At 44.8% G+C, this 487,603-nt stretch overlaps 2 protein-coding genes and 4 non-coding genes across 6 annotated transcripts; 5 read left to right on the forward strand and 1 right to left on the reverse strand.

Annotated features, from left to right (window-relative positions):
• Positions 1 to 17,279: 17,279 nt before the first annotated feature.
• PRICKLE2 (prickle planar cell polarity protein 2) lies at positions 17,280 to 414,164 on the reverse strand. Its single transcript, XM_040359177.1, has 9 exons — positions 414,009 to 414,164; positions 394,653 to 394,738; positions 129,473 to 129,673; positions 101,092 to 101,197; positions 86,600 to 86,737; positions 76,254 to 76,457; positions 69,834 to 70,020; positions 53,044 to 53,877; positions 17,280 to 18,487 (listed from the first exon to the last, which is right to left on the reverse strand). The coding sequence occupies exons 1-9, from the start codon at positions 414,048 to 414,050 to the stop codon at positions 17,628 to 17,630; spliced, it is 2,658 nt and encodes an 885-aa protein (XP_040215111.1). The 5' UTR covers positions 414,051 to 414,164; the 3' UTR covers positions 17,280 to 17,627.
• A 36,778-nt stretch (positions 414,165 to 450,942) lies between these two features.
• Positions 450,943 to 462,918, forward strand: RPL13A (ribosomal protein L13a). Its single transcript, XM_040359178.1, has 9 exons — positions 450,943 to 451,050; positions 454,748 to 454,906; positions 455,883 to 455,955; positions 457,342 to 457,407; positions 459,197 to 459,298; positions 461,151 to 461,236; positions 461,475 to 461,534; positions 461,629 to 461,751; positions 462,793 to 462,918. Exons 1-9 carry the CDS (start codon positions 451,036 to 451,038, stop codon positions 462,877 to 462,879), a joined length of 771 nt encoding a protein of 256 aa, XP_040215112.1. The 5' UTR covers positions 450,943 to 451,035; the 3' UTR covers positions 462,880 to 462,918.
• On the forward strand, positions 453,571 to 453,645 carry LOC120946358. The gene has a single exon (XR_005750692.1). It is a non-coding gene; the product is annotated as a small nucleolar RNA Z195/SNORD33/SNORD32 family (small nucleolar RNA).
• Positions 455,742 to 455,816, forward strand: LOC120946359. Its single transcript, XR_005750693.1, has one exon. It is a non-coding gene; the product is annotated as a small nucleolar RNA Z195/SNORD33/SNORD32 family (small nucleolar RNA).
• On the forward strand, positions 455,999 to 456,076 carry LOC120946356. Its single transcript, XR_005750690.1, has one exon. It is a non-coding gene; the product is annotated as a small nucleolar RNA Z195/SNORD33/SNORD32 family (small nucleolar RNA).
• Positions 458,550 to 458,624, forward strand: LOC120946357. The gene has a single exon (XR_005750691.1). It is a non-coding gene; the product is annotated as a small nucleolar RNA Z195/SNORD33/SNORD32 family (small nucleolar RNA).
• Positions 462,919 to 487,603: the final 24,685 nt, after the last annotated feature.

A 487,603-nucleotide genomic window follows, 5' to 3' on the forward strand; every position in this document is an offset into this window, starting at 1 on the left:
ATACTTACCTCCACTGTGCAGTTCGTTTTGCACAGAGTGTCCCCGAATCCGGTCTTCTGGGGTCCCTCGGCGTCTGTCTCTGCTCCGCCTCGCAAAAGCTTTCCACCTTCATGTGAACGAGCTTGCATGGTGGAAAGCTTTTGCGAGCGCGCTCCCGTGATACAGCGGCGGGCATAGCCGCCAACTGTATCACTCGGCCCCGCCCCCCGGCGCGCTGCGTCATCCGCTGTGATTGACAGCAACGCCAGCCAATGGCTGCGCTGCTATCAATCCGTCCAGCCTAGCCAATCAACGGCCAGGCTGGGAACCGAAGAGGATCACGTGGACGCGCGCAGGACTTTCGAGGGGTCAGGTAAGTAAAACGGGGGTTCGGGGGGGGGGGCGCAACCATCAAATGTTTTTTCACCTTAACCTCCTGGGCGGTGTTCCCGAGTCTGACTCGGGGTGAGATTTTTGGGCTAGGATCGGTAACCCCGAGTCAGACTCGGGCTCGCCTCGCTGGATGTACAGGGAGTTTTACTTACCTTGTCCCTGGATCCAGCGATGCCACCGCGCTGTGTGAGCGAGCAGGACCTCGCTCGATTCACACAGTGCCTCCGTGTGACGCCGATCTCCGTTCCCTGCGACGTTACGACGCACGGGGACGGAGAACGGCGCCAAATTCAAAAAAGTAAACAAACACTATACATACAGTATACTGTAATCTTATAGATTACAGTACTGTATGTAAAAAAAACACACCCTTTGTCCCTAGTGGTCTGTCCTGTGTCATGCATGTCATTTTATATAATAAAAACGTTTCTTTCTCCCTGCAAACTGTAGATTGTCCATAGAAACCAAAAGTGTCCCTTTATGTCAAAAATAGTTTTAGATCAGCTAAAAAACAGCGATAATAAATTATAATCACTTGCAGAATTGTGCGATAGCGATTTGTGGGGAAATTCGTCATAAAAAAAAAAAAATAATGACAGCAACAATTCTGCAACTGAGCAAATTTCAGTGATTTTGATTTGATTACATTATTGAATAATTTTTATTATAATTATATTATTATTTGTTATAATTATTTATAATTATTTATTATATTATAATTTATAATTTTGTTTTTAAAAAAATGTCATACCCGGGATGCCTATTAGAAGCTTGTTTGGTCAGATTTAAGTGAGTTATTCCTAAAAATGACAGACCTACAATATAAAACGCCAAATTTCCTTGCAAATAATGGTACCGCTTTCAGCATGTTTTTTCTGAAAGAATCATACCGCCAGGGAGGTTAATGCATAGGATGCATTAAGGTGAAAAAACTTTTACCTTTACAACCCCTTTATACTTACCTGTAGCATAAAGTGAGTTGTAAGGGTTTACAACCACTTGAAGATGGTTTGAGGGTCAAGGAGATCTCTATGTTGCAGAGCAAAGAATTTTTTAACTCAAATTCTACAACAAAACATTGTAAATCAAATGCTACATTTAAAGTCCCGTCTAAAGCATCTGTTCACAAATGCCACAAATCTTTCTGGGAGATTTTTTAATTTTGGTGTTGGAAGAGCACTGTGGTTTAACCGGCAATACAGAGCCATGGCTTGATTTTTCTATTCATATTTTGGCCATGATTTAGAGGTGCAGTTTAGTATGGAAAGGGGTAATAGTCACAGTCTCTATGTAAGAAGTAATTTAAAATTGAATGTAAAAGGGTATCCTGGGGATAGAGAGTGTGTGATGCTGCCAAGACATTGTGGTTGGGATGACATATGAGTGCACATTTGCCTTAATAATTTATTGGGGTATTTTACAGGCATCCTAAGATATTTAGTTCCTTATATAAGCAGCGCTGAGAAAATAGAAGATTTTATTATGCATGTAAACCCTAAAAAGGAATTGCTCTTATTTACTCTCCTTTGTGCTTTTAAATATACCATTGAGCCCGGGCTCACACATATTCCAGTGCCGTTTCCTGCATCGCATCTCCCCGCAGGCAGTTCACACTGCCCTCTGTTAACCGCTGCGCATAGGTGTGCGCAGCCTTTGGCATTAGGGTGTGCACCTCAAAGCTCAAACACACGCTACCGATCACTCATGATGTTCTTTCAGAAAGGGAAGGGGCCGATAAATGGCATATTTACTGGCCCCCTTCCCCCACTCATCCTAAAACATCCACAGCAACAACCGGTGGGAGAGGGGGGAGGCCCGAAGTGCTGTGGGGGGGAGTAGGGGGAGCCAGGTCAGTAGGGGGAATCACCCTGCACAGGGTGATTAGGGTGTGTATATAAGTACCCAGTAAGCAAGTGGTTAAAAAAGCATTAACTCTTATGCCTTGTACACAAGATCGGTTTTCCCTGTGGTAAAAAGTTCGCTGGGAAAACCGAGAACCTGCTCGGTAGCTTTTTCCCCCTATACATGGCCGGGTTTCCTGGCAGCAAAACTGCCATGAGAGCTTTGGTCGGGAAACCTGGCCGTGTGTATGCTCCACCGCAGGTTTTCCCCATAGGGAAACTGCCGACTTAAAATATGTCCTCATTTTTCCCGGCGGTTTTCCTGTTGGGAAAACTGCGATGGAGCATACACACGGCCGGTTCTCCTGGCCAAAAGCTGTCATGGCAGTTTTCCCGACGGGAAAACCAGTAGTGTGTACAAGGCAAAAGAAGAGATGTAACCTTTCCTTTACACCGATGATCAGCAACCTCTTTTTTTTTCAATAGGCTGTTCAGTTTTGGCACCAGTTCACATGGATTGCAAATGAAATGAGTACAGTGAAGGCCATCCTAAAATAAAATGGGCATTGAGGAAGTTAGTTATGAAGGGTGAATAATTATATTTATTGGCCCCTGAGAAGTGGTAATTCAAGAAGATATGATCACACTGTATAAGTACGAAGGGTGAATTGAAAAGTTCTTAGCCTAGCGCCTTTACCTCCTATGTTAGAGGACTGGGGTACCCAAGTTTATTCCGCACTGCTTAAGGAGAGGCATATTTTGAAACATTGTGGTACTCTGTTTAAGTTCAATAAAGTATAGGATCCCTGGTTACAGGTTCCGGGTTTGGCCCTAGCCCTTGTTTCTCAACAACTCTTAAAGGAGTTGTAAAGGAAAAAAATTTTTTGCCTAAAATTAATGGGGCAGATCCACGTACCTCCGCGCCGGGCGCAGCGTATCTAAGATACACTACGCCGCTGTAATTTTTTTTTTTAATCCACAAAGAATTTGCGCCGTAAGCTACGGCGGTGTAGTGTATCTTTGGCGGCGTTAGGGTGCGGAATTCAAATGGATGTAATGGGGGCGTGTTTTATGTAAATACGTTGTGACCCGACGTAAACAAAGATTTTTTTTTTAACTGCGCATGCGCCGTCCGTGGGGGTATCCCAGTGCGCATGCTCGAAATTAACCTGGAACAAGCCAATGCTTCTGACGGTGACGTCATTCTACGCAAATCCCTATTCGCGAACGACTTACGCAAACGACCTAAAAATTTCAAATTTCTACGCGGGAACGACGGCCATACTTAACATTGAGTACGCCTCATAACAGCAGCTTTAACTATACGCCGTAAAAAGCCGATGCAAACGACGTAAAAAAATGCGCCGGACGGACGTTTGTGGATCGCCGTAACTAGCTAATTTGCATACTCAACGCGGAATTCGACGGAAACGCCACCTAGCGGCCGCCGAAAAATTGCAGCTTAGATACGACGGCGTACTAAGACGTACGCCTGTCGGATCTAGCCGAGATGCCGTCGTATCTTGTTTTGTGGATACAAAACAAAGATACGACGCACAAAATTTGAAATGACGCGGCGTATCAAGAGACACGCCGGCGTGATACCTTTGTGGATCTGCCCCAATGTCTGCAAGGTAGACAGACATAATAGTGTAATGATTCTGTTAAAAAACTAGTAAATACATATTAAATTCCTTCATCTATATCACCTCCGGCGTTCTAGTTTCTGTTCTCTCATTCACTTCCTGGTTTGCATCGCTCGTTCATGTAAGAACTACATTTCCCAGTATGAACTGCGGCACGCCCAGTAATTCACACCTCCTTGAAGTCTCTAACATGTAGAGAGCATCCTGCCGCACATATGTAGTTCCCAGGAGGGGGTGAGAACGTTACTGACCACCGCAGTAAACCCTCCCGTCACGGTGGTCAGTAAAATCAGACAAGCAGGAAGTGAACAGAACAGAGAAGAAATAGAGCAACTTCTGAGCAAAAACGAACAATGAGGAAGTGAAAAGAGGAATGTCTGCAGGTAAAGGATGCTTATTATGAAAACATTTTTTTTCCTTTACAACCTCTTTAAGCCGCATACACACGGTCGGAATTTCCGATGGAAAAAGTCAGATGGGAGCTTTTCATCGGGTATTCTGACCGTGTGGATGCCCCATCAGACTTTTTCCGGCGGAATTTCCGATGGACTTAGATAGAGAGCAGGTTCTCTATTTTTCAGTCGGAAATTCCGACAGAGTTTTGCCTGGTCAAAAGTCTGACCGTGTGTACGCGGCATTACAGTGCTAATTACTTTGCTGGGGATGTACTAGCATAGGTAAACATTGGATTAATAGAGAGTGGGCACACATTGACTGCTCTATTGAGAATTAGCATGTTCATAGTGTGCTGTTAGCAGTACTGTAGGTCAGTTGTAAACCTCAAATTGTTTAGTGTTTTTTGCCTTTTTTTTTTTAGGCATAGATTTGCTTTACCTTACCATGTATGGAGTTGTTAGACGTAAGAATGCATCTCTGTATTATCTGTTTGATGAATCCCAGGATCTGTAGTATGATCTTGTTTCACGCACTGGTTTATTGGTAATTCTTACTGAGTCAGTCTCTTGAAACTGTATGGAAAAAATGTGAGGACAAATATATTGCTTTTTGGGTATTTGCACTTTTGTGATATTAACATTTGATGTTTTTGTTTGTTTTTTTGTTTTGTTGTATGTAAACCTACAAAATCTTTAATAAAAAATCATTTGAAAAAAAAAAAAAAAAAAGTACTTGGCCTCATCACCAGAGGGCGGAACAAGCCACATTAATTTGAATGGGGACTGTCAGTAAAGTGTCCGCTGTATTGTGCTTGGTTTCATGGTGATACGTACATTATTTACGCTGCTGCAGGTTTCTGAAAAATGGGTACCCAGGCTTTTGGCTGCTGATCAACAATGTGTGCGTTTCCAGACATCATCTGACTTGCTGGTCTGTTTTCAAGCTGATCCTGCAAACTTCATAGACAGATTTGTAACCACAGATGAAACATGGGTCCTCCGTTATCAGCCAAACAATCAAAACAGTGGAAGCATCACAGTTCACCACCTCCAAAGAAAGCAATGTCTGTACGGTCAGCAGGAAAAGTCATGGATTCTGTTTTTTAGGAAATGTAGACTGAGGCATATTTATGGTGGATTTCCTTCCAAAGGGCCAGACCATAAATGGGCAATATTATGCTAACTTGTTAACCCAACTTTGTGAAGAAATACTATCCAAAAGGCCTGGGATGCTAACAGAAGGTGTGCCGTTCCACCAAAACAATGATCAGCCTCATGCCGCGTACACACGACCATTTTTCATGTCATGGAAAAAAAAAAGTTTTTCTCTACGTGATTCCTCTCAAGCCTGCCTTGCTTACACACGATCGTGATAAAAAATGCTCGAGCAAAGCGCAGTGGCGTACAACACGTACAACGGCACTATAAAGGGGAAGTTTCATTCTAATGGCGCCACCCTTTGGGCTGATTATGCAAATTTCCCTTCTCATAACTTGCTTCTGAGCATGCACGTTTTTTTTCCCCGTCGTTAAAGCCTACACACGACGAGAAAAAATAGACTAGGTTATTTTTTTCCAGGTCCTAGATACCTGAAGCACACTGGTGGTTTATATGTGGAAGCACTAGAGTTTTTAAGATAGTGGCATGAAAGAGATGCAGGCCACTCATCCAGTGGTTTTGTTCAGATTTAAGTAATCAAGCTTTTATTCGAATTTTCCATCCGTGGAGAGTTTAAAGGGAAAAGCTTGACCATTGTGTTCCTCCTCATGCCAAGGGGAAATGGATGCACCAAAGGCAAACAGGATACAAATAGATAGCTAAGGCCTCGTAGACACGATCGAAATTTCCGATGGAAAAAGTCAGACAGACTTTTTCCATCAGAAATTTCAACCGCGTGTATGCCCCATCGTAAATTCAGATGAATTCCATTGGAGATTACATATAGAACATGTTCTCTTTTCCTCCAATGGAATTCTGTCAGAATTCCGATGTGAATTTGGTTGGACAAAGGTCTGATCGTGTGTACAGGGCATTAGGTGGATTAAATGTACCGAATTCCACCCGATTTCAAAATGTAAAATTTTGGAGGACTTATCTTTTAATTTTCAATAATGTTTATAACATTTTTCCATATAAACATACAAAAGTAACGTCTTCCGTAAGAAATTACTTTTCAATCTGGTTCACATAACAAAGTGCCATTACCTTCTGAGGATAAAACCTCCTATAACATATGAAACTCCACAGCATGTAATAGGCAAAGTAGACGTTTCTTAGTAATACTTCGAATATGTAGAGGAAAAGGTGGTAAAGCAGAAAAAAAAGGAGAATCAAACCCGTAGGGGAATGACAAGAAAGGAGACAGTAGGGAAGGAAAGAAAAAGGGGGGGGGGAGAGTTGAGGCTCCGCGCTCCTTAAAGTAATCCACAAGACCACACCTAAGAACCACTCGACCCAGGATCGCCAGTCAAGTAGCTGATCCATGGGTCCCAGACTTTATAGAACTGCTTCATCTTGTCCTGCGTGATTGCCGTTAGCCACTCATTCAGCATAAGCCAAGACAATTTATATTTAAGTTGATCGAATGGCAAGGCCACAGACTTCCAGTTTCTCGCTATAGTTATTTTCGCTGAGGTAAATATAAATGCCAGCAACCTTCTCTGGGATCCAGATGTGTCAGGTACCTTACCCCCCAGGAGCGCGTGTTTAGCAGATTTAACTAAATTAATCTGGGTAAGGGAATAGATAAAATTGTATACCTTAATCCAGAACCTCCGGACCCTAGGACAGGTCCACCACATATGGTAGGTGGAACCCGTCTGGCGACATCCTCTAAAGCACTCTTGAGTGGCACCCGGCACAAAGGCAGCCAGTCTAGCTGGGACCATATACCATCTCAGCAAGACCTTGTAGTTAGCCTCTATAATGGAAGTATTCATGATCGAACGAGATGCCGATTCCGACAGCATGTGCCATTCATCAATCTCAAATGTCTCCTGAAGATCCTGCTCCCATTGGAGCATATAGCTCAGCTTTGAGGACTTATCCTTTAAGACAAAAACCTAATAAATGACTAGATTCAAAATAAATTCACACAAAGCCAAATTTTTATCCAGGACAATGAATATGTTTTAATATTTAATTCTGAACAGCAAATGATGTTGTACACCTTGCAGATAGCACAAGATATGCAGTTCAAAGCATAGAAAAGCGAAAGGCATGTCCAGTACAGCTATGCACAAACTACTTCCGATGCTTGTTCTGTATTTCAAACTCCAACCCTTGGAAAGGGGTGGAGATGGGGAAAAACCACAGGTTCAAAGCAGGAATGATCCATTCTTTCCGTACTTACAGTCAATGAAGCAGATAAAATATCTCAAGTCACAGAGCATAGAACAATTCACAAGTCTGATGCAGATAAAACAAAAGCACCATTTGCAATTTCATTTTTTTTTAACACGTATTTGAAAAGTCAACATCGTAAAACAACTGTACAGAAATGCCATGAAATCCTTGGTGTTTTTGGGCTCAGCAGAGTCTATAAGAAATTCTGAACAGTCCCAGTCTACATGGGATTGTCTTGGTTTTTTAAGGTGCGGGACTTGTCAAAACAGCGCATGGCTTATGCATAATGGTCACTTGGTAGGGCATTAAGTTGAACTGCAGTAGAATTTTACTTTTATAGTTATCAGTGCTTGGGAAGTACACCTGTTATGCTGGATATGAATTTAATATCAAATTCTATTTGCCAATAATCTATATGATGGAAGGATTTATGAAGTCAACATATCTAGTAATCATTTAAAATTGCCGGCATCAATTTTAAGTGTAATTCCAGCCATGAACCAAATAATGCATCTCTGCATTTATGAATACATCATTAAATGTACTTTTTATATACAAACATTGCAAGTTCCTGAATTACACCTGATCAATCCCTTGTAATCCCCTGAACAGCAGCATTCAGACTGGAGAGGAGAAGCCACATAACAAGCCAATCCATTGTGGTGCAGAGCTACCAAGGAGCACAGGGGGAAAATGTAGCATGAGAAAAAGATGAGCTTATCAGTATGTTGCTTGTGCATTCCCTGTCCAATCACAGGCTGGGGGAGGGACAAGACCTGTAAGTGTTATTTAACTGCAGAAAAGGGAAAAAAGATGGACAGAAATACAAATTCTTTGCAGGTAAAAAATTTGCCTTATATGTATTTCTCCTGTCCATTTAGTTGTTGGGGTTTACCATGGAAGTAAAACTACTGGCTGAAGTTTGGTGGGCTGAGTGCCTCATTGGCTTCTCATTTGTATTGGGGACTTCAGTGCAGAAATCTCCCTGACATAGCTTGCACTCACCATGGAGTCTCAACCCAACTATTGGTTGTTTCCACTCCTCATACTAACTGCTAATGCTGGTGCCCCTGACCTGGTAATGAAGACATCTCTGCAGTGCACTCTCCGAGAGGTGTAAAAAATGTTGGTTTAAAATGACTTGTACATCTGGACCGGCCTGGCCCTTTAAACGCATGTGATAAATCTATCATTGCATTCAGGACATATTTTCATTCCAGAGAGGCGCATATCTTATATCTGGTTATGCATAGGTGTTAAGCTGGCAATAACTATTTCTGACTACTAGAGGAGGTATAGTAGATTCTGAATGGTAAATGTGCCTCAGCTTTCACATGCTGCTCCTGTTCTGCGTTGTCTCCCACTGTTTATCCCTGTCTCCATAAATTTGCCCATTTGTAACTTGAGTGATGGTGAAACTCAAGCCTTGGCAGTGACATTGAAAAAAAAATGGTATCAGTCTGGCCAGCAGGTGTCTATTTCTCAGTCGAAGGTGTCTATTTCTCAGTCTAAGACCCCCTACAAAGGCTGCTTATACCACACAGGGGTCAGTCTGGTTCTTAGCTGATGAAGAATATTTAAAAAATGTCTGACATATTTTACTATCACTGTGTGTGATCAAATTTGCTGCAGTAAAGTCATTTGCAGCTGAGAACAAGAAGTGTAAGACAGACCTAGGGCCAGACCAAGGCAAATTCGATGGACTACTCAGTCGTTTTCTGCCGTCACTTTTCTATGTTACCATTTGGCCCACAAATAACCATCTTAAAGCTGACAGCTGAATAAAACTAACGCAAAGTATAAACCAACTTCACTTTAAGCAACTCTGTCATTTGAAAAAAAGACCAGAGAAGTAAATACTGTATTTGCTGGCGTATAAGACTAGATTTTAAAAAAACTGTCCAAAAAGCAGGGGTCGTCTTATACGCCGGGTCAGCTGCTCGGATGCCTGCTGGATGTGCAGTAATACTGTATGTAGCTTCGGCTACATACAGTATATACCGCTTAGCCAATCCCGGCGAGCCAAGTATTCAAATGAATACAGAGCCTGCTCGGATTGGAGTAACGACCTCTGCCAATCCGAGCAGGCTACATACAGTAGCCTGCTCGGATTGGCTTTGAGAGTCAGAGAGGCGTGGTTTGATGATGTTATAGCCTCTGCCAATCCAAGTAGGCTTTGTATTCATTAATAGAATACATCGTTCACCGTGATTGGCTCCAGCTCCAGTAAGAATCAAGAAGAATATGGCTCCAGACGGAAGAAATATGAAGCCTCGGAAGTCCGTAAGTGGGGTCGTCTTATACAGTGAGTACAGGCAAAAAATCTTTAAAAAACTGTAAAATTAGGGGGTCGTCTTATACACCCGGTCGCCTTATACACCGGCAAATACGGTACTCAAAATCTTCTTTTGCAGGCTCCTTGTTGTGAGTGAAATACCTGCTTTAACACAAACCTATGTTGGGAAATTTTACGGAGTCAATGGGACCGTGGTAATTTTATAATCGAACTCCAGACAATTTTTGGAGTTTTGAATAGACTGGGGAAGGGGGAAGAACCTCTGAAATGTATTTCAATAATTTCTTACTGTCTATGTCCCCATTGGTAGGACTTCCACTTTTAGTAACAGTGCTCACTGATATGGGAGATGATTGGAAATCTTCCCTACAGACAGACAGAAATAAATATTGGTCAGAGGTTCTAGCCCTTCGCTATTCTATCCAAAACACAAAAATGCTATTTTTAGCTAGCAAGTTAATTTACACTGTGGTGCCATTAGTCTGTGGTCTACCCATTCCATGTGTAAATTGTAAAGGAAGCTGCCTATGACCCTCCCTACAGTGCATAGTGGAAGATTCCCTTGACCTTGCTGCCTTCAGACAAACAAAGATGTATGTGGAGCCTTGCTGACATCACATATCACATGACCAGAATACCAGGACATCTGATCTGTCTTATCAGTTCAGTAATGCTGAATTAAAAATCAGTAGGAGTGGTGGTGACATAAAGGTAAAATTTGTCTGCTATTCACTTACTTTACAAAGCTGAGCGGGCGTTGTATATCATAATTCTTGAATGTTGCTTTTTTAAATGCAAGGTTCACTTTGGCATACAAATTTATTTAACAAAATTTAAAAAGTTGTGTGGGCAAAATATAAACTTCTCTTAAGGGATTGCTTCTATAAAAGATAACATTGTACCCAGAGATATGTGTCATGCATATTTGTACCAAGTTGTACCCTGTTTACAGACTCTCTATATCTGCTAACCACTGAGCTTACATCCCATCAACCAGGCAATGACATGGGAGAGGGGAAGGGCTGCAGAAAGACAGAGCGCTCTATGGAGAAAAGTGAGTTAGAAATGTGAAACTAGGCCCTGAGCTCCTTGCAATGCATTTCATTTATTTGAAGAGGTCCAGTACTGCAAAAGCTGCCCAAAAACAAAGACCAGCATAGGGAAAAGGACTAGTCACCAATATTGCCTGTAGGCTTCCTGGAGCTGATCTTTTCCCGATTATTGATTTACTATGCCTTGCTCTGCACTGTGTCCCTGTATGGAGGTGGCCATCTTAGTTGAGAAGCAGGGTTTTGTGTCAAAGCTGCCCCACTGATGATATAACTCCTGGGGTTATATTTAAAAAGCAGCACAAGACGGAAAGGAAGGAAAGATTCAAAGAATATATAAAGCAGAAGCAGGGAGATCCTTGCACTGCAACTCCTTAAATACGGCTTTCCCTCCAGCAAAGAGCACAGTGAGGAACACAGTAGTAATATCACAAAATCTCACCCCAGATGTCCTGAGAAAACCAGTTGGAGGCAGCAGTTCCTTAGAAGACTGCAGAACTGAAGTGCCTAACCACAAGTCAGGATGTGCACTGCATTTCTTCAGGAAGAATTCAGGCGAAAGTAATATCTTTCTGGGCATGGCTTAAATTAAAAATGTTATATGTTGCTTATAAGTTAGAAAAACTTTTGGATCTATTAAGTGTTAACACCACAGCACCACACTAACTTAAGACAAACGATAATGGTATAAACTTCATCCTTCTAGATATTTTAGCCAAATCATCTGAAATGAATTTGGGGTGTGTTGGTTTAATATGCAGTAAAAATGAAGCCCTACATTTTAGCGATCCAACCAGGTTTCGGCGCAGTTAAAGTACAGTAATTCTCTTTTTTCCACATGTCCAACGAAGGGGCATTTATAATTGTTGGATGAACGAAGGCACATGTACAGTATTTCACTAGAATCAGCCACATGTACAATTTACCTTTTATTATCAAGCTGTGAGCAGTTCCTAGCCAATACAGAACTGCAAAATAACAGAGCATGTTTATCCTCATATTAGTAATGCTTATTTTGCTATCAGGTCATCAAACCTATTAGAAACGGTTCTGCTGTAAGTAAGGGCAATAAAGCAGCTTTCTCTTCAAAATGACTACCATTAATCATTACCCCAATCATTAAAAGTCATTAATACTGTATTTAATATCAGTTATTATCCATAGAGGATTGCCTATATTCATTATTGAATAGACACATGATTTGGAATCATAAGCCATTGGCATGAATTATACATTTTCTTTTTTTCTTTCTTTTTTTAAAGAACATTTCCCCGGAGAATGCTGTAGTACCTACACTAACTTATTCTGTGGACGGAAATGTCAAGGCATCCATTGAATTTTTATATTAAATTTAATAACTACATATAACTCATATAAAGAGTGGATTTCAGCAGCAGGGAGGCTGAAAAACATCTGTTAAAATGGTACATCAAATTCGAGTCTCAGAAGATTGACTTTTATGGGGAAATAACATTAATAAATATACTTGACATAAATGTGCATTGTAAATTACCGTACACATTTACACGTTTGATCAAGGTTTTACAAAGTTACCTGTGCAAAAATAAATAATGAGGCGGGCAAAGGAATTCAATGCCATGGCGGCAGGCTCATTTGGAGACATATAATTGTCAATATTTTAACTGTCAAATAACAGAGGGCAGTACGTTCTACAACCAGAAGAGAGCTACTTTTACTGCACATAACGTATATGTCTGACGTGCATTGCTTTATAATCAACACTCATTGTTTTCCGATTACATAATAACAAAACTAGGGTGGTTTATATCAGCCTTTTCCAACCAGGGTGCGTAAATATTAGAACTGAATAACCAGAAATGTAAATTATTTGGCTGGTGAAACAGCTACCATACTTAAAAGGGAAGTAAGAAATCGTTTTTTTTTTTAAGTATACTTACCCAGCTGAATGCAGCATTGGTCCAATGCTGGATATGTCCCTCGCCGGCTCTAACATTAAGAACCTAGCAATCAAACACTGCAGATTGCTCAAATCTCATAGCTCTGTGAGCAGAGAGCTGGTGACTGCCAGTCATCGGCTCTCTGCTCTGCCCCCCCTCACTCACTGGAGCGCTGGGCTGTGGAGGGGGTGGGAGCGGCCAGTTCAGGCTCTCGAGGCTAAGCCGGGTGTTGGTCCAGGCATGTTGAATGATTTCCACCATATGGTCGTAATCTTTCCTGAGCCTGGAACGGCTCTGTGGCATCAGCCGACAGTGGGCTTCAGCCTGTTGTCTGCTGAAAATGGGTCACAGGAGTGCAGAACAAACTGCACAAACTGATCCTGTGATCCACGGGAGAAGTACAATCAAATGAGCTTTGGCTGTACTTCTCCTTTAAGGACTTGTTCAATTCAGTACCATATATTTTTGATACAGTATATGTGGCTTAGCGTGCAAAATTGTATAATTCTGACCCCCAGGTTGCCACTAAAGTCAAGTGTCCTCAAGTGTATTGATAGCTTCCTCTCTAGTGTGGCTATGAACTGTTTGGCTTAAGAACATGCGATTCGGTTGTTAATACAGTTGGATAACTTGTGCGACATGTAACTGTGGTGTTAACACTTCAGAAAGAAAGCAATCCTGCACTGTAGGGAGCCTTGGGATCTTGTTTCATATTTATATATTTGGGAATTGGAATGCTGGGTTTTCAGTGAGGTCCTGAGATGAAACTGATTGAACTTTGAACTATATTTCTATTATTGCCTGTAGCAGAATATTCTGGTTTTGTTATTAAAAAATGTAAAGTTATGTGGACCGATTACCCTGTTTATTATGAGTTTGTGTTCCAAACAGTAGTATATAGGTGTGCTAAAAATCGAATTATATAACAACTTTCTATCTCAGCCAGAGCCTCTATATGATCCCTATTTACTTAGATCTACAACTGTAAATGTATCTTTTTCCCAATTTTCCAAGCCAGGTACAAGTGTGCAGAAACTGCATGACTATTTTTGGAGCTACAGGTCTAACACGTGACTCTTATGTAGACGGTATAACTGCATCCCGCATCGGAGCTCCCACATCGGAGCAAGAATGTGCTTGAATTTTGGTAAATTCAATTGTAACGTTGTTAGTTAACATTGCCTAAAGATCGAATTGTGCATATGCATATATATAGCTATGTATAAAACTTAAAGGAAAAAAATAATTTTGGTAAGGTGCTATACTTCATAAATCCTATTTGCCAAACAAAAAAATACTTTCTGGTGGCGTAAATATATTCTAACATTTGTACTATTGCTTAACCGCTGAATTTGTTGGCTATGCCCACACATCCTTAAGGTATAAATTACACAGTTTAGAAGGAAAAAAAAACCCCAGCAGTTTGGGAATTCAAACCAACCAGACATTTGTGAGTTCGGCATGCAGGTCCATTATATCCATATTATTCTAAAACGTATAGACTCATTTGATATTACAAAATACAAAAATAGTTTATGAGAACTTTCATTTACATTCCATTTACAAGGAGTGCATAAAATAAATAAATGTTAGCATTATCTGAGAATTAAAATACTGAGTGCCAAAATAATAAAAACAAAACGTAAAAGGGGGAGAAAAATAAAATGATAAAAATAGAGGGCCAAATTCTCAAAAACTGTGCGTAACTTAAATTTCAGCAGTTAAGTTACACTGACTTAAAATTTCTACCTAAGTACCTGATCGTCAAAGCACTTAGGTAGAAATTACACGCAGTGTAACTTAAGTGCCGCCGTCGTAAGGCGGTCCTCCTCTCCTGGGGGCGTTTAAAATTTAAATGAGGCGCGCTCCCGCGCCGGCCGTACTGCGCATGCGTGTGACGTCATTTTCCCGACGTGCAGCGCGCGAACGTAATTAACGCCGGGCGGCTTTGAGAATTTCGACGGGACACTAAAGTTGCGACGGGTGAAATAAAAAGACGCGCCGGGAAAACAAATAATTTTAAAAAAAAATGACAGCGTCGCTCAGCATGCATTCCTGAGGGTGAACTCCATGCCAATTTTCAAAGAAAAAAACGGCATGGGTTCACCCCCCAGGAGCATACCAGGCCCTTAGGTCTGGTATGGGTTGTAAGGAGACCCCCCCACGCCGAAAAATTGACGTAGGGGGTCCCCCTACAATCCATACCAGACCCGTATCCAAAGCACGCTACCCGGCCGGACAGGAATGGGAGTGGGGACGAGCGAGCGTCCCCCCCCCTCCTGAGCCGTGCCAGGCCGCATGCCCTCAACATGGGGGGGTTGGGTGCTCTGGGGCAGGGGGGCGCACTGCGGGCCCCCCCACCCCAGAGCACCCTGTCCCCATGTTGATGAGGACAGGACCTCTTCCCGACAACCCTTGCCATTGGTTGTCGGGGTCTGCGGGCGGGGGCTTATCGGAATCTGGGAGTCCCCTTTAATAAGGGGGCCCCCAGATACCGGCCCCCCACCCTAAGTGAATGGATATGGGGTACATCGTACCCCTATCCATTCACCTGGAGGCAAAAAGTAAAATGTAGTAAACACACAACACAAGGCTTTTTAAAATATTTTATTATTCTGCTCCGGATGCCCCCCCTGTCTTCGTTATTAGCTCTATTTCCAGGGGGGGCTTCTTCTTCCGCTCTCCGGGGGTCTTCTCCGCTCTCCGGGGGTCTTCTCCGCTCTCCGGGGGGGCTTCTCCGGACTCCGGGGGGCTTCTTCCATCTTCTCCCCTCTTCCGCTCTTGACTCGGCGAACCCCGGTTCTTCTGCAGCTCTCCGGTGCCTTCTTCTTCAGCGCTGGCTGCCTGCTATGTTTGTGTGTTAGCTCGATTTCAAACAGGCAGCCGGCGCGGTCTTCTGTGACGTCAGGGTCTTCTGGTCTTCTGTTCTTCCTATGTTGCCTCGTCGCCTGTTGTCGCTGTAATGATGGAAGCGCGCCTTGCATCCCATTTATATAGGCATCACCGTCCCATCATGCTCCGGTAGGTACCCACGTGGTGGGTGCCTACCCACGTGCACCCACCACGTGGGTACCTGCCGGAGCATGATGGGACGGTGATGCCTATATAAATGTGATGCAAGGCGCGCTTCCATCATTACAGCGACAACAGGCGACGAGGCAACATCGGAAGAACAGAAGACCAGAAGACCCTGACGCCACAGAAGACCGCGCTGGCTGCCTGTTTGAAATCGAGCTAACACACAAACATAGCAGGCAGCCAGCGCTGAAGAAGAAGGCACCGGAGAGCTGCAGAAGAACCGGGGTTCGCCGAGTCAAGAGCGGAAGAGGGGAGAAGATGGAAGAAGCCCCCCGGAGTCCGGAGAAGCCCCCCCGGAGAGCGGAGAAGACCCCCGGAGAGCGGAGAAGACCCCCGGAGAGCGGAAGAAGAAGCCCCCCCTGGAAATAGAGCTAATAACGAAGACAGGGGGGGCATCCGGAGCAGAATAATAAAATATTTTAAAAAGCCTTGTGTTGTGTGTTTACTACATTTTACTTTTTGCCTCCAGGTGAATGGATAGGGGTACGATGTACCCCATATCCATTCACTTAGGGTGGGGGGCCGGTATCTGGGGGCCCCCTTATTAAAGGGGACTCCCAGATTCCGATAAGCCCCCGCCCGCAGACCCCGACAACCAATGGCAAGGGTTGTCGGGAAGAGGTCCTGTCCTCATCAACATGGGGACAGGGTGCTCTGGGGTGGGGGGGCCCGCAGTGCGCCCCCCTGCCCCAGAGCACCCAACCCCCCCATGTTGAGGGCATGCGGCCTGGCACGGCTCAGGAGGGGGGGGGACGCTCGCTCGTCCCCACTCCCATTCCTGTCCGGCCGGGTAGCGTGCTTTGGATACGGGTCTGGTATGGATTGTAGGGGGACCCCCTACGTCAATTTTTCGGCGTGGGGGGGTCTCCTTACAACCCATACCAGACCTAAGGGCCTGGTATGCTCCTGGGGGGGAACCCATGCCGGTTTTGAATTTAAAAATTGCCGTGGAGTTCTCCCTCAGGAATGCATACCAAATGCCGTCGCTGAAATGGGCCTTTACAAGGTTTGGCTAACTTTACACATTATAAATCCAGCCCTAATTTTGCGCCGGCAAATTCGGAACTTAGGCAGAAATCAAAGTGCTGAAATGCTTTGAAAATCTACTTAAGTCCTCATTTGCATACGCAAAGCTGGATTTCAATGAGAAATGCCCCCAGTGGCGGATGCGGTACTGCATCCTAAAATCTGACCGTGTAAGTGTCTTACACATGCCGGATTTTCTGCCTAACTTTGGAAAAAGCCTTTTGAGAATCGTTTCCAAAGTTAGGCACAGAGATACGCAGGCTGAACAGCAGTTAAGTCTGCGTATCTCTTTTGAGAATTTGGCCCAGAGAGTTTATGGTACGGCGATGGGGTCAAGCAGCATACTGTACATCTGGGTACGGCATACATTCAATACTAGAGCATGATCTCTAGATAGACCAAAGCAAGGCAGTATTTTTGGCGGACTGAACTATTGAAGAAATAAAGTGAAATGTGCATTTAAACCCAAAATTCACTATATCAACAATCAAGGCTTTTATATACCATATACTGTAATTCAGTCTTGAATCGCAAAACGGTCATGACAGGGAGAATGTACAAGGTCATCTTCTTTGTTATAAAACAACGATGTTCAAAATATGGACCAGTCCACAGGGATGAATAATTTACACAGTAAAGCGTAGGTCTCGAGAGCAAACACTAGGAAATAATACAATTCTTGCTCTTTCTTCTTTTCCTGCTATGTAATTGTCCTCGACCACCCAAAGTGGAAGACTTGGGTATTCCACCGGAACACTGACCATACTGATGCATAAGATCATCGCTAGTTACGTATCTCAGGCGAGTTGGTTGTGGAATTGGTTCTCCTAAGAAATATCCTTCATTGTCTGACTCTGAGGAAGAGGAACAGGTAGAACACCAATCATATTCATTCATGGGTTGGCCCCACCTTTCACACAGGTGGTTTTGTAATGCCAGATCAGAGGCAGTTCGTTGATACCGGTTGTACATTTCTCTTCTGACAACTTGATCCATCTGATCCCTGCCTCCCCTTTGTTGCATAAATCGTTCATAGTCCTCCCGGGCTCTCAAGAGTGGTTTTTCTTTCATTTTACTGCACTGCTCAGTGGCCATATGAAGAGCATTGTCAGAACGAGAACGCCTTGACCTCCTTTGATGATGGCGGCGATAATGCTGTTCGTTATCTCTTGTCTGAGTTCTTCTCCTTGTCCTTTCACTCATTGGGGCAATTTTTACACTGCCCTGGCCAGGTATATCATTTACACCGTCATCAAACTGAAATGACTGATGCATTCTTAGTTGCTGTGGAAGGTCCCTGTATTTCCCAGGGTTACCCAGATCGCGAGTCATATCTTGATACTGTTGTGCTGAGAGAAGACTCCGGACGGACTCCACGCTGCGGAACTGAGAAGAGGAGTTCAAGGTTCCCATGTTGCTAATTTTCTCTGAAACGTTCATTCCAGAATCTTTGCTTAGATCGGGCATGGAAAAGCGAGAGAGGTGTTCTTGACGTTTAGGACCTCCATCCATAGATGCACCTTAAAAAAAAAAAAAAAGACCAAAAAGTATTGTTAGTTGAATTTTTAATTAATACTATTTATATGGAGTCAATATAGTTGGGTGGAGTTAAAACTATAAACAGACGTTCATGCTGTTTACTTAATGCCTATGTATTCATGAAGCAGATGTTACAACAGAATCATTGTTCGTTAGGCACATAGAACATTCACATTTCACAGCTGTAAAGATGCACTAGAACTTTAAAAGAACATAATAAATACTTATATTTACTGGCTATACCTTAAAAAACGCGCACGCACGCAGAAGTCTCGGCCTCGGCACACAGCTCTGAAGGAACAGCACGCGTATGCCGTTCCTTCAGAGTGCATGAGCCGTGACGTCACCGGTTGCTGCTCGCTGCTATCTCCTAAACAGTCCACGTTTAGGAGATATTAATTTTACCTATAGGTCAGCTTTACCTGTAGATAAAAATAAACAATGAGAGTTTACTACACAAGCAGGTACAGTGCCTTGCAAAAATATTCACCCCCTTTGGCTTTTTACCTAGTTTGTTACATTACAGCCCTTAGTTCAATGTTTTTTTTAATCTGAATTATATGTAACGGATCAGAACACAATAGTCTGAGTTAGTGAAGTAAAATTAGAAAAATATATTCATAAAACTATTTTTCAGAAATAAAAAAATTATAATTGGGATGTGCGTATGTATTCACCCCCTTTGTTATGAAGCCCAAAAAAAGCTCTGGCTCAACCAATTACCTTCAGAAGTCACATAATTAGTGAAATGATGTCCACCTGTGTGCAATCTAAGGCCCCGTACACATGACCGAACATGTCTGCTGAAACTGGTCCGCGGACCAGTTTCAGCAGACATGTTCGGTCGTGTATACGGCCGATCGGACAGGATTCCAGCGTACATTTGCCCGCCAGACCGTTTTCGAGCGGACAAATGTTTCTAAACTTGCTTAGACACATGCCCGCTGGAATCCTGTCCGTCGGACATGTTCGGTCGTCTGCACAGACTTACCGTACATGTCCGAGTGGCCGCCATCCCTCACATGCGTCGAATGACTTCGACGCATGCGTGGAAGCATTGACCTTTCAGCGTCGCGCACGTCGCGGCGACGGCGCGAACACGTCACCGCGCTGTCTGTCCGCGCGGATTGTCTCTCATTTCTGTATGATGGTGTGTACAGCCATCATACAGAAATCTCCGGGCGGGCATGTCCGCTGAAAACGGTACGGCGGACCGTTTTCAGCGGACATGTTTGCCTGTGTGTACAAGGCCTTAGTGTCACATGATCTGTCATTACATATACACACCTTTTTGAAATGCCCCAGAGGCTGCAACACAAAAGCAAGAGGCACCACTAACCAAACACTGCCATGAAGACCAAGGAACTCTCCAAACAAGTAAGGGACAATGTTGTTGAGAAGTACAAGTCAGGGTTGGGTTATAAAAAAATATCCAAATCTTTGATGATCCCTAGGAGCACCATCAACTCTATGATAACCAAATGGAAAGAACATGGCACAACACCAAAACTCACGGGCAAGGAGGGCATTAATCAGAGAGGCAGCACAGAGACCTAAGGTAACCCTGGAGGAGCTGCAGAGACTGGAGTATCTGTACATAGGATGAAAATAAGCCGCAAGCTCCATAGAGTTGGGCTTTATGGCATAGTGGCCAGAAGAAAGCCATTACTTTCAGCAAAAAACAGAAAGGCACATTTTGAGTTTGCGAAAAGGCGTGTGGGAGACTCACAAATTGTATGGAGGAAGGTGCTCTGGTCTGATGAGACTAAAATTTTACTTTTTGGCCATCAAAGAAGATGCTATGTCTGGCGCAAACCCAACACATCACATCATCCAAAGAACACCATCCCCACAGGGAAACATGGTGGTGGCATGTCTGTTGGTATGGGGGTACATTAGTGCATATGGAATGGGAAGCTTGTACATCTGGAAACGCACCATCAATGCCAAAAGATATCCAGGTTTTAGAGCAGCATATGCTCCCATCCAGATGACCTCTTTTTCATGGAAGGCCTTGCATATTTCAGCAGAAGAATGCTAAACCTTAGGCCCCGTACACACGACCGGATCTGTCTGCTGGGATTTATCCGCGGATCAGTTCCAGCGGACAGATCCGGTCGTGTGTAGGCCCGAGCGGACATTTTCCAGCGGATAAAAATCCAGCCGACGGATTTCCAACGGATAAAAATTTCCTAGCATGCTAAGAAATCTATCCGCTGGAATCCTGTCCTTCGGACTTATCCGGTCGTCTGTACAGACTCACCGGATAAGTCCGCCCGATCCCCATCCTTTGCATGCGTCGAAGTAATTTGACGCAGGCGTGGAAGTATTTACCTTCCAGGGTCGCGCACGATGACGCGGCGACGGCGCGGCCACATCACCGCGGATGTTTTCCGCGGGGATTTTGATCTGATGGTGTGTACAGCCATCAGATCAAAATCCGCCAGTGGACATATCCGATGGAAACGATCCGGCGGACCGTTTTCATCGGATATCCGCTCGTCTGTACGAGGTCTTACTGCAACTATGACAACAGCCAGGTCTTTGTAGCAGATAAGTCATGGTGCTTATCTGGCCTGCCTGCAGTCCAGACCTTTTACCAACTGAAAATATTTGGCGCACCTTTAAACAAAAAATACAAAAAAAAAGAGCCAGGGCTGTTGAGCAGTTAGAATCCTATATCAGGAAAAAATGGGACAACATTCCTGCCATCAATTTCAAAATGACCTTATTTTTTTTCTTAAAACTGTAAATTTTCTCAGTTTAAACAGTTTATATGTTTTCTTTTTTCTATTATGCAAAAATATGGGTTTATGAGATTTGCAAATCATTGCATTTTGTTTTTATGTAGTGTTTACACAACGTTACAACTTTTTGGGGGGTCTACATACTTGGGGTCGAGCTATTGCCCTGAACTGACAAAGTAATAGTGTCTTCTAACAGTAAAAACTGGTAACAAAAAACACTGCTAAAAGCCCTTCCTACTTGTACCTCAGACTGCAAAAGAAACAAGAGAATCTTGCAGGTGATCCAATTTGACTGTATGCATCCAAAACGGTTATAAAAATATTTGTTGACTGACAAAAACCTATAAACCAATCCTTCATGCAGAAGGTGAGGCACGGTAACGAGCCACAACATATCTCTTGTTTTACTGCCCATCACTTGTACCCCATTCCTTCCCAAAGGCCATGTAAATAATATCCTGAATGTCAGAACATAGACATGCATTCATAAACAATCGACAATGCAGTGCTTGATGCCAGAGCACCCTATCAACAGCTCCAGCCACTAGGGAGGCAGGAGGCCAGTCTGTTCTTTAACTTATGTTAAAATCTGCATAGGAAATCAAAACAGACATAAAGGACGGATGGTAAAACAAATTGCAAGCCATGACATCTTAGGCTGGGTTGAGTTTGAATTTTTACAGGCAAATTTGAAGCATTTTTTGGGGCATTTTTGAAAAAAAATAAAATTCAAGCGTATTGAAGCTTGAGGGTATTTGTTTCAGCCAATGTAAAGCTAGTTACTAGGAAGTTTTACGGGCAAGTGCTTGATTCACAAAACACTTGCCTGTAAAGTTGCGGCGGCGTATCGTAAATCCCTCCGGCACAAGCCCGCCTAATTCAAATGGGGCGTGAATCATTTAAATTAGGCGCGTTCCCACGCCGAACGTACTGCGTATGCTCTGTTTTGAAATTTCCTGCCGTGCTTTGTGGGAAATTATGTCGCACCGACGTGATTTTTTGAACGTCGACGTGAGTTACGTCCTTTCCTATTCACGGACGACTTACGCAAAAAAAAATAATAATTAAATTTGACGCGGGAACGACGGCCATACTTTAACATGGCAAGTCTAAAGATAGGCCAAGAAATAGCAGCTTTAACTATACGCTGGGAAAAGCCGACTAGCGACGACGTAAGAGAATGCGACGACCGCGCTTACCTTTGTGAATCGGCGTAAACAGCTAATTAGCATACCCGACGCGGAAAACGACGCAAACTCCACCCAGCGGGCGCCGAAGTATTACACCTACGATCCGAAGGCGTTCAAAGCCGTACGCCTGTCGGATCGAAGCCAAAAGCCGTCGTATCTTGGTTTGAGGATTCAAACTAAAGATACGACGCGGCAAATTTGAAAGTACGCCGGAGTATCACTAGATACTCCGGCGTACTTCTTCTGTGAATCTGGCCCATGGTACCTAAGCATTGGTTTACATTTGCCAGTCTCACGAAAAGTTTTCGTTTAAAGGAAACGTATAGCCAATACTATTTTGGTTGTACTTTTTCTTATGGGTGACAGGAGTGCAGTAAGCTCTGCACTCCTGTGACCACTTTTCAGCTGACAGTGGGCTGGAGCTGGACCTGTCAAAAAGAGGAGGGGGGGGAGGAAGCAAAAAAAAAAATGAAATTTTCACTTTTGGGTGGAACTTCGCTTTAAGAAGCAGAAACTGATCATTGTTCAGGCAACTTTTGGAGGAACCCTATGGTTCCATGGAACCTTGGTTGAGAAAGGTTGGTCTACAGGGAGGTCTAGGAACTAGTTCTACTCTCAGGTAGGGGTGCCTGGATCACAGGACTGGTTAGATTAGCGTGACCAGACATCCCCGGTTTCTGTGGATAGTCCCCGTATTGAGGACACTGTCCCCAGACCAAGTCTTACCCTGGTTTTGTCCCCGGATTGGATTTGAACAGGGGCTGGGGCAATTTCAAAGACAGTCAGTGCAGAATTAATTTAAAAAAATCTGAATAACACCCCCCCCCCCCCCTACTAGCTTAGGGGGGTCTATTTTATTGCATTATCTGTGCCCCTTTCTACAGATAATGTGGTGGTCGGAGCGGAGGGAATATGTCTTCCATTTCGGGTGCATGCCCATCCAGCTTCGCTTGCATGTTCTTCTGCCTTGGCTCAAGTCCCAGCCAGCCGCCTGCCTTGCCTGCCCTGGCGGAGTGATATTCCTCCGCTCCCCACCCAGTAGAAGCCAGGTACCGGAGAGTAAGACTTGACAGGCTGTGAGGCGGACAGCGGTGGCGACGGGCAGAGAGTCGCTGATTGCCACCATTACTACTAAAAAAAAATGTCCCCGTATTTCATTTTAAAAATCTGGTCACCTTAGGTTAGATCAATTTACAGTTTTTGGTAAAACCATTCCACCTACATATACCCCATCTGTGTACTTAGGTTATTGTCTGGAGTGCTTTTTTTTAACCTGCAGCTAACTGGCCAAACTGCAAGAAGATCAGTGGCCCGTCCTTGTAAAGACACTGTACAGATGTACAGCAAGTGTGTAACTAAGCCCAGTAAAGGGTAAATTATTACCAAGCAAGTGTAACTTCAACCCCTTTATAATGGCAAATAAACACCACACCATATAGATCCCAGTGATTGCTTCCCGGCAGTCATTAACTTAGGAATGTGCAATGCAGCCAACCATCTGCAAAAACGACATCCTCTAGTCAGTGAGCGGTTTCCTATCCCTTGGGCGTATCTTTTCAGCATTAGGCATATGTGTCAATCACGGCAGCACATGGCTCTCAGCAGAATCTTAAGCAATGGAGCGAACATTATTCTTTTCTTATGGGACATCATCAATCTGCACTATACAAAACTAAGCCGTGTAGATGCATTTTTGCTTTCCTGTCTATTACATGCAGAATTATAGAGATCAGCAGAACATTTTATTCCACTTTAAATCTCTTTTGTAAGATATCATTTGATACACAGCACATTTCAGTTCAGACACATAGGGGTAGTATGTACAATATTTAAATAGAATTTTATGTAGATGTAATTTCACCTTTAATATTACACAAAGGGCATTGATGCTCATGAATGGGGATGCAAATGCCTCTAGCCAACGTTTTTTTTTACTAGCTATGGATACAGTAGGGAAGAGTTAAAAGCCTTTGATGGTTTATTTTTGAATGTCTATGTTCTGTTTAGAAGATATCGGTTCACTTTCTGCCCGTGAGACGTAGGAAGTGAGACCTGGAGAATTCCCTACTTAGACAGTTGTCACTGGATCGGGTGTCCCTGTTGGAAGATTACCCCTCATTTTCTAACTTATTCTTATAACTGCAGGCATACCGCACATGGACAGCCTAACACTACCTCTACCACCCCTGCTATCATAGCACCAGTACTGATAGGTTGAACTGGATAGACCTGTGTCTTTTTTCAGCCATATACACTATGTAAGCTATGTAAACAATCTGATGGGTGTCTAAGTTCAGAGATGTTAACCTCTTAACGCAGGCTGTATGCACATATATGGCAGTACGGCAGTGGGTATTAATGCCAAGCTGTCACATAGATGTGTACAGTCAGTGTCTCTGTTCAGTGTTGGGAGCACGCCCATCTGGTTCCCCCAAGCACTGTGATCACGCTGTCAATGACAGATCACAGTCACTGTTTACAAAAGAGAGCCGATGGGACGGTCTCCCAATTATATGATCACTGCAACGGTCAATCCAGCAATGAGCGGGAGGCCCATGTAACAGTTCCAGCTTTACAAACTTTTAAATGGGGACTGGAAAGGGTTAAAGGAAGCCCAGAAAGGGGTGTTTGAAGAAAACAATGTTTTCTTCAAACAATGTAGGCACTGGTCATGTGATCTCAGCTAAAAGAAAGTCACCCAGAGCTGGCCAATCAGTAGCTCTGCCTAGAATCTAAAGTCGAAGTCCAGGCTAGAACTAACTATGGTGAAAACAGCTCCCACCTGCATTCTGACTCCTATACTAACTGCCCTATATAAGGAAGATACATATACTTACCTATTCTCAGAGCACTCCGGTCCAGTCATGTGATATGCCCAGTGGCTGGCTTTAGGGGAGAGGAGCAAGCACCAACAGATGGAATGCCTTGGTGGTGATGTCACCCATAGGCTTACTATGGGGCATCCATTGTTGACTGTCCCTCCTCTCCCCTGAAGCCGGCAGCTGGGAGCTGATCATGTGACCAAACGGGAGCGCCTGGAAAATAGGTAAATATAAGCATCTTCCTTATACAGGGAAGTTAGTATAGTCAGAAGGGAGGTGAAAGCAGTTTTAAACTTAATTAGTTAGTTCAAGCCAGGACTTCCACTTGAATCCTTCTCTTCAGCTGAGATACCATGACCATATGTTGTGTATGAATTTATGGAGCCACAGTGGGCTGGAGGACGCAATGGAGTTGATTTGCTAAAATCGGAGAGTGCAAAATCTGGTGCAGCTGTGCAGGATAGCCAATCAGATTCTAACTTCAGTTTGTCTAATTAACCACTTAAAGATGAAGTAAACCCTGATGTTTCCTGCATAGGAAAAGCATAATGGGCTAGTATGCATCACATGCAGCTGCAGGCTATACCCGACACATCCACTTCCTCCTACCGACTTACCGGTACGGCGGTTTGCGTGAAGTGGTTAAGCTTTGACAAAAAAAAAACCTGGAAGCTGATTGATTAGTAAATCAACCCCAATGTGTTATTAACCAAAGTCAACTCTTTAGACATGGCCGGCTGATTGAGTGGCTCTAATTTAACTCCTGGATCTTATGCAATTACTCTGTGCCTTCCTTTGCTGAAACCCTAATTTTATGAATTTAGGAATCTAAGTGCTTCAGCTTATAAGCACTGCCCTTTGCATTTCTCAAAAAATAAAGGCTATGCATCACATAATCATGTGACAAGAGCCTGCAGTCTTACCTAGAAGCACTGCGAATTCTTCCGAATTTGATGGCAGCACATACTCTTAAAGGGGTTGTAAAGGTTCATGTTTTTTCACCTTAATGCATTCTATGCATTAAGGTGAAAAAACATCTGATGTTTTCCAGCCCCCCGGTTTACTTACCTGAGCCCTCGAAAGTCCCACGTCGTGAACGAGCAGGCTTCTTGACTGGGCTTTTCGGCTCATTCATTGGATGATTGATAGCAGTGCAGCCATTGGCTCTCCCTGCTGTCAATCAAACCTATGACGTGGCGCGCCGGGGGGGCGAGTGATACAGTCGGCAGCTATAGTTGCCGGCTGTATCACTCACGGGAGTGCGCCCGCAAGCTAACCCCCTTGGGAGAGAGCTTCCCATGAAGGGGGTTAGCTGATGCGGAAGGAGCCGAGACAGCCGCCGAGGGACCCCAGAAGACCAGGATCGGGGCCACTCTGTGCAAAACGAGCTGCACAGTGGAGATAAGTATGACATGTTTTTTTTTTTATATTTGAACCTTTACAACCCCTTTAAACTCTAGATCCGTGGTCTCCAAACTTTCCAACCAAAGGGCCAGTTTACTGTCCTTCAGACTTTAAGGGGGTCAGACTGTGGAAATGTTCCTGACATCATTGGGATTAACCTCACAACATTTTTTATTAGGCGGAGGAATAGTGCCCCATTGTTTTCATTGGGAGAAATGGTGCCCCATTGTTGATGTCAGTTGGCAGAATAGTGTCTTGTATTAGTGGGAACAATAGTGACTCAAAGGCTGGATAAGGGCAAGCAAAAGACCACAGCCCCCCCCCCCCCAAGCCACAGTTTGGAGACCACTTCTCTTGATTACTGGTAAACTATGAGGAATTTCCCCTTTTATTACAGTGAGCAGTCTGCTAACTTAATTGTTACCAAGAAATGGCCTTTAAATTCAAATTTACACCACCGGTGCATTACACGTAATGCACAATATGTGATATCTTGTTGTTTTTATCATGACTGACTGAGGAGTTCATGAAGAACCAGTCAATTATGTAAATGGCATGATCCCCTGCCAACCAAGATTGTCTTTCAGTGAACAATCACGGTACCTTAACCGCAAACATAACTGCAATACACTTAATTTAGAGCTGGCTTCAACCTCCTAACCACGATGTGGCACATTAGCTATCATCCAGGGACTCAGCACATAATTCTCATTAGTACTGTTTAACTGCAACCAAAGGCGAAAATAAATGATCGCAGTAATTGGCAGTCAATAATGACTTCTTTTGGAATTAAAAAACATACTATTTCCATTTAAAACAATATTCATGATGTCATTTTGGCTTTCGTTTCAGGCCTTAGTCTGTGCCAGGGCTGGACAGAACTTAGCTGAATTCTGATTGGTAGAAGCAATATGTCATTATGCAGGCTCTCTTTCCAAGCACATGACTTCTGGGACTTAGTGAAAACAAAATTAAAATTTCACAGACATTCAGGATGGTTACATAACGCAGACAGGCTTAATGCACATTCAAAATTCAAATTGATTCATACTGAGGTTCAGGAAGCTGAAATGAAATCCATGCACGGCGTTTGCAAATTTTAAAATGCACAGTATAAAGCAAATACCCCAACAGCGAAATTCAGATGTATTAGTTTTAGCTGTTGTACAAAGGCACGTGCCCTACATTGATGTTTAAATAGGAAACACATTTTCACTTGTATGAAAAATGCTAACAGTCCAGGAAGTTGGAAAGTTCCAACTGAGTCAAGCCATGTTTTATTTTACTCCAGTGTGTTAGGAAAATGGAATTTGGTTACGGCTGTAACTCAACCTTTGAGTAATTTGTTTTTGATAAAGGCATTATAAGTTATAACCTGGCGTTTTCATAAATTAAAGAATATTTTACCCCAACATTTCATATTCCTGATATGTGTCTGTTGTACTTGTGGTAAAAAGTATCCTGTTCTCTTTCTATTTTTTCCATTGTGTGAAATACCCAGTATTCCTGCCAGTATGAGAGCACATGCATCTAAGCACGATCAGTTTTATGGCTGGCCTGGAAGAACAGCCTGCCTGTCCTCCAGTGATCAGAGTTGTACTGAAATGTTCCTCCTGCACAGCCTGGTAAGATCAGTGTGCTGAAATAACACTTTTCTACAATGTAAAGTAGTGAGTGTACAGCTTGTATAACAGTGTCAATTTGCTGTCCCCTCAAAATAACTCAACACACAGCCATTAATGTCTAAACCCCTGGCAACTAAAGTGAGTACACCCCTAAGTGAAAATGTCCAAATTGGGACCAAAGTGTCAATATTTTGTGTGGCCAACATTATTTTCCAGCACTGCCTTAACCCTCTTGGGCATTGAGTTCACATCTGGAGATCTCTTCCACTCCTCTATGATGACATCACGGAGCTGGTGGATGTTGGAGACCTTGCGTTCTTCCACCTTCCATTTGAGGATGCCCCACAGATGCTCAATAGGGTTCAGTTCTGGAGACATGCTTGGCCAGTCCATCACCTTTACCCTCAGCTTCTTTAGCAAGGCAGTGGTTGTCTCGGAGGTGTGTTTGGGGTCTTTATTATGTTGAAATACTACCCAGTCTCCGAAGGGAGGGAATCATGCTTGGCTTCAGTCACAGTACAGAGTAAATTATTTTTCTGCATGGAAACATTGTAAAGCAGATGTCTGCCACTAAAAAGAATTGTATCTTACGATCAATATCGCAGGACCCTATTTTTAGGCTTGCTCTGAAGTAGTTAAGAAATATTTAATCAGGAGGATAGAGAGAGGTCCAATTTCCCTCCCGGTAACGCAGAGCCACGTCGGGCTCCCTCCCACGGTTATAATTTATTAGGTGAAAAGTTGGCAGTAAACAAGACCTTCCAAATTGGAAAAAACAGCTCACCAAGACAAAAGAAAAGAACTGTAATTTGTTCGCAGTATGGAGCAGAAGTAATGAACAGAAAACCACAGTAAAAATAAAACTCTGTAAAGAGGCAATATAATACTAATAATGGATGTGGGTTCAGCTGTACATCGGGCTGAATGTATCTAAATTTATATGAATGGACCGGAGAATCAGTGCTGATTTTCATTCATCATTCTGGAAATCTTGCTCAACAGGGAGTCCATGTAATGTTCAACTGAACCTAAAACTCTGTATTCGTTGGAGAAGGGGACTTCAAGCTATACATTTAAAAAAGGAATATGCTTTTTTTTTTTGTTAAAGCAAACCTGTGATTTGTCCATGTCGGGTAAATCAACAGGTATTCTTAAAGTGGAAGTAAACCCTTCAATTTGATAGTTACAAAAAACAGTTAACATTCCCGGCATGCCGGAAATGCTAGCTGTTACATTTGCTTGTGCTCTCAACCAAACTGTCAAACCATCCAATGGCGGGTTTCATAACAGGTCACATGTACAGCATCATGGCAGTTGCAGATTAAACAGAGGTCAAGATGGCCGCTTCCTTGGCTGAAAACGATAGGAGGGTTTACTTCCACTTTAAATCTAGCCATTCCTACTTTTACTTCACTCAACCATCCCTCTATTAAAGTAGAACTTTACTCATGACAACTTGATAAAAAATAATGCTCTTTGGCAAGGAATATATACTTCACATCAATAATTATTAGGGATGCACCGATACTAATACCGGCACCAAAACTAGGCATTTGCGCAGGTATCGGTACTCGTGCAAATGCACCGATACCGGAAACTGATACATTCTGGCTAAAGAAAAGAATGCTGGAATTTATTAGTTGTTAAGGAGCAGGGCCGCTGCGTCCTTAACCAATGACATTTTATTTGTCCACGGGATTTCCCTCCCCGCCGCCTCCCCTCCCGCAAGCTGTCACCCTCATGTACTGAAGGATAGATAGAGCAGTGCAATCTAAGTGCAGTATGATCGCAATTTAATATGATAAAAGGTAAGAAATGCACTCATAGGGTTAAAAACAATTCTGCCATAAATGATTAATGTGGTGTTCATCCGCTCTACTCTTGGGTGGTGTGTCGGTGGCAAACGGACCGGGGGTGCTGGTGGCTTCCAGCGCTTCCTAATAAACTCAGAGACACTTCTGGGTACCTCATCAGTGCCCCCGAGTGTCTTAACCTCCCTGGCGGTAAACCCGAGCGTGACTCGGGGTTGATTTTTTATGCTAGGATCGTAACCCCGAGTCACGCTCAGGGGTGGACGTGCAGAGTGTGCAGCGGCGCGGCTTACCTTCTCGCTGGATCCACAGGCAAGTTACTCACCTTGTCCCTGGATCCAGCGATGCCACCCCGATGTGTGAGCGAGCGGGACCTCCTCGCTCGATTCACAGTCTCCGTGTGCCGCCGATCTCCGTTCCCTGCGACGTTACGACGCACGGGAGCGGAGAACGGCGCCAAATTAAAAAAAGTAAACAAACACTTTACATACAGTATACTGTAATCTTATAGATTACAGTACTGTATGTAAAAAATACACCCCCCCCCCCTTGTCCCTAGTGGTCTGCCCAGTGCCCTACATGTACTTTTATAAAAATAAAAAATGTAATTTCTGCCTAAAAACTGTAGATTGTCCAAAAGTGTCTCTTTATGTCAAAAATGGTTTTAGATCAACTAGAAAACAGCGATAATAAATTATAATCACTTGCAGAAATGTGCGATAGCGATTTGTGGGGAAATTCGTCATAAAAAAAAAAAAATAATGACAGCGACAATTCTGCAACTGAGCAAATTTCAGTGATTTTGAGTTGATTACATTATTGAATAATTTTTATTTTAATTATATTATTACTTGCTATAATTATTTATAATTATTTATTATATTATAATTTAAAATTTTGTTTTTAAAAAAATGTCATACCCGGGATGCCTATTAGACTGACACACCAGCAGCTACCACGCTAGAGTAGCGCAGATGAACACCACATTCATCATTTATGCTGGATTTTTTTTTAATTTTGTGAGTTTAGTTCTTACCTTTTATACATTAATTTGTGGTCATACTGCACTTAGATGGCACTGCTCTCTCTGTCCTTTGTGTTCCCAGAGTTCCTTCTAGCTCCCTCCTCCACCCTGCCCTCACTTACCCTCCTACTCCCCCCCACCCTGCCCTTACTTACCCCCCCCACCCTATCCTCACTTACCCCTCTATGCATCCCCCCCACCCTGCTCTCAATTTCAGCCTCACCCAACTCCCTATTCACCCCACCTCCCAAACCACCCCTCTACCTACTCTTCCTAGGCGATAGGTAACGGTAATTAGTATCGGTAAGTACTTAAAAAAAAGCATTGGTACTCGTACTCCGTGTTAAAAAAATGCCATTGGTGCATCCCTAATAATTTTGCTACCAAAATTGATGGGTGCTATAAACTGTCTCCAGGATTGTTCTTGTTTCCTCTTGCCAAAGGCTGCAATTTTGCAGTGGATCTTTAGGCTGTCAGCAGATCGGCTCCTAGTGGCTCTGATTTTACGCACAATGCCAAAAATGGAGAGCAACTGAGCATGTGCATAGCAGGGTGAGAAAGAGTTGTACTGAATTTTAAACAGTATAAGCACTTATTTTTTATATTTTACATGGCTATACCTGCAAAAGGGGCCAACATGAAGCAATCTAGCAGGACTTACCGTATATACTCGAGTATAAGCCGAGTTTTTCAGCACATTTTTTGGTGCTGAAAATGCCCCCCTCGGCTTATACTCGAGTCACCTTTTTGCGCCTGATCTCCCAGACTTTGGGGACCCGGTACCGGCCGGTCGTAGGTCCCCTGGACCCCAAACTTCTATATACTCCCATGTTAAATGTAAGTCTAGTCATGGACCCAGTAAGGCACGGGCACAGTGAGGCATGGGCACAGTGAGGCATGCACATGGACACTTCACACCCAGCTAGAATTCCAACTGTCCCATCAACTCAAACCTTCACACCCAGCTAGAACTCCAACTGTCCCATCAATTCAAACCTTCACACCCAGCTATAATTCCAACTGTCCCATCAACTCAAACCTTCACACCCAGCTAGAATTCCAACTGTCGCATCAACTCAAACCTTCCCACCCAGCTAGACTTCCAACTGTCCCATCAACTCAAACCTTCCCACCCAGCTAGACTTCCAACTGTCCCATCAACTCAAACCTTCACACCCAGCTATAATTCCAACTGTCTCATCAACTCTCTTTGGAACCAGCTCCCTCATCAGCTCCGAGCATCCTCCTCCTTGATGGCCTTCCGTAAGGGCTTGAAAACACTGCTTTTTTCACAAGCCTACAGATAGACACTTGGCCTTCCAAGCCCTTAGCAGGACGCTGCCTTAATCCCAGACTGCGGTCCATGGTCAGGGATAGGCTTTTTGTGCCCTGACACCCCCCCCCCTTCTTTTTATATTTCTGTTTATTTCCTGTCTGTTCCCCTCTTTTACTTAGATGTCCTAGTTTCTTCTTTTTGCTCCTGGGAACTGGATACCCCCAGCTTGTTGGTAAGCACTTAGACGCAAGTTTCACAACTCGCATTTGGCGCTCTATAAGTATTTATTCCAATCCAACTCAAACCTTCACACCCAGCTAGGTTCAAAGATGTCATCTGGTTTCGAAGCTCTTAATGATCATTTGTCACTCTCAATATCAGTGTTGGTTCTGTTTCTTCAACTAAAAGGCTGGTCAAAAAAAAAAAAGAAGAACAAAATATAAAAATTTAATTTATTTTAACTCAGTGCCATTCTCCTTTTAGGCTGAGTGTACTTTACACTGAAGACGTTGTTGAACATTGTTTAGTTAAATGTCAAACAGCTTCAGGCTTTGTATGGCAATCTCGAAAGCACATAAAGCGATACGTCTGTCGCCGTACTTGGATGGCTTTTTCCTCACAAATACTTGTCTCGTACCATGGAATTTACTTGTCTGTTTTGAATCCCTGTTTTTTAGCAAAGCGAAAATAGAAACACTGAGGTCCTATTACTCGGCTGTGCCTTCCAGCTTTTCCTTTTCAATCACAACTGAAATGGGAACTAATACCTAAATGTAGCATTTCTAAAGAAAAACTTGTTTTGGACCAATTTTATTAAAGCTGTTTTTACCCTTTTTTTTTTTTATTGAAAACTCAATACATAACCCAGATCATTTTGGGGGTAATTTACTAAAGGCAAATGCAAGTGCAGTTGCACTCTACAAGGGAATTTGTTCCAGACCTTAGTAAATGAGGGGAAGCAGTGCTGACTTCTATCATCCAATCATGTGCAAGCAAAAATGTTTTCTTTTCATTTTCCTTGCATGTGATTGGGTATTCTTTGCAACGTGATGCTTCACCTCATTTACTAAGCCCTGAAACAAATGCCATTGCACAGTGCAACTTCACTTGCAAAGTGCCCAGCCTATTTTCCTTTAGTAAATCAACCCCTATGGGTTAGTGAAAAACAGATTTTTTTTTTGGGTGAACTAGAGAGACTTGTGTGTAAGGCTAGCCATAGGCAGAGCAAATGTATTTCTTGCAACCACGGGTTGACAGTGTTGACAGGGGAATCCCTCTACCTCTTGTGTTCTCCCATGGGAAGGCAGGGGAAGCTGTAAAATCCGGCAGGTTGGTTGTACCCAAGTTGAATGATCAATCAACTTGAGTACATTCAGCCTGCCCACACATGGTTGGTATCTAGTCTGGTTCCTGGGGAACCGGGTGAGATTCAAACCATCTATGGCCAGCTTAACAGGAAGGGCAGATTGCTTTGTGGCTCCTGTTGCCTAAATGAAAGCTTGGACTTCGCCTTCTGATAGTCATGGTTATCACTAGAACAAGAGGTAAAGGGATACTTTGCAATGTAGGCTTTTGTTACATTCAAAACTGTTCCACCCAAAAATTTTACTTTTCGGAATCCTCCCCCCCTCCGGTGTCACATTTAGCACCTTTCGGGACAGAGCAAATACCTGTGTAATCCAGTTATTTGCTCCCACTTCTAGGCATAGGTCACCACCGCGACCTATGCCACGTCCGGTGCCTCCTCCATCCCCCCTGCTGTCTTCTGGGAGACACACAGGTCCTAGAAGACAGCAGGGACCAGTGGGATCGCGAAGAGCAATTCACGCATGCGCAGTAGGAAACCAGAAAGTGAAGCCGCAAGGCGCCTCCACCCGAGAGCCGAGGGACACATCGGCTTCAGGTGCCGACATCGTAGGCGCCCTGGACAGGTAAGTGTCCATATATTAAAAGTCAGCAGCTGCAGTATTTGTAGCTGCTGACTTTTGATTTATTTTTTTTAGGAGAACTCTGCTTTAAAGTGGGGGTTCACCCAAAAACCTTTTTTTTTTAACATTAGATTGAGGCTCGTTTTGTCAAGGGGAAGCGTGTGTTTTTTTTTACAATCGAAGCAGTACTTACCGTTTTAGAGATGCATCTTCTCCGCCGCTTCCGGATATGGGCTGCGGGACTGGGCGTTCCTACTTGATTGACAGGCTTCCGACAGGCTTCCGACGGTCGCATACATCGCGTCACGATTTTCCGAAAGTAGCCGAACGTCGGTGCGCAGGCGCCGTATAGAGCCGCACCGGCGTTCGGCTTCTTTTGGCTACTCGTGACGCGATGGATGCGACCGTCGGAAGCCTGTCGGAAGGCTATCAATCAAATAGGAACGCCCAGTCCCGAAGACCATACCCGGAAGCGGCGGAGAAGATAAGTACGGTAAGTACTGCTCGGATTTTTAAAAAACTACCCGATTCCCCTTGACAAAATGAGCATTTTTTTTTTCGGGTGAACTCCCGCTTTAAGGTGAGATTTCTCATTGCTTTGCAGAAATGTTACTTCTTTTTTATATTTTAAAGACAAGAAGGGAAGTGAAACTCTTCGACAGGACATAGACAGAAAAAAAAAAGAAAAGAAAAAGAAAAAAGTGACAAACGTTTAAACCGTATATAGAGGTAACCTGTATTTATATTTTCTCTTTTTAGATCAGGCAAGGTTCTCACTCACCACATATGGAGTCAGCCTTAGTTTACTTTGTATTCCAGAACTCTAAACAGCAAGCTACATCCTGAGCTAAGCTGTAAATTCTATGCGGAGTCCGTGAATTCTACAAGTGGTAACCGAAACGATCCTCTCTCTATAAAACTGTCACCCTTTATCTATGAGCACACAAAAATAGCGTAAAGAATCTAGCATACGCAAAGGGAACGCTGGTTATGTGGTGACTACAGGCTCGCCGCTCGCGGCACTCCCAGCATATTTTACAGGGGAATAAATCAATATCACGTTTGTTATATACCTTGTTTACTGGCCTGCTAATTGCAATGACATTACGCTGCTAACAGCTATCTGTGAAAATTGCTCATCATCGATTACAGAAAAGCAAAGGATGAAAAAAAAACAAATGAAAATGTCCAACATGAAATCGCAGTGTCAAGACTCTGTAATTGGGCAAAGAAATGACAGAAAATAAAGTACAGAAAACCAAGAGCTACAGCTAAAATAAATGGAAAATAAATGGTGGTGGAAATTACGTTGGTGCAAATAATAAGCACATAAAACACTAGTTGCCTAGCTTTTATACGGACAATCTGCCTTCATACTTTGGAAGGTGGAGGATATATATTTTTCTAGTGTTTGATACGATAAAAACGTCAGTAAACTGGTCATTTTAAAGTGGAGCTCAACCCTAAAGTGGAACTCCCGCTGATCGGATCCCTCCCCCCCTCCGGTGTCACATTTGATACCTTTCAGGGGGGAGGCGGGTTCAGATACCTGTCTAAAGAGAGGTATTTGCACCCACTTCCGGCCACAGTCTGCGGGCAGGACGTCACCTCCCCGTCCCCCCCGTTGTGTTCTGGGAACACTTGGCTCCCAGAGCACAGCGGGAGCCAATCAGCAGGCGCAGCGCGACTCGCGCATGCGCCGTAGGGAACCGGGCAGTGAAGCCGGAGCACTTCACTTCCTGGTTCCCTCACCGAGGATGGCGGGGCAGCAGAGTGACGAGCGATCGCTCGTTCTCTGCTGCGGACCGCGCTGGACTCCAGGACAGGTAAGTGTGCTGATATTAAAAGTCAGCAGCTGCAGAATTTGTAGCTGCTGACTTTTAATTTTTTTTTTTACAGCGGACATCCGCTTTAAATACACTGCGTGATTCTCTGTAACTCCTGTAAGGGAAAGGACGTCTACATCCTAACCCTCAATTTGCGGATTCTTTATACTTGCAAAAACATAATTTATATTAATTATAACAATGTAGGTTTATTTTTATTTGACCCAATTTTATATTTGGAATTTACTTCAGTAATATATTTTTTTTAACTTTCAAAGTATTTTATTTTCAAGAAATAAGAAATAATATAAAGACAATAAATCACAATACATCTTAAAGCGGGGGTTCACCCTTAGAGGGCACTTTTCCCCCTTCGCTTCCTGCTCGTTATTACTAGGGGAATCGGCAATTTATTTTAAAATAGGTGCAGTACTTACCCGTTTACGAGACGCATCCTCTCCGTCGCTTCCGGGTATGGGCTTCGGGAATGGGCGGTCCTTCTTGATTGACAGGTTTCCGAGAGGCTTCCGACGGTCGCATCCATCGCGTCACGATTTTCCGAAAGAAGCCGAACGTCGGTGCGCAGGCGCAGTATAGAGCCGCACCGACGTTCGGCTTCTTTCGGCTACGAGTGACGCGATGGATGCGACCGTCGGAAGCCTCTCGGAAGGCTGTCACTCAAGAAGGAACGCCCGCTCCCGAAGACCCATACCCGGAAGCGACGGAAGAAGATGCAGCTCGAAAACGGGTAAGTACTGCACCTATTTTAATATAAATAGCCGATTCCCCTAGACCGAACGAGCAGGAAGCTAAGAGGAGATTTTTTTTTTTTTTTAAAAATGGGTGAACTCCCGCTTTAATGTAATCAAGATACCTCCCGGAGAGATATAACAAAAAAGAAAGGATAATCAACAACTAATAAGCAAATATAAACGGTAGAACAGGTAAAAATAAAAAGGAAGGAACAAAAATTCCTTCTAATTTTGACTGTCCTATCATCCTGGACCACAAACCTGCCTCACTGTGCTATATGTTTTCTGCTGCACCATTGGCATGGTTATATCTTCTTAGTCCTCTCCATAAAATTATCAAAAATGTGTGCTTAAAGTAGAACTATAGGCAACACTTTTTTCATTTTGGATAGAGTAAGGGAGGGTTATAGCCCCTGTCAGTTTATGTTTTACCATACCTGTCCCATTGCAGAGATTTCCCTTCACTTCCTGCCCCATAGCCAAACAGGAAGTGAGAGGAAGTCTATGCAAATTAAGGGACTCCATTGCCCCCCCCCCCCCCGGCCCTCGGAACTAGTGTCCTCACTCAAAATTTTCAGGGCGGGTCTTAAACAGCAAGGGGTGTGGCCTTGACAGGAAGGGTGGGTCATATTTAAATTAGGGGGTGCACGAATTTAGTCAGGCCTAGGGCAGCACAAAACCTAAATACATTACTGACTAGGGTTGTACCAATACTCGCCATTACCGATACTTTTTTTTTTTAATCTCACGTGACAGTGGCACATGTGTCAGTATCCATCAGACCGTTTTCATCGGATGAACCAATCGTGTGTACAGGGCATCAGACTTTGCAATCTATACAGGGTGATTGGTGCTTGTAACTCCCCCACCGCACTGATCACCGCTGACTGTACAGGTATCGGGTGAAGCATAGGGATCATTTGCCTGAGTACAAGCTCGGTATCGGTACCGGGTACTAGTATCGATATCGGGACAACCCTATTACTGACAATAATATTGGCTTGATATGCGGCAACTCCATATCCATGAGTCAATATGTTCAAAGTCATATAACCAGCCAGTACATCTGCTTGTATAAAAGGCCATCCTTTATATCTACTTACGTGTTTCGGGCTAAACATGCCTTTACGCATAGCAAATAATAATGGTGAAATATAGTGAACTGAAAAAGTAGGGAATTGACCAGTTCTGCTAAACAAATCATTCCATAGGCCTTTGATACATTCGCCAAAAATACAACCAAAAAAGTACAAAAGCAAACACACAGCTATCTGAACCCATTTACGGCTCTACCCCCCTAATGCCGCATACACACGGTTGGAATTTCCGACAGAAAAAGTCAGATGGGAGCATTTCATCGGATATTCCGACCGTGTGTACGCTCCATTGGACTTTTTCTGTCAGAATTTCCGACTGACTTGGATAGAGAGCGGGTTTCCCTATTTTTCAGTCAGAAACTCTGATAGAGGTTTGCCCAGACAAAAGTCATACCGCGTGTATAGAAATAAAGAGGACAATCTAAAAGCTGCTTGGTTGTACATTGGTGCTCTTGTATACAGCAGAAATGTATCTGAAATATGGTGAAATGTAATTCATTAAACACTCTTGCGGTTTGCTGGGTCTCCCGTAGCTTTATGACCTACTAACAGCAGCTTCCAGCAGAGCTCAGCAATAATTAAGTGAACGGACACTTGCCGCGAATGCATAATTATGATGTTTTCTTCTCTGTTATGTGTCTTTGTAAATGTTAATTTGATCCATTACATGCACACAGTGAATACAGACATTTTAATTGGGTCAAATATCTACAAGCTGATCAATACACCACAATCTGAATATCGAGCCATCTAATACGCAAAGAACGTCAAAGCAACATGAGGTATCAAATACTTCCATGTGATTCTCTGCAGAATCCGATAAGGTGGCCAGCAGCAGCCACTGAAGAGGTCAATTTTTATTTAAATGTCTATAGCACTTGTCTCCCTGGGGACTCAAAGCACTTTATCTGCTCTTGGTTTGGCGGCCATCTTGTGAATGCTGAGGAGAATATCATACTAGGTATAACTTTACACAGGAGCCAATTAACCCACTAGAATGCCTTTGGAGTCAATTAACCCACTAGAATGCCTTTGGAGATTGGGGGGGAAACCAAAGTACCTGTAGAAAAACCCGTGCAAGCACAGGAAGAACATGCAGGTATTGCCCTGACCAAGACTCAAACCAGGAGCCCCAATACTGCAATGCAGAACTTCTAACCACTAAGCCACTGTGCTGTGCCAAGTTTTATTTATTTTTCTCCCGATCCATACTCTCATGCCGCGTACACACAATCGTAAATTCTGACAAGAAAAGTTCGATGTGAGCTTTTGGTCGGAAATTCCGACCGTGTGTAGGCTCCATCTGACTTTTTCTGTTGGAAAATTTGAGAGCTGGTTCTCAATTTTTCCAACAAGAAAAGTTCTTGTGGGAAATTCCGATCGTCTGTATGCAATTCTGATGCGCGAAAAAAAAACGCATGCTCGGAATCATTGAACTTAACTTTTCTCGGCTCGTTGTAGTGTTGACGGTCGGAATTTTGTGTGATCGCGTGTATGCAACTTGAGCCAACATTCCGTCGGAAAAAAATCCACGGTTTTCTTGACGGCCATTTCTGAGTAAATTGGAACAACGACACATCATCTACATCTGAAATACAAGTGATCGGGGCTGCTTGGACATTCCAAAAGAGAAGTGCTGTTGGCTACATGAGGACAGTAAACAAGGATCTCTAGCTGTGTCCATGGCTGCTGTTAAAAACCACGGGGCACCATACAGCCAATCTGATAGCCCCCCCCCCCAACACAGTTTACTATGCTTCACTTATGAATGAACACGGTGAGTGATTGGTAACAGGAAAGGAAGGAGCTGGTAAATGTGACATACTGTATGTACCGGACCCTTCCTCAACTCTCTATTCTCCATCCTGAAGGATCCTATTGTGCGCTTGCAGCTGCCTGTGGGAAGATGAGGGGGGAAACTGGCAGCATTGCATGGGTTAGAGCACACATGCGGGCCTAGGCAGCAGGTGGAAATGTATGGTGCACAGAGGAGGTGATGCGTGGGGGGGGGGGAGTGGAGGCAATTACTGAAACTGATCCCTTGTATGGCTCTCTCTGCAGCAGCTGAAAGCCAGCAGGAGGGAAAGGAGAAGGAGCCAGCTTTCAGCTGCTGCAGAGAGAGCCATACAGCAGATCGTTTCCAGTAACTGCCCCAAACTGTGCCAATCCCCCTCCCTGCCTATATCCAATTCACCCAGCTGCCTGGGCCTCCCAGCTAGCCCGAGCCCCATACAGGAGAGCTGGTGGTACCCCCTTATCCATTGCCCTGTCTGTGTCCCAAGCTGATAAATATTGGGCGGTCTGTTTAAAGAAAGACCTCCTTAGAAGAGAGGCTGTCATTTGTGATTTTGTGATCTGCAAATAATAAAGGATAAGTTCACCTTTAAAAAAAATAATAAAGGCACATTTTTGGCAGGTAAAAAAATGTACATTTCCTATTTTATTTTTAGGAGCCTGGAAAGCATTGTATCTGCAATCAGCAGACCCCAGTACTCCATATAAGCGGGAACGTACACAATGACAGGAAGAATCAATTACCTATCCAGAGTTCTCAACAGCGTCCTGGTAGTTCATTGAGATGACAGCTGCAAAGTCTGTTGGTACTTGTAGTTCATTCATTCACAGAACCATGTGAATGAATGATGTGGCCGGAGCCCCGCATGGCCACACTCTTTTCAAATAGTGACAGCGGGTGCAGGGAGAAGATCCCCAGCCTGCTGTCACAGGGAAGGGGGGGGGGCGGCTGAAAGATCGGGAACATGTTACATGTTCCACCCTGAAAACGGTTGGAACATGTAACATTTTCCCAAAGGTGAACTTATCCTTCAATTGCCTGGCTATCAGATTGACTCTTTTGCTTCAAGTACATGGTACAACAGACACGGTACACTTTAAATCTCTCTGGGAGACTTTTCGAATTCGAATTTTGACGCGGGAACGGCAGCCATACTTGACATTACTATTCCAATAGGGCCTAGCTCTAACGTTACGCGGCCTATCTCTTGCGTAAACGGCGTAAAAGTACTGCGTCAGCCGGGCGTACGTTCGTGAATCGGCGTATCTACTGATTTACATATTCTACGCCGACCGCAACGGCGCAAGCCGTCGTATCTTAGATATGTTTAAGCGTATCTCTGTTTGAGCATACGCTTAAACATAAGTCGGCGAAGATTCTGAGTTGGGTCGGCTTATCTACTGATAAGCCAGCCTAAGAGTCCATTCACACCTGAGCGACAGGCACGTTCGGCGGTAGCAGCGTATTTTGCCGCGATTATGAAACTTTCATTTTTTTTTTTTTCTTTCAAAAGTCTTCCCATTGCTGTCAATGGGAAAACGCCACTGTCGCCTGAAAAAAAGGGTCCGGGACTTTTTTCAGGCGACAGGCGTTCGGCGTCTATGAGATGTGAACCATCTCCATAGACAGCAATGGGAATTCTCCCCTCTAGCGGCAGAAGCGTCCGGCGTCGGGCGTTTTGTCGCTCAGGTGTGAATGCAGCCTAACTCTTACTGAATCTACCTATATGTGCTCATCCATTCTTGAAAAATGATTTCTTTCCAATATTATATATTGTTGTCAATACCAAATGCAACTTTCCAAGCTGAAGATGAGATTTGGCCCCATGCCTTATCACTGGTTGCTTCTGGGCACAGTTCAATAACATTTGGTACACCCAGTATTTTAGCTCAGAGCTAGCACATCTCAGAGAAATAAAAACTTGAACACAATGCAGTAAATAAATCAAAAGCAAAGCCAATGTGCCAGGCCTGACAGACTGTTTAAGTCATTAAAACAGTAGACACCTGCACAAGAAATGATAATTATACCCTGCTAGGTAACTGGCAGGCAATTAAACTCATCCAGACAATGGCAAAGAAGTTCTCATCGTTCTGTAGGAGTAAACACTTCAGAGTCAGCGGCCAAGAGTAAAGCAACCTAGCGGCTTGAAAAAAAAAAAAAAATGGAAGGTTCCTTTATCCACGTTTAATAATGTGGATGGAGGACAATATTAGATTTCCCTTGTCCAGCCTCTTTATTTAGTTGCCTGAATGTGAGCCCTCTTGGTATGTATTGTGTCCTCCTTGGCACCTGTGCTACTGTTGTGCATTTTCCAGTGTAAGCAAAATGCCTGAACAGTAGAAAATCCACTGTGTTGGTTTCCACCAATGTACTACACTGCAGAGGCTAGAAAAAACACCCACATACTGCATGTTGATTACACTGGTTTGTAGTTCGCCATTAAAGTCAATTCAAAGAAAGAAAGTATTTAACCAAACTATTCCATGAATTGCTTTGGGCATATGCCATGTCCTGCTCCTCTCCCACACCACCACTATTCCTCAAAAGCTTCAATGAAAAATACAATTACCAGAATCATAATGCAATATGTCATCATGCCACATGCCAGGGTCCACATGACACGCTCCGACTTAGAAAAAGGTTCTTTTACAACTTTGGGGGCGACTCTGGGCGACTTGCATAGACTTCATTACAGAAGTCATTTTGCAAGTCGCCTCTGAAGTCGTCTTGAGATCGCCTTGCCGAGTCGCCCCCAAAGTCGTGCCGCCCCTGTGTGAACCGGGTCTAACTCTAGTTGTTTTAAAACTAACATTGTTCAAAGTAGAAAAAGTTTTTTTTGTGGAATTGCAAAGAAAATGTTATTTTTGGAACACAATGGGGTAGATTCAGGTAGGGAGCGCGTATTTGTGTGCGGGCGTAACGTATCCTATTTACGCTACGCCTCCGCAACTTTGACAGGCAAGTGCAGTATTCACAAAGCAAAGTTGCGGCGGCGTAGCGTAAATAGGCCGGCTTAAGCCCGCCTAATTTAAATGTGGAAGATGTGGGTGTGTTTTATGTTAATTTATTGTGACCCCACCTAAATGACGCTTTTTCCGAACGGCGCATGTGCCATCCATGAAAGTTTCCCAGTGCGCATGCTCCAAATTAACCCGCAAAAAGCCAATGCTTTCAACGTGAACGTAAATTACGCCCAGCCCTATTCGCGAACGACTTACGCAAACGACGGAAAATTCAACGCTGGCCCGACGTCCATACTTAACATTGGCTGCGCCTCATATAGCAGGGGTAACTTTACGCCGGAAAAAGCCTTACGTAAACGGCGTATCTGTACTGCGACAGCCGGGCGTACGTTCGTGAATAGGCGTATCTAGCTGATTTACATATTCTAGGCGTAAATCAGAGTACACGCCCCTAGCGGCCAGCGTAAATATGCAGTTAAGATACGACGGTGTAGGAGACTTACGCTGGTCGTATCTTAGACAAATTCTGGCGTCTCTGATTCTTTGAATCAGGCGCCAAGATACGACGCCTCACACTCAGAGATACGACGGCGTATCTGGAGATACGCCGTCGTATCTCCTACCTGAATCTGGCCCAATATCTTTAAAGAAAGTGCAACGGATCACATGTTACTGTGTTGGTGAGGTGTTCAGCAGCGTATGCCATCGACAACGTGCATTGGGGTGCCATTCACAATCAATGGCACTGCATCACACTGATGCACGTCATGTGCATTGCGGTAACACACACATTACTGCATTGCTACAGTGTGAATAGGCTGAAAAACATGGATTAATGCATGTATTTTGGTGTAAACCAACCCTACCATACAGCTCCCAAATCATATCCCTTATATCCAAGATGGTGCCTTGCACATATCTCATACTTGGACAATGTTATACTTGCATGTAGTGTTTTTTATCTCCCTTTTTATCCATTCCAAGATACTTGTCTTTGCAGCTGCTGCCTGCCAGGTTCTTTGCATTTAAAGCCAAATTAAATATAAAAACATCTGTAACAATTAATATGTGGGCTCTGACTGGCAATCTGGTATTTGCCAGGGGGCACTGGCAAATATGGACACACAGATGACCTATGAGCTTCTCAGCAAGCCATCCTTAAACATCATCTATCACAAGGCGAAGCTTCCTTCTCAGAAGCCTCTAAATCGTTCGCTGAAAACTAGTTTCAGAAATGTCATGTCACTTGTCAAGCCGTGCCAACATTTTTTTAACCTTACTAACTTGCATCCTTGGCAACACTTGGGGTGTATTGTACACTTTGCACAGAATGCCAAAGAAATCTAATTTTCTGCTGCTGGGGTTGGCCCAACACAGTTTGACAGAAGTAAGCACAGAGCCTAAAGTCAAATTACAGGCATTCCGTGGAATAGGTATTTTATCTTAGGAGAGATACTTTCTGATGCCGCGTACACACGACCGGTTTTCCTGGCATGAAAACTGGCATGAGAGCTTTTGGCCGGGAATCCAGGCCGTGTGTATTCTTTGCCGCAGTTTTGCCGTCAGAAAAAACGCCTGGAATATTGGTGGTTTTTAAGCCGGCAGTTTCCCTATGGCCGGGTTTCCCGACCAAAGCTCTCATGACAGTTTTCCTGTCGGAAAACCCGGCCGTGTGTAGGGGGCGATCGGCGCCGCTCAGGGCCGTTTGGAAATGCTCAGAAAATCTCGGAAATACTCTGTTCCCGAGCCTTTTCCGAGTTCAGCTGAGGTGTCCTCGGCCCTTTCCAAGTGTTTACGAGGCTCTCTGGCAACCCCCCACCTCTGGCCACATGCGGTATTGCATGCCTTGAAGTCAATGCAGAACAAATTATTTTCGTTTCCATTGACTTCAATAGGAAAACTCGCTTTGATATGCAAGTACTTTGGATTACGAGCATTCTCCTGGAACGGATTATGCTCGTAATCCAAGGTTCCACTGTATTCTCTAAACCTCTCCCTCCCAGTATTAAACAAATCAAAGCTGGATTTCCTAATCATCTGTATATAATGCCCAGTTATGTTTATTATGCCCAGAGAATCCATTGCTGAACCGTGATGTAATTGCGTGGTTTTGTATTGGCTGCAGTATTTGGGTGTAACCGGGAACTCTTACTACAATATTTCACCACTGGAATCCATGACAAGTAGCCAGCATATGATTCAACTTGCCAGCACCAAGCAACACCCAAACTTCATATTTGGGTAAGGTCCTTTAAATTGACAGGAAGGTAGGTACATGTTACTCCGCCTTTTATTAAAGCGTCTCTTATTTCACATAAAACATATATAGGAAGTTATTACTACTAGTAATTGTGGGCCAGATTCACAAAAGAGATACGACGGCGTATCTCCTGATATCTCCTGATACGCCGGCGTATCTCTGAGATACGATTGTCGTATCTATGCGCCTGATTCATAGAATCAGTTACGCATAGATAGCCCTAAGATCAGACAGGTGTAATTGACTTACACCGTCGGATCTTAGGCTGCAATTCTAGGCCGGCCGCTAGGTGGCGATTCCATTGCGGTCGGCGTAGAATATGCAAATGACTAGTTACGCCGATTCACGAACGTCCGCTTTGCCCGTCGCTGTAAATTTACGTCGTTTCCGTAGAGATACGCCGAGTAAAACTAAAGCTGCCCTCTAGGTGGTCTAGCCAATGTTAAGTATGGCCGTCGTGCCCGCGTCGAAATTTGAAATTTCACGCAGTTTGCATAAGTCGTCCGTGAATGGCGCTGGACGCCATTTACGTTAACGTCAAAACCAATGACGTCCTTGCGACGTCATTTAGCGCAATGCACGTTGGGAAATTTTAGGGACGGAGCAGGCGCAGTACGCTCGGCGCGGGAACGTGCCTAATTTAAATGGTCCCCGCCCCATTTGAATTAGGCGGGCTTTCGCCGGGCGGATTTAGGCTACGCCGCCGCAAGTTTACAGGCAAGTGCTTTGTGAATCAAGCACTTACGCTGAAAACTTGCGCCGGTGTAACGTGAATGTAATACGTTACGCCGCCGCAGAGTAGGGCGATTCTACGTGATTCTGGCCCTTAGATTTTACCAGAGAAGGGCTTATCTCATTATTTTTACTAATCCTGACTCTAGAATGAAAGAAAGTAAACATTAGATGAATGGAAGAAGACTTGGCAAGCCCGTTAGAAAGTGACCTAAGACCCTTTGTCTGCAGCAGATGTACAAGGCCCCGATGCAGACAATGCTTCCCCCTTTTCTGTCATTCACCCAGAAGGGATCTGTGGCCAAGTCACACTAGGACACCAGTTCAATTAAGTTAAAACACAAGGCAGCCAAAACCTGACATTTTCACACAGGAAGCATGAGAGGTGGACGTGCTCTTCAACTCTACACTGACTTTTACTAGACGATAAAAAGTCATGATTTATTACCAGCTTACACCCGATCACATCCAAGAAGTATATGCTACCAACACACCATGGCTCCTTATAACAATTCAAAAATGTATTAAATTCATCACAAGTGCAACAGAAAAGTTTTGCAGCCATGCAAGACCTCTTCATCAGGCATGAAACAGCATCACATGTCTGATGAAGAGGTCCTGAGTGGCTCCGAAATGTTGCACTTATTGTCATATATTCCCTTTAATAAATTTGTGGACTATTATAAGGATTCATGGTGTGGTGGTGATAAATACTATCTTCTATGGGGTAGATTCAGGTACCTGTTACGGCGGCGTATCTCCAGATACGCCGCCGTAATTTAAAATCTGCGTCAGCGTTTCGTTACGCCGATTCACAAAGGCAGTTACGCTGGAAAAACAGGCTTCCTCCACCGACGTAACTTGATTGCGGCGGCGTAGAATTGTGTGCAATATCACTTTGTCCGCTAGGGGCGCTTCCGTTGTTGTCGGCGTAGAATATGCTAATTTCCTAGATACGCCGATTCACAAACGTACGTGCGCCTGGCGTTCGTTTTTTACGTCGTTTGCGTTAAGGCTTTTTTGGCGTAAGGCTGCTCCTGCTATTAGGAGGTGCAGCCAATGTTAAGTATGGACGTCGTTCCCGTTTCGAAATTTGAATTATTTACGTCATTTGCGCAAGTCGTTCGCGAATAGGGCTGGACGTAATTTACGTTCACGTCGAAACCAATACGTCGTTATGCCGTACTTGGAAGCAATGCACACTGGGATATTATGTACATGGACGGCGCAACGTCAATCACGTCAGGTCATCATACATTTACATAAAACACGCCCCCCCTTCCACATTTGAATTACGCGCGCTTACGCCGGCCCCATTTATGCTACGCTGCCGCAACTTACGGAGCAAGTGCTTTGTGAATACAGCACTTTCTCCTGTATGTTACGGCGGCATAGCGTAAATACGATACGCTGCGCCGCAGTATCATTGCACGCCCCTACCTGAATCCACCCCTATGTTGACATCAGTTAACTGGTGGGTTATTGCTGCAGCACCCTCAAAGTAAAGGCTTTCCCTCCGGAAGGAGTGCAATGAAAGAATAACTTATGATATTCCCAACCAAGTCCAGACACCTTGGCCCAGATTCACGTAGGAGATACGACGGCGTATCTCCAGATACGCCGTCGTATCTCTGAGTCTGAGCGGTCGTATCTATGCGCCTGATTCATAGAATCAGTTACGCATAGATTTCTATTAGATCCGACGGGCGTAAGTCTCTTACGCCGTCGGATCTTAACTGCACATTTACGCTGGCCGCTAGGGGCGTGTACGCTCATTTACACCTAGAAATATGTAAATCAGCTAGATACGCGAATTCACAAACGTACGCCCGGCCGACGCAGTACAGATACGCCATTTACGTTAGGCTTTTCCCGGCGTAAAGTTACCCCTGCTATATGGTGGCGTACATGCGGCGTACCAAGTATTTACGTTGTTCCCGCGTCGAATTTTGAATATTTTACATCGTTTGCGTAAGTCGTCCATGAATGGGGCTGGACGTAATTTACGTTCACGTCGAAACCAATATGTCCTTGCGGCGTACTTTGGAGCAATGCACACTGGGAAATTCCACGGACGGCGCATCACGTCGGGTCATGGTTAATTTACATAACACACGCCCACCTCTTCACAATTTGAATTAGGTGGGCTTACGCCGGCCTATTTACGCTACGCCGCCGCAACTTTCTTTTGAGAATACGGCACTTGCCTGTAAAAGTTGCGGAGGCGTAACGTAAATAGGGTACGTTACGCCCGCACAAAGTTACGCGCATCTACGTGAATCCGGGCCCTTAAGTGCAGATCTCTTTAAAATACATCTAAAGCCCAAAGTTTTTTTATTTATAGGGAATGCTTAATACCCTGATTTCTACTATCCATGTCCTATTGGGGAGATTTTCCTTCACTCTCTCCTCCGTGGGAGAAAATCTCTTCAAATTGAGGGGAAATTCCCTCATAGACAATGAAAGATTTGCTTTTTTTTTCTGTTCTGATGACTACGCAAATTTTTGGATTTTGACTCACTTTTAACCCTCATGACAGTTGTGCCCAGGACAGACTGAGAGGGCGAATCTGACAAGTGACGTTTTGTCAGTCACGATACGCGTGAGGACGTGGAGAGCTGCTGGTGACGTCATCCGCTCGCGGCCGCAGAGCGGAGACACAACGACAGACACGCTGTTTATATTCATCTGTTTGTGAGTGATTTTACTTTGTTTTACTAAATAAATCGTAAGATTTTATGCTATGGAGGCTTCCCTTTTGTCATTTGAGAGTCATCTTTAACCCATGAGCCGTGTTGTATGGGAGTGGACCAGCAAGCCGCCGTATTTGGGAATATTTACATAGAGGCTTTGTTATAAGCCCTCCAAAGGTAAGGGGCTGGAACACACTATTCTCCAGACACTGTGGGGAGCCTGAAGGTGATTCTATACAAGCACGATTGCACGTTCAGCATCAACCACTCAAGTTATTTTTAATGGATTCATTGGAGCACTATTTGCACTTTTATATTTAATATATATACTTTTTCTGATTTATTTATTTATTTTTATTGATTGAAAGATCTTTTAAAGAACAATATTTATTTTTTGCACGGATTGTGCACTGGACATTTTTTTGCAACACTGCACTGTCACTATTGATCATTATCTGAATTTCTTTTGATCTGCACATTATTTATTTATTTCGTTCATGCCCACTTGTGCATGCTACTTTTTTGGACTATTTTGTGGACACATTTTTTATTGAATCATGTTGCACTATGCACTTTTTGATTGAAGCACTTTCTGGATGTCACTACCTTCCTTTATTGTGATCACTGTTCTTAATGATTTACATTGTGCTGTGATTGGCATAATTGTTGTTTTTTCTGTATTATTATTTTACCACTCATATGACTTACCACATTGATTCCTAAATGTTGGGTGGTCATTCTTTGGACACATTTTTGAGTGGAACACTTTTAGAACCACAGTCGGTGGTGGATTGATGTTTTTTAACCTTCACTTATTTTGGATTGTCATATATCTCTATTAGGTTATTTAATTGGGCAAGCGCTACTACACCCACCCTGATTTTCATTTACCTTTAGTGTGTGAGCATTTTTAGTCGTGGCTGCTGCTTATTAGTTGATATTTATGTAATTTATTCATTTTTAGTCTAGTTTTACCTTGGTTAGGTTGATTTGCGCATTAGTTCCCCCCCATTTTCATACTTGCTGACAGAGGACATTGCTTTGTGTGGCCAGTGGACACTACAGTGAGGGAAGAGTGTGAAGGGGACAGAGGACATTGCTTTGGGGGAGGGGCAAAGGAGACTACAGTGGGGGTGTTTGAAGGGGATAGAGGACACTGCTTTGAGGGGGCACAGGACACTGCTATGGGGGTGCAGATGACATTACAGTGGGAGGGGGGGTGTTGTGATGTGAATGGGACAGAGGACATTGATATGGTGGTCAGAGAACACTACAGTTGGGGTGTGATGTGAAGGGGGACAGAAGACACTGCTTGGGGGGGGGGGGCACAGGACACTGCAATAGTAGGAGGGAAAGAGGACCCTACTGCATTGTGGATGGTTAGTAGAGAACACTGCAATGGGGGAGGGGCAGAGGACAATATAGTGGAGGGTGAGTTAAGGGGAAGGACACTGCTATGGGAGGCAGATGACACTATTGTATGGGGGGCGCTACTGTGGGGGGGGGGGGGGGTAGGGGATTATGTGATGGGGAAGTGGAGGACACTAGTGGGGGGGGGCACAGGACATTATGCTGTATTTTTATTGGGTGCTTGAGTATATGTAGTTCTTTTTAAAAGGGCTGAACCCCCCCCCCCCCCCCCCCCCCCCAGAGATCTTTGATTTCCTCGGACATGTCCGCTCGGCCGAAAGCCCTCGCATGCGTCAAAGTGATTCGACGCATGTGTGGAAGCATTGACCTTCCAGGGTCACGCAAGTCGCCGCGTCATCGTCGCGGCCACGTCGCGACCACGTCACCGCGTTCAATGTCTGTGGGGATTTTGGTCTGAAGGTGTGTACACACATCAGACCAAAATCCGGCAGCGGACATGACCGTTGAAAACGGTCCGGCGGACCGTTTACATCGGATTGTCCGTCCGTGTGTACGAGGCCTAAGAGATGAAAAAATGTGGAATAGTCTTCCACGAAAGCTGGATCTCTCCAGCTTAAAAAAAAAATGGATTGTGTTTTTAAATGCATGATAAATAAGGAGCTACTAATAACTATATAAAAAAACATCACTGTGTTATTGTACAATGTTGATCTAGTGAGTTATCCAATTGCCCTTGGGGATCAGAAAGTTTTTTTTTTTTTCTGTTAGAACAAATTAGACAAAGCTTTATAGAGGTTTGTTTTTGCCTTCCTGTGGATCAGCTCTGGATTTAGTGTTCTCAAGAATGAGAAGTTTATTTTGGGTTGATGGGCATGTGTTTTTTTTTAACCTATTAAGTATGGTGGACATTTCACGAAGCTGCGCAAAAATACACAGACAGACACAGTAATGATTACCTATCCATTGACTTTTTTTTACTACTTGCTTACATTAAATGTGCCAGAAAGAAGCACAAAGATTGTATTTACTAGTTTAAAAGAAAAGTTAAAAAAAAAGATACTTACCTAGGTAGATGCAGCATCAATCCAATGCTGCATTTGTCCCCGCCAGCTCTGCTCTGAAAACCCTGCTGATCTCTTAGCTGTCCCCTCTGAGCAGAGTCACGACTGTCAGTCACCCGCTCTCTGCTCTGCCCCTCCAGCGCTCACTGGAGGACTGGGCTGTGGAGGGGGCGGGAGCGACTGGCTCAGTCTCCCAGTGGCTTGCTTAGAGGCTGAGCCAGCTGCCAGTCCAGGCATCTGGGTGGATCCTGACTGTGAAGTCAGGATAATTTCAGCGACTTGACTGGCTAAGTGACGTCAGCAGTCAGTGGACTTTAGCTTTCTGTCAGCTGAAAACGGGTCACAGGAATGCAGAACGGAGTGCACTCCTCATAGGAGAAATAGGGCAAAAAAAAACTTTAGCCATACTTAAACTAAAACTTTTATGCTTGGCATCAGTACTATCTGAGTTGCTGATGTAGAAGATTTAAGCTAGTCAGGAGTTTTGGCTTTGCTTTAACTTATTTCTGACTGATAGCATGCTTCCTCCTGGTCCAGGCAGCTAACCTGCTCAGAGGAAAGTTAGGAATGGTAGTCTTTTTCAGTACATGTTTACTGTGAGGCCTCGTACACACCACCGAGGAACTCGTCGGAAAAGACACATCGTTTTCCTCGACGAGTTCCTTGTTAGGCTTGTCAAGAAACTCAACAAGCTTGCTTTGCGTATACACTGTCAAGACCAAAACTCGTCGTTCAGGGAAGTTCGATTCCACTGGCACAACCCTTGGGGCTTATTTTGCATAATTTCATGTTACTGCGTGTTAAGTAAAAGTTTGGTAAGAGACAATTTGCACTTTTCAGTCTGTTACATCGTGACAAATGTGCTATCTCCAGGGCCGGATTTTCTCTCCTGCCGCCCCAAGGCCAGGTTCCACAATGCACCCCCTCCCCGCCAACCGACCCCCCCCCCCCAAATCAACGGAGAATGTGCGGCACGGTTAGATCAAATATGTTTTGTTTGGTTTTTTTTTCACTTTTTTTTAATTTTTATTTATTTGTAGCTTGTCGCTTACTTTCTTACATTTTTGTATCATTTTCTTATTCTTTACTTTTTTATTTTATTAATTTTATTATATTTCTTATTTATTTGCTATCAATTTTTTTTCACTTAACTTTTTTGCTATCACACAGGAGAAAACAATTTCCTGTGTGATAGCAATTGGAGGTGACATGTTCTCTTTATTGACCCTGTCACCTCAAAAACAGGAGTCCTAGCACTGTGCTAGAACTCCTGTCACAGCTGAAATGGGAAGAGCACAGCTCTCCTCTCACTGTGTACATCGGCAGCAGGGACAGGAGACAGACTCGGTGGCCGGGGGGAGAGGACGGAGTCCCGAAGACAGAGCCAGCAGAGAGAGGTATGTGGGGTGGGGGGAGAGGGGAGACGGACAGGAGCACATATTTTACAAGTGATTTTGGCGACATCGCCGCAATCACTTGTAACGAGAGAGTGGATTCCTCATAACTTACCGCCCTTAACTGTATCTTCCGGGCGTCGGGGGACTCCATGCCACTGCCGCCCCTTGGAGCCCTGCCGCCCCAAGGCCTGGCCTCAGTGGCCTTGTGGGAAATCCGGCCTGGCTATCTCATTACAAACGCCCGTCTTATACTTTATTCTAAACAAGCACGGGTCTCTTAGCATACACACGATCATGTTTCTCGCCTGCGAAAACCAGCCCGGCGAGGAACACGACGAGGAAATTGAGACTCCCGTCGAGGAAAAAGAGAACTTGTCTCTTTTTTTCTCCTCGAGTTCCTCTACAGTTTTCTCGATGAAAAGCATACACACGACCGGTTTCCTCGGCAAAAAAGCTCTCCCACCAAGTTTCTTGATGGATTCTGTCAAGGAAACCGGTCGTGTGTACGCGGCCTAAGCCTAGGCTTGGCCAACAAACACAAAAGCGAACTCTAAAAAAAAAAACGCTTAATTTATGAACTACTAATAATGCCATAACAATACATTTGGGTAATAAATCAGGAGAACATGTGCACTTCTTGTTGCAGGCTCTGTCTCATAAATGATGTTCAATGCATTAGGAAAAAAAGTTTGCTTGCACAAAATTAATACATTTAAGGAAAGCAAAAAGTGGACCCCCCCCCCCAATGCTGAGGTTGTACCTGTAGCATTCGACAATGCAAGTGACTCCATAGAACCTCTGGGAGTTTGTTCTGTCGGGGTTAACCCATCAGTGAATTTAAGTGCATTGATTGGATGCCTTGTTCGACACTGCTGCGCATTCAGATTTTTGTTTTCTGGAACTCGTAGACTTGATCGTGCTTCATTAAAACTGTGAGTGGAAGTATCACTAAAGCTTTCCTGCTGGCGTAGTCTCCCTTGATAGTAATCCTCTCTGCCATCTTGATTGAAGCTCTCGCTGTGACTCATCATCGACAAGCTTCTTTTTTGGTTACTGAAATGCTTTGCCCACATGTCTGGCTGGGCCCCGGCTCCCTGTCCAGGACTGTAGGAAGTCCTTATGTTACACTGGCTAAGAAGCTGCAGAGGACTCTGGGATTGACTCCTCTCTAGCTTGTTGCCATAATTATAGAGTTCATCTCTGCTCCTCCATCGCTGATCACGGTTCAAGCTTGGGTTTTGGCTTGATACGCTCAGCAGATCCATTTGTAAAGAGAGAGGGTCGACGTCTGTGGAAAGCCTATTGGTAGTTACATGTAGTTGGTTCATGTTGTTGTCTTCGAGTTTAGCTTTATTCTTGCCTATCTTAGCACTACGACGTGTCTCCTTTGCCCTGGCATTTTGAAATGCAGAATCTGAAGAGTCGGAGCCATTGGGATCCTCACCCAAACTGCATGCTCTTGAGCAGAATATCTGGCCTTGCTTGGGCAGAAAGGGGCGTCCAAGTAGTGATTTTTTACAGTGGGCACAGCAAAAGCAAGTCTCTGTAGCATGCCAGTGCTGCCCGTCATAGGTCATCTGTCCTTGGTCAATGCCTGTAAAAGAAGAGAGAAGATTATTTCAGATTAGAAATTTGAGTGGTGGAGTCAGAGGGACTGCAAGATTAAAGTCATTCATAGAAAAAGTTCAACATGACAACATGATTTAAAAGTTCAACATGAATACATGATTTATTATTGAAAGCAACGTTTTTTTTAACACAACATCATAGTTTCCCATAGATCCAATTATTTAACTCAAAAGTCTCTTCTCGGTGCATCATATATGGAAGGATTATACACTCTTTATGAAAGACCACTTAGATCTTTTGAGGAACCCAGTAATGAGATCTGTAAACTGGAGTACTTTACTCACCTGTATCACCGTCTTGCTGCAACAATTTTCCTATTGCCAAAAATAACCTCAGAAAGGGGAAGTGCAACCCCAAAACAGAGGTGAAGAAATAAAAACTTAAGACAGACTCAAAAAGTAATAATTTCTTACATGGGAATTTTTTTCCCGAAAATTTTTAATTGTGCCTAAGCAGTACCATACAAAAAAAATTTCATTTTGCCTTGAATTCCAACTGAGAATAGAAGTGGACTTTTTGGCCCAGATTCACAAAGCACTTACGCCGACGTATAACAAGTTACGCCGACGTAAGTGCAATGTGTGCCGTCGTATTTGTGCGCAACACCCACAAACAGATATGCGCCTAAAACCAGGGCTACACCCCGCCGACGTATCTTGCATACGCCGGCGTAGAGTGGGCGCCATTTAGGCTGGGTGCATGGTGCCGCTCCCATTGATTAGACATTCAAACATGCAAATGAGGGAAATACGGCGATTCACGAACCTGCGTGCGCCCGACGCAGGCTACGAGAGGTGCGCGTAAGTTGTACGTCCGGCGTAAAGTTATGCCCCATAAAGGAGGTGCAACCCAGCAGCAGACATGCAAAGGTTGGGAGCACTGGCTTGCTGAATTCCATGCTTGCCTCTCTGCGCTGCGTCGGCGTGGCGTACGGCGTTTGCGTTACGGCAACGTAATGTGCGCCCACCTCTCTGTGAATCTGGGCCTTTGTGCCTAGGCACCACTATGCTTTGAGTATTTGATGTATAAATGCAGTGTAGCGCCCATCCCAATTTTAGGGGGCACTATTTTAAATTTATGGGAAGTCTTGGGCCCAGACCTGTTTGATTAACCCAAATTTGCCTCTGTTCTGGCAGTGGTACTACTTGGTACTTTCCCTTGTTGCCTGCAGGTGGTGTTGCCGCCCTGGCCTTATTTTGGAACACAGGTATACCATGGTGTGTTGGGTGTCCCTTCTCGGCAGCGCTGCAGTGGGAGTGGTGACCCCGCTCTGCATGCTGGGAGGGGGTACTTAAGGGACAGACGCCATCGATCGAGGTTCGTTCTTTCTCGCCTTGCGGCCCTCCTGGCGTGAAGCGTGCGTGAGCCCGACTTTGGGGCCACGTTGGCCCGAAGTGATTCTGCTACTGAGTAGGCCCAGCTACGCTCGCTGGGGCCTACAATCCTAAAGGGGGATCCCAAGCTGTCTGTCCACAAGGGAAGAAGCTGTCTTGATGAAGGAAAGGACCTGCCCTGGAGGAGACCGGCAAAGTGCTAGTGTATCGGGTGAGGCCTGGTGACCCAATCAAGGGGGGACCCACTACATTGAAAGCCCTGCAGTCTGCCGGTTCCGGCTTGAAGGCTCTCTTGCTGCTTGGCTGGAGGTTCGGGACTTTTAAATCCTGTGGCAGAGTTTTCCTGAACGCATCCACACATATTCAAAGGTCTGTGGCAGTGACCAAGTTCATTCCATGAGGTCTGAGGCAGAGACCGTCTGGACATTAGTTCATGCGTCATCCCGGCTGCTACGCCAAGTGAGAGGGGACTATCCAGGGGAGCAATACCCACTCAATAGCGGAGAGTGGAGACTGATTTATTCTGTATCGTGTGCCTGAACCTTCCCCTTCTCTTCTCCTTCCTCCTGCTTTCTCTGTTTCAAGTTACCCTGCAGTAAAAATAAATCAAACCTAACCGTTGGATGTTTTACATCTGTCTGGACATTGCAATTATTATGGACTTTCCCACCCTGACAACGAAGCTACAAAGGTAACGTGCAAACCCAAAATGTAACCGGCAGCTCCTCCGGGGGTAGTGCTACAGCAGCATGATATCATCTAAAACACATATGTCAAACACAAGGTCCGCGGGCCAGATCCAGCCCACCAGGCCTTGTCATGTGGCCCTCGCACCCAATTTTCCAGCTGAAACATGCTGGGGCTTGGGGCTGAGGTTGCACACTATGCATAGTGCACCTCTAAATCCTGCACCCTGTACACAGCACACCCCTGAACTCTGCATTATGTATGTAAAGTACTCCTGATCACTGCACCTCCGATGTAGCACACCCCTAAACGCTGCACTCGGTACAAAGTGCACTCCTGCACTATTTACATAACACACTCCTGAACCCTGCATTCTGTATGTAGTGCACTCCTGAAACCTGCACTGTGTACGTAGCACTCCCCTGAACCCTGCACTGTGTACATAGGGCACCCCTGGATCTGCACTCTGTACATAAAGCACTCCAGAACCCTGCACTCTGTACATAGGGCACGTTAGGATCTGCACTCTGTACATAGTGCACCCCTGAACCCTGCACTATGTATATAAAGCATTCCAGAACTCTGCGGACAGATTTAGCCCACCAGGCCTTGTCATGTGGCCATCGCACCCAGTTATGCAGCTGAAACATGGTGGGGCTTGGGGCTGAGGTTGCACACTAGTGCATCTCTAAATCCTGCCCCCTGTACACAACACACCCCTGAAATTTGCATTCTGTATGTAAGGTACTTCTAAACCCTTCACTCTGTACGTAGCATACCCCTGAACCCTGCACTCTGTACATAGGGCACCCCTGGATACTGCACTTCATATATAAGGCACCTCGGGATCAGCACTCTGTACATTAAGCACCTCTGAACCCTGCACTCTGTACATAACACACTCCTAAACCCTGCACTCTGTATGTAGCCCATCCCAGATATTGGAGATATATAGGGCCAAGAACTCTACCCCTGTCCCCAGTTTGTTTGATGCATTTTCTTAAACCACAGCAAACTACTCAAGAGCCAGTTAATTTGGCCTCCCAGACTAAATGTTTCCAGTCCCCGCCCTGGCCAGAAGGGAGCAATGTCTGCATTGCAACCTTTTTCTCCATTCAATGATAGGTAAACTTTTGCTGTGCATTCCAAGTACAGACAGAAACCCCATCAACACTGCAGGGTCTGCATTTTTGCACTTGCGGCAACTGGAACTTTGATTTTTTTCACCAAACTCCTTAGCAGCATGCTGTTACCACTGAGTGAAGCATATTTCATCCTCCTGAAGCTAGATCACCCGTTCCCAGGAGCTGTTTGGCTGCAAGCTGTGGAATATGTCTCTGCTCTGCGTGATGAATGGGGAGGAAATTCTCCATCATATTTTAAATTGGGCCATGGAGGAAAAGTCTGGGAATGAGTAAATGCTGTGCTTTACCATTCTGGTTCACAGACGAAAATGTTACTTTTTATAAGCGTAGCAGACATTTACAACAATACTTAGGGCAAATTTAAATACCTATCTATTAATCTAGCTACACAATCCTTCACAGATTAACCTCATTGAAGATGAGGACATTGCTTTAAAATAAATAAATAAATAGTACATTTACTATCCAATAACTATTTTCACCTTCAGGCCCAGATTCACGTAGGGAGCGCGTATTTGTGAGTGGGCGCAACGTATCCTATTTACGCTACGCCTCCGCAACTTTGACAGGCAAGTGCAGTATTCACAAAGCAAAGTTGCGGCGTAGCGTAAATAGGCCGGCGTAAGCCCGCCTAAATCAAATATGGAACATGTGGGCGTGTTTTATGTTAATTTATTGTGACCCCACGTAAATGACGCTTTTTACGAACGGCGCATGCGCCGTCCGTGAAAGTATCCCAGTGCGCATGCTCCAAATTAACCCGCAAAAAGCCAATGCTTTCGATGTGAACGTAAATGACGCACAGCCCTATTCGCGAACGACTTACGCAAACGACGTAATCAACGGAAAATTCGACGCTGGCCCGACGTCCATACTTAACATTGGCTGCGCCTCATATAGCAGGGGTAACTTTACACCGGAAAAACCCTAACGTAAACGGCGTATCTGTACTGCGGCGGCCGGGCGTACGTTCGTGAATAGGTGTATCTAGCTGATTTACATATTCTAGGCGTAAATCAGCGTACACGCCCCTAGCGGCCAGCGTAAATATGCAGTTAAGATACAACGGCGTAGGAGACTTACGCTGGTCGTATCTTAGAGAAATTCTGGCGTATCTGATTCTTTGAATCAGGCGCCAAGATACGACGCCTCACACTCAGAGATACGACGGCGTATCTGGAGATACGCCGTCGTATCTCCTACGTGAATCTGGGCCTCAGTCTTTACATCTCTAAAACATTCTTTGCCCACCATTTTGTCCTGACAAATGATTTTTCTACAAACAAGCAAGGTTGTATGGGTCAAGCTTTTATTTTTATGCCCATGGAGGAAGTGGGGTCATTGGCTTTGGGCTGTATGACAGCGTTTAGGCAATTATACGCCCCCCCCCCCCCCCAATGAGTATTAGCCAAGCAATATTGGCCAAGATATTGTACATTGTCTTTAGTCATCTCAAATCCTCTGGGATTTTTTTGTAAATAGTTGCCTAGAAGGGTGCACTATCCCCCCACAGTAATTCCCCACTTCCCACTTCCTCCATGGGCATACAAATAAAAGCTTGACCCATACAACTGTAGCGCTACCCCCTCAGGAGGCGCTGATTGATTTGGGATCGGCGTATTAAGTTACCTCTATGTGTTGTCTAGAGGTGAAGGTAGTGAGTAGAGCAATAAGCGAATCACCAGATGTTCTGGATTCAATGATGCCCAAAGTCATCCAACCTGGAAGACTGAGGACATCCTGTGAGTGCAGTGCATAAAGGACCATTTGCATTTGCAAGGATTTCCTCTCACTTCCTGTTTGGCTGCGGGACAGGAAGTGATAGGAAACCCCTGCAATGGGACACAGAGGGCAAAAAAAAAAAAAAAATCTGACAGGGGCTATAACCCTCCCTTAAAACCTAATGGTAGGGTTCTACATTAATACACACACATAATTAGGCAGTTTCATGAAAAGAATCTCTATTCCAGGTGCGTTTCGTTTATAGAGCTTCTCTGCCAGCCAGACCCTTTCAGAATCAATTGCAGATTACATCTAGAGTATTGGAAAGCAGTGACTGGCCGTCCAGCATGGAAGCAGCCATCCTACATCCAGCTGAAATATTACAGACATGCAAACTTTTTTCCTCCCTTACTTTTGCAACAACTGGCAACCATATGCCCCGCAGATAAGACGTCTGACAGCATTTCTCGCTAATAAAGAAAAGCAAGAGCAGGATGTAAAAGATACTTCCAAAAAACACAGATGGGAAAGTGTTTTTCAAAGGAAAAATCAACAATAGAGCACGCTGTGAAAATGACTGGAGGTGACACTTAGAAATGTGAGCAATTACTGTTTAGCAGGACAGACCTGAGATCAAAGGAAGTTTATAGATGTTGCACCGAGTTCAGAGCGCACAGGCTGGGTGGCCCAAATGATTCCTATTTATCCTGAGTACTTCCCTTCAAAACCCAATCTGCCTAAACGGCCTCCTAGAACCCAAACAAGTACACAAGATCCGGGGAACTTGGCCGTGCGTTTACGCAATTGCCCTTGCTTGTTGTTACAAGGCCTCTTTTTTTTTCGGTGCCATTTTTCAGAGCAGCAGCTGTTTGCGTGGCAGAGCTGCTTTTGTGGTTGAGGTCGGGTTCACACTGGTACGGCATGACAGTCGTACTACTTTGGATCCAACTTTGCCCTGCAACTTAAAGTCTGACATGCGCCCGATTTCAATGAACAGGGATCCGACTTCGATCCCCGACAATAGCAGGCACGGTGTCTTGTAAAAATCTTTAGGAAGAACTCCACGCCAATTATTATTTTTTTTTAAACCGGCATGGGTTCCCCCCTACCCTGAGAAAACGGCATGGGGGTCCCCCCAAAATCCAGACCCTTATCCGAGCACGTAGCCCGGCCGGTCAGGAAAGGGGATAGGGATGAGCGAACCCCCTGCCTGCAGACCCCGACAACCAACGGCCAGGGTTGCCGGGAAGAGGCCCTTGTCCTCATCAACATGGGGACAAGGACTAAACCCTTTTCTGACACTTGTTGGCTTCAAGTTAAAATAATTATTTTTTTCTAGAAAATTACTTAGAACCCCCAAACATTATATAATTTTTTTTTTGCTGAGACCCTACAGAAGAAAATGATGTTTGTTGCAATATTTTATGTCACACTGTATTTGCGCAGCGGTCTTTCAAATGCAATTTTTTGGGGAAAAAATACACTTTAATGAATTAAACAGTAAAGTATAATCAGAAAGATGTAACACCGCGAGAATCGTGATATTTATTCTAAGCAAAACAATCATAATACTCATTCTGGCTAACAGAACTGCAGGTTCTAATAAGGGTTATCACCCTCCTTACTCTATACAGTGGAACCTCGGATTGCGAGTAACGCGGTAAACAAGCGTTTCGCAATACGGGCAATTTTTTTAAATCCTTGATTTGCTTTGCGAGTGTTGTCTCGCAATATAAGCAGGATTCAAGCCTCTGCGGTGTGCAGCACATCATTTGGCCAGAGGTGCGGGGGCGCCGGAGCCGATCGGAGCTGTTCGAAAATACTCGAGTCTCTCCGGCGCCCCCCCACCTCTGGCCACATGCGGTATTGCATTCCATAGACGTCAATGTGGAACAAATTATTTTCGTTTTCATTGACTTCTATGGGTAAACTTGCTTTGATATGCGGGTGCTTTGGATTACAAACATTCTCCTGGAACGGAATATGCTCGTAATCCAAGGTTCCACTGTATAACCATATAAGCAAATGTAGGATAATCACAAGAGTATCTGCATTTCTTTACAAATCCTTTGGCAGGTAAATCATTTTCTACATATGCGCGTTACTGCGTATTTAGCTGTTTGGCTGGAACTGCACTTTATTTTTTTTGCTTAGATCCTCTATAATATTATCCTTCCCTTCCAGCTATTGAGTGCGTATCTCCCCTGAGGTCCACACAGATGAGACCGCTGGAACGCCAGCAAAAAGCATAAGCAGTCTGAAATTTCCTCGTCTCCGCTTTAATCACAGGACGGCTTTGCCTGCAACATCAGCACAATACAATGACTGCAAATCAAAGGCTGCAACCTTTTATTAAACACATTACATTTATCCATAGGGATGACGCACTACAGACGCTATTTTAAAACGGAGCTGGAGGCTGTCGGAAGAAAAAAAAATCTGATTAAAATCTCATAAAGAACAAACTTGGGGCAAAAGATTGTGGACCTCGGGTGATGCAGCACCGACGTATCCTATATTTTTCTATACCGCGTTATAATGCATTGTTACCGTAGTAACTAGCACATCACAATGTATTTATAGAAGCTCCGAGCTGCAGAGAGCTAATGTATTCAGTACAACAAAATATTCTCCCCTTGGCAACGAGGTAACTGCACAGCGATGTCAGCATTAATGATGAGAAATGGTAAGTGCTGACAAAAGTGCCCATATCACACCATTACCGCTAGACCCCTCCCCCCACAGGCCGCACTCGCTCCGAGGGAATTTCACTGTAATGTGACAGGTCCTCCTAATGGCTTAGGAGTTAATATATTAAATTTACTGGGCAAATCTCTACTTATCTATAGCCACCGGGACACTGTACACATCTGTCCTGCTTATACTGCTTGGAATCAAACATATGGCAGAATTGGACAGAATCTTTTAGGAAATTGGCTGTTTAACCACTTAAGCCCCGGACCATTTTGTTGCTAAATGCCCAGGCCAGGTTTTGCGATTCGGCACTGCGTCGCTTTAACAGACAATTGCGCGGTCGTGCGACGTTGCTCCCAAAGAAAATTGGCATCCTTTTTTCCCCATAAATAGAGCTTTCTTTTGGTGGTATTTAATCACCTCTGCGATTTTTATTTTTTGCGCTATAAACAAAAATAGTGCCACAATTTTGAAAAAATTCAATATTTTTTACTTTTTGCTATAATAAATATCCACCAAAAACATATATAAAAAATAATTTTTTCCTCAGTTTAGGCCGATACGTATTCTTCTACATATTTTTGGTAAATAAAATCGCAATAAGCGTTTATCGATTGGTTTCCGCAAAATTTATAGCGTTTACAAAATAGGGCATAGTTTTATTGCATTTTTATAAAAATTTTTTTTTACTACCAATGGCGGCGATCAGCGATTTTTTTCGTGACTGCGACATTATGGCGGACACTTCGGACAATTTTGACACATTTTTGGGACCATTGTCATTTTCACAGCAAAAAATGCATTTAAATTGCATTGTTTATTGTGAAAATGACAGTTGCAGTTTGGGAGTTAACCACAGGAGGCGCTGTAGGAGTTGGGGTTCACCTAGTGTGTGTTTACAACTGATGGGGGGTGTGGCTGTAGGACTGACGTCATCGATCGAGTCTCCCTATAAAAGGGATCACTCGATTCGATGCAGCCGCCACAGTGAAGCACGGGGAAGCCGTGTTTACATACGGCTCTCCCCGTTCTTCAGCTCCGGGGAGCGATCGCGACGGAGCAGCTAAAAACGAATAGCCGCGCCGTCGTCCCGGATCGCTCCCCGCGGGTTACCGACCGCTGCATGTACCGGGGGGGACCCCCGACCCGCGGAAAGGCGGGGACGTACATGTACGCCCATATGCCTGTACGTGCCATTCTGTGGACGTACATGTACATGCGGCGGGCGTTAACCAGTTAACCTAAAAAAAAAAAAGCCTTAAAATATAGTTAAAAAAATAAAATAAAAGATTTTTAGTGTGCCAGGCATGTTTGTGTAGCACTACCCCCGAAGGAGCTGCTGAGTATTTTTGGGTGGCACGTTACCTCTATCTTCTCGCTGTCCAGGGTGAAAAGAGAGTTTGAAGAATTTCAATGTCCACACAATACACTTCCTTTTCTGGGATTTATTTGCAGAACTTTAGTAGAAAAGAAGTAAAGGGGTGGAAGGGTAGGTAGGTTCAGGTAAGGAAACACTCCTGTTTCCAGCAAATAGTTCTTGTCGCCACTCTAGCCAGAGTGGGTATTGCTCACCCGGATAGGTCCTTCTCACTGGCTTAGCAGCCGGAATGGCACACAAAATAAAGTACAGTCTCTGCCACAGACCTTCTTTTATGAGGAGACACTTTTGGTCCGGAATCCTCTGCCACGGGATTCAGCACCCTGATCTCTCCAGATTAAAGTGGAAGTAAACCCTCCTATCGTTTTCAGCCAAGGAAGCGGCCATCTTGACCTTTGTTTAATCTGCAACTGCCATGATGCTGTACATGTGACCTGTAATGAAACCAGCCATTGGATGGTTTGGCAGTTTGGTTGAGAGCACAAACAAATGTGACAGCTAGCATTTCCGGCATGCCGGGAATGTTAACTGTTTTTGTAACCATCAAATTGAAGGGTTTACTTCCACTTTAACTTTTATAGAACCTAGATGCGACTGTCAAGCCTCTCAGTGTATGGTGCATCCTTCAATGAAGTTTCCAGGCCTCCTCCCAAGATACCAGTCTCTTGCATGGCCCTCTTCAGGATAGGTCTCCCATGGCTTCCTTTATCAAGCGGCTTCTTCCCGCAGGACGGACAGCACAGGATCACCTCTTCAGAAAGCAGGCCCCAGTCTGACTACTGGGCCTACCAGGCGAAGCCGTGCCCCCCCGGACCCTGTGGTCCCAGAGTCAGCATTCAGGACACGCACCTCAGGCCAGGCAGGCCACGAGGCGCGAACAACGACCCCCGCACCAATGGCGTCTGTCCCTTAAGTACCCCTCCCCAGCATGCACAGTGGGGCGACCACTCCCACTGATTCACTGCTGAGGGGAACACCCAATACACCTTGACCTTGCTGCTGCCACCCTTGGCCTGGGGTGGTAATGACACCCCCAAGCGAACAATGGTGGAACTCCCAGCACAGCCATGGCTGGAACAGAGGCTAAATTTGCCATTAATCACACTAGTCTGAGCCAAATAACAGCTCAGACCCCACTAAATTTAAAGCAGCGCCTGTTCAACAGGAGCAGGCCGCTACATATGCATATATTAAAAGTATTTCTTTAGTATCTCTAGCTAAAAAAAAAAAAAATGGTAAGTGCAGTACTAAGGTCTTACCAGTATATAAGACTGATTGCTATAGATTATTGCACTTATAAGCCCAGTATATACACTATATTGTCAAAAGTATTGGGACACCTGCCTTTACACAAACTTTAATGGCATCCCAGTCTTAGTCCACAGGGTTCAATGTTAAGTTGGTCCACCCTTTGCAGCTATAACAGCTTCAACTCTTCTGGGAAGGCTGTCCACAAGGTTTAGGAGTGTGTCTATGGAAATGTTTGACCATTCTTCCAGAAGCGCATTTGTGAGGCTAGGCACTAATGTGAACGAAAAGGCCTGGCAGTCTCCGCTTGAATTCATCCAATAGAACACCTATTGGGTTGACACAATTGTTTCCTGCGTGTCCTTGCGGTGACAGACATTTTATAATTCAGTAAAATATCTTTCACCACAGTATACTGCTGCTTTCTGCGCCATCCATAATTGCCTACCACTGCAGAACACCGAAGAGGACAAGAAATCCATACTAATACTAACATATTAGTATGTGAGTACAGTCAGATATAATATTATAATATTATGCTGTTTATACAAGGTGGTATGGAAAAGTTTAGACTTTTGTAACACATCAACAGCATTTATTGATTGGTTTGCGCAAAAGTTATAGCGTCTACAAAATAGGGGATAGATTTATGGCATTTTTAAGACCGATGGACTGTTTTCATCGGACAAACCGATCGCGCGTGGGCCCCATCGGTCTTTTTTCCATTGGTGTAAAAAAAAAAAACATGTTTTAAATTTTTCCTATGGATGAAAAACCGTTAGGAAATTCCAATCGTCTGTGTGGAAATCCATTGGAGAAAAATCCACAAATTCTCAGAATGAAGTCGACGCATGTTCGCAAGCATTAAACTTTGTTGTAGTGTTTTACGTCACTGCGTTTTGACACGGTCGGAATTTAGTCTGATATTGTGTAGGCAAGACTGATGAAAGTCAGCTTCATCGGATATCCAACGAAAAAATCCATCGGATTTGATTCCATCAGAAATCCGATTGTGTGTACAGGGCATAAGAATGATCAAAATCTGTCCATTTCTCGTCTGCAGATACTCAAACAAGCCTGTATATGTGATGGAACACAATGGGTAATGAATACTATGATTCATTATCCTGCCTCACAAAGTCAAATACATCAGAACCATTGTGTAATGCTTTAAAGAATGTTACAGGCCAACCACTAAAACCTAACCTAGACGGATTGTGTATATTTTCCGTAAAGATAGTGGAAGAGAATTTTAATAACAGTCACTCAAAGACCCAATAAAGAGTTGTATAAATAGCTTTTATTTTCCATTTCCTTAGAATATAATGGTGCTGCTCACTAAAGGTTGGGGCTAACAGTACAATGGAAGCCTATGTCCTAGCCCTGCTTTCTCTATTATTATTGTAGAAATTCTATTCACTTCCTGTCCCAGTTACCACAAAAGACGCGAGGGACAATCTCCCCAGTGGGGAGAAAGACAGCAATAAAACCATTAGGCCTCGTACACACGATAGGTTAAACAGAGAACAACGGTCTGATGGACCGTTTTCATCGGTCAAAACCGATCGTGTGTGGGCCCCATAGGTTATTTAACCATCGGTTTAAAAAAAAGCCAACTTGCTTTAAATTTAATCGATGGATTTCTAACCGATGGGAAAAAAACAATCGTTAGTAGGCACAACCATCGGTTAAAAATCCACGCATTCTCAGAATCAAGTCAACGCATGCTTGGAAGCATTGAACTTTCGTTTTTTTCAGCACGTCGTTGTGTTTTACGTCACTGCGTTCTGACACGGTCGGTTTTTTAACTGATGGTGTGTAGGTGCGACGGACCATCAGTCAGCTTCATCGGTTAACCGATGAAAACGGTCCATCGGTCCGTTCTCATCGGATGGACTGATCGTGTGTACGCGGCTTTACAGATTTTGTTATTGTATCATATTTTATACAAAAAAAAAAAATGGCTTGAGCTGGAGTTTAATCCAACAGCCACTGTCCTATTGAGTGGTAAATACACAGTTCACCTCCTTTGCATAAAAATGGCCTACCAAGAGATTTTCCTGTACATCTGTACTCCAGATGTTCCAGATGCAAACATACCACGCCTTGCTGCTCTCTCAGAACTGTGGGAGTCCCAACATCAAACTGAGTAAAACGCAAGAAAGAAAGGTCACACCAGCCTAGCACATTATCTCAATGACCATTTATTTATAAAAAAAAATTACATGCATCTACTCACAAGTGGTGCAACAGACAAAGGTCATCTTGTACAGTCAGCTCACTGTGCTCCTGAGGCTTGGGAGTATGTACCCTGGATCCAATTGGCTTACATGTTTCTAGGGTTAAACCCTCTTCTTCAGAGCCAAAAGCTCAGAAGAAGAGGGTTTACCCTCGAAACGTGTAAGCCAATTGGATCCAGGGTAGGTCATCCCAAGCCTAAAGCCCTGTACACACGATCAGTCCATCCGATGAGAACAGACTGAAGGGCCGTTTCATCGGTTCACCGATAAAGCTGACTGATGGTCTGATGTGCCTACACACCATAGGTTAAAGAAGCGTTCGGTTCAGAACGCAGACACGTAAACCACGTACGACGTCACTATAAAGGGGAAGGCCAAAGCCTTTGGCGCAACCCTTGCCTCTGCTTTTGCCGATTCCGTGTTCCTGCGTGTTAGTGAAAGTTTAGTTAGAGCCGATTCGTACTTTTCAGTCTGTTACAGCGTGACAAATGTGCTATCTCCATTACGAACGTGAGTTTTACAAGACCGAGCGCTCCCGTCCCCTCATTTAGTCTGAGCATGCATGGACTTTGAACCGATGGTCGTGCGTACTAACCATCGGTTTAGACCGATCGGTTAGGCGTCCATCGGTTGAATTTTAAAGCAAGTTCTAAATTTTTCAACCGAAGGATAACGGACCGATGGGGCCCACACTCGGTCGGTTTGGACCGATGAAACGGACCTTCAGTCCGTTTCCATCAGTTTTGACCGACTGTGTGTACGCGGCCTAAGAAGCAGACTGTACAACTGTATTTCCTGATGAGCTTTGTCTGTTGCACCACTTGTGTGTAGATACAATACAGTACATGTACTTCTTTTTTATCAATAGTCTTTGAGGTAATGTACAAGGCTGGCGTGCCCTCTCTTTATTGTGTTTCCCTAATGAGTAGTATCAAAGCTTTATTGCAACTGTTTCATCAACTTTGGTAATTTCAATCTTTTGAATGCTGTAGTAGCAGTTAATTCCAACAACCAAACTATTGTTATTATCAATCACAAAATGGTAGAACGGAATAAAAGTTTGGTTGAATGCACCACTGAAACACACCTTAGCTTCTTCACGCTGAAAGTATGCAGATATGTGGCCTCACTGGACTGGGCTTTTTTCTCTGGGGCCGCACAGGGCACTCCCAGCACAGAGACTGGGGTCTCACCGAGAACGCCGGGTCCCTTTCATTACCCAGAAATCCCGGTTCCAGCTCACCTGATCGATATGATAGCCTTGGATTGGCTATCACACTGATCAGTCACTGTGAAGCCCACCCCTGTGTTTCTCTCTCTGTGAGTGGAGAGGACAGATACATTTTATCTTTCTCTCTCCTTGCTGAGAGAAAAGTGTTTAAATTTTTTTAAATATAAAAATAAAAAAATTAAAAATAAAATAAAGAAAAAATACCTATATCGATGTTTGATCCAGGTCAGTGTCAGGGTTAGGATCAAAGGTCAAGGTCAGGGGCAAAGGTCATTGTCAGTATATTTTGGACTGTATTTTTTTAAAATTAGTATCACTATCAGTTAGTGCCAGGGTGTTTTAGGTACAATATAATAATAAAAAAAAAAAAGCAAAACGCACACCATTGTTTCTAGGCTGTACTACGGTTACAAACAACAAGTAACATACACATATGCGGTATTACAGCAATTGATGGGAGCAGAAAAAATGACAAATTTACTTTGGGTTGTTCTTTGGTGGTAGGTTATGGTAGTAACAAGAAATATACAGCTAAAATACTTTTTTTTTTTACTATTTTGGGCCAGTTTTCCTTTGCTAATAAAAAAACAAACAAAAAAACGAGAGATATCCATTACCATTTACCACCAAATAAAAACCCAATTTATCTTGAAAAAAAAAACAAGGTGTAATTCACCTAGTTGCACAAAGTAGTTGTGATGATAGGTACAATTTTACTAACTCATGTCAAAGTTGCAAAATTGTGCTTCGGCGTTAACATTTGTTTTAAAGCGGAGGTTCACCCATACATAACAATTTTTCCCCTTAGATGGATGCTCGTTTTGTCTAGGGGAATCGGCTAGTTGTTTTAAAATATGAGTCGTACTTACCGTTTACGAGATGCATCTTCTCCGCCGCTTCCGGGTATGGGCTGCGGGACTGGGCGTTCCTATTTTGATTGACAGTCTTCCGAGAGGCTTCCGACGGTCGCATCCATCGCGTCATGATTTTCCGAAAGAAGCCGAACGTCGGTGCGCAGGCGCAGTATAGAGCCGCACCGACGTTCGGCTTCTTTCGGCTACTAGTGACGCGATGGATGCGACCGTCGGAAGCCTCTCGGAAGACTGTCAATCAAGAAGGAACGCCCGCTCCCGAAGACCCATACCCGGAAGCGACGGAGAAGATGCATCTCGAAAACGGTAAGTATGGCTCATATTTTAAAACAACTAGCCAATTCCCCTAGACAAAACGAGCAGGAATCTAAGGGGAAAAGAGAAAAAAAAATTTAATTGGGTGAACTCCCGCTTTAACCCCTAGGTGTGAAGAGGTTAAAGGGGATTTCCAGAAAAACTGGAACTCACCCATCTGTTCAAGAAAAAAGGGGTCTACACCTCCTACATTTCCCAGAATATTTAAGGGGCAACATATAACTGCTTTAAGAGCAACAGATTAGCAGTTGCCTGCTTTAAGAGGCAACTTGCTCGGAGGAAAAGAATCTGCAGTGCAATTATAAAGTCAAGTTACTTTCTCTCCCCCCCCTTAGATTTATGAATATACTAGCTGAATACCCGGCGTTGCCCGGTCTTCCCATCTTAACCTTTTGGGGAGGAAAATCATAGTAATATAAATATACCCATCTTTTATATAAGGGTGTAGGTAAGGGTTAATTTAACTGTCATATATTTTTATTTGGCATATAAGTAATATGTGTACCAGGTATTATTATTGAAATATCTCCAGGCGTACAGAAGTTATGTGGGAACATACATTTCCCATTGATTTGCATGGGACTTTAAACAAAAACCCGACCCTCACAAATGGGGGTAGTTATGGGATAAATTAACTATCCTATAGTTTAAGTGGACATATAAGTAACATGTGACCAAGTGTTATCGAAATATCTACAGCCGTTTGGAAGTAATGAAGTAACATGTATTTCCCATAGAGTTGAATGGGACTTTAAAGAAAAACCCCGACCATGGCAAATGGGGGTGGGTAAGGGTTAAACCACCTATCCTATGTTTGTTGCTGACATATAAGTAACATGTGTGCCAAGTTTCATGTTAATATCTTTAGCCGTTTGGACGTGATGCTGGAACATACATACACACGTTGAGTTTTATATATATAGATACTGTACAGCACATAAAGAAAATGACAATGAAAGAGAGCTAATAATGTTATGGCTGCATTCATACTAATTTGATCTGTTTAGGGACACAAATTCTGTAAACTGTGGGCACCAAATAGCACACTGACTTACCTATGTGTTGTGCACAGGTGTCACAGTACTCCGCATACAGAGATTCAAAACAGTTGCAGCAGTATGGACGTCCTTCCTTCATTATGTATCTTTGGCCTCCAAGAACTGTTTCACATTCAAAGCAACAAAAGTGTTTCATGTGCCAGTGTCTGCCCTCCGCTTCTGTACATTCATCTGCAAAAATAATCTAAAAGAACAGGAGGAATCAGTTTTCTGAGCAAGAAATGTTCAAAAGGTAGAGTAGACATCAACCTAAGATACAGTTCAAAATAAAATTCAGTTCAAGTCGAGATTATGATAATCTTGTGCGTTTTTTTACACTCACACAAGAATAAAGACTAGCTAGAAGTAAGTAGTCAAATTTGTCTTGACTTCCAATGAGCATCAGGAAGTTCTCCCAGCATTTATATCCATTTATCCATTTATATCCACACAGGTAGCACAGACACCTTAATCCAATCACCATGGAATGTGTCAAGACAGAAGTTGACTGTCCATGAACAAGATGATATGTGTAAAAGTTGTGGAATCACCCTGTTCTAGTTACAAAATCCCATCCACGGTGTCAAGTAGTCTGCATATGTGTTTATTTCGCACATACCCTCCTGTTCTTAGATAATCAACATGTCAACGCATTCCATAGTGATTGGATTAAGATGTCTGTGTTACGTGTGTGAATATGAATTCTGTGGCATCTTCCAGACACCTCTTTGAACTCAAAGTGATACTAAAGCTTTGAATATTTTTTTTTAAATAATAAACATGTCATACTTACTCCCCACTGTGCAGATCCTCGTCTTCTGGGGTCCCTCTGCGGCTGTCTCGGCTCCCCCCCGCTTCTGATAACCCTCTCTGGGAAAAGCTCTCCCAAGGGGGTTACCTTGCGGACGTGCTCCCGAGTCCTGTAGTCGGCATCCATAGCTGCCGACTACAGGACTTGGCCCCGCCCCTCGCATCACTGGAGTCAACTGACAGCAGTGCGATCCAATGGCTGCGCTGCTATCAATCTATCCAACGAAAAGCCAAGAAAACCAAGCAAAGGAAGAGTGTGTTTGCAACGTGGGACTTTCCAGGGCTCAGGTAAGTAAAACACTCCCCCTCGTTTTACTTACCTGAGCCCTGGAAAGTCCCACTGGGGGGCCGACAATCATCAGATGATTTTTCACCTTAATGCATGGAATGCATTAAGGTGAAAAAACATGAAACTTTACAACCCCTTTAAGAAGTGGCTTAAGCCAGCCACAGACTGTTTTGAATCTCGGCCAGTTCAGCGGGAACCGGCCAAGATTCGAACCATATATGGGCAGGCTCATTGTACCCAAGACAATAGATTCTTCAACTTGGCTACAGCCAGCCTGTCGGATTTTTAATGTGATTATTGCCAGCCACTAGCAATAATCACTTTGTGTTCTCCCAGCCGCAGGGAGAACACAATAGCTCAGTGAGAGGGATTCCCCCCACCAACACTGACTGTGCTGATGGAGGAAACCTGTGGGTACAGGAAAGAAAATTACTCCAACGATGGCCAGCTTTAGAGACTTAAGCCTCGTACACACAATTTTTTTGCCGAGGAAACCGGTCGTGTGTACATTTTCGTCGAGGAAACTGTCGAGAAAATCGACGAGCCAAAAAGAGAGCAAGTTCTCTATTTCCTCTACGGGAATAGAGAAACTTGCCTTGTCGAGTTCCTCGACAGCCTAACAAGGAACTCGACGAGGAAAACGATGTGTTTCGCCCGTCGAGTTCCTCGGTCGTGTGTACGAGGCTTTAGAGAAGTTACGAAAAGTCTTAGGCCCCATACAGACGAGGGGACATGTCCGATGAAAACGGTCCGCGGACTGTTTTCATCGGACATGTCCACTCGGAGATTTCGGTCTGATGGCTGTACACACCATCAAACTGAAATCCCCACGGACAGAACGCGGTGACGTGGACGACACCGACATTCTCTATCGCGCAAGTTCAATGCTTCCACGCATGCGTCGAATGAATTCGACGCATGCGCAGGATTTCGGTCCGCTGGTTAGACGTACTAACCAGCGGACATGTCCGACGGACAGCTCTCCAGTGGACAAGCATGCTAAGAAACTTTTGTCCGCTGGAAATCTGTCCGCTAGCCTGTACACACGATCGGATCTGTCCTCTGAAACTGGTCCGCGGACCAGTTTCAGCGGACATGTCCGGTCTTGTGTACAAGGCCTTAGAAAACAAGTCCAACTATGGACTAATGACATGACCTAGACAAATGAGAACCTTCACAGACATAAGGACTAAAGAATCTTGATGCCCCTATGGACAGTGCCAGATGCCTGAGTGGACAATCAACAAATCAACAAGCACCAGCATTGTCAAATAGGTTTATGGGTCACATTCTTGCCATTGCTGGAAGCACTAGGCTTTTTTATTTGCTCCTCATTTTTTTTTTTTTTTATTAAATGTTCTATGATTTGGGGGGGTTGGGTTAAAACCTCCACAGTAAATCAAAGATTTACCTTAGGGTAAGAGTAGGAAAGTCACACCAAGGGGCAACTTTCACAATTTAATTTCAAATTCTCTTGAGAATGCTGCACCAAACACCCCATTTTAGGTATAGAAGTAGTTCTCTGAAAAATATTTTATAATTTTCTGGTAAGAAAGTACCCTATCACAGCAGAGGAATGCAAATACCTTCCATTTATGAAGGCTTTTATTGTGTTTTAGTTTACGTTTGGGGGTTTATTAGCTCACCATAAAACACTAAAAGTTGTCCCGTCTGGATCTGACCACAAACATTTACAACGACTGTAAAACTGTCATAAGAGTCATCGTTCTGCAGATTCCAATTATTCTGGGAAAACAATACACCGCATTCCGCCTTCAGTGTTCTGAGATCACACAACAGCAACAAGAAGAAACTTCAATCTCAACATATCCCCAAGGCTTGACTTAATCCAACTTTATCCTATCAAGGGATGGACTGCGGTGTGACTTCTGCTGACTCGTAGCATACTGAGCTGAGATAAGAGCAGCTATGTCTACAATCTCACCAGGATATATAGCTCAACCAAAATATCTTGTGCAACATCTGTATACAGTGCAACCCCTGGGCATTTTCACTCAATGACAGCTTAACACTGTGCCCCCCTAGTCAATACTAATGCAGTCATTGCTTTAGAGGTTAAAACAGCCCTCTAATAAAGGGCAAATTCCTGAAATATGAATCACTTTTTTTTTTTTTTTACTGACATGGTTTTAGATGGCGTGTTGTATTTTTCAAAGCGTTAAAGCTGAACTAAAGGCAGATATAATAGACAGAAATGAATGCAGGCCTGTATTCATTAAACTCTGGCTCTGGGCACAATAAGCTTACTGGGGTTGGATTAGTTGAACACTCCATTGATTCAAAAGCCACCTGCAGTAATGTACACTTTCTTCTACACCCGGCAAGTCTTCTTGTTTGCATGCTGGGGGAACTACAGGTCTAAAAGCTCAAAGTGCTCCTATACCTGCCCTCTTCTCCTTCCCCTTGCCCGCGGTTCATTTTTGTGATTTACCAAAAGGAGAGGGAGGCGGAGACACAACAGCAGAGCAGAGACCTGCAGCGCTTACCGTGGGCCGAGAGTACAGCAGGAGATGTAGTTCCCCCGGCATGTAAACAAGAAGATTTGCCAGGTATAGAAGAAAGTGTACATTACAGCAGGTGTTTTTTTAAGGCAATGGAGGGTTTAACTAATTTAACACCGGTAAGCTTATTGGGCCAGATTCACGTAGCCCGGGCACAACTTAACTTTCCCGATTTAAGTTACACCGCCGCAATTTTTCCAAGTTAGTGCCCGATCCACAAAGCACTTACCTGGAAATTTGCAGCGGTGTAACTTAAATCCGTCCGGCGCAAGGCGGGCCCAATCGAATGGGGCGAGTCCCATTTAAATTAGGCGCGCTCCCGCGCCGGACGTACTGCGCATGCTCCGTCGGGTAAATTACCCGACGTGCATTGCGCTAACTGACGTCGCACCAACGTCATTTGCTTAGACGTTAACGTAAATGGCGTCCAGCGCCATTCACGGACGTCTTACGCAAACGATGTTGATGTTTAAATTTCGACGCGGGAACGACGGCCATACTTAACATGGCTTAAGAGAACTAGGGCTCAGCCCTAGTTTTACGCGGCGTAACCCGACGGAAACTACGTAGATTTAGATCGACGGGCCGTTCTGGACATTCGGGGATCGCCGTAAGTCTTCATTTGCATATTCTACGCCGGCCGCAATGGCCTCGCCACCTAGCGGCCGGCCTAGAATTGCATCCTTAAGATCCGACAGTGTAATTCAATTACACCTGTCGGATCTTAGGGCTAGCTATGCGTAACTGATTCTATGAATCAGTCGCATAGTTAGAAACAGAGATACAGAGTGTATTTTTTCGGAATTTACTTTGTATCAGGCTTTTGCGATCCCCTATACAGTAGAGCTGCACGATTTTTGCTAAAATTATAATCACATATTTTTTTGCTTAGAATAAAGATCACGATTTTTTAACAACATTAAAAGGACAGTGTAAAAATATATATATTTTTTAAATGCACGAAATATCGGCAGCTGATATCGGCTATCGGCCTGAAAGGTGGCCGAAAAGTCTGTATTGTATCAGCCCTGAAAAAACAATATTGGTCGACCCCTAGTTTCTTTGCTGAGCATTTCCTCGCTATAACATCTGAGCATCCCATGTGACTATAGAGTCACACATGTGGGTGTATACACAGTGGTAAATGACAGCTCACTCCCTCCCTCCTCCTCCATGCCCACTAACCAGATAAACACAATAGGGGTGGGAAATTACATCTTGATTCATGAAGGATTCACCTCCCTCTTATTCTAAGACACAGGCTGGAGGGGCGTGACTCTGCCTGTGACTGGGAGAAATCCACCAACATCATGTTATTTCCACCAAAAGAAAAAAAAGTATTTGATTTAAAAAAAAAAAATTTGGACAATTTAAAACAGTTTAGTGATATTATTATCACTAAATTATAGACGCTCCTCCTGCTTGTTTTTCCCTGCAGACAGGCTGGGAAAGAGCTTGGGTCATGTGACAGCTGTATATTGATTTTTTTATTTTTTATTATTAAAATAATTACAGTGCCATCATCCACATACATAAATAGAAGGGACAATGTCAATTAAACAGTGTGGGCCAGATCCACAAAGAACTTATGGCGGCGTATCTATTGATACGCCGCGTAAGTTCTACGATGCGCCGTCGTATCTTTGTTTTGTATCCACAAAACAAGATACGCCTGAACGTGGGCTAGATCCGACTGACGTACGTCTTAGTACGCCGTCGGATCTTAGGTGCATATTTACGCTGGCCGCTAGGTGGCGCTTCCGTTGATTTCCGCGTAGAGTATGCAAATTAGCTAGATACGCCGATTCTCAAACGTACGTCCGCCCGGCGCATTTTTTTACGTAGTTTACGTGAGGCTTTTTTCGGCGTAACGTTACCCCTGCCTCTATGAGGTGTACGCAATGTTAGGTATGGACGTCGGGACAGCATCGAATTTTCCGTCGTTTGCGTAAATCGTTCGTGAATAGGGCTTTGCTTAAGTTCCGTTCAGGTCGAAAGCATTAACTATTTGCGACGTTTTTTCGCGCATGCGCACTGGGATACATCCTCGGACGGCACATGCGCCGTTCGTAAAAAGCGTCAATTACGTGGGGTCATACCAGATTACCATACAACACGCCCACTCCAAGCCTACTTTGAATTACGCAGTCTTACGCCGGCAGATTTACGTTACGCCGGCCCGCATATGGGAGCAAGTTCTTTGAGGATACCCTAGGAGTATCCTCAAAGAACTTTACGGCGGTGTAGCGCATATGAGATGCGCTACGCCCGCCTAAATATACGCCCGTTTTTGTGGATCTGGCCCTGTGTGTTTAGTATCACTTTAAGCTTTAAAGCACAGCTCTAGGCAAAAAGTGAAAATGCTCAATCAACTGCTATCACTTTTCAGGAAACACTTCTACTGAGTTTAAACTGTAAAATTCAACTAACTTGTACTAAACTGAATTTTACGCATTCACAGGCCCGGATCAGCAAGCCCGATGTGCTTTTGAGTCCCACTGCTGGCTCTTTTCACATGATTTCATGCAACCACATGCAATATACTGTCTGCTGAACTGCTAAGTTTTATAACTATTTTTTTGCAAGGTGGTAAAATGATAATTTTAGTAACAGAATCAGATATTGTTGCCTTCATAAATATATGGATTTTTAGCAGTTTAAAATGTTTTTGAATATAATCTATAAACGTGCTAAATACTGATTGTGTAAAAAGGTGGATGGATTGGAGCACAGAAATAGCACGGTCTGTACTGTTCAAGAACCTGCAGGGAGAATATTCTTGGCAACATTTTTGTGAATATTCTGATCTTTTCTTACCTCATCACAGGCTGAACATCGCGGCTTCAAACACTCTGCGTGGTGTCTGCCGCAGTAAATTTTCCCGTCCTGGGAGAAGTAAATAAGGTCGACCAGCAGCTCGTTACATATGGTGCACACAAAGCACTGGGGATGCCAGCACACGCCATGGCCCGCCCTTGATGCAAACACAGCCATGTCCCCTCCATTAATCTGACCTCCACACTGCAAGACAGGAGGAAAATGTGATTTATAACAGGTCATCATCGCATGATCACATAGAGACCCAAAGAATAAAAAGTACAAAATGCATAGAAATTGTATTATAGGCTGGTCACTCGTAAACAAAAAAATATCTTTTAGGTGTTATCTACCAGGTAGACTCATCAATCTTCACACAACTTCAACTGATGTATTAGTTTCTATTGCAAAATTACCAAATTGATCAAATAAACCTATCAACAGGGCTGTCTTAATGAGAGGGCACACCTGGGCACTGCCCCTGCACTTTCCCCAAAGCAGCTGGCCCTTGAGCCCACGCTGCCCCAAAATTGGGGGCCCCATGATGGTACTGAGAGTGATAGATGCACAGGGGGGGCAGTCTGCCTCCTACCTACTTGATGTCTGTTTACCTGCACTGTCATCATTGTAGGGGCCCCAGAGCATTACTTTGCCCAGGGGCCCATGATGCTATTAAGACGGCCCTGCCTATCAACAGTTTCAAAACAATACAAATTGTTAAAACCGGACATAAATGGATTAAATCTAGGCTGGTTGATCAATCGACTTCAGTACAACCAGCCTGTTGGAATTTTTGAATGCGATCACTGCCAGCAGCTATAGCTGCCACCAGTGATCATTGCAATCTGCTAGCCATGAAGGCTCCCCGCTGGGAGTACACAATAACACTGTGGCAGATTTTTAGCACATCACACTAGCCTTGTGGTGTGAAGAGGGCACATAGAAAACAAATGTTTTCTATGTGCCCTTGTGGTGACTGGCATTGATCCAGTCCACAAAAACACCACTCACCGCACATAGCGTGAACGGCCCTTAGTGTAAATTTGCCTTCATTCTGTTTATCATTTCTTAAATAGAAACCTGGTTAAAAATGTTTGCAATCACCTTAAAATTGATCAAGCGTAAAGTAAGCTATACACACAACTACATGATAGAGAAAATCAATTGAAGACACAAAAATGGTTTAGTTCAACTCAATAGAGTTGGGATGGAAATTGTTCCCAAGGGAACCCGGCAGAGAATTCCAATTACTTTTAATGAAATTGACAGTTTTTCCCTTTTCTTATTTGATTCTCATAAACTGCAGTAAAGCCCTCAATGTATCACCCAGTTTTAACTTCACAACTGACCAAATCCTGATGGTCGATTTAACTTGTGGTTGGTAGGTTAGTTTCTGGTTATTATTTGTGAAATTTGGTTAAAATTGACAGAATACTGCCATGTGTATGGCCAGCTTAGCATCATATTACTCTTTTCTCCTACTTTATTTCTTCTACAATTTATCGAGTCCTTGGAAAGTCAGCCCATGTACGGACCATTGTTATTTATGCATTACTTTAATAAGATACCCATTATTGTTTACAAGGTCCCCCATGCCTCCAAAAGACCAGGCCAGGATAGAAACAACGATAAAAAAGCGGTTCCTTTTAAGCAATAGGATTTTCCCAATATAATCTAAACCAGTGGTTGCCAACCTGTGATTCGTGGACCACTGATGTTCCATGAGAACATTTTGGTGGTCACCAGGGATTTGCCATAAATGAACATTGTGGTGGATGCAGTGGAGGCTGGTGCTCAATATTTTGGGGGGAAGGGGAGCGGAAAACAATCAGGGGGACCTTTTGCCGCTCCCCCCCAAAAAAATGGAGGGGGGGTCCAGTCGGTCCGTCAGTCAAAACCCCCCTCCGATCGGTGGTTCCGGCAGTCAAAATACCCCCCGTCGCTTGGTCAATTGGCAAAGCACCCACTTCCCCATCCATCGCTCGCTCCCAGAATTTACCCTATGTCTCGGCCAGCTTCCCCCTGCGTCTCCTCCTCGGCGGCCAATACGGTCAATTGGCAAAGCACCCACTACCCCATCCATCGCTCGCTCCTAGCATTTACCCTATCTATTTCGCGGGCAGCTTCCCCCTGCGTTTTCTCCTCGGCGGCCAATACGGTCAATTGGTCAATGGGCAAAGCACCCACTACCCCATCCATCGCTCGCTCCTAGCATTTACCCTATCTATGTCGCGGGCAGCTTCCCCCTGCGTCTCCTTCTCGGCGGCCAATACGGTCACCCTCTTTCTGACTTGCCACGAGGAGAAGCAGGAAGACAATAGCGGATAATAAATCGCTATTGTCACACAACTGGGTGGGCTCAGAGCGCAGTGCCCTGCACCCAAGCCCACCACTTTTTTAAACCAATTAGAGCCTCAGGTTCTAATGCATCCAGCTTCTTCCCAGCAGCAGCATAAAGTAAGGGGGGTGCACTGTGATGTAAGGGAGAGTAGGGGACTCAACTTCTGATGGTGGGGTGGCTCTTGACATCTAATGTAAGGGGAGAGGATGTGCTGGACATCTAATATTACAGATACAACTGGCCCTTTTGAGGGCAATCATAATGCTGATGTGGCCCACAATGAAATTGAGTTTGACACCCCTGCTATAGGGCATGTAAAATTCAGGATTTAAACTTGTGAGTTTAGTGGCCTGAAAGGTTGGCGACCACTGATCGAAACCATCGGATAATTTCCAAATAACTCTGAATGTTTAGAAAATCAGGTGATTAGATCTTTCAGCTTCGGAAACCAAAGCAGAATTTGTTAATGGTTATATTTACAGATTTAAAAAGCTCTACCTTTGGAAACTAAACTAACTTACTAATTAGATTGCAGAGTTCTTGAATAGATGAACAGTGATCTGATTGGTTGCATTGGGTAAAGGGACTTGGCACATCACTACTGCTCTCAGCACTGCTTTGTTAAAAGGTAATTCTAGCGAATACCATGCTGTTTTCAAACAGTGCCACAACTACCTCAATGTAATGTGTAGATAGTTAAAGGATAAAATATGTAAAGTCCTAATTGCCGCTTCACCCCTATTTTTTATCTGATTATAGTCATGTACCCCTGCTGTTATGACTTATGTCTGTATTTGTTTGGAAGAGGGTTTTAAAATAAAATAAAAATTCTCCTAGTAAAAAATGCTTCTTAAAGTGGATGTAAACCCGATTCATGAAATTTGAGCTGGGCACATATATCTGCAGTATTTTGTTATCTCTTTTAAATGAGCTAAGTCTTATAGCTCTCTTCTGAACCGATCCTCTGTTATCAGCCTGAGAACTCCTGACATATTTTTTTACTTTTTAGACAAAAGCAGCCTGAATCTTTTGTCAAAGGAGGTTGCTAAATTAGAGTAGCAGAGAGCAGCTCCTATTACAAAACAGCCCTGAGAGTGTCTGCCTATGATGAGAGGGGGTGTGTTCCTTTCCTCCAATCAGCAATGTAAGCTATCTTGGCTGTATGCCCAGACATCACACTCTGTGTTAACCAGGAAGAGAAAATCTCCTAACACGATCTCAACTTTCTAAACAGTATATAAATGTGAACACAGCAGATATACATGTACAACCTATGTAGGGAGATTTGGTTAATCTATGTGTATCATCTGAGGCTGTTCACTTCACTGGGTGTATGGAGGGTTTACATCCACTTTAATAAGCAGGTTCAGCAGGGACGGGCTGACACTCTAACCATGTATGGGCAGGCTGATTGATAGTTAATTAACCAATCAACTTGGGTACCAGCATATCAAATTTTTCATGTGATTACTGCCAGTGGCTATAGCTGCTAGCCAGGGCCGATCCGCCCTATAGGCTCACTATGCAAGCCGTTTAGGGCCCCGCAAAGCTGCGAAGGGCCCCCCAAATTACTAGAGGCCCCGCCTGGTGAGAAGTAATTTTCGCCCCCTCACCCCGCTTCTCAACTCGCTGGCTGCATGGGAGAAGAGGTAAGAAGTCAGCACCCCCTGCTTCTCAATTTAATGTAAGATGTCATTTCTGACAGCAGAACTCCCCCTACCCCCGCTTCTCAACTTTCTTTAATGTGACATGTCACTGTCGTCAGCGCCCCCCGCTTCTCATTTTTAATGTGTCATGTCATTTTGCTTAGGGCCCCAGGGAGGTCAGGATCGGCAATGCTGCTAGCAATAATCACCGTGTTCTTCAGGCTGGGATGGCTCCCCCTGCTGTGAGAACACAACAGCTCCTTGGTAGGAATTCCCCCATCAACACCGATTATGTTGCTGGGGTAATCAAGCGATTTTCTTTCTTGCAACCTGTGACAGCATGTATGACAACCAATCAGCTAGCATTTTCAGAATGAGAAGCAATGGCAGCCTCTATGTTTTTCTCAGAAAAGGGTCCCTTTAAATATTGATCAATGTGCAACACCTCTCTAAGGAGTCAATTAGACCTATCTGTACAAGGTATAGGAAGGCGATACATTACAAGCCTCACAATTGCCCACGTGGTGTATCCCTTTAACAAATCCAAAGCCGTGGTCTCTCAGCACAGTGGTATTTCTTTCATTATTTAGCTGCACCGGTCATTAATTAGCTCCCAGGGAGGCTATTACTGATTTCACCGAGTCTGGCTGCATCTAATAACACAAAGTGCTTAGACTTAAGATATCACATTGGATGTGATGCCTCAGGACTTTAGAGTCTCCTCAGGGGGGCCTCGTGCAACCAAACCAGTTAAAATAAGTCTAAGTAGTAACATCATCCATGGTTGGGAATTATATGGGGGAATAAAGTTCTTAGAATAAAGGTTCTTAAACGGGATTGGAAATAAAGATGGGCACCATGACTAAATTCTCCGCAGTCTGTCTTGCAGGCAGGACCTTCATCACAGCGACACTGTAATTAGCGTCATTACAAAACCCTCCTTAAAGCTGCAATTATATTGCTGGAGCATGGAGATATGCTTAAGTGTCAGCGAGGAGACTGTGGATGGGACAGAACACTGGGGTATAACAGCAAGATATAAAATGAGCTTTATAATTTAATCACAACATGTTGCTGCCATCCAGGAAGGGGGGGTGGAGGGGGTGTCCAAGCTATCTGTTTTAATGATACTGAATTTACTGCAATGCAGATAGAGTTTCATTAACAAAATAGTATATAGTACAAGGCACAGCTTAATATCATACAGTAGACAGCCACATGTTTCAAACAGCATAGAACTTTTTCAGGCTTAGTGGCCTTCATCAGTGCAGAGCATAGAAACAACTGCTTCTATGGAGTAGGGTTTAGGGACCAATGAGCAGTGGCAGTGCGTCCATAAGGGTGCATGAGCGCCGCCCCCTCTCTCCAGCCACCCCCATCTATGACCAATGGATAGATTTATGCATTTCATGAATCTATCCATGGCTGCTGCTGCCACCCCCTATTCAGGCACCCGCCCCCTTTTCGGGCGCCTGAATTACAGCGGCAGGGGGTGTTTTTGAAGCACCTGATTAGAGCCATAGGTGTCAAAAAGGTGACCTGCGAGTGCCATGCTTGGCACTTGCAGTCCACCCAGGTGTGTTAGAAAAGCAAATGAATATTCGCTTTCCTAACTCTGCCAATCAAGGCCCGGATTACGACGGCGTAGCGCCATGTACGCCGTCGTAAGTCCTTATCCGAGCCGTCGTATCTATGCTCCTGATTCTTAGAATCAGTTACGCAAAGATTTCTATTCTATCCGACCGGCGTAAGTGTCTTACGCCGTCGGAGCTTAAGTGCATTTTTACGCTGGCTGCTAGGGGCGTGTAAGCTGATTTACGTGTCCAAATATGTAAATCAGCTAGATACGCGAATTCCCGAACGTACGCCCGGCCGACGCAGTAAAGTTACGCTGTTTACGTTATGCTTTTCATGGCGTATAGTTACCCCTGCTATATGGTGGCGTAACAATGTTAAGTATGGCCGTCGTTCCCGCGTCAAAATTTGAAAAAGTTACGTTGTTTGCGTAAGTCGTCCGTGAATGGGGCTGGACGTCATTTACGTTCACGTCGAAACCAATGACGTCATTGCGGCGTACTTTGGAGCAATGCACACTGGGAAATTCCACGGACGGCGCATGCGCCGTTCGGGAAAAACGTCAATCACGTCGGGTCACAGAAGATTTACATAAAACACGCCCCCCCGATCCAAATTTGAATTAGGCGGGCTTACGCCTGTCGATTTACGCTACACCGCCGCAACTTAAGGAGCAAGTGCTTTGAGAATACAGCACTTGCCCGTCTAAGTTGCGGAGGCGTAACGTAAATCAGATACGTTACGCGAATCTGGCCCCAAGTGCTTGGGTCTGTTACCCATCACCTGACTGGCTAAAACAACAGGCACTGTGATTGGATGCCTGACAAAAGACGCATGGACGACACCGCTCGCCGCCGCCATCCACTGCCCCACCGAGACAGGGTAAGTGCCGGGCAAGCGGTGACTGGTCAGGGGGTGGGTGTGTCACAGTGGCGGCATTCGATGGCACAGTGGCAGCATTTGATGTTTTAGTGACAGTTGGAGTCTGGTGGCCTGAGTCAGTCCCTGGCTTCTTATATGTCTTGGATATACCAACAAGGAGCTCTTTTTGCCATATTTCCTGACTCTGTTCCTGTCCAACTCCTATGTGTTCCAGTTCCTTATGCTGAATTCCCCATAATATAAAACAACAAATCCAGCAGGGAAGGTGGGATCCCCTAATAATGACCACAGCACTTGTGCCGATACCAGAAACTCAGAGTACAGATCTCCCCTATAGAGCCCCCTAGAACAGGGGTCCCCAACACCCAGGCTGTGCCAGCCCATGCCCTGTTTGAAGCCGGGCCACGCAGGCCACAAGAGGTGAGCCACAGGAAAGCAGAGACCAGACTGCATCACCGCCGGATTACCACTGTTGGGTCCGTCTTCATAAATTCTGTAGTGTAGAGCACATGTACCGTTTTTCCTGCTCCTGAACTTGAATGGCTGATTTCTAGCAAGGTTGTAGCGCTAAGGAGAGGCTGCAAGAAGCATTAAGAAGTTCTTTCACTGCACAAAACGCTTACAAAGTGACAAGCTGAGTCTGGTGGCTGTGGTGTCAGGCTAGTGGCAAGCTGCATCTGGTGGCTGTGGTGTCAGGCTAGTGGCAAGCTGCATCTGGTGGTTGTGGTGTCAGGCTAGTGGCAAGCTGCATCTGGTGGCTGTGGTGGCAAGTTAGTGGCAAGCTGCATCTGGTGGCTGTGGTGACAGGCTAGTGACAAGCTGCATCTGGTGGCTGTGGTGACAGGCTAGTGACAAGCTGCATCTGGTGGCTGTGGTGTTATGTTAGTGACAAGCTGCATCTGGTGGCTGTGGTGTCAGGCTAGTGACAAGCTGCATCTGGTGGCTGTGGTGTCAGGCTAGTGACAAGCTGCATCTGGTGGCTGTGGTGTCAGGCTAGTGACAAGCTGCATCTGGTGGCTGTGGTGACAGGCTAGTGACAAGCTGCATCTGGTGGCTGTGGTGTCAGGCTAGTGACAAGCTGCATCTGGTGGCTGTGGTGACAGGCTAGTGACAAGCTGCATCTGGTGGCTGTGGTGGCAAGCTGCATCTCGTGGCAGGCTGCAACAGTGACATGCTGCATTTAGTGGCAGGCTACAGTGGCAAGTTATGCTCTGCATCTGATAGCCGGCTACAGTGGCAAGTGACTATTGTTGCAGGAAAAAAAGTTTAGATTCTGCATTAATATAAATAATGTGCTTCAATCATCTTGACACCAAATCAACCATAGTGTCAGGATGATTGATTGAAGCCCTAACCAGTATCCCTCCCCCGGGTTCTTGGAAAAATGTTCTTGCACGAAAACCGTTCCCTGTGCCAAAAAGGTTGGAGACCGCTAGTCTAAATAAAAAAGGAGTTTTCAGGTTGTTTACCCCTTCTTAATGAATAAAAAGTACTGATATACCAGTTTTGGGTGGGCAGACCCTCTCAGGCCCCGTACACACGACAGAGTTTCTCGGCAGAATTCACCGAGAAACTCGGTCAAAACCCGGATTCTGCCGAGAAACTCTGTCGTCTGTACAGTTTTGGCTCGATGGAGCCGCCGAGGAGCTCGACGAGAAAATAGAGAACATGTTCTCTATTTTCTCGTTGTTCTATGGGAGAAGGTGTACGGGGCCTAAGTCAGTGGTTCTCAACTCCTTTCCTCAGGACCCACTAACAGGCCAGGTTTGCAAGATAACTGAAATACATGACAGGTGATATCATTTTCTGCTCAGTGTTTGCAGTATTCTATTCTGCATCTCCCCAAGGTAATACTTAAAATCTGGCCTGTTAATGAGTCCTCAGGAGAGGAGTTGAGAACCGCTGCTCTATGACCCCTTTCACATTGGGGCGGTGCGGGCATTAGCAGTAAAGCGCTGCTAGTTTTAGCAACGCTTTGCTGCTGTTATAGCGGTGCTTTGGTGCTGCCAGCGGGGCACTTCTAACCCCTCCAGGAGGGGTTAAAATTAGCGTTGTCCCGATACCACTTTTTTAAGACCGAGTACAAGTACCGATACTTTTTTCAAGTACTCGCCGATACCGATTACCGATACTTTTTTTTAATCCATTGTGACATTGGCACATGTGTCTGTAGTTTTTTTTTTTTTACAATTTGTTTTTTATTTTTTACAATTAGGGGTAGATTCACGTAGAATGGCGTTTCTTTGTGCGGGCGTAACCTATCCTATTTATGTTACGCCTCCGCAACTTTTACAGGCAAGTGCCGTATTCTTAAAAGAAAGTTGCGGCGGCGTAGCGTAAATAGGCCGGCGTAAGCCCGCCTAATTCAAATTGTGAAGAGGTGGGCGTGTGTTATGTAAATCAACCCTGACCCGACGTGATTGACGTCCGTGGAATTTCCCAGTGTGCATTGCTCCAAAGTACGTCGCAAGGACGTCATTGGTTTCGACGTGAACGTAAATGACGTCCAGCCCCATTGACGGACGACTTACGCAAACAACGTACATTTTTCAAAGTTCGTCGCGGGAACGACGGCCATACTTAACATTGGTGCGCCGCATATACGCCACCATATAGCAGGGGTAACTTTACGCCTGGAAAAGCCTAACGTAAACGGCGTAACTGTACTGCGTCGGCCGGGCGTACGTTCGTAAATTCGTGTATCTAGCTGATTTACATATTCTAGGCGTAAGTCAGCGTACACGCCCCTAGCAGCCAGCGTACATATGCAGTTAAGATCCGACGGCGTAAGAGACTTACGCCGGTCGGATCTAACAGAAATCTATGCGTAACTGATTCTATGAATCAGGCGCATAGATACGACCGGCCTGACTCAGAGATATGACGGCGTATCTGGAGATACGCCATCGTATCTCCTTTGTGAATCTACCCCTTAGTTTTTTTACAAGTACTTGGGCAAATGCTCGGTATCAGTACCGATACTAGTATCGGTATCGGGACAACCCTAGGTAAAAGCGCTGATTTCAAAGAGCTTTTAAGACGCGTTGAAAGCGGCGTCCATTCATTTCAATGGGCAGAGGCGGTGAAGGAGTGCTGTATACACCGCTCCTGCAACACCCTAAAGATGCAGCTTGCAGGACTGCATGCCTGCAAGCACACCGCCCCAGTGTGAAAGCACTCGGACTTTCACACTGGGGCTGCAGAAGAGGCAGTTTACAGGCACTATTTTTAGCACAAAAATGCATGTAAAGTGTGAAAGGGGTCTTAGTGATTAAAGTTGATGTAAACCCATTTTTTTTTTTATGTCACAATGTAGAGAATAAGATTTCCTATCATCTGTGCCCAGTCTTGCCACACAGAGTTAATCCAGCTCTGAGCAATCCTCTTTTTATTGTTCAGTGAAGTAAAACAGACTTCTAGATAAAGACCAAAGTCCTTGCTTGAGTGACAGGTTATTTACATATCTCATGCACTAGCTTGCAGCCATGCACAGCTTCTGTAAAGTGCACAATTCACATCCCCCACCCCTCTCCTCTCCCGTCCAGCTCTCCCAGGATTGGCTGTCTTTCCTGTGTTTTGATTAAATGTTTTCAAAATATGGGGTGATCCACAGTTCAGTGTAAACAGCCATCAGAATATACATGGACAAGAAGCTGTGCATATCTGCAAGCTAGTGCACGAGATATGTAAATAACCTGTCACTCAAGCAAGGACTTTGATCTTTATCTGGAAGTCTGTTTTATTTCACTGAACAATAAAAAAAATGTTGGGTTTACATCCACTTTAATCAGATTGACTGGTACAGTTTACAGCACACACACATTTTTGAAGCTATAATGGAAATCCATGCAGCAGCAGTCCCCTGTGTTGCTGAAGAGATGCGAACGTTTTATGATCGTTACCTGCTCACAGATGGCCCCAGTCATGGTCACAGGGAATGGACGGACGTTTCCTCTTCCCAAATTCTCCCGCTTTCTTTGGTTGCTGAAAAGCTTTAGCTCTCTCTTCTCCTCCTCATCCAGAGAATTGCAGTAACGGACCTGGAATAACAGAGAAAGATTTCAGCTCTGCAACCATCTGCAATAACATGACTCATGCTGTTTGAGACATTGAAAATCAATGACATGGAAGCATTATTAAAAATTTAGAATTGTAGACAAAAAATATATATTTGCTGCATTACTGCAGAAAAGTCATTACATAAAAGACTAAAGGGAAATAAAAAAGAAGGACAGGTATAGCATTAGTGTACTGGAAAAAACAACAGCCTTGTGCTTCATCTTTATATTGAAGAAATAAGACAGATATGTACTCACAAGCAGCACATGATACCAAGCTCATCAATATCCACAATGCCGCCTTCTACACTGCGCAAATCAAAGCACGGGGAAGACATTTCAAATGGCTGATGCGTTTCCAGGGCCGGCCCTATGATTGGACCGGGTGGTACCATGGGTACCAGGCAGCACTTTTAGGGGGGCAGCATACTGATGCCCACCAGCCTGTTCCGCTACCCAAATAAAATTGATGTCCTTTTTTTCCCACAAATAGAGCTTTCTTTTGGTGATATTTGATCACCTCTGCGGTTTTTATTTTTTGTGCTATAAATCTATATATTTTTTTACTTTTTGCTATAATAAATATCCCCAAAATGTAGAAAAATAAACAATTTTCTTCAGTTTAGGCCAATATGTATTCTACATATTTTTGGTACAAAAAAAAAAACCACAATTAGCGTACATTGATTAGTTTGCGCAAAAGACATTGTGGCTGCCGGCAATTCACAGATCCCTTTATACTCCTGGATACATGTATAGAGCCATGGCAGGTCCTTTTATACGCCTATATGCATGTATAGAGGCATGACAGGCCCTCGTTATACTCCTATATACATTTATAGAGCCATGGCAGGTCCTCTTTATATTCCTTTACATGTAAAGAGTAATGACAGGTCCTCTTTATACATGTATAGAGCCATGACAGGTCCTCTTTATACTCCTATACATGTATAGAGCAATGACAGGTCCTCTTTATAAATCCCTTTCACGCCGACGGAACGCATATATGCGTCCTCGGCTTTCAGGGGTTATACCGGGATGATGCCTGCAGCCGCAGGCATCATCCCGGTACCGTTGTTTAGAGCGGGCGATCGGCTTTCCAAACATAACAACCGATGCGGCTAAAAGCCGCTCGGTTGTTATGCCGGAGGAGCGGGAGGGGACATCCCCCCCCCTCCCGCCGCCTCTCGCCGCTCTGACCGGGCCTCCCGTCCCACCGGGAGACCCGATCCACGATCCGGCCCCTCCAGCGTCTCGGCGCGCTCTGAAACAAAGCCGTAAACGGCTTTGATTCAGTGTGCGCATTGAAACCACGGAAGCGGCGTCATGACGTCACTTCCGGGTTTCTCAGATGCCAATGGCGCCGGATTTAAAAAAGTACACAGTATTCAGAATCGCCGTTTTCGGCGATCTGAATACTTTGAAGTGCAAAGGAGGGCTCGGAGGTCTTTTAGACCCCCGATCCCTCCATAAAGAGTACCTGTCACGACCTATTGCTGTCACAAGGGATGTTTACATTCCTTGTGACAGCAATAAAAGTGATCAAAATGTAAAAAAAAAAAAAAAAAAATGTAATATTAGAAAAAATAAATAAATAAATAAGAAAACAAAAAAATTTTTTTTTAAAGCGCCCCCCCTCCCCGCGAGCTTGCGCAGCAAAGAAAGCGCATACGGAAGTCGCGCCCGCATATGAAAACGGTGTTCAAATAACACATGTGAGGTATCGCCGCGATCGTAAGAGCGAGAGCAATAATTATAGCACTAGGCCTACTCTGTAACTCTAACCTGGTAACCGTAAAAAAAGTTTAAAGCGTCGCCTATGGAGATTTTTAGTTACCGTAGTTTGTCGCCATTCCACGAGTGCGTGCAATAATAAAGCGTGTCATGCTTGGTATCTATTTACTCGGCATAACATCATCTTTCACATTATGCAAAAAAATTGGGCTAATTTTACTATTTCATTTTTTTAAAATTCATGAAAGTAAATTTTTCCCAAAAAGTTGTGTTTAAAACACCGCCGCACAAATACCGTATGACATAAAATATTGCAACAATCGCCATTTTATTCTCTAGATTCTCTGCTAAAAATATATATATAATGTTTGGGGGTTCTAAGTAATTTTCTAGCCAAAAATATGGATTTTAACTTGTAAACACCAAATGTCATACATAGGCATAGGCATGAAAGGGTTATACTCCTATATACATTTATAGAGCCATGGCAGGTCCTCTTTATATTCCTTTACATGTAAAGAGTAATGACAGGTCCTCTTTATACATGTATAGAGCAATGACAGGTCCTCTTTATACTCCTATACATGTATAGAGCAATGACAGGTCCTCTTTATACTCCTTTATACATGTATAGAGCCATGACGGGTCCCCTTTAGTTATTATGATATAAAATAATGAATGTGGGGGCCTTTTGGTTGGCGTGATTTTTTTCTGGGGGGGGGGGGGGGTGCAGCATTTTATTCTTGGTCCCAGGCAGCACAATGTCTTGGGCCGGCACTGTGCGTTTCGATGCGCTTCTTCAAAGCCAAATTATAATCATGCATAGTAGTCTGCCATGAAATACCTTTCTGGATGATGTGTGATAATACCCAAGCTCCTCCCACTCACAGATGGGCTGTATTGGACCAATCACGTGATCCCACACACTGAACCATAGTTGTAAATATGTAACCCTTCTCATATGCATGCATATAAACATCAGTATATTAAAGTGACTGGGGCAGATTAACGTAGATCTGTGGCGGCGTAACGTATCGCATTTACGTTACGCCTCTGCAAGTTTTACGGGCAAGTGCTTGATTCACAAAGCACTTGCCTGTAAAGTTGCGGCGGCGTAGCGTAAATTCCCCGGCGCAAGCCCGCCTAATTCAAATGATCCGGGTAGGGGGCGTGGATCATTTAAATTAGGCGCGTTCCCGAAACCGATATAACGAGATGAAAAAAAATACATAAGTTGTATCGATTTGGCCGCGGCCCTCGCTCCTCTATAGCCATTCAAAGTGCACAGTTTACACAGCATTTCTTAGCTCTAGAAGGCAAGGGGCAAAGATCTGATGTCACAAACTGCACAGCATAGGGAGCTGAGTGTAATCTGGTACCTCAGCGGAAGGAAAGAACACACCCTTTCTATAGAGTCTCATTGCGAAACATGCACAGCTGAGGCTGTCAATCACATGCTGTGTGCTGGAGGGCCATGTCCTGCAATCGCCTGATGTCAGCATAGTCAGAAGTGACTTGTGTAGGTATAAGAGGGAGAAGGGAGCAGCCATAAATCACACTGAATGCTTTAAATTGAGGCAAGTATACACTATAGAAGGATATGCTTTGTTCATTTTTCATTTTAGAGGTTTACAACCACTTTTTTTTATGCAAAATTGTGCTGAATGAGTTGTCCAAAGATGAACAAATATTTCTCATTAAAGTGTACATAATGCCAAAATTCAAATTTTTTGAGTGTTTACATACATACAAAAGGAGGACACTATTACTGCTACTAGAGAATCCAATCACCAGAAGAGGCACCAAGGGGGATCCAAATGCTGGATCTGGATAATTATTCTGGGCTTCAGCCCAGGTTCACACTGGGCTGCGGGAATGAACTCGCACCATTTCACTCCCGCATGTCAGATTTTGGCCGCGATTACAGAGACATCTGTAAAGGTTTCTGCACATATGTCAATGTAAATCGCGGCCTGAAATCGCAAAAATTAGTACAGAACCTACTTTTAAAATCGGTGCAGTGCCGCAGATGCAGGGTTGCACCGATTAGGACGGTGCCATGGCTGGCAATTGCCAGCAAATGCCGCCGTTTTGACATGCGATTTGTTTTGTCAAATCACATGTCAAATCGCATCAGTGTGAAGCAGGGCTTAGAGGCTTTTTCAAATGAACACAGACTGAGTTGGGGTATCTGCAGGATCTGTAGGTGTCCTTTAGGCTATGTTCACACTGCTTCGAATAAAAAATCTTGGTAAAATCACGATTTTACCGCAACTTCACGGCTGCGATTTTGCCGCGGCACACGGCCGCGATTTCAGAGAATGCCAGTCTATAGAGCTGAATTTGCATTGCACACGGATCAAACTCACACAGGATGCTTTTTTTCCCGCAGCTTTTATTTTAGCAACGCATTGATGTGAATGGCACTAATGTTAAACTATGTAATTTTAATGACTTGCAAATTTAACCACTTAAAAAATACCCGAGAGTGACACTCGGGTGTTTACGGCGCCTGCGCAGTCAGCTCTACACGGCAGGCCCAGGCGCCGTTTAGCGCCGTAAACACCCGAGTGTCATTTTGGGTATTTTCGGAAGCCGTGACGCGCTTTAGCAGCCCGTCAATCAACTCCTCTTCGCTTAGGAACGCCTACTCCCTGCAGGATTCCCCGCTCGGAGCCGGATAACAAGGGCTCATAAAACGATAAGTAGCGAAAAAAAAAAAAAAAAAAGTATGCTGGAACTAATGTCAGAAAGTTGATTTGGGGGTGAACTCCCACTTTAAGGACCGCCTAACGCCGATATACGTCGGCAGAATGGCACGGCTGGGCACAATCACGTAAGGGTACGTCCCCTTTAAGTGCCCAGCCGTGGGTCCGAATGCTCCGTGACCGCGGCACCCGATCGCCGCTGGTGTCCCGCGATCGGTCACAGGAGCTGAAGAACAGGGAGAGGTGTGTAAACACACCTTCCCCATTCTTCACAGTGGCGCTGTCATTGATCGTCTGTTCCCTGATATAGGGAAAGACGATCAATGACGTCACAAGTCCAGTCCTGCCCCCCTACAGTTATAAACACAGATGAGGTCACACTTAACCCCTACAGCGCCCCCCAGTGGTTAACTCCTAAACTGCAATTGTAATTTTCACAGTAAACAATGCATTTTTATAGCACTTTTTGCTGTGAAAATGACAATGGTCCCAAAAATGTGTCAAAATTGGCCGATGTGTCCGCCATAATGTCGCAGTCACAAAAATAAAAAACGCTGATCGCCGCCATTAGTAGTAAAAAAATAATTATTAATAAAAATGCCATAAAACCATCCCCTATTTTGTAAACGCTATAAATTTGGCGTAAACCAATCGTTAAACGCTTATTGCGATTTTTTTTACCAAAAATAGGTAGAAGAATACATATCGTCCTAAACTGAGGAAAAAAACTGTTTTTTTTTAATATCTTTTTGGGGGATATTTATTATAGCAAAAAGTAAAAAATATTGTTTTTTTTTTCAAATATTTCGCTCTATTTTTGTTTATAGCGCAAAAAAATAAAAACCGCAGAGGTGATCAAATACCACCAAAAGAAAGCTCTATTTGTGGGAAAAAAGGACGCCAATTTTATTTGGGAGCCAAGTCGCACGACCAGTTAATCGTCAGTTAAAGCGACGCAGTGCCGAATTGCAAAAAGGGGCAAGGTCCTTTAGCTGCATAATGGTCCGGGGTTTTAAGTGGTTAAGAAATCGCAACAGCTCAAATTTGCAGCAGCGTGAACCTAGCCTTAATGTACTCTATGGGGGGGGGAGATTTACTAAAACTAGCGGACTCAGAATTTGGTGCAGCTGTGCATGCTAGCCAATCAGCTTCTAAATTTAGCTTGTTTAATTAGGCTTTGGCAATAAAACCTGGAAGCTGATTGGATGCTATTCAGAGCTGCACCAGATTTTGCACTCTGCAGCTTTAGTAAAAAAAAAACTATATGGCTTGCTAGCAGGTGTAACTGCATGTTGCCACATGTCGTATCTACCAGCTTGCCCAGGCTGAAGAGGCTAATGGATTTCTTCAACCGCAAGTAATGGCAGTTTTAAATGCTGGAACCAGATGACCGCGTTAAAAAAAGGGTCACGGGCCACGCTGATAAGCGACATTGAAGTCCCACAGAGTTTTGCATACAAATTAATTTCTTCCTTTACAATAATCTTTCTTGTTGCAGGGCAATGAGCCTAAAAACAATAAAAATAACAGCGAGATGAATGTAAGTCGAGCTCGAGTCGAGACGCCAGGAACTGGAAATGAAACCGCTATAAGACATTCTGCCGATTTTCACTGCTGAGAAAATGTCCCTCTATGATTCACGCTAACATCATCCGAATAGGAACCAGCGCTGGAATCGGCCATCCTGCTGTGCCTTTGCAATGTAATATTAAAACCGTCATTTGTTTTGGGTGATTTTCTTTACAAAATGGCAAGCGGTTTACCTCGAATGCACGCCGCGAAACGAGCACAAATGAGCTTCGAACCACAGCGATAAATCAATTTCTCCCTAACATTTTTTGCAATTAGAAAAAGTATTGTTTGACACTAATCACTTCATAATAGGTAATATAATACTTGGCCGTGTTGTTTCATGTGATTAAAGAGGAGGTTCACCCTATAAAAAATTTCTAACACTACATCCAGCCCAGTTCTGCAAATAAAATGACACTGACCTTTTTTTTTGCCGTAGATAGCGTTTAGCCTTAGAATTCACCGCGGCTTCCGGGTAGGGAATCCCGTGGGAGTGGGAGTTCCTATTGACATGCCAATTGATTGACATGCTAAACGACGGCGCACACAGCGCGTCACGACTTCCCGAAAGAAGCTCGGGTCGGCTCGGCTCTATTCGGCGCCGGTGCCGAATAGAGCCGAGCCGAGCTTCCTTCGGGAAGTCGTGACGCGCTGTGTGCGCCATCGTTTAGCATGTCAATCAATTGGCATGTCAATAGGAACGCCCACTCCCGCGAGATTCCCTACCCGGAAGCTGCGGTGAATTCTAAGGCTAAACGCTATCCACGGCAAAAAAAAAAAAGGTCAGTGCCATTTTATATGCAGAACTGGGCTGGATGTAGTGTTAGAAATTTTTTATAGGGTGAACCTCCTCTTTAAAGTGAACCTGTGATGACAAGGACGTGGGGGAGTGCCTGGTTTTAACCACTTCAGTCACCAGCTCTCTGCTCACAGAGCACTGAGCGATCAGTGGTGTTTGATTGCTCAGTTCTGAGTCTGAAGCCTCGTACACACGCTCGGTTTACTCGGCAAGAACCAGCAAGAAAACTGAGTAAACCGAGGGTGTGTATGGCCTCCTACACACGACCGAGGAACTCGATGGGCGAAACACATCATTTTGCTCATCGAGTTCCTTGTTAGGCCTCGTACACACAACCGAGTTCCTTGCTGGGAGAATTTTTTTTGCCGAGGAAACCGGTCGTGTGTACATTTTCGTTGAGGAAACTGTCGAGAAACTCGACGAGCCAAAAAGAGAGCATGTTCTCTATTTCCTTGACGGCAATGGAGAAAATTGGCTTGTCGAGTTTCTCGACAGCCTAACAAGGAACTCAACGAGGAAAACGATGTGTTTCGCCCGTCAAGTTTCTCGGTCGTGTGTACGAGGCCTTAGGCTGTCGAGGAACTCGACAAGCCAATTTTCTCCATTCCCGTCGAGGAAAAAGAGAACATGCTCTCTTTTTGGCTCGACGAGTTCCTCGACAATTTTCTCGTCGAAAAATGTACACACGACCGGTTTCCTCGGCAAAAAATAAAAAAACAGCAAGTTTCTTGCTGGTTTTTGCCAAGAAACTCGGTCGTGTGTACGAGGCCTATGAGGCCCCGTACACACGTCCGAGGAACTCGACGGGCAAAACACATTGTTTTGCCCGTCGAGTTCCTTGTGAAGCCGCCGAGGATCTCGGCGAGCCGAAATTTCCCATTGAACAACGAGGATATAGAGAACATGTTCTCTATTTCCTCGCAAAGGTCCTCGTCGGCTTCCACGGCCGAAAGTGTACACACGGCCGAGTTTCTCGGCAGAATACGGCTCCGACCGAGTTTCTGGCTGAATTCTGCCGAGAAACTCGGTCGTGTGTACGAGGCCTATGAGGCTTTCAGGTTTTTCGACAAGAAAACTGCCCAGAATCTAGACGAGAAAAATAGAGAACATGTTCTCTATTTTCTCGTCGTCAGATTCTCGGCAGTTTTCCTGCCGAGAAACCTGAGAGTGTGTATACTTACCTGTCGCCATGGAAACCCGCGCATGTTCGAAATGACTCGGAAGCTTCCTAGGCATAGGTAGGGTGCAGCAAGATGGCGGCAACGGCATCGAATGTGACGAGCGCATGCTCGTCGTGCGCGATGACGTCACCGCGTTCTTGCAATTCAAAAGAACCACGGTTCTTTTGAATGGAGTGTCTGTACACTCGGGCGGCAAGAGATTCTTGCCAAGAATCTCGTCAGGAAAAACAATGTTTTTTTCCTGACGAGATTCTGGCCCGTGTGTACAGGGGAACAAATGCTGCATTGAACCGATTCTGCATTTACCTAGATAAGTATGATTTAAAAAAACAAAAAAACAACTGTTGTAAATACAGAATGCTTACTGTTCTTGCTATAAAGCAGGGGTCTCCAAACTGCGGCCCGAGGGCCAGATGTGGCCCTTTGCCTTTGCTAGCCTTTATCCGGCCCTTGGGGCTTTATTCCTCCCACTGATATGAGGCCCTATTCTTCCCACTGACACCAACAAGGGGGCACAACTTCTTTCACTGATGCCAATGATGGGATACAATTACTCCTACTAATAGGGGCACTACTCCTTATCCTACTGACTGCAAACTCTGAGGCCATATTTATTCTCACTAATGCTGGGCCCGGGACATTTTCTACCCCCGCTGGCCACAATCCGGCCCTCCTAAAGTCTTAAGGACAATTAACTGGCCCTTTGTTTGAACAGTTTTAAGACCCCTGCTATAAAGCATGCCTGTTGCTTGCCCTAAGACTCATCCTCAACACCGTACCAGCCAACAGACGTATTGATCATGTGACTGCCTATTATTATTGACATAAGTAGCTGCAATGGTTTGATTTTTTCACAAGAGTTAGCCCCCTTTCAGATGTCCGCTCCGCTCGTCTGTTCATTACAAGTCCATTTACGGACTTGTAATGAATCCCTATGGGATCGCGTCCGTTAGCGGATGGAGCATCCGCTAACGTCCGCGACCATCCGCGTCCGTCGGGATCCGCTTTTGCGAACAGAAGAAACCCTATTTTTCTTCCGTCCGGCGGAACGGATCGGATGCAGACGGACAGACGGTCCGTCTGCATCCGATTCCCCATAGGGGAGAGCGGAGCAGAGACAGGGCGGTCTCTGCACTGTGTGCGGGGACCGCCCTGTCCGCCGACAGCTCAGTGGGGATGACGGAGGATCCCCGCTGAGCTTTGGCGGACACACGGAGCGGACACAGAAGCGGTCCGCTCCGTGTGAAAGGACCCTAAATTTCAACTTTGATTATGAATTAGGGTCCTTTCACAAGGAGCGGACCGTTTCTGTGTCCGCTCCGTGTGTCCGCCAAAGCTCAGCGGGGATGACGGAGCTTTGGCTGTCGGCGGATAGGGCGGTCCCTGCACACCGTGCAGAGACCGCCCTGTCTCTGCTCCGCTCTCCCCTATGGGGAATCGGATGCAGACGGACCGTCTGTCCGTCTGCATCCGATCCGTTCCGCCGGACGGAGGAAAAATAGGTTTTCTTCCGTTCGCAAAAGCGGATCCCGACGGACGCGGATGGTCGCGGACGTTAGCGGATGCTCCATCCGCTAACGGACGCGATCCCATAGGGATTCATTACAAGTACGTAAACGGACTTGTAATGAACGGACGAGCGGAGTGGACGTCTGAAAGGGGCCTAAAATAAATATAGGGATATCGAATACAGCAGGCCCGCTATCACAATACAAAAGCGCAGCAGGGGAGATCCCTGCATCCACATCACGTATCACTTATCTGGATGCAGGGATCTGTGTTTTTGTTTTATTTTGCTGGTTGAACAGAAAAAACTGCATGAATACGCTATTTATTATTTAGTACAAAAATGACATCTGACACGGGATTGGGTGGCCCACCCTACTTACTTTTAGATTTTTTTTTAATGGATGAGGATGATAATGTTGCTCAGGGTTCTTGATCACCATGTCAATGTACGGCATATGTCTTGTATTAAAAACCCAATACAGCACAACACTGATGCATAAAAGAGATAAATAACCAAAAAGAATGCAGACATATGGAATAAATATAATTATCTAAATTTTGTTCCAAGATCTCCAAAAATAATTAACCCTAAGGAGCGATCTTCATAAGAAACTCGGCTGGAGAGGGGTTTCCGAGTCTTATTTCAAATGTTTCATTTTATCTGGTTGCTTTTATCTCCGACCAAGTCTTACAGGAACTGCATCTATTATTTATTTACATTCTGGAAGGTGACCAGATTTGCTCAGAAGTGTGAGTCCAAAAATACAAGGATCCAGGCATGTTCCTTTCCTGGTTTTACCCAAGCCAAGTTGTGAGTCCAAAGTTCACACTTAGAACTCCAGGCAAATCTATAAAAAAAGTCCTTGACCTCACTTATCCTCTCACAACTCATCAAATCATTTTGAGGTTCGGAATTCGAATTCCTTAAAATTTTGTTTTATTTTGGGGTGTCATATACAAGGTGCAAGCTGAAATCAGGCATGTGGTGAGAGTGACTGCTAACTGAACGTTTAGGTGACAGATCCTTAAAGCGTAACTCCACTTTTGTTGAGAAAAAACATTCCCCTCTGCGTGATCTATGTGCATTGCAAGGATTATAACAACCTTTGTTGCAGATTCCTACCTTTTGTTATTCTGAAGAAATCCATGTGTGTTTGTCTGTGGCTCTGGGCCGAGTGGGTCTAATGGGAGTGGTTTCATAATTAACTGTCAGGTGTGCAGCTGCAGGGCACTAATGAGGAAATCTGCTGGGCATGCATCCCTTTAGATGTGCTCCCATTGAAAGTCGCGTTAATACTCGAGTATAAGCCGACCCGAATATAAACCGAGGGACGTAATTTTACCGCAAAAAAATGGAAAAACGTATTGACTCGAGTATAATGCTGAAGCCTCGGAAACACACGACCGAGAAACTTGACGGGCGAAACACATAGTTTTCCTCGTCAAGTTCCTTGTTAGGCTGTCGAGAAACTCGACAAGCCAATTTTCTCCATTCCCGTCAAGGAAATAGAGAACTTGCTCTCTTTTTGGCTCGTCAAATTTCTCTACAGTTTCCTCGACGAAAATGTACACCCGACCGGTTTCCTCGGCAAAAAATTTCACCCAGCAAGTTTCTTGCTGTTTTTTGCCGGGAAACTCGGTCGTGTGTACGAGGCCTTAGGGTGACCATCTGCATGCCTCACTGTGCCTCACTTTGCCTCACTGTGTCCATGTGCATGCCTCATTGTGTCCATGCCTCACTGTGCCCATGCCTCACTGTGCCCATGCCTCACTGTGCCCATGCCTCACTGTGTCCATGACTAGACTGACGCTTAACATAGGAGTCCATGGAAGGGCCGGGGAGCACCGATTTTTCAAAGCCAGGCACCCCTTCCATAGACTCCCATGTTAAATGGTAATTTCTCCGGTGACTTTGGGGACCCGGTACCGGATGGTTGTAGGTCCCCTGGACCCGGATCTTGGCACACATGTAGCTCTATTTATCCTCTATAAGTGTGCAAAATTTGTTGTCTGGGGGACCTATGGCTGGGGAGCACTGATTTTTAAAAGCCAGGCACCCCTTCCATAGACTCCCATGTTAAACGTCAGTCTAGTCATGGACACAGTGAGGCATGGACACAGTGAGGCAAGGGCACAGAGAGGCATGGGCACAGAGAGGCATGGGCACAGAGAGGCATGAGCACAGTGAGGCATGGACACAGTGAGGCATGGACACAGTGAGGCATGGGCACAGTGAGGCATGGGCACAGTGAGGCATGGACACAGTGAGGCATGGACACAGTTAGGCATGGGCACAGTGAGGCATGGGCACAGTGAGGCATGGGCACAGTGAGGCATGGGCACAGTGAGACATGCACATGGACACAGTGAGGCAAAGTGAGGCACAGTGAGGCATGCAGATGGACACCCTAGGCTTATACTCGAGTCAATACGTTTTCCCAGTTTTTTTGTGGTAAAATTAGGTGCCTCGGCCTATATTCAGGTCGGCTTATACTCGAGTATTAACGCAAATTTCAATGGGAGCACATCTAAAGGGATGCATGCCCAGCAGATTTCCTCATTAGTGCCCTGCAGCTGCACACCTGACAGTTAATTATGAAACCACTCCCATTAGACCCACTTAGCCCAGAGCCACAGACAAACACACATGGATTTCTTCAGAATAACAAAAGGTAGGAATCTGCAACAAAGGTTGTTATAATCCTTGCAATGCACATAGATCACGCAGTATATACGGTAATCTAAAATATATATATATATATATATATTTTTTACTATTTTGGGCCAGTTTTCCTTTGATAATAAATAAAAAATCAACAAGGTATAATCCACCTGGATGCACAAAGTAGTTGTGATGATATGTACGGATTTACTAACACATGTCAAAATTGCAAAATTGTACTTAGGCATTAAGATTTGTTTTACCCTTAGGCACGAAGGGGTTAAAAATACATGTCTCAAAATCCTTCTTTTAAACTGGATGTTAGAAACATTTTGTCTCTTTATTAACTACTGATAATTATTGAGCGGAATCATTTGCAATTGAGATATATTGCAGCTCAATAAATACGTCTTAACTGGGATTATATTGGTCCATAAAACTGAGAGAATGTTCTGCATGACATCAATTCAGGAACGCAGTGCAGAAAGAACAGCATGTGATCAGGAACAGAAAATGCAATTTAAAGCCCCACCTGCTGGTTGGCTGACTGTGTGGTAAGCCTTCCCTGCTGAGCTCTGTGTGGCTGACATATCTGTTTTTTGAAACCTAATTCACGGTGACAATCTGAGCAAGAGCTTACAGTCAATCAATGTTCCTGAAAGCTCTTTACTGATACTCTCTGATATGCCTATTATTCTTCAAGGATTGGAAGAAATTTCCAAAGGGATCTGTATATTTCACTAAATTTGGGCAGTTGTTAAAGCGGAACTGCAGCCAAAAAGAATAATATAAAAACGATTGGAATACAGGAAGATAAAAACCAAACCAGAATGTGTTACAGTATTCACTTTCAATCCAGAAATTTCCCTGCAGTACCTTTTACTGCCACTAGATGTCTTCAGTCTGATGGCTAGAATCATTTAACCCACTTCCTCTGAGCTCAGGTCATCCTGGACCTGCTCCCTGCATGTGACTGGCCAGTGAAAGGAGAATCGGCACAGTGAAGAGCCAATCTTTGTCATTCTGCTCTCTCTCTCTATCAGCATCTTTAAAGAGTTTGTGACGTCATTTAAAAAAATAAAAATAAACATGTTATACTTACCTGCTCTGTGCAATGGTATTGCACAGGGTGGCCCTGAATCTCCTCTTCTGAGGTCCCCCACCGGTTATCATGGCTCCTCCTCTTTACTGTGTTCCCCATAGCAAGCCACTTGCTAATGGGGGCAGACGTGTGTCCTTCGCTCCGAGTCAGGCTCTGTGTGCCCATAGACATCTATGCGCCTGATTCTTAGAATCAGTTATGCATAGATTTGCCTCAGATCTGGACCGGCGTAAGTCTCCTACGCCGTCGTATCTAAGTTGCATATTTACGCTGGCCGCTAGGTGGCGCTTCCGTCGATTTATGCGTCGAATATGGTAATGAGCTAGATACGCCGATTCTCAAACGTACGTAGCGCCCGGCGCATTTTTTTACATCATTTACGTAAGGCTTTTTTGGGCATAAAGTTACCCCTGCTCTATGAGGCGTAGATGAGGCGTACCAATGTTAGGTATGGACGTCGGAACAGTGTCAAATTTTTCACGTTTTACGTCGTTTGCGTAAGTCGTCCGTGAATGGGGTTGTGCGTAAGTTACGTTCACGTCAAAAGCATTGAGTCTTTGCGGGCGTAATTTGGAGCATGCGCCGTTCGATTAAAAGCGTCAATTACGTGGGGTCATGATTAATTTACATAAAACCACGCCACCACTTCCACATTTGAATTAGGCGGACTTACGCCGGCGTAACTTAAAGCACAATTTATTTGAGAATACAGGACCTGCCGCTCTAAGTTACGGCGGCGTAGTGTATCTGAGATGCGCTACGCCCATCTAAAGATAGGCGAATCTACGTGAATCTGGGCCAAGGTATTTACATATGGAAAAAAAAAATTTTGTGCCTTTTGATGATGTACATATTGCAGTGGTTGTGTTACAATATAGTTGTGATTTGGGTGAACCTCCGCTTTAAATTTTTTTTCCTGAAACGTCCCTCTTATAATGAAGGTGCGTGTTATATGCCGATAAATACGGTAATTAGGACAGAAAGGATATTTTTCCCCCAACATAAAGTTCCACTTTAATTGAAAAAAAGGCAAATAGTTGAGGTCCAGCCTGGGACCGCCATTACTTACTTCATTGTCGTGAGGAGGCAACTGATGCAAAAGCTGTTTGATTCTCGATTCTCCCCAGGGCCTGTTCACATAGGGGACTTTATCGTCAGGCAGGCAGCTGTAGTAACTGGTGGACCTGGGACACAAATGCAAACTTCATCACATTTACTGACACGCAAACCATCGCTGTTAAAGCCATTTTGACCAAGATGAGGTCATGAAGTCACGCGAAACTGAAAAACACGTTTGTAAACGACAAAAACGCACCATTAAAATAAAGCAGATTTCCTCGATTTTCCTTTGTCATCAGCAACTAAACAGACAATCCTGCAGAAATTAGAGTTATTGCCTGAACGAGACACAAAACCCCGTGCAGAAAGTGGCTGCGTTCCATCAGACACATGCTAAAGACATCACGGAAAACCTTCAGAGACCATTAAGGTGTCTTTTCTATCTTCTGCAAGTCCATTGCCAAATGACAGAAGTAAACATTTAGGATTTTTAAAAATATCCTGTTATTTTAGGTCTATTATGTGATGTCTCTAAAGCAGCATGTTTTATTACATTTTGTTTACGTTAAAAAAAGAGAAAAAATTAAAGATTTAACAGCTTGTAAATAACTGAAGAACACGATCTACTACCACGTCTCTAATGTATTGGCGGTGTGAATATTTAATATATTTACTGTTACGGACACCTTTATCTTTGGATATTAGTGATACCCAAGTGTCATACATAAGGATGTGTGTAAAGGGAAAGGGCGTATTATCAGCCAGGGCACATCTTCAATCATTTTATGGATGTTTGCCAGAAAGTACATTTTTACATGATTTTTATTAGCTTGCATCATATAAAAAAAATATTTAAAATAAACCTTTACATCGCTATATAAGGTGCAATAAATATAAGATAAGTAGGGATGAGCCGAACACCCCCCGTTCGGTTCGCACCAGAACCTTCGAACAGACCGAACGTTCGCGCAAACATTTAGAACCCCATTGACGTCTATGGGACTCGAGCGTTCGAATTCAAAGGTGCTCATTTTAAAGCCTAATATGCAAGTTATTGTCGTAAAACATCTTTGAGAACCCGGGTCTTGCCCCAGGGAACATGTATCAATGGAAAAAAAGTTTTTAAAAACTGTCCGTTTTTTTTTCAGGACTCCTTAAGCATCATTAAAATCACTGCTCCTGCATCAGTTCCTTTAAATATTGTACCTGCTGGGTGTCTATAGTATGCCTGTGATAACGTCTTTAAATAGCACAATCACCTGCCTGCCAGTAAATTAGGAAGAACTGATCTAGCTAAAACTATACATGTGTATAAATATATGTACAACACCTGGGATGTATATATATCCTCTACACACTGTAACATTAACTGACTAGCCTGCCTGCCTGCCTGCCTGCTCTATCTAACTGCAAAAAATGACACTTTCTCTGTCTCTTTCTGTTAACTGCCGCAACACACTACACAATGCCGCCATGCAGGCGGCCTTTTATAGTGTGGGACGTGTGCTAAACCCCCTGAGCCATAATTGGCTCTCTGTGGCTCTCCGTTTTTTGTGCGCTGTGATTGGCCAAGCATGCGGGTCATAGTGCATGCTTGGCCAATCATTAGCCAGCGATGCCGCAGTGAATCATGGTCTGTGAAACGTAACTCGAATTTGGCCCGAACGACCTGTTTTGTTTGTATTTCGACGAACGATCGAACATACGATGTTCGAGTCGAACATGAGTTTGACTCGAATACGAAGCTCATCCCTAAAGATAAATTGCAGAAAACATTGGAGCAGATCACCCTTAGCAACAAAAAATTATCTATTTTAATCTTAAAGGGGTCTATACAGTATATCAACTATAACTTTACGACCATCCACCTATTATTAAAGCGGAGTTCCACCCAAAAGTAGAACTTCCGCTTTAATCACTCCTCGCCCCCTTACATGCCACATTTGGCATGTCATTTTTTTTGGGGGGGGGGGGGAGTGGGGCCTTCGGTAGGAGTGGGACTTCCTGTCCCACTTCCTACTTCCGCCCAGGGACCGCCTCAGCGACTTCTCTTCTCGCCTTAGGTGGCCCCTCCCTTTAGGCGATCTCCAGGGACACGTGACCGGTCCCAGGAGATCGCCTGTCCATTCATAGAGAGCAGCGTGACTCGCGCAAGCGCAGCGAGTGCCCGGCCGTGAAGCCAAAAGCATCGGTCTCCTCTCCTCTGACAGGATGTGAATCTGAAGAAGGCGTGTTCCTATTTGGGTGATCTACACTGCACCTGCAATACAGAAGAGCTGCAGTTCATAGGGTTTGGCAAATGGTATATAAACAGTGGGTGGGGCACTCCAGCTGCAGGTATGTTGCAGGCTGGGGACCAGATAGCCCTTTGAACATCTGTCAACAGGAGTCCATACTATTTTACAGTAATTTTTGTTTTTCACTGACACACAGGGTGGTTATAGGTTTCTCCCTAAGAATAATTATGATAAGGGTACAGAGAGCCAGCAGACCAGTCGTGCGCGTGAAGTACTTCCCTCTTCTCTTCAGAAGGCTGAGGGACCAGACCTGCAAGGGAACAATCTCCCTATTGTGTCAGAGGTACTTATCACCTCCTATTAAGTCTAATTGTCCCAAGTGACAGTTGCAATTCCATAACATTGCTTCCTTTTATCCCCAAAGAATATGCACTGGGAGACATGATCGTTGAAGCACAGTCAACACAATGGGGGTTATTTACGAAAGGCAAATCCACTTTGCACTTCAAGTGCACGGCAAGTACACTTGAAAGCGTAATCACTGTAGATCGCTGTAGATCAGAAATAAGGGGAAGCTCTGCTGATTTTATCATCCAATCATGTGCAAGCTAAAATGCTGTTTTTTTATTTTCTTTGCATGTCCCCCTCGGATCTACAGCGACTGCACTTCCAAATGTACTGCCAGTGCATTTTCAAGTGCGCTGGCAGTGCACTTGTAGTGCAAAGTGGATTTGCCTTTCGTAAATAACCCCCAATGTGTGGTGCTACCAAGCAGGAGAAAGAGCCTCACATAGCACTTAGTTAAGCTCTTCCTTAAACATTGACCTACATCAAGGGGAGTTAAGTCTGTTGATAATATCTTGACCAGCGCCCAATGATTACAACACGTGTGCCGTACTCACACTGTAATTAAACAAGCCTTTAAATGTTCTAGGAATACACCAAAAAATTAATAAAGGCATCTCTGAAAGTGAATTATTTCAGCTTAAAAAATATGTCATCACCTGCCCTTGCAACATCTGTTAGTATTTAATCTTGGCAATAAATATGTTGTCTGTGCCTCCACCCACACTGCAATTTCTGAGAGCTTTCTGCTACGTTGATTAGGAGATGAAATCTGCTCGGAGATGTATTTCTCTGCAATGGAACTGTTAAAGGGTCCCTGTCACCTTTGATGCCTTTTGTGCACCTGCCAGTGGCGGTGCGTCCATAGTGGGCGCAGGAGCGCCGCCTCCTCTCTCCTGCGCCCGTCAATCTCCAATAGATAGATTCATGCATTGCATGAATCTATCTATTGTCGCTGCTGCAGCCCACTATTCAGGTGTCCGGACCCTTGATGAGCGCTGGCCATCTGAATTACAGTGGTGGGGGTGTTTTGGAAGTGCCTATTAGAGCAATAGCCTGTAGGATCTAATAGTCTTCCAAATTGTTGAACAGGGGGTGCACTGCTGTGCGCTCCCTGTTTAAACAGGCTGTGTTAGGGAATCGCTTCCCTAACACTGACCTGCCTTTCAACCAATCATGTGCACCAGGTCTGGTTACCGGTCACCTGAGTGGCTGAAGCAACAGGCGCTAGGCGTCCAATCATAACATCTCTGACATGAAGAGGACGGGAGAAGACATCGAGGACTCGGAGGGAGCGTGTAGGACGGCGCTGACCTGAGAAAGGTAAGTGCTGGGTGGGGGAGGGAAACTGGCTGCATTTGATGGGGCAAACTGGCTCATTTGATGGAGGCAAACTGGCGGCATTTGATGGAGCAAACTGGCAGCATTTGAGGGGCAAACTGGCGGCATTTGATGGGGCAAACTGGCGGGCATTTGATGGGCAAACTGACATCATTTGATGGGGCAAAACTGGCATCATTTGATGGGGCAAACTGGCATCATTTGATGGAGCAAACTGGCGGCGTTTGATGGGCAAACTGATGGCATTTGATGGGGCAAACTGGCATCATTTCATGGAGCAAACTGGCGGCATTTGATGGGCCAAACTGGCGGCATTTGATGGGCCAAACTGGCGGAATTTGATGGGCCAAACTGGCGGCAATTGGTGGGGCAAACTGGTGGCAATTGATGGGCACAGCTGCCTGCCTTTGATGGCACAGTGGCTGCCTTTTGATGGCACAGTGGACTGGCCTTTGATGTCACAATGGTTACAATTGATGGGCACAGTGGCTGCGTTTGATGGCACAGTGTGGCAATTAATGGGCACAGTAGCTGCTTTTGATTAGCACAGTGGCTGCAATTGTTTTTTTTTTTTTTTTCAGTTTGTTTGCGCCCCCCCCCCCCCAAAAAAATTTTGAGCACCAGCCGCCACTGGCACCTGCACTATCAACTGCCAAATTATGGCAGTTAAAAAAAGATTTCTTCAATTTTTAAACAAAGTAGTTTGTTGCCACATTGTGGTCAGAAAACATGGCATCTGAAAAAATACAAACAAAAGAGGCACATCGGCCTAGTGCATTATCCCTGGGATACTTTTATTACAAATCGATAAATACATACAAACAAACCATACAGGTTTGTAGAATAACAAGCATTAGCTTGTGGCACAGTGGTTTGTCAGACCTGGAGTGTTCCAACGACAGAGAGAAGCTGTTCCAGGATCCAAATCGGCTTTTGGCTCAGAGGAAGAGGTTACCCTCGAAACGCACAAGCCGATTTGGATCCTGGGCGGCATCTCTCTAGTGTTGGAACACTCTGGGTCTGACGAATCACTGTGCCACAAGCCATTGGCTTGATATGCTTTGAACATGCATGGTTTGTGAGTATATATTTTATCGATTTGCAATAAAGTATCAATGGGATAATTGCACTAGGCCAGTGCGCCCTCCTTTGTTTTTATTTTTTCAGTTGCTGTTTGGACTACCCCAGTCGTCAGAGGTCAGCAAGGTCTAATTCATCCCTGGTTGGTGCTGATGTGATGATTTTTCCCTAGTCCACCACACTCATGCACAGGAGGGGTATATACTTGGTGCTTGTAAGAAACAGCTAAAAATATTCAACACGACATGTCACTAGTTCCCCCAAGAATGACCAACTACTACTTCTCTTGACAAATTAACGTTTTTTTTTTATTCTGGAAGGTTGGCTAATCACTAGTTTTCCTTAAGAATGACAAATGACTAAGTTCTCTGAGAATAACAAATCAATAGTTCTACCAAGGATGGCTAATCACGGCTTCCGCCAAGAATGACCAACCACTACTCTTGAAAATTACCTTTTTTGGAATTCTGCAAGGGTGGCTAACCACTAGTTTCCTTAAGAATGACCAATTACTAACTCCTCTGAGAATGGACAAAGAAATGGTTTTTCCTAAGGATGGCTAATCACTGGTTTCCCAAGAAAGACCAATAGCTGGTTCCCCCAAGAAAGACCAATAGCTGGTTCCCCCAAGAAAGACAATTGCTGGTTCCCCAAGAAAGACAATTGCTGGTTCCCCCAAGAAAGACCAATAGCTGGTTCCCCCAAGAAAGACCAATAGCTGGTTCTCCCAAGAAAGAGCAATAGCTGGTTCCCCAAGGAAGACCAATAGCCAGTTCTCCAAGAAAGAGCAACAGCTGGTCTCCACCAAGAAAGACCAATAGCTGGTTCCCCAAGAAAGACCAAGACCGGTTGGCCAATGGTGTTTTTTGTTTCCAAAGACATGAGAAATATTGTCCAACCAATAATTCTTGATTATCTTTGATAGAGGACCTATCCACTTTTCACAAAAACTAAGCAACGGCAAAGAAAAATGATTATTTTACTTCCAACTGAAGTACCCAAGGTAGTTGCTTCTTCTACCTACCCTATCGGCCCAGCCCTGCTATACAGTGTCAACTGAGTGACAGCTTATTGTCTGCTGGCGCTTCTGACATTACATCCAAGATGGCAGTGGCCAGCAGCTGTCTCATGACTTTAGAATATCTACACAAGGGAGGCTTTAACAGGAGACAACATGGCTAAAATACGTTAAATGCACATTTTGATCTTGCGCCCCTAGAAAGACCAATAGCCAGCTCTCCCAAGAAAGAGCAACAGTTGGTTCCACAAGAAAGACCAATAGCCAGCTCTCCCAAGAAAGACCAATAGCTGGTTCCCAAAGAAAGACCAATAGCCAGTTCTTCCAAGAAAGAACAACAGCTGGTTCCCCCAAGAAAGACCAATAGCTGGTTCCCCCAAGAATCACCAATCACTAGTTCTCATGAGAATGGCCAATAACTAGGTCCTTCGAAAACGGTTGGCCAATGGTGTCTTCTGTACCCAAAAACATAAGAAATATTGTCCAATCAATAATTCTTGATTATCTTTGATAGAGGACCTATCCACTTTTCACAAAAACTAAGCAACGGCAAATAGAAAAGTTATTATTTTATAGATGAAATTAAAACAACTACCTAAATGGCCCTTTTTATTCACCTTTTTATTACAGTTTTTTTTTTGTCAAAGCTTAATTAAACAAGCGGAAGTTAGAGGCCGATTCATTACCATGCACCAGATTTTGCGCTCTCCAGTTTTAGTAAATCCACCCCTGTGTGTCTAAGGCCGCGTACACACGGCCGAGGAACTCGACGGGCAAAACACATCGTTTTGCTCGTCGAGTTCCTTGTGAAGCCACCGAAGATCTCGGCGAGCCAAATTTTCCCATTGCCGCCGAGGACATGTTCTCTTTTTGGCCCGACGAGATCCTCGTCGAAAAGTGTACACACGACCGGTTTCCTCAGCCAAAAAAAAAACCCAGCAAGCTTCTTGCTGCTTTTGGCCGAGAAACTCAGTCGTGTGAACGGGGCCTCAGTCATCATCAGCATGATGTGGACACTTCCTATAGGCTGTCCAGTGGAAGGACCTCTCAGGACCCAGAAGAGTCAATGCCACAGGATTGGCTGGCATGGGCAAATCTGTAACGCTGGACTACCAGTCCCTTGTGTCTGCAAACAGTGCCGGCGAGGGATGTGATTGGCGGACTTGGGTGGGTGACCCCTTATGAGATACTGGCTGAGTTAGGCCCCATGCACACGAGACGCTGCTAAACTTGAGTTCAGAGGCATTTGGGCATTTTTAATTTAATGTTATCATTTAATGTTATCCTATGTGTCCATGCACACAATCACGTTTTTTGGCGTTTTAAAGCAGTTGGGTTTATGTCCGTTTTTTCAGACGCAAAATTTTGGGTTCAGAAGCTTTTTTTTTTTGCGTTTAAAAGCTTTGGGAGGGTCTACAATGTCTTTGAGATAAACGCTGACAGCCTCAAACGCGGTAAAACGCCGCTAAACGCGGCAAAACGCCGCGCAATTTGCGGCAAAAACGGGCGTTTTAAAAGCCGGTTTTTGCCTTTGAAAACGTGAGTTTAGAGGTGTTTGTAATTGCTTCTCGTGTGCATGGGGCCTTATAATTCTCAGTTTTCATCATGGTGGATAAGCACTAAGCACAGATCTCATTGCTGTTTTTATCCACAGTGCATGAGACAAACAAACATTTCATATACTAACACAATTTGTATTTTATTTTTTTATGTGTAGGTGTCTGCAATATTTAATGTGAGAGGTAGCTCCTATTCTCAGTGAAAAATAATGTCTCACATCAAATCAGAGAGCGAATTAATAAATGAAGAAGTGAGGAAGTTGGGATTTAGCAGCTCTATTAATAAAACATATAAGCTGTACTAAGATACTTCAAGCACAATTTAAGGCTTTAGTTTTTTTTTTTTACGTATTTTAGGCAAGATGATATGAGCTGTAAAAAAAAAAGAACAGGTTGAAGTGTAGGGAAGAAGGGATAAGTGCTGAAACAGCCAGTATGACTGTCGCAGTGTTCTAAATTCAAGTAAGGCAATGACACACACATCCTCTGTCTCAGCTGTTAAAAGGATATGTCACTATCCACAAACTTAGAGGTCCATAAATACTCATGGTTTGTTTACACCATAGTGCACGTCATAACACATATTAAAATGTGTTGACTGACTTGTAATGTGCCGCTGAACTTGCTAGCAAATTTGACTTCTTCGGGAAGAGTCAATTCCCTGGCACAGCCCCCTCCCTCCTTGCAAGTCAAAGCCCACTACATTTCTTGGAGTGTTTATTAACTATTTGTGCTGGCCTAGCTCCTCAACTCTTCCTTTCACCTCCATACATAGCTGCTGGAGAAGTGAACAGGAATACTATGCAGAAGTGGTAGGTCAAGGTGCTTGAACATCCAAAGCAAAAATGCCAAAGTGCTCCCTACCACATAAGCATTCGGACTACATCAGAAGCATAAGTTGCAGATCCTGTGCTTTTTGTGCGCCACTTCCAACTGAAGTACCCTAGGTAGTTGCTTATTCTACCTACCCTATCGACCCAGCCCTGCCATACAGTGTGAACCGATGGTGTGTAGGCGCGACGGACCCATCGTCAGCTTCATCGGTTAAACCATGACATCAGACCGTTCTCAATCGGATGGACTGATCGTGTGTACGCGGCTTTATTCTCTGCAGTAAACCAAGGGGATGGCCCAACTGGACAAAGCTATGCAGCTGCCTGTCACTTCATAAGTAAGCATGCACTTGTCGGCAGTTGGTGTTTTATGGGGCCATGTCAAAAGAGACAATGCACATAGGGTGGCTTCTCTGTGCTCATTGTAATCCTTACCAATATCAATCAAAGTCTAGGGTGGGGTTAAAGGAGAAGTATGGCTTACACCTTCTTGACCATATCTTCTCTATGAATAACAGGAGTGCAGTTCGTTCTGCACTTCTGTGATCTGTTTTCAGGTGAATGGGCCAAAGCCCGCTGTTGGTTGACATAACTTAGCTGGGCCAGGCACGGGAAAGATCCCAACCATATGGTTGGGATTGACCCAGATGCTTGGACTGGAAGCTGACTCAGGCTCTCAGTGATCTGTTAAGAGCCTGAGCCAGCCCCTCATGCCCCTCCACAACCCATCGCTCCAATGAGAGCTGGAGGAGAGGACAGGGAGCAGTAAGAACAGAGCGTTGTTTGATCGCTCAGTTCTCACTGCAGAGTCTGCCCTGTTCTATATAGAGTGTTTTTATGAAATCTCAACTTGCACTGCTGTTGGTTCTTTAATGTGAAGGGTGGCCGCCCTTAATGACCAATGAGGAAGTTCTGAAAACAGCAGTGGAATAGGTTCGTCAGATTTTTAAGGGAAATAGTGAAATTGATATAGAACTATAATATCGCATGCTCTGTTTGAACTGTCCAGGATTTTGACCTTTTTACTTTAGCAGTAAAATACTAATAATAATACTATACTATGTATGCAGAAGAGGCTATTTTAGAATTATTTGGAAATAACTGGCAGTGTGAGTGTGTATAAAAATGTAAAAAAAAAAAAAAAAAAGTGCTCTCATTAAAATTAACAAATTGAAATTGGGATAAAAACAGTTGAAGTCCATAAACTCCTTGGAGGCAATGTTACATCCCACTCTTGCAAATCATGCTTCACATTGGTCAGTGAGGCTCATAGCACTACATTGAGGGATGTTAGAGGGCCATGCCTATGCCTCTAGAAGCATAGCGAGTTCCCTGGCAGCACTAGGTAGTGGTGTACCACAAGGCTCTGTACTAGGTCCTGTTCTATTTAATCTGCAATGTACTGTATATGTAAGTGGGTACGGTATGTATTTTTGCTGACAACCCAAAGGTGTGCAATAGGGTTGATATCCATGGAGGAACAGGATTTGGCATTGCTGGTCAAAGCAGTAGAGACTGTTAGCCAGATTCAGATAGACTGGCTTAATTTCGAGGCGGCGTAGCGTATCGCATATACGCTACGCCGCCGTAAGTCAGAGAGGCAAGTGCTGTATTCACAAAGCACTTGCCTCCTAAGTTACGGCGGCGTAGCGTAAATGGGCCGGCGTAAGCGCGCCTAATTCAAATGATGAAACAGGGGGCGTGTTTTATGTTAATGACTAGTGACCCGCCGTTCGTGGACATATCCCAGTGTGCATTGCTCCAAAGTACGCCGCAAGAACGTATTGGTTTCGACGTGAACGTAAATTACGTCCAGCCCCATTCACGGACGACTTACCTAAACGACGTAAAAATTTTAAAATTCGACGCGGGAACGACGTCCATACTTAACATTGGCTAGGCCAGCTTTTTGTTCGACTAACTTTACGCCGGAAAAAAGCCTTACGTAAACGACGTAAAAAAAATGCGCGGGCGCACGTACGTTTCTGAATCGGCGTATCTAGCTCATTTGCATATTCTACGCCGAAATCAACGGAAGCGCCACCTAGCGGCCAGCGTAAATATGCACCCTAAGATACGACGGCGTAGGAGACTTACGCCGCTGTATCTTAGCCTAATTTAAGCGTATCTGGTTTCCAGAATACGCTTAAATTTACGACGGCGTAGATTCAGAGTTACGACGGCGTATCTACTGATAGGCCGGTGTAAACGTCTCTGAATCTAGCTATGTATCCCAATGTTTCTAAACCTAAAATAATGCACCTAGGGAAAAATAATCCCTTAATAGTGTCAAACATTGGTATAGTGTTGGCCAGCACAACAGAGGTTAACGAGCGTTTCACAATATGAGCACTTTTTTTAAAATCCTGACTCTGTTTGCGAGTGTTGTCTCGCAAGACGGGAAGGATTCAGGTCAAATCGTTGTGCATTACCGCGTTTGGCCTGAGGTGGGGGGTGCCGGAGACGAGCGGAGCCGATTGGAAATGCTTGGAAATACTCAGGAAAATGCGGAAATACTCAGTTCCCGAGGCTTACCGAGTTCACCAGAGCTGTCCCCGGGCCTTTACAGCTCTCTGGCGCCCCTCCACCTCTGGCCACATATGGTATTGCATGCTATAGAAGTCAATGCGGAACAAATTATTTTTGTTTCCATTGACTTCTATGGGGAAACTCGCTTTGATATGTGAGTGCTTTGGATTTTGAGCATTCTCCTGGAACGGATATTGCTCGTAATCCAAGGTTCCACTGTAAATAAATAATCATGTATAGGTTTCCTTAGCTGTATTGCTTAATTGAAGTAGCAGATCACAAATTTAGCTCAGCTGTGCAAATCTCAGAACTGGACAGACAGAATTACAAAGCCTTTGACAAGCAAAACAACTCCTATTTATATATTTAATCTGTGTATCTAACGGTTTTCCTGGAGTTCACTTTTTAATATATCATTTTGATGAGGAGGGGTAGGCATATGGGAATTCTGTGTGTGAAACTTTAGTTCGCTGCTCGAAAAACAAATCCCCTCCGGATGTTATTAGGTGTCATGTTCTAACCGGCAGCCTCTATGTTCCTTTCATACAAAGTGCAGATCCACGAGGAAATAATTAAAGTAGAAAAATCTTTTCATCTGATTGAATGTACAGCAAGTGTAAAGATACCAGCAAGAAAATCTAACACTGATTAAAAAGAAAAAGTGAACAGTTTGCATACCAGCTGTCACCGACTAAAATAGAGAGGCACGATGTTTTCCTGACATAAACCAATGTGAGGCGCACCAATTAGCATGCAGATTTGGAAAGCCGAGTATAGTTTTGTATTATTTATATATAAAAGATTTATAAAGTGCAAATTATATCTCTCTTGCTTTTATATTTACCAAACAAGAAAACCCTTCCAAACATGTGGCGTAGCTGCGTCCCTAGGGGCACCAGTGCATTTTTTTTTTACCAACAAAAGCCTTAAAGTGGATGTAAACCCGAGAATTTTTTTTTGATGTCACAATGTAGGGTATAAGATTTCCTATCATCTGTGCCCAGTCTTGCCACACAGAGTTAACCCAGCCCTGAGCAATCCTTTTTTTATTGTTTAGTGAAATAAAACGGACTTACAGAGAAAAACCTTCGTCCGTTCCGCCCCCTTGCTGTGAGTGGCAGGTTATTTACATATCTCGTGCAGTAGCCTGGAGACACATCCTGTGTAAAAAGTTCACAATTCACATCCCTCTCCTCTCCCTTTCAGCTCTCCCAGGATTGGCTGCATTTACTGGGCTGGATTCACGTAGATCTGCGCATTTTTATGGCGGCGTAGCGTATCGTATTTACGCTACGCCGCTTTAAGTCAGAGAGGCAAGTGCTGTATTTACAAAGCACTTGCCTCCTAACTTACAGCGGCGTAGCGTAAATGGGGCCGGCGTAAGCGCGCCTAATTCAAATGAGGATGAGGGGGGCGTGTTTTATGTTAATGGAGGGTGACCCGACGTGATTGACGTTTTTTTACGAACGGCGCATGCACCGTCCGTGTACATATCCCAGTGTGCATTTCTCCAAAGTACGCCGCAAGGACGTATTGGTTTCGACGTGAACGTAAATTACGTCCAGCACCATTCACGGACGATATAAGCAAACGACGTAAAATTTTGAAATTTCAACGCGGGAACGACGGCCATACTTAACATTGGCTACGCCACCTAGGGGGCAGCTTTATCTTTACGCAGTGTACCTCTTACGGAAACGGCATATCTTTACTGAGACGGGCAAGCGTACGTTCGTGAATCGGCGTATCTAGTCATTTACATATTCAACGCCAAAATCAACGGAAGCGCCACCTATCGGCCAGCGGAAAAATTGCACCCTAAGATACGACGGCGCAGGCGTTCGTATCTTAGCTAGGTTTAAGTGCATCTCAGTTTAAGCATACACTTAAACTTACGACAGGCTTAGATTCCGAGTTACGTCTGCGTATCTACTGATACGCCGGCGTAACTCTTTGTGAATCCAGCCCACTGTGTTTTGACTGGATGTTTCTCATCATGGGGTGTAATCCATCGTTCAGTGTGACGAGGAAATGTATGTATATTGCAGTGAAAACACAGAACAGAAAGCAGAATATACACAGACAAGTGATCTGATTTAGGTTAGATGTATCTAGTGAGAGCTGGGAAGAATTGCAGTGTGTGTGTGTCTGAGGTCATCTGATCACAGTTGCAACATCAGGTTATTTTCATATCTCATGCACTAGCCTGGAGACAGGCATTATTTTTTAATTCCCACCCCGACTCCTTTTCTGAAGTCATGTGGTTACTTTTCTGGATTTTGACTGGATGTTAGTGATCATAGCATAATTTAGTGTAAGAAATACACAGGAGAAAATGCATGTTGGCAAGGGGAGTGTAGAAGTGGGCGGGAAGTCTACTGACATCACGACTCCACCCACCAAGCTCCAGACAACAGACCCACCCACAGAATCTGAAGTTTTTCGAGTCTCATAACAGACAGAGGGGAGACATTGGACAGGTGAGGATACATGCAGGGGGCATCTATATCCTTATAGATCAGCACTATGGCAGTAGTTTAGAAAGGATGAGAGTTGGGTTACATCCACTTTAACTGGTCCGACACAAGTCGGTCCGACTTTGAAAATGCTCCCTGCACTACTTTTGCCCGACTTTTTTCCTATTTCAGCCCACTGAATATCATTGAAGTCGGATCAAAGTAGGATCCTTGTCCTAACCATCCGACATGTGACATCCAACATGGTGATTACTGCAGCAGTAAAATGAATTTATCTCACTCTGGGATTGTTTTGATTTTTTCAAATGACAAGTCGGACTATCACAACGTGGGAGCAAAATATTATCTTGTTCATTCAAGTCAGATGGAAGTAGGACCGACATAGGACAGATGTAGGCAAAGTAGGATGCCAGTCGTACAACAGTCGTGTAGTGTGAACCCAGCCTAAAGGCACACTACTAGCCTGGGAGAGGGGCTGAAGTCATCTTTTTTTTTTGATTGAAGGGAAGACTTTGTTGCTATTTTGGGCATCCTGTAATCCATAACTCTTTCTCTCCTGGACAACGTACCAATATATCTTCTAAGAAAAAAAACTGACAGAGTGGATGACGGTCATTCCGTCACTGCTGGTGGGTGGAGGGGCATTTTGAGACACCTATAGGCCACATCACCAACAGAGACTCTAGAAGGGCCAAATACCCCAGCAGCAAAACATACAGGGTGGGCCATTTATATGGATACACCTTAATAAAATGGGAATGGTTGGTGATAATAACCTTCTGTTTGTGGCACATTAGTATATGTAAGGGGGGAAACTTTTCAAGATGGGTGGTGACCATGGCGGCCATTTTGAAGTCGGCCATTTTGAATCCAACTTTTGTTTTTTCAATAGGAAAAGGGTCATGTGACACATCAAACTTATAGGGAATTTCACAAGAAAAACAATGGTGTGCTTGGTTTTAACGTAACTTTAGCGGTAAAACACAGCTATTTTACTGCGAATTTACCGCGATTTTAAAGCTCCGCTATAGGTGTATCCAGTGTGAAAGGGGTCTAATGAAGAAACATCAGTGGCTTCATTCAGCAAGAGCCCACAGCGTAGCACTCGCCGCATGTCACTGGAGAGCATATTGAACACATTTTATAAGTGGTCAGAAACTTGTAAATAACTCATGAAAGAATAAAGTTATGTTAAACCAAGCACACCATTGTTTTTCTTGTGAAATTCCCTATAAGTTTGATGTGTCACATGACCCTCTTCCTATTGAAAAAACAAAAGTTGGATTCAAAATGGCCGACTTTAAAATGGCCGCCATGGTCCGCAGGTGTGAAAGGGGACTTACATAGTTGTATTTTTTTTAATTATTAAATTAAAAAAAGCCAACATATTTCAGGAGTTCAGACACTCCTCCTTCATCAGGGTTTGTATGTTGTCGAATTATAAATGTGGCCGCACTCAGGTAAATTGCAAGAAATGTTGGATATAAATCATGTTTGAATTACTGCCACTCACAGTTTGTGCAGTTTGGAGCTGTAACAACTAGAAATTTGAAACAATAAAAGTGCCAGATGACATACTGTATTTATTGGCGTATAACACTCACTTTTTCACCCTGCAAATCGGTTGCAAATAGTGTGTGCGTGTTATACGCCGATACTGCAATTTGGGCTGCCGCGGAGAGAATGGGGAGGGGGCGGGACAAGCGCCGTCCGATTACATACATCGAGAATTTGCTGTTTACTCAGCGACATCTGTAATAGGAAGTCCCGCCTCCTGGGCCAGCATTGGACCAGTGTTCTGTATATCATAGAAGCCAGTCCAGGAGGCGGGACTTTGTATTAAAGAAGATGCGAGTAAACAGGAGATTTTCGCTGTATGTAATCTGACGGCGCTCATCCCGCCCCCCTCCCTGAGATGGGCATTGATCAGGCTTTTTCATGGCAATGGGAAGGCTGCAGATGGGCATTGATGGGCAATTGTGAAGCTGCAGATGGGCATTGATCAAGCTGCATTGATGGGCAATTGTGAAGCTGCAGTTGGGCATTGATAAAGCTGCACTGATGGGCAATTGTGAGGCTACGGATGGGAATTGATCAAGCTGCATTGATGGGCAATTGTGAAGCTGCAGATGGGCATTGATCAAGCTGCATTGATGGGCAATTGTGAGGCCACGGATGGGCATTGATCAAGCTGCATTGATGGGCAATTGTGAGGCTGCAGATGGGCATTGATCAAGCTGCATTGATGGGCAATTGTGAGGCTACGGATGGGCATTGATCAAGCTGCATTGATGGGCAATTGTGAGGCTGCAGATGGGCATTGATCAAGCTGCATTGATGGGCAATTGTGAAGCTGCAGATGGGCATTGATCAAGCTGCATTGATGGGCAGTTGTGAGGCTACGGATGGGCATTGATCAAGCTGCATTAATGGGCAATTGTGAAGCTGCAGACAGATGGGCATTGATCAAGCTGCATTAATGGGCAATTTTGAGGCTACAGATGGGCATTGATCAGGCTGCATTGATGGGCAACTGACCCTTATTTTGCTTCAAAGTTTTTTATTTAAAATTTAACTTTTTTTCCTGAAACTTCCCTCTTAAAATTAAGGTGCGTATTATATGCCGATAAATACGGTAATTGGGAAACCAGGAGCTGACTTACCCAGCCCCCACCCCCAAGTTCCATCTATAACGAACATGTTCCTTTGTGGCTTGGGCCTTTATCAAGCGTAGCCTGATTCATTCGCAAATTCTGACATATGGGTATTCTTTATAAAATTAGAGAAATTTTTCTTTACTTTCTACTGTTTGGGTTGTAGTACCACATATTTTTTACTATTCTAGTAAATCATTTGCAAATACCCATTTTTTAAAAGGTAAAGCAAGTGCCTAGATATATTATATCTAGGCACTATAGATATGTTATAAGCTGCATCGTATCTGGGAAAGGAAACTTATATCGCGGGTGTGCTGGATATGTTTTGACTGACAGGAATTAGTTCCACATAGCTGGGAACCGGGTTGTGAGAGTGAATTACATTACACATAATGGAAATTTCTATTTTCTACCTGTCATGGTTTCTAACCTTGCTACATTAGGAATCCACAGAAACAAGCAATTTTATTTCAAATGTACCCTTCTCCGAAAATGACACAACTATGACAAATTTACATAATTCAATATAATTTAATATTATGACTTTTCTGGGTCCCGAAGTACAGCAAAAAAATCAAGCCGCGTATTTTTTATTTATTGTAATATCGTCGCTGCGGTAAAAATAGTTTTTCACACACAACAGAACACACGCGGAGAGATCCTGGAGACCGAGAGCTAGAAAAATCCAGTGAGATTTAATGACCTGAAAAGCATTTCTCTTCGGAGGAAGGTGTAATGAGGAGGTGGCGTTACGCTTCTTAAGTTGAACATGTAATAAGCTCCCTGATCTGAGCTTTGGCTATTCCGTGGGCACTAAGCTTCACGCATGAAAAGGTCAAAACGGACTGCCCACAGCCACCAACGGGATTTTTTTTTATGTCTAGTGAAAGTTAGAGATAGGGAAATATGGGCCCAGATTCAGAAAGGACTTACGACGGCGCAGCGCCATGTACGCCGTCGTAAGTCCTAATCCGAGCCGTCGTATCTATGCGCCTGATTCTTAGAATCAGTTGCGCATACATATCCATTAGATCCGACAGGCGTAAGTGTCTTACGCCGTCGGATCTTAACTGCATTTTTTTTACCGCTAGGTGGCGCTTCCGTCGAATTCCGCGTCGAGTATGCAAATTAGCTACATACGCGAATTCCCGAACGTACGCGTGGCCGACGCAGTACAGATACGACGTTTACGTTAGGCTTTTCCCGGCGTAAAGTTGCCCCTGCTATATGAGGCGCAGCCAATGTTAAGTATGGCCGTCGTTCCCGCGTCGAAATTTGAAAAAGTTACGTCGTTTGCGTAAGTCGTCCGTGAATGGGGCTGGACGTCATTTACTTTCACGTCGAAACCAATGACGTCCTTGCGGCGTACTTTGGAGCAATCCACACTGGGAAATTCCACGGACGGCGCATGCACCGTTCCCGCAAAAACGTCAATCACGTCGGGTCACAGTCGTTTTACATAAAAACACGCCCCCTGATCCAAATTTGAATTAGGCGGGCTTACGCCGGCCGATTTACGCTACGCCGCCGCAACTTACGGAGCAAGTGCTTTGAGAATACAGCACTTGCCTGTGTAAGTTGTGGAGGCGTAACGTAAATCAGATACGTTACGCCCGCACAATTTTACGCGGCTGTATGTGAATCTGCCCCATGGATTCTTTCAGAGGCTAACACTGGCACAGTAGTGTAGGGCAGTGCTTATCCAAAGTACAAACAGCAGAGGGGCCAAATGATGAAAGAGTCCAAATTAGGGGTTGGCCAGTTATTGGGGGGTGATATTCACACTTTTCAAATAATCAGTATCGGTCAGAAATTGACCGATATTGGTCAGACCTCCTCCCCCTGTCCCCGCGTGGTGCTTGCTGCAGTCTCTGCCAATCTCTGTCAGCGTTGCGGCAGGCAGCAGAGAGATGACATCATCTCTTACTGCCCACCTCGCATTACCGCTGTTTCCTCGATGAAAAACATACACACAACCGTTTTCGTTGGCAAAAAAGCTCTGCCACCAAGTTTCTTGATGGATTCTGTCAAGGAAAATAGTCGTGTGTACGAGGCCTTAGGCTATTTTCTCTTCTGGTCATATGTTCTTAGGCTTATGTTTAGGCCAGGATTTCTCAACCAAGGTTCTACAGAACCCTAGTGTTCTGCGAGAAGTTCCCAGGGGTTCCGCCACGATTCACCGTTGTGGCGGATGTTTGCCCTCATGCCATTGGTTGGCACCCAGAACACAGAGTGGGATAATAAGTGGGTAATATTTTTTTTTTTTGTGTGGAGAGTTTGCTATGATGCCACAATACAATATTAACATTCGAACTATCGTTTATATGGAGCAGGATGCTTACTCTAAATTACAAACTGTGAAATCTATTTTAAAGTACAGTTTCTTACTAGTGTAAATGTTTATTCACGGATATCCTTTGCAAATTCCTTTGCTTTTTTTTCTTTTAAGAGAAAACCTAACTTGTTAATTTCTCAATTCTGTTGCTATGACAACTGGCGATGAGAAAAAAGAACCTGGATACTAGTTGCCAGGGTTGGCCATGTAGCTAGGAGAAGAGTTCATAAGATTTAAAGGTGCTGTTTACTTGTTTATACGAAGAGAGATTGCACCAATGCCTGGGTATGTAGATTGCAAAGATACTGGGCCGGATTCAGAAAGATGAGCGCATCTTTCTTCCGGCGTAACGTATCTCCGATACGTTACGCCGCTGTAACTTTGGGCGCAAATTCTGTATTCAGAAAGAACTTGCGCCCTTAGTTACGGCATAACGTATGTGTGGCGGCGTAACCCCGCCTAATTCAAATGGGGATGTTGGGGGCGTGTTTTATTTAAATTTTACTTGACCCCGCGTTTTTGACGTTTTTTTTTAATGTTAAATATCCCAGTGTGCATTGCTCCAAATTACGCCGCAAGGACGCATTGGATTTGACGTAAACGTAAATGACGTACAGCCGTATTCGCGAACGACTTACGCAAACGACGTAAAAATTTCAAAACTCGGCGCCGGAACGACGGCCATACTTAACATTAGCTATGCCTCATATAGCAGGGGTTACTATACGCCGAAAAAAGCCTAACGTAAACGACGTAAAAAAATGCACCGGCGGGACGTACGTTTCTGAATTGGCGTATCTAGCTCATTTGCATATTCCTCGCGTAACTATACGGAAGCGCCACCTAGCGGCCGGCGTGATTATGCAGCCTAAGATACGACGGTGTAGGACACTTACACCAGTCGGATCTTAGGGATATCAATGCGTAACTGATTCTCTGAATCAGGCGCATAGATACGACCGACCGCACTCAGAGATACGCCGTCGTATCTCTTTTCTGAATCCGGCCCCCTGTATTTATTGGCGTATAACACTCACTTTTTTACCCTGAAAATAGAGGGTAAACTGTGCCTGCGTGTTATACGCAGGGGGCTTTGGAATGCTTTTTTCCTAAAACTTCCCTCTTAGGGTGCGTGTTATACGCCTGTGCGTGTTATACGCCGATAAATACGGTAATTAAAACTGACTTGTTTATTTAAATTCACAAGTTCCCATTTTTTTTACAAATTTGTAAGATGCCTAAAACCAAACACTGAAATTGTGATAGAGAATCATACAAGTAATACCCTGCCTAATAACCACTTAAGGACCGCCTCCTGCACATATACGTCGGCAGAATGGTATGGCTGGGCACAAGCACGTACAGTTACGTCCTCTTTAAGTGCCCAGCCATGGGTCGCGGGCGCGCGCCTGCGACCCGGTCCGAAGCTCCGTGACCGCAGGACCCGCGGACCCGATCGCCGCTGGAGTCCTGCGATCGGTCCCCGGAGCTGAAGAACAGGGAGAGCTTCCCTGTTCTTCACTGTGGCGCCGTCATCGATCGTGTGTTCCCTAATATAGGGAGCCACAATCAATGACGTCACACCTACAGCCACACCCCCTACAGTTAGAAACACAGATGAAGTCACACTTAACCCCTTCAGCGCCCCCTGTGGTTAACTCCCAAACTGCAATTGTCATTTTCACAGTAAACAATGCATTTTTAATGCATTTTTTGCTGTGAAAATGACAATGGTCCCGAAAATGTGTCAAAATTGTCCGAAGTGTCCGCCATAATGTCGCAGTCACAAAAAAAATCGCTGATCGCCGCCATTAGTAATAAACATTTTTTTTTTATAAAAATGCAATAAAACTATCCCCTATTTTGTAAACGCTATAAATTTTGCGCAAACCAATCCATAAACGCTTATTGCGATTTTTTTTTACCAAAAATAGGTAGAATACGTATCGCCCTAAACTGAGGAAAAAACTTTTTTTTATATGTTTTTGGGGGAATATTTATTAAAGCAAAATGTAAAAAATATTGAATTTTTTTCAAAATTGTTGCTCTATTTTTGTTTATAGCGCAAAAAAAAAACCGCAGAGGTGATCAAATACCACCAAAAGAAAGCTCTATTTGTGGGAAAAAAAGGACGCCAATTTTGTTTGGGAGCCAGTCGCACGACTGCGCAATTGTCAGTTAAATTGACGCAGTGCCGAATCGCAAAAACTGGCCAGGTCCTTTACCTGCCTAAAGGTCCGGGTCTTAAGTGGTTAAAGTACCAGTTACCTCCAGATATCAGTACTAGGCCAATTCACATTTGCCAGAGTGTGTTGTAGGCCTCAGAGGGGGTAAAAAAATAAATAATAAAAAGCAGTTATTATTATGGTTTTCATAGTGTATTGGGAGAGCCAAGGAAATGTAAACTTCATTAACTGCACATGTGGGGTGTACAATGTGTTAGAGCAGCTTATGGGTTCAAGTCACATAATTGGCATATGCCGTCATTTCCTCTATGTAATGCATACCAGGGCTGAGGCTTGCCCTTACTGGTGGCGTGCATCTTTTACAAGCAAACCAATTTGGACTGCTCTTAGGATTTGCTTTATCACCCAGCACTGAACGACAACTTTCACAATGTCACTTTCACGCTACCTGTACATTTTTCCAACTTAATGTCTGACTATACAACTCCCCTTGCTTTTCCCCCCTGGCTCTTCTGTTTACAACCTAGAGAGATTTATATTCAGCCTTGGCTCTGCTAGTGTGTTAGCTGACGTTAATTTGACAAGTGCCAGCAGTCTTCAACACAACTAAAGGGAGGGGCACATTTTCTTCAGCCCTATGTAGGGCCCAGCAGGATCTTAAAATGTATGCAAAATCGAACTGAATGCTATTTTTGTTTTATAATGAAGAACCGAATGTCATTTAGGTTGCTATGTGCACAGTGCATCATAAATAACTGCCAAGTATGTTTTAATAAAGTACTTGTTTGCACCTTTTTCATTCTATGTTGCATCTCAGTGCTGCTGATCTGCTGCAGCCAGGGCTGTCTTAATGAGAGGGTGCACCTGGGCACTGCCCAGGGGCCCCAGCTGCATGGGGGGCCCTGCACTTTCCCCAAAGCAGCTGGTCCTTGAGCCCACACTGCCCTGAAATTGGGGGCCCCATGATGGCACTGAGCGTGATAGATACACAGGGGAGGCAGTCTGCCTCCTACCTACTTAAAGCGGGAGTTCACCCATTTCTAAAAAAAAATTTTTTCTTCCCCTAGATTCCTGCTCGTTTTGTCTAGGGGAATCGGCTATTTGTATTAAAATATGAGCCGTACTTACCCGTTTTCGAGCTGCATCTTCTTCCGTCGCTTCCGGGTATGGGTCTTCGGGAGCGGGCGTTCCTTCTTGATTGACATTCTTCCGAGAGGCTTCCGACGGTCGCATCCATCGCGTCACTCGTAGCCGAAAGAAGCCGAACGTCGGTGCGGCTCTATACTGCGCCTGCGCACCGACGTTCGGCTTCTTTCGGAAAATCGTGACGCGATGGATGCGACCGTCGGAAGCCTCTCGGAAGAATGTCAATCAAGAAGGAACGCCCATTCCCGAAGCCCATACCCGGAAGCGACGGAGAGGATGCAGCTCGAAAACGGGTAAGTACAGCTCATATTTTAATACAAATAGCCGATTCCCCTAGAGAAAACGAGCAGGAATCTAAGGGGGAAAAGTGCCCTCTAAGGGTGAACCCCCACTTTAAAGCGGTGGTTCACCCTCCATAGCAACATTTTAGCATAAAATTAGGCATAGTAGCGCGAGCTACAGTATGCCTGTCTTGATTTTTTTAGCGCGGTACTCACAGTGCAATCCTGTATAGAAGATTCCGACTCCCCGCGGGGAATGGGCGTTCCTATCCAGACGGAGGATGATTGACGGCCGGCTCTGGCACGTCACGCTCCCCGAAGACAGCCGGAGTAGGTCTCGGCTCTTCACGGCACTATACGGCGCCTGCGCACAGACTATGCGCAGGCGCCGTGAAGAGCCAAGCCTATTTTGGCTATTTCTGGAGAAGCGTGACGTGCCAGAGCCGGCCGTCAATCATCCTCCGTCTGGATAGGAACACCCATTCCCCGCGGGGAGTCGGTATCTTCAATGTAGGATTGCACTGTGAGTACCGCGCTAAAAAAATCAAGACAGGCATACTGTAGCTCGCGCTACTATGCCTAATTTTATGCTAATTTTATGCTTTTTTTTTTTTTATAGGGTGAACCCCCGCTTTAATGTCTGTTTACCTGCACTGTCATCATTGTAGGGGCCCCAGAGCATTACTTTGCCCAGGGGCCCGTGATGCTATTAAGACTTTTCAGGCATTTTTGTCTATACGCATGCAATCCAGCGATGGCTACATGGCATTTCACATAGTGAGTTTCCTCTGTTGATGACAGTGAAGCATACCTGCAAAACGTGTGTTTAAATGGCTACTTGCAGCCTTGAGGGACAGGTACATAGCGCCGCCACCCTATAATGGTAAGTGTCTAAACATGGCATGATGACCAGGTTTTATTTTAATGAATGTTGCGCATTTAAAAAAACTGTAAATTACCTTATTACATTACAATGTCAGACTTATATGAGATGTTGGTTATTACGTTTAGTGATAGGTGAAGGGTTACAACTTTAGTCAGGTTTTAATACTGCGTATATGTCATTACTGAAAAAATCTGCATTTCCTGTCCTGGGGAAACAACAGGATGTGAAGGAAAATCTCCCTAAAGTAAGAGGAAATAACGTTGACATCGGTCATCGGAAAACATGTCCAAAGTGGGTGACTTCCTACTTTCTGCCAACAGTCACCAGTACAAAAGGGACAGTGAGATTAGCTGGAGATCTATATCATCCTAGGGCCCCTTAGGCCTCATTCACACTTGGCGGACTCCGTCGCTACGGATCTTACCCGATCCGATGTACCCGCGCCGATTTAAATACGCACGCGTCGTCCGCGAATTTTCCCGGCGTGCATTGCTCCCAATGACGTCGCTAGGACGCCATTGGTTTTGGCGTGAGAGTAACTTGCGTCCATCGGTTTTGTGAATCGACGTACGCAAACGACGTAAAAAAAAAAAATTGACGTGGGAACGACGGCCATACTTAACATTGGCTGCGCCTCATAGAAGCAGGGGTAACTATGCGTCGGGCCCGCGTACGTTCGTGAATTGGCGTATCTCGTTGATTTACATATTCTCGCCGTAAATCAGCGAGAACGCCCCCAGCGGCCATTTTTAAATTGCAGTTAAGATCCGACGGTGTAACACAGTTACACCTGTCGGATCTTAGGCATATCTATGCGTAACTGATTCTATGAATCAGTTGCATAGATACGACCGGCCTAAGTCAGAGATACGACGGTGTATCAGGAGATACACCGTCGTATCTCTATGTGAATCTGGCCCTATAACTTTTACGCAAACCAATCAATAAACGCTTATTGTGATATTTTTTAATAAAAATATGTAGAAGAATACACATCGGCCTAAACTGAGGGAAAAAATAATGGGCCAAATCCTCAAAAGAGATACGCAGGCGGAACTGCTGTTCAGCCTGCGTATCCCTGTGCCTATCTTTGGAACTGATCCACAGAAGGATTTTTCCAAAGATAGGCATAAGATCTGACATCTGTAAGACACTTACACTGTCGGATCTTAGGATGCAGTACCGCATCCGCCGCTGGGGGCATTTCGAGTCGAAATGCCGCTTTGCGTTTGCAAATGAGTACTTAGGCAGATCCACAAAGCTTTTTAGCTTTGTGTTTTCTGCGTAAGTTACGTTTTGCATGCGTAAAATTAGGGATGCTTTTACAAGGTGTAAACTGTTTACACCTTGTAAAAACATACCTTTTTTTCGACCGCCGCTATTTTTTTTAAATTTCAAATTTTATTTTTCGCCGCGTAACTTTTATTTTTCCCGACGCAACTTTATTGTCCCGTCGCAATCCACAAAGCCCGACGTAACGTAATTTCGCGTGCTGCCCGTCGGGAAAAATGACGTCACACGCATGCGCAGAACGTCCGGTGCGGGAGCGCGCCTCATTTAAATTGTCATCGCCCCCTGGATGAGAAGACCGCCTTGCGACGGAGGCACTTAAGTTACACAGCCGAAAATTTCTAGGTAAGTGCTTTGTGGATCGGGGACTTAGGTAGACATTTTCCGCCAGTGTAACTTAACTGCTAAAAGTTAAGTTAGGCGGGTTTTTTGTGGATTTGCCCCAATGTTCTTGTATATTTTTTGGGGATATTTATTATAGCAAAAAGTAAAAAATATATATTTTTTTTCAAAATTGTCGCTCTATTTTTGTTTATAGCGCAAAAAATAAAAAAAACGCAGAGGTGATCAAATACCACCAAAAGAAAGCTCTATTTGTGGAGAAAAAGGGATGTCAATTTTGTTTGGGAGCCACGTCGCACGACCGCGCAATTGTCAGTTAAATCGACGCAGTGCCGAATCGCAAAAAGTTGCCAGCCAAATGGTCCGGGCTTAAGTGGTTAAAAATACCTTCCCGACCCTACTCAAACCTAGAGAGAAAAAAAAAGAAGAATTTTGGCTGGAGTTTTACTTTATAAGTAAGGATATCCAAAAGGTAGGCGCCTAGAGTGATTTCTGAGACTCTCTGGCTACCTGGTTCCAGGGGCCTGTCCAGCCCACTGCAAACAATTCTCTTCCTGTTCCACAGTCATTTTATTATATGCTGTTGTTTTTGGCCTCGGCAGAGTCCTGACACTAAACATGAGAAAGTATTTTATTCCCAGGTTCTACGGCTTAGGATGAGGGGCTGCTAAGGCAATAAGCAGTTTGGAATGGAAATATCTGAAACACGGGTAATAAACATGATTGGTGTTCTTTTTTTTCCTAAAAAATCCTGGAGTGCAAAGAAAGAATCCGGCACAAGCAGACTGTAATATAGCTAATAGGTTGGTGCCTTTCCCATGTTTAAACAAATACAAGCATGTATATTTCCACTGCTGCTGCTCACCAGAAGGTACAATGCAGTTAAATCCTGGAAGACAAGAGCGCAGACTTTGCTTAGCCGCAGGATGAAACTTGAAAAGAAAACAGAACCTGTCCACATAAAGGAGACCTTCATCAGGATCCATAAAGCCGTTAACATCAGTGTACAAACAGTGAGCGTTTGAAATCGTTTCCAACCAGTTTACTGTCTATTTCCGCGTGCTGAAAATGTGCATCTACCTATTACAGCTGCTCTACCCCGACAGCCATTGGATGCGAGTATGGAGCTGCCTATTGTGCGCAGCCTATCGGATTAGGGCGTGCACCTCAAAGCTCAAACACAAATGCATTAGGGTGACCCCAAGTGTCCCGGATTGCCCGGGACAGTCCCGCATTTTGCAGTTCTGTCCCGGGTCCCCCAGGCACTATATTTAGAGGAATTGTTAACCACTTGCTTACTGGGCACATAAACCCCCTTCGTTCCCAGGCGAAATTTCAGCTTCCGGCACTGCGTCGCTTTAACTGACATTTGCGCAGTCGTGCGCCGTGGCTCCCAAACAAAATTGACGTCCTTTTTTCCCCACAAATAGAGCTTTATTTTGGTGGTTTTTGATCACCTCTGCGGTTTTTATTTTTTGCGCTTTAAACAAAAAAAGAGCGACAATTTAAAAAAAAATATATATTTTTTACTTGTTGCTATAATAAATATCCCAATTAAAAAAAAAAATATATTTCTCAGTTAAGGCCGATACGTATTTTGACGTATTTTTGTAAAAAAAAAAAAAAATCGCAATAAGCGACTGGTTTGCGCAAAAGTTATAGCGCCTACAAAATGGGGAACAGAATTATGATTTTTTTTTATGATTTTTTTTTTTTACTAGTAATGGCGGCGATCTGCGATTTTTATTGGGACTGCGATATTGTAGCGGACGTATCGGACACTTTTGACACAAATTTGGGACCATTCACATTTATACAGCGATCAGTGCTATAAAAATGCACTAATTACTGTATAAATGTGACTGGCAGTGAAGGGGTTAACACTAGGGGGTGAGGAAGGGGTTAACTGTGTAGCCTGGGTGTGTTCTAACTGTGTGGGGGGAGGGGGACTGACTGGGGGAGGTGACCGATGCTGTGTCCCTATGTACAAGGAACACAGATCGGTCTCCTCTCCTCTGACAGCACGTGGAGCTCTGTGTTTACACACAGAGCTCCACGTCCCTGCTGTGTTACCGACGATCGCGTGTACCCGGCGGACATCGCGGCCACCAGGTACACGCATCGGCTTCCCAGCAATGCGCCAGGACAGTGTTTACCCGCTGCGCGCCCCCCAGAGGCGCGCGCGGGTAATGCACTTTAAAAGACGTCCAAAGACGTCCAGTTGGCACCTGAGAGCCGCGCTGTTGACGTCTTTTGTCAATAGCGCGGGTCTCAAGTGGTTAAAGGGTTACTAAAGGATTTTTTTTCTCTTTAAAATAACAAACATGTTACACTTACCTCCACTGTGCAGTTTGTTTTGCACAGAGTGGCCCCGATCCATGTCTTCTGGGGTCCCTCGGCGGCTGTCTCTGGTCCTCCCCGCAATTACTTACCACAGTCATGCGAGAGAGCTCGCATGGTGGTCAGTAATTGCGGGTGCGCTCCCGTGATACAGCAAGCGGCCATAGCCGCTCACTGTATCACTCGGCTCCGCCCCTCGGTGTGCCGTGTCACTGGATGTGATTGACAGCAGCGCCCCTGGTGCCACGCACGTGCCCGGCGAGCGCGATCACCGCCAGGCACCTGCGATCGCTCATTACAGAGCGTGAACCGGGAGCTGTGTGTGTAAACACACAGCTCCCGGTTCCCTCAGGGGGAGAAATGTAAGAACAGCGATCTGTCATTTCCCCTAGTCAGTCCCACCCCCCTTCAGTTAGAACACACTTAGGGAACATAATTAACCCCTTCCTCGCCCCCTAGTGTTAACCCCTTTCCCTGCCAGTGACATTTTTACATTTTTACAGTAATCAATGCATTTTTAGAGCACTGATAAAAATGCCAATGGTCCCAAAAATGTGTCAAAAGTGTCCGATGTGTCCGCCATAAGGTCGCAGTACCGATAAAAATCACAGATCGCCGCCATTACTAGTAAAAAAAAAAATATTAATAAAAATGCCATAAAACTATGCCCTATTTTGTAGACGCTATAACTTTTGCGCAAACCAATCAATAAACGCTTATTGTGATTTTTGTAGAAGAATACGTATCGGCCTAAACTGAGGGAAAAAAAGTTTTTTAAAATATTTTTGGGGGATAATTATTACAGCAAAAAGTAAAAAATATTCATTTTTTTTTTTTAATTGTTGCTTTATTCTTGTTTATAGCGCAAAAAATAAAAACCGCAGAGGTGATCAAATACCACTAAAAGAAAGCTCTATTTGTGGGAAAAAAAGGACGCCAATTTTGTTCAGGAGCCACGTTGCACGACCGCGCAATCGTCAGTTAAAGCGACACAGTGCCAAAAACCGCAAAAAGTGGCCTGGTCATTGACCAGCAAAATGGTCCGGGGCTAAAGTGGTTAAAAGCCAGCAGCTGCAGTATGTGTAGCTGCTGGCTTTTAATTTTCTTTTTATTTCCCGGACCTCCATTTTAAGAAGGAGGTGAAGGAAGGAAGGTAGAGAGAGAGAGGGAGAAAAAAAGAGGGGAAAAAGCAGAAGGAAGAAAAGAAAGACCTAAAGGCAAGAAGGGAGGAAAGGAGCAGATAACTGAAAAAATGATTAAACAGGTGAAACATAGGTAGTTAAAAGGGATGAAAAGATAACAAATAAAGCAAAAATAAATACAAATCGAGTAAAAAAAAGAAATAAAAAAACATGCAAAAGAAAAAAAAGAAAAACACAAATCAGGTAGGGGCCACATATTTCCTAACCCTGTTACAGGACACAAAAATAAAGTTTGTTTACTGACAGGTTCACTTACAGCACATAAGTATTACCTACTGACAGGTGACACAGCATGGTACACACCAACTTAAAGAAGAAATGTACCTGTTCTGGTTTCAGTCCAGGAGGAATCCAAGCATATTCTTCCAGAGCACAGCCGGAGTCATCATCAGATGTGGAATTCCTCTGAAAGTCGAACATCAATTTATTCATGGTCTTCTCCATCTCTAGAGGCATCGCCGTGGCGCTGTGCTCCTCCCGTGGGCACTTACAATGCAGACAGATCTTCCTGCAGAAAACAAATTCCTCTATAAGTGTGCCACTCTCCAGCTATTCATTGAAGCTAAGAAACCAAACTACAAACACATTCCCTGGCATATTGCCCATAGAATCGAGCAAACAGAGAACCTGCACCTTTTGTTTGTTATACGTCAATAATAAAGATAGGACAGGTACAATAAAGGGGACTTGTATGCAAACAAACACAGGTACAATTCTTGATGACTTCCTACTAAAAATGTCAGTTGGCTGTTTGCCATACTGATCCTCTAACTTTAGTACTCAAACATGCACCTGCAATGAGGGTCTGTTTTTACATTTTTTTACAAAGCTTATACATATGTTTTATAACTGTTTTATATATATATTGTGACAGGAAGTCAGGTAAATCTGTGGGTGTGGTCACAGACGGGAGATACATTTCTGCCTTGTTTAGACAATATACCAATTATTATCAGGTGTCGGCTGCAGAAGCAGCCAGAAAGATTTAAGGACGTTGGAAAACTTCAGCTGTTCAGAATGAGGCAATTAAGGCCTCTATAAGTAATCCAGAGGATTACTACTGATTGCTGCATCCTGAGGCTTTCTGAGTGAAGGAGAGCAGTGAGCAGAAATACTTTTGAAGAGGTGAGGTGCTGTTGATTTTTCTGTGTGATAAAAAAATCAAAAAGAGACTATTGTTTTCTGCTGTAGGATCAGCAGTGTCTGCCCAGCACTAGGCTGTGCCAGACTCCATAGATAGGTTCCTGTGTGGTGAAGGTAGACGCTCCAAGTGGATAGGGTTTATTTTATGTTTGATTTTGTTTATGCTGTTTGGATGCTTGCACTTGTTTCCAGCAAGATGGAAGAATAAACCAAAATCTTTTCTTTCAACCGTCTTCGGCTGTTTCTCTGTATAAATCAGTGTGTAGTGAACCCATCCAGGGGGCCACACACCCTCGCTACCCAGCTAACACCTTACAATATATATATATATATATATATATATATATAATTAGTAGCATACAGTGCTGTATCACAAGAATAGAGCTGTACAGAGGGTGGGGAGGCATCATTGTCCTGACGAGTTTGTAAATTTTACCCTGAGCTATTGAGCTTTGTAAACAACCAATAAAAAAAAAAGACAAATGATCAAAGAAGAACATGTAAAACAAAAGCCTGAAACTCCACTTGCTGGCATATATGAAAATTTTATTTTTTAGCATTGAAATAAAAATGTAACATAAAAACACAATGGGAATGAGAAAATGTCTGTGTGGGGTGGAGAAGAAGCAACAGTTGAACTATTTGGAGATGCAGATACAAAGCACATGCCTATTATACTAAAGGTAGTATAAGAGACATTCACTGAGTGAAAGATAACATTATGATTTTTACACACATACCATCAGATTTAGGACATACATATGAAGGAGCAACTGCTCCTTTTTTGGTCATAGAACATTAAATAATTGACAAACACCTTATTCTGTCCCGACTCTATTCCAGGTCCACTAGTGGGGATAATTTACAAAGATTTGTAAAAGTGTCTAAATTCCTTTTACCATTTTATTACAGTCTTCAGCTACTAAACTCTCCAAAGTCATGATATCGTTAAAAACGTGCCCATTAGGATGTGCCTATTGTTACCCTGTTGCCTTGTTAGTTATTTCTTTCTAAAATCTCAACAGTTTTGTTGCCATACAATAGGACATGGGTGTCTAACCTGTGGCCCTACAGCTGTTTCGGAACTACAGGACCCATGAGGCATTGCAAGGCTGACAGTTGCAAGCATGACACCGAAAGGGGCATGATGGAACTTGGATCCCAAAGGCAGAAGCATGATAGAACTTGGATCCTAAAGGCAGAGGCATGATGGAACTTGGATCCAAAGGCAGAGGCATGATGGAACTTGGTTCCCAAAGGCAGAGGCATGATGGAACTTGGTTCCCAAAGGCAGAGGCATGATGGAACTTGGTTGCCAAAGGCAGAGGCATGATGGAACTTGGTTCCCAAAGGCAGAGGCATGATGGAACTTGGTTCCCAAAGGCAGAGGCATGATGGAACTTGGATCCCAAAGGCAGAGGCATGATGGATCTTGGATCCCAAAGGCAGGAGGCATTATGGAATTTGGATCCCTAAGGCAGAGGCATGAAGGAACTTGGTTCCCAAAGGCAGAGGCATGATGGAACTTGGTTGCCAAAGGCAGAGGCATGATGGAACTTGGTTGCCAAAGGCAGAGGCATGATGGATCTTGGATCCCAAAGGCAGAGGCATGATGGAACTTGGTTCCCAAAGGCAGAGGCATGATGGAACTTGGATCCCAAAGGCAAAGGTTGATTGCAACTTAGCTCCCAAAGGCCGAGGTATGATAAAACTTGTAGATCCACAACAGCTGAAGGGCCACAGGCCATTCATGCAATAGGAAATCTGACTGTTCAAAACCAAAGGCCCATTTTTCTACAGCAAACCATTATTCTGTCCATGTTCTCTACATTAATGTTTATGGGGCTGTCATAATGGAAGATGAGCTAGCTCTTTTCCTATCTTCTGTATCATCAAAGATGATAAGAATAGAGGGCCAGATCCTCAAAAGAGATACTCCGACTTAAGTGCTGTTCAGTCTGTGTGTAACTTTGGAAACGATCCTCAAAAGGCTTTTTCCAAAGTTACACAGAAGATCCGGCATGTGTAATTGATTTACACTGCCTAATTTTAGGATGCAGTACCGCATCCGCCGCTGGGGGCATTTCGAGTCGAAATGCCGTTGCTAGTATGCAAATTAGCACTTAAGGCGATCCACAAAGCTTTCTAGCTTCTTTTTTGCGCCGTAAGTGTTATTTTGCAAGTGTAAAATTAGGGCTCGTTTTACAAAGTGTAAAGTTAGTCACACCTTGTAAAGGCCCATTGCAGCGACGGCATTTGGTATGCTTTCCCGAGGGAGAACTCCACGTCAATTTGTAAAAAACAAAACCGGCATGGGTTCCCCCCCAGGAGCATACCAGGCCCTTAGGTCTGGTATGGGTTGTAAGGGGACCCCCCCTACGCCGAAAAATTGACGTAGGGGGTCCCCCTACAATCCATACCAGACCCGTATCCAAAGCACGCTACCCGGCCGGCCAGGAAGGGAGTGGGGACGAGCGAGCGCCCCCCCCCCCCCCTGAGCCGTGCCAGGCCGCGTGCCCTCAACATGGGGGGGTTGGGTGCTCTGGGGCAGGGGGGCGCACTGCGGGCCCCCCCACCCCAGAGCACCCTGTCCCCATGTTGATGAGGACAGGACCTCTTCCCGACAACCCTTGCCATTGGTTGTCGGGGTCTGCGGGCGGAGGCTTATCGGAATCTGGGAGTCCCCTTTAATAAGGGGGCCCCCAGATACCGGCCCCCCACCCTAAGTGAATGGATATGGGGTACATCGTACCCCTATCCATTCACCTGGAGGCAAAAAGTAAAAGTTAATAAACACACAACACAAGGCTTTTTAAAATAGTTTATTATTCTGCTCCGGACGCCCCCCCTGTCTTCGTTATTAGCTCAATTACCAGGGGGGGCTTCTTCTTCCGCTCTCCGGGGGTCTTCTTCCACTCTCCGGGGGTCTTCCGCTCTCCGGGGGGGCTTCTCCGGACTCCGGGGGGGGGCTTCTCTGGACTCCGGGGGGCTTCTTCCATCTTCTCCCCTCTTCCGCTCTTGACTCGGCGAACCCCGGTTCTTCTGCAGCTCTCCGGTGCCTTCTTCTTCAGCGCTGGCTGCCTGCTATGTTTGTGTGTTAGCTCGATTTCAAACAGGCAGCCGGCGCGGTCTTCTGTGACGTCAGGGTCTTCTGGTCTTCTGTTCTTCCGATGTTGCCTCGTCGCCTGTTGTCGCTGTAATGATGGAAGCGCGCCTTGCATCCCATTTATATAGGCATCACCGTCCCATCATGCTCCGGCAGGTACCCACGTGGTGGGTGCACGTGGGTAGGCACCCACCACGTGGGTACCTACCGGAGCATGATGGGACGGTGATGCCTATATAAATGGGATGCAAGGCGCGCTTCCATCATTACAGCGACAACAGGCGACGAGACAACATCGGAAGAACAGAAGACCAGAAGAGAAGATGACGCCACAGAAGACCGCGCCGGCTGCCTGTTTGAAATCGAGCTAACACACAAACATAGCAGGCAGCCAGCGCTGAAGAAGAAGGCACCGGAGAGCTGCAGAAGAACCAGGGTTCGCCGAGTCAAGAGCGGAAGAGGGGAGAAGATGGAAGAAGCCCCCCGGAGTCCGGAGAAGCCCCCCCCCGGAGTCCGGAGAAGCCCCCCCGGAGAGCGGAAGACCCCCGGAGAGTGGAAGAAGACCCCCGGAGAGCGGAAGAAGAAGCCCCCCCTGGTAATTGAGCTAATAACGAAGACAGGGGGGGCGTCCGGAGCAGAATAATAAACTATTTTAAAAAGCCTTGTGTTGTGTGTTTATTAACTTTTACTTTTTGCCTCCAGGTGAATGGATAGGGGTACGATGTACCCCATATCCATTCACTTAGGGTGGGGGGCCGGTATCTGGGGGCCCCCTTATTAAAGGGGACTCCCAGATTCCGATAAGCCTCCGCCCGCAGACCCCGACAACCAATGGCAAGGGTTGTCGGGAAGAGGTCCTGTCCTCATCAACATGGGGACAGGGTGCTCTGGGGTGGGGGGGCCCGCAGTGCGCCCCCCTGCCCCAGAGCACCCAACCCCCCCATGTTGAGGGCACGCGGCCTGGCACGGCTCAGGAGGGGGGGGGGGCGCTCGCTCGTCCCCACTCCCTTCCTGGCCGGCCGGGTACCGTGCTTTGGATACGGGTCTGGTATGGATTGTAGGGGGACCCCCTACGTCAATTTTTCGGCGTGGGGGGGTCTCCTTACAACCCATGCCAGACCTAAGGACCTGGTATGCTCCTGGGGGGGGAACCCATGCCGATTTTTTCTTTGAAAATTGGCATGGAGTTCTCCCTCAGGAATGCATGCCGCTGTCATTTTTTTTTTCCCCGACGCAACTTTAAGCCGTCGCGATCCTCAAAACTCGGCGTAACGTAACTTCGCGCATGCGCAGTACGGCCGACGCGCATGCGCAGTACGGCCGGCGCGGGAGCGCGCCTCATTTAAATGGGACTCGCCCCATTTGAATAGGAACGCCTTGCGCCGGCGGAATTTTAGTTACACAGCCTGAATTTTCTAGATAAGTGCTTTGTGGATCAGGCACTTAGGTAGAAACTTTAAGCCAGTGTAACTTAAATTGGATTTTTTAAGTTACGTCAGGTTTTTGTGGATCTGGCCCATATTGTATGTATATTATATGTATGGGGCGGTGAGAAATGGCAGACTAGGGCCTGTGAATTATACTTATAAAAATAGCATTCAGAATTTTAGATACCCATATAAGCCAAGAATGCAAGCAGTCACCGGGGGTTGGCTACACAATGGGCGCTGGTGCCACCCTAAACAGATAAAGCCTCGTACACACGACAAAAACCAGCAAGAAACTTGCTGAGATTTTTTTTTTTGCCGAGGAGACCGGTCGTGTGTACATTTTTCGACGAGGAAACTGTCGAGGATCCCGTCGAGCCAAAAAGAGAGCATGTCTTCTTTTTCCTCGACGGGAATGGAGAAACTTGCCTTGTCGAGTTCCTCGACAGCCTAACAAGGAACTCGACGAGGAAAACGATGTGTTTCGCCCGTCGAGTTCCTTCGTCGTGTGTACGAGGCTTTAGACTTATTAGCAAACATCTACCGAGAAGCGTGGCCTCAAGGCTTCCTACTTGTATTTTTTTTTTAATCATTTCAATAAATCCTCGTTTTGAAATAAGATACTGATTTCTAATTAGAGCAGAGATTTAATTTAAAAGCCAAATATACCCAAAACTGCTATCTCCGTTACTCACACGCTGGCTTTGCATTTCCCATCGAGTCTCCAGTGGCGAGATTTCTTTTTAGTAGATTATCTCCGCCCCCTCTCACTAGGCCATAACTAAGCTGTCACTCTCTCACAGCTGGTCTCCACAATTATTTGTTTATTGTACTTAATAGAGATTATTGTGGGAACATGACACCATCATATGACTTTGTAATGGCCACAGCAGTTGATCAGAATTTGTAATACCCCACTGCAGTCCTTGAGAGATATTACAAGCGAACACGTGATTCAGGTTGCCATCAAGTACCTTATAATGAAATATAATTTTCGGTTAGTTTAACTGTAAAGCCTTAGGCCTCGTACACACGACCGAGGAACTCGATGGGCGAAACACATCGTTTTGCTTGTCGAGTTCCTTGTGAGGCTGTCGAGGAATTTTGGCGAGCCAATTTTCTCCATTCCCGTCGAGGAAAAAGAGAACATGCTCTCTTTTTGGCTCGACTAGTTCCTCGACAGTTTCCTCGTCAAAAAATGTACACACGACCGGTTTCCTCGGCAAAAAAAAAAAACCAAGCAAGTTTGTACGAGGCCTTACACATGACCGGTTTTCCCGGCGGGAAAACTGCCAGGAGAGCGTTTGGCCTGGAAAATCGGACGTGTGTATGCTTCCTCGCAGTTTTCCCGTCAGGAAAACCGCCGGGAATCCCGTCGGGAAAATTGAGAACCTGCTCTCTATTTTCCCGTCGGGATTCCCAACGTTTTTGTTTCCTCCAAATCTACTACTTACCTATGGGAAAGACTGCGAGGCAGTGCTGATGGAGCATACACACGGCCGGGATTCCCGGCCAAAGCTCCATGGCAGTTGTCCTGCCGGGTTCTCGGATCTCCCCTCGGTTTTCTCGGCTGACATTTTACCGCCGAGAAAACCGAGCGCGTGTACAGGGCTTGAAAGTATGTGCTAGTGATTGAACTGCTATAGTTGACAACTACATTTTACATTCAGGTTTCCCAGCCTCTCCTGTAAGGAACTAGTAGCTGGATTCAGGATGAAGTGCCTAACGTTAGGCAGGCGTAGCGTATCTCATATACGCTACTCCGCCGTAAGTTAGAGAGGCAAGTGCTGTATTCACAAAGCACTTGCGTCCTAAGTTACGGTGGCATAGTGTAAATGTGCCGGCGTAAGCGCGCCTAAATCAAATTGTGAAGAGGAGGGCGTGTTTTATGTAAATAAAGCATGACCCCACGTAAATGACGTTTTGAACGAACTGCGCCGTCCGTGGACGTATCCCAGTGCGCATGCTCCAAATTACGCCGCAAAGACTTATTGGTTTTGACGTGAACGTAAATTACGCCCAGCCCCATTCACGGATAACTTACGCAAACGACGTAAAAATTTTAAAATTTGACGCGGTTCCGACGTCCATTCTTAACATTGTCTGCACCATCTTTTTGGTGGAATATCTTTAGGCCTGAAAACGCCTTACGTAAACGGCGTATCTTTACTGCGACGGGCAAGCGTACGTTCGTGAATAGGCGTATCTCGCTGATTTACGCATTCTAGGCGTAAATCAGCATACATGCCCCTAGCGGCTGGCGGAAATAGACAGCTAAGATACGACGGCGCCGGCGGTCGTATCTTAGCTAGATTTAAGTGTATCTCAATTTGAGAATACACTTAAATATACGACGGCGCAGATTCGGAGTTACGACGGCGTATCTACTGATACGCCGGCGTAACTCTACCTGAATCTGGCTATACATGTTGCATCTAGAAAGATGCTGGGAGTTACAGTTCCTTACAGCTAGAAACTACATACATAATCTGGGGTAAAGACTATATGCGCACACGCTACATGTGACGATACAAATGTGCAGCAGTCAAAAGGTTCTAGAAGTAGGTTACACCACTGGGTTCCAATTAAAACCAGATCAGGTCACCGAGCAGGACCACACGCTGGCTTATAGTCTTCCTGCCAAAACAAGTCTTAGACTAATAAGAGAAGACAAGGGATTTAAACTGCGATGGATAAAAACAAAGTGTCCCTGTTAACCAAACAAGACGTAAAGGGACACCTCGGTGGTCCTTGGATTTATTAGTCTTCTTGTTCTGTGAGTTTTAGCAATCTATGGTGCGAGTCAAGTGAGAACACTAATACCCTGCCTGACACAACTCCTTCTATTCCACGGATCAGCTAAGCACTTTAGATTTAGAAGAACAGCAGAAAACCAGCTGAGTGAAAATATGGAGCTCTGCCAGATTTTCCCCATTTCCTGAAGTTTAACAGGTCTAAATTTCACGCTGGGCCTGTTTTCCATCCAGACTGTCATACGCTGCTCAGTGCAGTCTGGAAAACTTAACTCAAAGTGCACCTGTCCCTTACCCACAGAGGAGTAATCAGTGGTTTCAGATCTCCATCGCACGACCACGTCATGTTACAGCCATGAATTCTGGAGCATGAATAGGGCTATGCTTACTATAATGGAACTTACAGGCAAGGGCCTAGGGCACCAGAGTTAGAGAGGTGGCACATAGCCTCAAAATGTACGTTTGCTAACTTTGTCTGTTTAGATTTTTTTTTACTTGTCAAAGTGGGCCCTTCAATAACTCTACAAGTCACTACTGACAAAATTGCCCGCTATATTGTACAAACTCTCTTAAAGCGGGGATCCAACCACAATTAACATTTTTTAAATGTATGTCCTTTCATCATGCGTTTTTATAATATAAATCCGGTCACTTACTATCCGCCGCGGCTCCGCATAGTTATTCAAAAAAGATAGGGCCAGATTCAGGTAGACTTACGACGGGCGTATCAGTAGATACGCCGTCGTAAGTCCGAATCCCCGCCGTCGTATATTTAAGCGTATTCTCAAGCTGAGATACGCTTAAATATTGCTAAGATACGACCGGCGTAAGTCTCCTACGCCGTCGTATCTTAACTGCATATTTACGCTGGCCGCTAGGGGCGTGTACGCTGATTTACGCCTAGCATATGTAAATCAGCTAGATACGCCTATTCACGAACGTACGCCAGGCCGTCGCAGTACAGATACGCCATTTACGTAAGGCTTTTTCCGGCGTAAAGTTACCCCTGCGATATGAGGCGTAGCCAATGTTAAGTATGTACGTCGGGCCAGCGTCGAATTTTCCGTTGATTACGTTGTTTGAGTAAGTCGTTCGCGAATAGGGCTGTGCGTAATTTACGTTCACGTCAAAAGCATTGACTATTTGCAGGTTAATTTGGAGCATGCGCACTGGGATACGTTCATGGACGGCGCATGCGCCGTTCGTAAAAAGCGTCATTTACGTGGGGTCACGATGATTTTACATAAAACACGCCCACATCTTACACATTTGAATTAGGCGGGCTTACGCCGGCCAATTTACGCTACGCCGCCGCAACTTACGGAGCAAGTGCTTTGTGAATAATGCACTTGCCTGTCAAAGTTGCGGAGGCGTAGCGTAAATAGGATACGCTACGCCCGCACAGAGTTACGCACTACCTACCTGAATCTGGCCCACGGTTTATAAAACTATGTCCACACCGTTGTCATTTTGCTTGTGGGCATTGTGAAGCCATCAAGCACTTACTTCCTGGAAGTCTTGGATGGGGAGTGATAATTGGGTAGCGCACTGCATCCTGGGAAATGACGACACACATTTCCCAGGAACATTAGAGGGAGATGATGTCAGGATCCTAGGTGGTTCCAAAGGCAGGTTTCGTGGGACTGCATAGCAACAGGCATTTCCAGATAAGTAAAACTTTTTTTTTTTTCTTTTTTAGGTCTAATGAGCACAATAATGAAAAAAAAAAATTTGGGATGGAAACTCCACTTTAAGCTGGCAAGTACTTGCGCTGGAAAAAAAAAAACTAGAAACGGGGAATGCGCCTTTGGGCAATAAGAGAGAAAAGTTTCACCTTTTTTAAATTGTGAAATTAATCATGAAAAAAAGGCAAGTACAGTAAAACCTTGGTTTGAGAGTAACTTGGTTTAAGAGTGTTTTGAAAGACAAGCAACATTTTTAAATACATTTTGACTTGATATACAAGCGATGTCTTGATATACAAGCGATGTCTTGATATACAAGCGATGTCTTGATATAGTAGCGTCATGTCACAACTGAGTATAAAAAAGAAGAGAGGCGCCTCTAAGTGTAGCAATATGGTTACATTTAATAAAGGTACAACATTTAGCACGTCACATGGTTGATGAATAAAACAGAAACACATCTAAGTATGAAGGCATCCGGGGTAAAGCTGTCCACAAAGACCGTCCTCCGCACCGCTATCAATGTCATCCCCTCCACGCTCCGCTCCATGAGCGTTTCAAGCCTCGCTTTCAGAATGTTCTACTGCAGGAAAGTCTTCCCGGTCACGACTGCAGACTGACATCAGTGAGAGCCGGCTGTGCGAAGGATGGTCCATGTGGACAGCTTTACCCCGGATGCCTGCATACTTAGGCCTCGTACACACGACAGAGTTTCTCGGCAAAAACCAGCAAGGAACTTGCTGGGATTTTTTTTTTGCTGAGGAAACCGGTCGTGTGTACATTTTTCGACGAGGAAACTGTCGAGGATCTCGTCGAGCCAAAAAGAGAGCATGTCTTCTTTTTCCTCGACGGGAATGGAGAAAATTGGCTCGCCGAGTTCCTCGACAGCCTCACAAGGAACTCGACGAGCAAAACGATGTGTTTCGCCCGTTGAGTTCCTCGGTCATGTGTACGAGGCCTCAGATGTGCTTTTAATCATCAACCATGTGACTTGCTAAATGTTGTACCTTCTTTAAACGTAACCATATTGCTCCGATCATGAGACTGTTGCGATTGGCTTTCACAAGATCGGAAAGCCCACCTACGCCTCCTGGGATTCAGTTCCTCTTAAAGATTTAAGGACTGGTGGCAAGTATATTGCTAGCAGGTAGAGTTTTTTTTGGGGGAAGAGATTTTGGAGGAGATTTACTAAAACTGGAGCATGCATCAGGTGCAGCTCTGCACATAGAAACCAATCAGCTTCCAGGTTTTATTTTCAAAGCTTAATAGAACAAGCTGAAGGTAGAAGTGGATTGGCTACCATGCACAGCTTCACCAGATTCTGAGTGCATCAGTTTTAGTTAAATCACGCCCTTTGTATCTACCATCAGCCAAAAAAATATTCTGTCCCCTTCGATAACAATGTTTACACCTTAAAGGGGTTGTAAACCTTCCTGTTTTATCACCTTAATGCATCCTATGCATTAAGGTGAAAAAACATCTAATTATTACCGGCCCCCCAGCCCCCCGATTTACTTACCGGAGCCCTTTGAAAGTCCTGTGTCGAGAAGGCACTGGCTTCTCGGTTCTTCTCTGCCCCGGTCTTCTTGGCTCTTCATTGAGAAGATGGATAGCAGCGCAGCCATTGGCTTGCGCTGCTGTCAATCAAATCCAATGCTGCGGGGGGTGGGACCGAGTCCGGCATTCGTGTCTATGGACGCAAATGCTGGACTCGGGAGCGCGCCCGCAAGGTAAGCCCCCTTGGGAAAGTGCTTCTCAGAGGGGGTTATTTGATATGGGGAGGAGCCGAGACAGCCGCCGAGGGACCCCAGAGGACGAGGATCGGGGTCACTCTGTGCAAAACGAGCTGCACAGCGGAGGTAAGTATGACATGTTTGTTATTTAAAAAAACATTCAAGCCTTTAATATCACTTTAAGAATTTTCAGGGTATGCACAGGCATCTTTATTTTCAATCTATTCCAAACTTTACTTTTTCCTTCTTTACTTTCCAAACATAAGAAGACAATTAAAGTGGCTTGTTTTTTGTGCCTACGTGTCGCCATTAAAATAATACATTTTCCTTTTCTATGGAATAAAAAAATGCTGAAGTTCTCTTTCTGCTGGTTTTCTATTTGTACTCCCGTAGCCACCTGGGCCTGTTTCCATTCAATCTACTTCATCAAACCTTTTCTATTTCGGTACTAAAAATGTAAAGTATGCTTGGACCTACTGTGGTATATAAAAGGTTAGAAGGCACATTTTGTCCAAGCTTTATTGTGTTGAGATTTTCGGCTCACATCAGACCTTACTTTCCCTAAATAGCTTCCTTTACCTTAGTGCAGTCTTCCTTCACTTACCTCATCCTTCCATTTTGCTTTTAAATGTCCTTATTTCTTCTGAGAAATCCTCACTTCCTGTTGTTCTGTCTGTAACTCCACACAGTAATGCAAGGCTTTCTCCCTGGTGTGGAGAAAGCCTCTTGGGGGGGCGAGCAGGCAAGTCAGGACACTCTCTACTTTGCAGATAGAGAAAGGAGCTGTGTGTTAGTGGGCGTCTTGACACTCCTGCTCGCCCCCTCCCCCCTCAAGAGGCTTTCTCCACACCAGGGAGAAAGCCTTGCATTACTGTGTGGAGTTACAGACAGAAGAACAGGAAGTGAGGATTTCTCAGAAGAAATAAGGACATTTAAAAGCAAAATGGAAGGATGAGGTAAGTGAAGGAGGACTGCACTAAGGTAAAGGAAGCCATTTAGATTTTTTTTTTTTACCTTTACAACCCCTTTAAACCCCAGGGGTTTTTCTGTCCGTGTACAAGCGGGCATAGAAGTGACTGGCTGTACTGTATATGGCCATACCTGGGTAAACACCAATGCTTTCTTAGATCAGCATATTCTGGGGGATGACAGAATCTCCAGATGTAGAATTAAAAAGTAGTGTTTACATCAATGCACACAAGCATCAGTATATAGCCATGTGCAGCTGTACACTTCTTTGGCTGGCTATACACACCATCCATGGCTCCCTAGGCGCGAGACAATATCTTAAGTCTCAACCTATCCATGTACATGTTCTATCTTAAGCCTCGTACACACGATCGGATTTTCCGACAACAAATGTGTGATGGCAGGGTTTTGTCGGATAATCTGACGGTTTGTATGCTCCATCGGATTTTCCGACAACAAATGTTTTATATTACGCTTCAAAACTGTCCAACAACAAATGTGTGATGTCGGATTATCCGATCGTGCGTACACATGTACAAACACGCATGCTCAGAAGCAAAGCAAACCATAAGACAATATTAGAAGAAGTTGCCCAAAGGGTGGCGCTAAAGAGCTGAAAAATCACGTAGTTTTGTGTATGTTGGCTGAAAAAGTTCTGCAGAACAAGTTCACGGCCAATGCCCTTTGGACAAAATTCCACGGCTTTGTCCGACGGAAATCCGATCGTGTGTATGAGGCTTAAGGCAGAAACCAATTAACCTACCAGGAATGTGGGAGGAAACTCATGCAAGCACATGGAGAACATGGTAACTCCATGCAGATGGTGTCCTAGCCGGGACTCAAACAAAAAGACCCTGTTGCTGAAAGACATAGCTGCTAACCACTAAGTCATTGTACTTCCATATACATACACACACACCACCATGCCTGACTACTCCACCTCTAGACAGGCAACTGATAATTGAAGTCCCAATCTGCAAGGGGAGTCATTTACAGTGTTTCTTGCTTCCCTGACAGGTGTAACAGCTTAAAATTATGATAATTCAATGTAAAAGTGTAATGCTGGCCATACACGGGTCAAATTTCAAAAGAATCTTATCTAAGAATTTTTGTTCGTATTTCGCAGCCTTAAGCCTCGTACACACGATCAGTCCATCCGATGAGAACGGTCTGAAGGAACGTTGTCATCGGTTAACCGATGAAGCTGACTGATGGTCCGTCGCGCCTACACACCATAGGTTAAATAACCGATCGTGTCAGAACGCGGTGACGTAAAACACAACAACGTGCTGAAAAAAATGAAGTTCAATGCTTCCAAGCATGCGTCGACTTGATTCTGAGCATGCGTGGATTTTTAACCGATGGTTGTGCCTACTAACGATCGGTTTTGACCTATCGGTTAGGAATCCATTGGTTAAATTTAAAGCAAGTTGGCTTTTTTTTTAACCGATGGTTAAATAACCTATAGGGTCCACACACGATCGGTTTTGACAGATGAAAACAGTCCATCAGACCGTTGTTCTCTGGTTAACCTATCGTGTGTACGAGGCCTTAGTGGGCAGCAGCAACAGCCGATTTTTGGGCAGCCATCGAAATTTTAATAATCTAACATGTTGGATATTTTTGAAAATTTGATTTTCTAATCAATGATGGGAGAATTGTGCGAGAAATTTAATCAAAAAAGAAATGCGCATGTGCAAGGAAAGAAAATTCCCGGAAAGAAACAAAGGTTCCCGGAAAGAAAAGAAGGTTCCCAGACACGAAAATTGTTTTCTGTAGGAACATGAGGCGAAAGTTAAGGTTTGGTTGGTCGATTTTCGAAATCAATGGTGGCACCATCGGATCACAAAAACGCACAAATTTTCTGATTTTCAAAAGAAAGTTCTTTCGAAATTCGACCCGTGTATGGCCAGCATTAGACATCAAACTGTTACAATGTCGTAGCGTATCTGTAGCTTGCTCTGGTTTGGTTAAAACTGCAACATCAAAGCCATACCAGGATATACATTTAATTTTTTTAAAAGGTTTTCCTGTTTAGCCCCTTAGGCTGCTTTCTTAATGCAAAACCGCAGAGTGGGGGCAGCTAGGGAAAGATTTAAACATTAGGGGGCCCGGGGCACTTTAGGATCTAGGTGTCCCTGATACAGAGTTGCTTTACATTCTCACTCACACATTTTTAAAATGCATGACACAACGTCATTCTGAGGTCATGCGTGCACATACATACACACACATGCAGTCATAGCACTCTGTGTCGTTCCCTTGAGCTGCCAATTAAAAAAAAAAAAAACAATACAATATACCAGTTCAGAGTAAAAATTGTATGCCTCGTACACACGACCGGGATTCCCGACGGGAAAAGATCCGTTGGAAATCCCGGGGGAAAACCGAGAACCTGTTTAGTAACTTTTCCCACGTACACATGAGAGGTTTTTCTGTCGGGAAAACTCAGATGAGAGCTTTGGTCGGAAATCCCGACCGTGTGTATGCTCCATCGCAGTTTTTCCCATAGGAAAACTGACAAAAACTGCCGGGAAAAAGTCCCCCGGGAATCCCGGGGGAAAAAAAGAGAGCAGGTTCTCTTTCTTTGTCTGGCGGTTTTTGGGCAATTTTCCCGTCGGAAAAACTGCGAGGAGCATACACACGGCCGGGATTCCCGGCCAAAAGCTCTGCTCGCAGCTTTCCCGTCGGGAAACCCGGCCGTGTGTATGAGGCTTGGCTTTCTGAGATACATTAAATAAAAGAAAGTATTTTTTTATTATTATATATTTGTATATTGTTTAATATAATTTTTTGTCTAGAGGGGGGCCTTTTCCGACAGGCGGCCTAGGGCAGTTGACCCTTTTTTTGACATATTATAAGAATGTCTAATCTGTAATTTGATGCCTTTTGGAGATTTTTCCATCTTTCCTTGGCTTCGTTATGCACATTAATACACATTTTTACCTGGGGTGCCCAAACTTTCGATCCCCACTGTATGCAGGTCAACGTAGCTCAATGGATATATTGTGAACGAGCTCTGAGCAAGGCCCGTTTCACATGAGCACAACTGCTGACCCAAGATCTGTGGTGGGTCACTTTGTCAGCAGAAGCTGATCCGTGGTCAGCAGGCATTTAGGAGGCAACATGCCACCTCCCACATGCCTGAAACCCCTCTTTGCTACTCATCCACCATGCCCATGTTTGCATCAAGGCCCCATCCACTTCTATAGGGATCACTGGCAGTCAGGAACCCAACATGGCATCCTTTTCTACAATGCCATGAAGTGAAGCATTACGGGCATGACAATGTGAGTGGGGCCGCCTGCCAGGCATTCCTGGGTTTTGATAGATACGTTAAAGTCACATCGACCATCTGGATTTACCGCTTGAACACGTCCAAATGAAAGGGGCCTAAAAAAATGTATTTACTTATGTTTTAGAATCATTTCACACAAACAGGGATTGTTAGCGCAGAGGGAAGATCATAGAAAAATTGTAGATTTTCTAAAAATGCTCTGAGATTATGTTGTGTGGTCAGTTTCGAGTCGCATTGGCATCGGAGCCGTCCTTCTACGCCAATATAAACAGCAAGCATCCAGCTGTATTTATAAGAAAGATGTGGCTGAATTAGAGAACCGTTTAAAAAAAGTAAAAGTGCTTTGCTTCGGGATACAAAATCAACATTCCTGGCAGAAATTGAAAAAAATCTAAAATTATTTTTAATTTCCATATCTATATCATTTTAATGTAGTAAAGGGAATGTATAGTCTTTTAAAAATAATTTGTGTGTTGCTATGTATAGTTTAGAGCAGTGGTCTCCAAACTCCGACCCTTTGCTTGCCTTCATCTGGCCCTTGGGGGCATTATTCCTCCCACTGACACCAATGATGGGGCACTATTCCTCCCACTGACGGGTCACTATTCCTCCCACTGACACCAATGATGGGGCACTATTACTCCCACTGACACCAATGATGGGGCACTATTCCTCCCCCTTTTCCAGAGTCCCCAAACCATCTCGGGATAGTACAGAGGCTAGGGGATAAGCTGCACATGCTCAGTTTGGTGTGTATTGCAAAAGAGTTTTTTTTTTCTTGGGAGAGTGCATGTAATCAGTACTGGGCCAATCAGCACTGTCCAGACAGAGGGTCAGGGGTCCTGCATCCTCATAGGACAATCATGGAAGAATGAAAACTCCTCCTACAGGCTTTAACTAGATACTGATAGAAGTAATAAGACTGCTCTAACTGCTGATGAGAAAAGGTATTTAACAGTTTATATTTACTAAAATAATTGCATTTCCATCTTTTGTATATTGTGGGAGACCAGCGATAGTGAATGCAGGGTCCTGGGTTTAGTAACACTTTAACACCGCTTTATTGAATGCACTGCAGGAGTATTTTTTCATGCTGCCCAAAGTAGGGCTTTAAAAAAGATAGAAACAGGGACATAAAAAACCTTCTCTTATCATAGCTGTTTCATCCCAATCATCAAGGCCTACACTCCCAATCCAAGGCACTTCAGATCTGCTAACCCTCTAAAAGTTTTACATTTAAGTCTATTAGTTACAGGTCTATATAGGGCAATGAGTCATTTAGACTTAGTGGCCTTTCAACGAAGAGTATAATCCATTTGACTTTTAGGTCTGTGATTCATTTGTACAGATGTCCTCTGCACATTGCTAGAATAGTATTTTCCTCTATGATTCACTAAAATAGGTTTCTTTACCCACCTCCAGATTTTTGAGGGTTTGGCAGCCTTTTTTTTTTATAAAGGATCACACCAGTTTCTTAAAGCCCAACGAAATTGGCCAATCCCCCCTTAAAACTGCTTGTTTATTCTAGGGGAGACAAGCACTTGTTTGCTTACCCAGCAGACGGTGCTCCTCCCTGCTCTGCTGGTGGACCGTCCTTCGTTGTCAATTCATCATCACGCCCAAGAAATGAATATTGATGATATCAGGTCCCTTTGGACCCAGTGGCGGCTGGTGAGTACTTTTTTTTGGGGGGGGCGGCAAACAACCACCCCCCGGGCGGCCACAGCACTAAACCCCCCACTTGCTGTATGCCATCTAGGTGGCAGGCTGTGGGCAGCGGCTCCGGAGTCCTCTCCTCCAGCACAGCGGACCCCATCTAGATGGAGGACGACGGCTCTGGTGTCCTCTTCTCCAGCACATTAGACCCCATCTAGGTGGCAGGCTGCGGCTCCAGTGACCTCTCCTCCAGCATGGCGGACCCCATCTTGGAGGCAGGTGGTAGGCTGTGTCCACTCCATCAGCAGGGCAGCTTCCACCGTGCGTCTCCTCTCTTCTCCTCCTAGGCATCCAATAGGATTGCCTAACATTTTGGCCAATTGGGAAACGGGTCTCACAACCCGCTTCCTGATTGGCGGGGAGGAGATTTATACATTCGCTATTGTCGCACAACTGGGTAGGGTAGCCCACTCTTTTTTGAAGCATATTAGAGCCTCTGGTTCTAATCACGTGCCTCAAAAAAAGACTCCCCCCATTGGAATTTATAGTCCAGCGCCCTGTATGTAGATCAGGGGGCCGGACGCATGGATGGGGGGCGCACTTCAAAAAGAACACTCCCCCCTATTGGAATCCATAGTCCAGCGCAATGTATGTAGATCAGGGGACCGGACGCATGGATGGGGGGGGGGCGGCGCCCTAACGCACCTAATGCTCAGGCCGACACTGCTTTGACCACTGAAGCATGGAGGAGAAGACATTATTGGGGTTGGTCTGGCAGAGCAAATAAGTGGAGTATTGGGTAAAAAAAATCCGCTATTCTAGGCCCCTTGGACTTGCAATGTGGACGCAACCCCACTGCAAAGGAGAATTTTAAAACACAACTCCTCTGGTTAGGTAAGTGCACATGAAGCACTGGAACGCTGAGGACTCTTTACACCTTTTTTTTTTATATTGTTGTTGTCATCCAATATTACGGTAGAAGAGAAAATTTAGAGAACCTGAGTGCTGGGCAGGAAGCTCCTACACACTGTAGACCTTTCACAATCACCTTGGATTGTGGTAGGTAGGGACAAGAAATTGAGAATTGGAGACACCTCAATATACAGTTCTAAATTACACTCGATAAAGTGAAGCATTCTACAATGGACAGAGATAGCAACAGAAAAGACATTGAATTACTAGGGTGGGCAAGAATTTTAATATTGATCAGAATTTTATTGATGTCTTCGTCTTCGTGTATTAGTGACTAATCCTTCCCTACTTAATCCAAAATGTTAAAAAAGTTTTGACTGCACTTTGGCTTTAAAAATAACCCTATAACCATAATGTAAAGCAGCAGTTCTGCCCATTTTCCTCCAAGCCCAGCAGTGCAAGAGATTGAAGCCCTGCCGGTAAAAAGTCTGCCGAGAAAACCGAGGGGAAAGCCGAGAACCCGGCAGGAAAACTGCCATGGAGCTTTGGCCGGGAATCCCGGCCGTGTGTATGCTCCATCGGTACTGCCTCGCAGTGTTTCCCATAGGTAAGTAGTAGATCTGGCGGGGGGAAAAACGCAGGGAATCCCAACAGGAAAATAGAGAGCAGATTCTCTATTTTCCCGTCGGGATTCCCGGCTGTTTTCCTGACAGGAAAACTGTGAGGACGCACAAGCCTCGTACACACGACCGAGTTTCTCTGCAAAAATCAGCAAGAAACTTGCTGTTTTTTGTTTTTTTTGCCGAGGAAACCGGTCGTGTGTACATTTTTCAACGAGGAAACTGTCGAGGAACTCAACGAGTCAAAAAGAGAGCATGTTCTCTTTTTCCTTGACGGGAATGGAGAAAATTGGCTTGTCGAGTTCCTCAACAGCCTAACAAGGAACTCGACGAGCAAAACTTGTCGAGTTCCTCGGTCGTGTGTACGAGGCTTACACACGTCCAGTTTTCCCGGCCAAAAGCTCTCCTGGCAGTTTTCCTGCCGGGAAAACCGGTCGTGTGTATGAGGCTTAAGAGAAGCAAATATAAAAGGAGCAATTTTAGCTTTCTACCCATTGGCATCAGCAGTAAATTCTGATTTGTACTGGACAACAATTGCAAACCGATATAAATACAAAGGGATCTCGGTCACCAAAATGACAGCCAATCAGGTTTTTTTTTTTACTAGATTATATTAAGCTATGTGATGCTTTCTAGTGATGAGCCTGGGTTTGCTTTGAACATAAGTTAAAGGGAAAAATGAAAGGTAGGTGTCAGTGCCAGGCCTATGAGCTGGGGATGGACATGCGTGAGACATCATTGACCTGATATGGCCACATTGTCAAATTAAGTCAATGTAATTGGCCTAATATGGATAGGTGACCATATCAGGTCATCGTCATTGGCCTAATGAGGTTGGTGACCATATTAGGTCAATCTCATTGACCCAATATGGACAGGTGACCATATCAGATCGATGTCATTGATCTAATATGGACAGGTGGCCATATAAGGTCAATGTCATTGGCCTAATGAGGTGAGTGACCATATCAGGTCAATCTCATTGACCTAATATGGACAGGTGACCATATCAGATCGATGTCATTGATCTAATATGGACAGGTGGCCATATAAGGTCAATGTCATTGACTTAATAAGGCCAGTGGCCATATCAGGTCAATGATATCACGAGCATCCCTGTTCTCTTGTGTATGTGCAGCGGAATACCCCGGCACATTGCACCCGGCAATTATAGCTGCCTTCTGGGTTCAGACCAACATGGGCTCGGACAAAACTTGGAGTCAAACCCAAACTTATACAGTACCTAATGCTCTCATCCGCCAAATGCTATACAGACTACTTCAGAGAGCTTTTGGGATACTCTGCATGGAAGAAAGTTGTCTCTAAAAGTTTACCTCTTGATTTAAGTCTACTCTGGGATCCAGTACGCCACTAACACATACAGTTCCTACAGGTGGGGGATCACCACGTAAGCAAAGGTGGTGGGCATGCTCGTGACAGCATTGACCTAATATGGCTACATGGCCATATTAAGTCAATGTCACTGACATAACTTGGATAGGTGGCCATATTAGGTCAATGATGGAACAGGGCTGAACAGAGATAACTTTATGAGTTAAAGGGAATGTTTCACGGTGGACGGAGAATATAGTTGTGCCTAAAAGGAGATATTAAAAACGAATTCCATGTTATATGCTTCATATTGAAAGGAAATAAACACAAAAAAGTGAATACTTAAAAGACTTTATATAACCCATTTCAAACTTCTACATGAAGGGAGTTTTCTTTTAACTGTCATGCTTGCGGCATTTCAGCCAAGTACAAATGTGTTTCATTATAAATGTTACAGAGATTGAGAAGGAGCCAATTCTCGCAAGCATTTCTTTAAATTGAACTTAAACTAAGCAAAAGTGATGGTTGACTTTCTCTTATAGGGTACAACATTATTGACATGGCATAATTATTTTGTAGGTGTTAAGTGCTTGGACCAACTGCAGGATATAAACAATACAGAAAAATACAATCATACAAAGTTCCCAAGAGATTATTAAAAAAAATCGCCAAACCAAATAAATGTTTGTATTTTGCCTTAAAGCGGTATTAAAGTGGTTATAAAGGCAAAAACATTATTTTCCCTAAAATGAAAAAAGGTGTATACTTGCTGCTCTGCCCAATGGTATTGCACAGAGCGGCGCCTTACAACTTCTGCTGGGGTCCGCACTGGAGCTGTCGGCTCCTCCACTTGTGCCCCCATAGCAGCACTCGTGCAGAGGACCTCCCAAGCGGAGCTGGGAAGCAACTTTTTTGCACAGAGCAGGTGATGCTTTACAATCACTTTAAATTTGAACTCAAGGTAAAGAGCATAATACACAGATAAAATATGCCGTATTTTTCGCTCCATAAGACGCACTTTTCCCCCCCAAAAATATGGGGGATTATGTCTCTGCGTCTTATGGAGCAAATATTGACCAGGCACCGCCCACCTGCCGCCACCATGTTAGTACCGACAAAAAAGAAGCAGGAGAGCGGAGAACAGACATCCCAATCCCCCGCGTGTGTCGGGCGTTCTTCCAGGTGGGCCTGTCACTTAAACAGAAGACAGAGCAGCCCGAGCGGCCAAATGGAGTATAGCTGCGGTGGCTGCTCTGTCAGGCAGATGTGATGACGTCAAGTCAGGCTGCATTTATGGGACTGGTGAGGCTGCATTCATGGGACTGGTGACACTCCTCCTGATTGGCTGAGACAGAGCAGTGGCGCCATTGGCTCCCGTTGATGTCAATCAAAGTCAACCAGCCAATCAGGGGAGAGGGAGAGGGGCCAGGTTGGCGCTCTGTGTTTGAATGGATACACATAGCTCTGACTCGGCTTGTGTGCCCCCTGTAGCAAGCTGCTGGCTGAGGGGCACTCAAAAAAGGGAGGGCCAGGCTCACAGAAGAGGGACCCAAGAAGAGAAGGATCCAGGCTGCAGAACCAACTGCATAGAAGTGGTAAGTATAACATGTTTGTGACTTAAAAAAAAAGCGAGCTTTACAATCACTTTAACCATAAATATGCTTAGACAATCAAAATCTTCACGTTTATGCATCTGTACAAAAAATAACTTTTCATGGTGGGATATCCCTTCAACATTAAACTGCCCTGTAATGTCTGCGGCCAGCTTTATACACGTGTTTATAGGTTATAAAAATGGACCTATAATGTAAACTTAGACAAAGTGAAATTATAATAAAGATTTTTTTAATCCTCCTTCCACCTTCACCACCTTCCTTCTAGAAGCTGCAGCCAACGTTGGCCTGGTATGAGGTCTGCATCCTCTGCATTCCTCTTTATTGGAAGTGTTGGGAAGGGCAAGAAGGGGGGTTTCAGCATTCTTTATTATAAGTTTCATTCCACCTTAAAAGACCTTAATTGTAACGTTTGGTATAAGGCCTGTCCTGTAATACTGGAAATTCCACATCCTGACAGCGCCTGGTCATATGGCCAACGCCCAGTCATTGAGCTCTGTTGATGAGCGGGATCAGCATTTTCCAGGTATATATATGGGTGAAGATACACATCCAGATCCTGAGGACTGCCAATTATAGAACATGATGGACCAATACAGATACTGCCCTGGGCCGATTAAAGGAGGCATTTCTGCTTCTACAAATGCCTCTTTCTGTGTACTTAGTAACATTGTTTTCACAGACTAAAAGGCAAGTACGCACGATACGAAAATTGGAAGTAAAATTTCGTCCGACGAACGATCTGCTGATTTTCGAATCGTTAGTACGGAGCTTTCGACAGACGATTCAGATTTTTCGTATGAAAAAAAACAGGATGTGCAGACTATACAATTTTAATTGTATGTGAACTCAACGTCAGATATTTGTTTAATCAGTACGGTTTTCATCCGTAAGAGCAAGACTACGCATGCTCAGAAACGAAAGAATACATACAAAACAATTCAACACATTACGTCACTTCTGAAGTTGTATTCTGTCGTCACCGGCGATACCTGGAAGTCACTCCGGGTATCATGGCAGCGACAGAGGACGTGTCCGAGGACCGCTGCGGGGGCTTTGATCTAAGGTAAGTAATTGATAATGAGCTAGTATGCTAATCATACTAGCTCATTATGCCTTTGCCTTGCAGGTTTTTTTTTTTTTTTTAGGGGTATACAACCGCTTTAAGCAGATATTACAAAACACTTCCAATGTTGTTTTTTTTTTAATAGACTAAAAGCAAATAAGAAAAAGTTTATTCTAAAACCTCGTACAAACACTTAGATTTTCAGACAACCGAACGTCCGTTTTTTGTGGCATGTCGAAAGTGAAGAGGTTACTCACAATGCGAAAATTTTCATACGACAGAATACGTCAGAAGTTACGTAACGTGTTGAATAGTTTTGTATGTATTCTTTCGTTTCGGAGCATGCGTAATCTTGCTCTTACAATTATTTTTTTCGCACGTAAACCGTACTACTGGAATGAAAATCGGAAATGTTGAGTCCACATCCGACAAAAATTTTATAGTTGAACATCCAGATTTTGTCTGGTGAAAAAGTGAAGTCGGCTGTCGAAAGCACGGTACTAACAATCCGGAAATCGGCAGACAGCTGTCTGCCGATTTCCGGATCGTTAGTACGGTGCTTTTGACAGCCGACTTCACTTTTTCGTCAGCAAATTCTGGATGTCCAACTATAGAAAATTTCCAAATTCGATTTTTGTATGGTGTGTACGGCCCTTAAGAGTAGACAGTGACACAGGGCCAGATTCACAAAAGAGATCCGACAGGTGTAATTGACTTACACTGTCGGATCTTAGGATGCAATACTTCGGCCGCCGCTGGGTGGAGTTTGCGTAGTTTTCCTGCGTCGGGTATGCTAATGAGCATTAACGGCGATCCACGACGGTTTTCGCATTCGTTACGTCGTCGCTAGTAATTTTTTCCCGTCGCAAAGTTACACCTGCTTTAACATGGCTTAACTTTAGTCGAGCCATGTTAAAGTATGGCCGTCGTTCCTGGGTCGAATTTCAATTTTGTTTTGGCGTAAGACGTCCGGGAATATGAATGGACGCTACGCACGTTGCCGTTCTAAAAAATGACGTCACATCGCGCAAAGCACGGCGGGAATTTCTAAACTGAGCATGTCCGGCGCGGGAGCGCGCCTAATTTAAATGGTAGACGCCCCATTTGAATTGGGCGGGCTTGCGCCGGACGTGTTTACGATACACCGCCGCAAGTTTACAGGTAAGTGCTTTGTGGATCAGGCACTTACACTGAAAACTTGCGGCAGTGTAACGTAAACGGGTTATGTTGCGCCGCCGCAATTGTACGAGAATCTGGCCCACAGACTTAAATTTTCAAGCAGCAGTTGTTTAGAAGGAATGCTGATAGCTATCTGTTAAAAAACAGTAAAAGGAAAGTCTACAGAATTATCATTGGATTATTATAAGACGCCAGAGCCAGTAAAAGTATGAAAATTGCACAAAAAAAAAGAAATTCAGGTAAATCTCACAAACTCAAAAAAAGAAATACAAATGATGCACTAAAATGACACAACAATTTTCTTTTACAGCTTCAATTTTGCTTTAGAGCTTCTTTTGTCCATAGAACCCACTGCCTAATATCAAGATAATATCCCCAACTAAAGCAGAGAAAGGGTAAAGTCAATTTACTGAATATGATGTGATAAAATTGCATCTATCAAAAGTGCCCCCGCAGATGCCCCATCACCAGCGATTCCCGAACAATACAGACAATTTTGGCAAATTGCCACCCAGGCAGACGGCGAGATATGTTTCCAAGTGGCGTCTGCCCGCTCCCTTGTCAGATAGGATAACTCCCGCTACAGTGTAACACATTCAGTGCAGACAGAAGGGATAAGAAGAACGCAGCTCAAGTGGAAAGGGAAGCAAGAGAAAATGCAATTGGATTTTTGTTGGAATTTTGGCTTCAATAATCCACTTTTTTTTTTTTCCTGTACAGTAGAATTCACGATCTTTACCATTTCTGTGAAACATGTGTTATTCATCCCCTCCCTTATATTGCATTTGAAACATTGGCTTGTATTAGAGCAAAGCTGCGTTCTAATCACGTCTGGTTATACAAAGTCTATGGGCATTGTTGAAGACGCACTTCGTTAAGCTGGCTATAAAGCCGTAGAATTTTACTAGAAAATGTTCATTTTCCGAATGCTCATTTGATTTTCTAATAGTTAATTGAGTGAAATCGATAATCGTTTTCGACAGTAGTAATGAGAATATTTGATGGAGCATAATAGAAAAATGTTCTCCTTTCTTAACTGATCAAAAGAACATATTGTGATGCGCATGCTGGGCACAAAACAAACCCGTTTATTGGGTCTCCATTCATTTCTCTCATTTCCATTAAAGTAGCAGCTCTACACACAATTTTAGGGGCTTTTCTGGTTAAATTTTTTTTTATTTCGAAACATCAAATAATAACAAATACAATATATCAGATACAATTTTCAGAATATTATACTAAATTACAGAAAATACAGTTAGATATATTATACCACAAAATGACCCAAGTTTGGAAAGAAAACACCCCAACATTCTATGAGGCATAATAGAGTATTTTGAAAATGTGGAAAGAAAAGCAAAATGCATTTTTCTACTAATTATTGCCACATCAGTGCTCAGCAGTATCGCCTTCAGTGCCACAGCAGTAGACATATGTGCCCTATCAGTGCCACAGCAGTGCTCTACAGTGCCCCATCAGTGCACATTAGTGCCCAGAAGTGCCACATCATAGCACATCTGTGCCCCATCAGTGCCCAGAATTTCTCTACAGTGTCTCATCAGTGCACATCTGTGCCTCTTCTGTGCCCCATCAGTGCACATCTGTGCCGCATTTGTGCTCTACAGTGCCACATCTGTGTTACATCAGTGCCACATCTGTGTTACATCAGTGCCACATCTGTGTTACATCAGTGCCACTAAAGTGCCTATTAGTGCCAATACAGTGCCCATAAGTAAGTGCTCATCAGTGCCACCCTATCAGTGGATCCTCCTCAGTGCCCGTCAGCGCCGTAAAAATGTGTACATATTGTTTATGACTGGTGGAGAAGAATTCATTTTGAGAATGTCCTTTGCTCTCAAAGTGTTATAATAAACACTCTGGGGCAGATCTACAAAGATCTGCCCCGGCGCATCGTATCCGAGATACGCTACGCCGCCGTACCTTACCTGGCTTTAAATCGAATCCTGGAAGATTTTGCGCCGTAAGTTACGGCGGCGTAGTGTATCTCTGGCGGCGGAATTCAAATTGGCGATTAGGGGGCGTGTTTCATTTAAATGAAGCGTGTCCCCGCGCCGAATGAACTGCGCATGCGTCGTCCTGAAATTTCCCACCATGCATTGCGCTTAATGATGTCGCTAGGATGTCATTTAGTTTAACATAGACGTGAATTATGTCCATCCCGATTCACGGACGACGCAAAAAAAAAAATCAAATTAAACGCGGGAACGACGGCCATACTTAACATGGCAAATCTAACTATACGCCGCAAAACACCAGCTTTAACTATACGCCGGAAAAAGCCGACTAGAGACGACGTAAAAGAATGCGACGGCCGCGCGTACGTTCGTGGATTGTCGGAAATAGCTAATTTTCATACCCGACGCGGAAAACGACGCAAACTCCACCCAGCGGATGCCGAAGTATTGCATCTACGATCCGAAGGCGTACGAAGCCAGATGCCATCATATCTTGGTTTGAGGATTCAAACTAAAGATACGACGCGGGAAATTTGAAAGTACGCCGGCGTATCAGTAGATGCACCGGCGTACTCGCTCTGTGGATCTGCCCCTCTGTGTAATAATAAAATATTAGATTGTCATATGTAGATGAATTGTTTTTCAGTTGAAAAGTAGAAAATCTCAATAAGTTGGAGTTAACAGACATACCGTATTTAATTTAATGTTTTGTATCTAACTATAATTTAGACCATAAGGCCTCATTCACACGGACGGACCGTTCAGGTCCGCCTGTCAGTTTTGACGGCGGACCCGAACGGCCGCTCCATGCGTCCCTATGGAGCGTCGGATGTCAGCGGAGACATGTCCGCTGACATCCGACCCAATCCGATCCGCTAAAAACAGACGTAAGGGGACACGTCCCCATCCGTCCATGGCGGATCGGATCGGGTAAGATCTGATGAAAACGGACATGCTGTCCGTTTTCATCAGATCGCTCCATAGGAGACAGCGGTGCCCGACAAGCCCCTCCCCACTCAGTGAGCAGAGAGGAGCTTGTCATCCGTCGGCTCAGCGGAGATCTGCAGACAGATCTCCCGCTGAGCTGGCGGGAGCAGGTGGACTCCGTAGCGACGGAGTCCGCCTCGTGTGAATGGGGCCTAATTGCGATTATGTAAAATTACCTGGTGGTAACAAATATTGTGTGTAAAAAATTGAATTGAATTTTAGGGGCTTTGGAGCAAAATTGGTGGATGCAATGATGGCAAAAATCACATGCTTTAACTGCTTGCCGACCAGCGCACAACGATATACGTCCACAGCATGGCACGGACAGGCAGAAGGAGGTATATATACGTCCCCTTTAAGAAGCGTCATTGTGGACGCGCACCCGCCGAGAGCTCCATGAGCCCGTCCGCGGGATCCGGGATCGTCTCACGGAGAGGAAGAACGGGGAGATGTTAGTGTAAACACAACATCTCCCCGTTCTGCCTAGTGACACTGTCACTGATCGTGTTCCCTCTCATCGGGAACAGCAAACAGCAAGCCACGCCCCCTAACAGTAAGAATCACTCCCCAGGTCACACTTAACCCCTTCAGCGCCCCCTACAGGTTAACCCTATTCACTGCCAGTGTCATTTTTACAGTAATCAGTGCATTTTTATAGCACTGATCGCTGTAAAATTGACAATGGTCCCAAAATGATGTCAAAAGTGTCCGCCATAATGTCGCAGTCATGATAAAAATCGCTAATCGCCGTCATTACTAGAAAAAAAAATATTAATAATAATGACATAAAACTATCCCCTATTTTGAAGATGCTATAACTTTTGCGCAAACCAATCAATAAACGCTTATTGTGATTTTTTTTTTACCAACAAAAATGTAGAATAATACGTATCGGCCTAAACTGAGGAAAACTTTTTTTTTTATATATTTTTGGGGGATATTTATTATAGAAAAAGGTTAAAAAATATTCAAAATTGTCGCTCTATTTTTGTTTATAGCGCAAAAAAAAACAAAAAGCGAAGAGGTGATCAAATACCACCAAAAGAAAGCTCTATTTGTGGGTAAAAAAAGGTGTAAATTTTGTTTGGGAGCCAAGTCGCACGACCGCGCAATTGTCAGTTGAAGTGCTGAATGGCAAAAAGTGGCCTGGTCTTTAACCAGCCAAATGGTCTGGGGCTGAAGTGGTTAATGGCCTTTTTTTTTTTTTTTTTCAAATGAGTATGAATTACATTTTGCTGGTGTATGGCAAGCTTTAGCTGCCAACTGAGTTTCGGGGACAGGTTAGGAGACTAGGGAAAAAAACTCATTATCTGTATTATAAATCTAATTTCTGTCATCTATTTATGTCCCCTGACTTTAAAGTGTATTTATTATATATGATTTATTAAAAAGCAATTAAAGCCGGGTCGTCTTCTTAATGCACGTGTGCCATGACCCTTATTATTTCTATGGGAGAGACACACCGCTAGAGGCCACCAAGATTAAAGCTCCCATAGGATTGAATGAAACATCCACAGTAAGAAGAGGATCTGGCGGGGATGTTCTGTTCTAAAGACTATGGGGTGCAGCTCTGCAAAGAAACCAATCAGCTTCCAGTTTCTTTTGTCAAAGCTTAAAGGGGTTGTAAAGACAAAAATATTTTCCTCTTAAATTAAAGTCTGACAGTAGCTGATAAAGTAAAAAGTAATGTTTTGCATTATAACTAGTTTGATACCTGTTGAAATCGAGCTGTTTTATTCACCTTCGTCACTCCTGAATCATTATTCTCACTGACTTCCTGGTTTGCGGTGCGCATTCATTCTTGCTACATCACGGCCTAATGGGAACTACAGTTCCCATCAGGCTTAGCCTCTATGCCTGTGAGGGATAAGAGAGCATCTTCACGCAGGGCTGTAGTCATAGGGAGGGGGTGAGCACATTCTGCTTTCCACCATGCAAAACGGCTCAGATGCTGGTGGAAAGCAAGAAGAGGAGTGACAGGAAATGACATTTTCAAACCTGGATTACTGGATTTTGGAGGTCAAAAGGAAAAACGAGGTAAGTGATATTGAAATGCTCTAGCTTACAGCAATCAATTGATCTAATAAAAAACGAACCTTTAGTGTTCCTTTAATTGAACAAGCTGAAATTAGAAGCTAATTGGCTACCATGCAGAGCTGCACCAGATTCTGCACGCTCCAGTTTTAGTAAATTAGCCCCTGCATGTCATCAGGTAGGACCATGCAAGCAACCCATAGATGATTAGTCTTTGTTGTTTAACCAGTGGGTGTGGATGGGGGACTCCTCCTGAGCCATTGTGTCCTGACTTCCCCACCACCAGAATACAATAATCATTGCTGCCGGTGATCTGCCGTGCTTGTTCCAGGTATCATGTAAGTTCCAGCGCATGCGCGAACTGATGCGCTGAGATGGTTCCAGCTATCGGGAAAGTTCCTTCAAGCACTGCGCAGGTGCAAACTTGCTGACGGAAATCCCAGAACGGCGGCCGGCATCCAGGGCGACGTGGATTTCGAGGAAAGTGGCCAGTCGGCCTCGCGTCCTCGCACACTCGCTCGGCCTCCTGGCTCTTTTTTTAACATCCTCCAATCCACGGGGATGTTAAAGAATGAGCCTGGATGCCGGGCGAGGTTCGGAGATTTCCGTCAGGAAGTTTGCGCCTGCGCAGTCAGTGAAGGAACTTCCCCCATAGGGGAACATTGAGGACAAGTCACCGGCTATAGCCAGGGGCGCTGATTGAACATCATTTATCCGACATGCTGGTTGTACAAATCGGTATTTCTACTGAAGGTATCTTAAAGGGACACTAATGGTTCAGGGTTTTAAAAAAGTGGAGTGGCCCCGAACGTCCTCTTCTGGGGTCCCTCGGCGGCTCCTCCCCGCAAGAGCTAACCCCCTCTAGGAAGCTCTCTCCCGAGGGGGGTTGCCTTGCGGGTGCGCCGCACTCCCGTGTGATACAGTCGGCGGCCATAGACGCCGAATGTATGACTCAGCCCTGCCCCCCCAATGGCTGGGCTGCTATCGATCTAACCAATAAAGAGATGGCAAGCCATTTGGAAAGCAACGTGTGGTCGCGCCCACAGAAGGTGAGTAAAACGGGGGCTTGGAGGGGGCGGAGAGTGCAAGGTGTTTTTTCACCTTACTGTATAGGATGCATTAAGGTGACAAAACACAAAGGTTTACAACCCCTTTAAACCTTATCTAAACCCCAAAACAAAAATGTAATATATTGTAGCTCACCAGTCCTTAGACTTGGTGGTTTTCCTTTTTCAGGACTTTTTCCTCATTTATTTTCATCTGGTATTCCTGCAACTAAGGCCCCGTACACACGGTCGTTCCAAACCGATGAGAATGGTCCGACGGGCCATTTCCATCGGTTCACCGCTGAAGTGGCCTGATGGTCTGATGTGCGTACACACCATCATTCCAAAAACCGATTGGGTCAGAACGCGTTGACGTCAAACACACGACGTGCTGAATAAAACGAAGTTCAATGCTTCCAAGCATGCGTCGACTTGATTCTGAGCATGTGCAGGTTTTGAACCGATGCTTTCTGTACTAACCATCGGTTTGGACCGATCGGGCAGCGGGCCATCGGTTCGATTTTAAAGTATGTTTTAAAATTTTGGACCGAAGGACAACGGACCGATGGGCTATACACACGGTCGGTTGGGACAGATGAAACTGAACCTCGGTCCATTCTCATCGGTTTTGTCCGGCCGTGTGTACGGGGCCTAACACCTTCCTAGGCACACCATTAAATGCATTCGAAGATCTTCCATGCAACTACACTCGTGATGCTCCCCTTCCTTCCTCTTCCTATATTCCCATCTCCCAATCCTCCACTTCCCTTCATATGCACCCCCTACCATTTCTTAACCCCCTTTTCTTCTGTTTTCCTATTCCCACCCACAGCAGCCTCCCCGTTACCCCACGGTTTTGTTTAATGTGATTATGTTTGCATTATTTGTCTGTATTGTCTTAGGCTGCATTCACACCTGAGCGTCGGTCGTTTTTTCCGGCGTTTTTTCGCGCGTATTCATGCTTATTTGTGCGTTTGCATATAGCGTCGTCCGACGTTTTTGTACTTCAACGTTTTTTATTTTAGCCAATAGGAAAAATGATCATCTTTTCATCACTTGTTGCTATGTTGGTAGATTTTTTTAATCTTCTGCCTGGGTGAAAAGTTCTATTGATTAAAGCGACGAAACGCCCGTAGCAAACGCTCGTTGTCACGCAAGTCGCTTGAATCGAGCGTTTCCATTACTTTCTATGGGAAATGGAAACGCTCAAATACGCCCAAAACGCCCGATACGCGCGATCCGGAACTTGTTTGAGCTTCAGTCGTTCGGCGTCAGGCGTATCGGTGTGCAGATGTGAACCATCTCCATAGGGTATAATGTATTTTTTCCCCTCTAGCGTATTTGAGCATCGCGCTTCAGGCGACAAAACGCTCAGGTGTGAATGCAGCCTTAGGCCCCTTTCACACTGGGGCGGGCAGGTGCGGATGTTTTTTAGTGCCGCAATACCGTTGTATTTACCGCGATATTCGGCCGCTATCGGTGCGGTTTTAACCCCCTCTAGCGGCCGAAAAAGGGTTGCGGGCGGTATTACCGCAGGGTCCCATTGGTTTCAATAGGAAGGAGCAGTATAGAAGCGGATAAACACCCTGGGCTAGATTCAGGTTAGCGGATCTTTACGTTACGCCGCCGCAATTTTTTGAGGCAAGTGCTTTATTCAGAAAGCACTTGCCTCTAAAGTTGTGGCGGCGTATGGTAAATCCCCCGGCGGAATTCAAATTCCGCGGCTAGGGGGCGTGTACAATTTAAATCAGGCACGTCCCTGCGCCGATCGAACAGCGCATGCGCCGTCCGCAAATTTTCCCAGCGTGCATTGCTCCAAATGACGTTGAAAGGACGTCATTGGTTTAGACGTTAACGTAAATTACGTCCGGCCGTATTCGCGAACGACTTACGCAAACGACGTAAAAAATTCAAAACTCGGCGCGGGAACGACGGCCATACTTAACATAGGATACGCCGCACTTACCCCTCATATAGCAGGGGTAACTTTCCGCCGGAAAAAGCTGAACACAAACGACGAAAAAAAAAAGCGCCGGGTGGTCGTTCGTTTCTGAATCGGTGTAAATGCTCATTTGCATATCCGACGTGTAAAAGATATGGAAGCGCCACCTAGCGGCCGGCCTGGAATTGCAGTCTAAGATCCGACGGTGTAAGTCACTTACACCTGTCGGATCTTAGGCATATCTATGCGTAACCTGATTCTATGAATCAGGCGCATAGATACGACGGCCGGACTCAGAGATACGCCGTCGTATCTTCTTTCTGAATCCGGCCCCCTGCTCCTATACCGCTCCAAAGATGCTGCTTGCAGGAGTTTTTTTTCCCTCCTGCCAGTGCATCAGACGTTATTTATGCGCTATTTTTAGAGCTAAAACGCCTGAAATACAGTGTGAAAGGGGTCTTAATGTTGTTTGCATATATAAATAAAAAAAAGGATCCGATTTAAATAAAAAAAATAATATAAATAATTTCTACAAGGACAACATATAACATATTATAACCTTTGACGACAACACCACAGCTACAAATCCAGTGTTTAGATCCCTTGTCTCGCTGTTTCAAAGGCAAATGTTATCAGCACAAGCCAAGGGAGCCAGTAAAAGAAAGATTTGCATTGATTAGCAGGAGCCGCTCGATCGCGCTTTATGTAAAGTCCTATAAAACGGATGTTTACAGGAACCCTATAAACTCATCATATATTTGACGCAGGAGGATTGTGACACACGTTTTATAAATGGCTCGTAAAACGACATCCTGCCCCCAGACCTGAAACCAATTTGAATTTAAAGAGCGTTTGGCACATATGTAGCCCATCTCTGTAATGTTGTTCATTTGTCTTTTTTCGGTATTCGTGGCAATCGTCTTGGGAATCTACAGATCGTTATGAAGCCAACATACACCAGAAGGGGCAGGAAGAAAAGATAACGGCATATATTTCAGAAGAATGAGAAATGACCAGCAGGGTGTTCATAATAGCCTAATTAAGAAGGTCATTGTATTGGCTTATGTTCTTTCCTGCTGTAACGAGGAATTAATTACTGGTACACGAATTCCATTTTCCGGCCAGATGAAGGCGTGTTTCTCATTGAATAATAAAATGAATGACAAGGGGAGCGTTACGTTGCTGATTTCATACTATGTGTTCATAAATAAAACAAATAATAGTAAGAACATTGTGTTCCGGTGATTCCTGCTGCCAATAAATTGAACTACGGCACAGGAATACTCACATGAATGGGATCGTATTGAATTTGTTTGAGAACATGTTGCGAAATGCGTCAGTATGTTCCTTCTGGCTATTTTATTAATGGAAAAATAAAAAATTTTGGATCTCGGCGCGGTGCGGTGTTTCTGTTGTCAGTATAATTAATTATTCATGTTGCTTCCTTTTTTATTATCGTATTTATTTAAACACAGAGGTTTGCTGATTAGGCACTCGAGAGAGTAAACACTCAATTTGTAATTTGCTTCCCAACTAAAAGCAGATGTAACTGTAACGACATTTAGACTGTTAGAGCATAGTGTATTATACACAATTGCCTTTTTTAGTAAAATGCTGTTTTCGCCGTTATTTATAATTTTTTTTCATCCTGTGTTGCATCTCAGTACTGCTTACCGCCCACAGGCCCAGATTCACAAAGGAGATACGACGGCGTATCTCCAGATACGCCGTCGTATATCTGAGTTGAGCCGTCGTATCTATGCGCCTGATTCTTAGAATCAGTTCCGCATAGCTTTCTATTAGATCCGACCGGCGTAAGTCTCTTACGCCGTCGGATCTTAACTGCATGTTTACGCTGGCCGCTAGGGGCGTGTACGCTGATTTACACGTCGAAATATGTAAATCAGCTAGATACGCAAATTCACGAACATACGCCCGGTCGACGCAGTACAGATACGCCGTTTACGTTAGACTTTTCCCGGCGTAAAGTTACCCCTGCTATATGAGGCGTACATGCGGCGTACCAATGTTAAGTATGGACGTCGTTCTCGCGTCGAAATTTGAAAATTTTACGTCGTTTGCATAAGTCGTCCGTGAATGGGGCTGGACGTAATTTACGTTCACGTCAAAACCAATACGTCCTTGCGGCATATTTGGAGCAATGCACACTGGGATATTTCTACGGACGGCGCATGCGCAGTTCGTGAAAAACGTCCATCACGTCGGGTCACGAGTGATTAACATAAAACACGCCCCCCTGTTCCACATTTACGCCGGCCTATACGCTACGCCGCCGCAACTTACGGAGCAAGTGCTTTGAGAATACAGCACTTGCCCGTATAAGTTCCGGAGGCGTAGCGTAAATAGGATACGTTACGCCCGCTCAAAGATACGCGGCTGTACGTGAATCCGGGCCACAGACTTTTGTAGCCACTTCCTTTCTATACGCACTCCTAGGGGGCTGCATGGCATTTCTCAGGATGGGTTTCCTGATGGTGACAATAGTGGACATGCCTGTATATTGTGTGGTAAACATACCTTTTTGGCAGGATCACCTGGTATTATTTTAATGATGGCTGCAGATTTAACCTCTTGCTGCCAGCCTAAAGCATATGCCCAGCAGAAAAGAGGGTGGGCTTTAATGCCCACGCACCACACATATGCATCTATGGGTGGCAAAGCTTTCTGTGCTGAGAGCATTTTTTTTTACTATGATTGCTTATTACAGTGATGATCTTATCACTGGTATAAGCAATAATTTTTATGAATGGCATCCATTCATGTGCCAATGTGCACAACTGTGATCAGCCACAACTATCACATGATACAGGGGCACAGTTATTGGCCCTGTCTGTACCATGTGATCATTGCAAAAAGATCACAATAGTGTATGAATGGCTATGAATGAAAGCCGTTGTGTATTTGATATGTGATCACAGCGATCACAAAGTACAAGTGCCAGCCCAGGACAATGATCGGTCTAGGACGCACACAAGACACACACCTGGAAGACATCATATGATGTCCACCCAGGATATGAGTGCTCCCGCTCGCCCGTCATTTTACAATTGTCCGGGTGGGAAGAGGTTAAATTGGTTGTAAACTTTGTTACACCACTTGTACCTACAAGTAAGCTTATAATAAGGCTTTCCTGTAGGTACTGTAAATATCTCCTAAACTTGCACAGTTTGGGAGATATTCACTATATTTGCTGCTGCTGCCGACATCATCGGTGCATGCACAGTGAAGAAATTGGCCGCTGGTGCCGTTTCTTCGGGGCCCGTGCCGTGATCAGCAGCTCCCTCATGCATGCACGGGAGTGACGTCATCGTGGCTCCGGACAATCACAGAGCCAGAGCCTGCGAACCCGGAAGTAACTCTGGTGAAAGATATCGGCCGTGGGAGCGGAGTGTGGGCGGCACTGCAGGACATCGTTCTAAGGTAAGTATTTCAAAATGAGCTAGAATGCATTATACCTTTGTCTTACAGGGGTTTTTTTTTCGGAGGTTAGGGTTAGGGGGTTAAGGTTAGGGGGTTAGGGTGAGGGTTGGGGTTTCCCATTGAAGAATATGGCTAGGACTCAGGAATTGGAACAGGGACCTCCCCCAAAGGTCAAAAGGTCAGAAGGCTGGATCCCAGAGGTCAAAGGTCACATGGTGTGGCTGACCCACCCCCACCAAAGTGTACCGCCTACCCCGAACAAAGGCGGGGAATGAACAAGTCGGGGAATGAACAAGTCGGGGGAAAGCGTCTTCATGCTCCTCAAGAAGCACAATTATAATCTGTGACATCAGCCATTTTGGATGCACTTCTGTTTCCAAAAAGCGGAGACTACTGTTATGCAAATGTTGACTTTTGTCAAAAGTCAACAGCCCAGCCCTCATCTCTATCTTTATTATATGCAGTGGTTAGTGACATCTAACTGCCAATAGAAAGGGAGTGAGGTATTTGAGATTGATAGCCTGGCTTCACTATCTATAAGTTGTGCTTCAGACAAGACTCTAATGAGGATAATAACTGGGTCTATGGAGAGCTATTTATAACCCGAATGCTGTATATTTAGCAGCAGTTTCTGGAGGCATTGGCAAAAGACCGGGTTGATTTACCAACTGTTGAGATAAGATATCAGCCTACATGGATTGCATTGTTTTCCATGACGAGGCCAACTTCTAGACCTGCAGTTTAGGGCTGCCATACATGTTAAGATTTCTCTTGTTCAGCCCCACACTAAACAGTGTAGATGGAGGAATCTCCCCTGGCAGATACTGTACTCTGACAGTTGCTTTGATTTTCATATTGAGATTTGTTAAGTTGGGTGGTGCCAACAGGACCGCCAATGATTTCATTTTGGTCGATTCAGCAGGATTAGGTAAAAATGTAAAAGGGTTGTAAAGGTAAAAGTTTTTTCACCTTAATGCATCCTAAGCATTTGTGGATTAGCGCCCCCCCGAACCCCCTGTTTACTTACCTGACCCCTCGAAAGTCCCGTGCTGTGAACGGGCAGGCTTCTCGGGTTATTCATTGGTTGATTGAAAGAAGCACAGCCATTGGCCCGCGCTGCTGTCAATCACATCCAATGACGCAGTGCCCCAGAGGCGGGGCCGAGTGATACAGTGAGCGGCTATAGCCGCCGGCTATATCACTGGAGCGCGACTGCAAGAACTAACCACCATGCATGAAGGTGGTTCGTTTTTGCGAGGAGGAGCCAAGACAGCTGCCGAGGGACCCCAGAAGACCAGGATCGGGGCCACTCTGTGCAAAACGAGCTGCACAGTGGAGGTAAGTGTAACATGTTTGTTTTTTTGTTTTTTTATCTTTAGTGTTCCTTTAAGCCATGTTTGAGCAGCAAGGGAAGAAGCAATAAAGACCAAAGGCTGTATAGCTCTGCAAGGCAGGGAGCACAGTCTGCATATATAATGAGCTAATCAGTTGTCCCTGATTCCATATATAATGGCAATGTCAGGTTTCTGTGGTAGTGGATCCTTGTAGAACACCAACTTGGGTTTCCCCAGAATGATGAGCCTGAGCCCCAGCCTGCTTCTTCACCAGAACCCCCATACCTCCCAACATTTTGAGATGGGAATGAGGGACACCTACTAACAAACGTATGTAGGCATAGGACACGCCCCTTGCCACACCCCCTTAAAGAATTAACAAAAAAAAGGTTCATTAAATCCACAAGGACTACAACTATATAGATCAGACCAAAATGAGGGACAAATGAGGGGGAAAGAGGGACATTGCTCCAAATCAAGGACAGTCCCTCAAAATCAGGGACAGTTGGGAGCTATGAGAGCCCCTGATGGTAGGAATGGACCTGCAGTAAGCTGGAACAAGGTCGCGGCCCCCCAAGTACGCCCAGCTGACAATATGGAGGCCATCCTATGCCTATACTTTTGCAGATAGGTGTCCCTCATTCCCATCTCAAAAAGTTGGGAGGTATGCTATCTGTATTGTACTATGATCAACCTACCTCCAAGATACAAGGATATAGAATATTGCAGCCCAATCTAACTTGTAAGACTATGGTTGCCATAAATGTATACAAACCAACAACCACATGGAAGCCCCCATTTAATGTTTCAGGAGATCTGCCCCCTGATCAAGAACCAGATTCATTTTGATCAGTGTGTGACTGTCCTTGCTTGGGACATGCTGTAAAACTTTATCTTGATTAGCTAGTTACATATGAGTATGCAAACAATACATTGAAGAACTTTAAAACCTTGGTACCCTCTGATAAATCATTCTTCAGACCACATTCAGAGGTACATCTAAAAAAAAAACTGAACTCCAGGCAGATATAACAGACACAAATGAATGCAGTTCTGTATTTGTTAGTACATTAGTGCAGGGCTCGACAAACCCCGGGCGCCAGGTCGCAGTTGCGACTAGAATTAGTGACCCTTCGCCTGGGGCGGCACAGCTGGGGTACCCTGTCTCTGTGCGCACCCCCCCTCCCCTCGTGATAAAAAAACTCCTGGTTGCAAGCAGTGAATGGGAGCTTCCTGTTAGCCACTGGTAACTGTGCTGGAAGCGTGCATGGCGCCTGCTCTTGGCACAGCTCTATTGGCGCTATTGCACACAAACATGTGCAAGCGCCGGCCTCTAAGAGGCCGTATATTTGTGTGCGCTTGGTGCCAAGAGGTTACATATAAGTAATGTAAGTCTCTGCAATAGACCTGGTATCAGCCTCTTGGAATTCCCTGTGCCACAGAGCTTAGGCTAAGGGAGGGAAAACGATCAAAAGGGCCGGCAAAGATAAACTGCAGTCTTTTGTCTTTATTAAAGCAATACAGCACAGGGGTAATGATCCGGGAAAAGGTTGACATGTTTCAGCCTCAACGGGCCTTACTCATAACCAGGGCTTTTTTTCTCAAACAAAAGGTGCTGGAACTTCCCGGCGTAAAGTTACCCCTGCTATACGAGGCGTACATGCGGCGTACCAATGTTAAGTATGGACGTCGTTCCCGCGTCGAAATTTGAAAATTTTACGTCGTTTGCGTAAGTCGTCCGTGAATGGGTCTGGACGTAATTTACGCTCACGTCGAAACCAATACGTCCCTGCAGCGTACTTTGGAGCAATGCACACTGGGATATGTCCACGGACGGCGCAAGCGTCGTTCGTAAAAAGCGTCATTTACGTAGGGGTCACATAACATTTACATAACACACGCCCACATCTTCCACATTTGAATTAGGCGGGCTTACGCCGGCCTATTTACGCTACGCCGCCCCAACTTACGGAGCAAGTGCTTTGAGAATACTGCAATTGCCCGTCTAAGTTGCGGAGGCGTAACGTAAATAGGATACGCCGGATAAGATAAGCCGCTGTACGTGAATCCGGGCCTTTAACTACAACATAGAAGAATCAGGTCTCCTACCTTGGGATTTGCAGTGTGGAAGAGCTGTGAACATTTTAGAACAGAAATACTTTGGCACGTAAAACGGCACTAACATATGTATTTCCCCCAGTGTATTTAGTTATATCTCTAGAGTTCAACTTTAAAGGGTAACATCACTTTCGTGGGAAAAAAAAATAGCAAATAGAAAAAAATATTATAGTGTATCAAATTGCCACATAAGTCAGATTATAATTGAATGTTATTAAAAATGACCTTTCCTTTTCAACCTGCAGCTCTGTAATTTTCTGTAAAGTGCAATGCAATATGGCTACCTGGAGGTATTCTATACACAGAAGGTGTACAGAACACCCCCAGAAACATCATTTCCTGTTTGTGTGATTGGCTCACTGATTTTCCTAGAAGTCTACACTAAAGTGGGGTACACACTATGAGAAAATCGGGCGAACATTTGTTCGATTTTTCTCGATGTTTTACAGCAAATCGGAACCGATGAATGAAAATTCTTACGAATATTCTCGTATGACAAAGGCTGTTATTCTTTTTTTGTTGTTTTTGATCATGTGCAGTCTTATGCCGCGTACACACGATCGAAAATTCCGACAAGAAAACCGTGGATTTTTTTCCAACGGAAATTCGGCTCAAACTTGTGTTGCACACACACGGTCACACCAAATTCCAACCGCCAAGAACGCGGTGACGTACAACACTACAACAAGCCAAGAAAAATGAAGTTTAATGATTTTGAGGATGCGTCAAATTGATTTAGAGCATGTGTGGTTGTTTTTGCCATCCGTGAGTTTTTTGATCCGTTGCACCCCTACTCTCTACATTGCAGATAGAGAAAGGAGCTGTGTGTTAGTGGGCGTCCTGACTCTGCTGTAGTCCAAGGGAGGGGGCGAGCACGACACTCCACACCAGGGAGAAAGCCTTGCATTACTGTGTGGAGTTACAGATAGAATAACAGGAAGTGAGGATTTCTCAGAAGAAATAAGGACATTTATAAGCAAAATGGAAGGATGAGGTAAGTGAAGGAGGACTGCACTAAGATAAAGGAAGCTATTTAGGAAAAATAATTTTACCTTTACAACCCCTTTGAGATACAAGTCAAATATTTGGCACCCCCTGCAACAAAAATTTCATTTTTGGTTAGACACTGCCAATAGGAAATAATGTCTAAAGGGATGAAGACCCTGCCACTTTCCTCATTAGAGCCCTGCAAGTGCAGCTGCTGGTTGATAATTAAGAAACCACTCCCAATAGACTCTCTTAGCACAGGGGCACAGATGAACGAATAGTGATTTTTTCAGAACAACAAAAGGTAGGAATCTGCAACAACGTTTGTTAAAATCCTTGCAATGTACATAGATCACCCCGATGGGAATGTTTTTTTTCTCAGCAAAATCAGAGTTGCGCTTTAAGAAATACAATATGGTAACAAAAACCTAATAGAAAACAGTACAGTAACATGCAGACTCATAAGCTCCAACCAATAAACCCACATCAGGGAACTGAAATATAATAATAAATATATTAGTAAAATAAAAAAACGTGCTTGAAGGGATAGCGTGTATGAAGGTGAAAGTAAAAAAAAAATAAAAAAGATTTTACGGGCTACCCTATCTTCTCATTGATTCAAAACAGACAGTTCCTTATGAAATGACCAAAGCTGGGTGTTTGAGATTCTCTGCAGGAGTTAGAAGGAGTCACGTTAACATGGCTATGGCCTAGCGTTTACAGGTTATCTTTTGATCAGCAAATTGGTCCATGTAATTGTTCACATACTGGACGAAATAGTTCCCCTTTCATTGTTTTCCTTTAAAAATCCCTGAAACACATGGGAGACATTTCCTCTTGTAATGTACTCCTCTTAAATGGACTCCCCTCTGTTCTTCATCTTCCAGGAATTTTTTTATTTTTTTTTTCTTCTTTAATCGTGTTATAGTTCCAAACGTTAAATGAGCCATTAATTTATTCCTGCATTCTTTATCCAAGTGTGGGTGGAATCTACCATTACACGACCTCCATCAGAAGTTCTTGTTTCGTAGCGAATGTCAAATTAAACAGGGATTTAGCCTTCATGGGTAATTGCAAAACCAACAGAAACAAGTTCAGTTTCGAAGATATATTAAGAAAACACACCACGGTCATAGGACAATGTTTTTAGATTGTCAGAAATGTTACAGACTGGCTGACTGGGATAAGATTCAGCTGCAGCTGAAAACGATGATATATGTCAGCTGAAACCTGATGTTATTGGTCTAAATCAGGGGTTCTTAAAGTGGTTGTAACTTAGTGGCAACTAAGCCTATAATAAGGTTTACCTATAGGTACTGTAAATATCTCTTAAACGTGCGCCGTTTAGGAGGTCTTTAACTTGTAGTGCGCCAATGATGTCACCGGCACGTGCGCTGTGAAGAAACGATCCTCCATGCCGTTACTTTACTAGCAAGTGCCGTGACTTCAAGTGAGTGACATCACGGGACTCCAGCCAGTCACAGAGCCGGAGTCTGTGGCCCCGTGTCAGGTCACCTGTGGGCATGTGACAACAAGTGCACCCCGTTGGGGTCAGGGATGCACCACAGGGTAGTGAACCCTATGGCCGACTGCTGCAAACTGTTTGAGTATCTTTATTCTTTTAGTCATCTATAACTAAACTGATCTTCATGGATAATGATCTAACTACTGTCAGTAGAAATTTGCCATATGGGAAACTGAAGCTATAGGCCAATTTTCACTTTTGCTTTAAATTGTGAACATGGTTCCATCTCTCAGGCCTCAGCTCTGGCCCTGTAAAACAATGGGCAGCCTTTTTGGCCAACAGGGGTGCTCTGGCGGTGTTTGAGACAAGGCCAAGCCCAACCTTTGCAGGGACATTTGAGATTTGCATTTAACCTTAGATGCCTATGACCTCTGCTCATACACTCAGAAATTTCCCAAATTTGTTAAATTTTTCCTTTCAAACCTATCTCCAAGAAAAAATTGTCCCCCTTTTTGAAAGAACAACCAAGTTATCCCAGGAGATGATCAAGTATTTGGTAAATCTAGCTAAAAACTGCATAACACACAAGGTACTCATGGTTTTAAGTAGAGCCTGAAAACGGTTATGTATGTACGTATACACAGCTAACGTATAGGGGATTAGGGGATTTGCATGCATTAATTATATATTGACTTTAGGTTACAATTTTTCTATAACCTTTTCCTTTTTGTTTGAGGATCACAAGACGTGTATACTAACATGCAGCCCTGAATGTTGGCTGCATCAGGGTGTTGCCCCCAGTACATTTTGATATGTTATTATTATTATTATTATTATTATTATTATAAAGGATTTATACAGTGCCGATCCTGACCTCCCTGGGGCCCTAAGCAAAATGACATGGCACATTAAAAATGAGAAGCGGGGGGCGATGACGACAGTGACATGTCACATTAAAGAAAGTTGAGAAGAGGGGGGAGGGGGTGTTCTGCTGTAGGAAATGACATCTTACATTAAATTGAGAAGCGGGGGGTGCTGACTTCTTACCTCTTCTCCCATGCAGCCAGCGAGTTGAGAAGCGGGGTGAGGGGGCGAAAATGACTTCTCACCAGGCGGGGCCTCTAGTAATTTAGGGGGCCCTAAGCGCCTTGCATAGTGAGCCTATAGGCCCCCAGGATTTCCATTGTGCATATTAACCTGTATACCGAGGGGGCTGGTGGGGATGGAGGAGTTACCGGGCTGTTGTGTATCACTGGACGATTGATAGAGCTACTATCCTAGTTGATGTGCGGGCGGGTTTCCCCGCCCACCTATGAACGTTCTGAATGTATCTTGCTGTGCTGATATGTTTTGTAAATTGCTTGAATTGTAATGCTAAATTGTCTAATAAAGAACTTTTTCTGTTAAAAAATAGTGAGCCTATAGGGTGGATCGGCCCTGGACAGTACAGTCACAATACAAATCAATACAGGAGGGATCAGAGGGCCCTGCTCGTTAGAGCTTACAATCTAGAAGGGAGGGTCAGTTTTTCAAAGTAATGCAATGCCCCTTGTTACGTTTTTTGCCTGTGGTTATAACACATCAATGGACTGCACCATGATCAAGACAGGCACACTCTAAGTATTGCCCCATCTGTACTTATTTAAAATTAGGGGAGTAAAATTAACTTCAGCTCATCTAAAATGATGGAACCAAATTGAATAGTTCAGTCAAAAAAAACTCCTATTACACACATGGAGAGGTAGGGGAAAAGGTAATACCAACTGTCATCCCAATTTAACACAGCTGTGTGAAAACCACCGCTTTGTCCACTGTGCACAATGAATTTCATGGGTATCAAGGAGGGCAAATCAATAATTATGTTAATAGGTAGACTCCGCTTTCCGAAATAAACCAGCAGTCACTTCATAGAAATGAGGCTCTCCCAACGGGAGTCAAAAGAGCCTTCAATTTGGAAATAGAGGAAGCGTTTCAATCTATAACGGGATGATGAATGGGTCACATCGGTGTCTGAGCTCCCAAGTCAAATGGACATTAAAATAAATGGAATATGCTAAAGTGGACAGAGGGGGTCTCTGAGCAATGACAGCATCTGCTGTGAATAATTATCTGGTCATTATTCTGCCTGCTAAAGAATACGTCGGACCTAAGGGCTGGCTAGGATGCCAAGTGGCAAACAAAGACCGGCCAGATAAATATTTATACTGAAGCGAGTCACACATAGCTGCCATCATCAACAAATTTCCACACTGTACAAACAATGAATCAAGCCATAGTGGGACCCCATCGCCTAAATTGGCTATTTTAAAATGTAGTCATTGACAAATGATACAGCCCAGGTGCTTGCAAGTCGACAATAAATATAGGACATAATTAACATACCTAATTAACATACAGGACATAAAGGAAAAATGACATTATAGCCTTTAGATGGTAAGCTCTTTGTCACAAGGTCCTAGTTGCTATTGTTTTAGGGATTTTATAATGCCATTGTTTTAGCCGATCTGCTCAGTGCTGCAGGCGACAAGACCACATCGATCAATAAAAATAACTACAGAATTAATTTATACGGGGTAATATTTCACAGTGTAGTACACTGAACCATTCTCATCCGTCATTGCCCCTAGGAGGAGCTTACAATCTAATATTAGGCTCTACTGCATTATTTATTAAAATTTATATATAGATCTATAACACTTCCTAATCTTCTTTTTATTAATCTTTTGGCTTTCAAGAATTTGCAGTTTCAATATTGATTTGTTACTGAACTCTACATAGGTTATCTATAGTACATCATTGCTATAGCAATGGGGAAGATACTGCAAAGTACTGCATATATACAGAATTGTCATAAGATTTATGAAATGTAGTCATTGACAAATGATACATCTTGCAAGTTGACAATAAATATAGGACACAATTAACATACAGGACATAAAAGAAAAATGACATTATATAACTGGAATGTGTTATTTAAAATCTCAGAAAATGCAATGTATCCTTTTAACTCCATATTACTTAGGAGATAACGTACTGCATGGCTCTGATGTATAACACACCCCAACTGCGTAAAGGAAAGAAAAAGCTGTCTATATTTTGGCCATAAAACTTTTTCTTTTCTAATGCTTTCAATTTTTTTTTTTTCAGCACCAAATTAGTTAAATATAAAAAAATAAAATAAAAATTGAATTTATCCCACAAAAATACTGTCAAAGCAGACCCTCAAATAGTACACACTCAATCACGGCATATTAATACGAAGTCATGAATTTTGCATTTCGAAATGCTGCTTTTTACTACGTAACATTTTGTTTATGAACGCAAATAAAAGCATAATAAGTAATATAAAATTCCATAAAAATACGAAAAATATTAAGTGGTTGATTTGTAATGAAAATCGGGAACTTATACAGAGACAAAAATGTTCAGGGTCGAAGCTTGAACTCTACGGATGGTCCTTGGGAATATGGGACAGCTGGGTTGGTAATGTGAATAAAACTATGCATACACCTATTTCGGAGTCTGAACATAGGTTGTACTGAGATATGATTGTGACAATAATCATCATCATCAACAACTTCCAAGGATATTCTATTGCTGAGATGTCTAAAGCCACCAAAACATAGGATCCTATACATTACTATGACACATGCATTCAATTTATATAGAAAAAACAATACCCAGGCATAGGACACCAGGAAAACGGTTACCTATAGCAACCATAAATAGATCAGTCGAAATAAATCATGAAGCATCTAAATTTTATTTGGTAAATCGAAAAGATCTTTAAACATTATCCAAAAATTCTGTATGCTTTATGGTTACGGCAACAGCACCTTACAAGGTGGATGATCCACGGTTGGCCATTTGACGTATTTGACCAACAACTAGTGGCAACTTTGCTCTTTTGTTCTTTATATTTATTAGGGTTGTCCCGATACCACTTTTTTAGGACCGAGTACAAGTACCGATACTTTTTTTCAAGTAGTCGCCGATACCGAATACCGATACTTTTTTTAAATGTGTCCCCAAATGCAGCCATGTCCCCCCCATATGCAGCCATGTCCCCCACATATGCAGCCATGTCCCTCTAGCCATGTCCCTCACATATGCAGCCATGTCCCTCTAGCCATGTCCCTCACATATGCAGCCATGTCCCTCTAGCCATGTCCCTCACATATGCAGCCATGTCCCTCTAGCCATGTCCCTCACATATGCAGCCATGTCCCTCACATATGCAGCAATGTCCCTCTAGCCATGTCCCTCACATATGCAGCAATGTCCCTCTTGCCATGTCCCTCGATGCGGCGGCGCGATGCGGCGGGGGGGGGGGAAGTATTCTATTTAGGTATCGGGGGTATTTGCACGAGTACGAGTACTCCCGCAAATACTCGGTATCGGTCCCGATACCGATACTGGTATCGGTATCTGGACAACCCTAATATTTATAATTTATATAGACAGTCTTTGCATTTTAAATGCTGATTTAGCAGAAAAAAGGTGTCCTATACTGCCGATGCTACTTACGTAAAAGAACTGAGTGTAAGGAATTGCAGTCGGATGGGTCGTAGCTTGCAGAAAAAAAAAAAAAAAGTTCCATAACAAAAATCAGCAAGACTTACAGGAATCCTGTCCGGACTCTACAGCTGATGTCTTACATTATTCGGGGATTACTGGATGGAAAAATGTGGGAATGAGACAATATGATTCTAATTTAATACAAGAGGCGTCCCTGCTATTAAGGGATAGCTGACAAGCCGCACCGATTTCCAGGGACAAATCTAAAAAAAAACAGGGACTGTCCCTGCCAAGCAGAGCTGGCAATCGTTTGCGAAGCTCGTCGATCAGACATAATTATTGCACAGACTTTTTGGATTTTTCCAGGTTTAAAAACAGACATAAAATAAAGAAATGGTAAAATGATACATACCCAGAAGCACAGGCGATCCCCGGGTTTGGAGGAAATAGCTCCTAGCTCCTTGGAGACAGCTATTTACTGCGTCTTGCGCTCCTTTTCCATGCTGCTGAGCACAGCACACTGGATTGCAGCCTGCTAGCTGCTTGAGCTTTCCTGCTGCTCTACAGGCATTGGGGAGTCACAAGAGATCTCAAATGAGCAGCAGGGCTTTGTCAAAGCCCCTTAGAGGAGACCAACACATCAGGCAGGCTCTTGGCTGAAAGGAGAGCTGCAGTGCAAGCCATCAGCAACCGGACAAGGGTGATTCTTGCCCTCTCTCCAGTCTTTCAGCAAAAAGCCTTCTGCAACTGCACCCCCCCCCTTTTTTTTTCCTTTCTTAGGGTAATTCCAGACAGAATCCAGCACACACACAGCTCAGGGCTCTCTTTCTTCTCTTCTTTAATGACCCTTGTGTAGCTGCAATGCTATGTCCAATTGGCTCTTGTAAAGGAAAGACTCCTCGGTGGTTGCCAGCAAGCTCGCTGTGTGCCAGAGTCAGTGGCGGTGCCGAGCCTTCCCCACTCCTGAATGCTAATGAGTGCAGTGATGTCAGAAGCAAAGCAGAGTCTGCTCTGGGACCCTTTCTATGGTCACTGGCTGACTCCTAACACTCATTTCCATATCAATCAAGCCTCCCTCTAACAAATTAATAACCCCACAGCAAGCTTAGCACAACCCTCGCCTGCGCCTGCGATGCAAACATCTGGCACGGCTGCAATAATTAAAACGCAATGATATGATGATGTATTTTTTTTTTTTTTTTTGGTACTGGATCTCATTGGTTGTTGACCAACCATGGACATACCTTTCACATTAAGTTACTGCTTTCTATCAAACATCTGTTTTTAATTATTTTTTTTATCTGCAGTAAATGGAGGTTATTTAAGGCAGCTTTTGTTTGCAAAGGAAGGAGGATACATACCGTATATAAAGTAGATCTAACGCCAAAAGTTTTTGGGCCAGATCCACGTACGGCGGCGTATTTTTAGGCAGGCGTAGCGTATCGTAGTTACGCTACGCCGCCGCCACTTTGAGAGGCAAGTGCTGTATTCACAAAGCACTTGCCTCTAAAGTTACGGCGGCGTAGCGTAAATCTCCCGGCGTAAGGACGCGGAATTCAAATGATGAACAGGGGGGCGTGTTTTATGTAAAACAAGCTTGACCCCACGTAAATGACGCTTTTTTCGTACGGCGCATTCTCAGTATCACGTCGGATTTTCAAATTAAATTACGCCCCTTCAATGTCTAGACGACGTGAACGTAATTTACGCAAAGCCCTATTCGCGAACGTTTTACGCAAACGATGGAAAATTCTACGCTGGCCCGACGTCCATACTTAACAATGCGTACGCCTCATAGAGCAGGGGTAACGTAACGCCGAAAAAAGACTTACGCAAACGACATAAGAAAAGCGCCGGGCGGACGTACGTTTGTGGATTGGCGTATCTAGCTAATTTGCATACTCAACGCGGAAATCAACGGAAGCGCCACCTAGCGGCCAGCGGAAATATGCACCTAAGATCCGACGGCGTAATAAGACGTACGCCAGTCGGATCGAGCCCACATTCAGTCGTATCTTGTTTTGTGGATACAAAACAAAGATACGACGGGGCATCTTAGAAATTACGTGGCGTATCAATAGATACGCCGGCGTAATTTCTTTGTGGATCTGGGCCTTTGTCTTTTTGGATAGAGAAAGGCAGAATTTTTTTGCGATCGCTATCTCATTAGGGAGATTTCCCTTCACTTCCTATCCGGTAGACCCAACAGGAAGTGGAGAAAATCTCTTCAATGTGGGGGATATCTCCTCTAAAGCTGGCTGGAGTGTCGGTGTCTTGTCGATCTAGTTCCCCTGTCGAGATGGTTCCCTGCCTGACTGCGCAGGTGCAGACGAAGCCCACGGAAATCTCTGAACCTCGGCGGCATCCAGGCTCATTCCTTAACATCCCCGTGGATTGGAGGATGTTAAAAAAAGAGCCAGGAGGCCACACGAGCGCAGCCACCGACTGGCCACTTACCGCAAATTCCACGTCGCCCTGGAGGTTCAGTGATTTCCGTCGGCAAGGATTGCGCCTGCGAAGTCAAGACGGGAACAGGGGCGGACTGGACTGACAACTCATGGGGCCCCCGGGCAATAGAAGATTATGGGGCCCCCGGGCTTACAGATGGCCACCAAGCCAGGAGGCAGTGCAGAGGTGGGGCAGCTAAAATCTCGGGATTTTCACATCAAAAGCATGTCGGTTTTGGACATATTAGGGACAGATGTAAAAAAAAACACAGATTTTTACATACTGTCCCTGGTTTTACTGAGCCTGGCAAACCTGATGGAGCCCCCTAGTGACATGGGGCCCTCGGGCAGTGCCTTGAGCGCCTCAATGGTCAGTCCGCCCCTGGACGGGAACCATATCGATAGGAGGAACCATATCGTCAGATCACCAGTGTTCTGTCGAGAAGTGCCCGGCTATCGAATAGGGGGAACTGCGCATTCACCGCACGGAGCCGCAGAACAGCTAAGTTTTACGATCAGCTGTTGTCTCGCCTGGCCGAGGCACGTTCATGTTGGTGAGGGGCGGATATTTACTTGAAGGGGTGGGATTTTTCAATGATGGGCAGCGCTGTGGGGAGGAATTTTTATAGATGGCCAAAGAAATCTGCAAAAGCAATCTTTATCTGCTATTTGTTTTGAACGCTTGCGGAGCGTGTTTAGTCAATTGAAGGGCGGCTTTTTCTTTATTAGATAAAGATTTCTAATAAAGTACCCCCAGCACTGCCCATGTTGTAAATATCCGCCCCCTTCATGTAAATATCCGCCCCCTCTCCTACATGAACGTGCCTCGGCAACATGAGACAACAGCTGATGTAAACTGTTCTGGGGGTCCGTTTTGCGGATGCACATGTGCAGTTCCAGCTGAGCATTTCTCGACAGGACACCGAGATAAGGTAATTTAGAGCCCAGGGTGAACAGACCAAATTGCCCCCCCCACTCAGTACAAATCCCCCCCCCCCACTGAAATCCCCATCTCAGCAAAAATATTTGCCCTCCAGCTCAGCGACGGTCCATCCATTGGGGAGACCAGGGTGCCACCCCCTCTTTCCAAGTCCCCCCTATATGTCTAATGGATAGATTCATGCATAGCATGAATCGATCAATGGCTGTCGCTGCCACCCCCTATTCAGGTGTCCAGCCCCTTTCAGGATGCCAGGCGCCTGAATTATAGTGTCGGGGGTGTTTCTTTGAAGCACCTGATTAGAGCCATAGGCTCAAATAGGCTTCAAAATATGTGGGCTCGTGGCGCAGAGCATTGCGCCATGAGCCCACCCAGGTGTTACAACAGCGAATGAATATTCGCTGTTGTAACACTGATCCTCAATCAGGCCAATCAGAGAGTGTGACCCGTTTTCTGCCCCCCCAAACTGTACTGTTTCCCCCCCCCTAAAGAAAATTACCACCGGCTGTCACTGCTCAAGCTTAAATCCTGTCTCATTTGATATGCTCCAGTACAATCCCCCCCCCCCTCCAAAAAATAACAAAACTCCCCCTCCTAGCATACATCCTTCCCCACCACCAATCCCCCCTTCCAAAACAAATTCCCCTCCTCTAATGCCCATCCTAGCATGATTCCCCCCCCCATATTTCCCCTCCTAGCACAAATACCCCCAATCGTCCCTATGAGCAGAAATCCCCCCCAACCATATCACCTTTTCTAGTACAGACTACCCAAATCCCCCCTCCTAGCACAAATCCTATTACCCCATCCCAACACAAATCTCCCCCCCCCCCCAATCACCTCTCCTTGCACACAATTCTAACCCTCTGCCACTGCCCCAAATTACCCCTCCCAACACTAATCCACGTTAAATCCCGCCGTACCGCGATTCGCGCCATCCCCCCCGCTCAACAACTTTGATCCACGGATTCCCCCCCCTCCCGCTCAACAACTTTGATCTGCATCTTCAACCCCCCCCCCCCGCTGAACAACTCCGATCCGTGAACCCCCCCGCTCAACAACTTTGATCCGCCCCCCCCCCCCCTGCTGAACAACTTTGATCTGCGGACCCCCCCCCCCCTCAACAACTCTGATCCGTGAACCCCCCCCGCTCAACTATGCCCATCTCTGCATGGTGCCCCCACCTCACATGATAGCACAGTGCCCAGGGCAGCCACCTCTGCCCACCCCTTGTCCCTTGCCCTCCTGGTCATGCACTGAGTGAACTTTGGACAGTTTTTAATGCACCACCTAAAATTTGATCAGTGGGTGGCACCACTTCATCCAAAATGGATCGTCGGGTGAAAAAAATGTTGGACAAACAGCACCTGCATCCTATCTGTAAGTGCTGCAAAGGGAGATTCATCCACTCGCTGAAACAGAAGGAAAATATATCGGCTTTAGACAGTTGTCATGGGAACAAATGTCCCCAAGATTTTCACTATTACGTTTCTGGTGGCAACTCAAATTTTTAGCATCATTTTCATTCCCCTTTGACATGGGTGATCAGGATGATAAAGCTGGCCATACATAGATCGAATCTCAGACGATTCCTGCTGAATGGGATAAAATTTGTTCCATGGGGGGAGGAGTATTCCGGGTCGACAAAAGTTGATTCTTCAATTGATTTTTGCTAAAGGAGCCGGACAGAAAACTGCTGGATAAACATTGCCTGCATCCAATCAGACGTTGCCACTGTTGGGGTATTCTGACAGCCGTAGGTGCCAACTGTCAGAATGCAATAGCTGGCATTGCAGATCTGTCCACCCATGCTGTTTAGCAGGGATGGAAAAGTTGAGTGATTTCTCTCGTTCAGCTATTGAAAGACAATTTTTAGTGTACGGCTAGCTTCAGAGAGGGTGAACCTCCCTAAACAGGAGAAATAAAAACCTGACAGTGGTTCTAGCCCCTCACCACTCTATCCAAATCGAATAAAAAAATTCATTACATGTTAAATAATTTAGGGCCAGATTCTCGTCCAGCGGCGTATCTTTGCGGCGGTGTAACGTATCCGATTTACGTTACGACTCTGCAACTTAGACGGGCAAGTGCTGTATTCTCAAAGCACTTGCTCCTTAAGTAAAATCGGCCGGCGTAAGCCCGCCTAATTCAAATTTGGAACAGGGGGGCGTTTTTTTTAGGTAAATGTTCTGTGACCCGACGTGATTGACGTTTTTCACGAACGGCGCATGCGCCGTCCGTGGAAATCTCCCAGTGTGCATTGCTCCGAATACGCCGCAAAGATGTATTGGTTTTGACGTGAACGTAAATTACGTCCAGCCCCATTCACGGACGAGTTACGCAAACAACGTAAAATTTACAAATTCCGTCGCGGGAACGACGGTCATACTTAACATTGGTACGCCGCACTTACGCCACCATATAGCAGGGGTAACTATACGCCGGGAAAAGCCTAACGTAAACGGCGTAACTTTACTGCTTCGGCCGGGCGTACGTAATCAGCGTATCTAGCTGATTTACATATTTCGACGCGTAAATCAGCGTACACGCCCCTAGCGGCCAGCGTAAATATGCACTTACGATCCGACGGCGTAAGAGACTTACGCCTGTCGGATCTAATAGATATCTATGCGCAACTGATTCTATGAATCAGGCGCATAGATACGACGGCACAACGCAGAGATACGACGGCGTATCTGGATATACGCCGTCGTATCTCCACTGAGAATCTGGGCCTTAAAGTTTTAGCTACTTCTCATATCCCAGTTTAAAGTGCAACTGTGATTTTTTTTTTATTACCTAAATACCAATTATAAAAATGGAGCTACAACTTATTATGGGCAGTAAAAGTGAACTGTAGTTTTAATCGCAGTGTTTTGAAAGCTGGTTTTAGGTAGTGTTGGGGGTTGGTTGTAGCATAGGAAAAGTAAATGACTGCGGCAGATCTATAGGGACAATGCAGGAGGTTTGTAGGGGATTACACGTCATTATGTGCACTGAACCTGAAAACTAGCATGCTGGGTCTCTGGAAAGACAGACGTCAGCAGCACGGCACCCCTAGTGGCCCAGTTGGGAAATAGCATGGCAGTGTAAGCAGATTTGGCTTGGAAAACTCCTCTGCTGCTCATAAAGTTAATATATTGCAACTTAAGACTACTATAAAAAATTACCTTTACACGTTTACTGTTTTCCAAAACTGTGCAAAAAAAGTAATATTTACATAGAAATTTATTTTCCTGTTGGTGCGCTGCTTTTTTACACGAATCTAAGCACACAGCTAAAAGTGGAATTTCAGGCATCTCTGCAACAGGAGTTCCATCTCTAATGGGACGCTTTCTAAAAATAATCAAGCTGCATTAAAAAAAAAAAAAAGATTGCAGAAGAGACATAATGGGGTTGATTTACTCAAATCGGAGAGTGCAAAATCCAGCGCAACTCTGCGTAGAAACCAATCAGCTTCAATTTTTTTTTTGTCAAAGCTTAAAGTGGTTGTAAACCTTCGTGTTTTTTCACCTTAAAGTGTATGTAAAGCCACTCTCATCCTTTCTAAACTACTGCCATAGTGCTGATCTATAAGGATATAGATGCCTCCTGCATGTATCCTTACCTGTTAAATGTCTCCCCTCTGTCTGTTATAAGAACTGAAAAACTACAGATTCTGTGGGTGGGTCTGTTGTCTGGAGCTCGGTGGGTGGAGTCGTGATGTCAGTAGACTCCCCACCCTCCTCTACACTCCCCTTGTCAACATGCATTTTTTCCTGTGTATTCCTTACACTAAATTCTGCTATGATCACTAACATCCAGTCAAAATCCAGAAAAGTCACCACATGACTTCAGAAAAGGAGTGGGGGTGGGAATTAAAAAATAATGCCTGTCTCCAGGCTAGTGCATGAGATATGTCAATAACCTGTCGCTCACAGCAAGGGGGCGGAACGGACTAAGGTATTTTCTCTTTAGGTCTGTTTTATTTCACTGAACAATAAAAGAGGATTGCTCAGAGCTGGAAAAACTCTGTGTGGCAAGACTGGGCACAGATGATAGGAAATCTTATACTGTACATTGTGACATATAAGGCAACCTCCTCGGGAGAGAGCTTCCCAGAGAGGGGTTAGCTCTTGCGGTGAGGAGCCGTGGGGCCCCAGAAGAGGACGATTGGGGCTACTCTGTGCAAAACGAACTGCACAGTGGAGGTAAGTATGATATGTTTTTTTTTTTTTTTTTTTAATGATAGCGGAACCTCTACAATCCCTTTAATTGAACAATCTGAAGTTAGAAGCGCATCGGTTTCTATGCAGAGCTGCACCAGATTTTGTACTTTCCAGTTTTAGTGAATCAACTCCAATATGTCTCCTTTGTAATAAAACCTTCCATCTTGCAATTATTTTTAAAGTGGCCATATACTGATATACACATAAAAGATTTCCTTTATTCAGGCTGCGAGCTCAAATTTTTTATTTAATTCAAATAGCATGGATGGATGCATCTTCCCTTTCAGCTATAGTATTCTGACAGCTACGGCTGCCAGAATACCCAAACAGTGATAGCTGTATTATTAATAGCTTCAAAAGGAATAAATCTGCAGAAAAGTGGGATAAAATCCCAGCAAATTAAATGTTCAAGAGGAATTTTATTAAAAAACACTCCACTAAAACAATGTCTGCAATAAAACCGACCACATAGTGTAATTCTAATGCAAATTTGGACAAACAATTAAAGCGTAACTCCACTTATGTTGAGAAAATAACACCCCCCCCCCCCCCCCCAGGGTGATCTGTGTACATTACAAGTGTTATAACCTGTGTTGTGCAGATTCCTACCTTTTGTTATTCTGAAGAAATCCCTGTGTGTTCTTCTGCGCTAAGTTGCTCGAATGGGAGTGGTTTCATAATTATCAGTCAGGTGTGCACCTGCAGAGCACTAATGAGGAAAGCTGCTGGGCCTGCATCCCTTTAGACATGTTACTATTGGGAGTATCTCACCAAAATTTTTATTTTTGTTGCAAGAGATGCCTAATGTTAATGTTCTGTGACCCGACATGATAGACGTTTTTCACGAACGGCACATGCGGCGTCCGTGGAAATCTCCCAGTGTGCATTGCTCCTAATACGCCGCAAGGACGTATTGGTTTCAACGTGAACGTAAATTACGTCCAGCCCCATTCACGGACGAGTTACGCAAACGACGTAAAATTTTCAAATTTCGTCACGGGAACGACGGCCATACTTAACATTGGCTACGCCACCTAGGGGGCAGCTTTATCTTTACGCAGCATATCTCTACTGCGACGGGCAAGCGTACGTTCGTGAAACGGTGTATCTAGTCATTTGCATATTCTACGCCGAAATCAACGGAAGCGCCACCTAGCGACCAGCGGAAAAATTGCACCCTAAGATACGACGGCGCAGGCCGTCGTATCTTAGCTAGGTTTAAGTGTATCTCAGTTTGAGCATACACTTAAACTTACGACGGGCTTAGATTCCGAGTTACGTCGGCATATCTACTGATACGCCAGCGTAACTCTGTGAATCTAGCCAAGTGGCTACAGACTGAAAAGGAAAGGTGATTTTTTAAAAACATTCAATTACAAAATGACTTGTGTCGCAATTGTATACGCTATATTATCTTTTCTTTATTTGCTATTTTAGTGGCACCGCTGCTGTGCCTAAGCCAATCAGGAGAGAAAGTCTTGGACGGCCGAGGCACTCTTTCTCATCGCTGGATCGAGAAGGGGCTCGGGTAAGTATTAGGCGCTCACATTTGGCACCTTTTAGGGGGGAGGGGGGTGCAGATGCCTGTATAATACAGGTATTTGCAACCACTTACGGGTATAGACTCCCTTGGGGGTCACGCCACTTCCCATCCCCCCCCCTGCTGTCTTCTGGGAAACACACAGGTCTCAGAAGACAGCGGGGACGCGCAGTGTGACTCGCGGATGCGTAGTAGGGAACCGGGAAGTGAAACCTCAACGCTTCACTTCCTGATTCCCTCACTGAGGAATGGGGGCGGGGGCAGCCAAGAGCCGAGTGATTGATCAGCTTCGGCTGCTGACATCGCAGCCACCCTGGACAGGTAAGTGTCCATTTATTAAAAGTCAGCAGCTGCAGTATTTGTAGCTGCTGGCTTTTAATATTTTTTTTTTAGGCAGACCTCCGCTTTAAGATATAAAAAACCTTCTGCCTTTAGGTCTGTATCACACCTATGCAGGTTGCCGTTTGCATGTTCCAAGTGCATTTTGCATTTTTCAATACACGCTTTTGATCCATTGAAGTCTATGAAACCAAAAACCAGAAAAAAGTCCATGGCCCTTTCCATAAACCATAGGAAACCTTGTTAAATGGCCTGTAGTATGTTTCTGCAAAACTGAAAAAGCACAAAAAAAATGCATAAGCGTGAACCAGCCCTTACAACCACTTTAACCACTTAAGGGCCGCCTCCTGCACATATACGTCGGCAGAAAGGCACGGCTGGGCACAAGCACGTACAGGTACGTCCTCTTTAAGTGCCCAGCCGTGGGTCGTGGGCGCGCGCCCGCGACCCGGTCCGAAGCTCCGTGACCGCGGGACCCGATCGCTGCTGGAGTCCCGCGATCGGTCCCCGGAGCTGAAGAACGGGAAGAGCTGTGTGTAAACACACCTTCCCCGTTCTTCACTGTGGCGCTGTCATTGATCGTCTGTTCCCTGATATAGGGAAAGACGATCAATGACGTCACACGTCCAGCCCCGCCCCCTACAGTTAGAAACACATGAGGTCACACGTAACCCCTTTAGCGCCCCCTAGTGGTTAACTCCCAAACTGCAATTGTCATTTTCACAATAAACAATGCATTTTTATAGCATTTTTTGCTGTGAAAATGACAATGGTCCCAAAAATGTGTCCAAATTGTCCAATGTGTCTGCCATAATGTCGCGGTCACGAAAAAAATTGCTGATCGCCGCCATTAGTTGAAATTTTTTTTTTTATAAAAATGCAATAAAACTATCCCGTTTTGTAAACGCTATACATTTTGCGCAAACCAAACGATAAACGCTTATTGCGATTATTTTTTACCAAAAATATGTAGAAGAATATGTATCGGCCTAAACTGAGGAAAAAAAAAATTTTTTTATATATTTTTGGGGGATATTTATTACAGCAAAAAGTAAAAAATATTGTTTTTTTTTCAAAATTGTCGCTCTATTTTTGTTGATAGAGCAGAAAAAAAAAACCGCAGAGGTGATCAAATACCACCAAAAGAAAGCTCTATTTGTGGGAGAAAAAGGACGCCAATTTTGTTTTTGGGAGCCACGTCGCACGACGCGCAATTGTCAGTTAAAGAGAGACAGTGCCGAATCACAAAAACTGGCCAGGTCCTTTACCTGCATTTTGGCCCGGGTCTTAAGTGGTTAAGGACAACAAAATAAAAAAGGAGCATGTAAAACGGGCGTTTTTTTTAGCTGCTGTGTGCGTGAGGCCTCAGCCACCCCCATTTTCACAAACCGAGATAAAAATATTAGTGGGCTATATTTAGATATCTAATCATACAAACTTTTTATAGCAATAACTTCCTGTCTGAAAGTACACAATAGCTTATCACTGCAGGGATTGTCACGAGAGAATGAAAAGTATTAGAAGTTTTATTCATACGTAAAAAATTGGACATGACCCGCGCCCCTTTTAGCAGACCAGCGGGCGTCTGGCGTCTGGGACCCCTGCTGATGTGATTTCTCTGCTGATGTGGATCAGCTGCAGGAAAATGACACATCTGAGTACGCCCCGTGCTGTCATTACATGAGCACATGTTGGCTAATTTGTTATTAAGTCAACCCTATGAAAGTGAAATGACATTTTGGTGGATATAAATCACGTTCAGCACATCCATATGCATGGAATTCTGGATTATAGCCAAGTGTATTGGTTGGCTTTTATTTTGCAGATACTGGGATGGGTCATGCAAGCGCTCTTGATCATTTTTTTTTTCTTTGTGCTAGGTAGGATTTTTTTGTGCTCTATAGGCTTCTTTAAAAGGCATGGATATATAACAAGTGTGGGGTTTACTTTAACCCCTTCAATACCGGGCTTTTATACCCACCTCCATACCGGGCCTATTCTGGCACTTCTCTCCTAACATGTACAAATCATCTTTATTTTGCTAGAAAATTACTCAGAACCCCCAAACATTATGGGGCAGATTCACGTACCTCGGTGCATACCTCCGCCGGGCGCAGCGTATCTAAGATACACTACGCCACCGTAACTTTTTTTTCGAATCCTCAAAGAATTTGCGCCGTAAGTTACAGTGGCGTAGTGTATCTTTGGCGGCGTAAGGGCGCAGAATTCAAATGGATGTGATGGGGGCGCGGGGCGTGGCCGCGCCGTCGCCGCGGTGACAAGGGCGGCCTTGAAGTTTAAAGCTTCCACGCATGCGTCGATTCAGTACGACGCATGCGGGGGATGGCGGTCGGTCGGACGTGTCCGGTGAGTCTGTACAGACGACCGAACACGTCCGACGGATAGATTTCCAGCGGACAGATTGGTTAGCATGCTAACCAATTTTGGTCCGCTGGAAACTGTCCGATCCTTCTATTTTCTAATCAAAGTCTGTCGAGCCAATTGGTTCCGAACAGGCCACACAATAGGGCTCAAATTTCTGCTCAATCGGCAGAAAATTAGAGCCGTGTAGAATGCTTGGACATCTCCGTACCTTAAATAGGATTCTATGTTTTGCATTTCATGTTCTTTTTAAAATAGAACTCAACAAAGGCCAAAAATAACCACCATGTTACATAATGATAATTAGGTTATGTCCACTAGGTATTCCTTTATTACTAATATGAGTTCCATATTTGTCTCTTTAAAAATTCTATTTCCATCACTTACATTTATTTTAAAACATTGGAGTTGTGTCCAATCTGCAGTTATTGGTGTCCTAAACAACACACAGATTAGAAAAACAAATATACTAGTATACTATAAACTAAACTATAATGGGTTTGGGTAAATTTTATTTTACTTTACCATTTTAAACAGTTGTTTTATATAGTATCTCTTTTTTACTATTTATATACAATCTTTGTTTTGCACATAAACATCTAATATGTGGTAAAAGATTCCCAGATTGTGGATTGTGGATTAGCTAAAGAAACAGCACAGTATGAGCTGCCTGTCTTTATGCACTGCTTTGTCTTATTGAAATTTCAGACAGAGCCACCCAATAAACCTACCTCGAAACTTTCTGAGATGGAAACAAGGGACACCTATTAGCAAAAGTATGTAGGCATAGGACACACCCCCTGCCATGTCCCCTAAAGGAGAGTTTTACAAAAAAAAAATGATTAAACCCACAAGTGCTTTTTTACCACTACTATTCCTGTATACTGGCTATTGGAATTAAAAAATGCAGCCATTTGGAAATTGGAGGAAAGGCTTAGCGCTGTAAAACACTTTTTGATAGACAAGTAGTGCATTTTATATACAATTATATAGATCAGACCAAAATAAGGGGGAAATGAGGAGGAAAGAGGAACATTGTTCCGAATGAGGGACAGCCCCTTGAAATCAGTAACAGTTGGGATCTTTGAACAAAGAATCTGTCATTTAATGGTGTTTGTAAATTGCAGTTTGAGCTATTGAACTTTGTAAACAACTTGCCTTTTCATGAAAGAAGTTGGCCTGCAAATTGTATCTACAGTGTATATATACTGTAGATAGAACATATGCATAAACCTTTGAATGCAGCAGACATCCATCACTAGGCTTCCTAGTCTGATTCCGACTGAAGACACCATCTGCACAGTTTGTATGCCCTCCCAGTGTTAAGATTTCCTTCAAGGCTTTGCTTTGGCCCAAAAGTAAAAAACAAACACATGAGCTTGTCAACTGGCATCTGAATAATTTGTCATTTGGGTTTCCCTCCCAGCAATGGGTTGCCCCAAACGACAAGGTTGGATCACATAGCAAGAGGCCCCCAATACAAAATTAATCCCGAAACTGAAGACTTCCTGGATGATGTGCCCAGTTCACAGGAATGTATACTTGCTCTATGTACTTTTGGATGCAGTGGAACCTTGGATTACAAGCATTCTCTGTTCCAGGAGTATGCTCGTAATCCAAAGTACTCAAAGCGAGTTACCCCATAGAAGTCAATGGAAATTAAAATAATTTGTTCCACATTGACTTCTATGGCATGGAATACCGCATGTGGCCAGAAGTAGGAGGGCGCTGGAGAGCCTGGGAAATACTCGGAAAGGCTGGAGACCGCTCGGCTGAACTCGGAAAACCTCAGAAAGGCTCGGGAACTGAGTTTTTCTGAGTATTTCAGAACGGCTCCGGCACCTCTGGCCAAATGCAGTATTGCACATTTTTTTTTAAATGCTCGTATTGTGAAACGCTCGTTACCATGTTACTCGCAATCCAAGGTTTTTACTGTAGTAAGATAGTAAGATAAAATGCACACCTTGTGCAAAATGGGATTGTCCTCCCTGTTACCACACAGGGGTCAGACGGAATTAGCGGGCTTTTTTCCGCTTTAAATGCATAGCTTCCATGGACCCATAGACTTTAATGGGCAGATGGGCATGCACAATCCAATTGCCCTAAAACAGCAAATATTCTGATCATTACAGAAAGCTCCATAACTGTACAAATTTATACCAATGCAGATAGGAGGGGGAAGAATGTGTGCGACACAGGAAGGCACTTATCTCAGTGGGTAGGTGGGTGGGGGGCACAATAACAGCAACTGTGGGAGGTGTTCTAACATGTCCAATCAAACCTATTTTTCCCCAGGAGTTGACTCCCTGCCACCACAGACATGAGACTGTCGCCCTATTTAGATGGCATTACACAAACGTAATTTTACAAAACAATATGTTACACAAGCATCATCCCAACAATCGGCTGGTGTTGCCTTTTTCAGCATATGAGTCTTTTAGAAGAGGCAGCATTTCAATAGAATGTATTTCGGTCACACATGTGAACGTTCACCTATCAATATTTGATCAGCGCCGTGAAGATGAAACGTGAAGAGCAAGAACCAAAGCAGCAGTGAGAACTCTGGGAAGCAATTAGAGGAAGTCTCTGATCTTCACAGTAGAAGAGGCCAGGGCCACATGACGCAGGGAAGGTGTTCAGGAGCAATAGGCGGAAATCTTTCCAGAAAGGGATTTAACCACTTCAGCCCCGGAAGATTTTACCCCCCTTCCTGACCAGAGCACTTTTAACAATTTGGCACTGTGTCGCTTTAACTGACAATTGCGCGGTCATGCGACATTGCACCCAAAGAAAATTGACGTCCTTTTTTCCCCACTAAGTAAAAAAATACCATATATACTCGAGTATAAGCTGAGTTTTTCAGCACATTTTATTGTGCTGAAAATGCCCCCCTCGGCTTATACTCGAGTCACCTTTTTGTGCCTGATCTCCCGGACTTTGGGGACCTGGTACCGGCCGGCCGTAGGGCCCCTGGACCCCAAACATGTAGCCACACTCTTCCTCTACGAGTGTGCAAAGTTTGTTGTCCAGGGGACCTACAGCCGGGGAGCACCGATGTTTCAAAGCCGGGTACCCCTTCCATAGACTCCCATGTTAAACAGTAATTTCTCCGGTAAATTTGGGGACCCGGTACCAGCCGGTTGTAGGTCCCCTGGACCCGGGAACTTGGCATACATGTAGCCCAATTTCTCCTCTACAAGTGTGCAAAAATTGTTGTCTGGGGGACCTATGGCTGGGGAGCACCGATTTTTTAAAGCCGAGCACCCCTTTCGTAGACTCCCATGATAAACATCAGTCTAGTCATGGGCACAGGGAGGCATGGGCACTATAAAAACACGGGCACAGTGAGGCATGGACACAGTGAGGCATGGACACAGTGAGGCATGCACATGGACACAGCGAGGCATGGGCACAGTGAGGCATGGGCACAGTGAGGCATGCACATGGACACAGTGAGGCAAAGTGAGGCACAGTGAGGCATGCAGATGGACACAGTGAAACATGGGCACAGTGAGGCATGGGCACAGTAAGGCATGGGCACAGTGAGGCATGCACATGGACACAGTGAGGCATGGGCACAGTGAGGCATGGGTACAGAGAGGCATGGACACAGTGAGGCAAAGTGAGGCACAGTGAGGCATGCAGATGTACACAGTGAGGCATGGGCACAGTGAGGCATGGGCACAGTGAGGCATGCACATGGACACAGTGAGGCAAAGTGAGGCATGCAGATGGACACAGTGAGGCATGGGCACAGTGAGGCATGGGCACAGTGAGGCATGGGCACTGAGGCATGGGCACAGTAAGGCAAAGTGAGGCAAAGTGAGGCATGCAGACGGACACCCTAGGCTTATACTCGAGTCAATACGTTTTCCCATTTTTTTGTGATAAAATTAGGTGCCTCGGCTTATATTCGGGTCGGCTTATACTCGAGTATATACGGTACATCATATTTACTTGTTTTCAACAGATTTTTTATTTTTATTTTACATTTCCTAAGTTACTTTCTTGTTTTCATTCCTAGGCACATGAGGTCGTACATCCCAGGAGTCTTCCAAGGGAAAGATCAGTCCAATTTAAGTGCCCCCATCAGCAAAAAGCCACCTCTGGTTATTCAGTTGTAAAATATCAGCTCCCTACAGCCCATTGAAATTCTGGCATTTGATAGGCTTATGACAGTCAGTGGAACTTGGCACTATGAGGTAGTGAGGCTAAACGTGATCTTGTGTGGAAGTTGGGGTCACATGTACACCATGGGCCTAAGATTTCAGGGGGCTCCAAGCGTTCCATACTTCAGTACTGTTGTTACCTTTGAAATGTTTTAGGCCCATTCAGGTTCACTTCAGGGCAGAACTATAGATAATTGCGAAGATAAAATACCATTTTGTCTAAGTGACGCCTTTAGGTAGCCTGGAAATATTCCATCACATTGTGTGATGAACTATCAAGCGTGTCAGTTCATGAGCTCCTCATGTTCCATATTGTATTGTGATATTATGAAACATGAAATTCACCACAATTCTGCTGAATTATTCATCAGGTTCAATAACGTTTAGTGCTCCAGTCATTTATTATAAAGCTGACGGTGACGATATAAAGGACGGATTGAAGACATACCTGTTTTTATTCAATATTTTGTGAATATTTACAGTTCTTAACCACTTCAGTCCCGGAATTTACCCCCTTCCTGACCAGAGCACTTTTTGCGATTCGGCACTGCGTCGCTTTAACTGACAATTGCGCGGTCATGCGACATTGCACCCAAACAAAATTGATGTCCTTTTTTTCCCCACAAATAGAGCTTTCATTTGGTGGTATTTGATCACCTCTGCGGTTTAAATTGTTTGCGCTATAAACAAAAAAAGAACGACAATTTTGAAAGAAAAGCAATATTTTTTACTATTTGCTATAATAAATATCCCCAAAAATATATATATATTAAAAAATAAATCTTTCTCAGTTTAGTCCGATATGTATTCTTCTACATATTTTTGGTTAAAAAAATAAAATAAAATAAAATAGGCATATATAAATTGGTTTGCGCAAAAGTTATAGCATCTACAAATTAGGGGATAGTTTTATGGCATTTTTATTATCATTTTTTTTATTAGTAATGGCGGCGATCTGCTATTTTTATGGTGACTGCGACATTATGGCGGACACATCGGACACTTTTGACACTACTTTGGGACAATTGTCATTTATATAGTGATCAGTGCTGTAAAAATGCATTGATTACTGTGTAAATGACACTGGCAGGGAAGGGGTTAAACACAAGGGGGCGATGAAGGGGTTACGGGTGTCCTAGGGAGTGATTCTAACTGTGGGGGGGGGAGGCTGGGCTACAAGTGACAGGACAGTGATCACTGCTTCCATTGACATGGAGCAGTGGATCACTGTCCTGTCACTAGGCAGAACAGGGAAATGCCTTGTTTACATAGGCATCCCCCCGTTCTGCAGCTCCGTGACACGATCGCGGGCACCCGCACGGTGGCAAATTTAGAGCAACGTACAGGTACGTTGCTTTGCGCAGCCGTGCCATTCTGCCAACGTACATCCGGGTCTGCCGGTCGGCAAGTGGTTAAAGAGGACTTTCCTACTCTATAGATCTGCCAATAATTGGGGGGAAATAAACAATCACACTTATATCTTAAAACTTTTTATTTATACGTACTTTACGTACTCATTTTTGGCCTGCCTCTGTGTGGCCTGGGTCCAAATATCAGTGCCCCTGATCTGACGATATGGTTCCGGCTATCGAGATGGTTCCTGTAAGGACTGCGCAGGCGCAATCCTTGCCGACGGAAATCTCCAACCTCTGCCGCTCGCTCGGCCTCCAGGCTCTTTTTTTTAACATCCTCCAATCCAGAGGGATGTTAGGAATGAGCCTGGATGCCGGCCAAGGTTCGGAGATTTCCATCGGCAAGGATTGCGCCTGCGCAGTCCTTACAGGAACCATCTTGATAGGGGAACCTTAACGACAAGTCACCGCCATTGTAAAAATGTCTGTGATACTGCGCATGCAACACTACATGTCTGTTGAGGTAAAAAACCTTCCCCAAGATTGAAGCTTTTTTTCCCTAGCACATGTATGTACTTTCATATTGCACATACGGAAACCGAGGCGCAATAAAAAATGCACCAAAATTTCACCTGCCGAAAATTATCGGGCGAAAATAGGGTTTTCAGCGTTGTCCTGAAAGAAAAAAAATGGCCATAATGGTTGCCGAAAATTTACTCGTGATTTTACCTTGCTTATGATTGTTTTTCATAGGTCATGTGACTCAAAAAAGGCATCAAAAACACAACACGGGTGCATTTCTGATGTGGTCTTGCCGTGTTTTCAATGTATTTCAATGGGGAAGTGCGTTTTTGGTGTGGTTTGCCAAAAATGCACCAAAAGTGCAGCAAACAGGATTTTTAACACCGCTTTAAAAGGTGCCCAAAATGGCCAACAATATACAGTATTCATATTCCTCGTTCCGCGGACTGGAAATGAGTAAACCAGAAGCGACGTTAGAAGCTCCGCCCAGTGCGTTTCTGGATTGATGATACGCGATCATTCACGTTTGGTTTGTGATGGTCTTTAGCGACAAAGACATAGTAGCAGTGGCACACATCTTAACCACTAGGGGTCCGCACTATAGCTGAACGACAGACACAGTGCAGACCCCAATTGCTGGGAGGACGTCAGCAGACGTCCTCCCCTTCGCAAGCACCCCTGCAGGGCACGCGCTGTGATCACCCGAGTCACTGAGACGTGGGTGATCACAGATCCCAGTAATGGGCCGATCCCACCTATTAGTGCCACTTCTCCGTACCCACTAGTTCCACCTATCAATGCCCTTCAGTGCCACCTCTCAGTGTCACCTCTGTGCCCACCAGTCCTGCCTATCAGTGCCCACCAGTGCTGCCTTATCAGTGCCCATCAATGCAGCCCATCGGGGCCCATCAGCGTACATCAATGAAGGAGAAAAATTACTTGTTTGCAAAATTGTATAACAAAATACAAAAAAATAAAAATATCTATTTGTGGCACGGCATTCGTGTCTATTAGGTAGATTCAGTAAGAGTTAGGCCGGCTTATCAGTAGATATGCCGACCTAACTCAGAATCTGCGCCGACCTATGTTTAAGTGTATGCTCAAACAGAGATACGCTTAAATATATCTAAGATAGGACGGCTTGCGCCGTCCTATCTTAGGTTGCAATATTTCGGATGGCCGCAAGGTGGCGCTTCCATTGCGGTCGGTGTAGAATATGTAAATTAGTAGATACGCCGATTCACGAACGTACGCCCAGCCGACGCAGTACTTTTACGCCGTTTACGTTAGAGATAGGCCGCCTAAAGTTAGAGCTAGGCCCTAGTTGGAATAGTAATGTTAAGTATGGCCGCCGTTCCCACGTTGAAATTCAAAATTTTTACGTCGTTTGCGCAAGTCGTCCGTGAATCGGGATTTACGTCGCTTACGTCCACGTCTAAATCAATAGGCCTGTGCGGCGTACTTAGCCGCAATGCACACTGGGAAATGTTAGCGCCCGGCGCATGCGCAGTTTAAAATAACATCAAAAACGTAAGGTCAAGCCTTATTAACATAAAACACGCCCCCTTACACACATTTGAATTAGGCGCCCTTACGCCCGCCCGCTTTAGGCTACGCCGCCGTAACTTAGCAGGCAAGTACATTGTGAATCATGTACTTGCCTAGCTAACTTACGGCGGCGTAGCCTAAACACACTAAGCTACGCCGCCGCAAAGTTGCGGCCATCTTACTGAATCTAGCTATATGGACGCAAATGCTGGACTCGGAAGCGTGCCCGCAAGGTAACCCCCTTTGGGAAAGCGCTTCCCAGGGGGGTTAGCTGATGCGGGGAGGAGCCGAGAGAGCCGCCGAGGGACCCTAGAAGACGAGGATTGGGGCCACTCTGTGCAAAATGAGGTAAGTATGACATGTTTGTTATTTTTTTTATTATTACAAACCTTTAATATCACTTTAAGCGAAGGTCTGCTTTAGCTGCAACACAGAAAAATCAAGTCTCCTTCCCTTCCAGGCTGGGTTGCGCTGCGTGGCAGAGCTGTGTAAATTTCAGGACTGGATGGACAGGAAAAACAGCTTCCATATAAGTATTTCCTCTGTGTATTTAGCTGCTTCCCTGGAGTTCAGATTTAATCGGCGTATAAAAGAGCAGGTGAGATAAAGCGTCAATGTTCATCTCTTTAAATATAGGCGTGTAGGTGTTGGTGACATTTTATACACTTCGTAGGCATCAGATAACGTTTATAAGGCCGTCACACCTTGTGAGACATTAGCGCACACGCCCCATCACAAACTATTTGAAGTTATTATTGCAATTAAACATTTTTGAAGGTGCGCATTTTATAGGCTTGATATCCTCCATGTTTTTGTTAGTGGATAAAATAGAACAGGGATATGCAATTAGCGGACCTCCAGATGTTGCAGAACTACAAGTCCCATGAGGCATAGTAAGACTCTGACAGCCACAAGCATGACACCCAGAGGCAGAAGCATGATGGGACTTGTAGTTTTGCAACAGCTGGAGGTCCGCTAATTGCATATCTCTGAAATAGAAGGATCTGTGGATTTTGCTACTTCAATCAAGCTGCCCTGTGCTTAGCAACAAGACATCAGCCGCACGGGCAATGCATTGTTTTTAACCCTTTTTATGTCTGGGCGTGGCTTCTGTGTCATGTAAATGCTGTGATTGGCTTGCACAGAGGTCACATGATCAGGAGTCCCGCAGCCAACAGCATGATCAGCGTGACATCAGCACACAACCTCAGGCTGCTATGGATGTATATGTGCGACGGCGTGGCATTAATGCCTACCTTTCCTACCACTGTATATGTATTATGGGCCGGATTCAGGTAGGGGCGCGCATTGTTACGGCGGCGCAGCGTATCGTATTTACGCTACGCCGCCGTAAGTCAGAGAGGCAAGTGCTGTATTCACAAAGCACTTGCCTCCTAAGTTACGGCGGCGTAGCGTAAATGGGGCCGGCGTAAGCGCGCGTAATTCAAATGGGGATGAGGGGGCGTGTTTTATGTTAATTTTTGGTGACCCGACGTGATTGGCGTTTTTCCCGAACGGCGCATGCGCCGTCCGTGGAATTTCCCAGTGTGCATTGCTCCAAAGTACGTCATTGGTTTCAACGTGAACGTAAATTACGTTCCAGCCCCATTCACGGACGAGTTACGCAAACTACGTAAAAATTTCAAATTTTGACGCGGGAACGACGGCCATACTTAACATTGGCTACGCCACCTAGGGGGCATGTTTATCTTTACGCGGCGTATCTCTTACGGAAACGGCATATCTTTACTACGACGGGCTATCGTACGTTCGTGAATCGGCGTATCTAGTAGATTACATATTCTATGCCTAAATCACCGGAAGCGCCACCTAGCGGCCAGCGGAAAAATTGCACCCTAAGATACGAATACCTCAATGCCGAATTGAATCAACAACATTGAATGACCAGGCTGTACATTTCACTTCCTTTGCAGTGTTGATTGGACAGACAGAATACTCTATTAGGGCCAGATTCTTAAAAGGCTTACGACGGCGCAACGCCATTTGCACCGTCGTAAGTCCTAATCTGGCCCGGCATATCTATGCGTCTGATTCTTAGAATCAGTTACGCATAGATATCCATTAGATCTGACAGGCGTAAGGCTCTCAGATCTTAAAAGCAATTTTTTTTTCCCGCCGCTAGGTGTCGCATCGTCGTTTTCCCCGTCGTCTATGCAAATTAGCTATTTACGCTAGATTCCCGAACGTACGCGCGGACTACGCAGTGAATTTACGACGTTTGCGTAAGCGTAAACTTGCCCCTGCTATATGAGGGGCAAGTTTACGAAGGTCCGTCGTATCCCATGTTAAGTATGGCGTCGGGTCAGCGTCGACTTTTTCTGTCGTTTTCCTAAGTCGTCCGCGAATACGACTTTACGTCAATGACGCTCACGTCGGCGTCATTGACGTTTTCCGTCGTGAGCTGGAGCATGCGCACTGGGCTATTTTTATGCCCGGCGCATGCGCAGTTCGATCGCCGGGGGGGCGCGCTTAATTTAAATACAAGCCGCCCCCTTTGAATTACGCGGCCTTACGCCGGGCCATTTACACTACGCCGCCGCAAATTACGGAGCAAGTGCTTGGAGAATACGGCACTTGCTCCAGTAATTTGCGGCGGCGTAGTGTAAATGGCTAACACTACGCAAACGCGATTCTATGAGAATCTGGCCCTATTCGTATTTTTCCTAGGAAGGTCGGCATGAACAGATCTCTGCTCAGAAAGGACCGGTGATCTGACGATATGGTTCCTCCTATTGATATGGTTCCTGTCTTGACTTGCCGATGGAAATCACAGAACCTCCAGGGCGACGTGGAATTTGCGGTAAGTGGCCAGTTGATGGCTGCGCTCACCCGGCCTCCTGGCTCTTTTTTTAACATCCTCCAATCCACGGGGATGTTAAGGAATGAGCCTAGATGCCGCCCGAGGTTCGGAGATTTCCATGGGCTTCGTCTGCGCAGTCAGGCAGGGAACCATCTCGATAGGGGAACTAGATCGACAAGACACCGGCACTGCAGCCAGCTTTAGAGGAGATATCCCCCACATTGAAGAGATATTCTCCACTTCCTGTTGGGTCTACCGGATAGGAAGTGAAGGGAAATCTCCCTAATGAGATAGCGATCGCAAAAAAATCCTGCCTTTCTCTAGGCAATCACCGAACCTCCAGGGCGACGTGGAATTTGAGGTAAGTGGCCAGTAGACCTCACGTCCAGGGATGGACTGGCCATTGGGACTACAGGGAGTTTCCCGGTGGGCCGGATTCAGTGACAGCGGCCTGGGAGTTTCTCACTTCTGCCTAATCTTGTCCCATAAGGGGGGGCACCAAACGTATTCTTTGCCCCGGGAGAAATAATGTCTAGCTTCCCCACTGGTACTGCCTATAAGAGGACCAGTACCAGCCGTTCTACTCTAATAAAGTAAAACGGCTAGTGAAGGGGGAGAGGGGGCTTGGGTGGCCGGGGGGTGCAGGAGTTGTCCGGCTGCTATGGGAGAGACCTGTCAAAGTGGGCCAGTCTGGATGAAGCCCAGGGCCAGATTTTTGTCCCAGTCCAGCCCTGCTCACGTCCACGCTTCGCTCGGACGGCTCGCTGCGCTCGCTCGGCCTTCTGGCTCTTTTTTTAACATCCTCCAATCCACGGGGATGTTAAGGAATGAGCCTGGATGCCGCCCGAGGTTCAGAGATTTCCATGGGCTTCATCTGCGCCTGCGCAGTCAGGCAGGGAACCATCTCGATAGGGGAACCAGATCGTCAAGACACCGGCAATGGTCGGCGGCCTTCATTAACCACTTGAGACCCACGCTATTGACAAAAGACGGGGAGCCGATGCGTGTACCTGGCGGCCGTGATGTCCGCCGGGTACACGCGATCGTCGGTGACATAGCCGGTAACAGCAGGGACGTGGAGCTCTGTGTGTAAACACAGAGCTCCACGTGCTGTTAGAGGAGAGGAGACCGATCTGTGTCTCTTGTACATAGAGACACAGCATCGGTCACCTCCCCCAGTCACTCCCCTCCCCCCACACAGTTAGAACACACCCAGGCTACACATTTAACCCCTTCCTCACCCCCTAGTGTTAACCCCTTCCCTGCCAGTCACATTTATACAGCAATTAGTGCATTTTTATAGCACTGATCGCTGTATAAATGTGAATGGTCCCAAATTTGTGTCGAAAGTGTCCGATACGTCCGCCGCAATATCGCAGTCCCAATAAAAATCGCAGATCGCCGCCATTACTAGTAAAAAAAAAAATAATGAAAAAAAATCATAATTCTGTTCCCCATTTTGTAGGCGCGATTTTTTTTTTTTTACGTCAAATACGTATCGGCCTTAACTGAGAAAAAATTACAAAAAAAAAAATGGGATATTTATTATAGCAACAAGTAAAAAAAATATATATTTTTTTTAAATTGTCGCTCTTTTTTTGATTATAGCGCAAAAAATAAAAACCGCAGAGGTGATCAAATACCACCAAAATAAAGCTCTATTTGTGGGGAAAAAAGGACGTCAATTTTGTTTGGGAGCCACGTCGCACGACCGTGCAAATGTCAGTTAAAGCGACGCAGTGCCGGAAGCTGAAATTTCGCCTGGGAACGAAGGGGGTTTATGTGCCCAGTAAGCAAGTGGTTAAGCCAAACAAATCTTTGAGTCTCTTCGCAAAATATAATGAGACATCCACCTGGAATAAAAATGCTTTGTGAGGCCAGAAATTCGAAGTGATTTGAAAGCTGCAGAATGGAATGTAGAACTGATTCCATCTTGGTGTGGATCCCCTCATTAGTACGGAGCGCAGTGTATTGCTGAAGGAATATCGCCGTCTCCGCTCCGCCCCGCTGTCCTTTATTAAGCAGATCGGTAATCCCGGCATCTTTGGCCACCTGCTGTTTCTGGTCAGTTGCACAGCCCTGGGCTCACAATGACAGAATGGACGTTGCCTAAATGTAACGGGTCATCTGGAAATATCAATAAGTCATTCATGGCAACACAATAAAGTGCTTATTAATGCCAATGACCCAGATGAGTTCAGCCACGTGTGTGCCCATTGGCTTTATAAAAAAAAAATCTAACAGCAGCCACAATCAGATTATTGCTTTCATTTATAAAAGAAAATAACAAATGTAGATTCCCTGGTTGCTGTGAGGAGCAGAGAAAGATCAATGACTGTTGTCACTTGTCATAACACTTATTTCCAGCTGTTGTTGTTCTCTGCAGCAGAAAAAAGATCATTATAGGTCCATAAATTAAGCCGAGATGCTGTATTTTCTTTTATGCTTCTTTTTCCTTTGCCAACAGAATAAGGGAGATAATTAAACCTGGACCACAGTATGTCTCCGGATAGATCATAAGAAGAAATACAATTAAATGAAAGCCTGGAGTGCAAGGGTTAACTTCTCACTTTGGTCTAGGGCAGCAAAACTGTGGCCCTTTGCTTGCATTCATCTGGCCCTTGAGGCATCATTCTTCCCACAGACACCAATGATGGGGCACTATTCCTCCCCTAAATACCAAAAAAAGAGCACTATTCCTCCCACTGATTCCAATGATGGGGCACCATTCCTCCCACTGATTCCAATAATGGGGCACCATTCCTCCCACTGATTCCAACAATGAGGCACTATTCCTCCCCTAAATACCAAAAAAGGAGCACCATTCCTCCCACTGATTCCAACAATGGGGCACTATTCCTCCCCTAAATACCAAAAAAGGAGCACTATTCCTCCCACTGATTCCAACAATGGGGCACCATTCCCCCCACTGATTCCAACAATGGGGCACTATTTCTCCAGCTGATTCCAACAATGGAACACTATTGCTCCCACTGATTCCAACAATGGGGCACTATTCCTCCCACTGGTTCCAACAATGGGGCACCATTCCTCCCACTGATTCCAACAATAGGGCACTATTCCTCCCACTGATTCCAACAATGGGGCACTATTCCTCCCACTGATTCCAACAATGGGGCACCATTCCTGATAGGTGGCACAGATGGGCATGGATGGGCACTGATAGGCGGCATGGATGGGCACTGATAGGCAGTATGGATGGGCACTGATAGGCAGCATGGATGGGCACTGATAAGTGGCACGGATGGGCATGGATGGGCACTGATAGACTAATGTGTTGTACTATGGATGCCAATCAGTGCCAAACAATAATGCCTACCAATCAGTGATGCCCATTATGGGCACTGATTGGCATCCATTGTGGGCACTGATTGGCATCCATTATTCAGTTCTGATTTGCATTCCTGGTGGTCTAGGAGGGCATACCTGTGGTGGGCATCCCTGGTGGTCTGGTGGCATCCCTGGTGGTCCAGTGGTGGGCATCCTCGGGGGGGCTGCACTGATAATCGATCAGCACAAACCCCCCCTGTCAGAGGAGCAGCCGATCGGCTCTTCTTTACTTGCGTCTGACAGACGCGAGTGAGGAAAAGCCGATTACCGGCTTTTCCTGTTTACATCGTGATCAGCCGTGATTGGATACGGCTGATCACGTGGTAAAGAGTCTCCTAGATCGATGTTGCGGGGTGTCAAACTGACACCCTGCAACAACGATCGCCGCGATGCACGCCCCAGGGGGCGCGCAGCAGCTCAATATCCTGAAGACGTCATATGACGTCCAGTCAGGATATTGAAACCACTTTACCAACGTCATTTTGCATAAGGCGGGCGGCAAGTGGTTAAAATAGTTAGCGTAGAACCCACATAAGCCAACCAAATTCTTGCTTTCCTCATCCCGCTTCCACTATTGTGAACAGCAAATGGTTACTATAGGAAGCACCAACACATTCTTATCTAGGCGCCCAATAAGTAGTCATGTAAGACATTACATTTCCTAAAACATAAGCAAACAATTACGCAGCACGCATTTCCTCATACAGATAATATTCCAGTCTGGTCGCCACATTGCCTCGGCCTCCAGCTGTGCTTTTCTGATTCACACACAGATTGCATAACTTGGACATTACAAGCAAATTGCTGACATCTTGCTTGTAAATCAAATACATAGGTGTTCTGTTTTTTTGTGCCGTGCCTATATATATATATATATATATATATATATATATATATATATATATATATGTTATGCATACATACATGTACACACAGTACTGTGCAAAAAAAATGGTCTGGTGTGAAAAAATGCCGTAAAGCAAGAATGCTTTCAAAAATATAAATTTGAATAATTTATTTTTATAAATGTACAAAATACAAATAGGTAGATTCACATACAAAAGCCTAAACTTGCGGCGGCGTAGCTTAGCGTGTTTAGGCTACGCCGCCGTAAGTTAGCTAGGCAAGTACATGATTCTCAATGTACTTGCCTGCTATGTTACGGCGGCGTAGCCTAAAGCGGGCGGGCGTAAGGGCGCCGAATTCAAATGTGTGTTAGGGGGGCGTGTTGTATGCTAATTGTGCTTGACCTTACGTTTTTGACGTTTTTTTTTTTTTAACTGCGCATGCGCCTACATTTCCCAGTGTGCATTGCGGCTAAGTACGCCGTACAGGCCTATTGATTTCGACGTGGACATAAACGGGTAAATTGCTATTCGCGGACGACTTACGCAAACAACGTAAAAAATTCGAATTTCGACGCGGGAACGGCGGCCATACTTGACATTACTTTTCCACTAGGGCCTAGCTCTAACTTTAGGCGGACTATCTCTTACGTAAACGGCGTAAAAGTACTGCGTCGGCCGGGCATACGTTCGTGAATCGGCGTATCTCCTCATTTACATATTCTACGCCGACCGCAATGGAAGCGCCACCTAGCCGCCATCCAAAATATTGCAATCTAAGATAGGACGGCGCAAGCCGTCGTATCTTAGATATGTTTAAGTGTATCTCTGTTTGAGCATACGCTTAAACATAAGTCGGCGTAGATTCTGAGTTAGGTCGGCTTATCTACTGATAAGCCGGCCTAACTCTTTGTGAATCTACCTAAAAGTGAGAAAATGTGGTGCCACGACCCTTTAGCTTCAAAGTAGCATTATTTCTTCTAGATATATTGTACACAGGTTTTGAAGGAACGCACCAGGTTGTTCCAAACATCTTGGAGAACTAACCACAGATCTTCTGTGGATGTAGGCTGCCTCAAATCCTTCTGTCTCTTCATGTAATCACAGACAGACTCCATGATGTTGAGATCAGGGCTCTGTGGGGGCCAAACCATCACTTCCAGGGCTCCTTATTCATCCTAACGCTGAAGATAGCTCTTAATGGCATTGGCTGCATGTTTAGGGTTGTTACCCTGCTGCAGAATAAACTTAGGTCCAATCACACACCTCCCTGATGGCATGATGGATAATTATTTGCCTGTATTTCTTAGCATGAAGAGACAGAAGGATTTGACGCAGCCTACATCCACAGAAGATCTGTGCTTAGTTCTCCAAGATGTTGGGAACAACCTACCTGCCGAGTTCCGTCAAAAACTGCGTGCAAGTGTACCTAGAAGATTTGATGATGTTTGGAAGCCGATGGGTAGTCACACCGAATATTGACTCGATTTAGATTTTTCTTCTGTTCACTCACTTTGCATTTTGTAAATTAAACAAACGATTGAAATATAGATTTTGAAAGCATTTCTTCACACCTGCCTAAAACGTTTGCATAGTACTGTATATATATACATACACACACACACACACACACTGTACAATATACATTAGCTGCCTCTCCATTGTGTACGTTACCATCCAGTCCCTAGCATTTCATTTTCAGATAAAAGTAAATATTCCCTCTTGTACAATCAACAAATAATTAGGCCTCATGAATAAAAAATGAACATTAAATTAACATTTGCTTCATTTAGAAGCCTGTATCTGCAACATAGTCTGGTTTGCTCATTTTTCCCCACAGAAAAAAAAAAAGAACGGTTCTTTCAGTGCACGTGTCCCGGCCAAACACTGCCCAAGTTGCTTTGTATATGGTCGTGTCACACTTGGGATGAGTGGTAGTGCTGGCGGGGAGTTGGGATGAGTGGCAGTCCTGGGGGGGAGTTGGGATTAGTGGCAGTGCTGGCGGGGAGTTGGGATTAGTGGCAGTGCTGGCGGGGAGTTGGGATGAGTGACAGTCCTGGCGGGGAGTTGGGATGAGTGGCAGTGCTGGCGGGGAGTTGGAATAAGTGTCAGTGCTGGCGGGGAGTTGGGATGAGTGGCAGTGCTGGTGGGGACTTGGGATGAGTGGCAGTGCTGGCGGGGAGTTGGGATGAGTGGCAATGCTGGCGGGGAGTTGGGATGAGTGGCAATGCTGGTGGGGAGTTGGGATGAGTGGCAGTGCTGGCGGGAAGTTGGGATGAGTGGCAGTGCTGACGGTAAGTTGGGATGAGTGGCAGTGCTGGCGGGGACTTGGGATGAGTGGCAGTGCTGGCGGGGACTTGGGATTAGTGGCAGTGCTGGAGGGGAGTTGGGATGAGTGGCAGTGCTGGCGGGGAGTTGGGATGAGTGGCAGTGCTGGCGGGGAGTTGGGATGAGCGGCAGTGCTGGCGGGGAGTTGGGATGAGCGGCAGTGCTGGCGGGGAGTTGGGATGAGTGGCAGTGCTGGCGGGGAGTTGGGATGAGTGGCAGTGCTGGGGAAAGTTCTGATTAGCCAACGTAGGTGCTCTTGATCAAGGTCATCTGAGAACTGTAGTGGGGACTTTTAATGGCAACTCTGATCACAGGTAGTGTTACTCATTGTGTCTCCGGCTTCACTGTGTCTCTAGCTCTGTGGTGTCTCGCAGCTATGACACCTATGCCGAAATCAGAAGATAGGGTCTCCTCCAGCCCTTCCCACTTCACATTCCTCGCCAATCAGCTGACCACTAGTCTCTGCCCCCACCCATGCTGGGTAAAGAATGCGAAGAGGCTTAGTGGGCAGCCGCGGGCTCCAGGAACAGCCCAGCTGGGCTTCCACAAGCTCCAGGGAGACAGCTCTGCTGGATGGACGCGAAAAGGCTGGGAGAGTGGTGCGGGCTTCAGGAACAGCCCAGGATTCGGTGACCCCTGGCAAATTGTCATTTGACCCCCGAGGGGGTCCCAACCCCCAGGTTGAGAACCACTGCTCTAAAACATCTCAGAAATGAGCATGAGAGAGTGGCTATGTTCCTACACACAGTGGGTCTATGGAGAACAAACGCAGCCACCCTTTAATAGGAAATCAGATCACAGCAGAAGGGAATCTGGAGATTTGGAGGGGACTGAGAACAATAGAAGGGGCTTCTTGAGTTAAGAATACATACTTGAATAGAATTTGTCTAGCGTCAGTTTAATAACACATTTAACTGGGATTTAATGAACACATAACTGAATTTTTTTTATTTTTTTTTGCCAGGCGTTCGGCTCTAAACTAGCAAAAACATAACAAATTGTCAACAAATGTGGCAGAAACCATGTCACAAGTCAAGATTACCCCCCACTATGATTATATATAGAGGTTAACAAGCATAGTTTCTGTCTGGGTGGACTTGCTGGGGCAAAGCCTTATCAGATAACGTTATCTCGCTCTCATCTTGTTATCAGTAAGGTGGAGAGAGATGAGGCTGACAGACCTGGAGAGGAGGCCTTTGATTTGCAGTAAATTGCACAAAGCAATGCAGTAGGAAGATAGAGTAGGCTGGTCACCGGGTTCAGCAAACAGAAGGATGAGGCAGATTAGCTTGACTCTGGGTTACTGGGAATCTTATCTTAAGTTCTCATGTATGCGCCATGATCAAATAAAATACCCAGCCTGGAAATCCAAAATTGGTATTTACTCTGTTTTCTAAAAGCTAAGCGCTTCTAAAGTTGACCAGATATGCAGACTTTCCACCCTGAAGTCTGTAGGCACATATCCTTTAGAACCCTTTCACACTGGGGCAGGAGGTGCAGTGGTGGCATAGCGCCGCTATTTTTTGCGGCGCTATACCGTCGGAATTGCAGCAGTATTCAGCCGCTAGCTGACTCTTGTATGTACACAAAGGCCCGGATTCTTAAAGCACTTACGCCGACGTATCTACCGATATGCCGTGTAAGTGCACGGATGCGCCTGATTCTGCAAGTAAGATACGCCTGAATTGTGGCTTCATACGACCGAAGTAAGTTTCCTATGCCGTCGTATCTTGGGTGCATATTTACGCTGGCCGCAAGGGGCGCTTCCATTGATTTACGCGTCAAATATGTAAATTAGCGAGATGCGCCGATTCACGAACGTACTTACGCCCGTTGCAGTAATCTACGCCGTTTACGTAAGGCGTACGTCCAGCGTAAAGTTAAGCCTCATAAAGCAGGTGTAAGTCATGTTAGGGTATGGACCAGGGAACAGCCGTCGTATTTTACTTTGTTTACGTAAGTCGTACGTGAATGGGGCTGGGCGTAGGTTACATTCACGTTGTAGGCATTGAGCCGTCGTATCTTAGGGAGTATATTCGACGTGATTCTAAGCATGCGCCGTTCGTTCGGCCCTTCATTTGCATGGGGTCATGCTTCATTTAAATGGATCACGCCCACTTCCTTCCTACTTTGAATTAGGCGGGCTTACGCCAACCAATTTACGCTACGCCGGCGCAACGTAGGGAGAAAGTGCTTTGTGAATACTGTTCTTGCCTCTCTATGTTACGTCGGCATAGCGCATATGAGATGTGCTACGCCCGCACAAATGTATGCCGCTCTATGTGAATCCGGGCCAAAATGTTTTGCCTGGAGTTCAGCTTTAATATCCTGTTCTTTTGGAAAAACTTCTGTACATATACATACAAACGTGCAATGTATAGTTAAATTTCCAGAAGATGAGTTCATGAGAGGGCCGGGCTTACGCAGCAGGAATATAGTTTCCCCATACGTTGGGTGTAGATAGACAGATCTAAGGGTAGTGTTGAAAGTTGTCCCGATACAAGACTTTTTAAGTTGTTCCCCTTTTTTTTTTGATAGGTTTATGTGCGTGTTAAGAGAAAGGAAAAGCTTTGATTCTTTTATTCTGGGTTCGGGGGGGTAACTTTATCCTGGGGCATTACAACGCACACATGTTCTTAGAATCCTGCGATATTTAGATAACAGTCTGCGGATGGAAGGTTTCAAACACTTCAATTAATTGATTGCAGATCCTCGAAGTTGTATAAAAAGTTATTTGTAACCTACAAACTGTAAGCAATGGCTCTGCTAACAGAAACAGTGGAAACATATGGTATGTGAGCTATGATTTATTGGAACACGGTGTTCCTGCATCAATCCACCAACTTTCCTGTGAAAAACATGTGATTTCCATAATGTACCTGCAAATACCACAGTATCTCCAGGATAAAATTATCCACGAAACGCTCATCAAAAAAAAAAAATGCCATGCATGCTTTTATCAGAACAATGAATATATTTCAAGTGTTTAATCCAAGTTTGGTTTCTATCTTCTATCTTTCTATTTCTAACCTAGAAACTATTACCACTGTCAACCACACCAAACTATTACCACTGTCAACCACACCAAACTATTACCACCATTGTCAACCACACCAAACTATTACCACCATTGTCAACCACACCAAACTATTACCACCATTGTCAACCACACCAAACTATTACCACCACTATCATGCAGCTCATAAACCAATCATTCAAGGAGGGCATGGTGCCCACCTTGCTGAAACAAGGTACAATAAAACCAATTCTAAAAAAAACTACCCTCGACCCCAAAAACCCAAACAACCGGAGGCCCATAACAGGTCTAAATGTTTTCTCCAAGGTAATGGAGAAAGCAGTTGTACAGCAGCTGCAACTGCATTTAGACACCCATAAATTACTCGACCCGTTTCAATCAGGCTTCCGTCCGGGTCACGGAACAGAAACAGCGCTGCTCAAAATATGGGATGACGCTCTAGAGACCGCAGACGAAGGAGAATCTTGTCTCCTGATACTGCTGGACCCAAGCGCGGCTTTTGACACTGTAGACCACGGACTACTACTGGCTAAGCTAGCTGAAGTAGCCGGAGTCGCTGAAGGTGTTTTACCCTGGTTCTCCTCCTTCTTGGAAAACCGATCACAAATAGTGAAACTGGGGTCTTTCACTTCTGAAAAACGTACGGTATCATGCAGAGTCCCTCAGGGATCTCCCTTATCGCCCGTATTGTTTAATATCTATCTTCGCCCTCTCTTTGAAATCATCAGTAACCAGAAGTTACTTTACCACTCCTATGCAGACGACACACAACTGTATTTCCGCATCTGCAACAAAAAGGATCATTCTCTTGGACTAGAGTAATGCCTTACTCTAATAGATAACTGGAAGACAAACAGTTATCTTAAACGGTTCGAAAACGCTAACCGGAAAAATCACCCCGCGTCAACATGGACTCCCCCACCCATTCTGGGTAAAACTATCACCCCTAGCACCAAAGTCAAAAGTCTGAGTCATTTTCGATACCTACATGACAATGGATGCACAAATAGGGTCAGTAGTCAGCGGATCCCACCATCTGCTGCGCCTACTACGCAGACTCATCCCCTTTATCCCGAAAGAGGACATTTCAGTCGTAGTGGGAACAATCAATTCCAGACTCGACTACGCAAATGCCCTCTATCTAGGACTCCCCAAATACCAAATCACTCGTCTGCAAGTCGTTCAAAAAATGGCCGCTCGACTAGTGACTGGAAAAAAACCATGGGAATCAATCTCACCTTCACTGAGATCCCTTCATTGGTTGCCAGTAAAAGACAGAATTACTTTCAAGGCACTCTGTCTAATACATAAGTGTATTCAAGGCAACGCCCCCCAATATCTATGCGAAAAAATAAAAGCCCATAACCCCAATCGCATTTTGCGATCCACCAATCAAAACCTACTCCAGATACCCAAAGCCAGATACAAGTCCAAAGGAGATCGAAGATTTGCAGTCCAGGGACCTTGCCTGTGGAATGCATTACCAACCACCACTTGGCCTTCAGGAGAAAGATTAAAACCCATCTCTTCTGAGGTCAAGGGGTTCCTTACCCATGAAATGGATACAGCGCCCAGAGGCGATTCAGTTTGCATGTGTTGCGCTTTACAAGTCTCTCACTCACTCACCATTGTCAACCACACCAAACTATTACCACCATTGTCAACCACACCAAACTTGGATTAACAGCCCCTACTTTTGGATCTATAAAAAAAAAAATATATAGGTGGAAAGCTGGCCATACGCGCATCAAATTTTGGCCAATTCGTGCTGAATATAGACGGAACTCGGCAGGAACTAGCTTGGAATCCACAGAATTCAGCCAAAATTTGCTCAGAGTGTTCTGACTCAATTTTATCTCCAGCTTCATATAGGGCTTACACGACCTAGTGTTCAATTTATCCCTTGCATCAATTCAGACAGCTTAACTCAATGAATAAACTCACTGTTAGAGAGACAGACGACGAATCCTTACGAATGTTCCGTTTAATGATGGATATTTATAGGTAGAAAAACCTTAGTGTTGTAAGCCACGTGGAAAGATGTTACAGCATGGTGGTATACTGAGCTATTGAGTGAGAAACAGGACGGGGAGGGGAATATACAGAACTTCGGTGGGAGAAAGTGTTCAGCTAAACAGAAGGGAACAGAGCTTAACTGCTTGTCTACCGCCCGCCGTCATAGGACGGCGGGACGAAGACTCTCGTTCTTCCCGAGCCACTAGGGGGCACGCGCACCCACCACGTCACTAAGAACCCGGTGCGCATGCCCAGCAGCCGCAATGTTTGCCGGCCACCCCCGATTGCCCAGTAACTGAGCAGGACCGTGGATCTGTGTATGTAAACACACAGATCCACGTTCTGTCAGGGAGAGCACATAGGGACACCGATCGGTCACCTCCCCCAGTCAGTCCCCTCCCCCCACAGTAAGAATCACTCCCTAGGGAAGACATTAACCCCTTGATTGCTCCCTAGTGTTAACCCCTTCCCTGCCAGTCATATTTATACAGCAATCAATGCATTTTTATAGCACGGATCGCTGTATAAATGTGAATGGTCCCAAAAATGTGTCAAAAGTGTCCGAGGTGTCCGCCGCAATATCGCAGTCATGATAAAAATCGCAGATCGCTACCATTACTAGTACAAAATAAATAATAAAAATGCTTTAAATCTATCCCCTATTTTTGTAGCCACTATAACTTTTGCGTAAACCAATCAATATACACTTATTGCGATTTTTTTAACCAAAAATATGTAGAAGAATACGTATCGGCCTAAACTGAGGAAAAAAATGTGTTTTAAAAAAAAATTGGATATTTATTATAGCAAAAAGTACAAAATACTGTGTTTTTTTTCAAACTTGTCCCTCTTCTTTTGTTTATAGCGCAATAAATAAAAACCACAGAGGTGATCAAATACCACCAAAAGAAAGCTCTATTTGTGGGGGAAAAATTATAAAAATGTCATTTGGGTACAGCGTTGCATGAACGCGTAATTGTCATTCAAAGTGTAACAGAGCTAAAAAAAATTAAAATTACTTGGGCAGGAAGGGGGTGAAAGTGCCCTGTGGATAAGTTAAAGACACAGAGCAATAATAAATCACATAAAGTAACACAACACAGAGGGTGACCCTGTCGCAACACCTGGATCAGAAAAAGTTGATCTTTTAAATTAACTTTTGTCGAAGGCATAATAGAGGACCTTAAAACTTTTTGGTGTTGGGTTGGAAAATTACTAGCCATTTTTTTGGTATTTTGACAAGCACTAGTGCCAGCATTCAGAATACAATAGCCCACAGCTGGAGTTTTTTCCATCTGTCCTGTTCAGCATTGATGGAGGAATCTGTTAATTAATTCAGCCTACGGACTGAACAAAAGAAATCTATATGTCTTGAGGACCAGCTTAAGGAGTGTCCAATCTTCAAAAAATGGGATTCCTTAGTATACATAGTTCAATCTTTATGTAGTTGAACAAAGTGCCAAGCTACAAAGTGGTATTATAATCTGGTCCAGCCAGGGGTCATTAAAAACTGTGGACAGAATGCAGAAGCTATCATCTAGGCCAGTGGTCTCCAAACTGCGGCCCTTTGTTTTCTTTTATCTGGCCCTTGATGCCATATTCGCCCCACTGCCAGCAACAGTAGGGCATAGTTTCCTCCACTGACACCAAGAATGGGGCACTATTCCTCTCACTGATACAAATAATGGGGCATTAATTCCCCCCACTGACACCAAGGATGGGGGACTATTCCTCATACTGACAATCAGTGTTGCCAACCGTCCGTATTTTTACGGACAGTTCGTAAAAATTGGCACTTTTTTCCCCTGTTCGTAAATGTCTGTGGTTGCGAGAATGTTCCAGTAAAAATAGCCGAGATCGGTTCGGCTTGGAACTGCGCATAGAGATTGGAGGCAGGGGGTGATTGGAGGCAGGGGGATATTGGAGGCAGGGGGTGTTAGTGACAGGGGCTGATTGGAGGCAGGAGGTGTTGGTGGCACCGCAGAGGGGGATGGTGGCACCGTAGAGGTTGGGAGATGGAGACAGGGGTTGTTGGTGGCACCGCAGAGAGGGATGGAGGCAGGGGGAGATTGGAGGCAGGGGGCCTGGTGGAGATTGGAGGCAGGGGGTGAAGACAGGGGGTGTTGGTGGCAGAGGAGGATGGTGGCAGGGGGTGATGCGACTAAATAATTTGCCCTTATTATATTAAAAATAACAAAAATATGTTTTATTACCTTATTATCTACCTTTAATCACATTGATATTTGCCTAGCGTACTTGTTTGTAGCCTAAATACTGAAATTTGCACCTAAAAATTTAATTTAGTAACTTTTGTGAAATGCCAGTAAAAACGTGGCTGCGCCAGTAAATTTCGGGTGTCGTGCCAGTAAATTTCTATCTGGTAGGTTGGCAAAACTGCTGACACTAATGATGGGGTACTATTTCTCCCACTGACACCAGTGATATTGCACTATTCCTCCTACTGACACCAATGATGGGGTACTATTTCTCCCACTGACACCAATGATGGAAGACTATTCCTCCTACTGACACCAATTATATTGCACTATTCCTCCCACTGACATCAATAATAGGGCACTATTTCTGCCTTCCTCTGGATCAACTGTGGGTATATGATTGTGTATATTAGATTGTATGATTTTCTTCTTTTTCTTTTTTTATGGCCTTTTTTCAACCTAACTATGTAACTATTACTCCCCCTAATACCAATGATGGGGTATTTTCTACTCCCACTGACATCAGGACATTTTCTTCTCTCACTGCCAACAGTCTGGACCCTCAAAAGTTTGAAGGACAGTAAATTGGTCCTTTGTTTATAACGTTTGGAGAACCCCGATCTAGGCCATCTAATATAGATAAAAAGTAGATACCAGAATATAAGCCAAGTCCTAAAGTAGGAGATCAAGAGTGAATATCGGTGGTCAAGCCAAGTTGTATCTCGAGTAACAAACTATTTATAGGCTACTTGCCAAGGTTCTCACAAGTAACAGACACCATTGAGCACTGAGTAGGAGCTATGAATAAGCATCCCGACCTTGGTGTGAAACATGTAAGCTGATACATGTAGTTCACCTTTGTGTCCGGTACTTAAATAAAGAAATTGCACAGGAGTGCCACCGTCCAGCCTTCTTTTCTTCTAACCATTGAGCAATGTGTTAGTGCACTAAGCCAAACCTGCAATGGCAAGTGCTATCAGCTAAAAGACAGGAGGAAGAAGAGGCAAAGGAGTGAGAAGAGACGGTCTACAGTCGGTGAACAGCCACTGGAAGTTGTTACAATCTTATGCCGCGTACACACGATCGGAAATTCCGACAAGAAAAGTTCGATGTGAGCTCTTGGTCGAAAATTTTGACCGTGTGTAGGCTCCATCTGACTTTTTCTGTCGGAATTTCCAACAGCAAAAATTTGAAAGCTGGTTCTCAATTTTTCCGATCGGAATTTCCAATCGTCTGTATGCTCGGAATCATTGAACTTAATTTTTCTCGGCTCGTCGTAGTGTTGTACGTCACCGCGTTCTTGACGGTCTGAATTTTGTGTGACTGTGTGTATGCAACACAAGTTTGAGCCAAAATTCCGTCTGAAAAAAATCCACGGTTTTCTTGTCGGGAATTTCCGATCGTGTGTATGCGGCATTGGAGTTTCTCCCCTAATATTTAGCTGGAGTATAAACGACCTGTCTCTGGGGTCAAAAGATATTCACAAGAATATTTTTTTTAGTTTACTAATTTATGCAATACTGAATATTCTGTGGAGCTCACGGGGTGCGTAGAACGATGGCCAGATTGGAATGCTGGGCCGCCAAAATTCTTCTATAAGTGCTTCTAACCTGTACCTTATACAGACAACAGAAATGATCATACAAGATTAATTCTTGGAAAAACAAATAAGAGAAGAAGGATATATTAATAGTCAAATGCTAGTAATATGGCAAAAATGGGACGAATTCAGGCTTTCAAAAGGAATGAAAGAATACTTATAAATTGAAAATTGGGGAAAATTTGAAGGGGAATCATAAGGGAGAAGGAAAAAGAGTAAAATTGTATATGGGGAAAGGGAGAAAATAGGGGAATGGGGAGAGTTTTTCTTTTCTTTCTTGTTCATGGGTACGTGGGATAAATGGTAATGAAAGTAGATTGAATGTTGTATATATTGTTTTAATAATAATGTGGTTTCTGTAGATCAGGCATGTCCAAAGTCCGGCCCGGGGGCCAATTACGGCCCCCTTGGTGATTTAATATGGCCCCCTTGGGGATTTGGATATGTATATATAGCCATTGCAGCCTCACATGTGCCCTGTGCCTTGGGGGCCACAAAAGATATATACCGTATTTATCGGAGCTGCCTCGGAGGGGACAGGACGTGCGCCGTCGGATTACATGAAGAGAATCTCCTGTTTACTCGGCGGCGTCTGTAATAGGAAGTCCCGTTTCCTGGGATGCCATTGCATGACTTTTCTGTTTATCATAGGAGGTGGGGCTTTGTATTAAAGAGGCCACCGAGTAAACGAGAAATTCTCCTGTTTGTAATCTGACGGCACTTGTCCCTCCCCCTTCTTGTCCCCTACGAGGCTGCAGATGGGCATCGATCAGGCTGCACTGATGGCAATGGTAAGGCTGCATTGATAGCAATGGTGAGGCTGCATTCATGGCAATGGTAAGCCTGTGCGTGTTATACGCTGATAAATACGGTAAATCCAAATAACACACCCAAGCTCATCATTAGTCCTGAGCAGCGCTCGGGATTCGTTGGGGCCACAAAAGAGATATATACAGTATATCCAAATAAAACCCCCAAGCTCAGCCACAAAGGCAAGAGAATTCTTGTTGGGCAGTGTATTAGTGCTTGGACGAACACACACGGATCACATTTTAATGGTTCAAAGAATGTCAGGCAAAATAGTCGGCCCTTGAGCATGTTCACTTCATCAAATGTGGCCCTCTTTGAAAAAAGTTTGGACACCCCTGCTGTAGATTGATCAGGATTCTGTATATCAACAAGCAAGTATAGATATATCATGTAACAGAACCCTGGATAAATGTTAAAACTTTTTTGTATTAAAGGAAAAAAATTATAATAAAAGATAAATTGAAAACAAGATTAATTCTTTCAAATATAAAAGAGACAAAACACTATGGTGGAGAGAATGCGGCTGCTCACCCCGATAAGAATGATGAAGGAATTTTCCCAAATGGGGTTATTGCGCAGCTCAGAAACGGAGAAGTGATACCATGTAGTAAAAAATTATATTTATTCACATGTTAAAAATCGAACAAAAGTGGACAAAAAATTGGATAGAGCATGAGTTGCGACAGGTACACAAACAGCGTTTACATAAATGTATAAAAAACAGTACACAAATAGTGTTTATACAGTCAAAAATGTGCATTAAAGTACAAACATTCTAACGAACGTTTCGACCTTTAGAGGTCTTCTTCAGAGAATTTGTGTAGGAACACATAATTAGGCATCTCATGGTTCTGACTTAGGTAATGAGAGGTACATTTTTAAGGTTTTACAAAAAGCCCTTAGAATAGGAGAGCAGTGTGTAAAGAAATGTAATAAAAGCAAACACATTCGTGTGCATTTTTGCAAACGATATTGTTGAATAAATTTATAATCCCTTTACCTTGGTTTTATGTCTCAGTGATGTGCTGCGGTCCAATCAGCAGCATCAGGCGGTCCACTAAGGATAAAGATTAATTCTTTCATCCCAATTTATCAATAATTTAGCAGGTATCAACTGGCCTTTAACGTTGGTGGCAACCGTTACATTGCGGCCAATTATCGGCAGTGAATTTACAACGATCTTCTTGTAGAGACCATCAGCCTGAGGACCTGTGCAAACATATCTAAGGATCACCGAGGATGATCAGACAAAAATACGCACAAAAACAGTTCTGCGTGATCAATTATTTATTAGGATGGCTGTCAATCAACAATCATCCCCTCTGGGGCTAAAGGAGCAGAGCAATATGAAGCGACAAGACACAAGCCAGTCTATGATTAAACTCTTTCTTTACCCCGGGAAGTAAGACCAGAGCAAAGAGCTGCATTCATAAGAAAATGCAGATCAATCAAAACCTACCTCCACAGAGGGATTACAGTTAAATCAATAAGGGTATTTAGTGTGCGCTCATATTAAAAGGCATCAGCTCTTTAAGTGTGGTAAACCACTTATCTGGTTCATCCCTACACAGCTATGCTGTGATCTCAGCTCAACAAATAATGCATTCAAATCCTTCCCAGTGCCCCCAATAACTGCAAGGATCATCGAGCAGGTCGCCCTCTCACTTGCAGGCTTGTTACGTTGTATGAGCAATCAGTTACATGCTTTGCTGGGCCACACAAGCCAATAAAATACATGCAATAAAAACTTAACCACTTAACCCCCGGACCATATTGCTGGTCAAAGACCAGAGCACCTTTTGCGATTCGGCACTGCGTCGCTTTAACTGACAATTGCTCGGTCGTGCGACGTGGCTCCCAAACAAAATTGGCATCCTTTTTTCCCACAAATAGAGCTTTCTTTTGGTGGTATTTGATCACCTCTGCGGTTTTTAGTTTTTGCGCTATAAACAAAAATAGAGCGACAATTTTGAAAAAAAATAATATTTTTTACTTTTTGCTATAATAAATATCCCCCAAAAATATATAAAGTATGAATGGAACATCTTTGATTATATGGTCTCAGGTGGTTGCCAACACCCCTGGTAGACAAGGAAATATGGAGAATCCCCCAAGGTAGGGCTTTTGAGGCAACAGTAGTTAAGGTGGTCAGATTCGTACAAAAATAATTTTTTGTACGTAAGTAGTAAAAAAAAAAAAATTGATAAAAATGCAATAAAACTATCCCCTATTTTGTAAATGCTATAAATTTTGCGCAAACCAATCGATAAACGCTTATTGCGATTTTTTTTTACCAAAAATAGGTAGAAGAATACGTATCGGCCTAAACTGAGGAAAAAAAATTTTTTATATATTTTTGGGGGATATTTATTATAGCAAAAAGTAAAAAATATTGAATTTTTTTCAAAATTGGCGCTCTATTTTTGTTTATAGCGCAAAAAAAAAAAACGCAGAGGTGATCAAATACCACCAAAAGAAAGCTTTATTTGTGGGGAAAAAAGGACGCCAATTTTGTTTGGGAGCCATGTCGCACGACCGCGCAATTGTCTGTTAAAGCGACGCAGTGCCGAATCGCAAAACCTGGCCTGGGCATTTAGCAACAAAATGGTCCGGGGCTTAAGTGGTTAAAGTAACCTATTTAGAAAATAAAAAACTAACATTTACAACCCCTTTAAAGGGTAAACATATCAAACATGATCTACATGCTTCATTTGTTTGCGTCTAATTTTTACTTAAGTGACCCTGGGGGAATTGCTGCGTTCTAGAACAGTTTCAGCATTTCAGTCGATGATCGAAGTCAATAGATGAATATTAAATCATAGATGTCAATAAAAGGTCTTTGTGAGAACCATTACATCAAGCTACCATTTACTCAATAACAAAAAGCCCAATTCCTTTAATGTTCTTAAAAAGAAACCTAATCAAAATGTATGATAGCTTTATCATTATGTAATAACACATGGGAAATCAGACTTAAGCTGGCCATAGATCGTTTTTTTTGGGGGTTTTGATTAGCCAGCCAGCTGATCAAAAGAAATCAAACCAATTCCTCCATCGTCATACGCAAGATAAATCCGAGAATACCATTGCTGTGTTATTGTATGCTGTCATAATACACTAATCAGTGCTGCAGCTGACAGGCTACAAGCACTAATCATGCGAAAATATACAGACAGTCCCTGTCGTGAGGAGTTAATCGTTAGATCAACTCCTTAAACAAATATAATTTGTGCAGCGCTAGTGATAAAACGTGCAGTCTTATTGAAATCCAAATGGACTGCATGTTTTAGGACTATTGCTGCACAATTTATTACTGTTTATGTATTTGCTGACTAGTATGGGAGTCATATTAAGTGTCCAGTGGCTGGTATTGAGAAAAAAAAAACTTTAGTTTTTTATTTGTTCACTTCACATTTTTTAAATGTTATTATTTTATATTATTTTTAACATCACTTGAGATTATTTCACTTCACATTTTGTTCCGTAAGGAAAACACCCACTGTAGCAGCTTGATAGCAAAATGGAAAGACGAAAACTGGACAGCCGCACTCCAAAATCACTTAAAAAGAGATGTCTTTTATTTTTCAACTGTACATACAGTCACTGCAAACCAACAAAAAACAGTATGGCCATACTGTTTTTTGTTGGTTTGCAGTGACTGTATGTACAGTTGAAAAATAAAAGACATCTCTTTTTAAGTGATTTTGGAGTGCGGCTGTCCAGTTTTCGTCTTTCCATTTTGCTATCATTAGCATTGCCAGCACCTTGGTGGTTCAACAACCCTTGATTGCTCACGGGGCTTACCTGGAGCGGTGAGAAATTTCACTGTAGCAGCTTGTAGGAGATATGCCGCGTAAACACGCTCGGAATGTCCGACAACAAATGTTCGATGGGAGCTTGTTTTCGGAAATTCCGACCTTGTGTAGTCTCCATCGGACATTTTCTGTTGGAATCAAGTACGAGACGGAAGTGCTTGGTCTGGTAAAACTAGTGTTCGTAATGGAGATAGCACATTCGTCACGCTGCAAGACTGAAAAGCCAGAGGCTGAAAGGCGTGAATTGTCTCTCACCAAACTTCTACTAACACGACTGGTATTGAACTTCCCTTTAATAGTGCCGCAATACGTGTTGTACGTGACCGTGTTCTTGGCGTCCGGAATTTCCCACAACATTTCTGCGTGTGTGTATGCAAGACAAGTTTGAGCCAACATCCGTCGGAAAAAAATCCACGGTTTTGATGTCGGAATGTCCGATCGTCTGTACGCGGCAATAGTCTATATATTTGTAAGATCGACTCTCAAATGGGTATGGCCATACATGTATTTAAGTTCCACCAGTTCCTGCTGAACAAGCCGAATTGTATTTCATCTATGGCCAGCTTTATTCAATAAAGCCCACTGTACATATGTTGGTGTATTGTGTGTATTGGCACTTCTATGCAATAACACATACCTTGTGGAGCACAAACAACCAAATTGGCTTAGTGCAGAAGACTGTCAAGTGTGCAGCAGGAACATCCCTAAAGAGAGAGCTAGGGGAGGAGAAACAGTATCATACTGGTCTTCCCAGTGAATAACTGTGGGGGGGGGGGGGGGTTGTCAGTCGTATTGGAGGAGAGCAGGCTGAGTTCTCAGCACAGCCAGTGTGGTCAGTTTTTAATAGGAAAGCAGAGGGACTGGCAGGAACATCAGGTATTTCACACAAAGGAAGCAATACAGAGAGAACAGGGTATTTTATTAACGCAAGTACATCAAGGTACAGCAGGCACATATCAGGAATATGAAATGTTGGGGTAACATATTCTTTTATTCTTCCATCAGCTCATCCCTCACAGTTATTACTATCTGTACCACTTGCCCCACCCTGTTAGATTGTAAGCTCTCACAAGCATGGCGCTCCTAACCTCTTGTGTATTGAATTGTATTGTAACTTGTAACGGACCGCCTGGGCCCCCCCCCCCCCCCAGAGTGTTTCTGCTAAGACACAGCTTCCTCCACTCTGAAACCAGGAACCAGGTATTATAGAATTACACCCAAGAACTTGACGACACTAGCTTACGTGCAAACTGGAACTCTTTCTTGTATGTTCAAACATAAATTATACTACACAAATTTAGATTGCTTGCTCACATTATCCTAAACAATGTAAACTTTAACCACTTGCCGACCTCCTCATGTAAATATACGTCAGCAGAATGGCACGGACAGGCACATGCACGTACCTATACGTCCCCTGCTTGACGCGGGTGGGGGGTCCGATCGGGGGCCCCCCCCCCGGTAAATGCGGCGGTCGGCAAGCCTCGGGGAGCGATCTGGGACGACGGCGCGGCTATTCGTTTATAGCCGCTCCGTCGCGATCGCTCCCCGGAGCTGAAGAACGGGGAGAGCCGTGTGTAAACACGGCTTCCCCGTGCTTCACTATGGCGACGCATCGATCGAGTGATCCCTTTTATTAGGGAGACTCGATCGATGATGTCAATCCTACAGCCACACCCCCCTACTGTTGTAAACACACACACACTGAACCCTAAATGTTACAGCGCCCCCTGTGTTTAACTCCCAAACTGCAACTGTCATTTTCACAAGAATGCAATTTAAATGCATTTTTTGCTGTGAAAATGACAATTGTCCCAAAAATGTGTCAAAATTGTCCGAAGTGTCCGCCATAATGTCGCAGTCACGAAAAAAATCGCTGATCGCCGCCGTTAGTAGTAAAAAAAATTTAAAAAATAAAAATGCAATAAAACTATCCCCTATTTTGTAAACGCTATAAATTTTGCGCAAACCAACTGATAAACGATTATTGCAATTTTTTTTACCAAAAATAGGTAGAAGAATATGTATCGGCCTAAACTGAGGAAAAAAATTATTTTTATATATGTTTTTGGGGGATATTTATTATAGCAAAAAGTAAAAAATATTGCATTTTTTTCAAAATTGTCGCTCTATTTTTGTTTATAGCGCAAAAAATAAAAACCGCAGAGGTGATCAAATACCACCAAAAGAAAGCTCTATTTGTGGGGAAAAAAGGATGCCAATTTTGTTTGGGAGCCACGTCGCACGACCGCGCAATTGTCTGTTAAAGCGACGCAGTCCCGAACTGTAAAAACCCCTTGGGTCTTTAGGCAGCATATTGGTCCGGGGCTTAAGTGGTTAAACAGTAATATCATCAGTATATGTAACAGTGCATCTAATGAACAGCTAACATAACCAAAAAAACATCCCAGAATGATTCGGTAACACAGTAAACTAATCACATCTACAAGGGGATTAGCAGACAAACAAAAGATGACTCAATTAACAATGGGAATTCACACCAAGGAGGCACACTATGGTGAATTATACAATGAGAGAAAGACACCTTAATAAACAGATTACACATAGCAGCAGGAGACACCAGCATCAGGTTGTTTGAACTGATTATAATCTTCTGCTGTGAGTCTCTCATTCTAGAAAGGGGTTGAAGCAGTCAAGACTGGCTTGGGCTACCAATTCCATACCCCAACAAAGCACAGGGGCCCCAAATCTGTATCCAGATCTTAGGTGCCGAGAGTCTATTTCAATGAGACATGGACCCAAATCCAAAGCAAACCCACTCCAAAGGTCCCCCAGGCACACACCTCCCAAAGAACAAAACCCCAATGCCAGGACCCATAGTCAGTAGGCAAGGGGCTACCCTGTAGTCCCCTCCAAAAGCCCCTGTCCCGGTTGACTCCATCACATAACTGTACTATCTTCCTTATGTTGTAAAGCAGTGTGCAAACTGGTATTCTGATAGCCGGCACCAGAATAGCCAAACAGTGACTGCATTTGATTGGATGCAGTCATTGTTTAGCTGCCAAAATCCACCTGACTCTTTCGACAGAAGTGCCCGCCAGGGTCACCCATGGCACGAATTTAAAAATTTGAGCCGTCTATGGCAACTTGTTGACAATGCAGATAATTTTAGTTTGCAGACAGATCCCATCTGGTAGGCTTACAATGAGATATGAAGGTCGCAAGGCAAAACCAGTATGGATACAGCCCATCTGATTTTACTATTGCAGGATGACATCTTGCCAGTTGTGAATTACTGAACTGAGCATATCACTCTTGCTGGTGTTTGGAGAGTCTTACTGAATAAAACCAAAACATACTGAATTGCACGCTAGCTGCTTTCTTCTTCTAGTCTGTTCTATCTCACCTTCATTAATGCAACCTTGCCACTTATCTGCTCCATTCAGTATGCAAGAGGTCCTGTCTAGCTCTCAGATCGTGTGCTCTTCTGCATTGCAAATCTCTGTAGAATGTCTCTTGGTGAACTCTAGGTCAGATTAAATTGGTGATCTCCATATATTTGTATATCACTTCTCTGTTCAGATTTTTATTTTTTTTCCTAATGAAATCTTCTAGCAAGGTCCTGGTGTCTGGTCTTGATCCTGCATATTAAAGGAAAAAGATTGTATACTTCTAGAGAGGACATATATTGAATTCTTATTGCAGTGTAATGCTCTTTGGCAAATAAAACAGACAGTACATGGACCCCCAGATTGGTTTTTGGGCTATTTTTTTTAGGAATGGTGCCACATCTTGGCCCATGAGGATCCCCAGAAAATGGGGGTTGTTTCAACAGAGCTGATCTTCTGAATCCTCAAATTTTGCAGTATGATATTGTACAGAATTGATCTGTGAGAGGGTTTGCATCAGATACTCGCTGTCATACCATGTTTGAGCAGTGACAAGTCCATTCGCAGAGTCAATCTGGGTTGTTGGTGAATGGCCTCCATTAAAATTGAGGGGTCAGTTCTGTGTCCCCCTACATGTGTCATTACTTTGTTTCACCTCGTTAGCACTGCCAGGGATTTCCAGATGCTGGACATCATGCAGTATTTAGATATCAAGTTTGGGTGGATAACAGTGATAGACTGGTACTGCTGGAGGCTACCTAGTGGCAGATAACTGTGTGGAGGGTATAGAGGGAATTGCTTCCAATGGGTTATGTCCAATTTGTAGATGGTAAGCGATAGACACCATTGGGGTCTAGGGCTGCTACCTTTCTGATAATGACAATGGTGGCGTTACTGTGGGGAATACTTGGATGATTGGAAAGTAATGCTCCGGCATCTGGAAAAATGTCTCACTTAAAGTCATTGTAAAAGCAAAAGCCGATGAGGAGAGAGGGGGTGGGGCCTAGGTACGGCTCCATGTCTGAATGGACACAGGGAGCTGTGGCTTGGCTCGGGTGCCCCCATAGCAAGCTAATTGCTGTGAGGGCACTTGTCAGGAGGGAGGGGCCAGGAGCGCCGAAGAGAGACCAGAGAAGAGGAGGAGAATCTGGGCTGATCAGTGAAAAAACACTGCACAGAGCAGGTAAGTATAACATGTTTGTTATTTGTAAGCGCAAAAAAAAAGGAGACTTTAGTATGATTTTTAAAGTTGTTTATTGAAGATAAAAGTGTACAAGTTGAGACAACACATTTCGGGGGCAATGCCTCCCCCTTCTTCAGACCTGGATTTCCCCCAAAATGCGATGGATCCACTTGTACACTTTTGTCTTCAATAAGCAACGAATGTGCTATCTCCATTATGAACGCTACTTTTACCGAAGGTGCGCTCCCGTCTCATACTTTATTCTGAGCATGCGCGGGTTTCTAAGCATACAAACGAACGTGTTTCTGCACTGGATGGCAAGTGGCAATAATTGGCACTGGAACTGGCAGGTGGCACTGGTGCAAAAAAAAAAATGGTGTCAAACCCCCTCTCCCTCCAATATAGACACCCCCCCCCTGCCCCCCGTAGTACAGACACCAGAGAGCGGTGTTTGTCCCACGAGCGCAGGCCCCTCCTCCTCTGTGGGTGTAAACAGAGAGGAGGGCCGCCGCGCTGGGTGTACCAAGATGGCCACGGCTCAGGAGCTAGGCCAAAGCCGCGGCCTTTCCTGATGCTGTGACCGCGGCGGCAATCCACGGATTGCCGCCACGGTCACAGCATCAGGAAAGGCCGCGGCTTCGGCCTAGCTCCGGATCCGTGGCACCGCTAGCGGCCATGTAAAATATCAGCCAAATTTGGATAAAAAACGGGCGATGACGATTTCTCCAAAACGGCCAAATATCGGCCTGCCGATATATCGGTCGACCTCTACACTATAGTACTATTTACATCAGCCTGATGACTTCTAAACTTATAACTAAAATCATTAAAACCTTCCCGTTAGCAGCACCAATTACATTTTTTACAAAACAACAATCTCACAGTCTAATCTAGGAAGAACACTGTTATAAAGAGATGATGTGCTCTCATCTACATTGATAAATATCCCATCGTAGTGTGCGTTCTCTGACTTTCCCCAGCATGATGCACTCTGTAATGAACCTTCCATGGTCAGTCAGAATATAATACAAGAAAAACATTTTTATAACAATGTAACGAGTCCCTGGACACCTGACAATGGAAGATATTTTAATTTCCTTTGTGAAGTGTTATATTACATGCAATTTGTACAAGAATAGATTTACTGTGGGTTGGGATAACACTTACGCTTGTTACACATACAATTGTAGCCTGCAGAAAAGTTTGTGAATCGATTCAGCTGCAAACTATAATTACATGTTTTTTTTTAAGCAAAAAAATAAATAAAACAAAATCTAATTTTACTGTGAAGATGTCACAATGAGAAATCCAAATGATTATCCACTCCAATGATTGTAAAAAAAGGAAAAAGTCATTATCATCATGTTTGAGCATTTGCGGTGGTAAGGACAGTGTGGAAGGAGGCTAAGCAGGGACATCTAGGGCACTTTCACACCAGAAGCTGCTCTAAATGCACATGTGCTAGGAGTTGGCGCTAATGCGCAGATTTTTATTTTTTTTGCTAGAGCTTTATTGAAATTTCATAAATAGAAATGTTTCACTACTACTGGCTGCAGTGCAGGGCAATGTGGGGGGATTATGGCTGGATTCACACCTATGCATTTTTAGGGCTAGATTCAGAGACAGTCACGCCGGCGTATCAATAGATACGCCGTCGTAACTCTGAATCGACGCCGTCGTAAATTTAAGCGTATTCTGGAAACCAGATACGCTTAAATTAGGCTAAGATACGAGCGGCGTAAGTCTCCTACGCCGTCGTATCTTAGGGTGCATATTTACGCTGGCCGCTAGGTGGCGCTTCCGTTGAGTTCGGCGTAGAATATGCAAATGAGCTAGATACGCCGATTCAGAAACGTACGTGCGCCCGGCGCATTTTTTTACGTCGTTTACGTAAGGCTTTATCCGGCGTAAAGTTAGTCGAACAAATAGCTGGCCTAGCCAATGTTAAGTATGGCCGTCGTTCCCGCGTCGAAATTTGAAAATTTTACGTCGTTTGCGTAAGTCGTCCGTGAATGGGGCTGGACGTAATTTACGTTCACGTCGAAAGCAATACGTCCTTGCGGCGTACTTTGGAGCAATGTACACTGGGATATGTCCACAGACGGCGCATGCGCCGTTCGTTAAAAACGTCAATCACGTCGGGTCACGAGTCATTTACATAAAACACGCCCCCCCGTTCATCATTTGAATTAGGCGCGCTTACGCCGGCCCATTTACGCTACGCCGCCTTAACTTAGGAGGCAAGTGCTTTGTGAATACAGCACTTGCCTCTCTGACGTACGGCGGCGTAGCGTATATGCGATACGCCGCCTCAAAAGTAAGCCAATCTACCTGAATCTAGCCCTTAGTGCTTTTTTGAGACTCCCGACGAGAATCTGCAAAATGCAAAAAGCACAAAAAATGCATAGGTGTGAATCCAGCCTAAGTCTACGCGGCACTGAAGAAAGTACTGCATGTTGTACTTTTTTCAGTGCATACCACCGCGGTGCAGTTGTGTGAAGTGGCCTCATAAGGAACCAGGCTTTTTGCCTTGTCTTGCATTGGGACTGCACTGGGCAGAGGTGCCCAATGCAGCCCCAACACACTTGGTGTAAAAGAACCTTTAGAAACACAAACAGGCAGATCTGTATTTAAGAACAATGGATTAGAAGCTGTGGAACTGGCCAATTGTCCACTGGATCATAGATCACAAAGACCCGCTACAATTTCTCCAGTGCTAACCTTAAACTCGATCTCCGGAAGCTGTGCTCGGACAAAAAGCAAAGGACTAGTCACCAGCATTGCCTGTGTATTACCTATCTATTTCCTTTTCGAAAACTGACTTAGGCAGCCATACACGGTTTTCTGCTGAACCGGCCGAGATTCGAAACGTTAATGGGTGGTTGCAGGAAAGAAATTTGCACCGTGTATGGCCTTGTCTTACTATGCCTTGTTATGCATCCTGTCTCTGTGTTGAGACCACAATCTTGGTAGAGGCAGGATTTTGGCTGCAGCTAGAATGACAGTGAGAAGCACAGTAAGTGTCATCACCAAATGTCACTTCAAATCTCCTGAGACTAGCAGCAGGCAACATTGCCCTATATAGTATGTAAACCCAACATTTCATATTCCTGATCTGTGCCTGTTGTACCATGTACTTGTATGAAAGGGTATTCTGTTCTCTTTGTATTTCTTTCTTTGTGTGAAATCCCTGTTGATCCTTTCAGACCATATGCGTTCTTTTGAAGAAAAAAACTGACCACACTAGGCATGAGAACACATCATGGTCAGTTCTAAGGCTGCTCTCCTCGAATGATCATACTTGTTCTGACACTCCCAGTCTGCTCTGGGTTGGTGGCTCAAGCCTGTTCTGTGTTAGTGACTCTAAGCCTGTTCGGGTTTAGTGACTCCAGCTTGTTCAGGGTTAGTGACTCAAGCTAGTTCTGGGTTAGCGCCTCAAGCTTGTTCTGGGTTAGCAACTCAAGCTGGTTCTGGGTTAGTGAATTAAGCTTGTTCTAGGTTAGCGACTCAAGCTGGTTCAGGGTTAGTGACTCAAGCTGGTTCAGGGTTAGTGACCCAAGCTGGTTCTGGGTTAGTTACTCAAGCTTGTTCAGGATTAGTGACCCAAGCTGGTTCTGTGTTAGTGACTCAAGCTGGTTCTGTGTTAGTGACTCAAGCTTGTTCTGGGATAGTGACTCAAGCTTGTTCTGGGATAGTGACTCAAGCTTGTTCAGGGTTAGTGACTCAAGCTTGTTCAGGGATTGTGACTCAAGCTTGTTCAGGGATTGTGACTCAAGCTTGTTCAGGGATTGTGACTCAAGCTTGTTCAGGGATTGTGACTCAAGCTTGTTCAGGGTTAGTTTCTCAAGCTTGTTCTGGGATAGTGACTCAAGCTTGTTCTGGGTTAGTTACTCAAGCTTGTTCAGGGATAGTGACTCAAGCTTGTTCTGGGTTAGTTACTCAAGCTTGTTCAGGGTTAATTGGCTCAAGCTTGTTCTGGGATAGTGACTCAAGCTTGTTCTGGGTTAGTGACCCAAGCTGGTTCTGGGTTAGTGACCCAAGCTGGTTCTGGGTTAGTGACTCAAGCTTGTTCAGGGATAGTGACTCAAGCTTGTTCTGGGTTAGTGACTCAAGCTTGTTCAGGGATAGTGACTCAAGCTTGTTCTGGGTTAGTGACTCAAGCTTGTTCTGGGTTAGTGACTCAAGCTTGTTCTGGGTTAGTGACTCAAGCTTGTTCTGGGATAGTGACTCAAGCTTGTTCTGGGATAGTGACTCAAGCTTGTTCAGGGTTAGTGACCCAAGCTGGTTCAGGGTTAGTGACTCAAAGCTAATTAGCATAGAAACCAGGCACCTGACATTTGTAGAATGAGAAGTCACCAATGATAGCCCCCATGTTTCCATCAAGAAAGGTTTTTTTCAAAGATGAACTCCAGGCAAACTGCTTTAACGCAGATCTTGCCTGAAAGACAAGGATCCCAAATATCATGATAAGCCACTCCAGCACTATGTAGGAATGCATACCAGTGGGGTCTGGGATTCTCAGCTTTGCTAGAAGCAAATAAACCTCTTGCTCGTTTTTCTTACTACTAATTTTCATATTGTTGTCTGTGGCCTTGTTGGACTCCTCTGACTTTTTTTTCCAAATGATTAATATTATTGGGAAAGAAAATGCAGGCAAAAATCCTCAATGAGAATACCGACAGATGTCTTACCCCTCCTAGCTTATCCCAAAAAAAAACAGATGACCTAATTTAACTCATTCACCAGTCTACTGTCACAAGTGCTGATCAAACTGATTGCATCTGATTGATTATCAGGAAGTATATGGCTGGCTGGTCGGCATATCTGTAGATTTTAGATCTTCCTGTGAACTTCCAAGCCAAGTGGAAAAACCCTCCATCTGCCCTGCACTCTACACCAGTGTTTCTCAACTCCAGTCCTCAAGGCGCCCCGACAGGTCATGTTTTCAGGATTTCCCTCAGATGAAATGGCTGTTGTAATTACTAAGGCAGTGAAACTGATCAAATCACCTGTGCAAAATAATGGAAAGCCTGAAAACATGACCTGTTGGGGCGCCTTGAGGACTGGAGTTGAGAAACACTGCTCTACACAACCGGTAGAATGAGCCGGAGCTCTCTGCAAAAGTACAAACAGACGCTGATCATCGGTCATCAGTCATGCTGATTTTATCAGGGCTGGGCAATGGCAAGGGTTTCTATGGGTACCTTTAGTTCTTTGCAAACCTGACCAGCTTATGGTCTGCTGGCAAGGATGGATTATTTTATACTACCATTTGCCTGAATGGACTTGATTGGGGAAATATACAGAGGATCTCTAGTATCAGTATACAGCCCCATTTAAGGCAGGAGGGACGTAGTAGTCCAGTTAAAGTGGCTCTAAAGGCATCAGTGTGCAGCCCCCCCCCCAATACTTAGCTAAGCCCAATCTCGATCCATCCGTATGCAACAGATAAGGGGCTCATCCAGGTCTCTTGCTCCTCATTGGCTGAGATGCAGCAGTAAGTCATTGGCTCCTGCCAATCACAGGCATTGAGGCGGGCACGGGGGGCAAGGGTGAGTCGAACTATGTGTACTTATTGAGCAGGGCTCGGGAACAAGCATGAACCAGCACCCCCTTAGCAAGCCGTATGCTATGGGGGTATTTGGAGGGGGCTCTACTCTGTTCAAAAACATTGAACAGAAAAGGTAAGTATTGCAGGTTTATAAAGAAAAAATTGCCTTCACAAACCCCCACCATGAAAACAATTAAGACAGCATCTACAAATACTGTAGCTGCTGACTTTTATTATTAGGACACTTATTTGTCCTAGTATCCTGTGATGTTGGCACCCCAGCCGATTTTCAGATCGGCTCTCGGGTGCTGCCGCCGCCATTCGTGGTAAGGAAAACCGGCAGTGAGGCCTGTGAAGAAAAAATACTTTATTCGGTATTTTCTCATAGGTTCGGTTTTCTTTTAAGAACCCCTGGACCGATCTGGGTGAAATTTGGATATGTAGGTCCCCCAGATCGGGGCTATCAGGGGATATGTAATTGTAGGGATACCTTGAAAAGGGGTGTTCAAACTTTTGGGAAAATCTCTGCCTGGAGATAATTGGTTTATTCCTTAACTGATCTCAATATCTCCCAGGCAGAGAGAGGGCGGGTGTACTATAAAAGCTTGCTGTGGTAATGTCGTCTGCTACTGTCATGTAAATGAACCTTAGACTGGCTCTCAAGACACTGTATTGTGTGAATTTCTATTGATGATAAATGTGTATTGGAGGCTCGTTAGTACCCATTGTATGCTGTTGTGGGTGGAGTGTGTCATTGTCCATCTGATTACTGCAAGTATTCTTTTTGGTGTATATAAGAGCCTACCCTCTCAATAAAGATGATCTATGCCTTGTACACCCTTCATGAAGTCTTGGCTCATGTTTGGGGGAATATTCTAACCATTGGGAAGAATCATCCTGGAAACTGCATTCATCTCCACTATCCCTCTACCTCCTATGGTAGCGATAATCACTTAAGCTCGGCGATTGAGGGATGTAAAGAAGAAGGCCGCAGTACCATAACCACTGCAGGTCTTAACAAGGCCTTTTAGGCTTCACAGTCGGTTTCCTACTGCTCATAGGAACTTCCAAGAGACGTCGCTGCGGCACAGTCTCCCGGAAGTGGGGAAGAGTACCTGTCAAAAACAGGTACTTGTCGCCCCGCCCACCCCCTGAAAGGTGCCAAATGTTGCACCAAAGGGGGGAGGAAGCAGATAAGTGGAGGGAAAGGGGGGGCTAATGTTAGCTTAGGTAAAGATGGATTTTCCTTTACACCTTAAGCTGGCTGGAGGGGTAAAATTTCAAACAAGAATTCTTAGGAGAAGAATGTTCTAAGAAAGGTTGTTCATTTTTCTAATCATTAAAACGACGTTCAATTTCTACCACATTGAGGAGAAAGGAAAGAAGTACGAAGGAGCAGGATTGAACATTTTCCTTAAATTAATGTGTTTCTAGCAGTGTATGTGGTTTTCGTTTGATAAAGTCAATTTATTCTAAGATCAAATGTTAATAGCAAACAAAATCTTTCAACATTCAACTGTTCTGAGAATGTTCTCAGAATTTTCATACACAGACACTTCCTACGAATTTTCGTTGAAAATTCTATCTAAGGCAGGGGTCTCCAAACTTTCTAAACAAAGAGAACGTTAACTGTCCCTCAAACTTTAGGGTGGCGGGACCATAGCCAGTGAGAGTAGAAAATCTTCTTCCCCGGCGCATAAGGCGCCTCACGAGTTTCCGAAAGAAGCCAAACTGCTATACGGCGCTATACAGCACCTGCGCACCGACGTTCAGGTTCTTTCGGAAACTGGTGCCTCTGCATAGGAACGCCCACTCCCGTGGGAGCCAGTATCCGGAAGCCGGGGGGGAAATAGCTATACGAACCTCCGCTTTAAGCTTTGACAAAAACCTGGAAGCCGATTGGTTTCTAAGCAGAGCTGGGTTAGATTTTGCACTCTCCAGTTTAAGTAAATCAATCCTATTATGTTGCCTTCAATGAGTTGTTCTGTTTTCAATTTTGCAGTTATAATCCCATAATACGCCTGAATGCAAAAGAAGCGGAGCGTTTATGACAGGTCATCATCATTCATCTGCGCCTAGGGCTAAATTTATCCCCGAGTGTTATGATGCCTCTCAAGCCGCAGCTCTTTTGTGTAGGCCAGAGAGTGACTGGGAGCCGAACGGTTAATGTTCCAAGTCACAGATAAGTTCTTTGGAGAGAGTTCCTACCTTGCTGCTGCCAGATCCATGGGCAGATCATTAAAAAAGCTAGTCATTGGTCTTATGGGAAACAAAACTGAGGAGGCAGGAAGGAAAGAGCCAAGCATTGAGTCCTGTACAATTTCCTCTGGACGTGGGAGATAGAGAGAACAGACCTTGGTTATCAAATGGAACAGAACACAGTTCAGAATGTGAACATATGCCCCGAATATTGGGCCCCGAATATTTTATAGAGAGTATAAATAGGTTTTTAGAAAGGCTTGCAAATAATTGCAAGTTTTTCCATTGCAAGTAATTACTTCTAATTGTATTTATGAAAGCTAAATCTAGTAGTGTCTTGAAGTTTAGAACTTCTGCCTTGCAGCAATGGGGTCCCCGGTCTGAATCCCAGTCAGAACACTATGGCCCGGATTCAGAGAGCAGTTACGACGGCGTATCTCCGGATACACAGTCGTAACTCTAAGTTGCGGCGTCGTATCTATGCGCCTGATTCATAGAATCAGTTACGCATAGATTTCCCTGAGATCCGACCGGCGTAAGTGTCTTACACCGTCGTATCTTAGGCTGCATATTTATGCAGGCCGCTAGGTGGCGCTTCTCTATATTTACGCGAGGAATATGCAAATTAGGTAGATACGCCGATTCAGAAACGTACGTCCGCCCGGCGCATCATTTGGGGCAGCACGTCATCCCGACTTCCGAGTCTGGATCCGCCAGCTGCCCTGATTGATGGCAGTCTCAGCGAGCCACTGAGATGCTGAGATGGCCACTCCCCGCCCCTCCACTGCTCAGCGCTCCAATGAGCGCTGAGAAGTAGAGCAGAAGTTATGCTGACAGACAGCATAGCTCTGCTTGGGGAGGAGTGAGAACCGAACCATTGGCAGTGTTCGGTGGCTCGGTTCTCAGTGCAGAGACGTCAGGGGAAAGATGGAGCATCGATCTGATGCTGCATCCACCGGGGTAAGTATGAATAGGGAAAAAAACATTACTTCTCTTTTTAAGAAAGTTTTGGAGACCCCTGCCCTATTACATCAAATTGCTTGTAGTGTACAGCAGACACTATGCAGCTAACATAAACTTTCTAATCAGTATATCAAATGTTATCAACGGTACAATATACAGGATAATCAAAGGTTTTGATTGTCAAATTCCCAGAAGTTTTTATATATTTATACGTAATGCAAAAGAGTCCAGATTGTAGACCAAGCAGAGGTGCTAGGTGTACAAGAAAGAAATAGAGGAATAGTGGAAGCGTAGAAGAAATAGGGATAAATTAGGAGCAGGAAAATAAATACAATAATGGCAGGGAGACACAAATTTTTTTTTTATAAAAAATATATATTTTATAGTGATTGATATATATATATATGTGTGTGTGATAGTGGGGTGTACTCCATCTCGAAGAGGTTGCCCAAAGGGCATACTGGACTATCAGTCTCCCCGAGGCAATATTACGTTTGGGAGACAAGATGGGTCTGATTACTATACTTGCTCTTAGTTCTTAACCATACCTGCCCAGGACAATTGTGCAAGTCATGCAACACTGTACCCAAATGAATTTTTTATATTTTTTTTTCACACAAATAGGAGACTAAAAAGACAAAATCTGCCTTCCATAGTCCCTGGTACGAATACTCCTTTGGGTCATTTTGGACATGCCTATCCACCATGTGCTATCCATCTTCTTTGAAGTATTCTACTCAAAAGTTGACGCCCGGAGGTGCCCACAAATATTTTCAGATGCCCTTATTGAGTAATAAAGAGCCTGAAACTTAACATCCACCAGAAAACCAGAAAACCAGAAACTCTGTGCTCACCAGGGAGCCTGAAACCCAGCACTTACTTAATTTTAGCTCCCTTATTCAACCTTAGACTGACTTCCCCACCCCTCATTATTGGTCCACAGCTATAATCAGCAGCCTCACTAAACAAAAGTGAAGTATAGGAGGTGAGAGGGTGTGGCTCTAAGATGGACTTTGGAAGTTGGAAAGTACTGTAGATTTGCATAATAAAGCACCAGGCAGAGTATTTTTTTTGTCGCTGGTCAAACTGGCATCCTCAGATTGAGAAAGTTCATTTTAAGGCCTATGGCCTCGTACACACGACCGAGGAACTCGTCGGAAAAGACACATCGTTTTCCTCGATGAGTTCCTTGTTAGGCTTGTCGAGAAACTTGACAAGCTTTCTTTGGTACACACTATCAAGACCAAATCTCCTCGTACTCAAACGCGGTGACGTACAGTACAACAAATACAACGGCAGGGGAAGTTTTATTCCACTGGCACAACCCTTGGCGCTGATTTTGCTAATCTCATGTTACTGCGTGTTAAGTAAAAGTTTGGTAAGAGAAGATTTGCACTTTTCAGTCTGTTAGGCCCTGTACACACGACCGGTTCATCCGATGAGAATGGTCCGACGGACCGTTTTCATCGGTCCACCGCTGAAGTGGCCTGATGGTCTGATGTGTGTACACACCATCAGTTCAAAATCCGATCGGGTCAGAACGCGGTGACGTAAAACACAACGACGTGCTGAAAAAAAACGAAGTTCAATGCTTCCAAGCATGCGTCGACTTGATTCTGAGCATGCGCGGGTTTTGAACCGATGCTTTTGTGTACTAACCATCGGTTTGTAAGTTTTCCCTCAGTTTAGGTCGATACGTATTCTTCTACATATTTTTGGTAAAAAAAAGCGTTTATTGATTGGTTTGCGCAAAAGTTATAGCGTCTACAAAATAGGGGATAGTTTGATGACATTTTTATAAATTTTTATTTTTTTACTAGTAATGGCGGCGATCAGCGATTTTTTATCATGACTGCGACATTATGGCGGACACATCGGACACTTTTGACACATTTTTGGGTTCATTGTCATTTTTACAGCGATTAGTGCTATAAAAATGCACTGGCTACTGTGAAAATGACAATGGCAGTAAAGGGGGTTAACCACTAGGGGGCGCTGTAGGGGTTAAGTGTGCCCTAGTGTGTGATTCTTACTGTAGGGGGGCGTGGCTGGACGTGTGATGTCACTGATCGTCGTTCCCTATGACAGGGGACAGACGATCAGTAACAAGCCACGGAGAAGCACGAGGAAAGGTTTGTTTACAATCACCTCTCCCCGTTCTTCAGCTCTGTGACCCGATCGTGGGACACCGGCGGCGATCGGGTCCCGCGGGCGATGTCACGGAGCTTCGGACCGGGTTGCGAGCGCCGCCAGCGGCACGCTCACGACCCACGGCTGGGTTCTTAAAGGGGACATACATGTACGCCCTTGTGCCCAGTCGTGCCATTCTGTCGACGTATATCGTTGCAGGGCGGTCCACAAGCTGTAAATCACCACCAAAAGAAAGCTCTATCTTTATTTTCTTTTTATTATTTTTATTTTTCACTTCTTTGGCAAAGGTTGCTTGTATGTTACCTCTACTTATAAACACGTGAATTCACTGGAATATCAGTAAACACCCGGCCGAGGTTTCAACACTTATCCATATAAAAAAAAAAAATTCAAAGCATTTTTTTCCAAAATTCTCTATTTGTCAGTTTTCTTTATTTACTTATTGTGTGGTACATATTTCACGTTTACACCTCATCAATTTCCAGGTATACACGTAGTTAGAGGCTACTTTGCAGTTGTTTCCTCTCTCATGAGAACAGCGCCAACCTACACCCCCCTCCTTTTCTTTCATCTTTTTACTCCACCCAGGTGGCAGTAAATTAGTAGGGGCAGCAGTTCCTTTTTTTTTCTGTGTACTTTTGCTCTCCATAGTGCGGACCCAACCCATCCACCATTCTAAAGCTCTATCTGTCTCAAAAAAATGATAAAAATGTTGTTTGGGTACAATGTTGCATGATCGTACAATTGTCATTCAAGGTGCGACAGCACTGAAAGCTGAAAATTGACCCGGGCAGGAAGGGGGTAAAAGTGCCCGGTATTGAAGTGAATTCATGGCCTCGTACAAACGACCGAACATGTCTGCTGAAACTGGTCCGCGGACCAGCTTCCGCGGACATGTTCGGTCGTGTGTAGGGCCGACCGGATCGGATTCCCGGCCTAGCAGACAGGTTTCCAGCGCACAAATGTTTCTTAGCATGCTAAGAAACATGTCCGCTGGAACCATGTCCGTCGGACATGTCCGATGGTCAGTACGACTCATCGGACATGTCCGCTCGGCCGAAATCCCTCGCATGCGTCGAAGTGATTCGACGCATGCGTGGAAGCATTGAACTTCCAGGGTCGCGTACATCGCCGCGTCATCGTCGCCGCATCACCGCGTATCCTGTCTGAGGGGAATTTGGTCTGATGGTGTCTACAGCCATCAGACCAAATGATCCCAGCGGACATGTCCGATGAAAATGGTGCGGCGGACCGTTATCATCGGACCGGTCGTGTGTACGAGGCCTTAGGCTTAGTTATAAGACTCTGAGGACATAGACTGATGAGAACAGTCCTACATAATCTGTGTAATATATCAGAGCTATAAAAAAATGAGAAATAAATAGAAAATCCCTAAAAGGACTGCAAGTTTTTATTTTTTTGTAGGGCCGCTCAAGGAATGTTAAAGACAACAGAAAGGAAATACAGAATCACTTAAACAGGCTCTTACGGTCAAATTGTGTTTGGATTTCATACAGTTATCAGAGTCATTTCCAGAGTAAAGCCTGACCTTTTATAGGCTAAGGACCACTAGCCCAGGGGATGCATGTATAGAATAACCGCAGGAAAGCTTTGGCAGCAGTGTGAAACATTTTAACAGTCTATTGGGCTGTAAATAACATTTATGGTTCCTATTGCAATTTTCACCCCAAGGGTCTATCTAGCTCCATCACAGTTTCAACACCAAGTTCCAGTCTGACACAAGAATAATGGAAAACCTTGGGAAGAGTTAATGTAGCAGCAAACATTGACAGAACAAGTTCAACCCCGCAAACAACACGTGAATTGATCTTCTGATGTTCCGCATACGGCTCTGTTCAAGAGTCAGTTCAATATGACTCAGAAGATGTACGGAAACAAGTCAACAGGCTGGCAGCATATTGTGATCATGCACAAAAGAATTCTGTATTCGATTCAATGCGCAAGCTGAACAGCTCTCTGTTTCCTGACGACTTGTTCAGCCTGGAAGTCGGCTTTCAGCAGGCCAGCTTGTGCCGCCATTGTGGCTCCATCCTTTGACATCCATCAGTAAAAAGGAAGGAGAGGCTTCAGTGGTTAAGTGAACTGTCAAAATATCAATCACACTGAAAGACTGACAATAAGCATCGGTTCAGTTCCCCCACCCGGTGACCTTGGCAGACTCATCGAAAATATATTTCTAGGGTTGTTTAATGAGAACACTGAACTATTCACATTGGTTCTGCCTCTGTGAACTTACATTCTGAGGCTATTCGCAACAAGAGACGATCATCACCTTAATCAGGAAACGATCGTATCTAAATGGCATGCAGTGACCTCCGAAGACACCGACTGGATGAAGGAGCTCAGAATAAAAAATAAATCTATTAATCTAAACTAACTAGATGACATTAAATCCTCGTTCACACGGGTGGCGTTTAAAACAGTCAGCTGATCTTTGTTGATTGATTGATTTAATAGATTTATAATGCGCCAAATACTGACCCGTCAGGGCAGTGTCTAAGCGCAGAAGACATAACTGTAAATTAATAAATCAAGTCAGGGAGGGAAAGGAATAGAAGGAAAAGAAAAAAGGAGAGCAAAAAAATTAAAAACAGATCACCAGGGAACAAAAGGGAGAACTAACATGACTCTGCCTGCTTTTCCTGAAAAAAACAAGTTTTTAGCCTTTTACGAAAGGACATAATAGAGGGGAGAGACCGAATGCAAACAGGGAGACTATTCCATAGAGCCGCTGCCCTCACAGAAAAGCGTCTGCCCCCAAAGGTAAGCAAACGGGCAGATGGGCAAGTGACAAGACCAGCTGTTAGTGATCTAAGTGCTCGTGCAGGAGCATATCGCGTTATCAAGGAGTTCAGATATTGCGGGCCCGTCCCATGATAAGCACTATAGGCAAGACAAAGAGCCTTAAACTCAACACGATCTACCACAGTGAGCCAGTGCAGTGATCGCAGGGTAGGGGTAATATGCTCCCGCCTATTTAGGCCGGAGATTAGTCTAGCGGCCTGGTTCTGGACGAGCTGGATTTTCCTCAGCCACTTAAGAGGCATACCCAAATACACAATGTTGTTAAAGTCAATTCGGGAGTTGACGAGCGATTGAACCAAGACTTTCCGGTGGTACTGAGAAAACAGATTCTTGACCTTTCTCAGACACCTGATGTAATACAGTGCGTTGCGGATACATTGATTGACTTGGGGTATCCAATTCAGATTACAGTCAAAGATTGTCCCCAGGACGCGGACTTGATTCACTGGAACAGGACACGGCCCAAGGCTCGTAGGCCATTTTCCCAGAAAGACAGCTGGATCAATACGTCCAGAGATGAGAATTTCTGTCTTTTTAGTACCATATGCCGAAGAACCTAAACTAAGCAAAGGTGGCATGGCAAAAAATATGCAGCATGTGGCAGGCAGTACCAAGACCAAACACAACCCATTACAAGCAGGGCCCTTTGATCCCTCCTGTATTGAATTGTATTGTAACTGTACTGTCTTCCCTGATGTTGTAAAGCGCTGCGCAAACTGTTGGCGCTATATACCGTAAATCCTGTATAATAATTCACATGAATGGGGCTGCACCACAACCGCGAGCCAAATGTTTAGCTCACGAAATGCGGCACAGTATTTACCCAGAAAAATCCCCCTTAAAGCCCCATACACACGGTCAGACATCCAACAAAATTTCCCTTGGATTTTTGTCCTAATTGATTTGTCCGGCCACACCCATAGCATACACACAGTCAGACTTTTCTGCAAACTTTTCTAAAACTTTCCTAACATCACGTGTTTTTTTTTTGCTCTTTTCTGCTCTTTACCGCCACCCTTTGGTTAACTTCTGCTATTGTTTGTTGCTTTTAACATTGGTTCTGAGCATGCGTATTTGCACTTTGTCCAAAAGTTGGTTGGATTGCTGTACACACAGTCAGACAAGGCACCATCGGACTTTTGTTGTCGAAAAGTTGGTCCGTTTGCAGACCCAACTTTTTGTCGGATGAAACCCGAAAAAGTTGGTCCGATGGAGCGTACACACGGTCGGACAAATTCGAAAAGTTGCAGATTTTGAAGTTGGTTGGCCAAAAGTCTGACCGTGTGTATGGGGCTTTAGACTAATAAAAAAAGAAGGCAGCAACATAGGCGTCTGGAAAGGGTGTGCCTGGGCACACCCTGATCACCCTGTGCAGCACTGATTCCCCCTGCTGTCCAGGACCCCCCCCCCCGTCCACTCAGCACGTGGCGAGAGGGGTGAAGAGGGAAGCCAGCAGCACTGCGGGGGATCTTCAGGATGGAGAGCAGGTGAAGGGGCCGATGGGTATGTAATTTAACCCTTCCTTTTCTGAAACACAACAGTGAATGGTACCAATCGTTCATTTGTCCATTTATAACTGAAGCATAGTAAATTGTGTTTGTAAATGAACAGGAAGTCGCACAAGGGCACTTCCCATTCAGTCACTCTGCAGGAATCTCTGGCCGCAGTCTCTTTCTCCAAAAGTGAGACATCAAGAGTCTGATCCCTGATCTTTTACCAAAGCCCCCCAACGGGACTCCTAAAAAAAATAAAGAAAATAATAAAAATTACTGACACCATCCTCTGCCCTACTGACAAAGTCTACTGTCCTACTGACACCAACTTCTGCTCTACTGACACCATCCACTGCCACCCTAATGACACTGTCAATGTTTTACTACATTTTGTGTGCATGTCAGTGTGTGTGTGTGTATATATATATATATATATATATATATATATATATATAATGCATACATACATTTGTGAGCTTTGGGGTGCACACCAGTTTAAAAATGGCATTTAAAATTGCATTAACATGTTAAAGTTTATATGAGGTTTTAATGATTGGGTTTAGATCTACTTTAAACCAGTAGCAAGGTTCCCTTCTTGGTTCATTGCCATTTATGTGTGGTTGAAAAAGTAAAATTTTATAATCCTTGTGAAAAAAGATCATGCTCAAGGGCATCGTAGGCCACTCTCAGGCCTCGTACACACGACAGAGTATCTCGGCAAAAACCAGCAAGAAACTTACACTTTTCGACGAGGAAACTGTCGAGGATCTTGTCGAGCCAAAAAGAGAGCGTGTCTTCTTTTTCCTCGACGGGAAGGGGGAAATTAGGCTCGCTGAGATCCTCGACAGCCTAACAAGGAACTCGACGAGCAAAACAATGTGTTTCGCCCGTCGAGTTTCTCGGTCGTGTGTACGAGGCTTCATAGGTCTAGGGCAGAGTGGTAAGGAAGCAACAATTTTGATAACTTTTATAACTTGATACTTTGGGGTTCATTTACTAAAACAGGAAAGCGCAAAATCTGGTGCAGCTGTGCACGGTAGCCAATCAGCTTCTAACTTCAGCTTGTTCCTTTAAAGTAGAAGTCCAGCCTGAGCTCATTTGGCTGGGCTTCTCCTATGGGTCATAGGAGTGCAATTCGTTTTTGCACTCCTGGGACCCATTTTCAGCAGAGAGTGGTCTGAAGTCCGCTCTCCACTGACGTCACCAAGAAAAGTCCAGGCTAGCCGCTGAGAGGCTGAGACGGCTGCTCCCTGCCCCTCCACAGCTCAGCGCTCCAGTAAGCATGGAGGAGCAGAGCTGGAGAACTGCTGATTGACAGGCAGCAGCTCTCCGCTCAGGGAGCAGAGAGAACCCAGCCATCGGCAGTGTTCGGTGGCTCGGTTCTCAGTGAAGAGGTGCCAAGAGGGACAGATGCAGCATTGGACTGATGCTGCATCCACCTATGTAAGTATGATTATGGGATAAAAAAAAAAATCCCATACTTCTCTTTTAAGCTTGACCAAAAAAAACTGAAAGCTGATTGGTTTCAATGCAGAACAGCAGCTGATTGTGCGCGCTCCAAGTTTAGTAAATCCATCCCTCTGTTTCTATTTTCTGGGCATCTCTGTATGGAAAAGGAGGTGCCAGGTATACTGAGAAAAATCAATACATATTTACCATGTAAAGGGTTTTTATAAAGTGGTCTATCCCCGAGGCTTAAGGTTCTCTTGGTTTTCTGTAACTACAATATCACAACCGGTTCCGAACTCCATCTGGTGCTGACAACCAAAGTGTCCACAGAATGAACGCACCACTGTTTATTGAGCTATTCAAGCTGATGGCTGTCTGATGGTCTGTCATCGTGTTCAATGCCTCATTGAAGCATCCTTCACCACGCCAGCTGCTGTAGGACTTTATATCCCACAATCCTTAGCCTGGAATGCCAAACACGACATTGTTCTTCATTTTTACAGAAACTTTGAAACAGCCGCTTTGGGCGTATACTACTATAGATGTTAATGTGGTTATAAAGTACAATTTTTTTTTTACTTTAATGCATTACCTGCATTAAGGTAAAAAACGTTCCACTAGCTCCCCCCCCCCTAATACCACCCCTAACCACCATTTACTAGCATCCTCTCAAAATCCAGGGATGTCCCTGTCTGCAGCACCGATTCACTGACTTCATGATCTCACAGGAGACATAGGCTCCTGTTGCCTTCAGTCAAATCCTGTAAGGAGGGAGCAGGGGACGTGGCCAAGCCGCAACATGTGTGTCTATGTATGCACAAAGCTCGGTTTAGAAACTGCTCGTACAAGGGTGCCTATGGGGGCACACTTAGCACATGGCTTCCTATGGGGGCACCTGCAGGAGCAGAGAGTTCCAAAACTTCCAAAACAGAGGTACAGGACAGCTCTGTGTTGTGTTGTTGCACAGAACAAGTAAGTATAACCTCTTTTAGATTTTAAGGCTCGGTTCACACTGCTGCGCTGTGAATTTGTTCAGTTTTTTGTCCTGTGCGAGGTGCGAATTTACCGCAATTTTACCGCAAATTTCAGGAGTTGGACATAGCTGCGATTGATGTTCTAGCCAATGGAATCATAATGTAAAAAAAAAAAAAAGGTGTTAACTTCCTGTGTACTTCCTGGTTTTTGTGGAGAGTAGTGTGGTGGAATTTGCACATATGTGAACCATCAATGCGATTCTAGAACGGTTTACATTGATGTCTAAGAGACTAAATTCACAACGCAATGCTGTAAACTTGCACAAGACCCTTTTTTTTTATTGCATTGCATTCGTAGAGGAATTGCAATGCATGTATGTGAACGACGTCATTGAAAACAATGGCCCAGATTCAAGAAGCTATTGCGCCCGCGCAATAGCGGTTTTGCTCCCGCGTAGCGAATGCCCCTGATTCAGGAACATCGCTACGCGGACTGCAGCCTAGGATATGACAGACATAAGCCTCCTTATGCCTTCATATCTCAGGCTGCATTCTTGCGTTGGCCGCTAGGGGGCGCGGCCATTGTGATCGGCGTATAGTATGCAAATTGCATACTACCACCGATTCACAAAAGTTGTGCGGTCCCTGCGCACGCAAGGTACGGAGTTTCCGTACGGCGACTTTAGCGTAAGACTGCTCCTGCTAATAGTAGGAGCAGCCAATGCTAAAGTATAGCCGCCCTTCCCGCTCGTGAAATTTGAATTTCACGTCGTTTACGTAAGTGATTCGTGAATGGCGCTGGACGCCATTCACGTTCACTTAGAAGCAAATGACGTCCTTGCGACGTCATTTGCCGCAATGCACGTCGGGAAAGTTTCCCGACGGAGCATGCGCTGTTTGCTCGGCGCGGGAGCGCGCCTAATTTAAATGATTCCCGCCCCCGGCGGGATCATTTACATTAGGCGCCCTTACGCCGGACTAATTAGCATAGCGCCCGCGCAATTTACGGAGCTACTGCTCCGTGAATCGCGGGCAAATCGAAATATTTGCGTGGGCGCAGAGCAAAAATCGTTGCCCTTTGCCCACGCAAATATTGCGCGGATCTACCTGAATCTGGGCCAATGGCTTTATGGATGACATGCAAATTTAGAATGTTTTTGACGCATCACATTCGTTATGTACTCTTATCAGTGTGAACCGGGTCTAAATAAAAAAAGAAGTTTGCCTTTAGTATCAATTTAAAGCGGTGGTTCACCCTTCTTAACATCATTATACCATTACATTCGGCATCGTAGCGCGAGCTACGGTATGCCGGTCTTAAATTTTTAATCCCCGTACTCACTGTGCTATCGATGATTGAAGATTCCGACTCCCGCGGGGAATGGGCGTGCCTATGGAGAGGGAGGATGATTGACGGCCGGCTCTGGCACGTCACGCTCCCCGAAGACAGCCGGAGTAGGTCTCGGCTCTTCACGGCGCCTGCGCACAGGCTATGCGCAGGCGCCGTGAAGAGCCAAGCCTATTTCGGCTATTTCCGGAGAAGCGTGACGTGCCAGGGCCGGCCGTCAATCACCTTCTCTCACCATAGGAACGCCCATTCCCCGGAATCTTCAATGATCCATAGCACAGTGAGTACGGGGATAAAAAATGTAAGACCGGCATACTGTAGCTCGCGCTACGATGCCGAATGTAATGGTATAATAAAAAAAAAAAAAATTTTTTTTTTTAATAGGGTGAACCCCCGCTTTAATAGAGAGCTACAGAATAGAGAAATAAAGGCTAACAAAAGATTTGAAATACTTATCTTCCTGGAGAAATGCTGCTCTAGGTTCCCTCAGTACTGAGAATGTTACTAAGGCCGCGTTACACACGATCGGTCAAAACCGATGAAAACGGACTGAAGGACCTTTTCATCGGTCCAAACCGATCGTGTGTGGGCCCCATCGGTCAGTTAACCTTCGGTCAAAAAATTTAGAACTTGCTTTAAAATTTAACCGATGGACTGATAACCGAAAGGTCAAAACCGATGGTTAGTATGCAAAAGCATCGGTTAAAAAACCCGCGCATGCTCAGAATCAAGTCGACGCATGCTTGGAAGCATTGAACTTCGTTTTTTCTGCACGTCGTTGTTTTCCGTCACCGCGTTCTGACACAAAAGTTTTTTTTAACTGATGGTGTGTAGGCACATCAGACCATCAGTCAGCTTCATCGGTTGGACCGTTCTCATCGGATGAACCGATCGTGTGTACGCGGCCTTAAGATCTGTATTAAAGGGAAGAATCAGCCAAACTAAACCCTGAACCTTCCCTTTGCAAGATAATAGATGCTGTTAATGTCCCAAAGACAGACATCTCCATAATATTGGCCATGGTTTTGGACTGAGTTGTTCAGTAGGGTTGAGGTCAAAGCTCTGTTCAAGCCACTGGAAGTTCCCCATCACACCAAACTCTTTGAACCATGTCCTTATGGAGCTGGATTTATGAACAGGAGTACAGTCGTGCTGGAATCGAAAATGGCCTTCTCCAATCTGTTGGCACGCGGTTGGCGCTGGTCTGAAAATCTTTGTATGCTGTAGCATTAACCCTTCAATAGAAATACCTGAATTGTAGGGATGTCCAGATGTATTTGGCCATGTAGGTAAGTTTGATGGTCGGGTGTCAGGTTTGGCTATATAGTCTATTTTGGCCGGAATGGTTTTCCTCCAAAAATTTGAGTTTGGCTGTAAAAATTATTAGTGGCCTTTTATGACTATCTAACAAAATGTACAAATGTCATTATAGCCATATGAGAAATAAGACCCATAGACTTTGACAAGTCTTGTAAATATGAAGTATAGCATAATGTTAAGTAGGAATGCAGCTAAATCAAATTTATGTAGCCAAGTAACAGCAAGACGTCAGTCACTAAATGGGCATTTTACAACATTACAAGACTGTACAAGAGACCCTTCTTGTCTAGCACTGAGCTGTGGATCCTCTGAGACACATTCCAAAAAAGAGAAAAAAAATCTTGAGTCTGTTGGTAATTTCCTGTAAATTCCACCAATCGTTTTTTACCACATTATCATTTTAAACAAACCAATTTTTTTTTTTTAATTCTCAGAATATACAGCATATTTGAATACATAGTTAGTTAGTCTGGTTGCCTTAGATGATCTGACACTGCATATATACAGCTACGAGACTGTATAATAGGAGTACGTAGACGCACCTAAATGTCAGAAAGTGCATTGATATCTTGCAGGAAGAAAATCACCATTTTCAGGTTGCTGCATAGAAGCAATTAACATTTCTAGATGTTCCCTATAAGATAGCAAATGTCAGTTTTTGAGTAAATATCAACATTCATTTGTTCTTTAGGGCCCCTTTACACTGCTCCGTTGAAAAAAAGGTATATGCATTTTTGCAGCGTTTTTTGAACTCCTGACTCCAATCTATAAGACTTGGATTTAAAAAAAAAAAAAAAAAGTCTCGTCTCTGCCCCGCCTGTAGTGGGTGGCGCTGCTGGCCCCTCCCCCCCACAGATTTGCTCTCTGCACACCCAATAAGTAGCACAGTGATGATGTCACTGCCACAAATATATGGCAATAACTTGGCATTGGGAGCACACAAAGTGGATTTATATCCTTTGTTGATATTGAGGAATACATTTAAATTATACTTTTTAATTTAGCACAGCTGCAGTGTGCTCAATGAGAACATCATTTTTGCTAGTTGCCTGGAGCTGCAAGTGCCACATACCAAGAGTATGATGTCAGGCTGACCACTAAATGCTGGTTTCATCACATTGCTTTTTAATTCCCAAAGTCAGCACTTAATCCTTGTGTATACTTTGCTAAATGGATCAGTGCAGCTGTTCACCAAATACCGGAACTCCTTGCCTATCAACATGGCCACAAAACACTTCACACATTAATGTTAAATAGCATCACAACGCTAAATCAAGAACTGGAGAAAGTATAAACCTAACTGCAGACATTTTTTATTGTATGTATTGTAAAAGGTGGAGAAATTATTATATTCTTGCTGGTCCCTTAGTTATGTCTGTGACCCCAGACACTTTCTTTTCCTGGGACAACCATACAGGAGTGCAGTTGCCTCCGGGACTGGAAATCAGATGTTCTAACCATTCCTGACTCCACAAGGAATGTTTTTTTTTTTTTTTTTATCTGTGTCCCCATTGGACAGTAGGGAAAACGTCACCAAAAAAGTACACAGATGACAATAAAAACCTATAAAGAGGCCCAAACCTGTCTTAGTTCTATCCAAAATTGTATAAACTGCTGGGGCTAAAGTTAAGCTATAGTCTTTCCACCCAAAAGCTGCATGTCTTTTGTGGATACCTGTGATCAAAGTATTGTAGTAAGACGTTTGCCTGGAACCATTATCCTAACCTCCTTGGTGGTATGATTACGTCAGATTTTTGAATCTCAAAGTACATTGTTTTGCATGGAAAATTGTCATTTTGTAGGCCTGTAATCCTTAGGAGCAACTCACTTAAAGCAGATGTTCAATTACAAAACTTTTTTTTTTTTTAAATCAGCAGCTACTAACACTGTAGCTGCTGACTTTTAATAAGGACACTTACCTGTCCTAGCCGCCAGCGATGTCGGCCCCCGCCGAGGCCGATCCTTGATCGGCTTCACTGCCTGTTTCCTACTGCGCATGCGCGAGCAGAGCGGCGATTTGTGAATGGGCCGGCTGATTTTGGTTTACGACGCAAACTCCACCCAGCGGCGGCCGCGGTATTGCATCCTAAGATCCGACAGTGTAAAACAATTACACCTGTCGGATCTTCTGGCTATCTATGCGTAACTGATTCTATGAATCAGTCGCATAGATAGAAACAGAGATACGACGGCGTATCAGGAGATAGGCCGTCGTATCTCTTTTGTGAATCTGGCCCAAAGTGCCTGCTTGCGGACTATCATTCAGAAAAGGCAATCCCCACAAGCTAATCGCCCACAATATATATATATATATATATGTGTATAATTGTGGAATACTAAGCCAACCCAAAATGCATTGATACTAAAAGAGACTGTGTACGTACTTGAAGGAATTTGATGTAATAATGGACTCTCTGCCTCCTTTTGTATAAATAAAGAATTTGAAAGAAAATAGGCAATAAAATATCGAGGTGGGGGGGGGGCACATTTTGTTCTCCCACGGGAACCTTTTGGTGACTTTATCACTTGTAGAAAAGAAAACTTTTCTCTAAGAAGCCTAATTATTGTTGGTCCCTAATTAGGGCAGAAAATTGTATTTTCGAGGGACTTCTTAAACATGACTGGTGTGAATTAAAACATAACTGTAAAATTACGATCTACGCAACTGAAAAAAAAGGAAAAACCTTTCTAAATTCTAATTACCCATATTTGTGGTGCACTAATTATCAGTGTGCATATTAAAGATTAGAAATTATACCATATACATTTTAAGACGTAAAGCTGAGATGGTGTTTGCAACTACAAGAGCAAGCTAACATAACCCCAATTATATCTGTAGAAAGACTCTGGCCCGGATTCAGCTAGATTTGCGCATTTATTACGGAGGCGCGGGGCAATGATTTTGCCCTGCGCCCCCGCAATTTTTTTGCGCTGCCCTTGATTCACAAAGCAGAAGCTCCGTAAATTGCGCGGGCGCGCGGGCAAAATGCCCGGAGCTAACGCGTGCAATTTAAATGATGCCGTAGGGGGCGGGAATCATTTAAATTAGGCGCGTTCCCGCGCCGATCGTAGAGCGCATGCTCCGTCTGGAAACTTTCCCCGACGTGCATTGCGGCAAATGACGTCGCAAGGACGTCATTTGCTTCAAAGTGAACGTGAATGGCGTCCAGCGCCATTCACGAATCACTTACGCAAAGTACGTAAAATTCAAATTTTGCGACGCGGGAACGACGGGTATACGCAACATTGGCTGCCCCTGCTAATACCGCCGTACGGAAACAACGTAAATTGCGTACGCAGGGCTCGCGCAACGTTGTGAATCGGTGTTAGTATGCAATTTGCATACTATACGCTGAGCACAACGGGAACGCCACCTAGCGGCCATCGCAAGAATGCAGCCTAAGATATGCAGGCATAAGAGCCTTATGCCGCGCAGATCTTAGGCTGCAGTCGGCGTAACGAGGTTCCTGAATCAGGAGCACTCGTTACGCCGGGGGGAGGAAAGCAATTGCGCTGTGTAACCTATGGTTACACAGGCGCAATTGCTTCTTGAATCCACCCCAGTATTTCTTTCTGTCTAGAGATGCCAGAGCTGCCGATGGTAATTTGTTTTTGAAGGCGCAATGTCCAGGGCTGACATCCTTCATTCCCCATTTGGTGAGTCATAGACCAAAAACAAGAATGGCAGGTGGTCCGACACCTAACTGCATGCATCATTGTTCCTGGTCAGTGGCTCCATATCGTGGATTTACTAAAGGCAAACAGACTGTTCACTTTGCAAGTGCAGTTGCTCCAGAGCTCAGTAAATTAGAGATTTTCATCATTCAATCATGTGCAAGCAAAAATGCTGTTTTTTTGTTTGTTATTTTATTTGCATGTGATTGGGCATTGTTTGCAGAGTGAAGCTTCACCTAATTTACGAAGCTCAGATGCAACTGCACTTGCAAAGTGCACCGTCTATTTGCCTTTAAAGTAGTTGTAACCCTTGCTAATACTAACACTATGGGGTTGATTTACTAAAGACAAATAGACTGTTGCTCCATGAATAAGCACTGTGTAATGGTGTGAAACGCGTCAGCTTTTGTTCTAATTTTTGCTGTGACCAGTTTTAATAAAAGGAAAGTTTTTTGGAGTGCGGCTGTCCAAGTTATCTATTTTTGCACGGTTCACAGGGGTTTGCATATAGCCAAGGCCAGCAGCCAGGGCCGTATTCCAGACAAGGCCAACAAGACCAGGCCTTGGGGCGGCAGTGGGTGCAGGGGCGGCACTGTGGCTGAGAGGAGAGGACACTTTCACCACTTTCATTCTCATTTCGGGAGCTCCCCCCCCCCCGTCATGTCATGGATGGTGATTTCAGCAGCAGCACCCCCGCATCTCAATGTCAGCACCCCCCCCCCCCCGCTTCTCAGTGTCCTGCCAAAAAAGCAAAAAAAAAAGTCCCCCGGCGGATAATGTCCCCCCTGTACTGCGGAGGCGGCATTGAAGGACCCGGCCTTGGGGTGGCAAAGGGAGTAAATCCGGACAGGATGACAGAAGGCGTTGCTGTAGGGATGTAGCCACACATCTGAGCAGTTACATGCATACAGGTATAGATGATTTTGTAAAGGCTGCTGGCAATGGCTGTATGCAAACACCTGTGACATTCAAGTGCAGGAATATGCCTCTTCTTGACGTTGCACGACCCTCTGATCTGCGTGCCTGAGCACAGCCTTGGGACCTGCACCTTTCGTACAATTCGTCTTTCAAGCCTTGCCCCCCCCACTCGAGTGCAGCCCACTTAGCTTCCTTCACGTTCCAATGATCATCACTGTGTGGCCCTATCTGGAGCCCCGAAGCCTTTCCTCCAAAAGTATCCCTACCGAGGGACGTAGCCATCTTCATTCCAATGGCAAGTCAGACATATCGACCTTTTGTGGTCCTGTGGAGTTCGCCTTTTCCCACAGGAATGTATGAGGCATGTACAAGATAAAGGGAACTCAGCAGGGGTATCTTTGGAGAAATGACTGTGCAGCTTCAGGCAGGGCCACACAGTGAAGATTGCCGGAACAGACACAAAGATATGTATTAAACCAAGTGGGCTGCACAGGAGGGGAGGTGGGGGCATGCCTTAACAGAAAACTCACTTAATTTCCCTATCTCATATTTCATGTCCTTCAGAGAATGCAGCAGTGAGTGTCAAGACCGAGGCTTCGACAGTGACGCACAAAGCTTGGGGGATTCTGGCAGAACCATCTCTCTGTGGTTCTAAAGCAGTGGTTCTCAACCCCTCTAGTGCCGTGACCCCTTGATAAAATTTCCCAAGTTGTGGGGACCCCTATGCCGAAATCAGGAGATAGGGTCTCCTCCAGCCCCTCCCACTTCGCATTTCTCACCAGTCAGCTGACCTCTAGTCTATGCCCCACAGCCATGCTGTGAACTGAATGGGCGGGCAAGGGCTCCAGGAGCAGACCAGCTGGGCGGCCACAGGCTCCAGGGACAGCCCTGCTGGATGGCTGCGAAAAGGCTGAGAGTGCTGCGGGCTTCAGGAATAGCCCTGGATTCGGTGACCCCTGGCAAATTGTCATTTGACCCCCGAGGGGGTCCTGACCCCAAGGTTGAGAACCACTGTTCTAAAGAAATACACAAAGTCTGTGGACAATTTCCCCATCAGGGTCTGCAACTGAAGCAGACTTCACCACTTATTGTCCATTGAGCTGCACTGATCTATATAGATCAATGTAAGCTCACGTGGGGGCACAGAGTAAACAATTGTTTTCTATGTGCCTTGTTCACACTATAAATAGGTGGGGGTGTGCGCTGCACAACCTGTGCGCCCTAAATGTAAAGCATCACTAGCGATGCTGGTGTGAATATTTACTGTACCTACAGGCAGTGGTGTATTTAGGTTTTGTGCTGCCCTAGGCCTGACTAAACCCGTGCACCCCCCAATTTAAATATGACACACCCCTTCCTGTCAAAGCCACGCCCCTTTCAGTTTAAGACCCGGTGGGCACGATCGCCGCTGGCCACGAGTGCCAGCACGGGGATTTGTGTGTGTAAACATACAAATCCCTGTGCTGTCAGAGGAGAGAAGACAGAGTGTGTGTTTCTACAAAGTAGAAACAGCGATCTGTCATCTCTCCTAGTCACTCCCCACACAGTTTTAACACACTGAGGGAACACATAATTAACCCCTTGATCGCCTCCTAGTGTTAACCCCTTCCCTGCCAGTGACATTTATACACTAATTAGTGCATATTTATAGCACTGATCGCTCTATAATGTCAATGGTCCCAAAAATGTGTCAAAAGTCTCCGATCTGTCCGTTGCAGTGTTGCAATACCGCAAAAAAACGCAAATAACCGCCATTACTAGTAAAAAAAAAACACAAATCCATAAAAATGCCATGAATCTTTCCCATAGTTTGTAGACGTTATAACTTTTGTGCAAACCAATCAATATATGCTTATTGAGATTTTTTTACCAAAAAAAATAACACATATTGGCCTAAACTGATGAAGAAATTTGTTTTGTTTTTTTAAAAACATTTTTGGGGATATTTATTATAGCAAAAAGTAAAAAATATTTTTTTTTTTCAAAACTGTCGCACTATTTTTGTTTATAGAGCAAAAAATAAAAACCGCAGAGGTGATCAAATAGCACCAAAAGAAATCTCTATTTGTGGGAAAAAAAAGGCCAAAAATGTTGTTTGGGTACAGCATTGCATGACCATGCAATTGTCAGTTAAAGCAACACAGTGCCAAATTGTAAAAAGTGCTATGGTCAGGAAGGGGAAAAAAATCTTACGGGGCTGAAAGCCGAAGTAGTCACATTTCCAAATGAGCCTTAAAAGTGCTGTAAACACCATAGGTGCATTTTCTGCGCATTTCATTGGTGAATGGACTCAACACCTGTTGAACTCAGGCACAGTTATTTTTGTCTCACCACTAGGCATTGCTCACACTACCATGTATAAACCTCCATTCGCTCCCTGTTTTGACAATTGGTGTTAATAGGTGGCCGCGAAGCTGTAAAAATGTGACCCAATGGCTGGTTTTCAACGTCTGTGTGAGTAAGGCCTTACCTGCTGCAATGTACGAAGTTCAATAAAGTATAATTTTATGACGCTTCTATAAAATTAAAGAAAAAGGGCCAGATTCTCAGAGACTTATGTCGGCGTATTAGTAGATACGCCGTCGTAAGTCCGAATCTGCGCCGTCGTAAACTTAAGCGTATTCTGGAAACCAGATACACTTAAATTAGGCCAAGATACGAGCAGAGCAAGTCTCCTACACCGTCGTATCTTAGGGTGCATATTTACGCTGGCCGCTAGGTGGCGCTTCCGTTAATTTTCGGCGTAGAATATGCAAATGACTAGATACGCCGATTCACAAACGTACGTGCGCCCGTCGCAATTAGTTACTCCGTTTACGTTAGAGATACGCCGGCGTAAAGATAAAGCTGGTCTCTAGGTGGCGCATCCCATGCAAAGTATGGACGTCGGAACAAGCGTATCTTTTTACGTTGTTTGCGTAAGTCGTACGCGAATAGGGCTGTGCGTAAATCACGTTCACGTCACAGGCATTGAGCCGACATATCTTTGGGCATAAATACGACGTCATACTGAACATGCGCTGTTCGTTCGGCCATGCATCTACATGGGGTCAAGCCTCATTTAAATACAACACGCCCCCTACAGCCTACTTTGAATTACGCGCGCTTACGCCGGCCCATTTAGGCTACGCCGCCGTAACTTAGGAGGCAAGTGCTTTGTGAATACAGCACTTGCCTCTCTAAGTTGCGGCGGCGTAAATACGGTACGCTACGCCCGCGCAACGTAGATCGGCCGTACGTGAATCTAGGCCAAAGTAAGCAGTGCACCTCCTCAACCCCTACACAATGCACACCGATGCCCATGTGTTTTAGCGGGCAGGTTGATGTGATCGAGCCCTCTCCGGGAGCATCTGTATGATAAATAAGGCTCTGCCAGTAACAGACCATTTAAAAAACATATTTTCATAACAATCATCCTTTAAATACACTTTGGCAGTTATAAACTGCTTTGTAATGATTGGAATGGCCCCCTGTGTCCAGGTCCCTCTTGCAGCTGCTACAAGTTTGCCATCTTCCCCCTATGCCGGCTCTACGTTGCACAGCAGTGGTCCCTAAAAATAACGTTATAGAAAACAGCTGTGAAAAGTTCCATGATCATAACTTTGTCTTCTTGTACGACAGCTGAGGAGCATGCATCCCTAGAATGTGCAGGTTTACCTACAGCACCTTCTACCTGTGAGGCCCCGTACACACGTCCGAGAAAATCGACAAGCAAAACACATCGTTTTGCTCGTCGAGTTCCTTGTGAAGCCAAGATTCCTCATTGACTAACGAGGAAATAGAGAACATGTTCCGGGAGGGTTGTCGCTGGCCAGAGCGGTGTACGGGGACCACTATGGGGGCTTTGATCTAAGGTGAGTACTATAATTCTCAAAATAACAAAAATTACAAAACATTTTTTTCGCAAAGTCTGCTACTTGAGTGTTTTTAGATCTTTTTGTCAGATGTTACTATGGTATACTGAAGTATATTTACAAACATTTCATAAGTGCCAAAGGCTTTTATTGACAATTACATTACGTTTATGCAAAGAGTCAATATTTGCAGTGTTGACCCTTCTTTTTCAAGACCTCTGCAATTTGCCCTGGCATGCTGTCCATCAAATTCTGAGCCACATCACGACTGATGGCAGTCCATGTTTGCATAATCAATGCTTGCAGTTTGTCAGAATTTTTTATTTTTTTTTTGTTATGCCACCTCTTGAGGATTGACCACAAGTTCTCAATGGAATTAAGGTCTGGGGAGTTTCTTGGCCATGGACCCAAAATTTCAATGTTTTGTTCCCCAAGCCACTTAGGCCTCGTACACACGACAGAGTTTCTCGGCAGAATTCGGCGAGAAACTTGGTCAGAGCCGGATTCTGCCGAGAAACTCTGTCGTCTGCACACTTTTGGCCCGATGGAGCCGCCGAGGAACTCGTCGAGAAAATAGAGAACATGTTCTCTATTTTCTCGTTGTTCTATGGGAGAAGGCGGCCCGCCGAGCTCCTCGGCGGCTTCATCCCTGAACTCGACGAGGAACTCGACGTGTTTGGCACGTCGAGTTCCTCGGCCGTGTGTACGGGGCCTCAGTTATCACTTTGGGCTTATGGTAAGGTGATCATGGTAGAAAAGGCATTGTTTGTCACCAAACTGTTATTGGAGTGTTGGGAGAAGTTGCTCTCGGAGGATGTTTTTGTACCATTCTTTATTCATGGCTGTGTCCTTAAGCTTTGTACACACGTCCAAGAATCTCGTCAGGAAAAACCCGTTGTTTTCCCTGACGAGATTCTTGGCAAGAAATTCTTGCCGCCAGAGTGTACTGACTTTCATTTCAAAAGAACCGCGGTTCTCTTGAAGGGAAAGAACGAGGTGACGCCATCGGGTATGACGAGCATGCGCTCGTCACATTCGATGCCGTCGCCGCCATCTTGCTTCACCCTACCTAGGCCAGGGAAGCTACCGTGCATGCGTCAAAGTTATTTCGAGCATGCGCGGGTTTCCACGGCGACAGGTAAGTATACACACTCTCTCCCGACAAGAATCTCAACGAGAAAAAAAGACAGCAGGTTCTTTTTTTTTCTCGTCGAGATTCTGGCCAAATTTCCAGATGAGAAACCTGAATGTCGGGAAGAATCAGTTTTCTTGCTGGTTTTTGCCGAGAAACCCGGTCGTGTGTACGAGGCCTTAGGCAAAATTGTGAGTGAGCCCACTCCCTTGGCTGAGAAGCAACCCCACCCATGAATGGTCTCAGGATGCTTTACTGTTGGCATGACATAGGACTGATGGTAGCGCTCACCTTTTCTTCTCCGGACAAGGTTTTTTCTGGATGCCCCAAACAATCAGAAAGCGGATTCATCAGAGAAAATTACTTTACCTCATCCTCAGCAGTCCAATTCCTGTACCTTTTGCAGAATATCAATCTGTCCCTGATGTTTTTTTCCTGGAGAGAAGTGGCTTCTTTGCTGCCCTTCTTGATACCAGGCCATCCTCCAAAGGTCTTCGCCTCACTGTGCGTACAGATACACTCACACCTGCCTTCTGCAATTCCTAACCAAGCTCTGCAATGGTGGTGCCCCCGATTCCGCAGCTGAATTAACTGTAGGGGACGGTCCTGGAGCTTGCTGGACTTTTTTGGACGACCTGAAGCCTTCTTCACAAATGCAGTGCAAATGTTTTTTATGGGATTAAGTTAATTTTCATGGCAAAGAGGGACTTTGCAATTAATTGCAGTTTATCTGATCACTCTTCATAACATTCCGGAGTATATGCAATTGCCATCATAAAAACTGAGGCAGCAGACTTTGTGAAAATAATATTTGTGTCATTCTCAAAACTTTTGGCCACAGATGTAGATTAATTGGCTCCTGACTAAATTGGCCCTAGTATGTGTGAATGTGAGTTAGGGACTTTAGATTGTAAGCTCCTTGAAGGCAGGGACTGATGTAAATGTATAGTACATATGTAAAGCGCTGCGTAAATGGACGGCGCTATATAAGTACCTAAAATATATATATTTTTAAATAAATGTATTAAATGATGCTTGGGAGGCATTTCAGTGCAGACAGCAATCTTGCAGGGTTTAGTTTTACACGGCAGCACACACAAATAGTGGCTACATAGGAGCCTGCAAACCAAGGAGTAACCTTTACATTCAAAAGCAAAACTCGCACCACAGGTACCAGCTGATTTAGGAGAAAAAGAGAACTTTAGCGCATTGAGAAGAAACATAGAGTGCAAGTGTTTTAATTAGCAGTATATGTATCAAAATTAGGCTTAAATATCACTTAAACAGGGGTTTTTCTCTATCCGAAACAAGAAAAAATGCACTAACACATAGGGCCAGATTCTGAAAGGACTTACGACGGCGCAGCGCCATGTACGCCGTTGTAAGTCCTAATCCGACCCGTCGTATCTATGCGCCTGATTCTTAGAATCAGTTACGCATAGATATCCATTAGATCTGACAGGCGTAAGTTTCTTACGCCGTGAGATCTTAACTGCATTTTTTTGTTGACCGCTAGGTGGTGCTTCCGTCGAATTCCGCGTCGAGTATGCAAATTAGCTAGATACGCGAATTCCCGAACGTACGCGCGGCCGACGCAGTAAAGTTACGACGTTTACGTTAGGCTTTTCCCGGCGTATAGTTGCCCCTGCTATATGAGGCGTATATGCGGCGCACCAATGTTAAGTATGGCCGTCGTTCCCGCGTTGAAATTTGAAAAAGTTACGTTGTTTGCGTAAGTCGTCCGTGAATGGGGCTGGACGTCATTTACGTTCACGTCGAAACCAATGACATCCTTGCGGCGTACTTTGGAGCAATGCACACTGGGAAATTCCATGCGCATGCGCCGTCCTGCAAAAACGTCAATCACGTCGGGTCACAGTAGTTTTACATAAAAAACGCCCCCCTGATCCAAATTTGAATTAGGCGGGCTTACGCCGGCCGATTTACTCTACGCCGCCGCAACTTACGGAGCAAGTGCTTTGAGAATACAGCACTTGCACGTCTAAGTTGCGGAGGCGTAACGTAAATCAGATACGTTACGCCCGCACAAAGTTACGCGCGGCTACGAGAATCTGGCCCATAGACTTTAAAATGATCTTTATACTGCATATCTAAAAAAAAAACTACCATTGTTCCTAGTTAACAACATATTGGTAGCTTTGTATTGTTTGACACAACACAGAATACACAGGAATTCCCTAAAGCATTCATGTCCACCTAGAGCAACGGAAAAAGATGCAGCATACAAAACATGTCTTAGCTACAATATGCAAACCGATGCGTGCTCATAATAGAAACAACATGCGAATGCTCCGCCATCGTTTTGTTAGAAACTCAGATCTCAGAGATGAAACGTAAAAACAGTCGACTTACCACAGCTGGATAAACGGACATGTCTCTAACACAACTGAAGCTTTATCTTAAGACATCGAAGGATGATTGCCCATAGAATACGAGGATGCCGAATCTGTTTTCTTTCCCTCCAGATGTTAATGGAAAAAGTGTGGCTTGTGTAGAAAACAGTTGAGAGTCAGTTGGGGTCCGGTAGGGGTGTGCAGTCATGGGGACTGGCCTCCTCCAAACTCTCAGGTCTCACGGAAAGCACTTAGGTCATTACTGTACAGTAACTTCGACAACTCCATCCACCCACTACATGGCTCAGCCAATAGGTGAAAAAAGAAAACTGGAACAGGAAAACTTAACCGTTTCTTATGTGAGTTTCCGAAAACTGATGAATACAACGTACGTATGTGCGATGTGCTTTCACAGTAAGAGTTGAAATTTCTAAACAGTTATAGATACTTACATCTCTGGATCTACCAGTGGTTTTGACATGTGTTTTTCACTGAAGGCGATACTTATGCTACTTAGGGCTCATGCACACTGGGGCAGATTCAGGTACCGCTGCGCACTCCTTACGTCCCGTTTTTGCCCTGCGCCCCCTGCAAATTATTTGCGCTACGCTTCATTCACGAAGCAGTAGCCACGTAATTTGCATGGGCGCTCCTCAAAAATGCCCGGCGTAAGGGGGCGTAATTTAAATGATCCCGTAGGGGGCGTGGATCATTTAAATTAGGCGCGTTCCCGCGCCGAGCTTAGTGCGCATGCTGCGTTTGGAAACTTTCCCGACGTGCATTGCGGTAAATGACGTCGCAAGGACGTCATTTGCTTCAAAGTGAACGATTCACTTACGCAAACAACGTAAAATTTAAACTTCGCGACGCGGGAACGACGGGTATACGTAGCATTGGCTGCCCCTGCTATTGGCAGGGGCAGCCTTACGCAAAAACCGACGTACGCAAACGACGTAAACTGCGTGCGTAGGGTTGTGAATCGGCGTTAGTATGCAATTTGCATACTATACGCTTACCACTACGGGAACGCCCCCTAGCGGCCATCGTAAGAATGCAGCCTACGATATGACTGGCATAAGAGCCTTATGCCAGGCATATCTTAGGCTGCCGTCGGCGTAACGAGGTTCCTGAATCAGGAGCATTCGAAACGCCGGCGCAAGTAAGCAATTGCGCTGCGTAACTATGGTTACGCAGACGCAATTGCTTCTTGAATCTGGGCCACGGTGTACAATGCTCTGAATGCATATCTATAATGAATATTGATCTGAAGATCTGAGCGGTATTGTATGCAATGGGCAAATTCACACTGCTCTGTTTTGGTTCAAAAAAATACAGAAAGGAGGGCCAGACCCAAACCATATATAAGCACCCAAGATAGTTGTATTAGTTGGTACAAAAAAAAAAGAATATAAAGAAAGCCTATGCATTTTAGGGGCAACACCACCTTTATCAGGCTCAGCATAGGATAAAACTTAGATGGACAGTGACCTTACAGATCTGTATTGGAATCGGTATTAAACTCTCTACATGGAGTAACAACTTGACAACAGTTGCTGAGCAGCATTGGACCATTTTGGACCAATGGACAGAAACATTTACATCCACAGTCCAATTTTGACCATATTTATACGGTATGGGCCAGATTCTCAAAGACTTACGACGGCGTATCCCCAGATACGCCGTCGTAAGTCCGAATGGCCGCCGTCGTATCTATGCGCCTGATTCATAGAATCAGTTACGCAAAGATTTGGCCAAGATACGAGCGGTGTAAGTCTGCTACGCCGTCGTATCTTGGGGTGTACATTTACACTGGCCGCTAGGTGGCGCTTCCGTTGATTTCCACGTCGAATATGTAAATGAGCAAGATACGCCGATTCACGAACGTACGTACGCCCGTCGCATTAGTTACACCGTTTATGTAAGACATACGCCGGCGTAAAGATAAAGCTGGTCTCTAGGTGGCGCAGCCCATGCAAGGTATGGACGTCGGAACAGGCGTATCTTTGTACGTCGTTTACGTAAGTGGTACGCGAATAGGGCTGTGCGTAAGTTACCTTCACGTCGTAGGCAGTGTTTGACGTATCTTAGGCTTTCTATCCGACGCATGCACACTGGGATACGTCCACGGACGGCGCATGCGCTGTTCGTTCGAAGCGTCATTTACGTGGGGTCATGCTTAATTTACATAAAACACGCCCACCTCTTCCACATTTGAATTACGCGTGCTTACGCCGGCCGATTTACGCTACGCCGCCGTAACTTAAGACGCAAGTGCTTTGTGAATACAGCACTTGCCTCTCTAAGGCCCCATACACACGATAGAATCCATCCGCAGATAAATCCCAGCAAATGGGTTTCAGCGGATAGATCCTATGGTGTGTACACGCCAGCGGATCTGTTTCCGCGGATATATCTCCCCTGGGATGGATTACAGCAGATCGAATATTCGCTGACATGCTAAACAAATCTATCTGCTGGAATCCATCCCAACGGATGGATCCGCTCGTCTGTATAGACTCACCGGATCCATCCGTCCGAAGGGATCCCCCGCATGCGTCGTAATGATTCGACGCATGCGTGGAATTCCTTATATGACAGTGTCGCGCACGTCGCCGCGTCATAATCGCGGCGACGGCGCGACACGTCATCGCCAGAGGATTTCGGCGCGGATTTCAATGCGATGGTGTGTACACGCCATCGCATAGAAATCCGCGGAAATCCTCGAGAGGATTTATCCGTGGAAACGGTCCGCTGGACCGTATCCGCGGATAAATTCTATCGTGTGTATGGGGCCTAAGTAGCGGCGGCGTAGCGTAAATAAGATACGCTACGCCAGCACAACCTAATGCCGCCCTACGTGAATCTAGGCCTATGCATGTAAATATTTGTGCAAATGTTTACATGCATACAGTGTAAATAGATATGTTTATATGTGCTGCTGCCGCCTACATAAATATTAACAATGTGTAGGTAGCGGAGGCACAGGCGTAGAATGACTTTAGCCTTCAGTCGATCTGAATGAATGAAGGTCAAGCACATTCTGCCACCTGCACATTGTTGATGTTTACATCTCTCCCGAATAAGTCATGTGAATTACTGAAGGCCAAGGTCCTTCTGCTCTGCCACCTAGTTATGAATGAGTTATTAGGGGGATGTAAATATACACAATATGTAGGTAGTGGTGGCATACATGCAGATAGACCTCAGCCTTCAGTCATTCTGAATGATTGAAGGTTGAGGTCATTCTGTGCCTGTAATGCTACCTACACAGGCCGAGGTCCTTCTGCGCAGCCACCTAGTGAATGACCTATTCAGAGGAATGTAAACATCAACAATGTGTAGGCAGCATCACAGGCACAGAAGGACCTCTACCTTCAGTTATTCCGAATGGATAAAGGCTGAGGTCATTCTGCAGGCGTGTCACCACTGCCTACATATTATTGTTGATGCTTACATCCCTCCGAATGAGTACCGTAATTCACTAGGTGACAGCGCAGAAGGACCTTGGCCTTCCGTCACCCTGCACCTGTACTGCCGCTGCCTACACATTGTTTATGTTTACATAGGCAGCAGTTGCACATATCCATTAACATTTACACTGTATGGGGCAGATCCACAGAGAGAGTACACCGGCGTATCTACTGATACGCCGGCGTACTTTCAAATTTCCCGCGTCGTATCTTTAGTTTGAATCCTCAAACCAAGATACGACGGCATCTGGGTTAGATCCGACAGGCGTACGGCTTTGTACGCCTTCGGATCTTGGATGCAATACTTTGGCGTCTGCTGGGCGGAGTTTGCGTCGTTTTCCCCGTCGAGTATGCAAATTGGCTATTTCCGACATTCCACGAACGTACGAGCGCCCGTCGCATTTTTTTACGTCGTCTGTAGTCGGCTTTTTCCGGCGTGTAGTTAAAGCTGCTTTTTCGACGCGTATAGTTAGACTTGCCATGTTAAGTATGGCCGTCGTTCCTGCTTTTAATTTGAATTATTTTTTTCTTTTTTGCGTAAGTTGTTCGTGAATATGGATGGACGTAGTTCACGTCTATGTTAAAAAAAGACGTTCTTGCGACGTCATTTAGCGCAATGTACGGCGGGAAATTTAGGGACGGCACATGCGCAGTTCATTCGGCGCGGGGACGCGCTTCATTTAAATGAAACACGCCCCCTAATCGCCGATTTGAATTCCGCGCCCTTACGCCGCTTGAGATACACTACAGATTCGAACTAAAGCCAGGTAAGGTACGGCGGCGTAGCGTATCTCACATACGCTGCGCCCATCTATTTGTATGTGAATCTGCCCCTATGCATGTAAACATTTGCACAAATGGAGCAGAATGACTGTACGTAGTACACCTATCCGAACTCATATACACATAAGTATGCATATGTTTGCATGTCTTGAACTGCAGTACAAGCCACGTTTTGTACACAGCCATGTGCACGAGGCCTAATGCCTAATTTGAATTGCCCAGGTTTGTGACAGATTTACTTTAAAGGGGTCTGATTATTATACAGCTTTGAGAATCATTGATCTAGAGATCAGTGATGCTCTTTGATGTCCTTTGTTATTATTGTGATGTGCGTCAATGTACTTTGTAATTACTCATGCACCACCACAGAATAACATTTGCATGCATAAACTCTCAAAAAATGCCCACCCAGGTTTTATTTTGTTTGAAGAACGATCCCTGCTTGGTTGCTGTTGGTAACTGCATTGTGCGGACTGCTCCCTGTTATGCTGCTTAAAGCGGGGGTTCCACAGGATTTCGTTTTTTTTTTCTTTAATGTGCATCTGCCGGTCAGTATGTCATTAATAGTTTACTTAGGCCCCGTACACACACGGTCGGACCAAACCGATGAGACTGGCCCGTCGGACCGTTTTCATCGGTTCACCTCTGAAGTGGCCGTACGGCCTGATATGTGTACACAGTCCAAAATCCGATCGGGTCAGAACGCGGTGACGTCAAACACACGACGTGCTGAATAAAACAAAGTTCAATGCTTCCAAGCATGCGTCTACTTGATTCTGAGCATGCGCGGGTTTTGAACCGATGCTTTTCTGTACTAACCATTGGTTTGGTCCGATGGGGCAGCGGTCCATCGGTTTGGTTTTGAAGCATGTTTAGAAATTTTGGACCGAAGGAAACCAGACCGATGGCCTATACACACGGTCGGTTTGGTCCAATGAAAATTAACTTCGGTTCATTCTCATCGGACCAAACCGACCGTGTGTACATTTAGAACATCTAGAAGGGAAATCGAAGGAAAAGGTAAGTGAACCAACAATGCACTAGCTTAAAGGGGAGTTCCACCCACAATTTCACTTTTTAAATATAAATACCCCTGTAATACACAAGCTTAATGTATTCTAGTAAAGTTAGTCTGTAAACTAAGGTCCGTTTTGTTAGGTTGTTACAGCATTTAGATAGTTTATAATCTAGAAATAGACCGTGGCCATCTTAAGTGTGGGCATCATGAAGCCAGACTGTATGACTTCCTGGATTTCAGCTTTGCACATGCTCAGTGCACAAGCAATATAATAGGTTTCAGTCAGGTTTGCAAGGACTACTGGGAAACATGATGCCTATCCCAGAAACCCTTGCAAATAGCCTAGGCAAATAAGGAGGAAGTAATGAAGGACTACAAAATAAAGGTATTTACAAGCAACAAATTAAATAAAAATTGTCCATTCTGAACACTATGAGATTAGAGCATGCAGCACAGACAAACATAAAAAAATGGGTGGAACTCCACTTTAAAGGAACCTATTTACAACCCCTTTAACCTGCAGAAACCAGATTTCATATTCATACCAGAATGAATACAGCATACGGAGAGCTGATTGGTAACTATGGGTTGCTGTACTTTACACATTGTCTTTGTGCCATGTTTATTGAGTTTGTCTGTAGGGGTTTCAGAACCGTACATGACAAGTTAGCTACACAGGAGAACTTCAACGATTTAATTGCTGCATAAAAATCATCTATTTAACCTACTTTAGAGTAACACCAAGTTCACTTGCTGCCACCTTGTGGCTCTGAAATATCAAACAGTTCCCCTACTCTTAAAGCCGAACTCCCTGTCCTGTGTGGATCGCAGAGGTGCAGATGGGCCCACATGGTTTCCCTTTCCCTTACACATAAACTCTGGCACATTGATCTCAACCAGCCACATGGGAAATAATGGGATCTACGCTTGTAATGCATGTCTAAGTAGCGAAATGCATGAGTTCTGCTGCATAACACATATGTTTCCCTAAAATAAGATTTCAAAATCTTATTGCAGACTATAACTAAACTTATTGAAGAAAAAAATGATCATTATTTTTAATGGTAATGGTACATAATGATAAAAACTTAAAGATGATGTCCAGCCTCAAGCAAAAATAGGCAGCTGTATAATTACAGGCATTTATATAGTGCCACAACTTGCACACATATTGTACATTTGCAGCAGTCCCTGTACTCTAGGAGCTTACAATCTAAGATCCTTTTCTCTCATGCATACATATACATACTAGGGCCAATTAAGACTTGGGCCAATTAACCTACCTTGGAGTGTAAGAGGAAACCCATGCAAACACAGGGAGAACATGCAAACTCCATGAAGGTAGTGTCTTGGTTGGAATTCTAACCAAGGCCCCCAGTTCTGAAATAGAATTGTGCTAACCATTAAACTACTTAAGACCCAGACCTTTATGCAGGTAAAGGACCCGGCCAGTTTTTTTCGTGACTGCGACATTATGGTGGACACTTCGGACAATTTTGACACATTTTTGGGACCATTGTCATTTTCACAGCAAAAAATGCTATAAAAATGCATTGTTTACTGTGAAAATGACAGTGCAGTTTAGGAGTTAACCACTGGGGGGCGCTGTAGGGGTTATGTGTGACCTCATATGTTTTTCTAACTGTAGGGGGGCAGGGCTGGACGTGTGACGTCATTGATCATGTTTCCCTATATTAGGGAACACACGATCAATGAAGCTGCCACTGTGAAGAACGGGGAAGCTGTGTTTACACACAGCTCTCCCCGTTCTTCAGCTCCGAGGGCCGATCGCGGGACTCTGGCGGCGATCGGGTCCCGCGGCCGCAGTCACGGCTGGGCACTTAAAGAGGACATACAGGTACGTGCTTGTGCCCAACTGTGCCATTCTGCTGACGTATATCTGCAGGAGGCGGTCCTTAAGTGATTAAGCTACTGGGCTGCCCTGTAGGCTCAAATCCTGGGTGTAGTGCAGCATATGCTTGCTTAGTGTATCTAACTTTCCCATACAACCCCCTGTGTTGCGATCTTCAGGCAGCCCTGATGTCTGTGCTGACTTAGCTGGTTCATTCGTAGAAACAACTGGTGGTCCAATCAAATGAGCCTCAGTAACCAGTACAGGAGCTGCCATGTTGCTGGCGATCCCACAACTGAAAGGGGTTGTAAAGGTACAATTTTTTCCCCTAAATAGCTTCCTTTACCTTAGTGCAGTCCTCCTTCACTTACCTCATCCTTCCATTTTGCTTTTAAATGTCCTTATTTCTTCTGAGAAATCCTCACTTCCTGTTCTTCTGTGTGTAACTCCACACAGTAATGCAAGGCTTTCTCCCTGGTGTGGAGTGTCGTGCTCGGCCCCTCCCTTGGACTACAGGAGAGTCAGGACCCCCACTAACACACAGCTCCTTTCTCTATCTGCAACGTAGAGAGCGTCCTGACCAGGGCTCAAGTCCTGCGGGAAGGCGTGGGAACGGAGTTCCTGCACTTTTTTCACAGCAGGAACTCCGTTCCCTTTGCAGGACTAGAGCAGCCGAGCCAATCCTTCACTAAGCGGCGATGCCCAGCTCAAGTCACTGTCAGGGGCAGGCGAACCTTAGTAATCCTTTATGGATTCATCAGGTAGTGTGCGGGTATTCCGTCACTTCCTCGATGCCGCAATGTCTACTGGGAGCTTTTGTCATTGTTCCCAGGAGACATTGTGGAGGTCTGCCGCGAGTTATCGCGGGATTTAGAAAGAACTTGCTTCCCGTGATAACTTGCGGCAGACCTCCAAAATGTCTCCTGGGAACAATGACAAAAGCTCCCAGGAGACATTGCGGCATCGAGGAAGTGACGGAATACCAGCACACAGCGGCCAGTAACATAAAGTATTACTAAGGTACAGTGGATCAAAAAATTTAGTAATTATGCATATGAGTGTATCATTTTTTTTTTTTTTTGGTGGGGGAGTGGATCTTGGGTGGGAGTTTTCCCCGGGACTTGACCCCTGGTCCTGACTCTACTATAGTCCAAGGGAGGGGGCGGGCACGACACTCCACACCAGGGAGAAAGCCTTGCATTACTGTGTGGAGTTACACACAGAAGAACAGGAAGTGAGGATTTCTCAGAAGAAAAAAAAACGATAGGTAATTCCTATCGTCTGTGTGCAACTCCGACGGAGAAAAAAACCCACGCATGCTCAGAATCAAGTCGACACATGCTCGGAATAATTGAACTTCATTTTTCTCGGCTCGTCGTAGTGTTTTACGTCATCGCGTTTTGGACGGTCGGAATTTGGTCTGACAGTGTGCATGCAAGACAGCTTGAACGGAATTCCGACAAAAAATTCCATCGGATTTTAGGCCATCGGAAAATCCGAAAGTTTGTTCGAGGCATTAGGAGACATTTCCTAGGACATTTTCCCTACATCAAAACATTATTAACCACTTGCCTACTGTGCACATACACCCCCTTCCTGCCCAGACGAAATTTTAGCTTCCGGGACTGCGTCGCTTTAAATGAAAATTGCGCGGTCGTGCGACGTGGCTTCCAAACAAAATTTACGTCCTTTTTTTCCCACAAATAGAGCTTTCTTTTGGTGGTATTTGATCGCCTGTGCGGTTTTTATTTTTTGGGCTATAAACAAAAAAAGAGCGTAAATTTTGGAAAAAAAAAAAACACAATATTTTTTACTTTTTGCTATAATAAATATCCCATTTAAAAAATAAAATAAAAAAATGTTATCTCAGTTTAGGCCGATATGTATTCTTCTACATATTTTTGGGGGAAAGAATAAATAAATAAATATAATCGCAATAACCGTATAGTGACTGGTTTGCGCAAAAGTTATCTTGCCTACAAAATAGGGGACATAATTATTATATATTTTTTTTTTTTACTAGGAATGGCGGCGATCAACGATTTTTTTTTTTTCGGGACTGCGACATTATAGTGGACACATCGGACACTTTTGACACATTTTTGGGACCATTTACATTTATACAGTGAACAGTGCTATAAATATGCATTGATTACTGTATAAATGTGACTGGCAGGGAAGGGGTTAACCACTAGGGGGCGGGGAAGGGGTTAAAAGTGTAGCCTAGTCAGTGTTCTAACTGTAGGGGGGTGACTGGGGGAGGTGTCCGATCTGTGTCCCTATGTACAAGGGACAAAGCATCGGTCTCCTCTCCCTGACAGGACGTGGATCTCTGTGTTTACACACAGAGATCCACGGTCCTGCTCAGTTACTGGGCAATCGTGGGTGCCCGGCGGCCATCGCGGCCGCCGGGCACGCGCATTGTGTTCCCAGTAACGCGACGGGGGCGCGTGCGCGCCCCCTAGCGGCTTTAAATGACAGGACGTCATATGACGTCCTGTCAGAACAATGGAGTCTTCCGCCCGCCGTCATTTGACGGCGTGCGGTTGACAAGCGGTTAAAAAGGACAAAATGCAGCTGTCACAACTCTCCTGAAGAAGCAGATCTGATCATTTTTCAAAAAGCCATTGGATAATAGATATTTTAGGTCTCTAAAACCAAGCAGAGTAGGTTCATTTAAAAATATTTTATCCTAATAAACTCCTGCTATTTCATCATAGGGCTTTTATACAGCTCAGGGTAGAAGACATTAATAAAATTCCATTCCACTCTAATTCTGCTCGCCACTCATCCTTGCAGCGCCGCACCTCTTAATCTTCACCTGTGACTGTTGGCTATTTTAAGAAATTGGGTTCTCTCCACTTGTCCATTAATCAGCTCATGCGGAGATGAGGAATTAATAGAAATGACCTTAATGGTCCATGGCTGAGTGCTTTCTCCTGGACACTTGTAATTTCCTTACATCCTTTTTCAAGATTAAAGTGGTCGATTTTAACACCCCAGGCAGGAGAGCGCATCTGAGAGGGCAAATATAAAAAACAAGACTGACGTCAAGGGGAGAAGGATTATGGTACTGAATTCAGTTCAATGTAGTTAGCAGTGGGAACTCTACTGTCACTTTTGTTGCAGCTTAAACAGGCACTTTGCGAAATTAATTCAAAATAAAATCTTTGCACCGAAGGTGTAGGCAAACAGCTTAAATCACAGCTAAAGGACTTAAAGGGGTTGTAAAGGTAAATGTTTTTTCACCTTAATGCATGATGCAGGTGAAAAAACATCCGACGGTACCGCCCCCCCCGAGCCCCCGTTTTACTTACCTGACCCCTCCAAAGTCCCGCGCGCGTCCACATGATCCTTTTCCGTTCCCAGCCTGGCCGTTGATTGGCTAAGCTGGGCGGATTGATAGCAGCGCAGCCATTGGCTGGCGCTACTGTCAATCACAGCGGATGACGCGGCGCGCCGGGGGGGCGGGGACGAGTGATACAGTCAGCGGCTATGCCCGACACTGTATCACGGGAGCGCGCTTGGAAAAGCTTTCCACCATGCGAGCTCGCTCGCATGAAGGTGGAAAGCTTTTGCGAGGAGGAGCAGAGACAGCCGCCGAGGGACCCCAGAAGACACGGATCGGGGCCACTCTGTGCAAAATGAGCTGCACAGTGGAGGTAAGTAGAACATGTTTGCTATTTAAAAAAAAAAAAAAAAGTTTGCCTTTAGTGACCCTTTAAAGTGTAAGTGAACCCCCTATCGTTTTCAGCCAAGGAAGCTGCCATCTTTGCCTCTGTTTAATCTACAACTGCCATGATGCTGCACATGTGATCAGTTATGACACCAGCCATTGGATGGTTTGACAGTTTGGTTGAGAGCGCAACCAATGGGAGTGTTGCATTTCTGTCACGTTCTGGAAATGAAACTGTTTTACGGATGGGTTTACTTCCGCTTTAAAGGTTGGCTGTTCGTAGATAAGCACTAACTCTATGATGGAGTACAGAGACAGTCCAAGGTGCTTAAAAGGAGAAGTATGCCCATGGGCGTCCGCTCCATAGGGCAAGGGGGGTCAATTGCCCCCCCCCCCAGGAATCGTAAGAGACTAAGTGTTGAAGTCAGAGTGAAAAAGACACATCCGATCCGTCCCTCCCTCCTCACCCCCTGGCCCAAGCATCGGATTGGCTCTGCCGACTGCTGCTCGGGGCCTCTGCTTAACATCACCCGCTCCCAGATTGGCTGCTGCCTAAATAAACTTGTGCCTATACCGATGCGGCCGGCGTGATGCCGGCTCCTCCCACAGGTCACATGAGTGGCGTACAGTGGCCGAGACAAGAGAGAATACACTGAATGGCCAGTGCCTGCCCTGGGGAACAACAGGTAAGGACTGTTCTGCAATAGACCTTATGCAATGTCAAAGAGATAGTATATCTCTTTGACAATGCATTGTCCCAGTATGGGAAGCCGGCCTGTTTTCTTCCTCCTCTCTGTTTTTTTCTCTGTTTACAACTAGTTACATTTCCTTTATTTGTTTAAAATGCAGCAATAGCCCCCCCTGCTCATTTGTACCGACAATATGTTAATACAATACGATTTTGTTAGTTACACAGCTTTCACTGGTGCTAGGATGCTGTCGACTACACAGTATCAGTGGTTGCTAGGATGCTGTTGACTACACAGTATCAGTGGTTGCTAGGATGCTGTCGGCTACACATCTGACAGCATCCTAGCAACCATTGACACTTTTAGCTAGATTCAGGTAGGGCGGCGCATCTTTCAGGCGGCGTAGCGTATCGTATTTACGCTACGCCGACGTAAGTCAGAGAGGCAAGTGCTGTATTCACAAAGCACTTGCCTCCTAAGTTACGGCGGCATAGCGTAAATAGGGCCGGCGTAAGCGTGCCTAATTCAAATGAGGATGAGGGGGCGTGTTTTATGTAAATGATTGGTGACCCGACGTGATCGACGTTTTTTACGAACGGCGCAGTGTGCATTGCTTCAAAGTACGCCGCAAGGACGTATTGGTTTCGACGTGAACGTAAATTACGTCCAGCCCCATTCACAGACGACTTACGCAAACGACGTAAAAACCTCACATTTCGACGCTGGAACGTCGGCCATACTTAACATTGACTAGGCCAGCTATTTGTTCGACTAACTTTACGCCGGAAAAAGCCGTACGTAAACGGCGTAAAAAAATAATTCTATGCCGAACTCAACGGAAGCGCCACCTAGTGGCCAGCCTAAATATTGCACCCTTAGATACGACGGCGTAGGAGACTTACGCCGCTCGTATCTTAGCCTAATTTAAGCGGATCTGGTTTCCAGAATACGCTTAAATTTAGAACGGCGTAGATTCAGAGTTACGTTGGCGTATCTATTGATACGCCGGCGTAAAGCTATCTGAATCCAGCTATTAGAGTGTCCATAATATGAATATATCAGCCTCACCTCCACCATGCCTCCATGTGATAAATTCATGTTAGGCCCAATACACACGACCGAACATGTCTGCTGAAACTGGTCCGCAGACCAGTTTCAGCGGACATGTTCGGTCGTCTGTACGTCCGACCGGACAATTTTTCGGACAGGTTTCCAGCGGACAAATGTTTCTTAGCATGCTAAGAAACATGGCGGCTGGAAGCCTGTCCATCGGACATGTTCGGTCGTCTGTACGACTTACCGGACATGTCCGCTCGGCCGAAAGCCCTCGCATGCGTCAAAGTGATTCGACGCATGCGTGGAAGCATTGACCTTCCAGGGTTGCTGCGTCATCGTCGCGGCCACGTCACCGCGTATCCTGTCCGCGGGGATTTTGGTTTGATGGTGTGTACAACCATCAGACCAAAATCCAGCAGCGGACATGTCCGATGAAAAAGGTCCGGCGGACCGTTTTCATCGGACAGTCCGTCCGTGTGTACAAGGCCTAACAGGTATGGTAATCTGTCACTGGTAACAGCAATCGTCACGCAGAGGCATGACTCCATTTTAAAGAGTATCTGGGACACACTTTATAAATTCCAGGGAATATTTTACAGCCGTAGCACTAACCAAATCTCACAGCTGAGAGCTGTTCTTGAAGGCACAAACCCCCCACAATGTGAACAGGGCAACAGAACTGATAGTGTGAGGGCTGAATATGAAACTTCATCTTTCATCCTTGGCCTCGTAGATAATCTTTCAAGTGCAAATGTCTAAGGCAGCTAAATACAGGCCAGTTAACTGCTGATAAGGTCCACAACCTCTCTCTGCAAATATTCTTCATGTGCTTGAGCACCGAGCGCTGATTTCTGATTGGTGGGACACAAAACATTAGCATCTGTGTTAAAACAGCATGGGACATTTGATGAGGAGAGTCCTCAGGATGCTTTAATTAGCATGTGGTTAACCTGTTGACTGCTGAAGCCTTTCACAAAGGAAATAAGGCCATTCCTCCACAGGAAACACAATCCAAGCCTTTCCCTCTCCAGAGTATGTCATTAGTCAGCCGCAGTCTCTACAGAGAAGGGAACTGCTGGGATAAAAGCAAACGGAGGTGACATTAGATTCTATCTCCTTTGAAGACTGCAGCTACAGATCTCCCTGAGCTACTAAAGGATGGGGCTGAACGGGCCTATTCTTACCCATATTAGACATGGAAAGGATTTTTCAAACACTTCTATCATTTCTAATTAAAGCACAAAGTCTGACGATAAAGTGAAACCATTTGTTGCTTTCCTAGATGATGTGAAATTGCAAACTTTAAAAAATGTTTGGTTACTTTGTCAATGAGTGATCTTTTGCCAGTAAATTGTATCATTTCAGCATCAAATTTATAGTGATAATTTTGTCGACTAAAACATTTTAGTTGACTAAATGAATACTATTTTAGTCTACTAAAATACGACTAAAACTAAAACAATTGACATCATGCCCGAACCCCCTTTTTCCGTGGCAGAAACCGGACCTGGCCTTGAGGCTGTATAGTAAGTCTCCCAACTGTCTCCATCTTGTTGTCCCTGTCCTCCCCTATTCATAAGACATCATTATTATTTATCCTTGTTTATTTTTCTCATAGAGCTTACATTCTAAAGGGAGGGGTGGTGGTACAGGTTAAATTATTTATATTATTACCGTATTTTCCGGCGTATAAGACGACTTTTTGCACCTAAAATAATGCCCCAAAAGTCGGGGGTCGTCTTATACGCCGGGTACCTGTCTGTCAGACGGCGGCCATCCATTATTCAAAAGCCGCGCCTCCTCCTCAGACTGTTCCGTGATAGGCGGAACACTAATTTTCCCAGCGGAGCCTCTGTTCAGTGTTCCGCCTATCACGGATGCCTTCTCGGTCTCGGACAAGAGGACATCCATGATAGGTGGAACACTGAACAGAGGCTCTGCTGGGGAAAATTTGTGTTTCGCCTATTACGGAACAGCTTGAGGAGGAGGCGCGGCTTTTGAATAATGGACGCCCGCAGCCTGAGAAACTCTGCAAACAGGAGAAGGTAGGAAGATGTTTGAGGCAGGCATACTGGCACAGTGAGGCAGGCATACTGGCACAGTGAGGCAGGCATAATGGCACAGTGAGGCAGGCATAATGGCACAGTGAGGCAGGCATACTGGCACAGTGAGGCAGGCATACTGGCACAGTGAGGCATGTATAATGCACAGTGAGGGGTCGTCTTATACAGTGAGTATATCCCAAAACCAGCATTTTATCTGGAAAATTAGGGGGTCGTCTTATACGCCGGCAAATACAGTATTTATATTATTAGTATATTAATGATATTATTATATGATATATTATATTGTATACATACATTTCCATACAGTATACAAAAACTCTTCACATACTATCGGAAGTACCAGCACAAATGGTTAAGAACGTGAATATGCTAAAAATAATAATCTACATTTTCAAACAATTAAACCGGCACAACTGCCATTGGCAGAGGCCCGCAATTGTGTCCCATGTCTATATATAGCTATATACTGTGTACAAGCTCTGTATTCTTTCTGCTTGTATTAAGCTGCAGATGAATGGGGGAGCTTTATAAATAGAGCACAGAAATAATAGGGTGATTCATGTTATTACGGATTATGTTCAATAGAGGTGACAGAAGGCAGCGATCACAGCAAATGTTATTTTATTTAGAATGTGGAAAAAGATTGAAGGATGTCAGAAGGCTGAAAACGACATCTTGTAAATATAAAATGATAGAAAATAAGAACCATAATGAGCTCCGTTCCCATCATGGTATGCTAGTTTCTTTATTTTCAGCAGTCAAATGTTCCTTAAACCCCAAGCTACAGGGGTGACTGCAGACATTTCATGTGATCCGGTTGCTATACTATATTTTTAACTGCTTGCCGACCAGCCGCCGCAGTTATACGGCGGCAGGTTGGCTCTGCTGGGCGAGATCACGTAGCTATACGTCATCTCTCCCAGCAGCCAATAGGGGCGCGCAACGCGTCCCTGATCCCGGCGCGCGCGATCGCCGCCTGGCACCCGCGATCGCTCGTTACAGAGCGAGAACCGGGAGCTGTGTGTGTAAACACACAGCTCCCGGTCCTGTCAGGGGGAGAAATGCCTGACCGTCTGTTCATACAATGTATGAACAGCGATCAGTCATTTCCCCCAGTCAGTCCACCCCCCCTTCAGTTAGAACACACCCAGGGAACATACTTAACCCCTTCCCCGCCCCCTAGTGTTAACCCCTTCCCTGCCAGTGGCATTTTTATAGTAATCAATGCATTTTTATAGCACTAATCGCTATAAAAATGCCAATGGTCCCAAAAATGTGTCAAAAGTGTCCGCCATAATGTCGCAGTACCGAAAAAAAACCGCTGATCGCCGCCATTACTAGTAAAAAAAAAATATTAAAGAAAAATGCCATAAAACTATCCCCTATTTTGTAAACGCTATAACTTTTGCGCAAACCAATCAATAAACGCTTATTGCGTTTTTTTTTTTTACGAAAAATATGTAGAAGAATACGTATCGGCCTAAACTGAGGACATTTTTTTATATATATATATATATATATATATATATATATATATATATATATATATATATATATATATATATATTTTTTTTTTTTTTTTTGGGGGGGATATTTATTATAGCAAAAAGTAAAAAATATAATTTTTTTTCAAAATTGTCGCTCTATTTTTGTTTATAGCGCAAAAACTAAAAACCGTGGAGGTGATCAAATACCACCAAAATAAAGCTCTATTTGTGGGAAAAAAAGGACGCCAATTTTGTTTGGGAGCCATGTCGCACGACCGCGCAAATGTCAGTTAAAGTGACGCAGTGCCGAATCGCAAAAAGTGGCCTGGTCTTTGACCAGCAATATGGTCCGGGGGTTAAGTGGTTAAACAAAGCTTTACCTGTAAAAGAACAGTGCAAATACATTTTTATAACAATTTTGGTTTTGCACCATTGTGTATGGATTTTTATATTCTTCTTTATACCAGAGATTATATTTGTCATGATTCTACATCCAATAAAATCTTTTAAACATAACAATGCATATTATTTATAATTATTACATTTTTGCTTGCCTAAAAACCCCATCGGGGGAACTCTCCCATATCGCCGAACTGTTCTCGGGTCTTTCCGTGCATTTACAAACAGCGCCCCCCCACCTCAGACCAAAAGCGGTACTGCACACCGCTTTGGCCTGAATCCTGCTCGCTTTGCGAGAAAACACTCGCAAACCGAGTTAGGATTTTTAGAAATACAAGCAGTGGCAACGCTTTTTCTCACATCACCTCTGCTTAGCTCATCTTTTTACCGGAGAGCAGAAGGAAATTTACAGAGAAGCCGGATGGCGATCCCTCCTATACTGCTAGGTGGCATTTGTCCTAATAGTAGGTACATCTAAGAGAAGAGGACAGGACGGAGCTGTGAAAAATATCAGAAGCGTTTGAGGCAGGCGTCACTCCATGCATAAAAGGCCTACAGGTATGGAAGGAGCATAATTGGATATTATTAAAATTGAATTAGTTTAAAGATATGGAATAGTGTTCATGGTATGCATAGAGTATTTTTTTATGGTGAACCAACCCTTTAAATCATCCCCGGTTTGATAGCAAGTGCTAGGGAAGGCTTATATCAGTTTCACCAGCACAAAATATATATATATATATATATATATATATATATATATATATATATATATATATATATATATATATATATATTTAGGGCCAGATCCACAAACGAATTACGCCGGCGTATCTATTGATACGCCGCGTAATTTCAAAGTTCTTGCGTCGTATCTTTGTTTTGCATCCACAAAACAAGATACGACGGAATGAGGGATCGATCATAGGTGCATATTTACGCTGGCCGCTAGGTGGCGTTTCCGTTGAATTCCACGGCGAGTATGCAAATTAGCTAGATACGGCGATCCACGAACGTACGTCCGGCCGGCGCATTTTTTTATGTCGTTTGCGTTCGGCTTTTTCCGGCGTATAGTTACCCCTGCTATATGAGGCGTACTCAATGTTAAGTATGGCCGTCGTTCCCGCGTTGAATTTTGAACTTTTTACGTTGTTTGCGCAAGTCCTTCGCGAATAGGGATTTGCGTACAATGACATCATCGTCGTAAACATTGGCTTGTTCCGGTTTATTTTCGAGCATGCGCACTGGGATACCCCCATGGACGGCGCATGCGCCGTAAAAAAAAACGTCATTTACGTCGGGTCACAACGTATTTACATAAAACGCCCCCATCACATCCATTTGAACTGCGCGCCCTTACGCCGCCAAATTTACACTACGCCGCCGTAACTTACGGTGCGCATTCTTTGAGGATTCGAAAAAAAAATGTAAGTTACGGCGGCGTAGTGTATCAGAGATACACTACGCCCGACGCAAATATGCGCCGATGTACGTGGATCTGCCCCTTAATTTATTTATTTATTTTAATTGGATATGAATATACTGTATTTTTGACTTTTGTCCATCTGGTCCTAAGAGTTAAGCCCTGTACACACGGCCGGGGATCCTGGCCGTGTGTATGCTTCCTCGCAGTTTTCCAGACAGGAAAACTGCCGGGAATTCCGGTGGGAAAATAGAGAACCCTGGGCCAAATCCTCAAAAGAGATACGACGGAGTAACTGCTGTTACTCCGTCGTATCCCGGGTCCTAACTATGGAACTGATCCACAGAATCAGTTTCCCATAGTTAGGACAAAGATCCGACATGTGTAATTGAATTACACTGCCGGATCTTAGGATGCAGTACCGCATCCGCCGCTGGGGGCATTTCGCGTCGAAATGCCGCCTCGGGTATGCAAATTAGGACTTACGGTGATCCACGAAGCTTTTCAGCTTCGTTTTTTCTCTGTAAGTTTCATTTTGCAAACGCAAAATTAGGGCTGCTTTTACAAGGTGTAAACTGTTTACACCTTGTAAAAACAGACCTTTCTTGCTCGCGACGCGATTTTTTTTTTATTTAAAAATTTTTTTTTGGCGCCGTATCTTTTTTTTTACCCGACGCAACTTTATTGTCCCGTCGCGATCCACAAAGCCCGACGTAACGTAATTTCGCGCTATGCACGTTGGGAAAATTACGTCACGAGCATGCGCAGAACGGCCGGCGCTGGAGCGCGCCTCATTTAAATGGGAATCGCCCCCTGGAGAAGAGGAACGCCTTGCGCCGGCCGGATTTAAGTTACACCGCTCAAAATTTCTAGGTAAGTGCTTTGTGGATCGGGCACTTAGTTATAAATTTTGCGGCGATGTAACTTAAATAGGAAAAATTACGTTGCGCCGCTTCTTTGTGGATTACCCCCCTGCTCTCTATTTTCCCGCCGGGATTCCCGGAGGTTTTAAACTTGGCAGTTTTCCTATGGGGAAACACAGCAAGGGATTATATACACGGCCGGGATTCCCGGGCCAAAGCTCTCCCCGCAGTTTTCCCGACGGGAAACCCGGACGTGTGTACACGGGGAAACTTAGCGAGCAGGTTCTCGGGTTTCCCCTCGGTTTTCTTTTTAACGCCGAGAAAACCGAGCGTGTGTACAGGGCTTTAGATGGTACTGCCACACAAACCTAACAGAGGAGGGGATCTGATCTGTCTCTGATGCACTTTCATAGGCCCCCCCCCTAGCTCCACCTCCACTCTAATTGGACAGTAAAAGGAAAAGCAGCACACTAATAAGCGCATCTCTCTTTCACTCTAATCTCCCCTCCTATCAGCATGCTCCTTGCACTGCAACGCATTTGATTGACTGTAGAAACTGAATTTGATGGAAAAATGCACTACAAATAACAGCAAAGGGTGGAATACAGCCTACGCGTTTCGCACTGCGATCAGTGCTTAATTATTTGATTGACATTTGATTGACTCCTTGTGTTGCTTCTACCTCCCACTCTGAGCTCTGCAGTACAGAAGACGTCATTGATTCAGAGCTGCATCGAGTTGTGTCTTTTATATTTGCTTGGCGTTTAGCATTAAACGAAAAAGTTACACTAAAATTGATCGCTTGCTTTTTGTAGTTTGATCGTTTTAAAGCCCATCGAAGATTATCTTGCAGGAACAGTAAACAACACGGTCAGAGTGAATATCTTGACATTTAAAAAGAATGAAGAAAGATAAAGCACAGGCAAGTTACCGTAAATGTAGGCGCAATGTGAATCATTGTATCCTGAAAAGGCTCTTGCTGGGATCCGAAAGATAGGCTGAATCATAGAACACTATGAGCGAATCAACAAGCACAACCTGGGTAGACTTGTACCTGCAGACCACAATACGAAGCCAAGTGATGCCATCAACATGGAGAGAGCTGAGTCGTCAGTTTTTGGTCACGTACGCAAAGCCACTGCATGAGACTCGCAGCAGAAGCTTCCTTTGTTTCTGAAGCTTTGTCCCTTGATCATCCAGATATCTAGCATAGAAGAACCCGCTGGAAGGAGCAGTTCATGTGAACCGGCCTGCAGAGTGATAACTGGTAAGGTGATGCAGTATGCGTCATTTTAGATGTAGACCACAAAGCAAGCTCCTTAGTGTATTGAGCCACGCAGCTGAAAAGTCATCACAGTCTCTCAGAGCTATGCTGGGTTTAGTGGAATACTCTACTGCACAGGTGTCAAACACAAGGCCCGTACCGCAATACCCCAGCATCAATTTTTTTTCTGGGTGATCGGTTGGGAACCGGTCAAAAGTTCCCCCTTTTTCATTATTATTATTAAACAGGATTTATATAGCGGCAACAGCACTTTACAACATGAGGGCAGACAGTACAGTTACAATACAATTTAATGCCGTGTACACACGATCTCAATCTCAACGTGATTTGTCGTGATTCCTCTCAAGCCTGCCTTGCATACACACGTTCGTGAAAAAAAAATGCTCTAGCAAAGCGCGGTGACGTACAACACGTACAGCATGTGCCCGGTGGGCCGGGGGTTACCAGGCCGCCAGTTTACATCTCCCCACGCTCAGCTGCTTGGCCGGCCTCTCTGCGACAAGATCGCGGCCTGATCCGTCGCTGATTCCGCAGAGACGGCCGCATTTCTATTAGGCAGGGTTCCGGCCGGGCCCAGGCCCCCCCCCCCCCCCCACTCTCAGGCTTCTCCTTGTGCTGGCTGGGCGGCGCCTCTCACCACAGCCGGCTCCACAGCCACCTCCGTGGCCGACGGCCAGGCTTTTTACTCAGGCTTAAAAGTAAGGAGGAAATGAAGACATCAAGCCGGTCATGTGACACTGAAGGGGGAGGAGCTGGAGGAGGTCTGATGTCTTAAGAGGACCTGGACGTTTAGAAAGGTAAGTGAGCTGCGGTGGCTCAACGCGATTGGCACTGCGCTGACAAGCCATTCACCTCTGCAGCTAGGGGTTTGGATCCCGGTCTCAGCTACATGTGAATTGAGTTTGGTGGTCTCAGCCCAGCTCCCGGTGGGTGTGCTATGCGAGGTAAGCCTGTGCTTAGTACGCCCACCCCCTTCCCACAAAAACCACCACACTTACACGCACTCGAAATTGGGTTAACATGCACGCACTTTGACCACGCGGTCTCTAAAAAGAGAGGCGAAGGACTAACGGGGCTGGTTGAGCGGGCAAATCCTCTCACTCCCTTATAGGGAGTCCCTCTGCCCCGTTGGGCTTCAAAGCGGAGCAGGTAAGGCGGGCTGTGTGGGAGAACCCCCTCACACACCCACCATTGCCACCCGAGGCATGGAGAAAGGTGGCAGATTGCCTCTGGGGAGGCCTGCCTACTCCCAACTCCTGCAGTCCGGCTCCTCTCTCGAGTACACGCACAAAATACACAAAAAAAAAAGAAAGGTAAGTGACAAACGCAGTATGGCAGCCTGACAATGTTTTTTTTTTTATAGCTTGCCTGCCATTGCGAATGCTTTAAAATGAGCTGTTAAATAAAAATGCCTAAACGACCTGAAAAATAAATTGAGCGTTTATCTACACCTTCTATGAACACATTACTGCTTTTATTAGTGCGCTTATAATATGTGCTTAACAATACAGGTTTCTCCCCAAGTTTGATTTTAACGTAGTTTGATTTTAACGTAATGATTTTAAGTAATGAGTTTGATTTTAACGTAATGTTAAGTTTGATTTCAACGTAATGCTAAAATGCTTCATTTCAGAGGGTTGAGAATTGCTTCAGAGGACTGCAAAAACTCATAGCAGAAATCATCTTTCCTTTGTCTGCCTGCTCTAATCTACAGGAAGTTCTGATTGGCTGGCGCGCACGGTACAGCTCTTCCAACAATCGATAAATTCCCTGTACATGAATCGTTGTCATACAAGTGCAGAAAATGTGTAATAAATGTCTCTGTGTAACTTCGCCGCAATGATTCAGTAAGTCATAACCTGCACATCAGTCACTTGTTTCCTGACACACTTTACGACGCTAATGGGAAAAGGTCGCAATTACTGCCGAGCAGTAAAAAATCCCCCAAAATCCCGTAATTGGCCTTTCAGGATTTTAATATCTATTCCTTTATAACTTCTGCCCTCTGACCATTCCCGTTTCTCTGTTACAGTATGACCTTTATAGAGGCTGAAGCTCAATATGACCTTTTCTACAGACCAGAGAAAAAATGACAGGGTCAGATCAACCATCAAGCATGTATATAGGTGTAATGCCCCGTACACACGTGCGGGATTTCCGACGGGAAAAATTCCCGTCGGAAATCCCGAGGGGGAAGCCGAGAACCTGCTCGGTCAGTCCTTCCCTCCCAACAGGAAAACTGCGATGGAGCTTTGGTCGGGAATCCTGACCATGTATATGCTCCATAGCAGTTTTTCCCATAGGAAAACTGCAAAAAATGATTTTTTTGGCCAGTTTTTCCTGTCGGAAAAACTGTGAGGAGCATACACATGGCCCGGATTCCCGGCCAAAAGCTCTCCTCGCAGTTTTCCCGTCGGGAAAATCGGCCGTGTGTAGGAGGCTTAGGATATGTTGGGCTAGATTCAGAGAGAAGATACGCCGCGTAAATTCAAATCTGCGCCGGCGTATCTTCTTTCTGTATTCAGAAAGCAAGATACGCCGACATTAGCCTAAGATGCGACTGGCGTAAGTCTCTTACACCGTCGTATCTTAGGGTGCATATTTACACTGGCCGCTAGGTGGCGCTTCCGTCGTTTTCGGCGTAGAATATGCAAATGACCTAGATACGCCGATTCACAAATTTACGTACGCCCGGCGCTATTTTTTTACGTCGTTTACGTCAGGCTTTTTCGGCGTAAGGTTACTCCTGCTATTAGGAGGCGCACGCAATGTTAAGTATGGCCGTCGTTCCCGCGTCGAAATTTGATTTTTTTTATGTCATTTGCGTAAGCCGTTCGCAAATAGGGCTGGACATAATTTACGTTCACGTCGAAACCAATGATGTTCTTGCGGCGTACTTTGGAGCAATGCACACTGGGAAAAACGTCAATCACGTCGGGTCACCAAGAATTAACATAAAACACGCCCCCTCATCCACATTTGAATTACGTGCGCTTACGCCCGCCCCATTTACGCTACGCCGCCGTAACTTAGAAGGCAAGTGCTTTGTGAATACAGCACTTGCCTCTCTAACTTACGTCGGCGTAGCGTAAATACGATACGCTGCGCCGCCGCAACTATGCGCGCCCCTACCTGAATCTAGCCCGTTGTGTGTAACAACTACTGCACAGGTTATCAAGTACATTTTTTAGACAGTAAAAAAAAAATGTTTCTGACAGTAAAATACCTTATACAGCCCACTTCCTGTTTCTTGTCCGGTAAAAGGCCTAGGCTTATGACATCATGCACGGCTCTCGCTCTCACTCTCATGAGAGTTTGCCAGGAAAAGAGGGGGCGAGATATAAGAGGGCCAATAAGAGCTGCAGAGCTGGAGGTGTCCCTCTGTGTGTCTGTGTAAATCCAGGAAGTGAACAGGAAGCAGCTTCAGCTGCCCACAGTTAAAATGGCTGCAGCCAGACTCCGTGGAGGGAGATTTCTGCAGCATATTTGGCAAGTACAGAATCACAGTTTATTAGAGCTGCACGATTAATCATGAAGAATCGAAATCGCAATCTTTTTTCCCTTCCCGATTTTCAAAACAGCATGTCACAATCTTTCTTAGAGCCGGTTCACACTGGGGCGGCACGACTTCAGGGGCGACTCGGCCAGGCGACCTGAAGACGACTTCTAAGGCGACTTGCAAAATGACTTCTGTATAGAAGTCAATGCAAATCGCCCCGAGTCGCCCCCAAAGTCGTACAAGAACCTTTTTCTAAGTCGGAGCGACTTGCGTCGCTCCTATTAGAACGGTTCTATTGACTACAATGGGTCGCGACTTGTCAGGCGGCTGTGTCGCCTGACGAGTCGCCCCAGTGTGAACCGGCTCTAACAAGTGCAGAGAGTTCTCAGAGCTGAGAAAACAAAATCCAGGCAGCCTGCCAAGTTTTTATACAACACACAAATAAGTGGAAACAAAGTATCTTCTCATTCTTTTTTCAAAGGAAAGAACTCCGTGTGTAGACAAAGGAAGTTTAACCATTTAAAGACCAAATCTTTTCTGACATTTGTTGCTTACAAGTAAAAAAATCATTATTTTCCGCTGGAAAATTACTTGGAACACCCAAACACGATATATTTTTTTAGCAGGGATCCTAGAGAATAAAATGGTGGTTGTTGCAATATTTTATGTCACACCGTATTTGCGTAGCGGTTTTTCAAACACATTTAAAAAAAAACTAAACAGCAAAGTTTGCCCAATTTTTTTGTATAACGTGAAAGAAGATGTTACACTGCGAGAATCGCGATCTTTATTCTAAGCAAAAAAAAAATCATGATTCTCATTTTAGCCAAAATCATGCAGCTCTACAGTATATATATAATAATTTGCAAAGTGGTTGGAGGGAAGCTTCAGAATGGCAAAGATGTTTTTATTACAAATTATGTGAGCAGACTGCAGTTCCTCTTTAAGGCCCCTTTCACACATGACTTACCCCTGCTTTATGAGGGGTAAAGTTACGCCGGTCGTACGCCTTACGTAAACAGCGTATTTTAATACGCCGGGCGCAAGTACGTTCGTGAATCGGCGTATCTAGCTCATTTGCATATTAGACGCGGAAATATACGGAAGCGCCCCTAGCGGCCAGCGTAAATATGCACCTAAGATACGACGGCGTAAGAGATTTACGTCAGTCGTATCTTGGACAAATTCTGGCGTATCTGATTCTTTGAATCAGGCGCCGAGATACGGCGCCTCACATTCTGGACTTAGATACGCCGTCGTAAGTCCTTTGTGAATCTGGCCCATTGTATATAAAGATATATACACAGGGGCAGATCCACAAAAGGATTACGCCGGCGTATCTACTGATACGCCGGCATAATTTAAAATTTCCCGCGTTGTATCTTTGTTTTGAATCCACAAAACAAGATACGACGGCATCTGGGATCGATCCGACAGGCGTACGTCTTAGTACGCCGTCGGATCTAAGCTGCAATTTTTCGGCGGCCGCTAGGTGGCGTTCCCGTCGAAATCCACGTTGAGTATGCAAATTAGCTAGTTACGGCGATCTACGAACGTACGCCGGCCCGGCGCATTTTTTTTCCGTCGTTTGCTTTCGGGTTTTTCCGGCGTATAGTTAAAGCTGTTGTTATGAGGCGTACTCAATGTTAAGTATGGCCGTCGTTCAATTTTGAATTCTATACGTCGTTTGCGTAGGCGCTCGCGAATAGGAATTCGCGTAGAATGACGTCACCGCCGTAAGCATTGGCTTGTTCCGGTTAAATTTCGAGTATGTGCACTGGGATACCCCCAGGGACGGCGCATGCGCAGTTAAAAAAAAAACGTCGTTTACGTCGGGTCACGACGTATTAACATAAAACACGCCCCCATTACATCCATTTGAATTCTGCAATTCTGTAACTTACAGCGCAAATTCGTTGAGGATTTAAAACAAAACAAAGTAAGTTACAGCGGCGTAGTGTATCTTAGATACGCTACGCCTGGCGCAATAATGCGTCGTTATACGAGGATCTACCCCACAGTGTATAAAATATTAACGTACAAGGAAGACCTATGCAGGGTTAACGTTCCAATCTCACCAACAATAATATGAAATAATCAGCAGAACGCATTCCTCCTATGTAACGTGCTCTCGTCAGAATTCTAGCCCTATCTGGAGGAAAACGATCCGTGTACACAATACTTTACCTGATTGAATAAGTCACTGATGATTTGCTCTCCACGATGGCTGATTTTCCGCATAACTCAGTTTCCTGGATACTCACAACGAACGCAGGAAAAATTCTCGCAGGCAGAGGCAAGCGACTGAAGCAGTGTGACAAGTGATGTATAAGTAGAAGTCATTAGCAAGCCATAGATGGCGAGGAAGCAATCTAGGTAGTGCGTACTCTATGGCTGTATGCAAATCTAGTTGCTTGTTTGTAACAGGTTCAGCATTGTAAGTTATCCGATCGCCAAACCTCGTTCACGCTACGTGCGAAACTCGATACGCCGAACTTACCTGCTGTCTTCAGTCTCATCATCACTAATTCTGATAATTAGCACAGGCGTAAAAAAGGCAACAAAACAGCTGACACTTCAGAAGAACAAAGACTGTAACTCAAGTAACGGGTAATTAAATAGAAACGATGGTATCTTTTCTGGAGTTATTTCTGTATCATTTACCCCACATGAATTGTTAAAGTCTGATGCCGCGCACTCACGGTAGTTTTTCGGCATTAAAAAAAACAACGTTTTTAAAAACGTCATTTAAAATCATCGTGTGTGGGCAAAACGTCGTTTTTCACATCGTTTTTCGAACATGCTGCATTTTTTAATGTCGTTTTTTTAAATGTCGTTTTTCGGGTTGTAAAAAATGATCGTGTGTGGGCTAAAACGACGTTTTAAACCCGCTCATGCCCAGAAGCGAGTTATGAGATGGGAGCGCTCGTTCAGGTAAAACTACCATTCATAATGGAGTAAGCACATTCATCGCGATGTAACAGACAAAAAAGCGCGATTCAAGTCCAGATTTAAGAAGCAATTGCGCCCGTGTAACCATAAGTTACACGGCGCAATTGCTTACTTGCTCCGGTGTAACGAGTGCTCCTGATTCAGAAACCTCGTTACACCGACTGCAGCCTAAAATCTGCACGGCATAAGGCACTTATGCCTCGCAGATTTTAGGCTGCATTCTTGTGCTTGCCACTAGGGGGCGCTCCCATTGTGATCAGCGTGTAGTATGCAAATTGCATACTACCAACTGATTCACAAACTTGCGCGGGCCCCGCGCAAGCCAGGTACGGAGTTTCTAATAGTAGGGGCAGCCAATGCTAAAGTATAGCCGGCCTTCCCGCGCCGTGAAATTTGAATTTCACGGCGTTTGCGTAAGTGCTTTGTGAATGGCGCTGGACGCCATTCACGTTCACTTTGAAGCAAATGACGTCCTTGCAACGTCATTTGCCGCAATGCACGTCGGGAAAGTTTCCCGACGGAGCATGCGCTGTACGCTCGGCGCAGGAGCGCGCCTAATTTAAATGATTCCCGCCCCCGGCGGGATCATTTAACTTGCGCGCGCTTACGCCGGGCAAATTTGCCGGCGCACCCTCGCAGTTCACGGAGCTACTGCTCCGTCAATCGAGGGCAGCGCAAAATATTTGCGGGGGCGCAGGGCAAAATCGTTGCCCTGCTCCCCCGCAAATATCGCGCAAATGTACCTGAATCTGGGCCAAGGAATCAGCTAAAAGCAGCCCAAAGGCGAATAGAACTTCCCCTTCAGAGTGCCGTCGTACGTGTTGTAAGTCACCGCGCTTTGTTCATAATTTTTTAAAAACGATGGTATGTGGGCAACATCGTTTTTAATGATGAAGTTGGAAAAATTTCGTTTTTTTGGACATGCTGAAAAATGTTGTTTTTTTTCATGCCGGAAAACGACCGTGTGTACGCAGCATAACGCCACTTTTGTACATTTATAGTTTGTTTGGGCCAGCTGAACTATATAAAGGCACACTTTAGGCTCCATGCACTAGTGTTTTTTTTAAGTGCAAATAAAGCTTGAAAAATGCTGATTTTTCTGCTCCAAGACACCAAGGCTGGGTTCACACCATTGCTAATTGGATGTAGGATCTCTGCATCCAATTCGCAATAGCAGGACATTTTGACCGGCTATCTATGGAGCGGGTTACATACCGTATTTATCGCGGTATAACGCGCTCCCGCGTATACCGCGCACCCCTAAAGTGACCCCCAATCCTGTGGAAAAAAAGTTATTTTTGTACTTACAGTTTTGGCGTCTTGCGCGGCGTCCATCGGCGGCCTCGTCGGGTCCGGCGTCCTTCTGCGGCTTCGGTGTCCTTCTGCGGCGGGTCCGGTGTGCTCTGCGGCGGGTCCGGTTTCCTCTTCGGTGGGTCCGGTGTCCTCTTCGGCGGGTCCGGCGTCCTTCTGCGGCGTCCTCGCGTCCTCCCCGCTCGTTTCCCGCGCCGAGTTTTGAATACTGCGCCAGCATATACCGAGCGCAGTACACTTGGGCAGGCTCGGCAACTGTCGCGCTCACGTCCTGTACGTCCAGGACGTGACCGCGGAAGAAGCCGAGACTGGCCGACTATACCCGAGTGTACTGCGCTCGGTATATGTCGGCGCAGTATTCAAAACTCGGCGCAGGAAAGCGGGTATCGGCGTATATCGCGCACCCACGATTTTGCCCTGATTTTCAGGGCATAAAAGTGCGCGATATACGCCGATAAATACGGTATGTCTGCTGCGGCTCCGGTGTGAATTTTCACAGGGGTCCTGTGCGTCTTTTGGTCCGTTTCGGGACCAAATTCAGCCCAAAATTCGGGCTGAAATCGGACCTGAAACGGCGAATGGGGACGCACGGGACCCCTGCTGGGAGCCGCATCGCTATTAGGTGTGAACCCAGCCTGAAGCTCAAAAAATGCGGATAGCCTAAAATAGTATGCATGGACACATAGGATAACACTATTTAGCTTTTAGGAGCAGAAAACCCATGCTTATTAAAAGTCAGCGCAGCAGCTACAAAAAGTGTAGCTGCTGACTTTTATTAAACATACACTCACTTGTCCCACGGTCCAGCGATGCGGCCGCCCAAAGTTTCTGTTCTCTCTCCCCCCGCGGCGCCGGCATTGCAAGTGTGGTCACCCGGCATGCGTGAGTGCGCCCTGAGTGGCCGGGCAATCTTCTGGGACCTGTCACGTGTCCAAGATTTTTGCAGGGAGGGAGGTGTTGCCTAGGCGGCACAAGCAGAAGTGGGAGCTGGGTACCTGTCAAACCTGGGTACCTGTCAAAACTAGGTACCCCCCCCCCCCCCCAAAAAAAATGACATGCCAAATGTGGCATGTCAGGGGGTCATGATACCTTAAAGCGGAAGTTCCACTTTTAGGTGGAACTCTGCTTTAAGGTGGTTTACACATTTTTATTTACTGGCAGGTCCATCGTTTTATGATTGCATTTTACATAGCAGTTAGCAGTCTCCATTTATTTCAGGCAGTGTATTCTGCATGAATGACGGCTGAGCTAAAATCAATTTGTCACATTTTGTTTTCAATTAGTTTGAGCAGACGTGTACTGAGAGAGGGATACTAAAGGTGATCATCGACAGGCAGTTGACACACACGGAATGACAGGTTGAGAGATACCCGCTTATCCTTGGATATACCACCCTGCAGCTCTTCAATCTGCTATTCAAGCTGAACGTCATCTAAATTCAGAACATGGACAGTGAAATATGTGTTGTCTTTTCTCTAGAAAAAGAGGACTATAGACATCTGTTGTAAAGGTGTTTATTGGAAACCCTACAGTTTATGTATGCACAGCGCCAAAAAAGTTATAGATCATAATATACAGTAGATGGGAAGGGTTAACACCCCCGTCAGTCTATTTTTTACCATCCTTAAAGTAATCGTAAAGTCAAGGTTTTGTTATCTTAATGCATTAAGATAAAAAGCCTTCTGTGGGGAGCAGCCCCCCCCCCCCCTCAACACTTACCTGAGCCCATCTAGATCCAGCGATGTTGCAGGATTGTCTCGGCTGCCCTGGACACCCCTCCTCATTGGCTGCTGTCATTTAAAGTCATTTAGCCAATGAGGAGCGAAAGGGGACAGGGCTGGGTCGCAGCTCCGTGTCCTAGTGGACACAGGGAGCTGCGGCTCAGCTCGGGTGCCCCCATAGCAAGCCGCTTGCTGTGGGGGCACTCAACAGGAGAGAGGGGCCAGAAGCACCAAAAAGGGACCAGAGAAGAGGAGAATCTGAGCTGCTCTGTGCAACACCGCTACACAGGGCAGGTAAGTATTTTATTTTGAATTGATTAAAGGTCTCCACACAGCTATAGAGACTTTGTACTCCAAGCTTTTCATAGGATTCAAAGGAGAATGCAAGGCGTGGGTCTGACTTGGAAGATTTTGACAAGCTGTTCTGTGGCTTTGCTGGCAATATCTTGCTGGATCAGGGACAAGTAAATATAAGACCTTCCTTGCAGTTACACTTTACATCTCATGTGAGCTATTAGGGATTGAGTTTCTAAATACTTTAAAGTAAATCTAAACCCAATCACTAAAATGTCTTAAACTAACATGTTAAAGTAACTTCAGAAGTTGTCAATCTTTATAAAGCTGCGGCTCTCATTTAAATAATTCCTTTATTTCTCTCCATGAAGCTTTTTCTTCAGGTACTTCCTGTATGGGGTGAAAGCCAATTGTGCTCCTGTGTTGTCACCTTGCCACATTCATCCCTGGAGGAGACTTCAGGCTTCATGCACACTAGGATTTTTTTTAACGTGGATGTAAACCCCCAATTTTTTATTTATTTTTTGATGTCACAATGTAGAGAATACGATTTCCTATCATCTGTGCCCAGTCTTGCCACACAGAGTTAATCCAGCGCTGAGCAATCCTCTTGATTGTTCAGTAAAATAAAACAGACTTCCAGATAAAGACCAAAGTCCTTGCTTGCTCAGGTTATTTACATATCTACATTTACATATCTCGTGCACTAGCTTGCAGACAAGCACAGCTTCTTGTCTATGTATATTCTGATGGCTGTTTACACTGAACTGTGGATCACCCCATATTTTGAAAACATTTAATCAAAACACAGGAAAGACAGCCAATCCTGGGAGAGCTGGATGGGAGAGGAGAGAAGGAGAGGGGCAGGGGGATGTGAATTGTGCACTTTACAGAAGCTGTGGATGTCTGCAAGCTAGTGCACGAGATATGTAAATAACCTGTCACTCAAGCAAGGACTTTGGTCTTTATCTGGAAGTCTGTTTTACTTCACTGAACAATAAAAAGAGGATTGGTCAGAGCTGGATTAACTCTGTGTGGCAAGACTGGGCACAGATGATAGGAAATCGTATTCTTTACATTGTGACATAAAAAAATAATTTAAAAAATGGGTTTACGTCCACTTTAAGCTCCTAGAAGCTAGTAGCATTTTTTTTCTGCTTTTTTTCTGGCTCAAAGAAGCTAGTTTTATTATATGTGTCCATGCACACTACTTTAGGCTATTAGCATTTTTTGAGCTTCAGCTAAATGCTGAATGCCCCCTAAATGCTCCTAACTGCTTCTAAACTAACTGCTTTCAGCTTTTTTTTTTTTATGTACTGAAAAAACGCTAAAACAAATTCTAATGCTCCTAAAAGCTTGTAAATGCTAAGAACTACTATAATGCTACTAAAAGCTGGCACAAAAATGCTATTAGAATTTATTTCCAGCTTTTTTTGAGCTTATGGAAAACACTAGTGTGCATGGGCACTGATAAGCAGCACTGATAGGTGGCATTGATGAGCACTGATAGGTGGCATTGATAAGCACTGATAGGCAGCACTAATCAGTGCCCTGATTATCCGTGTAAACAATGTACTAGCAGTCTTGCCGGTGTTCTGTCGAGATGTGTCCGCCATCAAAAAGTGCCTACAGAACGGCACTACGACTGATTTCCCGATCAGCTGAAGTGACGTCGCCATAGCAAATGCGCACATCTTAGGAGCCTTTTTTCGATGGGAGATACCATTTCTCCCAGCAGAGGGACACCATATTTGTCATATTGTGCCTCGCTGTTGCGGCACTGGTTTACAGCGAGGCACAATCTGACATCTACGGTGTCCCTCCGCTCTTTGTGTAGCTTTCAATTGTGCCTGTGAAATGGTATCTCCCGTCGAAAAAACCCTCCTACAATGTGCGCATACACTATGGTGACGTCACTCCAGCTGATCAGCAAATCAGCTGGAGTGCCCTTCCGTTCTGCGCCTTGCACGGGCACTTTTCGACGGAGGGCACAAATCGATAGGACACCGGTTAACAGCTCTCCTTTCCTCACACAGACACAGTGGAAAGGACTGCCGATAACTGGCAAGTCTGTTTACATGTAATCAGCTGATCACTTGGTAAAGGGCCGATGTGATTGGCCCTTTGTGATCAGCTGAAGGACACAGCAGTCTCAGAGATCACTGGATGCGCACCCTAGGTGGCACGCAGGAGGCAGGGTTCTGGAAGGGAGTACGTGGACACCCCTTCCAGAACTGGAAGCCCAAGGCCTGGCTGGAAGGAGGGCTCTTCATAGTTTCTTGCACCGGGGGCCTTGAAGGTTCTAGTTACGCCTCTAAATCAGTGTCCAATCAACAGACTGGAGGTTGGTGACAAAGCTGTATTGCTTAACTGCAGTAAAAAAAATGGAGGTCACAGACCTTGTTATGATCTTCACCAGGAGTGCATGGATCACTGAAAGGGGGACTGAACAGTGTTACAAGTCTTTTGGCAGAGAAGAAAGTTCACATGCAAGTATTTCAACTGTATATTTAGCTGTTCGGCTTTACAAAGCAAGAAAAATTCAGGGAATGGCCCAGGATATCCTTTCCAAAATCCAACCAGACACATCACTTTAATATCAGCTCCTCCCAGGAACCAACGGCACCCTCTACCCACCAAAGAACAAAATGTAAATATGAAAAGTATGTAAAAATATGCAACTTTGCAGACAGAGTCAGTAGCGGCAACAAAAAAACGGAGACACACCATCCAATGTGAATGTCAGAAACGTAGGTTTATCCGGAGATAACGGAATAGCCAAAAGACAAATCATCTCACCGTGACAAAACATCCACGGAAGAGACAAGCCATTGATGAAACACGCTACGGAATGTAGCAGTGAACTTGCTGAGAGAAGCATTTCCGAGGATATTAAATGCTTTAATATTTATAGATACTGTCTATCCCGGTTAGTCTGGAGAGATCTTGGCAGGGCGCCTGAGCACACAAAGGATTGGCTGAGAGAACCGTAAACTTAAACTTGTGTTATGGACTCCACATGCTCATCTACAGCGTACGCCAAATTTTCCAGCGAGCCCACTGCACTTATCATTATCTGGGGTAGCTATATCAGCAAGGGACCCTAATCCTTGTTACTTCATAAAAGGGAATTTAGTTATTCCAGACTAGTAATATGTGAGACATGTAAATGTTTAAAGAATGCATTTCAGCAACCACAGGAAGATCTGTTTTTTTTTTTTTTACAAAACTTTACTCTTGGACTGTAAGCTGTACATTGCCGCCCTACATGAGAATACTAGAAAACCATCAAATGTCATCTAATAAACTAAAACTACTCAAAGATAAAAGATCAAAAATGACACTAGCCATACAATTTTTTATCGATCCTGGTGTACAACATGTTAGGTTGTGAATTACATCTTGTGAGTTTCCAAACTGAGACTACAGTTGGCATTTTATTAGATACAGAGATATACCAAGCGAGTACGGAGCAGAATCTTTTTTTGCCTTCAAGTTAACCACTTAGTAACCGCCCTATAGCCAAAATACGGCTACAAGGCGGTTCCCTAACTCTGAGAGGGCGTGAATATACGTCCTCCCGGAGAATCAGACCCGCGCGCCCGAGCGGGCGTGCACACGCGATCACCGGCGCTCGCCGGGTCCACGGGACCCGCAGCAACAAGGATTGCGGTAAGGAGCCAATGGAAGCGGCTCCTTACCACGTGATTGCGCCGTCCAATGACGGCGCGATCACAAATGTAAACAAACATGGGCGGATGGGTCACCTCTCTCCTCTCCTTACACCATTGCAGCGTGAGAGAAGAGGAGAGAGATTAGTGACAAAACGTAAGTGCCCAGCAGTGCCCCATCTGTGCCCCATCTGCGCCATCTGTGCCCCACCAGCGCCATCTGTGCCCCACCAGTGCCACCTGTGCTACACCAGTGCCACATCAGTGCCACCTGTGCCCATCAGTGCCGCCTGTGCCCACGAGTGCTGCCTGTGCCACACCAGTGCCGCCTGTACCACACCAGTGTTGCACCAGTGTCATCTGAGCCACACCAGTGTCATCTGAGCCACACCAGTGCCGCCTGTGCCCATCAGTGCCACCTTTGCCAATCAGTGCCACCTGTGCCCATCAGTGCAAGAAAAATTAATTTTTTTTTACAACATTTTCGTTCTTTTTTCATTCATAGCGAATAAAATAAAAACCGCAGAGGTGATCAAATACCACCAAAAGAAAGCTCTATTTGTGGGAAAAAAAGGACAAACATTTCATTTGGCTACAGTGTTGTATGACCGAGTTATTGTCATTCAAAATGTGAGAGCACCGAAAGCTGAAAATTCGTCTGGTTATTAAGGGGGTTTAAGTGCCCGGTGGTCAAGTGGTTAAAATCCATAGAAAGGTTTCCCTCTCCAAAAGTTTAAATGACAATACAGATGACAAATTTCTGTACACAAGCAGTAAACAGTTCATTCTTTTTCTCCAATAATCTTCAAATAAAGAAAACATGGATGTGATAACTAGTACTTGGACGAGCCTTTTCTCCTTCTTGTGGCCATCAAGTGGTCAAAGTAGGTTGGAAACCCAAACGTTGGTCATATAAAATACCGTGCAAACGTTTTAGTCAGGTGTGGAAAAAATGCTGTAAATGAAGGTGTTACTAAACCCAGGACCCTACATTCACTATATCTGGTCTCCCACAGTACACAGAACATGGAAATGCAATTATTGTAGTAAAATAAAGTGTGAAATACCTTTTCTCATCAGCAGTATATAACAGTCTTACGACTTCTATGAGTGTCTGGTTAAAGCCTTGTAGGATGAGTTTTCATTCTACTCTGACTGTCCTATGATGCTGCAGGACCCCTGACCCTCTGTCTGGACAGTGCTGATTAGCTCTATGCTGATTATACGCACCCTCCCAAGAAAAAAGAACTCTATAGCAATACACACCAAACTGAGCATGTGCAGAGTGCCCCCAAGGCTCTGTTCCATCAGCAGATGGATTGGGGACAGAGGAGGATCAAACCTTTTTACACAATGTGGAGGATTAATCTCTTAGGTTCCACAGTGAGCATAACAAGCATGTTTTACTGCAGGGATCCTCAAACTACGGCCCTCCAGTTGTTGTAGAACTACACATCCCATGAGGCCTTGTAACACACTGACATTCACAGACATGACTAGACATGATGGGAATTGTAGTTCCTGAACAACTGGAGGGCCGTAGTTTGAAGACCCACGTTTTACTGTATATACAGACTGATTTTACTGTTGTGGTTTTAGTAAAACTTTAAGAATGCTTTCAAAAATAGAATAGTGTTATGTTAATAGGTAATTGTTAAAGGAGTTAAGTAAAGGAAAAAAAAAATGTTTGCCTCAATTTATTGTCTGCAAGGTAGACAGACAGAATAGTGTAATGATTCTGTTAAAAAACGAGTAAATACCTATTATATTCCTTCATCTATATCACCTCCAGCATTCTAGTTTCTGTTCTCTAATTCACTTCCTGGTTTGCGGCGCTCCTTCATGCAGTATGCATTGCCGCACGCCCAGTAATTCACACCTCCTTGAAGTCTCTAACGTAGAGAGCGTCCTGCCGCACAGATGTAGTTCCCAGGAGGGGGGCGAGCACTTACTGACCACCGCAGTAAAGCCTCCCATCACAGTGGTGAGTAAAAACAGACAAGCAGGAAGTAAACAGAACAGAGAAGAAATAGAGCAACTTCTGAGCAAAAACGAACAATGAGGAAGTGAAAAGAGGAATGTCTGCAGGTAAAAGATGCTTATTATCATAGGTGTGTGCAGCATAATGCATTAGGGTGTGCACCCCAAAGCTCAAACACTGCCTACGGATCTCTCACTATCTTCATTCAGAAAGGGAAGGGGCCAATAAATAACAAATTTACTGGCTCCTTCCCCCATTCATTCTAAAACATCCCTGCAACAACAGCCAGCGGGAGAGGAGGGAAGCCAGCAGCAGTGCAGGGGGTAGAGGGAGGAGCTAGGGCAGTAGGGAGAATCTATGCTGAACAGGGTGGTTAGGGTGTGCCTGGGCACACCTGGCACACCCTGTGCGCACACCTATGCTTATTATGAAAAAAAAATATTTCCTTTACAACCCCCTTAATCTTAATAGTTTATTTTTATCAATTAACAAAATGGAAAGTAAATGATCAGAAAAGAAATCCAATCTAAATCAATCACATGCCTCCCTGATGGTATGGCATGATGGATAAGTATCTGCCTGTATTTCTCAGCACTGAGGACACCATTGATCCTGACAAAATCACCAACTCCATGTATAGATATGTAGCCCTCATCTTACTGATAGAAAAAAAACGATCGTTTGTAGGCACGTCCATCGGTTAAAAATCCACGCATGCTCAGACTAAATTAGGGGACGGGAGCGCTCGCTCTGGTAAATCTAGCGTTCGTTATGGAGATAGCACATTCATCACGCTGTAACAGACAGAAAAGCGCGAAACGTCTTTTACTAACACTAAATCAGCTAAAGCAGCCCCAAGGGTGGCGCCATTGGATTTGAACTTCCCCTTTATAGTGCCGTCGTACGTGGTTTACGTGACCGCGTTCTGACACGATCGTTTTAATTAGGGTTGACCGATATTGAGCATTTGCGGGAGTACTTGTACTCCCGCAAATGCCCCCGATGCCAGATCCGATACTACCGCCGCCGTCGTCGCAATGCCGCTGCATACCGCAACGCCGCCTAGTTAATCAGCGTGCGGAGAACATTACAGCTTTCATTTGAATAGCTGTCTGTTCCCCACCGCGCCGCGTATAGACACTCCCCCTTGCTCGGGATTGGACGGGTGATCTGTCTATCAAAGTGCAGATCACCCGTCCAATCCCGAGCAAGGGGGAGTGTCTATACGCGGCGCGGCACACACAGCTATTCAAATTAAAGCTGTAATGTTCCCCGCACGCTGATTAACTAGGCAGCGGCGGCATCTAGGTATGGGGAAACATGGCTGCATATGTGGGGGGACATGGCTGCATATGTGGGGGACATGGCTGCATATGTGGGGGACATGGCTGCATATGTGGGGGGGACATTGCTGCATATGTGGGGGGACATGGCTGCATATGTGGGGGGACATGGCTGCATATGTGGGGGGACATGGCTGCATATGTGGGGGGACATGGCTGCATATATGGGGGACATGGCTGCATTCGTGGGGGACATGGCTGCATATGTGGGGGACATGGCTGCATATGTGGGGGGACATGGCTGCATATATGGGGACATGGCTGCATTCGTGGGGGACATGGCTGCATATGTGGGGGGACATGGCTGCATATGTGGGGGACATGGCTGCATATGTGGGGGGACATGGCTGCATATGTGGGGGACATGGCTGCATATGTGGGGGACATGGCTGCATATGTGGGGGGACATGGCTGCATATATGGGGGGACATGGCTGCATTCGTGGGGGACATGGCTGCATATATGGGGACATGGCTGCATATGTGGGGGACATGGCTGCATATGTGGGGGGACATGGCTGCATATGTGGGGGACATGGCTGCATATGTGGGGGGACATGGCTGCATATGTGGGGGGACATGGCTGCATATGTGGGGGGACATGGCTGCATATGTGGGGGGACATGGCTGCATATGTGGGGGGACATGGCTGCATATATGGGGGACATGGCTGCATTCGTGGGGGACATTGCTGCATTCGCGGGGGACATGGCTGCATTTGGGGACACATTTAAAAAAAAGTATCGGTATTCGGTATCGGCGATTACTTGAAAAAAAAATCGGTACTTGTACTCGGTCCTAAAAAAGTGGTATCGGGACAACCCTAGTTTTAACCTATGGTGTGTAGGCACGACTGACCATCAGTCTTCATCGGTTAACCGATGGAAAAATCCATCAGACCGTTTTCATCGGATGGACCGATCGTGTGTACGCGGCATAAGACATAGAGGCATTTTAAACTCCCGCAGTAACCAGTGACTAACAATATCAAGGAAAACATCTACTGGCTAGATTAGGAATATTTATATCATGACCTACAGTTGGGTATTACATGAACAAATCCTCCTGTAGGATATTTGATACAGGCATGCATTTGTACAGTACGATGGCTCATACACATATGGGTCGGATGCATGATGAAACAGTGCTCCTAGTGGCCAACTAATGAAAAGACAAGTGTGTTTGCTTATTTGTACAACAATGGGCACACATTTTATTCTGTGAAATTAAAGAAGATTTAAATCTTTAGATGTTGCTGCTAAAATGGTGTATTATTCGCACTCTTCTAGAATGTCTGGTTTTCTAAAGTGAGGAAGTGTGTCAATCTACAAGGTAGAAATGCCAGCTCAGATTATGCACAAACCAGATGGGCTAGATCTCTGGGTATTAGTTCAATTTAGAGCCTGCAACACTATTGTCTGAATTACAGTGCTGACAGGTATAATCCCGGGTTGGAAAGCAGCCAGCGGTCTATGCAGTTCTGTGTAGACACAGTGTGGTAGAGCCAGGTAGCCATAGTTCAAGAAAGAAGCTTTACTAAATCAACAAAAGAAAGAAACAGAAGCAAGACATAAGACTCCAGCTGAGTGCAACATCTACAGGCATCTCCGTGTTTGTGACATTACCCGCAGGAATCACGGCCTGAATCCTGATCTCTATATCACTGTCTGCAGAGATGGAAGTGTGAATAGTAAAGTGGAATTCCAGGAAAACCGTGAAATCTAGCACAAAGAGAAACTTTCCGTGAACTTTAAATACAAGACAAAATTACATTTCTCATATTTTAAGTTAAAGCTGAACTCCAGGCAGATAGCAAGGCACAGATGAATTTAGCTCTATTTAATAATCAGGAGTGTCAAACTCAATTTCATTGCGGTCCACAACATCAGCATGGTTACCCAAAAAAGTAATAGTTGTATCTGTAAGACTATATAGCTACTCTTTTATTATTCAGGAGTGTGTTACGTACAGGGTACAGAGTTCAGGAGTACGCTACGTACAGGGCACAGAGGTCAGGGGTGCGTCGTTTACAGAGTTCAGGGTTTAGAGGTGTGCTACGTACATAGTGCAGAGTTTAGGGGTGCGCTATGTACAGAGTGCAGAGTTTAGGGTTGTACTGTGTACAGAGTGCAGAGTTTAGGGGGGCACTACGTAGAGAGTGCAGAGTTCAGGAGCAGGGGTGTATTTAGGTTTTGTGCTGCCCTAGGCCTGACTAAACTCGTGCACCCCCTAATTTAAATATGACCCACCCCTTCCTCTCAAGGCCACACCCCTTGTGGTTTAGGACCCACCCTGAAATTTTCAAGTGGGGACACTAGTTCTGATGGCCTGGGGGGGCGGGAGCAATGGATTCCCTTAATTTGCATAGATTTTCTCACTTCCTGTTTGGCTATGGGACAGGAAGTGAAGGGAAATCTCTGCAATGGGGCAGGGATGGTAAAAAATTAGAAGCGACGCCTCCTCCCCCCCACAGTTGCAGAATGCCAACCGCCCACATACTGGAAGCAGTGCGGCCGATTCATGGGGGCGCTAAACTAATTTGCCTAACAGTGTAGTGCAAGCTGGCGGGGTCTGTGCTGCTGTCTGTGCTGCCCCCCTGCAAAGTGCTGCCCTAGGCCTTGTTTGCCTAGGCCAGGATACAGCATTGTTCAGGAGTGTGTTATGTACAGAGTGCAGGGCTTAGGGGTACGCTACTTACAGAGTGCAGAGTTCAGGGTTGTACTGTGTACAGAGTGCAGAGTTCAGGGTTATACTGTGTACAGAGTGCAGGGTTTAGGGGTGTGTTGTGCACAGTGTGCAACACCAATGTTGTTCCACCACAATCCTGCTGCAAAACAAATGGCTGCATTTGGCCCGCAGGCCTTGTGCTAGACATATGTGCGATAATACTTTCTTAAATGTGTGTTGTTGTTTTTTAAAGCAAGCAGTGTATGTACCCTAAATCGACTTAGATTCCTCTTGCAGGGTCCTGCACAGCAGAACTTAGACCTTCCTTTCTCAGCCAGTGTTCTGTGGATCCTTAGACTTCCTCCAGAGATTTCTAGAGTTTTTATGAACAATGAACAACGTCTGCCTCTTAGTTAAGTAACACTGGGGAGCAATTCTTCTACGCACACCACACTTCCTGTCTGCAGAGGAGCCGAGGGACAGATCCACCACTGGGAACCAGTCAGTGCAGAGAGGTGTCTGCAGGATCTGCACTGTGACACCTCTCTGCAAGATATAATAAAATATTTACAAAAATGTGAGGGGTGTACTCACTTTTGTGAGATACTGTATGCTGCTCCATGATCCTGGGTTGTGGGATAGATTGATGATCTTGTTTTTTTTCATCTTACCATCCACATTCCCTCGTTTATTACCTCATAGAAAGTGATAAACGAGGTGCCACCAACAAAAGGAGTGCTAGTGTGATACGGGCATAAATCACAGTAATTTACACTATAAAGTCACACTTGCCTTTTGCCATGGTCGCAGTGCAATGCCAAGCGCTCATCCACCCATTTGGTTTTCCAGTGAACCAAAAGGTAGCAATCCTACTCTGGCACAAGCACCTTTAAAATCATGCCATCAAAGAAAGCTACCTTTTTTCTACCCTGATGCATACACATGATCGGAAATTCCGACAGGAAAAGTCCGATGTGAGCTTTTGGTCGGAAATTGCGACCGTGTGTAGGCTCCATCAGAATTTTTCTGTCGGAATTTCTGCCAAGAAAAATTTGAGAGCTGGTTCTCAATTTTTACGACTGGAAAAGTTCTTGGAGGAAATTCCAATCGTCTGTATGCAATTCCGATGCACAAAAAAAACATGCATGCTCTAAATCAATTTGACGAATGCTCGAAATCATTGAACTTCATTTTTCTCGGCTTGTTGTAGTGTTGTACATCACCACGTTCTTGACGGTCGGAATTTGGTGTGACTGTATGTATGCAACACAAGTTTGAGCCGAAATTCCGTTGGAAAAAAATGCACGGTTTTCTTATTGGAATTTCCGATCGTGTGTACGCGGCATTACAGGTTCCTTTAACCACTTAAGGACCGCCCAACGCCAATATACGTTGGCAGAATGGCACGGCTGGGCACAATCACGTACCTGTACACAATCACTTCCGAAGCTCCATGACCGCGGCCGTGGGACTCGCGGACCCGATCGCCGCTGGAGTCCCGCGATCGGTCCCCGGAGCTGAAGAACGGGGAGAGCTGTGTGTAAACACAGCTTCCCCATTCTTCACTGTGGCGCCGTCATCGATCGTGTGTTCCCTTATATAGGGAATCACAATCAATGACGTCACACCTACAGCCACACCCCCTACAGTTAGAAACACAGATGAGGTCAAACTTAACCCCTTCAGCACCCCCTTGTGGTTAACTCCCAAACGGCAATTGTCATTTTCACAGTAAACAATGCATTTTTAATGCATTTTTTGCTGTGAAAATGACAATGGTCCCAAACATGTGTCAAAATTGTCCGATGTGTCCGCCATAATGGCGCAGCCATGGAAAAAAAATCGCTGATCGCCGCCATTAGTAGTGACATTTTTTTTTATAAAAATGCAATAAAACTATCCCCTATTTTGTAAACGCTATAAATTTTGCGCAAACCAATCGATAAATGCTTATTGCGTTTTTTTTTTTTACCAAAAATAGGTAGAAGAATACGTATCGGCCTAAACTGAGGAAATTTTTTTTTTTATATATTTTGGGGGATATTAATTATAGCAACAAGAAAAAAATATTGGTTTTTTTTCAGAATTGATGCTCTATTTTTGTTTATAGCGCAAAAAATAAAAACCACAGAGGTGATCAAATACCACCAAAAGAAATCTTTATTTGTGGGAAAAAAAGGACGCCAATTTTGTTTGGGAGCCACGTCGCACGACCGCGCAATTGTCAGTTAAAGGCGACGCAGTGCCGAATCGCAAAAAGGGGCCTGGTCTTTTACCTGCATTTTGGTCCGGGTCTTAAGTGGTTAAACATAGCCCTGGCACCTACATCTCACAATGAAATTCAACATAGGCACCTCATATCAGTGTAATTATGTTTTCTTTTTTTAAATTTGAATTTTAAATGACAATTTTGTAAAGACAGGCTCACTTTAGCGAGCGTCTTCCAGACATAAGTGAAGTAGGCAGAGAGAAAGAAAGACAGCAGCTGACGTAATCCAGTTATTTATTTGAAGGTTCCTCTATGACTCATCTCCCTCTGTGCGGCGGAGCGCCTGGCGAAGAACAGAACACGGTTGCTAGGCTGATTGTTCATATGCAGGAGAGAGAAAGATTTAATACCTAATTTCACAGAACACTTAGAATTTTCTGCTATAGTTGGCAATATGCACAGGTCATAGAGTACTCATGATGTTCACCTGTAAAACCAGCAATTTCTCCGTCCCACCACTGTTTCCCATGCACCATAGCTGCTCTATGCATCAGAGAGATATGGAAGCAGAACTTGGTGATTCCCCTCCTGAAAATAATAAATTCCTAACTGACACACTTGATTAAATATTTGAAAACTTTATTTAAATGGTGTATGACCAGGGACAAGAATGCAGACCGCTGAGTCCTGACTTCACTGACTGCATGATGGCTTCTGTTGACGTCATCGCATTATAGCATTTATTGCTTGTATATGATTTGTACCTAGAGCTTTAAAGTAGAGGTGCACCGAAATGGAAACTTCAGAACCGAAACGAAACCGATATAAAAAAAAAAAATGTCAGGCCGAAACCGAAAATAACTTTTCTTTTTATAATTGTATGTTAAAACACCACCCCCACCTCCTGCCACCATCACCTCCTGCCCCCACCACCCCCTGCCACCATCACCTCTTGCCAGCTCTTGCCGCCATCACCTCCTGCTCTCGCCACCACCTCCTGCACCCACCACCCCCACCTCCTGCCACAATCGGCTCTTGCCACCATCACCTCCTGCCCCACCACCTCCTGCCAGCATTACCTCACCCACCTCCTGCCACAGTGCCACCATTACCTTCTTCCACCATCACCTCATGCCCCCACCACCTCCTGCCACCATAACCTACTGCCACCACCAGCTTCTTTATTACCTTAAAGCTGGGCTGTGCTGGACATGGCTGTGCTGTGCTGGACATGGCTGGGCTCTGTGCTGTACTGGGCTGTGCTGGGCTCTGTGCTGGACATGGCCGGGCTCTGTGCTGGACATGGCCGGGCTCTGTGCTGGACATGGCTGGGCTCTGTGCTGGACTGGGCTCTGCTGTGCTGTTCTGGGCTCTGCTGTGCTGTTCTGGGCTCTGCTGTGCTATGCTGTGCTGGGCTCTACTGGACTGGACTGTCACTGCTCCGTTCCTCTGCCTATGGCGAGTGCACTGCACGAGCCAATGAGTGTCACTGCCAAAGTGTCCCTCCTGACTCGATCGGCTATTCAAAAATGGCGCCGGGTGGCGCCATTACGTATCTGCTTATGCGCCGCCCGGCCGAGCAGATACGAGCTTTCCCGAGCCCCGAAGCCGGCCGGGCTCGGGAAAGCTCGTATCCGGGCGGTGCATAAGCAGATACGTAATGGCGCCACCCGGCGCCATTTTTGAATAGCCGATCGAGTCAGGAGGACTCAGGAGGCAGTGACACTCATTGGCTCGTGCAGAGGACGGAGTCGTGAAGCCTAGAGACCATTTTTTTGACGGGCACCCGATGCCCATATCGGCAATTTTAAAGCTGTTTCGGCATGTCGTCAAAACAGCTGTTTTGGCTATGTATCGGCACCGATATATCGGTGCATCCCTACTTTAAACTCATGTCCTGATCAAAAGTTTAAGACCACTTGAAAAATGGCAAAAAATCATATTTTACATTGTTGGATCTTAACAAGGTTCCAAGTAGAGCTTCAACATGCAACAAGAAGAAATGAGAGTGAGACAAAACATTTTTTGAGAATTCAATTAATTGAAAACAACGAATAAACTGAAACAGGCTGTTTTTCAGCTGATCAAAAGTTTAGGACCACATGCCTTTAACCACTTAAGCCCTGGACCTTTAGGCAGCTTCCTTTGCGGTTTTAATTTTTTGCGCTATAAACAAAAATAAAGCGACAATTTTCAAAAAAATTCAATATTTTTTACTTTTTGTTATAATAAATATCCCCCAAAAACATATATATAAAAAAAAAATTTCCCTCAGTTTAGGCCGATACGTATTCTTCGACCTATTTTTAGTAAAAATAGCGTTTACCGATTGGTTTGCGCAAAATTTATAGCGTTTACAAAATAGGGGATAGTTTTATTGCATTTGTATTAATTTTTTTTTTTTTTACTACTAATGGCGGCGATCAGCGATTTTTTTCGTGACTGCGACATTATGGCGGACACTTCGGACAATTTTGACACATTTTTGGGACCATTGTCATTTTCACAGCAAACAATGCATTTAAATTGCATTGTTTATTGTGAAAATGACAGTTGCCGTTTGGGAGTTAACCACAGGGGGCGCTGTAGGAGTTAGGGTGCACCTAGTGTGTGTTTACAACTGTAGGGGGGTGTGGCTGTAGGACTGACGTCATCGATCGAGTCTCCCTTATATAAGGGATCACTCGATCGATGCGCCGCCACAGTGAAGCACGGGGAAGCCATGTTTACACACGGCTCTCCCCGTTCTTCAGCTCCGGGGAGCGATCGCGACGGAGCGGCTATAAACAAATAGCCGCGCCGTCGTCCCGGATCGCTCCCCGAGGGAACCCGACCGCCGCATGTAGCGGGGGGGGGGTCCCGATCGGACCCCCGACCCGCGGAAAGGCAAGGACGTACATGTACGCCCATTTGCCTGTACGTGCCATTCTGTGGACGTACATGTACATGCGGCGGTCGGGAAGTGGTTAAAAGGCCAAATCTGTGCAAAGATGTGGATTCATTGTCATTTTCTGTCAGGTAGTCACACATTGTGATGGCAAAGGCAAAAAAAACTCTCCCTTTTTGAACGTGGTCGGGTTTCTAAACTGCATAAGCAGGGTCTCTCATCAAGACACTGGACAATCCTCGACCCAAATTAAGGCCCTTACTGGTGCTGACTGCAGCCCCATAACCATCAGACGGCATCTGAGACTGAAGGGCTTCAAAAACAAAAAACGTCTTCAAAAACCTTGTCTCCTTGAACGCCACAGAACTGCTCGTTTGGACTTTGCAAGAGAGCACCAAACATTCAAAGGTGGAAGAAAGTTTTATTCTCTGATGAGAAAAAATGTAACCTTGATGGTCCTGATGGTTTCCAACGTTACTGGCATGACAAGCAGATCCCACCTGAGATGTTTTCTACGCGCCACAGTGGAGGGGGCGCCATAATGGTCTGGGGTGCTTTTTCCTTCAGTGGAACAATGGAGCTTCAGGAAGTGCAGGGGCGTCAAACGGCCGCTGGCTATGTCCAGATGTTGCAGAGAGCATTCCTCATGACTGAGGGCCCTCGTCTGTGTGGTAACCACTGGGTTTTTCAACAGGACAACGCTACAGTACACAATGCCCGCAGGACAAGGGACTTCTTCCAGGAGAATCACTCTTTTGGCCCATCCTGCGTGTTCCCCTGATCTAAATCCAATTGAGAACCTTTGGGAATGGATGGCAAGGGAAGTTTACAACAGTTCCAGGCAGTAGATGGCCTTCGTGCGGCTGTCTTCACCACTCACCTCATGGAAACGCTTGCATCAAGCATGCCGAAACAAATTTTTGAAGTGATCAACAATAACGGCGGAGCTACTCATTACTGAGTTCATGTTTGGAAGTTGGATTTCTGTTTTAGGGGGGGTTTAGTTTTTTTTTGGAGGTGTGGTCCTAAACGTTTGATCAGCTGAAAAACAGCCTGTTTCAGTTTATTCGTTGTTTTCATTAAATTGAATGCTCAAAAAATGTTTTGTCTCACTCTCATTTCTTCTTGTTGCATGTTGAAGCTCTACTTGGAACCTTGTTAAGATCCAACAATGTAAAATATGATTTTTTTGCCATTTTTCAAGTGGTCTTAAAGAGGAGTTCCACCCAAATTTGGAACTTCCTCTTAACCCACTCCTCTCCCCCTTACATGCCACATTTGGCATGTAATTTTTTTGGGGGGGAGTGGGGGCTTCAGCACGAGTGGGACTTCCTGTCCCACTTCCTCCTTCCTGTAGGCGACTAAGCTTAATCGCCTTCAGGAAGTGGCTGCTGTAGGCGATCGCCTAGGACACGTCACAGGTCCTAGGCGATCTCCTGGCCAATTACGCGGCGCCGGGCCGCGCCGCTCGCGCATGCGCAGTGCCGCGCCGCTCGCGCATGCGCAGTGGGTGCCCGGCGGTGAAGCCGAAAGCTGTCACGGCCGGGTGCCCACACTGAAGATGAAGACGCCGGCCGGGGAGGGGGGGAGAGGAGCGGAGCCCCGGCCGGCGCGTCGCTGGAGCGCTGGAGCAGGTAAGTGCCTGTTTATTAAAAGCCAGCAGCTACACTTTTTATTGCTGCTGACTTTTAATAAACATAAAAATGGCTGGAACTCCCCTTTAAACTTTTGATCAGGACTGTATATATAGATATATATCTTTCTCCCCATCGAAAATGTGACATGACCGTATGCAAAAATGATGAATGGAGAAACACCAAGAAGCACAGTTTGCACAGTCCATTAACGCTGTAATTTTTTCCTCAATAAAACATTTAAAGGGCTTTATTCTTGTATCTTCAGCCTACTAGAAAAACAGAAGGAATTAATTCTAGAAAAAAAAAAAAAAAGCATTCCAAGATATAAGCCTCCGGAATCTTTCTGGGAAGTGCAGGTCACTTGGGACCCCTAGCTGTGTACCATTTATTGATCTTCTTGCACCTCCGGAGATAACCTCGGCTTATGGTTACAGGACTGCAGGGGGTAGTGCACACAAACAGATCATGCTGGAAGTAGTCATTAATAAATGTTTATCCAATGTGGCACATTTTCACATCTTGCGGACACAGTTTGTTTTAGGGAACATAAGCAAATAAAAGTTAGCACTAGGGGTGGCCATGTATGACCTGATAGTGTTACATTTGATCCTGTTAGGGTTATAGAAGAACACTTTTAGGTTTAATGTAAACAGGATGTTTTTAAAACCTCTCCTGAACAATTTAACTTGACAGTAACCCACGTTTAAAACTTCAGTATTTCCACGCTTTGCCGCGTTTGCGTTTAGAAGCGTTTAAAAAAAACGTCTGTAAACGAAACGCGTCTATACGCGTTTAGAAGCATTTGGCGCTTGAAATGCCTCTAAACTCAGTGTCTATACTCATATTTTTGCTTTCCAAAAAAAGCCTCTAAACTCAACTGCCTAGAAAGACTATAAACGACCCTGTGTACATGTACTGATAAGATAACAGAGAGGAGAGTTCAGTTGAAAAACAATGTCCAACCGCTCCTAAACATCCGTTTACCAGCAGCAGTGTACAGAGGCCTTAAGCACTATTTGTAGTTAACCAGCTTGAAATATCCCTTAATTTAAAAAAATGATAAAATCAGAAATAAAAGAAACGAAACAGATTGCTTCCAAAATGTTACAAGATCCCCAAAACTTGTTTGCAATCATATCTGGCCAATTTCGACCCACTTACAACTGTGTCTCTGTGCAAGTTACCAAATGTGATGGGCAGCTACAATGACAAAATGGAAAATGTGGTGGTGGCGGGGGGGTGGGTCAGATAAAGTGGGGCTATTTTTTATATCCTTTTTTTGCATATTGGTGCTGCTGATCTCTTCTAACCTCTTTCTTTTTTGAGAATATGACCAGAAGGAGGTCCATTTGAGAAGGAGTCCATTTCACCCCATAACAGAATTATATTAACATTTGGTTATATGACATTTTAGTGACTGGGTTAACATATACTTTAACCGCTTCAATACAGGGCACTACACCTTCCTGCCCAGACCAATTTTCAGCGCTATTAGGCCTCGTACACACAACGGGACATGTCCGATGAAAACAGTCCGCGGACCGTTTTCATCGGACATGTCCGCTGGCGGATTTTGGTCTGATGGCTGTACATACCATCAGACCAAATTTCCCGCGGACAGCGAACGCAGTGACGTGGCCGCGCCGTCGCCGCGACGATGACGCGGCGACGTGTGTGACCCTGGAAGGTCAATGCTTCCACGCATGCGTCGAATCACTTAGACGCATGCGAGAGCTTTTGGCCGAGCGGACATGTCCGGTGAGTTGTACAGACGACCGAACATGTCCGACGGACATGCTTCCAGCGGACATGTTTCTTAGCATGCTAAGAAACATTTGTTCGCTGGAAACCTGTCCGATCCAACGGAAAATTGTCCGGTCGGCCGTACAGACGACCGAACATGTCCGCGGAAACTGGTCCGACAGACCAGTTTCAGCAGACATGTTCGGTCGTGTGTACGAGGCATTACATTTTGAGTACCCAAACAACATTTTTATAATTTTTCCCCCCACAAATAGAGTTTTCTTTTGGTGGTATTTGATCACCTCCGGCTTTTATATTTTTTGCGCTACAAATACAAAAAGACAGAAAAAATAAAAAGTTTTTCTTCGTTTGTTACAAAACTTCATAAATAAGTATGTTTTCTCCTTCACTGATGGGCGCCGATGAGGCTGCACTGACGGGAACTGATGAGGCAGTACTGATTGGCACTGATGAGGTAGCACTTATATGAAGCAGTGATAGGCACTGATAAGCAACACTGATAGGTGGCACTGGAGGGCACGTATAGGAGGCACTGATAGATGGTACTGGCAGGCATCACCATGGGCACAGAGTATCATCCCTAATGGTCCTCAGTCACAGGCTCTTTACCTCGATCGGATATGCGGTGTGTCAGACTGACACCACACAACCGATCGCCGTGCCTTTGTGGCTTATCCTGCTAGACATCATATGACGCCCAGTCAGGATAATTAAACCTCTGCCCGGCCATCATTTTGCTATATGGCGGAGGGGACTGTCAGTCTCTAAAAAAAAATTATACCAAAAAGGTTTCTTTACAAGAGTAGAACCCTTGACCAAAAAAATAAAAATTAACCTGTTCTTTTAAAGCATGAATACAGCACAGTGCTTGCGCTGTGTAATTTTTTCCCTTTCTATCATCTAAAATACCTGGCTGATCCTGCCTGGTGCTGCCCTCCCCTCTGTAAACTGACCACGTTTATAATGACTGCTGAGCCCTGACACCGTGGTCAGTTTACATGCCTCCGTCAGCCTGCTGTCTCTCCTCTCTCCCTCCCTCCCTGCCTGTCAGCTAGTCTCATTGCCCTCCCTCCCGCTGCTATAAAAATGTGTGACCACCCGCCTCTCTCCTCCTCTCCTCCCGGCTGACGTCAGCGGGGGATTCTTAGCCCCTCCCGATCTATTCTCAGATCAGGGAGAAGAACAACGGGCGGTCACCTGAGTGCCTTGCGGTGCTCTGAATTAAGGTATAAACCTACATATTTTTTATAAAACACATACACTGGGTCACATAACTTAATGGAACACAGGGGATTCTATTAAGATAACAAAGTGGCTTTACAACCACTTTAAGCCTAACACACATTACGGTTTTTCTTTTGTCCAAGCTAGTGGGCTGAACAAATCAACAACAAAAAACAGAGGTCACTGTATACGATGTTAGTGTGACGATCTCCCCCGCTGTTCTATTGTGTTCTGACAAGTGGACTTCCTACCCCCCCCCCCCAGCACACACTGATGGATGTGAGCACTGATCGGCTGCTGATTTTTCAGCATGCCCGTGTTCGACAGAAGCCGGTTGCGAGACTGACATCTGTCGGACAGGCTGCTGTACACATTCTCCGAATGTCGGCCGGTTCAGCAAGAATTGTTGGATTGTGTGTACCCAGCATTACCCATCTCTCTAGCACCAATGTCTTCTGCCTTCCCTCCATTCCAGCATGGAAACCTATGTCAATGTCTTCCAGGAGTGTCGGCTGTGTCCAGTTCGAGGGGGTCAGTTGATGGAAACAGCATACAGAACAGGAGATTGGCATCTAAAATTCCCAGAAGAGTTCAATGCCAAAGGCAGACCATAGAAGGGTCAGTTTTTTGCATTCAGCGGGTTGAACAAAAAAAATGAAACATTTAATGTGGATGGTGGAACCCTCCCGCTGTAGTCTTTTGCCCCGTACAGATGACCGGGTTTCCCGACCAGAAAGCTGCAAGGAGAGCTTTTGGCCGGGAATCCTGGCCGTGTGTATGCTCCTCGCAGTTTTTCCGATGGGAAAACTGCCCTAAAACCGGCGCCCAAAAAAAGAAAATCTTTTTTTTCCAGCCGGAATTCCCGGCTGATATTTTCCCGTCGGAAAAACTCTGATGGAGCATACACACGGCTGGGATTCCCGTCCAAAGGCTCTCATCTGAGTTTTCCCGTTGGAAAACCCGCTTGTGTGTATGGGAGAGCAGGTTCTCGATTTTTCCATCGGGATTTCCGACGGACCTTAAAGCGGTAGTTCCCCTCAAATTTTTTTACCCTTAGATTGATGCTCATTTTGTCTAGGGGAATCGGCTAGTTGTTTTAAAATCGAAGCTGTACTTACCGTTGTAGAGAGCGATCTTCTCCGCCGCTTCGGGGTATGGTCTTCGGGTCTGGGCGTTCCTTCTTGATTGACAGGCTTCCGAGAGGCTTCCGACGGTCGCATCTATCGCGTCACGATTTTCCGAAAGTAGCCGAACGTCGGTGCGCAGGCGCCGTATAGAGCCGCGCCGACGTTCGGCTTCTTTCGGCTACTCGTGACGCGATGGATGTGACCGTCAGAAGACTGTCAATCAAAATAGGAACGCCCAGTCCCGAAGACCATACCCGGAAGCGGCAGAGAAGATCGCTCTCTACAACGGTAAGTACAGCTTTGATTTTAAAACAACTAGCCGATTCCCCTAGACAAAATGAGCATCAATCTAAAGGGTAAACATTTTTTTGAGGGGGAACTACCGCTTTAAGGCCTCGTACACACGATAGGTTAAACAGAGGACAACGGTCTGATGGACCGTTTTCATCGGTCAAAACTGATCGTGTGTGGGCCCCATAGGTTATTTAACCATCGATTAAAAAAAGCCAATTTGCTTTAAATTTAACCGATGAATTCCTAACTGATGTGGAAAAAAACGATCGTTAGTAGGCACAACCATCGGTTAAAAATCCACGCATGCTCAGAATCAAGTCGAAGCATTGAACTTCATTTTTTTCAGCACGTCGTTGTGTTTTATGTCACTGCGTTCTAACACAATCGTTTTTTTAACCGATGGTGTGTAGGCACGACGGACCATCAGTCAGCTTCATCGGTTAACCGATGAAAACGGTCTATCGGTCCGTTCTCATCGGATGGACTGATCGTGTGTACGCGGCTTAACCCGTCGGGACTCCCGACTGTGTGTACAGGGCATCAGAAGGACAGATCACCATAGCAGGCTGTAAATCCTGCAGCACTGACCGAGTAGGGAAAATCATTGAGTCACCGAGAGCCAAGGAATGTCGAATTCTGTTTTGAGCATCAACTTTTATGATAACCTTAGGAGGACTAGCCCCACAGAGCTCCCAATCATTTAATAACATGTCTAAAAATGTATGGCTATTAGAGTAATGAGCATCCTATAAACAGTGATTATTATTTTTTTTTTCCTTTTTACAGAAATGTTTATATTTTTTTTAAATTACTCCGGGGTTAATTCATATTATGTTACTAGGGCTTAGCAAATTTCTTCTTTGTACTACTCTGCAAGTCCTTTGATGGGTGGAGGTGGAGTAAAAAGTACAGATCAACTTTAATCAAATTTTCAGAGCAACCAAAACCTCAGTCTCATGTGTTTCCTATTGAAATTCTGCTCTGTAATCTTACATACTATTGATCTTAGTTTGCAAAATAAAAAACCAAAGGCAGACGGTCTAAATTAAATAAACCCGAAAATATAAAACCTGCCATGAGGAAGATGAGATCAGCCAGACACTAACTGTTACTGCCAAATAATATACGTTCTTAATAGATATGACCATGGTGAAAACACCCAGAGCTACACCCCGATGAGCAGAACACAGCAAAAGAAATCATTTAGGGCTCATTTACACTTGCGTTGGTCTGTGGTGGACCGCAATTTACAGAGCAGCGCAGGCCCCGCTGACAGGCAGGCATTCTGGAGGCGATACTCTTGAATATCTGTTTGTTTTTTTTTCTGACAGTCGAATGACCTTATTAAATGGGAATACTACTCTGCAACTATTATGCCGCGTACACACGATCATTTTTCGGCATGAAAAAAATGTTGTTTTAAAAAATGTCATTTAAAATGATCGTGTGTGGGCTTCACATCATTTTTTGGGTTCTGAAAAACGACATTTTTTTTTTTCGAACATGCTGCATTTTTTTAACGACGTTTTAAACAATGTCGTTTTTCGAGTTGTAAAAAATTATCGCGTGTGGGCTAAAACGACGTTAAAAACTGACGTTTTCAATAGATGACGAAACGCGTCTGGGAGGACACGCAGTGACTTCACCACGCTAAGGAGGAAGGGCTCCTAGAATCTGCCGGCAGGCACTTTTTGATCTTATGCTGTTTTTACTTCGATGTTTGTGAGTACATCCATGTTTTAATAAATGTTACATTTTTTACAAACGGAATTAAGCTATGGTGCACCTTCTTTCTCATTTCCATTATTGGGTGAGCTGGAGATTGTTCCTGTCGTGTTTTTCCTGAGACCCGTTCCCCCCTGGATGCTGTGGGTTTAAAAGCCGCGGCCGGGCTATAGCGGATTGCACAGTTTGCTTTCCCTCTGGTAAGCGGCCTCATATTACTGGTGAAGGGATCACTTTAAATGTTACTATCTGCCACTTTGGTGGTGTGAATTCCCGGGATTCCATCTGCATGAACTATACTTAAAGCGGGGGTTCACCCAAAAAACTAATTTTTAACATTAGATTGAGGCTAATTGTGGGAAGCACAATCGGGTGTTTTGTTTTTTTTAAATCAATGCAGTACATACCTTTTTAGAGATAGATGTTCTCCGCGGCTTCCGGGTATGGACTGCGGGACTGGGCGTTCCTATTTGATTGACAGGCTTCCGACCGTCGCATACATCGCATCACGAGTTGCCGAAAGTAGCCGAACGTCGGTGCGCAGGCGCCGTATAGAGCCGAACCAACGTTCGGCTTCTTTCGGCAATGCGTGATGCACTGTATGCGACGGTCGGAAGCCGGTCGGAAGCCTGTCAATCAAATAGGAACGCCCAGTCCCGAAGATCATACCCGGAAGCCGCGGAGAACATCTATCTCTAAAAAGGTATGTACTGCATTAATTAAAAAAAAAAAACAGGCGATTGTGCTTCCCACAATTAGCCTCAATCTAATGCTAAAATAATTTTTTCGGGTGAACCTCCGCTTTAACAGGAGATCCATGCTGTCTTTTCCATGCTGATTTATCTCCGTTTATGGACTTGATGTATATCATATTTTCATAACGAATACTGTATAGAATTTGTGGCGCGGCTTTGTTCCCCCTTTTTATCTTGTTTGTGTATCGCACGCCAGCTGCTGCCTTTTTAGTTGTAAATATTTTTTTTGGTTGATTAGCGCAGTTTTTTGTTTTCTATTGGATTCTCAGCTGAAGGCCCAGCAGACGCCTAAAAGAAGTCTCCTGTGCGCATGTGCGGGAGTGACGACATTGCGGCTTCAGCCACTCACAGTACTGGAGCCGCGATACCCGGAAGACACGCTGAGGCAACATGTCATCTCCCTCAGCGTGGACCAGGTGAGTTACCAATGCCTCGTTCTAGTATGGATACTAGCTCATTATGCCTTTTGCCTTACAGGTGACTAAAAAATAAATAAAAAACTTTTGGGACTATACAACCGCTTTAAGAAAGGGTAAAGCCTCGCACACACGATCGGACTTCCATCAGACAAATCTGATTTTTTTCCCGAAGGGCGTTGTCCGCGAACTTCTTCTGCATACAGACGGTTTGTGCCGAAAAGCGATATTTTGCGTCCGATTTTCTGATCATGGCTTTGAAAAATACTTTAGATTCTTTACAAAGGGACATTACTGTCATTCTGAAATGAGCTCGGTAGGGTGACAATAATGATATTATAGAACAATTTATCTTTAGGCCAGTAAATGTGAGCAAACATCTATAGCAAAGCACAAATGCTTAAACCAGAGGCTAGCGTTTGTCGCATTTCAGCAGGTCGTGACATGTGGCAGTAGGAAATCATTAAAACAAATCCATCTGACGGCCTCCGTAATCCACCAAACTCGCCTTATTAGACAGTTTAAATCTTTTGAGTAAATACACGATCTTAAGAGCTTGCTCACAAGTGCTCTTTGCATTACAAACAGAACTTGGAATCCCCCCAAGTCTCTGAGTGCCGAGCGTTACACCTAATAGCTGTACGGTGCCTAGTGAAAGAAAATAATGAGCCTTCTGTACAAATTGCTGGCTACAGTCCCCCAACCACACATGTGATTGGAGTATTAAGAGGTGGAAGCAATGGTCTTTTCACACTGACGAGGTGGGAGCATGGGAGATTAAATAGGTAAACCTGTCATTGGGATTAGTAATCAAGCTTGACATCACTTAACTGATTTATACATCTACCGACAAATGAGTCTGTAAGTTATTAACTGCTTCACTTCTGGCATAAAAAGAAGTAATGGATTCATGCCTTAGGCCCCATTCACATATAGCAGGGGTTGACAAATTTGCTTGGAATCTAGGAGCCAGCTAAAAAAGTTAGGAGCCAGAAAACGCACCCCGTCCCGACGAGCTTGCGCGCAGAAGCGAACACATACTTGAGCAGCGCCCGCATATGTAAACGGTGTTCAAACCACACATGTGAGGTATCGCCGCGATTGGTAGAGCGAGAGCAATAATTCTAGCCCTAGACCTCCTCTGTAACTCAAAACATGCAACCTGTAGATTTTTTTAAACGTCGCCTATGAAGATTTTAAAGGGTAAAAGTTTGTCGGCATTCCACGAGCGGACGCAATTTTGAAGCGTGACATGTTGGGTATGAATATACTCGGCGTAACATTATCTTTCATAATATAAAAAAAAATGGGGATAACTTTACTGTTGTCTTATTTTTTAATTAAAAAAAGTGTAATTTTTTCCCAAAAAGTGCGCTTGTAAGACCGCTGCGCAAATACGGCGTGACAGAAAGTATTGCAACGATTGCCATTTTATTCTCTAGGGTGTTAGGATAAAAAATATATATAATGTTTGGGGGTTCTAATTAGAGGGAAGAAGATGGCAGTGAAAATAGTGAAAAATGACATTAGAATTGCTGTTTAACTTGTAATGCTTAACTTGTAATACCAACGGCCACCACCAGATGGCGCCAGCTCACATCTGGTGGTAATAACTTGTAATACCAACGGCTCACCACCAGATGGCGCCAGCTCACCTTGCCCACCTTCCAAGCCAAGTCGCCAGGACACCATTTCTAGTCGCCATGGCGACCTGGCGCCCGGGATTTGTCGATCCCTGACATATAGCGTAACAGGAGTGTGCGTTTTTTTCATGTAACACACATTGGGCAGCCCACTGGTTTCAATAGGCTGCCCTGTGCATGACAAATATGACAAATTTGTTCATTTTCACTTTGCAAAACGCACCCTGGCAAAATGCGAGGTTGCTTCCCGTGTTTGGGGCGACATCAACAAATGAGTATTTTTAGCGGCGCTATACCGCGGCTCCCGCTCCAATGTGAAAGGGGCCTTAAAGCGATACTGAAGGGCCACGTGAGCACTTGAAAGTGATACAAAGTACAAATTTATAGACCATAAACCATAACATTTTGTGGCTGAAAAAGTACTGGTAGTAGTAGTGGAATTGTATTCGAAAGCTGTTCTAATTGCCTCTGATTTTAATTATTATTTATTTAACTCTTGAACATTCAGTAAGGCTGGGTTCACACTAGAGCACAGAGCGAATTACAGCACAGGGTCCAGTGCGTCTCCATTCACCGGTACAGGTCCGATTTCTGCCCAAATTTTGGGGTGATTTAGAACCTGAAAGGGACCAAAAGACGCACACGACTACTGTGCAATTTGCACCGGAGCTGCTCTGGAGATGTGTGAACATGCTCCATAGAGAGCCGGTCACAATCTCCTGCTATGCGAATTGAATGCAGAGAAAAACGTATCCAATTCGCAATAGTGTGGACCCAGCCTAAAGGTAATAAAATCTTTAAAAAAAAATTATTTGGAATGATTTGTTTTCAAGGCACCCAGTCCCTCCTGGTAAGATGGATCTGCCTGGTTTGACTTGTATCTGGGAAGGCTGTGAGCCGCAGTGGGTGTTCATAGCCTCTGTGAGTTGGGGGATCTGTGGAAATCATGTTTCTTTTTCCCTCATGTCTTCCTTTATGGAGCCTTTACGAAAAAATTGAATGATCGTGATGACTTTGGTCAGTAGACATGTGCACACTGAAATATTTTGTTTCGTAATTTTGTTTTCGTACGAAAAATAAATTAATTTAGTTACTCCTGAAATTCGTTTTTATTTATTTAGTTTTTCGTAAAAAAAATGCATTCGTCCAAAAATCCAAATTAAGGTCGAATCTGTCGTTGAAGGCTTATGGTATCTGTCGAATGTTCTAAGAAAAAAAAAAAGAAGATTCGACAGAATTTCGACTCTTCACGTCTCTCTATGTCGAACCTTCATGTCTCTATGTCGAACCTTCATGTCTCTCTATGTCGAACCTTCATGTCTCTCTATGTCGAACCATCATGTCTCTCTATGTCGAATCTTCATGTCTCTCTATGTCGAACCTTCATGTCTCTCTATGTCGAACCTTCATGTCTCTATGTCGAACCTTCATGTCTCTCTATGTCGAACCTTCATGTCTCTCTATGTCGAACCTTCATGTCTCTCTATGTCGAACCTTCATGTCTCTCTATGTCGAACCATCATGTCTCTCTATGTCGAACCTTCATGTCTCCCTATGTCGAACCTTCATGTCTCTCTATGTCGAATCTTTTCTCTCTATGTCGAATCTTTTCTCTCTATGTCGAATCTTTTCTCTCTATGTCGAATCTTCATGTCTCTCTATGTCAAACCTTCATGTCTCCCTATGTCGAACCTTCATGTCTCTCTATGTCGAACCTTCATGTCTCTCTATGTCGAACCTTCATGTCTCTCTATGTCGAATCTTTTCTCTCTATGTCGAATCTTCATGTCTCTCTATGTCGAACCTTCATGTCTCTCTATGTCGAACCTTCATGTCTCTCTATGTCGAACCTTCATGTCTCTCTATGTCGAACCTTCATGTCTCTCTATGTCGAACCTTCATGTCTCTCTATGTCGAACCTTCATGTCTCTCTATGTCGAACCTTCATGTCTCTCTATGTCGAACCTTCATGTCTCTCTATGTCGAACCTTCATGTCTCTCTATGGCGAACCTTCATGTCTCTCTATGTCGAACCTTCATGTCTCCCTATGTGGAACCTTCATGTCTCCCTATGTCGAACCTTCATGTCTCCCTATGTCGAACCTTCATGTCTCTCTATGTCGAACCTTCTTGGCTCTCTATGTCGAATCTTTTCTCTCTATGTCGAATCTTTTCTCTCTATGTCGAATCTTCATGTCTCTCTATATCGAATCTTCATGTCTCTCTATGTCGAACCTTCATGTCTCTCTATGTCGAATCTTTTCTCTCTATGGTCGAATCTTTTCTCTCTATGTCGAATCTTCTTCATGTGTCTATAATGTCGAATCTTTTCTCTCTATGTCGAAACTTTTCTCTCTATGTCAAATCTTCTTCATGTGTCTATAATGCCGAATCTTTTCTCTCTATGTCGAATCTTTTCTCTTTATGTTGAATAATATTGGACTAATAGAGTTAAGGTTAGGCACATTTGACCGCAACAAAAACGAAAATAAAGCATTTGCTTATGTCGGATCTTTCAGTTTTCGTTTTCTGTGCTTTCGTTATCGTTTGTTAAAACGAAAATACCCAAAATTCGGACGAAAATGCATTCGGACGAAAACGAATGCACATGTCTTAGGTCAGCTTGATCAGAGTCTTTTTCCCATGTCAGGAGATTTACTTAATTTTTGGGGGGGGTAGTAAAGCTTGTGGGCCTTTTTTTTTTAAGCAGAACCACAGCAGCCTTGTACACATTTATGCTTTTGTTGTTGGTTCTTTAAGCATGTACTGTGGGTTTTTAAAGAAAAAAATATTCTTAAAAAAAATTATAGAAGCAAAGAAAAATAACTTTTTCTATATAAGGACCACTGGCAAATAATAGTTGCGTTTTTACTTTGTGTGATGCTGCAATCCAGCTTTGTCTCGAAACGAGATCCTCTTAAATTAAAAAAGTTACACTTTATAAATAGAACCTTTTATTTTTTTTCACATTTAATTAATTTGACACTACGTGAACGTGTCTTGCTAGTAGAACAAAGTGCCGCTATTAAAAGCACAGCTAACAGGAGATGGTGGAGACGAACAATTATTTAAAAAAGAAACTGGAAAGCAGCAGTACTCGAGATGCTGGGGGAGGGAGGCCCTGTAAGATTGGTGTCCCATAAGAACAGGTCTTATCTGACGTGACATTAGTAGATTCAGAGTGTTGCTGTAACCCCCGTACACACGATCCGAAAAATGCAACTTTCGAAACGATCGTACGATAATTGGATCGTTAGTACAGAGCTTCCGAGAGCCGATCAGGACAGTTCATCCGATTTTATTCTATCGGACATGCACGGAAAAAAAAATTCGGACGATGCCAGATCGTACGATTTTCATTTAATCAGTACGACTGTCGTTCGAAAATGCAATACAAATGCATTACAAAACATGACATCACTTTTGATTTTTTATTCTGGCGTACGAGAATTTGTGACTTTAGTAAACTCATCAGATTCGACGTGAGATTAGCATACAAAAAAAAAAAAACGGACGATCATTCGTCCGATAATCGGATTGTGTGTACTGGGCATTTGTCTTAATGCACATTTTTATTTTAGACATAGATTTAAAGGAGTGGTCAATTTCCCAGTTAGAAAAAGGTAACAAGTTATCTTGATAGGGAAATCCCAACCACTGATATTTGCCTTCCACACGCACCTCTTCTCCACTGCTGGAGCCCCAAGTCTAATCACTGCGTAAGCTTGGTGTCAGAGATTATTATTATTATTAGGGTTAATCACCTTCTCCCGTCTCCAATAGGGTAGCATTTGGGCATAGTGATTGGCCACTCAAGCCCGAGCTTGGCATCCTTGGAGGAAGAAGAGAAGTTTACATGCTCCCCCATAGCTAAAAGTACTGGGTATAGGTAAGTATCAGTGGATGGAAATCAAGAGAATAGCCACTTTGCCCTAAATGGGCAAAGTGGCTGTTCAGGGCAAAGTGAACAGCCACTTTGGGAGCAGAAATACCAGTAGGTAATGGGTATCAGTGGGAATAAACAATGTCCCATCATTGGTTTAAATGGAAGGAATAGTGCCCCATTGTTGGTATCAATGGGAAGAATAGAGCTTCATCCATGCTGGCAGCGGGAGGAACAGTGCCCCATCAATGGTGACAGTTGGAGGACACCGACCCCAAGGGCCAGATAAGGGAAAGCCAAAGGCCACATCCGGTTTGGAGACCAATGCTGTAGAAGGAAGATGCTTAAACGTACCCATTTCAGGGCGCTTCAGTCCAGTCATGTGATCTCCCCAGTGGCTGGCTGTAATGCCTGGATAGTGCCGTCACCCATAGGCATTTGTTGCTGGCTTCTCTCTTCTGAAGCTGGCTACTGGAAGCCAATCGCATAACCAGGCTGAAGTGCCCTGAGAATAGGCAAGTATAGGCATCTTCCTTCTACAGGCCAGGGTAGTTAGTATATGAGCTAGGCGGGGGTGGGAGCCATTTTAAGCTTAGTTAGACCTAGCCTGGATTTTCATGAAAAGCTCTGATTCGGCCATTTGGGATAATGAGACCTCCTTACCTCAGCCTAAGGGCCAGTTCACACCAGACTCAGTTCCGTTCAGTTCCATGTGCATGCACAGTGTTTTCCATGTATTCCAATGGCTCTGGTTGGCTTTTTTTTTACATCATGCAGTCAGTTTCAGGTCAGTTTCTGCACCGTAAACTGACCGGAAACTGACTGCATTGTGTGAACTAGAGCCATTGGAATACATGGAAAACACTGTGCATGTATTTTTAGTGTAGAAAAAATGCGCACTGAACTGAACGGAACTGCGTCTGGTGTGAACTGGCCCTTAGGCCCCTTATTTTACAATGATGACCCTCAGCTGATATGCTGGCCCTACACTTTGCACTGTAGGAGGAGTTTTCCATCAACTTTTTAGGCAATCTGCCACCATTGTTCTCAATCATTTCCTCTTTCGGTTCGAATGACCAAAACTTTTGTAGACATTGATCTAAAATGCCTTTTGAATGAGGCTACAGCAATTCTGACCATTTGGTCCCACAAAAGAGAAACAAATGAAATCGTGGGTGGCGTTTCTGTGGAGGAAAGCGCCAACAAAATTACCAAGTGTATGGCCAGCATTAGAGCTTGATATAATAAGTATTATTATACCAGTATTATATGCAACCGTGGGCTACATTGTATAGTCTCTCAGGGTCAGCTTACTTGGAAAGTTGTTTGCAATGTCAACGGTATATCAGATGACAGAACTATTGAATAGTGTTTCGAACTTCTATACAGAGCTGTTTAGTCACCACAGATGCTGCGCTGCCATGGAAACCTAAGAGAGTCTAGATATTTCTACGTAAATCAGAAGTAACCAATTGATTTAAAGTGAAAGCAGGCCTTATATTTAAATGTGAAATAACTGAAACTGGGATGAACCAATCAGTTCTTGCCATCCTTTTTAACACCAAAGGAAAACATCTGATGGTTGAGATGGGCAACATGGACAGTGGTCCCTATATGAGTAGGAACTCAATCATCAATGGTATACTCACCAATGCTGGCTATGCAGTAATTATATACTTCTCAACAGTCTTGAATTTAAACTACGGTATACTAGAATTTCAACAAAATCCCAATGGGTCAGGGTTGTGTCCCATTACCCCACCAATGTCAATTTCCCCAAACCTAACTGCACCAAGCACCAGTGCCCCTCTCTCTCCTGGCATAGTTCTTTATACTGATGACGTTAGGCCAGGGTATCTCAACCAGGGTCCCATGAAACCCTAGGGTTCCTTCAGAAATTGCTAAGGGTTCCTTGAGTAATTTATGCCTCTCAGATAAGTTCCCACTCGCTCCATTGATCTCTTTAGCTGTAAGGGGGTAATTCTTCCCAATGACCACACATGTAAGTAGCACTCATGAGTTGTACACATAGTAACTTTTTGTAGGGGTTCCCTGAGAGAAACGTTGAGAAAGGCTGGTCTAGGAATTTTTCCTTCCCACTGACCACCAACAATGGACCTTTTTTTTCTCCTGCTGATCACGGATTTTGGGTATTTTGCCAGGAGCAGATACACAATACAAGCTGAAACCAATTTCACTATAATACATTCTTTTTTATTATTCTTTATTTTATTTTATCAAAAGTACAAGGATGCAAAATATAAATATACAAAAGAATAATGCCGTACAACCTCTTGCAGCCCTTGTATCCTATTGACTTCTGGATTTTCCAGCCAGAAGTCCCGCCCCTCCCTCTCCTCCTCCCCACCCCCCTACCCTCCCCCACCTTCCCCTCCTCTAGCTCCTAACTTATAAAATAGATTTTTAGATTTTATCTTTTATTTATTTACTCCCGTTGTGGGAGGGTTCCCTCAGTCTAAGGCAGGGGTCTCCAAACTGCGGCCCGAGGGCCACATGTGGCTCTTTGCTAGCCTTGATACGGCCCTTGGGGCACTATTCCTCCCACTGACACCAACAAGGGGGCACTATTTCTTCTACTGATAACAATGATGGGATACTATTCCTCCTACTGATAGGGGCACTACTCCTCCTCCTACTGACCCCCCCAACCTTGAGGCCATATTTATTCTCGCTGATGCTGGGCCCGGGACATTTTCTGACCCCCACTGTCCACCATCCGGCCCTTCTAAAGTCTTAAGGACAATAAACTGGCCCTTTGTTTGAGAAGTTTGGAGACCCTTGGTCTAAGGACTAAATGTCTCTACGTATCTACCTGTCTTTTTAAACACTTTCCAACTCTCCAATTTATCTGTTGACTCCACGCTTTCTTCATCTAGGCTCTGCCTCAGACATGCCATATTATATGTTTGCTCCACTGTAATTAACCACTCTCGGATTGAGGGGCCTTCCGCTTCTTGCCACTTGCCGTCTCTCTGTCCAAGGTTTCTTGGCTCTTGATTGAATAGATTGATAACAGAGCAGCCATTGGCTCCCACTGCTGTCAATCAAATCCAATGACGCGGGCGCCGGGGGGGGGGCGAGGCCAAGTCCTGCATCCGGCAGCTATGGACGCCGAATGCTGGACTTGGGAGCACGCTTGCAAGGTAACCCCCCGGGAGAGTGCTTCTCCTAGGGGGTTATTTAATTTGTGGAGGAGCTGCGAGAGCCGCTGGGAGACGCAAGAAGATGGCGTTCGGGGCCACTCTGTGCAAAACAAACAGTGGAGGTAAGTATAATATGTTTGTTATTTTTATTTTAAAACAAACCTTTAGTATCACTTTAAATAATGTTTTTTCCCCCCAATCAATTTCTTCAAAGTAGGAAAGAGAAAAAACAAACAACACTTTGCTACCCTTTCCCATTGGATGATACTTATCCACTAATATCATTTGGTTAATGTTACCGATGGCATATTATTACATATTATCGATCAGGATTTTGCATCCTTTGTTACCACACAGAATTAGAAATTGTGGTATGCAGAAGTGCTATAGGATAATATGAAAGGTCTGCTTCAATTTAGTTGGTTGCCCACCAATGAATGTCCAATCAAAAACAGAGGGGCAGATTCACAAAGATCTGCACCCGCGCAGCGTATCTGAGATACGCTGCCGTAACTTACCTGGCTTTGGTTTGAATCCTGAAAGAATTTGCGCCGTAAGTTACGGCGGCGTAGTGTATCTCTCGCGGCGTAAGGGAGCGGAATTCAAATGCGGCGAGTAGGGGGCGTGTTTTATTTAAATGAAGCGCGTCCCGCGCCGAACGAACTGCGCATGCCCCGTCCGTCAAAACTCCCAGGGTGCATTGCTCCAAATGACGTCGCAAGGACGTCATTGGTTTTGACGTGAACGTAAATGGCGTCCAGCCCCATTCACGGACGACTTACGCAAACAAAATAAACATTTTCAAATTCGACGCGGGAACGACGGCCATACTTAACATTGCGTACGCCACCAGATAGCAGCTTTAACTATATGCCGAAAAAAGCCGAACAGAAACAACGTAAAAGAATGCGACGGCCGCTCGTACGTTCGTGGATCGTCGGAAATAGCTCATTTGCATACTCAACGCGGATTACGACGGGAACGCCACCCAGCGGACGCCGGAGGATTGCATCTAAGATCCGAAGGCGTACGAAGACGTATGCCTGTCGGATCTAACCCAGATGCCGTCGTATCTTGTTTTGAGGATTCAAACCAAAGATACGACGCAGGAAATTTGAAAGTACGCCGGCGTATCAGTAGATACGCCGGCGTACTCGCTCTGTGGATCTGGCCCAGAGAATGGATAGTGGCGCTGTTGCCCACAGCAACCAATCAGGTCCCAGCTGTCATTTTTCTAGCGCAAAAAGCATGTTTCTTATCATTATGGACAAGAGCTCTACTCTGCCTTCTCTCCACTTAGGCCTACTGACACACAACACTCTGTCAACATACAGAATATAAATGACTGCAGCAGCCCTCAATCTCACCTCATATCTTCCTAATTATAGGAGGCAGCGCCTGCCATCTCAGCAGTCAGAAAGCTATTTCCTGCGGTTTAACACTAAAAGTGCTTACACAGGGTTTCTGCCAGCCTTTCCCTTCAAACGTCAAGAGAACCTGCCTCGTTTAGAATAAATGTATGTCAAATAAGATATAATTCCTCCAAGCTGCTCGGTGGAGAAAGACAACCATTATCGACTGTAAAATAAAGAGGTCATTGACGTGGATTCGGTATGTTTAATTCAACAAAATAAAGCCTCAAAGCACCTCAAACACTTGGAGTTCGGTCAAAAATTCCAGGATGAAAGACTATCAAAGTCAAGTCTATGAACTATGCAGAGCTCATTGTGAAGGTCAATGGAAGACCATAGTCTGTAACCACTGGACTAGGATCAAGGCATTTGTGGCCTATATAGGGAAGGGAGCAATAACAAGAACTTGTGATTTTAAGGCCCCGTACACACGGCCGAGAAACTTGACGAGCAAAACACATCGTTTTGCTCATCGAGTTCCTTGTGAAGCCGCCGAGGATCTCGGCGAGCCAAGTTTCCCCGTTGACTAACGAGGAAATAGAGAACATGTTCTCTATTTGGCCCGACGAGATCCTCGTCGTTTTCCTCGGCCGAAAGTGTACACATGGCCGGGTTTCTCGGCAGAATACAGCCCCGATCGAGTTTCTGGATGAATTCTGCCGAGAAACTCGGTCGTGTGTAGGGGGCCTTAGGCCTCCTACACACGACCGTTTTCCTCGACAGAATCCATCAAGAAACTTGGTGGCAGAGCTTTGTTACCGAGGAAAACGGTCGTGTGTATGCTTTTCATCGAGGAAACTGTCGAGGAACTCAAGGAGGAAAAAAGAGAACAAGTTCTCCTTTTCCTCGTCGGGAGTCTCAATTTCCTCGTCGTGTTCCTCGTCGTGTTCCTCGTCGGGCTGGTTTTCGACGAGAAACACGTTCGTGCGTATGCTTGGAAACCCGCACATGCTCAGAATAAAGTATGAGACGGGAGCGCACCTTCAGTAAAAGTAGGGTTTGTAATGGAGATAACACATTTTTCACGCTGTAACAGAATGAAAAGTGCAAATCGTCTCTTACCAAACTTTTACTTAACACGCAGTAACATGAGATTAGCAAAAGCAGCCCCAAGGGTTGTGCCAGTGGAATCGAACTTCCCCTTTATAGTCTCGTCGTATGTATTGTACGTCACCGCGTTTGAGAACGAGGAGATTTGGTCTTGACAGTGTGTATGCAAGGAAAGCTTGTCAAGTTTCTCGACAAGCCTAACAAGGAACTCGTCGAGGAAAACGATGTGTCTTTTCCGACGAGTTCCTCGGTCGTGTGTACGAGGCCTAAGAAGTTCATGCATGTAAAGATTTTCAACTTGTGCTGATCTATGTCTTTTCTATGGTGAAGGTCACTTAAAATGTGCCTGTTGTACCATGTACTTGTATGAAAAAGTATCCACTCATTTTTGTATTGCTTCCTTTGTGTTAAATACCTGGTGTTCCTGCCAGTCCCTCTGCTTTCCTAATAAAAACTGACCATACTAAGCAGAAGAACACACTATGGTCAGTTCCCTAGCTATGCTAACTCGGTATGTTCTCTTCCAATGATCAGACTTGTCCTGACACCCCTTACTACTGCACAGCTTTTTACTGGGACACTCAGTGTACTGTTGCTTCTTGTCCCCCAGCTCCTATGCAGCTGAGAAGAGAGGGAATTTGATCACTTTAAAAAAATATATATTTTAAACGGAATGGGTTGTTTTACAAGGTGATCATTTACAATCACTTTAAAGTGGTTGTAAAGGCAGAAGATTTTTTATCTTAATGCATTCTATGCTCCCGCCGCTGTCAATCAAAGTCAGTCAGCCAATGAGGAGAGAGGAAATGGACACAGAAAGCAGCGGCTCGGCTTCGGTGCCCCCATAGCAAGCTGCTTGGTGTGGGGGCAGGAGAGAGGGGATGTAAATATTAAAACTGAGTAGACTGATCCAGAACAAGTATTCCGATATAGAGTTCTGACTACTTACTGCATGCTGGTACTGAAGCCAACCGAGGCCAGGTAACAAGCATTTTTCAATGAAAGTCCATGTATAGTATATAAAGTTGTCCTATAAGATGTTCAAGATTGTTTATTTCTCTGTCATTGGGAGTGGTACCATCTCAAGACCGGGTGAATACAAAGGCAAAGCTCTCTAAAACTGGTCCTACGTGGATTGAAATGCGGATGGTTCAGCAGGAACCAGCCAAATGTTGATCCATGTATCGGCAGGCTGGTTGCCCAGAAGTCAATATAAATGATCAACTTCTGTACAACCAGCCTGTTAGAACATTTTCACACGGTCAGTGCCGCTGGTTGTAGCCGGTGCCATTGTTGAGTGTATTCTCATAGTACAAATGTTCAGTGGGAGTGATTTCCCTATCCACCTCCAATGTGTGGATGGGGGAAGCTGGTCTTTTCTTTTTTTTTTTCCAACCCGCTGATTAAACAAAACAAAAAAAAAAAAAGAATAATGGGTTTTAAGTTATGTTCCCTTCAAATTAAAAAACCCTGACTTGAACCATTGGAAATCAGGAAATCCTCTAGTTTAATTGCACCTGTTGAATGTTCTCTCTATTTCCATGCTTTGTCAAAGTAATTTCTGTGAAAAATGTTTCCTTAATCGTCTATGTCATTCTTCAGGAAGATAAAGTTCTTGGTGAGATTGTGTATGTCTAAATTTGACAAGTCGAGTACACAAATGTTTCTTGCATCTGTGCCAGCATATCACATAAAGCACATATATATGGTCTGTAGAAAGGCATACATGGCTGATATCATTAATAACTATAAATGTATACTATATAATCCTACATGACCGTAGAGGGAAAATATTGTAGATCTAAAGCCCTAACATTTAGTTAGCTAAAGTATCATTAATGCCTCGTACACACGGCCGGAGAAAAAAAATAAGACGTGCTTTTTTTGTCAGAAAGTCCGGCCGTGTGTAGCCTCCATTGGATTTTTTTTGTCGGAAGTCCAACGGACCTTAGGCCTCGTACACACGACCGGTTTCCTCGACAGAATCCATCAAGAAACTTGGTGCCAGAGCTTTTTTGCCGATGAAAACGGACGTGTGTACGTTTTTCATCGAGGAAACGGTCGAGGAACTCGACGAGGAAAAAAACAAGTTCTCTTTTTCCTCGACGGGAGTCTCAATTTCCTTGTTGTGTTCCTCGTCGGGCTGGTTTTCGATGAGAAACACGTTTGTGTGTATGCTAAGAAACCCGCGCATGCTCAGAATAAAGTATGAGACGGAAGAGCACCTTCGGTAAAAGTAGCGTTTTTAAGGGAGATAGCACATTTTTCACGCTGTAACAGACTAAAAAGTGCAAATCGTCTCTTACCAAACTTTTACTTAAAGCGGGGGTTCACCCTATTAATAAAAAAAAAATAAAAACATTTTCTTCTAGCCTAACATGAGGCATAGTAGCGCGAGCTACAGTATGCCTGTCTTTATTTTTTTAGTCCGGTACTCACGGTGTAATCGTAGAGACAAGATTCCGACCCCCCTTGGGGAATGGGCGTTCCTATGGAGAGGCAGCATGATTGACGGCCGGCTCTGGCACGTCACACTTCTCCGGAAATACCCGAAATAGGACTTGGCGCTTTACGGCGCCTGCGCATAGTCTGTGCGCATGCGCCGTATAGCGCCGTGAAGAGCCGAGACCTGTTCCGGCTGTCTTCGGGGAGCGTGACGTGCCAGAGCCGGCCGTCAATCACCTTCCCTCTCCATAGGGACGCCCATTCCCCGCGGGGAGTCGGAATCTTGTGTCTACGATTACACTGTGAGTACGGGGATAAAAAAATAAAGACAGGCATACTGTAGCTCGCGCTACTATGCCTCATTTTATGCTAAAAACATGTTAATAAGGGTGAACCACCGCTTAAACACGCAGTAACATGAGATTAGCAAAAGCGGCCCCAAGGGTTGTGCCAGTGGAATTGAACGTATTTGCCACAATTATATTACAAAATAAACACACATTGTACATTATATAGTTACATAGATAGTCAGGTTGAAAAAAGACACAAGTTCATCCAGTTCAACCAAAAAAATAAATATCATACAATCCCATATACCCAATTCTATACCCACAGTTGATCCAGATATACTACTTTAAAGCCTCGTACACACGATCAGTCCATCCGATGAGAACGGTCTGAAGGACCGGTGTCATCGGTTAACCGATGAAGCTGACTGATGGTCTGTCGCGCCCACACACCATAGGTTAAATAACCGATCATGTCAGAACGCGGTGACGTAAAACAAAATGACGTGCTGAAAAAAATGAAGTTCAATGCTTCCAAGCATGCGTCAACTTGATTCTGAGCATGCGTGGATTTTTAACCGATAGTCGTGCCTACTAACGATCGGTTTTGACCTATCGGTTAGGAATCCATTGGTTAAATTTAAAGCAAGTTGGCTTTTTTTTAACCATTGGTTAAATAACCGATGGCGCCCACACACAATCGGTTTTGACCGATGAAAACGGTCCATTAGACCGTTGTCCTCTGGTTAACCTATCGTGTGTACGAGGCCTAATAGGGTGAACTATAGGATTTTACATGCATTTTAACTCACAGTGGGGGTTCCTGACAGGCAGGGAGGGAGAGGGGGAGAGAAGACAGCACTTTACATGGTAAGACCTACCATGAAAATAAGCCCTACTGTGTCTTTTGTTGCCAAAATTAATATAAGACCCGGGCTTATTTTCGGGAAAACACGGTACTACACACCTGGTCCTACACCATCATCTTCTTATGTCATCAAGGGGCCACCTGTCTCTTCTGAGTTCTTACAGCCAGCTCTTTGATGATGTGCATGGGCCACAGTTCATCCTCAGGGAGTCATATGCAAGAACCAGGAAAGGATAGGCATCCCACGAACAATAGAGAACCCCACAGCCTCCTGGGGTGCATGATGTGGGTATCCCAGGGGGTTACAAACCCCAACACCATCTAAGGACTACGTATGCACAATGCAAACCGCAATGCTGCTTTTTGACTTAGAATAAATGTTCAGCCAGCAGATTCACTCGGGCTGCATAACTGCTTCAGGTCTGAAACAGGAAAAGTATTAAAGCCATTGGATGGGCATGACGGCCAGACAACTAACATTTGCAGAACAAGGTCCTAATGGCAGCCTTTGGGGGGTTAGTTATGAAAGGCAAATCCAATTGGCACTACAAGTGAAAACTACGACCCAGATTCACAAAGCACTTCCGCCGACGTATAACACGTTACGCCGATGTAAGTGCAAATGTGCGCCGGCGTATGTGTGCGGCAGACCCACAAACCAACATGCACCTAAAAACAGGCTACACCCCGCCGACATAGCTTGCACACGCCGGCGTAGGGTGGGCGCACATATGGGCTGAGCGCATGGTGCTGCTCCCATTGATTAGCCATTCAAACATGCAAATATGTGAAATATGCCGATTCACAAACGTGCGTGTGGCCGGCGCATGCTACGCGAGATGCGCGTAAGTTGTACGTCCGGTGTAAAGTTATTTCCCATAAATGAGGTGCAACCCGGCATCAGACATGCACAGGTCTGCACCAGGGAACACAAGCCGGCGTATTGTGCGTTGGACGTGTGTCTGGCTGGACGTACGTTATGTTCACAGCGTACGCAGTGATCCGGCGTAGTTTAGGCAGCTGTGCCGGCCTGGTTGTGAGCAGGCGCAGGGGGGTTCTGTGCATGCGTCCACGTCACGGCGCATGCGCTGTTCGTGATACGTACCTGTCTGGCACTCGGCCCATCATTTGCATGGAGTCATGCCTCATTTGCATGGGTTCACGCCCACTTCCACCTACGCCGGCGTGCGCCTTCGAAACCCACGCTGGCGCAGTGTTGGGAGCACTGGCTTGCCTCTTCGCGCTATGTTGGTGTAGCTTACAGTGTTTGCTCTACGGTGGCGTAATGTGCGCCTTGCTTTCTGTGAATTTGGGCCTACAAGTGCAAAGTGCACTTGAAATTGCACTGAAAGTACACTTGGTAGTGCAGTCGCTGTAAATCTGAGGGGTGGCTCTGCTGATTTTATCATCCAATCATGTGCAAGCTAAAATGTGCAAGCTGTTTTTTTTTCCTTGCATGTCCCCCTCAGATCTACAGCGACTGTGCTTCCAAGTGCACTTTCAGTGCAATTCCAATTGCACTTTGCCCTTGTAGTTTGCACTTGTAGTGCAAAGTGGATTTCCCTTTCGTAAATGACCCCTATGTGTTCCTCTCGTTTTCATGGAGGCCCAGAGCTGAGCACTATTGGTCTATGTACTGTGTAAAGTGGCATAAACCACGAAAATAAAAATATCTGTGTTCCCTTTCAGCTAAAAAACACATGGTCACAAATTAGCCAACAGCAGGTTCACCGAGGCTAACGCGCTGCACGTTAACCACAACAAAATCAGAATTTATACCTCCTTGCACCCAAATAACCTCTCCTTTTTTCTGCCAAGTACAAATTAACTCACTCCTCTTATAAAATGAAATTGTGTACTGACATGTATATGATATATAACAAATTCTCAGAACAATAAATAGGCAATACGAAAACACTTTATTTTTTTTAAATTTTCCCATATGCATCAGAAAATAGATGACTACAAATGGCACAGAGCAAAAAAAATAATTTTGAACTGCCAGCTGGAGAGAAAAAAAAACCTGACAGATTTTCAGAGAACAACAGGAAGCTTTATGACATCCTTTGATTAATTAACATGCTAAGGAGAGGGTATGTGAGCTATCAGATGCTGCTTTACTCCCACCAAGCTTGTTTTTGCAACGGTGAGTCAGAACTTCTGATGCTGCATATTACAGCCATTAGGTGCATACAGATGGATACAGAAAAACATCATGCATTTTCTCTTTTGAAGACTCCTGGTCTTTGGTCACCATGGACTAGTCTCCAGTATAATAAAGTTCTCCAGAAAATGTATATAGGCTGCAAGGTTGTAGACAGATATATATTTATGTTACATTCCTGCCCTGAAAGGGCTAATGATAGGCAGAATATCATCCATAATGAGTTCAGTGTATGTGTCATAACCTAGTGTCCAAACAATTGGTATTGAGATCAATGTACAAACATGCACGTCGACCACACGTGCATATTAACCACTTAACCCCCGGACCATATTGCTGGTCAAAGACCAGAGTACTTTTTGCGATTCGGCACTGCGTTGCTTTAACTGACAATTGCGCGGTCGTGCGACGTGGCTCCCAAACAAAATTGGCGTCCTTTTTTTCCCACAAATAGAGCTTTCTTTTGGTGGTATTTGATCACCTCTGCGGTTTTTCGTTTTTGCGCTATAAACAAAAATAGAGCGACAATTTTGAAAAAAATGAATATTTTTTACTTTTTGCTATAATAAATATCCCCCAAAAATATATATAAAAAAAACGATTTTTTTCCTCAGTTTAGGCCGATACATATTCTTCTACATATTTTTCGTAAAAAAAAAAAAAAATCGCAATAAGCGTTTATTGATTGGTTTGCGCAAAAGTTATAGCGTTTACAAAATAGGGGGTATTTTTATGGCATTTTTATTAATATTTTTTTTTACTAGTAATGGCGGTGATCAGCGTTTTTTTTCGGTACTGCGACATTATGGCGGACACTTCGGACACATTTTTGGGACCATTGGCATTTTTATAGCAATCAGTGCTATAAAAATGCATTGGATTACTATAAAAATGCCACTGGCAGTGAAGGGGTTAACACTAGGGGGCGGGGAAGGGGTTAAGTATGTCCCTGGGTGTGTTCTTACTGTGGGGGGGGGGGGGGGGGGGTGGCCTCACTAGGGGAAATCACTGATCTTCTGTTCATACATTGTATGAACAGAGAATTAGCATTTCCCCCCCTGACAGGACCGGGAGCTGTGTGTTTTCACACACAGCTCCCGGTCCCCGCTCTGTAACGAGCGATCGCGTGTGCCCGGCAGGCGCACGGGAGTCGGGGGCGAGCGCGCCCCTAGTTACCAGCGAGAGAGCCGATGTAGAGCTACAGGCTCTCGTGCTGGAGATCCAACCTGCCACCGTAGAATGACGCGGCAGGTCGGCAAGTAGTTAATGCTTCTGGAGTGGGGAGTACTGAAGGCTCCAGCCAGTCAATATAAGTGGTGGCACATCCATATGGGGCGCCGCCCCCCTAATCCATGCACTCTGCCCCTAATCTACATGCAGGGCTCCGGACGCATGGATTCCAACAGGGTTTTTTTTTTTTGAATCACATGATTAGAGCCTGAAGCTCTAATTGGCTTAAAAAAAGGGTGGGCTTGGGGCGCAGAGCACTGCGCCCTGAGCCCAACCAGTTGTGTGACAATAGCAAATTAATATTCGCTATTATCTTACTGATTCTCCTACAGGCCAAACAGGAAACGTGTCCTGAGACCTGTCACCCGATTGGCCGAGAGGAGAAGCAATGGCTGCCGAGGAGGAGGAGGGAGAAGACCCAGGGGAAGCCGCCAAAGCCAAGGAGGAGGAGACACAGGGTGAAGCCGCCACCCAGAGGAAGCACTGACTGGGACCTAGATGGGGTAAGTGCGGGGTTGGTGGGGTTGTTTTTCTGGATAGTTTTGTTGTTTTTCTGTCTCTCATTGTTAAAATAAACCTACCATTAAAATTATAAACTGGTAATTTCTTTGTCAGTGGGCAAATGTATAATATCAGCAGGGGATCAAATACTTTTTTCCCTCACTGTATCGGTTCACCCTATCTGCATCCCCACCGCAGGATACTACCCTGAAAAAGCTCCAGCAGGTGAATGAAGTCATTGCACAGCTTCTGCCAGCAAAATCCTGCATATGAAATGCCATAAAGTACGCAGGTAGCACTTGAGCAACGTTTACAAGCGTACAGTGTTAATGCAGCCTATTGGTTGCTAGGACGCAGGAAGCTTTTGCCGTCTAGTGTTCTCCATTGCTGGATGCAGACAGCTACTGCTGCCTAGTGTCCTCCGTTAGTTGGAATGTAAGCAGCTTTTGCAGCCTAGAGTCTTCAACTTCTTTGGACACAAGTGGCTATTGCTGCCTTGTGTGCTTTAGTTGCTTGAATACTGGTGGCTATTGCTACATAGAATCCTCTGTTGCTAGGACGCAGGAGGCTCTTGTACTCCAATAGGGTACATATGCACTGTATACAAGTAAATTTTAGCACAGACCTTTACATGCAAACATTGTAAAATATGATCTGCAGAAACCGCAGATTTTTCAATTATTTTTTACTGACCTTTAGCAGCTGTGTGCATGGGCTCATAGCAACCAATACACTTGCATTCAGTTTCTTTATTTTTCTTGACAGTCCCTTTAAAGTGTATCTAAACCTAAAACACTTATGGGTTAGTTCACCTTTTCAGAAAAAATAAAAAAGGTGAACAAACCCCCTACACTCTCCCCAACCCCAGCTGTACTTACCTCTGGGGACGATGAGCTGTCAGTGCCCATGCGGCCTGGGAAGCAGTTTGGGGATTTGATATCCCTGCTCTTCTTCCCCTTCTTTCTGTAGGGCTTATGGGATGGATCAGAGCAATTCCGATTGGTCTTTTTCTTGCAATGTTCTACACAATTTAAACTAATAAACACGACAATTATATCTGTTCACTGTGGATTTTTGTGTCATGCCCCGACCGGATTTCGCTCAAGCTTGTCTTGCATGCACACGGTCACACAAAAGTTCTCTGAACTTTCGAGCGTTAAGAACGCGGTGACGTACAACACTACGACGAGGCGAGAAAAAGAAGTTCAGTGCTTCCGAGCACCTGTCGAATTGTTTCCGAGCATGCATGTTTTTTTTCCCGTCGGAATTTCATACAGACGAACGTTTTTTCCGCTAGGATTTTTTTCCGTCGGGAAAATAGAGAACCTGCTCTCTGTCTTTTTCCGGCAGTTTTTCCATTGTGAAAAGTCAGATAGAGCATACACACAGTTGGGATTCCCGACTGTCATGGACCTTGGAATGCAGAAGTGTGCCTCCTTGAAAGCTGTTACACAGTGGGGGGTCTTCTTCCATGTCTTAAAGCTCCAGACGGCTCCATTGTTCTGTGTCTGGCTATTGTGTACATTGATTGCCCCCTGGGGCTTCTGTCTCATTACACATAGCAGACATAATGCAAGCTATCGGACCAATCCCTGCTGACTCATTTTCAAGTCCTCATTTGCATGCCTAAGAGGACCTGAAGGAGGACTACATGTACTTTACAATTGACCAATAGGAAAGCGATTGTTGGGGGCGGGATGTTCCAAATTGTTTAAAAGTGTGTTGTGTACTTCCAATAAAGGTCTTCCTGTTTGAACTTACATACAGCCTGCCTGGTGTTTGTTCCAATGGATTCCGAACGGCACATAGCTGTAGTTCGGATCCCGGAGCCTTGGATGACCGAACCATCAGACGTTGCGATCTGCAAGCTGACTCACTAGTAGCAGAGGAGTGTCGGGAGAGCGGAAGCGAGCGAGCAAGGGTCTCGTTACACCGACCAAAAGCTCTTTCCGACGGGAAAACCGATTGTGTGTACAGGACATTAAAGTCCTCCTTTTATTGTTTTTTTCCTTTACTTGAATTGCGCAAATCATACTTCACCGCTCCGATTAGCGTTTTTCGCTATATTTGCATGGCTGATCTATCTCTATTTGTTTCTATTTTCATCCCACATAGGTCGCAAAGAAGCAATTTGTTTTCTGCAATGCACAACAGTTGTTATGAGTTCGTAATGATACCATCAGCCTGATCTTGTGTGGGCTCCCTAACCCAGAGCAAAGCCTTGCAAGCGTCATTACTGCAAATAAAGCAGGTGTCAGCTGTATGGAACACGCTGGCAACACCCACGTTGCAATGCTGCCAGGTTATCGCAGAGCTGGAGTCTAGAGCAGCCTTCGAACAAAATGCTCCTTTCCATTAAAATAATATCGTCAGCCTCACTGTACCCAATAACAGAAATACAAAAAAAATCTGATAGAACCCCCTTTATTTCTATGAAAACAACTAGTTTCTTATGTTATCTGTTTTCAGCAAATTCACTCCCCTGTAATTTTAGTTGGTGGTTTCCATGGTTACCCAGAGCATTCTCTATGCAATGTGGAATAAAAATAGTTATAGCACAGCTGTCCTTGTTGCTCAGGAACCTCAGACTATCTCATCTTTTCAGCGGTTGCTGTGGTTTATATTTAAAGTGATACTTCATATTAGTGAACATTTCAGGCTTTGAAGACAACCGAAGTCACTCCGCTCTGCTTGACAAAGTTTCTCTTGAAAACTTGCGGGTAAACCTTTTGAGGATTTTAATTTTAATGTGTTTTGTACTGAGAAAAGCAGAATATATGGCCCGGATTCACAGACAGCGGCGCACATTTATGCCGCCGTAGCGTATCTCCTGTACGCTACGCCGACGCAGCGCAGAGAGGCAAGCATTGAATTCACAAAGCACTTGCTCCCAAAACTGTGCTAGGTTTCCTAGGCGTAAGCCAGCGTAGGTGGAAGTGGGCGTGAGTCATGCAAATGAGGCGTGACCCCATGCAAATGATGGGCCAAGCGCCAGACAGATACGTATTATGAACGGCGCATGCGCCGTCCCGTGGACGCATCCCAGTGCACATGCTCACAAATACGTCGGAACAACTGCCTAAGATATGCCGGATCACTGCCTACGGTGTAAACGTAACCTACGCCTAGTCATATTCACGTCCAACGTAAAATACGTAAAATACGTCGGCTTGTGTTCCCTGGTGCAGACCTTTGCATGTCTGCTGCTGAGTTACACCTCCTTTATGGGGCTTAACTTTACGCCGGACGTACGACTCACGCGCACATCGCGTAGCCTGCGTCGGGCGCACGTATGATCGTGAATCGCCGTATCTCCCTCATTTGCATATTTTAATAGAAAATCAATGGGAGCACCAAATGCATCCAGCGTAAATATGCTCCCACTCTACGCCGGCGTAGGCAAGTTACGCCCGTGGAATGAAGCCTGTTTTCAGACGTATCTTAGTTTTGTGGGCCCGGTGCACAGATACGACAGCGCATAGTTGCACTAACGCGGCGTATCTCGAGATACGTCGGCGCAAGTGCTTTGTGAATCCGGGCCTATGGCTGTCCCAATACCACTTTTTTAGGATCGAGTACAAGTACCGATCCTTTTTTTCACGTACTCGCCGATACCGATTACCGATACTTTTTTTTAATGTCATGTGACAGTTTGACTCCTGGGCATTGAGAGGTGGCACTGACTGATGGCTGGTACTGATAGATGGGACTGACTGATGGCTGGCACTGATAGATGGCACTGACAGGCGGCACTTATGGGCACTGGTAGATGGCCCATATAGGCGGCCCCTATGGGCACTGAGAGGTGGCACTGATAGGGGGCTGGCACTGATAGATGGCACTGAGAGACAGAACTTATGGGCACTGACAGGTGGCTGGCACTGATAGGCAGCACTGATAAGTGGCACTGATAGGCGACACTTATGGGCACTGATGGGCAGGCACTGAAATGCAGCAATAAATGACATGAGAGCAAAGGATTTATTTTGTAATGCTATGCTGCGACACCCATCTTGGTACACCTTTCACTCGGATGCAGTAAGCAGCAGCAAGCGACAGCGGACATCTTGTTACACTCAGCCCGAACAATATGGGGTGGGTGTAACAAGATGTTCGCAGCTGGCCTACTGCGGCCAAGTGTAGGGTGTACCAAGATGAGCTCTGACGGCAACTGAATGTGACGGCAACGGTCACTGATCCTGATAGAAAATGCGACTGTGCCCTGCACCCTTGCCAGCTTACCTAGTTCCACTGCTGAAGACTTGCTCCCTGCTCTGCCCGCCCTCTCCGCCTGCTCACTTCTGGTTGCACGCAGCCTCTGACTCCGCCCACCTCTCCCAGGTATCGGATTAGGCACCGGGAGCATTTGCGCGAGTACAAGTACTCGCACAAATGCTCGGTATCGGACCCGATACTGATACTAGTTGCAATTTTTTTTTAACAAAAATATGTAGAAGAATATATATCGGCCTAAACTGATGAATAAATGTGTTATTTTATATATATATTTTTTTAGATATGTATTATAACAAAACTAAAATAAAAAAACGCAGAGATGATCAAATACCACCAAAAGAAAGCTTTAATTGTGGGAGACATTTTGTTTGGGTACAGCATCGCACGACCACGCAATTGTCAGTGCCGTATTGCAAAAAATGGCCTGGTCATTAAGGGGGCAAATCCTTCCAGGCTGAAGTTGTTAAAAGATACAAAGCAAAGGACTATGTTAGGACCCCCGGCCACCCTACACAGTCTCTAGGATGATATCAGTTAGCCATAAACGCATACTGCTCCATAACTACCCGGTCACTACCAGTTGGCTGCACTGACCAGAAGACACCGTTGCACCATACCACTATATTAAACTGTCTTAAAGGACCCCCAAGTTGCAGATTAGCTGCTATGACTTGCATCTAGACTATCCGATGTTGACAGAGTAGGGTTAAGCTCTTTTGACCTCTGCAGATATCCAGCTTAACTTTCCTTACTCCTCTTTACGGAGATGGTACATTTACAATACAATTCAAGACAAGAGAGTTAGGGGGGCTTTGCTTGTGAGAGCTTAAAGGGGTTGTAAATGTTCATGTTTTTTTCACCTTAATGAATCCTATGCATGAAGGAGAAAAAACATCCGATGCTTACTGGCCCCCCAGCCCCCCCGTTTACCTACCTGAGCCCTTGAAAGTCCTGCGTTAAGAACACACTGGATTCCGACCCGGTCTTCATTGGTTCTTCATTGGCTTGCGTTGCTGTCAATCAAATCCAATGACGTGCGCGCCGGGGCCGAGTCCAGCATTCGTGTCTATGGACGGAAATGCTGGATTTGGGAGTGCGCCCGCAAGGTAACCCCCTTGGGAAAGCGCTTCCCAGGGAGGTTATCTGATGCGGGGAGAAGCTGAGACAGCCGCCGAGGGACCCCAGAAGACGGCGTTCGGGGCCACTGTGTGCAAAACAAGTTGCACAGTGGAGGTAAGTATGACATGTTTGTTATTATTCTTTTTTTTTTTTAATCGAACCTTTAGTACCACTTTAATCAGTCAAATCAGGTAGGTGACCACTAACATTTAGGCCCCTTTCACATGCACGGATCCCGTGAGGATCCGTACATGTGTATCTGCTTGCTCAGCGGGGATCGCTCCGTTGATCCCCGCTGATCCGGCAGATGACAGGGCAGTCCCCGCACACTGTGTAGGGGCCGCCCTGTCAAATATCCGTTCTCCCCTATGGGGAGATCGGATGAACACGGACCGTTTGTCCGTGTTCACCAGATACGCTCTGTAGATGGATGGAAAAATAGGATTTTCCTCCATCTGCAGAATGGGAGAATTGCGGACTCCGATGAGATAGCGGGTGTCAGCGGATGAACATCCGCTGACACCCGCTATCTCATAGGGATTAATGTATGTCCCTTTTTCATCCGTAAACGGATGGATGAGAAAGCGGACATACGGTCCGCATGTGTGAAAGGGGCCTAAAGGTTTTGCTAACCATTTAACCTTGTGTTTCCTGGCTTCCCGTCTCACCCAGTTATACAGGCCCTATTCTTAGTACTTTTCTTTGTTAGGGCTCATCTTTTTAGAAGGAAAAATAAAACATGAATAGAAAAGTTCTCATCAAAAAAAAGAACCAAAAATTGGATCCTTTCACACAGGCGGACCGTCGCCATCCATCCATGGCGGATCGGATGAGATCTGATGAAAACGGACATGCTGTCCGTTTTCGCCCAATCTCTCCATAGGAGACAGCGGCGCTTGACAAACCCCTCCCCGCTCAGTAAGCAGAGAGGAACCTGTCATCCGCCGGCTCAGCGGAGATATCTCCCGCTGAGCTGGCGGACCACTACAAGCGGATCCGCCCCATGTGGAAGGGGCCTAAGGAACAAATAACATAAGCGTTCTCCAAAGCAGACCCCTATAGAAAAAGCTACAGAATGCCTGATTGGCGGAAATCTTCCTTAGTCTCTTCGCAAATCACTGTGTGCTACCAAAAATTTTGCATCCACCTTTTTTGAACGGCTGCCATTGCAACGCAATACACTTTGGCCCGGATTCTCGTACCTCGGCGCATAGTTATGCCGGCGTAGCGTATCGAATATACGATACGCCGACGTAGCGCAGAGCGACGAGCACAGTATTCACAAAGCACTTGCTCCCAACGTTGCGCCAGCGTAACGTAAATTCTTCGGCATAAGCCGGCCTAATTCAAAGTAGGTGGAAGTGGGCGTGATCCATTTAAATGAACCGTGACCCCATGCAAATGATGGGCCAAACGAACGGCGCATGCGCTGTGCCGTGGATGCATCCCAGTGCGCATGCTCAGAATCGCGTAGGAAATACTCCCTAAGATACGTCGAATCACTGCCTACGACGTGAACGTAACCTACGCCCAGCCCTATTCACGTACTACTACGTAAACAACGTAAAATACGACAGCTGTTCCCTGGTCCATACCTTTAGGCTGCATTCACACCTAAGCGACAGCCGCGTTCGCGTGTAGCGGCAGATTTGCCGCGAGTACAAATGTTTCAATTTTTTTTTTTTTTCCTAAAAGTATTCCCATTGCTGTCTATGGGAAAACGCGCCTGTCGCGTGAAAAAAAGGGTCCGGGACTTTTTTTCAGGCGACAGGCGTTGCGCGTCTATGAGATGTGAACCATCTCCATAGACAGCAATGGGAATTCTCCCCTCTAGCGGCAGAAGCGTCCTGCGTCGGGCGTTTTGTCGCTTAGGTGTGAATGCAGCCTAACATGACTTACACCTGCTTTATGAGGCTTAACTTTACGCCGGACGTACAACTTACGTAAATCGCGTATATTAATACGCCGGGCGCAAGTACGTTCGTGAATCTCACTCATTTGCATATTCGAATCGTAAATCAATGGGAGCGCCCCTTGCGGCCAGCGTAAATATGCGCCCAGGATACGACGGCGTAGGAAACTTACGTCGGTCGTAGGAAGCCTATTTTCAGCCGTATCTATTTCTATGGGCACGGCGCACAGATACGACGGCGCACATTGACACTTACGCAGCGTATCTCGAGATACGCCAGCGTAAGTGCTACGAGAATCCGGGCCCTTATGTTTTCTCATTTCAAGCGTGATATGGGTTTACCAAAGTCAAACAGACGCTAGTGCATGGTAGGCTGTTCAGGGATCATGTTACCTCCAGGAAGCATTTTTAATTCGAATGGATCGAGTTGCTAAAAACTTAGGGCCAGATTCACAGAACAGATACGACGGCGTATCTCTTGTGCTATCTATGCGGCTGATTCAGAGAATCAGTTCCGCATAGATAGCCCTAAGATCCGACAGGTGTAATTGACTTACACCGTCGGATCTTAGGATGCAGTACCTCGGCAGCGTCATATTCGCAAATTAGCAGTTACGGCGATCCACGAAGATTTTTCCCGTCGTTACGTCGGCGCAAGTCTTTTTTTCCCGTCACAAAGTTAGGTGTGCTATTAACATGGTGTAAAATTACTCCACCATGTTAAAGTATGGCCGTCGTTCCCGCGTCGCTTTTGAATTTTTTTTCCCCCGGCGTAAGTACGTTACGCACGTCGCGATTCACAAACACGTCGCGCCGCCGTAATTTCGCCCATAGAGGCCTGCTAAGTACTTACGGCAAATATTCAATTCAGATTTGTGGTTTGAGAGGCCGCTGACAACTGGGGAGCTGCTAATATGCATTTTAGATACTCGTTTATGCTAGTGAAAATGGGAAAATAATGAAAAGGTTAATTTTTGTCATTTTAATGACCCTCTTTTCAACAGAATCTCTTCTTCTTCTTAATTAGCCTATCCAACTTTAAACCTGTACCGTGAAAAAAAAGAAAATGTATTTTTATATGAGGCTTTGGGAATTGGGTTAATAGGTTTAAGCAGGTAGGATAATAAGTCTAAAATATTTTATTTCATTAACTGGGACATGATTTTCATTGCATATTTTAGCTTGTAAAAAGCAATTCACCTACATGAATAACAGGCAATGCATAATTAAAGTGTACCTTTAATTTCTGAGTATTAGGTATTCACATACTACAAAAAAAAACAGCCTTTAGGTTGTTATACTAGCCATTTTTAAACAAACATTCAGCTAGGGTTGAAACTGATGCGGTGTGGGACACTGCATGTAATTCGCACAGGAATCGCAGCACATTCCTGTAAGAATTACATGCGGTTTCTCTGTGGTGCGATTTGAGCCATGGATTTGTACGGCTCAAATTGCACCCTTTTTTGTCCGCACCAGAATTGGATCGCACTTACCTCCACTGTGCAGTTTGTTTTGCACAGAGTGGCCCCGATCGTTCTGGGGTCCCACAGCTCCTCCCCGCAAGAGCTAACCCCCTCTGGGAAGCTCTCTCCCAAAGGGGTTACCGTGCGGGCGCGCTCCTGTGTCATTGAATCGGCGTCCATAGCCTCCGATTGTATGTTTCAGCCCCGCCCCCCCGGCAGCCACATCATTGGATTTGATTGACAGCAGCCAATGGCTGCGCTGCTATCAATCTATCCAATGAAGAGCCGATCAGCCGGACACTGCAAGGTGTTTTTTCACCTTTATGCATAGGATGTATTAAGTTGAAAAACACAAAGCTTTACAACCCCTACACTCCGCAATCGGTTTGCAATAACAGGTTGCGATTTTGATGAAGTGTGGAATCCACATTGAGGCCGGAATCACACTAGTGCGGTGCGAATTTCAGCTCTCTTATCTCTGCAGAGAGATAAGAGAAGTGTTCAGCAGATTAGCAACGTTTTAGATGCGAATTTGAAGACCTGGGAGAAGTTACGGGTGAGAGGAGAGTGGGGGAGAAGTGTATTTTGCTGAATGAGAGAAATTCCTGAAGAGAACTGAACACATCTGCGAATCAGCTGCGTACCCATAGAAGATAATGGGCTTGAATTCGCACCTGAGCCGCACCGCAATGCCTAAAAGACGCACACGGTTTTACTGCAATGCGCAGTGTGAATGCATCGCACATATGTGAACCAGCCTCATTGAAAACAATGTATTTAGAAATGTTCTGCGTATTGGCTGCGGTTTAAGCCGCACTCAATTTGCATAGGTGTGAACCTGGCCTCACAGTAGTGTGAACTGAGGCTTATTATAAACTTCTATGGGATTCATGACCAAATGTAATATTTTTAATATTAATATTTAATTCAATATTGTTTTTAACTGTAAGAATTATCCTTTTAAAAGTAAATCTGTGTAAAAATCTGATAATACAAAATAGGGGCTGAAGCTACAGTATTAGTTAAAAACAAGTTACTTTTTTTTATTTTTCGATGACGTATTTTTTCAGCTCTGTCCATCGCCCTCCTGAAGCACCTATGCAGTTAGAAACGTTCTCAAATTCGCCATTTGACAGAACACAAAATACAATGTTCGGGTCTGTTTTTTTTGGAAAGGTAATTGAAATAGCAGTTGCTAAGGCCCCTTTCAGACATGCGGACCGTATGTCCGCTTTTTCATCCATCCGTTTATGGATGAAAAAAGGGACATACTCTACATGTATCCCGATATTATCCATCTCTGCTATGGTCCAATTCTGCAGACGGAGGAGAATCCTATTTTTCCATCCGTCTGCAGAGCGTATCGGGAGAACACGGACAGACGGTCTGTGTTCATCCGATCACCCCATAGGGTAGATCGGCGATCTGACAGGGCGGTCCCTGCACAGTGTGTGGGGACCACCCTGTCATCCACCAGCTCAGCGGGGATCAACAGAGTGATCCCCGCTGAGCAAGCGGATATGAAAGGAACGGATCTCTATGGGATACGCATGTCTGAAAGGACCCTAACAGGCTGGAAGCCTGGTTGTCAAATAACACATTTTCTTTATAAATTTCAATCCGGTTTCAGGGGGGGAACATGTCTGCCTAATGAATGTTCTATTGATAGGTAGAGACAAGGGAAAATGCTCCATTCTTTATTCTCCTTCATCTTTCTGCCACATTTGACAACCATGGGCCAGAACATCTTACTAGATCACAAACTGTTGTCTAGAGGGCACAGTGCTCAGCTGGTCTAAATCCTTCTTGTCAGAGAGATCACAAAAGGTCACATCAGGGATACACTCATCTTCTTCACTCCCAATACATTATGGGGTGCCATCAGGCTCCATTCTGTCACTACTGTTATTTGCCATAAACATGATGTCACTGGGAAAGATCATCCAACAACGCGGTCTTGGCGAGCATTCCAATGCAGATGACATACAAATCTACCTGTCCTTCAAACCAGACACTGGTGACCTTGTCAACAACATCAACAGGTGTCTTACTGATATACAAATGTGGGTGACCTCATTCTCCGGCTCTCCAGTCGCACAGGCGAGCCAGGAGAAGCACCAGAAACAGCCGATATGAGGGCCTCGTACACACGACCGTTTTCCTCGACAGAATCCATCAAGAAACTTGGTGGCAGAGCTTTTTTGCTGAGGAAAAACGGTCGTGTGTATGTTTTTCATTGAGGAAACTGTCGAGGAACTCGACGGGAAAAAAAGAGAACAAGTTCTCTTTTTCCTCTACGGGAGTCTCAATTTCCTCGTCGTGTTCCGCGTCGGACTGGTTTGCGACGAGAAACACGTTCGTGTGTATGCTAAGAAACCCGCACATGCTCAGAATAAAGTATGAGATGGGAGCGCACCTTCGGTAAAAGTAGCGTTTGTAATGGAGATGGCACATTCGTCACGCTGTAACAGACTGAAAAGTGCAAATTGTCCTTTACCAAACTTTTACTTAACATGAGATTAGCTAAAGCAGCCCCAAGGGTTGTGCCAGTGGAATCGAACTTCCCCTGCCGTTGTATGGGTTGTACGTCACCGCGTTTGAGAACAAGGAGATTTTGTCTTGACAGTGTGTATGTAAAGAAAGCTTGTCAAGTTTCTCGACAAGCCTAACAAGTAACTCGTCGAGGAAAACGATGTTTCATTTACGACGAGTTCCTCGGTCGTGTGTACGAGGTCTCAGATATCTCCACTCAGGGTCCAGGATGTCATATGACGGCCTACGGTGGGCAAGTGGTTAAATAACAAGTTGACCACCACTGCTCTTGGGCAACCACTATATCTGAATGGTCAGACTTTGAGACCTCAAGTAGCCAGGACTGAGTATTTGTTCTCAAAGGAACGCAAGGCCGTTTATTAATACAGGCCAAATATACAGTGGTTTTATTAAAGGCAAATAGGCTGCAAGAGAAGTTGTACTTTGAAAGCAAATTTTACCCAGAGCTTTGTGAATATGGTGAAATTTCACTTTGCAATAAATACTCAATCACATGCAATGAAAATAAAAAAATTTTTTTTTGCTTGCACATTATTGGATGATGGAAGTCAGCAGAGCCTTACCCCGTTCACTAACCACTTCAGCCCCGGACCATATTGCTGGTCAATGACCAGGCCACTTTTTGCGATTCGGCACTGCGTCGCTTTAACTTACAATTGCGCGTTCATGCGACGTGTTTCCCAAACAAATAGAGCTTTCTTTTGGTGGTATTTGATCACCTCTGCGCTTTTTATTTTTTGCGCTATAAACAAAAATAAAGCGAAAATTTCGAAAAAAAAATTATATTTTTTACTTTTTGCTGTAATAAATATCCCCAAAAATATATAAAAAAAACTATTTTTTTCCTCAGTTTAGGCCGATATGTATTCTTCTACATATTTTTCGTAAAAAAAAAAAATCGCAATAAGTGTTTATTGATTGGTTTGCGCAAAAGTTATAGCGTCTACAAAATAGGGGATAGTTTTATGGCATTTTTATTAATATTTACTAGTAATGGTGGCGATCAGCGATTTTTATCGGTACTGCGACCTTATGGCGGACACTTTTGACACATTTTTGGGACCACTGGCATTTTTATAGCGATCAGTGCTATGAAAATGCATTGATTACTATAAAAATGCCACTGGCAGGGAAGGGGTTAACACTAGGGGGCGAGGAAGGTATGTTCCCTGGGTGTGTTCTAACTGAAGGGGGGGTGGACTGACTTGGGGAAATGACCGATCGCTGTTCATACATTGTATGAACAGACGATCCGTCATTTCTCCCCCTGACAGGACTGGAAGCTGTGTGTTTACACACACAACTCCCGGTTCTCGCTCTGTAACGAGTGATCGCGGGTGCCCGGCGGTGATCGCGCCCCCCACGGCACACGTGTCGGGACCAGGGGCGAGCGGGGGCGGCCCTATTGGCTGAAATGTGAGATGACGTATAGCTACGTGATCTCGCGCAGCCGAGCCGACCTGCCGCCGTATAACTGCGGTGGCTGGTCGGCTAGTGGCTAATCTCTGGAGAAAATTCCCTTGCAAAGAGAACAGTCTATTTCCCTTTAGAAAATCAACCTTAAAGCGGATGTGCCAGTATAAAAAAATATTAAAAGCCAGCAGGTACAAATACTGCAGCTGCTGACTTTTAATATTAGGACACTTACCTGTCCTGGAGTCCAGCGCCGTCCGCAGCAGAGGATGAGCGATCGCTCGTCACTCTGCTGCGCCCCCTCACCATCCTCGGTGAGGGAACCAGGAAGTGAAGCGCTCCGGCTTCACTACCCGGTTCCCTACGGCGCATGCGCGAGTCGCGCTGCGCCCGCCGATTGGCTCACACGCTGTGTGCTGGGAGCCGAGTGTTCCCAGCACACAACGGGCGACAGACGGGAAGTCAGAAAAACCCGTCTTTTGCCCGTAGCGTGTGGCCGGAAGTGGGTGCAAATACCTGTCTTTAGACAGGTGTCTGCACCCCCCTCCCCCCTGAAAGGTGTCAAATGTGACACCGGAGGGGGGGCGGGTGCCGATCACTTTAGGGTGGAGCTCCGCTTTAAAAGGGGTTGTAAAGTTTTTTTTTTTTTTTAATAACAAACATGTTATACTTACCTCCACTGTGCAGCTCGTTTTGCACAGAGTGTCCCCGAACCTGGTCTTCTGGGGTCCGTCGGCGGCTGTCTTGGCTCCTCCCCTCAAGAACTCAACACCTTCATGCAGGCGCGCTGAGTCATTGGATGTGATTGACAGCAGCGCGAGCCTATGGCTGCGCTGCTCTTAATCCATCCAGTGTAGCCAATCCACGGCCAGGCTCAGAAACAAGGAGGATGACGTGGGCGAGCGTGGGACTTTCGAGGGCATCAGGTAACTAAAACGGGGGCTGGGGGGCGGTATTGTCGAATATTTTTTCACCTTAATGCATAGGATTAATTAAGGGGAAAAAACATTTACCTTTACAACCCCTTTAACCTCAAAAGTGAATCACCTTTGCTTACCTCAGCAACCTGCCATGTTCAAAGTTGTTTCTTTTTAACAGACAGGCTTATTCAATAAGACAATGAACCAGTGGTACAGAAGCCCAGAGCAACCAATCAGAATTCATCATTAACTTATTAACAAAAAGACTGATTTGAGATTTGATTGGCTGTCATGGGTTATTTCACTTTAGGACACGCAGACATTTTCCTTTCCTCCACTTTTTATACAAGAGGCCTATTTTTTTTTTCAGTGCCGGTTATGACCTGCAAAGTAGACTGACAGAACTTGAAAGTGCTTATCTTTTCTCATTAAATACCTGACTGTAGAGGCTCATCCTGCCAAAACTGACAGCTTCAGCGGCAACAGGAGAATTTTGCTAATCATTTAAAGGCGTTTGCTCCTTCCGCCTGCGGAAAGTTATTTATAACCCCCTACATTTTTATTGCCTGGGGCTTTTATACGCATTTCAATTGAACCAGGGCGATCTTCTCCTGTCTGGTGATCCTGAAAATTTATTACCAGATTAAAACTTTTTCAAAAGAGACTTATAGTCTTTTTTTGTATATATGTTAACATCAGCTTAATGGGAATAAAAAACTCAACGGTTGTTAATGCTTTAAAATAAAAACGTATCCCTATAAATATAGTTTTCCATTAAACATTCACATGGAGGCAGTCAGATTTTCTCATTACATATGCAGAGTTCATTTTCTGTTTTCTAGGGCACGGTGCTTGTGTTTTTCTTTATCCCCTCTCCATGTATGTACATTGGGCTGCACTATTCAATCTCAATTCATTCTCCTGTAAGCTGACCATACACTATGTGTATGGGGGGAACCAATGCGCAAAACCAGCCTAACTGTAAATATTTAAAATATCAACTAAAATATAAAAGCAGCAGCCACTACTAAAATAGTGCTCACGCACCAGAAGACATATGTAAATTGGGGGTAAATAGAGGCGCTTGCCAATTAAAATAACTAAAATACCTAAAATGCCAAATATCGCACAGCAACGTATGGATAGTAATGATTACATCCAAATATATGTTTCACTCCTTGTTTCCAATACCTTCAAAGCATCTAAATTGAGATGACACTATACTATCCTTAACCACTTCAACACTGGACATTTCATCCCCTTCCTGCCAAGGCCAATTTTCAGCTCCCAGTCACAATTTGAATGACAATTACTCAGTCATGCAACACTAGGGGTGCAACGGATCAAAAAACTCACTGTTCGGATCGTTCCTCGGATCAGAGTCACGGATCGGATCATTTTTAGGATCACCACCACATATAGTCCCCACTGTAATGTCCACATCTCTCCCACTGTAATGTCCACGTCATCTCCCCCACTGTAATATCCACATAATCTCCCCCACTGTAATATCCACATCATCTCCCCCACTGTAATATCCACATCCTCTCCCCCACTGTAATATCCACATCCTCTCCCCCACTGTAATATCCATGTCATCTCCCCCACTGTAATATCCACAGACATCTCCCCCACTGTAATATCCACAGACATCTCCCCCACTGTAATATCCACAGACATCTCCCCCACTGTAATATCCACAGACATCTCCCCCACTGTAATATCCACAGACATCTCCCCCACTGTAATATCCACAGACATCTCCCCCACTGTAATGTCCACGTCATCTCCCCCACTGTAATATCCACAATCTCCCCCACTGTAATATCCACAATCTCCCCCACTGTAATATCCACGTCATCTCCCCCACTGTAATATCCACGTCATCTCCCCCACTGTAATATCCACGTCATCTCCCCCACTGTAATATCCACGTCATCTCCCCCACTGTAATATCCACGTCATCTCCCCCACTGTAATATCCACGTCATCTCCCCCACTGTAATGTCCACGTCATCTCCCCCACTGTAATGTCCACGTCATCTCCCCCACTGTAATATCCACGTCATCTCCCCCACTGTAATATCCACGTCATCTCCCCACTGTAATATCCACAGACATCTCCCCCACTGTAATATCCACGTCATCTCCCCCACTGTAATAGCCACAGACATCTCCCCACTGTAATATCCACGTCATCTCCCCACTGTAATATCCACAGACATCTCCCCCACTGTAATATCCACGTCATCTCCCCCACTGTAATATCCACAGACATCTCCCCACTGTAATATCCACAGACATCTCCCCCACTGTAATATCCACAGACATCTCCCCACTGTAATATCCACAGACATCTCCCCCACTGTAATATCCACAGACATCTCCCCCACTGTAATATCCACAGACATCTCCCCACTGTAATATCCACAGACATCTCCCCCACTGTAATATCCACAGACATCTCCCCACTGTAATATTCACGTCATCTCCCCCACTGTAATATCCACAGACATCTCCTCACTGTAATATCCACATAATTTCCCCCACTGTAATATCCACAGACATCTCCCCCACTGTAATATCCACGTCATCTCCCCCACTGTAATATCCACAGACATCTCCCCACTGAAATATCCACGTCATCTCCCCCACTGTAATGTCCACATAGGGAAGAGCCGAACACCCCCCGTTCGGTTCGCACCAGAACCTTCGAACAGACCGAACGTTCGCACGAACATTTAGAACCCCATTGACGTCTATGGGACTCGAACGTTTGAATTCAAAAGTGCTAATTTTAAAGCCTAATATGCAAGTTATTGTCGTAAAACGTCTTTGAGAACCCGGGTCTTGCCCCAGGGAACATGTATCAATGGAACAATCAATGATTCCATTGATGTTCCATTGGACTCCTGAAAAAACGACCGTTTTTAAAACTTTTTTTCCATTGATACATGTTCCCTCGGGCAAGACTTGGGTTCTCAAAGACGTTATCACAGGCATACTATAGACACCCAGCAGGTACAATATTTAAAGGAATCATTGTTATTTTTTTATTTTTTCTTATTTAAGCATCATTAAAATCACTGCTCCTGATGCTTAAATTAAAAAAAAAAAAAAAAATTAAAAATTCCTTTAAATATTGTACCTGCTGGGTGTCTATAGTATGCCTGTGATAACGTCTTTAACCACTTAAGCCCCGGACCAATATGCTGCCTAAAGACCCAAGGGGTTTTTACAGTTCGGGACTGCGTCGCTTTAACAGACAATTGCGCGGTCGTGCAACGTGGCTCCCAAACTAAATCGGCGTCCTTTTTTCCCCACAAATGGAGCTTTCTTTTGGTGGTATTTGATCACCTCTGCGGTTTTTATTTTTTGCGCTATAAACAAAAATAGAGCGACAATTTTTAAAAAAATGCAATATTTTTTACTTTTTGCTATAATAAATTTCCCCCAAAAACATATATAAAAAAAAAAAATTCCCTCAGTTTAGGCCGATACGTATTCTTCTACCTATTTTTGGTAAAAAAAAAATCGCAATAATCGTTTATCGATTGGTTTGCGCAAAATTTATAGCGTTTACAAAATAGGGGATAGTTTTATTGCATTTTTTTTTTTTTTTACTACTAATGGCGGCGATCAGCGATTTTTTTCGTGACTGGGACATTATGGCGTACACTTCGGACAATTTTGACACCATTGTCATTTTCACAGCAAAAAATGCATTTAAATTGCATTCTTTATTGTGAAAATGACAGTTGCAGTTTGGGAGTTAAACACAGGGGGCGCTGTAACATTTAATGTTCACTTAGTGTGTGTTTACTACTGTAGGGGGGTGTGGCTGTAGGACTGACATCATCGATCCAGTCTCCCTAATAAAAGGGATCACTCGATCGATGCGCCGCCACAGTGAAGCACGGGGAAGCCGTGTTTACACACGGCTCTCCCCCTTCTTCAGCTCCGGGGAGCAATCGCGACGGGGCGGCTATAAAAGAATAGCCGCGCCGTCGTCCCGGATCGCTCCCCGAGGCTTACCGACCGCCGCATGTAGCGGGGGGGGTCCCGATCGGACCCCCCACCCACATCAAGTAGTGGACGTACGGGTACGTACATGTGCCTGTCCGTGCCATTCTGCTGACGTATATCTACATGAGGAGGTCGGCAAGTGGTTAACTAATTGCCGACCTGCCGCCGTTGTTTTACGGCGGCAGGTTGGCTCCCCTGCGCGAGAGCCCGTAGCTCTACGTCGGCTCTCTCGCAGGCCACTAGGGGCGCGCCCGCTCGCCCCCGAGTCCCGTGGTAATGTTTTTTTAGCTTTAATGTAAATTAGTCAGCATAAGGCTGCCCTGACTAACCAGTATAATCAATACAAATTCTAGTTTCCTCAGGAACTATTAAGCCTCGTACACGCGATCAGTCCATCCGATGAGAACAGTCTGAAGGACCGTTGTCATCGGTTAACCGATGAAGCTGACTGATGCCCTGTCGCGCCCACACACCATTGGTTAAATAACCGATCGTGTCAGAACGCGGTGACGTAAAACACAACGAGTTCAATGCTTCCAAGCATGCGTAGACTTGATTCTGAGCATGCGTGGATTTTTAACCGATGGTCGTTCCGACTAACGATCGGTATTGACCTAGGAATCCATTGGTTAAATTTAAAGCAAGTTGGCTTTTTTTTAACCGATGGTTAAATAACCTATGGGGCCCACACACGATCGGTTTTGACCGATGAAAACGGTCCATCAGACCTGTAACGGAACCCCAAATGGGACAGGGGTTAAATCCGTTCACGATATTCCATTCCACCCAAGACAGCTTATCAACACTCCAACCAACAGGACCCGATCCATCCCATTTCCAGAATAAGACGAGACACAGCTCTGTGCTTTCTGGTTTCAAAATGAAGACAACTTTAATGGTTCACTCTCAGATTTTATACAGTTCTCAAGGCACAGGAACAATCAAACTTTCTACCCACACCCTGGGGGGGCTTCAATACACCTTCAGATGGCTAATTGCTAAACATTCTAGACGCCGGCCTATAATTATCATGATCTAATCACTGCACATTCCTTCATTAACAGAACTCAAACAAAACACCATCACACAATGATCTCTTTTTAATCCACATCCCTAGACAGACGTTCTGTCTCCGCATACAGCTTGGCAAGTTCCATTCCACATCTTATATCAATAGAATTCACACAAAGCAGCATCACACAATGAGAGGTCTTTCAGAAGCAGACTCAATTAGCATGTCACTAGCCAGGGCTAATCATAGAAATGAGTCACTATTGACTGGTTGGGTCACAATTAACCAACAACTTTCAATATCTCAAGATCCTGCAATATGAACTATCAGTGATGTCCCCTGTCCTGTAATTTAGGATATAATTTCTCAGTCACCCTATGGCCCTATCGGACATAAGGTGACCCTAGACATAAGACTCCTTAGTGACGCCGGTACAGGAGTACCCCTCATCCTTACAAAGTCTCTGTTAGTCCCGGGTCATTCCGTTACAAAACCGTTGTCCTCTGTCTAACCTATCGTGTGTACGAGGCCTTACAGAAGGTTTCTGAGTGCACTGACTGTAAATAGGTGAAATACTCTGGTCACAATATGGGCTGGACTGTGCCCTGATCTTTATGTCTGTGGACCAAAGCAGCCACGGACATAACACATGCATGCTAGATGAGCCATTGCTGGAAAAATCCTACTGTTCTCATTTTATATCCAGAGACATAAACGCTCGATTGGTCTGAATGAAATAAATCTTGCAGTGGTTGAATTGTGTTTGTACTTCGAACAACCCTCGGGTGTCCACAGTTAGCCTTAGGCCAAGAGATCTTCTTGAGTGACTGAGCATATAAATTAAATGTATCTCAATAACATAATGAAAAGCTCATGGTGACCCACGGTGGCTCTCCATGGAAGACATTTAGCATGCTGTGTTCAAAACATTCCAGCTCAAGGGACAAAACAATCTATGAAGATTTATAGACTGCTGGAGGTATGTCTTGACTCGTCATTAAACTTACGCAAAAAAACAAGAAAAACTGCAGAGGGAAAATTAAACAACACCGAAGAAAATGGCACGCTTGTACACAATCGTAATATTTTAAAGGGGAATGTCATGGATCTGCCACCCAGCGCAGGGGTCACCTAAGGCCGCGTACACACGATCAGTCCATCCGATTTGGACCGTTCTCATCGGTTAACCGATGAAGCTGACTGATAGTCTGATGTGCCTACACACCATCAGTTAAAAAAACAATCGTGTCCAACTTGGTGATGTAAAACACAAGGTCGTGCAGAGAAAAATGAAGTTCAATGCTTCCAAGCATGGGTCGACTTGATTCTGAGAATGCGCAGGTTTTTAACCGATGCTTTTGCGTACTAACCATCGGTTTTGACCTATCGGTTAGGCATCCATCGGTTCAATTTTAAAGCAAGTTCTAACATTTTGGACCGAAGGATAACTGACCGATGGGGCCCACACACGGTCGGTTTGGACCGATGAAACGGACCTTCAGTCCGTTTTCATCGGTTTTGACCGATCGTGTGTACACGGCCTAACTGTTCTCCACTCGGAGCAGACTGAGAACTGAGTGATCAGTGGTCATGTGATCGCTCAGTTCCTGGTCTTAGAGCCAATATGGGAGGTGAGTATTTTTATTTTATTTTTTATTCCGTAATTCTCCTTTAAATGAGATTTAGTATGTTGGTTTAGATCTACTTTAATCCGGTGTTTATGATGCATCCTACATAAAGCGCACCTTCCTTTCTGCTTGACAAAACTACAGCAATATGCAGGTTTAAAAATGGGTTGTAAAAGAGTGTCAAATTATGAGATACAAAAAAGACAAGTACATTTATATGAGCAAGAACCGATATGAGATAGATAGATAGATAGATAGATAGATAGATAGATAGATAGATAGATAGATAGATAGATAGATAGATAGATAGATAGATAGATAGATAGATAGATAGATAGATAGATAGATAGATAGATAGATAGATAGATAGATAGATAGATAGATAGATGGGATAGATGGATAGATGAATAGATGGAATAGATAGATAGAATAGATAGATAGATAGAGATAGATAGATTAGATTAGATTAGATAGATAGATAGAATAGATGGATAGAAAATTCTTCCAAGATTTAACAACCCCCAGCCAGGATAACTGCTGTGCTGCGACTCGTACCCCCACACGCGCCAGGCTTTGATTGGCTGACGCTACACTCTTTTCTCGCCCCCACAAAGCCTTTCGCATTTACGTCTCCAATTTGCAGTTCCTGTAATCAGACAAGAGGCACCCGGCATCGCTCATCCTGTTGCCATGGCATTCATTTCTTAGATATAATCCAGCACTCGCCATGTTCCAGCTCTTTGCGTCGCCCTGCTGCATGACCTATCTCTTTTTAATTATGGAATCTACCTGACACGAACAAGATAATGATTTCAAATGAGAGCTAACGGAGGAAACACAAAGGCTTGTTGAGCGCTCTACATTAGCGAGAAATGCAAACCCGCCTTCTAATGGGCGATTAATATAAAGGAGGATGAGGCCTACACATGTCCACTGTGTGTCTATAAAGGGAAAAGAGAAATACTGTATTCTGTGGGATAACATATTACCGGAAAAGTATCTATTATCCACAATGCCTGGGACTCAATGGGCATTATATAACGAATGGCCTTGAATTCAATAAAAAGCTTTATTTTTTGAAGCCACCAATTAAAATATATATTGTACTTTGCATTGGAGGCTGCAGAAAGTGAGATAGAGCCCACCTCATTTCCTGATTGGAGGACATCCATCATCATTTAGGCTTTGCTCCCCAGCCCTTTGATTTATTAGATTTCAACTCTTTCAATCCTGGAGGCTCAACATCACATGTGGGAGTTACGTAGGATGATCTTCATTTAAATACATACTGCCTAGGAAAGCCCACTCCTCAAGAGTGCACACGCATTTATGCATGTCAAGTGTTTAAAGCGGAGTTCCACCTAAAAATGGAACTTCCGCTTAACCCACTCCTCGCCCCCTTACATGCCACATTTGGCATGTCATTTTTTTTGGGGGGAGTGGGGGCTTCAGGAGAAGGGGACTTCCTGTCCCACTTCCTCCTTCCGCCGCGATTAGCTTAATCGCCTTTTCACAGCCCCTCCCTGTCCAATCGGATGGCGCCGCGCCGCTCGCGCATGCGCACTGCCGCTCGCGCATGCGCAGTGGGTGCCCGGCCGTGAAGCCGAAAGCTGTCACTGCCTGGTGCCCACACTAAGAATGAAGACGCCGGCCGGAGAGGGGGGGAGAGGAGCGGATCTCCGGCCGGCGCGTCGCTGGAGCCGGGGAGCAGGTAAGTGTCTGTTTATTAAAAGCCAGCAGCTACACTTTTTGTATCTGCTGACTTTTAATAAACTTAAAAAAAAGGTGGAAAACCCCTTTAAGCTACGGTTGTCCCGATACCACTTTTTTAAGACCGAGTACAAGTACCGATACTTTTTTTCAAGAACTTGCCAATACCGACTACCGATACTGTTTTTTTAATGTCACGTGACAGTTGCACATGTGTCAGTATTTTATTTTAATTTTTTACAATTATTATTTTTTACAATTTGTTATGTTTTTTTACAGTGCTTTCTTCTTCTTTTTTTCAGGGGGGAGGAGAGGATTGTGTCAGTGTTTTTTTATTTACATTTTTAATATTTTTTACAATTCATTTTATTTATTTAATGCATTTTTTCTGCCCTGTTGGGAGTCTTTGGTGAGATATCAGGAGACATCCCCCGTTTGAGACAGGGAAAGGGACTAAGGACACAGATTCCCCAGTCCCTTTCTCATCAGCCTCAGCTAAAATGAATGGAGAGAAGCTCCTCTCCGCTGTATAACTTTCACTAAAGCAGCTGAAAAGGGGGAAATGCTCGGTATCGGTACCAATACCGATATTAATATCGGTATCGGGACAACCCTAGTTTAAGCGTTAATACACATCTAGGCCCGGATTCAGAAAGAATGGCCTAACTTTCTGCTGGCGTAGCGCATCTCATGTATGCTACGCCACTGTAACTTAGAGAGGCGAGTACCGTATTCAGAAAGAACTTGCGCTCTAAGTTACGGCGGCGTAGTGTAAATGGGCCGGCGTAAGCCCGCCTAATTCAAATTATCAATGCAGTGGGCGTGTTGTATTACAATGAGCCGTAAATGAGTGGCTGATCGAACGGCGCATGCTCAGAGTCACGTCGCAAATACTCCCCAAGATACGTCGGCTCAATGCTTTGTCGACGTGAACGTAACATACGCCCAGTCCCATTCACGTACGACTTACGCAAACGACATAAAATACGACGCTGTTCAGACGTCCGTAGGTTAACATGACTTACACCTGCTTAATCAGGGGTAAAGGTACGCCGGTCGTACGCCTTACGTAAACAGCGTATATTAATACACCGGGCGCAAGTACGTTCGTGAATCGGCCTATCTAGCTCATTTGCATATTCGACGCGGAAATATACGGTAGCGGCCAGCTTAAATATGCACCCAAGATACGACAGCGTAGGAGACTTACGTCAGTCGTATCTTGGCCGAATTCAAGCATAACTGATTCTAAGAATCAGGCGCATAGATACGACGGCGCTCATTCAGACATACGACGGAGTATCAGTAGATACGCCGTCGTAAGTCCTTTGTGAATCTGGCTCCTAGTATTTAGACATCTTTAAGCGCATTCAGCATTTTTTTTTTTGCTTATTAGCACTTGTCCTGCGTTTTTTTTTTTTTTTTTCAGCCTGTAAATGCTCCTCTTCTAATATCTAAACACCTAGGTGTGCACGGACACATAGGCTAACATAGAGGTGCTTTAACAGGATGGAAAATAAAAAAGCCAAACGCCTGTACAAGCTGCGATTTTTAAGCCCAGTGTGCATGAGGCCTTAACCACTTCCATACTGGGCACTTAAACCCCTTCCTGACCAGAGGACTTTTTGCGATTCGGCACTGCGTCGCTTTAACTGACAATTGCGCGGTCGTGCGACGTGGCTCCCAAACAAAATTAACGTCCTTTTTTCCCCACAAATAGAGCTTTCTTTTGGTGGTATTTGATCACCTCTGCGGTTTTTATTTTTTGCGCTATAAACAAAAATAGAGCGACAATTTTGAAAAAAAATAAAATATTTTTACTTTGTTGCTATAATAAATAGCTCAATTTTTTTTTTTACGTTTTTTTTTAATCCTCAGTCTAGGCCGATACGTATTCTACATATTTTTAGTAAAAAAAAAAAAAATCGCAATAAGCGACTGGTTTGCGCAAAAGTTATAGCGCCTACAAAATAAGGGACAGAATTATTATTATTATTTTTTTTTTTTTTTTACTAGAAATGGCGGCGATCTGCGATTTTTATTGGGACTGCGACGTTATGGCGGACACGTCGGACACTTTTGACACATTTTTGGCGCCATTCACATTTATACTGCAATCAGTGCTATAAATATGCACTAATTACTGTATAATTTTTTTTTTTACTAGAAATGGCGGCGATCTGCGATTTTTATTGGGACTGCAACGTTATGGCGGACACATCGGACACTTTTGACACATTTTTGGCGCCATTCACATTTATACTGCAATCAGTGCTATAAATATGCACTAATTACTGTATAAATGCTTTTTTTTTTACTAGAAATGGCGGCGATCTGCGATTTTTATTGGGACTGCGACGTTATGGCGGACACATCGGACACTTTTGACACATTTTTGGCGCCATTCACATTTATACTGCAATCAGTGCTATAAATATGCACTAATTACTGTATAAATGTGACTGGCAGGGAAGGGGTTAACACTAGGGGGTGAGGAAGGGGTTAAATGTGTATCCTAATTAGTGTTCTAACTGTGGGGGAGGGGGGGTGACTGGGGGGGGTGACCGATCTATGTCTCTATGTACAAGAGACACAGATCCGTCTCCTCTCTCCCCTGACAGCACCGCTGTCTGCGAGAGCCGGGAATGAGAGATGATCTCATATGTAAACATATGAGATCATCTCTCATTGGCCGCACAGATCGCCTAGGAAACGGCCGCTCCGATTGGCCGTTCACGGCGATCTGTGACTGGCTGTGTCCAAGGGACACGGCCAGTACAGAAGTTCCCCGCCGCGCGCTCGGGAGCGCGCGCGGGGAACGTGTAAAGGAGAGGCCGTAAAAACACGGCCTGTCAGAGATTGGGAGCTGCGCTGCGGCCGTACAAAGTCGTACGGCCGTCAGCAAGTGGTTAAAGTGTCCAAAACGCAATAATTGACTTGGTTGATGTGGACAACACAAACAAGAAAAAGCAGCCCCTAATTGTCTCCTGTACCATGCCATTGCCTGCAGCCCCTAAATGTCTCCTGTACCATGTCTGCAGTCCCTAACTGTCTCCTGTACCATGCCTGCAGTCCTTAACTGTAACCTGTACCATGCCTGCAGTCCTTAACTGTCTCCTGTACCATGTCTGCAGTCCCTGACTGTCTCCTGTACCATGCCTGCAGTCTTTAACTGTCTCCTGTACCATATCTGCAGTCCCTGACTGTCTCCTGTACCATGCTGAAGTCCCTGCCTGTCTCCTGTACCATGTCTGCAGTCCTTAACTGTCTCCTGTACCATGCCTGCAGTCCTTAACTGTCTCCTGTACCATGTCTGCAGTCCTTAACTGTCTCCTGTACCATGTCTGCAGTCCCTGACTGTCTCCTGTACCATGCTGAAGTCCCTGCCTGTCTCCTGTACCATACCTGCAGCCCCTGACTGTCTCCTGTACCATGTCTGCAGTCCCTAACTGTCTCCTGTACCATACCTGCAGCCCCTGACTGTCTCCTGTAGCATACCTGCAGTCCCTGCCTGTCTCCTGTACCATGCCTGCAGTCCCTGACTGTCTCCTGTACCATGCTGAAGTCCCTGCCTGTCTCCTGTACCATGCCTGCAGTCCCTGACTGTCTCCTGTACCATGCTGAAGTCCCTGCCTGTCTCCTGTAGCATACCTGCAGTCCCTGCCTGTCTCCTGTAGCATACCTGCAGTCCCTGCCTGTCTCCTGTAGCATACCTGCAGTCCCTGCCTGTCTCCTGTAGCATACCTGCAGTCCCTGACTGTCTCCTGTACCACGCTGAAGTCCCTGCCTGTCTCCTGTACCATACCTGCAGCCCCTGACTGTCTCCTGTACCATGTCTGCAGTACCTAACTGTCTCCTGTACCATACCTGCAGCCCCTGTCTGTCTCCTGTGCCATGCCTGCAGTCACTTCTGCCTGTTGCCTCCTCCTTCCCTCTACCAGCGGTCACCCCTGCCCCAATGTTTCCCAATAACCCTCCTATTCCCATCCTATTCCCCCCCCCCCCAGCGATCACATCCCTTTCCATCCCAACTCTCCCGCCCCACAATCCCTATTTCACCCCAACCTCAACTACAGCGACCTCCCAAACAACACCTTTTCCTAGGCGATAGGTATCGGCGAGTACATGATGTCAAGTATCGGTACTCGTACTTGGTGTGTGTATATATATATATATATATATATATATATATATATATATATATATATATATATATATAGTTTTGGACATACATACACCATTATATTTACAGAGGATAAACAAAGGTAAGATACCTATTTATGATGCATTTCCATGAACTATATTATTGTCACATTATCTAAAAAATACAAATAAAACCTTTGGGAACATAACTGACTACACAAGACAATAATAGGATTTGAATAATAAAGTGTTTCACCCACAGGTAGAATGATTGCAGAGTAATTAAAGTTTTTTTTTTCCTTGTGTTACAATGTAACTTTCAAAACTTCAAAGATCCTCAAACTTTTTTCAGTCCTGGAGGTTGAGATGAGATAGAGAGTGCCCTCTACTGCACATCTATGGTTATAGCAACACAGCGGACAAAAACTTTGCTGTAAATGTAGAAAATGTTGCACTATATATTGCTACAATACTATATGAAATGTTACCTAAAGTAGAACCAAATACAGAACTATACAAAAAGCAACTACATCATAGTCAGCAAAACAATCATAAGGATAATCAAAGGCCTGCAATAGAAATATAGAAAAAATATTGCATTCTGGTTAATACCTGTATCAATAGTATTCGTTCTATAAATGTATTTTTTATTTCACCTAAATTTATTAATATTTTTGCCCATTCATACATGTACACAAAGCTGCTTTTCATTCACACCTGAGCGTTTTGTAGCTCGAAGCTTGATGTCCTGCAAGCAAATTCCTATTCATTTTAATGGCCCCTGTTCACATCTGAGCATTTTGTTTTGGATATGTATTATAGCAGAATGTAAAAATATATATTTTTTTTTTTCAAAATTGTCAGTCTTTTTTTGTTTATCGTGCAAAAAATAAAAACCGCAGAGGTGATCAAATACATTTAGTTGGAGTACAGCGTCGCACAACCGCGCAATTGTCAGTTAAAGCGAAGCAGTGTCATATCACAAAACATGGCCTGGTTATTAAGGGGGTAAATCTTTCCGGGGCTGAAGTGCTTAATAAAAAAAAATATATACCGTATTTATCGGGGTATAGCGCACTCCCGCGTATAGCGCGCACCCCTAAAGTTGCCCCCATTCCTGTGGAAAAAAAGTTTTTTGTACTTACAGTTTTGGTGTCTTGCGCGGCGTCCATCTGCGAATCCGGCGTCCGTCTGCGGCTTCGGGTGTCCTCTTCGTCGGGTCCGGCGTCCTCGCGTCCTCCCCGCTCGTTTCCCGCGCCGAGTTTTGAATACTGTGCCAGCATATACCGAGCGCAGTACACTCGGGCAGGCTCGGCAACTGTCGCGCTCACGTCCTGTACATCCAGGACGTGACCGCGGAAGAAGCCGAGACTGGCCGACTATACTCGAGTGTACTGCGCTCGGTATATGTCGGCGCAGTATTCAAAACTCGGCACGGGAAATCGGCGTATATCGCGCACCCACGATTTTGCCCTGATTTTCAGGGCAAAAAAGTGCGCGATATACGCCGATAAATACGGTATATAAAAAATTGAAAATTGTTACTTTTTAAAAAAAAAATTACATACTGTCATCAGTCAGTGTCACCCCCCACACTAGTTGTATGATAAAACTGCACTGCAAAAAAAATATATATATTTTTCTAATTTGTTAATTTTTCAAAAACTTGTGACAAAAAATTATAACTTCAAAAAACTCACCATTCCTCTTACTAAATACCTTAGACTGTCTACTTTCCAAAAAGGGGTCATTTGGGGGGTATTTGTACTGTCCTGGTATTTTCAGGCCTCAAGAAATGAGATAGGCCATCAGTCCATCTGACTTGCTGCAGTTGCAGGTAGGTTAACTTAAAGTGGTTCTAAAGGCTCAAGAGATTTAAAAAAAAAAAATAATATCCTATGCAGCAGCCAACCCCCCCCCCCCGCCAGCCTCCTGACTACTTACCTGAGCCCCATCACCATCCAGCGATGTGCACTATAGCCTCTGCCCTTCAGGGACTCTGACTCCTCATTGGCAGCAGCTGAAGCCATTGGCTCCTGCTGCTGTCAATCATGGCCAGTGAGCCAATGAGAGAGAAGGGGTGGGGCGAGGCCGAGCTGCAGCTGTGTGTGTGAATGGACAAGCAAAGCAGAAGCTCGGGAGCAAGCCTGCTTGGGTGCCCCCACAGCAAGCTGCTTGGTCTGGGGGCACTCGGCAGGAGGGAGGGGTCAGGACCACCAGTCAGGGCTGCTCTGAGCAAAACCACTGCACAGCATTCAAAAAAACAAAACAAAAAGACCTTTATTATCACTTTAACCACTTAAGGACCGCCTCCTGCACATATACGTCAGCAGAATGGCAAGGCTGGGCACAAGCACGTACCGGTACGTCCTCTTTAAGTGCCCAGCCGTGGGTCGTGGGCCCAGTCCGAAGCTCCATGAGCGCGGCCCCTATCGCCGCCGGAGTCCCGCGATCGGTCCCTGGAGCTGAAGAACGGGGAGAGGTGTGTGTAAACACAGCTTCCCCGTTCTTCACTGTGGCGCTGTCATTGATCGTCTGTTCCCTGATATAGGGAAAGGCGATCAATGACGTCCCACGTCCAGCCCCGCCCCCCTACAGTTAGAAACACATATGAGGTCACACTTAACCCCTTCAGCGCCCCCTAGTGGTTAACTCCCAAACTGCAATTGTCATTTTCACAGTAAACAATGCATTTTTTATAGCATTTTTTGCAGTGAAAATGAAAATGGTCCCAAAAATGTGTCAAAATTGTCTGACGTGTCCGCCATAATGTCGCAGTCACAAAAAAAAACGCTGATCGCCGCCATTAGTAGTAAAAAATATTTTTTTATAAAAATGCAATACAACTATCCCCTATTTTGTAAACGCCATAAATTTTGCGCAAACCAATCGATAAACGCTTATTGCGATTTTTTTTAACAAATATAGGTAGAAGAATACGTATCGGCCTTAACTGAGGAAAAAAAAACTTTTTTTTTATATATTTTGGGGGATATTTATTATAGCAAAAAGTTAAAAATATAGCATTTTTTTCAAAATTGTCGCTCTATTTTTGTTTATAGCGCAAAAAATAAAAACCGCAGAGGTGATCAAATACCACCAAAAGAAAGCTCTTTTTGTGGGGAAAAAAGGACGCCAATTTTGTTAGGGAGGCACGTCGCACGACCGCGCAATTGTCAGTTAAAGCGACGCAGTGCCGAATCGCAAAAACTGGCCCGGTCCTTTACCTGCATTTTGGTCCGGGTCTTAAGTGGTTAATTGTATGTCATTGTATTGTATGTCCCTTCTGCAATAAACAGCCTGCCTTATAGTTATTTGAGACTTTAGTTCTGCTTTAACTGAAGATGCCCTCTGATGTGTGATACAACAGCAAAAATAGAGAAAAGGGGATTTTGTTTTTATTTATTTTTTTGCTTTTATGTCATGAAAAGTGTGTCATATGCATCAAAGGTCTGTGATGTTCTTTGCAAGACTTTTGCAAAACTTCTGTTGACCTCCAAAAAATAACAAGTCACTTGAGAGTGGAAAGAGAAATTATGAAGCGGCTTGGCGGCGAGACGGACAACTGTCTGATCTCATGTCGTTACCAAGAAAAGATCTACTCAATAATAAACAATATTGGCTTCACTAAAAAGCAACGTAGATTCGGTTTGAGGCACAACATGAAAAACAACAAAAAAACAAATAAATAACCACAAATGAAATGGTTAACCTCTACTTTATTCAGCGTCATGAATTTTCGCTCGGTGGTCTTGCCGTGATCTTTTTACTAATTGACTCCAAATGACATTCCAGTTGCCAAGGAATAGCAAGTGCTAACAACCTCATCTATTACCAGAGTGATTTACAGCACATAGAAAAACATTTACAAGAAGAGTTTCTGGAAGCAAACTGGTAAGACGGGATCGCTCTACAACTCCTCACATAACACGATGTAAAGGAAAACTAAAAACATGAAAATGAATAAGTCACATTAGGGTGGTTAAGGGCAAAGTTCTTCAGTTCGCTGATGTTCCAACTCTGAAGTTCTATCTTTTAAGTGTAAAAACACATAGGAGGGCGCAAACGCCTAGTGCACTACTGTACCAGCACCAACGTGGAAGGAGAAAAACCATACTCACAGGCATAAAAAAGAAACCGGCGCATCAAACACAACTCCAGCTGAAGGCGGTGTCTTCTGGCCATGTATGCAAAAGTTGGAAGGCTAATGCATTTCAAAGTAGGAGAAGGACTTCGAAAAAGGGGGCACACTCCCCGAAACACGTTACCTTTACCTTCCAACTTTGGCATACATCTGAGGAGGGCCACATAGAACGAAGAATTAACATGTTGCAACGCCATTGGATGTATAACAGTTTGAGCATTGGAGTTTTAGAACTTTTCCGTGAACATTGTATCTTCTAAAGCACATACTGTAACAAGGAAATATGTATCTCACATCACTTTAGACATGCCGTTTGATTTTAGGACCCACAAGTGAACCTTAAAGCGGAGGTTCACCCTAAAAACAAATATATACCATTCAATCCAGCATACTGCCGACATGTACAGTATGCGTTTTTTTTTTTTTTCGGTTTACATACCTAAGTATAGGTATTCCCCCCCCCCCCGGCTTCTGGGTAGTGAATCCCACGGGAGTGGGCGTTCCTATTCAGAGACTAAGTGATTGATGTATGACAAAAGCTTCCCCCCCCCCGGCGCAAAAGGCGCGTCACCAGTTTCTGAAAAACTGTGTTGTATAGAGTTGTTCTATACAACGCTATACAACGCTCTATAAAACACGCCGACACTAGCCTACTTTGAATTACGCCGGCACAGTTACACTACGCCGCTGTAACTTTGGCCGCAAGTTCTTTGAGAATACGGGACATGCCTCACTAAGTTACGGCGGCGTAGTGTATCTGAGATACGCTACGCCCGCCTATAGATAGGCAATTTTTTGAGAATCTGGCCCTAAGGGTTTAATACCACTTTGCAAAGAACAAGAATTATTTTTACATAAATATTGTCTATATTGTATAGAGAAACTCCATTAGTGAGCACTAGAATTTTCAGCTGCTCACGAACAGTCATGAGCTGGGGGGGTTCGACTGGAATGTGAGTTTGGCTGAGCCTGGGCCAATCAGCTTAGGTTAAGCTTGGGGCCAATGAGCTGCAGTAAGGACATTCCCCACCCCAAAATGACATGTATACAAAGGGCAGGAATGCTTGTGACATAATTGACCTAGTAGGGTCTTTGTATACATCTGCGTGGCAGGCAATGCCCTAGACGCAGCTCATTGAACACATGCAGAACTCAAGCTCAACCCTAGTAAGGAACCACCAGAAATAAGGGGCCAGATTCATAAAGAATCGCGGCGGCGTAACGTATAGTCTTTACGTTACACCGCCGCAAGTTTTCAGCGCAAGTGCCTGATTCACCAAGCACTTGCGCCTAATTCAAATGGGGCGTGTACCATTTAAATTAGGCGCGCTCCCGCGCCGAACATTCTGCGCATGCTCCATGCGAAAATTTCCCGCCGCGCTTTGCGCGAAATGACGTCGCCGCGACGTAATGTTTTGAACGGCGACGTGCGTTACGTCGTTTCGTATTCCCGGACGTCTTACGCAAAAAAAAAAATATTTGAAATTCGACGCGGGAACGACGCCCATACTTTAACATGGGCTGTCTATTGTTACACCACCTCAATAGCAGTAACTTTGCGACGGGAAAAACTGACTAGCGACGACGTAACGAACGCGCGTACCTTCGTGGATCGCCATAAAAGCTAATAAGCATACCCGACGCTGGAAAACGATGCAAACTCCACCCAGCGGCGGCCGAAGTATTGCATCCTAAGATCCGAAGGCGTACGAAAGCGTACGCCTGTCGGATCTTAGCCAAATGCCGTCACATCTTGTTTGTGAATCACAAATTAAGATACGACGCGGGAAATTTGAAAGTACGCCGGAGTATCAGCAGATACTCCGGCGTACTTCTTCTCTGAATCTGGCCCAAGGATCCTTATTAGAGTGTATATGTATGTTAAACAATAAATGTTAGCAGAGACCTGTACTGTAGAAACAGTGCTCAGAAAAAAAGAAAGCACGGGGACAAAAAACTAGTCATTAGTATTGATCATGATCTCCCTGCAAACGATTTATTCCTCATTACTGACTTACCATGCCTTGATCTGCACTGCCACTTTGTTGAGGCAACTATCTTGGTAGGCACAGGGCTTTGCTTCCTCCTGAGCTGCCCCCTGATAACTGGTGATCTGATGATTGATAGGGAAATGATCAAGAAGCAGCAGGAAAGGTGGAGGAAGAAAGAGCCACAGACTGAATAAAGAAGAAGCAGGGAGATCCTTGCATGCAAGTCCCTAGAATCAGCTTCCTCTCCAGCAAGGAGAACATTAAGCTGCACAGTAGCGGCATCTCACGGGACTACCAATTGCAGGAACAGTGCCAGGGACTGTTAAGAGTTTAAAGGTAAAATAAATGAACTGCTTTTTTTGCTGAAGGGATTCAACACAAAATCATACATACTTAGGCACAATTAACCTTTCTAGATGTTTGCCGTAAGCAAATCTTTTTGTGTTTGGGTTCTCTTTAATGCTTTAGAAGTAGAAGTAAAAGCTAGTAGACTTCACATTTTGACTATCCATAGAACATTTTTCGATACAAAAAAGCTGTTCTATAACCATGCATGTTTGTATTGTTTGAAAATGTATCTTTGGTATATGGAAAAGGAAGGAGAAAGCACCGAGGTGCTGGCTTTTTGATGAAGTCCCCATTGATTGGCTGGGAAAAATCCATATCAGCCTATTGAGTTATCCCTAAGATTACTTGGTTATGGGATGTCTGATGGGGTTGGGAAGCATATCCAGACATAAGCTCATGCCCCAAACTGAATGTAACATTCTGATCTGGCAAAATCTTTCTTATAGGTCATATACACTTAAAGCGGAGCTCCGCCCAAAATTTTTACTTCCGCTTTAAGTACTCGTGACCCCCTGATATTGGGCATGTCACTTTTGTTTGGGGGGGGGTGGGTACCTGGTTTTGACAGGTACCCAGCTGCCACTTCCTCTCCTGGCGCCGAGCGGAAGTTGACCTCTCCCCCTCCCTTCAATCTTCTGGGATACGTCACCGGTCCAAGATTGCCCGGCCATTCAAGACAGCGCAGCACGACTCGCGCATGCGCAGTGCACGCCCAGCTGTGAAGCCGCACGCTGTCACAGCCGGGCACCCACACTTACAATGCAGGCGCCGTGGAGATGAGGGGGAGAGGAGCGAGGCTTCGGGTGGCTGCATCATTGGACCGTGGAACAGGTAAGTGCTTTTTGTAGCTGCTGACTTTTAAATGGGGGAACTCAGGTTTAAGGTGTTTGTAAAGGAATTTTATTTTTTAATAAAATAATCACTTTGGGCCAGATTCACAGTGGAGATATGACGGAGTATCTCAGATACTCCGTCGTATCTCTCAGAGTATCTATGCGACTGATTCATAGAATCAGTTACGCATAGATATCCCTAAGATCCGACAGGTGTAATTGTTTTACACTGTCGGATCTTAGGATGCAGTACTGCGGCCGCCGCTGGGGGGGAGTTTGCGTCGTAAACCAGCGTCGGGTATGCAAATTAGGAGTTACGGCGATCCACGGCGGATTTTCGCGTTCGCTACGTCGCCGCTAGTCTAGTTAGTTTCCCGTCGCAAAGTTAGTCGTCGTTTTTGGTGCCTTAACTTTACACAGCAAACGTATTGCTGTATAAAGTATGGCCGTCTTTCCCACGTCGAAATTTAAAAATTAACGTAGTTTTCGTAAGCCGTCCGGGAATACGGAATTACGCTACGCGTAAAAAAAAATGACATTACTGCGCGCAAAGCACGGCGGGAATTCCGAAACGGAGCATGCGCAGTAGGTCCGGCTCGGAGCGCGCCTAATTTAAATGGCACACGCCCATTTAAATTACGCGGGCTTACGCCGGCGTAGTTTTCATCGCAAGTGTTTTGTGAATCAGGCACTTGCGATGAAAACTTGCGGCGGTGTAACGTATCTACGATACGTTACGCCGCCGCACTTCTACCTGAATCTGGCCCTTTATACTGACCTGCTCTGTGCAATTCAGCGATCTTGCCCCCTCCTCTTCTGTGTCTGCCCTCATACCAAGTGCTTGGGGGTAGATGTGCAGGCTCAATCCCAAGCCGGGCTGTGTGCATCCATTGACCAACACATCACAGCTCAGCCCCGCCCCCTCCACTCTCTTCTGACAGGATTTGACTGACAGCAGCATGAGCCAAATGCCCTCAGTCAAGCTTGTTAGAGCAGGGAGAGTGGAAAGAAGACGGGCACATCGCTGGATCGATACAGGACTCAAGTAAGTATTTTAGGGGGAGGGCATAGCTGCTATTTCACTTGATGCCAACATCACATTGGCTTTTACAGCTGTGAAAATATAAAATTGCTCCCTAAATGCTCCCGTTGTTGGTGTAAATGTGTTATTTACTAACTCAGCTTTCTTTGTTAGTGCCAGCCTGCAAAATCCCATAAAGAATGTGCAACCTGCCATAATTATCACCTTAAATAGTTTTTTCTGTCCTACTATAGAACAAAGCTCGAAAATTACAGACGGATGACAAAACCTCTCTGTCGTGGTTTTCGGTTAAATCACCGATGGATAGCGATTAAGCTCAAGCACTTATTAACTGCAAGAAAATACATGTCTAAATAAATTAAAGTATTATTGTATTAAAGAGCAACCACGCCCTTGTCTAACTAGATTGCTAGTCATTAATAGATGGTTTCCTATTTCAACATCTTTGTTTTGCTTTTTACCTATTCTGATACCGCTCCAGAAAGAAAATAAATAGCCAGCGTTATTTCCATAAACTAAACTGTACTTTTTCTCTGGGCCTTAAATATAACAAAAAGTGAGTGTTTGGTTAAAATGTATTGTTTCACCACTTCAGCCCCGGACCATTTGGCTGGCCAAAGACCAGAGCACTTTTTGCGATTCGGCACTGCGTCGCCTTAACTGACAATTGCGCGGTCGTGTGACGTGGCTCCCAAACAAAATTAGCGTCCTTTTTTCCCCACAAATAGAGCTTTCTTTTGGTGGTATTTAATCACCTCTGCGCTTTTTCGTTTTTGCGCTATAAACAAAAATAGAGCGACAATTTTGAAAAAAATGAATATTTTTTACTTTTTGCTATAATAAATATCCCCCAAAAATATATAAAAAATATATATTTGTTCCCCAGTTTAGGCCAATATGCATTCTTCTACATATTTTTGGTAAAAAAAAATCACAATAAGCGTTTATTGATTGGTTTGTGCAAAAGTTATAGCTTCTACAAAATAGGGGACAGTTTTATGGCATTTTTATCAATATATTTTTTTACTAGTAATGGCAGCAATCTGCGATTTTTATCATGACTGCGACATTATGGCGGAAACATCGGACACTTTTGGCGCTATTTTGGGACCATTCGCATTTACACTATAAAAATGCATTGATTACTGTATATATGTGACTGGCAGTGAAGGGGTTAACCAGGAGGGGGCGCTGAAGGGGTTAAGTGGATAAAAAGGGGGGGAGGTTTTGGGACTTTAGATGAGATGCGTTTTTAGCAAAATGCAATTAAATATATATATGGAATATAAAAATGTTTCCATAATAGCCAGGCTCAAAGGGCCAGATTCACGTAGAATCGCGGCGGCGTAACTTATCCTAGATAAGTTACACCGCCGCAATTTTTCATCGCAAGTGCCTGATTCACCAAGCACTTGCGATGAAAACCTACGCCCGCGGCCTCCGGCGCAAGGCGGGCCAATTTAAATGGGCGTGTGCCATTTAAATTAGGCGCGCTCCCGAGCCGGACCTACTGCGCATGCTCCGTTTCCTAACTCCCGCCGTGCTTTGCGCGCCGTGACGTCATTTTTTTGAACGGCGACGCGCGTAGCGTACTTCCGTATTCCCGGATGGCTTACGCAAACGACGTTGATTTTTAAATTTCGACGCGGGAACGACGGCCATACTTTAGACAGCAATACACTTGCTGATTAAAGTTAAGGCACCAAAAAAAAAGTGTAACTTAGCGATGGGAAACTATACTAGCGGCGACGTAGCGAACGCGAAAAACCGTCGTGGATCGGCCGTAACTCCTAATTTGCATACCCGACGCTGGTTTACGACGCGAACTCCCCCCAGCCGCGGCCGCGGTATTGCATCCTAAGATGCGACAGTGTAAAACAATTACACCTGTCGGATCTTATGGCTATCTATGCGTAACTGATTCTATGAATCAGTCGCATAGATAGAAACAGAGATACGACGGCGTATCAGGAGAAACGCCGTCGTATCTCATTTGTGAATCTGGCCCTTAGTTTGTAGATACCATTTAAGTAAAGGCCATGGAATTCAAAATGCGGCTGACATTCCAGCATCCTAGCGATAAAACAGATGTGCGGCGATACATACATCATGATAATGACGATAAGTTATTTTCCGGGTTACTGCAAATCGCAGCCACATGTACTGTAGTCAGAGTAGCTTGATGGACTTCGCTCTTCTCTGCTTACCACTGATCAACTTCTCAGCATAAATGAATCAATTAGTTCTTCAACACTTGAGCTCTTCCGTTCAACCTCAAGTGGCTGAAGTTGAATAACTTGCGACTCTGGAAGCGTACGGGGCTTTATCGCTTGGTAACGAGAATGCACTCCACCCATTCTATTATAGAAGCAGAGGAAACAGAGTGCAGAGACTTTGGAAGAGGGCCAAAGACGACTGACCAAACACTTCAGTGAACTTGCTGACAAAGTGCTGCACCTGTTCCAGTAAGGCTTGAAAAGCCCATACCCATGCTTCCACAAGGAACAATAACTGCGACTTCTAGTTTAAAAGGAGCCGCCTCCCCCCTCCCCATTGGGGAAATAGTTTCACTTACATGATTTACAAGACTCACAGAAATCACAGTCTTTGTTATCAGAAAAGAAAAGGGCTTTGGGTCCAGACAGTTTTATTAGTAGATGTAGTTTACAAAAGCCCATTCATTAGAAGTGTAACGTTGGCCATAGCTGCGCTTATCAGTAAGGCCGAGTACACACGATCAATCAAAACCGATGAAAACGGACTGAAGAACCTTTTCATCGGTCCAAACCGATCGTGTGTGGGCCCCTTCGGTCAGTTAAGCTTCGGTCAAAAAATTTTGAACTTGCTTTAAAATTGAACCGATGGACGCCTAACCGATAGGTCAAAACCGATGGTTAGTATGCAAAAGCATCGGTTAAAAATCCACGCATGCTCAGAATCAAGTCGACGCATGCATGGAAGCATTGAACTTAGTTTTTTACAGCACGACGTTGTGTTTTACGTCACCGCGTTCTGACACGATCGTTTTTTAACCTATAGTGTGTAGGCACATCAGACCATCAGTCAGCTTCATCGGTTAACCGATGACAACGGTCCTTCGGACCGTTCTCATCGGATGGACTGATCGTGTGTACACGGCCTTAAAGATCTGCAATTTTTTTAAACCAGAAGGAAACCTTTTTCACTTTCTGGTGCACAAAATTATTATTTATGAGTCCAATGATACTTGACTTTAAACTAGTTCCTGTACTATGATGAATAGTGGGGGCTAGATTCAGATAGCCCTGTGTAATGTTGTGCGGGCTTAACATATCTCCGATACGTTACGCCGCCGTAAATTAGGGCGCAAGTTCCGTATTCAGAAAGAACTTGCGTCATAAGTTACGGCGGCGTAACGTATGTGCTCCGGTGTAAGCCCGCCTAATTCAAATTTGGATGATGTGGGCGTGTTTTATGTAAATTTAGTGTGACCCCTACGTATTTGGAATTTTTTACGAACGGCGCATGCTCAAAATTCCGCCGCAAATCGTCAATGCTTTAGATTTGAACGTAACTTACGTACAGCCCTATTCGCAAACGACGTAAAAATTTCAAAATTCGACGCGGGAACGACGTCCATACTTAACATTGCGTATGCTTCATATAGCAGGAGTAACCTTACGCCGGAAAAAGCCTAACGTAAACAACGTAAAAAATGCGCCGGGCGTACGTACGTTTGTGAATCGGCATATCTACCTAATTAGCATATTCCTTGCGTAAATCGACGGAAGCGCCACCTAATGGCCAGCGTAAAATTGCAACTAAGATACGACGGCGTAAGAGACTTACGCCTGTCGGATCTTAGTCAAATCAATGCGTAACTGATTCTAAGAATCAGGCGCATAGATACGACGCCGCAACTCAGAGATACGACGGCGTATCTGGAGATACGCCGTCGTATCTCGTACGTGAATCTAGCCCTGTGTGTATTGCAAAACTGGCTAAATAAAGGTGCAGATATTTTGACTACCGCAGTTATGGCGATTATACTCATGTATGTATATTAGGGCATAGCAGCCCACTTTTATTGAACAACATGGAAAGTTCACATAAACTTCAGCTGCCCACAAGGGTTTCTTCAACATCAACAGACAACTATAAATGCCAAGCACCCAAGTCCCTTGTCAGCAGTACCAATGTTCTTCTTACCAGTCCCCTCTGACTGTGCTGCCCAGCTCTTCTGATTCATTTGGTTCTGTTAGTCTTAAAAGAGAAGTACGGGTTTCTTTTTTTTTGAAGATTAAGGCCGGAATCACACTAGTGCGGTGCGAATTTCAGCTCTCTTATCTCTGCAGAGAGATAAGAGAAGTGTTCAGCAGAGATGCGAATTTGGAGACCTGGGAGAAGTTGCGGGTGAGAGGAGAGTGGGGGAGAAGTGTATTGAGCTGAATGAGAGAAATTCCTGAAGAGAACTGAACACATCTGCGAATCAGCTGCGTACCCATAGAAGATAATGGGCTTGAATTCGCACCTGAGCCGCACCGCAATGCCTAAAAGACGCACACGGTTTTACTGCAATGCGCAGTGCGAATGCATCGCACATATGTGAACCAGCCTCATTGAAAACAATGTATTTAGAAATGTTCTGCGTATTGGATGCGGTTTAAGCCGCACTCAATTTGCATAGGTGTGAACCTGGCCTTATACTTACCTAGGTGGATGCAGCATCGGTCCAATGCTGCATCTGTCCCCCTGCACTGTAAGACCGAGCGATCGAACATTGCTGATCGCTCAGTTTTCAAAGCTCCGTGAGCAGAGAGCTGTAGACTGTCAGTCACAGCTCTCTGCTCATCTCCCTCTGCGCTCATTGGAGCGCTGAGCTGTGGAGGGTCGGGGAGCGGCCATCTCAGGCTCTCAGGGGCTTGCTGAGAGGCTGAGACGGGTGACAGTCCAGTAGGGTTGCCACCTCATCCCTTTAAACCCGAACACATATTAATTACACAGGTTCTGTGGCTGATTAAAGTGGTAATTAAACTCACTTGTTGCCTTTCCTGCATTAAATTAGCCTCAGAATCTGTGTAATTCATATGTGTTCGGGTTTAAAGGGATGAGGTGGCAACCCTACAGTCCAGGCACCTGGCAGATTCAGGCTTTATTGTCACAATGACACAGTGCCTGGACTGATATCCGTGACGTCGGCAGAGAGCGGACGTCAGCTCTCTGCTGAAAACAGGTCACAGGAGTGCAAAACGAATTGCACTCCTGTGACCCAAAAGAGAAGTCCAGCCAAAGCTCATTTGCCTGGGCTTCTCCTTTGGATCACAGGAGTGCTATTCGTTTGGCACTCCTGTGACCTGGATTCAGCAGAGAGCTGACGTCCGCTCTCTGCCGACGTCACGGATATCAGTCCAGGCACTGTGTCATTGTGACAATAGATTTGGCTGGACTTCTCCTTTAAAGTGGAGGTTCACCCAAAAAATACACGCCGTATAGAGCCGCACCGACGTTCGGCTTCTTTCGGCAACTCGTGACGCTCTGTATGCGACGGTCGGAAGCCTGTCAATCAATTAGGAACGCCCAGTCCCGCAGAAGACATACCCGGAAGCGGCGGTGAAAATACGGTATGTACGGGGATAAATTAAAAAAAAAAAAGCCGATTGTCATGACAACTCGGCTGAATGTAATGTTAAAAAAAATGTTTGGGGTGAACCCCCGCTTTAAGTCGCAGTGCCCTGCTGCACGGCCCACTATTGATCTCTGGAAAGGGGTTCTCCTGACACCTCGATAGAAGCCCACCTGACTCCTGGAACGGCGCCTCCAGTCTCCTGGCTGGGGCACCTCTAAACCCTTGGTTGAGACCTTCTGTCCCCCGACTCCTGGCTGGGGCTCCCCTGGCCCCTAAGTAATGGCCCGTACACACGATCCGAATATCGTACGACGGATCGTACGACTTTTTTCGCTTAATAGTTGCAAGTAAAATGAAATAGGTTATTAAAGTCACGAAAATTCTCGTAGGACCGAAAAAAAATTCGGAAGTGATGTCATGTGTTGTAATGTATTTGTATTGTATTGTCGGACGACAACTGTACTGACTAAACAAAAATCGTACGATCTTACATCGTACGAGGAAAAATATCGGATGAACGGTCGTGGTCAGCTCTCGAAAGTAGTGTACACACGATCCAAAAATCGTACGATTCTTCATCAGACGATCGTTTTCGTCCGATATTCGGATCGTGTGTACGGGCCATTAGACCTTCTGTCTCCAAAATGGGAACTGTGTCCAATCTAGAAGCCCTAAGCTATCCTCAGGCTTGAGTATATAACGACCCTGCACACCCGAGTACTCACATGGGCTGCAGACAACTGGTAAAATCTGGACACAGGATTGAAGGTTCCGTCCCACCCAATACAATTTGGAACCTTCAAGCTCCAGCCCCCAATCCGGGACTACAGAATTAGTAGAAATCCCAAAACACAGTGTTCTCTGCTTAGAAACGATAGTCTGGAACGTTGCATTAATCTTTAATGCTAATACTACATTTTCAGTGGCAGAGCCTCACCCTGTCACAATTTACGTATATGTATATTAGTTATGTGTTTAGAACTTGAGTTCTCCAGACATGAGAACTGGGTACATGATAACAGGAGTCAGCAGCGTGATGACACATCGTTGAGCTGCTGCTCCTTTATTGTCCAGATTGCAGGATGGGCTGTCATAGACCAAACTGTACAAACTGAACAGCAGAAGGCTCATGTCACATGAGCAATTTTTAGCAGCTAGAGAATCACTTTAATTTTGTTGCTGCTAGGAAAAACAATTGCAGTCAGTGGAAGATCTGTGCCATACAATCACTGAGCAACCTGTTTTTTTGCATTGTTTTGGGCTAGCTTTAGAATATCCAGCTTCAGTAGCTAATAACATCTCACACATCTGCTAAATGTCACAGATCAATAGCAATTTGTAGCTGCCTAGACAAGCATCATAGTAGACTAGGACAGTAGAGAAGTACAGCCATGGTCAAAAGTTTTGAGAACGACACAAGTATTTTCACAAAGTCTGCTGTTCAGTGTTTTTAGATCTTTTTGTCAGAAGTTCCTATGGTAGGGTGACCAGACATCCCCAGTTTCAGGGGACAGTCCCTGGATTGAGGGGCTGGGGCAAGTTCAAAGACATTGGGCCGGATTCAGAAAGAAGATACGACGGCGTATCTCCTGATACGCCATCGTATCTCTGAGTCCGGCCGTCGTATCTATGCGCCTGATTCATAGAATCAGGTTACGCATAGATATGCCTAAGATCCGACAGGTGTAAGTGACTTACACCGTCGGATCTTAGGCTGCAATTCCAGGCCGGCCGCTAGGTGGCGCTTCCATATCTTTTACGCGTCAAATATGCAAATGAGCATTTACGCCGATTCAGAAACGAACGACCGCCCGGCACTTTTTTTTTACGTCGTTTGCGTTCGACTTTTTCCGGCGGAAAGTTACCCCTGCTATAGGAGGGGTATTTGTGGCGTATCCTATGTTAAGTATGGCCGTCGTTCCCGCGCCGAGTTTTGAATTTTTTGCGTCATTTGCGTAAGTCGTTCGCGAATACGGCCGGACTTAATTTACGTTAACGTCGAAACCAATGACGTCCTTTGGAGCAATGCACGCTGGGGAAATTTGCGGACGGCGCATGCGCTGTTCGATCGGCGCGGGGACGCGCCTGATTTAAATTGTACACGCCCCCCTAGCCACGGAATTTGAATTCCGCCGGGGGATTTACGATACGCCGCCGCAACTTTAGAGGCAAGTGCCTTCTGAATAAAGCACTTGCCTCAAAAAATTGCGGCGGCGTAACGTAAATCAGATAGGTTAGCGGATCTAAAGATCCGCTAACCTATCTGAATCTAGCCCATTCAGTGCAGAATAAACAAAAAAATATCTGAATTACACACCTCCACTCCGCCGCTCCTACTAGCTTGGGGGGGGGGGGGGGGGGTGTATTTTTTTCATTATCTGTGCCCCTTTCTGATTATCATGTGCTGGTCAGAGCGGAGGTAATATTTCTTCAGTTTCGGGTGCATGCCCATTCCGCTCCACTTCTGTTCTTCTGCCTTGGCTCAAGTCCGGCCAGCCACCTGCCTGTCTATCTCCTTGCCTTCCCTGGTAGAGGGATCTTCCTCCGCACCCCACCCAGTAGTAGCCGGGGCCTGGAGAGTAAGACTTGACAGGCTGTGAGGCGGGCGGCGACGGGCAGAGAACTGCTGATTGCCGCCATTACTAGTAAAAAAAAAAAATATATCCCCGGATTTCATTTAAAAAATCTGGTCACCTTATCCTATGGTATACGGAAGTATAATTACAAGCATTTCATGAGTGTCAAAGGCTTTTATTGACAATTACATTAAGTTTATGCAAAGAATCAATATTTGCAGTGTTGACCCTTCTTTTCCAAGAGCTCTGCAATTTGCTGCTGTCCATCAACTTCAGGACCACACCCTGACTGATGGCAGCCCAATCTTGCATAATCAATGCTTGGAGTTTGTCAGAATTTGTGTTTTTTTTGTTCAACCGCCTCTTGAGGATTGACCACAAGTTCTCAATGGGATTAAGGTCTGGGGAGTTTCCTAGCCATGGACCCAAGATTTTGATGATTTGTTCCCCAAACCACTTACTTATCACTTTTGCCTTATGACAAGGTGCTCCATCATGCTGGAAATGCCATTGTTTGTCACCAAACTGTTCTTCGATGGTTGGGAGAAGTTGCTCTTGGAGGATGTTTTTGTACCATTCATAGGCAAAATTGTGAGCGAGCCCACTCCCTTGGCGGAGAAGCAATCCCACACATGAATGGTCTCATGATGCTTTATTGTTGGCACTACACAGGACTGACGGTAGGGAAAGGGAGTCACCGCTCCAGGTGGGTATACTGAGCAATCAAGAACCTCTCAGGAAACCAAGGGTGCCGGCAATGCACAAGGCAAATGGTGAAGACTTCAGAAGAATGGACAGCCGCACTCCAAAAAAACTCTTGAGTTGTCTTTATTGTAAAATCAATGGTAAAATGCACTACAAAAGGCAGCAAAAATAAGGAAAATAGCCTACGCGTTTCACACTGGATCAGTGCTTAATCATGGCTCATCAGTAATCAACAGTAATGCTAATAGGCCCCTTATGTTGTTCTATCGATCCTGCCTAAGGCCCCTTTCACACGGGACGGATCCATTTGCCGGACATGGCTTGCTCGGCGGAGATCGATCTACTGATACCCACCGAGCATATGGATGACAGGTCCGTCTCCGCTCACTGTGCTGAGACGGACCTGTCAAAGTCCCGCTCTCCTCTATGGGAAAATCGGATGAAAATGAACTGTCTGTCCGTTTTCATCCGATCCGCCAGACAGATAGAAAATGGGACCACCATCCGTCTGGATTTGGCAGACAGGATCAGATTGGATAGCAGCTGGCATCAGTGGACACGTCACGGGAGACATCCGCTGCCCCATAGGGGGGAATGGAGCGTCCGATCAGGTCCGCCTGAAAAACTGACAGGCAGACCTGATCGTACAGCCCGTGTGAAAGGGGCCTTTCTAGCAAGTGAGTTTCAGGCCAACTAGAGATTGATCACAATGTATTTATCTACTTTAAAGTTCAGCTTTAACATGAACCTGACCTTGCCTAAAACTTTTGTAAGATAATAACAGTGCTGAAGGACTTTTGTACTCCAGCAGACTCAAGGCTGCTTTTTTTAGGATGCCTACAAACAACAGATGGGGGGGGGGGAGCACCAGTGACGTAACCCTTTCCAGCCATAATCACAAAACAAAACAGAGGGGGTATTACACAGAAAATGTATTTGTACTATTAACCACTGTTTGCTCCACAGGCAGCATTTATAACTGTTTTAGAAGGGGCCTGCTCAGTCCAGCAATTTTAGGAATAAGAGTGTCCCTGGGGGTAATTGCCCCTAGATCGCAGTACCCCATTGCATTTTTATTTTTGCTGATAATTGGCCCTTAATATATAAGAGCAACAGCATACTCCACACAGCGAGGAAGAAATGTTGTCTGCATAACCCAAGAGTCTTTTCCCAACATTACTGTATAATCAGGAATTAGACACAAAGCTCCATTCACACGTTGATCCCGGTACTAATGAATGCATTTAGGACTCTATTAGGAATCTCTATAGCAGATTAGCTGCCCGTAACAAGAAACTTGCTTCAAAAAATAAACTTTGCCCTAATCCGCAAACCCCTTTCACAAGCCTGGCACTGTGTTAACAGTACAACACTGAATAATATTGCTGAAAAGGTTTGCTAACAGTGGCTCCGTTTGAACAAACGGTTTTACTGAATAGTTAAAGTATTTCTGTGTTAAGCAGACACGCCAGTAAAAAAACAAAACAAAAAAAAAATCCACTATTTTCAAGTCTTTACAAGGCTGACTATCTGTAAAATATTTTTTCTCTGTGCTTGGTTTTGTCGTTGTCCCCCATTTTTCCTTTTTATAAAGCTAAGACTCACATTTTCTGAGGCTACAATTATTTCTGCCCAATAATTTAGGGCCAGATCCACAAAAGGGATACGCCGTCGTATCCCTGTTTCTATCTATGCGGCCGATTCATAGAATCAGTTACGCATAGATATCCCTAAGATCCGACATGTGTAATGGACTTACACTTTCGGATCTTAGGATGCAGTACCGCGGCCGCCGCTGGGGGGCGTTTGCGTCGAAATCCAGCGTCGGGTATGCAAATTAGCACTTACGGAGATCCACAAAGCTTTTTCCCTTCGTTAAGTCTCCGTAAGTGTTAGTTTGCCGTCGCAAAGATAGGGCTGCTTTTACAAAGTGTAAAGTTAGTACACCATGTAAAAGTATACCTGTCTTTCCCGCGTCGCTGTCAAATGTTTTTAATTTTTTTTTTCCCGCCGCATCTCTTTTTTACCCGTCGCGATCCACAAAACTCAGCGCAACGTAACGTAACGCAAAGCACGTCGGGAAAATAGCGTCGGGAGCATGCGCAGTACGTCCGGCGCGGGAGCGCGCCTAATTTAAATGGGACTCGCCCCATTAGATTGGGCCCGCCTTGCACCGGATGGATTTAAGTTACACCGCTGCAAATTTCCAGGTAAGTGCTTTGTGGATCGGGCACTAACTTGGGCAATTTGCGGCGGTGTAACTTAAATCACAAAAGTTACGTTGCGCCCGCTCGTTGTGGATCTGGCCCTTATATACTGTCAAAACAACCGTCCTAACCAATAGGGTAGATACTATCAGCAATACAGTGCTAGATTTACAAGCGATATAAATTGTATCGATTTGTTTACTTCAAGGGTGTGACATAGTACAGCATCAGCGGTATTAGGATTTTTATATTGGACACATAGCACAGAGTTGGGGTTATTTCATTTATTAACAACTACAGATAATTGCATTTAGTGAGGTATAAGGCAATATTTGCTAAGCCTGCCTTTATTTCTCCAGGGAGTCTCAACTTCGCTTTAAATAGACTATTTCACTTCGCTCATTCAAGGTAAAGTGACAGGTTCTCTTGAAATAACAACCTCTCGACCCATTGGTATGCTCTGTACCTCTGTCAGAAACGAGATCCCAAACTTTTGAGCCGGGCATAGATTGTTAGAATCTCAACCAGGTTCAGCAGGGACAGGCCTAGATTCGTTCCATCTATGGGCAGGTTGATTGTACCCAAGTCAATCCATTGATCGCCTTGGGTACAAGCAGCACGTCGGATTTCTAACATGCAATTATTGCCTGTGGCTATATACACCCATGGTTGAAGTAATGAAAATCGCATAATCTATGGCCTTCCTTGGCGAACTTAAAGGTACACATTTTTTTTCCTAAATAGCTTCCTTTACCTTAGTGCAGTCCTCCTTCACTTACCTCATCCTTCCATTTTGCTTTTAAATGTCCTTATTTCTTCTTAAAAATCCTCACTTCCTGTTCTTCTGTCTGTAACTCCACACAGTAATGCAAGGCTTTCTTCCTGGTGTGGAGTGTCGTGCTCGCTCCCTCCCTTGGAATACAGGAGAGTCAGGACGCCCACTAACACACAGCTACTTTCTCTATCTGCAACTTAGAGAGCGTCCTAACTCTCCTGTAGTGCTCCTCGATCCACCTGCCCGTGTCTTCCGGGTACAGCTGCGCGGTGACGTCAGAACGTCGCTTGCCCAACGTTTCGTCTCAAAAATGGACGTGGTCACGGGATACGGGCGGCGTTCTGATCACCGCTTAAATATGTTATTCAATGTCACAGCCTCGCTGTGAATCCCTAAGGGGCCGCAATGGCACCATTTTTGATGCTGGAACGCCAAAGGGAAAATAACTAAAAGGTCTTGGAATACAATAAATAACCCAGGCACAAATGGGAAACCTGCGCAGCCAGCCTAAACAATCCCAATAAGGCAGCAAGCCATACATCACATAAAGACGAACAACATGCTACCCAATTTGTTGAACTTAGGGCATAATAGACTGGATCTGTAGAGGAAAACATGATAAAACTAAAATTTAATTATATTTACATAATAAAAATTATATAATAAATATAAGAAAATGGTATATAGAATATATGACTATAACTGTATGTCAATCAGAAAAATCTGATAAATCTGACAATCAACAGATAATAGTCGAATGGGTGGCACAATCCAATGAAGGATTCTGGTGAAACTAATCACTCAAATCCTATAACAAAATGTATTAAGTTGAAAACCAAGAAAGCCATCCAACTAAATGGCTACCAATGTAGGGCAGAAAAACCTACATTGTGATGATATTCAAACCTTATCTGAACTTCACCACATGATCAGGGGAAAATTAACTACTTGCCGACCAGCCGCCGTCATTCTACGGCGGCAGGTCGGCTCTCCTGGGCGAGAGCCCGTAGCTATACGGCGGCTCCCGGTCCTGTCAGCAGGGGAAATGCTGATTTTCTGTTCATACAATGTATGAACAGAGGATCAGTGTTTCCCCTAGTGAGGCCACCCCCCCCCCCCCACAGTAAGAACACACCCAGGGACATACTTAACCCCTTCCCCGCCCCCTATTGTTAACCCCTTCACTGCCAGTGGCATTTTTATAGTAATCCAATGCATTTTTATAGCACTGATCGCTATAAAAATGCCAATGGTCCCAAAAATGTGTCAAAAGTGTCCGAAGTGTCCGCCATAATGTCGCAGTACCGAAAAAAAAATCGCTGATCGCCGCCATTACTAGTAAAAAATATATATTAATAAAAATGCCATAAAAATACCCCCTATTTTGTAAACGATAAAACTTTTGCGCAAACCAATCAATAAACGCTTATTTCGATTTTTTTTACGAAAAATATGTAGAAAAATACGTATCGGCCTAAACTGAGGAAAAAAAAAATGTTATATATATTTTTGGGGGATATTTATTACAGCAAAAAGTAAAAAATATTCATTATTTTCAAAATTGTCGCTCTATTTTTGTTTATAGCGCAAAAAATAGAAACCGCAGAGGTGATCAAATACCACCAAAAGAAAGCTCTATTTGTGGGAAAAAAAGGATGCCAATTTTGTTTGGGAGCCACGTCGCACGACCGCGCAATTGTCAGTTAAAGCGACGCAGTCCCGAATCGCAAAAAGTGCTCTGGTCTTTGGGCAGTAATATGGTCCGGGGGTTAAGTGGTTAACAAAAAATCTGGCCGCTTGGGATTCAAATATTTTATTGTTGAATAAAATTAGCACAGGTTTGCTTTGATATAAAGGATTCCAAGCAATGAAATCTTTAAAAACAACTTTCCCATTTGCTCAATGAATATGCACATGACCTAAACAGCAGATTTTACTTTCACTTGGAACTCTTCGGGCGTCCAGGGCTTGGGGTGCTGGGCTGGCAAATTCTTTTCAAAAAGCTTGCAAAACAAAAAAGGATGGATAGCAATGCATTCCCATTGATTGGTTGGAGGTCCTTAGTAATTACATTAGGAAGAGGTCATAAATTGTCTTATCCATTCTCCGCACAGACCACTTTTACTGGCTCCCAGTCAGCAGGACATTATGCAAAAGACATTGTAATGACTAGTCGCATAGCTCAACTCCCCGGAGACTTTTACTGTTAGCTTGTTAAAACACGGGCTCAGTGTAATGCAGATTTGATGAGACAGAAGCCTGGTAACCTATGATAGAGGAGGCCATTTTCATTGTATTGGGTTTCAGCTGAGTACACAAAACAACCTTTCACCAACAACTGTGGTCTGCTGTCCTACACAGCATGAACTGGTTACTGTAGCTGGAAGTCAGTATTGTTGTCAGAAACATTTTCCTGTTAAAGAAGATTTCCACACAGCGAGAGAAACTGAGAATTTCAACACTTGTCCTCTTCCCCCACAACCTCGACCCTACGAACCCTTCAAGTTCACGAGTCCTTCATTGCGGGAAACACTGCTTGTTAAAAGGAAATCCACTGGTTACCAAATCTTGAGTGTCTGCAGGCACAGTTCAGTCTTGGTAAAGCCATGCATCTCCAAGGGCGAGCAGAGAAAAGTCAAGCAGTAGTAGTCATGGAGATGCAAAGAATACATGTGGATCTCAAGGTCTGCCCTGCCGATCAGCAACAGAAGGGCAAAGGGTAAACCTTCAGAGAATAAGATCAAATGGAACAATGGAGACCTTTTCGGGTTTGTAATAGAAGTCATGAAGTTCCTTCATTTCCAGTAGAAGATGGCTAAGAATCGGGATGTCCGATTCTCCCCTTCACGTGTTCAACAATTGAGGATGATGACGACGACGATATACATTCAACCATGTCCCATTCTCAGCAATTCTATTGTCCAACTTTTTCTATATTTCCAAACTTCTATTATATCTTCTACTTGTTTCATGTTCTGTCTTGTGTTGGCTTTTATGGTATTTCGGCACCAGGTTCTTTAGAGACCTAGCTTCCCTTTGCTGCCAACCAATCTGAGCATTATTCCCTTCTCCAGTGAGTTCAATCACATTCAATTTCCGAAATAGGTGAGCCTTAGTTTTGTCATTGTTCCATCCAATAAAACGTCTAGTTTTATGTGCTCCGGATTTTTATTGTCCATAGAATAGATGGCAACCTTCTCTAGCACCATAGCTCAAACTTGTCAAGTTTCTTCTGGTCTAGTTTATTTTTTTTTACACCGGCAGGTAGTTATGGGGAACACAATAGCATGGACTAATCTGCCTTTAGTTGTCAGGCTTACATCCTTTCTCTTCCATATAGGCAGTTCCCAGGTTACAAACAACATAGGGTCTGTAGGTTTGTTCTTAAAGCGGAGGTTCACCCTAAATATTAAATACAGCTTATCGAGACCAGCTCATTATGTACATGAACATTTGGCAATTAAATTTTTTTAAGTGCATTCAAATACCCTGAATCTGTTTTCAGAAGACACTTCCTGGTCTCTCTCCCGCGGGAGTGGGCGTGTCTCCTCTGTTCCCCAGCGCCCGGTGTTTGCTAGGAGTTGATCGCAATATCTCCTGGGAGCACAGTGTTGTGCTTTTCAGGAGACAATTCATAACGCCGAACGACAAAATCTCGCGGGATTTCACTCATCACGTGACTCAAGAAGCAGGTCACGTAACGAGGGTGGATCTAATTCCGCCATTTTAATTAATGGCAAACAGGTCAATTCTGCCATTATATAGCTGATATTAGGGATGTTGTGCATGTCGTCACAACGGGGCGTGCACTTTTCATGATGCAACACTGCTCATGCGTGGGATAGAGCGGTGAATGCTGGGATATCAGCATTCACCGCTTCCCGGAAGTATTTGCTTGTGGGCTTCACGCTGCCCACAAGCAAAATGGAAAATTCCAGCTAAAATTTTTATAAATTCATATTTGCTGCCGATTCAGACTGCGGAGGAGTAGGAAGCTAAGACATGTGAGTACAATCTTGCCAATGTTAAAACGCGTAAATGCACAGAAAAAACTCAGCTTTAAGTTGAATTTGTATGCAAGTCGGAACAGGTAAATTTTTCACCTCACTTTCTGTCCCTGTGAAAATTGGATTTTGAACATTTTGGGCTGTTGTGGAAACAAGGATTGGTGATAAATCTTCAATGGAGACATAATTTTCCCCATGATAACTCTTATGCCGCATACACACCATCACTTTATGTGATGAAAAAAAACGACGTTTTAAATTATGAAATAAAACGACGTTTTTGAAACTTCATTTTCAAAAATGACGTTGCCTACACACCATCGTTTTTTCAAAATGCTCTAGCAAAGCGCGGTTACGTTCAGCACTCTTTTCCATTGAAGCTTGTTTCATAACTTGCGTCTGAGCATGCGCGGGTTTAAAAACGTTGTTTTAAACGTCGTTTTGCCCACACACTATCATTTTAATTGACACAAAAAACGACGTTTTGAAAAACGACACAAAAAATTGAAGCATGCTTCAAATTTTTTTTGTCGTTTTTCACAAGACATAAAACAACGTTTTCCCCCACACACGGTCATTTTAATTTTTTTTTCATCACATAAAGTGATGGTGTGTACGCGGCATCAGGCTGGGACCTGGTTCAGAGTGGAGAACACAGCGGCTCACAGCAGGGGTCCGGTGCGTCTTCATTCACTGTTTCAGGCCCGGTTTCAGCCGAAGTTGGACCTGAAACAGAACAAAAGACATACAGGACTCCTGTGTAATTATCTCCAGAGCCGCTCCGGAGATGTGTGAACCAGCTCCTTAGAGAGACGGTCACATACTCCTGCTACGCAAATTGAAATGCGGGGAAACCCACATCCAATTCACAATAGTGTGAACCCAGCCTTACAGGAGTGAATTTCCCTTCCTAGGTGTAGATTTCCTCTCACTTCCTGTTGTCTCCCTCTGTTTGTAAAGAGAAGTAATTTGTAAGTCGGATGTTTGTAACCCAGGGGGACCGCTTGTATTTGGTTCATGCTCAAAAAAAAGTTCGTAAAATAAGCGCCACTGTAAGGAAAAAATTAGCCAATCAAATTCTGCCTGTTAACGGAAACCACAACACCAAGAACTAAAGCCTTCAGAGGTGTGGCCAGTGCTGAAAGGAACCTCAAACCACATTTTCTCAAGGAAAGGTAATAGTTTTATTCTATTACTGTATCCATCACAGCTTTATGCTAAAATTTGACAACAGGTCCACTTAAAGACCAGCACTGTCCACAGCATACACAAGGCCGAGCATGTGCCTACAGCATCACTAGAAGGTATTAAAATGGAATTACAGTCTGACGGAAAAGCATGGGGAATGAACTCCCTGTTTTATGGATCTGTGATGGTCATGGTGATATGTAAATACGAAAAGAAACATTATACTGGACAGCATTTTATAGGAACGCTTTTCGGTTGTACTGTGAACCTTTTTCCCAGAATGCTCCTAGAGAGGAATAACATAATATGGATGCCCTTCCAAACCATTATCATGTGGCTGACACGCTAATGACCTCATCAATCAAGCACACAAAAGACCGGAGAGGTTCAGCGCTATTAAGCCAGTAATGTTTAGCTCTCTATCACAGACTCTAAATGGGGAGATCCCGTAACTGAAAGCATTCAAAGCCAACAATAAGACATTTAGGAAAAGGAGTGGCTAACTTGTAGACAATGTTTCCTTCAATTGAAATTATACCGATCCAGCAATAGGACATGGATGGGAAATTTCAACACAACTTGATGATAACTGTAGACTAAGAAAAGGCTGAATCCCATGTAAGAAAAGTATTAGTGTTGTCCCGTTAATCAATACATTTGAAATAAGAACTGTTTGTGTTACCCACAGCAACTATTCATATTCTGTCATTTAACTGTGGAGATCGATATTTCAAGCACTTTAATATACAAGTTCCATTCTCCTAGTCTTAGGCCACGTACACACGGTCGAACATGTCCGCTGAAACTGGTCCGCGGACCAGTTTCCGCGGACATGTCCGATCGTGTGTACGGCCTAGTGGACAGGTTTCCAGCGGACAAAAGTTTCTTAGCAAGCTAAGAAACTTGTCCGCTGGAAACATGTCCATCAGACATGTCCGATGGTTAGTACACCTAATCGGACATGTCCGCTGGTTATGACGTGTAACCAGCGTCCCGAAATCCCGCGCATGCGTCGAATTGATTTGACGCATGCGTGGAAGCATTTCACTTCCGTGTTTGAGAACGTCGGTGTCTTCTACGTCACCGTGTTCTCTGTCCGCGGGGATTTTGGTCTGATGGTGTGTACACACATCAGAATAAAAGCTCCCAGGAGACATGTCCGATGAAAACGGTCCACGGACCGTTTTCAACGGACATGTCTCCTCGTGTGTACGGGGCCTTACGGTCTGAATGATAATGTGAACTATAGACAAACATGTCCACTGAAATGACAGACAAGTGTTGCAAAGGCTGCAATTATTTATCCTTTAAAAGAGAAGTACAGACAAAGCTCGTATGGGTCACAGGAGGGCAGTTCGTTTTGCACTTTTGTGACCCGTTTTCAGCAGAGCTCGGGCTCAAGTCCGCTCTCTGTCACAGAGTCGGTCCAGGCTCCGCATCATCACGACCATGGAGTCTGGGTCCGCTAGATCCCTGGACTGACACCGGGCTCAACCTCTCAGTGAGCCGCTGAGAGCCTGAGCCAGCTGCTCTCGCCCCTCCACAGCTCAGCACTCCAGTGAGCGAGGAGGGGGCAGAGCAGAGAGCTGTGACTGAGGCTGGTTTCACACTGCTCACAGCAGGGGTCCAGTGCATTCCTGTTTACCGTTTCAGGTCTGATTTTAGTCCAAATTTTTGTCTGAATCCGGATCTGAAACAGACCAGAAGACACACAGGGCTCCTGTGCAATTCACTCCGGAGATTTGAGAACCGGCTCCATTGAAAGCCGGTCACAATCTTCTGAAATGCAAATTGGATACAGGGAACCCAGCCTGACAGTCACCAGCTCTCTGCTCGCAGAGCTGTGAGAACTGAGCGATCAGAGGTGTTCAATCGCTCGGCTCTCAGTTTTGTAAGTGTCAGGGGACAGATGCAGCATCAGACTGATGCTGCAACCACCTAGGGAAGTATGAATAATACAAAAAAAAGTTAAACTATAAGAATTTTTTATTTTTTTTTCCGGATAGAACTATAACCCCTGCCAATTTTATTTTATTGATGCCATCTGTGTCCTATTGGGGAGATGTACCTGTATTTCCTTTCCCATAGCCAAAACAGAAAGTGAGAGGAAATTCCTGCAAAGTGAGTGAATCCCCGGTTGTCACCAGGGTCACTAGAACTAGTGTCCCCATTGGAAGATTTTCCCTCCGTTCCTGTTCTGGGGAAAACAATTTGGGAATTTTTCAATTTCACTGTTAGTGAGAACAGTAAACAGGACAAATAGAGAGGGTGAATCTCCCAAATGGGGGCACTGACAGCAATAAAAACCTGACATCCCTTTCCACTCTGCTCAAAACAAAAAAAAAAGTTTTGCTTTAGGCTGGGCTCACTGGCTGAATTTGCACCTGAAATGGACCAGAAGACACACAGGACTCTTCTGCAGTCCGGACGGCGGACACCCCGGAGTTGTGTGAACCGGTTCATTGAGAGACACTCTACTGTTATGCGAATTGGTTGCATGGGAAAACCCAAATCCAATTTGCATCAGCAAACCCATAAAAGTAGGTGAGTGTTCCTGATGCTGAAAGTTTATTACCAGCGACAGTTAATATAGGAGTATAACCCAGTGCCGATCCTGACCTTCCTGGCGCCCCAAGCAAAATTACATGTCATATTAAAGTTGAGAAGCGGGGGGGGGGCGCTGCCGACAGTGCCATGTCACGTTAAAGATTAAAGTTGAGAAGCGAGGGGCAGGGGGTGTTCTGCTGTCGGAAGAGACATCTTACATTAAAGTGAGAAGGCGGGGGTGCTGACTTCTTACCTCTTCTCCCATGCAGCCAGCGAGTTGAGAAGCAGGGTGAGGGGCCGAAAATTACTTCTCACCAGGCGGGGCCTCTAGTAATTTGGGGGGCCCTCCCCAGCTTTGCGGGGCCCTAAAAGGCTTGCATAGTGAGCCTATAGGGCGGATCGGCCCTGGTATAAGCTTTTCTTTACTGTTGGGGCATGGAAGATTTGGGAGAATTTTACTGGGCCCTAATCTCACTAAGGTGAAGAACCACCGCTATAAGCTGTAATGATGCTGATGATGTATTGCTTAAAAATACATGCAGCTATAAAGATGAGTGTTCTATGCAATGATCCTGCTGCTGAAGTTACCACCAGTGACAGGATTGCTAGTGTGACATGGGCCATAATGTAGGAGTATAACTTTTTTTTCCCATGTTGGTTAATGGAAGATTTGGAAGAATTTTACTAGGCCTTGGTCTCACTCAGTTGGAGAGCCATTGCTATTAGTTGTTGTAAGGTTGATAATTTGCATCAAAGTACATGCAGATAGAAAGTTTTTTTTTTCTTTTAAACAATTTTTCTGCTTGGTAAAATTATATACTTACTTCAATGCCCATAGTCTGGACACAATAGCTCAACTCCCAAATAATAATATCTAATTACACAATTAAACAAACTTGAAAATAAGTGAAATCGATTAACTACAGCATTGAAGGCTTTAGAATGCTTAATATAAATGTATAAGTCACAATGTCTTACATAGCCAGAGACAAGAACAATGCTCTTGTCAACAAGTCTTGTTTTTACAATGGGTACATGCTGTAACAACTGTAATTCTGAGAAATTTATGTAATTAAAAGGTGTGTTTCTTACACAATGCAGAATGAATGGGGGGCAATGCAACCTGCGGAGAAGGAATAGGTACTTTACCTAATGCCACATTAGTGGCTCCTGTATTCATTAGATGCTATTGTTGAATAATTACCAAATTGACAAGTTTAACCAGTGTCTATGCCAGTGGCGGTCAACTTTCTGGAGATAGGAGGCCTCACGTTCAGAGTCTGACATCAGCAAATGGCTACAAAAGAGGGTAAGAGACTGGAAACATATAGGAGCCTTTGGAGACTGGGAAGATGCTTCAGGAGACAGTCATAGACTGGAGAAATATGTAAAACTGATGAAGATCACTGCTATTACAACAACCATTGTCAAATCAAGGTTCCCACATTTGAGCTCCCTACAGCATCCTTTATTAAAGCCGAGTTCCACCCAAAAGTGTAACTTCCTCTCATCTGATTCCTCCGCCCTCCAGTGCCACAATTGGCACCTTTCCGGGGGACAGGATACCTGTCTTTGACAGGTATCCTTTCCCACTTCCGGGAGTCAGGGCCGCGTCCCGTGACTTCACCGCAGGGCTCCCAGCCGCCAGGCCAGTAGAAGAGAGGAGCGAGTCCTCGTACATGCGCAGTAGGGTTCCCGGCGTGAAGCTGAAAAACTACACTGCTGGGTTCCCTTAGCCGCAATGGAGGCGGCAGCACCCGAAAGCTGATGGACACATCAGCTGTGGGTGCCGACATCGCTGGACTCCAGGACAGGTAAGTGTCCTATTATTAAAAGCCAGCAGCTGCAGTATGTGTAGCTGCTGGCTTTTATTTTTTATTGTTTTGGGCAGAACACCGCTTTAAGGATCCTTAATTAAAAGAAGTATGGGAATGTTTTTTATAATCATACTTACCTAGGATCAATGCTGCATCTTTCCCCAGCCTGCTCTATGACTGAGAAAGGAGCGATCAAACACTGCTGATCACTTAGTTCTTAGAGCGTAGTGAGCAGAGAGCTGGTAACTGTCAGTCAAGCGGCAGGGTCATGACGTCACTCCCGGCCTCCGAAGGTCATAGAGATGGCCAGAGACCAACTGGTCCTCGGTCAGCTCTATGGTAAACGGCCGCCGCCGACCGATTCATTCTCTGGCTCTCCGATCGCACAGGTGAGCCAGTAGAAGCACCGGAGGGCTGCAGGAGGGGGGTAAAAACAATCAAGCAGCTAAACAGTCGCTAAGATTGTTTTTATATGAGAGAAAACCGCCAGCAGTAAAAAAAAAAACTATATCTGAATGATGCCTGCAGCTGCAAGCCTCATTCAGATTTAACCACCTAAAACCCAGGACATCATATGACGTCCACCTAGGGTTAAGTGGTTAGGTTTGACCTCATATTATATGGTTTTGGTAAATTTAAAGGAAAATTGTACAAGAAAATTGTATAATATATGGCAATAGTCCAAACCATCTGCACTGCCATTACCGCCAGCCACACAAACAACAAGTAGTAAAAATAGCAATTGTCTTTCTGTTGCCTCCATTATCCTCCTTTAACTGCAGCCAACATAGAACAATAGGTCATACAGAAAAGTCTCATCATTGTCATATATTCATTTTATAAAAGCATTTACAACAGCCAGTAAGTAGCCTAAGGTCTGGAATAACAGTTTAAAAAACAACCTGAAAAATAAAAGTATTTCATTGTTACCTAGATTTGGGACACTCAAATCAGCATCTGATCAGAATAAAAATGATTGTGTGTATATATATATATATATATATATATATATATATATACACATACACACATACACAGTATATATATATATATATATATATATATATATATATATATATATATATATATATATATATATATATATATATATAATCAACCCGTGTATGACAAGTATAATACAGAGTGTTGCTACACGGATCATGACCAGTCAGTAAGGATCTTTATATTTCCGTTATTGGCATAATAACAAGCCATGGAAGTGGAAAATGCCAGGGTCTGCCATTAAAACTGCTCATCGGAGATGGTCTCAGTGAATGAATACTCTTCAGCTTCACTGGCTGATTGCATTTGTTGGAACCAGGCCCGACTGCATTGCCCGAGTGTTTAATAGCCGTGAAAAATAGAAAGGGCCTTTTGTAATTACGTTACAAAGCTACTTTTTCTCTTACACAAAAGAAAAAAAATCATAGTAAAGTAACTGTTAACCGTAAAAAATATCCTGAACCATCAATGCAAAATTACGCCTTGTCTGGGCAGTTTTAAAGTGAACCTGTTTACTTTCACAGGAAGGACCGTGAGCAAGCCACACGTACCTTCTGTGCAATCCTCAATTACCTGATCTGTTGCCAGGCTCTAAGCTACCCAATTTTCCAAGTAGATTTTTGATTAACACAGGCCTCAGATTTGGTAACTGGTCATGTAGGCGCTGACCTGTACATTGAGGGTAAAAAGGATGAGTGTATAGGTCAGCCTTTTTTACCTTTCTACTCCAGAGAAACCCTTGAGATTGTCAGGTCTCAGGCCTCGTACACATGACCGAGGAACTCGTCGTAAATGAAACATCGTTTTCCTTGACGAGTTCCTTGTTAGGCTTGTCGAGAAACTTTACAAGCTTTCTTTGCGTACACACTGTCAAGACCAAATCTCGTCGTTCTGAAACACGGTGACGTAAAACACGTACGACGGCACTATAAAGGGGAAGTTTGATTCCACTGGCGCCACCCTTCTGAGCATGTGCGGGTTTCTAAGCATACACACGAACGTGTTTCTCGTCGAAAACCAGCCCGACGAGGAACACGGCGAGGAAATTGAGACTCCCGACGAGGAAAGAGAGAAGGACTCCCGATGAGGAAAGTCGGAAGTGATGAAACGCGTCAGGGCGTGGCTACAACGGCGCAACGAGGAAGTGAGATTGCGTTCCACAGCCAACCAGCCAGGTCTGACCATCTATACCAGCTTCACAGTACTCGTGCGGCCTCTGGTGTGCAAAGGACGGCGGTGACAGCGGTGAACCTATTGCTTTCTTTACTTGCTCATTCACAAGTGTTTTTCCTGTACAGGCATCATTAGTGGGAGTTTTTTCCTGACACATTTGGGGGTACTGATTATAGGCATATTACACTATCATCTGTGTTTTTTCCCTTATTTTCATGTGCCCTCATTGAGATCAACCGTGATTTGGAGGATTGTGGATGGTGTGTTTAAAAGGAAAAATAGCTGTCTTTTCTCCTGTTTGTGGTAAGCATGCACCCCGGAGGGGGGGAGTAATCCACTGTTTGGGTGTATCCATTTGATTGGTGTAGGGTGCACTAACACCTGTTTTATGATCATCCAGCACATCACCCCACATTCCTGTTTTTTAGTCTTTTTTATGGAGCTTTCTTTCACTACTTTTAAGCGCTGTTTTATCATCTGAACTACCGTTCTTTTAATATTTGATACTTTGTTTTATAATACGGGTATAGCCCAAAGGAGTAATCAGTACATTGAATGAGCAGACGCATTCCATTTGCCATTTACAAAAGCTGCAGGTGTTTTGCAGCAACACTGAACTATGTGACAGGTGAATTTTAAGGAATGTATTGTATGTTTCCTATGTCAATAAACCATTTATATAAGCAATCGGAGTCATTTACACATATTTATTTTACATGCCCCTTTATTATTTACAGAATGTAGAGCTAAAACAGGTGCGGGTAGGAGTCCAGAGGCGCCAATTGAGTTAAGGATTGTAGCTGGGTGTTCTCAGGCTTGTCAGTCCAGTGGATCGTTTACCAATTATGACTCTACAAGAAGTGATAACCAACTGCAACCAGTTTATTTGACTTTTTATATATTTTCATGCATGGTTGTCTCGATTACAGGAGACGGGTACCTTTAGTGAATTTATCCTGATTGTAAAGGAATATATTTTTTAAATATTATATGTCATGCTTACCTGCTCTGTGTAATGGTTTTGCACAGAACAGCCCTGATCCTCCTCTTCTGGGGTCCCCCTCCAGCACTCCTGGCTGGGTTTGTGTGAGCTCAATCCTGAGCCGGGCTCTGTGTGTCCATTGACACACGCAGCACGGCTCAGGTCTGCCCCTCCTCTTATGCCTAGTACACACGATCGTTTTTCCCGTCGGGAAAACTGACGTGTTTTCCTTTGACCGGGAAAACTGGACGGGTGTATGCTCCTTAGCAGTTTTCCTGACAGGAAAACTGCGGTTTAAAAAATGAGAACATGTTCTCTTTTTTCTCGCCACGAATCGCAGCGCTTTTTTCCCGCAGTTTTCCTATGGGAAAAGACTGCGGTGGAGCATACGCACGGCCGGTTTTCCCAACCAAAGTTCTCCTGGCAGTTTTCCTGTCGGGAAAACCGACCATGTGTACAGGGGAAAAGGGACCGAGCCGGTTCCCGGTCCCCTCAGTTTTCCCGGCGGTCTTTTGACCGTCGGAAAACCAATCGTGTGTACTAGGCATTAGGCAATACTCCCGCTGCAGCCTCTGGGCCAGATCCACAGAACAATTACGCCGGCGTATCGATTGATACGCCGCGTAATTTCAAATTTTCCGCGTCGTATCTTTGTTTTGTATCTACAAAACAAAATACGACGGCATCTCGGATGGATCCGACAGGCGTACGTCTTAGTACGCCGTCGGATCTTAGGTGCAATTTTTCGGCGGCCGCTAGGTGGCGTTTCAGTCGAATTCCGCGTCGAGTATGCAAATTAGCTAGTTACGGCGATCCACGAACGTACGTCCGGCGCATTTTTTTACGTCGTTTGCGTTCGGCTTTTTCCGGCGTATAGTTAAACCTGCTATTATGAGGCGTACTCAATGTTAAGTATGGCCGTCGTTCCCGCCTCGCATTTTGAATTTTTTACGTCGTTTTGCGTAAGTCGTTCGCGAATAGGAATTTGCGTAGAATGACGTCACCGTCTTAACCATTGGCTTGTTCCGGTTTCATTTCGAGCATGCGCACTGGGATACCCCCACGGACGGCGCATGCGCAGTTAAAAAAAACTTAGTTTACGTCGGGTCACAACGAATTTACATAAAACACGCCCCCATCACAGAGATTTGAATGACGCGCCATTACGCCGCCAAAGATACACTACGTACCGGATTCGGAAAAAAAAATAAGTTACGGCGGCGTAGTGTATCTTAGATACGCTGCGCCCGGCGGATTATTGCGCGAAGGTACGTGGATCTACCCCTCTATGTCCAGTGAGGAGGGAGAGTGCATTGTATTAACTAAAAACGATGTTTTTCTGTATATCCACTATTCCAGACATCAAAGTCAGGAGCTACACTCCCTAAAACCTCTCTGCAGAATACAATACACATCCGCAATACTTTTGGACAATGAAGAAGAGCAGTACACAGATGAGATCACCAGTCTCCTCCTGAAAAGAAGCTTCACCTGTTAGAACATATACATGTGAAAGTGATCAGCCTAACCCCTTCCTGGCTAGAAGTGACTGAAGCCTCGAAGCCTTGACCATATTTACCATAGTCCGCATGCATCATATATCTTCATCATATACTCTATGCCATGGCTTACGTGCCTACCTAAATTTAACCAAGCCTCTTTCTGAGATTTGTTGTTTACAAGTTAAAACCATTTTTTTTTGCTAGAAAATTACTTAGAACCCCCAAATATTATAGTTTTTTTTCTAACACCATAGAAAATAAAATAGCGGTCATTGCAATCCTTTATGTCACACCGTAATTGCGCAGCATTTTTGTTTTGGAAAAAATACATTCTGGAGCCACCCACTCAGCCTCTTTGCAGGCGCCCATTCAGATCATGGCATGGCTGGGGGGCAGAGACTAGAGGTCAGCTGACTGGTGAGGAATGTGAAGTGGGTGGGGCTGGAGGAGACCCTATCTCCTGATTTCGGCATAGGTGTCACGGCTGCGAGACACCATAGAGGTGAAGACACATTGAGTAACACTACCTGTCATTAGAGTTGGCATTAAAAGTCCCGACTACAGTTCTCAGATCAGCAGATGACCTTGATCAAGAGCACCTAAGTTGGCTGATCAGAACTCCCCCCAGCACTGCCACTAATCCCAATTCCCCCCCAGCACTGCCACTAACCCCCCCCCCCCCCAACAAGAAGTTAGAAAGAATAAAAATAGAGAATACATGGAAGGGAAAGGAAAAGAGAGAGGAACAAAAAAAACGGGAGAGAAAGAATAAAAGAACAATAAAGAAAGCTAGAGAGAGGGATGGGGGGGGGGACTAGGATAGAGAGAGATAAAAGGGAAAGAAAGGAGACCAAAGAGAGAGTGGTACATCCTAAAATGTATCATATGGGGTTTTAATATTGTACGAGTGCAAGGGCCTTGCCTTGGGTGCTGGCAACCCACGCTACGAAAATTTTACTGTTAGGGTCCCCATAAATTTTATCAAGGAGTCATGGCTCTAGAAAAGTTGAGAACCACTGGTCTAAGGCCTGGTTCACACCTATGCAGGTTGTAGTTTGCATATTCCAGGTGCATTTTGCATTTTTTCAATATACGTTTGTAATCCATTGAAGTCTATGGAACCAGAAAAAAGTCCTAACACTAAAAAACGCTATTGCAAAAACTTACTGGCGTTTTTATAACGTTATTATAACGTTCAGTGTGTATGAGGCCTTATAGACTCAACGGCCCAGATCCACAAAGATCTGCCTATCTTTAGGCAGGCGTAGCAAATCTCAGATACACTACGCCGCTGTAACTTACAATGTATTTTCCGTATCCAGAAAGAATTTGCGCCGTAGTGTAAATGTTTCGGCGTAATGGCGCGCAATTCAAATGACTAACATGTGGGCGTGTTTTATGTTAATACAACTTGACCCCGCGTAAATGAAGTTTTTTTTAACGGCGCATGCGCCGTCCGTTGGGGTATCCCAGTGCGCATGCTCGTAATCGCGTCGCAAATAGTCAATGCTTTCGACGTGAACGTAATTTACGCAAAGCCCTATTCGTGAACGTTTTACGCGAACGACGTAAAGGACGAAAAATTTTACGCTGTCCCGACGTCCATACTTAACATTGCGTACGCCTCATAGACCCAGGGGTAACGTTACGCCGAAAAAAGCCTTACGTAAACAACGTAAAAAAATGCGCCGGGCGGACGTACGTTTGAGGATCGGCGTATCTAGCTAATTTGCATATGTGGAAATAAACGGAAGCACCACCTAGCGGCCAGCGAAAATATGCACCTAAGATCCGACGGCGTACTAAGACGTACGTCAGTCGGATCGAGCCCACATTCAGTCATATCTTGTTTTGTGGATACAAAACAAAGATACGACGGGGCATCTTAGAACTTACGCGGCGTATCAATAGATACGCCGGCGTAAGTTCTTTGTGGATCTGGGCCAACATGTTCAACAGGTTGCAATTAGCGATCATTAGAAACTATAGAAAGTTTTGTCAGTTAGACCAGATTTTTTTTGAAGCTAACTTTTCATATGGCAAACTGTGCTTTTCCTTTGGAAAGTTGGTTTTCACAACTTTTTTTAGATCCATAAATCTTTGACCTGAACATATCTAGAAAAAGTACACATATGAACAAAGCCTATGTATAATTAAAAAAGGTACATAAAGCTTCTGAACCTAATTTGGCAACCCAGACACAGAATTGATGAATTATAGAATACAGGTTCTGAATTCTTTACTACAGGGATATTGTTTTATTCCCAACACAAAAACGGTTGCCAACTGTACAAAACCTTTAGGCCTGACGGTGATTTCCCCTGGAAATATTACACATTTTATATAAGTTCAGAAAAAAAATAAAACATTTGCAGCTCCAGAAAGAAGATCTAATCACAGACATTTAAAGGGAACAAATCCACCTAAAACTACGATTTCAGTGATGGGAAGAGGAGTTTCCAATTGTTGATTTAGGCTGGGTTCACATATGTGCGGCCGCGGGCTCGTGCCTGGGGTCCGGTGCATGTCTATTCACTGGTTCAGGTCCAAATTTTTAAAAGAATTTGCACCTGAACCAGACCCAAACATGCACGGGACCCTTTTTCAATCCGGACCTACTCAATTGAAAGCCAGTCACACTTGCCTCATGAACATATTCGCCAGCACACCACGGATCGTCTATAACGTCCAAAAAGTTTTTAATGCACATAAAACATCACAAGAGGTGCAACGTTTCGAGACCACATGGGACCTCTTTGTCAGGCAAGTGCCTGACGAAGAGGTCCCATGTGGCCTCGAAACATTGCACCTCTTGTGATGTTTTATGTGCATTAAAAACTTTTTGGACGTTATAGACGATCCGTGGTGTGCTGGCGAATATGTTCATGTGGTTGATTGTTCCAGTACCCAGCTGGTGATCGCTTCAGCACCCATTTTTTTTGATTTATGAACCGTTTCCCCAGGAAGGTGTGCGATTGAATTATTTATTAGACAGTCACACTTGCCTGTCATGCGAATTAGATGCGCAGAAAACTACATCCAATTCGTATATTTGTGAACCCAGCCTTAGGCCCCTTTCACACTTGTACGACTTGACTGCAAAGTAGCCTGACAAGTCGTTCCCCATGATTTCCAATGACAACCATTCATTTTAGTACAACTTCAAGTCGTTCCAACTTTAAAGTAGTCCCTACACTACTTTGGTCCGACTTTGATGCCAGTTAAACAGGCATTCCCTGAAATCGTGGCCGCAAATCGTGGCAAAATCACGGCCGCAGATCGTGGTAAAATCGCTTGACTTTGAAGTCACATTAGTGTGAAAGGGGCCTTAAAGTGGAACTAAACCCGTCTATCCTTTACAGACAAGGAAACTGCTATCTTAACCTAATTTTGAACTGCAACGGCGATGATGCTGCATATGTGATCAGTTAGGACACCAGCCATTTGATGGTGTGACAGTTCAGTTGAGAGTACAAGCAACTGCATGCCTTGAATGTTACCTTGAATGCTTGAGAAACTGTTAAATATATGGATTTAGTTCCACTTCTGAAACCTGAAACATGAATTGTGAATAAACAGGCACTTTAGGCTGGGTTCACATATGCTGCGGCCGGGTTCACATATGCTGTGGCCGCGATTCACAGCATTGGGTCCATTGCGCCCCTGTTCACTGATTCAGGTGGCAATTAGGTAAAAAATTTTGCCTGAATTCGCAACTGAATTGTAACCAAAAGACGCACAGGACCCTTTTTAAATGTGGACCCTGGCCGTCCCAGAGCTGTGTGCACCGGCTCCATTGAATGTCAGTCACACTTTCCTGTCTAAAGATGGGCTCAGGCATATTTGCAATTCCATGTGCCCGTGCCCGCCAGGAAGCTGACACTGCGCAGCGCTAATCACAGGTAGTGACACATTTCCCAATCCGCGGCTGCACAGATCAGGAAAAGTCTCAGTACCTGTGATTAGCGCTGCACAGTGGCAGCTTCCTGGCTGGCGCAGGCACGTGGGGTTGCGAACACGCCCGTGCCCATCCTTACTGCTGTCATGCAAATTGGGGGGGAACCAATGCTGCTGCCACTAAGGACTATGCAACAACAACACAGCTTGCTGCTTATCGGCTTGCCTGCTTTGCCAGGGCGTGTATGAAGTATAGGTAAATATAGAGTCCATAAGCAGGATAGACCGTTGTAGAGCAGGTAGGTGGAACCATATTGTACAGAAGAGGACTACCAGAGATCAAAGCTATTAGAGAAACTGAAGTGTCTTCTTTTTTTTTTGCAGAAAAAGAGATTGAGTCACTTAAAAAGATCTTTAATTCATGTTGGTCAATCAGGATCAATTGGGGAAAAAAATTCACAAGCATACCGTTTTACCCTTTAAGGGCTCAAAAACACATGATTGTGCTACTTTATAACACTAGATTCTCCGTCTATTAATAAAAATACATTGATTTGGTTAAATGACCATACATAGTAACATAACATCTGAAGTTTAGCACTGATTTTCCTTACATAGTTACAATACATTGGTCCAAGCTGTATCAATGTAAGTATGTATATCTCAAACCTGACCAATCCCTGTGGAAGCTGCAAATCACTGTAGTAGTTTCCGCTACTACAGTAATAACAGCAGTCTTTTCCGGGGGCCAGTGACAAGAAGCTGTCCTGCATAGTAACCACAAGGCCAGGCCAGGTTTTATGCATTTCCTTTATCTTGCAAACCTGGCCTGTTAGTGGGCCCTGAGGACAGGGTTGATGACCACTGCCATAGAGGACATATACATGGAAGACTGGCGACTGAGATCATGCTTGTTAATGATGCAAGGGCTCAACTGAACAATTATGTGGCGGGCTGGTCATCCAAATATTCACCTCCAAACATGGATAATTAAAGCAGAAAAATGTGTCACCTGCAAAGAAGACCATTAATATTTATATCTCCACCGCCGATCATCTTTGCATTGAAGAGAACCTGTTGCTTGAAGAATCATTTGATTCCAACACTTGCTGGAGTATCAGATTCTTGGTCATCCACTCTTTATTTTGTTCAGTCTGCTGGCAACTACACCCCCACTATGTCCTATAAAGACCTATGGGGCAATGGGATGAGCCACAGAGTACAACGAGGGACCGGGAACCCAACACACCCGCAAGTGTTGGTTTTGCTTGGTCAGCCGCCAGACCACTACTCTGTCCTATAATGACCTATGAAGCAACAGGATGGACCACAGTGTACAGTGGGAAACCAGGGACCCAACAGTCCTGACAGTGTCAGATTTTCTTGGTCACCTACTGTGCTAGCTATGTGGTTCAATCCTCTAACCACAGGCCTCTGCTATGTCCTATAAAGACCTATGAAGCAACAGGATGAACCATAGGGTGACCACATTCCCAAACGGCCATTCAGGCACCCCCTTCCCAAAAATCAGATTGTGCTGTAATGTATCACAGCACAGCTGGGGCAGTGGATGCGCACTCTACCCAAAAGAACTGATCACGCCCCCGAAACAGGCAGCCGCATCGCCCCTTTACTCATTGACAGCACTTGTCCTGACTGGCCGAGACCCTTTTTACCTTGTTCCAATGCTGGCTTTACACTCATCTGCTGTGATTAGACACAAGAGGTGGGATTTAGGATTTCTCCAAACACAAGAAGGGGGTGGGGATTGTGCTTCTCCAGACATTACCGGCCAGGACAAGTGCTGTCAGTGAATAAAGCGGCGATGTGGTGGCCTTTTTTGGGGGCAACATATAGAGAGGAGGGGCTGTGTCAGCTTCATACCGGGACACTGTATTGTCCTGGAATGAAGGTGCCCAGGACCTGGGACAGACCTGCAAAATACGGGACTGTCTCGGGCAATCCGGGACACGTGGTCACCCTAATGAACCATAGAGTACAGTGAGGAACCAGGGACCCAACACTCCCAGAAGTGTCATATTTTCTTGGTCACCCGCTGTGCCATGTGGTTTAATCTGCTAACCACCAGGCCTCTGATGTGTCCTATAATGACCTATGAAGAAACAGGATGAATCATAGAGTACAACAAGAAACCAGAGACCCAACACTCTCCTGAAGGTGGATTTTCTTGGTCACCCGCTGTAGTTCAATCTGAGGCCACTAATGTGTCTTATAATAACTGTAACGGTATGGCCCGTGGCACCCAGAGGCACTTAAAGGATGTGGGGTACACCTGTGTCAGCTTCACCAATGACTCTTGTGTCTAGGGTCATCCTATGTCCACTAGGGGCATAGGATGACTGAGAACTGATATCATGGATTACATGAGATGGGACAGTAATGATAATTAATGTATTGAGGGATATCTTGAAATATTACAGGTAGTTAATTCTGACCCCAACAGGTCAATAGGAGAGTGATTCATTCAATGTGAGGACACATACTGTTAATATGTTAATTGATGTTAATCACCTCCAGCTACCTGGCTGTAGTGATAAAAGCTTGCTGTGATTGCATTCTATTGTCTATTGTGTTAATTAAGCATGGCTCCTAAGATATTTCATGGTGCTATTCTAACTAACCCTGTATTGTGTGAAAGTTCTATTGATGCTAATATGTGTTGTGAATTAACACAATCTAAAAGGTCAGACTTATGTTCACTAAAGGAATGTGTAGCAGGTGAGAATAGCTTATTGCGGAGTCAGAAAGTCTGTCTAAGATGTGGATTGAGAGGGACTTGTTAATAACCATTGTGTGATGTTGTGGGTGGAGTGTGTCATTGTCCTTTTGATTACTACAGCATGCTTTTGGTTGCTAACTGTATAAAAGCCTGAGTTTTACCATTAAAATATCTATCTGTTTGGAACCAGAGAACAGAGCTGTGTCTCATTATTCTGGGGGAAATCCAATGGGTCCTGTCTGCTGGATTGTGGAGTGTCGGAAGCTGTCTTGGGATGGTGGAATGGAATATCGTAACGGCGTTAACCCCTGACCATTACAATAACCTTTGACGTAACTGGATGACCCACAGAGTACAAAGGAGGGCCAAGAACCCAACGCTCACGGAAGTGTTGGATTGAATATTCCCAGGGGGTGTTTATTTCTTGAATTAATCAATGAATGGCAGCACAGGCAGTAGAAGTTCAAGTGAATATTAATTATCTTCCTAACAGGGGATTCTTTTTTTGCACTTTTATTTTAACAACAGAGTTTGCAGCTTTACTGATGTAGAAATCCCTCTCCTGCTCTTCTCCAGGATGGAAGATAAAAGTCGGCAGAGCACAGCCTTTCCATCTGTTCACAAGAACAACAGTACCGTAGAAATCCATGCAAGCCCAAAACATTTCGTAGATTTTGGCGAGAATCATCCAGATGGTCAAAGTAAGACTTACCTCCATCGATGCAAGGCCAGTCCTGGACACCGATCACCGCAGGCATTACACGGCTGTCCTCGCTCCGGTTCAGAAAATGGTGCAATCTGACCAAAAGAACAACAATGTGTTATTATTGTGAGAATGTCAGTAAACGAAGAACCAGGGCAAATAACAGTTTTCATGGTTATATAAAAAAAAAAGGGGAAACCTTATATTCAAAGCAAAGTACATTGCGATGTTAGATAGAAAGAGACATTTATTAAACTCCAGCCTTCCATTCTGTCTTGCAGTTTCGCTGCACACTGTGAGCTTCTCTGTGCTCTTTTTTCTCTACCACCTTTTTTTTTAAAGGTTCTGCATTGAGACCTTTTTTTCAGGGGTCCTCCTGCTAGTCATGGGGTCATCTCTTCCTATTCTCCCTGGGGGGTCCCCTATAATGCAAAGAGCAATGTGACATGAGCGCCGTTCTTTGAAGAAGTATCCTTTGAGCCCAGGCCAGTTTCCTGATGCACCCCCTGGGGGTTTGTCCATGGCGACCTGGGATCACAGGAAGGGGACATCATTTATTCAGGAAGTGGGAAAGAGTGGCGTTTCTTCTGGAGACAGCACCAGACAGTACAAGAGTATTGCCGCAAAAGTGACACTAAGCGATATCTTTATAGGCGAAAAAAAAAAACATTTTTTTTTTACATACAAAACATGTTGGGCCAGATCCACGTACCTCGGCGCATATATAAGGCCGGCGTAGCGTATCTCAGATACGCTACGCCACCGTAACTTACAGCGTATTTTCCGTATCCACAAAGAATTTGCACCGTAAGTTACGGCGGCGTAGTGTAAATGTGTCGGCGTAAGGGCGCGGAATTCAAATGACTAGGATGTGGGTGTGTTTTATGTTAATTCAACTTGACCCCACGTAAATGACGTTTTTTTTTAACGGCGCATGCGCCGTCCGTGGGGGTATCTCAGTGCGCATGCTCGAAATCACGTCGCAAATAGTCAATGCTTTCGACGTGAACGTAATTTACGCAAAGCCATATTCGCGAACGTTTTACGCAAACGACGGAAAATTCGACGCTAGCCCGACGTCCATACTTAACATTGCGTACGCCTCATGGAGCAGGGGTAACGTTACGCCGAAAAAAGCCTTACGTAAACGACGTAAAAAAATCCCCCGGGCGGACGGACGTTTGTGGATCAACGTATCTAGCTAATTTGCATACTCTACGCGGAAATCAACGGAAGCGCCACCTAGCGGCCAGTGTAAATATGCACCTAAGATCCGATGGCGTACTAAGACGTACATCAGTCGGATCGAGCCCAGATTCAGTCGTATCTTGTTTTGTGGATACAAAACAAAGATATGACGGGGCATCTTAGAACTTACGCGGCGTATCAATAGATACGCCGCCGTAAATTCTTTGTGGATCTGGGCCGTTATACTTACTGGCTCTGTGCAATGGTTCTGCACAGAGCAGCCTTTTTCCTCCTTTTTTGGGGTCCACCCCTGGCACTCCTGGCTCCTCCCCCCTTCTGAGCACCCCCTGCCCCAAAGTACCAACCCCCCTATGTTGAGGGCATGCGGCCTGGTACGGGTCAAGGGGGGGGGGGGGGGGAGCTCGCTCATCCCCACCCTATTTCCTGACTTGCCGGGCTGCGTCCTCGCATAAGGGTCAGTTATGGATTTTTGGGGACCGCCATGACATTTTTTTCGGTGGGTTGCCCTTAAAATCAATATTTTTTAAATTGGTGGGGAGTTTCCCTTAATTATTGGGGGATCAAAGTCGCGTCTCTGGTCATTGAAGTCAGACGACTGTCTTGTCAAAATCGCGGCCGCAAAATCGCGCGAGTTTAGGGTAGCACAAGTGTGAAAGGGGCCTTACAATCACTTTAACTTCTAGAAAAAAATCCATACACATTCACTACTTAATGACACTGCAATCTATTTATACTTACCTCCTTTGTTGCAGTGAATTTGTACAGAGCAGCCCGGAATCTCCTCTTCTGTGATCCTGGCCCCTCCCTCCTGTTCAGTGCCCCCACAGCAAGCAGCTTGGTATGGGGGCACCTGGGTCACAGACATGGAGACCTGATTCGGCCCTGCCTGCTCTCTCCCCTGATTGGCTAGCTGACTTTGACAGCAGCAACAGCCAATGGCGCCGCTGCTGTGTCTCAGCCAATTAGGAGGGAGAATCACGGACGACTGAGACACTTGTGGACATCGCTGGACAGAGAGGGACCTCAGGTAAGTATTAGAGGGGCTGCTGCACACAGAAGGCTTTTTATCTTCATGGACTGCATGAAGATAAAAAACCTTCTGACTTTACAATCATATTTACATACCGTATTTATCGGCATATAACGCACAGTTTTTTCCCCCTAAAATCAGGGGAAAATCGCGGGTGCGCGTTATACGCCGATCCCCGCTTTCTGAGCGCCGCCGTCGACATATACCGAGTGCAGTACCCTCATGTACATTAGGCTGGGCTCGGCCACGCTCGGCTCCGCGAGAGGAGCCGAGCGTGGCCAAGCCCAGCCGAGTGTACCTGAGTGTAGTGCACTCGGTATATGTCGGCGACGGCGTTCAAAAACAGCGCGGGAGAAGCGGGAAGAAGCGGGGAGGACACCACGAATGCTGCAGACGGACGCCGGACCGGACAAGGCCGCCGATGGACGCCGGGCAACTGTAACTGTATCTGTAAATTGTCAGTATTTCTTTTTTTTCCCTAGGATTCTCCTCTAGGTTTGGGGTGCGCGATATACGCCGGTGCGCGCTATAAGGCGATAAATACGGTACTTGAATAGAACTTTCTTTTTTAAACCAAAGTTTAATAGAAGAAAAAGGGCAATCTAACTGAAGCTGGACTTGGGAATTAAACAACACGGCTTATGATTGGAGCAGCAACAGAAATGTTTCTGCCATCTACTCCTGTCTGCATGTTTCTTGCCAGCGAACGTGCATGCAGGACACCTGATTGGCTCCAAGTACTGCCCCTCCCTCTTCCAGTCTGAGGGCCGCTGTACTGGAGATTACAGAAGGCTAAATAAAACTCAGGTTCATGTTTTTATACTAGCTGCTTTTTTTAAATACATTCTATTCATTTTTCAAAATGACATAAGTGGTGTTTTTTTAATTTTTTTTGTCTGCCTTGATTTCCATTTTAAACGTTCGGTTCCCCAGGAAGGAGCGTTACAAACACAATATAATGAATGAATTTGCGGTGCAAAGCGTCCTTTATTGTACACAGTTGTTCATATTTAACTTTGCCCAGAGGGCATTTAAGATCTGTCAGGAAGAATTGGCCGATTATGTAATGCAGATCCTTTGATAAGGTGACAAGTCCTACGCTGGAGTCTCTTTTCTTAAGAAGAAGAAAAAAAATCCTCCAACTTTTATCATAAACTCGTTTCCTTTTACTGGCAGAGAACATCTCCAAGACGGATCTTCAGGGAACCCGCCAAGCTCATTACCAAGCTGCGTTCATTCACGGCGTGTTAAGTCAACGGAGGACACAAGAGTCACACGGAAAGTTGCGGAAAGTATCATTTGTATAACCAACGTCGCCTGGCCAAATTTACATCTCAATACAACCAAACCGGTCCCAAAGCCACAGCAAAGGATTATGGGAAGTCAAGCAACGTATAGAAGACTAATATTTCTCAGTAACAAATGCAAACATTTGTGAAGTTAACTCCTCCAAGACCAGATTCTAACATACTACAAAGTCAAAATGCCCATACGCAGGGCTGTCTTAATGAGAGGGCCCACCTGGGCCCTGCCCAGGGGCCCCAGCTACAAGGGGGGCCCCTGTTTTTTCCCAAAAGCAGCTGGTCCTTGAGCCCACGCTGCCCCAAAATTGGGGGCCCCATGATGGTACTGAGAGTGATAGATACACAGGGGAGGCAATCTGCCTACTACCTACCCTGTTTCCCCAAAAATAAGACCTACCCTGAAAACAAGACCTAGCGTTATTTTCCAGGAGGGCTGCAATATAAGCCCTACCCTGAAAATAAGCCCTAGTTAAAAATGCTTGTAAAATCCTATAATCGACTCTATTATAGTAGTATATAATGTACAATGTGTGTGGTTCTGTAATATAATTGCGGGGAAGAGAGCTCCAGCGGGTAACAGAAGCACAGAGCGGCTCTATAACAAAGGTATTTGGCACAATTATATTACAGAAACACACACATTGTACATTATATAATACTGTAATAGAGTGGATTATAGGATTTTACAAGCATTTTAACTCAGTTCACACTGGGGATTCCTGACAGGCAGGGAGGGAGAGGGGGAGAGAAGACATCAAATTACATAGTAAGACCTACCCCGAAAATAAGCCCTGCTGTGTCTTTTGTTGGCATAATTAATATAAGACCCGGGCTTATTTTCGGGGAAACACTGTACTTGCTGTCTGTTTACCTGCACTGTCATCATTGTAGGGGGCCCCAGAGCATTACTTTGCCCAAGGGCCCATGATGCCATTAAGACGGCCCTGCCCATACGTGGATCAAAATTTGGCCAGTTCTGCAAAGACCGGCCAAATTACGATCATGTATGGCAGGCTGGTTGTACAGAAGTCAATCTACTGATCACGCCGGTAACTGTTGGCTGCAACAGGGGCAGGAGCAGAAAGGGAACGCTGGTCAGGTGAGTAAAACTGGTGTGGAGACTTTATGGGCAAGGTGACAGAGCCTCTTTAACGACTTCCCATCCAACATATAGTCATATGACATCTACAAGGTGGCTCTGCCATCCTGGGAGGACATCATATGACGACGCATCATCGAAACAACGAACATGAAGTTAAGCAAGCTCCAGGAGGCAGTGGAGGACAGAAAAGCCTGGTGCGCTATGGTCCATGAGGTCACCAAAATACAACAACAACAACCCCTTTTCCTGCATTTGCAATTTTTTGGTAAAGGTAAACTAACCATTTAAATCCCCAAAACAGCCCTACCCGAGGATGAAAAAAGTTATATGACCAGCCTAAATTAGAACTACAGTAATACCTCAGATTGCGAGTAATGCGGTTAGCGAGCGCTTCGCAATACGAGCTATTTTTTTTTTTAAATCCTGACTCGGTTTGCAAGCGTTGTCTCGCAAAATTAGCAGGATTCAAGCCTCTGCGGTGCGCAGTACCGCATTTGGCCAGAGATGCAGGGGTGCTGGTGACACTCGGAGACGTTTGGATGCACTAGTGTTTCCCCAGTGTTGCGAACCTCTCTGAGTGTAAAAGAGTGGTTTCCGAGTGTCTCCGGCGCCCCACCATCTCTGGCCACATGCGGTACTGCATACAATAGAAGTCACTGTGGAACGAATTATCTGAGTTTCCATTGACTCCTATGGGGAAACTTGCTTTGATATACAAGTGCTTTGGATTACAAGCATTCTTCTGGAACGAATTATGCTCGTAATCCGAGGTACTACTGTATAGACAAAACTTTTTCCTGGTGCCTCCATGACAGCATATATGTGGTAGTAGCCCCACCTATTATCAACCACAGGACCAGTGCCTAGCTATAAAAAGTTAACACCCACACAATAGAGCAGGGATAAGCAATTAGCGGACCTCCAGCTGTTGCCAAACTACAAGTCCCATCATGCCTCTGCCTCTGGGTTTCATGCTTGATGCTGTCAGTCTTGCTATGCCTCATGGGACTTGTAGTTTGGCAACATCTGGAGGTCCGCTAATTGCATATCACTGCAATAGAGCATTCCCTTCCATCATCTTGGGGTTCCTAAAGTTAATTCTAAGGGCCCACTATATGGCTGGGCTGCTACCACCGAAAGTAAATACTGTAAATTCCTCCAGCAGCATTTAGGAGATATTCACGGTACCTACAGCAGACTTTACTACCGCTTTAACGCTCACTGTGTCGACTACCTTTCTATCCCAGTGATCACCATAATAAAAAGTGAAAATCCAAAATGTTACAGCTGTCACTAGAACAATAGTACAGTGGAACCTTGGTTTACAAGTAATGCGGTTAACGAGCGTTTTGAAAGACGAGCAACTTTTAAAAAAAAAATCCTGACTCGGTTTGCGCAATACTAGCAGAATTCAAGTCTCTGCGGTGTGCAGTACCGCATTTGGCCAGAGGTGCGGGGGCGCCGGTGACACTCGATTCTCGAGTGTTTCCAAGCTTTTCCAAGTTCAGCCAAGCTGTCTTCGAGTATTTCTTATAGGTAGATTCAGTAAGAGTTAGGCCGACTTATCAGTAGATAAGTCGACCTAACTCAGAATCTACGCCGACCTATGTTTAAGCGTATGCTCAAACAGAGATACACTTAAACATATCTAAGATAGGACGGCTTGCGCCGTCCTATCTTAGATTGCAATATTTCGGATGGCCGCTAGGTGGCGCTTCCATTGCGGTCGGCGTAGAATATGTAAATGAGGAGATACGCCGATTCACGAACGTACGCCCGGCCGACGCAGTACTTTTACGCCGTTTACGTAAGAGATAGGCCGCCTAAAGTTAGAGCTGGGCCCTAGTTGGAATAGTAATGTCAAGTATGGCCGCCGTTCCCGCCGCGAAATTCAAAATTTTTACTTCGTTTGCGTAAGTCGTCCGCGAATCGGGATTTACGTAGTTTACGTCCACGTCGAAATCAATAGGCCCGTGCGGCGTACTTTGCCGCAATGCACACTGGGAAATGTAGGCGCCCGGCGCATGCGCAGTAACGAAAAAACGTCAAAAACATAAGCCTCATTACCATTAAACACGCCCCCCTAACACACATTTGAATTCGGCGCCCGCTTTAGGCTACGCCGCCGTATATTAGCAGGCAAGTACATTGAGAATCATTACTTGCCTAGCTAACTTACGGCGGCGTAGCCTAAACACGCTAAACTACGCCGCCGTAACTTTAGTCCATTGTACCTGAATCTAGCTATTAGTCTCTCCAGCGCCCCCCACCTCTGGCCACATGCGATATTGCATGCAATAGAAGTCAATGAGGAACAAATTATCTTTGTTTCCATTGACTTCTATGGGGGAAACCCGCTTTGATATGCGAGTGCTTTGGATTACAAGCATTCTCCTGAAATGGATTATGCTCGTAATCTAAGGTTCCACTGTAGTGGGGAAATCTCCCAGTGAGGACACCTGTGTTGGTGACATTTTTTTTCAAAGATGGGATTCACTTTGAGGAGATTGCTTCTCACTTCCTGTTGTGGCTGCAGGACAGGAAGTTGGGGAAAATCTCCCAAATGTGGACATTTATATATAACCCAGTAGAGATTCTAACCCTTCCCTATACTTTGGAAAATGAATGTTTTTGGTGAACGTCTGCCTGGATTCCCAGTAAACGGTTTCCCAGCACAGTATAGCCCACTATCCACAAAAGGTTAAACCGACAAGCTATAAAGCATGTTAAAAAATGTAATGATTTATGTTTCGTCTCCATTGTCTGTGTGCCAAGCCCTAGGTCACCACAGTATATCAGGAGATGGGCGTTGTTATGTTATTTCAAGGCTAAAATAACGAATATCGGGAGCTAGCAGTACGGGAAAAGTTCACTTTCCCAATGTGAACCCTCTTAAACACAAAGGCGAGCCTAGTGCACCCAGTCCATGAATCAGCACTACAGACGCCTCCAAATCTTTTAACCCATTTGCTAGTACAGACAAGGTTTAAACACTTAAAGTGGAGGTTCCCCCTAAAAAAAAATCTAACAATACATTGAGAAGACTGATTACACTGCGGGTATGCGTTTTTTTTTTTTTTTGTACATACCTCGTTATCACCGTTTCATCCCTCGGCTTCCAGGTATGATTCTTTTGGGTCTGGGCGTTCCTAGTTGATTGACGTTCCTCCGACCGACGCATACTTGACGGTCCGACTTTCCGAAAGAAGCCGAACGTCGCTGCGCAGGCGCCGTATGGAGCCGACTCTATACGGCGCCTGCGCAATGACGTTCAGCTTCTGTCGGAAAGTCGTGACGCGCAGGTATGTACGAAAAAAAAAAAAAAACAGCCTACGCGCAGTGTAATCAGTCTTCTCAATGTATTGTTAGAATTATTTTTTTAGGGGGAACCTCCACTTTAAGCGTCGGACCATATTGCTGGTCAAAGACCGGAGCACTTTTTGCGATTCGGCACTGCGTCGCTTTAACTGACAATTGCGCGGTCGTGCGACGTGGCTCCCAAACAAAATTGGAGTCCTTTTTCCCCCACAAATAGAGCTTTATTTTGGTGGTATTTGATGACCTCTGCGGTTTTTAGTTTTTGCGCTATAAACAAAAAAAAAAAGTGTTTAGGCAGATACGTATTCTTCTACATATTTTTCGTAAAAAAATAAAAAAAAATCGCAATAAGCGTTTATTGATTGGTTTGCGCAAAAGTTATAGCGTTTACAAAATAGGGGGTAGTTTTATAAAAAATTTTTTTTTACTAGTAATGGCGGCGATCAGCGATTTTTTTCGGTACTGCGACATTATGGCGGACACTTTCGACACATTTTTGGGACCATTGGCATTTTTATAGCGATCAGTGCTATAAAAATGCATTGATTACTATAAAAATGTCACTGGCAAGCAAGGGGTTAACACTAGGGGGCGGGGGAGGGGTTAAGTATGTTCCCTGGGTGTGTTCTAACTGTAGGGGGGTGGACTCACTAGGGGAAATGACTGATCCCTGTTCATACATTGTATGAACAGAAGATCAGCATTTCTCCCCTGACAGGACCGGAAGCTGCTCTGTAACGAGCTATCGCGGGTGCCCGGCGGTGATCGCGCCCGCCGGGCACGCGCGCGGGAGTCAAAAGTGAGCGAGGGGTGCGCGCCCCTATTGGCTGCTCGGCGAGATGACGTATAGCTACGTGCTCTTGCCCAAGGAATTCCGCTATCACAGTTCGTGATACGTACCTGTCTGGCGCTCGGCCCATCATTTGCATGGGGTCACGCCCACTTCCACCTACGCCGGCGTGCGCCTTCGAAACCCATGCTGGCGCAGCGTTGGGAGCACTGGCTTGCTGAATGCAATGCTTGCCTCTCCGCGCTACGTTGGCGTGCCGTACGGTGTGTGCTCTACGGCGGCGTAATGTGCGCCTTGCTCTCTGTGAAACTGGGCCAAAATGTTTTCCTTGCACCCGATTAGGTATTCTTTACAAAGTAAGGAAAATGATAGGCACTGCCCTTGTAAAGTGCATTCTATTTGCCTTATGAAAAGCGTGGAACCATAAGTCTCAGCATGCCATGGATGCCACAGGTGAGGACATGGCGTTCCTCCAAGGTTGCAGAGCCAAAGAAAGTAGCACTTGGTTTATTTACAACAGCTGTCAATAGAGAGGACATCCGTATGGCGTAATGAATGCAGGCAGCTGAATTATTGAAGCCGGGCCATTGTACTCTGTACTAATGACATTATCAGCGCAGTCAGGTGCAGCTCGCCGCCCTCACCCCGCCGCCTGGATCATGACTGGATTGTCTGCCACTGTTTAGGGATGAGAGAATTAACCGGCAGGATTTGGATGGAGTTACAAGGTGACAATTGATGAGCAGGTAGATGGGGGTTGGGTGTCACAGCTTGCAAGTCCCTGACAGAAAACATAAACCGGCTTACCTAATAAGCCCAGCTCAAGAGAAACGATGATGTATAACCAGCTTAAGTCAGATCAGTGAAAGGGGAACTCTGATTGGCTGACTGTGGCTATGAGCACTTTGCCTGTCGCCGTACACGGGGGCGAGAAACGAGTGAAAGTGGCAGAAACCGTGAAATGACGGACAATCAACAGCTATTTACAAGATCGATGCTAAAGACTCGTCGTTCCGCAGCACTTATAGATCCAAAAATTGCTGACCTGCTTTGCAGCACAGTGCTAGCGATTTACCTCACGCTGTGTTCCGGCATCTAAACGTGCTTATACACCTCAGACATGTGAACAACGCACATCCCTCTATAATGGCTACTTGTCTCATTTAGGAGCACTAATGCCGCGTACACACGATCGGAATTTCCGTCTACAAAAGTTTGATGTGAGCTTTTGGTCGGATATTCCGACCGTGTGTAGGCTTCATCGGACATTCCGACAACAAATGTTTGAGAGCTGGTTCTCAATTTTTACGACAATAAAAGTGCTTGTCAGAAATTCCAATTGTCTGTATGCAATTCCGACGCGCAAAAATCCTACGCATGCTCGGAATCAATTTGACGCATGCTCGGAATCATTGAATTTCATTTTTCTCGGCTCGTCGTAGCGTTCTTGACGTTCGGAATTTCTGACAACATTTGTGTGACCGTGTGTATGCAAGACAAGTTTGAGCCAACATTCCGACGGTTTTGTTGTCGGAATGTCCGATCGTGTGTACGCGGCATAAGGCCCCATTCACACCTAGGCGTTTTTACGCCTGAAGCGCACTGCTCACAAACGCCAGAGGGGAGAATTAACATTATTCCCTATGGTGACTGTTCACACCTGAACGCCTGAACGCCCAAACGCCTGTCGCGCGAAGCTCAAACAAGTCCCGGACCTTTTTTTGTCGCGCGTATCGTGCGGTTTGGGCGTATTTGAGCCTTTTTTTTCCCCATAGAAAGTAATGGGAAACGTGCGAATTGAGCGTATCGCGCGACAACGGGCGTTTTCTACGGGCGTTTCGTCGCTTTAATAAATAGAACTTGTCGCCCATGCAGAAGATTAAAAAAATCTACCAACATAGCAACAAGTGATGAAAAGATGATCATTTTTCCTATTGGCTAAAATAAAAAACGCCAAAGTACAAAAACGTCGCACGACGCTGTATGCAAACGCGCAAATACGCGCGACAAAACGATAGAAAAAAACGCCCAAAAAAACGACCGAACGACCGACGCTCAGGTGTGAATGCAGCCTGAGGCTGCATTCACATTTTAAGGCTGCATTCACACCTGAGCGTTTTGTCGCCTGAAGCGCGGAGCTCAAAAACGCTAGAGGGGAAAAAATACATTATTCCCTATGGAGGTGGTTCACATCTCCACTCCAAAACGCCTGGCGCCGAACTCCTGAAGCTCAAACAAGTTTCGGTGCCTTTTTTGTCGCACGTATCGGGTGGTTTGGTCATTTTTGAGGCTGCATTCACACCTTGGCGTACAAAATCGCGGCGTTTTGTCCCGCGAATTGCGGCGACAAATTGCGGTGTTTTGTACCGCGATTTGCGACGACAAAACGCCGCGATTGTAAATTGCAGCCTTACCCCCTCTATGGAGATGGTTCACATCTCCTATGCCGAACGCCGAAAGCCGCCTGAAAAAAAGGTCCGGGACTTGGTTTCAGGCAGCAGGCGTATGGCGTTCGGCGTTCAGCGTGGAGATGTGAACCATCTCCATAGAGGGCAATGTGAAATCATCCCTCCAGCGTCTCAGGGGCGGCTGCGGCGTCGCACTACAGGCGTATATACGCCTAGGTGTGAACGGGGGCTCAGCATTTCCATTTCCCATAGAAAGTAATGGAAACGCTCAATTCAAGCGACTAGCGCGACAACGAGCGTTTGCTACGGGCGTTTCGTCGCTTTAATCAATAGAACATTTCACCCAGGCAGAAGATAAAACAAATCTACCAACATAGCAACAAGTGATGAAAAGATGATAATTTTTCCTATTGGCTAAAATAAAAAACGTTGAAGTACAAAAACGTCGGACGACGCTGTATGCAAACGCGCAAATGAGCATGAATACGCGCGACAAAACGCCGGAAAAAACGACCGAACGACTGACGCTAAGGTGTGAATGCAGCCTTAGCTTTTTAAATCGTGGGCAGATTTGCCACGATTCTATCCGCGTTTTTAAAGCGCCAAGGTGTGAATGACAAATCGCAGAAAGCACATTGGAGTGGCACCTAAAATCGCGGAGCGGTTCTGCCGCGATTGTTGCGTGATAAATTGCGCTGCGATCTCAGCAACCGCATCGCGTGAAAGATGTCACCCAAAAGCAGGCCCTTTTTTTGGGGGCGACAAGCCATACGATGCAATCGCGGCAGAACCACCCCGCAATTTTAGGTGTTATTTGAAGGGGTTGTAAAGGTGAAAAAAACGGCAATGATTTTTGTCGGATAATCCGACCGTCTGTACGCTCCATCGGATAATTGTTGTCGGAATTTCCCACAACAAATGTTGGCTAGCATGCTTTCAAATTTTCCAACAACAAATGCGTGCCGTCGGATTATCCGACAGAAGTCTGTCGGAAAAAAATCCAAAGTACAAACATGCATGATCACAAGGAATTCTAACCATAGCACAACATTAGCAGAAGTTGCCCAAAGGGTGGCGCTAAAGAGCTGAAAAACCACATCGTTTCGTATTTGTTGGCTGAGAATGTTTTGCCGTCCGTAGGCATACCAAGTTCACGGCCAATGCCCTTCGCACAAAATTCCACGGATTTGTCCGATGGAAATCCGACCGTGTGTATGATTCTTTAGTGTCATTTCAGTCTGTTGCTTTGTTCCTCTGCTATCAGCATAAATCACTTCTAAGAAGTTTTCCTGACACCAAGAGAAAAAAGGTGACAGGGGAAGGAGCTCCAGCTAATTGCCTCAGCTCTGCTCCTGTGGGCTGTGTGAAGGGGGGGGGTGTGTCCCTTTCCTCCAATCAGCTCTCAGAGCTCTCCTCGCTGAGATCTGCAGAGTGTAACTTCAAGTGATTGTAAAGACTCATTTTTTTTTCTATAAAAATAACAAACATGTTATACTTACCTGCTCTGTTGCAATGCTGTTTCTCCTCCCCCAGTTCTTATACAGCTGAGAACAGTGGGAATGTACAGTAACACCTTGGATCACGAACATAATTTGTTCCAGAAGAACACTTGTAATCCAAGGCACTCGTATATCAAAGCGAGTTTCCCCATAGGAAATAATGGAAACTCAGATAATCCGTTCCACAGCCACTGCTTGTCTATGCAGTACCGCATGCGGCCTGAGGGGCGGGGGCGCCGGAGGCACTCGAGAACAGATTTAGCCAGATTCACGTAGATCGGCGCATCTTTGTTCCGGTGTAGCGCATCTCAGGCAAGAACAGTATTCACAAAGCACTCTCCCCCAACGTTGCGCCGGCGTAACGTAAATTGGCCGGCGTAAGCCCACCTAATTCAAAGTAGGAAGGAAGTGGGCGTGATCCATTTAAATGAACTGTGACCCCATGCAAATTAATGGCCTGCACGAACGGTGCATGCGCTGTCCCGTTGGCGCTTCCCAGTGCGCATGCTCAGAATCACGTCGGACCTAACGCCTAAGATACGTCGAATCACTGAACGTAACCTACGCCCATCCCTGTTCACGTAGTCCTACGTTAACGAAGTAAAATACGACGGCTGTTCCGTCGTCCATACCTTTGCATGGGATGTGCCTCCTATAGGTGGAATAACTTTACGCCGGACTGAAACGGCATAGATTACAGCGACGGGCGCAAGTACGTTTGTGAATCGGCGTATCTCGGGCATTTGCATATTCGACGCGTAAATCAATGGGAGCGCCCATTGCGGCCAGAGTAAATATGCGCCCAGGCTCCGACGCCCATAGCAGCGGTCACCAACCTTTTTGAAGAGGACTGGCTGTGAGGGGGGGGGGGGAGCAGTGATGTCATCTCTGCTCGCTTCTCTCCTCTCATCCGCCTCTCTCATGCAGCCGGCCCACCCACCGCTGGTTAGGCAGGGACCCTGCGGCAAGAGACTCTGGGCTATAGCCCCAATTAGGTGACCATTGACGCAAGCACACACGTACGCACGGCCCATCAGCTGACTGCATCGCTGTCCTCCGAGCCGCGATTCGCCTGACAAGGGAAACCACGGACGCTCTTTGCTTGTTGCGCGGCGGCTCCGTTTGGCACAGGCTTCGCTGGTTAGCTCGAGAGTAGGAGCAGCTAACAGGGCTTACTGTGCCTCTATTTTATATTTTACCTTTTTTTATATTATATTTTTTTGCAAAGTCCTTTTTTGACTGGTCTTCTGATCTTCAAAAAAACCCTTTTTATTCCATGGAAGTGGTTGCCTAAAATAGCATACCTGTACATATATCCCACGGGGATTTGGGATTGTTGATCAGTTTGTTATACCACCAATTTATAATTTTTTTAAATAAAGACGAATGGTCTTTTTCTTTTACAAACGCAGTGTCACGCTATGTGGATTTTTTCTTTTTTTCTCCTTTAATCATTATCCTTTGGACACCTGGAAGCTGCTTGGATTTCCTTTCCTCCCCCTCTGGAGAGGCGATAAAGCATTGTTCTGCCGTTTTATACACCAGCACAACAACAACTATCGAGGTACCACCACCATTGCCTTTTGCCCCTAGGGGTGCCAACATTCGGTGAGTGGGGACCCAACAGGGGGAACACAAAAGTCACGTTAAAATCAACTAAGAAGATAATCACAAGAAGTCACTACTATTTTGTTTTTCCAATCATGCACTTTTAATACCAGTGTTACATTGTTTCCAAACTGAACTATTGTTTGGTCTTTGAGATCTTAATCAATTAAGAGGTTTTTCTAGCAACATTTCTGTTTACACCCACAGTGGGGTGTCTATGCTCATTAATTTGTGATTTTTTGTACATGTGAACTTGGTCACTCCACTTCATTTCTCACATGTTCACTTTTTATTGGGACTGTGTTTTCAAATAACCACAGTTAGTTTATATAATCATCTATATTTGTTTATTCCATTTTATGTAACAATTGTCGCTTTGCATTTAGACCCCATTCACACCTAAGCGACAAAACGCCCGACGCGGGACGCTTCTGTCGCTAGAGGTGAGAATTCCCATTGCCGTCTATGGAGATGGTTCACATCTCATAGACGCGCAACGCCTGTCGCCTGAAAAAAAGTCCCGGACCCTTTTTTTCAAGCGACACGCGCGTTTTCCCATAGACAGCAATGGGAATACTTTAGAAAAAAAAAAAAAAAAAAAGAAACATTTGTAATCGCGGCAAATCTGCCGCTACACGCGTACGCGGCTGTCGCTTAGGTGTGAATGCAGCCTTAATCCTTGTATCAGGATTGATACTTCTTGTGGGTGGTCTTAACCGAACAGCATTGTACTTTTTGGCAATATTTTTATTATTTTTTCTTCACATATATATATATATATATATTGTTTTTTTTTTCACTACTTGGCAGAAGCGACCCATACGAAAGTTCACTATACAATCTTTATTACCTGCCTGCACAGTGCCCTGGAATTAGGCACCAACTATACACATATTATTTGGTAGACACATTTCAATATTTATTTAGCCACCATAGGGTGGAAAAAATTTTCAAAAAAATTTTCAATTTTCACTTACAGTGCCCTGGGGGACACTCTATACATATCTTTTGTGTTTCATATACTTTATTTGGATATCACGAAATATTGGAATTGAGCATATATTGCACATACTATCACTTCAAGGCTATATTTTAAAAGCACTTGCGATACCTAGCACACAGGACATTACCAGAATTATAATTTAAACTTACTGGCTGGTTTCACACTCCCTCTGAAGTACACGCACTAATTTCACTGGAAGAACCAACGGATCATTGGGACACCAGTGTGGATTATAAGCAATAATAGAGGGTAGCACCTGGTCGTTTGGATAAACGATAATAAGGTCTAGGAGACCCACTTTCATTGGTCTCTCCTAGTAATTGAAGCTCCCCTACAAATATAACATCGCCTTATAACAACACCTTATAATATAGGACATCTTGTGGATACTCAAACATAAACACAAGCAGCGCCACTATCCCCAAATTTAATTAATCTATAGCCCCAATAGCCACCCCCTAGCGACGCCACTGTATGTGATTGATTTCTTGGGTCCCCACACCTTCACCAGACAATATAAGGCAAGGTTCCTGCGTGCTGCATGCTTGCGTTTACCTGTGGAAATCGCAGGAAAAAGGTCCAGGTCCCTTTTTAAAAACGCAACTGCATGGAACCACAGGATGCTTTAGCACCATGTGGTTTACTACACCCAAAAACGTTTGCGTTTTCCGATGCATGTTGGTGCCCTAAGCCCCGGATCACATTAGAAAGCAGTGCGGGAAAACTCCCGATCTGTGTGCATTTCCCAACACACAGCCCTTGTGATCTGCAGTGGGTGTCAGTTCAATGTTAACGACACCCCAAAAGGTCAAACACGTTGTGTTTGCCTTCACTGACACGCATGGTACAAAACGACCGTGCAATTTGGTAGCAGTGCGTTTCTAAAATTGGCGCATGCACTACATTCGAGCAATGCTGTGCGATTTTTGCTCAAACACCTGAAAACTTGCTGTGTTTTCGGATTTGCGTTGGTGCCCTAAAGTGCGATTTTTGCTCAAACACCTGCGAACTTGCTGTGTTTTCGGGATGCGCGTTTCTGCCCTAAAGTGCGATTTTTGCACAAACACCTGAAAACTTGCTGTGTTTTCGGATGTGCGTTGGTGCCCTAAAGTGCGATTTTTGCTCAAACACCTGAAAACTTGCTGTGTTTTCAGGATGCGCGTTGGTGCCCTAAGTCCAGGTTCACACTAGAAAGCGGTGCGGGAAACCTTTGATCTGTGCGCGTTTCTCAAAACGCACTGAAATCGCATTGCCCTTGTAATCTGCAGTGGGTGTCAGTGCAATGTTAACGACACCACAAATGCAGGTCTTAAACGCAATGGGGCAGATTCAGAAAGAGATACGACGGCGTATCTCCTGATACGCCGTCGTATCTCTGAGTCCGGCCGTCGTATCTATGCGCCTGATTCATAGAATCAGTTACGCATAGATCTCCCTAAGATCCGCCAGGTGTAAGTGATTTACACCGTCGGATCTTATGCCGCATACACACCATTACTTTATGCGATGGAAAAAAACGACGTTTTCTGTGAAGTAAAAAACAAAGTTTTTGAAACTTCAATTTTCAAAGACGAAGTTGCCTACACACCATCGTTTTTCTCACAATGCTCTAGCAAAGCGAGGTTACGTTCCACCACGTTTTTCCATTGAAGCTCGCTTCTGGGCATGCGCGGGTTTAAAAACATTGTTTTAAACGTCGTTTTTTGCTACACACGGTCAATTTCTCTGACACAAAAAACGACGTTTTGAAAAACGACACATAAAATTGAAGCATGCTTCAATTTTTTTTTTTTCATTTTTCACAAGACATAAAACAACGTTTTCCCCCACACACGGTCATTTAAATATTTTTTTTTCATCACATAAAGTGATGGTGTGTACGCAGCATAAGGCTGCAATCTTCCGCTGGCCGCTAGGTGGCGTTTCGTGTTTTACTCGCGACGAATATGCAAATGAGGAGATCCGCCGATTCAGAAACAAACGCCCGCCCGTCGCTTTTTTTTTACGTCGTTTGCGTTCGGCTTTTTCCGGCGTATAGTTACCCCTGCTATATGCGGCGTATCCTATGTTAAGTATTGCCGTCGTTCCCGCGCCGAGTTTTGAATTTTTACGTCGTTTGCGTAAGTCGTTCGCGAATACAGATGGACGTAATTTATGTTCACGCCGAAACCACTGACGTCCTAGCGACGTCATTTGGAGCAATGCACGCTGGGAAATTTAGCCGGCGGCGCATGCGCATTTAAATCCGCGCGGGGACGCGCCTGATTTAAATACTACACTCCCCCTAGCCGCGGAATTTGAATTCCGCCGGGGGATTTACGATCCACCAGCGCAACTTTCGAGGCAAGTGCTTTCTGAATACAGCACTTGCCTCAAAAACTTGCGCTGGCGGATCGTAAATAAGATAGATCCGCTGATCTATCTGAATCTGCCCCAGTGTGTTTACCTTCACTGGATCGCATGGTACAGAATGACCATGCGATTTGTTTCACAGTGTATTTCTAAAATTGGCGCATGCACTACTTTCGTGCGATTTGAGCCTATTTAAAATGGATGGGCTTAGATTGCACCGCACTGAATCGCACGTGAATTGAGCAGGAACGCAGTGCGCTTTCTGTGCGATCTGAAGCTTAAGAATAATGGCACACCCTGCGTGGCCACGTGTGATTTACATGCGTTCCTGGACCTGCTATAATATGAACCCGGGCTATGGCCATACACATGAGGGCCCTGATTCAGATCCAATTGTGTATCTATCGGCGGGCGTAACGTATCTCAGATACGTTACGCCGCCGTAACATAGGGCGCAAGTTCCGTATTCATAAAGAACTTGCGCCCTAAGTTACGGCGGCGTAGCGTATGTGGTCCGGCGTAAGCCCGCCTAATTCAAATGTGGATGATGTGGGCGTGTTTTATCCAAATTAATTGTGACTCCACGTATTTGACGTTTTTTACAAACGGCGCATGCGCCGTCCGTGAAAGAATCCCAGTGCGCATGCTCGAAATTACGCCTCAAATTGCCAATGCTTTCGACGTGAACGTAAATTACGCACAGCCCTATTCGCGAACGACTTACGCAATCGATGGAAAATTTGACGCTGGCCTGACGTCCATACTTAACATAGGATACGCCTCATATAGCAGGGGTAACTTTACGCTGGAAAAAGCCTAACGTAAACGACGTAAAAAAATGCGCCGGGCGGACGTACGTTTCTGAATCGGCGTATCTACCCAATTTGCATATTCCTCGCGTAAATCGACGGAAGCGCCACCTAGCGGCCAGTGTAAATATGCAACTAAGATACGACGGCGTAAGACACTTACGCCAGTCGGATCTTAGCCAAATTCCGGCGTATCTTGCTTTCTGAATACAAAAAAAAAAAAATACGCCGGAGCAACCTAGAAGTTACGCGGCGTATCAATAGACTTCTTTCTGAATCTACCCCGAGCTGTTTAGCCTCTGTGTGTCAAATCCTGGCGTTTTTAATGCGTTCGGGGGCACAGGTGTATCATCCGACGCTGGAAGTCTATGACAGGTGGAAATATGCTTGCGGCTGGATACTTGCGATTAGGTCCCTACGCATTCAGGGACGCATGTCAGAATACCCGTGTTCCAGCATACATCCCGGGACGCACATGAACCTAAAGTGCTACTCGGTCCAGCCGCATCGTATTTCAGCCTCTCATAGACTTCTGGGGTCGGACGCTGCACCTGTGCCCCCTAAACGCAGGAAAACGCCAGGACGGGACGCACAGCGCGCACACAGCCACAGGTGTCCCCACTTTTCCTTGTAGATCTATGTACGTTCCGGGATGAAGAATGGAACAGAAGGACGGTGTAGGAGTTGGGAACGGTTGGCAAGGACAGATCCTCCGGGAACATTTCCCGTCATTTTCCTGAAGATCTGGGAGCTAGGACTAGGACTGCTGGGACTTGTACTCCCACTGCCCATGGAAATCAATCATTAATAGGAATTTCCAGGCACACAAAACACATAATACAGGACAGATCTGTCTAGTAGTCCTTCCTCCTTCCCTAAGAGGTTGTGCAGCAGCTGCAGGGGAGAAGTTTGCATGCAGTGCTCTGTACTTACTGATCTGCCGGAATGTCTCCTCCAGGGGCTCCTGCTGAACATTTCCAGGCTGGGAGAAGAAGTGACACCTCTCTCTCTCTCTGATGTCCGGGGTCACCGCTGCCTGCCCGGGCTCCGCTCTCTCTGCTGCTCGATCAATCAGTCCGACTTCGGCTTCTCCGTGTCTGGTAACTCCGCCCACCCAGGACAGGAGGGGCGGGGAGACCTGAGAGATCCCTCTATGTATGGCGAGTGACGTCACTGCTCTGCTGGAGAGGAGTGGGAGGATGGAGAACTCATTGTATGACGTGGGGGGGCTCTATAGTCACATATTTCAGGAAAGGGGGGGCTCTATAGTCACATATTGCAGGGATGGGGGGGGGCTCCTCTATATGGTCACATATTGCAGGGATGGGGGGCTCCTCTATATGGTCACATATTGCAGGGATTGGGGGGGGGGGCTTCTCTATATAGTCACATATTGCAGGGATGGGGGGCTCCTCTATAGTCACATATTTCAGGGATGGGGGGGCTCCTCCAAAGTCACATATTTCAGGGATGGGGGGCTCCTCTATAGTCACATATTTCAGGGATGGGGGGCTCCTCTATAGTCACATATTGCAGGGATGGGGGGGCTCCTTTATATAGTGACTTATTGCAGGGATGAGGGGGGGCTCCTCTATAGTCACATATTTCAGGGATGGGGGGCTCCTTTTTATAGTGACTTATTGCAGGGATAGGGGGCTCCTCTATAGTCACATATTGCAGGGATGGGGGGGGGGGCTCCTCTATAGTCACATATTTCAGGGATGGGGGGCCTCTTTTATATAGTGACTTATTGCAGGGATGGGGGGTTCCTCTATAGTCACATATTGCAGGGATGGGGGGGGGGGGGGGTTCCTCTATATAGTCACATATTGCAGGGATGGGGGGGGGGCTCCATTATTAAGTGACTTATTGCAGGGATGGGGGGCTCCTCTATAGTCACATATTGCAGGGATGGGGGGGGCTCTTTAGCCACATATTTCAGGGATGGGGGCTCCTCTATAGTCACATATTGCAGGGATGGGGGGGGGCTCCTCTATAGTCACATATTGCAGGGATAGGGGGCTCCTCTGTAGTCACATATTGCAGGAATGGGGGGCTCCTCTATAGTCTCATATTGCAGGGATGGGGGGGGGCTCCTCTATAGTCTCATATTGCAGGGATGGGGGGGGCTCCTCTATAGTCACATATTGCAGGGATGGGGGGCTCCTCTATAGTCACATATTGCAGGGATGGGGGGGGCTCCTCTATATAGTCACATATTGCAGGGATGGGGGGCTCCTCTATAGTCACATATTGCAGGGATGGGGGGCTCCTCTGTAGTCACATATTGCAGGGATGGGGGGCTCCGCTATAGTCACATATTGCAGGGATGGGGGGCTCCGCTATAGTCACATATTGCAGGGATGGGGGGGGGCTCCTCTATAGTCTCATATTGCAGGGATGGGGGGCTCCTCTATAGTCTCATATTGCAGGGATGGGGGGGGGCTCCTCTATAGTCTCATATTGCAGGGATGGGGGGCTCCTCTATAGTCTCATATTGCAGGGATGGGGGGGGCTCCTCTATAGTCACATATTGCAGGGATGGGGGGCTCCTCTATAGTCACATATTGCAGGGATGGGGGGGGCTCCTCTATATAGTCACATATTGCAGGGATGGGGGGCTCCTCTATAGTCACATATTGCAGGGATGGGGGGCTCCTCTGTAGTCACATATTGCAGGGATGGGGGGCTCCGCTATAGTCACATATTGCAGGGATGGGGGGCTCCGCTATAGTCACATATTGCAGGGATGGGGGGGGCTCCTCTATATAGTCACATATTGCAGGGATGGGGGGGGGGGGCTCCTCTATAGTCACATATTGCGGGGATGGGGGGCTCCGCTATAGTCACATATTGCAGGGATGGGGGGCTCCTCTATAGTCACATATTGCAGGGATGGGGGGCTCCGCTATAGTCACATATTGCAGGGATGGGGGGCTCCGCTATAGTCACATATTGCAGGGATGGGGGGGGCTCCTCTATATAGTCACATATTGCAGGGATGGGGGGGGGGCTCCTCTATAGTCACATATTGCGGGGATGGGGGGCTCCGCTATAGTCTCATATTGCAGGGATGGGGGGCTCCTCTATAGTCACATATTGCAGGGATGGGGGGCTCCTCTATAGTCACATATTTCAGGGATGGGGGGCTCCTCTGTAGTCACATATTGCAGGGATGGCAGAGTGGGCGATGTGCCCCAGGCACAGGCTTTGTGGGGCTCATTCACACTGGAGGGGAATATGAGGGCAGGGAACTGTACAGGATGGATAAATGTCACCCAGATCAACCAATAGAAGAAGAAGGAATAAGTATATGAAGACCTGAGGATGGGGAACACTGGAGCCCCCGGAGATCAAACTTCTCACTACGGGGGCCGCACCATGTATTATAGATATTCACCCAGAAAATTACTTTTATATGGGAATGAATGAACTATACAAGTCCTGTCATCACATCAGAGTCCCCCTTTCACATCACATTAACCCTTACACATCAGATCCCCCCTCTTCAAATTAGAATCCCCCTCTTCCCATTAGAGTCCCCTTCACATCGGAGAGCCCCTCTTAACAGCAGAGTACCCCCTTTATATCACAGCCCCCCCTTCACATAACTGCCCCCCTCTTCACATCAGATTCCCCCCTTCACATCACAGCCCCCCACCTCACATCATCCTCTTACACACCAGAATACCTCAACAACAGAGCCCTCCTCTTCAAATCAGAGCCCCCCTCTTCAAATCACAGCCCCCATTACACATCAGAGCCCTCCCCCTTCTTTAAACCAGAGTCCCCTTTACACACCAGAATCGTTCCTTTACAACAGAGCCCTCCTCTTCAAAACAGAGCCCCTCTTACACACCAGGCACCCCCCTTTACATCAGAGTCCTCACATCAGAACTGTTCCTTTACAACAGAGCACTCTCTTCAAACCAGAGCTCCTCTCTTCATATCAGAGCCCCCCCCTTACACATAAGAGTCCCTTTTACACATTGGAGCCCCCCCCTTCAGATCAGAGCCCCCCCCCCTTCAGATCAGAGCCCCTGTTACTCATTAGAACCCTTCCTTTACAACAGAGTCTACCTTTTCAAATCAGAGCCCCCTATTCACACCAGAACCCACCTCTTCTCATCAGAGCCACCCTCTTCATATCAGAGCCCCCCCCCCCCCCGCTTTACATCAGAGCCTCCCTTACACATCAGAGCTCCCCCTTCACATCAGAGTCCCCTTTACACATCAGAACCCTTTCTTTTACAACAGAGCCCCCTCTTCAAATCAGAGCCCCCCTCTTGACACCAGAGCCCACCTCCTCTCATCAGAGACCCTTTCTTCATATCAGAGCCCCCCTTCACATTAAAGTCCCCTTTATCCATTAGAACCCTACCTTTACAACAGAGCCACCCTCTTCACATCAGAGCCTGCCTTGTCTCATCAGAGCCGCCCTCCTTCAGATCAGAGTCCCTTTTACAAATCAGAACCCTTCCTTTACAACAGAGCCCTCCTCTTCACATCAGAGTCACCCTTACACTTCAGGGTCCCCTCTTACACTTCAAAGCCCCCTCTTCACATTAGAACTCTCCTTTTACATCAGAGTCCCCTCTTAACACCAGAGTCACCCTTACACATCAGAGCCCCCCTCTTTATATCAGAGTCCCCTCTTTACATCAGAACCCTTCCTTTACAACAGAGCCCCCCTCTTCATATCAGAGTCCACCTGTTCTCATCAGAGGCCACCTTACACATCAGGGTTCCCTCTTACAATTCAAAGCCCCCCTCTTCACATTAGAACTCTCCTTTTACATCAAAGCCTCCCTCCACATCAGAGTCCCCCTTCACATTAGAGTCCCCTCTTACACATCAGAGCCCCCACACTTCACATCAGAGCACTCCCTTCACATCATAGTCCCCTCTTAACACCAGAGTCCCCCTTAAACATCAGAGCCTCCTCTTTATATCACAGTACCCTCTTCACATCAGAACACTTCTCTTCAAATCTGGGCCACCCCTTTACATCAGAGTACCCCTTCTTCTCATCAGAGCCCCCGTTACACATCAGATTCCCCTCTTACACTTCAAAGCCCCCCTCTTCATATCAGACCTCGGCTTGCACATCAAAGCCTCCCTCGACATCAGAACTCTCTATTCACATCAACGCCTCCCTCCACATCAGAGTCCCCCTTCAAATTAGAGTCCCCTTTACACATCAGAGCCCCCTCTTTAAATCAGAGTCCCCCTTCACGTCAGAGCCCCATATTTATATCAGAGACCCCCCCCCCTCACAACGGAGCCCTCCTCTTCAAATCAGAGTCCGATTTCATGCCAAATTCTTCCCTTCACATCAGAGCCCTTTTTTCACATCAGAGTTTTGTTTCCCATCAGAGTCCTCCTTTCACACCAGAGTCCTCCCTTCACATCAGAGTCCTCCTTACACAGTAGCATACCCTCCACAGGTGCAATGTTTGTTGAGCACACAGGCACCAACGGGGGTGGAGCCCACTGCGCCTTCACACATTGCACAACAATAAGGCCCTGTTCACACTTCACAATTGTTGGCGGAAAATTTTAAAGCATGCTATCCAACTTTTGTCCGCGGAAAATCCGACAACAATTGTCCGATGGAGCATACAAACGGTCCGATTTTCCGACAACAGCCTGTCATCAAACAATTCCTGACGGAAAATCCGATCGCGTGTACGAGGCTTAAAGTGGAGGTTCACCCGAAAAGTACATTTTTAACCTTAGATTGATGCTCATTTTGTGAAGGGGAATCGGGCAGTTTTTTTAAAATCTAAGCAGTACTTACCGTTTTAGAGAGCGATCTTCTCCGCCGCTTCCGGGTATGGGCTGCGGGACTGGGCGTTCCTATTTGATTGACAGTCTTCCGACAGGCTTCCGACGGTCGCATCCATCGCGTCACGATTTTCCCAAAGTAGCCGAACGTCGGTGCGCAGGCGCCGTATTGAGCCGCACCGACGTTCGGCTTCTTTCGGCTACTCGTGACGCGATGTATGCGACCGTCGGAAGCCTGTCAATCAAATAGGAACGCCCAGTCCCGAAGACCATACCCGGAAGCGGCGGAGAAGATGTATCTCTAAAACTCTACACAGCCCACGTACCGTATTTATCGGTGTATATCACGCACTATTTTCCCCTTAAAATAAGGGGAAAATCGTGGGTGCGCGATATACGCCGATAGCCGCTTCCCGCGCTCAGTTTGAAATCCTGCGCCGACATATACCGAGTGCAGTACACTCGGGTACATTCGGCCAGGCTCGGCTTCGCTCGTGCTCACGCATAAACGTCACAGAGCGTGAGCGCGAGCGACGCCGAGCCTTGCAGAATGTACCCAAGTGTACTGCACTCAGTATATGTCGGCGGAGGCGTTCGAACTGAGCGCGGGAAGCGGGGACTCGACGTGAGGCGCGCGCTGGAGAAGCCGGGAGGACACCATCGAGGCCGCAGACGGACGCCGGACCAGACGATGGACGCTGGGAAGACACCAAAACTGTAAGTAATGCAATAATATAACATTTTTTTTTACAGGAATTTCGGGGGCACTTTAGGGGTGCGCGGTATATGCGGGAGCGCGTTATACCGCGATAAATACGGTATGTGCTGTACAAAGTATGGCCGTCGTTCCCGCGTCGAAATTTAAAAAAAAAATTTACTTGCGTAAGACGTCCGGGAATACGAAAGTACGCTACGCACGTCGCCGCTCGAAAAAATGACGTCGCTTCGCGCAAAGCACGGCGGGAATTTCAAAACAGAGCATGCGCAGTAGGTCCGGCGCGGGAGCGCGCCTAATTTAAATGGCACACGCCCCTTTGAATTACGCGGGCTTACGCCGGAGGCCGCCGGCGTAAGTTTTCATGCAAGTGCTTGGTGAATCAGGCACTTGCGATGAAAACTTGCGGCGGTGTAACGTATCTACGATACGTTACGCCGCCGCAGTTCTAGGTGAATCTGGGCCTTAGTGTATATTTGGCCACCTTGGCATCTGAGAACCTCCATCTCTACCTCTAAATATAACTCTTCACTTAATATTCTTTCTTACAGAATACCATATGCAAAGCGTACATGAGCGCACCATGACCCAGTCTAAAGCCTCATACACATGATCAGACTTCAAACAAACTTTTCCATGGACTTTTGTTTTTAAGGGAGTTGGTCGGGCACATGCACCCATAGCATACACACGGCAGGACTTTTCTGCAAACTTTCCCAAAACTTTCCCAACATCACGTGTTTTTTCTGCTCTTTTCTGCTCTTTACTGCCACCCTTTGGTCAACTTCTGCTATCGTTGGTTGATTTTAACATTGGTTCTGGCCATGCGTGTTTGTACTTCGGACAAAAGTCCGATGGATTTCTGTACACACGATAGGACTTTACACCGTAGGACTTATGTTGCCGAAAAGTTTGTCCGTTTGCAGAGCGAACTTTTGATGAAAACCGAAAAAGTTTGTCCGATGGAGCGTACACGCGGTAGGATTTTTTTTTGAAAACTTGCTCATTTTTAAGTTTGTTGTCAAAAAGTCCTACCGTGTGTATGGGGCTTAAAGGGGTTGTAAAGGTACAATTATTTTCCCTAAATAGCTTCCTTTACCTTAGTGCAGTCCTCCTTCACTTACCTCATCCTTCCATTTTGCTTTTAAATGTCCTTATTTCTTCTGAGAAATCCTCACTTCCTGTTCTTCTGTCTGTAACTCCACACAGTAATGCAAGGCTTTCTTCCTGGTGTGGAGAAAGCCTCTTGAGGGGGGAGGGGGCAAGCAGGCAAGTCAGGACACTCTCTACTTTGCAGATAGAGAAAGGAGCTGTGTGTTAGTGGGCGTCCTGACACTCCCGCTTGCCCCCTCCCCCTCAAGAGGCTTTCTCCACACCAGGGAGAAAGCCTTGCATTACTGTGTGGAGTTACAGACAGAAGAACAGGAAGTGAGGATTTCTCAGAAGAAATAAGGACATTTAAAAGCAAAATGGAAGAATGAGGTAAGTGAAGGAGGACTGCACTAAGGTAAAGGAAGCTATTTAGACCCCATTCACACCTAAGCGACAAAACGCCCGACGCGGGACGCTTCTGTCGCTAGAGGGGAGAATTCCCATTGCTGTCTATGGAGATGGTTCACATCTCATAGACGCGCAACGCCTGTCGCCTGAAAAAAAGTCCCGGACCCTTTTTTTCACGCGACAGGCGCGTTTTCCCATAGACAGCAATGGGAATACTTTAGGAAAAAAAAAAAAAAATTGAAACATTTGTAATCGCGGCAAATCTGCCGCTACACGCGAACGCGGCTGTCGCTTAGGTGTGAATGCAGCCTTAGGGAAAAAAATGTTTTCCTTCACAACCCCTTTAACCGGTTAACGCCCGCCGCATGTATATGTACGTCCACAGAATGGCACATACAGGCATATGGGCGTACATGTACGTCCCCGCCTTTCCGCGGGTCGGGGGTCCGATCGGGACCCCCCCCCCCCCCGGGACATGCGGCGGTTGGTAACTCACGGGGAGCGATCCAGGACGACGGCGCGGCTATTCGTTTATAGTCGCCCCATCGCGATCGCTCCCCGGAGCTGAAGAATGGGGAGAGCCGTATGTAAACACGGCTTCCCCGTGCTTCACTGTGGCGGCTGCATCGATTGAGTGATCCCTTTTATAAGGAGACTCGATCGATGACGTCAGTCCTACAGCCACACCCCCCATCAGTTGTAAACACACACTAGGTGAACCCTAACTCCTACAGCGCCCCCTGTTGGTTAACTCCCAAACTGCAACTGTCATTTTCACAATAAACAATGCAATTTAAATGCATTTTTTGCTGTGAAAATGACAATGGTCCCAAAAATGTGTCAAAATTGTCTGAAGTGTCCGCCATAATGTCGCAGTCACGAAAAAAATCGCTGATCACCGCCATTAGTAGTAAAAAAAAAATAATTAATAAAAATGCAATAAAACTATCCCCTATTTTGTAAATGCTATAAATTTTGCGCAAACCACTCGATAAACGCTTATTGCGGTTTTTTTTACCAAAAATGGGTAGAAAAATACGTATCGGCCTAAACTGAGGAAAACATTTTTTTTATATATGTTTTTGGGGTATATTAGTTATAGCAAAAAGTAAAAAATATTGCATTTTTTTCAAAATTGTCACTCTATTTTTGTTTATAGCGCAAAAAATAAAAACCGCAGAGGTGATCAAATACCACCAAAAGAAAGCTCTATTTGTGGGGAAAAAAAGGACGCCAATTTTGTTTGGAAACCACATCGCACGACCGCGCAATTGTCTGTTACAGCGAGGCAGTGCCGAATCGCAAAACCTGGCCTGGGCATTTAGCAACAAAATGGTCCGGGGCTTAAGTGGTTAAGGCCCACCTTAACTGACAAATAATTTGAACCTGGAGAAGGTGTATTTTTCCCTCCCACAAAAGTATACGTTTTGTGAAGGATCATACTTATGGCTGTACAGTACATATTGTTTTCCTGTAAGCATTTCTTTTTATCTGTGTTTCCATAACAGCGTTGGCATTGATATTTGAACAGCGGCGTTATCTTGTACCTGCTATGCAATGACATTTTTTCCCTATTAATAATAATTCTATGAGCTTTTTCAAGTTGCTGCTAAATGATGGGACACAATGGAAATAATTGGACTCTGAAAGAACACGGTGACACGCTGCAGATAAACACCAGTGCCCATTTTTCTCTGCGCTAAAAATCGCTTGACATAAATTCCGGGAACGAAGACACAGCCAAGCAGATTGTAACGTACAAGAAGCAGCTTTAGGAAAACCATTGCCAAAAAGACTACATACATTTGTGAGATTTAATTATCACATTTGTAATATTTTTTTGTGCTTAGGAGAGAATTACACATTTGCTTTAAGTACTTCTCAAATTAGCATACAGTGCAGCTTGTAGAGGTTTGATAAGAACTAATGAGCTTTGTTTTCTAAAAAAAAAAAAACTTTTAAGAGCAACTCTAGGCAAAGAAAAGTGTGTCAGTGAATACTGTAGCCAGTGCTATTCAGGAAGCCCCTTCATTACCTGGCCATTTTTTTCTGTTTTCAGTGTGTTGATAGTTTGGCTGAAAGTTACCTGGTCATGCAATAGTGTGCTAAAATGATTTTATATATTTTTAGACAGATATAGCTGTTTTTGTTTTAGTTTTGTTTTTTATTTTGAAGGAGCAGATGCTGTTGTAGAATATGCCAGCATTCATCCAAAACTATTTCCACATTGAGAACTGTAATTTACCAATTTACCAATTTACAAGAGAACAGTAGATTACCAATGATCACAGCTAGTCAAATAAGGTCCAAAAGCACCCTGGGCGGGTATAGGGGCACCAAGGGTGAGCAACCCCCCTAACCGGAAGGCCCCCAGACTGAGACTGCCAAGATACATAGTTACATAGTTAGTCAGGTTGAAAAAAGACACAAGTCCATCCAGTTCAACCACAAAAAATAAAAAAACAAAATAAAAAACACAGTAAAATCCTATACACCCAACTCCATACCCACAGTTGATCCAGAGGAAGGCAAAAAACCCCAGCAGAGCATGATCCAATTTGCTACAGCAGGGGAAAAAATTCCTTCCTGATCCCCCGAGAGGCAATCGGATTTACCCCGGATCAACTTTACCTACAAATCTTAGTACTCAGTTATATTATGTACATTTAGGAAATAATCCAGGCCTTTCTTAAAGCAATCTACTGAGCTGGCCAGAACCACCTCTGGAGGGAGTCTGTTCCACATTTTCACAGCTCTTACTGTGAAAAAACCTTTCCGTATTTGGAGGTGAAATCTCTTTTCCTCTAGACGTAAAGAGTGCCCCCTTGTCCTCAGTGTTGACCGTAAAGTGAATAACTCAACACCAAGTTCACTGTATGGACCTCTTATATATTTGTACATGTTGATCATATCCCCCCGTATTCTCCTCTTCTCAAGAGTGAATAAATTCAGTTCCTCTAATCTTTCCTCATAGCTGAGCTCCTCCATGCCTCTTATCAGTTTGGTTGCTCTTCTCTGCACTTTCTCCAGTTCTCCTATATCCTTTTTGAGAACTGGTGCCCAAAACTGAACTGCATATTCCAGATGAGGTCTTACTAATGATTTGTACAGGGGCAAAATTATATCTCTGTCTCTGGAGTCCATACCTCTCTTAATACAAGAAAGGACTTTGCTCGCTTTGGAAACCGCAGCTTGGCATTGCATGCCATTATTGAGCTTATGATCAACTAAAACCCCCAGATCCTTCTCCACTACAGACCCCCCCAGTTGTACTCCCCCTAGTATGTATGATGCATGCATATTCTTAGCCCCCAAGTGCATAACTTTACATTTATCTACATTAAATGACGATTATAAATATACGATGGTGAGAATATCCAATCGAGTACATTTTTTAAGGGAGTAGATGGAAGTAACAAGCCATCTGGAATCATGGGATACCAAAAAAGGAGTGTGACATAACATATGGCTAAAATATATGCAGTGGGTAAAATAAGTATTGAAGACGTCACCATTTTTCTGGGTAAATATTATTATAATTATTATACAGGATTTATATACCGCCAACAGTTAACGCAGAGCTTTACAACTTGAGGGCAGACAGTACAATTACAATACACTTTAACCACTTAAGCCCCAGACCATTTTACTGGTCAATGACCGGGCCACTTTTTGCAATTCGGCACTGCATCGCTTTAACTGACAATTGCGCGGTCGTACGACGTGGCTTCCAAACAAAATTGACGTCCTTTTTTTCCCAAAAATAGAGCTTTCTTTTGGTGGTATTTGATCACCTCTGCGGTTTTTAGTTTTTGCACTATAAACAAAAATAGAGCAACATTTTTGAAAAAAAATCAATATTTTTTACTTTTTGCTATAATAAATATCCCCAAAAATATATAAAAAAAATGTTTTCCTCAGTTTAGTCCTATACATATTCTTCTACATATTTTTGGTAAAAAAATCGCAATAATCTTTTATTGATCGGTTTGCACAAAAGTTATAGCGTCTACAAAATAGGGGGTAGTTTTATGGCATTTTTATTAATATTTTTTTTTTACTAGCAATTTTTATCGTGACTGCGAAATAATGGCGGACACATCGGACACTTTTGACTAATTTTTGGGACCATTGTCATTTTTACAGCAGTCAGGGCTATAAAAATGCACTGATTACTGTGAAAATGATACTGGCAGTGAAGGGGTTAACCTAGGGTTGCCACCTGTTTGGGATTCACCCAGACAGTTCGGGTTTTGAATCATGTGTCCAGGTTTTAATCCACCTGAAACCCGGACACATTATTCAGACAGGAATGTGGCTCAGAACAGGGCTTGACAGGAGGGTGAGGGGGCACTAGGGATGTGTTCTAACTGTAGGGGGGATGGGCTTACCGTGACACGACAGTGATCACAGCTTCCGATTACAGGAAGCTGTGTACACTGTCCTGTCACTAGGAAGACTGGGGAAATGCTTGTTTACATAAGCATTTCCCCCTTCTTCCTCACCGTGAAACGATCGCGGGTATGCCCCGTGGACATCGAGTCCGCGGGACCCGCGGTCGGAGTCACGGAGCTCCCGGCTGGCGCGGGCCCACAATGCCGGCTTCATAAAAGGGAAGTATATATACGTCCTTCTGCCTGTCCCTGCCATGCTGTCGACGTATATAGTCGTGCGCTTGTCGGCAAGCAGTTAAAGAGGAAGTAAACCCTGATGAGTGTTACTTCCTCTTTGTTTCCCTGCACAGGTAAAGCATAATGGGCTACTGTGCATCGCATAGTAGCCCATTATGTGACACCTACCTGCAGGAGAAGCCCGCAATGTCCCCATCTTCCTCGCGAGTAGCGAGCGCCCATTCTTCACCCCTTTTGCCATCGGAACAGTTTGGGGATGGCCCCTTTCTGTTCCAATATGACTGCGAACCAGTGCACAAAGCATGGTCCATAAAGACATGAATGAGCGAGTTTGGTGTGGAGGTACCTGGCTGGCCTGCACATAGTCCTGACCTCAACCCAATAGAACACCTTTGGGATGAATTGGAGCAGAGACTGCGAGCCAGACCTTCTCGTTCAACATCAGTGTCTGACCTCACAAATGCACTTCTGGAAGAATGGTCAAACATTCCCATAGACACACTCCTAAACCTTGTGGACAGCTTCCCAGAAGAGTTGAAGCTGTTATAGCTGCAAAGGGTGGGCCAAGTCAATACTGAACCTTACAGAATAATAGCTAGATTCAGAGACGTTACGCCATTGTAACTCTAAATCTACGCCGTCGTAAATTTAAGCGTATTCTGGAAACCAGATACGCTTAAATTAGGCTAAGATACGAGCGGCGTAAGTCTCCTACATCGTCGTATCTTAGGGTGCATATTTACGCTGGCCGCTAGGTGACCCTTCCGATGATTTCGCGTAGAATATGTAAATGAGCTAGATACGCCGATTCAGAAACGTATGTGCGCCCGGCGCATTTTTTTTATGTTGTTTACGTAAGGCTTTTTCCGGCGTAAAGTTAGTCGAACAAAAACTGGCCTAGCCAATGTTAAGTATGGACATCGTTCCCGTGTCAAATTTTGAAATTTTTACGTTGCAAGTCGTCCGTGAATGGGGCTGGACGTAATTTACGTTCACGTCGAAACCAATACGTCCTTGCGGCGTACTTTGGAGCAATGCACACTGGGATATGTCCACGAACGGCACATGCGCCATTCGTTAAAAACGTCAATCACGTCGGGTCACTAGTTATTAACATAAAACACGCCCCCCTGTTCATCATTTGAATTAGGCGCGCTTACGCCGACCCATTTACGCTACGCCGCCGTAACTTAGGAGGCAAGTGCTTTGTGAATACAGCACTTGCCTCTCTGACTTACGGCGGCGTAGCGTATATGCGATACGCTACGCCGCCTCAAAATTAAGCCAGTCTATCTGAATCTGGCTATAATAGCTAGATTCAGAGACGTTTACGCTGGCGTATCAATAGATACGCCGTCGTAACTCTGAATCTACGCCGTCGTAAATTTAAGCGTATTCTGGAAACCAGATATGCTTAAATTAGGCTAAGATACGAGCGGCGTAAGTCTCCTACGCCGTCGTATCTTAGGGTGCATATTTACGCTGGCCGCTAGGTGGCGCTTCCGTTGATTTCCGCGTAGAATATGCAAATGAGCTAGATACGCCGATTCAGAAACGTACGTGCCCCCGGCGCATTTTTTTACGTAAGGCTTTTTCCGGCATAAAGTTAGTCGAACAAAAAGCTGTTCTAGCCAATGTTAAGTATGGACGTCCTTCCTGCATCGAATTTTGAAATGTTTACGTTGTTTGCGTAGGTCGTGCGTAAATGGGGCTGGACGTAATTTACGTTCACGTTGAAACCAATACGTCCTTGCAGCGCACTTTGGAGCAATGCACACTGGGATATTTTACGGACGGCGCATGCGCTTAATTTAAATGCTACACGCCCCCATCCGCCTAATTTGAATTAGGCCGGCTTGCGCCGGGTGATTTACGCTACGCAGCCGCAACTTTACAGGCAAGTTCTTTGTGAATAAAGCACTTGCCTGAAAAACTTGCGGCGGCGTAACGTAAATGAGATACGTTACGCCCGCCCTAAGTTACGCCATTCTACGTAAACGACATGACAAAATGCGCCGGGCGGACGTACGTTTCTGAATTGGAGTAACTACTTAATTTGCATATTCCTCGCGGAAATATATACGGAAGCGCCACCTAGCGGCCAGCGTAAATATGCAGCCTAAGATACGACGGTGTAAGACACTTACGCCGGTCGGATCTCAGGGAAATTCTGGCGTATCTAGCTTTCTGAATACAGAAAGAATATACCCTGGCGCTTCGTAGCGCTTACGCGGCGTATCAATAGATACGCCGGCGTAAAGGCTATCTGAATCAGGCCCGATGGATTTAGCTGTTTGAGTTCAGCTTTGAGACAACTCCTCACAACTGTTCTAAAAATGACCCATTATTCCTAATTTATTTTCCCAGAGAGACACAAGAAGATAGTGAGAAAAACTGCATATAATATTGATATCTGCTTCCACTTGGCATACAATGATTTGCTAATATGAAAGTTGGAGGAATAACTCCGAAATGTTGTCTATCGTTCAATCTGACTTCCTTTTTTTTTTTGCCTGAGGGATTTTGACGATCATTTGCCAAATTAGGATACTTAACATAAAATGCCACCGTGCTTCCAGTGCCTAATGGTTATTATAAATATTTATTAGAAGCTGTCAGAACGCGTAGCTAAGCAGTATTAGCTCTTAGGAACAGTTTTTCACAGTTTTTTTTTATATACTTTTGAAACAATGAAGCATTTCTCTGAATTCTTACCATATGGCTGCTGGAGAACCCTTGAGCCCTGTACACACGATCGGATTTCTGATGGAATCTAATCCGATGAAGCTGACTTTCATCAGTCTTGCATACACACTATGGCCCAGATTCTCAAAGGATTTACGACGGCGCAGCGCCATGTACGCCGTCGTAAGTCCTAATCTGGCCCGTCGTATCTATGCGACTGATTCTTAGAATCAGTTACGAATAGATAACCATTAGATCCGACAGGCCGTCGGATCGTAACTGCAATTTTTTTTTGCCCGCTAGGTGGCGCTTTCGTCGATTTCCACGTCGAGTATGCAAATTGGCTAGATACGCGAATTCCCAAACGTACGCGCGGCCGACGCAGTAAAGTTACGATGTTTACGTTAGGCTTTTCCCGGCGTAAAGTTGCCCCTGCTATATGAGGCGCAGCCAATGTTAAGTATGGCCGTCACTTCCGCGTCTAAATTTTGAAAAGTTAGGTCGTTTGCGTAAGTCGTCCGTGAATGGGGCTGGACGTCATTTACGTTCACGTCGAAACCAATGACGTCCTTGCGACGTAATTTGGAGCAATGCACACTGGGATATTTTACGGACGGCGCTTCATTTAAATGATACACGCCCCCTACCCGCCAAATTTGAATTCCGCCGCGTGATTTACGCTACGCCGCCGCAACTTTACAGGCAAGTGCTTTGTGAATAAAGCACTTGCCTGAAAAACTTGAGGCGGCGTAACGTAAATCGGATACGTTACGCCGCCGCATAGATATGCCATTCTACGAGAATCTGGCCCTATCAGACTAAATTCCGACCGTGCCAAAACGCGGTGACATAAAACAGTAGGACGAGCCGAAAAAAATGAAGTTCAATGCTTCCGAGCATGCGTCGACTTGATTCTGCTTATATCAGACGATCAGATTTTTCTATCTGTTTTTTATCCATAGGAAAATTTTAAAACATGTTCTATTTTTTAACACCGATGGAAAAAAGACCGATGGGGCCCACACACGATCGGTTTGTCTGATGAAAACAGTCTGTTTTCATCGGACAAACCGATCGTGTCTACAGGGCTGCCCATTTTTTTTTCTCTCTCTTTTATTGGTTGTACTAGATGTGTCTTTTTTCAACCTGATGAACTATACACTATATGCTATATACTAAATAGTATATAACTATAAAATTAGCTTATTTTTTTAAAGTGCAAGCTTTTTAACTGGTTGCCGACCAGCCTCCGTCGTTTTACGGCGGCAGGTAGGCTCCCCTGCGCGAGAGCCCTTAGCTATACGTCGGCTCTCGCGCAGCCCCCGACTCCTGTGCGTGTGCCTGGCGGGCGGGACCGCCGCCGCGCACACGCGATCGCTCGTTACAGAGCGAGGACCGGGAGCTGTGTGTGTAAACACACAGCTCCCGGTCCGGTCAGGGAAAGAAATGCTGATCTTCTGTTCATACAATGTATGAACAGCGATCAGTCATTTCCCCATGTCAGTCCACCCCCCCTACAGTTAGAACACACCCAGGGAACATACTTAACCCCTTCCCCGCCCCCTAGTGTTAACCCCTTCACTGCCAGTGGCATTTTTATAGTAATCCAATGCATTTTTATAGCACTAATCACTATAAAAATGCCACTGGTCCCAAAAATGTGTCAAAAGTGTCTGAAGTGTCCGCGATAATGTCGCAGTACCGAAAAAAAAATTGCTGATCGCCACCATTTTCTAGTAAAAAAAAAAATTAATAAAAATACCCCCTATTTTGTAAACGCTATAACTTTTGCGCAAACCAATCAATAAACGCTTATTGCGATTTTTTTTTACGAAAAATATGTAGAAGAATACGTATCGGCCTAAACTGTGGAAAAAAAAAATATTTTTTGGGGGATATTTATTACAGCAAAATGTAAAAAATATTCTTTTTTTTTCAAAATTGTCACTCTATTTTTGTTTATAGCTAAAACCGCAGAGGTGATCAAATACCACCAAAAAAAGCTCTATTTGTGGGGAAAAAAGGACGCCAATTTTGTTTGGGAGCCACGTCGCACGACCGCGCAATTGTCAGTTAAAGCGATGCAGTGCCGAATCGCAAAAAAGTGCTCTGGTCTTTGACCAGCAATATGGTCCGGGGGTTAAGTGGTTAATAACGAGAAACAAAAATTTTTAAAATGTAAAATTCAAAAGGCCAGGATTATTAAAAAACAAACACACTTGCTGCAATACTCACCTTTTAGATTAGAGCTACCCTCTGCATTAATACTTTTTTGCCACTAGGTGCTGCCAGTATTCCAGGTTGATTGACAGCCAACAACATTCAATCCACTTCCTCATAGCCCAGGCCAGGGGGGCCCAAACGCTGGCCCTGGAGCCCTTTGATGTGGCCCGTGACCTCCTGTTTTGGGATGGTGGGTCGGCAAGCCCAGACCGGGGGGGTTCCTGACCCGCCACTCCAGAGCATCAATGTGGAGAATTGAGCCAGTGGTAGAGGAAGCATGCGGCTGCAGTAGAAAGCAGAGACGATGCTTCCTGTATAGTGCCGTCTCCTGTCACAGGTGGTGTCATACCAAATGCGTTCTATTTTACTCCGATGGAATTCCTTCGGAATTCCGATGTGATTTGGCTGGGCAAAAACCCGATCGTGTGTGTACGCGGCATTAGGTCCCTATGACATAATCGGTCTGATCGGGTCTGCCTGTCTGTTTTTCAGGCTGACCCAATTGGACCCTCCATTCATCTCTATGGTAGACGTGTGTACGCTTACATCCGCCTACCTCCAATCCGAACTGCTAAAAAAAACAAAAACTGAATGGGATTTGTCCCTTTTCGTCTGGGGGATCGGACGGCCCATAGAGTAGAGTGGGCTGCTTGTGCAGAGCAGACACAGACCTGCCATCCACCCGCTCTGCTCATTGTGGCCCATGACTGGTTACCAAGCCGCTAAACAAGGGGCAATGCCATGCCAAAGTAAGGTGCCCACACAACAGTCAACAGAAAAAATTCCCACCTATCCAGACAGGGTAGTTCCTAAAAATATAGTTGAATTTTGGAAGAAAAATCATCTTAAGAATGTTTACACGACCGATAAGGTTTAAAGGTAGAGAGGACCATGTGGTGCACTTTTCCTTCAAGTCCTTTGTGACCCTGATTCCCAAATATTTGAAGTCATCTGCCCACAAGAACGGGGATCTGGTCGCAGATTCCCAAGCACCGGAGTCAAGCCGAAATGTACTGACATCCGGATACCCGATTATTCCAAACCTGTCAAAGATGGCAAAGGCAGCCTGTAAGAAGGAGTGGGCATCATGCAAATATAGCAGAGTATCTTCAACGTAAAGCAACATTTTCTCCTCCAGCGGACCAGCCCAACAACCCTCAACGAGTTCGAAGTCCCGGATCATACTAGCCAGTGGCTCAAGAGCCAGGGCAAAAAGAATTAAGGAAAGCGGGCATCCGTGGCGAGTCCCCCGGTCCAAGGGAAATGATTCTGATATATTTTGTCATTCGTCCGCACCTTAAAGTGGGAGTTCACCCATACAAAATTGTTTACCCTTAGATGGATGCTCATTTTGTCTAGGGGAATCGGCTAGTTGTTTTAAAATGTTTTAAAGCTGTACTTACCGTTTTAGAGATAGATCTTCTCCGCCGCTTTCGGGTATGGGTCTTCGGGAGCGGGCGTTCCTTCTTGATTGACAGTCTTCCGAGAGGCTTCCGACGGTCGCATCCAGCGCGTCACGAGTAGCCGAAAGAAGCCGAACGTCGGTGCGGCTCTATACTGCGCCTGCGCACCGACGTTCGGCTACTTTCGGAAAATCGTGACGCGATGGAATGCGACCGTCGGAAGCCTGTCGGAAGACTGTCAATCAAAATAGGAACGCCCAGTCCCGAAGACCATACCCGGAAGCGGCGGAGAAGATGCATCTCTAAAACGGTAAGTACAGCTTTGATTTAAAAAAAACTAGCCGATTCCCCTAGACAAAATGAGCATCAATCTAATCTTAAAATTTTTTATTTCCGGGTGAACCTCCACTTTAATTCAATGGGGAAAATACAGCATGCTTAACTATTGAAGATATCGAGGCCCAAAGCCAAATCTACGTCAAAGGTGTTCTCAGCATCTAAGGAAGCCACAACTCTCGATCCAGAGTTCTCATGTTCGGTAGCCAAATTTAGAAACAATCGATGAATATTGATGTCAGTGCCCTTCCCCGGCATAAATCCGGTCTGATCTACATGTATAAGATCTTCGATTACTTTAGAAAGACATAAGGACAGTATTTTAGCCAATAATTTGGTGTCCGCATTAAGAAGAGATATGGGCCTATGAAAAATTATTTTTAAAGAGCTAGTTGCGAGTCCGTGGTAGGAAAAGATGATACAACTTTCTTGCAGTGTTCTTGATCTCAGATTTGAAGTTTAAAGCGGATCTCCACTCTAAAGTGGAGTCCCGCTGATCGGAACCCTCCCCCCCTCCGGTGTCACATTTGACACCTTTCAGGGGGAGGGGGGTGCAGATACCTGTCTACAGACAGGTATCTGCACCCACTTCCGGCCCTACGATACAGGCAAAAGACGGGTTTTTTCCTCGATTCCCGTCCGTCCCCCGTTGTATGCTGGGAACACTCGGCTCCCAGCACACAGCGGGAGCCAATCGGCGGGCGCAGCGCGACTCGCGCATGCGCCGTAGGGAACCGGGCAGTGAAGCCGGAGCGCTTCACTTCCGGGTTCCCTCACCGTGGATGGAGGGGGGAGCAGCAGGGTGACGAGCGATCGGCTCGTCATCTGCTGCGATCGGCGCTGGACTCCAGGACAGGTAAGTGTCCTTATATTAAAAGTCAGCAGCTGCAGTATTTGTAGCTGCTGGCTTTTAATATATTTTTTTAGTGGCACATCCGCTTTAACTATAAAACCAAAGGAACCAAAACACAGCTTTCTGAATGGAAAATAATCTCAGCTAAATATTTTAGATCTCTAGTGACCCCTAGTGGACAGAAAAGGTTTTGCAGATGGCAAATTAATTTCTGAAATAAAACGGAAGAAATGTGTAAGAAAGGGCTTCATTGGCTGATATTGCATTGCTTTTGTCAATAGGTTTTTAGGTATAATTTTTTATGTGATATTCAAGTCAAGGCAAAATATAAGCAGACTAAACTTCCACTTTAAAAAAAAAAAAAAAAAACATTCCTATGTATTCCATGCTGTGTATTTGTTTCTAGAAAAGTGGCATACACTTGTCATATGGCAACAAATAAAATGCTTTCTCCTAATTTCCCATTTCAGTTATCGGTGCCATCAGGACATCACAAGGGAGTATGAACTTGTAGACATTGGTAATTAATGTAATTAATTGTTTGGCCAAGCAATTCAAATGGGCAGCCCCTCTGCTCCTTTTGCAATTATCATCCAATGGTATGGGATGGGCTAAAGAGGACCTGTAATGTAGAAGGTGTGCCAAAATAGCAAGCAAAGGACAACGGACTAGTCACCAATATTACCGATAGGCTTCCAGCAGCTGATCTTTTTTCTTACCTTCCCATGCCTTGTTCCACACAGTAGTGTTTAAAAAGGAGTGATGGGTAAAGCACAGATCAATGGAATGAATGAAGCAGATTCAGGAAGATGCATGCAGTACAAGTCCTCTGGTACAGCTTTCTCTTCAGCAAGGAGAACAGTGATCAGCACAGTACTGACATTATCAAATCCTCAGCACAGTACTGACATTATCAAATCCTACTCCAAGTCTCATGAGACTAGCAGCTAGAGGTAAGAGTGCTTCATACAGCTATAAGGCCCAAGGCGCAGGACTGCCTTGGTACAGTCACATGTCAGAAAGTGCACTGTTATTTTTCAGGAGAAATAAAAGAAAAACAGGGTTTGTAAAGGATTTTTTTTTATCTTAATAGCTTCCTTTATCTTAATGCAGTCCTCATTGTTCGTTTTTGCTCTCAAGTTGCTGTAATTCTTCTCTGATCTCCACACTTCCTGGTTGTCGGTTTCCTTATAACCACAGTACTGGGAGCTTTCTCTCTGTGGTCACTAATCAAGGAGGTGTGATTACTGTGTGTCTAAAACCCCTCAGCACCAATCAGTTTAGTTTTACAAACCATCAGTGCCCTGTATTGGCTCTGTGGCTCTGTATGCTCTGTACATCACAAAAGCAGGAAACAGCATGCAAAAACGAAACTAGAAACTGTAGGTACATTATATGATTGATTTTTATTTATTTTTAATTGTTTTTAAAAGGAATCAGTTAACAATTATGGGCCGGATCCACAGCCAGCCGCCGTAACTTATCTTTTCCCATTTAAGTTACACTGCCGGAAAATTTCTACCTAAGTGCTCGATCCACAAAGCACTTACCTAGAAATTTTCGGGTGTGTAACTTAAATTCCGCCGGCGCAAGGCGTTCCTATTCAAATGGGGGCGAGTCCCATTTAAATTAGGCGCGCTTCCGCGTTGGACGTACTGCGAATGCTCGTGACGTAATTTTCCCGACGTACATAGCGCGAAATTACGTTACGCCGAGCTTCGTGAATCGCGCCGGGTCAAAAAGTTGCGTCGGGAAAAAAAACGAGTTGTGGCGGGAAAAAAAAAAAAAAAGACAGCGTCGCTGGAAAGAAGGGTCTGCTTTTACATGGTGTACTAACTTTACACTTTGTAAAAGCAGCCCTAATGTTACGATTGCAAACTAAAACTTACGGAGAAAAAACAAAGCTGAAAAGCTTCGTGGATCTCCGTAAGTGCTAATTTGCATACCCGAGGCGGCATTTCGACGCGAAATGCCCCCAGCGGCGGATGCGGTACTGCATCCTAAGATCCGGCAGTGTAAGTCCCTTACACATGTCGGATATTCTGCCTATCTATGAGAAACTGATTCTGTGGATCAGTTCCAAAGATAGAAACAGGGATACGCAGGCGGAACAGCAGATCCGCCTGCGTATCTCTTTTGAGGATCTGGCCCAATGTCTCTATACCCTGTAACCAGTAATTTCAGCAAAAAAAATGTTTTCCTTTACAACTCCTTTAAGGGTACAGTTTGGCAAAATGAACCTTTGTATATATTCCCTATAAGATAGCAATTTGAGTTTTGAGTTCAGATTTACTTTATGTGGAAGGGCTATAAATGGACCACCTGTGCCAGGTGCAATACTTTTAAACCCAGGACCCAGGGGATATACCATTGGGTTGCCTATTGATTTAGCTCTGAGACTGTATCTAATTGAGCTGAACCTGTAAAGAAGATAAGAAGAAGTAAGTATAAAAGAAAGTTTAAAGGAAAGGGAAAGTAAAAAAGAGAGATCTAGAAGTAAAATCTAAATCTAGCTGAATATTTAATGGATTACATTGTGGAAAAGGCAGAAAGAATGTAAAAAATGTACAAGGAATAGAAAGAAAAGTAGAGGGCAGAGAACGGAAATATAGGAAAGAAATGACAGGTACAGTACAGTGATTAGGAGAAAAGAGGTTAAAAAAAATTAGGAAAATGGTAAAATGAATGTGCCGTCCCCCCCCCCCCCCCCCCCAAGGTCCAACTCACCTTGCCAGGTGGATTTATAAATGTAGGAAATGTTCCAATTGTAAGAAAATGGAATGTCCCACATTCAGCAAAATTCAGCAGTTTCTGTAGTAAATGCAGCCTCAGCCCGAACTCTGTCTAGGCCATCCCTTGTACGCGTTTCGTCCCACCCACGTGGCTTAGTCATGTCGATGACTCTGGGATGAGGCTGCTTTTACTACAGGAACTGCCAGGTTATGCTGGATGTACGGCACCTTGGACATTACTGTCTCTTATTCTTGCATCTACTGAGCTGAGATGAGCTCTGTCCTAGCCTGCACTCTCAGCGTGAGTTACCAGACCTGGGCACCCTTGATCTTTGGTGTGGGTGTGCAGTGAAATGTTCCAACTGGTTTTGGAATTGTAATTTAAAAATATGGAGGGGGGGTGGCAAAGCCTGGGGCCCATTTTATTTCAAGTTGGCTCTGAGGTATAAGGTTAATTTTCCCACATTGCATTAAGGATGTTTTTGTAAGCCTTGGATCTTAAACATATAAAGCTGCTACTTTACCTGGTGCCCATTTTATTTTAAGCTGGCACTGAGGTATAAGGTTCCTGGGCAACAAAAAAAATACCCCCCCCCCCCCCCCATGCAATTTTGCTCTCCACCTGCTCTGAGACATACAATAAACATCAGCTAGACTTAAAATCAGTTTACTGTATCAGATCAGACAGTGATTGTGATTGGTTGCTAGAGGTGACAGCATACCATTACAACTTACTAACTGGTTGCTAGAGGTTACAGCACACATTACGGCTCACTGATTCATTGCTAGAGGTTACAGCACATGATTTCTTCTTGTTAATTGGTTGCTAGATAGGTTATTTTACAGTAATTCTGCTCAATGATTGGTTGCTAGAGGTTACAGCACATCATCTCATCATTGACTGCAGAGGGGCATGATATACCGTACATATGAATGCCGCCTATATTTACATATGAATGCTGCCAGCCTTAGCTATTTACATGTGAATGTTCACATTATTTACATATGAATTCTGGCTATTTACATGTAAACACAGGGTCTGCAGGTGAGTCATCTGTACACAACAATAGGGCAGAGCTGGGCAGCATTAGTAGCAGCACTTCACACTGAGATATCAGGACTCAGCACAGGACTAAAACTTCAAGGGACAGGGGATACTTGGCAAGTATGAGTCAGCTGCTTTGGGCCCCACAACAATGACAGGGCCCAGGGCAGCTGTCCCTTTTTCCCTGCCTTAAAGACGGCCCTGCTCATGGGCAGAAAGTCATAAAGTCCCCTATACATACCTCAAAAGGGGAGGACAGGCAAAGGGTAATATCAGCAGCATAAGGGACTATCAAGCAAACCTGATGAGGCACTATGCTTAATGGGCCAGATTCATGTACATTTGCGGCGGCGTAACGTATAGCATTTACGTTACACCGCCGCAAGTTTTACGGGCAAGTGCTTGATTCACAAAGCACTTGCCTGTAAAGTTGCGGTGGGGTAGCGTAAATCCCTCCGGCGCAAGCCCGCCTAATTCAAATGATCCGGGTAGGGGGCGTGGATCATTTAAATTAGGCACGTTCCCGCGCCGAACGTACTGCGCATGCTCCATTTTGAAATTTCCCGCCGTGCTTTGCGCGAAATGACGCCGCACCGACGTAATTTTTTGAACGTCGACGAGAGTTACGTCCTTTCCTATCCACGGACGTCTTACGCAAAAAAATAATAATTCAAATTTCGACGCGGGAACGACGGCCATACTTTAACTTGGCAAGTCTATCTATACGCCACCAAACAGCAGCTTTAACTATACGCCGGGAAAAGCCGACTAGCGACGACGTAAGAGAATGCGACGGCCGCGCGTACCTTCGTGGATCGACGGAAAATGCTAATTAGCATACCCAACGCGAAAAACGACACAAACTCCACCCAGCGGGCGCCAAAGTATTACACCTACGATCCGAAGGCGTACGAAGCCGTACGCCTGTCGGATCAAAGCCAAAAGCCGTTGTATCTTGGTTTGAGGATTCAAACTAAAGATACGACGCAGCAAATTTGAAAGTACGCCGGAGTATCAGTAGATACTCCGGCGTACTTCTTCTGTGAATCTGGCCCAAAGAGTTTACAAGTTTTATGTCTCTTAAAAAAATTGTAGAGTACAAATAAGTACATCCAATAATGGAACCCAAAGAGTCAGCTCTCAGGTGAAAATCAGGCCTCCTCATTTTATGAAAAAGATAACTCTAAAATATACAATTTTGGAAAATATTTATTTATAAAATGTCATAGCAAGTTTTAAAGTGCTTCTTGAACAACATATTTAAAATCTATGGTTGATCTTGTCTTTATTTTATGGAAATGTCCAGTACACTGGGGCATAGATTGGCTAGTATCAGAAGGAAATGCGCTAACCTAATGGCGTACAGCGATTTTTGTGAAAATGCCAGCTTCTGCCAACTTTAAACCTGACATTTCTTTCAATTTCCTGCTATCTACCACAAGTAACAAAGTATCGGCTTCAACAAAAAATCTGCATTATCCAACCCAATCCTACCTACAACAGATGGCATTTCAATGAATTCTCCTTTGAGTAATAATTTGTAGCAGCTTCACCTCATTTTCCTGCAATTGCTCAGTAGCTGAAATACACAAAACCACACACTCTTTATAACCTTTATGTTTCACTGCATTAGTTGCCAAGCAACCTATTTGAAGAAAGTCTTTTATTCATTCTTGTGAATATTTAAAGTCTAAATGTAAAATTTAATAACAGTTTAGTTCTTGCATTATGTTTGCTTCAATCGTTTTATAAAAAAAAAAAAAAAATAGGTATTTGCACTTTCAGGGGGTGGGCAAAAAAGGACGTCACCTTATGATTAATATGAAGATCCCATTAAGGAGTAGGGACACGCCTCTAAAACTTGGGATTTTTTTGGGGGGGGGGTTTTTTGTGATGGTTCAATGCCGAGATGTCTTTGAATTCTTAAATTTCCATTTCTCCTTGTTTGTTTATTTCCAAATGCCAACCATGTTGAAGTTTGCCCACCCTTAGGATATGCTGGTCCACTTGGTACATTCAGTAATCCTGGGGGTTATCCACAAAAGGGATACGCCGGCGTATATACTGATACGCCGTCGTATTCCTGTTTCTATCTATGGAACTGATCCACAGAATCAGTTTACCATAGTTAGGGAGAAGATCCGACATGTGTAATTGAATTACACTGTCGGATCTTAAGGATGCAATTCTAGGCCGGCCGCTAGGTGGCGAGGCCATTGCGGCCGGCCTAGAATATGCAAATGAACACTTACGGCGATCCACGAACGTTCCGACGGGCCCGTCGCGCTAAATCTACGTCGTTTACGTCGAGTTACGCTGTGTAAAAATAGGGCTAAGTCCTATTTGACTAAGCCCTATTAAGTATGGCCGTCGTTCCCGCGTCAAAATTTTAAACTCTACGTCGTTTGCGTAAGACGTCCGTGAATGGCGCTGGACGCCATTTACGTTAACGTCTAAGCAAATGACGTCGGAGCGACGTCTGTTAGCGCAATGCACGTCGGGTAAGTTATCCGACGGAGTATGCGCAGTACTTCCGGCACGGGAGCGCGCCTAATTTAAATGGGACTCGCCCCATTAGATTCGGCACGCCTTGCGCCGGACACATTTAAGTTACACCGCCGCAAATTTCAAGGTAAGTGCTTTGTGGATCGGGCACTTAGGTAGAAATTTTGCGGCGGTGTAACTTAAATCGGAAGATTTAAGTTACGCAGGTTATTTGTGGATCTGGCCCCAAGTTGTTATTTTTATGATGAACATGTAATGTTTGGCCTTTTTAGGAATGTGTTTGTTTCCTCATGGTGTTTTAAAAGCATATGCACCAAGGTGATCAATAAGACACCCTACTATCATTTAAATATTAAATCAATGGTCTCCAAAATGCGTCCTGGAGGCCGAATGTGGCCCATTGCTTGCTTTTATCTGTCCCTTGGGGCACTATTCCCCCCACTGTCAGCAATAGGGATGAGCCCGATGTTCGAGTCAAACGTAAGTTTGACTTGAACATCGGGTGTTCGTCTGTTCGCCGAATAGCGAACATTATGCAGTGTTCGCAGCAAATTCGAAAGCCGCAGAACACCGTTTAAAAGTCTATGGGGGATTAACAAGAAAAATTAAAAGTGATAATTTTAAAGGCTTATATGCAAGGTATTGAGTGGAGCTGCGGTGGCTCAGCGCGATTGGCACTGCGCTGACAAGCCATTCACCTCTGCAGCTAGGGGTTCGGATCCCGGTCTCGGCTACATGTGAATTGAGTTTGGTGGTCCCAGCCCGGATCCCGGTGGGTGTGCTATGCGAGGTAAGCCTGCGCTTAGTACGCCCTACCCCCTCCCACAAAAACCACCACACTTACACGCACTCAAAATTGGGTTAACATGCACGCACTTTGACCACGCGGTCTCTAAAAAGAGAGGCGAAGGACTAACGGGGCTGGTTGAGTGGGCTAGATCCTGTCACTCCCTTATAGGGAGTCCCTCTGCCCCGTTGGGCTTCAAAGCGGAGCAGGTAGGGCGGGCTGTGTGGGTGGACCCCCTCACACACCCGCCATTGCCACCTGGGGCATGGAGAAAGGTGGCAGATTGCCTCTGGGGAGGCCTGCCTACTCCCAACTCCTGCAGTCCGGCTCCTCTCTCGAGTACACGCATAAAAATACACTTTGAAAAAAAAGAAAATATGCAAGGTATTGTCATAAAAAGTGTTTGCCCCAGGGGACATCTATCAATGCAAAAAAAAGTTTTAAAACTACAGTTTTTTCGGGAGCAGTTATTTTAATAATGCTTAAAGTGAAACAATAAAAGTGAAATATTCCTTTAAATTTCGTGCCTGGGGGTGTCTATAGTATGCCTGTAAAGTGGCACATTTTCCCCGTGTTTAGAACAGTCCTGCAGCAAAATTACATTTCTAAAGGAAAAAAAGTAATTTAAAACTACTCGCGGCTATAATGAATTGTCGGGACCCGGCAATACAGATAAAAGTCATAAAAAAAATGGCATGGGTTTCCCCCCCCCCCAGTCCATTACCAGGCCCTTTGGGTCTGGTATGAATATTAAGGGGAACCCCAAACCAAAATTAAACAAAATTGCGTGGGGGTCCCCCCAAATTCCATACCAGGCAATTCAGGTCTGGTGTGGATATGCGCCAAAATAAAAAAAATGGCGTAGGGGTCGAGAGAGCGCCCCCCTTCTGAACCGTACCAGGCCACATACCTTCAACATTGGTAGGATGCTTTGGGGCCTGACCCCCAAAGCACCTTGTCCCCATGTTGATGAGGACAAGGGCCTCATCCTCACAACCCTCACCCGGTGGTTGTGGGGGTCTGCGGGCAGAGGGCTTATCAGAATCTGGAAGCCCCCTTTAACAAGGGGACAGTAACAAGGGGACCCCCTATGTGAATTGGTAATGGGTACATTGTACCCCTACCATTTCATCAAAAAAGTGTCAACATTTAAAAAAAAAAACACGAGACAGCTTGGGACAAGTCCTTTATTAAAATATAAAAAAAAAAATTCAGTAAATCCACGTCGCCGACGACATAAAGACCAAGTCAAAAAAATTAAAAGCTCAGGTCAAGTGAAAACTAAAAAGCTGTACCCCACAGACTAACAGCACAAGTTCCTTCAGTAGCAAAGAGGAAAGTTTCACATCACAGTGAGCCAACGCTAAAACCCAAGTTGAGGTTTTCATGTAGTACCCACATCACTGTTATACAGCTAATGGTGTAAAACATATCCTGTAGGGATTTGTATAGTGATAAATAATTTTTCATAAACCGCCAGTGTTACATAAATACCAGTTCTCAGATGCATGATGGATTTTCCTGCTGCTGGTGCCTATTGTATAAGAATATTAGAAACCGCGCAGAGTGCACAAATCAAAAGCAGCTGCAACCACTAATAGAAGATATCCTTTCTATTAATAAACTGTAAAACAAAGTGTTGCGCTAAAAAAGTGTATATCAATTCATCATAAATTCTCAAAACGTTATCACAAAGTGTAAAAAACACATATACAGTAACTATAGAAGAAAATAGAAAAAATGCCTATTAAGAATCTCAGAGAGAAGAGAAGTCCCGTATTACCCCCGTATTACCCTATTGCCGACCAGCCGCCGTCATTATACTGCGAAAGGTCGGCTCGTTCCCGTGGACCATTGTAGCTGTACGTAGGTCCCTTTAAGCAGGATAGCGGGCGCGTGCCTGCTGGCACAGCTGGGGTGCCGATGCTCATGACCGGCGGTCGCGATGACCGCTGGCGACGAGCGATCGCGGGCACGAGAGGAAGAACAGGGACACGCGTGTGTTAACACACACATCCTTGTTCTGAGAGGAGAGGAGATTGAGCTCCTACAAGCTGGGAACCACAATCTGTCATCTCCTCTAATGAGTCCCCTCCCCCTACAGTTAGAACACACAATTGGGAACACAGGTAACCCCTCCATCGCCCCCTAGTGTTAACCCCTTCCCTGCCAGTGACATTTACACAGTAGTCAGTGCATTTTTATAGCACTAATCGCTGTATAAATGCCAATGGTCCCAAAAATGTGTCAAAAGTGTCCGATATGTCCGCCATAATGTCACAGTCCCGATAAAAATCGCAGATTGATGCCATTAATAGTAAAAGAAAAATAAATGCCATAAATCTTCTCCTTATTTTGTAGATGCTATGGGCTAGATTCACAGAAGTACGCCGGCATATCTACTGATACACCGGCGTACTTTCAAATTTCCTGCGTCGTATCTTTAGTTTGAATCCTCAAAGCAAGATACGATGGCTTCTGGCTTCGATCCGACTAGCGTACGGCTTCGTACGCCTTCGGATCATAGGTGCAATACTTCGGCGCCCGCTGGGTGGAGTTTGCGTGGTTTTCCGCATCGGGTATGCTAATTAGCTTTTTCCGTCGATCCACGAAGGTACGCGCGGCCATCGCATTCTCTTACGTCGTCGCTAGTCGGCTTTTCCCGGCGTATAGTTAAAGCTGCTATTTTGTGGCGTATAGATAGACTTGCCATGTTAAAGTATGGCCGTCGTTCCCGCGTCGAATTTAAAAAAACATTTTTTTGCATCCTGATAAACAGATAATCATAGAAAATATACAACAGTATCCCAAAGATCTTTGCTTGGTCCTTATATCGAGGGAGTGATATGTTCATAAATTTATATTTATATATATATATATATATATATATATATATATATATATATATATATATATATATACTGGGCCATATTCTCAGAGAAGTTACGATGGAGTATCTCAGGATACTCCATCGTAACTCCCTTTTTTGGCCAGTGTATCTATGCTCCTGATTCTCAGAATCATTTTTGCATAGATACACTTAAGACCCGCCATCTGTAAGTCACTTACACTGGCGGATCTTAAATGCAATGACGCCGGCCGCCGCTAGATGGCATTTACGTGAAGGAGTCATTTGCATATGCAAATGATCCTTCTACGCCGATTCCCGAATGAGTTCGCGTCGCGTAACCGTCGCTAACGTCGTTTGCGTAAGCGGAAACTTACCCCTGCTATATGAGGGGTAAGTTTCCGCAAGTCTCGCGTAGGCCATGTTACGGATGGCGTCGGGTCCCCGGCGGATTTTTTCGTCGGATTTGTCGTTTACGTAAGTCGTTCTTGAATACGACTTTACGTCAATGACGCACACGTCGGCGTCATTGACGTTTTCCGCCGAGAACTGGAGCATGCGCACTGGGCTTTTTGCAGCCCGGCGCATGCCCAGTTCTTTTGCATCGGGGGCGCGCTTCATTTGAATAGAAGCCGCCCCCTTGGAGATCCGCCAGGCTACGCCGGGACACTTACACTCCGCTGTCCCAAGTTATGGAGCAAGTGGTTGGGGAATACAACACCTGCTCCAGTAAGTTGGGATAGCGGAGTGTAAGTGCCCTAAGCGAAGCAGGCGGAGATTCTTTCAGAATATGGCCCAATGTATTTATTGGCGTATAACACTCACTTTTTTACCCTGAAAATAGAGGGTAAACTGTGCCTGCGTGTTATACGCAGGGGGCTGTGGAAAGCTTTTTTCCTGAAAATTCCCTCTTAAAGTTAGGATGCGTGTTATACGCCTGTGCGTGTTATATGCCGATAAATACGGTATATATATATATATAAATTATACAGCAACATCTTTGGACCCTCTCTCAAGCTTTATACAGTATATATCCCAAAGATGAGACAACTGTTTCAGAGGAGGATATTGCTTCCTTTACCCTGACAATGGTTTCTGCCTCATTCATATGAGGAAATACACAGTGTAAAAGGTCATAAATAGGTCTACAAATATGATAGTATACAGAATAATTCCACGCTGCCTTAAAAGTAAGCTGCTGACACAACAAGTAGACAAATTGCAACAATGTGGAAGCAAAAAAAGTGTAGCGCTAATCAAAATATAAATGAATAAATAAATAAATACGTGAAGAATTAATAAATACGTAAAAACTTGATAAATAAAGTGCTCAAATATTGATAGTGAACAATGTAAATAGAAATGTCCCCATAAGCACACTATGAAAGTCTATATGCAGGAAATTCAAAACAGGTGCAAAATGCAAAGACTATCTGTCCTTAGAGCCGGTTCACACTGGGGCAACACGACTTGAGTATGAAACACAACGCGACTTACAACACGACTTGAAGCCGCCTCCAGGAGGGGGAACTCGATGCCAAATCTTAAATAAAAAACCGGCATGGGTTCCCCCTCAAGGAGCATACCAGGCCCTTAGGTCTGGTATGGATTTCAAGGGGAACCCCTACACCGAAAAAATGGCATGGGGGTCCCCCCCAAATCCATACCAGACCCTTATCTGAGCACGCAGACCGGTCGGTCAGGAAAGAGGGTGGGGATGGGCGAGCCCCCCCCTCCTCCTCAACCGTACCAGGCGGCATGCCCTCAACATGAGGGGGTGCTTTGGGGTGGGGGGCCCCCCTGCCCCAAAGCACCTTGTCCCCATGTTGATGGGGGCAAGGGCCTTTTCCCGACAACCCTGGCCGTTGGTTGTCGGGGTCTGCGGTGGCGGGGGGCTTATCGAAATCTGGGAGCCCCCTTTAATAAGGGGGACCCAGATCTTGGTCCGCCACCCTATGTGATTGAGTATGGGGTACATCGTACCCCTACCCATTCACCTGGTGGAAGAAAAATGTCAATAAAAAAACACTACACAGGTTTTTAAAGTAGTTTATTAGGCAGCTCCGGGGGTCTTCTTCTGACTCCGGGGGTCTTCCGACTTCTCCCTTCTGCCGGGCACCACCGCTGTCTTCTTTCAGCTCTTTTACTAGCGGGGGCCCAGTCTTCTCCCTTCTTCCGACTTTGGGGGGGTCTTCTTCCGACTTCGGGGGGTTTTCCGACTTCTCCGCTCTTTTCTCCCGCTCTCCGGTTCTTTTTCTCTTCTGCCCGGGCACCACCATTGTCTTCTTTCAGCTCACTTACCAGTGGGGGCCCGGTCTTCTGTGTCGCCTTCTTCTCTTCTTCTCCTCTTCGATGTTGACTTGACGCTCCCTCCCGCTGTAATGCCGGGTGTGCGGTGCGCGGCGATTGCCCTCAACATGGGGACAAGGTGCTTTGGTGCCCCCTGCCCCAAAGCACCCCCCTCATGTTGAGGGCATGCCACCTGGTACGGTTCAGGAGGGGGGGGGGCGCTCGTCCGTCCCCACTCCCTTTCCTGACCGACCAGTCTGCGTGCTCAGATAAGGGTCTGGTATGGATATGGGGGGAGGTTTTTTCGGCGTAAGGGGTTCCACTTGAAATCCATACCAGACCTAAGGGCCTGGTATGCTCCTGAAGGGGAACCCATGCCTTTTTTTATTTAAAATTTCGCGTGGAGTTCCCCTGTGGGGGGGGGGGGGGTTTCCTTAGAACAGGTTCACACTGGGGCGACTTCCTGTAAAGTTGCCTCACTGTGAACGTGGATCCGACTTGGAGGCAACTTCCATTGAAATCAATGGGTACAGGTAGCCTAGAATTCGGATTGAAGTAGTACAGGAACCTTTTCTGAAGACGGACCGACTTCAGTAGTGTACATTAAGACGGCTCCCATTCACTTCCATTCATTTTCTTGACCGCGCGACTTGGGGCGACTTGAAGTCAGATCCCAGGTCGCCCCAGTGTGAACCGGCTCTTAGAGTGATCAAACTTCAGGGTTGACAAAGTTCAAAATATGGTGATGACTTCAAACCATGCAGATCTGTGCAAGTGAAGAAGTGATGAAGTGAAGGGAACCACCCCACAGGTAAAAGGCTTACCAGAATCTATGGACCCTAGAGAACCTACGTTCAATGGATCAAAAAGGCTTGCGTGGTGGAACGCGTCAGAAAGACCTCATTGTTGCCACATTTTATACAAAGTGCTTGAATATCTTTACAAATGTAAGTGTTCTGACTTCACTAAACTTTTGATAGGTCTCGGGGGTTAGGGTGGCTAGGTCCCCCTCCCAATACTACACACTCAATGTGCTCCCCCTGCTCCAGCTCCTCAGGGAACGCTGTCAATCCTGGTCCGGCCTTCCGTTGAACTTAATTGGTCGAATTAACATCTTAAAGATGATTCTCTTGCCTAAATTTACTTACCTTTTTCGGAACAGCCTTGGATCCCGGCGGCCTTCTTTCGGGAGGTGGATAAGTGCATTATCTCCTTTATCTGGAACGGGTCTGTCCCCCGATTGGCAAAATCCACGCTGCATCTCCCTACGCACCTTGGGGGTCTGGCGCTTCCAAACTTTAAAATCTACTGCTGGGCTGCAATGTTGGTCACAGTGTACTGGTGGTTTGAGGCCGAGCGCTCTAATGCCGCGGTTTGTGTGGAGGCGGCTTGACTGGGCTCCCTGCAGGCGCTGCAGAACTTGGCCTATTGAGGTTTAGGGCCTATGAGGGTCTTGCAGACCCGACTAGGGTGACACTTAGGGTGTGGGTGGCGGCACGACGTAGGTTCTTTCGGGAGGGGTGTTGGTCCCCGGTACAACCTCTATGGGGGAATCCTAACCTGCCTCATTTTCGGTCAATACCTGACCCTCAGGTCTGGGCGAGATCTGGTATTAAGATCTTAAAAGATACCATGCCATCGGGTACTTTGCTGTCATTCTCGCAATTGACCCAGACTTATAAGTTACCTGGCTGGATGTTTTACGGTATGCCCAGCTTCGCCACGCTGCTAGGGCACAATTTCCCAGCTTAGGTTGGACCCGGTGGAGGACCTCTTGTCTTGTAGTTCCCTGTCAAAACCTCTCTCTGCTCTATATGGTGTTTTGCTTCCTATTGACTCCCTTAAAATGAATAGGCTTTGGGACTCCTTGAAGTGGGACATTCCGGCTCTGGAGGACTGGGAGGAGTGTCTGGAGCGTGCCCCCAAATTGGTTATTTCCGCGGGCGACAAGCTTGTGCAGACGAAATTCTTACACAGAGTTTATTTTACCCCGGAGCGCCTCTCCAGGATTTACCCTGATAGGGACCCGCAGTGCCCGTGGTGTCGGACAGACCGGGGCACTTTCATGCATATTTTTTGAACGTGTCCGGCTCTGGTGCCCTTTTGGTCGGGTGTATTTGACCACTTGAATGTTCGCATGGAGCTTTCCGTCCCCATGACGCCCGGACTAGCTTTGCTGGGTGTCATTGATGACGACCAAAGGTCCCACCATAGTAAGTTGCTGATCTCATATCTACTGTTTTACGCCAAAAAATAAATATTAGTTAACTGGTCCTATTCTGTCCCCCCTTCTATGTCTTAGTGGGAAAGCAAGGTCACTGCAGCTCTGCCTTTGTATAAATTAACTTATATCAGTCGTGGATGTCCCTGGAAGTATGATAAGGTCTGGTGGTTCATTGTGGTCTGTCTTCCTCCTCCCTTCCCTGTTCTTTCTTTACCTCTCTCCTCTCTATCCCTCCTTCTTCTCTCTTCTGTCTTTGCCCCCTTTCCCCTCCCTTTTCCAGGATTGAGAACTTTTGACCCAGATCCTTCGGTCTTGTTCCTTCTCCCCTTCCATACCCTTTGGTCTGGGTTGCTATCCTGGTTGTACTGTTGCACTAGCATAATATGTGCAATATATGTGTGGCACACTCTTGTATTGCATTATTCTTACTTGACGAACTGTCTGCATTGCTGATATATTATTGTGTATGTTTTTCCTTCAATAAAGCACTCCTGATTGTTAAAAAAAAACTTTTGATATGTAATATAGAGTTACGCTATGTGGCCGTTTTTTTCTTCTATTATATGACACAACCCTTCTACATCTATTTGGGATTCCCTGGACCATCATTTTCTATGAGACAACCCACTAGGAAGTCACCTTTTCTTGAGATTCTCTCTATCCTGTTGGAGTTTTGTCATCTCTGGCACAGAATCCTGAAGTCCATAGGATTGACCAAATGACATTGTGGTTCCACCACGCAAGCCTTTTTGACCCATTGAAAGTAGGTTTTCTAGGGTCCATACATTCTGGTAAGCCTTTTACTTCTGGGTGGTTTTCTTCACTTCATCTCTTCTTCATTTGCACAGATCTGCATGGTTTGAAGTCGTCACCATATTTTGAACTTTGTCAACACCGAAGTTTGATCACTCTAAGGACAGATAGTCTTTGCATTTTTGCACCTGTTTTGAATTTCCTGCATATAGACTTTCATAGTTTGCTTATGGAGACATTTATATTTACATTGTTCACTATCAATATTTGAGCACTTTATTTATCAAGTTTTTACGTATTTATTCATTTTTCATGTATTTATTTATTCATTTATATTTTGATTAGCGCTACACTTTTTTTGTTTCTACAAATATGATAAGTCCTCCTAGCTCTGTTGGGACATAATGTCTTACTAGACCGGTCATAAAGTCCTCCTACCCCCAACTCTCTACAGGCTCTATTCACAGTCAATGCCTCTTACGGGGAAAAGCGGAGATGGTTTGAAGCACTGAGGTCAGTGCGAAACGCGTCACCTCCTGGGTTTGAACCTCCAATGCAATACTCCCAACGCACATGTTCCTGCACAACCGGCTGTATCTTAGATTGAGTGTTGAAATGACCAATGACTGGAACCGACTGCAATCATGAGAAGGAAGTGTCACCAGAACACCAGGATCTCCAAAATTGGGTCCAAATCTTTAATCACATAGTATCCAAAAATAAAAGTGATGTTTCGGAGCCACGCAGGACCCCTTCCCAGGCACACCCCCAGGTCACTCCATGTGTTATTATATGTGAACAGCTGTGCCTGCTGTCCTGTCATTACACTGTACAGCTGATTGGCTACCACTGTCCCCAGCCACCCCTGAATCTAGCTGCCTGCAGGAGTATGCTGGGCTCTTTCCGCAGTCACTAATCACAGGTGTAAACAAGGTCAACGACTTTCTATGTTATTTAACCACTTCCAGACCGCCGCATGTATATGTACGTTGGCAGAATGGCACGGACAGGCACATTGGCGTACCTGTACGTCCCTGCCTAGACGTGGGTCGGGGGTCCGATCGGGACCCCCCCTCTACATGCGGCGGTCGGATTCCCGCGGGGAGCGATCCGGGACGACGGCGCGGCTATTTGTTTATAGCCGCCCCATCGCGATCGCTCCCCGGAGCTGAAGAACGGGGAGAGCCGTATGTAAACACGGCTTCACTATGGTGCTGCATCGATCGAGTGATCCCTTTTATTGGGAGACTCGATCGATGACGTCAGTCCTACAGCCACACCCCCCTACAGTTGTAAACACACACTAGGTGAACCCTAACTCCTACAGCGCCCCCTGTGGTTAACTCCCAAACTGCAACTGTCATTTTCACAATAAACAATGCAATTTAAATGCATTTTTTGCTGTGAAAATGACAATGGTCCCAAAAATGTGTCAAAATTGTCCAAAGTGTCCGCCATAATGTCGCAGTCACGAAAAAAATCACTGATCGCCGCCATTAGTAATAAAAAAAAAAAAAAAAAAAAAATATCCCCTATTTTGTAAACGCTATAAATTTTTCGCAAACCAATCGATAAACGCTTATTGCGATTTTTTTTACCAAAAATAGGTAGAAGAATGCGTATCGGCCTAAACTGAGGACATTTTTTTTTATATATGTTTTTTGGGGGATATTTATTATAGCAAAAAGTAAAAAATATTGCATTTTTTTTCAAAATTGTCGCTCTATTTTTGTTTATAGCGCAAAAAATAAAAACTGCAGAGGTGATCAAATACCACCAAAAGAAAGCTCTATTTGTGGGGGAAAAAGGACGCCAATTTTGTTTGGGAGCCACGTCGCACGACCGCGCAATTGTCTGTTAAAGCGACGCAGTGACGAATTGTAAAAACCCCTTGGGTCATTTAGCAGCATATTGGTCCGGTCCTTAAGTGGTTAAAACTAACATAAGAAAGTGTTGACTGTTTAACCACTTTACTGATAGAAGGAGGATTGGGATTGGGCAGTATTATCTGTAGCAGTGATCGCCCTCTATAGGATGACAATTGTCTGACCACAATATCATCTCAGTGACTGGTCTGGAACAAGTCTGCAGCTCATAAATATTGCAGATCAGTGACTCAGGCTGGATTCACACCTATGCAGTTTTGGTGCTTTTTGCAGATTTGCACTACAGAACGTTTTCCATAGGAAACCATGTTAAATGTACTGCAATGCAAATCAGCAAAATGCAAAAAGCACCAAAATTGCATAGGTGCGAATCCAGCCTGAGAACCCACCGATACCATTGTATGGGCACGACAAGCAGACAGCTCTCATACACAGCCACACAGACACACACACCAATGACTGCCTCTATTACTCCTCCACACCACACACTTCCGGGACTCCCCTTAGGCGAGCGTTGATTGGTTATCCCTCCATCACACAAACACACGTGATTGGTCATCCCGCTGCCACACACACATGTGATTGGTCACCCCGCTGCCACACACACACACGGTGCAGAGCCCGGAACTATTCTCCGCCCCTCTCGCAGCCAGTGTCAGCGCCATTGGGCGGAGCTCTGTCCTCACTTCCGCCCCTCTCCCTTCCTTTAGGAAACCCCGTGGCCGAGCTCGAGTCTCTTTCTCGGCCGGCAGCACAAGATGGCGGACTCTAAGGTGAGGGGCTCCGGAGTGTGCGGCTCTTCTGGGCTGGCCGTGTCCTCCCGCCGTGCGCTGAGCGGCACCGGGGATGTGGTGGGAGCGGGGTGCGTGTTACTGGCCGGTCGGGAAGGGAGTGTGTGAGAGAGGTGTGGGGGGAAGGGAAGGCCGAGGCCTGCTGGTAGTACGGCTCCCATGTGACAGGCCGGCGTGTGATGGGACGGAGGACTAGAAGAGACCCGAATATTCACAGAGACCTGTGTGTGAGGGGGGATGGCTGTGTCTATTACTGGGGGAGGGGATCCCCTCATACAGAATACAGGAGGTCCTGGGGGGGGGCCCCCAACGTGTGATCTCTACCTGACCAGCCCGAAATGCCATACACGAGGGTGAGTGTGGAGGAAATGCCACACATGAGGGTGAGTGTGGAGGAAATGCCACACATGAGGGTGAGTGTGGAGGAAATGCCACACATGAGGGTGAGTGTGGAGGAAATGCCACACATGAGGGTGAGTGTGGAGGAAATGCCACACATGAGGGTGAGTGTGGAGGAAATGGCACGCATGAGGGTGAGTGTGGAGGAAATGCCACGCATGAGGGTGAGTGTGGAGGAAATGGCACACATGAGGGTGAGTGTGGAGGAAATGGCACACATGAGGGTGAGTGTGGAGGAAATGCCACACATGAGGGTGAGTGTGGAGGAAATGCCACACATGAGGGTGAGTGTGGAGGAAATGGCACACATGAGGGTGAGTGTGGAGGAAATGCCACACATGAGGGTGAGTGTGGAGGAAATGCCACACATGAGGGTGAGTGTGGAGGAAATGGCACACATGAGGGTGAGTGTGGAGGAAATGGCACACATGAGGGTGAGTGTGGAGGAAATGCCACACATGAGGGTGAGTGTGGAGGAAATGCCACACATGAGGGTGAGTGTGGAGGAAATGGCACGCATGAGGGTGCTCATAATCCTCTCCAGAGAATGGTGGGTGTTGTAGTTTTGTCACCCAGTATTTGCACAGTGCCATTTCAAGCTTTTTTTTTTTTGGGAGGGGGGGGATTATTTATCCAAAAAGGATTCATAGACAGCCCATGGCAGAGCCAGACAGTTTGATTATTGAACAGCCGTGTTCACACACACATGTATGGTCGCCACCTTTTCTTCAAGTCAATCCTGAACACTTTAGCGGCCCACGGCAATTATTTTTATAGTATAACCTATACATATATTTTGCTATTAAACACCATTTCATATGAAGTTAATTCCAAGAGTTCCCCTTTACATCAGAGTCCTCAGTTCCCTTTTACATCTGAACTCGCAGAGACTCCCCCTTACATCAGACTCTGATGTAAGGGGGGGCTCTAACAAGGGATTTACTGGAAACCGTGATCTAAGGGGAACTCTGATGCACTGGGAACTCTGATGCACTGGGAACTCTGATGCACTGGGAACTCTGATGCACTGGGAACTCTGATGCACTGGGAACTCTGATGCACTGGGAACTCTGATGCACTGGGAACTCTGATGCACTGGGAACTCTGATGCACTGGGAACTCTGATGCACTGGGAACTCTGATGCACTGGGAACTCTGATGCACTGGGAACTCTGATGCACTGGGAACTCTGATGCACTGGGAACTCTGATGCACTGGGAACTCTGATGCACGGGGGAACACTGTGGCCTCTGGTGTAGAGGGGAACTCTGATGTAAGGGGTGCTCTGAGAACCCTGATTCACCTTTGTGTACTCAGAGGCAGGAGGGAGAAGGGGGGGGGGGGGACATTCACAGACTGGGATGGATGGTGAGCTCACTCACCTCCTGGCAGTCAGCACCTCTCATCCAGATGTATCTGAGGCTGCTGGACTTTAGATTTCCAGCCCCAACTTTCCTTTTCTGAGGCACAGCACTGAGGATTGGAGTGTGGGCAGACAGAGGGGACAGGGTGGGTGGGGTGGAATAGGTGTAGATTGAGCCCTCTCTAAGGCAGTGTGAAAGACAACTGCCGCCATAAACCCTGCTGGCAAGCCATAGTCCAGGCTAAAAAATGTGTCTGGGTTTCAGGCTTTCTGAACCCAAACTGTCCGGGTGAATCCTGGACAGGTGGCACCCCTACACACATGTGATGCAGGAACCAGTGTGATTTCCTGTCACATCTCCTCAGGCAGATCACACTGCTCTGTGCGTCGGCATCAATATAAAAAGAATGAAACCCCCCGACTGGTTCCGATCGCATATATGTGATCCCATTCCAGTGCGGGGGGGGGAAAGGTTCCTGCAGCGCTTCTGTGCGAATCCATTGGAGTTCAGCCGTACAAACTGGCTACATTTGCATTGCTCAGCATCACATGTGATCTGCACAGCAATGCAGTATATTGTGAACCTTCTTTTTTTGTTACTTTTCTATTGCAATTAGTTGCAATTACTTGTGGATGTGGTGTGAATGAATGCAGCATGCTCTAACCATATGAAAGGACTGATGAAATACATTTTCCTTCATGCATGTTCCGGTGTATTTGAGTCCTCACTAAACTGTCAGCCTGTCAGTGATGATCCTTGTGCTTGAGCTTCACTGCTATGAAATCATTTCACATGCACTACCATCTGAGACAGCAAACTAGAATAGTCAAACTAGTCAATAAAAACCATAAGGAACATTAACGCTTTTTTTTTTTTTTTTAAATAACAAACCTCTTATTCCTCCACTGTGCAGCTCATTTTGATCAGTGGCCCCAAACCTGTTATTCTGGGGTCCCTCAGCGGCTGTTTTGGCTCCTCCCTTGAACTACTAACCCCTTTCATGGTAGCTCTCTCCCATGGGGGTTCTTGCGGGTGCGCTCCTGTGATACAGCCGGTGGCAATAGCCACTTACCATCACTTGGCCCTGCCCACTGGCACCCCATGTCATTGGATGTAATTGACAGCAGTGTGAGCCAATGGCTGCGCTGCTATCCATCCACTCTAGCCAATCAACGGCCAGACTGAGTGGAGAAGAGGATGTCGGGGGTGAGCGCAGCAGGTGAAGGGCTGTGATATTTGCAGGAAAGGAATTAGCATCATTCCCCCATCAACAGACAGGTCTGATAGAATTCCTCCTGCTGAGAGCTTATGGCTAGCAGCTGCTAGTGGTGATCGCATGTAAACCTCACAGGCTGGTTGATCAACTTGGTACTTACAGCCTGCCCATACAGTTTGCGCCTTGACCAGTTCCTGGTGGATCAGCTGAGATTCGAACCGTCTGGCCAAAGCGGCATGGTTTGATTTTTTTGGTATAGACAGAATTTGTAAGTCAACAAGCCCTCATTTCAGTCTAACCAATGTCTGTCTCCCTACAGAGAGCTTTGTTGGGTGGCTGTCATAGAAAAGCTGATTGAGTCAGGCTTTACCATATCAATGCTGTGAGGGGTAAGATGGTGGTACCCCCTGGGGATATAACTGGACCTGGAGGGACAGAATGGTGCAGATTATGAACCAGGTGAATTTATAAGATTTGGGCCCCCTGCTGCTGGCAGGAGTTTTGGACTTCGGAAAACACGCTAAAAGCTGCACATAGCGTTTGAACCAGGAGGGAATGCTCAACATCAAAAGATGCATTTTATTTTTTAAGCTGCATGAGCTCTTAGAATACATGTTTTCTGTGGTTTCTGTAAACATTGACAAAGATTTCTCTTGCTGGTAATTGAGAATTAATGCCTTTTTTCTCCCCCTTCATTTAGGGCAAGGCCAAGGCTAAGGCTCCACCAAAGGCCAATGCTGCGCCACAGGGTAAAGGAAAGGCCCCGACACAGGCCAAGAAGCTACCTTCAGAACTCACCAAGGGAGGTCTTCCAGGATTCTACAAGAACTTGGGTGGTGGATTTAAAGCTTCAAGTCATGTAAGTTGTGCATTTGTTTGCTAATTAAAGTGGAAGTTCAGCCAAAACCTACTTGCTGCATTCTAAACCTAGTCTATCGAACCCTGTATAGAAGAAATCAATAAATCTACCTTTTCTGAAGCCGATCTGGTCGTCTCCAGCAGCGGCTACTGTGTAGACCTCTCAAGGACTGGGAAGTGACGTCACCCATAGACTTGCACTATGGTGCTTCCGTTGTTGGTTGCCTCTCCTGCACACGCTGAAGCGCCCGCTGGGACCAGACCGGAGTGGCAGCAGAATGGGCAAGTATAACACTCTTTACAGGGCTAGATAGACTAAGCTTAGAATGTGGTTAGAGATTAGGTTTCATGTGCCATTTTGGCTGAACTTCTGCTTTAAGCCTGTGAAGATTCTTTATCCTGGTCATGGTATATCTAGTAGTGTTTAAAGCGGGGATATGCAGTTAGCAGACCTCCAGCTGTTGCAGAACTACAATTCCCATGAGGCATAGCAAGACTCTGACAGCCACAAGCATGACACCCAGAGTCAGAGGCAACAGCTGGAGGTCCGCTAATTGCATATCCCTGGTTTAAAGCATTACTTTAGGGCTTGTTTACACTGCAACCCTTGTGTTCAGTGGGTGGTTCCTCATACACATTTTGCATGCATTTGTGGTGCTTGGGTTGTGTTTTTTTTCTTTTATATTGGGTTTTTAATTCTCTTTAGAGTTGCATTCACATGCAGTGTGACAATGCAGTATGCGTTATTTAACCATGTGAAAGCACTGCAGGACTAATGAAATGCATTTTGTCTTCTTACATGTTCAGTTGTAATCGAGCCTTCACTAAAAACTCAGTTTGTCAGTGATGATCCTTGTGCTTGAGCTTAACTGCTATGAAATCATTTCACATGCACTACCATCTGAGACAGCAGACTAGAATAGGGATGTAATTACTCTACACTATGTACCCAGTATAACGGCTTCTCTTTATTACAGGTTCTGGTCCTGGATGGCAGAGGACATCTCCTCGGTCGTCTCGCCGCCATTGTTGCTAAGCAAGTTTTGCTTGGTAGGTACTGAAATCGTACATATGTATTTTTTTTTTATTTGTCCTGGTCATTGATGATCATAAAGTCTTGTTTGAGTTTCACGGCCATGAGATAACTACATGCACTACCATCTGAGACCAACTGCCCATGGTGCCATAAGATAAATGTAAAAGCTGGACTTCAGGCAAATGGTAAAATACACAGATCAGATACATACCAGGATTTTTTACCTGACAAAGGGTTTGTATTTCTGTCCATCCATGTCTGATTTACACAGCTCTGTTTGCTACACTATCTTGTACAGGACACAATTCTTGTTCTGCTGCAGGAACAATTATGGTTTTTTTTCCCCCCTCACCCTGAGATAGGAAAGGGAAAGGAGAAGCTGTAAGCTTCTGTCGCTTCATTGATCAGCTTGTTTCTTACAATGTAGCAATAAGGATAGTATGACTAGCTCATTATCAATTACTTACCTTAGATCGAAGCCCCCGCAGCGGTCCTTGGACACTTCCTTTGTCGCCGTCTCGATACCCGGAGTGACTTCCGGGTATCGCTGCTCCAGCACTGTGATTGGCCGGAGCGGCGATGACATCACTCCCACGCATGCGTGCAGAACAGCACGATTCCCCGCGCATGCACACTTTCTGGCAGGCTCCCATTCAGGAGCTGCTGCGCTCGGTGTCCCTGCGCCGTTGTCTACAGTGCTTGCGCCGTATACATCGGCGCCTGCTTTTCTGCAAATATTTCCTTAAACATGTAGCTTAAGGAGAAATTGCAAAGACCTACAGGTAAGCTTAAGGTTTACCTGTAGGTGCAAGTATGCCATGAGGGTATACAACCACTTTAAAGCCGAGCTCCACCCTAAAGTGGAAGTCCCGCTGATCGGAAGCCTCCCCCCCCCCCCTCCTGTGTCACATTTGACGCCTTTCAGGGGGGAGGGGGGTGCAGATACCTGTCTAAAGACAAGGATTTGCATCCACTTCCGGCCACAGTCAGGCAGACTGCGGGCATGATGTCAACACCCCCCCCCCCCCTTGTTTGTGTTCTGGGAAGACTCGGCTCGGCGTAGTGCGCCGTAGGGAACGGGCAGTGAAGCCGGAGAGATTATTTTCCTGGTTCCCTCACCAAGGATGGCGGGGGGCCGGCAGAGTGATGAGCGATTGCTCGTTCTCTGCTGCGGACGACGATGGAATCCAGGACATGTAAGTGTCCTAATATTAAAAGTCACCAGCTGCAGTATTTGTAGCCGCTGGCTTTTAATAATTAAAGCGGATGTCCGCTGAAAAAATATCTGTCTGCAGTTCAGCTTTTATAAAATGGCAGTGGGCTGAAAATAAGGTTTATTTTTTGTTCCTTTGTGTTTTGATCTTAAAGTATAATATTTTTTTTTATTTTTTTTTTTATAGGACGCAAAGTGGTTGTTGTGAGATGTGAAGGTATCAACATTTCTGGCAACTTTTACCGAAACAAACGTAAGTAGCATGGATATTGTGCATAGCAAGATATTATGTTGGTGTTCCTTTTACAGTGATGTCCAAAATATAGTACAGGATCAAAAGATGAGACCACTTAGCTCTTTAATAGTAAGCCAGCTTTGCTCACATAAAACCATTTTTAATATTGTGGATTAATTGACCACTGTACTTGCTGCTGTATCATAGGGGAGTAGATTCAATTCTGTTAAGACCCCTTTCACACGATCGGACCATTCAGGCCTGCCTGTCAGTTTTGTCGGTGGACCTGAACGGCCGCTCCATACATCTCTATGGAGCATCAGATGTCAGTGTTGACATGTCCGCTGACATCCGATGGTGATAGATGCCATCCGTCCATGGCGGATCGGTGGAGATCTGATGAAAACGGACATATGCTGTCCAATCTTTGCATAGGTGAGAGCGGTGCTGGACAAGCCCCTCCCTGCTCAGTGAGCAGAAATGTACTTGTCTGCTGGCTCAGCAGAGATCAACGGAGAGATCTCCCGCTGAGCTGGCGGACTGCTGAAAGTGGATCCGTCCCCGTGTGAAATCTACCCTAGAGAATAAAATGGTGGGTGTTGTAGTTTTGTCACCCAATATTTGCACAGTGGCATTTCAATTTTCTTTTGGGGGGGGGGGGGGATTATTTATCCAGAGGATTCGTAGACGGCCCATTGCAGAGCCAGACAAAACAGTTTGATTATTGAACACAGAGCAGTGTTCCCACCCATGTGATGCAGGAACCCATGTGATTCCCCCATCACATCCTATCAGGAGTGTCACACTTCTCTGTGTGCCGGTATCAATATACAAATGACTCCCCCAGATTGGTTCGGATCGCATAGATGTTATCTGATTCCAGTGCAGGGTAAAAAGGTTCCTGCAGCATTTCTGTGGGAATCCAATGTGAGTTCAGCCGTACAAACTAGCTGCATTTGCATTGCTCAGAATCACATGTGATCTGCACAGCAATGCAGTATATTGTGAACCATTTGTTTTGTTTTACTTTTCTTTAGAGTTGCAATAACTTGCGGCTACTGTGTGAATGCAGCATGCTTTAACCATGTGAAAGGACCGAATAAATACATTCTTATTTATACATGTTCCGGTGTAATCGAGCCCTCACTAAAAACTGTCAGCCTGTCAGTGATGATCCTTGTGCTTGAGCTTCACTGCTATGAAATCATTTCACATGCACTACCATCTGAGACAGAAGACAAGAATAGTCAAATAAGTCAAGGAACAACACTAAAGGGGTTGTAAAGGAGAATTTTTTTTTTTTGGGACAAACATCTTCCACTGTGCAGCTTATTTTGAACAGTGCTCCAAACCTGTTCTTCTGGGGTACCTCAGCGGCTGTCCTTTGGCTCAGTTTACACTGGTGTGATGCAAGAAACCCTGTGCAGGGGCATCTGCGAACTGCTGTGGGTGTCGGTGTAAAGGTAATGACTCCACCAAATCGAATCGCAGTGCGAACTGAAATGTTACAGGAATCGGTTTGCATGTTCACACCCATGCAACCCGACTTCTGTGTGGACCAAAAAGGTCCTGCACCATTTGGGTGCAAATGCAATTTCAGCCATACAGTTTAGCTGAATTTGCGTCAGACATCGCATCTGATGTGCACAGTGGTGCGATGTCTGGCATCACACCAGTGTGAAGTCTTATGTTTTTTTGTCCTTCAAGTTGGTGACTCGTTTAAAAAATCAAAATGTTTTAGACAGATTTGATATGTATTTTGGCATAAAAACATGCACTTATTTTCATGTCTTGTTTTCTCTTGTAGTGAAATACCTTGCTTTCCTGCGTAAACGTATGAACACAAACCCTTCCCGTGGGCCATACCACTTCAGAGCACCTAGCCGCATCTTCTGGAGGACTGTAAGAGGTAACAGTATTCACTGCTTTGTAGTTCATATTTAAGGAACCTGGTCTGAATACCTCGCTAGCAGTTTGTCTTTAAAAGGGTAACTCCACTTTCTGTAGAATGCAATATGGCTACCTGGAGGTGTTCTGTACACAGAATGTCATTGGCTGACTGATTTTCCCAGAAGCCTGCATTAAGATGCAAGTCAAATTTCTGGCATCCAAAATTTCATTTTTGGTGAGATAGGAAATCATATCTAAAGGGATGCAGGCCCAGGAAAAAAGGCATCGGGAGCTGGCAGTATTGCCTTCCAAACTCCTACTAACCACCTCTCGCCTCCCTTAAATAGTTTTTTTTTTTTAGGACTTGGTTAATACTGCCGGCATGAAAGGAACCTTACAATGTATGTTAATCACATTTTTTTCTCAACAAATGTGAAGTAACTTTGACATTGGACAGTTTTCTGGTAAGCACATTGCTACCAGCAAAGGAAAGCTGTTATCTAAGGGCTTTTGGGGGGGGGGGGGGTCTTCACACTGTGCCTGGCTAGAAAAGATAACGGGGTTAGTCTTTCAACCAGTGTTCAATAGAACCCAAATATTAGCGGTTCCTTAAGCAGTGAGCAATTTCTTCTCTCAGATGGTGTATCCAGAAAATATTTAGTGCTTCACCCTTTCCACTTTTTTTTTGTTTTGTTTTGTTACAGCCTTGGATGGGACTAAATTGGTTAAATTATCTTGCTCAAAATTCTACAAACTACCCCATAACATGAAAAGTTTGAAATCTTTGCAAATTTAAGAATTTAGAAGTATTCAGTCTTTGCTCAATACTTGAAGCACCTTTGGCACCAGTTACAGCCTCAAGTCTTTTAAAATATGCTACAAGCTTGGCATGCCTATTTTTGGGCAGTTTCTCCCATTATTTTTAGGACCTCTCAAGCTCCATCAGGTTGGATTGGGAGAGTCAGTGCACAGCCATTTTCAGATCTATCCAGAGATGTTCAATCAGGTTCAAGTCTCGGCTCTGGCCACTTAACATTCAGAGTTGTCTTGTAGCCGCTCTTATCTTGGCTGAGTGCTTAGGGTCGTTGCCCTGTGGTAGATTGGACACACACTGAGGTGTTGGAAAAACCCAATTGGTAAATGATTTGGGCTCCATTTCTGTGAAGTTCAAAAATCAACTAGGTACTACTAAAGGGGCATACTATTTTCTAAAAAAAAAAAAAAAAAAAAGCAGGGAGGAGAAAAGGAATGGCGCCCAACCCCAAAAAACTAGTCGGATGGATAAAGTAAAATTGCCTATTGACACAAGCCAGGAAAACCGAAATCCAATAACGGATACAAGGTGTGAGGTGCTGTACGGACAGACTAATACCAAATGGAGATGCGTGCTTGAACTACCCAGGAGGCCCTAATTCAATCTATCAAACTTCTTTCATGTTGTCATTATGGGGTATTGTTAGTTTTTTTGCGGGGAAATAATTAATTTAATTTTGGAATAAGGCTGCAACATAACAATGTGGAAAAAGTGAAGTGCTGTGAATACTTTCCAGATGCACTGTAAGTAACTCGCAATGATGGTCTTTAAGCGATCTTGTAGCAATATAAAAGGCATAATTCCCACTGACTGTCATGCTAATGTGCTATAAGTTTTTTTTATTCTTGGCAGGATTCTGAGACCAGAATGCTAATGAAAGGTTCCATGCTAAAAATGGGGGGGGTGAGAGCTAGGTTACAGAATGAAGTGTACCTCTAGTTATAGGTGTCTGAACTTCAGTGATTGGAGTATAAAGTGTTGCATTGTAATTTGCACAAATGTATTCTGGGAATATGGCATACTGATGGATACTGCTGTTTACCTCCTTTTTGCACAGGTATGCTGCCACACAAGACTAAGCGCGGACAGGCTGCTCTGGAGCGACTGAAGGTCTTTGATGGTATCCCACCTCCTTATGATAAGGTGACTAAGATGTTAAACCAGGGATCCTCAAACTACAGCCCTCCAGCTGTTGTGGAACTAAACATCCCATGAGGCATTGTGAAACTGACATTCCCAGACATGACAGGGCATGATGGAAATTGTAGTTCCTGAACAACTGGAGCGCCGTAGTTTGAAGACCCATGCGTTAAACCTTGTAATGTTACTACATAAATTGCGGCTCTTACTGAAATGCATTGACACAAATTTCTCTTAACAGAGGAAGCGTATGGTGGTCCCTGCTGCCCTGAAGATTGTGCGCTTGAAGCCAACACGCAAGGTATTTGATTATTCTGGAGGTCTATTCCAAATATAAAGTATGCTCTCATTCCTGAGAATGGCAAGTCTAAACGTATATTTTGGATCTGTTATAGTTTGCTCTCCTCGGCCGCCTTGCCCATGAGGTTGGCTGGAAGTACCAGGCAATCACTGCCACCCTCGAGGAGAAGAGGAAGGCAAAGGCCAAGCTGCACTATAACAAAAAGAAGCACGTCATGGTAAGCTGACAACGTTTTTGTATTTGGATGGTAAATAAAGAACTAGCACTAATGGATTAGATTTTCTATTCTCGGTGTTTGACTACATTTTAGGTCCAGGTTGGAGCTCTGAAAAATACTGTAATTTCAGGGCTGGAAAATGAGATGCAACCAAAGTAAATCAGATAAACTAGCACCTCCCCCGACTACACTGAATATCTGCAGGAATTCAGCAACCATAATGATTAAAGCAGTGGTTCCCCCTAAAACAAATTTCTAACAATAGATTCGTAAGACCCGTTACACTGCGGGTAGGCTGGCTTTTGTTTTTGTTTTTTCGTACATACCGAGATCTCGCCGTTTCGTCCCTTGGCGGTGGGCATTCCTAGTTGATTGACGTTTCTTTGACGGGCGCATACTGCGCGTCACGACTTTCCGACAGAAGCCGAACGTCATTGCGCAGGCGACGTATAGAGTCGGCTCTATACGGCGCCTGCGCAGCGACGTTCGGCTTCTTTCGGAAAGTCGTGACGTCACGTATGCGCCCGTCCGAGGAACGTCAATCAACTAGGAACGCCCACTGACAAGGGACGAAACGCCGAGATCGAGGTATGTACTAAAAAAAAAAAAAAAGCCAGCCTACCCGCAGTGTAACGGGTCTTACGCATGTATTGTTAGAAATGTGTTTTAGGGGGAACCACCCCTTTAAGAGATTTCTTGTTCTTGCATGATACTTGGTTGAATTCTGGGTTAAATTGGTACTAAAGGCTCTGCACTTTTTCTCCTCCTGGATCTATTGCTAGTAAAAAGTTTTTAACATGCCCCAGTACATGTAGATAGTCCAGTGTGACCAAGCACTTCTAAAGCTCCTACCATTCAGGGAAGTGCTGCTTCCCTGAACTTCAGGGTAGGGGTGGACATGTCCTGGGAGGAGGAGCGGGCACCTTGGAGAAGTGGCTTGCAGGTTGCACTTGGACACAGGGGTCATTGGAGCTGTGGATAGTGGTGTAGTTTCTGGAACATTGTTGCAAATCTTTTTCCACTTTTTTTTTTTCCCTATAGAAACTGAAGAAGCAAGCAGAGCAGAATGTTGAAAGTAAAATTGCAAGGTACACAGATGTGCTGAAGAAATATGGAATCCTCGCATAAACATGCCCACAGACCTTAAATAAAATATTTGGAAAAAAATTGTTTTGAGTGGAGTAACTTTTTTTGTGTGTAAATTTGTGACCTTTTGAGGACTTGGTGTATTTTAATGGTTTACAGCCGTGTGTCTTGTCAAAATCCTTGTTTGAAATACCGCCCGGTTTCTGTAAAAGCAACACAAGGGCCTTGTGCATTGCTTTAGTTATAAGGCAGCCTTGTGTGGTAGAAAAATGTGACAATTTGAGTGTAGCATTACTAAAACTCGGATACATAGTGATGTTACAAGAGAATCTGAATTAAAGTGGCACGTGCTGGAGAATTTATTGAGGCTAGAGTAATGATGTTGCTCCTGCTGGAGATGGACTAGTAGCGAATGCTGATCAAAGCGGGCCCTTCACCCCCTAGATCGGTGATGGCAAACCATGGCACCCCAGATGTGTTTTTTTGTTTGTTTGTTTTTTTTTTTTTTTTTTTTACCAGTAATAATGGTCATCAACTTATAGCAGCACTGCAATATTGCTGCGGACAACTCGGCGCTGAAACTTTCGACGCATCAGTGCTTAAAGCGGGGGTTCCGCGGTCTCGGATTTTTTTTTATTTAACTCTTGTAATGTTCTTTAAATTGTACTCGCATGTTTCATGTTCCTAGTGGCCTGCATTCTCCCTCGGCATGGAATGTGTCTTTATAAAAATCTCTTCTGGCCATTTCCATTTTGCTTGTGGGCAGTGTGAAGCCCACAAGCAAATGCTTGACTCATCTCCTGGGAACCGTGGCGCTGTGCTCAAAGGAGACATTGCGATCTAGTCCCAGAAATCACTGGGGTGCAAATTAAATGACACGCCCACTCCCGCGGGAGGGATACCCGAAGTGCCTGGTATTGTCATGCTGAATCAAGGTATTAAAATCATTTAAAAAATTGATGGCAGACTTTACATGTTGTGCCGGTCTTTAAAGCGGGGGTTCACCCTATTAAAATTTTTTTTTTTTTTTCTAGCATTACATTCGGCATCGTAGCGCGAGCTACAGTATGCCGGTCTTACGTTTTTTATCCCCGTACTCACTGTGCTATTGTACATTGAAGATTCCGGGGAATGGGCGTTCCTATGGTGAGAGAAGGTGATTGACGGCCGGCCCTGGCACGTCATGCTTCTCCGGAAATAGCCGAAATAGGCTTGGCTCTTCACGGCGCCTGCGCATAGCCTGTGCGCAGGCGCCGTGAAGAGCCGAGACCTACTCCGGCTGTCTTCGGGGAGCGTGACGTGCCAGAGCCGTCAATCATCCTCCCTCTCCATAGGCACGCCCATTCCCCGCGGGAGTCGGAATCTTCAATGTGGAATAGCACAGTGAGTACGGGGATAAAAAATGTAAAACCGGCATACTGTAGCTCGCGCTACGATGCCGAATGTAATGCTGCATTGTTAAGGAGGGTGAACCACCGCTTTAATAAACTGCAGTTTCTATTGAGGGTGAACCTCTGCTTTAAATATATACAAGGTTACTGTACACTGAATGGCAAGAGGTTAAGTGTGGGGGGTGATCAAAGGGCTGTGAGCCTAGCCAGTGCTTGTGTACAGTGTGGGAGAAGTATGGTTAAAGCTGGCTATATATTTTTTTTTTTTTCTTTAGATTTAACTTTAACCATGTAGTACAGGGGCCTGTCTGATTTGTATACAAAGTGAAAGTCTTTAGGTTTGACCTTATAGTTTTGGTAAATCTAAAGTTGTACACAAAGATTGTATAATGTATGGCCAGCCTACACATCTGCACTCCTGCTGTTCGCTGATGTGTTGGAGCTGGTCCATGTGCTGCAGGGATCCCGGCAATTATGTCAGGATCCACCCAGATGCCTGACAAGCAGCTGGCTCAGCCTCTTGGGGCACCACTGAGATCATGAGCCAGGTGTTCCCAGTGAGTGCTGGAGGGGCAGAGCAATGGAGTGATCAGCGCTCATGTGATTGCTCATTTCTGTTTGAACCTGTGTGGCAGCACTGTATACACCGCTCCTAAAATGCCCCTGCCATTTAAATCAATGGCCAGCGCCTGCATAGCGCTTCGGCAGTGGTGCTTTGCAGGCGCTTAACCCTTTTTGGCTGCTAGTGGGGGTTAAAAGCAGCCGCAAACTGCTGCTAGAAATAGTGGCGCTTTACCGCCGAAGCCCCAGTGTGACAGTGCCCTCAGTATTCTACTCCGACTTGCCAAGAATTTAATCCTTGCAGTGAAGGACATCAATTTTATGTTGAATTTGTGTAAAACATTAAAACTTTTTTTTTTTTAATTGGTTGTAAACCCTTACAGACCACTTTCACCTAGCGATAAGCCTGGATGAAGGCTTACCTGTAGGTGTTAGAAATATCTAGCAGTAGACATTTACAATTTCCTCCATACAGCGATGACTTCCGCGCATGCACACTATGACATTTCTAGGTGGGGGGGGTCCTGCTGTGACTCGCGTGGGGGTGACGTCGCTCGACTCCAGCCAGAGTTTGCGGCCCCGGAAGGAAGATAAACGCTTCCAGCCAGGAAATCAGACATTGCAGGCGATGCATAGGAGTAGCCATTATGCTTTACGAAAAGGAAGTAAAACCCATTGCGATATTTAAAGCGGTGGTTCCCCTAAAAATAAAGTTTTGACATTGCATTTGCTATAATAATTAGTTAGAATCGGCTGGTTGAATGTAAAAAATACCTCCGTACGTAGCGTTTGTATTATTCGTTCCCACCGCCACTTGCGGGTACGATGCTGGCGGTGGGCGTTCCTTATTGATGGACAGGCATCCGACCGACGCATCCATCGCGTCACGAGATGCCGAAAGAAGCCGAACGTCGGTACGGCGCATGCGCAACGACCGGCTTCTTTCGGCATCTCGTGATGCGATGGATGCGTCGGTCGGATGCCTGTCCATCAATTGGGAACGCCCACCGCCAGCATCGTACCCGGAAGTGGCGGTGGGAACGAATAATACAAACGCTACGCTACGTACGGAGGTATTTTTTACATACAACCAGTCGATTCTAACTAATTATTATAGCAAATGCAATGTCAAAACTTTATTTTTAGGGGAACCACCGCTTTAAGATGTAATAAAACAAGTGTTGCATAATTGGACTTTAGCGCCTACTACGCAGACTCGCCCCCTTTATCCCGAAAGAAGACCTTGCAGTCGTGGTAAGAACTATTATCGATTACAGACTTGACTATGCAAATACCCTCTACCTCGGACTCCCCAAATTCCAAATCGCTTGTCTGCAAGTCGTTCAAAAATACGGCCGCTCGATTAGTGACCGGCAAAAAAACATGGGAATCATCTCGCCTTCATTGGTTGCTGGTAAAAGACAGAATCCCCTTCAAGGCAATCTGCCTAATACATAAGTGCATTCAAGGAAACGCCCCCCAATATTTATGCAAAAAAATAAAAGCTCATAACCCCAATCGCATTCTGCGATCCACCAATCAAAACCTCCTCCAGATACCCAAAGCCAGATACAAGTCCAAAGGAGATTGAAGGTTTGCAGTCCAAGGACCCCAACTGTGGAACGCTCTACCAACCAGCATCCGATTGGAGTTGGACCACTTGGCCTTCAGGAGAAAGATTAAAACCTATCTCCTGAGGTCAAGGGGTTTCACTCACGGAATGGATACAGCGCCCAGAGGCGATTCAGTTCGCATGTGTTGCGCTATATACGTCTTTCACTCACTCAGCTCTTCTCTAGGTTCACACTAGGGCAGTGATGGCAAACCTTGGAACCCCAGATGTTTTTGTAACATTTCCCATGCTTCACTACACTGCATCATGGGAAATGTAGTTCCAAAACATCTGGGGTGCCGAGGTCACTGCACTAGTGCGTTGTGCATGTGATTTGCACCCGTGATGTCTGAGCAATGCAAGTTCAGCCATACAGTTGTATGACTGAACTCATGTTGGCTTTGCACAGAAAGATTAAGCAGCTTTGTTTCTGGCTGTGTCAGATTGCATCACCAGATTATGAATATTTATCCCAGCAGCCAATGGTTTACAGAGTCTTCGTGTTTTTTGGTTATACTGGGTTACGTGCTTGTTCTGCTCCATGTTGCCGTTTTGTATGGGGGTTAAAGTGGATGTGAACCCACGCGTCCTTTCTAAACTGCCATAGTGCTGATCTATAAGGATATACATGCCTTCTGTATGTATCCTTGCTGGTCAATTGTCTCCCCTTTGTCTGTTATGAGACCCGAAAAGCTTTAGATCCTGTGTGTGGATCTGTCTGGAGCTCGGTGGGTGGAGTTGCGATGTCGGTAGACTCCCCGCTCACCTCTACACTCCCCTTGTCAACATGCATTTTCTCCTGTGTATTTCCGCTGAACTTCTGCTATGATTGCTAACATCCAGTCAAAACCCAGAAAAGTCACCACATGACTTCAGCATGCCCAATCATGCTGAGGTGTGGAGCAGCCAATCCTGCATGACATATGTAAATCACTTGTCACTCACAGCAAGGGGGAGAAACAGACTTCCATTTCTTTGTCAGTTTTTATCTCCCTGAAAATAAGAGGACTGCTCAGAGCTGGATTAACTCTTCATTGAAAGACTGGACACAGAGGACATGAAATCCTATACTGTACAAGGTGCAAGCCTTAATTAAATCGGTTTTACATTCACTTTAAGTTGGAAATTCAAACGGTAGTCTAGCCTGTTTCCAGCAGCAGACGATACATGTAGAGTACAGGATTCTCCACAAAGGCTGTTCATGGAACTTATGTATCTTTGCTCCCTTAAAGGGGTTGTAAAGCAAAACATTTTTTTACCCTAAATAGCCTTTACCTTAGTGTGCAGTCCTCCTTCACTTACCTCATACTCCCATTTTGCTTTTAAATGTCCTTATTTCTTCTGAGAAATCCTCACTTCCTGTTCTTCTGTCTGTAACTCCACACAGTAATGCAAGGCTTTCTTCCCGGTGTGGAGAAAGCCTCTTGAGGGGGCGAGTAGGAGAGTCAGGACGCCCACTAACACACAGCTCCTTTCTCTATCTGCAAAGTAGATAGCGTCCTGACACTCCTGCTCGCCCCCCTCAAGAGGCTTTCTCCACACCAGGGAGAAAGCCTTGCATTACTGTGTGGAGTTACAGACAGAAGAACAGGAAGTGAGGATTTCTCAGAAGAAATAAGGACATTTAAAAGCAAAATGGAAGGATGAGGTAAGTGAAGGAAGCTATTTAGGGAAAAAAAATGTTTTTCCTTTACAACCCCTTTAAATGCTTTCCCTGGGGCATGGTGATTTCTATCACCCTTTATTAAAGCATACGTTTTAGTTCAAAATTAAAGAGATCCAGTCAAGAGATTGTACTCGATGGTGCCTGCTGCTGTCAATTATAGGCAGTGGAGGGGCAGCACTGAGCTACACGCCATGTATCTTATGTACATGCGAGTGGCCCCATAGCAAGGGGAGAATGAAAACTCCTACAAGCTTTAACCAGTGCTTGGCCACTGATAGAAGTCACAAGACTGCTATATACTGCTGATGAGAAAAGGTATTTAGCAGTTTATATTTACTACAATAATTACACTTCCGTGTACTGTAGTGGATACATGGTCCTGGGTTTAGCAACACTTTAAAAGCTTGGTTAATTCTAGATTGGAATTCCACTTTAATGCAGACACTGTACAGGTGAGGGAGATCACTGGGACATGGGTCCTCCTCCCTGCCACTTTCATTATTCTGTGCTGGAGCAGGATTTGGGGGATGGTCTGCAGCAGTAGTTACTAATATGTCAGATGCTCTTCAGGACTAGTTAGTGAGTGATGTTTGCGATGGTCTGCAGAAGTAGTCGTATGGAGCATAGGGAAAACCCAGCCATGCTCTGCTGCACTTACAAAGGTTATGCTATGGAAGTGATGCTCTGCATGGTATGAGTAGAAAAGCTGATTGTACGTCCTGTACCAGTTGGAAGCCCAGGAATGGCATGGATGATTCTTTAAAAAGCTGGGTTATTGGGTTAGCCGGCTTCTGTCGGACAGACCAACATACCCACAGGCAGCACGGTCCAACATACCCACAGGCAGAATGGCGGCTGATTTTATTTGAACCGACAAATGCCTCCTGACATTCTGCCTGTGTGTATGGTGGGGCTTTAGGGGGGCACAAAGTTGACATTTGGTGATTCTCTGCAGATGGGTGTAGCAGGTGCTGACTAGTCGTGTGGGCAAGGCTTTTCCTTGCCAGTCCCCATAAATAATTCATTCAGTTTTTATTTTCTTGAGGAAGGGGGCGCAATGTGCGATCTTGCACAAAGACCCCCCCCCCCCCCCACACTGCATTCACAGTAATACCCCCGCACCTATGTATTACTGATGAGCTTGGGTTCGGTCCAAAGTCAAGTTTGTCTGAAGGTGGCTCCCTAATATGGCCAGGTTCATTCAACGATGTCATGATCATCCCCGTCCCATTGTATACATGCAGTTGTGGGGACAGATAATCTCCTACCTGCAACTCACCACCCCAACAATGGCTGCTATTTCTCTTCTGTTCATGGACGGACACAGCATCCTTTGACAGTAGGAAGCAGGTATAACCCTACTGTCAAAGGATGCTGTGTCCGTCCATGAACTCGGAGAAATGGATTTTACAGTGAGTACAAAAATCCTATTTTCTCTTCCGTTCATGGACGGACACAGCATCCTTTGACAGTAGGGTTATACCTGCTTCCTACTGTCAAAGGATGCTGTGTCTGTCCATGAACTCAGAGAAATGGATTTTACGATGAGTACAAAAATCCTATTTTTCCAGGTTTAGACCAAACTCATCCCTAAAGCTGGATACGCATTATTCAATTTCCTTTTAGCTTTACCTTCAACTATGTAGTACAAGGAATTATGAAGGTGAAGATGAGATTTTTAGGGTGCAAAAATACACAAAAAATATAAATGTATTATAGTATCAAAATACAGAAAGATAAAATATCCATCCATATGATATTTTATCTTTCTGTATTTTGATACACAAAAAATATAAAATGTATTATTTTTTTTTAAAGGTAAATTTTTATTTTGAAATTTTTGTACATACAAAACAGACAATACAACAAACACACATCCTAGGCGAACATCGCCGGTACATCATTTTACAAAACTTTGGTAGCTGGTACACATTGAGCATTTCCATAAAAACGCACAGAGAAAGGTGGGAGAAAAACAACAGAATCGTTAATTTACTCACTTAGATCTATTCAACGGGCAGAGGTATCAGTCAAAGTTCAAGGAGCAGGAGGTATGGTGGTCTCGGAATCAACCCAAGAGCCCCAGACCTTCAAGAATTTTTTTGGACACCCTCTGGCCTCATATGTCATCTTATACAGCGGTATAGCACGATTGATGGTGGTGAGCCAGAAGACAATGGTAGGTAAGGATGGAGACTTCCAGTGGAAGGTTATAGACTTCTTAGCATAGAACAGTACTATCCGCAGGAAGGTTTGCATATTCTTAGATAGAGTCTCGTCATCAATGTGGCCCAGTAAACACCTCAGAGGATTACATATATTGGGTATCTCAGTCAGCGAGCTAATGAAGGCCGTGACCTCCGACCAGAACTTCCTAATGGGAGCACACTCCCACATCATATGAAAGAACGTGCCATCGGCCGCACCGCATCGGGAGCATAGCGCTGAGGGGATTCTACTCAGTTTGAACAGTAAGCATGGTGTGAAGTAGGATCTATATAACAGTTTGGTCTGTATTACCTTGTCACGGGACGAAATGACAGAGGGGACCTGGAGGGGCAATACCTCCTGCCAGATCTCCTCCGTCAGCTCAGGGATGTCGGCTCTCCAGCTAGCAGCCGCTTTGCTCAGCCTTTGAGTCGTAGTGTGCAGGAGAGACCCATAATATGTGGAGACTAACTTGGTGTGCGAGGGGTCAGTTAGTAGTCGCTCCAGCCGAGAAAGCTGGACGACTATGTTACGAAGGCCAAACTGCGTTGCTGCAGTGTGGCGTATCTGTAGGTAAAGGAAGTAAGCCGTGCGTGGCAGATTATAGTCTCTACGAAATTCCTCAAAAGTACGAAACACATTGCCTGAGAACAGATGTAAAATAGTTTTTACCCCCCTTTTCGACCAGTATCCCCCATCCGATCTACGGAAAAATTCCGGAAGGTTCGGATTCCCCCACAGTGGAGTGTTCGGTGAGTATGTATTACTGCTGGAGGGGACTTGCAATTTAGTGAGTTTAATAATCCGTAGAGTCATAGCTATAATACTCGTTCCCTCCCGCCCCCCAAGGGACATACGATGAATCAAATTTTGCAGGGATTCATAGGAGGTGAGGATGGCTGCCTCCAATGCAGTGGCTGCATTGTTGGCTTCGGGGTAAAACCACCAGTGTACGTGGGCCAATTGAGAGGCAATATAATACATTTGAAGGCAGGGGAGGGCCAATCCGCCCTCCAGTACTGGTAACTGAAGGGTGTCCTTGGCAATCCTGACCGCCCCCCCTCCCCACAAAAAGGAAGTGAGGATGGAATCTATCTCTTTGAATTTATTTTTAGTGACATACACTGGCGAATTACCCAAAACATACAGAAATCGTGGCAAGAAAATCATCTTAAAAATATTAATTATACCCAGCAATGTTAATGGAAGATTAGCCCAGGTTTTGAAAGTAGTTTTCATGCGCCCTATGAGGGGGTCTAAATTAGTCTTGACATAGGAGGCCATGGGATGTTGTATTATGACTCCTAAGTACCGGAAGGAGCTGACTATCTGTAGTGGACAAGATGGTGGTAGCCGGACCGACGTCGCCTGGTCCATCATAAACAGAATGGACTTGTCCCAATTAACCTGGAATCCAGAAAAGTGGCCAAACCTCCCAATGAGATCCAGCAGGGCCGGGAGGGACGACTGGGGGTCCGACAAGTATATTAACATGTCATCAGCGTAGAGAGATACCTTCTCCTCTAGACCCCCGATCGTCAGGCCCGCGACTGCCCCACAGGACCTCACCAACGCCGCCAGAGGCTCTATTGCCAGCGCAAAGAGCAGCGGCGACAGAGGGCACCCCTGTCTGGTGCCTCTCTTTATTGGAAAGGGATCAGATATGGCTGCGTTCACTCTTAGTCTAGCAGTGGGCTTCGAGTACAGTAGTTGCACCCACCTGATAAAGGTATTGCCGAATCCAAACTTCGCCAGGACCTCCAGCAGGTAAGGCCATTCGACCGAGTCAAATGCCTTATGTGCATCTAAGGACAGAACGGCCCTAGAGCCCATCTCTTCATGGGTTGCCTGCAGATTAGTGAATAATCTACGTAGGTTGATGGAGGTCGATCGCCCCGGGATGAACCCGGTTTGGTCTGCACCAATAATGGTAGTAATGACCGTGTTCAGTCGCCGGGCAAGTACCTTTGCTAGAATTTTTACGTCCGAATTAATGAGTGAGATCGGCCTGTAAGATTCACAGAGGAGGTGATCCTTGTGTGGCTTAGGAATAAGGACAATCAGTGCCTCTGACATAGAAGGCGGCAGCTGCCCCGTCCTGATAGCAAAATCATACACCCTGCCCAGATGAGGCACAAGCAGATCCCTGTACTGCATATACCACTCGATGGGGAAACCATCCAATCCCGGTGTTTTGTTTCTGGCAAAGGATTGGATAGCCTCCCCAATTTCCTCAGCCGTCAGAGGAGCGTCAAGGAGTGTCGCCTGTTGGGCCTGAAGCCTAGGCAGTGAGATTTCAGAAAGATAGTCATCCAATTCCACAATTGTGTAATGTGCTCTAGTAGCATAAAGGGAAGAATAAAATGTGACAAAGGCCTCCATGATCTCCTTATTCTGTTCTACTACAATTCCCCCGGAATCCTTAATCCTAGGTATACTACAAGGCTGGTAGTCCGGTCTGGAGAGATACGCCAGGAGGCGACTATTTTTATCCCCAAACTCAAAGATCCGCTGATTCTGATACAGCAGCTTCTTCTGAGTACGCTCCAAAAGCACCAGGTCCAGTTCCCTGGCCCCATGCTTCCAAGCGGCGTGTGTCTCAGGAGAGGGGGCCGCTGAATAAGCGGCCTCTGCCTCTCTGAGAGACCTCTCTGCATCTGTCAGTCTCGATAGCGAGGCCTTGCGCGTCTGACCAATGGCCGCAGCAAAAGAGCCACGTGTGGTGGCCTTAAAGGCGTCCCACACCATCGGAACTGAGGCGCTCTGCCTGTTAGTCACCCAGTAAGAACCCATCTCTGTCATACACTGGTTCACCACAACCTCATCCGCCAACCATAACGGGCTTAGCCGCCACACTCGATAGGAGGAGGGAGAGGTGCCCAGGGCGAGGTCCACCAACAAAGGGGAATGATCAGACACCGCCCTAGGGAGGTACTTGACCTCAGTCACCGAATTCAACAGATCTGACGAGACCAAACATAAATCAATACGGGATAGAGTACCGTGAGACTCAGAATGACAAGAATACTCCCTCCCATCCGCATGCTTCCACCTCCAGACCTCCACCAAGTCAAATTGAGTTAAAAAGGATCCCAAGGGGGTGGGAGGTAGTGTAGAGCAACGCAACCTATCTATGGAATTATCCAATACTGTATTGTAGTCACCCGCTATCAATAAGGGACCCTCCGCTATCGCCAATATGGAGTTCATTACCCGCTCAAAGAATACTTTAGTGAATGGGGGCGGAGCATATAAGCTAGTTACCGTATATGGTTTACCCATGAATTCTATCACAACAATCACAAAGCAACCATTAGGATCAAGCTTAACATGTTTAATGCTAACTGGTGCAGATTTGGCAATAAGGATGGAAGTGCCCCTGGCATAAGTAGAGTATGTGGAGTGGAGAGCATAAGCGATTTTCGCCCGCTTAAGGGCCATTACTCTAGAGCCCTGGAGGTGGGTTTCCTGGAGTAGGATCACATGCCGATTATGACGTGCCAAATATTCAAACATCAACGATCTTTTCACTTTTGAATTAAGCCCCCGTACATTCCACGACACAAAATGTAATTTAGACATGAAAAAGCATGTAGTGTATGGCTGGAGGAACCCATTCCTCACCGCACGCCGGGAGTAGCCAGAAACTGGCGCCCGACGCACCACGAGGGATGCGTACACTAAGGAGTAAGTCAGAAACATATAACAATGCTCCAGCAATACATAATATCAGGTGCATAGTAGCAAGGCCAGCTAGTCCGGCCCATAGATAGACATGCAACAACAAGTACCAGCATTTCAGAAAAAGTGCAAAAAACATAAAAACAGTTCCGAACAAAAGTCCCTGAACAGCCCAACCCACCCTAACCCTCCCGGCTCCCAAACCCAAACATATGAGAGCTTTGTTCCCAAAACCAAAATTGCGAGGCGGGGTGGCCATGACTTGAACCCCCCCAACAACAATCCCTGAGAAGTGGTAGAGGTCCTTAGACGCTGGCTGCTGTCCGCAACCGCACAGAACAAACATATCAGGTGATCCCGAATCAGGATGGAGGATTCAAAAAACAGCAGGTAAGGTGTTCAAAAAAATGGGGGTAGAAAAGGCAAAGAAAATAATAGTAAATGCATCAGCAGTAACAGGATGACCACAGCCCTCCAGGCTGGACACATAGTGTGCAAACAATGGCACAGGGGAGTACCCCACCACCCCAAAATTTTTGAGAGAAGGGTTGTCAAGGAAAGTACACTCAGCATGTTCACTTTCAGTGTGGGGGCGACCTTCGGTCCTGGTTCCTGCGTTCCGGACGTCCCAGGGTGTCCACCCAGTGGGATGCCTCCTTAGGATCAGTAAAGAAGTAGGCCTTGCCCTGGTAGATGATTCTCAGACGAGCAGGATACAGCATGCCGTAGGGAAGCTGAAGCTCACGGAGCCTGCGTTTAATGGCAATGAAGGTGGCCCGTTGCTTTTGTGTGGCTACTGAGAAATCAGGAAAAATGGTTATTCCGCTTCCATTAAAGGACACTCTTCCCTTCTCCCTGGCAGCTCTGAGAACAGCCTCCCTGTCCCTGAAATGAAGCAGCTTGATAATCATGGCACGTGGTGGGGCCCCAGGAGGAAGGGGGCGCATGGGGACTCTGTGTGCCCTTTCAATGGCGAATAGTGGCGAGAAGGTAGGAGCGCCAAACGTGGAGATCAGCCATCTTTCCATAAACATTTCTGGGGTCCTACCCTCAGACCCCTCTGGGAACCCCAGGAAGCGAAGGTTACTCCTCCGTAAACGGTCTTCCATTTCAGTGAGTCTATCTGTAGTGTGTTCCTGGGCCTGGCGCAGCTCCCTGACAGAGCCCTGCAATGGACGGGTCTCATCCTCTAGTGTACTGATGCGTTGTTCAGCATTAGACACTCTATGGCTGAGGTTGTGGACATCCTGCTTCAGAAAGGATAAGTCAGTTTTAATAGAATCCATTTGAGTGGTCAGGGATGCATGGCTATGCTGGATGGCAGCCATGATCTGAGACAGGGATGGCTCTGTGGGGCCTACATCAGCAGCAGCCATGTCAGTATTCTCATGGTCAGAGTCCCTGGCTGGTGATATGAGGAAGGGGTCTTCTGGGCTCAGGATAGGGGGTGAACAGTGTGACTCACCCTTCCCTGCTGGTTTTTGCCTCGGTGTAGCCCTGGAGGAGGATGGCTGGCTGCATAAGCCTGCAGCATGGTGATCAGCACCATCTTTCCCAGTTTCACATGGTGGGGCCTGCGAGACGAATCCTGAGGCTTCCTCCATCGGTGGGCCGTATTTGACCATCTCCCGACGGGCACAAGGCTTCCTGGAAGCTGTAGGGATCGGTGGAATCCTCGGATGGCAATCGGTTCAGCAGGATTGAGGTAGGATTGTGTGCAGCATGGACAGAGCTCAGGCAAAGCACTTCCTCACATCATGGTCGTCGGCCACTCCCATAAAATGTATTATAGTATCAAAATACAGAAAGATAAAATATCATATGGATGGATATTTTATCTTTCTGTATTTTGATACTATAATACATTTATATTTTTTGTGTATTTTTGCACCCTAAAAATCTCATCTTCACCTTCATAATTTATCGAATTTAAGGGATGAGGTGCCAATCCATGCAGTTGACTTTTCTTCTCCTATGTACTGCTCGATTACATACAAATTGAAAGTGTTTGGGTTTGACCTCCTATATATGGTTTTGGTAAATCTAAAAAAGTTGTACAAGAAAATTGTATAATGTATCCGGCTTAAAGCAGGGAAGAAGACCTGCCGAGGACTAGGAAGAGGCAGATTAGGAACATGCGCATAGCAACTGCCTTTTCTGGTGAGTAGAAAAAATATATATTGTTCCTATTTATTTGTAGTTTTTTTTTTTTTTTATTTATTTTTTTTAGGGTGAAACTCCACTTTAATAGGCATAAAAAGAAAATTTCTATGTCAAATAGGCAAATGCTCCACCATCCTCCATGGACCAAAAAACAGTATTCTGTGTAAAAATCACACAAAAAGATCATTATACTGTAAAACTTTAAAAATAATTTATTTGTTAATAGGTGAACACCAGTAAAGCTGTTAACAGTGCATATTATAAATACCTATGACAATAAGAACAAATGGGTACAATCTGGGTGAACACAAATCTGGTGTTTTTCCTCAGGAAGAAATATACAATTTTTTAAAGAATAGAAAAAAAAAAGTGTGTATAATTAGCACCAGAGATGTAAGAAGAGGTATATACAAGAGAGAATGCTTATAATAAGCACATTTCAGACATGTAGCATCTTTGAAAATTAATATAATTTATACCAACCCTTACGTGTATAGATACAGTGCATGAATAGACCAATATAAATCAAAATACAAATAATTAGAAGTACAAAAAAAAGATCAAATGCTGGGCATATAAAAAATGTTGTTAGCCAGTCATATAAAACACTGGCAAAAAAAAAAAGTTTCATACAAAAATCTAGACTTTCTTCAGATGTTATTAATTCATTATAATTCACGAGACCTAATGGAGCGTGTGTTAGTAACCAATCTCCCTTTGTAAGGATCTGATGGAAGATAAAAATCTTTACTTCAATGTTTTTTTGGAAACGGATGAATAAACGCAGGAAACAAAAACATTTTGTTCCTCCAGAGGGAGCAGCAAGAGGTGGAGATGGCTGGAGGAACTTCCCATGATAGATGTTTGCAACCTACTGCCAAAATTCTCCACCTAAGATGACATGCATAGGTTTTGGATAGAGGACTACTGGCAGTTCATCGGCAATTTTTTTTTTTTTTAAGGCATCTAATATTAGAATATGATACATAAAAACTTTTTTTTTTTTCATTTCTGGGGGCAGCCATTTAGGTATACAGTATGTGCCATTATGGTATAATTTGCTATAGTCCGATGTCAATCCCGGTCATCACCTGGTCTTAGTGTGGGTTGTAGTTGGCAAGACTCACAAGCTGGACTTGTTCTGCAGTATTGAAGATGTTCCATTACTCAACTCGTAGTTATTTCCATTGTAAAGAACTTTTAACGTTGACCTAAGAAACCTACTCGGTGAAACGTTATGGAACAAGTCCAGTTAAAAGTGAATTATATTTACCTATTTAAGCCGCTGGCATTCTTTTGTTACTATTTGAAAGGGTGTTTGAATGCTATTTCTTTAAACATTTGGTGTGAATATGGCATACTCGGGCCGCGTACACACGATCAGTCCATCCGATGAGAACGGCCTGATGGACCGTTGTCATCGGTTAACCGATGAAGCTGACTGATGGTCCGTCGCGCCTACACACCATTGGTTAAAAAACCAATCGTGTCAGAACGCGGTGACGTAAAACACGACGTGCTGAAAAAAACGAAGTTCAATGCTTCCAAGCATGCGTCGACTTGATTCTGAGCATGCATGGATTTTTAACCGATGGTTGTGCCTACTAATGATCGGTTTTGACCTATCGGTTAGGAATCCATCAGTTAAAATTTAAAGCAAGTTGGCTTTTTTTAACCGATGGTTAAATAACCTATGGGGCCCACACACGATCGGTTTTGACCAATGAAAACGGCCCATCAGACCGTTGTCCTCTGTTAGGCCTCGTACACGCGATAGGTTAAAGTGTATAATCCATAAGGACTGTATACTGTGCGTACAGAGAATAAGGCATCATAAAATTGCTAGCTGGAGAGGGATCCCACTTTATGTTTTTTCCCGATAGGATGGATCATAAAGTGCTCTTATATTGACTTGATCCTAATAAAGAAGTTAAAGTGGTTGTAAACCCTTACATATACACAGTGAAGTGACTGGTCTCAGGTCATACTCTAAAACAAGGGTGTCAAACTCAATTTCATCGTGGGCCGCATCAGAATTATGATTGCCCTCAAAAGGGCCGGTTGTATCTGTAAGATTAGATGTCCAGGGCATCCCCTCCCCTTTACATTATGCCAAGAGCCACTCCACCATCATAAATTGAGTCCCCCACTCTCCCTTACATCACAGTTCACCCCCTTACTTTATGCTGCTGCTGGGAAGAAGCTGGATGCATGGCTTGAAAGCAGAAAGTAAAGGTCTGGAGGAGAACTGGAGGAGAGGTGCAAGGGCCACATGAAATGGCCTGGCGGGCCGGATTCGGCCCGTGGGCCTTGTGTTTGACACCTGTGCTCTAAATTGAAACAAATCCTCCTACACTACTAACTATTTATCTCCAGTCTTCTCTCTTCTACCTCTGTTCAAAGTGCTGAATATTTAAGGCTTGTCTGAGAGTTCAGAAAGAAAGGGGATGTAGAGCTGAAATCACACACTGCAATGCTCAGTAGGGAGAGCTCTGAGAGCTGATTGGAAGGAATAGACACGCCCCCCTTCACACAGGAACAAAACTGAGGCTGTCAATCAGCTGAAGCTCCCTCCCCGTCACCATTTTTCTCTTGGTGCCAGGAAAACTCTGTCAGAAGTGATTCATGCTGATAGCAGAGGAACAAAGCAGGAGAGAGAAATGACACTTATGCCGCGTACACGACCGTTTTTAATGACGAGGAAAATTCAATTTTTTAAATTGGTCGTGAAAACGGTCGCATGTATGCTTCAGAGCATTCTTCTCTATGAGAAAAATGCCTGATTCGTGAAAAACAAGGGGGGAAAAAACGTGCATGCTCAGAAGCAAGTTATGAGACGGGAGCACTCGTTCTGGTAAAACTAGCGTTTGTAATGGAGATAGCACATTCATTACGCTGTAACTGACTGAAAAGCGCGAAGACTGAAAAACGCAAATCGTCTCTCACCAAACTTTTACTAACGCGAGGATCAGCAAAAGCAGCCCAAAGGGTGGCGCTGTTTGAATGGAACTTCCCCTTTATAGTGCTGTCGTACGTGTTGTACGTCACCGCGCTTTGCTCAAGCGTTTTTTTCATGAACGTGTGTACGCAAGGCAGGCTTGAGAGGAATCACAACAAATAACGTCGAGAAAAGCGTTTTTTTGCATGACATGAATAATGGTCATGTGTACGCGGCATTAGGGGTTGATTTACTAACACTTGAGAGTGCAAAATATCGTGCAGCTTTACATAGAAACCAATTTTTTTTTTTTTTGTTAAAGCTTATAAGAACAGACTGAAGTTAGGAGCCTATCGGCTACCATGCAGAGCTGCACCAGATTTTGCACTCTGCAGTATTCGTAAATCAACCCCTTAGTGTTCTTAGTTGAGACAAGTACACACTATAGGGGGATATGCTTTGTTCATATTTCATGTCTGAGGTTTACAACCACTTTAACTAAAAATGTGCCAAGACATGTTTTTTTTTTCTTTCTTTTGTGACTGGTAATGAACTGTATTATAATCTATAGAAAGCATCATCAAACCTGCTCTTATTGTTTTATAATAATCCTGAAGTAGAAAAACCTAAAGGTAGGGCTAAGGGTGGCAGCTAAACCAAACTTTGTGTTCTATGCCTTCATCACTTAATATATTCGTTTTACCTACCAGCTAACAAGCAATAAAAGAAGGCACTGAAGACTAAGACCCCTTTCACATTGGAGCAGGAGCCACGGTGGCGGTATAGCGCCGCTAAAAATAGCGGCGCTATACCGCCGGGATTGCCGCGAGAATCGGCCGCTAGCGGTGCGGTATTAACCCCTGCTAGCGGCCGATGAATGGTTAATACCGCCCGCAATGCGCCTCTGCAGAGGCGCATTGCGGGCGGTATTCCCGCGGTTTACCATTGTTTTAAATGGGAAGGAGCGGTATACACGCCGCTCCTCTCACCGCTCCAAAGATGCTGCTGAAAGGAGATTTTTTTTTCTCCCGCCAGCGCATCGCCTCAGTGTGAAAGCCGGGGGCTTTCACATTGAGTAGGCAGTGGAGTTTTTCAGGCGGTATAGCAGCGCTATTTTTAGCGCTGTACCGCCTGAAATACTCCTAAGTGTGAAAGGGGTCTAAAGCTGGCCGTACGTGGTTGATTCTTGCTGAATCGGACACAATTCATCTTGTGAGCACCACCTGGCTCAGCAAAAGTTGATTTCAAAATGAAAGGAGTCTGGTGGAAAATTGTCGGCCATACAGTCCTATCAGGTGCAGTCACTGGGGTTTATTTAGTAAACTGGAGAGGGCAATATCTGGTGCAGCTGTGCATTGAAACCACTCTGCTTCCAGTTTTTTTTTTTTTTTGTCAAAGCTTTATTGAACAAACTAAAGTTAGAAGCTGATTGGCTACCATGCAGAGCTGCACCAGATTTTGCACTCTCCAGTTTTAGTTAATCAACCCCAATGTTTTGGTATTCAGGCAGTTGCGGGTGCTGTGGCTATCCAAATGAAATAGTTTGCAGCGAAGAACCCCCCCCCCCCCATCCACGCTGCTTAACATGGATGGGGGGATGGATTGATTTCTAAGCAACAAATCTGAGCGTGTTCAGCCAGTCTAAAGCCTCGTACACACAGATAGATTTTCGGAAGGGGATTGTCTTTTGACAGACTGTTGTGCGAAATTGCCACCGTTAGTACGCTCCTTTTGACAATTGCTTTCCATTTTTCTGACAACAAATGTTGGATGACAGGCTAGATTTTCTGATGGTCAGTACACAAATCCGTCACACAAGTCGAAAGTACAAACACGCATGCTCTGAATCGATGCTCACCAAACATGAAATTAGCAGAAGGGGCCCAAAGGGTGGCGCTCAAGAGCTAAAAATTCCTTGTAGTACGTCACTACGTTCGTGTTTGTGGCATGACAATTGTGTAACGTTAGACACGATCCTGGCACACGCCCTTTGGACAAAAATCTGACGCTCGGTTGTCCAACAATCGTACCGCGTGTACGCGGCATAACACTGTTACATGGACTACTTTTTCAGGTTTTCACTGGACAGCATACAATATTTGGAATTTGCTTTCCAAATTCTAAACCAATAGGAGAGGTGATATTGCTTCCCCAGTCACCCTGCTAGATTTTAGAATAAATTGCCAATTTGCCAAATTCTGCCAATTTGGTGCTTTTGGGATTTTACATGCAGGTATCCTGGGAGGATCTTGCTTAGAGTTGACACTTTTCTGACAAAAATGACCTAAACCATGTTGGAGAGAAGCTCTAATGCCGCGTACACACGACCGTTTTTCGGGTTGTAAAAAAATTACATTTTAATGGTCTAGAAAAAACGTTTTTTTCAACCCGATCGTTAAAACGGCATTGCCTACATACGATTGTGAAAAAAAAAATGCTCTAGCAAAGCGCGGTGACGTACAACACGCACAACGGCACTATAAAGGGAAAGTTCCATGCGGATGGCGCCACCCTTTGGGCTGCTTTTGCTGATTTCGTATTAGTAAAAGACGATTCGCGCTTTTCAGTCTGTTACAGCGTGATGAATGTGCTATCTCCATTATGAATGGTAGTTTTACCAGAACGAGTGCTCCCGTCTCATAACTTGCTTCTGAGCATGCACGTTTTTTTTCACGTCGTTAAAGCCTACACACGACCATTTTTTTACGACGTTGAAAACGTTGTGAAAAATTAGAGCATGTTTGAAATTTTTTATGGCCATTTGTTACGTGGTGAAAAATGCTCTGGAGCCCACACACGATCGTTTTTAATGACATAAAAAAACCCGTCATTTTTACAACCCGAAAAACGGTCGTGTGTACGCGGCATAAGAGCCCATTCAAACTACTGCCGTGCATTAACGCATGATATGGCAATGTGTTAGTGTGAATAGGTCCTGGAAGGTTTAACCACTTAAGCACCGCCTCCTGCACATATACGTCGGCAGAATGGCACGGCTGGGCACATCCACGTACAGGTACGTCCTGTACTAGTACCCAGTGCCTGTGACCCGGTCCGAAGCTCCGTGACTGGGACCGCGGGACTCGCGGACCCGATCGCCGCTGGAGTCCCGCAATCGGTCCCCGGAGCTGAAGAACGGGGAGAGCCATGTGTAAACACGGCTTCCCCGTTCTTTACTGTGGCGGCTGCATCGATCGTGTGATCCCTTTTATAGGGGAACACAATCGTCACACCTACAGCCACACCTCCCTACAGTTGTAAACATACTTCAGGCAGGGAACACATAACCCCATCAGTGCCCCCTGTGGTTAACTCCCAAACTGCAACTGTCATTTTCACAATTTTAAATGCATTTTTTGCTGTGAAAATTACAATGGTCCCAAAAATGTGCCTAATTGTCCGAAGTGTCCGCCATAATGTCGCAGTCACGAAAAAAATCGCTGATCGCCGTCATTAGTAGTAAAAAAAAAAAAAATTAATAAAAATGCAATAAAACTATCTCCTATTTTGTAAACGCTATAAATTTTGCGCAAACCAACCGATAAACGCTTATTGCGATTTTTTTTTAAACCAAAAATAGGTAGAAGAATACGTATCGGTCTAAACTGAAGAAACATTTTTTTTGGATATTTATTATAGCAAAAAGTAAAAAACATTGCATTTTTTTCAAAATTGTTGCTCTATTTTTGTATATAGCGCAAAAACTAAAAACTGCAGAGGTGATCAAATACCACCAAAAGAAAGCTCTATTTGTGGGAAAAAAAGTACGCCAATTTTGTTTGGGAGCCACGTCGCACGACCGCGCAATTGTCAGTTAAAGCGACGCAGTGCCGAATCGCAAAAAGGGGCCTGGTCTTTTACCTGCATTTTGGTCCGGGTCTTAAGTGGTTAAGAAGCCAAAAGGTGACTCAGCCATTAGTCTCTAACTACAACTAAAATATAACTTTTGGGTTGATTGACCATATTCTATTTCCAACCAGAATGCTGCCCTGGTGACAACTGCCCCCTCCTCCCACCATTTCCTCTGGTGTCACAGGGACAGGAAGTGAATCTGGCTAATGGGTCACAGACCGACATAACAATGTGGAAGAAATGTTACCCTCCCCACTTGTGAAGTTATTAGGCTTTACAGAGTAAAAGAAAAGGTATTCTGTGGTTATGTTTAATTATTTAGACAGCTAGCTGGCTTTTTTTTGGTAACGTGTTTTGAATGCTATTTCTTTACACATCGGGTGTGATTCCGGCATACTTTGTATAAAATCCTTATGGATTAGACACTATCTGTGGAGAGAATAAAATGTCTTTTCTTTACCCTGTGACTGGTCCATACGATGGCCTCTATACAAAGCACCATGCAAGTCTTTATTGGCAGGCTCATTTTAGTGAATGTAACAATTTAACATCAACAAATAATTAATGTACTGTATAAAAACAAGGCTCTATGTCAAGTCAGTCATTTTTTTTTCTATAGTATATTTCTTAGTGTAACTTAAAAAAAAAAAATCAAAAATAATATTTAACTCTGAGCTAATAATTCAATAAATATTTATAAAGATATTTCTCGTTTTTTCTTTATTTTTTTTTTTATAAAAGGCACCATTGTTGTTCACTTTGACCTTGTAGTGCAAATGATTCCCTTTTTTCAGTATAAAATATAACATTAAATACAAAAACAGAATTCACAATGTTATTTTACATTTGCGCAGACAAAAGATGAAATCGAAAAGGGTATGTTTGGCATGTTCATGAAAAATGTTCTGCACTTCATTTTTATCAAGTACCTTTTTCTTCAGTGCTTGACCCTTAAAAGGCAGGGGGAGTTCAGAGAATCCTATTTTTAATGACAGGGGTTGTAAAGGTACAATTTGTTTTTCCTAAATAGCTTCCTTTACATTAGTGCAGTCCTCCTTCACTTACCTCATCCTTCCATTTTGCTTTTAAATGTCCTTATTTCTTCTGAGAAATCCTCACTTCCTGTTCTTCTGTCTGTAACTCCACACAGTAATGCAAGGCTTTCTCCCTGGTGTGGAGTGTCGTGCTTGCCCCTCCCTTTTGGACTACATGAGAGTCAGGACGCCCACTAACACACAGCTCCTTTCTCTATCTGCAACGTAGAGAGCGTCCTGACTCTCCTGTTGTCCAAGGGAGGGGGCGAGCACGACACTCCACACCAGGGAGAAAGCCTTGCATTACTGTGTGGAGTTACAGACAGAAGAACAGGAAGTGAGGATTTCTCAGAAGAAATAAGGACATTTCAAAGCAAAATGGAAGGATGAGGTAAGTGAAGGAGGACTGCACCAAGGTAAAGGAAGCTATTTACAACCCCTTTAAAGTGGAAGTAAACTCTGCCATCAACGGCCAAAATAAGCTAATAAAAATCCAATCCAAAAGTTCTCCAGATATTGTAGAAATGGTGAATACAGTAATGTGTATTTCTGCTTATTGTACACACCATGAAACAAGAAAAGCTGCTCCAGGTAAGCGAGTCTCTGTTTAATCCCCACACACACACACACCAGTCAGGTGCTACCCCAGCTCGCATGCTGTGTAATGTGAAGAAATAATTCTGGACGGCGGCACTTCCAAAAATCCTTTTATTGAAGCTTCATATGACAAATGGTTGACGGATGGAGCAGGGGACAAAGAGGTAATGACTAAGCACTGATATTTGCGTGAAACGCGTCTACCTCTTTGTCCCCTGCTCCATCTGTCAACCACTTGTCCTATGAAGCTTTAATTAAAGGATTTTTGAAAGTGCCAAATTATTTCTTCACTTCACTCCACCATCATGGCCATTTGTTGGCACCAACTACCTCCATCCCTCCCTTCCACCCATCACTGACACCAGCAACAAATGGAAGATGAGATGGAGAAAGTGAATTGCTGAGACATATCCAAGATGGCGCCATCTAAATATAGTTCAGCCAATATTATTGCACAGATGCAGATTGCTATATTCACCATTTGTAGAACATTTGGAGAACTTTTTGAATGGGTTTCTTTGCAAGTGTAGGGCAGAGTTCACTTCTGCTTCAATTGTGTTACATTCATGACAATTTTTAGGGATTTCGGGACACGACACACTTGAAATTATACATCTCTCCGGATCATTCAAATGCTGCATTCCCTAATGGAAGTTTCTTTATATCTGGCTGAAACTCTAGAATCTCAGTCCCAAGCAGTGACTGACACTTCATTGACTTGGAAGGAGCAACGCCATAAAAGAGCGTGAGTCTTCGCTATTATGTTAATAGCGAGCTGTTGCCAATGACAGAATCCCAAGGTAGACACATTCTCAGGCCTCGTACACACGACAGAGAAACTCGACGTGCTTGGCACGTCGAGTTCCTCGTCTCGTTTTGGGATGAAGCCGCCGAAGAGCTCGGCGGGCCGCCTTCTCCTATAGAACAACGCGGCCAACGAGAAAATAGAGAACATGTTCTCTATTTTCTCGTCGAGCTCCTCGGCGGCTCCATCGAGCCAAAACTGTACAGACGACAGAGATTCTCGGCAGAATCCGGGTTTTGACCGAGTTTCTCGGCGAATTCTGCCGAGAATCTCTGTCGTGTGTACGAGGCCTCAGTGTTTTGTGGGAAATGCTGGAGCTTTCATATCATGAGCAAGTTTAGTATGTTATCTAAAGAAGCACACTGAGGGGGACTGCCATGATGGACTGCTCAACTTATACCATAGCCCCTCCTTTTCCCGGCTCCTGGATATTTTGGATCATGGTGGATATGCAGAATGTGCATTACCCTATAATAACAAGCTTAGCTGTGACAATAGAAAGAGGCACTTATTGCTAGAATGGAATATAACACTAAAGGTACAGCTTTGCAAGGCTGTTTCAGGAAGCAGTAAGGCTGGAAACACTTCTGAAAACACATTGGGCCAGATTCTCGTAGGACGGCGTATCTTTACGGCGGCGTAACGTATCCGATTTACGTTACGCCTCCGCAACCTAGACGGGCAAGTGCTGTATTCTCAAAGCACTTGCTCCGTAAGTTGCGGCGGCGTAGCGTAAATCGGCCGGCGTAAGCCCGCCTAATTCAAATGTTGAACGGGGGGGGGCGTGTTTTATGTTAATGTGCTGTGACCCGACGTGATTGACGTTTTGCACTTATGGCGCATGCCCTGTCCGTGGAATATCCCAGTGTGCTTTGCGTCAAAGTACGCCGCAAGGACGTATTGGTTTCGACGTGTAGGTAAATGACGTCCAGCCCCATTCACGGACGACTTACGCAAACCACGTAAATATTTAAAATTTCGTCGCGGGAACAACGGCCATACTTAACATTAGTACGCCGCAGTTATGCCTCATATAGCAGGGGCAACTTTACGCCGGGAAAACCTAACGTAAACGGCGTATCTGTACTGCATCGGCCGGGCGTACGTACGTAAATTTGCGTATCTAGCTGATTTACATATTTCGATGCGTAAATCAGCTTAAACGCCCCTAGCGGGCAGCGTAAAAATGCACTTAAGCTCCGACGGTGTAAGACACTTACGCCGGTCGGATCGAATAGAAATCTATGCGTAACTGATTCTAAGAATCAGGCGCATAGATACGACGGCTCGGATTCGGACTTACAACGGCGTACATGGCGCTACGCCGTCATAAGTCCTCTGAGAATCCGGGCCACTGGGCTTATATGCAGACCCATAATCAAGATGACCAAGACTGCAGATCTGTGTTTGCATGACTTGCCCATAGCCACTGCCCTAGGGCAGTGATGGCAAACCTTGATACCCCAGATGTTTTGAAACTACATTTCCCATGATGCTCAACCACACTGCAGAGTGCATGAGCATCATGGGAAATGTAGTTCCAAAACATCTGGGGTGCCAAGGTTTGACATCACTGCGCTAGCGTATAGACACACCAGTGACAATGGACCTCATTGGACAGTATGTATATACCATCAGCAGAATGCTTGAATATACAGAATTTATAGGCTTATTCTAATAAAGCTACCATGCAGACTTATGATAAACATGTAGTCTACAAAGTGTCTGTAATACCCACAAGGAGCAATAAAGAAAGCTCATTAGCACAATTACCATCCCATCCACTATCATGACTGTGTTGCAATCTTTGGTGCACGTCAAAGCTTGGTACTTTACTTTTTTTGTGTGGCTCCATATTTTGAACAGAGCTGCATTATCCACTTAATTATTATCAGGGTAATAATGCATTATGACTAGGGTCTGCCTAGAAAGCTGCAGTTGGATTTTTAGACCAAAACCAATTACCGTATATACTCGAGTATAAGCCGACCCGAATATAAGCGAGGCACCTAATTTTACCACATAAACCTGAGAAAACGTATTGACTCGAGTATAAGGGTGTCCATCTGCATGCCTCACTGTGTCCATGTGCATGCCTCACTGTGCCCAATGCTTAGACTGACGTTTAACATGGGAGTCTATGCAAGGGGTGCCCGGATTTGAAAAATCTGTGCTCACCAGCCGTAGGTCTCCTAGACAACAAACTTTGCACACCTGTAGAGGAGAAATGTGGCTACATGTGTGGTCCAGAGGACCTA

Source organism: Rana temporaria, chromosome 7 (genome assembly GCF_905171775.1).
Source record: "Rana temporaria chromosome 7, aRanTem1.1, whole genome shotgun sequence".
Taxonomy (NCBI): Eukaryota; Metazoa; Chordata; class Amphibia; order Anura; family Ranidae; genus Rana; species Rana temporaria.

Coding starts and splice junctions, on each gene's coding strand:
- PRICKLE2 (XM_040359177.1), bottom strand. CDS start 414,050: ATGTTCAGCAGGAGCCCCTGGAGGAGACATTCCGGCAGATCA. Junction 76,458..86,599: donor CTGGGGCCATCTGTGAGCAG/GTAACGATCATA, acceptor CCTGTCTTGCAG/TGTGGAGGTCAGATTAATGG. Junction 53,878..69,833: donor CACCTGTGCACAACACATAG/GTAAGTCAGTGT, acceptor CTTCTTTTACAG/GCATTGACCAAGGACAGATG.
- RPL13A (XM_040359178.1), top strand. Junction 459,299..461,150: donor CTTCTGGAGGACTGTAAGAG/GTAACAGTATTC, acceptor CTTTTTGCACAG/GTATGCTGCCACACAAGACT. Junction 461,752..462,792: donor ACAAAAAGAAGCACGTCATG/GTAAGCTGACAA, acceptor TTTTCCCTATAG/AAACTGAAGAAGCAAGCAGA.